General features: G+C 40.8%; 31 protein-coding genes, 4 long non-coding RNA genes and 7 other non-coding genes across 70 annotated transcripts; 21 read left to right on the forward strand and 21 right to left on the reverse strand.

Moving 5' to 3' along the window:
• Window positions 1-765: 765 nt before the first annotated feature.
• On the reverse strand, window positions 766-7,569 carry Alpha-cat (catenin alpha). Of its 5 annotated transcripts, none has more exons than XM_072010757.1 (9): window positions 7,343-7,569; window positions 6,379-6,720; window positions 5,566-6,298; window positions 5,164-5,190; window positions 4,091-4,324; window positions 3,414-4,016; window positions 2,666-3,343; window positions 2,238-2,412; window positions 766-2,095 (listed from the first exon to the last, which is right to left on the reverse strand). In XM_072010757.1, the coding sequence occupies exons 2-8, from the start codon at window positions 6,693-6,695 to the stop codon at window positions 2,248-2,250; spliced, it is 2,757 nt and encodes a 918-aa protein (XP_071866858.1). In that variant the 5' UTR covers window positions 6,696-6,720; window positions 7,343-7,569; the 3' UTR covers window positions 766-2,095; window positions 2,238-2,247. The 5 variants fall into 5 exon arrangements, with proteins under 5 accessions (XP_071866858.1, XP_071866857.1, XP_071866856.1 ...); XM_072010756.1 differs by having other exon boundaries at window positions 766-2,100; XM_072010755.1 differs by having other exon boundaries at window positions 766-1,626; window positions 7,343-7,568.
• A 203-nt stretch (window positions 7,570-7,772) lies between these two features.
• On the forward strand, window positions 7,773-9,614 carry Mms4 (Methyl methanesulfonate sensitivity 4). Of its 3 annotated transcripts, none has more exons than XM_072010774.1 (4): window positions 7,773-8,392; window positions 8,453-9,180; window positions 9,249-9,302; window positions 9,449-9,614. In XM_072010774.1, exons 1-4 carry the CDS (start codon window positions 7,906-7,908, stop codon window positions 9,557-9,559), a joined length of 1,380 nt encoding a protein of 459 aa, XP_071866875.1. In that variant the 5' UTR covers window positions 7,773-7,905; the 3' UTR covers window positions 9,560-9,614. The 3 variants fall into 3 exon arrangements, with proteins under 3 accessions (XP_071866875.1, XP_071866876.1, XP_071866874.1); XM_072010775.1 differs by having other exon boundaries at window positions 7,775-8,058; window positions 8,131-9,180; XM_072010773.1 differs by having other exon boundaries at window positions 7,778-9,180.
• Window positions 9,615-10,195: 581 nt separating this feature from the next.
• Ranbp16 (Ran-binding protein 16) lies at window positions 10,196-19,131 on the reverse strand. Of its 2 annotated transcripts, none has more exons than XM_072010750.1 (15): window positions 18,846-19,131; window positions 17,350-17,587; window positions 17,121-17,275; window positions 16,824-17,048; window positions 15,875-16,745; window positions 15,513-15,798; window positions 15,294-15,438; window positions 15,062-15,209; window positions 14,826-14,985; window positions 14,318-14,720; window positions 14,073-14,235; window positions 12,766-12,843; window positions 12,485-12,675; window positions 12,267-12,394; window positions 10,196-12,184 (listed from the first exon to the last, which is right to left on the reverse strand). In XM_072010750.1, the coding sequence occupies exons 1-15, from the start codon at window positions 18,858-18,860 to the stop codon at window positions 12,076-12,078; spliced, it is 3,315 nt and encodes a 1,104-aa protein (XP_071866851.1). In that variant the 5' UTR covers window positions 18,861-19,131; the 3' UTR covers window positions 10,196-12,075. The 2 variants fall into 2 exon arrangements, with proteins under 2 accessions (XP_071866851.1, XP_071866852.1); XM_072010751.1 differs by having other exon boundaries at window positions 14,097-14,235; window positions 18,846-19,122.
• Window positions 18,171-18,687, forward strand: LOC139991048 (uncharacterized). The gene is made up of 2 exons (XR_011800729.1): window positions 18,171-18,348; window positions 18,626-18,687. It is a non-coding gene; the product is annotated as an uncharacterized lncRNA (long non-coding RNA).
• Window positions 19,132-20,498: 1,367 nt separating the features above from the next.
• Window positions 20,499-29,937, reverse strand: Slmb (beta-transducin repeat containing E3 ubiquitin protein ligase slmb). 2 transcript variants are annotated; one of them, XM_072010769.1, is made up of 9 exons: window positions 29,455-29,937; window positions 24,689-24,923; window positions 24,409-24,595; window positions 23,889-24,345; window positions 23,398-23,771; window positions 23,238-23,316; window positions 23,006-23,159; window positions 22,855-22,902; window positions 20,499-22,710 (listed from the first exon to the last, which is right to left on the reverse strand). In XM_072010769.1, exons 1-8 carry the CDS (start codon window positions 29,506-29,508, stop codon window positions 22,892-22,894), a joined length of 1,551 nt encoding a protein of 516 aa, XP_071866870.1. In that variant the 5' UTR covers window positions 29,509-29,937; the 3' UTR covers window positions 20,499-22,710; window positions 22,855-22,891. The 2 variants fall into 2 exon arrangements, with proteins under 2 accessions (XP_071866870.1, XP_071866869.1); XM_072010768.1 differs by having other exon boundaries at window positions 22,973-23,159.
• Window positions 29,938-30,088: 151 nt separating this feature from the next.
• Window positions 30,089-32,574, reverse strand: LOC139991028 (phospholipid phosphatase 5). Of its 4 annotated transcripts, XM_072010804.1 has the most exons (7): window positions 31,910-32,201; window positions 31,392-31,762; window positions 31,213-31,318; window positions 30,975-31,122; window positions 30,777-30,905; window positions 30,517-30,687; window positions 30,089-30,459 (listed from the first exon to the last, which is right to left on the reverse strand). In XM_072010804.1, the coding sequence occupies exons 2-7, from the start codon at window positions 31,472-31,474 to the stop codon at window positions 30,293-30,295; spliced, it is 804 nt and encodes a 267-aa protein (XP_071866905.1). In that variant the 5' UTR covers window positions 31,475-31,762; window positions 31,910-32,201; the 3' UTR covers window positions 30,089-30,292. The 4 variants fall into 4 exon arrangements, with proteins under 4 accessions (XP_071866905.1, XP_071866907.1, XP_071866906.1 ...); XM_072010806.1 differs by lacking the exons at window positions 31,392-31,762; window positions 31,910-32,201 and adding an exon at window positions 32,439-32,574; XM_072010805.1 differs by having other exon boundaries at window positions 30,089-30,447; window positions 31,392-32,208.
• Window positions 32,507-40,022, forward strand: Rcd1 (Reduction in Cnn dots 1). 3 transcript variants are annotated; one of them, XM_072010749.1, is made up of 10 exons: window positions 32,507-32,591; window positions 32,749-32,804; window positions 33,050-33,346; window positions 33,445-33,801; window positions 33,896-34,481; window positions 34,565-34,846; window positions 34,965-35,657; window positions 35,719-36,082; window positions 36,166-36,357; window positions 37,883-40,022. In XM_072010749.1, exons 4-10 carry the CDS (start codon window positions 33,548-33,550, stop codon window positions 38,995-38,997), a joined length of 3,486 nt encoding a protein of 1,161 aa, XP_071866850.1. In that variant the 5' UTR covers window positions 32,507-32,591; window positions 32,749-32,804; window positions 33,050-33,346; window positions 33,445-33,547; the 3' UTR covers window positions 38,998-40,022. The 3 variants fall into 3 exon arrangements, with proteins under 3 accessions (XP_071866850.1, XP_071866849.1, XP_071866848.1); XM_072010748.1 differs by having other exon boundaries at window positions 32,508-32,591; window positions 32,723-32,804; window positions 33,050-33,368; XM_072010747.1 differs by having other exon boundaries at window positions 32,508-32,591; window positions 32,723-32,804.
• Noc3 (Nucleolar complex protein 3) lies at window positions 39,266-42,712 on the reverse strand. 2 transcript variants are annotated; one of them, XM_072010763.1, is made up of 10 exons: window positions 42,527-42,712; window positions 42,102-42,367; window positions 41,769-42,030; window positions 41,411-41,696; window positions 41,005-41,339; window positions 40,560-40,930; window positions 40,326-40,490; window positions 39,890-40,247; window positions 39,714-39,811; window positions 39,266-39,548 (listed from the first exon to the last, which is right to left on the reverse strand). In XM_072010763.1, the coding sequence occupies exons 1-10, from the start codon at window positions 42,530-42,532 to the stop codon at window positions 39,341-39,343; spliced, it is 2,355 nt and encodes a 784-aa protein (XP_071866864.1). In that variant the 5' UTR covers window positions 42,533-42,712; the 3' UTR covers window positions 39,266-39,340. The 2 variants fall into 2 exon arrangements, with proteins under 2 accessions (XP_071866864.1, XP_071866865.1); XM_072010764.1 differs by lacking the exon at window positions 42,527-42,712 and having other exon boundaries at window positions 41,769-42,025; window positions 42,102-42,237.
• A 3,258-nt stretch (window positions 42,713-45,970) lies between these two features.
• Mino (glycerol-3-phosphate acyltransferase mino) lies at window positions 45,971-57,170 on the forward strand. Its single transcript, XM_072010759.1, has 13 exons — window positions 45,971-46,377; window positions 51,888-52,006; window positions 52,112-52,290; window positions 53,358-53,507; window positions 53,596-53,990; window positions 54,075-54,498; window positions 54,577-54,745; window positions 54,816-55,000; window positions 55,070-55,256; window positions 55,328-55,551; window positions 55,642-55,752; window positions 55,824-56,016; window positions 56,114-57,170. Exons 1-13 carry the CDS (start codon window positions 46,316-46,318, stop codon window positions 56,323-56,325), a joined length of 2,610 nt encoding a protein of 869 aa, XP_071866860.1. The 5' UTR covers window positions 45,971-46,315; the 3' UTR covers window positions 56,326-57,170.
• On the reverse strand, window positions 57,162-59,330 carry LOC139991113 (tektin-3). Its single transcript, XM_072010925.1, has 9 exons — window positions 59,283-59,330; window positions 59,067-59,221; window positions 58,706-58,957; window positions 58,395-58,627; window positions 58,209-58,318; window positions 58,003-58,151; window positions 57,725-57,947; window positions 57,510-57,664; window positions 57,162-57,426 (listed from the first exon to the last, which is right to left on the reverse strand). The coding sequence occupies exons 1-9, from the start codon at window positions 59,328-59,330 to the stop codon at window positions 57,216-57,218; spliced, it is 1,536 nt and encodes a 511-aa protein (XP_071867026.1). The 3' UTR covers window positions 57,162-57,215.
• A 176-nt stretch (window positions 59,331-59,506) lies between these two features.
• On the forward strand, window positions 59,507-61,117 carry LOC139991021 (V-type proton ATPase subunit S1). The gene is made up of 3 exons (XM_072010786.1): window positions 59,507-59,870; window positions 59,958-60,314; window positions 60,403-61,117. Exons 1-3 carry the CDS (start codon window positions 59,604-59,606, stop codon window positions 60,967-60,969), a joined length of 1,191 nt encoding a protein of 396 aa, XP_071866887.1. The 5' UTR covers window positions 59,507-59,603; the 3' UTR covers window positions 60,970-61,117.
• Window positions 61,118-61,520: 403 nt separating this feature from the next.
• On the reverse strand, window positions 61,521-64,684 carry LOC139991013 (heparanase). 2 transcript variants are annotated; one of them, XM_072010767.1, is made up of 7 exons: window positions 64,556-64,684; window positions 63,885-63,974; window positions 63,312-63,625; window positions 62,957-63,200; window positions 62,492-62,851; window positions 61,984-62,422; window positions 61,521-61,921 (listed from the first exon to the last, which is right to left on the reverse strand). In XM_072010767.1, the coding sequence occupies exons 2-7, from the start codon at window positions 63,949-63,951 to the stop codon at window positions 61,759-61,761; spliced, it is 1,587 nt and encodes a 528-aa protein (XP_071866868.1). In that variant the 5' UTR covers window positions 63,952-63,974; window positions 64,556-64,684; the 3' UTR covers window positions 61,521-61,758. The 2 variants fall into 2 exon arrangements, with proteins under 2 accessions (XP_071866868.1, XP_071866867.1); XM_072010766.1 differs by lacking the exon at window positions 64,556-64,684 and having other exon boundaries at window positions 63,885-64,074.
• LOC139991025 (tetraspanin-33) lies at window positions 64,601-72,219 on the forward strand. Of its 2 annotated transcripts, none has more exons than XM_072010798.1 (5): window positions 64,601-64,759; window positions 69,943-70,146; window positions 70,217-70,390; window positions 70,474-70,605; window positions 70,676-72,219. In XM_072010798.1, exons 1-5 carry the CDS (start codon window positions 64,601-64,603, stop codon window positions 70,910-70,912), a joined length of 906 nt encoding a protein of 301 aa, XP_071866899.1. In that variant the 3' UTR covers window positions 70,913-72,219. The 2 variants fall into 2 exon arrangements, with proteins under 2 accessions (XP_071866899.1, XP_071866900.1); XM_072010799.1 differs by lacking the exon at window positions 64,601-64,759 and adding an exon at window positions 69,357-69,740.
• Brd8 (Bromodomain containing 8) lies at window positions 65,237-69,333 on the reverse strand. The gene is made up of 3 exons (XM_072010752.1): window positions 69,195-69,333; window positions 65,907-68,905; window positions 65,237-65,827 (listed from the first exon to the last, which is right to left on the reverse strand). The coding sequence occupies exons 1-3, from the start codon at window positions 69,211-69,213 to the stop codon at window positions 65,651-65,653; spliced, it is 3,195 nt and encodes a 1,064-aa protein (XP_071866853.1). The 5' UTR covers window positions 69,214-69,333; the 3' UTR covers window positions 65,237-65,650.
• LOC139991027 (AN1-type zinc finger protein 1) lies at window positions 72,095-73,199 on the reverse strand. The gene is made up of 2 exons (XM_072010801.1): window positions 72,774-73,199; window positions 72,095-72,703 (listed from the first exon to the last, which is right to left on the reverse strand). Exons 1-2 carry the CDS (start codon window positions 73,197-73,199, stop codon window positions 72,323-72,325), a joined length of 807 nt encoding a protein of 268 aa, XP_071866902.1. The 3' UTR covers window positions 72,095-72,322.
• Window positions 73,200-73,323: 124 nt separating this feature from the next.
• Window positions 73,324-73,705, reverse strand: LOC139991043 (anaphase-promoting complex subunit 13). The gene has a single exon (XM_072010825.1). It carries the CDS (start codon window positions 73,558-73,560, stop codon window positions 73,324-73,326), a length of 237 nt encoding a protein of 78 aa, XP_071866926.1. The 5' UTR covers window positions 73,561-73,705.
• Window positions 73,706-73,818: 113 nt separating this feature from the next.
• On the reverse strand, window positions 73,819-76,371 carry LOC139991034 (uncharacterized). Of its 2 annotated transcripts, XM_072010814.1 has the most exons (5): window positions 76,353-76,371; window positions 76,008-76,053; window positions 75,582-75,743; window positions 74,458-74,615; window positions 73,819-74,389 (listed from the first exon to the last, which is right to left on the reverse strand). In XM_072010814.1, the coding sequence occupies exons 1-5, from the start codon at window positions 76,354-76,356 to the stop codon at window positions 74,130-74,132; spliced, it is 630 nt and encodes a 209-aa protein (XP_071866915.1). In that variant the 5' UTR covers window positions 76,357-76,371; the 3' UTR covers window positions 73,819-74,129. The 2 variants fall into 2 exon arrangements, with proteins under 2 accessions (XP_071866915.1, XP_071866914.1); XM_072010813.1 differs by lacking the exon at window positions 76,353-76,371 and having other exon boundaries at window positions 76,008-76,078.
• Window positions 76,372-76,575: 204 nt separating this feature from the next.
• Window positions 76,576-80,202, forward strand: Emei (transmembrane protein 161-like emei). The gene is made up of 11 exons (XM_072010772.1): window positions 76,576-76,760; window positions 76,835-76,938; window positions 77,012-77,267; window positions 77,348-77,427; window positions 77,509-77,724; window positions 77,814-77,930; window positions 77,990-78,130; window positions 78,204-78,378; window positions 79,114-79,210; window positions 79,280-79,443; window positions 79,553-80,202. The coding sequence occupies exons 1-11, from the start codon at window positions 76,758-76,760 to the stop codon at window positions 79,670-79,672; spliced, it is 1,473 nt and encodes a 490-aa protein (XP_071866873.1). The 5' UTR covers window positions 76,576-76,757; the 3' UTR covers window positions 79,673-80,202.
• Window positions 80,203-80,424: 222 nt separating this feature from the next.
• Window positions 80,425-81,773, forward strand: LOC139991031 (uncharacterized). 2 transcript variants are annotated; one of them, XM_072010809.1, is made up of 4 exons: window positions 80,425-80,582; window positions 80,642-80,906; window positions 80,978-81,291; window positions 81,377-81,773. In XM_072010809.1, exons 1-4 carry the CDS (start codon window positions 80,577-80,579, stop codon window positions 81,506-81,508), a joined length of 717 nt encoding a protein of 238 aa, XP_071866910.1. In that variant the 5' UTR covers window positions 80,425-80,576; the 3' UTR covers window positions 81,509-81,773. The 2 variants fall into 2 exon arrangements, with proteins under 2 accessions (XP_071866910.1, XP_071866911.1); XM_072010810.1 differs by having other exon boundaries at window positions 81,364-81,505.
• Window positions 81,774-81,887: 114 nt separating this feature from the next.
• Trnat-agu (transfer RNA threonine (anticodon AGU)) lies at window positions 81,888-81,961 on the reverse strand. Its single transcript has one exon. It is a non-coding gene; the product is annotated as a tRNA-Thr (tRNA).
• Window positions 81,962-82,240: 279 nt separating this feature from the next.
• Window positions 82,241-82,322, reverse strand: Trnas-aga (transfer RNA serine (anticodon AGA)). Its single transcript has one exon. It is a non-coding gene; the product is annotated as a tRNA-Ser (tRNA).
• Window positions 82,323-83,003: 681 nt separating this feature from the next.
• On the reverse strand, window positions 83,004-83,075 carry Trnaw-cca (transfer RNA tryptophan (anticodon CCA)). Its single transcript has one exon. It is a non-coding gene; the product is annotated as a tRNA-Trp (tRNA).
• An 824-nt stretch (window positions 83,076-83,899) lies between these two features.
• Window positions 83,900-84,703, forward strand: LOC139991045 (uncharacterized). Its single transcript, XR_011800725.1, has 2 exons — window positions 83,900-84,102; window positions 84,220-84,703. It is a non-coding gene; the product is annotated as an uncharacterized lncRNA (long non-coding RNA).
• A 575-nt stretch (window positions 84,704-85,278) lies between these two features.
• Window positions 85,279-85,350, reverse strand: Trnaw-cca (transfer RNA tryptophan (anticodon CCA)). Its single transcript has one exon. It is a non-coding gene; the product is annotated as a tRNA-Trp (tRNA).
• A 1,687-nt stretch (window positions 85,351-87,037) lies between these two features.
• On the reverse strand, window positions 87,038-87,119 carry Trnal-aag (transfer RNA leucine (anticodon AAG)). The gene has a single exon. It is a non-coding gene; the product is annotated as a tRNA-Leu (tRNA).
• A 797-nt stretch (window positions 87,120-87,916) lies between these two features.
• Window positions 87,917-105,446, forward strand: LOC139991037 (muscle-specific protein 20). The gene is made up of 5 exons (XM_072010819.1): window positions 87,917-88,071; window positions 96,865-96,946; window positions 103,074-103,203; window positions 104,739-104,859; window positions 104,949-105,446. The coding sequence occupies exons 1-5, from the start codon at window positions 88,048-88,050 to the stop codon at window positions 105,138-105,140; spliced, it is 549 nt and encodes a 182-aa protein (XP_071866920.1). The 5' UTR covers window positions 87,917-88,047; the 3' UTR covers window positions 105,141-105,446.
• On the reverse strand, window positions 89,937-94,163 carry LOC139991038 (myophilin). The gene is made up of 4 exons (XM_072010820.1): window positions 94,005-94,163; window positions 91,462-91,661; window positions 91,080-91,200; window positions 89,937-90,993 (listed from the first exon to the last, which is right to left on the reverse strand). The coding sequence occupies exons 1-4, from the start codon at window positions 94,008-94,010 to the stop codon at window positions 90,811-90,813; spliced, it is 510 nt and encodes a 169-aa protein (XP_071866921.1). The 5' UTR covers window positions 94,011-94,163; the 3' UTR covers window positions 89,937-90,810.
• Window positions 96,286-96,426, forward strand: LOC139991262 (U4 spliceosomal RNA). The gene has a single exon (XR_011800774.1). It is a non-coding gene; the product is annotated as a U4 spliceosomal RNA (small nuclear RNA).
• LOC139991046 (uncharacterized) lies at window positions 99,840-239,729 on the reverse strand. 3 transcript variants are annotated; one of them, XR_011800727.1, is made up of 5 exons: window positions 239,190-239,729; window positions 238,958-239,086; window positions 125,981-126,205; window positions 101,351-101,552; window positions 99,840-101,033 (listed from the first exon to the last, which is right to left on the reverse strand). It is a non-coding gene; the product is annotated as an uncharacterized lncRNA (long non-coding RNA). The 3 variants fall into 3 exon arrangements; XR_012453391.1 differs by having other exon boundaries at window positions 238,954-239,086; XR_012453392.1 differs by lacking the exon at window positions 101,351-101,552.
• On the forward strand, window positions 107,802-117,066 carry Ask1 (apoptotic signal-regulating kinase 1). Of its 5 annotated transcripts, none has more exons than XM_072010741.1 (24): window positions 107,802-107,933; window positions 108,342-108,468; window positions 108,539-108,759; window positions 108,824-109,018; window positions 109,089-109,258; window positions 109,535-109,703; window positions 109,769-110,068; window positions 110,148-110,401; window positions 110,483-110,642; window positions 110,874-111,227; window positions 111,299-111,560; window positions 111,645-111,782; window positions 111,853-112,019; window positions 112,082-112,177; window positions 112,247-112,386; window positions 112,510-112,665; window positions 112,963-113,070; window positions 113,708-113,820; window positions 113,895-114,064; window positions 114,135-114,399; window positions 114,498-114,825; window positions 114,906-115,053; window positions 115,132-115,232; window positions 115,276-117,066. In XM_072010741.1, exons 2-23 carry the CDS (start codon window positions 108,432-108,434, stop codon window positions 115,210-115,212), a joined length of 4,032 nt encoding a protein of 1,343 aa, XP_071866842.1. In that variant the 5' UTR covers window positions 107,802-107,933; window positions 108,342-108,431; the 3' UTR covers window positions 115,213-115,232; window positions 115,276-117,066. The 5 variants fall into 5 exon arrangements, with proteins under 5 accessions (XP_071866842.1, XP_071866839.1, XP_071866841.1 ...); XM_072010738.1 differs by having other exon boundaries at window positions 115,132-115,208; window positions 115,316-117,066; XM_072010740.1 differs by having other exon boundaries at window positions 112,975-113,070; window positions 115,132-115,208; window positions 115,316-117,066.
• On the forward strand, window positions 139,010-160,495 carry Dhc93ab (Dynein heavy chain at 93AB). Its single transcript, XM_072010714.1, has 37 exons — window positions 139,010-139,247; window positions 139,325-139,557; window positions 139,813-140,078; window positions 140,264-140,670; window positions 140,891-141,318; window positions 141,821-142,062; window positions 142,133-142,400; window positions 142,736-143,279; window positions 143,560-143,877; window positions 144,142-144,496; window positions 144,828-145,099; window positions 145,161-145,541; window positions 145,728-145,876; window positions 146,161-146,190; window positions 146,631-146,876; window positions 147,170-147,701; window positions 148,108-148,672; window positions 149,184-149,700; window positions 150,168-152,044; window positions 152,158-152,519; window positions 152,603-153,079; window positions 153,326-153,590; window positions 153,695-154,044; window positions 154,106-154,368; window positions 154,665-154,961; window positions 155,025-155,194; window positions 155,352-155,655; window positions 155,721-156,190; window positions 156,598-157,152; window positions 157,406-157,706; window positions 157,782-158,063; window positions 158,236-158,537; window positions 158,638-158,765; window positions 158,830-159,044; window positions 159,103-159,459; window positions 159,531-159,697; window positions 159,944-160,495. Exons 1-37 carry the CDS (start codon window positions 139,010-139,012, stop codon window positions 160,239-160,241), a joined length of 13,431 nt encoding a protein of 4,476 aa, XP_071866815.1. The 3' UTR covers window positions 160,242-160,495.
• Window positions 173,323-174,311, reverse strand: LOC141445831 (inducible metalloproteinase inhibitor protein-like). The gene is made up of 3 exons (XM_074111910.1): window positions 174,203-174,311; window positions 173,880-173,992; window positions 173,323-173,801 (listed from the first exon to the last, which is right to left on the reverse strand). The coding sequence occupies exons 1-3, from the start codon at window positions 174,252-174,254 to the stop codon at window positions 173,649-173,651; spliced, it is 318 nt and encodes a 105-aa protein (XP_073968011.1). The 5' UTR covers window positions 174,255-174,311; the 3' UTR covers window positions 173,323-173,648.
• On the forward strand, window positions 177,533-178,910 carry LOC139991044 (chymotrypsin inhibitor). Its single transcript, XM_072010826.1, has 3 exons — window positions 177,533-177,687; window positions 178,145-178,242; window positions 178,619-178,910. The coding sequence occupies exons 1-3, from the start codon at window positions 177,639-177,641 to the stop codon at window positions 178,697-178,699; spliced, it is 228 nt and encodes a 75-aa protein (XP_071866927.1). The 5' UTR covers window positions 177,533-177,638; the 3' UTR covers window positions 178,700-178,910.
• Window positions 179,799-180,721, reverse strand: LOC141445832 (cysteine-rich venom protein 6-like). Its single transcript, XM_074111911.1, has 3 exons — window positions 180,572-180,721; window positions 180,070-180,176; window positions 179,799-179,970 (listed from the first exon to the last, which is right to left on the reverse strand). Exons 1-3 carry the CDS (start codon window positions 180,621-180,623, stop codon window positions 179,881-179,883), a joined length of 249 nt encoding a protein of 82 aa, XP_073968012.1. The 5' UTR covers window positions 180,624-180,721; the 3' UTR covers window positions 179,799-179,880.
• Window positions 181,048-182,633, forward strand: LOC139991040 (uncharacterized). The gene is made up of 5 exons (XM_072010823.2): window positions 181,048-181,260; window positions 181,759-181,806; window positions 181,889-181,992; window positions 182,130-182,232; window positions 182,454-182,633. The coding sequence occupies exons 1-5, from the start codon at window positions 181,131-181,133 to the stop codon at window positions 182,501-182,503; spliced, it is 435 nt and encodes a 144-aa protein (XP_071866924.1). The 5' UTR covers window positions 181,048-181,130; the 3' UTR covers window positions 182,504-182,633.
• Window positions 184,873-185,867, forward strand: LOC139991042 (chymotrypsin inhibitor). Its single transcript, XM_072010824.1, has 3 exons — window positions 184,873-185,019; window positions 185,344-185,462; window positions 185,577-185,867. Exons 1-3 carry the CDS (start codon window positions 184,968-184,970, stop codon window positions 185,655-185,657), a joined length of 252 nt encoding a protein of 83 aa, XP_071866925.1. The 5' UTR covers window positions 184,873-184,967; the 3' UTR covers window positions 185,658-185,867.
• LOC141445829 (chymotrypsin inhibitor-like) lies at window positions 187,562-188,193 on the reverse strand. Its single transcript, XM_074111907.1, has 3 exons — window positions 188,033-188,193; window positions 187,834-187,937; window positions 187,562-187,750 (listed from the first exon to the last, which is right to left on the reverse strand). The coding sequence occupies exons 1-3, from the start codon at window positions 188,082-188,084 to the stop codon at window positions 187,670-187,672; spliced, it is 237 nt and encodes a 78-aa protein (XP_073968008.1). The 5' UTR covers window positions 188,085-188,193; the 3' UTR covers window positions 187,562-187,669.
• An 849-nt stretch (window positions 239,730-240,578) lies between the features above and the next one.
• Window positions 240,579-387,492, forward strand: LOC139991018 (headcase protein). Of its 3 annotated transcripts, none has more exons than XM_072010776.1 (5): window positions 240,579-242,459; window positions 268,818-268,914; window positions 383,210-383,398; window positions 383,605-383,790; window positions 384,221-387,492. In XM_072010776.1, exons 1-5 carry the CDS (start codon window positions 241,699-241,701, stop codon window positions 384,392-384,394), a joined length of 1,407 nt encoding a protein of 468 aa, XP_071866877.1. In that variant the 5' UTR covers window positions 240,579-241,698; the 3' UTR covers window positions 384,395-387,492. The 3 variants fall into 3 exon arrangements, with proteins under 3 accessions (XP_071866877.1, XP_071866879.1, XP_071866878.1); XM_072010778.1 differs by lacking the exon at window positions 240,579-242,459 and adding an exon at window positions 263,925-264,059; XM_072010777.1 differs by lacking the exon at window positions 240,579-242,459 and adding an exon at window positions 265,197-265,417.
• On the forward strand, window positions 304,124-321,847 carry LOC139991019 (facilitated trehalose transporter Tret1-like). Of its 3 annotated transcripts, XM_072010779.1 has the most exons (8): window positions 304,124-304,280; window positions 313,418-313,483; window positions 318,297-318,534; window positions 319,017-319,373; window positions 319,779-320,035; window positions 320,528-320,779; window positions 320,992-321,163; window positions 321,393-321,847. In XM_072010779.1, the coding sequence occupies exons 3-8, from the start codon at window positions 318,459-318,461 to the stop codon at window positions 321,671-321,673; spliced, it is 1,395 nt and encodes a 464-aa protein (XP_071866880.1). In that variant the 5' UTR covers window positions 304,124-304,280; window positions 313,418-313,483; window positions 318,297-318,458; the 3' UTR covers window positions 321,674-321,847. The 3 variants fall into 3 exon arrangements, with proteins under 3 accessions (XP_071866880.1, XP_071866882.1, XP_071866883.1); XM_072010781.1 differs by lacking the exon at window positions 313,418-313,483 and having other exon boundaries at window positions 304,125-304,280; XM_072010782.1 differs by lacking the exons at window positions 304,124-304,280; window positions 313,418-313,483 and adding an exon at window positions 308,035-308,193.
• LOC139991049 (uncharacterized) lies at window positions 326,485-326,872 on the forward strand. Its single transcript, XR_011800730.1, has 2 exons — window positions 326,485-326,565; window positions 326,610-326,872. It is a non-coding gene; the product is annotated as an uncharacterized lncRNA (long non-coding RNA).
• A 34,381-nt stretch (window positions 387,493-421,873) lies between the features above and the next one.
• Trnas-aga (transfer RNA serine (anticodon AGA)) lies at window positions 421,874-421,955 on the forward strand. Its single transcript has one exon. It is a non-coding gene; the product is annotated as a tRNA-Ser (tRNA).
• A 21,500-nt stretch (window positions 421,956-443,455) lies between these two features.
• LOC139990747 (trypsin) lies at window positions 443,456-446,522 on the forward strand. The gene is made up of 7 exons (XM_072010222.1): window positions 443,456-443,645; window positions 444,048-444,226; window positions 444,361-444,458; window positions 444,772-444,928; window positions 445,008-445,118; window positions 445,203-445,352; window positions 445,769-446,522. The coding sequence occupies exons 1-7, from the start codon at window positions 443,582-443,584 to the stop codon at window positions 446,018-446,020; spliced, it is 1,011 nt and encodes a 336-aa protein (XP_071866323.1). The 5' UTR covers window positions 443,456-443,581; the 3' UTR covers window positions 446,021-446,522.
• The last annotated feature ends 50,756 nt before the right edge of the window (window positions 446,523-497,278 follow it).

Here is a 497,278-nt window from a genome sequence, read left to right on the forward strand (position 1 = left end):
CTTTAAAAATTATGAAAAAAAATTATTATTCAGTAGTATGAGTAATTTAAATATTTAGATCAACAAGCACAAATACTATTTTGCTTTTATTTAATTTATGTGGTTGTGCAGGATATATATTTTTTTCAATTTTATGTTAATACAAAACGAAAAAAAGCAAAAAATTTAAAATGTAAAAAATACAGATAAACTTTTTGTAGCAATAAATCTTTTTTTAAGTGTCACTACAAAAGTAACGTGTAGCGGATTAAGATAAAAATAATTATATTGTTTAAGCAAGTGTGTATTATTATATCATTGCCATTAATCATTTGCATTTGCAATTTCCTGTATTGTATTATTATTTCTGTAATATTTAGTATATAAATGAATTATATAAAATATAAATTTATGTATTGCATTTATGATGTCCTTTCCTATTGATTTATAATAGTGATTATTATAATTTCTTATGTGGAATAAACAATTTATTTGTGAATATAATGCATAAAATATTAGTAATAGTAAAAAAGAAACATTTGTTAAAAGCATCACCTTGTATTTGGCAGCATATCAGTATATATATAACTACAATTAAATCTTACAATTATTTCTATATAAATTAGTATCAGTTTTACAATAGTAAAAAATTGATACCAATACATATTGCATTAAAAGCTATGAAATGTGAAATGTTTTTATTTCATATATTCTGCAAACTTTTTAATATATTCCAATGTAACATTTACTACAATAACTATACTAATACAAATAAAACAATACATATTATAATGTTAAGCGCAATTATATATTTCTATTATGTATTTTCCACACGTACAACATGTTATTTTTGTAATAACCAGAGAATCAAAATTTGTAAATGTAATAAATTTCAATTGTTTTTCGAATATGATATTTCACTCAAGTATGAAATTGGTATCAGTTTTTTTACAATTATTTCTTATATGCTATAGGTAATATAAAATCATCATAAAGAAGATTTTTTTTAAATGTATAATTATAATCATATTTACTTATATACAATCATTAAATACTTTGATCTGCAGTCTCTTTATTCCAATGCAATACTGTCTTATTTATATTGCTTTAATGCAAGTTTTGTTGACACACAATAACACGTCTTCCACCTAATTACGAATATGATATTGAATAACAAAAAGTCCAATTTTTAATCAAATTATCTAGGAAAACGTAAAATATATTAAAACATGTATGCAAGACAGATATATAAAGTTAAATTATATAAGTAAAAGATTTATGTATAGAAAAAGTATAATTTGTTACATCAAATATATTTATACAAATAAATTCTTATACTCTCATATTGATTACTTGGAAATATTAATATAATTACCACTTGGAAGAATGTTGACATTATTATTTGTATCTTAGTTGTTTTTTTCTTTTTGTAAAATCATAGCAAAGTATTTATCAATATTATTGTCAAAAAATTCATTATAGTAAGAAACTGACCTCCGTGTAACATAGTAGCAAAAATTTAAGGCCTGTAATTGTTATTAACATTACTTAAAATAACAGCCTTATACATCTTTTTATTGTTAGAGACCTTATTGCTGGATATGTATAAGAATGTGTGCTGGTTATAAAATCGTTGAATAGGGTGATCTATATATTAACAAAACAGAAAAATAATTACCAATTTCAGTCCAATACAAATTTTTGATATTACAACAAAAATATGAGATCTTTGATAAGCTTATGTATGTATGTATGTACGTACGTAAGTATATATACGTCGCTTATCATTTAATACCACTTAATAAAATTTGATTAAAAAATTGTTATGCGTTTAATTTAAATTTTTATCTTTTATAAATAATAATAAAAAGGATAGCATTTCTCTAGAATTGATACTTAATAATACAAATTTTATTGTACAATTAAATATTATAGAAATGTTCAAATTGTGAATTTCGTTTGCAAAAAATACAAGATATTCCAACAATGGTAGTACAATTAGGTCATTTTTCTTGAAAATGAAGCCTTACATGCAAAAATCTTATTCTGCTCTTTTAATTTATTTTTATATGAGAAATTACTTCCTGCCCGGTTATACCACGATTGCTGGAGCACCCTGTACTTCATGACAATAAATTAACAATAAACATAGATTCTGTGTTTTAATTTTATACTTAGTAGAAAATAAAACATTTTATTCATACAATTTTTTAAAGGTGATGCTGTATACTAGACTCTATCTTTATTAAATTACTTACACATAAAATCTTAAACGCTTTCTGTAGGACTCTGAAATTCGGAAAGTGCATGTATCGGGTTTTGCACCTTTTTCTGTGAACCTTTACGTACTTTTGCTCTGACTTCTTCTGGTCTTTCAGGACGTACCAATGGTTTCTTTTCTGGTGCTTTCATTTTCCATACAACAATTGGAGACTGTATAAACAGAACAAATATCAATTACGAATGTATGAAGAAGATAATAATTATGGTTTCTCCGATGTTTAAAACTGTAAATATATATTTGTTACATAGATACTTACATACTACAAAATCCAATAGTTAGTCAGTAAGAAAGTTTTAACATTAATATTAATTAAGTATACGAATCGTATATATGTAATTTACTTGTTTAAAACGTAAAATACAGAAATCAAGGAAGTAATTTTAATGTATGAAAGGTACTTACAGTTACTGTAGATTGTCGAGGATATTTGGTTGATGCAACATACGAAGCCTTAACAGTTAGTACAACTGCATTCATTAGATTTTTAGCTGCCTGAATGAGAGAAGTTGCACTATCAAGTCCAGATACAATTAATTCTCCACTAATATTTTGTACGTCTGCTTTAACTTTGCTTGTAATATTCATTTGATGACAATATAATGCTATGCGTTGTAAGTATGCTAACAGATCTTTTTTAGTAGAACTTTCTGGACACTGATCTGCTATTTGTCTCGTTAATTTATCTAATTTAGTCCCGGCTTCAGAAATTTTCTTTGCAGCGTTGATGACATCCATAGTTGTCTTTAAAGGTCCACGACCTCTAGTGAAATCAGTCATTTCCATCATGATCATACACATGTGCTTAGCAAGAACAATAATATCGTTTCCTGCATCGTCCCACTTGGCAACTTCTTTATCGAACTTTAGTTTCTCACTCTTGAAGTATTCTACTTGCTGTAAGATTTTTTGTTTATCTTCTTCTGGCATTTTACGCATAGCTTCACGAGCCGTAGTAATTCCGCTAATTTCTGGATATTCATCAACACCATGTTCACCAGTTTGTGCACTCGATTTACTACGAGTTTCTAATGTATAATGTTCATCAAGTTCCACGTCTTCTGGATCCAAATCCTCATCCGCCTAAAATATAGCATATATAAATAAAGCGAATGTAGTAATAAGAATACAAACTAGAAGTGCATTTTCTTACTCTGTTCATCAGTACGGCGCGTCTAATTTCACGAACACCGTCATAAACCAATCTCGAAGCATCTATAAAATCATTTTCATCCACATCTTTAGCAGGATTACTACCCAATGCATCTACCGCGACCTCTACTCTCTGTGCAAATTTTGGCATCACTTGTTCCCTTAAAACTTTCACGGCTTCTAAAACTCGTTTCGTATAGATACAAGGCTCATAATTATCCATTTCCGCTTGAACAACGTTACACACTCTGGCAGATCGTCCACGGATTGCACCCGCGGTTCTATCTAAAGTATCAGCATCACCCTCTTGTAATGCCAATACACATTTATTTACGTCTTCCAAGATATGATTTTCAGATACAGCTAAGAAATCATCAATGGTAGTAATATCATCGACAGCTTCTGTTAATACTCTTACTTGATTCTCCCATGCTTGCCGAAATACTTCCATATTATCTAACGCTACTTTAGATCGATTACGAGCTGCAAGAACACGGGCTGCATTGATTACTTGTGGACACAGGTTTCCAATTTGTGCTGCCGCATATCGAACCATTTTTACACCATCTTCGTTTCCGGACATACTACATACTAAATTAGCAACCTGAACAGTCAATATCATATTAAAGTCATTATAATAAAATTAATATTTTAGATATATGTAGTTTAATAATATACCTCAACTAGCTTATTGGCATGCTCTGTAAAAACAAGTGCATATTCTTCCACTTCTTTATCACGACCATTTCTTGCAGCTTCAATGAGGACCAATAAAGGTACACTTGTTTCCAAAAAACTATCAGATACATGATCTACTACAGCTTTTCGTAATTGTCTACGAAGATCGCGAGTTTTTCTGCACATATGATCAATTGCTCTTTCTAAACCTTCGGATTGTTCCTTGACACCCATCTGTTAAAATACATGTACAATTAAAAATAGAAACAATAAAAACAAATGTTTTATGAGCATTCAAGTAAGATCTAAGCTATTTCTTTACTAATAGTATTAAAGTGTAAGATCGAACTCTTTTTTTTAATAATTGTTAAAAGGATAAATGATAATTAGCTAAGAGATTATTTTATTTTATTATTTGGGAGGTGTATTCTAATCTAGATGTATCTATATTTTTTCAATGCAAGTATTTTAATATATATATATCTTACAAATTAACATACTAGTTATGAAAATTATACTTCTATTTAATTTAATGAAAATAAATCTTTCTCAAAAGAAGCTATGTACATAAGCAAACATAAAAAATAATATAGTATAGTAATATACTATAGTACATTGTAGTATGATATAAAGAAAGCAATGATTGGCTTCATTGTGAAAAGAATCTTGTAAATAAAAAATATATATGTATACAGTTAAAATCAACTTAAAAATAATTTTATATCTATTTAATTTTACATTGCAAATCTTAAGTTATGTCTGAACCATAAACTATTTGTCTACACTATTTTATTTATTTAGTTTCTATGAATATGTAATTATTTATATGTATATAAATATTACATTTGGTGCTTTGTAATGTCTTCTATTTTATATATCTACATAATATATACAATTGTGCAATTTAGAGGATAACTGCAAAATGTACATTGAGTTATTAAAAATTATTTGATTAGTGCTCGTTGTTAAATAATATATAAATCATGTGTGGAAAATATTTTAATAATATAAAAACTTCTTGCTTAATTTGTAAATTATATGCAAGAATAATAACACAAGATTTTCATATTTACCCGTTTCCCACCCCGAGCAAGCTGTAACTGCAGTCATCAAAAATAAAAAACAAATGAGTAAAATGAACATACCAATCATACATAAATCAATTGTGATAAATAATAATATAATTATTTATGTGTTTTAAATGTGTTTCTGGATATATTTGTTTTTGTATATATTTTCTTATAAATGCATCATATAAATGCATCATTACGTATTGTACGTTTAAATGCTATATGTTACAGAGTAAGATACAAACTAAAATAAATTATATAAAATAAATATAATATTAAATTTCTCTACATCGCTGCAATTATTAAAATTTATTTAAATATGTGTTATTGTATGTATACATAACTTATATACATATAAAGTATATGTTTAAGTCGTGGAAGTACAAAAATCCACGAAGTACTTACATTATTCATATATTCACTCAACAAATCCTGAAGTGCTTGCCTAACTGCATTACATTCTGCAACAATGCGTTCTCTGCGTTCATCTCGAGTGCATGAAGAATCCGCCATCAATGCAGCACCACTGATGATACTTTCCAACCTTTCCTCAAGACTAGGTCTTGTACGTACTTCATTATATGCAAGTGGAGACATTACCATTCTTTCATCAAAATCATCTAATGCAGCAGCTAATTCTCCAGGTCCTTCATAAGGATGTTGGCTATCAACTGGAGTCTTTCCTTGTGCTACGTCATTAATGGTATTTACAGCTTCACATACTTGCTTCAAAACATAGTCACGGTTTGCTTTTGCTGCAGCTAATTCAGGATGTCGAACATAAACTTTGGAGGCAGTAAGAAGCATAGTAGAATGCTTTTTAAGAACAGCTCTTGCTGCAGCTAAGTCATCTCTTAATTGAGGATCTTTTAACTCTTGCTGACGTTTTGCAGCTTGATTCATAAGTTCTGATGCATTTCTCCCAAATTGTTTTATGTTTTCTAATAATTCTCCTTGTGAAGATGCATTCTTCAATTTTTTTAAATCATCTTCTACCACATGAAGTGATTTCAGCAACAAATGCACATCAACCATATCTGCTAAAATAAGCAAACGTGTTACTGCAGATAACAAGTTCCTTGCTGCACGAACCATGTTCCCTCTTTTTAAAGAAGAACAAGGATCTTCAGAAAACTCTCTGTAATTAATTAACAATAACGTTAAAATTTACATAACATTCTCTGTATATACTAGAAAAATATAAAACAAATATAGTACCTAGCAGCAATGCTCATTGCAGCACCTGTCTTTTTTACTTCCTCAACAGCACTTAACATTTCTGCAGTAATGTCAGGATTTTCATAAGCTATTTGTTCACCTTTCTCAATAAAATTGCTAGTTGCTTTCTCAACAGTTCCAACTAAAGCACTAGCCCTTTTTGATTTTCCTTTCTTTTTCTTGCTAGGACCCTTTGTATTTACAAGCGTAGTAACTTGTAGAACCAAGGGTTCCAATGTCTTTTCTACAGACATGGTACGGATCTCCAAATTCTTGGGATCCCATTTCAAAGTTATTGGACCAAAGTGATCAGACATTTTTGTTATTTCAAAGAAATTAATTCTGTAAACCAAAATAGTAATACACAAATACATAATTAATAAATTTCTATAGTATAATACAATATTACCTGTGCTCTTATAATATAGTACAGATAATTTATCAAACTAACGTAAATTAAACCTTTTTCCTTATCAATTATTTTTTTATTATCATTATATTTGTAACATTTATTTAAATAATAAGTAATACTAATGGAATAAAATTCTACTTTTCCACTTATCTATAAAACGAAAGCGACTAGACGATATAACTTTGATTAGAAGATATGAATATTTGAAAAAATCAGGGTGCGTCAGGTCTGATTATTCACAAAAGATTCACATATAGAAAATATTTAGTATGAGATACACTACTGCTTTGTGTTCTGGCCACAGTTCGGGGCCGAATCTGGTCAGAATGCAAGGGAGGGTCTATACCAGGAATTCTGACTCGGCGTGAAATAGATGGATAGAGTGAGAGTGAGTCAGTGGCGGTACTGGCGGTTACATTTGTTTATGTTACATACATATCGCAAGAACTCTTACTCTACGAAAGCAGTTTTAAGTAATGGTGAAGATAGCGTACAATACAAGACAGAATTCCTGCTCGCGATACAATACATTAACTGTAATAATTTTCTTACCTTCATGAAAAATTTACAGTTGAAAAGAAAATGTATAGATCGTTAATAAAATCCACGTAAAGCAACACGTTTGTTTGAAAAATCAGTCACATTGGAAATCAAAATTTCAACACAAACAATCCCATATCACTTCGATGTATCACCTACTTGCCATCTACTCTTCATTCATGACGTCATTATTTCCGCTGAAGTTAGAAAATGAACGACACCTCCAGAGAACCGGTCTACGCCCGAAGCTCGAAACACGAATGCTAAAGCGATGCTTATATGTACATATACATACATATATGCATATGTGCATGCAACTTGCCGTGAGAATGCAGCAGCCAATCAAAGAATATCTTTTTTAAAGTTTCACAGAGTTATATATCGTCAGATTATTTCATTGGTGATTGTATCTATCCTTATCACATTCACTGTATATTCGTATAAGCTTTTGTCGTTTCTGTTACGTGTGTTTGTGTGATATACACTCTGAAATACAGATATTTGAATCTTAATTAGAAAGGTGAATTAAATCTTATAGAAATTTTGTATAATTTTCTTACAGATACTTTAATAAAATGATTACAGATGTTGTTGTTTTAAGCGATTCAAACGAATCTTCTTTATCCGTTCAATCGAATTCGAATAGTAAATCTTTATCTCATAATTATAATTCAAGTGATTTTGAATTTCCTGCAATAAATTTTTATCATATTATTAACGAAGACAATGTAAGTAATTCACAAAATATTGACATTGCAAGCTGTTCATCTAATTTTAACATAAATGGATCATCATATCAGACTGATGATAAACATACTGCCAATAGCAAAAATTTCAAACAATATAATGTTAGAAAATATTCGTACAATGTTTCTAATTCATCTGACTCAGATGAAAAGAGTAGCAATACAGAAAGACAAAGGAAAGGTAAAGGTACTATAAGAAAGAAAAGTAGAATTGAACTAAATGAGGAAAAATTAAAAAAACAAGAGCACTTAATGAGAGAAAAAGCACTGAAAGCAATTGCAGTTAAAAAATCAAAAGATATAAAACCTGGTGAATGTATGAAATTTATAGAAGTTGTTCTTGACAATGATATTAAAAATGTTGCTCCTATTACAGATATAACAGATACATTGAGAAATGCTGGTGTAAAATATACTCTTAAAACAGAATTTATTTCAAATAGCATTACATGGAAAAGAAGTATTGAAAATAGCTATATTGATGACACCAATAAAATATGTACAGTAACTGATGTTGAAAAAATTAGTCAAATATTGATAATTTGGAATTGGGATGAGGCAGTAATAAAAGTAACAGATGGTAGCTTTTGTACATCTATCTCTAGCATTAAATCTTCATTACCAGATTACAAAATAACACTCGTAATTTTTGGAATAGAGCATTATTTTGCATGTAAAGAACAAAGAAGAAATTCAAAGGAAAGTAGAACAGAAAAGAAAACCTATATCGAAAAGTATCATCAAATGTCTACATATCCTCACACAATATCAAGGAAACATCTTGAAACATGTCTCAATGAAATACAAATTATTTCAGATTGTAGCAGTAGATTAATTAACAACTCTCAAGATTTAGCATTAATGATATATCAATATACAAAAGCTATAGCAGAGATACCACATAAATCAGAAAAGAATAAAAATTTAACAAATAAATTTGATTGGTATGTAATGGGAGATAATAGAAACACTGTTAAAGTAGATAAAAATGGAAATGGATTGAAAAGATTATGGCAACAGCAGCTTTGTCAATTTAATTTGAGCAGTCTTGAAATTGCAGAAGCAATTTGTTCTGTGTATCCAAGCCCTGCAAATTTGATAGAAGTAAATATTGATATATACCAAATATATGAATTATTTCCTTTTACTATCTTTCTTTTCCTTTTTTCCAGGCTTATATGAACTGTACAGATACTGAAGGAGTAAATTTGTTGAAAGATATTCCGGTAAATAAAAAACATTTATTACAATGTTTCAAATAAGATGAGCTTTCAAAAAAATAATTTATGTATACAATAAATTAAAGAAAGATTATAGTTTAATACTGTTATTTTTACTTACATTTCATAAATATATTTTTAATACTTTACAGATTAGAAGAGCAGCTGGACCTCTTACAACTGTACGTAAAGTTGGCCCAGAATTAAGTAAAAAAATCTATTTAATGTTCTCATCTAAAAATGGTGAAAATGTATTAAGTTGAATTATATTTTTAACAAAGTTCAATAAATGTACAAATAGAAATATTATAGTTAGCAGATGGCTCTTTGTTATTCTATTTTCATTCATCTAATGTTCAACTGAAAAGTAATAATAAATTAACTATTTTATAATAATATAGTTTTCTACTTATTTCATGAATATAAAAAACTAGGAAATTATTCGTACCTATATATTGTACAAATGAATAATATTAAGTACATATAAAAGCTTTAATAACTTTTTATGTATTAATTATTTAAAAATCTAGCGCACAATTTGACTGAATGCAAAAACACAATTGAATGACAAAAACTGTTTTATAGTTATACAGATACATTCCTTAAATTTATTTATTTAGTCTAATTTTGCGCTAGATATTTTTGGATATCTTATATGATATGAAATATAACATTTTTACTATACCAAAAGTATATACAATACATTTGTTTACGGCAAATTCAACTATGATAGTCGGTTAATAAAAGTAATTTTCTAACATTTTTACAAGTATTTATTAAACATAAGATATCTAAAAATTTGTTATAAAAAGAAAAAAGATTCAAACCACCTCATATCAACTTTCTCTACTATCTTACAGTAAAAAATATATAAATGATTAAATGCAATCTAAACGAAATTGTTTGTAAATATTCAATATAACTTCCACTAAATTATTATTAACTGTATACAGACTAATATTACATAACTCTCACATGAAATTTTTTACACGCATTCCTCATACATTTGATTCTCACTGTTTAATGTTACAAATAGTTTTTAGAAAAAAAAAAATATGATATATGTTTGTTTAACGATTGGTTTAATCGGGAGTGTAAACTTCAGATGCTTTGATAAAAATTTCACACATTTACGTATATATATATATATATATATATATATGCATATCAAGATATATTATAATTGTTATTATTACTAAATTTTTTAAAATTTGAAATAACTTTAAAAATTGAATAAAAAAAGGAAAGTTAATTTTTTGTTTTTAAACTCTCTTTTGAAAGTGTCATATATTGTAAATATTACAAGATAAATCGTAATAAAATATAAAATACTGTATGCGCAAAGTGATTAAAACGTTTGGGTTGAAAATTTAGATTCTAAATTAATAAAGTTTGTGTAGTACATTTAACATTAGTTAAGAATATTGATACTTTTTAATCTCTTCTTCTGTTAACACGCATTCTATTAAATGAATGATATAATGTTGACTGATGAATATTTTTACTATATGTATGTGCTAATAATATACATATATATCTTTTTTATGAATGCAATACAAAAATTTGTTAGAATTTTTCATTCCAATTTAAAAACATATAAACTATAATGAATATTAAAAATGCATGTTGACAGTTTTCAATCTTGTTTTAGTGAATCATTAATGAAAATTATAATTTCATAATAATAATGGTGATGATGATAGTAATAATAATAATTTTAATAATAATAATAATAATAATAATAATGATTATTATAAGTAAATTATGCATTATTAGCTTGATATTTTTTTCTAATATCATTAACATTATGAATGATTTATTCAATAATATTTATTTAAACAATTTTACTTTTTAGTTAAAGAATACTAATAATTGAACATTAATATTTTTTTTATGCCTCATCAATTTTTTTTAATTTGATAAAATAATCTTAAAATTATAATTTGTGTTACAATAAAAAATGTTGATAATCAAACATTTTAACATATAAATGGAAGTCGATTGCGTGTAAAAATAATGGAATAAAAACTACGATAATAGTTTATGAAGTTGGCTTCCTATTCTACACTGTATCTTTAACATATTATTTAGCAATCAAAATAATAGTTTGTTGTTTATTTAAAATAAAATGTGGATATATATATATATATATTGAATAATATGTCGAAAAAGATAATTCTTTTTACTAAAACTTAAATTTTTACTATAATATAGTATGAAACAAATCATTCATGTCCGAAATACATGCTTTAATATCAACATAAGATAAAAATATTGTAATTTTAAATTGTTAACATTATAAACGTTTGCAAAAGGCAATTGAAATAAATCCAATTTTTTATCCATACAAAGTTGCTTGATATCGAATAATCGTTGATTTATGAAATTTAATATATTTATTACCAATGAATTTTTATACTTAAAATATATGTGTACGAATATTTATGTTCCAATATTATATTAAATCAAAGCAACTGGAGTATAAAGGTAATAAGAAGGATTTAGTCTGTTTTGTTTACGAATTTTTAGAATGAATTGTATGTATATTTATATATAGGTTTCAATATCTTAAATTTGGAAACATTTATGTTCAACAAAACTGAAAAAACAAAAGTTAAAAATATAAAAGAATAGGAAGCCAAACAATAATGCTTTTGTAAAATAACAGTATGTAATTTATTATCTTTATACTCAGCTAAAATCAATTTTAATTCCACCATAATTTATAATTCACTCGCACACACATTCAAGCATTTGGCAGGCAAGAACCTAGGAGAATCTAATTGAAGGTTAAGGTCATCATATCACCGATAGGATTTGAAGTTGTATTAGGTCCTTTTAAAATATCATTTATATCTCTTCTAAACAATGATAAATTTTGTGTAAACCTGAGAAAAGAAAAATACATACATAAACATGGATAAATGTCCATATATAATTTCGTATCTTTTGTTTTTTAATTCCTCTTACCTATCTCTATTTTTTGTGAGTAAGTTTCTTTCGATTCCTTCCATTAAATGTTCAAACCAGTGTGCCATTGTTGTTTGTTTATCAATTGGTTGACTTCTAATAATATTTTCTCGTAACTGATTAAAATACTGTAACAATAAATATTTAATTTCAGTGTAAAATTATAAAATTTTTGTGATCTCTTAACATAATTTTTATAATAAATGAAAAATACTTACTTCTTCATTTAAAAGAATTAATCCCAAGAGAGGACGTGACATACTCCATTGATTTCTACAATCTTCAAACATTATCACATTTAAAACAGTACTTAACATTTGTTGAAGAATTTCAGGATGTTGCTTTAAAACTTGTAAGAATAAGTCTCCACCTCCTGGAACTACCGTATTTTTCCTGCCCGGATAACCCCCTGACAAAAAGGGAACATGTATTCAAATACATTAATGTAGATATATGAGATAAATACTAGTAAATAGTAGTAGATACATGAGATAAATACCTTTTTGATATAATTGTTTAAATATGTAAGTCACAATATGATCAAGTGTTGCGCAACAACCAGTACAGACCATTGTATCTGCAATGAAGTTTTGTTATTTACATTTCATATTTTATATTTATCTGAAGTAAAATAGGAACTGTTAAATAAAAGTAATCATTAAAAAAATAATATAAAAAAATATATAAATATAATCGGTGTCTATCGTGGAATTTAATATAGAAACCTACCTTGAAAATAATGTAAATTCTGTAAAATTATTTGTTCACTTATTATGTTGGCTAGTTAATTTATCAAAACACAATTTTATTTATATATAAAAAAAAGTTAGAAGAATCTGTCATTATAAATGATGACTTATTGAGTCAAAACATAATTTTTATCAATTTTGAAAAAGTAAATGAACAAACAATAATCATTCATATTTGAAGTATTCGTTTGTTGTTCATAATTTTGCATGTCATATATTGAATGGAAAACAAAGCATAAAATGTGAAAACAACACATAAAGATTAGTAAATTAGTAACTTAAGAACTTATGACTATAAATAGTAATATATTTTAGTAGCATGCCAGCTGTGCGGCTGACTATGTGTGCTAGACCCTATCTGTGCTATGTAATTTAATTTTAAAGAAATGAAGAATTCATAAGTTGTTTAATACAACATTAAAAATAGGAAGAAAAATTTGAAAAAGGAAGAAAAAGAAAAAGGCAATAGAACAATAGCAATTAGGGTCTAGATTCTACAAACTCCAATCCTCTCATTGCCTATATGATTATGGTGATTCAATCATTCTCCTTATATGCATAAATATTACTCAGCATACATTTGTTTCTGTAATTTCGAAACTATAGCAGTAACTAATATACCTAAATGCAGGTTTACATTCCAAGCAACAATGCAAAAAGCAAATAAACATAAACAAAATTAAACATTCTTATTAACTAATATTTCTCCCGATTTTTTTATGCTTCATATATAAAATTGTATTAATATCGCCAAATAAGAATTCGAACATGCATGATACAAGATTATTTATGTATATATATTTTTTTTCATTAAAAACAAATCCGATATATATAAATATACTATTAAATTTTGTTTAATTGCGATTGAAATCTCTATTATACTTCAATTATAAGTAATTATTCATAATTTACTAATATTTTACAGAAATAGAATACAAAATATTTAACAAACATTTTTCTTATAAAAAAGGAATTTTAAATGATTTGGGTCTTATAATCCTGTGGCATGGCATAGAGGATAAGAGAATGATAATAAAATAGAATCAGCCGCACAGACCTGTATAGTAGTCTTTTTGCGCACCTAGTGCTGTAAGGCCTTCACTGATGCTTGATAGAATGTATAAGAATACTCTTGGTTCCAAAGTAGAAAGGAACACCATGTGATCTTGAGCTAAACACTCGAGTAACACAAAATATGTTGTAGATAATTTTGGATAATCCTACAAAAAAAAAGCAATATTAAGTTGTAAGATATCTAAGATTACATCTTTTGAATATAAACATAAATTAATTGATGCATACCAATAAATCACTTTGTGGTATACTAAGAAGTAATTTTACAAATGTGTTGAGTGCATTATCCAATGCCTCGTCACCATATAATCTGAACACACCAAAATTTACGTAACTTCCACATAAAGCTGCTTTTAACATACTGAAGCATATACTTATTCCTTTAAGTTTTAAGGGGTATATTTGATCCTTTGGAACTTCAACGTTTAATATACGATTCCCATAACTACATATTACTTTACTAGCTTCACGAAATAATAAAATTCCATTTGGAGAAGATGCATCAAACTGTAATCGTTGACTCCTATTTTGTACTAATTCGGCAAATAATTTTAGGACGGGTGTAGTAACTTGTGGCTCATAATGCCACAATTCCACAGCATGTAATAAAATCGGTGTATAATTAGGATAACTATGTGTAAATTAAGGTACTTTACATTTATCAAAAATTATGGCAAGTTATTATGTATTAATGACTCTTAATCATTTATCAAATTATATTTTTAAAAAAGGATACATCCAATCAAAGAGCATCATATAAGATGTTTTTGTGTTGAATGCATAAGCTAAACCTCTTAAATCTCTTGCTAAACCGATCAATGCCTTTTTTGCTTCCTCTGCTGTAAAAAGTGAAGGGTCAGCTGGCCCAATTAACTGTCCTAAACTTTCAAATGCATCTATAGGTGGAAAACGTAAGTGTAAATATTAAATAAGTATGTAGTAGAATTTTGGATACAAAAAAGCTTTCCATACTTGTTAAAGGTAACATAAATGTATGAAACCTTTCCTCATCTTCTCCTAGATCTACCATCAATAATCTACCCAAGGATGTGTAAAACATTGATCTACAACGCATTTCTGTTACAGCAACATTGTTTCCCAAAAATGGAAAATGCTCTCTCTGTTAGTGAAAAAAAAAAGAATATATGCAGTTATATTCTTAATTTTTTGTAAGTAAATTTTACATATTTTTATATATACACACTGTGTGATTATTGAGCATAAATTGTACTTCCTCTAATTTTACAAGTTTACGGACACAACTATATCCTACAGATAAATCATTTAATAATTGTAATGTTTTTGAAATAATTTGTTTACTCCGACCCCAATACTTCAAATTTGTTATTCTGTAAATGCAAAATTAAGATCATAAATCTTGAAATAATATAAATAATATTCCTGAAAGTAACTTCCTACTTACATTTTCCGGATAAGAATACCAAGTACCATGGATTCGTCATTAACTCCTAAAACATCTGACAGTCTTCTATATACTTTAGAATTTTTTTGAACTTGATCACCTACATATACTTTACGAAATTGTTCAAAGAAGCTCAACATTGCTAATTCCAATTTCTCACAGCCACCTTGTGCAAGTCTTGAATCAGTCAAATTCATCAATTGGAGTACTCTGCAAACTAATTCACCATCCATTGCATCATACTCTTCATTGCTGTTAAATGTTACTTTTCCGCCAATAACACCACCTATTTTTTAAATATCAATGTAATAATTCACTATTAAACATGTTTACCTTTCTGTATGATTTACAAATTTACTTACCTATGATATATACAAGCCAAGTGAGTTGACCCTCTTGTACAGTGATATCCACTCGTTGTGTTGGAGATGCTGTTTGTGTCATTAATTCTTGGTATGCCCTAGCAGACTGATCAAAAAGCTGTACTAACAAAGTACATGCCTTTTGATATTCACACCTTACAATTACAGATATTTGCTCCAATTGCTGATGAACTATTCCTAAATCATCAAGTGGGTCTTCTAAACCCTCTCTGACTACTACTGCAACTGATTCAAGTCTTGAAGTAATATATGCATTTACAATTTCTGGAGTATATGTATTTAACAGGTGTGGATCACCTGCTTTTACATATGGCATGGATGATACCATTCTTTGCCACAATGTTAGTAAATAATGTAAACTGTTTGGTGCAAACTGCCACATCCGTAAACTTTGGATTGTAAATTTTGCAATTAATTGTATAGCTTCTGGGTAGTCTTTGACTAAGACCAATTCCCCAAGCTGAAAATTGCTCTTTAGCCTTGATAATAGTCTACAAAATTCATGGTAATTTTCAGCATTACTGAGACCTTGAGGGTTTTGTAGTATGTGTTTTATACCACTAACTAAGTGTGTTAAAAATTGTGCCCTTTCTGGATTTGAAAATAAACTCCTTCTAACAGATGCTATTTGAACCAAACATGAAAGAGCCAAAGCTGACAGTGAGTTAGGTAAACTATGAAATAAATCAAAGAAAAGTTTCAGTGATGTAAAATCCAAAAATACAGGTCTCCAACAGGTCGGAATTTGTACTGTACTAAGATCATCAGAACTTTCATCTGTTGAAGTCCCAATAAAGTCAAATGTCAAACAATTTTGTGCTAGTTTTAAAAGTTGTCTGATCAGACCATGCTAAAAAAACAAAACAATGATAATAATATTAATTTAGGATATTACTATAAATACAGAAAAAAGTAGCAAGAGATATACCTGTGCTTCATCATTAAAATTTAAGTTTTTACAATTTTCTCGAGCTGTACTTAATAAAGTATACGATAACCTAAATATTTCAAAAAGTTGTGTATCTCTGAAGTGGCTAGCAATTTTTCTATGTTTTGTAATAGATCTGGTTGCATCTGCATCCGACACTTGATTCATTTCACACGTTAGTTGAGAAAGTAATTGGACTCCTATCATACAATGTTCTACCGATCCCTGTATATTATATCAAAATATGGTATAATTATGAAAAATAAACATTTTGGAACAAAGAAAATAATAACTAACCTGAAGAAACTTTGTTACATCACTGACCACATTTCTTTCTTTATCAATATCAAACCACCCAAACTTTGATATCCTGGCAAACAGTGTAACCAGAGCTTGTATTACAAAGTTTGGTAACTTTGGCTGAGTTGCTAAATAATTGAGAATGTAATTTCCTAAAATAAAATTATAGATATTAGACCTAAGTATGTTTAATTGTTTTGCTTTATGATAGAATAAATACACTTACGTATGTCAAGCCTCTGTCGTAAACTAAGTCCTGATGAACGGGAAGCCAATTTTGTCAAGGTGGTAGCTGCCAATAATTGAGCATATGGAGAATCTCCTCGATCAAGTAGAAGCTGACATTTTGTAAGAGTATCTGGAGTATTTTGAAAAGCAACAAGTGCTTTTTCAGCCTCTGCACGATGTGTAGAATCTTGTGATTCATACAACTGCTTGCATAGCAACTCCAGCTGCCGTACTTCCTGTATGTGATCCATTCTTAATGATATAATTCATCCCAAATAAACAATATTTCTGTGTAGTTATTTTTATTTTATATACTTCAAAAATATTATTTTACTTCCCAAGTTCTTTAATAAATTTAATCACTTATTTTGGATATATAAAAACTTTCATTTAAATATTTCTCAATTATATTATAACAAATAGGCAATACTTTAAAATCATGTAATTTATTTATAATATGTTTTTCTTACTAATGTCAACAAACATGATTAATATTTAAAAAAATGTATCAAATTAAAATTTTAAAAAGATGCATAAAAATATTAAACTAATTACTATCTATTAACATTTTTTAAAACTAAAACAATACAAGTAAATATAATAATTATAAACCTACAGATATTTTCATTTTTTAAATACATAAATAGAAATTAGATAGGATTATAACAATCACAGTTTTATTCCATATTATAAAATCAATGTGATAATTAATGTTTTTAACTTTTAGGTATTTTAGAGGTTACACATTTATTTAAATTTTATAAAAGTACAGCACATATTAATTATCGGAATTCCAAACCGCCACTTGCTTAAAAAAATTACAAACGTATACCAACGTATTTTCGTATTATTTTTTATTTAATCGAAAGATTGTGATTAATAAAAAAGACATTTATAACTAACGTGAGATAAACAATACGAGCTAAGTATAAAGTAACAGAAAAAACATCTTAGTTTATGTTATAAAATTAAAGTGGATAGGTTATGCCATATTTTTGTAAATAATTTCAAATAATAGTTTGATATCATTACGATGTAAACAAACAAAATTTCTCTTAAATAATAATATTCAAACTTAAAATTCAAGATTTAGATGATATTCTCATCCATTAATTATCTTTTGAAACTTCAGAACTATATCTACACAAAATAGTATTTACGAAAACAAGGTTAAAGTTTTATATATCGGCTACATGATTTTGTTCGTACAACAAGATGTCAATAAAGCTAAAGCGGGAAAATCTGTTAATTTATGATTGCATTTTTATTGACAGTGCGATAAAATTATCACTATGGTCCGGCAACAAACAACGTAGCTTCCAAGAAATACTTAAGTTTCCCAGTAGCAAAATGTTTGGGACACACGTCGACACCACATAACTTGCAACAGATTTACTACCGGCTGGCTTACCACACGATTTTTGAAATCACTTCATCATAAATAACTCCACTTTTTTGGTTGAGGTTTGCACGTTATTTTGATGGGTAACTCACCTGTTCGTCCGCCATTTTCGCAGCTTTGTATTATCTACAATGAAGGCAGGATCACATGCTTTAAATTCGACTGCCACAACATGTTATGTAGAAGCGACGTTTTCCTACATCGGAAGCATCAACAACGCCACCTTTATTAACAAAAGAAATAAAATTCATACCCCCCTGCCTTACAAAGATGGAAGAAAAATTAAGCCAAATCTTCACTATTTTCATTGTAGAAATTACAGATAAATTACGGATTATATTACGTTAGAATATATTTAGTTACGTTTTGTGATTCTATTGAAGAAACTACTGTGGGAACTAGTTCTGTCGTTGATCATTGTCTTTGTCTAGTATTTATTATAAATAATAAAAATTTGATATTTATAATGTATTTATATTGTATAAAATAAAGAATAAAATTTTATAATAGACATTATAGTATTTTTCAGTATAATAAAATAAAAAAAGTAGGATGAAAAGTCAACAATTTGTACTTATTTCGCGCGTAATCTAAAAAAAATTTTCGATGAAAAACAAAATACAAGCGTATATTTTTTCAAATAAAACATGCTGTAATAAACAATAGTTTTATGGAGCTTTTTAATATGTAGTTATAAAATATTTCTAGTATTTTATTTTTTGGATATATGTATATCACAAATAATTTTTTGAATAATTTTTATAAAACGTTCATTACAAAAATAAAAATTTACAATTTGCAAGAATTATTATAAAATTAAAAATGACAAAACATGAAACATATTAAGTGAGACAATGCACTTCTTGAAACTAAATAATTTTTTGAACAACTTTCCAATATTTCAAATGATAGAAAGATATATAATAAAATAGATATCGTTGTTCCTTTTTTAACAAAATTATACATAAATAATTTGATAATTGTGTTATATATTTTTTGTTTCAGCTTGAGTTTTTTTGCAATAGTATAATGACATAAAATAAGAAACAATTGGGATTGGATAAAAAGTGACTTAATGATGATTTATGATTGATTATGCATCTAATTTTTGTATACTATGTAGCATTGTGTTATGACGATACATAATGCATAAATAATAAAATGAAAATATAATATTCAGATTGGGGCCTTTTCTTGCCAAAGTAATTTCTAAATGTTCACAAAATTTTATAAAACTTTATCTCTGGTAAAGCGATGCGTTATTTCGTGCTGTTACATACAAAATTAATATATTAACTTCAAATATATATGAAATACCTTTTCTCATAATTTTGTAGATAAAATCTTGTAATATTATATATATAAAATGTATTCAAATCTGGAATAATGTAAGTCATAATAATCTGACAAAATTTATCAGGAACTGTATCGTGAAATACTAGTTTTAACGAAAAATAATTAAATGCAGGTAACAGATCGACCATAAATATTGAAAATGTTACCTAAATCTGTAATGCAAATATTAATTTTATCAATATATAATAGCTTTGATCATTAACACTAGCATAGTACATATTCTTCCAGTAAACTTTGTACGTTTAAATTCAAAAAGATTACAGCTTCAATATGTTTATAAAAAATATGACATTTCAAAATAAATTTTCTATTAATCATAATCTGACTTTGACGAAAGTATGTTAAATTTAAGGGATAATGATGGATACTGTTTCCATTAAAATTGCATCTTCTTGCATAGGTATTGTATTTCAAGTATAGCTTTTCCACAGCCTTCATATTATTCTTGTGTAATTAATTTCATACATGAAACTTTATGTTAATATTAACAATAAACATCACAATGTTTTCTTAAAGATACTTCTTGTCATAATATTATTTTGAACAAATGTAACATTCACGTTATGATCAAAACTAAATTATGTATAAAACACATTGTCGCTCTTTACGAAACTTTTAGAAATTAAATATCTCAGGGCTTTGTATTTTCTATCTCTAAATAATTATCATAATTACTATGAAATAAACAATTTTTCGTATAAAGAAATTTTACATATTGGATTCACTGAAGTATTTTAAGACCCCAATCTAAATAAAAAATATATATACTTATATTTTTACATTCCAAAATGGAATCCAAGAAACAGCAATATATAATTAATACTACCTACATATGTACGTATTTAGATAGCTGTAATATAATGAAGTATGTGCTTACAAAGAGATTATCTTAATAACTGTCACAGCTACACTATTTTTCTCTATTATGCTCTATGTTTTTCATTAAATTTTATGAATTGAGAACATGCTGCATACTACAAAAGTAATGTTTGCACTGGAGTCCCATATATACATACCATAAAGTTATAGAAAATTTTTCATGCCACCATTCTAGCTTAAAAATCACAATTCTTTGTACCCGATTTGACTACATGCAGTTCATAATTTTGCATAATATTTTTTACTTTTAATGTAAAAATTTGTATAATATTAGAATAATGTACAAGTACTACTAAATATACTATCTGTTACTTATGTAATGCAAAAGTCAAGTAACTTGACATATTTTATCTGTGATATTTAATTCCTTTCTTTTTTCTTTTTTTAAGCACATATTCACAATTTAATTCTCATGCAAAATCTATGTTGTATAAAATTTAAAATATATGTATTGAAATCAATATCAAGGATTACATATTTGTAAGCTTGGCTTTGAATTTTTCAATGTGGTCAAAATATCGAATTACTGTCGCAATATTTACTGAAATATATATGTATATATATTTATATATATATATATTACTATTTCGTGAAAAATTTGAGAAGATATCATGTTTATTCTATTATTCAATATATCAATAAGTAAACATATTTTTCTTAGTGCTACTACTACCATAGGAATAAAAATAATGTCGTTGATAGCATTTATAAAATCTCGAAAATGACAATTATATTTTAACTCATATAATATTGTTCAGAGCACACTTATAACTTATAATTGAAAATGTGATGTAGCTTAAACAAAAGTTGAAACATATGATCCGAGATCATTAGTCAAAACACAATAATTTCTTCACAGCAGCTAAGATTACCTCAGAGTCACTATATTGCTTTTTTATGAATCAATATTTACATCTCGGTATAATGAAACTTTATATTTTAAATGCAAATGGTATTTTATATCAATGACTGTGCAGAGGTTATTAGCTTTCCATTTACTTTTCAATATATAATATAAATTTCATAAAATTAATGTCCATGGAAACTACTATGTCTTCGATTAACGGCTGTACATCTATAATACTAAACATGGGTATAGTAATTCACATTAGCTAGATTTAAAAGGTAATGAAATATGATAATTATAATAATCCTTCCACATATCAAGACTTGAATGTCCACATTCACACCAGATAAGTACTCCAATCAAACGGCATTTTACAATCTCCTTACTATAAATTAATTACATTAAAAAAAAGAAATTATTAATTTACTATAATACAGCTACCATCTTATTAAGTGTATCCAGCCTAAAAACGTTTTCATTTTCTTTACGTATCGTAAGTCTTTTTTTCATAGTAGTAGGAAAGTGGTCAACTTCTATCATGTCATAGAGCGTAGAAGAATTCCAAATATGGCCAAAGCAAACAATTGTTTACATCCATGGGATGTATTTATGTGATTTTTAATTATACTGTTCGTTACTAAACGCAGTGCGTCAAGCGCATATAAATTAATTCGTAGTTTTATGTGTCACCCCATATATATCCTATTATTGAGAGAATTTCTTTTGCTTTTCACAGCAAATAATAAACCAAAATCAATGACCGTGTTTTGCTGAGATTTTCTTTTTTTTCTAGGCGCTGTTCACACTGGACACTGATTCTTCATTTCCTGCGTACACTACCGTGAACACATTGAACTCACTCACTAATCACTTGTCTGAAACAAACATACGGATATAACATATCTCTACAAAGTATAGTAACAAGCAAGAAATATTTTATAATTATGAAAAAGAAAGGAACGCAAATTTATAAGCATATATGAGTTTATCTTCTATCTTAAACAGTATATTAAACTTACAATTATATCACAATGAAGGAATATTCATAGGGATGCGTCACTCAAATGCTATAAAAATAATTCATAATGTTAGAAAATATCAAGTACATGGAAAAAAGATCTTTCTCATCGTACTTACGAGATGGAGATCTAGTATCAGATTGATTCACACCTGATGCATTTATTGCTGCAGGCCCACAAGATGATACAGATCCATTTGATGGATTAAAATTCAGAAAATCCCATATTAATATTGTATCATCGTGCGACGACGATACTATCTGGAACTCATCGAACTGAAGACGAAATACACGACCTGTGTGTTCCTATATTGCAGATATATCTTATTACTATTAAAGCCTTTTTATAGGACAGAATCAAATAAAGTATGTAAAATATCTCACCACTAATGTACGTATACAAAGCGAGTTAGTTAGAGCACGTGGATCTAGTGCAGCCACCAAATCCCATACTTTAATTTTTCTATAACATAAAGCAATAAACATGTTATTGTAATACTGTAAAAGACAACATAACATACAATTTAAAAATTTCTTTACTTACCCATCATAAGCTCCACTAACTATGTGCTTGCTATCAAATCTAATACATCTGACCAATTCGTCATGTCCTTCTAGGACGCGTAAGCACGCACCACATTCAATATCCCATAATCTGATCGTATTATCACTGCTACCACTAACTACTAAGCAATCCTTATATTGCAAACACGCTATACCCCGTTTATGTCCATTTAATGTTCGCACAAATTCGCAAGTAGATGTTTTCCATACTTTAATAGTCCTATCACCACTAGCAGAAACGATATATTTTTCATCGAAATCAACAACATTTACTGCTGCCCTATGCCCCACTAATACCCTTCTTAATGCAATTTCCGTTTGTGATGTCATATCCCATACAGCAATTGAACGATCCTAAATAAAATTAACAAATAGTTATTTTTGCAATTTATGGGACACAAAAATATGTTAATTTAATATAGAAATATGATGTATTAAAATATAAGCTAAATATATAAAAAGTTTATTGACCTTTGAACAAGTGACCATCATGCCATTATTAAATCTGAGATGTAGAACTGCCTCGCAATGGTGTATCAATGTATTAACCATTTCTCCGGTATTAGCATCCCAAACTCTTACAGTGCTATCAGAGGAACCAGATATTATTGCTTTGTCATCATACTGTAAACATAAAACAGAACCAGTGTGTCCTGTTAAGACTTTAATGCACTGTAGTGTACTTCTGTCCCAGATTTTAATTGTATTGTCTCTAAGACCAGAGACAATTTTTTGGTCATCATATTGTAAACAGTAAACACCTTTTGAATTTTCACTTCTACAATTTATTCGTTGAAGATTAAATCTTCCCATTCTCCAATTGTTATCTATACTATCAATATCTTTAACTATTTTGGGATAAAGAGATCTATAGAAATTGTGATTTGGGTGGCTTTCCCCCGGCCTTGGCTTGAACAGATACTGAATCCTAAAAACATTAATAAATAAACAGATACCACAGAATGAGATTTCATAGAATATATTAACTAACCATCCTCTCCTTTCTGCAAGACCTCTCCATATTGAATCAGTCCGAACTTTGCATTCAATTAATTTCTTCCAAAGCATTCCTTCGCTAATTACTCTGAGCCATTCTTTACATACTAATTCAGCAGCAATCAATGAATCAGCATCTAGATAGGAAAGAATACTTTCTGCCACATGGTCCAATCCTTTTTCTGATAACAGAAATATAAGTTATAAAAGGTCTAATTTATATATATATATATATTCCAATAATTAAATAAAAGTATCTCGACAGAAATACTCACTTGGTAATAGAGAAATAAAATCTCTCTGCAACATTGGTTTCAGATATGCATTGATATGACCATGCTGATAATGACACATTCTTGTTAACAATTGTTCAACAAAGTTAACTTGTTCGGGTTCACTCCACTTCTCAAAGAGTTTCATACAAGTTTCCTTTTCTTGCCTATACTGTGCAGATACCCCAGATGGCAGTTCTTTCTTGCGAGTAGGGTCATAAAGTATTGTTATTGGATACTGTAAAAACATTATAAAAATTATACACATTATAAAGATTTTCCTAATTGAAAAAGTATACTTTTAAAACATTATTTTATTTAAATTTAGTTCAGATTTGATAAGAATGCAAAGATATACCTTGATCAATTATACTGTAAATATTTTATATACTTTGAGGGATGCATATAAAGATACTCAGATATATTTTTTATTGTATATTTAAAAACTGTTTAATACATAATACAATTAAATCGTAATAGTTATAAGTATTATATAAAACAGCAGCAAAACTATTAGGTGACACATGTATTTTAAGATAGAGTGTGGTATCAGGTTCTTGACCTCAGATAGACTATACTATACAAAACAATATTAAACGCTCACAGAAATTGACGTTCGAACATGCGATTTGTCCTTTTTGAATCACGGTACTTTCTATAAATATAATTTATTGATGATCATGCTTTAAAATAAAATCGCAAATAAAATACTTAAAAATTATTAACTAAATACACAATTATTTGTAGCAAAATACGGAACAGTAATACTGTTATTTTTCTTGATTTAAATAATTCATTGCAATATTTGAAATTTGTAATAAAATTTATAATTAGAACAAAAGAGAAGAAAAGAAAATGTCTTGCTACTTAATTCGTATTAGCGAACGATTTGTATAAAGAAAATTGTATCAACGGACCGTGACCTGCACTAATCCAATATTTCGTGTCTGGCCTACTTGTTAGCGCTTGCCATTTACTTCTGGAAGCGAAAACTCATAATAGACGCATATCTTATTAAATATTTCGCAATAGAAGTTAAACATTTATATTTGAAAATCCAAACGATTGAAACTCGTTTGCAACATCGTAATGGCAATAGCGAAGAAATATATCATCTCTCACTACCTTTAAGGGCATAAATCACTCTAATAGTTTCAAGAAAAAGAAACATTCTTTTTTGTTTTAAGTTTCTTCGAGTTTTAAGCACGTAAAATATTGTGCCAAAACAATTTATCAAAATTAAAGCTCCTGATGAAGTTACAGAGATGAACAGGCAAATCCTGTCATGCAAAATAGTTTCACAAAGCAAAAGAAATAAGATAATCAAGGCAATCTTTTGTCTCCCGCAAGAAAATATAATTCAAATTATATCATATATATATATACTATGAGATATCTACTATGTATGAACCAATAGCTGACTGAAAAAATTAAAAATTTATCTTTATTATCTTTTATTTTAAATGTTCTTGCTTCCCTCGAAATGATGGATAGCCATCGAACGTTCTAGCAGAAGAGGTCTCGAATATGACAAATAACCTCATCATTTTGCAACAGATTTCTTAAAAAAAAAAAAAAAAAAAAAAAAAATTACAAACTAAAATTAAAGGCTAAATTTGTATCATCCACAGGAATCTGAATTTTTCACTTTTTAATTACTTATAAAAAGATTATTCGCAATCTTAAGTTATTTTTAGATGCCTCAAGATTATGTATCCCCGTAATATCATTCACCAGAAACTCAAATTTGATTTTTCGCATTTCTTCAATGATAAAAATAAAACATCCATCAATGTGTCTTTTTATAAAGACCAACACACGAAACTCTATAAAATGCATAATTATATATATATATATTATTATTATTATTATTATATATATAAATATACATGTGTGTATTGTGCATAGTATGATTCTTCGATTTGAGATCTCATGATCACTCGACTGTAAAAGGTAGCATAGCAACATTGAAGAGTCCTGGCGACCGAGGAGTACACCTCGATCATCTGAAAATGTTTCTCAGTACGGTGTTCCAGTATAACGGGATCGCGAACTCGTGTCGAATCTATGCTCTTTGTATCTCTTTGTCTTCGTACCCCTTACGTGTTCTCTCCATTTTAGCAAGTAGTCACGCAAAACGCGAAAACTTCCAAGTAAATGTATAATACAAATATTATAATAAATTTAAAATTTTCATAAAGAAATTAATACTAATACCTACATGCACTGGAATGCTGATAAAGCGTTCTTTATTAGTTTTTACAGATTAATACGGTTGTATATAGGATAAAAAAATAATATTCTGATATCGATAACAGCAAATCATATTGGTCGGTAGTTCTTCGAAATACTATCTAACTTATTATCACTGGCATTCGCATATGCGCCAGATTATAAATAAAAGACAATCAAGAACGAATTGTGGGAAAAGATGTTCGTATATCTTGTGGTTTTTAGTGCTTTGCTTTTTATCGTTTATCAATAATAAATATCATAGGCATGTTGAAATCGATGCATGACATAGATTTACGTGTATGCACGTATGATTAGAAAAATATTCTTAAACGTGAAAGTGAGACGCATCGATCAATAGAAACATAAAGTTTATTATGTGGAAAAAACCCATGAAAAATAATGTACATTTCGAAGCATGTAACAATGAACCACGGGAACGTTTCGGAATTTCCTGTCATCCTTGATTATGAATACTTACGGCATTAAATTTCAGAACACTTTTTTGTCCCCATAAATATAAGACAAAGGAAAGTTCTAAGAACAATAAGTTTCTAGAATAAAATGTACAAAAATTCACGTATATTTGAGTTTATAAAATTGTATAAAGATCGCAAATTGATAATTGCGATGCATCACTTTCTCGTCATTCTTAAGTAGTTATTACCTTTTATTTTTTTTTATACATATTTGGATGAGAATAAAACGATAAAGAAAATTAAAAATGCGCATGGTAATGTAGTAACGAGTGAAACCGGAATGATGAGTCACTAGCACTAAATAGAAGAGTAATACTTTTTTTCGGCAAGTCACGTACTTATAACTTGACAACACAATATAAAGTTCATTTACATTGGCCAACGACAAACATACTTTAATAAGATAATGATAGATATAACTTTAATTATACAAATTTAATTATACACATATACTCGTATATGTCTTTTTCTATCAATATAAACTCTATTAAAGATTATGTAAATGTGAAATATGTAAGAAAAAATTTATATTTATCTTTTAAAATCTCTATATTTGTATCTATATACAAAGTAAAAGATGTATTGATAAAAACGATACTACATAAATTCACAAGATCTGACGCAAGGATTGCAATCGATTCCTCCTCTTTCTCTCTGGCGGTCTCCTCGAAGTACACGTGTTATAGTTTAACTTAAACACGATACACGGATAGATCGTTAAATCTTTGTATTCATCTACAGACTAATCATTCTATATTTTATCTTGAAGATAATTAATCATTATTGTAATAAATAATGCGTATCAAACAAATATTAAAGCAACAAATTTTTTTTAAATTATTCCAGCAGTTGAAGATAAAAATTGCAAACTATTCGTTCCTAGACAGTTTTGGCTTATATCCAATTGTACGTACAAATCAATATCACTGTAACATTAAACGACAAAAATCGACAATAAAGATTAATCGTTAATTTTTATAACGATTGTGAACTCGTATAAAGAAATAAATTTAAGGGAATTAAACTGTAGATTCTACTCAATCGTTTACAATACTGTTACGATGATTATTATCACAAAATTAGCACAAAATTTAAAAAGGGGAGTTAAAAAAAATAAAGATTGTAAAAGAGGAGAAACAAGAGAGGAAAGGTAAGAAGGGAATTAAAACATTGATCATGTAGTAGGTTGTTTCCAGTCTGCAAAGCTTGGAGATTAGGATTATGTTTAAACGATCTATCCTTTGTTCTGACAACGAAGACAATCGTGTCCGGTCAAGTTTATGCTAGTTCGATATTAACTAACTAATAATTTATCGATCAAATATGTGTAGCAACTGTACAATAACATAACAAATTAAAAAATAAATTAGTAAATAACAAGTTAATATTACGATTTTCTAACAATCTGAAAATAAGATCATTACATTTTATGCTGTAAATATTCTTATTTTATGTTAGAAATTTACAAAAATAAAAAATTTAAGAAAAGGTATGTTGTTCAAACAAAAGTAATAATATGAATCGAATATACGAATAAATATTGAAATATTTATAGTAAAAATTTAATAATAATCATACGTTGGCATAGTAAGTATAATTTATACTTTGTTTAAATAAGAATATATAAATATTTCGAGTCATATTGTTTAAGATATATCTGTGATTCTAATCAAATCTAAATATTTGTAATATTCTGCAAATAACATAATATATACTATTATTGATTTGATCAAATAAAAGAAATTAAAAGTGATGCAATCTTAATTTCCGTCAAGATAATAAGGTAACTGTCATTAGATGTACATAAATATCTTGATATAAAAGAGTTTAGAGAAATGACCACGATCATATATGACAGCACGCAATCGTATTCTATAACCTCTCGTATACATAAGATATTTCTATAATTAATAATTTTCTTTGGGAAGTGCATATTAACGAATATAAGCTTTGCAGAAAATAACGGTCGATCATAAAATATTAGTGAATTTCTCCATCATAAGGAAACATAAGATGGCGGTAGGTTTCAGGTCAAAAATACTACTATGTGTTGCGTACCTGAAGATTCGTGTTTGTGTCTTCGATAATCTCATCCGTTTCCATGTTCATCATTTTCACACACAACTGGCACAATATAATTGATTCAGATGATACAACCGGATCAATTTGGCTGGAAAAATTCTTGTAAAAAGGATAAAACACAGTTTGAACACTAGCGTTTGACTATTCAACACGACTGACGACGCTCATGAGTCTTCGCCATGTACAGGAAGTTGAGACAACATTTCACCAACACAACAGCTCGTAAATAACTATGTCACTTCACAAATCCAAGAAACCTGATATAACGATTAATTTATATGGAAAATGTGTATTAAAATCCTATACGTGAACAATATGAGAAATTTAATGTTAATCTCCTTCAGAAACGTACGAAATATCCAAATGAATTCCAAAATTCATCAAGATATATGCACGACCAACCATCAAGATAAGAAGCTCACGAGAAGCACTAACACCATTTTACACCACCGACTTCATCACTGCTTCTGTTTAACTTAAAATCAACTTGATGGCGCACCATACGCAAAATTTCCAAAATGGCGCATATGCACAATATATCCATCTCTGTTGTACCCGCGCATATTTCAAAAACACTATTTCGAACTGTTTTAAATAAACCTCATTTCCATTAGAACAAGTCCATTTTTATTGATTAAATTGAAATTTTTAAATAATACAAGGTGTATATTTACAATATAAATGTATATATTTATATTACTTATCGTATTTATAAATAACTCATAAAAGGGAAAAATCAACAAGTAAAAAAATCATAGAATTATTGTGATTTAAATTATTGTAATAATTTTAATACTTTAGATTCTCTTATTCATTAAATCCATTTGATTTGTTCATTTTTGTTTCTTGCATTTTCCAACTGAATTTGATGAGTAAGGGCAGCATATGGTTTATGGCATACCTGTGAATCTAATGGTGGATAATAGTGTCTATAACACATATATGCCAAAATGTATCCTATTATTGAGCCTGCAACCACATCTAATATTTTTGGAATTAAAATATTTATTTATTGATGCAATAAATAAATATGCTTACCTTGCCAGTGATGATGATAATCACAAGTTCTACTCAATGCAATTAAGACAGCAATACAAATTGGTAATACAAATGCACATAATTTCCATGATTGTCCTTTACCCATTAAACTAAATGTATGTAATTTACCAGCTATATACAGCGCAATGAAACCAAAACTTGTAAATGCAACTGAAAGATAAATAGATTTTTCAATAAAATGTAAGGTTTTCTATATAGTTTATATAACTTGATAGTTTATACTTTATCTTTTAACATACATGAGGAATGACCACTTGGAAATGATTTCTTTCCATCTTTTATAAGAACTGGATTTCCATTACATTTAAAATCTGGATTTGTTTGTCCATCAGGAAAACATCTCCAAAAGAAATCTGGTCTAGGGCGACCTAGCAAAAGGTATTATCTATAAGAATAATGATACTTTCAAAACAGAATCGACATTTCACAATTCTTACCAACAACAAGTTTTATAATATCTGTAATGACACCATTAAATCCTAATGCTAAAGTTACAGATAATACTGCTTGATAAATGTCAGTTTTGTCTTTGTAAACCAAAAAGACAAATAAGATTACTATAGCAGGCATTATAAAAACCAGAGGCTAAAAATAAATATATAAATTAATTTATATAAAATATAACTATAATTTTAAAATATGTATAATAATGCTTTTTCATATGGAATATATTACCCATAATATGGTGGTTGGAACATATGATTCAGTCCTTGGATTTTTATACAACCATAATTCATCTTCATGAATTTTCCTAGTAAATGGTTCTGCATTTTCTAATTCACTGTTCACATAAAAATGTAGTACATTTATATGTATAACCATTACATTGCTATAGTAGACTAAATTTAACTTACATAAATAATCCCACTAAGACAATTCGCAATAATATGTCAAACCAATATTCTGTTAAGAAATCTTTACCACGTGTCATAGCCATTATGCATTCAAAGTGAATGCAGTATAAATATTGTACAAATATATACAAACAAATAGTAAATTACACAAATTCAGATGACTCATTATACAAGTATGCAAATGTGTATGTATACAGTTGTATATTTGAATAGAATAAATTATTAATTGTTATTATATACTCATTGGTTTTAAAATTATCTAAAAAAGTGTATGTTTTTAATTATTACAGAAATTCCACTGGAAATATATGAGCAATTCAGTTTCATCGCCAACCTCCTTCAACATTGGATTGAAGCTGAGACACTTCTTTCTAAAAAGTAAATATTAATCGATCGTTTACAGATAATTTAAGACATTAATTAATTTTTTTAAATTATATGTTAACACTGTATAACATTTCAATCCCAATATATAAAATATTAAACTTTAACTACACTATTTCGATTTGAATACTAACATTCAATTTGATATCACTGTAGAATATACTATGTACTATGTATATTATGGTATATTCATTTTTTTTTTTTTTTTTTGTATTGATAGTAACGTAGCTATAAATTGAAAGTTTCTTGAAAATTGGACTTTATTGTAAAATATATTATACTTTACATTGAATGCTTGAATTTTTTAAAATATTTTCCGTGTAAAATATGTTCTTTTCCTATAGGCTGTTTGTAAAATTATTTTTGGAATCGTCGAAGAAGTTTTAAGAAAACGTAAAAATTTAGCTTAACCTTACAATTGTAGATTGATTGGTTAGCGCATCATAGATGTCACTGGACATTCATTGTTTTGAATATTATGCATTGCATAAATTGGAATTTTGTGTATCTACCAAGTAGGTAGGTACATTTAATCTTATTAATTTTATTTCTTTTATTTCTTGCATTTTGTGAAATTACATATCATGGAAATCAATGCAAAATAACATATTGTATCGATAAAGTAATTATTCTAAAATTGATGTAATATACATCTGTATGTACCTATCTATACATTTGCAATGTCCTTGTTCGACATGTGTTCTTCCATTACCTTGCATTAAATCGCAGTACTCGTTTTTGTGTTGTTTGGAACAGAGGTGTATATCATTGCAAGATAATTACTATTGTGATATTACAACCTAGAATAGTTTAAAGGTTAGTTTCATCATAGAAATAATTTATGTAATAGGAACTATTATTTATACATATATGTATAAATTTTATATTCAGAAGTTTAATTTTTATATATATCATTTAGAAATTTGTTTATTATTGTTATATATTAGCTCTTTGAGTTCGAGGACTTTTTCAGTCGGGCGAAGTAGCAACTCCAGATGATTTAGCGTATATGTGACGCGCGTCTTACAGGTAGCGTAAAATGATTTTATATACAAATTAACTTACAAAAAAATTATATTCTAATAATTAATCTATACTTACATCTTTGAAAATATAATTTTGTAATATTAATTTCTGTATTTTTTTGTATGATAATTTATAAAGCATTTACCAAGATGCATTCTTGAATACAATTGATCTCATTTTTCAACAGTTCAAAATCAAGTTTATCTTCATTTGAGCTAATTTCACTTATGAAAGCCATTTTTTTTTAGGACTTCTAAACTATAATACTTTTGCCATGATCGTCAAATCCAAACTAACATCAGAGATGTCAGAACCATAGTTACAGAGGGATTTGTGATTAAATATTTTATTTCCATTTTAAAGCGTAACACTTCACACCTTTTAACAAAGACCATAAAGTGCTAAGGAACCTATTTACAAACCAATACTGCTGTTTCATCAATTGGAGATGTTGAAATTTAGCATAAATGAGGAATGTTGTCTCTCACTTGTCAATGGAGTTGCCACACAAAACGTGGTGGAGAATAGCCTCTTGAGCGCAAAAGGTTAGAAATAGTTTTGTGAAATGTTAAGTAGTTTCAACTTTTCTAAATAATTCATATTTGTTAATTATATAATAATCTTATTAATTTTTGTGATACAGATTCAAGATATGAAGTGATAACCATGTGAGAAAGACTATGAATGATTACAGTGTTATGTCTTGAAAGAATTAATTATAATTATAAATATATTGAGTATAAGTAATGTCAACTTCAACATTAACAATGCCATCTACATCGATAAACACTTCTAGAATTCCAAGTCCCATCAGTGATACATTTGATGATAATCCTAGTAGATTAACTACATATTTACGTCAGCTTGCTGGGTGCTATGAAACTGAAATTAATGTGCTTGCAAAAGATCATTGTTATGCACGTCCATGGAATTGGAAACCAGAGAATGTTTATGTAAAGCCAATAAAAAAGTTGTTTTTCTCAAAGAAAAATTTATTAACGTAAGTAATAAAAATAAATTATATATGTAAATAAAAGTAAATTATAAATGTAATTATTAAACATAAAACTACATTACATCTTTTTATATATTAGGGAAAAAGTTGCTCAGGATGAAGAAATTAATATAGAAGAAATTAATAACGAGCCATTAGTACCACCAATAGATTTTACTAGAGTTCGACATCAAATGGATGAATTACAAAGGTTAGCAAATTTTGCTAGACCTGATGAAAATGAAGATTGGGAAGAAAAGCTTGATAAAATTTTATGGACACCGGTTCAAAATCGAATATTCACCAAAGTTCTTAAAATATTAAATTCAGAAAGACTTACAAGATTAGCTAAAGTAGACAGTTCAATAGAACCAATCTATCGAAGAACATCAGTTGATACAGCAGCAAGGAGGTTTCGAGAAACATTAGCTTCAGTTGGGTGGGATTGGAGACTAGCACAATGGTTACATAATTTATTGTTTGATCATCTTCCTCAAGAGTATCTTGGGATTTATCTTGATATATTACAATCTTTAAGACTGAAAATTCCTCAACTTATTGATAAAATGATTGCTATACAACCAAATATTAATGCAAAAACGGGTTCTATAACATGGGAAACACTTGGATCACTCCTTAAACGTACATGGGATCCAATTACTCCTAGTTTAAATAGTAATAGACTTGTAAGTATATTTTATTGCATAATTTATTATAATATATTTTACATATATATATATCTATTTATAGATAATTATTGTTATTGCAGAAAAAATTACCAGGAAATCCAATCTTAATAATAGTTCCTTCTGGTGTGGGATCTAGTATGTCTACAAGGCAACATAAATGGATTTCACAATTAGGAGCTTTAGGAATGGTTGTTACTGTTCACACACACTTAGGTTTAGCAGCTAATAGAATGACCATGATGGTATGCATTGATCAATTACTTCAAGCCACCAGAACTAAGATACAAGATATTAGAAGTGATTGTCCTGGTAGACCAATTATTCTTGTTGGATTTAATACTGGTGCTGCTCTTGCATGTCAGGTATAGCATTTATATGTACATATATACACATGATGTGTAACGTATCAGTATAATTTGAAGTAGTTAGAAAAATTTAATGTGATTTGAGATATTCATTCTTATCTTTTGATATTTATAGGTAGCACAAATGGAACATGTAACTGCAGTTATTTGTCTTGGGTTTTCATTTCTTACTGTTGAAGGAAAAAGGGGTACACCTGATGATACATTAATGGATATTCGATGCCCAGTTATGTTTGTTATTGGACAAAATGCTACACTTGTAAGACCTGATGATATAGAGGATCTCAGAGAAAGAATGATGGTTGAAACAAGTTTGGTAGTGGTTGGAACTGCTGATGACCATTTAAGAATTTCTACTGCTAAAAAGATATCAGAGGGTATTACACAAAACATGGTAGATAGATGTATCTTGGATGAAGTCGGAGATTTTGCGGGAACTATTCTTTTGCAACCACATCCATTACCATTGAGATCAACATCATTGTCAAATTATGAAAATAAAAATAACAGAAAAGAATCACGGAAGCGAAGAAATTCAACAAGTAGCTCTGTTGAAAGTGAACCAAATTCTCCAACAATAAAAAAGTCTCGACCAAATACACCAATCTCTTCAGTAATATCTATTGGACAAAACACACAATCAGCTACGATTTCCCGAGTAGGAGCATTTAGTACGCAACAGAATATAATCGCAGTGAGTGGAATACATACAAATCATGTACAGAGCGTGAAACGGAAACCTCGAGTTATTAATAACCAGAAAAGTCATTTTGTGGAACACTTGATAACATCCAGACTTTCCGGACAAGTAAGTTACAACCTTAATTTTTATTAAAAAGGAAGCATCTAATAATATATGCATTTTTTAGCCAAACTCGGGTTCCGATAATGGTGGTATAACATTAAACATTGGCTCATTGGCAAGTTTAGCACCAATTGGACCAATACGTTTAGCTCCAGCATCATCAGGTCAAGGTGTATCTACACCAATAAAAAATATTCCTAAATCTTCGATTGCGTCAACTAAAGTGCCTAAAATTGTATCAACGAATGTACAGTTACAGAACATGCCAAAAATGAAAGCCATTGTATCATCAGGTAAAGGCTTTTCTAAAGTAATATCAAACAATTATAGGCATCTCAATATTCCTGACAAGAATGGAGATACAAAACTTGTTAACGTTTTAACATCATCAGGAAACCAGATTAGAGTGAATACTTCAACTGCAGCAGGTACATTTTACATGAAAAATTACTTTTTGTTTCTTTTTATTCTCACATATTTTGTATAATATACATTTTTCTTTATTTTATAGCGCTGCACAATAAACCTACAATTGGTACATCAAATGGAACTTTATCAAATATTTTACAAAATGGTAAAACTTCTCTTACACTCGCTACTAGCTCATCGTCTGCACGTATATCGGCAGCTTCCAGCATTTTACTAACACCAAACAATTCTGTGACAACTAATACAGCATCAACTACATCGATAATACCAAAAGGTAGAATATTATTATCTAATCAGCTATTAAATAATTTACCTACACCGTAATCGTTTTTTACTTGTTGATCGAATGTATATGATTTTTACGAACGAAAGGTACATCATCAACAAAAAGGAAATTATTAAGTTGATCCAAATTGTTATTATTTCGGGAAGTTATTTTGAATAGTAGAAATCTCGTATTTTATAAAATAACTTTTTAAATTTAGAACAAGCCTCATTTCTACTTTCCAAATTTTGCAACACAATTTCTATATATATGTATATAAAAATTATACAGCTGTAATATATATATTTGAAATATATTTAATATATTCATACATAAAAAACGTGAAAAGTGGAAAAAATATTGGATTGTTAAAATCTCAAAATAAACACGATCGAAAAAGATTAGGATATTACACATAAATACAATAACAAAGCATAACATGTTAAATAGCAAAATAAATTTCTTAGTATTTAGCATATTTTTATGATTTACTATTTTGATTTCAAAATATACATGCATCTTTATATGGAACCATGTGGATCATATTCATACATGCAAAAACAAAATATATTGTGCATGAGTATCATTAATATGATAAAATAAGTTTCTTATAAAAAATATATTCACTAAGTAAAAAAATCATTTTGTTCATATTTTTGAGACTATATAGATCAATAATAATGGATTTTAAATTTGATTTTAATTACGTTTTTTATTGTAGAATAATTAAAATAGTCCAATAAACCTAATAGATTTTATGTTTTCTAGCCATAAAACTTTTTTCTTATTTCTGGCTTGTTTGTATTCTCTTTTGCAATTGTTTATATACAAAATATTCTTTATATATTATTTTTGTTGTATATAAAAGTCATTAGACTAAGTCATCAGTAAATGTATGTATTTGTTTAGCATGTGATGTAACATGTGTCCAAATGTAGCATGTATTTATATTATTTTACAATTAATATAAGTTTATATTTAGAAGCATCTAAAATAATATGTTGTAAATATATCGCTACTATCTTTTATTTTGTGTTAAATAAATATTTTTCCATGTGATTTGAATTTATTTGTCTCCTTGCCCCAATCCTGTTTGATATTAACTGTGTCCAAGCAATTTGGAATTAAATTAAAGATATTACAACTTTTATTTCTTACATATATCATCTAATGTTTTTTTATCACATTTTTTACATTGTCAAATAAAATATTATTTAAATATTATTAATATAGTCTGAGAATCTCTTTGGTTTAAATTATTATAATTTTTATTATGTAATTACTTAATCAATTATCTATGTTATTTTTAACAACATAGATAAACTGAAATTTAAAAACAAAATTTTTTATCACATATAATAGATATATGCATGGTTTTTGTTATAATTATAATTAGTTTTAAAGATATATTCACATAACTCATGTAGAAAAAAAGATGTTTATTTTTACATGATGTTCATAACAACGCAATGAATATTATTTGAATTTATTTATATCTCAGAAAATTGTTCAAACATGTATATGTGTTTTATAGTGATGGACAACATGGCAACAACCAATAGCTCTTCACATTTGATGCTCAGTTCTGCTCATTCCTTGGACACATTCAAGATGTCACAAATACCTCGACAAGTAACAACTTGTAATAACAACGATATCTCTCATAATACAGTATGTGGGAATATAATCATGGTTGAAAGTTCCCTTAATACTAAACCTACTTGTTCATCCGTAATAGTACCATTAAGCAATCATAATTCGGGAACTATTTTACCACTGTCTAATAAACTAAAAGTTACTCAAAAATCGACCAAATCTATGCCAAAGATAACAGTCAATACGTCTAATTTACAAAGAATTCATAAATCTCAAACAGTACAGAAGAATTCTCTTGTAAACGAGATTGACGATGAATTGGGAAATATATTAGATATACCAATAATTTTTGCAAAAGATGATGATAACTTAAACTCTATTGAGAAAAGTTCATCTTTATCTCAGACAATGGCTGTAGATATTCATGAAAAGACTATACCTAAATTGAACACTAATACCAAAGTTGTGCTCATAAGTAATAAGCAAGATAAGTTACAGCAAAGTAATAAATTTGTAACACCTTGTACCCAAGCTGTTCTATGTCCTAATGTAGCTGTACAAAATTTAAATCATGTGATACTACAGACAAACCCTCAAACTTCCACTTTGTCTAAAACTAAAACTACAATTCCAATACAAACTCGTTCAAATCAACCCACTGTTAAATACACCAAGATAATTCTTGCAAAGAGAAATTCTCAATCAGTACATCAAAATGATAAAAATGAACAAGTCATTGTAACAAAGACAGTTGACAAAATTAATGCATCTAAGTTGCTAAATTTCGATAAAAATGAGCACCGATATGCACAAATCGCGATAAAGCAAACGGCAAAGAATGAAGATAATATAGTAGATGAGGCATTAGAAATAGAAGATGCTATAAAAATGAATATTATAGAGCGTAAACATATACCTTTGCAAAGAGTTGACTTATCATCACAGACAAATGACAAAGCAAAAGAAAGTTTAACTGAAGTTAAATTAAATGTAACAAAAGAAGATAATTCAGAATGTACTGAAATCGATGATGTAATAAATTTACAGATATAAAATGTTTTATCTCAATAGAAGATGTATACCTGTGCTAAAAAAACAATCTTTTTGGTATTGTAAATGCAAAACAAATGATAAATATTGTAGATACAGATATCCATTTTCTGGTTAAAAATCGTAATTACCCTAACATTTCGTTTTCTAATCATTTCATTTGAGAATAATATTTGTTTAATAGTTAAGATACTTGGCGTTGTAAATCTAATATGTTATTTAAAGTAACAAAATGGTTATAAGAAGTAATTGTTACTATTTAGAAAATACGTACAGTGTTTAATGTTTTATATTAAATTTCATTTTATTCTTACAATCCATTCTATAATTTGTGCTACATACAGTATTAACTATGACAAGCTTTATAAAAATCTATGTATCCATCTGCAAATAATTCAGTATTATATATAGTATTAATATATTCTTTGAATTCACTATTTATAAAATGATGAGTTGTTATTATTCTCTTAGCATTTGTATTTTTTGGAACTGGTACTGCTGGTTTAAATACGACACCAGTAGGATCAAATTCAGTATAAAGTTCTTCTGGAGAACTGGAACAAATAAAGAAATATATTCTAGCATAGCTCATTTATTGCTTGTGAGCAATGAAAAAATGTGTTATTGCAAGATATTTTATAATGTAGGTCATCGGACAGCAGTAAATCACCAATATAGAAATATGATTGTATTAAATATAACAAAAAATTGAAACCTACAGTTTAGCAATTTCTGGAGATAAACTGCCTTCACCTATTGGTGGCACATTCCAAGCTATGTTTTTTGCCATCTTTTGTACAATACTGTGATAATGTCGCTAGTAACGAAAGATAAAAGTATATTTAATAATAATTATGTATATTAAGATTATATAACTTAATATGTGAATATGTACTTGTAAAGCTGTAAGTTCCCATAATGCCGAACAGTGTGCATTGCAATACTCAGGTTCCTCTAGCTCTGCTTGATAAAAACCATCTCCAGTCGTACTATCAGTATCCAACAAAATATCTAGCATTTTTCCAAGTTGCATACTTTGCTTTATAATACCGAGAATGCCAAGTATCGAATTATGTTGTAATTGTAAGGCTAGAATAGCTATTCTTTTGATAAATGCTACAAAACGCCTTTGTGTAATTCTTTTTCTTCGATGAATTAGAGCTTGAAGTAAAATCTTTATAAGAACTTCCATTTCTATATGAGTTTTACCACAATGAATATTTAGTAAATTTTTGTATAAATGTGCATAAAACCTATATAAATATAACATGTGATTATAAATTTAATTTTAGTTTTTTTATTTACGATATTTATTCTTTTTCAATACAAACCTGTAAGGATCAATATTCACTGCTGAACCTTGTCCTGATAATATTGTAAATACACACTGAATACAATGTAATTGATCTTTCAAATTTAAATTACCCTCTTCCATTAGTTTATCTATGGCAGTTACTAAATCTTGATAAAAATCTAAGTTTATGCATTGTGCAAATCTGTAATTGAGTGTTATTAGATATCATATAATTTTATATATAATTAAATTTAGTAAAAATCTGTCGTACTTTGCTAATCCTTCCAAGCAAATAGATAAAATTTTACTATTTGGAGCTTGTTTTAAAATTCTAAAATAAATTGTAAATACTACACTTGTTATTTCAGTGAGTAATTTTTGTTTAGTTTGCTTATTCTCTTCTGCCTTAGTTTCAAGTAATTCTTTCTCTACTTCTTCAAGTTTCTTATTTTTCTTCCTTTCACGCTTACTTAAGGCAAGAATTCTTTGTTTATGAGACGTAAGCTTTCTTTGTTTAGTCTCTTCTTCTTTTTCTTTATCTAAATTTACATCTTTTATACGAAGTGATAAAAGTACTGATAGAACCTCAGAATGAACGGAATGAGCTTTTAATTTTATGTATTGGTTTAATTTGCGTACTATCTGAAATATTTATTAATAAACATTATATTCCTAGAATACAGCTTAAATGAAATACAATCATTTAAATGTCTCACTTTTAAAGATAATTCAGCGCGTTTGTCTTCCTTGAATATTTGGGAAATGCATTTTAAGACTTCCTGCCTTATAAGCTCATGTTTATTATCTAACAATGGTATAAGAAAATTTGCTATATTAATAGAATAGTTAAAGTAGGGATGAGTTGTTAGAAGATCACACATGCATGTTAATGCAACTTTTCCTAGTTCACTTTCTTGTTCTTTTATTTGTCGTGTATCTCCCTTTTTTCTTCTTAGTATATTAGTCATTTTTTCTAACTTTTGTAGATAATGTTTATAATATCTTAATAATGTAGCTTCATAATTTTGTAATGCAAGTGTTTCTTTCTTTACTAAAAAGAAAGTAAAAAACCTATAATTTCTACAATAATCATGATATTTACATATTATTATAGATACATACATCTTACACCTTCTTGTTGAATTTGAAGAATTTGATAAGATGGCAACAAATCTTTGAAAATTTCTAGCAAAGAAATAGTTGCCAATTTTCTTACGGTAATATATACTTCTGGATTGGTTTCTTCCATTAATTCTAATAGTATTTTAAAATTATCACATTTAGTTTCTGGTGTTTCCAGAAGACTGCTAGATAATAATCCAATTTTTAAACGTTTAGATCTTAGTACTTCTTCACGAAATGCTAAAAGTTCTATCATAGACACAGGTTTCTTATCTTCATCTTCATTCTAAAAAATCAATTAATACATGAAAAAAAGATTTTTTACAATAGTGTTTCATAAATTTCAATGAAATCTTACATGAAAATTGAATTTTATTTCCATATTACTTTTCTCTATATTATCTTCTTCATGAGGCATGTTTTCATTATCTTCTGCATGATTTTCTTGAATTATCCTTTTCTCTATAATTCCATTTTGAGTTTTTATAGGAAGTAACATACGAACCTTCTTCGTACCCTCTATCTCAACTATTTTTGACATACTATTTTCATATTTATCTTCCAATGTGTCATTACTTTTCTTTTCCTTCTTATTATATTTTACTTTATCATTGCCTGTTCTAAAAAATATGCATATCATTTAAATTATTTTGGATTAAAATATATTCATTACCTATTACAATATTCATACTCATTTAGATGTATTTGTTTCAGCAAATTATATGATTTATTAGAAATGGCTTCTCCTAAAAAGTTTAAATCATCTTCTTCGACCATGTTCATCAGATCTTCACCCTGATCACTTTCTTCTTCTTCCACAATTTCTGCATGTGGAATTATTTTGTTTTGAATATGTTTCTTCATTGGTTTATGCCTCTTTGTTTTAAGTTTTCCTTGTCGTGTAAGTTTGGTTCTTTTTTGATTACTTCTTTTAACTGCACTGATCTTTAGTTTTTTCTATTTGATTAAGAATTTAAAAAATACATAATTATAAAATACAAAATTAAAAAATATAGAACTACATAATTAAGGAAATATTTTTTATTGTATTTAAAACAGATGATACTATTTAACAATTTTATTAGTTCTAAATTAAGTAAAACTATATTTACTTACCACCATTTCGCTGTAGTTTTGATTACTTTAGGCTACTTCAAATGAAAGTATTTGTTAAACTAATTAAACAATTATTGTTCCCTTACAACCAAAAAATAATTCCTGTAAGATATCCTAAGATAACCTCTTAAGTTACACGTGTTATATTATATACATTACGCACGTTAGAGGGGCTATATTTTTCTAACACAATTGCATATATATATATATATGTATTGTATTAGAAACAATAATCTTTTCTATATGATAGATATTAGATTAATTTTAAATAAATGACTTTGTATCTATGTAACTTTTACGATTTATTGAATAATCTTCTTATTTGAATATTTTATTATTATATCTTCAACGTCAAATATACATGTGGTTACAAAGCATGTCACGAACATGGAGCGTTTATAATTCAAATATTTTATTAAAGAGACTTTAATACAAATTAATCATACAAATTACGTTTTTATTATAGTAGTGAACCTTTAAATATCTAACATTACATTTTTATATACAATGATTTTATCACATACATATAGTTAAAAAAATAGGTTAATATGTATACAAATGTGGCATAGCGTAGTGGCGTGCGATATCGTGCATATTATACTTTAGTATATTAAGTAATTATTGTAATATTCTGTGTTAATATAAAGACTTTCTTTATATATCAATATCGGGTAAGTTATGATTTTTATAGTTATCAATTAAACTCAAGGTATTTAACAAATTAAGCTTATGTTTTGTAAATTCTACTAAGATCGTAGTAAAGATGAGGTGGAGTAGACTACCGAATGAAATCTGAATTTTTGAATAATTTATTGTAATTATTATCATAATCCTAAAATAAAGTTAACAATTTTTCGCTCCATCTATAAATCTTATATGGTTATACCAGGTTATATATTCATATATGTATGTATGTATGTATGTATGTATGTATGTATGTATGTATGTATGTATGTATGTATGTATGTTAGCCTCCATACAACTTTTTACATATATAAAAAACAATTTACAACAAGTAATATTTAGCAATATATTACATAATTACTATTATGTATTAAATTACATAATTACTTATAAACACATACATGTAAGCGCGCGTGCGCACATGTACGCATACTCAACAATATGTTGTTAAATAGTTAAAAATACCTTAACAATAACGATAATACACAATAAAAGAAAAAAACACGAAAAAGCACAAAAATAATACATAGGAAAGGAGATAATGCTTATAATTAAATGTTGATAAAAATTGCCATTCCTTTCATGTGCTATTTTCATCTTGTGAAAGTAGCGCGCATTACAAAAAAGAAAGTGTGTAACAATAAGTCACGCATGAAATCATTCTTTCGTAAGTACTTGAACTACCAATGAAACTCCCTGAATATACAGACAGAGAATCTTAATGCACTCTTACAAATTGATGTACAATAAAATCCAACACTAAACGTTAATGGCTTTCAATAGGATTAATTTATGAGTTGCATGGAACTAACCGGACCTCAGGTCACACCGATTTTACAGCTCAAGATGCTGTTTATTATATAGTGCATCGTGTAAACGTACCGAATACATATAAAACAACATCGGATGTCTTTTTATTTATAAATTACATCAGCATTTAAAACATGTAATTGTTAAATTTCCAAAAATTTTTCATCGAATATGTGATTATAATAAATGAAGTCATCCCAAGTGTAATTTATGGTATATGTTTTATTTACGTAATAAAGAAAGTTCGAGTGACGAATTTGTAAATGACATTTTAATTATGTCGTAATTTGAATAGTAAAATTATTGCGAGGATGCTATTGGCTGCTGTAGAGTAACGCCACAGATATCCTAGCTATAGTATACTATGTCTACAATTTTATGAAGGATTATAATAGGCGTTACGTAATACTTTCAAATTTTAATCTTATCATTTATAAATTAATATTAATCAACAGCCATATTTTATGGCAAACAGAAAATCGGTACCGTTAAACTGATTATTCTGTATTTGTTCTGTACATGTATGGAATTATGTTTCGACCTTTGCGGTAACTATGTTGATAATCCAGTGATTAAACTGGAAGTGGATATATTTTTTCATTGTCTCCTTTGTAATATTTTTCTCTACACGAACATTTGTCTGATTTCATAAGAGATAATTAATATGATCTTCGTTATTACGCTTTTTCACAACAAGTGGAATTATACTTCTCTTCGTAAAATTCGAATTGTTTCGATTAAAATTGACGAAGTCAACGTCATTGGAATTAAGGTATCTCATCCTACACGCATTAACGAGTTAATTTTCCACTTTTAACTCGAATCTTAATTACAAAAAGAAAAAATATACACGAAGATGTCGAGGTTCATTACATCTCATAAAATACGACATATGTCCTTATAAGTGTCTGTTCATTTGCAGCGGCTCAGAAAAGTATTTGGGTACTTGTCATCGGAAATTTTTACGTATATTTTATGTATTATATAAAACATTTTCAAATCTCGGATCATCATGATCATACCAAAGTAAAAGTAAAATTGAAATAGAAATTACAAGATATTTGTTACGAATAAGTATGTATTTAGCAAACAATTAATATACATATGTACGTAATGGCACGAATAGTCGATCTAAGAGCATAATTAGCGTCGGAGATATCCCATATTTTTAAATATTGAAGCATATTGACGTAATGAATGGTCAGTTGTACAGAATATTTTGTAGCTTTTGTGTACAATTTCAACTTTGTTTCAAATTTTACTAATATAATCACGATAGGTATATCTCGCTACAGCGTTAATGAAATTTCAAAATGTTTCGTATGGTACGTATAACATGTTCATAAAAGTTTTCTGTATATATCCAAATATTTTCGCAACTCATTGTATTATTCTTTGCCATTCTCATAAATTCGTGGAAATAGATATTATAGACCATAATCGATGATAAAATTTCATTGCATGATGTTCGTTTCAGGTATTATCGTTTCTCTTTCGTTCATCGGTCAGTTTAATTATCTTAATATAGCTGTGGAACATCAGGAATCTTAAGCAGGCAGTTATAAGCTACTGTTATTTCAATGGATCGCGATCGCAAGCGAAAAATTCGTAAGAAAACTATTAAATTATTATTTTAGTACAATATAGAATTTGCATCTTCCAGTACGAAAGAAGAAAGAAAAAAGAAAAGAATATCGAATGAATGATTGCCATTGTGCCTTCAAACATGTATTTGAAGTTGTTTGCAGAAAGATAAACGTTCCGGATTATCTAAAAATTTATGCAATACTAGATGTTTAAATTTCATCTTAAAACCATATGTCTGTTCTTATAACATACCGAACATCCCGACGTACTATATCGTTAGCTAAGCGAGTCATTGAACCGTCGTCAGCGTCGTATATTGCTCGCGGTTACTTAACGTGTTGCAGTAGAAAATCGGCGTTTGCCGCGGCAAGAGTGCAGCTTTTTGACAAAAATTCTAATCGACAAATTGTGACAAAGCGCAACAAGCACAAACGACGCCAAGATAATAATCATCGAATTAATCGAATTTATGGATTTCGATGAAGTGATCTGTGAATTTCCTCTCACGGCAATTGACGTGTTGGATCAAAGTTTACACGACATTAACATCCGTGATCAAATAAAGTAGATAAATGGTGATTAAAAGCATGAAAACGAGCAGTTGATCATTTACGCTTTTAGGAACAATCTAAAACGAGAATTCTAGCATTGTTTTGAAGTCTTGGTTCGGTGAGAAAAAGAGCCACGCGGTCTGCCTCCACACGGAAAATGGGTGGTCTTATTGAAATTTTCCTTTTCTTCGGAGTCCTCTTCTATTTCTTCAACTTTGGGTAACGTATATTTTCTTCGTTACTGACATGCACGCTATGGAATTGTTCCATCCTGTAAATTATCTTCTTCCGTGTTTGTTTCTGCAAACCTAGTTATTCATACGTATGTAAGTTTAACGATATAAAAAAGAAGAGATCCATCGACTAAATAAAATCGACTACATCTAATTAATTTTATTGTTAATCTTGAAACTTTGATTGGCATCTTTGTAGAAATATTTTTAGAATTATTTTATTATAGAATGATCATTGAATAAATTGTAGAATTCGGCATATTAACGATAATATAATGAATCACGATGGATGTGCAAAGTTGTTCAAAATTTCATTACGAAGAAAGAGTAACAAAAGTAAATTATCGTTACAGTATAATTCAATCAATCATGCGTTTGTATTCCTCAGTAATATGATTAAAAAGATAAAACTTTAATGTCTATTGAACACCATAAAGAGTATTATACTTTAAGTGTTTTATATATTTTTGTATATTATTTACATCCATTTCTTCACTTTCAAATTTTCTATAAATGCATAAAAATATGTAATATAATAACGATGATAATATGTAACATATGTAATTTAATTACTTAAATTTTCGCGATCATATTAAAACAATATGAATAATATAAAAACCGTACAATTTCGTAATACGTATTTTTGTCAAGATATTCTGAATTTTATTATTCAGTCAACTCTGAAAGTTATTTCTTAAATCTTTCAGTATAATTTATCTCTCATCTTTTTTTGCTAACATTTTTAACTTGCAAGCATAGTTGCGAAATACGCATATATACTGCTTATTTGAAATTTCATTAACATATTACACGAGGCAAATCAAAAAATATAGAAAAGATAAAACGCATAATCATTCGTGTGTAGTTTATTATAATTCTGATGAATTAATCATTTACTAATCTGTGTGTTTCTGGACCTTCTATCTTATCATCATGGACTTTGACAATTATAGTAAAAAGAAATTGAAATAACCTAACCGGATTATTATTACTGGATCTTCTTATGTACATCTATTGGTATAATATTTACAATATAATGCGAGACTCGCGGAGCGACGTGCGACATTACCTGGGAAATGTGGCCAAAACTATGCCATTGTTGAATTACTATTCGATAATATAGTCCATTATCAACATAGAATTAATTATTTATCCTGAAAACCTATGCACTATTCTTGTAACAGTGCTCGTAATATTCAAAATAATAAAATTGCTTATATTAAACGTGAAACATAACGTTCAATATTTATTTATATAACCGACATACGATACGTCCATGTATGGCTATAGGTGCAATTTAGATCATATGGCAAGTATCTCTTTTCTCGAGTGGTATAGATTTGATTGTTTCGTAAGCTTATAATATTCAACCTTCTGGACAATAAGTTTCGCGTTACGTTGCACGTTATGATTTATTTGGCTTTGTTACTTTAGATTTGTTTTATTCAAGACGATTTTTATATAGAGTAGACCAGCTAAATGGACTTGAACATCTGCCTTATCTGTTGCTGTATAAAAAATCTTCTCAGGACAAAGTTATATTATCTCAGGCGATACGTATAACTATGAAAATTGTAAATACAGTCAGTTTAAAAAGTGTTCGTACAATAATTAATTTAAACAGAAATATTATAGATCGTTTAATAACAAAATTTAAACAAATAAGAAGTATGTACTTTTTCTTACAAATCCACAAAATAATTTTCATAAAAAAAAAAAAAAAAATGGGATATCTATATCCTTTGGGAAAATATTAACAAATACCTAGAGGATGCGATGAAATGATGGATATCTAAAAATATATGTGTAATAAGTATTCGTATAGTCATGGTTTAATAGGAAAAACTAATAAGACAACCAATATCTTGGAGAGGAAATTACTAGGTTTAATTATATTAATACCTAATGGAGCTTTCTTTCGATTTTATTATAGTTTGAAACCGTTGTGTAATTGAATTTATCAAATTGTACGTTGTTTACTTGAAATATTTTTCCATTTTTCTAAAAGAATTCCCTCTAAATCATTTCTTGATGAAATATGATGATTCCGAATCTGTTCTGTCAGATGGTCTTGTACATTTTCTATAGTATTTGTATTTGGAGACTGTGAAGCTGCTTTTAAATGTTTCCGAACATTATATAAGATTCATACGCTCGCGTAGTAGTAACATTATGCTTTGGATCGTTATCTTACATCATGATGAAATTGTTGTTCAAAGTTATTTTTCCTGCGCTTTAGTGCAGATTATTTTTTAAAACATCTACGATGTATATTTTATCCTATGAAGCGATAACTGTACGGATACTTATTGCGCTTACAGAGTCAAACCGAATAACATGTAAAAACGAGCACACGTGATTCCTTGTGTAAAAATAAGAAAAAAGTATAAAATAAAATTTTTTCATTTTCAGCTTAGTTTTCGAGAAAATTAAGTTTGGAGATTTATCAAGTATTCTTGAACATGGCATATTCCGGACTGGACAGGACTAAATAATCGACAGCAGCTCGTTCCACGTGTGAAAATAAGTCGAAAATGTAGAATAGAATGTGTCAATTTGCGTATGATAAATTTCCAAATCATTTTTCCTCGGAAACAAAGCTTCTTATGAAAGAATTTTATTCTACATTTTCGACTTATTGTTACGCTTTTACGTGCCCGTTTTTTCATGTTCATCGGTCAGACTGTATAGCGTTGCCATTTGTTAGATATTTATTCATACTTTCAGAACAGAAACGAGTATAGCAATTTTTTTCCTTTTTTGAAAATTGTTCTGGACTTGTAAGAACATGTATACAGGGCTTAAGTAAGAACAGTGGAATTTCTCATAAGGGATTGGTTATTAAAAAAGTGTTTTAACAAAAGTTGCTTAATTCGAAAGATGACATCTTCTGGTTGAAATTAGTTCTTACAGATTAGAGTAGTGCAGGGATTTTAAGGTCGACTTTATTTTGTTAAATGGAATCATATATTTTGTAATACATTAGCCATACATCTTGGAATTCTCTATAAAAAGGTATTAATCTATTTATGTCGAAAAACCATTAGTCTGATAGATATTTTGGTTTTAATTTGTCGTATGAAGAATGTTGTCTTTGTCTTTTATACGTTAAAACGTAAAGATAAGGGTATCTCTTCGCATCTTTCCTTGCCTTTCGTACGACATTACAGACATGTTAGAATTAAAGTATCTGCTAGACTAATAAATTATCGATGTAATTAAGTTAATACTTTTGTATAAGGAATGCTGAGGTGGATGGATAATGTATTAGAAAATATATGATATACTGCAATCTTGGTCGAATGTTGCCATTTATCTATGTGGTATCAACATGATGACTATTCAGCATATTATTGGATATGTATAAGGACAGCGATTAAACAGAAGATTGTGGGACTGTTGGCTGTTTGACCTCTTTCCGTTAAATTTTTATCAATGGGATAAACTAAAATATACAGTGTATCATAACAAAACAACAACGCCGGAGAATATCAAGCAGAGAATTGTAGCTGCATGTACATTCATAAAATCGCAGGAAATAGAAAATGTGCATGAAGAATTGATTAAAACAAAAAGCAGAGCAACGAATACCGTTGGGTTAAAATGAACCTGCATCCGTTAGCCGAGGTTCAAAGATTCCAACTATGTATAGAACCAAAGAGCCATCATTTTGTGCATCTATTGATGATTATCACATATTTAGCATGTTATCATATATTATGATTAGCATATATTGAGTATTTTCTGCTATCGTATCTATTTTCAGCCAATGCTTATTTTTAGATATCAATATGTCAATATTAGTGCCCGGGAGCCCTGTAAATCTTTGATTCTTTTCAAACACAAATATTTCAAGATTAAATGATCTGAATAATCCGATTGTTAAAGTCGTTGAATTTGTTTTTTTTCGCGTTCTACAAGGATATCGAAAACGAATATAAATAAAAATACACTAATGGCTCTGAAATCTCGTATAACAAATAACCATGAAAAAAAATTATCCTTACACGTGCGTCTCGAGATGAAATGAAATTTTGTCTTGAGAAAATTTTTCCTATTGCAAAAAATAAGCCAAGCATGTAGGTGATACAATTTAGATGACCCACCCTTTATATGTAGTCATGAAGAGGGTCCTTGAATTTTTTCCGATTGAATGTAAATTCTTGATGATGAAATGGTAAAAGATCGTAAATTGTTATATCAGGAGGCGATAACCGATGTGACATCAGCATTGTGATGCTGTTCCCTTATCTGTATCAAAATTTCTTAATCCATTTAATTAAAGATCGCTCAATAGTTTATCATAATTTTATAAATACTTTCACTTTTTTACATTTCATAAAATTGTAGAATCCAAATGAAAGAAATAATGACGAAGAAAATATTAAGCGAATCCTTGGAATTCCTTTTTATAGTTACGATTTTAATAAACATAATTCGACAATGTAAAAAGAAAGTTGCAAGTGAAATTTTACGCTAACCCAACGTTGGTTCGTAATGGATTAAGTCACATATTTCTAATTTCTATCTTCATATTCATATATATAATTTCATATTTATAATTTTTAACTGGACTGATTTTATCATCAGTTTGTTTTACTTCCAACTACTGTACAAATTAAAGTTTAAAACATTTTTTCTAAAGAATGTATGTTCATATACATACGAATGTATGTTTTACTTCTTGGAAATGCATTTAAAGAAATAAAACCATTATACCAAAAATTATGAATAAATAAAAATTATTAATGAATAATTCATTAATAAGCTAAATGATAAAATGGCATAAGTTGAATTATAATAAGCTGAAAGATGAATAAACGGTTGTAATTTCTTAACTTCACTTAGCTGCTTTGGTCTTCGGTTTCGTTTTTTTTATTTTTTACGCATTATTGAGAAACTTTATTTATTATTATTAATTAATGTTAATGTAATTATTATTGTAATTATCTGTTTTGTGACAAGCTGAGAAATTCTTTTATTATTAATATATTTTTATTTATCTGTCTCTGAATCATGTATGAATGAACTGGTACTGAACTTAAAGCGATACGTTTGTAAAAAAAGGAAATCTCATCCGTTAGTTGCAATTTCACTCGACTGCATCGATCCGTTAAAATCGTCGGAGATGGAGCGTAAATAGTGCATGATTGCATTAAAAACCAACAACCATGAAATTATGTTCGTGATATACCAACATTATGAATTACATTTCTATTATGATTTCATTCAGTAATATTTACACAAGTTTACATTGAATTATTTTTATTGAAACCATAATGTTGACTGATGTTTGATCAATCCCTTTTCCAAAGCTTCGAGCTACGTTCTACGTTATACTATTTTCCATAGAATTCACTTGCTTTAATATAGATTCTACGAAAAATTATACTGCAACCTTTAATTACCATGCAGTAAAATGTAATAAATTCTATGGAAGAAAATTTCTTTGCACTTCATAAAAATAATATTTTTAAATAGTATCTGTAATAACAGGGCTTCCAGTATGATCGATATAGTTTCAACACGTTTGCAAGAAGTGTATGCAAAATGGAACCGCAGAACGGAGATAAAGCGAAACCCAGAATCGAGTACAGCTCGGTTTTCAATAAAGGGTAAGACTTTCGTTCAGTGCATAAACGATGTAAAATATATACGTTTTTATCAAAGGCAGAAAACTGATTAAGAAAGAATTTTAATCGAATATTCACATGGTTTAGAACTTCGGCGAACTGGTCAACAAATGTATAAAAAAAAGTTACAAGACAAGGAACAAGCAAGAAAAGTTCGGGAATCTTCTTTATTTCAAATCAAAGAGTCTGAACCATTAATCCCTACTGTTGCAGAGAGCTCTTTATTTCTACATTATTGCTGCAACAGTTGCACTCCATCATCTAGAGTAGGTTCTGCATATATTACATATTCTTTAACGTCGATGTAAATGAAAAATAAAATTATTTTATTGTTCGTTCTTTAACAAAAATATTCAACGTACCGCTTATGTCTGGTGTATCTTTAATGTGCCATAACTTTGTCATAAGATGATCGCGTAACCATTCTTTTATTTAGTATAGATTTTAGATTATCTAGAACTATTTGTAATAAGTATTTTTCAGTGGTAGCTTGATTTATATGTAGTGTTGTTCAGAAAATTCGTAATATTTTTGATAATCAATATATTTCACCCTGAATTTGATAATACTAAAAGAAGAGCATTATCTGTGGCTACAAAAAATATCTATATCTTTATGTGATCTTCAATAAAATGAAATCTTCTGATAGTATATTTTAAATATTAAATATTGTGCAAACAGACGTGAAGCTATAAAACTAATTACTTACATAACTAATATAGTTATATAACAATTTTATTGATATTGATATATTATCCACTATGCAAAAGTTTCGATGCGTAATTTAGTTATTGCATATTGTTGCACATAGCAAATGATTTTTGTATACCGTTTAATATAAATATGAAAATATTGCATGTAGCGGTACTGGTTTCTCTTTAATATAATTAGATAGTATAAATAATATAATTAGAAGTCATATAAAGTGAATTGCGATATACATTTATCGAATAATGGTAGTTATTAATGAAGGCCACATATGTATCTCATATGATGAGACATATGAAGGCCTCATATGATGATAAAAATTGATCTTCCTCACAGTTAAATTAATCATTTTATTATTTTGATATCTATGTACTAAACATCAACGAAGTTCAAATGTAATCGCTAATATATGAATGATTATTACTGTTAAATAAATTTCACAAATGCGTAATAATTAAAAGTAATGTTTATTAAATTATTAATTAAGCAACTATTATTGTGGTGGCAACATGAATATTGAGGAAATGTAATATATAAAATACATACAATTAAAGCATATCGATAAATAATTAGAGTATAAGCTTTTACTAAATATATTTTTTTCATTTAATTATATTTCTTACAGAATTCATTAGTAAATACTGTTAGTAAGCAATATGCGCCTTTTGGTACAAATGTCCTATTAATGGAGTCACATCAATCGCTATTCCATAGAATATTACCTCGTGCGGTACGCGTTTGTTCTTTTAAAGAACACGATTATTCAAGGGATTCGGTAAGATATAAATCTTAAAATAATTACATTTATTGAAGTAAAAATCTAATTCTTTGTCGATTTTGTACATAACTTTTCTCTTTTATAGATCCTAGAGAGTGACAATTTAAAAGAAGCAACAAAATTGGTTGCTTCTGAAATAATTAAGGATGAGGGTTGTAGTGAAACCGTTGCCCTGGAAAAAGCAAAAGAGAGAGCCAAGACCATACTAATACAAATGGAAAGCAAACCAAACAATCTTTTCATTAGAATTACATCATGGATTACTTATGTACTGTTACCATGTTTTATGCAGTCTATTATAATATTACCATCTCAAATAGAAATGTTAAAGAAAGCAAATGAGACTGGTCTTCCTGTGATATTACTTCCTTTACATCGTAGTCATATGGATTATTCTATAATTACCTTCCTTCATGTAATGTATGGTATTAAATGTCCATTAATTGCAGCCGGGGATAATCTAAAAATACCATTTTTTGGGTATGTTATAAATATATATATATAGACTATTAAATCTTATTACGATACCATGTTATTATTATCGAAATTTTATGTGTCAAACAGGAAGCTTTTGCAAGGTTTGGGCGCATTCTTTATAAAACGTCGAATTGATCCTGTCATAGGCCGCAAAGATATTCTTTATCGTGCCATTCTTCAGACATACATACTGCAAAAATTAAAAGAGGGTCATATTATAGAATTCTTTTTAGAAGGTACACGTACTAGAACTGGTAAACCATGCATGCCAAAAGGTGGCATTTTGAGTGTCATTCTTGATGCATACATGGAGGGAATTATTGAAGATGCAATGATAGTACCTGTCGTACTAAATTATGAACGTCTTATTGATGGGAATTTTGTTCAAGAGCATCTAGGTCAACCAAAGAAGAAAGAAACATTTATATCTACAATGAAAGCCATGTTTTCTACTTTATTAACAAATTATGGAGTTATGAAAGTTGATATTTGTCAACCCTTTTCACTTAAGGTAAGTTATTTAAATTCTTTTTAATGTCATGGATGACATTTATCACTAAATTTCATAATTTTATTGCTTTCTGAAAAGGAAATGTTAAAGTCTTTCCAAAATCAATCAAAATTGAATGGAGTAAAAACACCTCCCATTGAAAAGCCTTTAAAGTCTACAGTATCTAGCTCATCGTTATATGGTACAGATGTAGTTGCAGAAGAATACCGTCAACTAGTTGACAGTCTTGCGCGGCATGTTGTATATAGTAAGGATAAAACACCTCTAAAAGCATTAATTTGTTTCTTTGTTCAATGTTAATGTACAATATTTTTTAGATTGTAGTCATGCAATGCCAATAATGTCGACTAACGTTGTTGCATTCATCCTTCTATATATATTTCGAGATGGTTGTACCTTGGATGAATTAGTTGAAGCATTTGATTTTATAAAATACCAGTTAGAATGTTATACTAGAAACATTGCATTTTGTGGAGAAACTATTGATATCGTAAATCATGCTGTTAGTAAGATAATTATGTTATAAATATTTTATTATGATAAAAGAATATATATTGACTCATTCTTTTAGTTAGACATCTTAGGTCCAGATTTAGTAAAACTACAAAATCAAGAAATTATAGATACAGGTGATAGTCAGCTAACTCAATCAAATTTCGTTACCGTAATCCGTCCTATGTCGTTTCTACCAAATGTAATCGAACTATCTTATTATAGTAATACAGTGGTAACATATTTTGCTGTGGATAGCATAGTGGGTAAGAGAACATATCGTTTCGTAAATTATATTAATTTATTCAATTTAATAATTTGTTTACTATATTTGCAGTAACAGCTTTGTATGCTGAATTACAGTCACAAATTAATGATCCTATAGCTATTGCTCAAAACAATATTATAGTGTCTCAAGATATTTTGGTAGAAAAATCACTTAAACTTTGTGATATTTTTAAATACGAATTTATTTTCTGCAAGCCATGTCAGGAATTAGAACGCGTCATTATAGACACTGTAATAAATCTCTCACATAAAGAGATTATTATTTTACAAGAGGTAGTGTATACTTAACATAAAGTTATTCTAATAGGTTTATTACTGTTAATCAATATTACTAATAGGTTACTCATATAAATTATTTGATAGGAATCTTATTTAGAAGAAGAACTATGGAGTAAAAGATTCGCAAAAAATTTTGATGATAGTTCAGATGAAGAATATCATAATAAGAATAGCTCTAAAAGTATTCGGTACAAAGTAAGTTATTCTTTAATTTAGATATATTTTCTAATAACGCGATTGTGATATAATTTAATTGTTTCTTCTAGTTAAACTTAATATCGGAACATGCAAAACATATGGAATATCTTCGCACAATGTTGCAACCTTTAGTAGATGTTTATACTTTTACTATTTGGTCTCTTAAAGGATTAGTAGGTCAATCGCTAAGCGAGAAAGATTTAATTCAACAAATTTTAAATGACATAAAGACGAATATAGATAATGGCATAATAAAATACAGTAAGTAATGGCAAATAATTATATTTTTATAATATATACATATATGTACATATATTGTATTATAAAGTAATGTGTCATTAATTTTATTTTGATATAGGTGAATGTATATCTATTGATTCAATAAAGAATGCCCTCAAATTATTTGAAAAATGGAATATCTTAGAATGTTATCCACAAGAGAATGTTAAAATTTTCTACCTGAAAGATGAATATGATACATACTCAGCTGTAATGAAAATCTATGATACAATAGCAGCTTTCAGATGGACTAAAAATATAAATGAAAAAAGAAAGATGATTTTGAATTAATTTCTATAATGTACTACTTTTTTATATCAACGAATAACTTGCTATGAAAAACTTTGTAAATAGTGGTTTACAAATAAGAAGTATCACTTAACACGTTTGTTTCTATAGTGCATTAGAACAAAACATCCATCACTGATCAATAATTGCGATTTTTTTCATCCAAGCATGCTAAGTATAATATATCTATTAGGTTGTCCGATAAGTTTCTTTAGTTTCATAAGGTGATAATAGATGAGTAATAATTCTGAGATAATTTCTGTTTTATATTATTTTATTGAATTAGGTATGATCCATTTCGTTATATTTCTATTATGTTCGTGCATAATTCAATAAATTAACATAAAACAAAAAACATTGTACGTCTATTATTTCCTTATAAAACGAAAGAAACTTTTTGGACAACTTAATATTTATCCCACATGTTAAGATTATATCTAAATTAACACATACATATATGATACTAACAGCAAACGTGTTAATCCCTTTATACATTAAAAAATGTAGGTTAAATATTTATTGCTCTGCGTAAATAGTTCTAAAATTTATAGCAGAAACAGAGAAAGTTTAGATTTGGGTTATTAACTATATGTAAGAATTCAATAGCAGAATGAGTAATGTGATATTACAATATATTAAATATATTAGATTTATTTTGTTAATAAAGTAATCTTACGTACTATTAAATTCAGTGCTAATAACTTTTTTGTTAATGTTAAAAGCAGAGATATACTTAAAAGAGTAAAAAGTTATTTTTATTATACTTTTACAAAACAGTCGAACGATAAAATAAGGTTTTTTTTATGTATGATATTATAAAAAACAATAAACAGAACAAATAAATCACATCGTTTTTTATATATTTACAGTTAGAAACGTGTTGCATATATGATTCAAAACTTTATAACTGACGCAATCGGATAACTTCTTCGCATGCCCATACACTTTTCCCTATCAATAAATAATGAATCAACTTTGGATTTTAGATCACTTTCTAAATTAGACCTAGTGCGTAAAAGTTGTTGATGTTGTGCTTCAAATCTTTGTAATTTTAAATTCATATCATGTATCATTGTATTTATTGTTTCTACTTCCTCAATCATCCTGCGTAAGTGGAAATTTGTTTGAAAATTTAAAAATGTTTACGATTACTATCATTAAATTTTATATAAACTTCTTGACTATACCTAAGTTGAGCATGATCTTTACATAATTCTGCAGCTGGTCGATGTATTCTGCTTTCTAATCGAGTGTGTGCGACTTTAAGAGCAGAACTTTTATCTGTGATGGCTTTTTGCATTAATTGTAGATTTTTTTCAATTGCAAAAATTTCTTGTTGGATCTGCAGTTACATACATCAATTATACAAAATAAGTTTAAAGATCACGATAGTTTTAATTACTTTATGTAAATGTATTTGTAATTTTTCTTTTGCTTCAAGCATTTCTGCAGCTCTCCTAGCTAATGCATTATTTGTATTTCCCCATGCTTCCCACATCTCATGACCAACTGCATCTATCGCGACTTCTATATCGCTTCGTAATTGATTAGATTTCTCCCGTTCTTTTTGTGATTTTTTTACTATATTATTGGAAGCTTCAGCCCATGATTCGGCTTCTGTAACACTTAAGATATACGACATAAATTATGATCGTAAATCACAGTTTAATATGAACTTACCTTGGGTCATATTTTTCAATACCACCGTAATATTTTAATCCACGACTAAAATTGTTCATTTGGTGACAAGTAATATCAATTCCAAGTGCAGTTTCTTTATTTTTTGTATCAATTTCTAACTGATTTTGTACTGCTCTACTGTTTGTAAGCTGAATATAAAGCAAGAGATTGCAATGATTAGTATGAAATTATGATTTTGTACTTACCTGATTAATACATTTGTCCGTAAAGTGTTCTAACTTATTTTGACAATTTCTGACTACCTCGACCTCTTTTAAAAGAGCGTGCTCAGCTTGGTCATGTACCAAATCAGAACCTGTGTTTTAAAGGATATAAGATATTTTATGAACATTGGTGAGATTTATTAATTTATGGAGATAAATATTATAAACCTGTCCTAGCTTCACGATAATATAAACATTCCTGCGCTATGTGCAGTTGACCCTCTAAACTTTGTATCGTTGTTTGTAGGTTTCGACGGCACTCTTGCATTTTTGTATTTTCTATTATTAATCTTTCCAGTTCTGAAACCACTTCATTTCTCCAAAAAGTAGTATCCGTAATTCTTTCTCCCAATTTACGACCGCTTTCAGTTTGGCCGTTCTGTACTTTCTCATCGGCCTCTCTAAAATTAGATTAATTATTGTTTCTAATGTATTGTAACAAAAAATATATATATAACAAGATATTATAATCATTTTACCGCATCATTCGAACAGTATCCGCTCTTAAATTTTCAGAGAAATTTCTGTTGCTATCAGATTCATTATAAAGTTTTAGCTGATTCTCCACCCATTCGTATGGGCCATATCTTGTAAAAAGTGCAGCTCGTGCGGCGTGTGCAGGATTTCTATCGAAACCAGTTACCAGATTAGGAAATCGTAACGGTTCCGTAGCCATTCCTTTTGGCATATAACAGGTATTAGCAAGTAAATTTGTCATAGGTTGTGCGGGTCTGAAATAATCACAAAGGGACAAATAATTTTTCAAGATAAACTAACAATAAGATACAAGCGATTTAAAGTGAATTTTCGAGATTGAATGGAATTTAATAAGAATATTACAGCGGAGATGCTTCTATGATTTCATATCCTAAAGTAGGACGCCATGGATGTGGTTTTGGAGTTTTATAAAATTCTCCAACTCTAACCGGAATTGGTGGACCAATAACTTGTTCCATACATGGTAGAACACCCACCGTAGTCCATGGTTGAAGTTGCTAATATTAAAATAGTAAATTAGTAGCATAATTTGTTATTTAAATTCACATGAGTACAAACCGAGTACATAATAGTTCCTTGTTGTCCTTCAATTTTGGTACTCTCCATTGTTCAAATTTATATTAAAAGGAACTAATACTAACAAAAATTTTATCTCTACGAAATAATTTTTTACATTTCACTTAGCTTGATGAATAATTTCCTAAAATGAAATGGTTTAACTTGGAATGAAGGTTTATTTGAAAACCGGAAACAAAGTTATCACGTGACGTCTGTCATATGATTCTAGCCTAGTCAGGTGCTCTGTTACTTTACATTCTGCTCGATCGCAGTCAATCAGTACTTATCTGACTCGCCCAGTTGTGTTTGACTAAAACTATCATGACACAATTTTGTAATGTTTTCTGTTTCGTTTTTATCTTAAACGTTGCATTTCAAATTTTACCTTCACGCGCTGATAATGCAGTACCTGTATTGCTATGGGGTGAGTCAGTTAATTCTGATTTAACAAGTGCAGTGAACCCCTTTTTAAAGACTACCAGCGAGGAATTTGGTCTTTATCTGCGTAAAAAATTAGAAAATTCACCTCCAGTTCTTCTTTATATAAAAGATAATCTGTGTATTGAAGATTTAGTGAAATACAAACAGGTTATTGTAATATACTTTGTAATGTTATATAGTTGAACTCATTTTCTTGTTGACTTAAATATTAATATAATTTGTACAATCTTTTAGCATCTTCAGGAAGTTATTAATGGTGATTCTTTACGTTATTTTCCTGCTGTTGAGAAAGCAGTGAATACTGTTGAAGACTTACCCTTATACAACCAAACTTATAATGATTATGTGGATTCTGTATCTGATGGACAATTACTGATTGTGCCAATTAGTAATTTGGATGTTATCCCAGATACATACAAGACAATAAAGGATTCTAGCCCTAATTTGATAGCTATGCTCACAGGGAAAGCCTGTAGTTATAGGCGTTCTGAACGAGTAAAAAGGGACATTGATGCAGACAATACCACTACATCTTTTGTCATTTCAGGAGAAAGAGTGTTATTATATGCTAATCGATCATTATCATTGCAGGTAATTTTAATTATTAGTATTTTACCTAATGATCTTTATGACCATAATTAATCTAATTTTTGTGAATAATAATTCTTTTATTTGATAGCCTGATAAAGACAAAGCTGTAATAAATCTTCCACTTAAGCCTACAATTACTGAAGAGTCGGATCCAAAAACATATAATTTAACTATGACATTTACAGGATCTGGTACTATCATCAAAAATGAACTTGTTTTTATATTTAAAGTTAGAACTGCAGGATATTATACACTCAAAAAAATTAATTACTCACACTATATTAATGCAAATTCTACTGGTAATCCACAAATTTTAACAACAGATACAGATATTGTTTTTCCATTTAATTTCTCTTATCATTGTTCACAAATTATTACATTCAAGAATGGCGATACAGCCTTAAATATAACAGGTTTACAAGTGCAACTTGATCCACGACCGGACAAAAAGACTAATGGCACAAAAATATTTGCATTTAATGATGCATATGACTGTGTCGGTTTTACTACAATTCCAATTTGGACAGGAATATTTGTTACCGCAATATTAGCTTTAATTATGATTTGGGCTCTTACTATGATTATGGATATTCGTACAATGGATAGATTTGATGATCCCAAAGGAAAAACAATTACTATTTCAGCTCAGGAATAATATAATAATGTTAAATTATTAAAGATATTATGTACATACATACCATAGTATCTCGTAATCTAATCAATTGTCAAAAAGATTTTCAGCGTTATGTTGGTAATTTGTACATGTAGAATGTATGTACATTAAAATCTATTAATGCTGTTAATGCTATCAATTTTTCATTTAACAATTATAACATTGATACAATAACATTTTGCTATTAGATAATAGTGAATTTAATCATTCCATTTACCTAATATCATACTACTTTCAGTATTTATATATTTTTTGTGTATTATAGTATTTCTTTCTGTAGTATTTGCAATATATAATGTCTAAGAAAATTTTGTTTTATAATTATCAAAGAACACAATACCATGTACTAGTGAATAAATAAGTAAGTACTTTAAATATGTATCTTTCAACAATAGAACAATGTTGTGATATATTGATAGTTGATTGAAACATGCATAAGGTTTATAAAAAAAATCTTATATATCATACTTTGTATTATAATATATTATGCGTTAATCGTAATAAGATACATATATTGAATAATGTTAATATAGTTGTTCGCATATATATAATACGCACACGCGAGCTCGCATATATGCATATATATATAAGATATAGTAATATCTTATAAAAAATTATTTAGTTGTTTAATTCTTCTATTAATTTTTCTTTATTCTAGTTAGTGATGATTGTAAAAAAATGTTTTATGAGATTCTATAATATAAATTTTTAATGTATAGAAAACGTATACATAATATATGATATAATTTAATTGAAGTTGTTGCATATTATCTATTTATAACATGCTGGAACCTTTGCATTATGTATTATAATAAATATCATGGAATAAGGTGGTAAAGTAATTTGTTCTGTAGGTTCTAATACTATAGGTCGGAATGGTGGTAAATTTCCATTGGATTCCAATTTCAATAATTCTCCATTCATTTTTATAGTCCTAAAAAAAATTGAAATAAAATGTTACATAATCTATTTTCATGTAAAGTAATTATTACATACCTTGATTGTAGTTTTTCAGAAGTAAGTGCATATAAATAAACTTTAGCATTTCTGTGAAATACAGGAATTCCTTGAATAGTAACATGAACAGGGAAGTTAGCTAGATTAATTCCATATATTGTAATTGCTGGAACTCTGCCAGTCCATGCTTTTTTTGGAGTGCAATGTGCATACAATCGTAAATACTCAAGAGGTATTGGTGATAACTTTAAAACTTTTTCTGAAACAAATTTCTTATAAACTATACTAACCCACCAGTCAGGATTTGGTATAAGATCAGATCCAATCATAGCATAGTTTCCACCAAACAATGATTGCCTGGTAACAACATTTACTCCTGTACTGGCACTGTATCCCAATTTGTCAAGCCATAAAAATCCAGCTACAAATCTATCTGATAGCTTTGGTGCACCTCCACCATAAGCTGTACTTGTTTCTGCTACAAAAAATTCTTTTCCATCACTTAATTTTGAAATTTTATTTCAAAGAGACTAATATGATTACATACATAACCACATAGGAATAAGTTCTCCTGATGATATAATTGCTTTTTGCATGGATTTAATTTGCTTTGGCAAATAATTAAAAGTTGAAATATTTATAAAATCAGTTAGTTGAGCTTCCCTTCCATTAAGGTAATATTGATGCCAAGTAACATAGTTTACACTATTTTTATCATTTTCTAAAAATGTTTTCGCATATTCCTCTCCCATATGAACTGTATCTTCTACATGATTTACTTCTGGTCCCACAAGGAGACTTTTATAATATCCTACTTCATTTAATAATTCCCTCAAGTGACAATAATCATGTGCAAGTTGAGTTGCATTAACATTTCTATTAAATACATGATGAAAAGAATTTGGTTCTGAAATTTTATTATTATTATGTATCAAATCCATTTAAACGATAAACAGATTGAATAATAAAATATGATATTAAAAAAAAAAAAAATAGTAAATAAAACATTTACCATTTCCTAATTGCCAGTCTAGAATCATGCCTTTATTTTTGGCAAATGAGATTATATTTTTAGCATTAACATCATTCCAAGAGTCATTAACATTTCTAATCAATACATTTAAATCGAATATCATTCGCAATTTTGATTCTGTTGCAAAGTTGTATAAATTCTCAAAGTCTGTCTCATTAATAGTAAAATTACTTATATCTTGGCCGTCCACCGGATTAATTATTTCTTCGGAAACTATTTTTGTCTATGCAATATAATTCATATAAATTATTATCTAAATGTTTTTAAATAAACATGTATATATATATATATATTATATATGATAATTTCATAAATGATACAATAATATACCAACTTGATTAAAGTGTAGACAATCTGCAGACGTACCGCCTACCCGAACATAGGCTGGTCCAAGAAGCCGAGCTAAATTTATAAATTTGCTATCCTTTATTGGAAGACTTTTCATATCACGAAGTAATGATGTATCAAGACCGAATGACAAAAATTTGTCTGACACTGTGTGTAAAAGTGGTTGTCTTGAATATAAGTGAAGGACGTGATTATTAACTGCCTGATTTATCGTATTATTGAAATTCCATGCTGATAATATTAAAAATATCATACAAAAACCCAGAAGGATCAAACTAAAAGCGGGATGTATTGTTGATTCTGAAATTTAAAGAAGAATATGAACGTGTAGATATTATAATTGTATAAGTAATCTATTGGGCGTACTTGAAATTCAAATTTTAAATATTCCATGCGTAATAAAACATGCAATATGGCGATAATATTGTATATATATTATATATATGCATGTGTATTTTAACAATATTAATTGCGTATAGAAATAATTTATGCAAAGAGTATTTATTAAAACGAATATTTATTAAAAATAAATTCTATTAATTTCAATGAAAAAACTTACGGATTCGAAGTTTGCCAAACTTCCCATACTCATTTTTTCCTTGTTCGTTGGTTATAAAGTAGCTCATAATTTGTTCAGGTTCTTAATTATCTATATATATATTTCAAAATAATTTTATGTATACAATTCTTATTTGATTTGTGATAGGAAGCAAACAGGTTTATCAAGTACTATGATTAGTTTCGTTTATAATCACTATAAATTATATAAATAGAACAATAATTATACTTATAAAAATATAAAGATTAAATATAAAGAACATTACTATCATAAATTTGTTAAAATAAACAGAATGATAAATATATATGCCGTAATTTAAACAATTTAAGTGATGTTAAACGATTTACTAGTGAAACATTTTATCTATTAAAAATGGGTGATGTTTCTGCATTTATTTTCGATTGGAAGTTTTACATTTTGTATAAATAATTTTATCGCTATTTAAAAAAGGAGCTCCTCTTTTACGTGTATATTTTTTCTTTCTATTATTGTAGCCGTGTTGTTCTATACTGAATTGGCTTGTAAATTGTTCCTGCTTGAGAACTATGATAATTATGTTAAAATTACAAAGAACCTATGATTCTTGTGTTTCTTTAAAATATTAAAATAAATAAAAATACTGATATATATATATATATAAATAAATGTATAATATTTATATTAATAAGTACCTCCAGGTGAAATTTGTTCAGATAGCGAATCTAAACTAGAACTTGATGATTGAAAAAGTAAAGACCGGCTTCTGTGTATCGCAACACGATTACGATAAGACAAACTGCGCCTACGTTTCTGTTTTTCGTTTAATTGCTGCTTTGATTCTGAACTACTTAATTCATCTTCAGCCCAAAACGGTCGATCAGTGTCATCGGATATTGGTGGTGTTGTTGGTGCCGGTGACTTAAAAATAAAGACATTTCTCTTTAAATAAAAGCATATTTTTGATAATAGTAACTTACAATATCTTGAGAAATTCTAAATGTAAAATATTGTTTGTTATTAACATCTAATTGATTTAATACCCCAACAGATATTGTGGTACAAGATGATTGATTTTCATAACCTTCATCCTCGGAATTTTGTATCGTTTTACGAGTATCACCGCTAGCATAATAACCCATTATGAATTTTGTTTAAATTTTGATAAGTTATACAATTATAAAATTTAAATTTTCTACATATGTTTGATTACACTGATGATTTTTTGTACTTTGTGTCTAAAATTTAAATGTTTAGAAGAGCCATTGGAAATAAATGGCAGGCTTTTTTTATTATGGTAGAACAAGTTGCATTATAAGTTATAATTTGGAATATTTATTTAGTACATTTTTTGGTTTTTTAATGTTAACAGGAAGTTATGCTTTATAAAATGTCTTTATTATATCTTCCTTAAAATAAAAATGTTAAATTTTCTTTAAAATAATATATATTACAAATAATTATTTTTGTTATTCATTATACTATAGTACATAGTTGTAATAATGTCTTAAAAAGTAAATTGAATGAACCTTTGAATTATTAATACAAAATCTATTCTTGTATTTTTTATTATAATTTAAAAATAATTTTAACAGATAGAATTTCAAATCATATTTATTTATTAAATCGTATTTCTTTGCGCACATCTCAAATATCTTAGATGTCCAGTATCATCCTTTAATGGTGATAGGATAAATTTATCATTTCTTTTATCCTTCCCAGTAAAGTTCTTTAGAACTTTAATGCATATCACATTACACATATGTATATACATAAATATATAAATGTCCTTAATCGTTCTCTGATTTTCTACGTTTTTTTGAACGTGGACTGTCTGTATCATGAGGACTTGGAGTGATGTGACTTCTTTTTCTTTTTATACTACTTTCACTAGCCTCACTACTACTACTTGCTGCAGTTCTTGTTTCTCTCCTGAGTGTTCCCTCCCCTGTAACTTGTACTAATATCTAAACAAAATTAAATAATGTTAAATTTCTTGAAAATAGTAATTATGCATAGAAAATAATATTATATTTATATATTTACTTGCATATGCTGTAAACATTCTTCCTGCATTGAAACTGCCATTTTGTAAATAAATGTATCATGTTTATTATACATAATGGCATTTTGAAACATTAACATGACATCACGTTGAAAATGCATCGTAGATCTAATTGTTCCATTGTCTATATTTTTTTTAATAGTGGATAAGTCCATAGGTCTAAAGATAACTGAATGATATCCAGGTGCTTGATCTTCTGTAATAGGTCTCAAAAATATAGATGCATACTTATGTGTAGCAAGTCGATTATAAACCAACATGACTGCCTTCTTCCATGCCCTATAATCTGCACCTTCTCCAGTACCTTCATTTTCAGGTTCACTATCAATACAAACATTTTGTTTTTTTGAATAAGTTTTCATAGCACGTCCTCCACTTAACTTGCTTAATGATGATTCTTCTTCATCTAATTCAGCAGTATCTTCTCCAGCACTTATTATAGATTCTAGTTCTTTTTTTACATTTTGTTCAGTATCTATACCTTTTTTCTCTTCTTTCTCTTCTTTTATTTGAACTTCTTTTTGAACTTCTGATATTACAGAATTTTCCAATTGACTTTTTGTTTCTTCTTCACCTTTTGAGTCTTCATATGTATTTTCTTCTTTCTTTACAATGGAAATGTCAAACTCAGATTTAATAGGATCTGCAGGTTCTGTTTTTGAAGTTTCTATATCTTCCGGAGATACCAGTTGATCTTCCTTGACTTTGATTGACCAATCTTCCACAATTGCTGTTTCCTCTATTTCCTCTTCTTTTATTTCTATATCTTGCAGGATAGAGCTTGTTGTATCTTCCGAAGAATCTTTTGTATCTTCTTTTTTAAATTCATCTGTATAAATTTCTAAAGTTTCTTCTGTTTGTTCCTCTTGAGATTTTTCTGGAGATTCTTCACTTACTTCTATAATAGTTTTTTCTTTGACTACAATTATGGGGTCTTCTTTAAATGATAGGTCAATAGATTCTGTGCTCTCAATTGTATTTTCTATTATTTGTTCTTCTGTTATCTTCTTTTTATCATCAGAGCTACTTTCATCATCTTCTAAAATTAAACTAATATCTTGTGATTTTTCTGTATCCTCGGTACTAGGAAGATCATTTGTTACTTCAGATGAAACACTAACAACTTCTGCTGATGGAACATCTTGCTGTTCACCTGTAATTTTAGCAAGATGCATTTCTAATTGATCCAATTCCATATTGCCTTTATTTTCTAACTCTTCAGAGCACACTCTTTGTAGTTTATTAGTAGATGACTCCTTAATTTCCGGTACAATTACTTCAGTTTCTTCTTCTTCTTCAACTTCATCTTCTGCTATTTCTTCTATTAACTCTTTTGTAGGTACTTTTGAATCATTTTCTTCAGTTTCTACATTTGAAGTAGAATCCATAGTATCAAATTCCTCAATGATTTGTTTCTCTTCTATTGGAATATCTTTGCTATTTTCACCATCCTGAGTGTCTAATTCAGGAACAAGCTCTTCATTCAATGTTACTCTTTCATAACATGTACTTTCTTCAGATTTCACTTCCTCTGATGCACTTGGTATGGTTTCAGATACTTCCGCAACAATAACTTTATGTTCTTGTGGTTCAATAGCAACTGTCCCTATAATTTCTGCAATATTTGATGTACTGGAATCGATTTCTTCAATAGCCATTTCACTTTCTGGTGAATTAGAAAGCGATACAGCTTCATCTACATCTCTGGGTTCTGGCCGTTCTGTTACCACTGGTACTTCTTGAATTTGAGGTACAGTAAGGGTATTAATTGTTGATGTAGTTGTATCTATAGTTTGTGGACTACCAGTAATTTCTTCTTTTATTAACTCTTCTATATCTCCAATAATTTCATTGATTTCATCTTTGTCTATTACATCTGCCATTATATCTTTACGTATTACATCATCTATATGATCTATAATCTGTACCATACTTTCTGTAGATGGCATATTTGGAGTGCTAATTGCAAGAGGCTGAGCAGATACAGATGTTTCATTTTGTATTGTAACTTGATGCATAGGTTGAGGTTGAAGACTGTGAACTTCAGTAGGAACATTTTGTTGAGAGACCATATTTGGAGTTGATTGTAAATTAGGTAGAGGACCCCTGTGTGCATTAGCAGGCATTTCTAATAACATAGATAAGGTTGGTGCACCAACTGATGGTCTTTCTGATGATATATTTGAAATTGCAGAAGTAACTAACTGGTGCAATTGTGGAGATACATTTTGTGTCAATTGAGAATTTGGTACTTTAGGACTAGAACTAAGTAGGCTTGTGATCGTAGGAGAGCTTACTTGTGCTGTAGTAGTCGTGGTTTGAATTTGTGTTGTTGGACTTGGTGATTTTAATAGACTTGTTAACAATGGTGACCTTCCCCCCCTAGCTTTCTTTTCATCTTCATCTGTATTTTCTATTGTTTCTTGAATTTCTATTGTATTTTCAGTAGATTTACGTTGAATTATAGTAGTTCCTGTTTGTGATGAATTTAATTCTTGCTTCTGTTGTCGTTTTGCTAACCATGCAGAATGTGCTCTTGCTTTTTGTTCTTGTTCCCGTTCTTCTTGTTCCATTGCAAGCCACATTTTTTGTAACTTGTCCTCTGATACTGATCCAGATTTTAACATATTTATTTCAGCTTTAAGCTGTTGGTATTCGTCCCTTTGAAAAGCTAATATTTGCCCTAGTTCAACTACCCTTTCTTGTGTTAACTTTCTAACTATCGATTCACCAGTAGTTTCTCCACTTTCCCTTTTCTTCCTCTTGGGGGTATCTGCATTTTCCAATAAATGTGCATATTGAATGGCACAAGATTTTTGAGAAAACCAATCAGGTGGTCTTAATGTTTCTTTTTCAACAAATGCTTTTAATGATCGTGATACACTCATCCAATTTTGATCTCCTGACTTCAATACACTAGAAGCTAAACATAGTTGTTCACGAGTACTCCAAGTATCATATGATTTTTTTAATTTTAATCCTGCAAATATTATAGTATTTAATAAATTAAATTTTATATAATCGACACTTTCAATACTATTGTAAGCATGTAATATTTATGTTTTCAAGTATTAATTGATTGTTTACATTATATAGGTTAAGAAGCAACAATTTATTTTTTATGTAATCATATAAAAGTAAATAGTAATATATTACATCATTTATCATTATGATAAAATATTTATAATATGACACTACAGTAATCTATTATTAATTAAATATAAAAATATGTTAACCTCTAAATTATGAACTATAGTACACAAACTTACTGTCTTGTACTGATGTCATATTTTTTAAAGCGGGTATCTTATATTTTCGAATATGTATAATATAAATATCAAAAAGTTCTAAACAAATCAAACATTAGAAATTTTGTCTCGTTTAGAATTTTTTGCGTTTGATAGTTCTCTTTTGCATGTAGATATTCTATTGAAACGTGGAATGCGCTGACAGCTGATTTCAAACTTGGATGCGAGGAATACGAGAAACAGAATTGTAATGGCGGATGCAAAGTAAGCTGTCAAAGTATGGTGCATTATATTTTTCCTTTTCATGAACGATTAAATATAGTTCATCGAAGATTAAGTAAGAAGGTAGCAAATATGCGTTAAATAAGTGAAATTATGAAATAAGTAATGCAGTCTGTGTAATTTGTATATATAACTAAAAGTGAGAATTTCTTGTATATACCAATTAATAACTCTTAAAACAATTTCTACTTTACCATGATGAATAATCGGCGGCGAACAAATAACTTCACTTATGTTAGTTCTTGTGTGAAGTACATGATATTTATGCTCAATTTTGTTTTTTGGGTTAGTAAATATTTTATATTTCTCATCCTATTAATTATCGTATCATTATTATCACTAATAAATAGAATATAAGCAAACAGTAAGCAGAAAATTATGTATTACATGTATTTGTTATTTATAGATAAATCTTATGAAAAAATCTTATTATATGTAGAGAAATCTTAAGCGAATGAAATTTTAAATGTTTTATTTTGTTGTACAGTTATTTGGAGGACTTTTAATTGGAGTAGGTTTATATGCATTTGTGGATAAATGGCAAGCAACTGGTTCCGTTAGAGTAGAAAATGTATATGATGTGATCCTTAATATTTCACTTGTGATGGTTATTGCTGGAGGAGTAGTCTTTGTTGTTAGCTTTGCAGGATGTGTTGGAGCATTACGCGAAAATACTTGTCTTCTTAAATTTGTTAGTATTATCAGATATATCGTTATATTAAGCAATTTATTAATACACAAGTAATACTTATTTATTGCAGTATTCACTATGTCTATTGGTATTTTTCTTGCTTGAGATGGGTATTGCAATTGTTGGTTTTGTATTCCCACATACATTGCAATCATTATTGGAGGAGTCATTTACAGATAAAATCATACAAACATATAGGGAAGATCCTGATCTACAAAATTTTATTGATTTTGGGCAACAAAAAGTAAAAATTCTTATAAACAAATATTTATTAAGATATATTATTATAATTAATAATATTTAACAAATCTATATTTCCATGAACAGTTTAGATGTTGTGGTTTAAGCCAAGAAGGATACTTGGATTGGGGAAAGAATGAATATTTTAATTGCTCCAGTCCTAGTGTTGAACGTTGTGGTGCACCATTTTCATGTTGCATTAATGCTACAGACATATCAGTAAGTACATATTTTTTACATTTTGTTAATGAGAACATATTGGAATTTAAAACATTATTGAAATGTTTAGAGTGGTCTTGTGAATATAATGTGTGGCTATAAAGTGCAAATGTTACCAGTATCTGAAGCAGGCAAGAAAGTGTGGACTAGCGGTTGCATTGAAATTGTACGAAGTTGGGCAGAACGCAATTTGTACACAATAGCTGGTATTGCTTTAGGTATAGCTCTTAGTCAACTTTTTGTCATTTATCTTGCCAAGACATTGGAAGGTCAAATTGAATTGCAAAAGTCTCGTTGGCATTCCTGAGCTTGACCTCAGGCCACCTACCGCTATCAGATTCATTCTCCTCCCAGCAGGCAGGTGGCCAGTGGCCGAATGAGAGGTCAAGACAATGAAACAAATGTAAATGTCCGGATGACTTTACTTGTTCTTTTTGCAATCTCTGTATACATACTTTGTATTCTTTCTTTGATCAGACTTGTACTTTACTTCAAAAACTATTTTCATGTATATTTAAGCAAAGGCTAGCTTTTATTTTCTTTTATATATTATTCTATTTTTATAACTATTTCCTTTTATCTCCATTATTAACTTATCTTATATCTTTATCGAATCTATATCGATAAATTGTTAAGTGATAATTATATATTTTCTTTCTTGAAATTTTATATAACTTGCATAATCATAGGCTGATTACTTTTAAAGTACAGTAATTCAACCTAAAGTAGGATATCTGAAAGTGAATATTATTCAATCTATACATTTAGTTACATATAAAATTTGTTGCAAAACTTATTCACATATGAAGAATTTTTAATTGACATAAGATTAATTAAATTAATACTATTAATCATGTATAAGATGGAATTGATTTTGTAAAAATATTAATTCTTTCGTTATACATGATTTATTATATATATATGTATTTATAATACAAAATTTCATATGTTGGTAATTTTTGCATCAAAACTTTAAACCATTATTCGCACATTATATGTAATAATATTATAAGTATTAAAAATATCAAGCCTTTAAATATCCTACGAAAGACTTACATTAAATAGTTTAAGAAGTAGATTCAATTCATAAGAGATTCATGATTTTTATATTAATATTTTTTTTATATATTTACATAATTATTTGTGAAAAATTTCACCGTGTGTGTCACTACGTGAAACTTTTATAATTTCATAACGTATCAATTACTCAATTCGCCAAAATGTAATAAAATAATGATACGGTTAAAACACGCACATGGTTAAAACTATTATTCAATATCTCTCTTGCTATCTATATTTATCTTTTTTAACATTTATATAAGCATATTACAAGATATTAGTAAGTATATAGTTGTTTCTAAATCGATATTGTTGATTCTTTTATTATGCTATATTAGTGTAATTGAAGTAAGTCAAAAAAGGAAAGAACGTCCAGTGCCAAAGTCAAAGTATCATCATTGTTTTATTTGAAACAAACTTGACAATAATCTGGTGTAAATGATTTGTTTATTAAGTACATACATAGTACATCTGCGTGTCTTTTTATCAAGAGTAAATGTAAAACTGATATATATAAAACCATCTAGTTTGTAATAAACAAATATTATTCTAAAACTGTGTTCTTACCACTATCAATAAATTGTTGTATACTTATAAATCATATTTTAAGAATGTATAGACCAAAAGGAAAGAAATTGTTATTACTTCTTGTAAATATTTATTTATATAAAGTAGTATCTACAAACATACTATCTGAATATTCTAAAATAACACTTTGTCCATCTATAAGTTCCGTATTTTCAAGCAATTTTATTAATGGTGTATCCATTTCATTACATATTAGTGCACCAGTTATATGATGAAATAATTGCAGTTTAGATGCTCCTGCTACATTATTATTGTTGGATACTTTTAATATATCAGCTATTGAATCTATAGCTTTCCCAATTGTCCAGTTCATGTTCACATAAATACCTTTGGATGGTCCTATATGTTTGTTAGATATTGTAGTTGGAGGATATACAAGAAAATAACATCTTTCATTTACTGGTACATTTTTTGAGCCAACAGCAGAACCCTTTACACGCATAAGTCTTACCTAATTAAATAATAATTAAATATACAAATATGCAACATTTTTTGCTAACTATTTAAATGATATAACATACTTTATTGGCCATTGTAGTATTTTTAGATTTCTTCAAAGTATCTGAAATTTCTTGATCTACTATAGCTTTTGCTTCAGCAAATTGTTTTTTTGGAATTTGCCATTTTTTCAACTTTGTTGTTTTTTCTTCATTAGTATATTCCAGGCAGCCATGATATCTATGTTGTAGACAAAAGTGTTTCTTACATTTGATGCATTGCATTTCAATGGGTGAAGTTTCTTTGCACGATTCATCTGAACATGTATAATTTGGTGCCCTTATTTTGGTGTATGTGATCTTATCTTTCAAACCTAGACACTTATGAGAACCTATATGAAAATGCTCCTTGCAAAATAAGTCATGGCAATGATTGCATTCAAATGGTAAAAAATTTAATTGTTTGCAATCTTTGATTGAACATCTCTCCCCAACATTTGGAAACTCCATTTTTAGATCTATAATACAAGATACATACAATACGTACACTATAGCAGAAAAATAATCTAAATAAATTATTAATGTGTTACTTGTGTCCAGTTGTTATATGTATATAATAAGTTATTGCCTATATTTAATTATGAGACGGCGTTGGTGAATGTAAATGGTTCTCACTGAGAGTTCCTAAAGCTAGATTATTCCACTTTTGTTCTAATTCCTTCAGTGTCATATGAGAATCACCGTTGTCACTTTCAGGATCAGGTAATTCTTGATTTGGCACTACAATATCGTCAATAGGCAAACGCTCTTTATGCCAGATCTCATCAATTAAATCTAATAATCTACCATCTCTGCACACTTGACTGTCCATACCGCAAAATATAATATTTTTTCAATATTTTCTTCTATTTATATAAAAACAAACTAACAAAATAATATATTCGATTATCAATTATAATAAATCTAATAACATTGAACAATCTTCGTCACTGTCATAGCGTAATAAAGATAGCCAACTCTATGTCTAAGATCGTATACTAAAAGTTGCTATCGTCTGCTACCGTCGATTAAGAAGATTTCACGATCAAGAAATAAGTAGTATTATTAGAGAGGATATTATGTATCAAAATTTACTAAAATGCATACATATTTTATTTTTATCCAACATTTTTACATTAAGGTACTTAAAACAATTTCAGTTGTACTAATAATACTATTATTTAAATTGTTTAAAGTTATTATTTTATGATTACACTTATTAAAAAAATTCCAAATTATCAATAAGTTTTAATTAGTAAAATAATTTAATCCTTTGGTACATAATTTAATTATACAGTTTATGACAATCTACGACCCGGGTTTTCATCACCATTCACTATAGTGAATTCTTCGCAGTCATTCTTCATAATAAACGATTACATATTTCCTTTTAGTTTTGTATTAGCCATCTTGTTTCTTATTTTCATCGGATAATCGATTTGGATCATGTTTTTCGCTTAATTTGTTGCAAACACCTTCTTTGATATCACATGATAGTCCGTCGGCGCAAGGACAAAAGATGTAATAAACATCCTTTAATGTCAATTGAGAACCATCTGGATATCCAAGGGTCACGTTAAGCGTTGAAACGTTACCTGGTCTACAAACTTCTCCCTCTTTTTGCATAGCTTTACATTGTGGTACACTATACCTCATTGGCCCTAGAATTACACGTTGATCACTAACCTTTGATTAGTTTACTAACATCTTATTGAAAAGCAATAAATACCTATGGTACAACAATGGCCTGGTTGACATTCTGTGTTGCTCTGACAACGTATATCATCTGATCTATCAGCTTGCGCGTTGCAGGGACATGTCAATGCGAATAAAAAAACAGAAATCACAAAAATTGGCGTCATCATTGTTATTTTTGCTCGCTGACTCCTGCAACGAAAACGCATTTCCTTTTTTTTTTTTTTTTATTATTCACAATAAATCTAACATGATATACAAGTCACATATGATTTAATAAAAATAATTATCTGTAGGATCGACTGTACCTATTATTTTAACGCGATATCTTTTTTCATTTCTCATGCACGATTTAATTTTACAATTATAGATATTGTTTTAAATGATATATCTTAGGAAGTACATAAATAACGTTACATAGGATCGTCTTATATGGAGTTATCTTTGTCAGAATTTCACGATTAGTCACGATAGTCACGCGTTGATCGTAAAGTTAAAATATAGATAGAGGATGCAGTATTCAAAACTGTATTTAATACTTGTCTTAATTTCGATGTTCCAGAGATATCGCATTATGCTATTTGATTATCGCGACCTTCAACTTTCTTTCGTTCGTGATAATATGTCACTATAAATTACACAATTTCTGTGATTAGTGTAATAAACTAAATTGTTTTGAAGATAGTCCACAGTTATCGTGATGTGTCAAAACTCGAAGTATGGAGTTGTGAATGATTTGAAATTAAAAATCAGAATAACAATGGAATTGGAATTCGTTAAATTGCATTCGAGACAATTAAAATATCATACAAAAATATCGACAATATCGTAAAAATTGTATATAATTATAATAGAAATTTTAATAAGAAAATTAATTTAATTAAATGGTTGTGTTTAAAATTTCAATGAACCACAGTGTTTTTACAAAAGTAGTGGACAAAGCAGAAATGGACAAAGTATTTTTTACAAACTTCAAAGATAGCGAGTCTATAGTGTTATTTTTACAAATAAAACTATTCGTAATCACGTTTAATTAATCTGAAACACTTTTTAATCGCGAACACCAGTTTTTCCTGTTCGCTTTCCTCCTTTTTCGTTTAAAGAAAGAATTGAGAATATTATAAAACTGTATGTAAGTACATATGCGTGAACACTTACGAATCTTGTATACAGTCTGCAGTCGGCAAACACTTGTTCACATTTGATCGCACAAATCGATGGTCTCTCTTTATATCAGCAGCTTCTCCGCTTCTTTTATTCCTCCAAACAAACGGTTCGCGCGTATTTTTGATCAAAATAAGACTTCCGTTTGACGCACCTCTGTATGTGTCAAATTAATTGCATTATACTCTGAAAATATATTTTTAAAAGTAATTGTGTGATACAGAGTATTTTATTTTAAAATAAAGAAACGGTAACTTATCGATCAAAGTAATTTATACTCGACATCATAAAAAAATACGCAATACGTAAATAATTTCTGCGATCTTTTTTTAATAAATTTAATGCGATATGAATCACATAATCGACGTATGTAAATGATAAATTCAACAAAAGATCGTCTATTTATAATTATGTTATTACGTAATCAATTGAATGGAAATTCCAAGACGTGAGATCGCATCAGATCCTGAAAACATACGTAGATCGATAATTGATGGCGTTATTGTTTCGCATTAATACGATGATGTCGATCAGCAGAAGTGCATAAATATTGACAATATACCAATTTAATTTACATTTGCTAAAAAAAGATCAAGTTTCGTAAAAAAATATACAAAATTAGTCATTCAATTAGCGTTTAATTTCATGTTGTTTAGTTAAATAGAGATACGTGAAACATGTCAGGTACTTGTGCGTAAAATTGTTATATGTACATTGGTATTTATACATAAAACTGCTATTAAGTATTTCCTCATTTTTGATTACTCATTTTCTAGTTTATGTTATCGTGGGACCAGCATTTCCTCCAAACAATTTACATAATTCGTGTTCACCTGCGGGTATTAGTGATTACACAAGTTCGATTCGGTCCTGAGCGATTTGGTAACGTTAATATATTTCGGTGCTCCTCCGCTAGATGTTCTTACTACCGTCGAATACAGACCAAAACTGTCCCTTTCTATAGATAGAATAGGTGAAGCTGAAAATGAGCTATTCCATTATGTGCCATTTAAAATGGTCGAATAAATATTAGCGCCGTTAAACACAAGATAATTCATTGCTGTGTCTTTCAGCAACAATTTACCAAGAAATTACTAATTCCGTGATCGAACAAATACTTTTGTGAGATCGGTGATTCTACCTTTATTTTCAATTTTCATCTATTCAATCATGGTAATTTATATGTCATTATACAACATTTAAGAAATATGTACAAATTTTATATTCAAAATAATTAAATGTTTTAGGCTCTCTTAGGTGCTCAATTAGTTATAACACTGATTATGGTCAGTATTATCCAAAAAGTAACTCCACATTTTTCTTTTGCAAGATGGATTTTATGTTCTACTGGGTAATGCTTTAAATAATGAAAATATTGACTATATATGATATCTAGAATTAACGAAAGATATTATAACTAATAGGTTGACACGTTATTTGTATCCAACTGATCAACAGCTTAGAACTCTTGCTGGTGTGCCTAAAGAAAAACCAAAGAAAGGTAAACATACTGAGAATGAGAAGGTTGGAGATGTTTTTCATGTTCCTAGAAATTTGGATATCACGCTTGAGAGTGCTAAGATAACTACGTTAGATGTAGTGTATTTAAAATATTATACAGAGTATCAGTGGTTATTGGACTTTTCTATCTATGCTACTGCAGTTTATATCTTGACAGAGGTTGGTAATTATACCTTCTTTTCCTTCAGATCTGTATTTCCATTGATACTTTGTAGTTGTATTTATTTGCCATTTCACAGATATATAATTATTTATATCCAAACAATGATGAAATTAATCTAAGCATGCTTTGGTGCTCACTAGTTCTGGGTTTTGCATTGTATCCTTTTTATAGCTGATTTATATTATTATAATAGCACATAGATCTCTTCAAAAAGTATGTTCCTTATTGAATATTTAGTAAAGTGTTACTTTCTCTTTGGGTGCAATACTTTAAGGGAGAGGAGAGTATAGGTGAAAGGTCTACATGTATTGTAACTGGATTTGCTTATCTTCTCATAGCTATGATGGCTCTTATTGTTGATGAAAACGACCTTGAAATTGGATTGGATAAAGCTTATGCAAGTTTCAATCATAGTGCGTCTCTTTTTCTAGATAATCAAGGTCTTCCTTCTACGTAAGTTTAAAATTCATGCAAAAATGTTTGTAAATTATCATATTTTTATTTTATTCAAATAAAGTCATGAAATAACTTTTCTTTCATAGAGGACCAGTATCAAAAATTGTAGTAAAGTTCTTCCTTGCTTTGTGGTGTGGTTTACTTGGTTCTTTGTTTACTTTTCCAGGATTGAGAATGTCAAAAATGCATTTGGATGCAGCGAGGTATTAAAATTAAATAAATCTTTAAATTATGCAATTTAAAAAAAAATTATATATTTCAGATATTATAAAGATCGAAAGTTGTTGATAATAATAGCAAATCTCAGTTATATCTCCCCAATTGTATTAATAAGTTTATGGATTAAGCGTGTAAGCAGAGATTATTTTACAGTCAGAATATTTAGTGGTATGAGTGGACCATTGTAAGTTAAGAAATAATGATTACTACAATACACTTATCCATACAAGTTTTTCTTTCTAGATGTATTTTTGCAGGTTGACAACTTCAGCCTTTGAGAGTATGAGAATAATTACAATTATTGTTGTAGTTCTATCAAAATTTGTATTAATGCCAATGTACTTGCAATCGTATCTCAATTTAGCTATGCAACGGTTAGAGAATCAAAAGAAAGAAGCTGGTAGAATTACGAATGTTGATTTGCAGAAAAGGGTATCAAAATCAAGTGATATATAATATTAACACTTAGCCAACCGCGCATGCCACAGTGAAGTATATATTTTCCACCGCGTTCGAACAAGCCAACCTATACGCTGTCCACCGCGCATTTTTCCAAGTATTGAGGACTAATATTCACTACTTAAAAAACAAAGTCTAAAAATTACTTAAATGGTCAATTATATTTTGCGGTAATGATTTTATTTAACGATTTCACATATTGTTTATAGAAAACATCAAATTAAAAGTATATATTAAAAGTATTAAAAAATATAGGCAAAATTAAAAACATTAAAGATGATTAAAGATAAATAACACGACTTGAACGTGAAATTAAAAATTCATAATTCATTTTAATATTTTTTTACAGTGTCGTTATTGTAACTCTATTATAACTCTATTTAGTTATAACTGATAGTGTAATTTTTTAATTAATTTTAACACCACTAAATTGGTGTATTTTATTATATATTGTACTTTATAAAAGCAGAAAAAGTGGCGCAATTAATTGGGAGCAATTCCAGGTAAATAATAACTGATAATAACAAAAAAAAAAAAAAAGGAAAACGCGTTACAAAAGTCAAAAAGGGAGATCTCTCTATTCGTTCACGCAGCGATGTACTTTACAGGGGGGGGGGGGGATCTACCTATTCGGTTGGCTAAGTATTAAGTAAGGGAAAATATAATTAATTACTCGATACGAAATATCTTTTTTATATTTAATTTCAGATTGCGGTGGTATTCCACTATTTGTGCGTTGTAGCTTTGCAGTTTATTATTCCGATAATCATATGTTTATTTTTTACATTCATGTATAAAACTCTAGGTAATACAGATATCAATAGAATATTATATTAATTGCAATTATGATTTTCTAATTACTTTTATATATCAGGTGGTTATACGTGGCAAGGGATTTTAAAAGCACCACTACTTGAAGAATGTCCAGCTAATGAGCCACCAAAATCTTTATCAAACATAATGAATGCCCATGATAATGAAAAAACTGTTGCGCAAACGGCGCAAGATTTTCAACTTGCTCTGAGTTCCTTAAAGCAGGTAACAGTTGCAATGTAGTGCTTGTGTTAGTAATGTTAATATATACTTAACGTTAATAATAACGTTAATAATGTTAATATATATACTAAGAATATTTCTTATACAACAGATATTCACTGTGGATGTGTATAGAGGGTTATTTGGTTTCGTAACATGGTGGAGTTGTTTTACATTGTTTGCAACTACCGCTTTAGGTATATTTTATCAGAGACACTTCTCTAAAATGTAAAACAAAGCTATGGCAGGCAGCATTTGTTGTCACTTCGCACAAATTTAGGTCGTTAGTTGGTTTATCAATGCTAAGACCATTGGATTATTTAAAAAATGTATCTTAAAAATGACTTATTTTGAAAATTGTACCTACATTAATAATAATATATAAAAATTTAGAATATTTTATCATACCAAGTATTATAAATTTTAAAAAATGAAAAGGAATTTAAAAGTGTTTTACAATTAAAAATAAGTAAGGCTTCCGAATGAGTACGAGACATAAATGAATCGAATCACTGCCAGTAAAATAACCTATTTAATATTCGACGAACGACTAACTGATTACAATTAATAAATCGTTTGCGTATCAGTTCGACGTTAGGCTAGATGAAAGTAACTTTCATCAATAATGTTACGATCATAAGCGGATCAAATAGAGATATTTTTTATGCCTTGTACGTATTCGCTTTAATAGTATTTAATTAAAATCTTGTATATATTTCTATTCAAAGTGCTCATTAAAATTTTATGTACAAGAATTAATAATTTTATCGTCGATGTTTTGTGATCTCTAATGACCATTGCGTAAATTTGAATGAAGTTTTTCTCCCTGTCTCTTTCGTTCTTTACAAACCTAATTATTGTATACTGCATAAAATCACGATGTTCTATAAAAGGGAAAACTATATCGAGTAATTGTTATTCATGGACTGTGCCATCTCGGTATTTTGGAGAAAGTGTGATTCAACGTATTCAAAATGTGCCGATGCTATGCTACTCACGTATCAACCAGGCTGCTTCCGCGATATATAACTCCCCACAGAGTATCTTAGCGTCAGAATAGCTGCTTGATTTTCGTCGGTGATAATACTATCGTTTATTCTAGTGAAAAACTTTGAAAGTTCTTATAAAATAGCAAAATGTTGGTAAGTACCGCTATGTTACTATTTTCATTGCATGTTTTAATAAAAGTTATTATTTTCAGAAATACGTAGTACTTTCTTGTATTATGCTTCTTTCGGTATATGCCGAACCACCCATTCAAGGTGTAAAACCAACAAATGTACTTGGCACTTCTGATCAGCATGCATCTTTCAGCTTTATCAGACCGGGTTTAACACAAACAGCCTTCGCTTTTAGTGGCCCTAGCTCTCATCAATCGTTTAGTTCCAGTATTGGAAATCCTCATTTAGCACAAAGGGTTCTTCCAAATGTTGCTAATGCACTTGCTTACAAAAATCCTGGCTTAGGTTTGTAGCACATTCAAAATATTAGATACTTTTAGAAACTAGTTGTAACTGGCATACATTTATCATATCAGGTGTATTTCCGGTTGGTCCTGTCGCACATGGTTATGCAACTGCACCAGTTGCACCCACTTTTGTTTCTCCTGCACCTGCACCGCTACCCTATCAAACCTCGGTTGATCCAACTACTGCACTAGCTTATTATCAACAGTTACAGCAATATCAGCAAGCCCAGTTACATGGTTATCCTGCACCTAATGCGTATCAAGCACAATTAGCGCAATTACTTGCATTACGACAAGCTCAAGCTCAAGCTCAAGCTCAAGCTCAAGCACAAGCACAAGCTCAAGTTCAAGTTCAAGAACATGTGCAAGCACAAGCACAACAAGTAAGAATAATATGCTAAAGCTACATCGAATCCTACATTGTATAAAATTTAAATATGATTTTTGTTTAATAGTAATCATCTACAGGTACCTGAACAGATTCAGTTGCAGCAAGAACAACAACACCAAGCTCAGAATTTATTAGGAATTTCTTATTCCGCAGCACCTTCGGTAGCCCGGGTAAAAGTTTCCGGAAATGGTTATAAATTCGATTTCTAAGATATGTAAAATCTCATTTCATATTAGTCAAATTACGTGAATTGAAGCGACTTGAAACATTTCTTTAAGTTTCTATAATCTTCCTTATTAGCTACTTGATTTCAAGTTGTTTAATTCATATAACTTGATTAATCTCAATAAGACTTAAGTGCATTGTATGATAAAAGTTCCATATTTTATATCTTCATATTTTATTTATTTATTTACAGTGCAAATATGAACATTTTTGTACGTTACAGCAACTAAATAAATTGATCTGAAAATATTCAAATCATTTTTACTCCCTGTCATTTATCTTATTATCTTTATATAGGTCTTATGTATTTTATAGAATTATAATAATTTTATTGAATCGCAAAAGAAAAATTAAACACTGCAAAGGCCCCGGGGGGATTCGAACCCCCGATCTCCTGTTTACTAGACAGGCGCTTTAACCAGCTAAGCCACGGCGCCACGCTTGATGGAATTTCTGTCATAAACACTGATCTCATTTCTTTTTTAATACACTGAAATATATTTCCATATTGTTTTCTACGGATTATATTTTCTGCTTAAGTGTAGGAATATAATAACATTATAATATAAATATAATAAAAGGCATAACAAAATAACATCTTGTTACGTCCAAATATAAAATTTACATAGAAAGAGCTCATTTTTATTATGTGTTACTATCATATTTCATTTCATGCAAAAGCAAAAAGAGTAGTACTCTATTTGTACAACACAACACGCAGTCGGTAGGACTCGAACCTACGCTCCCAGAGGGAATCTGATTTCTAGTCAGACGCCTTAACCACTCGGCCACGACTGCTTAAGTTTAAACTCATTATATTACAAAAGTCAAGATTCAGAATTCAAAATTAAATTCAAATTTTACATTTAAAGAATAAGAGATATACGCTTTACAAAGTACTGTATTTCGTACGTATAATTACAACTACGCTTCCTGATGCTATTTTGAGACGCTCAGCTAATCTTTGGCTACAATACGGTACAGACCATTCGCCATCACAAGAAAAAATGACCTTGCTACAAAAATGTTTTGGGTCTCGCAAATTCCTTCGACATTCTTTGTCTGTTATTCTATGTCTTTCTCTCCTAGGATACTTTAGTGTAGCGAATACTTTTCAGATATCTTTGGAAAAGCATAAATATGCGGAACAATGGACAGTTAGGTTAGACTTAGTTCAGGTCTGACGACAGTTTTATAACGAGTCTCAGAACAATATCCAGATTTCGGATACTTGAAAGCATCGATTGAAATTTGGAAAATGAAACAACGCGACACATGGTTCTCTTTTGGGACATTGCCTTCAGCCGTGTGCGGACTTGAAGGGGCCGAAGATTACCATCGACGAAGAATATTGTAAACTTAATTTTATATAAAAGAAAAATACATCGTATTTTTCTTACAACACTGAAATTTGTTTAAATATTGTTAATAATGTAAATATTATTATTGTATTACAATTGCTAAAAAATGAAAAATACTTGACCCCGACGTGATTTGAACACGCAACCTTCTGATCTGGAGTCAGACGCGCTACCGTTGCGCCACGGAGTCGTCGGTGTCATCGATTGCTTCAATGCATAATACAATAGGTTATCTTTTATGATATATATATATACAGAACATTGAATTTTCATATAAAATTGATATTGAAATATAAATGAAATTAAATACGTCATTTTTTGAACAATTAATATTACATATGATATAATAATTTATTTATTTATACGTATCATGCATTAAATAGAACATGATCTAGTATGCACGTTTTGTACAGAACAGATTTGAAGATTATCATTAATTAAAACATGAATGAAAACATAAAAACGAAACATGGGAACGAAATATAGCTTTTCTTATGTATTTATGAAGACATCTTTAGTGCAAAGAATAAAATTCTGTTGAAAATATCTTCAAACAACTCAATCATTTCTGATGTCGTCTTCTTAATATGCACGTATTAATTTTTAATAAGCACGTGGTTTGTGCTCACATCCCGCATGCAAGCCTCGAATTATCCGAGAAACATATCTACCAGGAAGCTACCATTCTCCCTACGTTGAAAAGAGTTTCGCGCGGGTTGTCTCACAAAGCCCCTCCTAGCATCAGGATATCATACAGTGATTGCAATGTTACCGGCGCATATGCTGTTACGATATTCCGTCATACCTTGACTTTCGCCCGTGAGGAATTTTTTCAACAGGAACGCATGCAGCCAACAGTAATTTCATGACGCCACCGATAGAAGCGCTAGTGTAAGCATTGAATTGTATATGTGTATACGCAGGTTCCTATATACATATTGAAAGCTTTAACTATGTATGCAGAGGCAAATCCCCCACCAGTGTTCCGAATCACATGTTAATTTTAGGGGAAAGCGTAATAAGATTTGATCCATTGACGAATACCTGTTGGAAGAGTGTTGCTACGTATTATTCTTATGAAATATAACGAAGAAATGATTAAGATTTACAGAAGAATTTTGTCTGTACGTACACGCACACGTAAGAAACACATTATTAATTCCAATTTTGGGGAAAAACGGTGTCACTGTCCCGTGATTCCACTTTATATCGTTCAGGTAAGGTTAGGACATTGGCACAATGCATTATCAAGCAAAATTTTAAAGCGGTAAGATGCGTATCGACATTAGAGACATATTGGAACCACAAATTTACCAAAATTTCTAATCATACAGGGTTAACGAATCAATAAACAATGAAAAGAAGCTGTGTGACCCAATGAAGTACTGCTACGTCACAGAGGTGCTTAAGGCCCGCTCGGCTCTTCCTCAAAATTGTGTCTTTCCAATCCGCGGCTAACATAACACGCATAGAGGTATCATCCACTGCGTTTGACATCTACCGTAGATCATGCGTCCCTGTTCATGAATCGGTTAAATTGTTGATTATGTCCATTCTACCTACTAACTACAGATTTACTGGAGGATTATAAGTATGAATGTAAATAATTTAACATTCATACAACTGTACATACATGTGTAACTAATGTTCGATACGATAAGTACTTGCGTGACAAATGAACTCGAGCTGGTCTCATGGAGCGATCGCCTCTGCATATAATCATGGAGCAGTAAACTATTGCTATCAATAGCAAAAATAATTTATCAACTTTTACGCAATTAGTTTATACAACAATAAATATAGTTATGTATAAAAATATTTATTGATTATTATTTTGGAAACCCAAAAATCAAACTCGAGGACGGAATGCAGCGTGTAATATATGGAAAGAGGAGACGGGTTAGTCACGGTAAAGTAGCTTCCTCGACTAACATGTTAGCCTAATCTTAGGAGGGGCTAAATGAGACAGCCCGCGCGAATGTCGCTCAACTGTACGAGAGAGGAGAAAGGTGATTCATTCATGTTATCCTAATATTTCACGTCTTGTGTGCGGGATGTGAGCACGCACCGCATTTTGATGTAAAGAAAATGCGTAAGTACTTACATATACGTTATGGAATTCATATAAAAAGTAGTACACGTATATATTTTTAATTTAATAGAGCAAAATTGTCTAAAGAACATAAAAAAAGGAGTATGAATAGAAATTTTTAAGCGACTTTATTGTAACCAAAAATTTCATTTTATTTCTATTAAAAGTTGTTTTGTGGCGATTCTAATATATTGATGTAACTGTGCGCCTGCTTTTTAAATATTTCAAGTAAATTATTAGGAAGATAAAGGTAGATCAATTTATACTTAAATTCAAAAAAAGGAAAATATAAACGATTTATTGACCCCGACGTGATTTGAACACGCAACCTTCTGATCTGGAGTCAGACGCGCTACCGTTGCGCCACGGAGTCTTTGTTTTGCCTCACTTTTATTTACTAAAATAATAAAATATGTGTATAACAACAAAGATCAACATTCTTTTGTATTATATCAAAGTTTTTCATGTTGCTAGGCAAAGATCTTTCATATATAAACGATTTTACAAAAATTTTTACTATTCAAGTAAACAGAGAATTCGAGTGAGATATAGTTTCAAATCTCAAACACTTAACTATTTGATATTTTCAAAGTAAATATACAAGATTGTGATATTAATGGTTATTCTGTTTGTTAACAAATTTTTTAGGCAAACTCATCCTTAGTTACACTTTCACAGGTCACACGTAATCCATATGCATCTATAATAAAAGTGTTCCACAGCCTAATAGGGCCAAGCTAAACTGATCTCGATGACTTGTAAAATTAACTATTGCTCGAGTAATCTTTAATGAACTTCAGCATAAATAATTAAATTAATAAAATTTGAAAAATCCCTGTTTATCTAACCACGCAGGGAACATCTTTTGTACATTTTTCTTGATTATACTTGGCATTAATATATTGTTGGGAATTTTGAGTGGCCTTCCGTTTATGGCTCGTACGAGCCCTATCCTTTCTTTAGAAAATTCCGAAGTACATGTTCTACCCGAGCTGTAAACTTAAGGACTCCGAGGTCAGTTAAAAACCCTAACCGGGAAGGTACGATGGACAAACGAAACGCAACGGCTGGTAGGGCGAATTAGCAACGTAGGAGGACAGTTTATCAACAGACTTCGTACCATGCGAGTGAAATACTTCAATCCCAACAAGATCCTACCACCGCCGTGTTCATAACATCACACGTTACTTGTATACAACAAGTGCAAATACAGTTTTAGATTAATCTAACACTCGATCTATTAAACCTGCTCCACCTTGAGCGTTAATTCATTCGAGGTACGTGATATCGACCGATCGGTTTGACCTGATCGGTTGCTCTTTAGTCGAGAATTCGCAACATATATTAACATTAACCTAATAAGTGTTTTATAGCGAAATTTTACTTATTTATGTAGATTTTTGAATAACATAGTCTTTTATATACAATTACTGTGAGAATCATTCGAATATTAGTTCTTAATAAATGATGTTTTGATTAATAAATATTTCAGTAAGAAACAGCCTTACAAAATGTTAAACAATATATAATGCAATAATTAAATATAATAAAAATATGTGAGGGCTGTCATTTTTAGGAAAAGTATAGAGGGTTTATATATACAGCTTCTGTTAAATTATATTCTACGCGCATAAATACAACGAATGGTATTGAATATTTTGTATCTATTCATTGGGTGTGGCTTGTGGTGGCATCTTCAGAATGAAACATCTATTAGGCCAACATATTATTCAGAAGCATTGTCACATTCTAGTTAAATCGGTAAAATAAACTCCGTATGACATAAAAGGTAATCTTTCTATCCGAAGTAAGAAAGTACATGAGAGAAATCATAGGTGTCGCTGACTGTGATGAAGAGGAGATAACCTCCTTCTAATACATAGTTTCCTAATAGGTGTGAACCACGGCGCCGCGTGTCGACGCAACCCATTGGACTTTCAAGGGAGTTGCTACCACCGTCTTCTTCATTAATTACGCGTCGTTGATTTATGAAGGTTTGTCGAAATACAATCCACGAACTTATCACGTGTTAAAGTATTACAAAAGAAGGCAAAAAGAAATGGCAGCGGTGGGATTCGAACCCACGCCTCCGAAGAGACTGGTGCCTTAAACCAGCGCCTTAGACCGCTCGGCCACGCTACCAGTGATAACTACAATTCTCATGTAGATGTCATAAAGAGTCTTAATAACCTTCTTAAAATAAAGTCATGTTTTACATATAATATCAAGTTATTGTCATGTTTCTGTGGCTGGTCTTCATTCGGCACTCTAAATTTGTTAATTTTTGTTACAACACATGACAGTCTTTAACAAGAAGCATTCATAAATACTAATTCTAAGGAGATCATTATTTTAAAGGTTATACGTGCTTTACTTTTTACTTTTAAATTACTTTTAAAGTTGGTGTATATTATACAATTATCTTAGACATACATGTTTTATGATTTATATGCATCGTCAGGATTTGATTAACAGAAGTAATTTTGGTTTGGGTTAGGTTTAATTTATGGTATAATATATTGTAGTAACCAAATAAACTATGCGTGAACTTTATATGCTTCTAAAATAATGATCTTCGTGTTTTAAAACTGGAATTTTTCCACCCTATTTGTCAAAAACTATCATATGAGAAAGAAATAGGTTACAAATTCGATGTGTCACAAATCAAACTTCAACCCTTCTCATTATTTGTTTAATGATCAATTATCATTGTCTTACAGAGATGTATGAAAAGTATCTCCAAAGGGAAGTATTTCTATGGAGAATGAGAAAAGCCTGTTGAATTGCTTTCAGTTAATAAAAACATCATGTTCACGTGATTCTTTTAAGAACGCTTTCCAAAAGATACCGGCGGAGGTGCTCGCGGGTAAACTAGGGTGGGTGGTGAGTAAGTGGTCCATATATAGAAGCGCCCCCACATTTACCAACACGAGCGCACACCTGTCACGCATATATACGCAGCACGAGGGCCGAGGCGCACACTTTTTGAGCTTGAGTTGGTTAAGCTCTGCCGGCTTCACGTCTCTACGTTTTGGGTATTACAAAATAACAGTTACAATCAGTGTTCATCATGCCTGGACGTCCGCTTTGGCAGGTAAATTGCGTTCGAAAAATTTTCATTTTTACCTACTGACATTGTCGCGCATTTAACATACTTATACAAATTCGCGCCATTAAAGTATGGACGCTACGGAGTTGCTCGCGCCAATTAGTATAACCTGTAAATTGTAATTCACATTAGGCTATTGATTTTTAATGATCAAATAATTTTATATCTTATGTTGTAAAAGTTTTCAAGGTAATCTTCTTTTAACTGCATATTCTCCATATTAACCTGCATTTCAAAATCACTGTGTATGCTGCGCCATGCGATAATGTGCTTCATAGTGTTTGTTCAATATCATATATTTGTTTACACCGTGAATTATAATTGCAAGACATTATAGATCAATAGATAGCAAAAATATAATTTTTTTCGAAAAATGGAATATTCGTGATAGACGATGATCTTGACAGACGTAGGAGAAATGTTGACTGCTTTATATACTAAAAATCCATCTATTTCAAACGTGTGACTCAGGATACATTTTTGCAATACTTTTTCCAAATTTTCGTTCAAGTGCTTCTAATTCTGTACAGGTTATAAACTATGAATCATTCGATGCACCGTCATCTACACTAATTTAATTTACATTTGACTCATATCTCTTTCATGTAAACGAGATTAAATTTCCACGTTATATCATTCGTTTTAAATAAAACAAATTTTGGATGCCTAGAAAATTTTTCATAGGATTTTTTAATAATTAGACGATATAGAATATTTCGTATGATATCGTAACGTGAAGTATAAATGTTTGGTATGTTAATACGATATCATAACACGAGTCCAGTATTGGCTGTCTGCTGGTATACCGCGGACTTCCAAAAATAACGCAAAGGCTTGCCAAGCTAAGCGAAAGTTTCAATCGAATCCTATGGTATGGTCATATTAAAAGGAGGAAAAAGTAAAAGAAAGAAGAATTTGTGTCATGACGACGATATCAAGTATGGTGCAAACCTTATTTACAAACAAGTCGTGAATATTCTAGCATCTGATCTGAAAATAATTTTATGTTTAAGTTCCTTAAAACCAAACGGATTCAAATGATTTTCACCAATAGATTTCTGGAAAGTCGAATGATTTTCCAAATTAAATAACAGTTTCAGTAGTCAGAATAAATTATCTGTTTTTAAAAATTAAGAACAATAATAATCAACATTTATCCTTAAAGAGTATTACAGATGAAAGTTCACTGCAACATATTTTTTCTAAATTAAAAGATTAATGCAGTTAACAAATATATAATACATATACGTTTTGTTACTGCCTAATAATAAATGAGGAATAAAAAAAGTTATTGTTTGCACAGGTTACAAATAATAATATTCGATAATATTGTTAGAGGGCGATAATACTAAGACAAATTTCCATTAGGGTGAAATGATAAAAATCCATGACAGGTAAATACAGACTGTACATAATATACACACATATATGTACACAAATATATAAAATATGAAAAATAAATACCTACTAATAGGAAAATTTCATCACAATGAAATTTGAAACTGCTACCAGTAATAATAGTAATGCTGCTACCCATAATATTTAGTAAGTGAAATAAATTTTTATTTAGGACACGTTTCTTTAGTTGCATAAACATTCGCAATCGACTTTACCATCATATGTCATATTTCAGAGACACACTCACTATTGTTTTATTATTTGTGCTAACGTTTGCCAAGAACTTGACATCAGTAGAATTTTTAATATACTTCGACCATTCTGCTTTTAATATTTTAGAGAAAATAGTAACAATTGATGGTCAAAATGTTTCATTCTTGTAATCGATTTAAGGTACATGTTTCTTAATAATTCTGACTACAGATGTCAGCAATGTACAATAATACAGATAATAGAAAATAGCAGCGTTGCCTTTATATTTTGTACATTTGTTATTTATACATTATTAATTTGTACATTATGTTAGCAAATTGTGCGAGGACAATTACAAATCTTAGAAAATCTTATTCGTTCGAATTGATAAAATAATCTTCGACGTAGAGATTCGGATAAAATCTTACATTTACATGTTAAAATAACTAGGAAATCCTGTTTGTTATATATAAACCTTTCCCGTGCTACGCGATATGATATAATTGATGAGCTTTTGTTGGCATTCTATATCATGTTCTCTGTTTTCTTTAATAAATTCTCGTGAAAGATAGATTGATATTCGATGCGCTAAGAAACATATTTTTGACATTTTATTTATATAGGCAAGTATATGTTTGTCGTGTCATGTATAGTGTAGGTGTAGGTGTCATTATCTTACAAAATTGTTTAGTGTTTTCGTGTGTATGCTAGGTGTGTAGGTAAATTGTTTGTGAATGTAACGTGTGTACGTAATACGTTATGTGTGATTATAACGTAGCGTGTAGTGTATTTAAGTGTTTGCTTTTGACTAATAGTTATAGTTTATCGACAGGGTTTCGCATTTACGTATACAAGAGTACAACGACGTTTCAGTATCATATCCTAGGGGAAAAAAGATCACTACATTGTCGCAGTGTATCTAGGATACATTTTCGCAGACATTCGATGAGAAAGCAATTTTATAGCTTGGTCGAATTCAGCGTCATAGACTCGTGACTAGAATACTTCGAATTGGTCGATAGTTGCGTTCTTTGAGTACTTCGAAATCGACAATTTGGTAGCGGATCTTTAGTATATTATTATTTAAATCTATATAAAGTTTCGATGTCGCGCGTTTTACGTGTTGTAGAATGTTTACATGTGTCGAGTGTTGCCGAATCCACCGTGACCAGCTTGACTGGCTCCTTTGTTGTAACCCATCTGCAAATTGAGCTGACCCTCGCTGGCTCGAAGCTGGTCTTCCGTGAATATTCTCTTATTTTCTTCGGCCATTTTTGGTCCTAGACGCGGTCCATTATATTCCGGATGCTTCTGCGTCTGTGTGGAAGATAAAGATACGTACGACAAGTCTGTTAATGCTTTCTTTAAACTTCAAAATCTCTACTTGATTTTATGATACGTACAATTCTTCCAAGGGCATAGAGACATAATGTAACTTGTGGGATATTACGTCTTTCGAAGAGGTCAGCTGTTTGAAAGATTTCTTCTTGTGGGACACCGTATTCTTTAATGGCTGCTTGAAATCTGTCCGGAAAAGAATCCAGAATAGTATCCACTAATTACAAATTGATAAAACGAAATTGTATCTAGACTAAAGTACGATTGAGAGGCTTTTTGGAAAAAGGAATATATAGAGACAGCCATAAGATAAAACGATGAGTAAATTTCACGAGTAAATTTGGAAGGTCTGCCGCAATTCTAGTTTCTTAGAATTAGCTACGTTTTAATTGATAATTATAATATCTCTTAAAGAAACTATGTTTCTTTTTTATATTTATAAAATACCTTTGAACGTTTTCCATAAGTTGGAAGTTGGTTCCCTTGGCCTGAATCTTCTTCACCGAGCCAGGTGCCAATTTATTGATAAGCTTGCACAGGATGACCCCATCTTTGAGAATATCCTCGTAATTTCCAGGTGGAAGTTTCTCTCCTAAAACAGCCTCGATCCAGACCATAACTTCAGTCTCTTGTTCCTTGTTTCGGGCCTAGAAACCGGAAGTTTCATCGTCAATCGCATCGTGCGGAATTAGAATCGTAGGATGGTGGATGCTACGACACTCGATGTCGTCTCGAGAGTCAGGGATGGTCCAGCAAAGTGTTGCCGGGGAATTTAAAAATGTCAGGAACGAAAATAGACCGCGACGGTGTTATGTTACCGCGGGCGTAAAACGAACGTCGAAAATAAAATACGACGACCGATCTGTTGGCTTTTATTAAAACTGGCAAGAGGCAGCAACGTTTCGGCCACCTGTTTCCGTGCCGTGTGAATCCCGAGTTTTACCGATTTCTAGTAAAATCGTCAATAAGACGAAATTATGCTTCTGGCATCCTGACAATTCTTTCACCTCCGTGAGTCCCTTCTCGCCGCGTCTGTATCGACGAAACACGTCTTTTATCTTTTAGGCTAGGGCTTCCCAAACTTTTATGAGCCGAGAGACCCATTTTCACGATCTAGTCGAAGATTATATGGGATGTAACTGCTGTCGACAATTGATCGATAAACAGTTCATAGATCTCAGCCGAGAGAAACAGGGCGACTAGAAAATAGTAGTTCTGTGACCTTTAACTGTGATCTTTAACTGAGTCAACTTGGAATTGTTCTCGATGATTCTCGACGAGTAAACTCTCCCAATGAGCATGCAAACTATTCTCATATTTTAATTTTTATCGCGACTGGATCGTTGAACAGTTACTTTTCATCGCAAAGGTAATTCTATTTCATTCGACATCTTTCTCCTTTGAATCGACTTACAAATGGGCGATTGCCGACAATCAACACGTAACATATTTCGAACGTGTTGCCTCGTAGTAAATATAGGTAATTTATAAAATCCTTTTAGAATAATTTACCATTTAATGCCAACGAACGATTGACGTAGATGAAATCTGGCTCTATGTTCACGGTAAATTAGTATTTATAGCAACAAGAAGCTTTCTTTATCAAGTTGTTATTTTACGATTGCCGATTTATATACAGTTTTGCCTCAAATATTTCAACGAGTGTATCATACGACTTACAAGTGGACGAATATTGAGAATCAACACGTAACGTGTTTCGAACGTGTTGCCTCGTAGTAAGCATAAGTAATTTATAAACTCCTTTTACGATGATTTACAATGCCAACGAACAATTGACGTAAATGAAATCTGACTCTATGTTCGTAAACAAATTTCTAAGTTTTATTAAATTCTTACTTCACGATTTCTATACAGTTTTGCCTCAGATATTTCAACGAGTGCATTATCTTATGTCTGGTTGAGAAACGTTCGTGAAAGATCAATGGTAGTGCCGAAGAGAAATTTTCAACGTATCTGCGAAATGTCAAGCCTTTTGAAGCAATGTGTTCCTCCTCGAATGCTCTCGAGATGTATTTTAAGCTATCTATTCTCAAGGGACGTGGCGTTTTCGTTCAGATCCAACTTTCGAGGACGTTTCGTGAACGTGACACCTGGTGCAACGATTCACCAAATTAAAAGTTAAATTGATCGAATCCTCTCGAGTCTTTCCTCCGGCGATTCGGCCACCGATCGAGTCGAACGTCTGCGCTGAAGATTTCGTTTTCGGAAATTCATAAATGACATAATTTTTTCGCTAATACATTTGATATTCGGTCGTGTCAAATGTTTGAAATGGAATTAACGAGCAAACAATGTTACGCGAATAAAATAGGTGACGATGATTGGGAAATTAGCAGAGTGTTGTAATAAAGTCGACGGTTCGATCTTTTCGAAAGAAGATCTAATAGCACAATATTAATCTTGTCGCAGAAATCGATCTATCAATTTTTCGAATTGGCATTTCCTCTCGAAAACACCGTCAAGATATATTACGTAAGGATATTTATCTTAGGGTATAAATACTCCGACTCCGGATGAGACGGGGGAGGAGATGCGCGTCAAAGTCGATCAGCGGTACAAATTGCCATTTCGTAGTTACCAGTTCCATCGTGGTCGACATTCGTTAAATAAAACTAAGAACGAATATCCTACTTGTCTTACAAAATCCTCCTCCTTCTTCTTATTTCCAATATCTGTCTTTTCTTTTGCAACTTCGAACGTTACTGCTACGTGTCAAGATTAATCCAGCAATCTGGGAAAATCGCCAAAACGAAATAGCCCAAGGTCTATCGTAATTAGGATTCTACGAATAACCACGGTTTTCGCCCGTTAACGTAGCGATAAGAAATTATTCGTATATCAGATTTATAATCAGTATAGCTTCGCTTATCGTTAATTGGCATGGTATGATCAATGTATAGGCGATTAAGCGTCCATTAATCGCTATTTTCAACGAACACTTGATTTCCGACGGGATAATGAACACGTACCGGCATCTTTCTTCTTCTTTTCTTTCCTTCGACACTGTAGACGTTGCCACGGAGACTGAGTTTTACCGCAGTTTAGGAGAGCGACTTTTGAACGATGATGCTGACTAGAGACTAAGTCGGACGCCGTGCGTCGCGACGCTATATGCCGGTCTCCCCTCCGCCGTATCATTTCCCGACATTCACGAACGAATATTTTTTGGCTGAGTGCCCAGTGGGTATTCCCACACCCCCGCTCGTAACCAGATCTTGACACTGCAGCCCTATTTACAAAAAGAAACAAGAAACGTGCTTGTAACGTTCTTAGTAAACGAGCAAAATTTCTTCTATGCTATCGCGAATGTTTTTCGGGATCGCTGTTTTAACGCGTTTCGCGATCTTTTGGATTAAATACATATTTATACGATTGTAAGTTATAATTTGTTTGCAAAGTACGATCAACAGGTTTAATATGTAGGTTCACCGGCGATCCGATTTTCACGATCATGTTTAAGTAAATCTAGTTCAAGTAAAGAGAAATAGGTTTAATATCTTGTTGATTCATCATCAGAATTAATAATAGATTGCAATCTCCTTGCCATTGATAAAATTAAAGATTTTCTCATTTCTGATGTAATTGTGTTTCAAAACTATCCACGGTTAAATGTCTACGCTACTTCAATTCTCTCTGGAAACACATTAGTGTAACAATATTTAGTAGACGAAAGAAATTTTCGTCAAGGTTCGGAAAAATTGGAATTTCCGTAAATATTCGCGATCTAGCTATAATAATTCGTCTAATGGCCTCTCCCTCAGGTTCGAAGACCGTTTCGCCATACATGATAACTGCTTCTCAATTTTGCTCGTGCACAAGAGCAGACTGCTTATTTTTGCACCTTCTTCTTCCTCTTCCTTCACCTCCTAACTTTCTTACAAACAGTCCCTCTTTGAAGCTTCACAATCCTTCGTAGCCACGAGCAACATTACGTACATCCCCAAGGCAATTAATTACAGAATTCCGAAAATACGTGACTAAGCATCGAAAATAGCACGTGCAATTTTGTGTGAATACGCGAGGGGATCGTCTGGAACTCGAATTAAAGCTCCGATGTTTCTAGCGAGAGGTATCTTTCAGCTGTTTCGTTTTGCGTTTGACGAAAGGTGTCAAAAATAGGTCACGGATCAGTTACGTTAAAAGCGGATGTACGTATCGTTGGCCACAGCTATGTGTCGTTTATTGTTGAATGCTGACGTCGCAAATAAACGGGGGAAATCCGCGCACGAAGTGGAAAAGTTCGAACAAGTGGGTGTGTTTTCTAACGAACGATGGTTAGCCGGTTCGTGGACGGGCGCCAGATGAAAGAAACCGATAAGCAAGACGCTCGTAATTTCTGGATGCTGGCCACTTCGAAGGGTGAGGCCACCGCCGAGTTTAGATTCCGTCAATTGACGCTGTTTCCAAGTTTATCGTAACCGTAACACCGCGGAATTGCGTAGACGCCTGGAGCGAATACGCATTCGCATCTGATACATCGAGATCGAATTACGTAACAAAAATTAGATTAATCGCATCAACGAGAAGGTTGTCCCTTTACGCCATCCTTAGTCGATGATCGATCGATGAAGCGATCTTTTATCAGTTTGTGTATCTCATTTTCATTCGAAACTTTTAATTATTTTTAGCGGTACAAATATCGTCGACTCTGAAATTTTAGAAATTAGCTGATCAATGTTTAAATCGCTTCGTTCTATCTATCAAGGCTTGAGAGCAACAACTAGATAGAAAAAGTATTTACATACTTGTCTGCAGAGGAGGAATAACTGGAGTAAGACTTCGTTACGTGGCGTCCTTCCACGTGTACTTAACGTATCACCTCTTACTTTCCTGTTTTCCTGCGATAATGCATTTCCAGCAAATACTTAATGCATCTCTACTTGCATTCAGTTGTAAATGTTGTTCACATGTAGGTGGTATCTAAAAGAAAACTGAATTCCCAGAAAGTATCGCTTTCTAGACGATTCGTGGATTTATCTGACGGACATTTGCAATAGTAGTATATTATAAGAAGCGCTTCTGTTAATTTCTTAACGTTTAACACATTTTTATGTATTTTATATGATTTTAATACGTTTATTTAACTATATTTCACTTTTAAAATAGCTTACTTTCTACCGGTTTGTACCTACGCGCACTCGATGCGTTAGTGCGTCGACTTGCCACTAGGTGGTGTCGAAGAAGAAAGGATTCTCACTGTCGAAAGATGACGCGAGTGTTATTAGTAGGAGTGTGGAAAACGGTATCGTTAGCTTTGCGCAGTGGCGATATCGTAACCAATGAGGTTCTACCGAGGTGCGATTATTGCTAGTTGAAAACTTTTACCAATACCCCGCCATGACGATGTGAAATACCATCGGCTACGGCAATTTTTGAAAGTTTCTGCGGAAACTGATAAGTTTTCTCAAAAACAATCTAAGAATTTCAGAAATACGCTTCAAATGTTCTATTTGAGACAGAACTTTGAAGTTTTATTAGGGACTCTACCATCGTTAGAAGGTTAGAGAGCTGCTGTTATGTGTAAAAAAGTAGCTCTCAGGCTTTCGACTTCGTTTTTAAACTTTAGCGAGAAAGTATGACGTTATACGCACGATCGGCTCGATATAAGAACTGAACTTTATCAGTGCTTCAAGTGTAGCGACTGTGGACTTGAGCTTTCAAGATAGAATTTAATGAATACGGCGCGCATGTGTAATAACTATTTCCAGACCTCGTCTTCCACAAAAAATATTGTCCGACATTAATCACTTTCAGCAGCTATTAGCGTGCCACATGTGAAGTTTGCTGATAGCATAAAAAACACGTATTAAAATAGTTCTCTTATCGCAGGTTGCTGGGAAACGAGAACCAAGCCAGGAAGCCGAGGCTCGGCAATGGATCGAGCAAGTGGTCGGAGAGAGATTTCCTTCAGGTATGATCATGAAGCTCGCAATATTAAACTTTGACTTTTATCGATTTACGTATTATAAATGCGTAACGTGGCTGGGACAGCCATAAATACAATTGATTAAAGTTTATCGATGTTACTACCTACTCCTTTGATACACGTGCTCTCGTATATGAACTCCTGTTCTACGGAGGTGGTGCAGTTCGAAAAGCGTGTCAATATCACCACCCCCGTTCAGGACCAGTGCAACGCGTCCAAAAGCTAGCTGCGATCCTATAATTCCCGGGTACGAATGTCAGGCCGCGTGATGTCGTAAAGGTTAAGCTTGTTGACTAGGTCAGTTATTGGGATGTCTAATGAGAGGCGACAAGTCGAGGAGGAGTAAAAGGAAAGGATAATTGGAAATTTGAGGAAAATTGAATAGAGCGAAGAAGACGGACAACTAGATATATTGTCACTTATAATAAAAATGGTACGTTTAATATTTATAAATGTAGTAATTTTGATGACTTAATTAATAAATTTACTGGTTATACTTAATATCTATAAATCTAAATTTTAGTGAAAGGTGATTGGTTGTGAGAAACTGATACCGAAGCACGTAAGATCCTGAGTAGAGCGCGGAGGGTGAATGGTTGCAGGTGCTTGTTAGGGGTAGCTATATCCTCTTGCTGCCGATGTTCTCCTAATAAAACGCGCGCTTTGTTGCGTCATTCGAGTCACCCTATTGAACGAAAAGTGGGTAGCGACCCCTACGTCCAACGTGTACCCCTGGTTGGTGAAATACGCCAGGCGTCGACGCAATTGCTGTGCTGAACGAACGATCGTATAACGCCACGGAATAGTAGACGAATTAAAACAAACTAATATTTTTAAAAGATCCTTCACGCTTCTCTAGCACCCTATTAAAACACTATCAAAGTTAAAAAAATTATATTCTCTCGGTCGAAATTTTTATTGAGCGATTTTGATCTCTATGATAGATTTTCATGTCAGAATAAGTGAAGGGTGTTTAAACTTCGAGCATCATATAGTTAGACTTTATGTCATATTACAGACTATCCCTTGAGCGTTACGCAGTGTTAGTTCCACCCACAGCAAGCAGCAGCTCTACACGATGATGTGATCCGGGTATACGAAGCTTTTGATGTTATTGACTCATTTAAAATTGAACTTGAACTACCGCCTCGTTCGATCGCTACCGCCCACTTTCCTATTTTTCCGATTCGCCCTTAACGTCGCTCACCTTCGCGATAACGCGCAATTGGAATTCGATGCGTTTCAGGATCCTCGAATCTTTCCATTCTGGATGTTAGCCTGTTCCTGGAAGCTCGCGTGACGTGCTGGACACGACCTTTGTATATCAGTTTGCATACTACTAAATATTTCTTAGACAAGGGTAGGAAATTGTATTTTATTTAAATATTCGCATTTACATACAACTTCTAGAAACGTTCATGACTGTTTGAGTGGAAGATAATGAATATTTAAGTGACAAATTTTTTTTAGAGAAACTTGATTAGTTTGTTATTTGATAAAAAAAAAAAAAAAAGATTGAGAATTAATTAGTGAAAGATGTGATTGTAAAATATTAAAATGATGACAAAAGTAGTTTCTTTATAAGATTAGAAATATTTACACGAGTGAGAATGAAGTGCTCCGTTGTCGATACCGTAGGAAGGAAAAAACTCCGCCGAGGAAATCGTCAAACGGTCTTTAGCAATCTTTTGCCGACGACACGTATTGATTTAGCGTCATCTGTTCATCATGTTACGTCGTAAGGACGCCAACGTATCAGGGCCGCATACGAGAGCCCGGATAGTCAAGTGAAATATCGCATTATGTCATTTCTTGTTTCCTCCTTCTTACACACCTTCCGGTTTCCTTCTCATGAAATGAATTGCATTAAGAATTCATCCGACTAAACTTTTCTTGTTTCGACTGATTTATTGCAACAAAATGTCGAATATCATACTGATCAATTTTTTACAAAGTTGTACATATGCAACACCGTGTTATTCATTCACCGTACGTACTTTAATTAAAATTTTTATAATATTCATATTTTATATATTTTTTTAAACAATTTATTCTACACATGAGTGATCTTCGCCAAAATTTATTAAACAAATCACAGCTCAATTAATTTCCTGCTTTAATTGCAGAAATTTTGTCACCGTATGCTATTGTGAACGCTCCTTAAAGCTCGTCAGGAAGAAGGGTTACGAGTTACGAAGGAGGCAAGTGTCAGTCATCTGTTCGTCACGGTGGCACAACTAGCTTGCTTGCACCAGGGTACTAGCAGACGTTTGAGGGATTTATGGCTTGCCCGCCACGTTGACGTCAACGTCGACGTATCGATCCTTGTGCACTTTGAACCCTAAGCTTTTCACAGTTCGTAGTCTTCTCCTCTCCTTCTCGAGGAGTAGCTTCGCGTGATAGAATGTCGATATGTCGAACTGCTCGTCACGAAACGTTGCGTGACGTCACGAAAGCTCGCAGTTACTAGGGTAGCAAAGAGGGGCAGTAGATGAATTTATGGCTTTCTTGCCGACGAAGGGCAGCGTCTATTATTCGCGTAGATTTCCATGTGTTCGTTCGAAGAATAAGGGCATTTCCTTCGGAAGAAATCGCGTATTGGATATTCGTACGATCGAAAGGTTCTGGAGATATGTCAACGGGTGCCAGTTGTCCATCAAAAGATCGTCAATGACGTCATTCTGAGAAGAGCTTATCAGGATTACAGCCCGAGGGTAGATTTACGACCGAAAGCAACAAGTTGTTGCCTCGGGTCGTGTTTCATTTGGGATGCCCGTAAGGAGTGTGTTCTCTGTTTTTATTAATCCTGTAATTTCATGTAAACTCCTTGATGCTTAAAGTAGGACAGATTTACAGGGACGTACAAAATTATAATATATTTACACATTTAAAGATGAAATTTTATTTTAAATATCAATTCTATCGCATATTTTTTAATTTCTATTTTTCATTGGTGTTGTTTAAATTCTGGGAATTTAATTATGGAACAGAGTGTTGGTTCATTAACAAACAAATGCGTTGTATGAAAAGAAATTGTTGATAGTCTTAGTTTGACAAAAGTGGAGGGAAATTGGATTCTCTTTGCGTGTGATAGGACTCGTTCCCGCGGGACCTGTTGCTTGCCAGCGGTCGTAAATTCAAGCCGAGGATGTTGTCCTGATGAAAACCGTGTGTTTGACGTCTTTATGACATGAAACTGACGTGAAATCGATACTAAGACACGCAAGCGTGTTTGTCGAAGCTAGGGTGAACCATTCCGTCTCAAGATTTCTTTTCTTCTTATCGTTGTAATGTTATATACTTTCCCGCTCCAAAAAAATTATTTGTTTAATCTTTAATTTCTTCTGTACATGCTAATCAAGATATTTATTTTAAAAAATTATATACTAAGATACGCGTTCTTTGCGCTTTATTATTTAAGTATTACTGTCTCAATCGCATGGGTTTTATCTACCTGTCTGATAAACGCAATAATATATTCTTGCACAGAATTACGGATAAATGACATGTGTACAATGTGTATTTGTAAAGGAAACAGGCCTCGAGCAATTTATCGATTTCACATCAAATTGTCGAGACATGACGACTATGACGTGTCACCGTAACAGGATAGTATCGAGGGTAGTAATAGTTTCCGATTCACCAATACATATTATTGCGACTCAATATTTTTTTGACGCATAGTATCGAGTATGAAGGAAGAGAGCAGTAAGACACGCAACGTCTGAAAAATATCAGGTCAGCATCATGTTACTGTGTTTACTCGAGCATGAAAGAAAGCAGCGAAGAATCGTAAGGAGCAAGTAGGTTCAGATCTGGAAGGTGTTCTATCGATTTTCTGTCATCTTCTTGCGTTTACGACATCTCATTGTGTTTCGATGCTACCAGGAATGTATACCATGTCATGCTTGTTTACTTCATATGCCCGCGTTGATCCAGAGGTGGATGCTGGAAGCTGTAGCCTCCGGCCTGTTGCCTGGATATTGTGGAAAAGCAACTGGTTCGCTCGATTCGCTTGACATGCGTAGCTGAGTCACGTACACCAGTATCGCTCCCTGTCATATAATTATTTCTGTAAAGAACAAGTTTCTTCTATATTTTTCAAGACAGAAATATTACTTTCATTTCCTCCAAGGAAATTATTTAATAAGTTAATTAGTTCTTTAGTGACTCTGATAATAATCGAGGCCACAGAAAATTATATATCTTTTCTTGAATAAATTAGGTCAATTTTTTAAATGTTGGATGCAAACTTTTTATTAGAAATTTTTTCCTGCTTGATTGTAACTTCGTAACATTCATGATTGTTCTAAATAATACTTATTCTCCTAATCATATAATTGATAGTTGTCGTTTTTGTTTGAAAGTTAGGAATCAATAAAGAATTACTTGAAGAATATATTAGTTGCTGTTGATCGGCTGTCGAATACTCGTCAATCGAAAATTCAAGCAGACGACCAGTTTTGTATTAGGCGAGCAGATTTTGGGGCAAGCATGTAATAGTATCCCCTCTATTGCAAAACCACGTGACATATCGTCCTTACAGGATCAGGATAGTAGTCCTTTGAACGGTTAGTCCGTGTCTCTTTATCTAAAAATGTTTCAAAATAACTAGTGGTTTTTATAACAAATATGTAACAAATTACAAATAGATGTATTGTTACAAACAGTACGTATTTATATTGTAATATTTACTACAAAACAATTGTAATATTTACTACAAAACAAGAGTTAGAAAATAAGTTCATTATCGTTATTCATAATTTTTTGTAATGGCCTATTTCAGCCTGGTACGTAGAGTTTCACAAATTATATAGTTCCATATAAAAGACACAACTGGAGAACTACTTGAAGCTTAGTATGTTTTCTTAGTAACTCTGTAACTTTCATATTCATAGATGCTGCATATATTATCCATTGGTACAACCACGCGTAACCGTAACATATCCTATAGAATGATATATTAATCGTTGAGTTGTACTTGGCTGAGAAACCCTTGATAAATCACTTACCTATTTAAACATCCATTGCTGGCATTCCTACATCTATCTTCTTTCAAGATACCTTTTATCCAATATATAAATCATTTTGACAATTTGATGCTTTGAAAATATCTATATGTATATGATTAAATATGTAAGTAATATACGCATATAGGAAGAGCGCCAGTACATCGTTGCCGTACGTCGACCGCAGCGCTTCCGCTCATGGCTCGCGTATCGATACAATTTATAAAGTCGCTCGCCAGAGTGCGTGGCATGTCAATACGTTCAATATATCGAAACGTTAACCGGGGGAGGAACTTGACAATAAACGATACATGCTTGACATCAATGTTAAACTCCTGTTGGTTGCTAGCCTCCTGGCAATTTGAGATGCAGCGTGTCTTTCGAATGGCGACGGGATTGCTTCTACGCCGCGAGTCACGACGACTGCAAGACAATGATGGCGCTGATCGAGAAACACCAGAGTCGAAGAGTAGAAAAAAAAGCGAGCAACGGAAGACGGAGGCGGTCTTTTCTGATCCTTCGACCGACTGACAAAAAATGCCATGCCCCCTTGGCGCGCCTCTTGGCATAATGGGGTGCCATAAACGAGTGCTGGTGCACGCAGCCTCTGTTATTATTTCGCGGCAATCTCGTCCGCAGCGATGAACAGGGAGGAGAAGGATAAAACAAGAGCAACGACAGCTGCCATTCATTTGAACCGATAATAGCCCACCTGACAATGAAAATCAATGGCCGACATGGAGTGCGCATGTCGTTCGACCGCGGAACTTTCAAAGCAACGCTTTATCCCGAGGGAATCCAGATTTATTTTTCTGCTATCCTGATGCTACTGTGGTACTTGGCATTCTTTTCATTGCTCGCTCACTAGCTCTCCTTTTTGTCCAGAATTTTTTGGGATATTTAAGTCTTAGGTGAATGATTGGTGGTTGGGTTCGATGGATTAAGGAATTGCATAATAATTAACCTTTTAATGTCTCGTGTAACACACGTACACAAATATATTTTTTATATCAAGAGATTTATAACCAAAATAAATATTATATTTATTACAGGCTCCCATTTTTGTTACGCTTATTAACGCAAGGGAAATGATATGTTTTTAGGTGTGAGTTATGAAGATGCTTTGCGGGATGGTGTACTGCTTTGTAAACTTATGAACAAACTGCAGCCGGGACTCATCACTAAAATTAATACGTCTGGTGGTGATTATAAGATGATGGACAATCTTAATCAGTATGTATCGCAAGAAATGCTTTTATATCGCATGAATACATAATTAGTGTGTAAGTTGTAAATAACAACATTACCTGTGGATTGCGTGTAAACTGTATTATCTCATTGACTAAATATTATTGTATCATTTATTGCATATACAATAATAATATTTAGTAAACACATCCCATATTATGATATTCGTGTATAAAATAAGAATGGAACAAAACGTAAATGCTTGTAGAGAAGGCAAACTCGCTAATTTTTGTTACGTACTATCAAACTTTCTTTCATCTCATGCTTTCCTGTTATTCAGTCAAGTTAACGCAATCGACAGTGTTTTACTACGGAACGATTCTCGACTCGAATCTATCGAAGTCGAAGAGTCACGGAGTCGTTGAGATCGAGAGATCAAACGATACGCGATTATTGACTTGGAATCGTCGGCGCAACTGCCGCGAAATTTCGATTGCGTCACTGTTCCTCGTGTTACCTGATAGCCTGATAAATAAGTATCAAGAAAGTCCCAAGTCGGAATCGTTGCAATCATTTCATAAAAATAAAACGAAGAACCTTGTCTTTTACCTATACTCGACATCTTACAAAAAATTTTTGATGACATAACAATATATAGTTTATGCTAATGATAAACGCGATTAATCAAATACATTCTGATAAGAATACTTTGCGTTTATCATGTGTACTTATATGTATATGTTAGATAATTGTATTTCTTAGATAATAGGATAAATTACAAAAACTGAAAATTATTATCATTGGAAATTATTGTTTGAGCTGAACAAGATTATGTCCAAACAAAATATCATTAGAGAGACGAAATGTATAAGGAAGATATTTAGTATGAGGCTTTCTGCAAAGTACAGTAACCATGTATGACATTTGCGGCGTCTAACAATCTGACCGCGATATCGCGTGCGCATGTCGACAATTGGCGCGTTTTCAATGTTTAAGAGCGCTTTCCTCAGTAGTGGGGTGAACGATGCGCAGCGCGGCCACTCCGCATTACTCCCTTTTTATGCGGAAAGCAGGAATAACGTAGAGGTTAAGAATATTTATCGTGTACGGTTCTTTCGTTCTTACATTCCTAATACCCAGAGTCTTCATTAATACTGGTCTGCCTCACGTTTCTTGCATTACGTGGCACGTTGCATCACAGTCAACGAAATGGCGGCTTTTGAGCATATGTTTATTGTTTGCTATAGGGCTAAATTCATGCTTGTAATTTATGATATTTAATCAAATAAAAATATGGTTATTTTGTTTTGCATTATTAACTTCAGCATTCTAATTGTTTAACTGTAAATTTCATGCAAAACTGTTACCTATTATTGCTTGATGTAGCACGGTTATTTACGGATTAAAGAGATTTCAATGATCATCGTGCATGTCTAGACTAATTATTCAAAAGTCGATCAAGCTATCCTACTGTCCTGTTAATCAAAGACACCAGATGTGTTAATTCCTAGGTATTCTGAGAAAATATACACATACATACTTTATTCAAGCAATGTCATTATAATGTATTCTTATTTCAGATTCCAAAAGGCTTGCGTGAAATACGGAGTACCTGATGTAGATTTGTTCCAAGCAGTTGATCTTATGGAAAGAAAAAATATCGCGCAAGTGACCAACACCATTTTTGCCATTGGCCGCACTGTAATAATTTTGATCAAATACGTCTATTTTTCATTATCATTAAATGTATATAATTGCAAGAAAAATAATAAAACGATATGAATTTGCAGACATATAGACATCCAGAATGGCGCGGACCATGGCTAGGACCAAGACCGGCAGAAGAGAATAAGCGGAATTTCACGGAGGAGCAACTAAGAGCTGGCGAAGGTTATATTGGTCTTCAAGCTGGTACCAATAAGGGCGCGACTCAAGCTGGTCAAAACTTTGGAGCAACAAGAAAGATTCTCCTCGGAAAATAATATTTCTACATAGTATTTCGTAATACTCTTAAGATTTCCTTAGAAATAGTTCAAAATTAATTTTAAACAGAATATTCATCGATGTGTTAGAACAGATGTAAAATCATAATTAATCGTATTAACAAAGAATTACGTTGGACTCCTTAATTTGTTGTGTACTGTAATCGATTATAGCGCATAAGAGGTGGAGATTAATTATTTGATACGAATAATTGTCATTAATAAGATTCATGGATGTAATATAAAACAACAACAATTATTCATTGTAACAGACTAATTCAATAAATTCATCTGATTGTGTTAATACCCTGAAGCTACATATCCGACATTTTTTTTTTTCACAGTTTTGCACGAATTTGTATACGCGAGTAAGTACTTACATACATTGGTACAAGACATCAATATAGATATGTCCGAGAACGAATACATTTTTAAGATCGACACGTAAAGTCACATACAGTGTACTTGTACTTACTGGCGTACGTATGCAGGTAGAGAGGCACATACATGACGATGAGCCTCGTACGTGACAGCGACGATAAGTGGACGTGACGTGTATGTACACGCATTACACGCATTCTTCGAGCGGTTTCTACACCGCGAGGCTCCCCAATGATCAGGCAAGTATCTCGAGTTAGGATATCTATGGACCATTACCTATCGTTCGTTGTTTCATTCACACACGGCTCCCCGTTGGTTATTGAAAAGAACTTGCTGATAGAAAACTTGAATATCAATACACATAAACATTTTATATATCTATACTGTTCAATTGGTACTACATACAATTAGATAGTATAAAATTTATACATTTATATGTACTTGTATATATAGCTTGTAATAGGTATACTCATACACATTAGGTTATTATTATTAAATGTTATAAGATAGTTCATTTTCTTAATCTATAATCATAAATATATATATTTATACGTCATAATTATAATAATATCGATTAAGAACAGTTGTTACTCCTTCTGTATTTCTATTTCTGAGAATTCCTATATGGTAAAGAGCAATTAAAATGGAACGAAGAGAGAAAATCTCAGCGTTTCTTGATCGCGAGAAATGACGTATTTGTCTTGTCGGTCGATCGCGATCGTGGGGCAGGCCAGTTCTTGGGGTCCCCCTGTGATAAAATAACATAAGTTACAAAGAAGTATAATGTTGTGCTGCCTACTGTTATCGTGCGGCCTTCTTGCATTCTACGCTGCTAGTTACAAAATACGGTTTATTACGCGGATTGAATGAAAAGAAGGGGTATGTGTACTTCTAAATTAAGATGACAATAGCTTCTTGTTTCTGCTGTGTTCCTAATGAAAGGGGAGCGCTGCGGAGTGGCCGCTCCGCGCATCACTGCACCCCACTATTCTTCACGCACTCGTAAACCGCGTACATACGAATCATGACCACCTTTTGGACCCTTTCTGCTGTTATTGTAGTTACTCTTGGTTTTCAATACGGATCGCGTAATCGACTATCCAGCGATAGGATCACGTAGTTTCTACAACTTTGCTGTTTATCGGGGGATATTGATTTCATGTCATTCAAGTAAGTTGATATTGATTATACACTGAGAAACTTACAATGTGATAGTAATAATTACTTACTTTTTAAATTTCTAGATATTAATTTTATTTTATTTATTATATAACATTCTTTTACTAAGTGACAAAGTTAGACTAAGTTTATTTATAAATTTTGTCAGAAATAAATCAAGACAGAATATAACAATATACATATAGAGCAAATAAAGAATGCATTTACGCATTTACTATTTGCATTGCGATCATATTTGTGACCTATCCAATTGCATAATATTCTATGTGATTAAGTAAAGAATAAGGAAGTTTATATCTAACAAGTAGAAGTAGTCTTTACATATTAACCCAGATATTAAATTTGATGGGCAAAGTTGCTCTGATGAATAAAGGAGCGAAATTGAGATCTCTTATTCTATTTAACAGCAGTTAACAGTCATAGGCACGCGAGTAGAAAAGTCGTGGCTTCCGACAATCTACGTAACTATGGTCGCTCTTCCTGTTCCTAACATCCTGCTCGTGTGGAGTTCATTGGTACGTTTCCACTATGCCTCTGTACTGTAACATTCAGTCCAATCGAATCCGAATGACCTACAAACTCATTATTCGCATTTACGTGTTGCCGAACCTCTTCAGCTAGTATGTTCTCCAAATAAATGGTCGATTCTAGTCGATCGACAAAAGTGTTTTGCGGTAGTAGCATTCAGGCTATCTTGTGTCCGATGTTTTAACTCTACAGAGTATAAATCTCGTGAACAATGACCACGCTTTATCATCAAAGATATGCATTTGAAGATTAATTTATTTAATATCACGTTGGCAACCATGCTGGAAGATGTTTCATAGTTGACATACAAATTAATTAAATTCTTTTTTTTTTGTACACATTTTTTTATAAATATCGTGTATTCCACGAATTAAATCATCCTTCTAATAACTTAAAGTCAATCTGGTTACTGTGTGCTTCTAATATTTATTTCCACTATTGCGTTCGAGGATTATTAAATGATTTGCGTGGTTGTGATTTTTACGTCCACGATTCTAATCGCAATTATCATTTCATTCTTATTATAATGCGTTCTATCTTAAGAGCTTCTATTTTTATACCGGCAGAGCGACTGATCTTTCTGCCATCTGTGAACTAACAAGAAACTTCTTTATGTGAGTTGTACAGCACGAGCACGACCTCGACTCCGGATTTGTGTGTTCTAGAAGAAATGGAAGATTGTATCTATAATGTGCAGTGTAAAAGGTATTTCGCGTATCCTGGTCCAATTAAACAATAATTCCCTTACGAGAATCCCATGGTAGCGTTCGTGATGCGACGTGCATTATTTTCACTATGCGTTAGTTTTTTGCAAGCCAATGTCACAAGCTAATTTTTGTTCAAGATTTTATTACGTTTTGTTGTTTCGTTGTAGTTCAAAGTCTTCTGTAGACTAGTAATGTTTCTTTACGACAATTGTTTAAAACATTCTTTGAAAGTTGTATGAATTGTACAACTTTCTTAAAACTTCATATGTTTTAGTTTTTACATATAATTCGTAATGTTCTGAAAAGTTATAAATTTATACTTTATGGTAATTAAAATATGTTTAATGGTATAATAATACAAATTTATAATTTATTACTATGCTATGTATTTTATTTTTTCAAACAGGTGAATTTACAAGTCTCTTGTTCGTTGATACTTCCAAACACTTATTAAGCAAGAATTAAGAATACCATTTCCATTCAACAATTATACAACATGCCATCGGTTTGTGGCGATACAGTTGACATGACTGGTAATTTCTTGTTATATTCAATTCATTGAGAAGATATTTGGTATCGTTAGTCATTAATAACATTTTACAGTGGCTGCACAATCAAATATCGCAGAAGGTATTTCTAGTACTGACAGCATTGGTACATATAGTGATATTTCCGGGCACACCACCATTTCAGGAAGACCCAGAATGGATGTAGCTTGTGTTTTAGATTTACAACAACCAGAACATTTGGCTCAGAGAAGAAGAGCCTTAGAGGAAGTTAGACAAGCCTGCAATCTAGTTAATGCCAACATGCATCATATTCAGGTATAAATATTTTTTATTGCTAAAAGTTACAATCTCTAAATATTTTTGATTATTATTTTTCTAGTTTGAAAAGTTGGATTTTGGCGAAACAAATGTACTTGATACATTCTATAATGCAGATGTAGCTGTTGTAGATTTAAGTATTCAATTGCAACAGTCTGCCTTGTTTTATCACCTTGGTGTCAGAGAAAGTTTCGGCATGAAAGAAAATATTCTATTACATAATGACATAGATACAGAAACAACAATCAGAATTAAGGTACATTTATATTGTTTTAATACATTATATTTAAAAATTATCTTTTAACATATAATTTCACAATGTGCAGTTATCATGTGGTAACTATACATTTGTATCCTATCGTGTGGTGGAATGCGGTTCATGCGTGGCAACTAATCCAGCTACTACCAGGATCACTGGGGAAGAAGTCATAGACCCGAAGCAACATCTTACATTGAAGCTCAAAAAGTTATTTCAAGATGTTGAAGTACAATCTAAGTATGTTTTGAGTTTTCACTACATTGTTATCATATCTTATTTTTATAGATAAGAAAGCAAAGTACATCATTTTTTTTACTCAAATTATGTCATAGTAACAAAGTGAATATTTTCTTATCTTATCATTTTGTACATAAAATTGAGTTATAGCATTCGAGCATATCTATAATTTGAGAATCTTGCTAACAGTTTGTAACAAACTCGAACTTATTGTAATAGTGTTATAATAATGCCATTCTCATTATCGATTTCCACAATAAATTATACAATTTTTAGAGCACATATGAAAGAAAAGTTCCTCGCGGATTTGCGGAAAGCTCGTGAAACATATTCTGGAGAAGAACTATCAAAAGCTTTGAACAATATGCGTAAACGCTTAGATGACCCAAACGTTTTGTCTGGAGAGGTTGTTTTAAACGTTCTGATTTCTTTCCGTGAAATACAGGTAATGTAGTTATGATTTTTGTTTCGAAAAATATTTCTTTACTAATTAGAGTTATGTATGCGTAGGATTACGATGCAATGGTACAATTAGTTGATGATTTAAGAACGATACCGACTCATAAGAATTACATCAACACGCCAGCTATTCGGTATCTATACGCATTCGCGTTAAATCGACGAAATAAAGAAGGTGATAGGGAGAGAGCATTAAAAGTTATAGAAAAAGCACTAGAGAAGAAAGAAAACCATGTTCCTGATATGTTATGTTTGTGTGGAAGAATATATAAAGATAAATTCGTAGAAAGTAGACACACTGACGAAGAAAGTTTAAAAAATGCTATTCATTGGTATAGAAAAGGTTTCGAGGTATGTTATTTTCTTCATTTTGTAATATAACAAACACTTGAACCGCACAACTTCTTCTAAGTACAACTTTTATATTCAGGTGCAACCAAATGAATATGCCGGTATCAATCTTGCTACGTTACTCGTTATAGCAGGGAACGAATTTTCCAGAAGTGAAGAATTACAACACATAGGCATGGTATTGAACAATCTCATTGGCAAGAAAGGTAGCTTATCCAGTCTAAAGGATTATTGGGATGTGGCAACGTTTTTTGAAATCAGTGTACTTGCCGAAGACTATTCGAAAGCTATTCAAGCCGCCGAGTGCATGTTTAAACTGAAGCCGCCAAACTGGTATGTACTCGTTATCATTGAAGTTATATGTATGTTAAAATAGAAAGCGTTAGAATATTAATTGTATTGTTTCTTAATTAGGTACCTGAAATCAACAATAGGGAACATATCGCTGATAGATAGGTTTCGTAAAAAGAATGAGGAAGCCGAGGTTTCACCAGAGGAGCAAATATTTAGTTTTTGGATGGACTACTTTGTTGAAGCTACAAAATCGGAAGTTGGAGATAGTATACGGTTTCCAGTAAGTTGATAAATGGAATCGTTCTACAAAGGATCCAGTTTCCAATTCGGGAGACTATGGCTTATAATATTGTGTTACCAATCCAGCTTACTTCTGTACATTTTGGGTCAAAGTAAGAACAATATAAAACTGCTCTTAGTGCAGGTTCTTAGACTGACTTTAATGAATCAAGATTCTATTACGATCTTCTGCAGTGAAAAGAGGGATTAGTCACTAATCTTCCTATTTTAGCTCTTAGTGTTGGAGCCAACGAAGATCTTGATGCCGAGCTATGTAAACGTTAACCTTGGGGCAGAAGAGAAATCGGTGCAAATTTGGAATCTTTGCTTGGACAATATGAAGAATAGTTGTAAACAAGTTCACGATTGGTTATTTACCGCGAACATGATACGCAGTGTAAGCTTGTATAAAAGAGACGAACGCTGTCTTTTTTTATACGTCCATCAAAACTCCGACGATTTCCAAATGTATTTCCCGTCTGTTCAATGCAGACAAAGATTTTATGATTTAATCTTGGAGATGACCAGGGATCAGGAGGGTATGGTTACAGATTTGGATGCATATATGACTGATGATAGGATGAAGGTTTGTAAATTATTGTTAGTTAATATCAGTTTTTAAATAAATTTATTTCATTAACATTTATTCCTTCACAGTTTGAATATGAATTGGATGACCAAAACAAACGAATAATGCTGGGTAAAGGTACATACGGGATTGTCTATGCTGCTCGAGATTTAAACACGCAAGTTAGAATTGCCGTCAAAGAAATTCGAGAACGGAATTTGGGAGATGTGCAACCCTTACACGAGGAAATTAAATTACATAGCCAATTGAGGCATAGAAATATTGTGCAATACTTAGGTTCTGTAAGTGAAGAAGGATACTTTAAAATTTTCATGGAGCAAGTCCCTGGAGGTAAATAAATAGAATGAAAGAGTATAAAGGGGAATAGTATATATTTACTATATTTCTTTTTATTCTTTTCTTTAATTCTCTTAGGTAGTTTATCAGCCTTACTAAGGTCAAAATGGGGCCCTTTGAAAGAAAATGAATCTACAATTGCTTATTACACTAAACAAATCCTAGAAGGTCTCAAATATCTACATGATCAAAAAATCGTCCACAGAGATATTAAGGGTAAAGTATAATGTACGAAATATTTTATTTATGAAGTCTTCAGTATCTTTACTTTAATTATTGTTTTTAGGCGATAATGTTTTAGTCAATACGTATAGTGGCGTAGTAAAGATTTCAGACTTCGGCATGTCGAAACGATTAGCTGGTTTATGTCCAAGTACAGAAACGTTTACCGGGACTTTGCAATATATGGCGCCGGAAGTTATTGATAAGGGACAGCGTGGATATGGTGCTCCTGTAAGTTATACATATTCTTTATTTACAAAAGGAAAATTATTATATTATGATATATGATGTAGGCAGATATTTGGTCTTTGGGTTGCACAATAGTTGAAATGGCGACTGGTAAACCACCGTTCATTGAATTAGGTTCCCCTCAAGCTGCAGTGTTTAAGGTAAAATATTAGAGTTAATTTCTACCGAAGACAATCTTATATATATATTTAAAAAGTTCATTCTAACAGGTTGGGTATTACAAAATACACCCTGAAATTCCATCGGAATTATCTGAAAGGGCAAAGAATTTTATATTACGCTGTTTTGAACCCAATCCTGACATAAGAGCAACTGCAGCTGAATTATTAGAAGATCCATTTCTAAATGAGTACGTGATATGTATATATATGTATATATTTACATACACACGCACACACATACACACACGCACATACAAACTCCATATTACATAAGTAAATAGATACAATAATATTGTTTTTTATGTGCGTAGAAAAAAGAAAACCAATCGATTGGCCGCAGTACCTGATTTTAGTAGAAGCATTTCAGTACCTGCTGACAGATTAGAACGCTTAGGGAAATCTGATAAAACCAATAATAATCATATTGTTTCCGTTTCTCCTATTCAAACTTCACAGTCAGACGATAGGTAACGTAAATATGTCATTTATATTAATGTAATTATATGCAAATATTCATGTTCCAATTTATTTATGAATCGTCCGATTTTTGTTGTTTTGCTGCTGAAAGCAATTTTTATATAGAGATACATTTTGCGTTTCAAAGAAATGTATAGCAGTTAGTAAATAGCTTTTTTCGGGTAATAAATCTGAATACATTGCACGCAATGTATTTGAATACGTGGTTAGCGGTTTAACTTTCTTTCTTCTTTATTTTCTGTTTGTCATTAAATTCCATTTTCTTATGATGAAATATAATCGAAAAGTGTCACGTACAGTGGAGGGCTAACAAAGTCAAGCCCACTGAGGGAGCGCAGTCCAGCACACCTTCTGTCCCCCATTAGAATGCCCACTGCAACCCTTTCTTTTAACAGGTATGGTACTAACGCTATAGATGGTTATAGCTGTTTGTCAAAAATATAACAAATAATAGTAATACATGTTATTGACAAAAAACAGAAAAATCTATCTTCATACAAGCAAGGAATTAATTATGGTTAATAGTAGTTAGGCCATATAATTGATTAATATTTGTGTTGCTTTATGTCGCTAAACGTTCATGTGTTGTGGGCAATGGAGCTTCCTGTTTAATTGTAATATGTGTAATTCGGTATATTTTTCTATGTAGTAAGGAGGAAGACTAAGATCCCTATGTCATTTTAATCTTCCTTGTCATTTTAGTCTTAAGCTAATGATACTGTGAACTGAAGTTTGATGTCCTAAACAAGTTCAATGGAAATTTATTACAAACTTGATTTATGTAACACTATTCATATGCTTTTCAACTTTAAGTTCTTAAGATTATTGATAGGAGATTTGAGATAGTGCTTGTAGAATATACTCATAGCTTCAGTGATTGCCCTATGTATTCAGGTTTATTTTCAATCAAAATATCTTCCAGGAAATGTTCTTGCCCTTGTGACACGTGTATAACGCAAACTTTAAATTCAAAGCACAATGATGCGAGTGTAAATAACATTTAGATATAACATCGATTTAACGTATTTTCAGTACAATAGGAAATACACCTTCTATAGAGACAAGTGAAAGTGACACAGCAGGAGCCTCCATGACTAGGAGAAGTTCTTCTGGTGGTTTATTATCACCAGAAGTTGAATTAGGAGGTGAATGATTATAATTAATTTTGTAATGTGTTTGAGAATCGTTTAACTTGAACGTGTTCTTATATTACTAATAGGTCAACCCGGCCAGAAGGCTGGCGAGGAACAAGAGGGTTTTTATCTGCTGAAAAAAGATAGTCAAAGAAGAATGACATTAACCAGAGTTCTTAATCAAGACGAGGCAAAAATTTGCGAAGTATGGATGAGAGGTATATGTCAGGCGGAGGGTCAAACTGTTCTTCAAATGGTAATTATTTCTAAATTTCCATGAATGTAAATTACGTATTTTAATTAATACCGAGTTTTTATGTTTTCAGAACCATCTAATATTATTAATGCGGGCTTTGAGAGATTATATCGTGGAACAAAATCAAGGAGTGATCGTGACAGCGATTAGAACATTGAAAGAAGAATTAGATTTTGATTCTATCGCCATTAATCATCTCAACTTAGCAATTTATTTATTTCAAACGGCGGTGAACGAGGTTCTACGAATGCATAGTATAAAGCCTCATTGGATGTTTGCATTGGATAATTTAGTGAGAAATGCTGTACAAGCTGCCATCACTGTACTTTCCCCTGGTAATATTATGGTCATTTTTTTGTGTAAAGTAATATTTCTAACATCATTTTATACATTAACATATTATTTACAGAAATTCTTAATACATTGTTTACAGAACTCGGCGCCAATTTACTTGGTCAAGAACGCGTACAAACCGGCGATCAAGGTCCAGAAGAAGGATCTACATCCGGTGTATCGACCGTAAATTCTGTAAAATCGCAGAAAACCGGTGACTCTTTGGATAACAAGTACTGGAAAGAATATCGAGATCAAATGGGGGCTTTAAAAATGGAGAATTTGAGATTGCTGCAAGAACTGATCGAAAGTCAGAAATCGTATCAAGCTTTATTGCAACAGGTTCTCGAGGAACAAAGAACTCAGGTTAATGCTTTAACACGACTTTGCGAAGGTATAAATAGACGAACTATGAGACAAGAATCAGGGTAAGATTTAATTGTGTTCGTAATTTTAATTTGGAATGCATAATACGATATGTTGCAATTAACTTGCGTCCCTGTTATAGATATAATTCATCAATATCTGGAAACATAGTGCAACAGCCAATTTCATTGGTTATTAGCGATGCACCTTCTAGTACAACTTCATGCAGTAACCAAGCTCTTATCGAGTGGTTACAAAGTCTTCAGGTGGATGAAATGTCGATCGAAAGGGTGAATATTACACAATTTATATCGATAGTTTTCTCCTAGCTAATAAAGGATTGTACTAATTGATATCGCTTTTTACAGTTCCTATACGAGCAGTACACACTGGATGATGTCTTAAATCACGTTACACGTGAGGACATTCGCAGACTTAATCTCAGGTAGATAAGAAGGTTTCTTTAGACTATAGAGAATATTTAATAAATATATATATATAATAATTATATATATATATAGAGAATATTTAATAAATATTATAACTTTTTAGAGGAGGAATCGAATTGAGGATATGGCAAGCTATATTAAAATATCGACAAAGCAATAATGAAATGGAAAAGAACGAGTAGTTAAATCGTGTACCACATTGAAATTGGTTCGTTTGCGAATGGTTAACTTGATGCAGGGTAAAGGACTGGTTAAACTGCTAGTACATATAGCAGCGACCAAGGAGAGCGGAATAACTAAATCTTAACGTCGAACGAAATACCTGTGTCGTTTGTTACAATATTATCCGTAAAATGAATTTACACGGAAGGTTTTAAATGCACAATGATATTATTAGTTCTGTAGTTCCTAAATGTAGAGTATTTACTAGTTATATATAAGAGATAGGTGTGTATATATAACAAATTTTGCATATATTGACTCGTTTCAAGATGAATTCGTTACACGCGGAACTTTACAATCTCTTGGAAGTACATTTAACAACTATATTGTACAGAAATCAGTATTGCTACGTCGAGTAACTATATGTATTATGATGATATGCAAAAATTGTATATTTGGAAATCATCGATTTCACTCGACTTGTTAATCCATAATATTAATCTTGCCAAGTTTACGAAAATGATATTCCGATTGTTACTTAAAGTAAAAGGTTAAAGATTCGAGAATTCAAAGTAATATTTATGTTCTCACAAATTTGACATTACTGCCACAGTAAAACTGATATTACCGAAAAGAAATATGTACATGTAGGAAGTTGTTTTGTGCTTTCGTGTTCTGCGAAATGTTGACTGGTTTCTTCTTTGTTCCGTATAATTAGGCATCGAAAGAAGAGTCTTAGACGATAACGAACAGAGAAACAAACGATCGTAGTGCCTTACAAACCAGTGTAGTAGTACAAGAGAAAATATTTATTATTCGCAAATGAGAAAACGTTTTTGTTGTTGGTAATTCTATATTTCTCGAGCAATGATTAAGTGTCTTCCTAGGTACGCACGAAAACATTTATTTTATGCGAAGAGTTCTTGCGTAGTTTCATAAAGTGCTTCTTATAGTTTATAACGGATATTCGCTATTAATCAAGCGCCTTGAATTTAATAGACTTTTGTAGATACAAATTTTTATATAATCGCAAATTTCACGCTTTGTATGTGACATTTTCCTTTGAAAATTTATGCTTCCTTTATACACATTGTATAGAATACGAATGAATCGCGTTTTCTGATACTTCCATTTTGACTTCCATTGCAATAATGCAGCATAATCATGCCAGTCAATTGAAATAAGTGCCTAATCGCATCAGGGATACACGTGATGTTTCGTTTCATATTTATCGTTACGATTAAGGTCAAAATAATTGGGGGATTATAGCCATTAGTGGAATTAGTGGATACACATATATTGGAAGAATATAAAATTTTGCTCCACATATTACACGTTGCATATTCTTTTATTTAAAATAATTATTACTATTTTAAATAGAATAGAATTTTAACTTTTTATCGTTGATACCTGAAATTTAATCCTCTAATTATTTTGAGGAATATTCTACAAATTGTTGAGCAACTATTACATAGCGTAATTTTAATAGGAGAACATTATTCACCGAATATTGTCACCGAAATGGTTCGAACGATCGTGAATAATAAAAGATATCGTCTCGAACGAGATACATCGGCTTAATTGTTAAGACGGTTTCACATTACTGTTTTCATTCGCTGTATTCGATAAGACTAATTATTCTTGTTATTCTAGCAAGCTGAAATTTGTAATAAAGATTCCGGCAAGAAGAAAGCAGAGTTGTCCTTGATTTTTTTTTTTTAACCTTGCCTCTAGTCAGAGAACGACGAGAAGGTTTCGATAGTAAAAAAAAAATAGCGAGGTTTAATTGAAATCGAAAGTAAACGAGGAGTCAGAGCGATTCCCAAAGGCGAAAGGGTCGAAACCCGGGGGAGACGAGTATACGTGATCGGTTCGAGGGGTCGGCGTTCCTTTTTCATCGTCTATCCAACTTCTCTGCATTGATATGGATGAGGCGTTCTCTCTTTATCTGGATGCGATACTCCGTTTAAAAGATAAGCCAAATAGATTCGCAACTCATCGATGTAGAAGCAGCCTCCGTGTCTTTCCGCTGTCTTATCCGCCTCCGCTGGGATTATCCTTGGCGATACGATCTGGCTTTTCCAGAGGGAACAAAACGTGGCGTAGCGAGCGTCATCGAGCTTTCATCGCGCGCGATCTGCTTTCAAGATCCTTTTCGTCTCGTTCGTTTCGCGTAATTGGAAGAGAAAAAAACGCGCAATACCTCGCGCACCTATGTAGGAGCAGCAGAGAGGGAGTTTAAATTTTTCAGGAAAATAAATGCACCGAGCAGCCGCCGCGTAAAATTGCAAAAGTTTCGGACACTCGGCTCCCTACGACGAACGAGGGTCGGACCTATTCATTTGCACTACAAAAAAGCCCGTGGCTTATAAACGCAACCCCTTGAACCAGCCGCTTATTTTCAACGTCGGGGCCCTGCTATTCCTTTTTGGCCATTCTCTTTCCTCTCGTCGACTCTCGTTCCGATGCATTTGCACGCGCCTGCGATCCAACCGATCCTCCTATGAAATATTTAAAGAGTCGATCGCGATACGGAATACTCTCGTTCCCCTTCGTTTTTCTTACAGCAGATTCCTATTATTTATTTATTTATATTTTCGCGTGTCATTTTTCTTTTTTGTATTTTTCATTTTATAATTTACATTCTCGTCTATCGATCCGTACGAAATACGTAAAAAATTTGTCATGTCTGCAAAGTTTTCCATTCCCTCGGAGTTTATCATCGTTAGCGTCTCGACACGAGATAATTTAATTTCAGACTGCTTTTCGTTGGACAAGCTTTTTGCCGAAGCCATTACCGACCATGTAACCGAGCGTAGCCGCGAAAATAGCGAATGGAATTCGATTACAGTCCTCTAAACCGCTACGTTACTACACCGCCATATACCTCTTTTTATTCCCTCAGGAAAAACTTGGCATTCCAGGCGTCGAATATTTCACTCGCGCTATTTGGGCGATAGAGCGACTCGTGTTACACCCATGAAATAAACGTTTTTCAGCCCTTCCACGGTGCTTATCATTAGCAATTCCATAACGGAAGTCGTAGCGGTATCGGGGACTCGCGATCGGCCGCGTCTTCGCAAATATAAATGTTAATGTGCCTTTGTCAGGCTTCCGCATATATTACCGGGAGGCACAGTTGGCGGATTCTTCGTAAAATTCGTTGAGTTTTAGGGAGGGTGAAATACATAGTTAAGCGGCTCGACTGTAGCATTTGAAAGGGTGCCCTCCTCGAAGGGTTGCCTCGCGATAGCTCGTCATATTCCTCGCGAAGAAACGGCCGCCGCACTACTACAAGAACACATTACAAAAATAGAAAAATGGTTGCAAAACAAACAAATAAAAGCGAACACCGGCAAGTGCAACCACGTAACATTTACGCTTAGAAAAGGAAAAACACCAGATATCCAACTGAACGGCGCCCACATAGCACAAACAAAGCGAGTCAAATATCTAGGAATACATTTAGACACACACCTTACATGGGAGCACCATATAAAATCAATAATAAACAGAATAAGTGCAAAAAGGAAGCAGATGTACTGGTTAATCAATAGAAAATCTAAATTAAGCATAACGAATAAACTAAATATATACAAAACAATGATCAAACCAATCTGGACATACGGAGTCCCACTATGGGGGACGGCAGCAATGAGTCGCATGAGCAAAATAGAAATAGAGCAAGCAAAAATTTTAAGGACAATAGTTAACGCTGCATGGTACGTCAGAAATGAAGACCTACGAAAAGATCTAAAAATTCCAACGGTCAAAGAGGAAATCGCTAGATACGCCAAAAAGTATAAAGAAAGACTTGCAGCACACCCAAACCAGCTGGTTGCTGAAACAAATAAAATCATAATAGAAAGAAGACCGAAGAGGAAGCGTCCCGCAGACCTCGCAATAGAAATATGATAAACAACCTGGAAGATGGAACCTCGCTGGGGGTAACCATCCACATGCTATATTTTTATTCTTCGAGCTATAATATTTTACCAAATGTCCTTCTGGACAAATTGTAAAAATTTAAACAAATAGTGAATAAAAAAAAAAAAAATATTCCTCGCGAGTTCTATCGATTCCTCTCCTGTAAAATTATTAATATTTTTTCGATCGTACACAACGATTCTGCATACGATTCTGAGTAAAATGGGAAAAAGTAAAACGAAGTTCGATCAACGCTAAAGAAGAATATGTTTCTGAGCTCGTGGGAAACATCACTTTGTTGAGAATTTGTTTAAGAAGAGTCACTCGACGGATCGATCTGAGTTTTATTTTTATCGCAGCGAGACAGAGGGAACGGTTCCATGCTTTGGCACTTCTCAGAGAACGAAAATTTACTTTTCCATATGTTTTTTTTTTATTGATTATTTGTTTAAATTTTTACAATTTGTCCAGAAGGACGTTTGGTAAAATATTATAGCTTAAAGAATAAAAATATAGCACGTGGATGGTTACCCCCAGCGGGGTTCCATCTTCTAAGTTACCTATTGCATCTCTATTGCGAGGTCTGCGGGATGCTTCCTCTTCGGTCTTCTTTCTATTTTGGTTTTATTTGTTTCAGCAACCAGCTGGTTTGGGTGTGCTGCAAGTCTTTCTTTGTACTTTTTCGCGTATCTAGCGATTTCCTCTTTGACCGTTGGAATTTTTAGATCTTTTCGTAGGTCTTCATTTCTGACGTACCATGCAGCGTTAACTATTGTCCTTAAAATTTTTGCTTGCTCTATATCTATTTTGCTTATGTGTTTTTCCATATGTAACTTCGAAAATAATCACAACCTCGTATTTCCTCGCAGATGCATGAAAATACATTTTATTCTGTATCATTTTTGTTGATGTGGTCGCCACTTCTAAGAAAACTCTACATCTGATCTTTAGTTTTGTCAAGCACCGAAGCCATTGTAACATCAACTACACCTCGATCTACATCAAAGACCGGGCCGCGCTTCGGAACCGCTGATGATAGAAATAAAGATGCGGCCGCACTCGGCGACAGTGTATGTCGGCGAGGCGAAGTGCTCAATGAACCCTCAATATCCCAACGGTCCTTTTGCCGAATATTCGAGAACGGCTAACAAACGCGTGGATAGTGGGGATATTGAGGGATGACGAAGAAAGAAACATATCAGTTTTTAAAGATGGAATTGTAAGAGCTTCAGTCTTAAAAAGTCGCTCCTAGAGTTCGGAAGTCAAGTGTAAATCAAGTGTGAAGAAATAAATTCTGTCTTTTTTTTTATGTTTTTTTATTATTTTTTGTGTTTTTTTATTATTTTACGTGACACCATCGACAGCGCATAGACAAAAGACTGCGTCGAAGGCAAACCATAAACGGTACCCACGCAACGTTGGTTTCAGGGTTTTTCAGTCGTAGGGTAACGCTGCTAGCGTGCGGATCTGGACCAGCTCGTATAGTATTCCAAACTTTGTACTTTCACTTTAATATTCAAAATATACATATTTTCTACCTTGCAATTTATCCACGCGTTCCTTTGCATTCACATACATCCAATAACCCTAACAATTTTAAATTTTATCATTATCGTATTACGTGTATTAAACTGGAAAATATGAGAAGCACGTTGTACACCTCAATTTCTTACAGCCACAGTGAAAAGCCTGAAAATGTTGATTGAAATTAATGCGACGTACCCAGTGGCAAAGAGCGCAGGCAAGAGCGTGCGAAAAAAATATTAAGCTCGAAATTCGTCAAAACTGACGTTCCCCCTTTTTCTCGTCGACCTCTGGTATATACAAACATTCGTTTAAAAACACGTATATTAGCGTACAAGGGCGATACATTAATCTCCGTATGTACGTCGACCTTCAAATTAGACGCTGTTAGAATTTAATCTTAAATTTAAGATTAATAATCCGTGGAAGACACGATGTTTATGTTGAAATAATATTCGGTGATGTTTATTCAACAGAACTACAGAACCAAATGTATATAAGCGAGTGATATGATTAACAAAGTATGCAAGAATCGTTGATCGTTGGCTAGTTACTCTCGGACTAGACGTAGGTAGTGACCTATGATCCCTTAAATATTTAGGACCCTACTCTTCATACAGTAACGAGTATGATCTGTGTAAATGTCTCGTTCAAATGCCTGTGTGGGTGTCTGTGTAAGGGTATCGTGTCTGTTACGATCGCTCGCGGAGAGACGCGGTCGCGAGGAAAACGCGTGAGCGAGAGGCGAAAATTCTCGCTACGATTCGTATAATCGACGCCTAGGATTAGTCGTTCCCCTGTTTCGGTTAAGATAACAGAGATAGTTGAATTTAATGAATTTAACACTGTATTAACAGGTTAATATAACTTCTAGTTTTAACAATAAATTATATAATAATAAAAGCGTCGCAAATTATTTAGCGACGAATACGGTTAATGCGTTACAGAAATTCGACTCGACTTTACGATATCTCTCGATGAATTCGTTAGACTAAGCGACTTTAATCTCAATCGTCGGACCTCTCGATGTACGTCGTTCGAATCTTCAAACGAGAATGATTGCCCTTAGATCAATTCTTTGTCTTCTCTGGGAGACGACCCCCACTAATTCGCTATCATCACGCATGCTACCTTCTTCGCGTGCACGAAACAACGGACCGAAATCGACGTTTCAGGAACTCGCTGCTTGATGACAACTACGCGCTTGTCACGGATCGAGTTCTGCTTGCCATGCGTTGCGCCAAATGCGACGGTCCTTGCGAGGTCCCTCACGGTCTGGTCGCCAGGATCTGCACATTGTTACGCTGACCCGCGACAAACCCAAGGAAATACCATAAACCGAATCTGTTTAGTTTCGTTTCCATTCACATAAGTATTTTCGGTTTACGGATGGTCCTTGGGTTTTTCGCACGCTCTTACCAATTACGGAGAAAGCCGGTGTCTAGCGAAATAGCAGGTTTTTGCCACGAACGAGGATGCCCATGGGCCGCATCTGCTTTTCTTTCTCTTCGTAGTTTTATTTATTAACCAACGAACATCTCGGATCGTCACCCCTCACTTTTCTACCGAAAAGTGTGAAAGACGAATCCGCGTTCTTAGTTCAAAAGGGCACCACTCGGTAGTGATTCGCAAGAGACCCCGGGTGCACCTCTGAACGTCGGGATGACCACCGTGGGGTTTTAGTCGGTAAGAGTCCGACACTACACGGTCGTTGCTACGCAGCGCCGAGTGTCCATGAGGATTTCCCCACGATAAAAAAAAAAAAAAAAAAAAAAGTTCAAAAGGGCACACCCACACCGAGTTTTCCTCCTTGATGGTACGAGACGTTCTTGTAATACGCGACAGTTCTTGTAATCTTTTTGTAGCAGAAACTTAACCGCGTTACCAATAAAGGCAGTCGTTTTACCGAGTTAAGTAGTTAGCATTTAAAATTACGCGACACGCTGGTCGATACATTGTATATTTTTCGTCGGGCAGATAAGACGATCCGTCTGCGACGCTGTAGGACCGCGAGAGACGGATAGAAACACGACCTATGCTAAGCCTCGTGGCGTAACAGTGCCTGTGCGTGAAATATCGTTGTATTCCAACGGATGCCATCGGCTTTAAAGGGAAAGGCGGTGGTAATAACGAGCACATTTCGAATTAACTCGGGACACGTGGAAATCGCAAATAAACCGGTGCAAACACTCGCCGTCCCGATGCAATCGCAGCGATTCGAAGCAGAAAGGGTCGTACGCCGCGATCGGGATACAAATTCCAAGCTGTCTGGCCAGCCTTTTACCTCTTCGTTCCTCTTCTCTCTATCGTTGCCGGTTTTCTCCCTCTCCCTCTTTACCTTTTAATTAACTAACTGCGTCGGCGGAGTAACTAAAGAGGATCCGCGATTTTCGAACGGCAGGCTTTCATCGCCGGCCGAAATAATCCATTTGGCCGAGTAGAAAGGCTAAATAAGATTATCGCGTCGAGTCCCGCCGCTCTACAAGAGAGAACAATAGAGAGGGAAAGATCGTATCTGGTAATTCAATTTCCAGTTTCGCAGTAATCGGTCGTGATTCTTCCACGCGTAACCGATCGTACGATTCTCCGGAATCCTCTTGTTCTCCGCGATTCTTATCTCTTTTGCGTCGAGTCGATGGACCAAAGTAAATTCGTCCGTGCTACTCGAGCGTCTAATTGCTCGTTCAAGATATCGACGAACGTTCAAAAGCTTCGATACTATTGACCGATCGGTATTTTTCGTTGATCGTCGTTTCGTAACGATCAAAGTCTGAAATACTAAAGTCGTGGCGTTGATACAGTACGCGTTATTTACGTCCTTTGAGACGAGTGTAGGACCAATGCAACGCAGGAGTCGGTGTAACTAAGAAGGTTAATAAGAAGTGGTTTTCGAGCCAACGTGCCGAGATACGTCCTCCGCTTTGTTCGGGAAGCAGACGAGAAAAAGGGGAAAAAAGAGGAGACGGTCGATAGGGCGATTAATCCGGCCGGAAAGCGAAATCATCCTTTCCAGCCGTTTTCTTCGCCGAGGACTAAGAGAAGAAGGAACTTATGAACGTCCTCCCTGGGGATTATGGCGAGAACAATGAAGGCTGACTCGCCGTCTCCTCGTTTTCACGGAGTGACACCTTGTTCGCCGGGACTAATTACTTTCGGCTTAAAATCCTTAATTTGTTGCCGAAAGGCCGACGACGAAGCCTCCTATCCCCCGCTTCGATAAAATCTTTCCGCGGTGTGCCTTCCGTCCTTGTCGAAAGACGTTTAAAAAGATAATTTTTCCTCCTCGATCCGACGAATCTTAAAAATAGTCAACGCAGCAATCGGATTTTACTTTCTGTTTCGTTAAATTTACTTTACCGTTTGGTAGCTCGAACACGAGTGGAACCGTCGAAACGTGCGAAAACAAATTGACAGAGATTATAGCCGCATCTGCATAAACTCGATTTGCATATCAGCAAGACAAAATTGCCCTCGTTTTCACCCTCCAAATATGAAGCATAAAAGACGATGTACGAACCCCTTGCACCCTTTACGCTCACCCCGCCGTGATTATTTATCGAAATCGCTTAATTAAATATTATATATCGTCCCTTCGATCGCAGGATTCAAACGTCGATCGAAACGTCGATCGTGGGACGTGGCTGTTCATGCAGGTTGGACGAGTCGGAGATAAAATGCCGCTGGCTGGAAATTAGTCCCGCGTTGGCAACTTCTGGCGAAGATGCCGGACCGATATTGAATCGCGTCTGCACCCTTTCTCGTCTCATAACGGCGAAAGGTCTACGAGGCAACAGATGTACCTGATACATATTCATATCAGACCGCTCCACGATTTCGTGTTATTGTTACTGTTATTATTGTCAGGGTCGGAGTCAGTTCGTCGTAATAGCTCGAAAAAGAACGTACGAGCTAGGGATGGAAGACTTTGACCGTGCTTAATTTCATACCATTCGCCGATTATGGTTATCTCGGTAGACTGCATCATCGTTTCGCTTTCGTATTTTTTCAGACTTTAACGCTATCAGAGTTTCTTTCACAGCGTTAGTAGCAACTTTGTAAATTAAACGGATACTTGGAAATTTCTCGCGCAAACTCGATACAGCTTGCAATACCGTCAAATTACAAAATTGTAGCGTCACACGAGTCACAGGACGAGGCGAAGCGAGAGCGATTCGCGTTGCGTTGTTCCTCGGAACACGGACGCCGCTTCGACGCACGAAATTAGCGCTAGATCATCTCTAGGCAAAAGTGTTTGAATTTAATCTCGATGTTAAGATTAATAATCTGTGGAAGACACGATGTTTGTGTTGAGATAATATTCAGCGATGTTTATTAAACAGAACTACAGAGCCAAATGTATTTAAGCGAGTGATATAATTAACAACGTATACGAGAATCGATGATCGTTGGCCAGTTACTTTCGGACTAGACTTAGGTAGTGACTCATACGATCCTTTAATAAATACTATGAGCCCCACTCTATATACAGTAACGAGTATGACCTGTGTAAGCGTCCTATTCAAACGCCTGTGTGGGTGTTTATGTAAGGGTACTTATCCCTATGCGTGAAATATCGTTGTATCCTCTCACCATCCGTCACAAAATCTACGATCTCTAGGGATCCTCGTCGTTCGTGTCCCAGTTTCTCTAACTGTATCTCACAAATTCAGAGAATTCTCAAATTTAATTTGAGTTTAAAAAATTTAGATCGTTTAACGCAATTGTCTAGCGTAAATGTCGAGTTGCAAAACTCGAGAAGCACGTTTGGGCAAAGTCGGTCGAAGGGCAGGCGCGACGTAGCCTTTAGACAGAACCCGGAGTACCTGGAACCGATCCAATCTAAACGCCGGCTACGAAAGGGCGTGCAAGGGGTTGGAGAAGTCTGAATTTTCAGTGGGCGGGTTCGTCGAAACTTCTCCATAACGCGGCCGAATTAATGGCAATTAATGGCATCCGTGTTTACCGGCCGGCTGTACACAAGGGCCTGTTTGAGTAGCCAGTTCGCGACCAGGAGCACGTGTAAATTTCCACTCTCGTTTTCGTCGAGACGGAGCGAGAGAGAAAGAGGTTTGATCGAGGGTTCTTGAACCACGCCGCGCAAACAGACCCCTAATGAATTGCTTGCTATTCGAAAGCGGGAAAAAAATCCAATTACCGCGAGGCTCGTCGTCACTCCATCCTTCGGATTCCTTTTGTAATCGACGTCCCTGACTTTCTGACTTCGCCAGCTATATCGTCGAATCAAGATCGGTAACCGCGCGTTTGTCTACGTCCGGCGTGAATCTCTGGAGCGGTTCTTCAAGATGACGAAGCATTCTTCGGATTCCGCGCCTCTGCCAAGCTTCTTCCTTCTTCCTTTCTTCCGCCTCTTCAGCTGATCCTGCAATTTCACTGAAAAAGTGGAAAATTACGTGGCAGTGGTAACAAGAACGGTAAAATCATTTTTCCAAGTTTCTTGTATTTTTCCAATCGTAAACGCGAAACACCTAATCGCTGAAACGGGAACCGCGATCATTCTCCGCGAGCCTTCGCCATCTGGAAACTAGTTTCGATACAGCGTCTTTTTAGAAACCTTCAGTTCTTTCGTTTTGCGCTACAATATTTTCTCAACCAGTTTTCACATCCTAGTGATTTGGATATCTTTTGCCATTTAAGTTGTACCGTAGGTAATTTGAAGAGTACGGCGGATATGCCAAAGTTTCCCTGTCAAGTTCTTCGATTCTTTTACTTTTTCTTCGCAACCGCACGACGCTTTCGTCCAGTTGCATCGCCCAAGCGTGTCGTTTGTTCGCGATAAACGACATCATCGACGGCATTTCCGGGCTTTGAAAGCTCAAAACGAATAACTCTTTGCAAATTCGATCATACACGCGACAACGTTTTATTTCCATGAACAATACTCGATTTTCGAGTTGCTCTCGGTGTTCATTTGGGGGTAATCACCGTGGTTTGATTGGATTGTCGTACATAACTCATTTTTCGTCGTCCGCAACGCAGCATTGATTCAACGACGAACGTCAGACTGCGTCCACGTTATTTTCCGGTAACCCTAATACGATATTCTATATATTTCCTTCTTTTTATAGGTATATTATACGTTGAGGTTGTTAGATGTGCGAACAATCTGTGTTAAGAAGTAAATTCTCTCTTTTTTTATTTTTTATTTCGATCTTTTATTTACATCTTCGATTCCCTTTTTCTATTTTACGCGACGATCTCCTCGATATCTGGGATACTCGCGTTTCTTGTGCATCAACCGCATCGGTATGCGATAAAGGAGCACGTAAACGGTTGTTTCTGCAAATTTTCACCACAGCAAACGTATGAGATATCGCCACGCGTTTAACGACGTATCTGCATAATACGATATACGTAACGATGGACAGACAGCTGAAACGCACGAGACAAGAATAAGTAAAAAACGATTAGAAGTGGACGATCGAGCCAGAAGTTCGTTTAGCGAAAACGACGATAAGAACCGCGAGAACTTTGCTGCTCCTATCGTTGGTGAATCTGACGACGGCGACGATAACGAGGAGGCGAGAGATTTTCATCGACGTTTCGATCGGCACGCTTCCGAAGGACACAGAGAGATACTTGGTGAAAATTCTCGGCTAAAAAGACGAGTTACTCGCCTCGAAGCGTACAGGACAGAATTTTGCACAGAAGCGGCATTTGCAATTCAATTCTTCGATAGAATTCTGTATCCTTACGACGCAGTCTTAAAACTGTTCTACTTTATCAATTATTTCACCGCATGGTCCTCGATGGTTTAGGGAATATCGAAGGTTCGAACAACCGTTCGACCAAACTTGGAATTAATTTAAAGCAAACCTTTGTTCTCCGGCAATCGGTAAAACCATACTCGATTAATCCTGACGCGTTGAAGATAAACAAAAGATAAATACCGAGTGGCACCACGCACGGAACATCCCTTTAATCCTTTAATCTGTGCGATCTATTGCCCCGTGCATGGAACACCAACCGAGAATTAGCGTTCCCTCGTTGCCGGCTCACGGCTGCGGCTGAATTATTGTCTCTGTATCAGAAACCAGCCCTCGTAATGCGATTCCACCGAGAAATTACGCAGCGTGACGACGGGAATCGTTCCACCAAGACACCCCTCTACGGAAACTCTTCGCGGAAAGGGAACGAAGAAAGAATGGAAGATGACAGGAAGAGAGACGTCCGCGTTATCTCGAGCATGTCGCGCGGAAACCATGGCGAAAAACTCGACGGAAAGCGAACAGCATCCTCGCGATGGCTATGAATTATGCATGGGGCTCGACTGGCGAAACTTTACGACGTATATATACTACGACCTCGTGGAAATCCCCGAGATTCCATTAGACAGATTTTAATTAGGCGGCATTTTATCGACTCGCCACTGTACTCTTTTCCTCCTCGCCGAAGGAGACGGTTTTACGTGCTTCTCTTCGAAAATGCTGCGTGAATTTCTCGAACGTGCTACTCTTCCTTTAATTTATTTGTAAATTATGATAACCGACGGTTGGAAACGATTGTGATATTTCAGTTCTTAAAAAGCGTACGTTCTCGATGATTGTTACACGAAATCGAAACTTCTGTCTCGTTTGTAATTTCCACGTCGCTCTTGTATCGTTTCTAAATGATAATTTTGCCTTTACGTCGGTTTCTAAGTGGCTCTACACTCGTTTTCATCATCGATAATTCTAATCTGAATAATTAATCTATCGTTATTTAAATCGATCATTATAAAAATGAATAAAAATATAATCAATAACGCGAAATCTCATGTTTTGCTAGAAACAGCCCCTTACTACGTGCGATATACTATGTTACGTACTTCGTTAAATTTCATGCTTCGGTCACAGTGGTTTTTAGTTCTAAAACGATCGAAAAGTGTTTCGTAACGTGATAAAAAACCGTACGATGTTACGGAGATTCGTATTTCAAGATAATCGTAGCTAATTTCATCGGGGTGGAAACGTTGGCGTAGTAGTACAGCGTAACATTTTTTACCTTCTGTTTGGAAAAGGGGTTGGCAAGTGGCGCCACGAGGGACACTCGCTGTTTTGTCAGTGTTTCGCGGAGCAGGTGTCCAGCGCAGCTACTATCCACAAACAGAAAAACACAGGAACATAGCGGGGGTGAGTTTTTACGAAACGACCAAAGTTGGAAAAACTCGGGTAAAAATTGAACGAGCATCCTTCTCGTGAATTCGACGAACGAGCTTTCTCGTGGTTTATGGAACGTAAACAACACGGGGAGAAACGACAGTCAGACACTGGAACGAGGGATAAAGTGGCACGAGATCGGCCGTTTTCCGCTTCCAGTTTGTATTTATTACCCAGAGCTCGATACGAGTACAGCGATTCTTATTTTTCTTTCTCGATGGACGAGACCCTCGCGAACAAGGGTTGGAAAATGTTTATGCCATCGCGAGGCAACACCTGGTTGCTAGGGATTGTTTATCAAGACGACCTACGTATTCTCGATGGTTCGTCGATTGGCGGCTGAAAATCACGATGATTAATTCTAAGGGGAGAGGGATACCAGAATTTTGGAAAACTCCATTCTTACGAAGATCTCCTATTTGTTAGATTTTTCGAAATCGCGATGTTCTCGCGAGTAAACCGACGAAAGAATTGCATTTGGAAAACAGGTTTGAAGTTTCGTGCGTATAACTTCGAGCAATTTAAACAAACGGATATTTCTAATATGCCGCAATTTTTCTATCAGAAAACAAAGCTACGTAAAAGCAAATTCTTCGTCGAGCGACCATAGTAAATAGCCGAAGCTTTGCCAAAGAGCGACAAGGTGCCGAGTTAAGGCAGTCTCCGTAAAAAGATAAATCGTTGCTGCGAAAGAAATACACGGTAACACGGAAGAAAGTACCTAGCTACGCGAACTTTCGCTTTTCGATCCTCCCACGCGTGTCTCCCTCTGTTCCTTGCCTCAAACTCAAGCGAACTGCAAACTTCCATCAGGCAGGGATCTTCGATCCCGTCGATGTGCCTCGGCTTGTTTCTCGAACGTTCTCGCATGACGAGAAGTCGTCGTGACACGCGATAAGAGGACGTCGTAGGCAAAGTGTTTCTGGAGTCGAAGGGGCTGCAGACACGAGAGGGAAGCTCGCGGGGGTCGAAGAAAAGCGAAGAAAGCGAAAACGAGAGAGAGAGAGAGAGAGAGAGAGATTCGACGTCAGCAGATCGAAGGTTCCGTTTTTCTGCGACGGCTGCGGGTATTAGAAAAGGTCGAGAAGAAAAAGAACGGGGAACGATTCGGCTGCATACAAGCTTCGAATAATATTCGAATATTGAAGGCGGAACGCGAACACCGGCGCGCTCGTAAACCCACGCGGATATGAATGCGGATGGCTCAATTTTCCGTGGCTGCCGCGCTAACATCCAAGACGTGACGGCTTTGTCGACCAACTTTTTCCTCCTCTGTTTCTGCACAGTTCGTTCCCTGAGAACCCGGTGTCTTGGAAAACGAGCTAAAAATTATTGCGCCAAGCGACGTAGGATACGAGGTAGTGGAGTTTGATACGCGTTTACGAGAACGATGATTAGATGGTTTCGCGGTAACATAGTCGGCAACGGAATTATTATAATCCGCGTCGTTTGTCTTACTACTGATAGATTTTGCGAATTTAGACGGCAGAATGGGCGTGGTTGGTATAAAAAATTCCTTTCTCCCTCGCGATTCCAGTAAATTTTTGTACGTGTCATCTAGTCAGACAAACTTAAGTCGTTTGGTCCAATTTTAAAAAAAGTTATTTTCTTTCGAAGGGCGTTCGGATACGTTCGCCAGTCGCTGTATACGGAAATAACCCGAGTCATCCTATACCTTGGCATATGAGAAGATGTCTTTCCATCTCTCTTAACAAACTCCGTGAAACATTATTACCGGAATCTTCACGAAAGACCTTCTAGAACGACGAATCACAGTGGCGGAATATTCCATATACCCTCTCATCGATCCCTGCACCCTAAAAGAGAAAAGTATCCGCATTCGAAGCTTCTCTCCTCTCGATTCTCTTTCGGAGTAGTTGGCGCGTGTCGCATTGTACCGGTGGATGTTTTCCAGGGGTCTGCCGCGTCCTGAGACTTCCATCGACTGTCCCGGCGACCTGGGGAGGATGTTGGATTCGGAGGGTAGCGCGGAGAGCGTCCGCGGTTCGGAGAATTCGACGGCGCGCGAGGAAACGATCGTCGCGCTGCCGAATCGGCAGAATGCGGACGGTGACAAGCTCGAGGAATTCGAGAAGCTGCTTCAAACGATTTTACCTTCTCGCACACCGTCGCAGGAGGAGGAGGAGGAGGAGGAGGAAACGGAAGAGAACGAGATCGAGAAGAAGATAGGTTCGTCCTTGTTCGCTACGATGCTTGCAACGCGTGCCGATTTTTGGTACACGGCGAAACTTATTTTCAGGCCAAGCGACATTCTAATACTCGTACGATACGTATAAAACGTGAAAGAACGAAAGAACAAATTGTTTTCAGTATAAATTGCTTCAAGTCAGGTAATCCGACTAATCCGAACGAAGCTCAACTTTCTCAGAGAAAAAGGAAACAAAGTCAGCGAATGGAATATCCGGATATAAACTTAAATGTAATCTGCGTATTTTGCAGGATGTTTGGTAAAAATTCGTTGCCAGCGCGTAGAACAAGACACGTTTAATTTGGCGTTTTTGCTCGAAAGAGACTGAAAAAGGCTGAGAAAGGGCATCGTAATGCACAGAGGACTCCGCCGAGGGCTAACTCTGACCCCTTAATGCCGACAGGGGCTAAAACAAAGCCGTCCCGCTCCAATTATCGTTTCATTTTTTTTTCCTCGAGAAAGCTTCCGAGTAAGCCACAAAACGCCAAGTTCGTTCTGAAAAAGGTCTTTCTGCGCGAGCATCCAACCCTTCTTACTTTCCACCCTTTAGCGTAAAACCTAGCAGAATTTACGATTACAAAAAGTACAGCGGTTTGTAACTAAAAGGCACGAGTTTCCAGACTTATGTACGTATTTACGCTTCTTAGGATTCGCTAAAGCGATAAGATTCAGGATTAAAGCAACGTAGCGCTAAAAAAGAACCTTCTCTTATCGTATCACTTTCCAGCAAGCATCCTGACCATTTTTCCTGCAGCTGGAAATACTGCTTAGAATAGAAATCCAAGAGGGATATTTAGGTTGTGCATAGGCAGGGGTTAGGTTGGGCTTAGGTTCGTTATACAGCCGGAGATGGGCTGACGTTATGACGACGACTCTTGACGTAGTCGGGTTTTAGAAGATACGCGAAGAGAAAGAAGGGAGGTTCGTCTATGGTGGTGGATCCCCCCCCTTGTTCCGAGAAACACTGGCTCGTTCTTCTAAAAGGTGGAGCGATGAGAAGGGACGAAGGAAAAGGGCGAGGGCCAAAGGATGCAGTTTCGCAGTGGAAACTCAGGTAACCTGTTGAGAGGGCCTGGAGTAGGCGAAAATGGAGAGCTTGATGCAGCTTAACTCGGAGAATTTCCCAGACGCTCGCCAAGGGCATTTGCAGGGAAAGTGGCTGGCTGGCTGGCTGGTTGGTTGGCAGTCGGGGCGCTTTCCGACAGCGAAGAAATTTCTCTGGCCCCGGGGATTAAGTTCCGCCTCGCGGCTGAAACGTCTCACCAGCTTTCGTCTTTTATCTCCCCAGCCCACGGTTTCTATTCTTATTCTGCCGCTTTCACGGTGAGCACGCGGCAACTAGATGGTAACGCGAACTTTAATGATCTTTTTCGTGGCTGGACAGAGCCGCCGGAAATTAGCGACCGGTAGAACTTGCTCGCCGGGAGCTCTTCGCTTTTGTATTCTTTCCTCGTCGTAATCGTTGTCGACGTCGTCGTGAACTCCAACGACTCGGAGAAAAATGGACAGAAAGATCTTCTCCCGACTCTTGCTCGACCGCGTTCGCGTTCCAATATCACCGGAGAAAGACATAAGAATATTAGTTTTTCCGCTTTAACGTACCATCAGCTACCTTATAAATCTGTTTGTAGCGTGCATGATACGGAATAACGATAAATACGATAGTAACATGATTGTCAAAATTGATGTAAACGATAACGATAACGAAACGACGCGACGGATACAGTGGAGAAAAGTACAGATTTTATGATATCAAATTGACGAGGTTCTTATTGTAATAATATGTTGGGTTTTATTCGAGAAGCTCTTGAAGGAGTGGAATTACTTGGCAATGTTTTCCTCTAACGTTTCGTGGATTCTTGATAGATAGTTCGAACGAGAATCCGTTGTTTTTCTTTCCTGTTAATCTTGCCCGTCGAATCGTCGATTTGGGGAAAGCACGATGGTCTCTGGAGATCGCTCGAAGCGGCCGGACGAAACATTAACTCCATCAGGGGTAGAAAAATTATTCCACGGAAGAAAGCCGCGGGCAGTCTGGCCATGGCGTACGCGAGTAGAATTAACGATCGCCGCGGAAATCGAAATATTAACTGGACGTGACAGCGGTCGCCCTCCGGTGCCGCAGTAGAATGGGACGCGCTTGATCAGACATCGTTCGGTTGCGAATATTTCGCGCGTCGTTCTTTCTCCTTCTCTAAATTCCACGTATCGATATACTTTAACCGATAGGAGAGTCTATTTATTCTTTATAAAACGAAGCTGATAACGAACTATTCTATATGATATTTAATATAATATAATATATCGGAATCTTTATATTTTCGTCTTTGTATCTGTATGTGAGTGATTCTACACAAGTGGGAATTTTTGTGGCTGCCGCTTTTTAACACACTGGCGATACCAGCATGTTCTTGTTATACCAAGAAGCTTGTTACGATTCGTATATTAAACGGAAAAGCGTATGGGAAAAATCATTGTCGCTTGTGTAGAGTGGCTCGTCTCTGTAACACACACACATGCATAGAAAAAGTATTCTCGCATTATAGTAGTTGTCATAACATTCGTATACTTGGTAATTAAGCCGTAACAATGAGAAAGCTTTCTCTTCGAACAACGTCACGAAGATGCGCAAGGCTAACGATAATCTGTTTAATTACGATACACCGAGTAGATTTAACAGGAGGAAGGTAACGATGCGATGCGAATGTTTTCCGAGCGAACCGCAGCTGTTGCCAAATTCGAGTCGTCGCGGCGAGTTCTTGGCCTCTCGATGGCCCAGTCCTAAATTTCCTGCTGAATTTCCGTGGAAACCGAAACGCCGTTGTCCCGCGCGGTGTTCCAAATTAAACTCATAAAACGTCCGGGTCCGACACGAACGTTCGGAACCCGGTCCCGGAATTATACGACGCGATATCAACGTAAATCTTGGAAACATGATTCCGTGGTTGCCTTGGAACACGCGGACACCGTATTTAATCATGGTTTAGTTATTTACGCGCGATTCTTTCCTACTTGAAAAACTTGTTCTCAAGTTTGGTTTAATTTGCCTGGTTAATTTGTTCGGTTTAAACATCGCTCGATATTGACCGAAAGTAACGTCGATGTTGTAGAACAACGTAACAAAACGATAAAAGAAATCAAAGTAACCTTATCTTTACTATTGCTAGGCAATTACGCGAAATACACGAGTGTATCTATAATTTTATTTCAAACAATTATGTCTGTGCAATTATGTTACACGAAACTACAATATAATTCCATCGTAATCGCAGTATAATCGCGTATTATTACAGTTCTAATGAAACTTCAAAATGTTTTATATATAATATAGTAAGAACGACACGAACATAAAAGTTTTGTACGACAGGCACTTTTGTATTTTGGCTTTCGATTACGTAGAGCTTATATCAGGGATAGTTGAGAGCTTCTTAAAGCTTGGAATCTGGTTTAGACAGCGCCCCCGTTTAGTTAGAACCCCGTAGCCGCAGCATCGATTAATACAAACTTTAATTAAACGTCCTCCGCGGAAACGTTCCGGCGCGCCTTCGAACGTGCATTCCGTGCAATTTCCGGCGCGATGGTGTCAGACTCGCGCGCATGATTAAAATAATAAATTGCCAGCTCGCGTTTTCGCTGGAAATTAGCGGCACATCGGCCGGAAGGCCGCGACACTGCCCGTTTCTCGGCCCGCAAACGACGATACTTTGAATTATAAATGGCAACGAGGGCGTTGCCATTCGCTTCGATGTAAGGAAATTCTTGTGCGAGTACGGAGGATGAGAGATTTTAACGGAGCCTACGTTCTGCGTCGTCTCTGGCTACCAGCCAATTCGATCTCACGGTCTGCCTCGTTTTCGGAATTGCGCTATTAGATTTACGAAAAGCGTTCCCGCGACGCTTGGATTTCCAGAAGAGAGTCGCCGAATGGCCTCCTGATCGAAACCAGTTTTCCTGGCTGCTTCCTAACTGTCTTGGATCGGAAAACGCAATAAAAGCATCTTTACAAGATACGTTTAAATTTGGAATTCGAATCACACGTATTCTGAGAGATGAAAATGGACCGTACGTTCGAAAGCTTCTCGCATTGAAAATAATCTAACAAATTGAAATTTCTCGGGAACGAGGGAGGTTACCGAAGAACGTAGACTTCAGCGGAGATGGATATCAAATCGTTCTCAGTATGTGGATCGTTTATCTCGATGTATAGCGAGCCTCGGATAAGAATGACGAACGATCGGAGCGTCGTGGAACCGACAGGATTATCAATTTTTCCGAGTCAAAAGTTCATCGGATCCCCTAAGAAACTCGGGTTCTCTCCACCTTCGAAATCGTTTCCGTTACCTTCGACTTCTGTTCACCTTTTTCTATACAGGGTGTTATGAAAAGTTGGAGTGGAACTTCATACTCTGCACACTCATGGAAGAAGCAGAAAGCACTTTGCCACATTTCCTCGTACAATCGTTCTTTAAACAATGCTAAAAGTAAAACTCGGTGGAATAACTCTATACGTATACGAATGCTGCAACGATAAAGCGGCAAGATACTTGAAAGTCGAATGGTGCCACTATGACGACGTTAAATATTTATTGTTTCGACTAGCTGTGGTAGCGTCGGCAGAGAAATACGTCGGCTGTAAAAACTTGACGATTAGTACGTGCCCTTAAAGCTCAACCTCAACTTCTTCAAGCATTCTATATAAAAATATTACGAAACGTTGCGCCATTCGAAGAAGAAAGAACGTCGGTGTGACTTTGGACGTCGGACGCGTGTATCGTGAAACGAGGCATGCGTGAAAAATGACACGGACTTGAAAAGCTCCCTAAATAAGAAATCGTGGCCGCGTCCGCTGGAACCCTTCGAAGTGAGAGCGAAAATAGCCGCGGGACTCGCGGCTGATCATCAATTTTCAGCGTGTCAGCGCGCAGCAAAAAGGGCGTCTCGAGAGTCCGGAGTCCTCGACTTCCGGCTCGCAGTTGCTCGCTCGCGATCCTCCGCGTTTTGCACCGCGATAAAAGAAGCCGTGCAGTGGATGACGAATGGCGAGCAACCAGGACAAATTTCGCCCTAGGGTAGATAACGTCCGAAATCATTACCGACACCCCGTGCAAATTGTTTGGCCGACGCAGCTCGAAGGCAGTCTCTTTTTTTTTCCTCCTACGCCCTACCGTTTCAATTTGGGGACGGATGTTCGAAGGAAAAGTGATTGATGATCGACCGAGTACCGCGCTATGCAAGGGGTAGCCTTCTAGAGAGTATGAATTGATTAAGAGAATGCTGTTGATTCTCCGAAACGCGGCTGTGGATTGATCGTTCGAACGAAGGGTGACAAGGTTTGATTATGTATTAAGGAGCGATTCTTGGGTCACCTGTTGAGAGATTACGAGTCTGCTGGACGAATCAGGCATGTTAAACGTTTCCAATGAGTTTCAACGAGTCGACGTTTTTGGTGCCACCGAACTTTTGTATCCGTATCGCTATCCATACGATATCCATCGAATCGTAATCCAGGTAACTAAATGCTCGAATATTTTTTAGAGAAAATTTTTTTAAACACGTACCTTCAAATTGGTTTCAAACTTGTTACCTAAAGTAATCGCGACAGTCGAGTCTCGCAACGACGATGAAATCTCGAAATATTTCGTACAACGCACGCGATATATTCGTAAAAGATATCTACGAGCGAGCGTGTGTATACGAGAGAATTTATTTAACTTCGTTAACTTGCATGTAACTTCGATGTTCCGAACGTCGACTAATCAGCTCTTATTGAAGAAACTGAGAGATCGAAGAAACTCCGCGTCTCTCGCGTCACGTTTAATTTACACCCTATAATAGAGTATTCAACGAAGATGAAATTCGTACAGCTACGAAAATTTTCATCTCTTCTCTTCGCTCATTCGAACGAAGGGTGAGCGTTCACGAAATGAAAGGCACACCCTCCTCTTTGCGAGCAGCGTGCATGGGTCAAATTTTTCAAGTTATACGCGCGGTTCGTTGGTGCGTGTGGAAGCCGTTCCGGAGATGCTCGAGGAGCGGAAAATCTGCTGGCTTTCGGGAAACGGCAGACGGCTAATCCGTCGAGAGAAATTAGTTCTGACGTTTGATCGGGGATACTCGAGACTCTTGTACGTTCGATGGCCAGATGTTCTCGCAAGCTGCTCCATTTTTTCCATTTTTCTATAGCTTTTTGGCAGCTTTCGATCGTATTGTGCAGGGTGCAACTGAACAATGGCAGCAATACGTATACGTATATTGCGTGTACTTGATCGATAAGCCGATTAGAGAACGAAACGAACGTCCTTTTTTCAAGAACTCGCGTTATCAACGTTGCGTTCTAAATCCCCCTGCCAGCAAATGGCACCGCTTTTACTGGCTGAAATCCAAGGACAAACAGCTGCAATGCCTTTCCGCGCCTTCCTATTTTTACGTCAGCGCAATTTCCTCGTTTTTACGACCGATCGATCGAACTGATCGGGCCAATTTGTCTCTTGCATTGTAAGCGACGCGATCAATCGACGACGTTTTTTACTTCATCGAAACTCACCACCGTGATGCGGAAAGCCACTTCCTACGCTGCCATTTTCTAATCGTAAGACTCTCTGGCAATTACGATCTACGATTTCGCTCACAATCCGCTTGTTCGATCGAAGAACAGGTTGTACGTAGATTCTTCTTCCAATGAATCGCATTTATCACTTTTGTCCATAATTTTACACATGCTCGTCAACCTATCAACGTCGGAAACAAATATAAAACGTTTGATAAAAGAATCGAGTCAACGTACAAAAAGCTAGAGGTAATTTCGAAAACTTGGAAGAAACGGAATTCACAAGAAAAATACTAAATCTTCAAACGATAATTAAATACCACAATCGCTGGAAAAATTCTTCTAAACTGTATTACGTCACACAAGGAAACGTTCGGTCGATTCATCCGTGGACGAGGAGCTCCAACATCCCCGATGAGTATCATTGATCGTCGACATACTAAAAAAAGCTATTTGTCGTATTTTATCACCTGCGTATTCTTCACAGTAAACCACGTCGAAAAGTGAAACGATCTCGCGACAAAGTGCTCGATCGAAAGTTTACAACGAACGTAATCCGTGGACGCGAAACTCTGACTAACGTCCCCAGCGAGTAGGAAAGAGTAAAATGGTACCTGCCAGTACGCGAAAGGCGGTATCGCGTGCGATGTCAGTCGTTCTCGAGAATATTCCGTGCGTCCCGTGACAATGGGTAGGCAACGAAGGCATAGGGTCGTCTAAAAGACACGAGCCTCCAATGCCAGAATGTAGTTCCGTTGGGTTCAGTCGGTGCCTGGTCTCTTGACCTGCTTGCACGACGGCCACCAAACGATTGGCATTTTTACCCCGCGTCACCACTCCCCCTTTCGTGGTCACGTCAGCCTTTTACATATTTTCCATCCTTTGAGATACGCCAGCATTGTGTTACGCTTGCTTGGTCGCGTCACGAGAATCCTAGCGTAGTTCTTTGAAGAGGAAATCCTGTCGTTGAAAAGTTAAGCCGACGTTTCTTTCAAATTCTCACGTTTCGTACGATTTAACGTCTTTGATAAATTAATTTCTCGACGGTGAAGAAGCGAACTAACAAATAAAAAAGTAACATCTTACGTCAAGATTTAGAATCTACAGCCGAGTCCCAATCGGATCCAAAACTTTCGACCCAAGTATGTCGATAGAGAAAATAATAAATGCGATAAATATCAAAATAATATCTTACGTCGAGATCTAAAATCCCGAATCTAAACGTATAAACTGAGAATCTAAATAACTTATGTGGAATTTGTATAAGTAGAAATGGCTACTCCCGATGGACCAGCGGATTTTCGTTTGGAGTACATCGGTGGTTTCGTGCAGAAGTCGCTGAAACTGAAGCCGGAGAAGTGGGCCAGGTTACTCCTCACGGAGGAATACAGAAACGCTGTGCTGGATTTTGTTGATAATCCTCTGCCAGCTGCGCTTTTCGTAGCTTTGACACCGAACGCGCAATTGGTGGCTTCAACCTCGTTCCCTATACCATGCCAGAGAACCAAAGGTGAGTACGATAACGAAAACTTTCCAAAATATCCGCCTAAAGCAAAATCTTGAAAATTGTTCTCCATCGCTATTCAGGTATTTACGCCGTGAAGATAGAACAGGCGCCGTTATCCAAGGAGAAAGACGTTTGTTCATCGTCGCTGATATTAGGAGATCTGTCGTCTCGAGTCGTCGATCAATTAGCTACTTTGGTGGACAATTTATTCGCGCCGCTGTTGAGCAAAGCAGAGAATCACAAGGATTTGCCTGACGTCGCGATTCAGGACATCTGTAGACACGTTCATTCTCTTCGCGGTACTCTGTATCAAGTAAACTTTCCTTCTCTTCCGTAAAGATTTAATTTTCATACGCGTGTTCTCAGTTTATACAGAGTGTCCCCGATTTAAAGGTCAGAGATTCGGGAGCGTGTAGAATATCGATAAGATTTATTTGTTTTCGTTTGATTTTGGAGAAAACCGAGAAGAAAGAACAAGGGACATCCCGTATATTTAGATTCGAAATGGTAGATTCAACGATGGTGTTGGCAGTACGAAATTGTACGAACGTTTTCCGTCGAAATACAGGTGAAAGGCCAGGTGAACGGCAGAACGGTGCTTCCAATGCCAGCCGGAATGGAGAGGGCAACGGAAGTGGAGAAGCTGGTGCGAACAGAAGGCCCCCAAGCCGTCGATCTGTATTTGAAGAGCGCCATCGAGGGTGTCGTGATAAAGTGGGCCTACTTGGTGAACGACGTTGTCACTCAGGAATCTGGCGCTGCTTTCGAGAATGGTCAAAATCCCACTCCCTATGTCGAGCTTGAATATTGGTCCACGAGACTAGCTAATTTAAGGTAGAGGATACCGAGTATCCGTCCCGGCATCTATTTATTTATGATAAAAAAGTTGAAAATAGGTATTTTTTCTATCAGACACGAAAAATGTAGGAAACCTGAGCGGTAGGGTAATAATATTGTCCAAGTCTAACAAATTACAGTATCCAAAGGTTAATTATCATAGAAGAAGGATCGTTTTTCAGATATATCTACGATCAATTGCAAGAGGATCGCGTGAAGAAAATGGCGAGCATTTTGGAAACGACAGACAGCGCCTATTTCCCCTGCTTTCGCACCCTTTTCGATAACGTGGTATCCTCGATGGCAGAGGCGAAAGAGATATCTCTGTATCTATCTCCATTGGCCAAGTGTTTCAAAGCGGTCGAAGAGGTCGACTTCTCCGAGGCTAAGCCGCTAATGGCCACGTTGATACACTCGGTCGGATTAGCCTGGTCGAAATCTAGCTACTATCAGAGCTCCACTAAGGTGATCATCATGTTTCGACAGATTTCCAACCTGTTGATACAGGAGGCTCGTCGATTCCTCGACCCGACCTCCATTTTCCAGAGCGACGTCGACGAGGCTTTACAGCGTGTGCAGATATCTCGAGGTTAGAATCGATCGAAAGATCGTTCTCATCGTTCGAGCACTATCTTTCTATCGCCATTCCATTTCTTCAACTTTTAAGCCTTTTTTAATTTTACTTCTAACACGTTGTTCCTAATTAAAATGTTTCCAGCATTGACACTGCTGGAATAAAATTTTCAGTCTTTGTTTCGTCTCTTTCGAAGACTTGGTAGATCGAAAGCATCACAGGCTCTTTCTTGCAGGCATCTTGGAAGAGTTCAAACGACAATTCGAACTTAGGAAAGACATGCCAGCGATGAAACCCGATGCGCCACCGTGGACCTTCAATTCCAGCGCCGTTTTCGCTCGCCTGGATGCTTTCTTGAAACGACTGAGCGACATCGAGTGGCTATTCAACACCGTGATGGAATTTTCGAAGCTGGAAAAGATAGAAATCGGTGGCATCCTCGGCCGATCCCTCAGCACCAGGATCGTCAACGTGTACAAAGAGTTCCAGCAGCTGTTCGTTTCTTTCACGGTGCGGGCAAACGACGCGCTCGAGCCAGACGACGAATCTTTCGCCGTAGACTGTGCCAAGTTCAACGAGTCCATCACCGATCTCGATTGTAAATTGGCGGCCATTCTTTGCCAGGCTTTCGACGATTGCGGCAACCTCGAGAGCGTTTTCAAGGTACCGTATCTGGTAGCCTCGAACAAGTGTGGTAGGATAAGTGGCGAGGAAACGGGTCATTTTTCAAAAAACTACGATTCTTCTATCGATCTGCTTTGACAGTGTAATAAAACAAACTCCAAAAATAACGATCTTCGAGATTTCCTCAGTTTCTAGACGCGACAAACGCATAACTTCTGTGGAAGACACGATGTTTATGTTGAAATAATATTCGGTGATATAATTAACAACGTATAGAGATTGTTGATCGTTGGCTGGTTACTCTCAGACTAGACGTAGGTAGTGATCCATGATCCCTTAAATATTTTGAACCCCACTCTCTATACAGTAACGAGTATGACCTGTGTAAGTGTCATGTTCAAATGCCCGTGTAAGAATATTTGCGCCTATGCGTGAAATATCGTTGTATTTCAACAAAAACAAATATATTTTATAACAAAGAAAAACTCATTTTTATACGATAATTTTAACAACTAAAATTCTTACAAGTTTTTCGTTTCAGTTGATAAATATCGTTGGAACGGTGCTAGACAGACCAATGATAAGCAAACAGTTCGCAAATCGCTACAACAGAATTTTGGATCTATTGAACGTCGAGCTGACTGTAGTCGAAGTTCTGTTTAATCGTGGCACCAGAGGCGCTCTAATTAATCTTCCACCTTTAGCCGCGGCCTTGACATTTATCACCATGCTCAGACAACGCATCGATCTTCCCGTTCAATCTTTCAAAGCTATTCAACATCCGTAAGTCGTTTAAATAGAGATTTATATTTCCTAGAACAATTTAATTACAAAATAATTATACCGATCGTAGAATAGTGAACAGCGAAGAGGGTCAGAATATAGAAAAACGTTATGAAAGGCTTATCCAGATCTTTAAGGATAAAGAGACCGAATTGTTCACGGAATGGGCACGAACCGTACCTGACGCAGTCGATATTGGACTGAATCGCAATATTCTCTATCGCGAGAAGGATTCCACGTTACTGCTCAACTTTGATCCCCAGCTTTTGTGTGTTTTAAAGGAAGTGAACTATCTGAAGCAAATGTCTCGATCAGACATTCCCGAAGAGGCAATAAAGGTATCTATCCACTTGACGTTTCTCCTATGTATCCCTATACGTATACCACCACAGCAAAGTATTTAGGCAAAATCTAATTTAACTGCAAAATGACATTGTTACGGTAGCGCTGTGTAACGTGGCGTAATAAAATTGCTATTTGAAAAAACTAAAGAACATTCGAAAGAGCTGAATAAACCTTTTTTCAGTAATTTTGTCGTTCAGCTCTTTTCGCTGTCAATGTATAGATAAGAGAAACTGTTAGGAAAAAACCGTGCGATTAATTGATAATACTACGAATAAAATTCGCCAATAAGTGTGACAAGTCAAGGTGGTTAATAGTCTTCGATATGTAGGTGTCGGAAAACGTAGAAACGTTCCGAAAGTTCCGCACGCTGCTAGCAGCCACGGTGTGTTCGTACAACAACGTGTGCAAGACGACCAGGCGAGTGGAGTTGCAGCTGATCGAGAAGGAGATAACTAGGATCGATTCGTTGGTGTCTCGAGGAGAAACAGAATTATGCTGGAAGTCGGACGGCGTTCTGGAGTACATCGTGGAATTGGGTGAACTCGTGGAGGGGCTGTGGAAGCGAATCAAATCGACCCAGACGAACGCCGAGAAGATCAAAGCGGTGCTGGACGCCTGGACGAGGACGCCTCTCATCGAGAGGAAGGATCGTCGTAAGGACGCTTTATTGTCGTTCGATGAGCGGCCAGAAAAAGTATCAAGACGTTACGGCGAGGTCGAGAGGGCCGCCGAACAGATTCATTCGTTGTTGGAAGAGAACAGGCTGCTTTTTCAAGTTTCCGACGAAATGGAGGAACCGTGGCAAAAATACGTAGATTACATCGACAGGATCGTGATGGAGTCCCTTCGAAGGGCTGTAGGCTGTTCGTTAGGTGAATGGGCTCTCGAAATTTTTCGTACAATTATTGTTTCGGGCTTTCGTCGTGGTTTCTTTAAATTCTCAAATTATGAAATCTCTTCAAATTTCCCGTTTTAGTCGATTAATGACAATCGGCGAATCAATGGTCTGCGATTTCTAGAGCTAAATAAACTTTTACGTACAGATTTTTTATAACCGTTTCTTCTGTATCGTTACGATTCTATTTAAGTACGTTGCTTCTGATTCTGTTAACCGTCCATGTAAGATTTCCTTTTCTCTTTTAATCGTACCAGGCTATTTGGTAGACAATATGGATTCCAACGAAGAAACCGAGCCGCTGTTAGAAGCGAAGTTGGAACTCAGGGAACCGGATCTCTATTACGTGCCTTCGTTGGAACCTGACGATCCGGATGGACTGGATCAATTAATCTTGACACTTTTGAACGATATCATAGGGATGGCTGCACTGGTGCCACGATTAAAAAGAGATGCAGTAGGATACAGCAAAGAACTAGAGGAAGATCCGGATATAAAGGGGATGAAAAATGAAATTATGAATAACGTTTCGACCGCGGTGGAGGAAGCTACCGAATTTTGCAGCAACTTCGAAGGTATAAATATCACGTGATACTAATCTAAATGCATAGAATTCGCGTAATGTGGAAAAAATACATAAAATATAGCAAAATGCAGGCTAATAACTAATAACAATAATTTACTAATAGCAATACGCGTTGTACATTTTCAAACATTCCGCAAACGTATAAAAATCTACTGCCTACGAATTATAATAGAATCAACGAACATCGGAGAATGTTTCTACGTTTGGTCTACTCTATGATCCACCCTCGTTCTTAGTCGTCTTATTTTATCAGGATACGCCTATCTCTGGTTAGACGATAGAGACATGGTGATGCAACAGTTTCTCGAGTATAGCCGACAATTGACGATGGAGGAAATGGAGATGGTGGCCGTGCAGGATCCCAAGGGGCCGACACGGTCACCGCCGAAAATGGAGCAATTCCGCGAGCAAATCGACCTTTACGAGGGCCTCTATCTCGAGATCGAGGAAATGGAACCATCGAAAGTGTTTTGTGGCTGGTTCAGGGTAAACCTCAGACCCTTCAGACAGTCGGTGCTGAACATGGTCTGCAAATGGTCCAGCATGTTCAAGAGACATCTGGTCGATCGCGTTACCAGCAGCCTCTCGGATTTGGGATCGTTTATAAGGTGTTTTCTCTTACCAGTTACCATTCTTTATACGAGCAAACGAAGAACGATTTCAACTGTTCGTAGATCGATAGCTATGCCGGCAATCGCGATATTCGTTGCACGTTCGATAATCTCGGGCTACTCGCGTACTTGGCTACTTTGATTCGTCTCTATAGATCGGATCTCTTTCCTTAGATCGCACGTAGAAGGAACGTCTGTGGCTTTCGTATTTTTCTAAAATTGAGAAATTTCCCGAAAGAGTAAAAATGGCTACCCAATATAAGCCAATATAAGGAAAAAGGAAGGGGCCGCTTTTCGATGGATTCTTCAATGTATATTTTATTCATAGACGAGCAGACGAGGGTTTGCTTCAACCGATACAACCAGGTGACTACGTCGGACTCGTTAGCGTGATGGGTTATCTCTTGCAAGTGAAAGAAAGGCAACCGACTACGGATGAAATGTTCCAGCCTTTGGAAGAGACGATCGAATTGTTGAAATTTTACGATCAGGATATCCCAGAGGAAGTAAACGTTCTGCTTCAAGAACTGCCCGAGCAATGGTCCAATACGAAGAAACTGGCGCTTATGGTTAAACAGCAAGTGGCACCCCTGCAAGCAGGTACATACATCTACATTCGTAGATATTAGGACAGCTGCTAATTTTCTACGAAATAAAACAGGCGAAGTGTCCAGAATACGAGGACGAATCTCCGCGTTCGACACGACCATAACTCACTATCGCGAAGCTTTTCGGCGCTACAGTTTCTTCAAACACGATTGTTCGAATCCTTACGAACTGCTAGACGAAGGACACAAGGAGATTCTGATGCTGGAACGTCAAATGAAAGACATCCAAGAGTCTGCATCGTTGTTCGAAGTTATGGTGCCTGAATTGAAAGTGTTGAAGCAATGTAGAAGAGAGTTGAAGATGTTGAAGCAACTATGGGACTACGTGAATATCGTTAGAAGCTGTATAGAAGGATGGAAGACTACGCCTTGGAGGAAAATCGACGTAGAGAACATGGACATCGAGTGCAAGAAATTTTCCAAGGAGATACGAGGTTGGTGACACGATATTAACTCTATCGCGTTCTTTCAGTCGCATTTTTATCACGTTAAAACATATCTCGTGTTTGAGCAAAATATGAAAAAAAAAAGAAAAAATATTAGAAATCCGTGTCGTTTGTTACTAAAACGAGCAAGCTATTTCCAAACGTGTTTTTAATATACTAATTGCAATGAATTAGCCCTGGACAAGGAAATGAGATCGTGGGACACTTTCGTATCGTTGGAGGCAACCGTGAAGAATATGTTGACGTCCTTGAGAGCCGTGGCAGAACTCCAGAATCCAGCTATAAGGGAAAGACATTGGAGGCAATTAATGAATAGCACCAAGGTATCGGCGGAGGTTAAGAAACGAAGAATAGGTTTACGAAAAGGATTGAAAATTATTTAGATACTTTTTATATTACGTTTTACAGATATCCAATTTTTATGAAAGACTGTACATATATATATTCTTGTAAGAATTTTTTGTATCATTGTACATGGAAAAGTTTTTGATGAATTTTATACGAAAGATAGTTGTACATAAGAATTCAGATCAGCATATTTTTATAAAAGTTCACAAAGATATTTAGAGTTAGTTGCACCGCTGTATATACGCTATCGGTGTTGCAGAAACTGGGCGACATGACTCCAGAAATGACCGTAAGTCCACTGTAAATACTGGCACTTTGTTCTCTAAATAATTATTTCCGAAATTTTTAAGCACGAATATTCAAATCACCGTCACGATTAATCAAAAAATGCATTATTAGTTACTCATCAGTGCACGTATCACGTATGTATGTGATCGAATAATTTGTACTATATTTTTATCATCGTTTTTCGTTCGTTCTATGTACCAGTCGCTGTATATATTTCATCGAATAAATTGATTTTGCATCCGAAACGTTTAATTCTTCGTACACCTGGCTTTACGTTTGATTTCTTCAGATTGTTCGTCGATGCTCACATTGCATAAATCTCAAATACGTTCGCGATAATATATAATTTTAAACCATACATGATTCATAATGATACACGATATTCATAGTTATAAATGCTACATACTTAGAGACATAGCCAGTAAAGACGAATGCGCTTAGGTACGATTCGTTATGGACGAGTCTACCACGTTGGCCGATCTTCTGGAGCTAAATCTTCACGAGTGCGAGGAAGAAGTGAAGAACATCGTGGACAAAGCGGTGAAAGAAATGTCTATGGAAAAGTACATGAGAGAATTGAACGCCACCTGGTCGAAAATGGAATTCGAGAAAGAAATTCACGCTAGAACTGGCGCCACCCTAATAAGAGCCAGCGAGGAATTGATCGAAACGTTGGAAGAGAACCAGGTACTTTCTACACGGATCGCTTGTTACGCACTCGAGCACGAATGTTGCAAGAACGGCAGAAATTTAGTGATTTTTGAACAAATTACAGAACTGATTTTTATCGCACTCGTCAGTTAGATTTGCACAATGTGATTCGTTTTACATAGACCAAACCAGCGGAAATCGTACTTGGTGAAAATTTAAAGAGACACGAGCGATTCGACGACGAGAGATATTATAGCGACTCGAGGCACAGTGCGATCGATTTTGGAGAAAATCGACTCGATTAGGGGCACTTTGTTTGCTTTTCATAGGTTCAGCTACAAAACCTTATCACTTCGAAGTTCATCGCTCACTTCCTAGAAGAAGTCTCCAGCTGGCAACGAAAGCTGAGCATCGCCGATCAAGTTACTACAATCTGGTTCGAGGTGCAACGAACCTGGATGCACCTCGAGAGCATCTTCACCTCCTCGGAAGATATAAGAAGACAATTGCCAGTGGATGCCGAGAGGTTCGATCGAATCGACAAGGAATTCAAGCAAATGACGGAGGAACTAGCGAAGACGCCAAACGTCGTGCAAGCAACGAACAGAGAAGGCCTGGTGTCTTCTCTCGATATCCTCCAAAAGGAATTGGTTCTCTGCGAGAAAGCCTTGGCAGAATATTTGGAAACGAAGCGTCTCGCGTTCCCGAGATTCTACTTCGTTTCGTCCAGCGATCTGTTGGATATTTTGTCGAATGGAAATCAGCCGGAGATCGTGGCCAAGCATCTGACAAAACTATTCGACTCCATGGCTCGATTGAAATTCGATGACGCGGCTGCTGGCTCGCCAAAACGCGTATTGGGTAAGTCGATCTCTGCAAGGAATAAAAGTTGATTTTTCGGAGATTCTTCGTCTGAGAAACTTACCGTGATATAAATTATACTATAAATTGTAAAGAGACTTTAAGTACATGTTTATTCAAATCCACTTTCGATCCTTCATAGATCTATATGTTGGGAGATATTATTATCATAGAACATATAATAGCCGCGAAGCTTCTTGTCTCAAAGAATGTCGCGACCAAATATTTTTATAACAACAAACCTTTATTAGTTCGTGCTGTGTAGAAGTCTCGTATCTTTCGAACGCATGAACTGTCACGCGACTATTATATATTTCGCCCTGGGAGCCGCGACAAATTAAAATACACTACGCCAAAACGTTTAATTCTTCATACGTCTTATGCAATGAAATACTCCTGTTTCAAGGTATGTTCGCGAAAGATGGAGAGTACGTGGAATTCGCAAACTGCGAGATGAGCTGCGAGGGCGCAGTAGAGGCATGGTTAAATCGTTTGCAACAAGCGATGAGAGTCACAATAAGATACTATTTCAGCGAGGCTGTGATAACGTACGAGGAGAAGTCCCGAGAACAATGGCTGTTCGACTATCCGGCTCAAGTTTCTCTCTGTGGAACGCAAATTTGGTGGACGACAGAGGTGAACATCGCGTTCGCCAGACTGGAAGAGGGTTACGATAATTCTCTGAAAGACTATCTAAAGAAACAGATCTCTCAATTGAGTACACTGATCACGCTATTGATCGGAGAGCTAACGAAACAGGAGAGACAAAAGGTGATGACGATCTGCACTATCGATGTACATTCTCGAGACGTGGTGGCGAAGCTAGTGCAGTCCAAGGTGGAGACGTCGCAGGCGTTCCAATGGCAGAGTCAACTTCGCCATCGTTGGGACGAAAAGGAGAAGGATTGCTTTGCTAATATTTGCGACGCGCAGTTTAAATACTCTCACGAATACTTGGGAAATACTCCCAGGTCCGATGGTTCTTCGTCTCCTCTCCTTTGCATCTCTGTTAATTTTCGCAGTAGGAATTATGGAATCTAGCGGCTGGTTCATTGACACTTGCGTTAAAATATTGCTCGTTACTGTTCCTTATACGCTTCATATTTTACTCGTCGTTTGAATTTTTAATTCCTTGGATAAAATCGATTTTTCTCTAATTCGTTTTTAATCGAGTAAGCATAGAAGCGTCTTGTCAAAGATCGATTCAGTCAATAGGCTAATATTTTCCCATAAACGCTATGATAAGTATCATAAATGATTAAAAAAAAAAAAAAAAGAAAAAACAACGGAGCCTGAGAAGCCCGACTTGATCGTCTCCGCGTTTCTTTTTTAATCTTTTAATTAGATACATAAATGCACGATTAGTATCCATACTTTTCAATTTACGGAGCAGATCGACGTGGCTTCTCAACAGTCGAAACAGTTTTCCAGGATTCCTTAAAAGTTTCCCAATTCCCACTAAATCATGTCTTTCCTATGCAGATTGGTCATAACACCGTTGACGGATAGATGTTACATAACCCTGACCCAATCTCTTCATTTAATAATGGGTGGCGGGCCAGCAGGCCCAGCGGGCACTGGAAAAACCGAAACCACCAAAGATCTAGGCAGAGCTCTCGGCATAATGGTCTACGTGTTCAACTGTTCCGAGCAGATGGACTACAAATCCTGTGGTAACATCTATAAAGGATTAGCCCAAACTGGCGCCTGGGGTTGTTTCGACGAGTTCAACCGAATCACGGTCGAAGTACTCTCCGTAGTAGCTGTCCAAGTGAAATCGATTCAGGACGCCATTCGAGATAAGAAAGAGAAATTCAACTTCATGGGAGAAATAATCAGCCTCGAACCAACGGTCGGTATATTCATCACGATGAATCCAGGTTACGCAGGACGAACAGAGTTACCGGAAAATTTAAAAGCCTTATTTCGACCATGTGCCATGGTAGTTCCCGATTTTGAACTCATCTGCGAGATTATGTTAGTGGCAGAGGGATTCCAGGTAGGGATCATGGTTTCGTATATTATATTAAACAAATTCGTGTACGCGTGTATCAAAGCTACGCCTATACTATGATTTATGCATCTTTTGTATTATTTCACGTGTATTTTGATTCGTGTGATTCCTACGAAAATACGATTTTATGCAACATTTCCATGTTACAGAAACAAAAATAAATACTAGTATCGCAGCCATTAACAAAATTTATTCGAATACACGTGTACAGGTATATTTACGTCGTCTGCTTCAAAAGTAACGAAGCTCTAATTATAATAGTTTTTCTACGTTACTTTTTAAAGATCTTGAAAAGGTCTCTTGGAAGATATTTCTTACACGAGGGAGAATTTCAAAATTTTTATCTTTCCAACTCTGCATATGCTTCCCCTGCCCCTCTATCGTCTCACCGGTCATTCTCTAATCTTTCTATAATATCAAAAACATACGAAACAGGGTTCTCAAAATTGCAGGATGCGAGAATTCTAGCGAGAAAGTTCATTACGCTGTATACTCTATGCAAGGAGCTGTTATCAAAGCAGGACCATTATGACTGGGGATTGCGCGCGATAAAGTCGGTCCTCGTGGTCGCCGGAAGTCTGAAGAGAGGAGACCCCGGCAGACCGGAGGAACAAGTGCTCATGAGAGCTCTTCGAGACTTCAACATTCCCAAAGTAGTTTCCGACGACTTGCCTGTGTTTATGGGTTTGATAGCCGACCTGTTCCCCGCCTTGGACGTTCCCAGAAAACGCGACGTGGAATTCGAGAAGATGGTTAAACAGGCAGCAGCTGATTTGATGCTGCAACCAGAAGACGGCTTCATCCTCAAAGTCGTTCAACTGGAGGAACTATTAGAAGTACGACACTCGGTTTTCATCGTGGGAACTGCAGGATCCGGAAAGACTCAAGTTTGGAAGTCGTTGTTTAGAACGTATCAGAACATGAAGAGAAAGCCTGTGTACAACGATTTGAATCCGAAAGCTGTAACGAATGACGAATTGTTTGGAATAATTAATCCAGCTACCAGAGAATGGAAGGATGGCTTGTTCTCGGTTATTATGAGAGAGCAGGCTAACTTAGGCGGAGAGAATCCTAAGTGGATAGTTTTAGATGGCGATATCGATCCCATGTGGATCGAATCATTGAACACTGTCATGGACGATAACAAGGTTCTGACTTTAGCTAGTAACGAGAGAATAGCTTTGACTCCTGTGATGAGGCTGCTCTTTGAGATCTCTAATTTGAGAACTGCTACTCCAGCTACCGTATCCAGAGCAGGGATTTTGTATATCAATCCTCAGGATCTAGGCTGGAATCCCTACGTCACGAGCTGGGTGGAGAAAAGAACGTCGCCGATTGAAAAATCCAACCTGGTTATGTTATTTGACAAGTACATCCCTGCTTGCTTGGAAACATTAAGAACAAGATTCAAAAAGATAACACCGATCGCAGATATGGCGCACGTACAGATGCTATGTCATCTTCTTCACTGTCTTCTCAAGCCGGAACTAACCTCCGTTGATTTTTTGAAGGAACATTACGAACTGTACTTTGTTTTCGCTGCCGTTTGGGCTTTTGGTTCCTCGATGTTCCAAGATCAAACGATAGATTATCGCGTGGAATTCAGTAAGTGGTGGATAAACGAATTTAAACAGATTAAGTTTCCCTCGCAAGGCACCGTTTTTGATTATTACATAGACTCTGAGACAAAGGACTTCGTTCCGTGGTCTCAGCGTTTGCCAAAGTTCGAATTGGACCCTGAAATACCTCTGCAAGCTGTTTTGGTTTACACTGCCGAGTCTATTCGAATTAGATACTTTTTAGATTTATTAATGGCCGAGAAACATCCAGTGATGTTAGTTGGGACAGCTGGTTGCGGGAAGACTGTTCTCGTGGCAGAGAAACTTTTACAGTTACCTGAAAATTACACAGTATCCAATGTACCCTTTAATTTTTACACTTCTTCGGAGATGCTGCAGAAGATTCTGGAGAAGTCTCTGGAGAAGAAAGCTGGTAGAAATTACGGCCCACCTGGGAATAAAACTTTGGTGTATTTCATCGATGATCTGAATATGCCAGAAGTTGACGCTTATGGAACTGTCCAACCGCATACTTTGATCCGTCAGCATTTGGATTACGGTCACTGGTACGATAGAACGAAGCTAACTCTGAAAGATATTCACAACTGTCAATACGTTAGCTGTATGAATCCTACGGCTGGATCGTTCACCGTCAATCCTAGACTGCAGAGGCATTTTTCCGTGTTTGCGGTCAGTTTTCCTAACAGCGATTCGTTGACGACTATTTATTCGTCTATCTTGAAGCAGCATTTGTCCAACATGGAACACAGGTAAGCTTCGAAAATAAATTATCGTATGAAGCGAAGCAGTACAACAAAATGAAACACCTAAGTTCGACATCTTCGTTGTTCGATCGTTGTATGATAATTAACGCATTTCGCAGGTTTCCCATTTCTGTGGTCGAAATGTGTAACAGCATTGTTCAAGCGTCGATTCAGCTGCATCATCGTTGCGCTCAAATGTTCCTCCCAACAGCAGTGAAATTCCATTATATCTTCAATCTTCGTGACTTGTCGAACTGCTTTCAAGGATTATTATTCAGTGGGAACGAGTGTCTACAGTCTTCTATAGACTTAATCAGATTATGGCTGCACGAGACGCATCGCGTTTACGGAGATAAGCTTACAGACGAAAAGGACATAGAGAGCTTTTCTAAACTACAATTGGATATTTTGAAGAAGAACGTGGAGGAAATTGACGAGGGTGCCATTTTGGAGAAGCCTAATATCTACTGTCATTTTGCAGGTGCGCGGATGCTTGCAAATATTTCTTGGATCTCAAACACGCGACGAGAAAGAAAAAGTTGAATAAATTTGTTATATCGCAAGGTGGAGTCGGAGAGCCAAAGTACATGCCGGTAAAGGAGTGGGCGAATCTGCATCGATTGCTATCGGAAGCAATGGTCAGCTACAACGATCTGGTTGCTGCTATGAATCTGGTGCTGTTCGAGGACGCTATGATGCACGTGTGCCGGATAAACAGGATCCTGGAGTCGCCTCGAGGCAGCGCTCTCCTCGTCGGTGTGGGAGGTTCTGGCAAACAAAGCTTGTCACGATTGGCTGCTTTCATAAGCTCGCTGGAGGTATTCCAAATTCAGTTGAAGAAGGGTTATGGAATCGTCGATCTGAAATTGGAGCTCGCCGTTCTGTATAACAAGTCTGGTTTGAAGAATCTGGGCATCGTGTTTTTGATGACCGACGCTCAAGTGGCGAACGAACAATTCCTCGTGCTGATCAACGACATGCTTGCTTCTGGCGAGGTTCCAGATCTCTTTGCCGAGGACGAAGTGGAGAACATAATAGCAGGTCGATGAATATTTCAGGTTGTTTGTCTTTTCTTTCGGAACAAGGATCGTCAACTTCAAAATCCCTGTGATTCAACTCGTTCTTTTTTTCTCTTTTTCTCTCGAAACCACTCCAAATCGATTTCTATTTGAAACACGCGATGCCTAAGTCATTCGTTTACTTTTGTCTTTTTACAATAAGGATTATCAAATTCGTACGATTTAATTCGCTAAAGTATTTTTCGACGATGGAAATACTCGGTCGCAGGAGTTCGTAACGAGGTGAAGGGCGCTGGTATGTTAGATACCCGCGAGAATTGTTGGAAGTTCTTCATCGACCGGGTGCGCCGCCAGCTTCGGATAGTTCTCTGCTTCTCCCCTGTCGGATCCACTTTAAGGATTCGCTCGAGGAAATTCCCGGCCATAATAAATTGCACGGCGATAAACTGGTTCCACGAATGGCCGCAAGAAGCTTTGATGTCTGTGTCGAAGAGGTTTCTGCAGGAGTTGGACGAACTTCCGGAAAATTACAGGTAGAGCGGAGAATATCGATCGGGACGCCCCTAAAATGCGTGGTACGCGCCTTCAATAGCGGAGAGGATGCCGAGCAATAAATATACTGATGCTTTCGATGCAGGGAGGCTGCGGCGAAATTTATGGCCCACGCTCACACGACCGTCAACGCAGCCAGCAGACATTATTTGGCCAGCGAACGCCGATACAACTATACCACGCCAAAGTCTTTCCTCGAGCAGATCAGTTTGTACACTAGATTGTTGAAAACGAAGGCTTGCGAGCTTCGTGGTCGAGTAGCTAGGCTGGAGAACGGTTTGGAAAAGCTTCGTTCGACTGCGGTACAGGTGGATAAATTGAAAGAGAAACTGGCGATGCAAGAGGTAGAATTGCAGCAGAAGAACGACGCAGCCGATGCTCTGATCGCCATTGTTGGTATCGAGACGGACAAAGTACAAAAGGAGAAAGCTATAGGTAAATCCTTTAGGTAAACCAGTGCTTTTTGCTTGTATTTCACGTTTCGTGTTTCGTATAGCGGACGAGGAAGAGTCGAAGGTTGCTATAATAGCTGAAGAGGTATCGAAGAAACAGAGGGACTGCGAAGTGGACTTGATGAAGGCAGAACCGGCTCTCTTGGCTGCCCAAGAGGCTCTGAATACACTGAACAAGGCGAATCTGACGGAATTGAAGTCGTTTGGTTCGCCACCAGGTGCTGTAACGAACGTAACTGCCGCTGTGATGGTTCTCTTGGCTCCAGCTGGCAAAATACCCAAGGACAGGAGCTGGAAGGCTGCCAAGGTACTTGGAACAAGGTCATCGCTAGTCCGTGCTCGACCCTACACCAAAGCTGGATAGTTAGAAACGCATAGAACGGACTATGGTATCAAGATTTCTCAAAAGATTTCACCATCACCGCTGTCTTTTTCTTTATTATTTTTCTATATCCCTTTGAAAACTTACCGTCCGAGCTAATTTAACGTTTCGAGAGAAGTTCAGAAACACGCGAGAAAATCACCGAAGGAAAAAAGTCACCGCGAGTTTTAGCGAATTGTATCAATCTGCGTGAGATTATTTCATCCGCGTTGTTTCTTCAGATCATGATGGCGAAGGTCGACACGTTCTTGGACTCGCTAATCAACTACGACAAAGAAAATATACATCCGGAAGTAATCAAGGCGATTCAACCGTATCTGAAAGACTCCGAATTCGAGCCAGAATTCGTGAGATCGAAATCAGCGGCAGCTGCGGGTCTCTGTGCCTGGGTGATCAACATTATCAAGTTTTACGAGGTGTTCTGCGACGTGGAGCCAAAGAGGAAAGCGTTGGCACAGGCGAACGCAGATTTGGCCGCTGCTCAGGAGAAGTTAAGCGTGATCAAACGCAAAGTTGTTGTACGTAAACTCTGTTAAACGTGATTCCGAACAAGTTTAGTTAGAGTGCTGTTTCTGGAACAGTCGTTGGAAGAGCAATTGGCGAAGCTGACGGCGGACTTCGAGCAGGCAACGTCCGAGAAGCTCAAGTGTCAACAAGAGGCGGACGCGACCAACGCTACGATTGCTCTGGCTAACAGGCTGGTCGGTGGTTTGGCGTCGGAAAATATACGATGGGCGGATTCCGTAGCCAAGTACGTCCAAATTTATAGCCATATACGGCTAATTTAACAAATTCTAAAAGTTTCAAGCGCTTGGTAATACCCAAAGAGTGTATCTAATCTTCTGTAGATCTAATCTTAACACTTACGAACGCGATTGTACAGATCCTTTAAAGAAAAAATTCTAAAGTTTCATGCAACAAACGTCCACCCTACCCGGTGACGTTCTCCTGGTGACATCGTTCATATCTTACGTGGGATGTTTCACGAAACAATTTCGCCAGGATCTGCTACACAAGCAATGGCTACCGTTTTTACGTAACGTAGAACCGACGGTTCCAATCACGGAGGGGCTGGACCCTCTGTCGTTACTGACGAACGACACACAGATAGCCAAGTGGAACAACGAAGGACTTCCGAACGATAGGATGTCGACGGAAAACGCAACTATTCTGACGAGTTCCGATCGATGGCCCTTAATGATCGACCCTCAGGTATAGGTCTATCTGTCACGAGGTCGCCTAACGTCACTCGGATCTCCATCATTATTTTTCCTTAGCTGCAGGGAATTAAATGGATCAAGCAGAAATACGGGGAGGAACTTCGTGTCATTAGGCTCGGGCAGAAGGGTTACTTGGATGTCATCGAGCAATGTCTAGCAACCGGGTCGACCGTGCTCGTCGAGAACATCGGCGAAACGGTCGATCCGGTGTTGGATCCACTGTTAGGCAGAAACTTGATTAAGAAGGGTCGGGCGATTAAGATCGGCGACAAGGAGGTCGAATACAATCCGCTGTTCAGATTATTATTGCACACGAAGCTGGCTAATCCCCATTACAAGCCCGAGATGCAGGCTCAAACTACTCTAATTAATTTCACGGTAACGAGGGACGGTCTCGAGGATCAATTACTAGCGGAGGTAGTGAAAGCCGAGCGACCGGATCTCGAGGAGCTGAAGGCTGAGCTCACCAGACAGCAGAACGATTTCAAGATTACGCTCAACAGTTTGGAAGATTCCCTTTTATCGAGGTACGTTGCTCGTTCGACCTTTCACAACAATTTCCATTTCCTTTACTCTCAGCGTCAGTGTTTCCCAACCTTTTCTCAGTCACCGCTCCCTTTCGTCTTAGCCAGATAACCCGAAACCCTCCCTTCTATGTAATTATATACCAAGATTACCGATAAAAACGCGATAAGTATATTTTTATCGATTGCTTCGTTTCACTGTCATTTTACGATTAAAAAGGAAACATTATCGTCTATTCCCCTGTTCTAATCTTCTTATAGAAAATGGTACACAGGTTGGGAACTCGAACTCTATAGTTAGCCCATCTATCCTCTTGTTCTATCGTCTTGTTTCTGAGCGAATTTCAAAGGATTTACAGCGATGGAAATACAATTCGATTTGAACGATAAAATAACAATTTCGTGGACAGATTGTCTTCAGCGGGCAGCAACGTTTTAGAGGACACGTCGCTGGTGGAGAATCTGGAGACGACGAAGAGGACCGCGGCAGAAATCGAGTCGAAGGTGACGGAAGCCCGCGGCACAAGCCGTGAGATCGACGCCGCGAGAGAATTGTATCGACCAGCGGCAGCCAGAGCTTCTCTCCTCTACTTCATTCTGAACGATCTGAACACCATCAATCCAATCTATCAATTTTCCTTGAAAGCTTTCAGCGTGGTGTTTCAAAAAGCCATCTCGAAGGCCGATCCCGCCCCAGACGTGTCCGCGAGAGTGAAGAATCTGATCGAGTGCATCACCTATTCCGTGTTCATGTATACCAGCAGAGGGTTGTTCGAGTGCGACAAACTGATCTTCGCGTCGCAGATGGCGTTTCAGATACTACTCGCTAGAAACGAGGTGACTGCAGCAGAGTTGGACTTCCTTTTACGGTTCCCCATCACGCCGCACGTTACATCCCCCGTTGATTTCCTTTCCAATATCAGCTGGGGTGGAATTAGGAGTCTCGCTAGTAGAGAAGAATTTCGGTAATCGAAATTTCACGTACTCTTTTATCTTAAATCGTCCGTAACAGGTTAAAAATCGTAATGATGCGAGTAAAAATTTGAAGAATTTAGATTTAATCAGAAATTTCAACTCTTGAACGAGCAATGTTAGCGATTTAGTTCCATTTGATTGGTAGCGTTATAGCTTTATTTTTATTTTTATTTTGTAATAAAGTAATACGATAGCGCGGAAATATCGTTACTGGTTGCGTACGGCGATGTTTCCTTTGCGCAGCAATTTGGACAGAGACATAGAAAGTTCGGCAAAGAGATGGAAAAAGTTGGTGGAATGCGAATGTCCGGAACGAGAGAAATTCCCGCAGGAATGGAAGAACAAAACGACTATTCAGCGTCTGTGCATGCTCAGGGCACTGCGACCCGATAGAATGACCTACGCAATCGCGGCATTCATCGAAGAGAAGCTTGGTCCAAGGTATATCGAGGGTAGAACCGTCGAGTTCGCAAAATCTTACGAAGAAACTAGTCCTTCTACGCCCATCTTCTTTATCCTTTCTCCTGGCGTGAATCCTTTGAAGGTAAAGGAACATTTCCGCAATGAATAAAAGCATTCACCTTTTATCTGACAAACCTATGAATTTTCATTTAATCAGGATGTAGAGGACCTGGGTCGTCGCTTGGGTTACACGTTGGATAATCAAAATTTCCACAACGTGTCGCTGGGTCAGGGACAGGAATCCGTTGCAGAAGAAGCTATGGACGTGGCCGCGAAGAACGGCCATTGGGTGATTTTGCAGAATATTCATTTGGTGAAAAAATGGCTGCCATTGTTGGAAAAGAAATTAGAAATGGCCGCAGAGGGCTCGCACGAGAACTACAGGGTGTTCATGAGCGCGGAACCAGCTAGTACACCGGCAGGGCACATCATTCCTCAAGTAATATTTTATGCTTAATATCGTTGTGTCCTCGAGTACGAATATAAGATCGTAGGAAATAAAATTCCAGAGCGTACAAAAAGCTGAAAGTTCACCGAGTTTTCAGCTAGAGACACAAAGATATGCAATTCGATGCTGTAGAATACTAAGAGGTTAATGAAAGATTAATTAGGGGATCCTCGAGTCGTCCATTAAGATTACGAACGAACCACCCACGGGGATGCAGGCGAATCTGCACAAAGCTCTGGACAATTTCACCCAAGAGACGTTGGAGATGTGCAGCAAAGAGGCAGAGTTCAAGGCCATTCTATTTTCCCTCTGTTACTTCCACGCGGTGGTCGCGGAGCGCCGGAAATTCGGCCCACAGGGCTGGAATAAAATCTATCCCTTCAACGTAGGCGATCTTCACATCAGCGTTAGCGTGTTGTACAATTACTTGGAAGCTACGTCGAAGGTGCCTTGGGAGGATTTGAGGTTCGTCTCGATTTCTTTCGTTATTTTTCAGCAGATCGAGCAATTCTAACCGGTCGTTTGTCACGTTCTTTTCACAACGCACTCGTGCACGTTCGTAAAGGTATCTCTTCGGCGAAATTATGTACGGCGGGCATATAACCGACGACTGGGACAGAAGACTGTGTGTCTCCTATCTCGAGGAATTAATGCAACCCGAATTGGTCGACGGAGAATTGCACTTAGCGCCAGGTAACAAGATTCCCGTTAGAGTTCGAACATTTTTATCATATTTTATTTATTAAATATTGCAAAGGATTCCCAGCGCCACCAAATACAGATTTAGCCGGTTACCATGCCTACATCGACGAAGCGATGCCAGCGGAATCACCCTATTTGTACGGTTTACACCCGAATGCAGAAATAGGTTTCTTAACGATGACTGCAGAGAATCTCTTTAAAACCGTCTTTGAGATGCAACCGAGGGACGCGGGTAACTCTGGAGGACAAACAGTGACCAGGGAAGAAAAGGTAGTCGTTTAATCCGTTCCATATTAACCATCGGACGATAACTTCGCTGTGTTGAAAGGTGAAGCAAATACTGGACGAAATAATGGAGAAACTTCCAGAGGAGTTCAACATGGCCGAAATAATGGGCAAAGTGGAAGAAAGGACTCCGTACGTGATCGTAGCATTCCAAGAGTGCGAACGAATGAATCATCTAACCACGGAAATAAAACGGTCGTTGCGCGAACTGGATTTAGGCCTGAAGGGAGAACTAACGATCACTTCAGATATGGAGGACTTGGAGAACGCGTTGTTCCTCGACCAAGTGCCACCTGTTTGGGCTCAAAGGGCTTATCCATCTTTATTAGGACTGGCAGCTTGGTTCGTCGACCTGTTACTGCGGATCAGAGAATTGGAAACGTGGTCCACTGACTTTGTCGTAAGATAGGAAAATTAACGTATCAGTTATCCTTTTAAGTTATCGTTATTACGAGTGAATTATCGTTCCAGTTGCCACCATCGGTCTGGTTGGCCGGATTCTTCAATCCTCAGTCGTTGCTCACGGCCATCATGCAATCGACAGCTAGGAGACAGGAACTTCCGCTCGATAAAATGTGCTTGCAATGCGACGTGACGAAGAAGAACAAGGAGGAATTCACGTGCGTGAATTTCGTCTTATTTGTTTGGAATTTAGAATTATCATCGAATTAAGTTAGTCGATCTGATCGTTTCAAGGCACAATTTTTTAATACGTTAAATTATTTAACCGTTCTTCGTAAAAAACGACTAAAGAAGAAAGGAACGGGAACTGAACGAGATCGTTGCACGGACAATTATGCGTTTAAAGTTGCTTATTTCGAGTTCTTCGTCATTTTACCACCCTTTCGAAGGGACAACATTGACTGTTGTCTTTTTTTATATACCAGGGCAGCTCCCAGAGACGGTGCATATATTCATGGGATATTTATGGAGGGAGCACGATGGGACGTGCAGTCCGGCATTCTAGTCGATTCGAAACCGAAAGAACTGTTTCCTGTGATGCCGGTGATCAACGTAAGGGCGATTACACAAGATAAACAAGACTTGAGGAATATGTACGAGTGTCCTGTTTATAAAACGAGAACTCGAGGACCTACTTACGTGTGGACTTTCAATTTGAAGACAAAAGATAAGGCTGCAAAGTGGACGTTGGCAGGTGTAGCGTTGTTGCTTCAAACTTGAACGCTTGTGAGATACCGACGACAAGAGTTTCTACGAATAAATAATTAAAACAGGAGAGGGCGAATAAAATTTACGATGTAGATTTTAGTAGAAGATGTCAGTAGGGGCGCGTTAAAGGAAACCCCAAACAACGATTCGATCACTGATTCCCATAAATACCAGGTCGGGCAATTGCGGCGGAGAAAGAAGAGAATAATTCGAGCGTGAATCTCGAAGGACCCATCGAACGAAACGGGATATCACGGGATGGGCTAATCGGCCGAGAGTTAATAAACCGTAAGACGATAGAAAATCGACGCGGTGGATCGTTCGGTTTCCGTTTCGTTCGAGGGACAGAGTATTCCGTGATCCGTGGAAGAGGAAGAAATTATCCGTTATTCGACGAAACAAAAGGTCCCTCGAAGGTTTGCCCTTCGAAAGGATCGATACTCGCGGCTCCAGAGACAAAACAGGACCGTGTACGTTGGTCAATTTAATATACGAAGCAGAAAAGAGGGAGCGAAGGGTCGGAGAGACAGAGAGAGAGAGAGAGAGAGAAAGGAAGGGAAAACGGTATGGAGCGAGCCTTGTAAAGGTGAAAACGCATAGAGGATACAAGGTTTGCCCACCTCGGGGACATAAAAGCTTTCAGATTGCGGCACGGGATCAAAATTGTATCGTGTTAGCGAGAGAAATTAGATTTCCTTTCCGCGGGAACGTGGAACCGCGCGCAAGCAGAAACGATCTCTTTCTTCCGCGAGCGGAGAATGGAATCCTATCAAATATGCAGAGGTTATTAGCTCTCGAAGGAGAACGGAAAAATGTTTACCCTCCAACTTTCCCCAGGTTCCACCGTTTCTGACTGGATTTTATCCAGCCTTTCGTCAAGCCTCCCTTTAAAACACAGGGACGATAAACTCTTGTTGATCAACTTGTTAACTAATGCAGGCGCGCCGCTTGTCTCCAACCGTTTCTTTCTCCGGGAACCGTGGATTCTTTAATGCGGCAAGTTTCCTTTGAAAGTCTGCTCTTTCGAAGATAACGAGCTACGTTTTAAAGTTCCTGTTTCAAAGTACCAAATTTTCGTCCGCTTCACAGTCCCGCCTCATAAACATTTTATAAAGGCTGATCAGAAACTAAGGTTCCCTCGGTAATAGTCCCTCGTATGTTAATTTAGCTTTCTTGTCCGTACAAATTATTTGTGTCTCAAAGCGTTTAACGAGTACAACTCCAATCGTCGATTATTTATTTCGAGTACTTTCCAACGACGACGTAGCTTAAGCTTTAATCGAACGAAGAGAAATACGTAGTTTCTTCGGACTCGAAATTCTTTCGAAATAAGAGACAGTACGCTGTAATTAAGGAAAGCAAAATTAGTTTGCACTGGTTGCACGTTATACGTCGTACTATTTCTCGAAAGATTCAAATTCAAGTAGTTGTATTTTACTTGTAGGACGTATCGACGTTATAAACGTTTGTTTAACCCGATACAAAAGTAAAGTTAAAGTCCGATGGTACGTGTCCCGCGCAGAGTCGACTCACGAATCTCATCGAACCAAAGGGAGAGAGGAAAAAAGTGTCGGTCCCTTGCAGAGAGGTCGGTGATTGGCTGCCAAACACCCTCTTCGTGATTCCTGTCGATCGATCGGCCCCACTGCATCGGCTTCAATCACGGTTTTCATTAAGCCTCGCCGGACAACGGCGGCTAAAAGAGAAAGAGAGAAACCGAGATCGAATGTCCGGCGTTCCGTGCGTCAACCGGAGGAAGCTGCTTTCGTGGCGTTTCCACTTTCGACATCGATCACGGCGGAAACTTCGACCGATTAAAGATCAACCACTCGTTGCGATCGATCTCCTCCTATCTATCATTCGTCCTATCACCTGTACAATTTCCTCCTTCAAAGATAAGTACTTTTAAAATCCTGAAATGGCGACGAGTCAATTAACTTCCGTATATCGAGTCGAACGATAAGTTTGTTCGTTTTTCATTAACGTATACATTTCGGAGAATGTCGTAAAAATTCTGGAAGAAAAAAACGCGTACGCGATCTTTTTCCGAGTCGATTCTCGAGTTAATTTCCGCGCGTAATAAAGAAACGGAGAAATAAAACGAAGCCGAAAATTTTCGAGGAACGAGAGGAGAATTTTCACCGATTGTTGCTGCTGGATTTTAAAATGGAATATCGTTGGGAAATTGATTAGGCGTGGGATATCGGTCTGGCCGTAAAACCGCGATTAATTTCCGGCTAAAACGTATCCCGACGACAGCTTAACGAGGCAATTTAACATCGAGTCGAACGATTACGCTACACACGAGCATCGGGACGCATTTCGGAGGGTATCTCGCGTATAATGAGCGATCGATACTCGGCGAATATAATAAGGACGCAGAAGTCGAGAAGCCTGCAAGAACCGGGAGTTCCTCTTTGTCAAAGAATTCTTGCCAACCGGTAATCTTCCCCTCGGAATGCTAATTTGGATGGCGTGGTTGGATCGTCGAGGTTCTCGCCCTCGCGACTTTCGAATTTAATTCGCAGGAAATTCCTGCCTTCGAACGGATTTCGTGGTGTACACGCACGTGGCCGTTTCGCGTATTTCGCATCCGCTTAGAACGCGATCGTTAACGGTGGTTGCTCGTTAACGTGACAAATCGCTTGTCAAGACGACGTGTCGCGCCTCCCTGCCTCCTATGCTTTGGATTAACCTTTGTCCTCGTCTCTGTGATTCTATCGATCGACCTTCGACGATCGACTCTTAGATACATACATTTTACTACACCCAAGTGAAATCACAATTTGATACGTTGACACGTATGGATGAGTTTAATAAACAGAAGATCAGCCGCTAAAGGATCACGGGATACGCCGCCCTCCTTGGCGAACATGTCCTATCTATCGTTCCGAAAAATACTGTTTCGCCTATAATGTAACTTTACTCGAAAGATAGGAAACACGTGGAACCATCAACGTATTTGAAGATATCTCAACGTACGTTAGAAAACGAGGATAAACCATATTGCGTCTTAACGATTCTCGCGCCTAATGCCTCATGAAAATTAAAGAAAGATTTCATCTTTCTAAACTACTGTAGTGACGTGCCTCTGAATAAATTAAAAGCAAAATACATTAAGGGACTTCTCAGCGACTATAATTTATGTGGAAAGTACATTTTAAACGCAGGAGTCATAGGCTTAAATAGCGGAAAATGTAGATCGTAATAAAACCATCTTGCTGTGGCACAGGAATCCTAATTTACCATATTTAGAGCGCAACGACGCTGCTTACGTATGTACCCCAGCAGCCTGTCTAAGAAGGGTAATTCTAGCCACGGGTGAAATCATTAAAAATGAGCGGTTAGGAAGAGTTAACGACGCCTTTAGCCATCGTAAAAGCCGAGCTACGTTCATTTTTCATCGAGGACGTCGCTATGGGCTCGCGACTCGTTTCTTCAGTAAAGTTAATCATTTTTAAAGAGCCGACCGCAGGTGTCCCTTCTCGTGATCTTATATTAAACAAGGAGAGGGTCGGAGAAAAGAAAAGAAAGGAACGACGAAGGGTTCGAATTTCGTAGGCATACGATCGAGGTGGTTTCCGGCTGAGAATTAAATTTTTCGCGAGAGAGGGAAATCCCCTGTGTAGAGACACGCAGCAGCGAAATAATGAAACGAACGGGCTGGCACAACTTGCTTTGCATACGAGTGACATTTTTCACGTCTGTCAAGAATCTGACGCGACCCGGTGCTCCCCTATTCGAAATTAGAGAACCGTCTCTCGCGATCCATGCCACCGATTACCGCCCTCCAAACCTGCTTCCACTGTGAAAAACGCGAACAGCGCGCGCTCCTGCATTTTTTCCTTTACTTTATTCAAGGGAGGAAGATATCGGGGGTTAGGGTCCACTTGACAAATCAACGAAATCTTCCCGGTGTCGTGGTTACGCTTCTCGAGGTTCAGAAAGTTCGACGCTTACGCGCAAGTGCAAAGGTATACGTAAATCGCGAGAACAACAACTCGGTTGCTTTCGTTAAAAATCTCTCTTACCTTTCCCTCGCACGTGAAAAACGTAAAAGTACGATAGGTTTCTTGACTCGACTTCGGCCCATCGTACGTTCGATAAACATTTTGTTCTATTCGTTGAAACGCGTTGAAAGCGCCAGTGAAATTCCAAAATTTTTTATACAACGTGGACAGTTCTACGCCAAGCGTCCAAATACTTTGCAAATTAATATATGTAAAAAGATACCAGTACGTATCTAGCCTCGTTATTACATGGACGACGATCGTTAATTCTCTTTATATGCGTTACATTCTGCCTGATGTCTAAACACCGGTAGATACCTGAAGAATAATAGTCAGGTATCCAGGCATGTCCGCCATAACTCTTGCACTTACCCCCGTGAATTTCCTCGCTAATGTTGTGCCAACAGCGAGCATTTTTTCTCCTCTCTCTCTCGTCGCGAGCACCCGCCACCGATAAATTCGTCGCCCTTCGTCACCGCCTATCCTACGTTTTCGAGCGCCACCCTCTCCGGTGGCGCATATTAATCGTCGCGAATGCAACGGTTCCACGCGATAGCTTTTTGTCTCGAATTTGCCGCATTGCAGGCCGCGATCCACCGCGCGAGCCATTTCCCTTCCGATTCTCCATGGGAATCGAGTTACAAGAGGGAGAAAAATTGAAAAAGATAGGGAGAGAATCTTTGCAATTAAGCGTAACTTATTTATAGACCAAACTGTCGAGGTCCGCTTTGCGAAATCAAAGGTGCAAAGCCTTCGCAGACGAAGCGGAATCGGAGGAAAATTAATGAAACACCGAGGAAAGGGTCGCGCGAGCGCGACAGGGAGAGAGAAAGAGAGAAGGAGAGAGAGAGAGAGAGAGAATAAAAGGGATGGGGTAAAGGTGGTTCGTTCTGGGAGTCTCTGGCTAACTAGAGAGGCCTTTGAGCGTCTGAGTTCGGCTCAGCAGATCTGTAAACCAATCAGTGACGCCTCGTCGATACGTAAGGCTAAGTCGGCGTAACCGGATCGCTCGACTAAACTGCTTACTTGATTATGGCGTTAGTTAGCGCCTCGTGGCCGCTCGTCTGTGTCAAGGTGGTACCAACCCCAACATTCCGATCACGTAGATCGGTCCATTGACGATGGATTCGGCGCTGACATTTAGGACACGTTTCTTCGACATTGATTTTTCTCGTTCCAACCTCCCCTAAACGTCGTTCTTTATTTACTTTCCTTTTCAGCAGGATGTTTTTTTTTTTACCACTGTCACTGCTTAAATTTCGATTTTTTAAGAAAAACAACGCACGTAATATAATCACCGTAGCAGTCGTTCGCGTTAGGTTAGAAATAAAGCGCGTACACGTGGATCGGTGTGGCCCTCGGAAGATTGGAAGGGGAACACGGTGAAGACAGTATACGGCCACTAAATTTTTGCTACGATAATCCATACGCGTTGCTCTCTTCCACCATGGAAATATTCTCGGGATGGAGTTCGAGTTATTCGATAGATTCGAGCGTGACCAAACATCTCCGATTCTGCGTTTTCCCTGTTCTCTCTACGCCAGAGGATTGCAGGATTTCCAAGGCCTATCTATTGTCGCAATTAGATGGTTCGTTGCGATTATCGACACGGCGTCGTCCGATCTGTCGCGGCCAGGTCGCGTTATCGTTCGAATTGCCATCGAAATACTATCGGTTTCCAACCAACCGTAACGATAAGGAAAACGATGCTCCGACCACGCGTAATTATTTCGTATTTTGTCGAAGAGATAAGAGTTTTGTGAAACTGAAAAAACGCACGAGTAAAAAGATATAATTTGTAAATATTTAAAAATTCGTCTGCCGCTTTCCCCGAGTATATTCTAGCGGTCGATAGCTAGAAGTTTGTCTACTTTTCGTGTACTCTACGTGGAACTTTCCTATAACCCAATACTTCTACGATAATAATAATTCAACAGAAGACTTAATGTCAGCGTCTCCTTGGAAATTATTTACACCGAAACCTAAGTCAAACATCGTAAAACAGGATGAGGATTTTCCTTGAAAAACAACGTACTGTTTGATCGTAAAATTCGCTGATTTCGGAGTGGCTTGGAAATAGCCGGTGACGTAACTTTCGCCAGGCAAATCGTTCGCTAACGTGCTATATACATCTGTCTCTTGCTCTCTTATCGTCGCTCGAGGAAACAGACAAAGGCCAGTTCCTCGAGGATCGTTCGCAGAGAAGCTGGGAATACCGGCGTAAACGCGAGTTCTTGCTCAGCCGAGTCTAACGTACGAAGGAAAAATATCGTTGGCTAATATTTACCCACCGACAGCACTACGATTGCGAAGGAGCATTCTTACCGCGAATCGTTTATCGTTAATGCGATTAAGCAGACGCGTGATTCACTTCAGAGTAGAAGTTAATAACGTTGACAATAACGTTGGCGAACGTGAGCCGAGAATTATCGAATTTTCGAAATACACGGGCAAACCGTTCGTCTTCTTTACCCTCTGTTCTTGATCTTGAGATAACTCGGCAATTATCGTTTTTTAAATATTTGCACGAATAACGTTCCACCGAAACGGAAATATAATAAAGATATTCGCGCGTTAATTTTTATCCTTCGACGCTGCTTTTATTTTATCTAACGCTATTGCTGTAAATAATTTTTGAAAAAGATGTGATCATCTTCCGATCGGTGTAGCGCATCCCTAAGGTGCGTTTGGAATTCCTAGCAGCGTCGAAAGTGTTTCTCGCTCCTTGACTTTTTGACAACAGCAAGAACGTACGTTCCCCCTACCTGCTGATATTAAAATTCGTGTAGCATATTACACGCGTAGGAAATAACATAAAATGTCTTTGGTACGAGTGGTCGATAGCTCGTACAAGTACACAGCAATGTTTTCACGATAAATATACCATACTATGGTCTATGTATGGAAATGAAGAGCGTAGCGATCATGAATATACCTGTGCACGCGACGCGACCCGAAATTCGTCGATTTATAGCCAGTGTTTAATACCAAACGGGAGGATGAAGGACTGTAAATTCCATGGATGGAGCGGCGAAAAGCGGTGGCAACCCTTCGGCAGGCCATTCTCTCTGTTTCAGGACGTTATCGCGTCTCCCGCAGGGAACGCGACCGGCCTCCCGAGATTATCCGTATTGGGGAGCGAAGCACGCGGTGTCGAGACAATGCCGGGATTTTCGGCCCGCTCGATGCGCCTCTGTTCCTCTCGATCCCGACTCCCTTCGTAGTTAGCGGCATGCGTGACTCCGCGAATGGATCTCGCGGGGATTTCCAGCGTGCACGAGCGAACAATCCTCTATGGAGGACGGGCAAAGGTCCAAGGCCGATCGATTCTACGGATTTTCCTGAAATTGATGGATAAGGAAGGTCCAACGGGATCTCGACGTTCGAACATAGAATACGTCGCTCGAGACTCGATGCATCGACGACGTTAATGAGAAACAAATCTACCTCGTAACTGGTAAAGTATAGACAGACAATGGAAACTCAGAAATTATCATTTATGACTGTTGATATTTACATTTCTAACGATAGGACAAATAAAGATAAAAAAAAAACGCTAAAGTCGTTGTTAAATCGTTGAAAGTTCGATATCGAGTAAAAGTTGAAATACTATGGGGGAATCGGCGATTCGAAACGGCAGACTCATCGATTCTAGGATTACGATTTACCAAGCTGCGTTATATCGGAAAAACAAACAGAAAGGAAAGGATTGCATAAAAAACGAAGCGGGGAAAATCGAACGATAATAAGTTACGTACAGGCGCGGTAATAATTTACGCAAGTGCGGCCATTAAACAAAGCGCAAACAGTGGCGATAAATCGCGGGAAGTACCTGTCGTAAAATATCACGGTGTATTTTTTTCACGGCAAATATCCATGAGAAACACGAAGTTATTTCACACGCTTTCTTTTCGTTCGAATTTGTTAGCATCCGTGATATATATCCACTCACGGGCTCTTTCGGTGCTAGCGCTGTTTCCGGAATTCTTCGGCGTTGAATCTCGATGGCGAAAGGGGCCGTGAGCCCGTTAAATCTCCGCTAGCGGAGATGGTTTCTTTGACCGGCACGGCGAATGTCATTTTTCTCACGGGTTAGTCGATGCCCCGAGCTATCGATATCATTCGCAGACTTCCGCTATACCAGCGCAAACAAACGCCCGCGTCAGCCGATCCTCGCGGACGAGGTCCACTTTACAGAGGGTGAATTCTCTTAACGTTCTCTCCTTCCATCCCCTTTGAATCCTCTTAGCGCTTCGGGGTCGAGCAAAAGTACCTTCCAGTCGATCGATTTCCATCGAAACGGAATCCGTTTCTTCTCGCTCGCGTCCAAGGAATCGTTCTTCTTAACCGAGTTCTCTTTGACGACTTTCGATTCAGGTTAGAAGAGGATTTAGGTCAAGTGTAACCTTCGACCGACATCGTCGGGTTAAGAAATTTAATTTTAAGATATCTAATCTTACTTTTTATTCTTTGTACGTATACGAAGTTTATTTGCGATCGATCCCACAGTTACAGGAGATTTCAAACAAACGCGGTGTTGGTAATTTAATTTTATGAGATAGAAATTATCGATAATAATCTTTACCGCGCAGTGTATAAAAGATTAAATAAAACCGTATACGCACGTGTTCTAAAGTTAACCCGACGAACGATCACTAAAGTTATCAAACTTGCTGGAAAGATGCGTTCATCTTTTTTTGCGCCTAAAATTTGCCCACGTGCGAATCCATGAAACAAAGTCACTTTCGACTCTATTCTTAGAATTACCAGAGTGTTCTTAGAATTCGAGAGATGGTGGAGAAGACGAGGAAAGATCGTTCGTCGAGTTCCTCGAGTTGGGACAGAAATTTTCATTGAGCCCACAAGTGGCTCGTTACTCGGGCCTTCTTTTTTCCTCCCCTTTTTTCCTCCGAACGAACCCCCATCGACTATTTCCCGAAATGGGCGTTCGTTCGTACGAATGATCGGGAAATCGATTGGAAAAATGATTGGGTGGCATGTCGGACAGAATCGTCGGATCCGTCGAGCGGGACGAACGAAATAACGGCCGTGAGCAAGATAAATACGTTCCTCGGCAGAGGGGGGATGATAAAGAAACGACAGAGATTTCTATTAGCCTCGACAAGGATCTCTATGCTCGACAAACTTCTCGGTTTTCATTCTTCGATCAGCGTAACGAGCCAGCTAAGAGATCGAGCAACGATCGAGTACTTTGGCGCGTTCGTCACGATCGAGTCACGAACGATAACGGACATCCAGCGGAATATATCCTCGCTGGTCCTGTGTTGGTCACCTATAAACGCAGCCACTGCTGATCCTTCCCCGTGAATAATCGTGTCATTGTATCTATTGCAGCATGCAGAGCGAGTGAAAAGTCTCGTAATGGACACACGTGTTGGAAAAACCTACAGTCGGAGATAGACGGGAATTTTTAATATATTTTTATTTTTATTTTAAGATATCTCTTAAAAATACGCGCTACACACACGAAACATATTCGTTAACGCGTTTTTGCGAATATGAAATATATCCATTAACACGTGTGTACTGAAAGTTACACGAATCGGAATACAAATATATTTAACGCGCCATGTAACCATAAATTTACCTTTTTAGAGGTTCTATAATTACATTTTTATGTAATTTAACGCGGTCGGTTAACGCGAGTAAACAGGCATACTGGTTTCAGCCGCATCGAATATTCGTACAAAGTCCGCTGTTTAAATAAAATTTTTCTTCGGGATTATCGTTTCGGCGGATTTTCCTAAAACACGGGTACCATCACGAAATTCTTCTAGCTTAGGTCGTTCGAGGAAATTCGTAAGTATTACCCTGTGCGAACACGGGAAAGTAAGATCGAAAGGAGAGGAAGAGTCTTGGTTTTCACGGGTCAAAATGGTATTGGATCGAATAGCCTCGCGAGAGTTTGCTTGCCTCTGTTTACCCGGCTTTTTTCCCATCTACCCTCCTTTTCATTAATTAGCCCAGGATAAATACGAGCCGATTGAACAGCCTGCTTCTCTCTACACGCGCTAGCCCCTTCTCGTTCAGCCAAGAAGCCACGGCAAAGCCCTTCAGGCAGTATTTCCTAATCCACCGGAACCACCGTCAAGCATTTGCCTAGAAAGTATCCTCGTACGCTTCATAATACCCCTAACATTAGGGGTGAAGGTTTTTTAGCCCGGCTCTACTATATTCCAACTACATCCCCTCGTGTTCCGTGTTAAGCACGTAAAACACACGCTTCGGATTTCTTTACAGTTCGATAAAAAATCGTGTTCCAATTGAAGGGCTCGCGACAAAAACGGCCCTTGTCTATGTTTGTCTTTACCCGGCAAAGAATATTTTAACTAACGTCTTTAATTTCCGTATTTCCATCTCTTCGACAAAATATTCATCGTATCGTATTACGCGATCAAAGTCCACCGGTAAAAATACCAACGTTTTCTTAAAAAAAAAAAAAAAAAAAAAAAACAGGCGAGTACAACTTTCAGCGGACGAATCGAATTAGATTACGTTTCTTTACTCGTGCTTATAAAACTATGAATTTGATCGAAGGTTCGCGGTCCAGCTGCAAGTTCCCCCGTTACCTGCCGACTGTTATTTGAACCGTCAATCTACTACGCGTAACGAAATAGTAGCCTCGAACGAAAAGTTTCAAATGATAGGTTTGTAATTGTACGTATGTCGCACCCAAAAAACGTATATACTTTACAATAGAAGGAACAAAGAGACAGTTGCCCTCGTAGATCTGGTAGGAAATCCCGCAAAGACCGAATTATAGGTGGTGAAATTTCATAGCGGAATGTCGCTTTGATCCAGTGTTGGTTGGAGCGAATGGAGCGTTGGCCAAGAGGAAGGAATAAGCCTGCGATAATAATATACGCAGTGCGTAAAACGCGACCGGAATATGACTCTGTGTCTCGTCCTCTTTCTGTTTCGTCTCCCTGACGAAGATACGAGAAACTTGGCACGTTGTAACTGTAGTTGATCCGGCCGCGGCCATGTTGCTCGCTGCGGAAATTTCGCAGTCACCCCCTTGTCGGTCCTCTCCCGATAACAGCTTGCACGACAAGTGAACTAACAAAGGGGAGTAATCTGCGTCCTGGAAATTCGCCTGCGGAATTTCTGCCCACGGTCTTTCGGGAATCTACGTAAGCTCTCTGTTGAAACTTTTTTGCAGCTTTGTGGGACAAGAGCGGTGCTAAACCGCTATACGGTTCTTTCGCCTAAGAACTGAGAGATCTTGGCAAAAACATGAAATCGCACGAATTCTCTCAGCGCGATCGTTAACGAAATTTTATTCTTGCATCCTTTGTACTTTTGCATCTCCAAATTTCCGTAATAAATCTACGCACGACGCATAAAATTTGTAAAATCGCAAAACTGCCTGCGCTCGTTTACCGAGCCTCGTAGATCGCATCGATCTTACGCAGACGCGTACGCGATCGACGGAATGCGATGCAGCGTGTCGTCGTTGGGTATGCAACGAGGGAATCAAGGTCACAGGGCGAAAAACGGAGCGCACGTGGCATGCGACGCATTTTCGCAACGATGTGATCGTACAGATGGGGCGGTCGAACGCAGGGGTGAGCTCCAGCGGCCATGTCGGTTCCCAATTAAACAAATGCCCGCTGGAAACTCGAGCAACCCCTCGAGCCAGGCTTGCTTCGTCTCTCTCTCTCTCTCTCTCTCTCTCTCTCGCAGACGGCCTGTCGTTCTTCGTTCAACCGCAGAAGGGGAATCGGCGGAGCGCACGTGTCGAGCAGCATGCGAAATTCGAATCGAGGCTGGTTGCTCGCCAGTGTATGCGTTTACATACGCTCTGCCTTTCATCTCTCGAGTGCGTTACACGCGCGCGAATCGCTGCCGGTACGTCGCGAGTGTTGCCACACGCGTGCAATCGCCTGCACGTGCATGAAATTTCTAATTAGCCATCGTTTACAGACTGTCGTCTTATCGGAAAGAAGCTTGATATTCATACGATATCGTGTCGTTTATCGATGTTTTATGATCGTTTGGATGCAGCTACGGCAAAGGCATTTTCCGAATATTTCGAAAGAATCGAATACAGCAAGTAGAACTTGGTTTATTATCAGAACAGAACGAGGGCCAAATTAGTTCCGATAGCCAGGCAGTTCCGATAACAGAAGCTTGGTGGGAGGTATTCCCTCTAGCTTTTTTTGGTACGTGCTTCGTATAAGAAAATGTGAAGCTCTGAACTCAATATCGATAACGACGCTAACGTTACGAGATAATCGGACGTTTTAAAAAATATGTTTTTCTGTAAAACGTAGGATTCGATGCTTATATCGTAACGTATTTCATCCATCTCATCGTGTGTAAGTCGCGTGATACCTGCTGATGGAACAAAGATGGTTGATCGGCCTGGCAGACGCTCCTAAACGAAGATTTCTCCGCAAACAAAACGCTATAGCGGTATGGTAAATAGATCTCTCGTCGAGTCCGAGAAAGCGAAACGCAAACAGCGGTCTCTGACGCAGATAACCCTTCTACTTGTGACGAGAAGCGTTCGAAGACGACAGAGGCTCGAACGCTACGATGCGATAAACTTTTATTTCGATTGACATTATCGGTGAACCTTTCTTGGTTTATCGCGATCTCGCGACTCGTTTCGTTGGAACACGGAACGAGAAAAGGAAGGAAAGAGGGGGAGATGTTACGAGGTCCGAGCGTTTTCGACTTGTGCGTAAATTACATTACGCGTCCAAATATTGGAGCGCCTCTTCTCTCCTCGAGACGGGTCAAACTGTTTGACTTTGCAACTTGTTCTTGCGCACGGAACTCGCTTTCGTACCGCAACGTCTGGCTCGTCAGCAGTCGGACGATGGCTGTTCCCGCTAATCTCGAAAACGACTCGAAGCAAATGTTTTTGTTAGGTTCCGGACGATGGAACGAGTTGCGACGTTTTACAATCTTTGGAAGAAATTGAGAGTTCTACGCCAGGCAATAATGCACACGATAATTTGTATCGTTTTCGCTACCTACGCTTCTGATCAGAGTTTCTGCAGCGCAACGTTGTTTCCACAAAAGCTAAATCGTTTGAAATGAAAGTTCTAGCGTTTGATCTTTTAATCCATTTTTTATTTTAATACGAATAAAATAAAAATAATTCGAATATCCGTTAATTGGAAGACAGAACTATTAAGATAATACATGTAAGCAAGAAATGAAGAATTTTTTAAGAAAGGAGGCAACATTTGTACTCTTATTCAATACTTTACGTCTATCGCACGATGACGCTTTCTTATTTTTATAGCAAATCGAACTTCACACTCGAAGAACGAGAAAATATGTAGAGGAAAGTTCAGCACCGTGTTATCTACATTTTTACTAGATAGAAAATCAACGATGATGGTTCCTGTATGTGTTCCTGTAAGTGCCACTATTAAAAGCCAGAATTTTTAGAGAATTGTTTCGATCGTAAAGTCTGAAGGATCATCGAACGTTTGCTGTTACACTGGCTTATGGGAACACACGCGCTAGTATCACCGCCATATCTGGCGTATCCTTCTTTGCAATAACAGGCATCGTTACATCTCTAGAAACATAACATCGATGACGTCCATTTTCCTAAACTCATTGAACGAAACTGATTTCTCGATTAATTTCAACTCACGATATTCGTAATGGGACAACGTTGACCTAAAGTAGCGCAAGTTGTTTGACAGGCCGAGCCACAATGATATTCCTCGTTTGGCCTGTTACAGGCTAGTTTTCCGGCGGATGTAACTAAAAATATTAATTTATTAATTATTAAATTAATTACCGTTATTAAATACCAACTATTTAACGACCTAATATTATTGGAATAATTCTTAAAATTTTCAAGTGATAGATTCGTTTACTTATTTTTTATTGCAAGCATCGTCGATTGAAAATTTACAATACTAAACACCTGCAGTTACACCTGCACAAATAAATAGACACCATAAGACTTACCGGTACAAAGCACCGTTAAAGCGATGAACAATGCACAAACGAATCGGAACATGTTAGCGAAATATGTACCGTTAGTTTGTTAGTAACCTTATTCAACTCTGAACTGGCGAGTACAGGCGAAAATGGCAGCTTATATACGTAATGTAATACACGTTACATATATGTTTTTCCCCACATACTGTATTCAGTCTAGATAAACACAAAGTAACTACGGCAATATAGTGCGGCTTCACGTTTTTATGTGCGTGATTTCCCTTTTTCCTTCTATTAAGTACAGTCGCAATAGTTGATGCACGTACATAGATAAATAGACAATTATCAATAAGAATTAATCATCGAATTTACTGCGCGAATAAATTTCCCTTAAATCCCCTGAATATATTATGAAACCTCGCGTTCTTTTTTATCGTTGAGATTCCTTTCCTGTTATCGTTTCGCCGCTTTTATCTTTCTACTATCGTAACTCTTTCCTTTTTTGGTATTTTTATGTGATATTTTACGTTGCTAGTCACTTTTATAATCGTTTCTCGCATGAATTTGCATAAACACTCGCACTCTATCGCCGTGTAAGAATCGAAAGTGACTCATTTTCTGTTCCAAATGAACGAGATAACAGGTCCAAAGTGGTCGTGAAAATGACATATTTATCGTGCATGACCATTTAGGAAGACTCGCTTTTTCGTGGCTCAAATCGCGATGTCCCCTACGATACGGCTTTCTGTAGATGTAAACGCGTTAATGTTGATGATTTATATTTTTAAAGAATCGCTGATGTTACGATGTAATAATACCACCAGCAGAACAATCTCTATTTTACGTATAAATATCTATTATATTATATATATACGCGTCATATCACGGAGGATATCGCGGCTCAATAACACAGTTCAAGCCGTAAAAAACGGAAATCCTGTTGAATGATTATGAGTAATCACGGTAGATACAACATGCAAGTTCGCAGATAAACAGCAATTTGCACGCACCTATGAGCGTACCAATTATGCTTTAATATTTACTTTGAAATTTGTTATTATCATATTTATAAAATTTAACCGGTGAATTATCGTGCAAAGGAACCAAGAACAATGAAACGGGGAATTTAATTAAAAAAAGCCGGGGCGACGTAGAAAATTCATATAAATTCAATCTGAGCGAGTCATCGAAATTTTTCTAACGTTATCGCGCTAAGTTCAGAGATCATCTCTGCCAAGGCTATTTTCTCAGAGAAAATCGTGTATGTGTATATGGTACGGATGTTGATCTATCCAGTGGGAATAGAAACGCCTCGCGTATAAAGTTGTTTAGAAAAACTTGTTCGAATGAATAGAAAACGCTTAGTATTGAAGCAGAGAGACGCTGATTGGACGCGTTAATACCAGGTCAGTGTGTCAGAGCAGGCGTTTCACGGGGGGCAAAATGGTGGCCCTTGGTTTGGTACAAAGGAACCATGCCTGCCTCCTGTGACGTGACATTACAGAGGGGTGCGAAGTGGAGTAAAGAACGAAGGGAGGTCGGTGTGCAAGGAAGAGGGGAAACGCTAGCCGAGGAGGGTAACTCGAGCAATTTCAATCAAGTTTTCCGCTGTCAGTGACTACTGGTCCTTGCTGACGAGAAACCAGGTTTTCTTTCAGCTTGACAGCGTCCAATGAAAACGCTAAGTACATGGAACGGATCGATATCGAAAAATGGCAGGATTTATCGATGGTTCTCTTCGAGCGATTAAAGTTAAACGTTGCAAGGAACTGCTATTAATACGTACAATTGGTGTACCGTTGCTTTCTTGTTGAATGAAATACCAAAAAGGAAGAAAAAAAAAAGAAGAAAGGAATTATCGATAAGAAATAGAAAGAAACGAGGTAATAAATTTGATAAAAGGGTGTTCGATTCTAGAGAAACGAATTATTGGACAGGAGGGGTGAGCGTAGAAAGGAAGCGAAATGGAGAAAGTCGGTGCTGAGTGCTCAATAATAAATAGCATTTTGACTGTCGGATATTCGATTGTAAGCGCTGGGTTTCGCTGAATAAAACGCGGGAAAAGAGGAACTCGACTCTCGAGCGCGACAGAGAGGAAACTTCGAATTCCTGGCTCGTTGTCTCGGCCGACAACCGTAATGGCATTTAAGATAAAAGCAAACGTCGATAGGAGAAGCTCGGCTGGATTGATCGCTGCGCTTGACAAAGTGAACTCGCGACTCTAAAATTTGCCAGTCGAATCGAACGAACCTCCACCCTTTTCACCCGTTCGAATCGTCGCTAATTGCAGAGTTCTCGCAATACCTCGCGATTGACGAATCGATACGGCAAGAATCGTCGAGTCGACGCAGCGATTCCCATCGAGATCGAGATCACGCGAAAGGAAACGTTTGTCCCGTTAGTTTTTCCTACAGCTCCTCTTTTGTGCGTATTTATTTAACTTTCCGATTTTATATCGCGAATAATGTACGGCCATAAAGTTAAAGTAAATTCGTTATAATTGGCAGTTTTAATTTGAAATAAATACAGGAAAATTAACAAAAATGTTTTGCCATGTATCGAACCATAGTATATAGATGTCAGAAAGTAAAAAAACAAACTGTCAGCTTTTTACACAAGTATGACCATTCGTATGCAATGAACTAGACCGTAGAATCACTGTAAAACAATAGTAAACACTAGAGCAGACTGATAGAGAAATAAAGTACGCGATGGATTATTAACAAAAATATAATTAAAAAACAGTAAACTGCTTAAAACACGTTGTCGAATAAAAGGGATGCCCCTGACCAAGTCAAAGTCTATGATAGTGTCCGAACATTCTCGTGACCAACTGTAAATATAAAGATACGAATTTGCACGAACAGTTGGAAACGAGCGATTAATGCAGTTTACGATTGTCGTATTTAGCGAAACTTGGTATTTTGCGCAGCAAGATCGGAGATTTTCCATACGTATACTTCGTTTCAGAGATATTTTCCTCGTTCAAATGTGTACTTGGTAATTGGATCCGGTTAATATTACGATGGTAATTATTCTTATAGTTGCGTAACTAGTTAAGAGTTTAATATCTGACCGGTCGCGACAGTCCTCGTTTTAACGTAATTTTTACGTAACATTGGGTCGCGGATAATAAAATAAATAAACAAATAAATAAACAATTATCAGGGTAAATCGAATCGAGATACCGTTAAATAGTTCGCAAAGAGACGACGCCTCTACATCTATGGGTCATCTACGAACGTCGTCGAACGAACGAACGGACGAAGAGCCGGCGAAGAAGAGGAAAATGACGTAAAGATAAACGGAGATGCGAGAGGATGAACAAAGATCATCGACATGATCAGATGAAAGAAACGAGAAGCTGTGTATCTAGGTTTCGTAACAGTAGTATATAAAGCCAAGTATTTCGATAAGTTTGTCAGTAGTGCCAGCCGTAAGCTGTCTCGTAAAGGAATCGATAATGTCTCGCATCCTCTTCGTCCTCCTCGCCGTTATGGCTATCTTCTCCGGTAAGTAACTTCTGTTAAAGATTAACGCGATATTTCGTATAATTTTACGCCATTAAAAGCAAAACATAGAATCTATTCAAACTGTAGAGAGCAACTCTTTTTGTTTAGTCTTCCACCGGGTACAGTCACGTATTTCTGTATTTTCAATTCTCAAGAATTATGAATAGCTCATTCACACTACGAATCCGTTCACTTCTTGACTCGATTGTTTATTTCTGTAACAGCGTATTTGCTTACGTTTTCAATCCTTGTATACGTTGAAATATCCGATTTGGTCGCTTTCGACATTCGGTTTTGTCAGTGGTACGAACTGATATGAACTGATTCAGCACCAGGCGCTTAGATTTTACTCTTTTAATTGTTTTTATACAAGTACGAATTTATATAAAAATCTAATCGTTAGCGGATCGATCGGAGATATAGCGAAAAATAATACAATGACATCGTATTGCTACAGCTTCGTTTGGTCAGCAATGTGGACTGAACGAGGAGTTTAAATCCTGTGGATCGTGCGAGCCCACTTGTGCCAAGCCACGTGTCACCGTTTGTACCATGGTTAGTATTAACATTTGAAAAACGCGTCAGAAGGACACGATGAATCGATTTTTCTTAATTCGTTAGATTTACAAATGCAACTTCCTTAAAAGCAAGTAATAAATCTATGGAATTTTGCAAACAATCGAATAGAGAATCATTCTCGGAATATTCAATAGGATTACGAAAATACACGCTTAACAAATTCCAAAGCCAATGAAGTTTTTGTAACGTGGAATCGATCGTTGAGTTTTAAAAGTAGTTACCGTGTTTCTTACTTGTGGTTTTCATTTGTATTTATATAAATTTAATTACGTTGCATCTATTTGCTTTCATTTTTATGCTTTTCTCCGTTCCACGTGTATACTAATTTTTGTTCTTTCATTTTTTTTTTTAGGAATGTAAGATCGGTTGTCAATGTAAGAGCGGATATTTGAGAAATGGCGAAGGAACGTGCGTTCTTCCAGAAAATTGTTAACTTCTTCGTTTAAATTATTTGAAACCCATTCTTCACTTTCTCGCTGGCGTTTGCAATCTCTTCGCTGCTACTTTTTTCGTTTTTTCATTTTTTTTTTTTACTTTACCAATTTTTAATGAAAATACAAAATGGGAATGTATTACACTATCTGTTAATGGATTGGTATTAGTCACAAGCTTATCTAAATAAAGACTATAACGATACTACCAAACTGGTGTCTTAAATACCTACTTAAAGTTCATCGATCGTTCTCAGTAAGCAAATTCGATGTTTAGAGAAAAGAAATTAAGATTTCAGTGTCGTCAGCAACGTCGTGTTGGGTGTAAGTGAGTGCTCTTGACGCAAAATTAAAGTTACAAACACAGGTTAATATCTTTTGGAAATGAGAGTCACACAACGAATCACTTTAAATTTGTATAGATTCTCGCTGTTTAAACTTTTATTTCTAGTAATAATTTCAAATTAAATTACGTTCAATTTTTAGTAAAACGTTCGGTTTTCTATTTATGCGCTCGTCGTTATAATTCTCCGCATAGAAGACTGCGAAATCCTAAAAACCGTAAACGTACTTACCACGAAGATAAGCAACGACGACAAAGAGAAAAATAACAGCGGTACGAGACGCGTTTGAACGAAACCTTCGATCACAGTTTGACTGCAATTATAATTGTAATTGCCTGTTTTTATGCTCGATAATTCGTCGTTTTAAAAGACGCTATCTTTGCTTCTTACGTATTTATCGGTCTAATCTTTCACCTACTTAAATTTAATACACCTATTTAAAATTATCATCAGCCTACGATTTTGTAAACTATTAAAACTCATGGTCGAATCGATTACAAAAAAAAGGTAATTAATTACTCATAAAAGCATTAGATACTGAAACGAGCGGAAATACAGTGAAAAACAGCGCGATGAATTTGTGTCGTTTCTTCGGTCAACAATGCGAATATGTCCTGTGCTTAGTATTATTATATCGATACTATTAATACTAATATCAGTATAGTCTCATAACGAGTCATTTCGCCAAGTTTCGAACAGTCGTCTTAATATCACGAAGTATAACAATTATGTAAGAAGAAACGAATAAAGAAGGATATATGCATACATCTGATATACTTTATTATTTCATTTAAAAACTAGCATTTTTTAAGAATTAATTACCCGTTGATCCAGTCCAATCAAAGTCTTTTACATTGGCTAACTGGGACACAGTGTTTAGCTGCGTTTCTCACGTGTCCTTTAACACAGTGGCAGCCACGAACGCATTCCTGATGGGAATAAACGAGTAACGCGTTACAATTAAACTGAGAGTAACGGAGACGAGATAATTTTCACGATCAAGAGAAGCCACGACGGTGTATACTGACCTCGGGACAATCTACGTGAGGCCTAGCACACGTAGGTTCGCAAGAAGGAGAAGGTCCACACATCTTGAATTCTTCGTTCGGACCACAGGCAGAACTGACGCTACTTACTATGTGCACATAGAATAATAAATCTTGAAATAAAACAGCGATCGAACAATGAACGATCAACGATACGTGTAACGGCGACGATATAAATAAATAGGAAATGCTTACTCAACTATGTGATCGTATTACTTCTACAAATTTCCTTTTTAAATTTCGCAAAGTTTTGTTTCTATTTTCAATTCTATTTCAATTTTAAAACTACTTAGAAACGATGAATTTTGATTTTCTACCGTTCTTCGTTTCGTTTATTCCAATTTTTATTTTCGAATAATTATTCCGAATCAAGCGTAGGTTCGGTTTAGTACAAGATGTAATTTTCTGTTTATACACGCGTCGCTATAGTTGCACGTATTAAAGACAGTGAAATTATACAGATAATGAATATAATTGTACTTACTACAAATATAAGCAACGACGACGAAGAGAAAAATAACAGCGGTGCGAGACATGTTGGAGCGAAACCTTCGATCACAGTTCGACTAATTGTACAAATTTTCGTGCGCTTCTGATTGAAATTCGTAACAGCGGTCTGTTTTTATACTCGATAATTCGTCCTTCTAAAAATTTCTATCTTCATCTGTTATGTTTGTCAGTGTATTCACCGTTTGTCGCTTATTCGATCGTGTCACTAATTGTAAGTTACGAAGAAATTTACAAGTTATGAATATTTTATAAATTATCCGAAGCTCGTGTAATTTGTCTTACGTGTCATATCATTAACAACTATACCAAAAGTCACCGTATAAACGTTACTTCCTTATTATAAATATCGAATATTCGTAAAATATAATTCAAATGCATTATAATTTAAAGTCGTTGAAATCTACGTAAGATACAAATATACATTTGAAGAATAAACTTACGGATAAGCACAAACTCGCTTAAACGACGATTATAAACGTCGGAGATGAATTACGCTCTGTTTGAACAAGCCAAGGTGTTGATATATAAAAGGAATGAGAGACGATCGCTGTACAGTGCACACGCGCAATGTTTTATTCTACTTAATCTACGTTTCTAGAAATTTAATCGACAAAATGGACCTAATAACAATAACTTTTGCCACGTTGACTCTTTATCTCATACGTTTGCTTTGTGAGATCGAGCAGCTTTCTGAAAAAAGTACCCATAAGACAAAATGACGATTTAAGCGAATTAAGTTTTGGTTCTAGGTATTTGATATTAGCTACGTTTCACCTGATAATTATAACGGCTCCTAAGAAACATTATTTTCTTCATATTTACAAACTAAATAAAAAGTAATTCGTCTATTTGACTGGAAAATTCATCGAGCATCTACGTATCTACAAATTTGCTCTTTCTCAGAAAAATCTCCAAGTTTCCGTTTCTTTCGTCGTGAAATTTCATTCCAAACATTCGTTCTAAATCTCTATTCGTTCATCTTCGCTGTCAAACGATAAACAATAATTTATACTCTTTGACTTCCGCGCGCTATCACTCTCTCATTACCATAAAAGGATGATTAAAATATTAGCGTGGAAAGATGATTAACTATTCGACGTGAAACACTGGCATTTTCAAAAATTTCCAACGAAACCGAAATTAGAGTTATTACTCTTTCGGTCGCCCCCGATAGAATTTTCATCGCTGTCGACGAAACCACCGAGCCTGGTAAATATGTTAAATAATAATTAGACCTTCGTATATATCTTTTGCTTCTCGATTTACAACGTTAACGTTAGTTTGCGTTTAGAAGAACCGACGAAGTGTGGCCAAAATGAAGAGTACACGACGTGCAATCTTTGTGCAAAAAATTGCGAAAATCCCTTTCGAGAAATTTGCCAAAAATTGCCAAGGGTAAGCAAGAAGAATAAAATATAGCAGGATCCTGATTGTCAGAACACCGATTAGAGGAAAAAGACAAAGTTATTGGAAAGTCAACGTTTTATTATGCAAGAATTAATTAAAACGAAGATTTGTTGTCTTTGTTTCAGCCTTGCATAAAGGCTTGTAAATGTAAATCGGGATACTACAAGGACAGTGGAGGCGTGTGCGTGTCTATCGTAGCTTGCATCGTCGATAGTATCGGAGATCGAAGTGAGTAATCATCGATATAGAGAACTGTGTCAAATGTGCAAGATACGGTTCTCGTTATATTTGGTAAATGAAAAACGAGACTCCACTTTTGTATTCTTACTTATAAAAATATGGAAAAATATGGATACAGACAAGGATGCACAGTTTACCGAGAATGTTCCTAATCGTTAGACAAAACAAAAAAAATGAGAAATCTCTCGAAATAATTATTCTTTTCGTAGTTCCACGGGTAACAGAGCGAAGCGATTCTACTTCGACAAATACGTCATAGCCAAGGTGCTAAAATCGAACAGGTGTTTATCCATGTTTGGAAGGAGGAAGTTTAAAGAGTACAAGTAGAACGAGAATTACGCGTATTGTGTACGATATTCGGGAAGAAAAATAAATATTTATCTGCTGTTGCTTATTCGATTTTAATAAGGTCTGTCGCAGTATATTTCTTGATATGTATATAAATGTTTCCCATATTTACATACTTTGAGCGAAGTGCGGTCAGTCGTATGAATTTCTGCGGATCTTGACCGATGTCAAAGACCACGACCTCTTCAGATTATAGTTTTGTTAATTGCTCGTCTTGAACGATACCGATATTATCTCGCGATACTTATTTTTTCAAAACACACGTTACATCGAAGAATAATTCGAAGAAAATATTTACTATGGAATCGTCGTACTTAAATTTATCGAGGATATTGCCAAAACAAGGTGCATTTGCCACCGATTAGAAATTATCTAATCACGTGACAATGTTTCTAACCAACGGTGTATTTACTTCGAATGGTACTCCAGGTCAAGTACCGTCGATTTATCGATCAACATCTAACGTACGCTTCTAGAAGCATCCTCCGACCAATCGGAGCTGTTTCAAAGACAGATCTCTTTCTTTCCTACATTTCTGTCGTTAGGATATTTCTTAAATTCGAGGAGAATTAAAAAAGATCGTGACTTAGAAACGACGAGACAACAATTTTTATTAAACGTTAAATATTATTTCTCCGCGACAGAGCTAGGTCTTGACCAAACTGCTGCGACTTTTCTAAATATTCCAGAAGCTTGAAAAATTCAAATGGCTTAGAGAAAACAGCCATCTTTCTCGAATATACTCTGTTCGTTTCTAAGAAGATCTCGGCAAAGATCAAATAGCGTAAAGTCAACCAACGACGAGCTACGGATACGAGGACATTTGCCGAAGATAAGCACTCCCACTGCTATCAAAGGCGCGATCTGCCTCTCTCGGAGGATACTATCGCGATCGTTCGAGGACCTAACAACCTACTAAATTCACAGCTTTTTGCCCTGATGTATAAAGATGCACGAAGATGCACGCAAATGGTCGAATTAGCGATCACCATAAGTATTTTTGTACGCCACTTTCTTACGGCTACAAAGATTTAATGCTGCTGAAATGAAATTAGGAGTTTGACAAGGAAACGTTGCATGAAAAATAGCGACGGTGAATGGCGATATTTGTGCCACGAAAAGAACTACGACGATCGCGAAACGTCCCTTGCCTGCTTTACCAAAAGGAATTCTATTAAAAGAGGACAGAAAAAATACTAGGAAGAATACTGACACCGACATTCGACTAAATATTGCTCGCTAAATTTCGATGCGCGCGATTGTCAATCTCATTTGTTACGCTTAGGCGAAACTTGCGAAACGACGGGAACCGTGGAAAGACGCGACAGCCACAGGCGACTTCTTGGAAGAAAGGAGATTGTACGGTAAACACGAGTCGAAGTAGCCAGAATTGGATGGCAAAGGTCGTTATCCGTAATCTCGTTTTACAGATTTCGAATATGTATTCGGTTTTCCCAATGATTTCGTTCACCGAAACGACGCCAACTTTCCTTCGAGATCACGACGGGGACGATATGGCGAAAGAGAGGCTTGTTCGTATCAACGAGCAACGACTAATGGTACAGGCGGAGATTAGAAGCGAGCAGGTACTCGACTGTTCGATAAATAAACGATAACATTACGTAGGAAACGACGTCGGTTATTTCCTTAAAGTATTGAAATTTTTCCTGGACCTCGCTCAGGTGATCCAACGAAACGTGGAATAACGTGCTAACGAGAACGATAGGTACGCTAACGAGCAAAACTATCCGAATAGTTGCAGCGGATCACGAAAGAATATCACGCTTGTGGAAACTGGCAAAGTGCGGACAGTCAGTTATTTTAGACCATCTTTAGCGCTAATTATATTTTTCCCAATTATATGTTTACAGTAAGTTTCTATATACATTTTCGAATTGGTTTCAAATTTGAAAGAATAAAGAAAGCTTGTTGAACGGAACGAGAATTTAGTCACGAGAGGATTTGATTTTCTTGTCAAACAGCTGATTACACAGATTCCAATCGCACGGATTCAGCAATTAAGCGCAAAAAGTGTCACTGTGAGATTTGCATCACCTCGTTTGTTGTTTGTTACGCGTATATTTCATCGATAGACGAGATATCGGCACCGATAATCAGCGAAAAGATTGCCACGAGCTATCGCTAGTCTGGATATGACGAAGTGGTTAAACGATGAATCGGGAGAGTAGCGTGAGTCGATTACGACAATAATTTTGGAAGCACGGTAAGCGAAAAGGGGGAGTGGAGTGTGAAAGTCATGCGTCGAATTGTATAAAAGCGCGAGCGACAGAAGGAACGACTCAATCGTAACAGACGCAACGTAGATCGATCGTAGTTCTTCAAATCTCAACGTTGTTTCCACGACTTTAATCGCCATGACTCGTGTAGCAGTTCTTCTCTTACTCGTCGTAGCTATTGTCTACAGCAGTAAGTAAACAGAAATTACGTTATGTTTTCATTCAACGCGAGGCTTATTACCTTTCCTTTTACCTTTGTCTCTTAATTGTTTTAATTAAAAATAATATCATATTTAACTTGAATAATAGGAATAAAGTAGTGTCATTGATATAATGTAATAATATAATTAACATAGAATGTAAAGAATAGAAATTGAAAAATAAAGTATCTCAAATATAGGAAAAGAATGTAAAAAGAATTTCCTTTAGTTTTTAATTTTTATTTCGCCGTACGATTACACCGCGATTATTTGTCAAACTTTATCGAATCCATTCGTTCAACGATTAATTACAGGCGCGTATCCTCAAGGGTCGGAGGTTAATCAAGAATGTGGTCCAAACGAGGAGTTCAATTCTTGTGGATCCGCGTGCGTGGACACCTGTGAGAAACCAGCATCGCCTATCTGTACTATGGTTGGTGTCTCGTGATATGTAAATTTGAATAAAATTTGAATTCTTCGATTTATATCATCGATTGCTTGAAAAAGCGATCGACGTATCGACGATTCCACGAATTTTCTGTTGCAGAAATGCGTAATCGGTTGCCAGTGTAAACCAGGTTTCGTAAGGAACAAGGAGAACAAGTGTGTGCTCACTCGCAATTGTTAAATTTTAACGAAATACAATCGGCGATCGATTTTTCTGATTGAAAGATCAACGTAACGCTCGCAATAATTATGCACGGTAGAATGCTTCCTGCGTAATTTATTGTATTATTACTTATCGTTAGTGGTAACCACTGAACAACTGCAACTATTGTACTGCTTATTTATGTTAAGCTTTGTTACATTTTCAATGAAATACACGTAAAAATATTTACTTCTTCTTCTTCTTTATTAATCCCGTATTCTTCTTTTTAACGCGAATGGAGTTCCAACGATAAATCTTTATACTCGAAAATATAAGTCAGCTAAACAGTGCAAACGATTAATGAAAAGAATTTTCAAGAAGGAATATCGTGTTTATCATATTAGGTGAAATCGTAACTACAAACTTTTAAGTTATATATATATTTAAATTGAAACAAGCAAATTCATGAATAGTATTTAATTAATCAAAATTTGAACTTAAACTTTTCATGTTACCGAGGACAATTAACACACCGCGAACAAATATATTTTGTTATGTCACGCAGATCAACTGAATCGTTTATGCACGAACCTAATTCTTTGACTGTTCTACGTCTCTTAAAAAAATCTGGAATATTTCTGAGATATTTATCGATGTTGTTATTAACGCTTCCTCTACGCGTTACACGGAGAACTCATTGAGAATATGTTAAACGAAAGTACAATTATTGACTGATTCATGGTCGATCGATGTTTAGCCTTCGAAGCTCGGTTAACGTTGCTATAAGCTATAAAGGGTTAAAAATAGCAAAAATCACATAACTTTCGGCCTAAAAGCTACATCATCTCTTACCTAGCCAACGAAATCTATCGTCTGTTTGCGCATCAACGTTGTCAAAGACACGTTCGCGATGTATCGTTTAAATTTTCTTTACAAGCTCAGATAAAAATCGAAATGTGCCACCTTTGCTTCTTTCTTCGCGGTTCCAATTGCAATTTTTTTAAATTTTTTCACGAATCATCCGGTAAACTAATGCTCGTGACTTTTCAAAGAAAAAACAAACCTAAGCCGTTTGACCCAATTTTTAAAAAGTTAATCAATTTCAAAGCGTTGGAAGCGACTGTATCTGCAAATAGCTCATCTCCTTTAATTCTTTCCAAAAAGCCGTATTTGTAGCATGTAATCGAACCCAGAATCGAAACAATACCTACGATCTTGTGATTAGCGCCGATGAAAACATTGCGCTCCGACTATAGTAAACACTTATAATCACAGACTATAGTCGACGTTAGGAACGAAAGGGTCAAAAATAAAGATTGACTGACGCAATTCAGTGTCAACAGAAGCATCGAGATGTTAAGCGAGAACAAAAACCGCTATATACAAATATTTGATTACACGTCTATACGTATATCGGATATCAGTGTTATCGCCAATTAATTTCTTTAACGCTCGTAGATAGAGATTTCCACCTATTATTTTATTTCTCTGGATAAAAGTCTTTTACGAAAGGTATCTTTACAAATACTTTGTACAACAACGTGATATCTAAAAAACAATCGTATCGATCATTCATAATCACGGACGCTATTGCAACGAAACAGAAAAATATTTCGCGATTACAAAATTAAAGAATTAAACGTCGATGTTTGAATCGATCGATCAATGCCAAGCGATGTTTTATATTTTCTACCGTTTCATACTTTCGATATATTTCCACTCGAAAATCGAAGACACAAGTTTGAATCATCGCGATTCAGTCTACACGTCTAATTTGTTTTTAGTCTCTGATACGTACCGAATGACTCATCGATAATGTAGGTTCATTGATAACGCGTCACACACCTTGCGGTTAATCGAGCAAATGTTAGTTCATTCTCGAACAAAGCAGCCGCGAGGTTAGTCGATTTTAGCGGAATGGGTGAGTAAAGTCAAACAGTAGGTTATCGAGAAAGGCGATCGTTTATTTTCTCTCGTGGAAAGTTACGCAACTTCTTTTTCGCTGCCAGGCAATAATTTAATAAATCGATAAATTATAGGACGCGTAAACCTCAACATTCGTCCGGCAACACGCATTCGTTCAGCGAATTCTTCGAGTATCCGTCTATGCATTGACAATCCGTCACGCATTTCTAAAAGAAACAAACGAATTTTAATTGACGGTGGAATTATATACAACATTTTTCTATAAGGAAATTTCTATGAAGACACTAACGCTGATACAGTTTGGTTGTTGGGGTATTCCACATCGAGGCTCGCACGCGGTACCACAAAGTTTGAACACCTGGTTAGGTGGACAGATTATGCCAGCGTTGATCGCTAAGCGATTGTAATATGAAATTAAGAAATTTCTTTGTAAGGGATGTAGATCTGCTAGAACTAAAAAGAAATCTATTCGATTGTCAAATACTTACAGCCGACGTGAACAACGACGATGAATAAGAGAAGAACCATAACGCGAGACATGTTTTATGCTTTTCCTCGACGGTAGTTCCAAATGTAAGGTAATCTTTCAAAGAAGCTTATTTATAGCAACACCTTCATCCTTCGAAACTGATAAAACAACTTATTATTCCCTTATCGCTTTTACTTTCGATTCGCCTCCCATAAATAATCACTCAAGATTATACGTATACTCATCTAGAAAAATAATCTTAATCTGACGTAAGATAATTTTAAAAATATTCGTCAAGATCGTAAAACGAGCTTGATAAACTGACGTATCTATCGTTCGCACGATCACGTAGTAAAAATTCAGAAGGATCGTGTAAAAAAGTGCATAGACGCGAGCAACGAGAACGAGATAAAAAGCAACGCGTTAAAAAATTCCCTAATTATTCGGAACAGTGTATTCGTATCTCGATCTGCTAATCTCTTATCCACGATCTCCATCTTGAAGCATATTAAATCGTCGATCTTGAACCTTCTAACGAGCAAGCCATATTCAAAAGCAATTTATCAGATTAATGGACGAAAGAGTAGTCGGAAGACGTTGAGAACGATTTGATCGTCCATGAAGCATTCGAGCAAATCGGAAGAACATCAAGTTATCGACGATAAGTCGATTGCGTGAGAGGTCGAACGGTTAATTGACTGTTAATATATCGCCTGGAACGGGAAACTACGGGAACGACTGTATAACGAGCAAGTTCATTCTGACGCAGTCGCGTTTATCAAGGGGGCCGGATGGTAAATTATCGGGGTACAGGGGCGGCTAATGTTGCGTACAGTGGTCAGTGGCTGTGCAGCAGGCAGCTTGTCTATTCGCCGTGTACACAAACAGGCGGCGTTTAATCGCAATCGCATTGAATTCCCGCAAACGTGACTTTTCTCGCGTAACTAACGCCTCCGGCAAATAAGCTCCGGAATCGCCTCGATTACCGATTCCCCAGGTATAACCGGCCGCCCGTGAAAACACGCCGGTCCAATTAAAACTTGCTTACCCTTTGGAACAATCGAAAAGTCTTGCTTCGTTCAGCTCGTTACAACTTTTTAACAACTCAGCCGCTCCCTTGGCGTAAAATCGCAATCTCGCGATAAATAACTTTGATTAGTGATTAAGGAAAATCTTCTTGAACGTTTCGAATATCTTGAATATTTTCAAAGCGCGAGACGTTGGTTTTAACGAACCAGCAATGTCCATCAACGAGGAAACGCCGTTGAATAGAACGTACGCAAAGGCTCGTTTCCTAAATATTTTAAAAATAATTATACTCCAGATATTTCATGCATTTCTGCTCGTTATATACGTTCTGTGCGTTCTTCCAATTTTTGCGTCCATCTTTCAGCGTATCTCGCGTATCTTTCAATTTTTCTTAGACGGTATTTTCTTCGGACTGGCTTCAGGGCAGACCGAACGTTCCTTCAGAAACGAACCGGGTTTACGAAACGTCGGGACAAAGAGCGACTACTGATAAAACGCGATCGAAATCCGAAGAAGCACAAACGCGTTACACGTGCGATATAGTTTTAAACGGTATACTTGGATTTTACGGTTTACATTTGGATCCAAACAGTTTCATCGGCACGAATTTCTCGAAACGTGTTTCGAGGACCCTCGGGACGAAGCGAAATCGTCGGACGAAGCAGCAGGAGAAGCGGTCGAGGGTGAATCGAAGGCAACCGAAATTCCTGCCATATTTCGCTGAAACCGAGTTTCCTTCCGGCTGGTTGATTCAATATGTTCCATCCGGGTAAAACGGAACTCCAGCCAGGCTATGGACAATACACTTTTCCGAATGAATCCCGTGGTTCCATGAACGCGAATGGAATATCTCGATCGACGATCCCGCGGAATGGAGCGGCCAAGATATAGCCAAATTCTGTTCCTTGTTCGACGAACGAGATTTCGGGATTAAGAAGATAAAGAAAGATCATCGTGTGTTTTCTATTTATTCGCGTATTCATGCCGAAGATGTTGAAACGTATTGAAAACGAGGGACACGATAATTTCTATTGGGAGGAATATTAGCGGCTTTTCCTAGTATCATCGATCGTTTGAATCTATTTCTAGTTACCAAACGTCTAGTCTTTTATTTACGTTACAAGTCATTTTCTCAAAATTGGAATTTTACCGACTGTAACTCAAGTTAGCAGCGATGCACGACTAATCGTTCTCTAATTAAGCATCCTAATAATGCTCGATTATTAATGCTATTGAGCACGTTTATCGGGCAATCGTTAATACTACCGAGCACGTTGGATCAACGATCGATCAGCTAATGATAAATAAAGGAGAAGAGATTAAGATTAGAAGAAAAAGGATATATCATTGGAAATTTGAAAAATATTCATGGCGCTTCTTCTATTGCGAGATTTAGTCTCGCGATATAAAGGATCCTTGTCTCAAACGGTCCATTTACGGTCGAAAATTTAGTGCACCGGCAGCACATAAAATCTCAACGAACGAGGCTCTGGCGATGAGATTTATGGAAATTGAACATCTCTATAGCAGAGTTGTTACAAATCTTTCGCTGGATCATCGTCTATTTCGCGTCTAGACATCTTTCTCGCCAAAAATGTAACGTTTCTTAGACACTGAATGGCAAGTATCGAACTTTGTTTTATTTCGTTTTACGCGTGAATTTCGTCCATAACGTTGATTATCGAATAAACGATCGACGAATATTACAGTTGATAAATAATCTGTGAAAATTTATCCAATGATCGAACACAGGTGCTCGAGCAAAAACGATATAACGAATTAGAAAATAAGCGATTAGGTGGAAGAGCATTTGTCTAATTGCATGTAGCGTTCAACTACCACTGTCGGTAAAAGGTACACGCCTTATCGAATACGACTCGGTGTACGACCGTGTTAGGCTGGTTGCCAGTCGCCAGGAACTTTCCCGATGCTTTACCTCTTGTTTAACTTTTACGAGTACCATACCATCTCAAAAAGTAATTTTTAGGAAAATATTTGGATTGTTGTAATTTTTTAGTACATTACAAACTGTACTATTATATCGTTGCATTCGTCGTTAAAATAGATTTTAAAAGCGAAAGGAACCTTAAGAGGAATCATTTGAAAGAATGTTTCGGAATACCCAATATTAGCAAAAGAGAGAATGATGCACAAATACGTGATATCCGACTCGTTATCTACCGAAATAATCGATACGAGCAAATAACACCAAAATGTAAACATCGCGGTCCAGATTACATGACTTGTGTCACGAAGCAATAAATTTTTTAATAGACTCGAATAAACGATAAGATAACCACGCGCATTAACAGTATTAATACATAAATCCGTGCAATATCGACAAGTTGATTCCGTACAAGAAGCAAAAGCTGGTAAAGGAAAATAGAAAGAAGCTTAAGGAAAAATTTATACCAATAAAATTTTTAACGATCATTGATTACCACCTGTGACTAATTAGCTATTCTCGAGACTAGACGGATCAAAGGAGAATTAAACGTAAAATTTAGCGGAGAAAGAGGCGGAGGTCGTTAGGTAGATGGCTACCATTAAATTCCGTAATAAAACTGGACCGTGGTTCGGGTCGCAGAACCGGCGATTTATATCTCGATTAAAACGCGGCCGTAAAATCGCGTTGTCTTTGGATCATTCATCGAACCTCCTAGCTTTCTCGAACTTTCGCCTCGAACACTGTGAAATGTATTCCAGTTGGCGAATGTCTATTCGCGTTAACGCTCTAATAAGATCATCGTGAAATCTGTGAATCGACATAGCTGTTAGGGGTCGCTTTATCGTTTGATCGGTGCGCTTTGATCACCTGCCAGTGTTCTTCGAGCAAACGCGACGATTGTGGTCGATGAGATTAATTGTACAAAAAAAGGCCACGATCGGCTTGTACTTCGTAGATTCTATCTGTCTCTAATCCGATTCAGAAATCTCCATGGACGTATTACTTCGAAAGAGATCCATCGACGATTATAAACATAGTCTTCTTACTAGTCCGCGAATGTTCATGCATTTACAGAAAATTAAAACGTCCAAGAACACACGCGCAATACGTAAAAACACGCAAAGTATTGAAAATAAAGTATACTTGTCACGATGCTTAGAGAACGAAACAAATATCTGTTACTCGTATTGATAAAAGTATGAATTTGCATAAACATCTACGGTTTACTCGTTGCTCTTGTATCGCACGGTACGTAGAGAAAAAATTCTCGATTCACATTTAGTTAAACGCCAAAAAAAACAACCCTCTACCCAATACTCTAAATGGCCATTTTCCACGACTTTTCGTTCACTCTGCTCCGATCGTCGTTTAATCGTTCCCTATCCGTGATCGATCCCCAATCCCCATTCCGGAGAAGTAGACGGTGTCCATGGCGTCGCGGGACAGATTCCTTTCCATTACGAAGATTGCGCTTGTTCTGCGCGAAAGTAACATGGCAAATGTAGTAAAACCTCGACGAACACGGTCGATCAAGAAGATTACGTTTTCGACGATGCGGAGTATCCTCGAAAGCTTTCGCGTGGAGAATACGGCCGACTACATTGCGAATTAATCCGAATCGACGCGACCGTGAAAAATGAGAGACGCGATGGTTGTATTTCGCGTACGCGGAAGGGTTGCCTCACCTGGCCACCGTATCCGTTCGAGTATCACGCACGCCTGTTTACGGTTGCCAGGGAAACACCGGTGCACGCGCCCGCATCGACAAGGGGATTCTCTCGCGTGTCCATCCGTGACGCGCTTTCAACCCAGCCTTGGACGCGGCGGCTTCGCGTATGCTGGCCGATGCGTTGCCTTTGAACGAATTAAAGCATTTGGCAAATTGGATTCCTCGCTGGGGCGGCGCGGGAACGCAGGGTGTAGATTTGCCGATTGCCTTTCGCGTCTCTCTGCTTTCAGCGAATGTCCTTTCGACGCTTCTCACGATGGACTGCGAAGGGGATGCTTTCAACCGTACGAAAAAGCTTTCTAGTTTCTTTCGCACAGATCCTAGGAAGATCATCGCGAGCAGGCTCTCTTTCTCCGTGCGAAGAGCGAAAAGGACCAAGCTGTGACAAAAATCCGCGAGATCGCAAACTTTACCATTAGGCTACGATTACAGTGGATTACATAGAACTATCGTTCTAAGCAAGTGGATATCCAGACTTCCTTGCGGTGTAATTTATCGAGTAATAGCGTTAATAAACTGGTTACACGCGTAGTAGTATGTAACAAACCTCTTTCTTAGTCGCATAGAACGATTGGATAACTCGCAGGATTTATTTGCAGAAAAAGAAACGACGATAAAACGTGTCGACGATTTTTCTGCTGCGCAATTATTGTTTTCGTCCGAACAAAAATGTGATCTCAGCGGGACCGAACAAACGACAGTACATCGCGTTTGATTGCTCCGTCGTATTCGTCGGAACGACGGTTCGTCAGAACACGCATTCGCTGTTACGCTCGTTGCTGGTTCGGAATAAACGCTCCACCTGCGACGATGCTGGGCCAAATTTCAAGGCACCTATTTATGGTTGCCAAGGAAACATGTGCACGATTTTACGAGGGGAACGTGAAAACCCCTTTCGCGAGTCCGGCAACCACGATAACTGTCGTCGTATTTTCCTGACGGCACACGAGTCGAGGGACGAGAGAATCGTTGTTGGTAATACGCGTGTACCGAAATTCAGGACGCGGACTGAGATCGATTCGGCGAATGTTCGTCGAAATCTTTTTCAAGGTATATGAGCGTTCTAAAAGAGGAAAAAGATTATCGTACGATTAAGATTCATCTCGTTAAAGATAAGCAACTGTCCGGATACTTTGGAGGTGGAGGGAGGAAAACTGTAGACGTTCGCCAAGTGCGAAAATTACTGGCTCGGAAGTCCGATCGTTCTTTCCGCTTGGAGGCAGTCGACGTATATTTTCAACGTCGCTTCGCACCGTTAGATCCGGCTAATAACACCAAACAGTTACGCTCTTAACGCGTGCAGTTTCTCCTTCGTTAATTCTGAACGCGTTTCCAGACGTTTGTAAAATGTTGCACGCGCCATTCTCCGACTCGCGACACGCGATTCTACCTGTACACGGCCGATGGAACACGAAGAAGGGAGAGAGACTATTCGCGTACCTCGTGGAACGTTAATTATTCGCTAACAACTGTTCAACTTAACCGCTTCTATATTTAAGTTGTACGGGATGAAGCCCCGAGGCGTGACTTTTGCTAAAATTAAAATTGAGACCACCCATCTCGTTTGCTTTATTATTGCCAATCTCCTCGTTCAATGAGAGATCGCAAGCTTGACGAATTCGCCTCGGGTAACAGGTTCAACTCGTCAAGATACGTATTATATCTGCTCGAACGGTTTCTAGCCAATTTGTTTCTGCAAACAGTTGCGTGATTTATGGAAGCGGAGGTCGATTTCCAGACTAGCAGATAATCAACGATAAAAGTGTCTTCCGCAAAGCAAATAACCTATTTAGATCTAGAAAGCAAACTTACCTAATTCGCTAACCGAAACAAACGTAAGCGCAAAATATCCGGTACAACGATTTCGTTATGTTATCTGGATTTAACTTAGAAAATACGAGTTTGTCCTTTTGTACGATTAACGTACAGCTTATTGGAATAAGTTAACGCTACAAAGTCGCATTTAGAAAAACGTGGCTTGGTCTGCGTTTGCTCTTAATGTCTGATTTATAAAAAAGAGTAGAACACGGACTGGCGGAAAAACTCGCGATTCGTTTACACTTCCTCGCGATACGTTGGCCTTTCTCTCTGAGGAGTCGGTCGGTTCGGCTTCCCTTCGACGATACACGTAGTTACGAACGTAGGTTCGCGTGCGAATTCGCCAGGCGAACCGTCCCACTTGGCATAAAGTATCGGAATAGAAGCGTTCACCGTCGCTTGCACTCGCGCGGCTCGATCCTCTCGCGATGAAATCGCGCGAGCGCGTACCAGCACGTATTTCCAGGCGACGAGAACCACGTGCATCCTTGAGCCGCTTCGAGGTTCGTGAACCTGCCTCTCGCGAGCCGATGGACACGCGGATCGACGTCAGATCAGTCGCGAGCCTTTTATGCATCGAAGGAAAATACGGTGTGATACGGTCGACGAATTAACGCTGCTCAGAACCTTCGATACGTTTCGAAATGTTCAGAAGAATGATCGAGCTATATGAAAATACGTACTTATCCAATCGGAAATGTAAAATCGTTTAATCGACGTAGGAAATTTTAGAATTGTGACACCGTTCCCCAAAGAATCCGAAAAATCTGACTCGTCGTGTCTTTTTTCTGTAGTCTTAGCAATAGTAATTAGGAAACTGAAACTGGTGTCGTGCTAATTCGACGACCGGCGACGATATATCCTCCAAAGAAGATTCGTTATTTACGATTTTGATACTTATATTGAAAGAAGCTAGAGGATATTTTTTTCGAATGGAAAAAAATGGAGAAAGATAAGGCAATCGCGAGAAGATAGATACAACGTCGTATAAATAATTTACGTACGTAGGTCGACGAAAAAAGATATGTTGACAATATGCAGATTTAGTTTCTCACGGAAAAATCAGATCTCCGTTTCTATATTCGCTTATCGGTGTTCCGTGTTTGTAACAAGGCTAATGGTAAATACGATAGGGATCTTTAGCACGATACCTACACGCGTGTCAAATGCCCGCGTAATCGTTTGATCGATATCTAGTAAACGCGAGGCTTTAAACTGCTTCGAGGATTTATTAAATTCTTCGTAACAAGACTACTACATTGTAATATCGTGTACTGTTACTCGCATTAATATTCTGACGCAGCATTATCTCCGTTCGTTCGTTGCTTTCGTTACTTTTGCATCGTGTTTACTACGATCCTACTCTGACCGTGGTAAGCTAAGAATCGCGCGATTCTTAAAAATACGATTTCTATGATCTTCTAAGCAAATTGCGAAAAATATTTACACTTAACGCGTAAGATTTTGTGAAATACCAAAGACTAAAGGCGATACACGCGGCACGTTAAAGGTAAAAGCACCGGATACGCTAAGACAATTAGGACGCGAGATTGGGCCAAAGTTACGCGAATCGCGATCGATTTATCTCTAAACAAGGAAGTCGGCGTCGATCGTGTCCACCGACTCGCGATCTGACATTTTCGCAGCCTTTCACCGGGTCGCTGTAGTAGCCAGTAGCAGCAGTAGCTACCGTCCAAGGAGCGCGAACATTTCTATCCAGAATGGAGTCCAAGGATCTCTCGGTTCGTTGTATTTCGCAATAGTGCGCGTGTCTAGCGTCGTATTACCGTACCGGTCAATAATCCATCGCCTCTTCTCCAAGTCGGCGAAGGAGCGAGCGCGAAGAGAAGAGAAGAGGCTCGTGAAAGGAGAACGATCCCTTGGATCGTTTTTTTTTTTTTTTCGAGGGAACAAGCCACGGGAACACGTTCGAATACCCACGGACGCTGATGTATCCTTGTTTGTAGCTGGCAGACGAACAGATCGCAAGGATGCAAGACGCGATTCAACAACGAATTTTACAGAATCGCGATCGCGAAAGCTCGAAGAAGTGACGAGACCAATGGATTCTCTGCGATTTATAGCAAGACTCTACGAGTAGTGAAATATATCTATGAATTAACCAGTCTATGAATAAACTGTGAATAAAAATCTATGAATAAACCAACGACTGAAAGCAATATTCATGAGCTTTTTCTAGAATCAGCGGCTAATAAATTTTAATTACTCGTATAAACATTGACCAACGGTATATTAAAATTCATTACGCATTTCCTTCGATCGGTAACCTACTGGTTTGAAATATCTTGCTGGAATAGCTGGTCGAATGAATCACGGTAACATGTTAATAAATTTAGAGGAACGTTTCTTATTCGATCTGTGTTTTCGAGAACTATGCGGACGATACGGAGATAAGCAGGTTTCCCAAACCGTGCACGATAGTAACGAAGCTGCGCGAATATTTGGAACGCGAATACGTCAAAGATGCGTTGTGGGAGTGTTGCGTGGAAATATAGCGTAGGAAAGAAAAGAAGGTAATTTTGGCAACGATTCGGCCAACTGGCGATCGGGCCCGGAAACCGCAGCAGCTGCGGCGATCCGGTACGCAATATGCGTCGACGAATCCTACGATCTGCTGGCGACAGCTCGCAGACTCTTGCGAAACAATGGACACGGACGGAATTAGAGGACGAGCACGGCGTGTCGGATTAAAGGTTCCTGGATGAACGATGCGTCACGCGTCTCCCAGGCGCCGCTTTAATGCCGCCTTCGGAGAAAATTAATCGAAGGACAAACTCCGACACAACCGCGGTTTTCTTTGTTCTGCAATTTCTGTCTAGAGGCAGAAAAAGTAGGTTGCTTGCCAAATAATCGTCTTTCATATTGTTTATTCGGTTATGACGCGTCTCGCTGACCTAATTTCCCGCTTCCTTTGTTACTTTCCGTTTGGTTGTTTACATTACCCATCTGTATACTCGCATTTTCCGATACGTTTGTTTACACTTTCGATTTGTTTACTTTCGAACGCGTTGAATCGACGAGCGACTGTATACCACTCGCATTACGCAAAAGTATATAAAAACGTAAAAAGCGATCTACTTATTAGCACGGTAATAAGCGAAAATCGGCGCGGTTCGACACTGCGTAATTAAGCGTTGCTCGATGCTTCGAAGTTCCTGCTCGACGGCCGAAGATCGGCGATACAAGCGCAAAACACAGAGAAACGCGAGAAACTGGAAAACGACGAGCATGCTCGTAAATCCAACGATTTAACTTAGGCCGACGCTCGTTCCCTGGAGAACTCCTTCCTTCCCCTTGTCGCCCTTACTCTTTTACTCTTTATCCCTCAACTCGTTCGTTCTCTGTCCGATTGTCCCGATGAACCAGTGAATCCGCCAAGAAGAGAGGGAGAATCATCCCCCGTTAATGCCGAAGTAATGACTAGGGTGGCAACGTTGAAGAACCCTCGACGAGTCGCCATTGCCACCGTTGCTAGCACACCCCTTCTCCGCTACTCGCCACCCCAATAGAGCTCTACGTGGGGCTGGACGACACACGCGTGTACCAGGAGGCCCGTGTCAATCATGGCCAGAGGCCAGGGGAACGGCATTGGCTTTCGAGAAATAAAATCACCGCCTCGAAACTCGGCACCATTTGCATGGAAATTTTCAAGAGACGCTCTTGCATGCACAGTTTTGCATTGATTTTTCTCTCTCTGTCGATTCTCCGACGATCGTCTCGATCGACGGTAGAAAATTTATATTTCCGAATCTAACGAGTTGCTGGATATCGATAAATTAACGAGAACGCGCTTGTCGCGGTTCTTCTCGCGAGTTCTTCGATTTGTTTCCATTCGAACGCTGACTTTTGCTCGAATGACTTTCTCGTCGGATCGACGAAAGAGCCTGAAACGTGCCGACGTAGAAAAAATTCACCGTTGCGACGAACAGCCTGTACAGAGTGTCTTTTAATTTCAATGGCGCGCTTTGTTCCACTCCGTAATTTGCTACGCCGATACGTTTCAGTATTTTTCTTCGTTTGGAACAAAAGGCGAATAAGGCGAAGAGAAATTAACGGAAGAAAATTGAAGGGGAATCCTTTTCAGGGAAAATTGCCTGAAAGGCTGATATGGAAACAAAAATGGAGGGGTGCCGGACCGCCATTTTCACGTGTCGCCTCCTCTATTAGACTCGTAAATCGTTGGAACGCAATCGGTTGGAGCTATCGCGGTTTCGTCCTAACGGCGTATAATAACCGGCCGAATCGACGATAACGAAATCCATAAAACGGGTTACGCGGCTATTCTAGATTCCAGGAAGCGTTCCACCTGTCTGCCTGCCTCCCCAGTGTCAAGTTAGGGCCCCTGGATCCTATCTGTCTCGACTAGCAGTTACGATCCTAATCGTAAACAACGGTATGGCCGATCGGTCGCCATTAAGTCGGCGCCCGAAGGGAGCGAAAGGGCCGGCCTCTGCCTCGTTTCGCCTCTCCATTTCCTGTTGCTGGAAAGTTTCGCCCTTGGGCGACCACGTGATCACCCGAAAAGAAGAACCGTTTACGCAGGTGGCGACTCGAGCGTGCATGTGGAAACGAAGGGAAGAATCCAAAGAAATTACGACCACCATCCGCTACTTCGATTCCTGTCCAATAATTCTCCTAATCGAAATCGCGATCCTGTGTTTTACCGTACGCGTCTACGTACCGAAGACGATTGCCTCTTGACTCTTTCGCTCGCGCTATATGCTTTTTACGGCGTAAATTGTCGAAAGAGAGTAACACGTGTTTTTTACAACGTAAGATAGCAAAACAAAGTAAAATGTGTTAGAATTATCCAATAAAAAGTAGGTATAAAAAGTAAATGTCCTGGTAGCAGTGGTCAAGAATATATATTGCAAACAGCAAGGCTGTGCATTTAAGGGTAAAAAGAGATACTTAACGCCGACAGGAAAGTTAACACGCAGGGTGAACACGCGGTAAAGAATGCAGAGCCGTTCTTCACGGCGATGAACTGTGGCGGTTAAACGAGGTCGCTGGAGGAATAGATTGGCCTAAACAACAGGGGTAGATGGACAGGATAGCAAACGACTTGGCAGCTTCGCGAAACGTACGGCATTAAGTCACGAAAATTCACGGACGATCGTTCCACGAGCGAACGCCATTGCCGATATAAATAAAGTCGTGCCACGTGGCGATCCATACGCGATCTAATAAAAATTTGTCGGCACGCGAAAGCCCTGTAATTACGAGCACCGACTTCTCGATAATAACGTCCGCGTCCACCGATCGCTACGTAATACAGAAATTAATGGCGCGCTTCCTTGGAAAACGGCCCGCCTAAGAAACCGAGGAAAAGAACAATGAGTCACCGGTGGAACCGGGTAGTAGGAGACCATCTGTCCCGGAAATCGATTTCATTCGTACGTGTAAGTACACCCACTCGCTCGGAAGTACCTATATATAAATAATACAAATATTCGCTACAGTATTCGAGTGTCGTGTTTCGAGCACTACTCGAGACAGTTACCGAGAAACCAGATACGAGTAGAAGAGAGATTTCATTCCTTTACGCTTTAAACTCTCAAACCAGCGTAGTAACGTTCGAAGAAAGATGGTAGATAACTTTTGCAAGTTTTCGTAAATATCCTAATACTTGCGAACTCGTGCGTACCTTTTCCCTTTCTTCCTATAACTCGCGCGGAAGCGATTTTCGATAACCCGTATAGCATCCTCGGCGTCTAACGTGCCATACGCAACGCTCGATCGAAGTTAATGGCGAAATGAATTTAACGGAGGCAACTGCGACGCGTAACCCTCCATTACCGGGCACCATTGTAATTTGTGGTTGTCTTTCTTCCGGCTGCCGTGCCAGCAGCACTTTATGGAATTGCCCGGCGGAGATAAATCGAGACTCGACGATTCAGAGGATCGTAACGATTTGTCTGCATCATGATCTAACCGTTGACTAGCTTCGCGCCGATCGAATAGCTCGTCCGGTCTTATTCGCTAGCTTCGTTCTTTAGTTTGTTTAAATTTTCTATTCTCTATTCGTTCGAGATCCCTGTGGTCGCGCGATTCCCTTGATCTTCCCTCGGATTCAAAGCCCGGGGCATCAATCTCGCCAGACGTTGACAGCTTCTCTCCTGTCTCTTTGACGACCGACGACACAGATGACTCCATCTTGAATCTCTTTGCAAGGGGGAAACCACGTTTATGACGCGTTCCATCCAGTAACTCGCGCCCTGCGCATCCCTTTTCCTTCTTCTTGTTATATGTAACGTTCGGATAACGCGTGAAAATGCTGCGATCGCGGTAATGTGACACGAGGATCGCGAAAGCTTCAGCGGCGTTCTCGCTCGAGCACCTTTTAGCTGGCTGTTGTTGCTGCATATTGAAAGCAGCGTAAAGTGTAGCTATTTAAGTCACGTGTTTCTTATTTCTTTTCGATCTCTGTAACGCCCCAAGCGAAAGCACGCAAAAGGCAACAAATTTCGTTGCTATTTTCGATCGGTGTGCGGCGAAACGCGCAATGTTGCCAAAACGTATACTTTAGTCGCGTATAGCCATCCAGCGTGAACGCCCTGTCCTTGGCGATTGTTGTTTCAGTAAGTAATTTACGTGTGTGGTGAGACGAGAAAGAGTCGGCAAGCAACAACCTTCTGGAGAAACACGAGACGTCGATAAGAAGTTCCTTATTGTCGCTTCGACGAGGACGCAGCTTTCGGCTCGCGTGAACTTGGAGTATTTCTCTTCGGAAGAAGTGAATATATCAAAGCTGGTCCCGTAAGCGAGGTCGTTTTTTACCACGCGCCAAATGAACCCGGATACCTTGGCATTCTTCGGTTCAAATCGACCGTTCGAAAAAGTGAAATATGGAGAACCGTAAAGCGACGTCATAACCCGAAACGACGTGCTGCGATCGCGATTCGAACGCGTTGGGAAACAAATTCCCTTTGAATTTTCGCATCAGTCACTCGCCTCTCTCCTTTCCTTCTAACGCCGCTGCGAAATCATTAGAGCGGACACGATTTTCAACGAGATGTGCTTACACCGAATACTTGAGCAGCGTGCGCTTTCAATTTCTAAGATTGATATCGCAACAGAGGCGTACCGAAGTACCAGCAGCTGGCGTATTCGCAAATGAGATCACGAAATTACGAGTCAAGCCAGCTTGATAAGATCTAATCGCGTCTAACGATCGAACTTCGTTCTAGCGCCAAAGACTTTTTTGTCAATCGCTGTGTCTGCCGATTATACGGCGGAACTGCGTTTCCTTGAATTTGTCGTAGACAAACAGTTTACACGATCGAAGTTCGTACAATAGAAGCTTACCGAAGGAGCTCTGAAACAAAGTTTAGCCGCGTTGATTTTCAAAGTACTTAGAAACGACAGATGTTTGTCGCACTTCCATCGATGAACAGCGATTCGTTGGTTTCCAGGATGGGAAAGGAGGCGAAGCAGAGCTCTCGAGTTTCCTGCGGGCTCTTTCTTCGCGCGTAAAATCGCGTGCTCGATCATCGAATCGGCAGAGGGTGTACAATGATCGAAAAAGGGATCGCTGGGAGTGGCATCGTGATTGGGGGTGACGTACGTTTTTCTAGGTAACACGGAACGTCACGCGAAACGTATAATTTTCGGCAATAATTCCTGGACACGGACGATTTGAGGAGAATCGACGCGTGCTTCCGGAACGTGAAATCCCTCGACCAGAAACAGGAACCGTCTTCTATAAAATCGACCATGTGGAGTAAATCATTGGCGAAATAAGGGATATTGCAATAGCGAAATACTCGCGCCGAAACTAGGTCGCCTCGAGAGATTTCGTAACTATTTTACAATTGAACATCCTGTACTAAAATCTTCTAGCTTTAAATTTAAAGTCCGCTTGAACGACGAACATCAACTAATTGTTACTTTAAACGAAACAAGTACAAATATATCTAACTATATTTGTACAGTACTTGAAACAGTATTAAAGCCGAGTGAAAACGAAATTTCCAAACTGGCGCGATATTACTCGTACGAAGAAACGATCTCCATTTCGACGATAAAGCATTTCTTCCTCTCCCAATAGTAGAATAGTTGGTACATGCTATTCTACGGTGAGTTCAGACATAGAAAACGAGTTTCAAAGGGGAAGTGGACGATGACGGGCATTGGTAGAATAGAAAGAGGTTCCGTTTTGTGTTCCCAGACGACGGAATGGCTTTTCAATCTCGTCGGACTGATTTTTTTTTTGTGCTCGGGAATGCCGATGAAAAATCACGGGCGCAACGATGATCGATGTGTTCGCCGATACAGGACCGAGGAGAGAACAGAGAAAAGGGACCCGTATATTCTCGATGCGTTATCGGCTTCGAAACGCAGCGACGGATCTACATCAAGGTAATCACGACGATACGTCATATGGAAAAAGCTTATACACACGTGTGCACGTACACGGATGGAACGAGGGGATTTGGATATACAGATTCATCGGCGAGCCTCTCTATATTCCGCCATCGTTCTCCACGGGACTCGCTTTCTCGTAGGGTGCGAGCAAAAATCACGACTGGTAAATTAGGCATCTGCCCGCGTTATGCGGATCCCGACATTTATCAAGTAGAGCAACCGATCCGGGATTTCTGGTTCGGGAATTTATCAAGAGCGTATCGGGGAGCCGAGGAATACGCGGCGGTAAACGACAGAAATTTTGGAAGCCTATGAAAGTCTACGGACGAATAATTTATTTCATTTTGATGTTCGTCGATCGAATAGAATCACGGATAAGAAATTTTGGAAACTTACGAGAGTCTTCGATCGAGCGATTTGTTTCTCGTACGTTGATATTCGTAAATCGACTATATTCGTAGTCGAACGATGAATCGTACAGAAGAAAAAGGAGGAAATTTTGGAAACTACGAACATTTTCAAACGGAGAGTTTACTTCTTGGATATTGGTATTCGTAAATGGAATATCGCGACGGATAGTCGCGCGGATGTTTGCGCATTCGTGGGTCATTTAAATGCGCAAAGATACGTAGAACGGCTCGTATACGACCACTACGTAACAAGAGCCACGTTAAATAATAATTCTTGGAACTGGAAGATAATAAGCGAAGGAAGCCTCGTGTCAAGGGAATCGTAAATAGGCATCTGTTTCGTAGAACGTGTTCCGCTTTGGGACCGAGAGTAAAATATTTCAGCGAAATCGTCGCGTGGTTCCCAGCTCTTTTACGATCTTCGTGAACTAAAAAGAGAGAGAGAGATCGAACACGTGGTGAAATTCAGCAGAGCGGCGCCTGTTGTCTCTGCTCGGTTTCACCTCCCTTCCATCACCTCTCTTTGGTGGAACCAAAAACGAGAAACGACCAAGGACGCTGGAGAAAGAGAAGGAGGAAGAGAACGAGGATAGCGAAAAAAACGAGAAGAACGACCTGTTCTACGCCTTCGATTCCGGCTGCCCAAGAGCAGACTAGTTTCCGCCGCGCGGTTTGACCCACATACGCGCACGTGTGCGAATCCGCGCGGGAAGGTCGAGGCGAAACGCGCGTCTTCCCTTTTTATCCAGGCAGGCACGAATGTAAATTGTTGGTGCAAGCGCGTGTAAGTGTGCGTGCGAGAGAGACTCGATACGTAATAGGGGCCCTTAGCGAGCGAGGGAGACCTTGGGCCCCGCATAACCAACCTAACTGGCTCTGCCTTCCAGCTGCCGTTCGCGCATAACACGCACCGCAACTCTGCCTCTCCCTTGCAAATTATCGCGACCTTGGATCCTCCACGGCCGACCAGGAACTGCACGTGCGGTCTTTTCTGTATGCCAGAACGTGTTCCAACTGCGTGGAATTTTAAATTCCCGTTTTCAGGGTTTAATCCGAAGATCGACTGCGAGTAAAAGCTTGTAAACGTGTTGCACATTAGCTGGATAAACTTTGTAGCTTATTTAACACGCACACTGTCACGCGAATTTTATATATTTTCCCCTGATAGCCGCGATAGACTCAAATATACTACGCCGTAACGTTTCGTTCGCGCAAATTTTTATTTACGCCGTAACCTTTCGTTCCTCCGCTATATCGTCGTTCGTTGGTAACAAGGCGCGACCTCTCGGAAACGGCAAATAAAAGCGTGGAATCTGAAACGGCAAAGGATAAAAAAAGAATCGCGTGGTTTTTTTTTTTTGTCGAAGGACATGCTCGATAGCCACGGCGCTTCTACGCACCACGGCTCTTTTGCAACGTGATTCGGATCTCTTCCGAATAAGAAATCGTTTAAAGGCGACAAAAGAAATATCTGAAAGGATCGCTTTAATTTTTGCGAGAGCACGGTTACCTCGTGCTACTAGGGAATTAATTAAAAGGAAAGTACGAAGGGTTGGCGATGTCCCCGTTCGGCAAAGTGTTTTCGATGCGTCTTAGAGGCCCCTCGGGCTAGGCGATGGACGAAGATAGTTGGAGAGATCGAGGGTATACGGGAATTATGGGACGACGAACGGTCCTCGAAAGGACCCCGGGGGCGTTGGATCATTATTTTCACGGGAGGCGGCTGCTCAATGGGCCGCAATCCCTCACGCGGCGATCGACGATATTACGAATCTGCCCTTAATCGGGACAGCTCTTCGGGATACAACGGTTCGCTCGACAAATCGCTGGACACCGGGAAAAAAAGCATGAGTAAGCGAGAACCGCGGCTAGCTCGTAAACCCCCTGCGAGCTTCGAATATATGACAGAGTCAAAACCACGACGGCGACCGATCAAATATCGCGGATAACCAGGAACGAGCACGTGCGTATGTCGCGCTCATCGATGTCTGTTAGCGGTTGTACGGTTCGTTCGACGGTAGACGTTCGAACGAGATACCTGCCCGGAAAATGTAAGATATCGTGATTCTGTTCGATCCCAGAGATATATAACAATTACGTTTGTGTTGGGACAATATCGGTTAACGAAGATTTTGTCGCGGTGAATATTCGTTGTTTGTACATGTTGAATTCTAATTTTACACGTGAACGTTTTGTTGGAAAAGATAATTGTAAAGGACGAACACGGTGAGCGATTTCATCGGAATATTTCGAGCATGAAATAGCAACACGAGGACGAGTGGTATGCTAATGTGCTGATTTCGTACTGTTAGACCCTTAAACAGGATGTTAGCCAAGCCAAACATTTCAGAAAATTATCAATTATCTCTTCATATACCAGATAACGTTTCACAATTTGCAGTTACGTGCGATTATACGCGCTAAATGTTAAACAGCGTATCGCTAAAGAATCTTGTAAGGTAGAAAGAAACTCGTTACGCGCTCGTATTCGGCATAAAGAGCGCATTCAAAATCACGCGTTATACCTCGTACAACAAGAAACAGCGCATTTAAACGAAATTCCGGACAAGTTGCTACCTTCCCTGTAAACACCACGTAAAAAAGAAGAACTATGCTTCAACTCCCTTTACTATATACCCACTTTTTCCCTTGATGATTCCGTAAAGCCGCCTACACTTTCTCCCCTTCAGAAGATCCCAACATCTAAGATCATCAGCCGCAAGATGAACCTAAAAATCCTGGAGGATCGCGTGGAAAAAGGTAAAGAAGGAGGGCGTCAAAAGGAGATCTGGCAAGAAAGATGTTTCCCCGTGGAAATTGCCCGATTCCAAGCTTACAGGGGAGGTCGGGATAAATGGAGGTTCGGCAGGGGTAAATTCTTCCGCGAACTAATTCGCGAGCGTCTCGTGCAGTCTGTCGCGGGTCATCCAGAGGATGAGGTCTCTGCATAGACGGCGTAAGGTCGTAGACGCCATATTTGAAATTCAGATGCTCGGATTGTTTCGCTAAATCAAGAGAAATGTGGCCCGGGTGAGTTCCAACGACGAAATATCGCGCGCAACCCCCGAGAAGCGCGACGTGTCGTGTAACTCAAACTCCTCCTCGCCCATGCAGCCACCCCTAGCTCCGAGTGTCACGTATGTTTATGGCTAAATCACTTTCGTTCTCGTCGGATGTCGTTCTTTCTGACTTTCCAGGCACCTTTCATATTTTCGCTCTTCCGTTTCCACCGTGTATTCTCCAATACCCGCGCCTCCGATGGCAGACGAAGGAAATTTCCGGCACGAGTGGAACGTTCCTGATCAGTTTGCCGATATTCGTTTTAGCTACAGTGGCTCAGTCAAAATGTTCCAACTCTTACCATCGAAAACTCTTATGTACTTATCGAGTGCTTTATATATTGTTGCAATACAACGATATTACACGCATAGGCACAAACACTCTTACACAGACATTTGAACAGGACACTTATACAGGTTATACTCGTTACTTTATAGAGAATGGGGTTTAAAATATTTAAGGGATCATGGGTCACTATCTACGACTAGTCTGAAAGTAACTGGCCAACGATCAACGATTCTTGCATACTTTGTTAATTACATCACTCGCTTATATACATTTGGTTCTGTTTAATAAATATCATTGAATATTATTTTAACATAAACATCGTGTCTTCCACAGATTATTAATCTTAACTTTAAGATTAGATTCTAACATATATAAAACAATTTGAAATTTCAATATTATTGTAACGGGGCACGATTAATTACGTACGTTAATTAAGTACGTAATAGCGCGTAACGGTTCATCAAAGTAGTCGAATACTTAAAACAAATTGTTATGGATATCTTGTTATGGTACTATCCATACGTTGTTACGGTAAAGCATTTCTATATACGATATTACATCTTCGAATTTTATCGATACAATTATCATAGTCGTGTCTCGCGATAAAGCTAATGATATCTCAGAATGTTTTGTATAAGATAGGCAATATATACATAAGAAAGTATTCGAATACCGTCGCGAGCGAGTGTACGCGTGTGCGCGACATCGTCGTCTCGCTCTGCTAAGGGTCCTGTCTTTCACGACCGATATACTCGCGGAGAAAGTTTTTCTATTACGATAACAATACTCGACTCGCGTAGATCCGCGCGGGAGATAGCATCCGCGGAACAGAAACGAGACTCGAAGGGACCCGGAGTGAAGAATCACCGATTTTAATGGCCCTTTATTACACCCGGCTGGCTCGTGCCAGAGAAAGGAAAATCAATACCCGGCTACGAGAGACGTGCCGTTTAATCCGCCATTCCGTTTATCTACGGGCATTTTGTTCTCCACGCGTCTGTTACAGATTCCGAAGCTTCCACTCGAAGATCCGGAAGCTTCCTTCGCGAACAGCGAATCGCCCCGAGAAGAAATTAGACAACAACTTCCACTACCACGCGTTTCATTTTGAACTTCCTTCTACGCGATTTCGTTTGGTCGTGTGATGGATCAAACAGAAGTTTCCGGAAGAAGATGACCGAAAGACGAGCGTTCTCACAATCGGTTGAAAAATGGCCGCGTTTCGCTGCAGCAATAATTCAGGGCCCGTTTTAAAAGCGATCGGGGATGATTTAACGCGCATTGTGCCACTGTTCGCACGTTGGATTTATGACGATTACGTTCCACGCCGCAACCGGAACACCGGTAGCTGTCCCTGCCAAGCCAAGCTACTGCGCCATTATGCCACAACAATTTTTACGGACGCATCTTTTTACAACTGTCGCGCGGAAGAAAGAAAGAGACGTTTCTAAAAACGAAGGGAGACAACGGCATAGGGATAGGATTCGGGCTACCTGCGCCCCATTGTGCAGAAGTGGAGCAGTTCTCGAGTTCCTCCACTTTATTTCTTCCTCGTTCAATGGAGTACCGCAAAGGTCGTTCTATAACGTTTTGTATGGCCCTCCGATCCCGCTGTCTATTGAAAAATACGCAGTTAAAAATGGCGATAGTGGCGTGGAATTATATCGTCAAACCCTGCCTCTCCGTCGTCTCCTTTCTCCTCCTTATTTCCACTCTGGATGGAAATTCGATAGCAAAATTCATCAGAGAATTCGCGGTGAAGTCGGTGCATGGAAAAGTTTCTCAAACGACGAAGGGACGTGTCTCTTTCCGATGCGAAGAGAAACGCGATTCGTCTCGTGTTGGCAAATTTTTCGAGCTCGTAAAAACGAGGGACAGGTGAGTGTCGTAAAATCGTGCCAATTCTCGGCCAGAAATCCACCGGCTATATAGCGTTCCTTGGGTTCGCCTTTCGGTGACCAGTGGCCAATTGTGCGGACGATAGAACGGACGTTTATCGTATACTTTTTCATGGCACTTCTCGTGCCCCATTTGCGGTCGTCGGGGCTCCAACTCTCCTCGTTCGTCGCTGTAAGCGTGTACCATGCTTTTCGACCATAAATATGCTACGTGCACTGCAAGGGGTGGGAGTCTGTTCTTTGTTTGCTCCCGCTGGCAAAGTTCGCGGCCGGAGAAGGGAACACGAAAAGAGGAAACGAGCGGCGAAAATGGAGGACGACACCGGAGATGGAAAAAAAGGACGGTCGGATGAAAGTGGGTCGTGACGTCGTGACGTCGTGACAGTGAGGGCGAAGAGCGAGGGTGAAGAGCGAGGGCGAAGAGAACGTAGAGAGAGAGAGAGAGAGAGAGGCAGGAGGGCGACCGACTCTGAACGCAGTCGAAGATTCTTTTTCTAGCGTAACTGCCGGCCAAAATAGGCGGTCCTTGGAATCTAATTATTAGTACGTTCGCTGGAAACTCCGGATTATTTATGTCCGTTCTTTGTTCGGGCGCGGCGCGTTTCTCTTGGCTCGCGTACCTTCCAGCAACTCTGGAAAGAAGGGAATTTCGAGTGAGGGAGGAAAAAAGGAGAAGAGGAAGGCGCCGACGTCGAAACGATGGCGCGCGATCGTAAGTAACGACGGATGAAATTCCCGATCGACGGGACTATAAGTAAGAAGGCTAGCCTCTTGGGACGGCTTTTTTCGTCGCATTCCATCGCGAAGGAGTTCCTTCTCTCCCTTGCTCTCCCGCTTTCTCAAGCTCTTCGATCGACGACGCTTCCGATTCGTTTTGTTATTCTATCAAAGTCGAAATTATGAGCGGCAACGGATTTACTGGAGCGTAACGTTTCGTGAATCGCGAAGAAAACGCCAACGTAACAGGCTGTTCGAATAATTTAACAAAGTGGAGGCTTTTAAAATTTAAATTAGACGAAACGAGCTTGGAATAGGGGGGACACGCATCTGCCGATAGGATGTGGGTCAACTTGTACTCGTTGATTTCTCAATCGTGCGGATTGCGCGTCCACTGATCCACTCTGTTTTCGTACCATCGACGTTTTACGGATTAATAGAACTCCGTTAAAAAATATCCCACTTTTGGAGTTAATTTTGTGGCGGATATTAAACGGTTGCTCCAAATGGTGAAACGAGTTAATACTTGTATTTAAAATCGTTCTGAGTACAGAATACAGAGTTAGTACAGTACGTCTTATTCGTCGTTTGCTCAATGCTACTCGATTTAAGGATACTAGACGATGATTACCGAATACTGAATTCCTAGAGAACATGTCCGTTTATTTATACTGGTCGGGGTACCGGGAAGTTTATATTCTACTGCGGTTGATGGTTGCACGTAGCGGCGATTGTTCTGTCCAGAGTTTGTTTACTTTTAAATTCCGTACATCGTAAGAGTGTCAATACCTCGAGGCAAAACAACAACAGAGTCACTTTCAATTTCAATCGTCCTACGACTCACGTATCGCTAAAATTTCTTCAAATATTTGGATATTTCCCAAATATGAAAAATTGAGTACAAAATTCACCTGTACTGTGCCAAAAAAGGGTTAAATAGCTTGAAATAAGATGAGATCGGACATTTGCCCTGTTTCTTGAATATCGTACCCAGAATATCGTGCATTACCTACTCGATTGTAGATCTCTACACCCCACCCTTATCGATCGGATGGAAGGAACCTGAGTGCACGAAGCTAAGAGTACACAGTTGTAGAGACAAGTATTACCCTCTGTAATCTATAGGACGAGTAGTCGGGGCCACAGATGTACCATCGACCTTGTTGGCCTAAATTTCGTCCCTGAGCTTTGCGAAATCGCGTCGCCCCTTTATAGCTCGAGCCCGAGAAATAAAGATAGACCCGATGCATCTCCTTCCGCTGAAAGGAGCTTAACCATTCATGGCTATAAAATATAGGTAGTAACTCTGTGCCACATGCTGCACCGGCGCCCAGCCATAACTCTGCCAGGTTCGTGTGCGTATTAATGCGTATGGTGCACGCAGATGCCATTTCCCTGTCGTATCAACTTCGATCGTTTCCATCCATGCAGAATCTTTTTACGACATCGTTTCTTTCCTGTGGATTATCGGTCGAAGGTAATACCACTCGACAGCGCTGTAACTAAGATATCTCGCGAATTTTTTCATTCAAAACTTACCGCGTATTCGGTTCTGACACCTGGCACATTTCTGCGTCGACTCGACGAAACGACTTTGAATTTGGCTCGCGAAACAGTTTATAAAATACATGGAAGAGAAAGATATACTTAGGAGAAGACAAAATTTAATTACGTTATTCGTGGCTTTAAATTCTTAATAAATTCCTAATAATATTCTCGATTTGTCCGAGTTTCTTAATACCGGAGAACGCAGGTGTATATCGCGAGGTATTTTCCTTTTCCCTATAAACTTGTCAAAACGTCAGAAACTTTGTAGACACCGAGCCGACTAGTTCAGAACCTAATCTACCGCATCTCGAAGGCAAATTCATCTTCGAATAATTCCATCTAAAAACATTTCAACCCCGTTAGCGAGAAGCGACGGAATTCCACCTGGAGGCACGCGAAACTTTAAATCAAACGATCCAAAGAGGCATCCTGGGAATGGGTTCCTGTTCGTATTCACAGTGCTTGCTCCGGTGCAGCCGGGGGCTGCACTTCGACCTGTCCACATGCTTGCACCGATGCACACGCGTGTATATCTACCTCGTACTGGGTTGCGTACCGGTTTCCCCTGGTTGGACTATGTTACGGTGATGCGCAATGGGCCCCGATAGTCCCACGAAAGGGCCGCGTGGTACGAGGAACCGGTAGCAGGCAACCAGCTAGTCCACGAACTCGACCAGTGGCGTGCAACGCATAAAGGCCCGCTGAATTTCAATGGGTCTTGCGCGATGCCTTTATACTTGGCCTATTCTTTTCTGGCCATAAAAAGCGCACATTCCGCTCTCCCGTATGCAACCAGCTTAAAACACACGCGTCCCATCGTAAATCACCTCCCTTGCACGCACTACTCGCCTCTCTATATCGGGCTCGTAGCCTGTCAGTTTCATTAGGAGCAACGTTGGTGTAACGCGTTCCTCCGCTATCTTTCTCCCTTCGTGTATTTTGCTCCGTGTGCACGAACGCACGCGTATATATCGGGTCCGGTTGAAACACGTAGGTAAGCCGAGCGCGCGGATCTCGAAAAATAATAGCGAGGACGAGGATGGTCGGAGGAACCAGCTTCTCGCGACGTTTGCGATTTTTCAACCGGTTAAGCGCAGAGAATACTATTGGCAGTATTCGACAGCTAGAAAGTTAGTCAGGGTGCAACGTTAAAGCTGTTTCGCGCGATTCGGAACGTGTCAAGTTAACGATCGTCGCAGCAGAAAGTTAAAAAGGCGGCGAATCTCCGTTATTTTTTTTTTTTTTTTCTTTTTTCCCTGTTAGCTGGCACATCGATCAAACGGAAGAATACGGTCAGACGTTTCAGCCGTAAACGCGTATTCCGGCTAATTCCTAACGGTGTTTGATTAGCTCTAACATGGAAATTTTAGAGTACATTAGTGGAACTTATTCACGAGTCGTGAACCGTGTGGGAATCACGGGCGTGCAGTTAATGGGGAACGGTTTTCGAGGGACGTCGATCGGGACGCTGTTTGAGTTACCGTGGGAGGAACCGGGAAAGTCCCAAGTGGCTGACTAGGGAACGTATAAATAACGATGGCGGAAAGGTCGTGCGCTTGAAATATCGTTGACGGTATAATTTCCCTCAGGGAAGCGACTTAAATCACAATGAGCGGCCCGATGATCTACATTTTATTAAAACGAGCTGATTCGACCCCTGGAAAAGGTTCGATCAAAGGTAGCGTGAAATCGAACCGACTGCTAGAACGCGATTTCTGTTTTCTGCTGATCGCGAAACGGTTTCCAACTACTACCATTGGATCGTGATGGATTCCTGTTCGGTGGCGCCTCCGCGCGATACTTCGTCGAACTTTCGTCGTTGCTCTTATCACGGCGCGCGCGCATTATCACAACTCAAATACTCGCTTCCGCGCCAGCTGCACGTATCGTAGTTGCGCAGTTACGTCCTTAGTGCTATATATGTATGTACACTAGGACGATCCCGAGCTATAGAGGCAAACACGTTTTATCACCGCTTTTTTACCCTAACTCCTAAATTACCAACCAATTAAAATGAAATAATCGTACGAAGGAAACCCTTTGCGGAAACCATTTGCGTGAGTTTTGAAAGTTCTGCAATTTTAGAGACTGTCTCATACTCTGTACACGCACAAGCGCCAGAAAAATTCGCAGCGTTTCTGACAACCAATATATCTTCCATTATACTTGGTAGGATTGAGCCTTACAACGTCTCCTGTCGACTATGAGTTAAAAACGCAAGCATCCTGGCTTTGGAATCGCCATAAATGCGACGGAAGGTCGAGAAATCGTAACACGACGGCGCAGATAAGGTAATTGAAATGAAATAAAATCGATCGGCGAAAACATTGATTCAAAAGAGTGCGTTTTTCCAGCGAAAGGAACGAAGAGGAAGAATAGAGAGGGGCGCGGATCCGAATAGAGCCGAGCAGACTCGAGCAACGAGCTCGAGAGGCGAGAGGGATCGAGGGTGGAGGTGGTAGCACCGCAGAAGGGGTAGCCTCTGCAGTGACGGAGGGTCGAGGGTGGGCAATGACGTCACGCAAGATGCAGCAGGGTGCAGCGATGCAAGGGGATGAAGCGAACTGGGCGGAACTGGGCCAGTGGGTCTCCGGCAGCCATCTGCGATTCGCTCAGCTACCTCGGTATCCGCGACGCCTTGCAATTTTCTGCATTCTCGCGAAAATCGTGTTTCACGCAGTAACCTGTGAAACGAGCCGCTGTGAACAGAATCTATCGCGTTTATCGCAGATTTCGTGATAATCGGCTATCGTCGGTTTGGCTGAAGAGCAAAAAAATACGGTGCTGCAATAAAAAGAGAAAAATACACGGGTGTCCAGTTGGTACAACTATCGACGCGACGCCGTTACCAATTACCCACACGTTCGGGATAAAAATTCAGTTGGAAAAAATAGATATGATTAATGTTTGTTATGTAAACTGTGATTTCAACTTCCGTCAGCAACATCAAACAACTACGCATTAACCTCTCCCTTATCGAGCGTTTCCACAGCTTTGTCGTCATACTTTTACGTTTTTCCTAAATCCTTTTCAATCGTCGTTTCGCTATGCACGCCCAATTTCTGTCCTTCCTTCAACGCATTGTCAAGAGATTTCCGTTTATACCCGAACTTTGATATAGTTGTCCTATCTCCTCTTAATTTTTCAGCTATGTATACATCCCATCTTTACTTTCGTGATACATTTTTTGTCGTCTGTTAAGCTACCCAATCGCAATTCTTTTTTCCATTCTTTAGGTAAAATCTTTTTTATTTGCTTCGTAGCCGTAATCTACCAATTACGTCGCGATATCTGCGAGATCTAGCGATTTGCGACTAATGGAACGATCAAAGTGAGTAAGTTCCATGGAACCAGTGATCCTTGGATTATCGGAATTATGGAGCTCATCGTGGAGAAACGAGACATCCGTTCTCAACGTGGCGCAAGATAAGTTTCACGAAGCTTCGAGAATCATCATTCCCCAACCATTTTTCTCTCCGATCGTATCATCGTATCGCTGCACCGTGCTAACCTAACATCGATAAACCATCAGAGTTCGTTCGTTCGTTGTTTCGGCGTTTCCCGAACGATCGGACCGTGAAATCCTGATGTTTTCCGCCGGATCTTGCGAACATCGATGCACTTTTAACCCCTTCGTTTCCAATCGAACGCGAATCCCCCGAATTTGCATGTTTCGCGTCTGCCGATCACGCGAGCTGACGTTCTCTGTGCTCTGTTCGATTAAACGAAGGGAGAAAAGCGGAAAGAACGGACAGGGGCACGTCTGTCGGCCATTGTAACGGCAGTTAATTTACACAAGCCGATGTATACTCTCTGAAACACGCTCGGCTGCACGCGGCCCTGCACTTTTCGGCGGTAGCCGCTAAAATCGGATATAACGTATAACCAAGATAATTAACACGGCCATGCTACCGAGCGAATGTTAATCAGAGAGACCGGATCCTGGAGCCTCTCCTCCTTTTGTTTCCCGTGCGTGACGTCGAATCGAGACCCTTTTCGTATCTTTCTGGAGAAGGAAACCCAGTCGGCGCGATATCTATTATCTGAGAACGAAAATTTGATTGGTAGGTGGTCGTTAATTTTATTTACGTCGCTCTAAACGACTTCCCGCCCGCCATGGTTTATGCGGTTACTCGTCTAACTAAAATTTAATCATCTGTGCGATGATGCTCTCCGATCGACATAGAACGATACAAAAACGATATACTCGAAAGTTTGACAACAAAATTTCACGCAAACGACAATGTCGATATTTTTGATCGGTTAATCCAGACACGTCTGAATTTTCCCTTTGTCTCTGGATTGCACCGCTTTTCATTCGTATTATAAATATATTGCTTCCAGTCTGCAATTACAGTTACAATTAGTTACAACTGAACAGCAAGTTACCGTTCACGTTGCTCACGCGTCGAGCAGTTTTTCCGCTCGAGGATCGCCGTTAGATTCACGCGACGTGTAAATCATCCCGCCTATTTCTATGATCGCTGACTCGATTGACCTTTGTTCCCTCGACATCGGTTATTAATGACGTGGTCGTGGAACGCGTAACGCGCCATGTTCCAGTCTGGAATTTCTTCGATTCCGCGTAAGCGGTTGCTTACGTACATTTCGAAAGGGGAACACACGTAGGGATACCACGCGCGTTACGCGAATTCGTTCTTCTGCGCCACTTTTAGTCAGCTCGTGAATCACGATCACACAGTGGCTCACGAAAGTATTTAAACTCGTCCGTAAGATCTTAAAAATATAAATAAATACGTTGCGCGTGTGCTCTGCTTCGAGATTTCTCCGATATGATCGTGTCGCCCGTTTTGATCGTAATTTCAATGAAATTTTGGAATATTTTAAGTATCCAAATATATACGTATTTTCACGAGTCAGTGTACTCTCTGGGAAGAGAAAAAAGGAACGACAGACTCAACTATCTCTCTTTCGTTGCTGTTTCACACGGACACACCCATTCTGGATTTAGAATCATTTTAGTCATTCAATATGCGAGAGTGATTCACAGACGTCAGTTTCTTTTCTTTTTTTAAATTCGTTTTCCGAGTATCGTTGCAACATTTGTCACGCTGTTTCGCGTGTCTACGCAATGTTGCATAGCTGTATGTAAATGTAGGTTTCAATTTGAAAATCTTACACGATAGTTACCATAGAGAATATTCTCGAATCGTAGATTTATTTTACAGTAGCTTCGAGAATTTTTTACTCTCGGATATAATATTCGTATCTGTATAATTATTTCGCCTCGTTATTCTTCCTAGCGGCTTACTAAAGGATACTAAGATTCGTGTCACAGTAATAAATATAAATACAACAGGAAACTTATTATCGTTTCATGAAAGGAAAATTGCAAATACGACGCGTCATCGTTAGAACTATGCGAGACAATCGACGATCCTCGTAACTCATTGGCAAGCACTGTAATCTAATTGCTCCTTGTATTGCCTACTCGAGTTTATCGTCGATACGTCGAATATTTAAAGCATTTATAAACGAGTACACGAAAAAAATGTACACGAATACGTTGATATCGACGCAAAGAAAACAAACGTTGTCACCCCTTTGACGATCACCGATCAAAATGACGAATGTTCCAGAAGCTCGTTTATTTTCTTCGCCGCGGCGCCTTCGACTCGTCGTTTTATCAGAACGAATTTGTTTTCCACTCGAAGATAAGCAAATTAGTGACTGGAGGACTTTCTATTTATACGCGAAAAGAATGTTGCTAGAGAACCCGTATAACACGTTAGTGACGTAAGAAATGTAAAAAAAAGAAAAAAAAAGATTGAAAATTGAGAAATTACGCAAGAGTCGAAAAGATCGTGCGTTTAAGTAGAGTCAAGATCGAAACTACCGGAAAATAATCGAAGAAATTAATCGGACAACGTAGGGATTGAAACGTTGAAGCTGAAAACGATGTAAAACACAGACACGGACATGCACGACGGTCGAACGATTTAATTAAATGCACGCGCCACGGTGGTAAAAAGACTGCTGTGTTTGGTACACCAGGAATTATAGGCTCTCGTAACCATCTTTCAATCGAAGTCCGCATATTAAGGCTGCCTGGTCAAAGCCATTACTCTCCACGGAACGAGTTTGCTCTAGACGCCATTAACGTTGCATACCTCCTCGGAGCGACCTTGAGCAATGCTTCGAGTCACATTTAACTGCACTCACGCGGACGACGTTCGTAGCTTCGAGTGGCCGATAGATTCGAAGCTTCCCTCTTGACGAGCGTTCTTCGCGATTGAGTCGCCCTTTCAACCAAACGTCACGCTGCACGATCGAATTGAATTTCTTCGAACTACGTTACGTTTCTGACACGTTCGTCGAGGGAACGGTGACGACGATAATCGACGATCGAACGAAGCTCAGATCCGACGTTGTTAGCGCTTTCGAACGCGAGACGTTGCCTCTCGAGGCGAGATAACGCGACATCGAAGAAACGTTGGGACATTTGGTCGACACGTTCATCCTCGTTAGCGCATGCGATGCACCGATGCAATTATTTAATCCGACCGTAGTTGTCGAATTTCATGTCCCAACCTTCTCAAGACACTTTAACTAAGAAACTTTTAACGACGTACAGATTTTAGAGGCCTACTACGTTGCTAAAAATTACTCCGTCTTTTCTTCGGCTCGAAGTCGGTTAACGATAGAGAAACGTATTTTACCGAAAAAGACTAAAAGAAAGAAATGCTTCGGAGTTGGCGAAGCCATTCTCATTTGGGAACCTGAGTGTTAAAGGGTTTTCGAATCGAATCGACGCAGTTTCGACGTATCGAGAGCAACGTGGAACGAAGGGCGTCGTGTATCGAGTATCGAGCGGCCTTTATAATCGGCCTTCTACTGTGTGGGTGCGGTCACGGCAGGGAGGACAAAGCGAAGGTCAAACTCGTATATACTGCGTCTCTGGATGATGCAGTCCGCTGCAGTGCAAGCCAGAGGTATGTATATACTAAAAGGGAGAAAAGAGGAGCGAAGCATGGTAGGACGAAAAAAGAAAAGGTAGGGAGGAAAGAAGGAAAGAGAATGACGTGGAGAGAGAGGCTGGCATAGTCGAAACAAGCTACAGCGCACAATGGAAGGGGACAGGCTGTGCTAGCACGTGGAAGGGATTCAAATAAAAGAGGTGGAGGATGTAAAAAAGAGCATGCGTTCAAGCGAGTTGCGCCCCAGTGGCGTAACTTCCAAACCAGCTCGTGCCCCTCCGGAAATGAAAATGGCTGTCCTTCTTGGAGCTCAACGATCGAGTCTATATACGAGGACTATAAGAGAAGAACACGATAGGTCACATTTCCTATGACCCGAAATAGCGATAGTCCGATGGTGTTGAACGTTAGAAAGCGCGAGAAAAAGCTTTAAGTAAACTGCGTTTACTTCTCCTATAAATCCATAACATTTACATAATGTAAATGACTTTAAATTCACCGAAACTCGTAGTATCAATTCCTAACGCAATTGACCAAAAACAGACTTTTTCGCGTTCCACGTCCAATTATTGGAATTACACCGATCCACGCCGATCTTGAAGCTTATACGACGGACAAGTATTTCACAAACGCAGAACGTCTTTCTAATAAAATGATTTTATTCGCGAACTGTAACGTACGAGCCATTTGAAATTGTTTTTCTTAGTACGATGGAAAGCCGACGTTACTTCCTCACCACTTCAATAAAAGGTTACGAGATGTCGGGGTTTCGATGGAACGGGATCTCGAACGTCGTCGACGAAGGTCGATAGCTTCAACAAGGGCTTCCTAATCGTGACTGACAGAATGTTCGAGTCGGTATGACGTCACGTCCGGCATCGCGCGACACGGTGCTACGATAAGAACGTGCTCGGAAGAAATTACAATGTTTGCCGTATGTATCGGGGAAAACGTATACGTATACGTATACGCATGTATTTTGTTGGGGAAAAAGGAAAATCGTCCCGGGACCGTAGTAGATCATAGCTGACGATTGTGTCCTCTTTCTGCGCGATCGATAACGCGAATGCTGCGGGAGGAACACAGAGAAACGTGGTTTATCGCGACTTTGGATTACGCTTCGACGAACAATCGCCGCGGTAAAGAAAATATTTTATATCGGTTCCGCCCCGAACCGCCCTTCGCAACGTAACGCTCTCGAGATAATCGAGGGGAACGTCTATACAGGCTCGCGAAAATGTTCCAACGCTTGTAGACATCTTTTACGAACATACATACCATGCGTGCTGTGAGAAACATTTTGAAATTTCACTAGCACCGTTACGTGTAAATCACGGATTTTAACGCAGACTCGTCTCTTCGAGAATGTACTTGGGAAAATGGAACCTGGCCGAAAAATTAGTTTATCCGTCAAGTATAATGTTGTTGGAAGCACCATAGCTTGGATATTTATATATTTTTTCACATTACGCGCACTCGAAGATGGTATCACGCTGGAGGTAGCCATCCACGGATTACTTAGCAATTAAGTTAGAAAAATTTACCGAATGTCCAGCTGGACAAATTGTATAAATTAAATAATAAAAAGAAAAATATATTACGCGCGTTCTGTGCAATCTTGCACTTTCAAACTTCCTATATACATTTTCGGGTTAGTTTCAAACGTTACGGACACGAACGTCACGTTTCGTTACAATACGAACGCAGTTATTTCTAACGTTTTATATAATTTTTATGCGATGTCGGAGTACTTTCGCGAGTCAGTGTAGGTGGGTAATCGTATATCTTGTTTAACATAACCGACTGAATTAGATATTTAAAAATCCGCTTTCTCGTCGAGGCTGGCGCTATAAATAACTCGCGCATACAGTACCTCCTTTGTATTTTTGCATCGGGTCGAAAAGCTCGTTCGCGATAATAATCGTAAATCGTAATACCGACTACCATCGGACGTAATAAATGATGCGAAAGCATATAATACGTTGCTCGTTTCTCGTGGCAGGCGAAATGAAAATCATCGTTTCGTGTTGGGTCGTTAATCATTATGTAATTAAGATAATATCGCGGGATTCCAGTAATAACGCATCTGTTTAATGTCTCTTAATTCGCCATAACGATCGTACAGCGTCTAGTGGGATTCGATGAAAATGATTTCGACGGAACTGTAGACGGAACGCGGACCTGTGCATGTCAGGCTGGAATTCGTTTCGTTACAGCATGTGGCGCGAAGATACTCTTCTCACGAAAGCGGATCGCTTTTTTCGAGTATCGCCTGTGCGACGGCCCGGCGCGGCGCTTTTCTTACTGTTGCGACGAGCTTCGTCGCATGTGGCTGTTGGTGAAATTCTTAGCGACGGGAAACGATGCCGCTTCTTTTACCTTTTTTACATTTGTATTATAGTTTCCTAGTTTCCTATATCGTAAAATTCTACGTACAAAATTCAAATTCGAGTATATAGCCTCGTTTATCGACTATACGTATTCGATGCGAGTTATTACAACGTTTTCTGCTCGTGATCTTTTTTAATTAATTTTTTATTTCGTAACGCGCACTCCAATTGCTGTCATATACGTTGTACATCTATGTATTCCTACGTAAAAGACGCGCAAGAAGTACATACACGCGATATTAACGAAACAAAAGTGTTCGAACAACGAAGTCTATGGAAATTTAATTTCGCCTCAGAATACGGAGCAGAGTGTCGGTGGTGGACGCTTACGAAATTCGATTTACGAGCAGCTTCGAAGCGATTCATTTCCTACGTCCGTGCACGAAACGATCCGAAATCCATGTACCTGGAGCTACGGTAATGGCCCCGCCGTTTTATTCCACCGGCGAACTGCCAGAGCGGAGACCATAAAAGAGAGGAGAGAAAAAAAATGCGCGATCGTTCGATATACTCGAAACGACGTTTTCGTGATCCCCTTCGCTCCCTCTCTGTCTCTTCAGCGACACGTTCGTCGATCCACGTTCGCGCAACACACGATCCCGCTTTCGTTACGTTACGCAATCTTCCGTTCCGTACAAGGAAATGCCGAGATGCGATCGCACAGCCAAGATTCACCGAATTTGGGATGTATGAATGGATCGTGTCCTTTCTTACGCGAGACTGCTCTATTCGATGACCCACTCTTCGCATGGATCGTTAGTCACGCCGACATTTCGACCGAGCAGACTTCTTTTCACCCGCTTTCTCCCACGTTCAGTCGCTCTCGATTAAGCCGTCTTTGTTCCTCTCATCGATTTACCCAATAATCGTACGTACCTCTCGAAAGAAAACGTTGGATCATCGTTTCATTAATTCGAAGACAGAGGAAAAATAGAATAAGGGGATTAATGTGTATCGAGATTAACCATCGGACGACAGAAGGTTCCATATAAAATATTCTCACAAACCAAACCGATCGACTCCACTTTACGTTGATCTCTCAGCTTCATTACATAAGCACATTTGCTTTACATAAAAGTACATTCTATTAGCTACGTTACGAGACTCGATTAACGACATAACGAACGACGTAATAATCGAGTCTCGTAACTAATGAAATTTCAAAATGATTTCAAATGTATAACGCGCCTAATATCTGATACAAAAGAGATAAAATAGAATAAAAACTGTTTACGAATGTTGGAACGCTTTCGAGAGTCGCTGTAACGAAAATCGAAGAAAACAATTTCGACACGCACGCGTTAGATCGATTGTCAGACCGGGAGATACGACGCGGAGAGTTCTCATCTACATCGGGATACGAAAAAGGCGATGGAAGGAGTGGTTATTCATTAGGATGCAGGTAAGGAAGGCCTGAAAACAGGAGTGACGCTCGTTTTGGTCGCAAACTGGAGAACCGAACATTACCTAACGGTAGAGGCGGGTCTAACGTTCCGGATTTCTTTTTTCGTTCGGTTGCACCAGAGTAAAACGCGTCGGAGGAACGCATCTGCTGGGATCGAGTTTGAGCGATGAGACTAGATCTTGGCTTCCATTCAACGTCAATGACTGGTTTTCATGGTGCTTGAACTGGATTCTGCGCCCGGCTGGAGCCCGTCTGCGATTAAAACGGCACTAGATCGCGATCTCCGAAACCGGTAGCTCTCCTGCACCAACCAGAATAATCCTACCGATCGATTAAAACCGACTCGTTGTTAATTACCGCACCGCTGAAATTTTTCTTTCCTATGATTCATTGATGCCGACGACTACCAGTTTCTTTTCGACCGTACGAGTTCTCGATTAATTAGTACCCTTAATTCGAGTTAATTGGTCCGCCAGGATGGTTCTTAACTCTTCGAGACTTACTAATCAGACCCTTAAAATTTCGATCGTAAAAGCCGCAGCTTGACAGCGCTAGTTACGACAAAAATAACCAACGAGCTACAACATCCCATTTACTTGAGACATTCGAGACTTGTGTATTTCGAAATTCGGAAGATTTTCTTAACGACCGAGTGCTTTGTACGATCGTAACTAGTATTTTAATAAATGGGTCTCCCGCACGATTCCAGTGATATCATTGACAAAATCCTACAAGTACCGAACCGCAACTTATCGATTGTATCAATATCTTTGCGTAATAGCGAACAAGTTTCGCGATAAAGTAAACGAAGTTTTACGAGTAAACTGCGAGTAATTCCTCTGTGCGCGGGTCAACCACAGGATTTTTGTTCGCTGAAACGATGTATCCAGTGACTCAACGTCTGAGTCACTGGTCTCGCATGGGTTAAAAATGACGGTTTTCACCGGTTATCCCCTCGAAACAACAAGGACCAAAATAAAAAGCAAGCTAAAGAGAGAATCTCCAGGAACTTGGCTGGTAGACAAAGGCGGTACGCTCGAGGATATCGAACAATGTCTGGAAGAAAAAGCACGTGGTCGAAGAGGACGCGGATGGGACCAGCGTGCGTTTGTCGCGCGCAGTCGCATCTGTCGCAACCCTTTACCACATTAAAACACAAGAGACGTCGAGAGGGCCTGGTAGGTGGGCCGACCGTTATTTACATTCCACGTACGATGACGTCAATACTGAAAAAAGGGACCACGAAGAAGGGCCTGCACGAAAGAAGGCGCGCCAACCGCCAAAGTCCCACTAAGCGTTTCACGTTTGTCTCCGCGACTCGAGGAGACGGCGAGTCTTTTCTCTGAAGCACCCTCCAGAACGTTTTTCAAGGCCGAAGACGACGCTGCATACACCGTACACGCTAATGCGATTAGCGTGCTTTTACCGTTCCGTCTGAGAGTACACGCGAGCTTGAAACGTTGTCCAGTGGTGTAAAAAGGTACACTCGTCTTCGGCGGACAAAGAAAATACGCGTGGACAAAATCTATGACAGCTAGAATGGCCGACTGTTAGGAGGTTTCTGGTTTTATGCTTCGAAACTATCGATCAAAAGTCTGCAACGTTTGCACGAATAATTTATATAAAGAGAATGTATTTACCGATAGAATCTTTAACATATAGAACGATCAGCAGAGTATCGACTGATTCTGAATGATTTAAAGTTTCAGCTTGAACGTGATAAGGATTCTATCTTTCAATGTTCGCCAAAGAAAGCTTCGAAGTACGTTTGCGTTACTCGGTTGCGTCGCGTTTCCCACTTTGATCGTGTCGTATCTATCAACGTGCTGTCTATACGATCAGATGTTTACAAAGATACGTAAGATCAAACAGTTTGATAAGAGTTCGAAATAATATCAGTGAATCGAAGGAGATACATTTTGGTCACCCATCACGCGCCTTCCTCGTTTAACAATTTTTCGCTCTTGTACCGAACACTGTCGTTCGAGTCGGCAGATGTTTCCATATAAAACGGTTCGAGACCATGAAACGAGAGTCGTTAGCAGCTTGTCGTGATCGTAAAGTTTCTCAGAAAACGGTCCCAACAGCCGGACGCACTCGTTGGTTGGAGGAGCCAGCTCGATAAAAGAGGCGAACGACAGTGATAGCGAAGTTTCGGTCGGCGTAAACGAATATTTCTAGGAACAACTTCCGTGGTGGTATTATTACGGACAAAACTGGATCGTTTATGAGCGGATGAAAAATACCGACGCAGCGCGACGATTCGAAAATCGAATTATATGTACAGGAATCGGGTTATAGGACAAACGGTACTTTCTTTCTAAGAGTTGTGTTCGCGTCGTGAGAACGCGACGTACCTGACGCGACGTCAGGCGATAATTGATCGGGGCCACTGCGATAATTGTTGCCTATCCTGTGTAATTTATGACAGAACGATGTACCGTGCATGGTCGTCCAAATAGATTTTGTGTATCGATATTTCCTATCCTATTTTATATTTTACCTGCCCGCAGGTGACCATAAATAATATTTCAATTCGAAACAAAGATTCAGTCAGATATCTGGGCATGGTTCTGGACAGAAGAATGACACGGAAACGACGCATCGTTGCTAAATCCAAACAAATTAGATCAAAATTTAAAAAATTCTATTGGCTCATTGGCAGACGTTTCAACTTAAACGTGCAGAGTAAAATAATGCTATATAAGGCCATATTAAAACCTGTTTGAACCCATGGGATCCAACTATGGGGAAACAACAAGTAATTCCAACGTAGAAATTCTTCAACAATTCCAATCGAAAACTCTAAGGTCCTTAGTAGATGCATCTTGGTATGTTACCAACGAAACGATACATCGCGATCTTAAGATACTCACAGTTGAAGAAGAAATATACAAATTCAGTAATAGATATAACATAAGAGTTAACAATCACCAAAACCCATTAGTTACTCAATTACTTGACATGATCAAATCCGCAGGCTAAAAAGACATTACCCTCTATATTTAAATATTAGATTCAACTAGAATCAAACATACGATAAACACTTATTATCAAATTTATAGTACCACGGCAGAATAATTTACTTATAATTGTTCCAAAAATTCTAATTTAAAATCTGTCGAGTTCTCTCAAATAAATAAAACGACATAATTATTCTTGATCGACCGTTTCGAGCTTCGAATTCATTCAAACGTCGTCAAGGAGAGAAATTAATAAGGAACATCGATAATTCGTGGTTGCAGATCTTAACCATTTCACTGTTTATTAAGACGACGATGTACTGTAACAACTACGCAGCAAAATCGAACGTTTATACTTTGTTACAACGAAAAATAATAAAATGTTACGAGACCCAACGCTTTGTGCTCATTGGCACGATCGTATCGTTTTTTCGATACTCTAATTCGCATTTACAAAGTGAAAACAGCCCTCGAACGAAAAGTTTCATTTCAGTAGGGGATGAAAGATTTATTTCAACAAATATTAAACAAGCAAGACCAAGAGCAAAACCTGCGAGGAGATTTCTAACTGCTTACTCGCGTTAAACGTAGCTTTTTCTTTATTTTTACGACACGTTCGCGAGAAACGAACGCATTCTATTTCGCAAGCTGGTTCTGTGATAAGTTGGGTTCCGCGTAATCAAACGAAAGTTGAATGGAGACTTCTGTGTACGTCTTCGCGGCACGCTGTTTATAAATGTCAGCCTTAAGCGATGTATGTCAATGCGTGTCACGCGTGGTAGTAAATCAGCCTATAGCTGCGATAGCACAGGCCTGATCGCCCCACATCGGAGGGCCCCATAGTCGCCTTTTGTTGGAACAACAAAAACGCAAGACCAGCAGCACCCTCGAATCGGCCAAAATTGTTTCGTTAAGTCGGCGACACGCGTTCCGATTCATCGATCGAACCTTTTTGGAACTACGTTTCCAACGATATTTAACAATACGGTCCAATGAATGTCGGGTAATTTACATAATCAGACTACCTCCGGCTCTACTTCTCTTCTCCTACAAACAATGAAATCCTATTACCATTCATAAATAAATTCTACGCCGATTTCTGAATCACTGTTTACATTTAACAGACGAATCTTTGTTGAAAGTGTAGTCTATCGATAAACTCTCCCGAGAATAAATATTGATCCATCTGGCATTATAATAGCGTCTAGCCCATTCTGCTGTAATCGTATGATTCGGATTATATCATTGGAGATTTTGTTTACGATCTACAACTGATAATCCTATAGTTTTCGATGGTATTAACGTTCCGACGATTATAGAACAATCAGAGACACGAACATCACGAGGGTTCGAACGATCGCGAAAAACAGCCAGACCGTTCCAGTATATTCCATGAATTTCGATGATCGTTACTTAACCTGGAATAGCATCTGCTTTCTTACAAGTGTACTGATAATTATTCAAACGTTTTTGTACTTAACTTTATCGCCAGCAGGAAATCGAAATAAGAAATCCTTCCTATTATCGATATATACGATTATTCGTTGCAACAACGTTAACGCAAACAGGTGTAATAGATAAATCACGGCAACGAAATCAATCAAAGGCGAGATTGCGCGTAAACACGTTGGTCGGTATTGGTGCACAAATTGGTGCCATTGGTAGAGCTATAGATGCTGTGTAGCATAACTAATCGACGCTACAGTAGGTAGCATGTGTTCGCGGTAAGCTAACCTAAGAAAAGAAATAGAGGGGCCGAGGAAAAGAAGGGGACGAAGGCAGAAAGGATTTGTCGGAGGGCAACGACCCATCGGCCTAGTTTTAAAATCCAAAACAAACCTGGTGGCCGGCGTCAATGGTCTAGTGAGCTCGGTTTCCGTGCGAACCATAGTGCGCGTGCGCACGGGCGAGTAAACGACAAAGTTCCTCAACGAGGGAACCCTACCGCGAGTTCTGTCTTTCTCTCTTTTTCCTTCTCTACATCGGCAATACGAAACGCGCGCGCTTTTTACGAGCTCGTAAATGTTGGCGTTTTCTTTATCTACGCGGCACCGAGAAGTCGTTCGAACGATACGCGTGCGATTGAAAAATCGCCGCGCGATTTAACGAGCGTAGCTGGAACAGCACACGTTGCGCCGATGATCTTTGTTCTCCTTATTTTTTTCCTCGCCTTCCTCTTCCTTTTCATGGAAACGAGGAGAAACACGGTTACGTCGTCTGTCGCTGCCTTCTGTTTCAGAAAATTTATAACGGGCCTTTACGGCGCGCGTAAAAATACACGAGTAACCGTAACGTGTTCGTGTAATTTTTGGCAAGAATTTCGAAGGAAGCCGCGCGTGCACGCGTCATTCCACGATTCGCCGTTCACGTCACGATCGTTCGCTTCAGCTCCGCAATTCTCGAATTTTCCTGTCTCAATCTCGTTCTTGTTTAAGCGAACACAAGCGCTTCTAGCTCTTCAATAATATTTACGATTTAATTAAACACAATTCTTCTATGACGTAACGAGAGACAGCAATTGTGTATACGGTATAAACAAATGTTACGTTAAAACAATTGAAACGTACTGAGCAGAGATAGAAGACACTCGACTGTTCCTTCATTTTATTGAAAAAAAAAAAAAAAAAAGAAGAAAGAAAAACAAACATATATTACCGTCTAAACTAACATTTTTATTGCGTCTGAATTAATTATTACGTCTGACAGATTGGAAATTCGAAGGAAAATATTACGTGATTTGTCTTTCCCATTTAACAAGTTACAAAGTCTGGTCAAACGCGGCAGAGTTATCTATAATTCTTCCTTTCTTTTCAATTCCGGGCGTGATTCCCGGGTAGCCGTAATAACTTGGATATCGTCGAAGCAGCCGGTAGCCATAAACCGAAAATAGCGCTATAACTTCGTAAGTTATGACGTCACTGTTTTCATCCGACTCGTAAAGAACGAGCATCCATTCGCGCATCGCGGATTCTTAACGTTGATCACCGCTGAGGTCAGTGGTAAGCCGCGTTACTAAATCTTTTTAGCGTGATTGGAATAAGACGAATTTCACGGAAGAAGCGCGCAAATACGATAGAATATCTGGTAAAAATTAAACGTCGCCGTGTACCAAGCGTATTTCGATAAAACGATATATATACGTGTATAATATATGAAATTCGCGTGGCAGTGAAGGCGTTAAGAGAATCGGGTCGCGAAGCTTGGAGAACGATAACCCCAAAGAATCATGTAGGATACTCGTTTCCAAAAATTACTGGTTCGGTTGAAATCATACTGGCCGTTCCCACGTAACTACGGGACGTATTCGCGTTCCTTGAATAGCAGCACGAAACCATCGGCCAACCTGGAATCGTCTCTGTCTCCGAAGAGTTTCCTTTTCACTAATTCATAGAAGGAAGAAAGCCATAGCGTGACGGCGGCGTGTACAACGTTCACAAGCCACTCGAATTTCAGCAGCGCGGCGCCCAAATATAAGGTTTCCATCAATCGATGTCGAAACGAAATTATACTTTCTTATACACCTGCACCCTTTTACGCTAATAATTTATCAATAATATTAGCGAAATGACAACTTACGAGTTCTAGATTGGTCTAACTTCTTTCATATAATAAGGACACTCGACAAGGATATATAGGATATTCTTTTTTCTACTATACGTACGACGTTGGTATCGATTCGGACACCGGTGAACGATGCTAGAACGACGGTTGGTTAAGTGTGTCGAGTGAGAAATTGGTCGGAAGGGTTAGAGGCGCATCAATTTTTCTACGAGGGTTCATATGCCCGCGAATGGCGGGGGAAAAAAGAATCGATTCACCGGGCAGCAACATTGATTAGCTTCGGGACGACCCGGGCCTCTCGTTTGCTAACGCAGCACTCATTATTGGCCGAAAGCACGGTTACGTACTTTGCTGCGGCTGGTCATTAACGTAACGACTGTTACGTACGCGTTCTGCCGACACACCGTGTGTACCTGTCTGCTTCGCCTTTCAATCCGTTCCCCGTGAAGCCTGATCGATACCGAATACCGTCTGTTCCGTACACAAACCAGACTCTTTCTATAGGCCGTAGAGCTTCGTTTACGAGCGGAATTTCTTTACCATATCGAAACCAACGTCTCTAGCATGCGTCGATATCGGCAAAGTATCCCGTAGAAATTTCAATAGACCGACGCGTACAGCTTGCTACGAATCGACCCTAATCGAGAAGCTTAAATGGCAAACGACTTTGGCGAAAAGTAAATTCTACGCTGAATACAGCGTTAAGTGTTGTAAAGGGGTAGAAGAGTATTTCATTTTAGCTTCCAGGGCAGTCTCCGTGAAATTGAAATTACCGCTGGACGAGCAACACTCGTTACTCTCGTTAATACGCGTACGAAGAAAATAAACGAAGGAATAAAAAAAGGTTTAAACCAATGTATCTTGTTTGCAAGGAAAATATATAACTTACCGTGGCAAGTATACAAGTGAGTTTTATTTAATAAGTCAATTACGAAATAACCGATTATCCCGTTCCACGCGCAGTACCACTATTTATAAATTTTTTAACATTTCCGTTCGCGTAATTAAACGATTACTATGTCAGTTACAAGTTAATCGTAGTTCACGTAATAAAGAAAAGCGAACAGTTGGAAAGAACGAGAGTACCGCGAAGGAGACGAGAAAAAATGGGAAACGTAACTAGTATTAAAGTCATGATTGTAAATTTCACGTTCGCAGCCACGTAGCAGACAGGTATACGTCCGTAATTGCTGTTTGTGCAGCGTGGAAATTATGCTTGGCGCGGGGTAGACCGAACTTGGTATCGATTCTCTGAACGAGAATTCGCGAACGTTCTCTCGCGGGCGACGCAACGTGCCGGTGGTAACGGCCGACGGTCGGTCATTGTTCCGCAATTATTGCCCCTATCTAATCGGTGTTAGTAGCTAGAAATGGTCGTCGGCCGATTCCCGATATCTAATCGCGAAAGCTCGCGGCTCGATACGTGGGAGAGAAAGCGATTGCAGCGATTCCTCGTCGCAGCTCCAACGCCGCGGTTTCTGTTCGCAGAAACTCTCTGCCATCCTGTCTGACGCGTTAATTAGGGCTTAATGGTACCTTCTCGTTCGCACAGCGAACGATTATCGCGAACGAGGTCTATCAGTCGCGGCGAACACGTGGCTTACGTAAGCCTGGAAACCACTCGAGAAAAGTAATGCCGGTTCGCTGTAAGGAATGTTCCTAGAACATCGACCTGGTCGAATCGTCCGAGACAACAAGCTCTGTGAAACGTATGATACTCTCTTTTATCCAGAATTCCGTTAGAAGACCAGATATAGACGAGCGATTCTCTGTTTCGCGTGCTATCGCACTGTTAGAAAGCAGCGCGAGTAATACATGTACGTAACAACGAAATAACGCTGATTGTCGGATGTGTGAGAATCCCGCAAGTGCAGATAAATGTATATAGTGGCTCGTAAAAGTCTTTGTACACCCTCATAAAAGAGCGTATTATTCCGAATGTGCTCGTCTACATCGAATCTAATAGAGGAAACTCGAAATTTCAAACTTGTATGGAAGTTTTTACGCGACGACACGTTAGTGTCGCACGATACAAAAGACGAGATAACTAACAATAACACCTCGCGAGAAGATCGCAAACTTCGTACCGAGGGTCGAATAGCTCTATCAATAATAAGCGTCGTAAATCGTCGCTGGCCCCACTTCTGACCCCACGGAGAGATCTTAGAAAGCAGTTTGATGGCCGATGTTATCGGTGATCGGCCGACACTTGGCTCTCTCTTTCTCTTTCTCTTTCTCTCTCTCTCTCTCTCTCTCTCTCTCTCTCTGTCTATCTGTCTGTCTCTCGTAGCACGAAGAACACGGTGTTCGGACTATCCAGTTATCGGTCGAATTGTGTATACGAACGTATCGTAAATCATCGGTGCCGCTAGATAAGATGGAAGATCACGTTTTCGAATTTAGCGGAGATCGAGTCAAGGCTTTGGCTTGCGAGTCGAATCGAGTCGATGGCTTCGAGCTACGCTATATCGTACGGTAATTGCAACCCTTTGACGAAGTTTTATCGAGATCACGTACACTATCGAGTGTCGTAAATTGACACTAAACTTATGTGTTTGACGCTGAAATTAACGTGCGCAGATTGATCCTAGAGATCGATAAGATACGTATTCCTCGGGCAAAGTAGGTCTAGCAAATTCTGCAAGATTTTTCTTCCTGTTAGAGAAAACTCTGCAGTGATTATTTGAAATCTAGCATATCGAAAGATTAAGTTTCTTAAGTTTCTTAAGTTTAAGTTTGTATAGGAGAGAATATTTTAACTAAGAAAGGCAGAAACAGAGAAGATTCGAACTTTTCTCTAACCGCGTAAGAGGTTCGTTACCAAAGAAGCGACCGCGCGTTACGGCCGAATATTTTAATTACCCTCGCTCACGGTGTCTGGATATGAACGTAATTAAATTTACCCGGCGAGGCAAGGTGCACGGACGTTAGCATAAATCCGTTCGCTTAGCAATTAAGGCGACCGTTTTCTTCGGACTGGCGAAACAAATGTGTGCCGTGAATCACCGTTGCGCAATTAGCGTGTACACACCGCGGTTATTGCTGCCGGCGCGTACGTGCACGCGAATCTATTCGACAGACAGCTAAAGGATGCGATTTCGTTCAAGAACCGTGCAGAAAAGCACGCGATTCCTTCCATTTGATCGCGAGTAAGATACGGAGCTGTCTGAATTACCAGACTGCGAATGTTTATGCAAATTTACGTTACGAATATGTCCGAGCAAATGGAATTTAGGTAGGAATTTATATCTCACCTTCTAAATGTCGTAAGGAGTACGTACTTTCTTTCGCATACTTGTTCTGATTTGTTTCGTACATTTGCGCGTTTGTATATTACGTTAGAATAAGATATACGCTGACTTTGATTAAAACAGAGATCAGGGAGGAAAAAGTTCAGTGGAAAATTTTTAACGAAGGCACGTGTCCCTTCGAACAGTACGAATCTCAGAAACACATATACGCACATACACCCTTAGAAACGTGTCCGCGAACCAGTCAGAGTGAGTCGTCCCGTTTGAATCGGATTTTATCCGAGAAGATCCCTGAAAGGAGGTTCGCGGTCAGAGATATCCCGGTTCAGCTGACTGAATAGCGGCAGCGCGTGAGCCTGCAGATGCTCACAAAAGGATCCAGATTGGACACGTATCTTTTCGTGCGACCAGTTTTCAAATAAAACGCGTGCACACGTACGGAAGATGCAACAGCAGCATCGACAGAAGCGGGTTGACCGTGGCTTTGTCGCGTGATCGTCGCGGGAATCTCTGTCCGCTTATTTCGAAGCCGGGAGCGCATCGTACGTAACCCAGTTTCGATCTTGGCGAGCGTACCGAAGCCATCGAACCGTCGTTGGCTTTGTTGGAAACTTTGCTCCACGCCTGACAGTTTCTACCATTCGCTGCAGGCAAACTTTACGATCCGGCTGAACGTTCTGTAATCCTACGACGCGCTGTCACACGCCAGAATACGAGAATCGCGACCACCAAGAGACACGTTACACACGGCATGACCAAGTTAATAAGGATTTTTTTTTAATTTAACGCTGTTAGCGTCTGTAGCAGAATTTCCTTCGTAGAATTGTCAAAGTAGACGAACGTCGAGACGATATACCTATAAATCTCAATGGAGATTAAAGAAGACGAATCCCCATAATGAAGCATCATCTACGTTTAACGGTGACTATTCCACGTAAAAGCTATATCTTTCTGATATATCGCAATCGACAAATACGTCCAAATTATCTGACAGTCTTATTCTTATCGCATGACCCACATCGAGACTTTAATCCAACTGCACACGCCCGCCTCAGAATTTTTTATTCCCTACGGACTTACTGTATCTATTCGTTTATCGAAGACAATCCCATATTACTGCAAGCATCGATATCCTTCCTAGGTCATTTACTCGTACCGTTCTCACGTACATGTAGAAACGTACCAGGTTTCCGATGGAAGAACGTGCGAGTCTCTCTCCTCGTCGCGGTCGTTCGGTAACGGCATACGAATGGAACGCTTGTTTCGAAAGTCGATGGACGTTACCGAAAGATAACAGCATGGGTAGATTGCGAATAATACAACGATCTAGGCAGAAATGCACTCATAGATATACGACGGCACAACGACTACGGCGTATCGAGTCGTTGTGTTATCGTTGTGCTGATAGCTGCCACTAGACGCGAGTTACGTAACACTTAGGGTCAACGTATCCACTAGCTTTATGCAATTGCATGTCGGTACGCTATGAATAGCTCTTTGCCTAGCGACGGAAATAAGTCCAGTATATCGTGAACAAATTCTAACCTCAAAAAACTGTATACATTCCGTGGCTCTCTTGCGCGATAACTTATCGGCTAATAATGTCAGTAAATCGATAAGTCGCAAATTTTACTTTATACAGACTTCTCTATTTCGATATTGTATTACGTTACTTTTGGAACAACCTGATAATTCTTACGTCAAATGGGATAATCGAATTACTCGTCATTCAAAAAATTTAGTTTTCACATAAGTTAGTAAGCCGTAACGCGAACAAAGATTATTCAAGGCGAGTAAATACTTTATATTTGGTGGATGTTGCCGATTTTTATCGGTCGACGATCGTATAACATTGGCCATCGTGGAGAACAGCTCGTTTATCGAAGCCTCTTAATTAAACCTGTTTCCGCTACATGCTCGAATAATATATCAATTTCCGTTCATTGCACCGAACTCGTTTATAGTTACACGACTGGCCGCGGAATTGAAACCCGCGAAAAAATTACGAAACTGGATATATCCGTTGTTGTTACATCTCGTTCGCGGAGAACGCGCTCGTAAAAAGTACGACCGTTGCCGCGACATTTTAATTCTACCAAAGCGTACGAAGATCCCAGGAGGAAAACACGAAAGGTATACTTTTGTCCATGTCTTGCTCCAAACTCGAATAAGAAGACAATTTTGGTGACGCGAGATTGGTTGACAACGTGTTGAATTTTAAAAGGGCTTTCCTATTTTTCCCGAAAAGATACGAAATACGACTCACCGTGGCCTTTCCGCGTAGTCTTCGTACGTAAAAACAGATTCTCGCGATGAAATAAAATAGCGGGATAAATCCTGTGCTAACTTCGTTATCATTGTTCGCTTGTGCGGCTGGCTGTAATCGCAAAAATCAAGAATCGGTGAGAGAAGCGCGCCGTTGGGACGAGCAAAATTGCGTAATAGCAGCTTACCAAGCTATTGTGAATCGCGTTTAACAGAAATTGAATGTGTCGTGGAAAGGTTTCGTCTTGAAGCGCACCGCACGACAATGGTGTACGGTCCTTGTTCTCTTTGCACGCGGGATTCATAAATCACCAACATCGTATTTCTCCAACGATTCATCGTGTTATTCCCGCTATTACCCATTAGTAGAACGCGAACGTTTATGCGTCTTAAATATAAAAAAAGATATGATATTTGTACGTAAAAAGTATGCAAATCTATGTGCACGAAAAATATAGAGAATATGTGAACAATATGATTGATATTAATTTAATGTGTCCAATACTATCTACGATATTTAATAATAGATATTTAACTGTAATTTTGTAATTATTCTTGCATAATTGGAGCTATAATAATGGTTATAATAAATTACAGACGCTTTGTATAAGTTTGCAGTTGTTATCCGATTTAAAAATTTTTTCAGATTAGTTGAAATGTAAGTTATGTTATTGGCATTAGCATTTTACACAGTTCCGATGAATTGTATCAATTTGTTATATAAGTATACATACATAACGTAATACGTTCCTGCATAGGTTCTCTAACATTAATATGCAGAGCATATGCAAAGATGTAAAATAAAAAAACATGTTTTTATAATCTTCTGTGTCGCGTGACAAATTTTTATCAAGGTTTCATTTCCCTACTTGTGCTGTGTAAAAACATGCATTTGCATGAACATCCGTAGTCTACCCATTAAGCTACGGTTACAGTGGATGCGTGTTCTGACGAGTTGTTCTTCTTTCGTGAATGGAAAAATTGAACGTATGCCTGCTATCTGTTTCACCTATGAAATATCATGACGAGCACTGTATTTTGGATATTTTATATCCATATTTATGTATATTTCCGCGCGCATACGTTATTACTTTTTGCAATTTTCAAGTTTGCACGAAACTTTGCAATACGCTCATAAGAATCTGTATACTTGGTGGAAACAATGCAATCATAACTTTACACGTATTCTGGTAGTCAATGGGATTACGAATTGCAGCGTTCTATCAAGCACAGTGGAAACTCGCGTTGAAAATTGCATCTTCGCGCGAGTAACGAAATTTTCTCGGTAAACTCAGACAACAAGGCATCTCGTGAAACATTTGTAACTGCCTTCTAACGGCAAACTAATTGTCTGCATGGACCAACTTGAATTATGGAATGAAATTAATTATCGCGTAACCCTTGATATTTAGGAGTCCAGAGTCGAGAACCGTCCTCTGGCCACGTTTATTCAGACAGGGCGTGGTTGATCACAGATGGAAGAGAAACGTACGAAAAGCCTTTGTTTCTGATCAAATTATTCTTATTCTAAATATTGAAAAAATTATGTAAGCCGCGTAAACTGGCGAAAAAATAATTTTATTCTCCCAAAGAGAAGTTTCTCGCGTCAGTATCGCGAGCCTGAATTCGCGGAACCTAAAGGGGCGCGTTTACTATTCGAGCTAGCGGCGCAGGAAAGGCACGAAGGGTGCGTAACAAGTCCGAGAAACGGGGTGAACCGGCGGAATTCGAGAGTGGAGATATCGGCAAGGATGCGTTGGTAGTTCGAACTTATTCGTCCACGCTCTGTAATTTTCGATTCTGACGAGACAAGGACGGATCCAGACGGAGGCGCCGTGCCGGCTCCATCGAGAACACGTTCGTTCCTCGTACAGGAACAACGAGCGGCGACGCGTGACGTTGTGGTAGTGAATTTTACGTGGCTAGAAACTTTATGAGCGAATACAGACTACGACTGCAGAGGGAGAGAACGAGTATGCAACGAGCATGCGCAGCTTGAAACCGAAAGTGCACGCCCACCCGGGCAATGCCGCCCCTGAACCTAGACCTACACCCCCGCTTTCCAACACCCCACGGTCAACCTGGTGCCCCCAACCTTCAAAACCCCAGCCACCGCGCGAACAGCCGCCACCACCTCCACCCGTTCACCTAGCGCCGCATGAAACTCTCTGTGTGTGTATGTGTATGTGCACCCGGGACTTTGAATCTTCGCCTGTGCCAGCGAGTCACCCTTTCGTACCATCGCGCTCTTCTATACTCGTACACCGCTACACGTATTTACAAAGAACGAATACGTACGCTGACTCGTGAAAGAATTTGAACAGTTACTCATAGAAATATTTTATGTACATATCCTTTGTTATAAAACGTTTTAGAGGCCCGGCTGTCTTGATTATATGGATAAAATTGTCCTACCGAGTGATTATACTCTACTTAAAGAAAAGTGTTTTAACATGACATAGTCGAATAAGCTAATAGATTAGAAAATTTTTGAAAAATCTTTTGAAGATAAGCGTAGTAATGTTTCGTAAGAAACAAACGATATCGATTTAATCTTAACGTTGGCTATAAATTAATTAACGATAATCTAGATATATAACTAATGTCGTTGGTATTTTTTAAACGTTCAGGCGAATGATACGAGGCGCGCTGAATTGCAAAATAGAAACCCACAAAAATCGTTTCTATTTCATTGTTATTTCTTTGCCAACGAGTAACAGACGTCTACACGGCGACTTTAAGCTAGTTATGGAAGGCACCGGAGTCGACGAGGAAATTATTAATCTTCGTTACTCCTTTCTCGGAAGAAAGGAAAGGCGACACAATGCCAGGGGGCCGGTTCGTTTTCGAACAAAAGGAATTTTTCTTCCGTCCAATTGTCTCTGCCTTGGTTCCGTTCCTATCCCCTTCAGGCGCGCCGTTCGAATTTTTTAATCGCGCACCCTGGCACTCCTCGAGCGCGCGAACCCAACGGGATAGGCCGTGTTCCTTTCAGTGACATCTGGTTCTCCCTGCATCCGAAAGCCCCCCTCGAACGAGTCGTATACCAGCTAAAGCCTCATTCACGGTCACCGTCCTAGAAACCCGAAACGATCAAAACAACTTTTTCATGCGGGGTCCTCTCGAGGATGCTGGATTATCCTTTTTCGGATGCCTCGACCTCGTGTTACCGGGGTGGCACCCCCCTCGGTTATGGTCCCCCGTTTACCCTACGCAGTTTGCGTAAAGCCATGGCGAAATTCAACCACCGACTGACCTGGATTCCCCGTTATTCTATGCCCCTTACCACCGCGCTATAATATTTACACGGTTTCCGTCTAAACAGCGGAAATGCATTGTCACAAACGAACTGAATTCACCTCTCTGCTATCGTGTGAATATTTATGTATGTTCTCGAGATTCACAGAAGAGGAGACGTCGTAATTCTTCCTGCTTTAGAATTACGCTTTATTCGATGCCACGGCTGAGTGTTCGTCACGTGAGAATAGTCGTAAAACATCGGCCTGTCCTCCTCGTCACGCTCATGGAATGTTTAGACAAAAAAAAAAAAAAAAAAAAAAAAAACGAAGCAAAGAAACGAAACGATCTTTTGTATCTACTGTGTTTACCTCGAAGGTCGTGCTAACGGGCTTCGTAATCATTTCGATGAGCTACTATATCCGGAACACATACATCTCTACGCGGATAGTAATTTGTGAAAACAATCGCACTGCATTCTTTGCTAAATTATCGATAAACCTATGACTAATAAAAATTAAATTACGCATCTTTGGAACATCGATTGATACGAGTACGGTAGCGCGGAGCTGCAGTTAAGGATTGCTTGACGTTATTTTGATCAACACGCGTTATTTATGGCTCATGTCGTTAGAGAATTGGGAGTCTCACGTTTCGTAACAGCTTTACGATCGCCGATAAAATTATGCAACGTAATCTAATACGTATCTCGTTTCGCCGGTGTCCCAGGAGCCAGCTCGCTGCCGCGTGCTTTTCGCTCACACGAGCACACGCGAGCTGACAGCCGGGCAAAATCGACTCTTTGTTATTGTGTTCCAGATAGAGCGTGTTCCTCTCTTGATGTGACGTCGATGCCCGTGGGAATGCTCGAAAAATTACGACAAAATTTCCTACATCCCATCGATGGCATCGAGGTCATGATTTGTCAGCACTCGATAATATTTATGTGAACGATTGATGTGTATATTACCAAGTTTATTATTTTGTAATAACACCAAGTTTACGTATTAACGTTACGTTTATTTACGCGAGACTTTCTGCTACTTTTGTGATTCGAAACTCTAAAAATCTAGGTAAATAATAATTTGTACCGCTAATTTACGAGAATATCGTGGCATATCCTTTTCTAATTAATAACGATCCAATCGAGTTTGTATTTAAATTTTATGCTCCTTTCGATTGTTACGATTTACCGCAACCGGAACGATTTCGCGTTACGAATCCATTACAACTGTTTACATTATCTAAAGAAGAGAATAAAAAAATTAAGACCTCGGGAAGCTTTGGATTCGCATTTCGCGAATCTAGAAATCACGTTGCTATCCATCTCTAGTTAATATCAATATCAGGAACTTTCGACCGCGGCGGCGATCTTTCCCAGGAGACACGTGTGCGTGGGTGTCGATAATCGCTCGCAATATGCGTGCACACGCAAACACGTGCACATGGGTGATAAAAATTCGCAGCCGTTGGCATTCTCGATAACCGTGGCTCTCCTCTTTCTTTCTTTTCTCTTTATTTCTCGCCTGTGACCAATATACTTTTTTGTAGAAACCGCGACGTCGTCGATAAAAGGGAACCGGGCAGAAAGTTCGGTAACCACGTAGAGAAGCGGGGCAACGATTTACGCCACGGATTTTTCATACGGTTTATTTTTGTATCGATGAATTCTTATTTCGCCCACCAACGACTGAAATCTCTGCCATTAATGACCTTCGCTATAGATAAGCGGGACGCATACGATAAGAAGCGAGCGCAACACACTTGCCTGTTATATATCTGTGCGTTGTTTGTGCAATTCGCTTGTCAAGAATTTCGATAAACACCGTGAGAGCGAGACAGAAAGCAACGGAATAAATCGCGGGCTACGATATAGATACCGGGAGCTGGGATTTATTTATCAATAAACGCATTCACGATATTTTCAGATCGCGGACAGAACGAAGTAAACATAATGCTGTTTTCGTACTGGTCGAAAGATGGCTTCGATGCGTTCTCGTCGTTCGTTACGAACATCCAAGCGATTTCTCTCGTTACACGTAATAATCTTGAATCTTAGAGTGGTTCCAATAAGTATGAAAGTATGTATGTATTTACTTACCAGCTGCGGACTACGTATTCACGTCATCGCGTCACAAGTCCAGAATAGCGTTTCGATTCCAAATAAATTTCATCGTGTGACTGCATTCTTTCTCGAACAGTTGGTACGACTGCGACATTAAAAATGACGCTGAAAATAAAAATAAATGTCGGATATGTTAGAAAGACGGGACGACCGCGACCTTGGTTAAATTTAAAGATGGTCGAATTAACCTCTAAGCCTGCTTACATACCTATTGCGGGATCGTTGTCCACGAATTTTTATTCTCACGAATAAAGTACACACGAATTCGCGTCCACGTATATTCGAAAGAGATTCGCGATCGCGTCAGAAACGAACGTTACGCTCGATGTGTCATCGAAATTTACGACGAGTACGATATTAAGGCGCGAACAGCGTAAAAAACTCGCGTCGCGAAAATACGACGCGTACAGAAGAGGTGAAGTTGGCAACGCAAAAAGAACCGCGACCGTTCTCCCTAGAATTTCGATGTAATATATCCAAGGGCCAGCGGCGTAAATATTTACACCTCGTGAAACGCATACGGTTGTGTTTCATACCGGTGATCCCTGGAAGCGAGAGTACACACGAGAGAAGTTACATTCGGGAAAAACAGAGTGTAGCGAGCACGATGTATACACTGTCACCAGAGCAGCGTATTTACTGACCGCAAGAATACGCGACATATAACGCTTCGAAGGGAATCCGTGCTCGGTTTTTAGAATGTTTCGTGTCCTTGTTCGAATTTGTATATAGGACTACAAGTAAATACTTGGACGTACCTCTACGATAACTAGAATAAGCGCAAAATATTGTACATCCGCTTATCATTGACATGCGACCATACGTCTCGAGTTGAGTCATTGCTAATTAGAAATAGAGACGTGGAATCGGGCACGTACACTCTATATACTGCGTATTACGCCGCCAACTACTACGTCAAAGAGATAGAGAAGACTCGCGAAAACTTTCAACAACGTATCGTGCATATAATCGAACATCGAAAAGGTTTTCCACGTGATAAGCGGTAACGAGATTGAGACGTTTCCGTGGATATCAGCCAGTACGAAGCATCGAAGCATAAAAAAAAAAGAGGCAGGAGTTCGGTTTCCTTCGTGCCAATTCACGAACGCCATTTCTGACTGCGTTAATTCAACTCTGTCTCTGGGTGTTTCCTTCCGAGTCGTTCAACCCGCTTTCCCTTCGCAACGAGATTCGGGATCCGGTAGAAGTGAATTTTCAATTTACAGAGCATTATCTCGTTACGATTTCTGCGTAAGTTCGAGAGATACGTCGACTCGCGATAGTATTCGTGGCGCAAACACGTCCCCTTCTTGCACGTACGCGCACACGCGTATCCAGGATTACATATTCGTAGGCCTCCTCGCCGGCTTCGAAAAGTAAAACGCGCGCTCGTGTTGCAGCGCCGGCTGCGAGCGCGAGAAGGACAGACGTATAAGCGGGAGAAGGACAGAAATATAGAGAGGTAGCGTGCGCCCGTCGGAGGGACGACAACGGCGCGCATCGATTGGCGCGCTAGCCGTGACCCCCACCATGCTTTCGCTTTCACCCAATGGGGCCTCACTTTCGCGCTCGCCCGCGCGCCGAGCCACGGCAGCCGGCACGCTGTCGTCGCCGGCGCTCAGTGACTGGTGCACCCTACGTGCGAGCAAGTGTTTTTCGTCGTGGACTCTCCGTGTGGCACGAGAGAAAAAGAAAAGAGAAGGAAGCGGAGCCTCGGTGTGCGTGTAGGTTTTGTTGGATCCGTTGTGCCGTCGTCGTCGTCGTCGTCGTCGTCGTCGTCGTCGTCTCTTTCGTTCGAGCGAACCGGGGAACGCGTCACGGAACTTCGATCGAAAATTGCGTTCCACGCTGCGCGCGCTCTGCGCCGGTGACCCTGACATTCGACGGACGAGAGCGAACCGACACATTTGCCGGACCGTGCCGGTTAGAGAATCATCTTTCGTACGATATCGTTGGACACCGAGTATCCGAGGCCTTCGTCGACAATATACGCAGTTTCGAGTACGAACAGTCATCGAGAGACTTGGACTTTGTCGAAACTACCGCGACGTGGCGTCGCGGAACCACGCTGACCTTGACTTTGTTGCACGAAACACATTGCGACGCCACGACCGAAAGACAGATTCCTTCCGAAATCGAATCGCGCTCGTTGTTTACAGTGATATTTCTTGTAATCGTGCTTGGAGTGACCATTACTTCTGTTTTTTTTTTTTCCACAAATTCTCCGTGTCGAGAGGAAAGAACATCAGCGAATGACACTTAGTTCCGGCGTGTGTTCCTTCTGTTGCTGATCACCGATCGAACCGGCGCTATTTTTCTCGTTGTGGTGCGCTGGTGCGCGCCTTTTTTTCTTTCAGTACCAGATACATCCGCTGCGTGTCTCTGCAATTTACTGCGCGCCACTTGGCAAACCATCAAGAAGCCAGTCATTGAATGGATGTACGTGTGACGACGCAACCGAAACGCGGGAAATGCGTGAAGATGAAAGAATAGAATAACCGAGGGCTAACGCGAAAGAAACGAAGTTATATAACGCTTAGCCGTGCAGAAGTTTACCTCTGATTAGCTACTACTTTTTGTCATTTACCTAGTTCGAATAGAATCGAGAAAGCACGATACGAAGCGTCGGTTTGTGGTTCACAACGGTGTACAACGAGTTGGAAGAGACGGGCCGGTTCGTAAGGGCGGGTTTGACATCGATCCGTGAGGAGGAAGTGATGGCACCGCGGCGTCACGCGAACGGCCACGCTGGTGTACTGATGGAGAACGGCGGTGGAGGAGCCGGTGGCGGTGGTATAAACGACACGATGGAGAACAACCTGCTAACACAGAATCAGACGACCCGTTGCTGCACGCCTACCGGCGAGTGCCTCCGGGGTGACGCTTTAATTCGCTTAAACGCTCTACACGACGCGGTCAAGGTGATGTGCAACAACGATAACTGCCCGATCGGTCAGTTCATGCATCGCGAGTGTTTCGACGCCTGGGAGCAAACCGTGCTTACGTATTTGAAGAGTTGCGGACGCGCCCGTAGCTGGTCCGAACGACAGCGCCATCAGAATCTTTGGACGAAAAAGGGTTACGATCTGGCCTTTAAAGCGTGCGGCTGCCGTTGCGGACGTGGACATCTGAAGAAAGATCTCGATTGGATGCCACCGGGAACCGGCAACGTTACTGGTAACAGACAAGACGAGAACGAGGCGAAGAAGAAGAAACGACGCAATCGTCAGAATACCAGACCTACTTTAGCCGTTTCGGCCGGACCGCCGAGCCACGGCAATCACGTTTCGACGAATGGTCGCGGTCCAACCGAGGCACAGTTGATCGAATCCGGCCGTGGAAGGGCCGGCTCGCTCTCGTCCAGCACTGGTTCCAGCTCGCCACCGGCCACCAGCGAACCCAGCGTTAGCCCCCTTCATCAGCCCCAGGTCATTATGAAGAAGAAGAGCAAGGTTGATTTCTTCAGTGATCGAGCTCGGTGAGTTTTTAATCTTTTTCTGCTTTTTCTTCTTTTTTTTTTTTTTGTTTTTTAAATTACTTATCTTCTTCCGATATTTTATTTTTTTGTGCCGCATAAAGTACTAAATCGAATCTACAACATTGATACAGCTGTCTTTATCGGTTTATTTACAATCTGATTCTTAAAACAGGGTAATTAATATTATCTCGTGCAATTAAGTCGGATATGCATATGATATATGGTCAGTCGTAAAAGTTGTTGTATATCTTATAAAAAGTTATCATTGCTCGGACGACTTCAATTTGTAAAGTCGATCGACGTGTTTTCCGAAAGACTCGCGTCGCACGTGTAATTCGATAACGACGATGGAAACAAGCTGTTTTTCTAGGAAAATCGGAGAACAATTCGCGTGAAATGAAATTTTATCCACGATAGCGTTCGAAGCTTAATCTCCATATTTGTATTCATATCCAAGCTTAATATCCAAATTTGAAACGCGTAACCCACGTATACGCAAATCGTAACGTACAATTTGTTTGTCACGTTGAACGTCGTCGAAGTAGAAAATTAATATCCTGCTTACGCGATGTGAGATGAAGATAGGCGAAAAGTTTTTTTAAGTCGGTGGTGACCCTTTGCAATTACGTGAATTTACGCGGCAGAAATTAACCGAGGTTTTTTGAATTGAAAGTGGAAGGGAGAAAAAGTGGTTGGCTTGTTACAAACAATAATTGGCCCGGCGGTCACGATACCGATGGCTTCCTGTGAGGTCCACAACGTGTAAGAATACAATTATCGCGATCCCTTATCAAAGTGGTCACGTTTCTCTCCCACGCAAGCTCTTCTGGCCTCGCTGGTTTACTTTCAGTGACGTCGATAAGAGGAACGTTTCTTTCGAATCGCAGGCTTAATACGTAGTCACTCGTTCTCTCCTTCGCGTCATTTTCATCCCACGCCATTAGTCATTCGGTTAAATTGGCAAGGTAATTTCGATAGAACCATCACGCGGAATATATGTTGCTGGTCGAGCGAATCGAAAAAATTTTAGTGACCTTGACACACTTAATCAGCATATCTCTACCTATATACTGCATTTGATCTTTCCCTCTATAAAGAAGTTTCTTTTAATCTTTGCTAAAAAAAAAAAAAAAATTCATTATTCTTCGATTATTTGCAGAGTTTTTAATACGCAATGATAGTCTTAAGAATATCCGATCGCTCACGCATAATTTAGCATATCTTATCGACAATTATGAAACAGTAAAAACGAATATTTAGAAATAATCTAATCCCGATAAATATTTATCAGTGTATACTAATAGGTCCGTAGTTTGAAAATAAGTTAGGTTCGTATAATGAGAAACAACTATGCTTTGTAAATTGAACGTGAAATACTCGGATGGTCAGACAATTTTCTGACCAAATTGTACGAATCATTCACAGTGGACAATCCGATAAATTAAAAAGTAGAAAGAAACGATACGGTGAAATGTTGCAAGCGCGATTTAAAAAGAATTCGTCTTAGAATTTTGCGACTGTCTATTCCTACTACGAAGAAGAATAAATTTTAACGCTAGGCGAATCTCACAGTGGAAAAATATACAACGATGTTCGCCTATGCATATATATATATATATATTTGAATATCGTGGCATAAAGATTAAACCGGAACGTCGTATACGTATCTCTAGTTTCCTCTTATGATTCTCATACCTTGGAAGCAAGACAAAAATGATAAACGCGAGGGTAAGAAGGGCGAAGGATTTCGAAGGATTTTCGATATAGAGCTTTTGTCACGCCCTTGAATGTGTCGTGTTAAAGTTCAGCCTCGCGAGAAGCAGCGCGGGGACGATGGAATCGCGTATTTCAGGGGGTTAAAACGTACGAACGTATTCCGTATGGAAAGCACACGCTTCCGTCGTTCCTCCTTTTATAGCGCGATTTCGAAGCTCGTATAAAAAACGCGGCCGGGAATATTTTCATCTCTTGGGCGTTGGAGTTGTTTCGCGTTTGCGGCGTATATATATACGGCTATAAATAATCGCTGTGGAGAAAGGAGAGACAGAGAGAGAGAGAAAGAACGGTGTTTCGCGAAATACTTTGGTCGAAGGAGCCAGATGGTGGCCAAATGACGGGAAAAGCGGTCTCTCTTGTGCTTCGGAAACCGATAGAAAGAAGAAAACGCACGGAATCTTTGCGAAGTGAAAGGAAGGGTGTCGGATCGAGAAATATAACGCGTATCGGCGACGTTTTCGGTAGGTTCGTTCGAGCGTACAATACCGCCGGTTCTTCGCAAACACGCGATATATTCGGCTACGCAGAAGTTCATGGATGAATTGAGCCGGTAATTCGATCCTCGCTCGCATCTTTGAAAGGACCGGCCGATGATCTAAATCGTAGATAGCCTACTATGCCTCCAGGCTTTTCTTTTCAGGCGACGTACGCTCCCTTTGTCGCTGCCGGTCTTTTAAGAAATCGTAAACACAATGTTCGATCGGTCCTTTTATCCGCCATCTTTCGATATTCAAACTTTCAGAGATATTTATTCGAATTGTGGAACGTTGGGCGAAGCGTTAAAAATCAAACGAGCCGTGTGCACGATCGCCAAAGTTTTTTTTACGTTACTGCACATGTACTTGCTACTGACCGTGCTACCGACGAAACTGTCGCGTTCTTATTTCCACCGAATATATATTCGTTGCTGTTACGTCTTCGTACGTAAGGCTAGATACGGTAATAGCACAGAGCGAAACTCACGAAGCATAGCGCTATATATTTCAGTGATAATAGGTTTTTCATAGATTATACGATACAACGACTTTCGCGAATCGCTTTACTACATCGACAAAAGCAAATTGAGCCCGTGCAAACCGATGCGTTCTTAGGAAAATACCGAACCAGCGCGAAAACAGGGGGATTGAGAACGAAAGAGAGGAAGAAATCGATCGTCCAAGTCGCGTATCGTGGCGAGGAAAGCGTCTCTAGACGCGCGTTTCGTAGGATATGAATGAACGCGGAGGTCTGTTTCCTCGGACGCGTACGTCGTTGGAGTATGGATTCTATAGGCGCACTGTTATAGGTCGTCTTTTAGAGTTCTCCCGGCGAAGAGAGCAAGGAGAGGAAAAGTGGCAAACAGAGACGATTACGAGGATGCCTCACCCATAGTACGCACACTGCGTATAATCCTATATTTAGATCCAGTCTCGGAACTTGTCCTATTTCTGTTTATTTTCCACCGGGTTCGATGGGTAGTCCTCGTTGAAATACCTTTTCGCTAAACACACCGTACGATGTTTGTATCTATCTCTGTATTCATCGGTTACGCGATTCTTTATTTTGACTGGATCCCGTTGACGGCGTTGGATTCGTATCTGGCAACTTTTCTCTTTAATCTTCGTCGTCAACCAGCGAGCGTGACGTTTAATAATTCCTCGTACTTTCTCCGTTTTCGACAATGTTATTTCTACGTCGCGCACGAAACCGTGTTTAGCGCAAATTGTTGCAACGGTTCACGGTACGGACACTCGGCAATCTGATAAGCCCTTTATCTCGATGTTTCTCCAAGGTGCAAATTATTTATTTTCCTTGTTATCGACGAGAAATCTCACTCGGTTCCATCAGGGAGTACACAAGAAGCGAGTCTGAAATTCGTGCATCGTTGGATCCAGGCGTCCCATCGCCTTTATCGTGATCGAACCAAGAAACAGGCAGGCGACTATCTCCTTTTTCGTTTCGAACGCGCCGATGCGAATCGCACTGGCAGATATTTCGCAGTTCGTGGTTCACGCGCAGTGAAATGCGCCGGCCGACTCGCGGCTCTTCCTCTCCTTTCTCTCTCTCTTTGCTTTCTCACCTGTACACGTACACGTAAGATGGAAATACGCAGAGTGTTTTAAAAAATTGGATGAAACTTCGGAAGCGTTGTAATAGAGGGGGGGAGAAATTGTTATGTTAAGCGCGTAGAACATCTAAATCGAGTCTGCCGGAAGAGAAAGAAAGACCGCTGCGTATTCCTCAAGTTTGATACGAACATTTTGAAACACCCTGTATATGTACACGTGTCGAACAAGAGATACGAGCTGGTATTGGTTACCATTGGGGGTAATGCGACGAGGATGGTAAAGCGACGGAGGAAGAGAGGAACGGCATAGGATGGTTGAAGAAAGAAGGAGCGAGGGGAAGAAAGAGAGGAGAGAGAGAGAGAGTGCTCGTAGCCTTGACCGTGGCCACCTCCTCAGGGCCAGCCAGCGAAGAGAGGAGCTTGACGCTCTAACAGCCTCCAAGGCCAACTGCATGGAATCACGCCACCGCGATGTATTTAAACGGGCCGAACGCCGGGAATGTTGTTAAAAAGTCCCCCTTCGTAGCTCTTCGGGTTCTTCCATCCTCGGAAGATGGGCACCGCGAGCTTAATCTTCTGGAACTGTATCCCTCGTCTTCTTATTTTCCATCCTCCGCAACTTTCGTGAATTTCTTTTCCTGGGAATTTAAAAATCTCGCAACTTTATTTCGTTGCATCGTTTCTTTCGATTGCGTCAGACTAAACCAAAGTACACGATCATTCACGTTCGTTTCGAAAAGTCTCCGCCCATCGACTTTTGCGACTTTTCCGCGTATATTTCAAACGTCGAAGATATCGAGCGTCTCCGCAGCTATAACGAAAACTGTATTTTGTTAATTTTTGATGTTGCAATTTCGCTCGCAACTAGCCAATCGTCGTAACTACCAAACCGACCAATTTTAAATGATTCGCTATCGTAAATTTGTCAATGGTTGCATAGGAAAAACATCGATTAAAACCATCGATATTGTATGATTCGTAATCTCGAATGTAATATCGAATTGCGAATTACGCATGCTTCTCTATCGCAAAGAACACTACCGAAGCAAGGAACTATTCCACCGTGTTGTAATGTTTTATGCTTCGATTAAAAGGAACAACTTCGAGCGATCCATTATCTCGAACGCATCATCGAATTGCAAATTGCGAATGGTTCTCCAGTGTAAAGAAAACGCACGAGCGGAAGAAGGGGTGTGTTCGGAGCTCTCTCGTTGATATTTCGTCGACATTTTTCCAGGGAGGCGATTCGAATTTATGCCGGTCGTGATTCTTTTTTCATCCAGACTGCTTCGCGATCACCCTCGCGTTATGCCACGCATATAGAGACATTTTGGCGCCGCAACGCGACCTATAAATCCCGCTCTCGCTGAAGTGCGACGAGCCAAGGGGTTTGTTCCTCCCCCGTCGCGTTACTCGCGTTTTAAGCAAAAATAAATAACGACAGTAGAGAGAGGTGGTTGGTAGTGTTATACACCCGTCTCCACGATCGCTCGTTTCTCTCTTCCGTTCGAATTCGTTCTTCCTACGCGATTTTCATCCCCTCTTCGTCTCCTCGTTCCATCCTTTGTATCGAATAATTCGTACGAGGGGTGGAAACTCGTGGATCCTTATTTTGCACGCGTTTTACGATCTCATTAGGCTGTTCGTAAGAGGCTGAATACGATATACATATATGTATATGTATATATATGTAGACGTATCAAAGCATTCGTCGACGCAGAACTTTGATGCTTTACTGCCGCCTACGAATTATCGCTTTGAGGGATCGACCACGGTATACCTCGCTTCAAAGGGACTTGGCGAACAAGAGTGGATCGCTGGGGAAACTGCGTAACGGTAAATAAGGGATGCACGAGCTAATGGGAATCAATCTTCAATTTCGAGATCGCGGGTGTTAGCCTAATGGTAATTAAAAACTAGCGGAGATCGAACGCAAGATCCATTCGTCTTTCTACAAATTCCTCGTCGGTTGATCGAATCAGGCTGCTGTCCCATTAAATTTCATGCTTTCGAAGGATACCAATTCGGGATTCGGATATCCCGATTGTTCGATGTAGATTTACGGTTAGGACACCCGGAAAGAGAATGGCACTCAGCGGGAAGAAGAATCATTGAATTTTTGGCGATGCGGTAAAATTCCATGCGCGCTTTCTAGTTTAATTCGCAGTTGAGGGGCAATATCGTCCATGGGGGAGGCAACGTTTTCGAGTGGAATTTCTCAAATTCTTTCGAGCATTTCGTTTACTCGACGAGAAAACACGCTCGTTCGTATAATTCGGCGACTCGGAGGTCGGAGAGAGGAATTTTGCTTCGCATAAACTCGAGGGGGGCACCTGTGAATTCTTCGTTTCGTTTCGCGATCTAAAGTTGCACGATTCCTCGAGATCGACGCGTGCGTGTAAGCTTACCAGATAGCGATAACGTGTACACTACTACTACCTGGACGGGAAGCTCGAGTTCGCGGCTGCGTCAGGTAAATGGAAATCGCGAAGACGAAAGGGTTAAAGCGTTTGGAACTACGTACACCGGCCTACGAAAGTATTAGAACACTCGTTCGTTTCTATCGTATACGTGGTATAAAATATTTTGAAATTTCACTGACGCTTTAATGGCGTGACAAATATTTTCATACCGATTAATTATTAGGTCCGAGTATATTAAATTTCGTCTCATTTCGTAATACTTTTACACGATTACAAAAATTTGATAATACGAAATATAGAATTTTATACAAAAGCAATTCACTGGAAAAGGACGCTGCGACCAAGTGTACTCTTTGCATTCACTAAATTATGCGTTACAAAGATACGAAAATTCGTTCAAATCACGAGTAGTTTATCACAAACCTGTTAAGACGAAGTGACAAACGTTGGTTAGACTGCAAATGGTCGATCGAGACTATACAATTTTTACGTTTTGGGGTACGTAACACGCACGATTCGGGCGAATCTCAGGGCGAAAAGCGAGAACGAGCGAAACATCTCGCCCCGTCGTCTTTAAGATATCCTTGGGGCGGTTCGTCGGCCCGAAGGGTCGGGGTTCAGGGTCAATCCCCGAACTCGTCCTTCCTATCCCGGATCCCTTTTCTTTCGGCTTATTTCCACTATTACTTCGCGATTCCACGTAATGACCGTTTTCCACCGCAGAACCACGCGACAGAAACGCTTCCGCTCGGTGAGCAGCACGCGACGATCCCCTCCGACGATGAATAATTGCTTCTACTCCTAGTACAGACATAAGCAACTACCTTGATGTTCGAGTACATGATTACCTGGCACATCTCGTGAGCATCGACATTAATTATTCCTTAAATATTCATAGTTGTTTATCTACCACTTAAACACGACCACGTGTACCACTTATCGTAACCAGGAATTGAATTTCGCGGATAAAAAAGCTGTTTTAAATCTTGTTCCCAGCGCTTAAGATACACAACGTGTCTCAAATAATTAAGGATTTGGTACGGATAAGATCGGTGAACATTTTGAAACGAAGTAGGTATTAATAATTAATGATTCTGTCGATCGATAAGATTATTTTTGCCTCACAGCTTTTACAGCAATGATTCCAAGTAAGTGGCTTAAGCCGATAAAATTCAAACGTTTGACGGAAGTTAAATGATCGCTTTATTTGCAATTATCTTTTAATATAGCAACCAAAATGAATGTTTTGCTGGGGCAACGAAAGTGTATCATTCCAGTACTACTAACGAAGCTTTAAACCGCGTCTATGCTTATGTATTATTTTCTGTAATCATGTCCAAAGTATAATTACAAAGTTTGGCTGTACAGTCAGGCCTGGCACACCGTATATAATATATACATATATGCATACACGATGGCAACAACCCTGACATTTCAACTCGATTATTATGCAGTCGCAATCGAACGGGGTCGTATCGGTTACGAGTTATTCATTTCGTAATTGTTCGATTCGATTTACAAAGCGGTGGTACAGAGGAGCGAAAGGAGAGAGAGAGAGAGAGAGAGAGAGGAAAGAGGGACCGAGGTTAATCGAGTCGTCGATAACTGAAAATAGAATTTTTACGGATCGACTGTTATCGGAAATTTCACCGCTCGTCCACCAAACAACCGACGCTGTTTGTTTTTCCATTTAATACGGTTTTTTTTTCCACCGCCTAGCCATCGCGTGTACTCGTTCGTGGAATAAGAACAGTACTTGTATCCCATTTCGCACGCCAACGTATATAAATTGCCGTTCATACGTATTTGGACATTCCCAAATTATTGCACATATATAAAATATCCGTTCGTTATTTGTAATTCCGTTGCCCTGCGAGCTAAGAATGATTTCCTGTTATTCCTTGTAATCGTAGTAGTTAACCTAATTGTATAAAATATACTGTCAAAATAAAACTCGTTAATCTAATTTTGGTCTCTGATTTTATCTCGGACAAGCGTATAGAGTTAGCGACGAGCTTATTTCAATTAAATCGTACGGCAGGAGGTTAGTATTAAGTGGCGTAAATTAAGCGGTCGAAACGTGACAAATAATTGAAGAAGATGAAAATTGATTCTGAAAAGACACTCGAGTTAAAACACTGTAAGCAATGTTTAAAGTTAGCGTTTTAAAGCAATTGAAACGCGTGTACTCCACGATGTAGTTTATATAGATTTTACGAAGTGTCAGCTATTCGTTGCAGATAAATGTGTAACGCGAATGATGCAGTCTCTCTCAGTTTCGGTTTAATAGAGCATTTGATATCTCGGTTATGGCAAAAGAGCACGGCATTAACGATAGAGAAACGTTACTCTCTCGTAAAATCGAATTTTATATGCGATATATAATATAAATATCAGCCTTTTCGTACAATTCCATTAGATGGCTAAATACTTATGGACGGTGATAATGTACAGTCTACCCTCGCTACGAAGAGAAACGTATGCGTTTCGAAAGGGGCGCCGACGTTAATACGTAGCTTCGCTTCTCGTTGGCAATTATCGTACGATTAAATACGATCATGCGAGTATAATTTGAAAGCCAGCGGCTACAATTTACCTCGTTACGCGTTTGCATTCTGTTCTCGAACGGTCTCGTGCAATTAACGAATAATACCGAGCCTATACTTCGGGGGACGATAAAAGAGCCGAAAACGAAGCTAACAGAAAGAATCAAAATCTCGTAAACGTTGGTTTTCTTGCTTCTTAATTGTAATCGTGACATTTACTGGCCATAAGACCACGATTTACGCGTTCCTTCTTACGGAATAGAATGAGAATTCGAAATAATTGTTCCATAAAAATTTGTTCTCGTTTAGTGATTTTTTTTTTTGGTAAATTGGAGTGAGATGCCATCGAAGTTCGTACGATCGATACCTTCTAATTGTACAACAGGAAATTTTTTCAAACGTACTGTTAGTGTAACTTCATTGAAATAAATTACCCCTTTCTGCGTGTATTTAACTTTCGTCGTTCTCCTTGTTTCTCTTTTTCTTCCTCGGTCGTTGTAAAATATTTCAAATAAAATCAACGAGATGCTTCGTATCGAATGCCAAAGCCAAACATCTATATATCATTATATGTATATTATATTATATTATATGTATAGTTATATAAACTTAATAAGAACAGCAGGGTTAAAGAAAACTCTCCCTATATTCTCTACTTTTTCTACGCTCCATTATGCCTCTATTCTTCTACGTTGATGCGTAATTTCAACGCGCCTAGTTAAGGCTGACGGTTTTTCTCGAACGAAACGCGCGGTTATATCGTCGCGGTGAGCGGGAAAGTTTATAAAGGGATTAAACTTTATTATATCAGGCTGCTCAGCAGGGTTACCGTGAACTTCAAATTTTCACCCCCGAGTTCACCTCTGATTCCCTGGTGTTGCTCTTCGTTCATGGTATATCGCGGTTAATAATAACAGGGCGACTTTATTATCGGCGCATTTTTAACCAGTCAATTTAGCCAACTTCTTTTTCCCCTCTCCTTTTCTCGGAACAGAAAAAGGAGGAGAAAGTATACAGGTTCGCGAAATGTATTCGCACGCACGTTGGTACCTTTTATGAATACGTTCTATGTGTTGTACGAAACATTTTCACGTATCGTTAGCGTTGTAACGGGACAGGTTTGTCACGATCGTATCGGTAAATTTTGAAAGAAATTTGAAAATGCATTCTGCGAGACCATCTTCAGTAGCAATTATAATATACGCGTGATAACTATTCACGCGGTATACTAGTTTTTCGTTAAACGTTGCAACAAATGTCTTGTAATTTTTATATACATTTTCGCAATGGTTTAATAAATTTTGTCAATATAACGACGGTAGACGCGCGTTATCAGGATGCTAATGAAACGACAAAATCTTTTTATATAACAACGCACAGATTAGGACGTAAAAGATTTCCATGACAAGTGTTCACATACTTTCACGAACCAGGCTATGTACACGAAGATTACGAGTTTAACGGCGAAACACTCGTATGATTCATCGAGTAATCAGCGCGTGGTACGGTTAGGTGTTTAAAAATAAATGGATCGCAGCCGATATCGAGCGTGTTAAAATTAACCGTGCGAAATCCAAGTTCGGCACTGGGAACGCGAATTGTTTCGATTAACGCGATCGTGGTAATAAAGAAACTTAATTCGGAACTTTCATTACCAAAGGGACCAAGAGAAACAAGGTTCGTAACCAGTGGTCTGTTTCTCGTTTCGCTCTTTTCGAAGGAACTCGCGCAACGCGAATGCGGTCGAGTGCAGACGCATTCGTAACGAGGTGTTTGTCAAATTTATGCAAATGAGATTCGAATCGCATAAAGCCGGTATAAAACAACGTGCCTTCCCGAACGTTATTAACATTCATGAACGCCGAAACTCGCTCTTTCTTCTCGCTTCTTTCTTCCTTTTCCCCCCTTTCCTCGCTGTCTAATTTCCATCGAACGAACGAAATATCGTTCCATCGCGTTTTTCCACTCTTTTCTTTTACATATTTTTTCTTCTCGTCGGGATTCAACGGAAATTTCAACGGCGACAAATTACGACAGATCGACTCTGTCGCGGCAACGCGATAAATACGGGTCGAACCTACGGCTGTTTCGACGTTCACGATACGCAACCGAGTGTTTTATTGCAAAAATGTTTATCTGGCCGACACGAAATGTTACGAGGGAACCGGTCGAACCGGTTCCATTGCCGACCACTTTCGGGAATCGGAAACAAATGTCGACCGATATAGAAATCTGGCCGATAATAAGTTTCGCCCGGTCCGAGAACCGGCTGTCTGGCCCATGGGAAACGGTTTACCTAGTCGGATTTGCGATTCACGTGAATGATTATAAAACCACCGAAACGAGTCTCCTTTGACGTTTAATATCTGATCCATCGGAATTTGTAATGCTCGCGATAAAGCGAAATACCAAGCGACTTAATGGCTTATCGCCGTTATGTAGTATGTTCTTATCGTTCCTTTTAATATATTCGCTGCTTCTTAAATTACGACTATTCCATTCTCCAATTGCGTTTCTTCCCTATAAATGACTTTATTATAAATAGTAACGGCACGTTCACGAAAGGGTAGGAAGGTGAACTTAATTGTCGAAATCTATGAAAACCAAAATAATGAGAAGTAAAAGAAATAGTAACGAGAATAAGACGCGTTTATAAAGATATAAATTTCAAAATATGATGTCGCGAGAAATGACCGTACTCTACAAATAATAATAAAAGTAATAGAAAGATCAGTGAAAAAGGAATTTAATTATACGTAATTAACGAGATTATTGTAACGTCGAGTATCTGATTTTTTTACAAAGTAAGATTGCAAACGAGATAATAATTTTCAAGCGTTTCAACGATTTTTTAATCGCTAACAGTTTCACATAATTTTTGCGTAAGTGGCCTTATACTTACGAAGAGGAATCTACCGACGTATATATTCGTCAAGAATAGGTGGTCGGAGAATCTGACGGAGGATTTGGTAAATTGACGTGTGATCCCGAGGGGGCTTGTCGGGGTCACGAAGCGTTTTTCCTTTAAATTCTACCGCTCGGCGAGTCCATCTCTTTCTGAACGTATTCATACGTGCAGACGGAGATCCAACTATTGCATTAGCGTTCATAGAGACGGCGAGACGAGTCTAGGAATATTCTAACAGCGTCAGAAGCGAACAATGTCAAGCGTATAAATGTATAATGCGGCCGTCTACCATGGATAACAAGAGCTCTGCCGGGTAGCCGTGACAGTGAGCAGCGAGATTTAATTCGAAAAGCCCATCAAAGATTTCGCGAATAATTCTCTCCCGGTTCCCCTTATCCGCTGCCATGTTAATTAAACCTCCATTAACTTTTTGCGGCATATTAAGAATCGTATTAAAAATCCGTTCGGACGTGAACGTGATTTTTCCATTGTAAGAAAGAAAGGACCGTTCTCCCGTAGGGAACCGCTTTTCAGTGACGCACAGTCTTCGCAGAATCTCGATGTGTACTCTCGTCCATAAATATAGTAACGTAGGATTATTCGAGTCACCTAAACTTGGCTATTTTAAAATTCAATCTTGAACTTGGAAGCGAGGGAAACTGGAAGAAGTTTGCTCGGAACCTGAATAGTGAAATTGTTTATAGCATGCGTAGAATAATAAAATGTCAGCGATGAATATAGAAAGTGAAAATAGCATTGGGAAGACGCGACGGATATAGACAAGAAGAGAATACTATTATATGAAATTGACGACATAGTTGTTACGATCATCGTATCACGTGTGCGAATATTTCAAACGAGACGATAATTCCGAAGGGTTTGTTTCAATTTTCTTAAGCGTCTCGATACTTACGAACGGAGGAGTAGGTTTCTTCTATTCTTTGGACGTCGACTCGCTGCTACATTTCTCTTTCTCTGCGAATTGTCAACTTTTTCCTCGACCAAACGACCGAGGGAAGGACAAGGCACGATAGAATAGGAAAGAAAACGGATAAAAGGGAAAAAAGGAATAGCATTTGCAGCTACTTGCGCAGGAACAAAGACCGTTCACTCGTGCTTTATGTATACCTTGGAGGTGCACTGCGAATCCATATTTACGCGAACCCGCTGTCTTTCGTTTCCTACGTTGCTCGCCTTTCCACGCTTTTCCGAGCTTCCTCGCGTCTTTTTCTCTCTTTTGCGTTCGCCAAGGTTAGAAGCTAGCTCGGCCAAAGAAAACAAAAAGAATCGAGAAGATGGAGAGAATTTTTTTCGCTCTCCTTCGCTTATTTCTTTAACAGCATCGTGTGCTGTATATCGCGCGTAGTCAAGTGTAAATTATTACGGGCCTGAGGGTGGTTTACTGCTAATTGGTTTGTTAACGTCGTGTTTACCTCTCTCGAGACGCCGATTTTTCTTCCTTTCCTCGTCCTGTTCCTTCCTTCGAGTTAAGAGGAGAATTGGCCTCTATTGCGAGTGAATAGCTACCCGAGCTTCTTTTTCGTGCTCATTTCTCGAAACATCAAACGACTAAAAGATGGTCGATTTACTGGAAAACAGCTCAGCCGGCTATTTTTCTCGATTCTAATTTACCGGTTATTATTACTTTTGACCTTCTTTCGTTGCTTCTTCGAGAACAAGAAAATAAAGATACGATGGAACTTTGGACTACGCGATCTCGATCAACGTGGATTTCTCTCTTGAAAAGTTTCAAATCGCTTTATTCGCTTCGTCTTCCTATAGAAACACAGTAACGAGACGCGTACATATGCATAGCGTGCAAAATAGAATTTTCAATCAGCAACACCGATATCGTACTCGAGTCTGCGAGAAGTTCAAAAATTGCGCACGGACTTTGGAACACGTAGTTGATTAGTATCGTAAATTTCCACGTTATTTAAGGGTATGATGCGATACTCGCTTAAATTCCAATAGAACAGTTTCGATTAAATTCGACTGATGTAGCTAGTCTTCTGTCTATTTAACGGAGACTCAAACGCGAAAGAGAAACGAGGAGAACAACAGCAAGGTTAATGGAGCAGCGCTGTGTTTCCTGGGAACGAATCGTGGACGGTAGGGATCGTTCGAATTATATACCTGGAACAATGACGCCAGCCGGTGTATCTCGACTTTAAATACAAAATTCGTTTCGACTTACGTAACACGATTATGCGAGAATTCGCAAAACGTACACGCGAACCATTACGAAACCGATTGGTCTGGACGACTGGATGGCGCCGCAGTGGATTTCGAATGGGTTAACCCGTTCGCAACTTTGTGGGTCGCACCGCTAGAAGGAATTTTTTAATTAGAGACGACGGACGAAGTTTGCTTGCACCGTAGTGCGAGAGTCTCGTAATAGTCCATGCCCTTTCGACGAATTACACCGAGCAAGCTGGAATCCTCACGACGCGTATTTTTTTCTTTTCTTTTTTCGTTCCGCACTGCTTTCTTCCAGTCGTTTCTAATTTTCCCCCCGCTTTTTCGACCATTCTTGGGACAGAAACTATCGTAGGAATCTACAAAATCCAAAAAGATTCTCGACTAAGAGTATTTGTCGGTAGATAATTAACTTCTAGACGGTTGAAGTAGGATTCGGGAATTGCAAGCATTTCTGTTATTATCCTCGAAGATTCTTACCCGAGCGTAGATAATAGAGAGACTTAGATCGGATCATCGTCGTACAGTAAAAGGAGAAACGTTTATCAGAAATTAATCTCGACTGATCTTTTCGTTACTACGAGAACGTAACGAAAATTCTCGTTATTTAAAAGTACGTAGGTAGATTGCGTAGGTAAGAAGATCGTAAAGAAACTTCAAATACCGCGATAATTTTTTATTCTATTTTCACGTTACAAAATTATCGTCGACGATAATATGATCGACGCGTAATAAGGTTCCACGCGTATACCAGAAATCGAAAGCATTTTAGGAATTTACAGAATCCAAAAAGATTCTCGGCAAAGACCACTCGCAGGTAGGTGATCCATAGACTCCATAGACCGTCGAACCAAATCTAGGAATCGTTTCTATCTTTATCTGCAAAGATTCTCCGACTCGTCCAAAAGTAGATAACCGAAAGGAGAAGACTCGCCTAGCAGGATATGAAATCCAGCTCTTAACCAACTGGTTGCTCGCGGAGACTTCCTTTAAACGAGCGAATACTGTAAAGCGGAGCCGCGCCAGGGAATAAGTTTGAAGCCATTTTCTGAAACTCTGGCCGTGGTTTCGCGTTCTCTCCGGTCGTTTGAACGTGTCAGACGCGTAATCTGGAGATTCGTCGCGCGTATAACTGCGTACGAGCAAACTCGGAGCGGATTAACCAGTGGACGAGTATTCGCGTAATCCTCTCGACCCTTAGATTCGTTCGGACCGTTATCACAACGGGGATAAGTCCCTGTACAAGGAGAGCCTTATATCTGGTCCTTACGGTTCTTCCGTGACACACGGTCGGACTCCATTTCGGTTTATTGGACGTTGGGATCCGTGTCAACCTCGTCCGTGGCGTTCTCCGTGTGCTCGTATTGTACCCGTGTCGCTTCTCAGTTTCTCTTTCGGTCGAACGTGACCGTGGACCGAGTTTTAGAAACCAGTTTCATCGTTTCTCGAACACGGTAACACCTCCTTTGGTCGCTTGGGACCTACTCGCGTGCATAAACCACGGATCGTTATCGCGAGAGGTTGGAAGAAACGAGCAGCCTTCCTTGGAGCAGCGAGTGCACGCTCGCGAATCGCTTAATTTCTGGTAATCAACGCGCCTGTCTTTTCTCTTTTCTGCCGATGACAAACGACGATGAGAACTTTGAATTTTCTTCTCGCTACGCGACAAAGGATCTTACCTGAAAGTTACAATTATCTAGATTGTTAAACTAGATTGTTGTTTGGCGCTAGACTTTTATACTTTCTGTATAATTATATTAATAGAATTCGTAGTACTCGTAATACATAACAAAGACAATGAAATAATATCTTTCCTATATATTTCTGTATCTGTTTGCTAGCTCGGTTTTAATATCAAAGGACGAGAGGTTTGTACAGACGGATATAAACATTTTGGGAAGCGTATCGAGAAGACGTAGGGTATATAAACTAAAGGGAGGAATCGAGCAAACAGAGGTACGTCTCCTTCGGGATAATTATTTGTAAACTCGCCATTATATTCCCCGAAATACTTGTGTTTTCCCGACAGTGCTTTCCTCTCCCGAGGCGTGTTTGTCCTGACGGGTGTATCGACGCAAAAACCTCGTCGTCGTTGCAGTCTCTGGAGGTAAATAAACGTTCTATTGCGATTATCGACTGGTTCTCCCATGAACGCACGGTGGCTCGGTTTACTTTGCTTTACCCTCTCGATTTGGCCGGTTCCTGGCATCGGTGACAAGTCACTCGAGTTGCACAAAGCGTGTAACGATTCGGACGACGCGATGCCTGTGTCGTTGTCCCCCTTTTGCTCCGCTCTGCTCTTCTCTGTTCCGCTTCCGAGAGGGCGACTCCTGAATCTGACACGTAAAATCGCACGCTTTCAAGCTACACAGCCCCCGTTGCTCCATGTCGGTAGCGACATAGTGTCAAAGGCAGCTCGCGACAAAGGGTGTGCAGCGTGGACAGGACTCGACGAAACGCTCGCCGAGGAAGACCTTTTCGTCCCTTTCTACGACGACTCGCGAAAGTAATCGGACATTCCCCGTTGAAAATTTTAATGAGCATATTACGTGCGTTATATGGACGTTTTTGCAATTCAATCGGTACTTTAACGACGAACGACAATCGCGATTACGTCGGTAAAACCCGAGACGAATACAAAAATATACGCTTGATACACGTAGATTGCGTTAACGAAACGTGGATTAAACGTAGCAGGTATTAAAAATTCTTGTAAGATACTTGTGAACGCTCGTCGAGCTTCGAAAACCTATGGAAACTTCCGAGACTTTTATATTTATCAAAACTTTCACGATAACCAAACACGCGTAACGTAATACAAAGGCCAAAAGTTTTCTACGCTTCGAGCCATGTTTCAAACGATTCGAATCTTTCGTCAGCTATCCGGATTCGAAAGGACTCGAAGCGTTTCGGATCCCATGACTAATTGTATGGTAATTTCGATCGAAGCGTCCAACTACTAATTAAAGGCCAAGGCAGAAAAAGAAAATAAAGGTAAACGGATTGGGAAGGTGCAGAGAAGGAGAGAAAGAAAAGGTTGCTCGATTGCGCGAACGATTTCATAAAACGACGACAAGCCGCGAAAACAACTCACCGCTATAAATGATAAGGATCTAGCATAATATTAGCCGAGCAAACAAATTTCGATCGGCTGAATCAAACACGTTGGCTTTTAAACGCGACACGCTCTCGCGGTTCTATTTTAAATCCGAGGGAACGATAGATGACTTTCTACGAGCTACGCGATTAAATCACAGCAGAATACAGCAGTATTATGGCGTGAACTGGTTAGTGGAATTTTGCTACGTTAATCCTTTGCACTCGGAATGCAAGTTACGCTGTCACGATTCTTTACGTTCCATACGACATTTCATAAAAATTTCTTTCGCCATTTCCAACGAAATCTTTTTCTCGCGCGTTTAAACGCAAAAGATCGACGATGGTAACTAATAATAATAATAATAATAATTAGAAAATAGACGTCTTGTTAAAACATTCGTCTCGAATCAACCAGATTTTCCCGAAGCTTCCGAAAAATTGAAGGATAATTCTCTTTTCAAACAAGAGTTCGTCCTTCCACGAACCGACCAGATTATACCACAGCTACAACTTAAGGAAGCGATCGAGTGCGAACGATCCTAAACAACTAGGAAAACTCCAGCGGGAGGCGTCGAACTTTTAGTTTACTCTACGACAAAACTACTCTGACTCGTCCTAACGTCCAAATTATTATCCCGTGTTCTCTTCTGCGAAAGAATTGTGCCCAGCTTAGTATCATTCGTGTATTCAGGTTCCATGGCGAACCCTTCTCCCTCTATCGGACCAAGTATCCGTGTCCAGTGGAAAAGCCGAAGGATATTTCTCGGCAAGAGTGACCGTTTGTGTATCGAGGGAGAAACGCGTGTCTGTAAATATGTACACTGTGTACACTCCGAATCGAGGATAGCTACAGTGATTCACGAAAGTATCCGTGCACGTATAGAAAATTTCTACGCGTATTATACAGAGCACTCTGAAATTTCATTAATACTACGACGAGACACGATAATTGCGACCATCTCGGTACGTCACCGATCGTTCTTCCCCTGTAGTCTTCGAATACAATAGCCTGCAAATAATTTTTATAGCCGTCGTACAACTCGCGCGATGAAGCGAACTCGAGAAGATCAGGATCGTGGATTCGGTGCACGTATCAGTGACCGGTGTCGGCCCACGATTCTTCTCTCCCACATCGACAGTCGTGAAAGTTAGTTTTTTTTCTTTGCTCGCGCCTCTCCATTCCGCATACTTACATATGTATGTCTTCCTATTAATAGGAAGCCTCAAACCGACCGGAAGAACCGGTCTTCGCGATTCCTCCGTGTATCTTACCCATTCTTGTAGCGACTCCTCCGAATGCTCCACTCTCGTCCACTCTTCTGTTATCCGACTATTCGATGCACGTATACAGAGATTAAAACGCATAGTTTTCTGTTTGAAAGCTTGACCTAATCAGCGATCCATCTACCTGCCTTTCAGCTATGAAGCTGATGCGGCGAAAATGGCCTGTAAAGAACTAGTTAAACGCATCTCTTTCTGGTCTTGCGTAAACAGGCAATCTCGCTTGTTCTTCCGTCGACGATCTTTCTCGTAGATGAGCTTCGTGAATCTATCTGATTACGTTATTAAATCGAGAATACAACTCGTGCCTTTCGTTTTTTACGGCCCGACAGTTTTATCAGAATCCTCCCCTTTAATCGATCTAGGGGACAAACGTGTACTTTTCCAGCCACCTGGTAATTTGAAAAATATTTCTCGCTGTATCAAAGCATCGTACGGTGTAAAAAAAAGTTGAAATTGAAAAAGATTCGATTACGCGTAGGAAACCGCTATGAACATCGATAGTTTGGTGTGATATACAGAGCAGAGGGTCAGGGTCTCGTTTCCAGTCTAGTGGAAATTATCGATCGATATTTTCTGGCCACGCGGGCCAACAAACGCTTTCCACCGTTCACACGGTACAGAAGCGAAAGAGTTTTCTGTATACGGATGTGTTATGAAAAGCTGGTAAAAGCATCTCAGGACAATCCGGACGATGGTTCATTGTGTCCGAGTTCCTTCTTGAGAATGGACTTTCCATTATCGTCGTTCGACTCATTAGCGCACACCTGCGAGTTGCTTTGGAAGAATTCGAAGCCGTTGGTTACTCACCTCTGCCCATCTTAACTGTCTAAAGAGAGTGAGTGCGGTGCTCGGAGGAAATTGCAGCTGGCAGCTGCTTCACAGCCTCCTTAGTAAGATCCTCACGTCCTTCGTAAGTAATTCGTGAAGCGAATCCCGCCGGTCTCGTCCTCCTAGCTAGCTAAGCGAAGACGTCGTGACTGCTGAACTTTTCAGGATTATTCTGTTTTGCAACTTTGCGACAACCTGTCGATCGAAGCAATACGTTGCAGCTCGTACGCATTTTCGTTCAGTCCGTTGATCGCTTTGGTCGACCACTGCTCAGAGTCAGAAACTTTCGGAGTAACGATTTTCACGATTATCCGAAGAACGACAAAGTCGTTGCGCGAACCATAGACGAGGTAATACGTGAAATACTTTGATACTTTGGTATTAAAAGTTACGTTGTTTCTTATTCTGCCTGTCTTTCCAACTTTCACTCATCCGGTACTATAGATGTACCGGTTCGTTCTAAGTTTAACAGATTCGTCGATAGAAATTCGCCGTGACGCTGTTCTGTATGTGAAAATACATTGCCTCGACCTTATTGACGTAGAAGCATTATCAGGCTGTAGAGGCCGATAATACTTGTACGATAATCGGTGCTATCTGACAGTACACAGCTCGGTACCTAATGCAAACTCGTGACATTGTCGTGATGCGCGTTTCAGCGTGATTCCTCTTTCGCCCATCGCGCGTGTTGCGTCAGAGATACGCGTGTCGGGGGTCGTGTCACGCGCGAACACCAACCATCGTTATCCGCCGTCATCGACGTCAGTTTCGTATCATTCTACGTAATATGAACCCTGCGAGTGCTCGCTAAAATTATCAAAACTCGTAGCCTTCTTCGAAACGGATCAAACTGTTTATAAAATTTCAATATATTTTATATAACGCGTACGATATGGGACAAACATACGATAAGATAAGCGGAGAAATATTTTCGTGAGTCAATGTATTGGAATATGTTATTCTATTTATAGCTACAATAAGTAAACTAATCGTCGCAAGCATCTCAAATTGCTCTCACCACGTTCTGTCCTCGCTTGTGCAACGTACCGTTGTAAACACTTAACAGTTAAATACGCGACACGATGAAGAACGACGAGAAGAAAGAACGAAAAAGAGCGGAGCAACGAGATACTGTCATTGAGAATAGGAACGGAACGACATCTGAGTCAGGAGACTCTTCTTATCGCTTGTGTTTAACTGCGCAAAAATGCTCCAAGTGAAAAACATCGTTATTACTTCGGTCAGCATAGTCGGTTCTCGTTCTCTTCTCCGCAACAACACGAACAACGCTTCTACGCTTTTTTTCTTCTTCTTTCTCCGCCACCATTTTCATCCGACCCCTTTTTGTAGAACCGAGTCTGCGTATGAAACTATACCTGTGTAAACAAGTCGTTTATCGACTATAAATACGAACGAGTCGAACGTGTGTACGCAGGTGTCTCGTGGGTCACGCGTGCCCCAACCAGGAGTAGCTAGCAGGCTGTCGCGTGTTTCTTCAGCGCGAAAATGACGTTGGCTGCTGTTGACTCGCGGCCGATTCTTCGTTCTCTATGATATACCGTGGTCGTAAATTTAAGGTATTACGAAGCGATAGCCATTGATGTTGCCGCGTTTAGACGCGCGATATACGTACGTGTTCTGTACGAGCGCGTATAATTTTGGCATGTGAATGTTATCCGCGTATATTTATAGATATTTTAATTTCAAATTTTTGTCCTACTATCGGTCCCCCATATCTTATAGAAGAAACAGAAAGAAACAATTTCGAGTTGACGCTTCCTGGCTCCCTGCTGTTTTTGAATCCATCGTTCTCGTTCTTCGAAAACCAGCTTCTTATTGACTTTAGAACCGTGCCACGTCGTTTCTACTTGATATACCGTATTTTCGATGATTCCATTTATCCTTCTAAACGACCATTATTTCGAGAAACTTAATTAAAAGTCAAGGTTATGATGGTTTGACACTTTCCGTCCTGGCAATTTGCATATGCTGGTATACGGTGGCACACTGTGACGTCCTTTTTGTGCGAAACGCAACAGTGGGTCGAATTTTGGACGAGAACTGCCGGCGCCGAAAGCGACGCGATAGGCAAATAGACTGATTAAAATTCCAAGGATGTGCTCGCTTGGCCTTCAAAAGCTTAACAAGCTGCGGCCCGGATGCGCGTAACGCTCACGACCTTGCAATGGCCGCACCGGGTTCGCAAATCACTTTGCAAGACGCGTACGCGTCCTTGGTTCGTTCCACCACTCGTACCGTGCCACCTGGTCACGTTGAATTTCAGATCCCCCCATCTTCGTGAGAAAACATTTTCTACGTTCAACTTCACGCCTGTTATCGAAGATTGCTTCGGTACTCCGAGAGTTCCTAGATACGCGTTCCTCGAGATGCTCATTTCGAGACTGTCGTTTGACTCGCGAGGAACGTAATATTCAGTGACACGGTGCATGTGAACGTTATACGTCGTCAGGCGTCGAAAGCTAAAGCGATGTAATTGCGATTTTTAATACACTGTGTAATTTATTTAAAGAAATGAAAGATAGATGTAGCTCAAGTATGATAAATTAAAATTTCACAAAATTGTATATAGCGCGTAGAATCGGGAAGGAGGGAACGAACGCCTGGGAAACCAACGAATTTTATTTTATCGAATTTTTCCCGAGGAATGCTTGGCACGTTTCGAAGAACCGGAGTGTAATTGTAATTAACCGACTAATCGTCGTCCACGGGATAAATTACGAGAAAATATTCGGTTTGATAAACCCCGTGGTCCATCCGTGCACGCAATACCATCAGAGTTCTATGCTCGTCGTGTAAGTTTGTAAGACGTCGTCTCGACGCCCGGCGTCATTCATACGCCGGCTTTGGAACGAATCATCGATTACGAAACACTTCCTAGAAATACAAACCTCGATTACGACGGACCGATCCGTGCGTTCGTGCCGGACGTATTATCGTATGGTGTCGAATTGCAAAAACTGATTCACTCGCAAATACTGCCGTAACCGTGGCTCGTGTTACGAGATCGTCGAGGAGATGGTGTCAATGGAGAAGGGTTGTCCACTCTAGACTTTCCACATACCAGGTCAACGAAAGAAACCAGCACAGATCGTTTTGCACTACGGTTGACCCAATGAAACGTATCCAACCATGTTATTTTAGTTACACGTATTTGCATTTTTTAACGAATCTCGAGCTTGTCGTTGAAAAATTCTCCGCTATTTCTAACGGATCGCAGGTGGTCGTGAATCTGGCACGAGATCTACGATTACAAATTAAACCGATCGTACGGATTTTTTTTTTTCTACTTTGTTTTATTACGCATACACGATAAACGTGTATATGGATACAAGACAGGGTTGTTCGATTCCAGTTAAATCTTGGAGAAGGCAAAAGTTTCCAATCGTACAACGAACGTTCCAAATTTCCACATTGTCGAAGAATGTGGCGTATATGGCGCGCAACGTCATGGAACTTTTTCTAATCATCTCGCGACCGTAGAATCTGCATATTCGTGGCGACGAGGATTGCTAATTGGTCGATTACAATTTCAAATGGCCGTGTTTAATCGTACCGACGACTTGTCTATAAATAAATATCTCTTCGGCTCGATTTTCCTGTCCGCTAGAGGCGGCTATTTAAAGAAACTGGTGTTGTTTTAAAAGCCGAGATACGTCGACGCATATCGGTAACGACGGAGCGGTTTTTCACGTTCGAAGAACAATGCGTGAGCGTTTGACGAAACACAGTGGCGTGCACAATCCGAAGGAATTCGAGATAAGACAGTTTCCTTTCCAGGTCGCCCATCAATTCGGAAGTGACGCGCGCGGCCTACTGACAGGCTCAAGGTTAGATAATAATTTTTTTTCCGACCAAGAGAAACACGATGTCGCTTCTGTCCCAGCCGTTTTCACGATAATACGCACGACCTAGCTTCGAAAACCGGTTTCTTTAGTGGAATAAATCGAACCACGGGACAACCCTTTTTTTTTTTTTTAGTCATCGTCACGTACGCACGTCGCTGCATCGTGGTCTTTTAATGGCTCGCAAGTATAGTTTTGTTTTTTTTTTTAAATTCTCCCAGTTAGAATAGAGAGGAGGCCGATTCTCTTTTTACGTGGATTATGTTTCACCGATGGCAATTAAAGAGAAAGTAACGGAGAGACTGTCGACGAGCACGGGCATCGCGATTTTGTTGCAATCGCTGAAATGGCGGTCTATGCTAATGGAGCTTTGGGATTCTAGACATATCGTGCACATGATTTAGAAAGATTAAAAAGATAAGGAGGTGGTTCAATCTTTCACCGATTCCAGCAAATCTACGAAGACTAATTTGAAATAAATCGAACTGAACTTTTTACCAACGCCATGCGTATACGCGTCTATTTCGCTATTCTTCTTTATAAACCTTTAAATTGCTTCCGAATTTTAACGACATCGCAAAAAATTTCGTGTAACGCGCGTAATATATTTGAAAAGGTTTGCCAAGTTTTCTCTTGTTACACGCGTTCAAATACTTTCGCGCGCCATAGATACAATGCTATTCGAATGCTGACGCTTTCGAAGGCAGAAACTGCGCGTTTTTCCATCTCTCGCCGGCTTAATGCTCGACTCTCGTTGCCCAGTTTCGAACCGATGTACCGCCGGTAATCGCGTTGATGCGATTTCACGGGGAATCGTCACGCGACGACGGTATTCGTGTCCCGACGAAATAACGACTTTATCGATTCTCCTTTCTCGCGGAGGTTGCGTAACCCGTGCTGTGCGTTAGTCATCGAACGACGAACACACACGATCGGCGGCGAGACGAGTAACGTGTAAGTGGCAGTGATTGAAAATAACCGGTCGCTTTGGTCGGTTCTAGCATCGTGTAAATTAACGACGCACAGAGATACCACGGCCCCCTATATTCGTACGACGCCGGTGCAAGCTCGGTCTTTCGCGATCGAACGTAAATATCGATTTTCGAGCAACGATTACGCGGCTTCGTTACGCTCTGCTTGTATGCAAATGCACCAGCACCGAGTACGATCCTTTTTTGGAGCGACGAATTCGACGAGCCTCGTTCTCTCGTCCTTTCGAACGTTCCGGTTACTTCGTTCGATTAACGACACTCTAAATTTAAAGCTGCTAAAGTTCGCGATAAAATGTATGAAATATTGAAAGTATACGCTATGATATTTAGCATGCGAAATAAACGTTTATCGAGGAAGATCGGTAAAAACGTACTTACGTTGTGGTTTCTCCCGCGACCTTCGTGTGCAACGATGTAATAAATCGTGTGTTTCCAAGGTCACAACTTTATTTAATTGCAACAATATATCCAAGCGTAACGAAAATTCCTCTCGTAATTCCGCTCCCCTTTTTCTGAATTAATCGCGAAAACGATCGGACGATCTCGACTATCCGTCGATCGAGTATCTTTGCCATTCCAAGGAGAGAATGTATTTCTTCCTCTACGTTCTTCCACGATTCGCGAATTCGGTCAATGCACGAACAACAACGCTCGAAGAAGCTAAAAAGAATGCACCGACTGTCGTCGCGTTGCATAATACAGTTGTGTAGGATGTTTGTTTTTTTCTACGCATCTGCGGTATGCACGATACATGCGACGATAGCGCGCAATATTTTCGCGACCCCGAGTTGACATTGCCGAAAGTTACGAATACGGGCGACGATAGAGGATGGACTCGTTGGAGTGGAGGCCAAGGTTAAGGTCGGCCCCCACCGTACACAATGCCAGTCGTTCATCCGGCTCTCTTGCCTGCCGACTCTCTGCCTACCGTTCTGTTGCGCGCCTGTTTCGTTTGCTCGCGTCTTCCTGCTGTTGTTCTGACGTAACTTCCGTCCACAGGCGCGATCTCCACGGTCATCGCCACGATTTTTTCGCATCCGCTCTACGAGCCTGTATTTTTCCATAGGCGTGTGTGTGTCACGTGCTAATCGTTGAGAAGTTGAACCAATCGATTCTGTAACGATCTGGCAATTATTCTTTTTAAATTTCCCCTAAGATTTATCGTGTTTTCGATGTCTTAATAAATAAATGTTACAAAAGTTGGAAAAATAGTGGAATAGCACCTCGATTTTACGAACATCAAGTTGGACGAAAATTCTTCCGGTTTATCCGGTTCGCGGTTCTAAATATCGTATGGAGACAACAAAATCGATAAAATTTGCAAAAAGCGAAGTGAATCCCAGCCGACTTTCGAGAACCGCGTGTATCAAGTTTAGACGTCGCGAAACGCAATAAAAATATTCTTATTAACGTATCTCTGACCGCGATATGCATCGAGATCCAACAACGTAGAACGTAAACGAACCGGAGGCAGATAGAACGGTACACGCATATCGCTACAACGATATTCTAGTCTGGGAACTTTGCGCAGTTTCCTCAGCATCGATTTCCTCTTCGAAGTAACAAAACATGCTCTAGCAGGCAGCGTACTCGTTTCATCGTGGAATCTAGTCGACAGAAGTTACCTGTCGTTGGGATAGACGTCAGTCGCAGGCGCTCGCAGAATCAGACATCAGGGTCAGCCGAGTGTGAAACGCAGATACGTGCCCTGCCCTGTTCCAACGACGCGCGTTCGTCGCGTCGCCTCCAACCGAATCCTCGTCTACCACCGTCGAATTCCACGTCCCTTCCGACGTTGTAGACATTATCTAGCCGAGAGCAATTTCGAGAATTCAGTTTCCCTTCTGCGAGATTTCAAAGTTTTACGCGTCGATCGAGGGCGGAGGTACGTGCGCTTCGCGTTCGTCCGGCGGCAAATTCTTCCATTCGGCTGGGTTTATATTCCGCGACTTTTTTCCCTTTCTGGCGTATGAGCCGGGGAAGGTAGGCACACGCGTAACCACGTGTATTCCCTGGCTGGCACGCACGCGAAACTCAACGACGAGTGGTAGAACGCAGGCTGCGTATCTTCGGCGAGCTCGTTTTCATCGGCTTGCGAGGATAAACGTACGAGTTCAAAAAGCGACCCTCCCGTTACGCGACACGCCGAGGGTTATCAAGCGAAGGGAGGAACGAAATTATTACGTATCGTGAAACGCAGGATCCCCGATTTTTTCCGCTGTATCTTTTTTTAACCCCAAAAATTTCGTCGAACAACACAGCGTATAGGAAACGTGTATTAGATACGATCGTAATATTTATGCAATTTATAGTCGTTGTAATTGTTAGAAATAATATATAATCGTTAAAGAGAAAGTATGAAGCACAATATGTATTTCTATGTTCCGTTGCAGGCAAAGTTGCGGTGCGAATGGAATCTTCTCCCGTCGACTGGATTTCAGCGCCTTCAACAGCCTGCCACGCACTAAACTCAACTCCTATCACATTAAGGTAAAGGAACAACTAATATCGCATCGCGTTATTTAAATTAATATCTCGCGTATCGTACACTTTGTCGTATCGTATTCGAGACTCGATGTCACGCTGTACGCGTTAACCACGACCGGGGAAAGTTTGAAATAGTAACCTCGCTAGAGCTGCGGGAAAAGCGAAGAGGAGCTATACGGGATTCCTTAAAGCGGAAGGTACGCGATAGAGCAAGGTCACGGTGACTACCGGCAGATCCTCTTGCTTTAAGTCCGTCTAAGAAATTCTTCGCTTCCATTCTTCCTCCTTTTACTCTCCTATACGGTAGATACAAGAAGCATTCGTACGCCGTTGTATTTATTGTACGCGTTTGTATATCGATTAACTGCAAGTACGCGAAATTTGTCGTATCTTTTAATACATACACGCATGATACATAAATTACGAAAACTTGACGCTATCGTATCCTTTCGTTTCCATTTAACACGTAGTATATCTATATTAATCAGACAGTTATCTCAACCCTGTTACACCAACGATATCGCTTTCCGATAATTTGATGATCGATCGCTGAAATTTCAACTTTCTCAATTCTTCGTCGTACGTTCGTTTCGTTATTGTAAAGAAAAAAAAGCTGTTCTACGTTCAGTTTTGTCCATCCGTGACTCAGAATTTTTATTTTTAAGAAATTTTTCGAGAAACGTATCGCGCTGGAACACACAATCCTTAAACGTAGCTGCTGAGAACGCCATGCGCTCCGCGTACGAGTTCCACCCCGAGATCTCGTCGAAATAATCTCTCACGCGAGGTCCGTTTCGCTTTTCGTCTGCGTTCACCCTATAACGAATCCTCTGACTTGCCGGACTACGCCGTAACACTGTCGTCCTACCCCAAATACGAGGCAAAATCAATACCATTTCCCACGCGGTGGTTCGTGCACTTACACCCCCTGTTCGTGTGCGATGCACGTTCACGTGACTCGTTATTACACCGGAATCTCGATTCCATCGCATTCAGCCGTGTATGCACACACGCGAATATTATACATATATATTTCAGAGGGAGAGCCTGTCGAAGCTCTACGTCTGGCGTTTAATCGTCCCTCTGGCGACGAGACGCGTACGCGTTGCGGTAGGTCGATCGATGAAGAAGATACGGGCCTGTATGATACGGCATCGTACGTTTCGCGCGATCGTGCAGAGAATTTTTTGACGATTTTCCGAGTAGACCGTGGATATTTATGAGTGTATAGAAAATTTTATGGGAATGCACGGGATATCCAAAATTATGCGTTGCATTTTTGAAGTTCGTATTTTAAATTCCGGCGATCTGTGCCGATGCTACGCACGTTTGCGCATTTTTGGAAAATTTCAAGGAAAAATGTATCGAATATGCGCGATGTTCGAGGCTGTGCAAATTATCTAGAATTCGTTTTATTAGTTCAATGCGCAGAAATACATCTGCTCTTAGATTCGAAATCTTTCGTTTGAAATTTAAGGTCGTAGAACGATCGTAATGCGATTAAATCGACGGTTCGTTGATTCTCGAAAAAAGGAGGAAACGATACTTTTTTAAATTCCGATAATTTGTAACTAAAGCGCGAGCGTTTACGCGCATGGGAAATTTAAAGGTGCAACGAAAGGGAACAATATGCTTTCATTTCCGCAACGATTTCGGTGGCGTGACACCGGTGGTTCGTCGTTCGCATTTCCGTTTGCGCATTTGCCACGCACGCGGTGGCGATGAATCGATGGATTACAAATTGATTAAACGACATGGTTACACAGTGGTATAAATTCGCCCGGTAACAAGCGATTATACATCGACGAATCGATAGGGCTGGGCGAATGAAATTAATATGTACGAGGAAAGTCAATTTAGTAATCGTCGAGTGCGTGATTTATGTAGCAGAAAAACAGCTCGATCCAAAGATACTTTACTCTCGTCGGACCACCCTGTATTATACGTGTCCGTGTAATAGCCCCGTATGTAATAGCCAGTCTGAAAGCGTGTTGTTGCACCTTCGTTTCGACTTTCAAATTACCCACCATTTCGAGCGCCGACTGGCACGAGTTGAAAAAAGAGAATAACTAGTAAAATAGCCGGCGTGTCTTCCCCTCTGAACTCCGCTAAATGGCGGTGAAACGTTCCGAAACGAGCAACCATAACCAAGTATACAGTGGCTCGCAAAATTATCTACTCGAACTGTAAACAATCGTCGTACAAAATTTACAGTAGATATTAAAATATCATTGCTATTCTTAACGGGTAACTTAGATTTATATGCCGATGATTCGATAAACGGGTAGAAGATATTACTTTCAGTTAGCGATTCGTCGTAAGCGTTGGAATACTTTTGCGAGCCACTGTACGCGTACAGAAGTAGCCACCCTCTCGCATTTTCATTGCCAGGACCAGTGCACGGTCGGTCCACGAGGGTTACCGCCGAAAAACATCGGCGAGGGTTAATTTGCGACTTACATAGCCGGTCGTTAGCATCCTGAGCGCGAATTCTACGATATTGTTAGCTCGCGGACTGCGCTCGTGTTTCGTGAAATACGCACGGGCATAACAGAATGGGGAAGGCAGCGTGCGCTCTTTTCACGTCTGGCTCTCTCGCATAACCTTTCATCGCGAAGCTTCGTTTCAGCTCTCCAGGAAGATAGCCCATAAAAGGGGCGGCCTGCCTGTTCGCCTTTCCTTCGTCCACGGTGCTCCGGGCGTTATTTATTCCTTTTGCAAACGCAGAAAAGGCGCATGCTTTATTAGAAGCAACAATGAACGCAACATGGTGCAACGCGAGTTTACGGCGCGGATTCCTTTCGTTCGAGCCGCGCGAGACGAATCACGCGAGGGATTTTCCAACATCCGCGCGAAAAAGTCGCGTTTCCGTGTTTCAAGGTTCGCGGGAAATAAAAAGCCAGCCAGTTTCTCTTGCCGAGAGCTCTGCCATCGTTCCGCGACCTATTGCGCAATAATAAGCCCCTTTCGTCGGTTGCTTTCGAGCGCTATCGCTCGCTTTTCTCTCTTTCGATGTTCGCTTCGTTGATCGTTGGACAGAGATTCGAATAGGCGAGGAACGATCGATGTTTTGCAGCGGATACACGGCTTTGCATATGCAGTAACTGTAGGTGGATCGAAGAGGAACCGACCCTGCAAACTGCACGGCTCACCCTCTGTTTGAGGTCCTCCCATGGCAACGCATCACCCAACAACGCGCGCTTAGGGATAGTCTTCGATCGAAATATTTAACGCTGCATGTTTGAGATGAATTGGTTCGTTGCACAACAGAGCACGTCCGCACGTAGCCGTAATAACCAGGGAGCGTTATGAACGCTATGCCACTGCTGCGTTGCTAGGTGTATCTCGAAGCTAATACGTAGAATAATTTCGATTCTTGTAAACGGATAATTCGTCGGTATACGGTGTCAAAGTTGTGTTGCAACTAATCAACCACGATTTTGTAATAGCCGAAGATGCTTCATTGATTCGGAACTACGGTATAGAGCCACGTGCAAGAAATACGACAGGGACAACAAGTAGCAGCGAAATATTTCCAAACGCAGTGTCGTATTTGCAACGAATCTACCGTAAAAGACCAAATTTTTCCAACGATTCGAAATATTTTCAGCCACGCTTGATAGTCGGGATTCGTGGAATCCACCCTCTAGTATATTCGTCAGTATCGGGGGTTGATCAGAACACAGCCCTTTGCTATCGAACTGCAGAATGCAAGGTTTGCCTTTTGAGCGTTGAATACCAATATGGTGGAGGCGGCACTGGCGCACCCTTTGCCCCGCGGTCACGTCGCTTTTAAAATCAGGGATTGCTGGCGTGAATTGGAAATCACGACAGGACCGTTTCTATGTGTATTTCTCCTGTTCCTCCCTTTTGTATTATAACGATCCGTGTCCAGGTTTCAACCTCCACACTCCTACAGAGCTTCTAGATAATTTGAGTTCTCTATATTATCGATCTATCCAAATATACCACAAAAATTCCGTTTATCTAAAAGGTATACCGTTTATGCCCGATACAAGACGCGGTTAGTGCAGATAGCAAACCGAGCGATGAAAACGAGAAGGTAGCGTGTTACGGTGCAATTACTCTGTTATCCGGTGTACTTTTAAATTGGGGTGTGGCTAGGTTACTATGTACTTTTAGACCTCTGTTCTCTGCCATCATCGGTATTCTATCAGCACACCGATTCATCGAACATTGACGAGCCAGTAATTCGGATCCTTGTTTCGCACGGGTTTCTCTCTATACTCCCTCTTCGATGCATCGTTAAAACTCGTCTACAACCCTTCTATCTGCGAAATGCAAATGTTTGGATTGCAAAGCAATCGCATAGCGCGTTGGGAAGAGTCTGTTCGGATTAAACCTCGCTCGAACGTAAACCGTGTTCGAAGATTTAAAAACGATTTCACGTTTCAGTACGATGAATTTTAAATACGACACGGCCGAAAGCGAAAAGAATCTGTCAGGATGAAAGGCGATTGCTTTTTAAAAATACCCAATAGGTTGGCAAACTTTTGTAACAAGTTGCTACACAAGCCGTCATTTTTGTAAAACTAGTTTCGGAGATAAACGCGACTTACAATTTTATCCCGATATCATACGGTATACTCGAAAGAGAAAGAGACTCGTGCAACGAAGTACGGCCGGAAAACGAAAACGGGAAAATTTGGGTAAGTGCCTTGGCCAAAACTCTTTGGACGGTGTGTGTGTATACCAGGCGCGATATTTTGTTGGCGGTTACGAAGGTAGGAGCCTCCTTAGCTTTGCGAGGAGTAGCGACTGCTAGAGTTCTCTCTGAATGGCACTCGCGACCGGGGGAGCAGAGATTAATTAAAAGCACGACGTTGAAAACCTTTTGCCTGCGGTTCGGTCGCTTCTTCCAGTACTCGAGAATCTCTATCCCTATTCCGAGTTTAACTCTTTCTCTGTCTGTCCGTTCGTCCGTCTGTCTGTGATTTCTCGTTCCGTCGATTCGATGGACATTGATTCCCGATGAACTGACGCTGATGTACGACAGCGGGCTTAACCGGTTGGAGCTAATAGGAAACGCCAGCCGGAATTTATCGTGCACCGTGTGTACCGGTAGATATCGATGTCACCGATTCCTGCTCGTCTTGTTCCTTGTCCATGTCGTCGACCAAACAGAGACTCTCGGCGGCAAGTAAGGAGAGATATCGAGAGATCGACCGTATATCGACTCTTTTTTGCAAGCGTCGTAAAGGAAATCGATTCCGTGCCAGGCTAATTGCTGTTTCGAGTTTTATAGGGTTTCGAACGGCTCCTTGGTTAACTTTGCACGATGGAACATCGCTTGGGAATTTTAGGATATCTTTGAACGTGTTTCGTTTCTTTTTATATGGAGAACGTCAGCAACGAACAAACTATATATTTCGTTTTTTTTATTCTTTCGTATTCTTACGAATACAAGAAGCCATAAAGCGGTAAATAAGCAGAAGAGGAAATGTAAAATGATATACACCGTCGTTCATGATACAAAGATTCGGTCGATTCGAAGATACTTTAGGAAATTGTCAGCGTTTCGTACAACGCTGATAATTAATTCCATCTCGAAGCATCGTATAATTAGTTTCGTGCTTAAAATTTGCATTCTTCCTTTTGATTTACCGCTTCGCGCTTTCCCCGTCGTTTTACCTAGCGTACTATAGTCGATAGCGAAGTTAACGATGCAATTCCACGAACGAACGTAGTTAGGAGAATTGATAACAGTCGACGCGTCGCCTCGTTGGTACCGGAAGTGGCTCTTGCGATCCTCGAGGATTAAACTACATTGGTCTGGCGCCGTATCGAACGCAGGGAGGGAGTGGCTCTTTAAGCCGGCGAATTTCTCCACGGACGTTGCAAGAACCGTGTTATTCCTAAGATAGTTTCTAAGTAATATAATCTCGAGGCGCGCGTCTAGCCCCTTGCCTGTCGGCGCTGATTAAATTCAGAGGTAGCAGGAAACGATGGACGCGGAAGTTCGGTCGGTTGAGTTTTCCGCCAGCAGTTCCAGGGATCTGGCTTTCCTAATTTCGTTATGTCGAAACGGAGAAACTACCCCCGCGGTGTGTATACCCATACTTCTCAAACAGTTTCATACACAACGGTCCAACTTTTATCAGATTCTGGAATTTTTCACGAACTTGTTTCCTCGCCAGATCGTCGCTCGCTCGTTTGAATCGAAGTCGAAGTAAATTTCAGATCGCGGGGAGAAGAATGCAGGAAGTTACGTTTTTAATATATCACGCAGACGTAGGAATTTTATACCACCAATTTCTAGTTTCTTATTCGATTATCACGTTTTCCTTCTGCGCTTCTTAGTTGTCAAAGAACCGAACGTTATTATTTTTCGTATATTTAACAGTATCGTCGCACAGTTGCATACGTTGTCGGCCTCGGAAGCGATGGGATCACTTTCTTTGCTTCTCCGTGTTACAACTCGGATATTTGCGAGAGTCAAACTCGATCGAGCCTTCGCCCCATCTGTGGGTTAAACTTTCCTATTGCTTCAACGAATAGGAAAAAAAAAACATCACCATTGACGTATCGCTTCCCAAGAGAACTACTCTTTTTTTTTTTTTTTTTTTTTTTTTTTTTTTACAAAAACGCTTATGAAAGTAGTTTCGTTACTGTTAGATCGGACCGCGTATATTCCAATCGGGAACAGTCGCAGATTGGAACGAGAATCGCTGGTTATTGTCGGAGAGTGCGGCCTGTTCCTCGCTTTCTTTTAGCCCCTCTCTCTTTTCCTCCCCTCGTTCCTCCGGCTTTATTCCTTTTTTGTTTTCCGATGGGTACATTTTGTGCGTTAACCCTCGTTCCAGGCTCGTCTCGCGACGCACACAATGGAGCTTTGCATTAAAGGTCATTAGCTTAAACGTTCGCCTTCCTGTTGCGCAACCCGCGCAATTCACCGACTCGTTGCTCGCGAGCGAGCGTATTTCAGAGAGAAATAATTGTGCCGATTTTTTCGTTCGACTACCCTTTTTTCCACGAACGCATTCTCGTTACTCGTTCAGTTTCCCCTTTATTTCCGCCTTGCTTCTCAGTTTACCAGTTTCTTCGCTCGGTGCTTCGAGCCGCTTTTCACGAAATTGAAACGAGAAGAATACGATACTGCGTGTTTTGGAAGACACGTGGATACATATTTTATTTCTTCCCTCGCACTATATACTTTTCTATATACTTTTCATCTTAATTTGCTTCGTACAAGTTTCATAATATAGTCGATATTATTGCAGCATCTAAACGTCAGAATGTAATTCCACGTCTTGAAATAGATACGCGCGAAAGAAACCAACAAACGCTATAAATCGATGTACAAAATGCACAACCTATAGACGAACGTTACGATTTATGGTTAACGTGTAATAAAACACACGCTACCTAATGGCACAATCTGATACTCGAGGATCGGCGTTGGTTTAACGAATGATCGATTTACGAGGGCGATTCCTAATGAGTATTTTATGGTAACGACGCGAGAAATCTGGTTCCAAGCGAGGAATCCGCGCGTGAGCCGGACTATCCTTGAAATTTCTCCCTGAACTGGGATAAGTCTCGTGGCTCCCTTGAGACCGAGACCTACCTCAACCGGATCGATGCAAGATAGCCCTGTGCTTTTCTCGTCCCACGTCACGCACACAACTATTTTTGGCCCTGAACTTGATATACGTAAACCCGCTGCGTGGTCGTTCCTTTTCGTGGTCGCTCAGGGAACAAGCCACGACCATCGTTTCGCTTTGATCCATTCTGCTCCAACAGAAGTCAAACTTGGTCCGGGGGTACACGCTTATTTTCGTAACGTAATTTGCTTCGTTCGGAAATGGTACGAATCATTCGTGACCCACTCGATGCTTTAATGTCGCCGAAGATAATGTGGGTCCTTTGTGACGATACTGGTTGGGCCAATAATCGGAGGGGGAGTGACGAACGACAGATGCGTACTTTCTCCTCGTCGTCGTCGTTATCATCGTTACAGCGTCCATGTGACCTTTCATCCTCCCTCGGAATTATGAACGATAATTTAAAACGATTTTCTCCTTCCTTCGTGCGGTCATTAATCTACGAATGAAACGAAATCGCAAAGATATCGCTCTCTCAGACTCTTTGGCTTCTTTTCATCGTAGAAGTGATGCGTTTGTAGAAGCTGTTGGGCGTCGAGTCATTTTTGCTTAATTACTGGAATTTGTAATGAGTTTCTCTATTCTTTCCTCCTTCTACGATTTTCTACTACGTTTGAAATTTATCCTGCTTCCGTTTTCTGATACGTTCTGATAAGTTAAAATCCTTCAAGGTATCCCGGTTAGGGAACAACCTAACTACCGTTTCATTCGGATAAAGTTCACGTAAACGAATTTTGTCGCGTCCTTTGTATCCTTGCTTCGAATTTCCCTCAATTTTCGTTCAAAAATTGTCCAAAAGTCGCCAAATTTCTCATGCATCGCTACAAAGATCGATGCCACGAGCCATCCTGCACCGAGATCGTCGTTTCCCGAATTCCATTTCCTCGTGAATCCTGACAAATGGTTTTAACGACCGACAAAACGACACGCGGGCTCTTCTAGCGGCAGAAACGATAAACGAGGAGAAGGCGACGAGAAGAAACAACGCGGAGACGATGAAAATGGAAAGAGAAGGAGCTGTAGGAGCCACGTCATAATCGGCGAGACAAATGTCGCTCTTACCGCGGCCATCGTTCGGCCCAGGGCTGGTCGAGCAGCAAAAAGAAACTCGAGGCGGGCCAGTACGAAGGAAAAAGAAAAGGGGAGTTGGTGTGGTGGCTGTGGACGAAAGTAACGGACGCGGTTGGCCGCGGACGCTCGCTTCCGTTTTCGCGGACTCGCATTATATCGGTTGCCGACGTCTCGGACCGCCTTTTACGGGTTTCCCTTCTTGCTCGACCGGCTTTCTTCTCTCCTTAAACGGAAAAGCTGCCCATTCTCTCGCTCCTACGAAGAGTCGAGATCCACGTACCACTTAGCCAGCCTCCGCTGGTTCTTTTCATTAAATTTTTCTCCGGCCCCTTTCGATGAATCGTTTCTATGGCACTGGGCCACGGAACAACCACCCACTCTGTTAATTATTTCTTTCGACGATTGCTGCTTCCACTGTTTGGTGCGTAGGTCGTAACGAAGAAAGTTGTTTCCTTTTTTTCTTTTTTTTTTTTTTTTTTTTCGTACGACAGAGATAACGATCGATGTTGGATTTTTAATCGCTTAGTTTACAAACCATTGCGTTTCGTTAAAGGAAGAGTAGAAAGTTTCGATTCTCCAATTTTTATATCTTAATTTTCTGCTTTTCATAAAGCAAATAAGATTCGTGACGCGTTCGAAAGACATTTAGCGTAAAGTAAAGAAACGCGACATCGTGCATACCAACGACAACGTTTCCATAGCTTGCTCGAACTTTAGATATCTTTTAACGTTAAAAAGACAGTTGGAAATATACAATCGAAAATGTTATGCGGTATATAATCGTTTTGTATGCGTGTCGACGGATAATTTTTGTTTGTGATTTTCTAATTAAATTATCGTACATACTAAAGGAGCGGTGATATATGCTGGAGCGTTGGCACGCCTGAACGCGATTTTGTAACGCGATTTAGCAACGCTTTGGTCGAGTTCGCGTTCACACGGTTCGCTTCTTGTCTAAATCGAAGACGAGGACTCGCTTGTCATCGATCGCAAGCAAGTTCCAGCGAAAGACGAAAGATATAGTTGGACGAAATCCGCGATAAATCCTGTCGAGATCCATTACGCGAAAGCAGACCACCAACGAATAATATATCGATTCCGCGTCAGCTTTCTGGAAAAATAGGGCAGTTTTCTTCCTGCAATCCAAGAAGCCATTATGCGAAACCGCTCGATACGTGGCGATATGTTTCGCGAGTTTCAATATCCGGTGTGTCTCGAGAACAGGTAGATTGTGTGACCGAACAATGTATCGAGTGTCGAGAGAAACACCTCGATCGTAACAGCTACATCGTTTCACAAGGATACGATCAGGATATTACTAGAATATAATCAGATTCGCGGAACAGGAAGTCGCCCTTCTACCTCAAATATAGAACCGTTGGTTCGTGCACAGGTTTTTACTCGTTAAATGTAATTAATTCGATGAAATGGATATCGATAAGAGCGAAACAACAAATTGCGGCACGCTTCTTCTTTTCTACGCAGTCTCGAAGACACAGGACAGAGATCGTACGCTGTTTGATCGGTATGGGAGTCGTAGAATCGTGATTATTTTCAATTACGAGTATTCAATTTTCCGGCGTTCGCCTCGCGGGTTTCTTGCGTCAGAAGGAGAAAGCGTTCGATCGCATTATGTCAGCTTTTCCGTTGAAAGTTACGCGGATATTCAGCGGAAGGTACGTCCCGGTCGTCTGCATATCCCGGGGATCCGGCGACCAACTTCTCCACCTCTTTCGATTCCTGGCGACGCATAAATTCTCCATTTTTTTTCGCGCACCACCTCGCGTCGTCTCTTCGTCTCTATTTTCCTGCGCGGTTCCGACCTCAGCCTGCTGCCAGCGAGAAAATGGAAATAAAATCCCGTTATGGAAATGGCAACTGCCAGGACATTGGCTTGCTCGATGCCCGTTACGATACCCTTTTCTGCCATACGATTGCTCTCTATGATGTCGATCGTTTCTCCGGTACGTCGAATCTCGCTTCTTTTTTCGACCAGTAGCAGCGTATTTGATTAGATAACAGGATTCGGAGAGCTATTCGGTTAGCTAACAGGATTATTGCGCGTTTAGTCCGATAAAATCAAGTTGGTTAAATGGAAACTCGTTTGTAGCGACCGGTGTATCGGTAGAGACGTACGAACATAATTCTATCAATTTGGTACATATTATGTATTATAATAAATACGCTAGAAAGTCTTGGAGTTTCGAGCGTGTATGGAAGAAGCGAAGCAAAAGTAAAACGTGCGCTGTGCGTACCACGCGTGTAAGTATCTTTGCAACGAGGGAAACGACTCTCTAGAATTTCTGCTATCGCAACGAGGTTTAGTTACCGCCGGTATAACGACACGTTTTTCTTCTCTCCCAAATTAAACGGCAAAGTTTTATTCGTTGACAAATAGATTCTATTGGATTTCGTTTCGATCCGGAATATCCCGTGTTTGGTCTTTCCCGTGGAAAACTACACCACGAAAGATCGTAATTGGTGTGGACCAAGGGAAAATATCCTGTGTGGTAGTGTCCGTACGCTGTAGCGTTTCGAGTTTCTCCACTCGCTGTTGGTATTCCGAGTAATTATCGAGGAACGAAGAGCGAGCAGAAACGTATTATCACGAGACACACGTTTCCCAGTCGGTCCTATTACTTTCCCTTTCTTCTCCCTCCTTTTCTTCCCCCTTCATCTTCTCTCCGCTTTTGTCCCGCCGTCTTTGTCCAGACTCGTCGTCTGTACCCGTCGGCTTTTTCCTTACCATCGTCTGGCTCTCTCGTCCCCCAGGAACTCCGAGGGAAAGAGTCTCGATAGAGAAATAGTTGGAATACGAGACGTTACGCGGTGATTTGCTTCTTTCCTCTCGATCGATCGATTTGTCTCGAGTTTTTGCGCCATCCTTTGCCTCGATTCATGCCACGTGCCAATAAGAAGTACCGTATAACACAGCTCAGCGTTGCCATCGATTTGCTATATTCTTTTTACTCTGTTTGTAGCCTCGAACATCACCTTTAAACATATTACGTACATCGCTATAACGAATATACGCTGTAAATCAACGATCGGTATTTCCACTTTAAATAAATTTGAAACGAGATTTACGAGCTGATGGACTCCTCTCGGTCCTACCTGCAGGCAATATTTTTTATGCGCTGTCAATCTGTCATTGACTTTAACGCTTACGATCTTTACGTACGATAATTAAACTAGTTGTCTGACTCGTCGATAGATTCATAGGACGACAGTGGTACCGACTAGTTTGCGGACATTTATGCAAATTCCTATTGTAAATATATGAATATTTTCGTGACATAATCTCGAGTGTTCTTCGTAACCTGTTCAGAAATAGCTATATTTTCTTATGGCTGTGTGGAATCCCTTCATAAGCATGCCGACTACTTTCAACCCCCGTTTTTCGAGCTTTCATTAACACCGACCTGAATTATTAACTGCAAACGTAATCGCCCACGGCAGCAGGAATAGATTGATTGTTTGATAGCGTGAAGATACAGCGTTCCCATCGGAGGGATCCGGTGAAGCGAGACGCCCCGTGCTCTCTGTTCGGACCGTTTCGGGACGGTGGCTCGCGAAAAGTTACTAGATTTATTACGCTATTATTTCGGCCGATAGGCGGCTGGTAAGGAACGTTTATGGCCACGAACGCCGAAATTTGCCTGCGGGAGGTCGATATAACGTTCCCGGTCGACGCAGCGAGAGAAGAAACACCCTGGCTTTCCCTCCTGGATACACTGTCAGCGAGAGAAAAGCGTCTTTTGATAAACGTTCCCACGATGGCAGCCAGACAGGCCGCGTCTCTGAACTTCTGCGAACCCCATACGCGTCGGAACGACGACCTTTCGATCCTCGCGTTAAATCGACCAAAGAGAGATAGCCGTTGGAGAGAACGGTCACGTTGTTTTACCGGTCGACTGTGTTTTTTCGATGTTCCTACTCCGTCGAGTTAACATTTCGACGCACGCACGTGTAAATTCATAAATAAGTGGCTTGAATCGGCGAGAAAGTGACTAAAGGCTCCTCTGGCCTTTTAAATCTGTCTTCGCTCGAATGATCTATCGTTGTGAAATTTACTTATCCTCAATTACAGAGTTTATTTTTCACGCGGGTTAATTGAAATATCTTAGAGAAAACCGATGCTTCGATCGTGATAGGTATCGATCGGAAGAGTTTAAATTTTCCTATAATTTTTCCCCAAGGACGATCGAACGCTACCTAATTTCACTTTACGATCCTCGTGCTATCATTCGCATCGTGAAACATTTCTATTTTTGAAAAGTCAGATTTGGCTCGCTGACAAATTCTAATTTTTAGATTGCAAGCAAAAAAGAACAAATTGGGGAATTCGCGAGTTAAATTCTCGACTGGGTAGTGAATTCGAGGATAACACGCGAGTGGACGACCGCGCAATTTCGAATTTTCCAAGGTACGCGATTGTTAGAAAAGAAAGATGAAAACGGATGCGAAGTAGAGCCACGAATTTTCGCTATTTTCACGAACCAGGGGTTGTTTGTGAACGGCAATGGCGAGCTTAGAAGTTCCGTTTGTACCGAATGCATTGTCCGGAAGTGGGGAATGGCATCCTATTAAAGTCTTCCCCCAAGATGAAGATGGCCCATTCTCTCCGCCCTCGCTGAGTGCCTGAGATAGTCTCGATGCGTCGTCTCAGGTACCGTTTCTCAGTCTCGGGCTTTACTCGTATTTCTGGAAGCCGATATTCGTCCCTTCCGGAGGACCAACGGGTCTTAAATTACCGTCACTCGCAAAATTAGATTCTAACCGTTAAATTAAAACGAGCCTCGAATAGAAAATCCTCTATTCAACTTGCAAATTTGTAGATTTTATTAGTCAGAATCATCGATAAGTTTTTAATTTCACGATCAGTGTAAAATTAGTTTCGAGAGAGAGAGAGAGAGCGGAGAAAAGGGAAGGAATTGATGCAACAGCTTGTGTCGATCGATCATTCTCACGAAAATATATCGTTATCTCGCAGTAACGACATATTCGACGAAGTTTCCGAGTAAATATACGTAGTGCCGTTGGGTTCGCGCAATTTTGTTAATTGTTTGTCACTCGTCGAAGGTGTTAATGGATATCGGTTTGGGCGATGACCGTGCAAGGTTGCGGAGGAAAGTTCGGGCTCGTTATCGGTCGATGAATGTCAAGGGCAAAGGGTGGCGCCGCCGCGATGAATAGTGGGGCGTTGTAATAGCTGCTGAGAGAGCGATGGCTGTCTATGGATGGCAAATATCCAGAATTCGGCTAAACGTGTATCATTTTCGAGGAACCGATAGATATTACGGTAATAGGTTGGATCGATTTTCAGAAATATTTTCGAAAGGATTAAATTATGGAGAAACCCTTTGGAAAATAAATGAGAAAAGGTCTCGTTTCTCAGACCATCGAACTGCTGCTAAATTTCCGCTACTAAATTGCGTACCATCGTGTATCGCGTGTTTAGAATCATCGATAAGCTCCGAGCAAGCCGTCCTTTGGTATTACTTTTTGTTAACCCTCGAACGATGGTATTTTTTTTCACAAAAATAGCGATACGATATCGGGGTGAAAAGTTGCGAGCGAATCTCTCGGCGAGTGTTCCGACTCGTTTATCAACGAGATATCGGCCGGCCCCGAAAGAAGGGTTTCGGGTCGGCAGGACGTTTTTCGTCGCGGTGAGAATGTCCAGAATAGTTGGACTCGTCGTAAGGATCTGTGGAACGGCTGTACGGACTAACCCTTTTGGTTATCCGCGCGGATCGAGGGTTGGGACGATGGCACGACGATCCTCTGGCCTCTATCCCAGGCTTCTCTCTCCCTCGGTGGACCACGACATCGGCTACACGGACGGATAACAGCGTCGCTTCGGACACCGAACCCCTGGTGACATTAACGCAACCCTTGGCACTTTGAGTCTTGAATATCAACGACATTAGCCGCAACCCCTGGCAAGTTGATGGCCGAGAACGGCGTTGGAATGCCAAAACCGTGGCTCTATCGGGGATGACGAGTGGAATAGGATATATCTGAGCTTTGTTATTGCTCCCTGCACCAGAGATCGTCGAAGATTCTAATTGATCGAGCGGATTCGCATGGAATATCAAGTATAAGCTTGGTTTAGGATTGTCGCTAAAGGGCGTTTCGTATGGATGAACGGTAACTCGAGTCGTAGATCTTTGGAATTAACGACGGATTAGGGAGTCTATAATTCTGCATCCGCATTAGCCAAAATTGTTGGAGCATAGAAGAGGCATCGTATTTACGGTAGAGCTTTGGAATAATTTACGAGTGGGACGACTAGTTGTAGAAATTCTCATCACGAGTAGGTCTCAAATAGTACAACAAGAGTTTTATTTAGACGTACCGTCGCAAGCCGTCTCGATTTGTCTACGAATAGCAATATAGTTAAACTACCAACTGGTCGCGAACAGGAACATGGCCCGCCATAAGGAGAACGTTATTAACCAGAAATCTTCGACGTTCCGTTTCTCCTGCGCATCACCGAGAGTTTGATCTCCACCACCGTTTCACGGGCGAGGACCTCGTTGGCGAACTTTTAGAGTTTCACAGGGTAGGAAATGGTTCTTCGGCGCCATCGTTACCTGACGATGTACTTCGGAAGCCAATCAAAGCGCAACGTCGAACAAAGTCACTAGCAGGTAGAAGCTTCGCTTCAATCGGAGGAACGTTAACGCGCCCCTTGTCTCGATTCTCGTTGTAGATTCTACCTATTTCTGACCTCGTCGTTGCGACAGCATCCAGAAAGTTTCTCCTTTGTACGACCTTGCGTAGAACTGGATAACGAAAGTATGGAGAGAGTGGTGCAGGAAAAAGTCGAGATTCGAGCGAACACGAAAGAGGAGGAACCACAGATGTTGCCGGATCTCTGGAACGGAGATCGATAATACAACGATCGGAAATCTGTCCCTTGTCTACGACATTCCCTCTCTCCGTTTCGCCCGATTTCGATTCGACACGTGCCAGACTATCCGCAAGAGGCTTCTCCCTCGTTTCACGTAGTTCGCGTTGCCAGTAGATTCGCTCGGTTTCTCTCCTCCAGGATCCAATCTCAATTTCCCTGGAGTACCCGGGGAATATCCTGTTTCCTCGTGCTCGGCTGCCACCGTTTTCTTTCCGCCTCCATTTTTCGGTGTCCGTCTTTATCGCCTGTCCGTTCCATTCGTCCAGATGTGTACGGGCTCTTTCCCATTCTTTCGCGAGAACCGTTAAATCGCCAACGTTCTCCTAGCGAAACAAGGAATCTCCTAGTGACAGAATTGGCAATGGGGAAGAGCGAGTGGTCTACGTACGTTAGATCGTTATGGAAAAATCAAAATTACGTGACTATATTCTAATAGCTAAATTCTTCCGGATTAAGCGCGAAAAGTTAATTTTTCGTCGTCCGCGTTCGCCAAATTTTACGACAACTTTTTCAACCGATTCGTATCGCTCTAGCTTTTTCGTTAGCATTTTTCCAAGCCTCGCCCGAATCAGTTATATTCTCCGATCGATCTAGATCGATCGTTGCGTTTCGTACAACGGTAGCATATATTGCAATTTTCCGGATGTCGGTATAGCATACGGATAGCGCATGTATATGAATCTCGTTACTTGCGCTAGACGTCACGCGATCGCGCGAGACTGCATCGAATCGATTCTCTCGTCAGACTAGCGTTGCCATCCGGTACACACCGTATCTGGCAAAGTTTCAACAAAGAGCGTCACGGCTAGACTTCGTTTTCATGGTCGTTCTCCAGGAAACGTTTCCTTTCTCCGGACAATGGTCCTGCTGGACTAAAGGGTCCTATCGTCGGAGGACCTGGCGTCACCCCTCGTAACGGGACGAGTCGGGACGAGACATCGGCGCGAAGGAGGTCACCCTCGGCAGGAAAGATTTCGCGCGGAGAACGAAGCGGCAGAAGTGGCGGAAGGGTCTCGCGTACGTTCTCGGATCGTTTGGAAAATCTGGTAGCGAGCTCGCTGACACATCCACGAGGTGTTCCCGAGCTGACGTTACACAAATTAGCTACCTTTATTCCGCCCTCTCCCCTTTAAGTCTACACAGTGACGGGTTAGAGGGTGGCTCGAGGGGGTGGAGGCGGGAATCAATGGCGCAGCTGACGAACGTTTGGCTGCGCATGTGCGCAGACAATTCTATCGACCGTCACTGCAGCACAGACACGGCCTACCCCTTCCAACCCCTCCGGGACAGGCTGATCCCTAGCAGAGCGGCGGCAGAGGGACGAAAAGGGCAGAGAGTGGCTTGTTTCTCGAAGATACGGCCACCGTACGGACGACTCTGTGCGCGTATGTGTGTATGCGCGCGTGTGCGTGGTGGAAAGCTAGGAAGAAAAGAAGGGTTGGAAGGGGTGAGAGGCTCTGGAGCACCGGCTGCGACGGCGCTGCAACGCTTCGCGGCCTTGACTCCGCTGACGTCGCCAACTTTCCCCGATGATCCAGCCAGCGCGGCAGACACCCAGGCGACGCGAGCGGATCTAAGCCGCCACCCTGCTACCCCCACCCTTCCGTATTGCCGTGCTAACCCCGTGATGCGTCTCTTCTGCGTGTCTCTTCTCCCCCGAATTCTTTCCTCGCTGGCCGAGAATGCAGCGTCGACGCCCTCGTACCATGGGATTGCTCGGCCCTCATAACCCATTTCACACAGAAAGAGAGAAAGTTGAAAGAAGCACGGGGAATGGCGTTCGCAAGTCGGTCGATCGAGCGATCGTCTGGAACGTGTACGCCGATGCCTCGGGATGGTAATTTCGAGTACGAAAGAAAGATCGTCTGTCCTGTCCTGTCTTTGCTTCGAGCGCCGTTTACCGGGACGTCGTCTTTAACCACGATTATCGGTCGTACGCGACGTTATTGACTCGAATGCGAGCGACACGATGCGTTCTACGTCTCGTATACCGGTTCTTGGCGCGTATGGTAGGCGCGCAGAAGAAACACGTCGATTACCATATTCGCTGGAATTGAGTCACACCACGGAACAGCCTTATAAGAGAAGTTCTCTCGTAACAGCCGAGATCTTAACCGGTGTGTGTCCGATCAGCCCGATACCGACACGCCTTCTCTCCGTATACGTTGTACGCCACGCGTTGCCTATCCTCGCGTGCTGCATTATGCATGCATCCCTCGGGTATTAATATTACGTCGGGTACTTAGAGCCGGTAAGCCTCGCCTTCCCTCCGGCTGGCAAAAGAGTTTATCGACTGCTCACTCTGTGTACCACCCTGCGCGCTCTACGTAACAAATCGCTTTATTCGCCTGTTTTCGACGCGACTTAATCGGAAAAGCCAGCTTTCCATCATAAAGGTTGATATTTGGAGTGGAGAGAAAATTGTATCGAGGGATCGTAAATTTCTGACTAAAAAAAAAAAAGAAGCAAATGGTATTAACAATGAAATACGTCTTTGGAGAGATGGAAGCTAAGTGGACATTTGCTTCGTCTACTAAATATTATAACGATATTATATAATATATACTTTTTTCGCATATTACGTACACTTCGTACATTTCCGTACCTTTAAATGCGCAAAGATCCGCGATCTAAGAGCAACGGCGACCAATTCGTCGAAATATACCTTTCCGGATGTACGATCGTGATCCCTGGTGTGCAGGGCTGGTCATTTATTCGGACACTATCACCGTAGTCTGTCCGAAGTGTTTACTTCCGCGACGAGGGATCAGCAGAAATCTATCAGAGAAAGTTTAAAGCCTACTCGGATATGGACGACCGACTTTAAGATCCCTGTTTCCCTAGGTGGATTCAGAGGTAGTTCGCCCGACGTTGTATGCTCTTGGTGGCTGTTGGCCGCGCACCCGACATTCTCAACCCACGCAACTACCGTAATCGAGGGGTGTGGCACGCTAGAGCTGCGAGCCAAGGTGTGTTTTGCGGCGGATCTTTTTTTTCCGCGCGGTCGTATCTTAAGTAATGACTTTCACGAGCGAAGGAGAAACTCCACCCCCTGTATGCCTTCGGTGGCGAAGCATAGCTATCGCGTTTCGCGCGACATTGCCCACCGACGCGCGACGGTATCGTTGCTCTTTTTACGCCTTGTCGGAAGCAACAGGATCTAACGACTCGATTTTCCTCGGCTTTTTATCCGACTGGATTTTTTCGGCGGAACGCCTTCGTCGTTTCAGGGGGATGGTTTTTTTTATGCCGCTTCTCGTTTCCTGCTTTCCTTTCTTCTCTCCGTGTTAAAGAGACCGTTGAAACGAATCGTCAGCTACGCCGACGCTAACGAAGTATCATCGATCGGATCTCTCTCGGAACGGTGCTCGTTTTCCACGAGCGAGTTTCAAATTTCCTTTTCGCCCTGTTGTTCGTCTCCGTGGTCGTCTTATCCTCCCTTCCACGAACATCGTCGTAATCAGAGACGCAGCCCTCCGAAGCAATTTTACCCCTTTGTTGGTAAACGGACGAGTCCGGTCGAAAATCAAGCGACAACCCCTTCCTGTCCCCTCGGCCTTGGTTCCTCCTCGTCCACGCGTTCCTTTCCTCCGTTTCCTCCCCCGTCTAGGCAGCTTAACGATGGGTTTCGTCGTTTCCGTCATCCTCGACGTGGCCTGCCGGCGGACTGTCAACTATCAGCGGCCAGACAATAGCGTGATTAGGGCACAATGCGCGCTCTCTCTTTCTCCCTACCTCCCTCCCACCCACCCTTTCTCTCTCCTCTCCCTTCGCCCTTCGTTTCACGATTGCTACCGGGCTATATCTCTTTCTATGTTTCTCTTTGCTCGGCGCATCAGCTCGCTCGTGCACGCGGCCACAAAAGGACACGCCGCTTCACCGCACACAGGCATACCCTAACGTCACGCGGCGACTCTCCTCTGCTTTCTCTCCAGAGAACCGGAAGCCATTGTGTATGACGGCCAACCGGGCTCGCTCTCCGACTCCGTCTCTCAGGTTTGTCGTCGTCGTCGTGCACCGAAGGGAGCGTTGCGGCGCACGCCTGCGGGACGTCAACCGCGCATTAAGTTGATGTACGAGCTCCTCCATACCCACGACGTTGTCTGCCCGATGGCTCCCGTTTACGGGCTTCGGCCATCATCGGGGAAGAACCTGCAGCAACTTGTCGCGCCGCTCCTTCTTCGAGTACCACACCCCCGCAGGGCTAACGTCCTTTTCCTACGCACGTACACCGAAACAACTTCCCTTTCGTCCTGCTGATCGTGTTCCGCATAGACGTCGGGGATAAGCGCGTAATCTTTAAACTGGGATCTTTGGATTTTCAGATTTGTAACTTTTTCACGTGGAACCGTTTGTATTTCTGCGTACATACTTTTATGCGTTCGGACATATCGACGTTCGCGCAGCCTGATAAAGTAAAACGAGACTCTTTGAAGCCGAACTGACCAAACGTTACGACGAGAAATAGTTCGACTTTTGTGGGAACGTTGCTCGTCGTGCGAATTTAACACACGGTCGAAGAGATTTTCGCAAACGGATTCGAAGACAAGGCAGTAGAGGTTTTACGGTAATTGGTGAAAATATTGGAAGAAGATAGGGGCTGATTCTCGAGCGATTTACAATATTCTCCGATAGTCCGCCACGTCAAACATGCTCGTACATCAAGGGGATGCTTCATCCTCCGCCTTCTCCGTGTTTTCCCCTGACGTTGTCCGACCCTGATCCTGATGAGACGAGGAAGATTAGCCTCGGTCTCTGTTTGGGGAGCTGATTAGCCGGCGGCCCTTTGACGCGACCAAGAGCGAGCCTGCTGCAAATGACGATTCTCACCGTTTCCACGTTCCCTCGCGATCTTTGTCCCTGCACGTACCCCGGGTTCGCGTAAAATCCGTCGTAGTCTGATTTTTCTTGGGTCGAATCTATTTTTTTCGGAAGATATCAGGCTTCTTTGAAGCTTTTCGAGCTTTTGTATCTATGACAGGAAGGTGTTTTCAGAGGCTTGTAGAGGTATAAAGGACACGTGGGATATGGCGGGTAGCGAACATGAGAAATCGAATTTCTGTCGGTCGTAAAGTTGAACGGGGATAAAGCGACCTTGGCCGCTGCGTCCTCCTTTCGAATTCTCCATGTGGCGCTGTAACGCGCGGTATTGTGCGCTATTTCAGCTGGAAGAGAGGCTGTATCGTGTTCCTGAGGCGAGAGACGAGTGCCAACGACCGCGGTTTGGATAATTTTGCAAATATCGCGCCGTACGCACACTGTATTCTTGATATATCGTTGTAAGGATCGCACTGTGAAGTTTGTAACCTTCCAGTTAATCTTTTAGTTACGAGAATTTTACTATAATTTATCGTTTTCCTTAAGAAATAAGAGAAAACAACTACGTGTATACCTAACCCAACCATATCGTGGGAGATGGCGAGTCGAACGCTGGACGCGATGCCACCACTCTTCTGCCTAACCACCGTAACGTTTCAAGTTCGTTCTAAGATCGATCGCTTCATAGTCTTCGAACGATATCACGCGTACGTACGTTCGTATGGCAAGTAACGATCTTAGAAAAGAGAGAGCAGCTGAGAAAAACACGACGAGGCTAAGGAAGAACATGGCAAACGTGGAAGAGGGGGTACTCCGCGAATAAAGTACACGGTGCAACGTGATTCAACTGACGCGTATATATCATCCGGTCGTCCAAGAAGAGAAGAGATATTGCTTCGGCCGAGAGGAGATCGTTGGCTTTTCTTGGAGCAAAGAACAGCTAGTCTCGGGATTTCGCTCCGGGATTGCGTAACGCGAACTTCGGATGCCAACTTGGCACGGTCGCTACATAGGAAGAAGAAAAGGTGTGCAGACGAGGTGGAAGAGACGGAGAACGACGAGAGAGAGAGAGTGAGGAGAGGAGAAGAGAGGAGAAACAGCGCAAGAAGGGTGCGTTTTTGCGGCCTTCCTCGGCCTCTCGACGAAATCTCATCCTCGACTGGATTTCGGCTTTGTGTCGAAGTCGCGAGACGTTGCTTCGCTCTTCGTCTCGACGTTTCGATCCAGCTTGCCGCGTTTCATCGCAGACTCTCGGTACATCGACGACCCTGTTTCCCACCTCCTTTTCCCTTCTCCTCGAAATCTCTTCGTGCTCTCGATCTATCATCGGCATTGCGAAGCAAGAGGAGGCTCTCTCCACACGGTCGACTTTATCCGATCTTTCTGCGCGGCTCCACGACGCTATCGCGATTCCGTGTGGCATACTATAATGAAGATTTATAGGGAGCTTGCCTAAAACGGGGATGGGATCATCGAGAGATGGCTTATTGCCGTCCTCCGGCAAGTTTTCCAGGTTTAAGCACCCGCGTCGTCTTCTTCTTCTTCTCCCTTTCCTCTCCACTTCGAGGACAGTGAACATTCTTAGGGGATAAAGAGAGTGTGTGAGAGAGAGAGAGGAGGGATGCGAAACGGGGGATAGGGGCTGCAGGACAACACCGGTATATTAAACTTTTTATAAAGAGAAAGAGAGGGAGGGGATCGGCGGTAAGAGGATTCTGTCATATTAAAATGCTCGTCTTGGAGTCTTTCGAGAGGATACGGGCCTCTGCTCTCTTTCACCTGGGCCTCTCCTTCGAGTCTCGATAACCCTCCGGAAGGTTGCGAAACGAGCGCATCGTCCGCCCGTAGCTCGCTGTTATTGCCAACCATGGAAGAATGCGAGCTTTCGCCGATAAAATGGGTTATGAAGGTCTTTGACTGGTTTCCGCCGCAGGATCTTATATTTTCTTCGCGTTTCTACGGTTACAGATGTATCACGGTCGATCGTAGATTTTCACGTCTAAACGTGTAGTCGTAGTAGCGAATCTCGATCTCGGTGAAAAAGCGAGTTCTAAAAGAAAACCAGAAATTTACGAGGGTGTCTCGCGACACGAGCTTTATTGTCGGTTCGAGCGGTGAAACGCGAGTCGCGGGAGCCGTGTTCCTCGACGATTAGATCTATCTCGCCATTGAATTTCACCTTCCCTCTCTTTCCTTTGCCTTTCGCTCACGACCGACATAAATTTCCACTATCGGATGGCTCGCAGCTTATCCGACCTCTCTTCGTTCCTAGCATCCACCGACTTTGTCAACTTGCCTCCATTCTTTTTTTTTTATACCGTACCGACACCAGAAATCTATTCACCTTTAACATAGTCACGGTAAACCAAACTGTAAACAAATAAGCCAATACGCGACAGTTTCTTTCGTAACAAACTCTCTTCTCTTCTTTAAATTCTTTAATTTGTCGACCGTAAGAAACATTAAAGAGGATCACCCAAACTGACTACTACAAGTACTTTTGATGCCGATATAGCCAGCAGTAGTGGCAATGGTAGTACGATTGGCGACAAATTCGTCGAGTAAATGTTTTGAAATACTTTTGCGATTCGGTGCCGCGCTGATGTCGCGCTCGAGACAGGATTATCGGCGCGGGAATCGGTTGGACGGAAAGTTCGATTAAAAACTAGCGAGCCGCGTAATCTACAACGAACGAGAGAGACGCTGTACCAATAGGAAGAAATCCGGCTTCGAAGCGGCGCGTATATCGGCTGTGCAAATAAAACACACACTGGCCGTGTCTCGTTGGTGGAACTGTGGCGCGAATCCGCGTTAGATCGCGATCGATATCGGAGGCAGAGCTCTCGCGTGTATCGAGCGAGCGCCGCGTTTCGTGACGTTGCCTGTTGGTGGTCGATCGAGATAGCGATCGCGCCGCTTTGTCCCGGCGGGACGCGCGCCAACGCGTTCGCTATCAGCTCGAAGATAATCCGCCGCGTACATCGGCGCGCCTGCGAGCGTAAGTCGCGCTTTAAGTCGCTTTTAATCGAGCTCTCTCACGGTAAGTCGAAAGGGGGATGTCCTGACACGTAACAGAGAGATTCTAAACTCTGGTTGTTGGCCATCTTACGGGGTAACGGAGCGAGGAGGGCTGTTACGGCTGCTTTACATGCAAATTGCAGGAACGAGGCGAGTCTCGACGGTCTTAAGGCGTTTCGTAATTGCCGCGAGTGATCCCGGATATGGGTTATCACGATCAGAGAAATCACCGGTGTAACGCGGTCTTGAAAGCTCGCGCAAAGAATAAAAGTATAGGGTGAGATAGGGTTATTCGAGTCGGAAGAACGTTCGACTGAAAATTAGAAAATTACCAAAACTCGGTTCGAGATAATAATACGGTACGGTATTACAACAACGATCGAGTTTCGAGATAGAATTTGAAACTTAGGTGACTCGGATAACTCCGTCTTCCTCTATTTTCTCTCGGGGATCGAATCTCTCCGAGTTATGGGGTCGCAGACTCGAGCATGTGATTTTCGTGCTTTTCAGTGGATTACGAATCCGCTTGTTAGTTTTTCATTAGACACGGTTATCGCGCGTGTAATCAAGAACGAGATTCAGCTTAACATCTCGCTACAGATCTACCGAATTAACGTTGTCAGACGTTTCGTTCATTTTCTTAGCGTTTACTTCTTAACTGAATTTACATACTACAGCAACACGTTTCTTTCACGAATTTCTTCGATCGTTTATTTGGTCTCTGTTAGAATTTAATGTTGAAGTTAAGATTAATAATCTGTGGAAGACACAATGTTCATATTAAAGTAATATTCAGTGACGTTTATTAAACAGAACTACAGAACCTGATGTATATAAGCGAGTGATATAATTAACAACGTATACAAGAATTGTTGATCGTTGGCCAGTTACTTTCGGACTAGACGTAGGTAGTGACCCATGATCCCTTAAATATTTTCAACCTCACTCTCTATATAGTCCTGTTCAAATGCCTGTGTGGGTGTCTGTGTAAAGGTTTTGTGCCTATGCGTGAAATATCGTTGTATTCCAACACTCTCGCAAGCTGGATAAAAGATAGATCTAACTAAAATTCGATAGTTTGTTCTTCCGAAACAAGTCTGTTGTTGATACAAGTCTTTCTTTTCTTCTTTTCTACATACTTTATTGCGTTTGTAATGCACGTAGGCTCGTCGTTACGAAGTTACGCGAGTATCACCGTCGTTTACTGCTTTAATGACGTTGGTGTGACACGAAAGGGGTGGCAAACGAACACGAAACACGGCTTCTTCGGCCGTGGGTGAAAGGAATTCCGAAAGAGGCGCCGAAAGCGACACCCGTCAAAGAGAAAAAGGGGAAAAAACGGGGATACGTTACACGATGCGTGCACGGTCAAGCTGAAAAACGGCCCTCTGCTCCGCTGGTTAATTCGAAAGAGGTCTCGGGCGTGTCATCAGCCATCCGGTTGGACCCTCGCGGGACTGCCTGTTCTTAATCGTGGCGTTTTGTCACCTTTATACAAAGAAAAGGGTTGCGGGAGACCTGGCAAGGAGATGGAAAAACGAGCACTACAGTTTTATCGTGCTAACCATTTATTTCTCCATTTATGTACGTTTTAATCCTTGGACGGCGGAGATTGGATTAATTTCCAGACACTCTGATGTTCCAACTTTAGTTACATTCAAATCTGCAGTTATATGTTGCCGTGTTTTAACACTTTCTAAGCTAAGTTTTGATCGATTCACGTTTTTACGTATAAAATCTCAGCGATATATTCTTGCGAATTATGTTTGACAAATAAAACGAAAACCGCGATGCCGCGAGCTAAACGTGGGTGGTTGGTAGCAAAGGCAGACCGTGTTTTCTGTTTCTGCAATGTGTCGCGTTTTTCGCGAAACGACTCCAAAGGAAAAGGAGAATGCTCGCGGGCCTCGCGTGTGTTCGCCACCGAACGACGACGCGTCGACGAAGCGAGATTTATTCGATAGAAAATATTTGCAGAGTTCTTACCAAGGTTTCACGACAGAGAAACAAAGCTCGATCTCGCGCAGAGAATTTCTTCGAACGATTCACAGACCTTTTACAAAGTCTCTTCGCTTGAAAAAATTGGCGACGTTCGTGTACCCTCTTTGCGTTTAAGAAACACGCGAAGATTAAACCTGTTAAATCGAACCGAGGAAAGCGAGACGGCGGGAGAAAAATAGTGGATGAGACGTTTCAAACGAGGAGGAAAACAACTCTGGTTCATTCAATATCGAGGAAGCTTTGGCTACCAAACGAGTCCGGAGCTTGCGAGGAATTTCTTGGCAAGCGGCGCGACAGCGCGATTCGCGTCACGTTCAACTGACCTGCGACAATGTTTCCGCATCGGACACGCGATTTCAAAATATACTCGTAAGTGCGTGAGAACGTGCCATGCATGAGTGTGTAATATCCGCCTAGTGCATACCTCGGTATCGTACGGACCACCACGAGGTCGTGCACAGCTCGAAATAAAATGATAGCGCGCGTCTTGCGCGTTAACGAATGACGCCATGCAAATTAAGCGAAGTAGAGGTACTTCAAAAATGACGAAATAAATTTGTTAAAACAAATGGTTATTCTTCTCACGATCCACTCTACTCACCACGGGATATTCTTTGTATTTTTCTATATTAATTTCCCCCCAAAAGTGCGGAAAAATCCATCATCCACCGATACAACTAATTCGTTAAGATCCGTGGCAAGATCGGCCGAAAAATTGTTCTTCCGCTTGGTCCCCGGTAATTCACCGTAGGGGCGAATTAAGCGAGTAGCCGTTTATAATGAGAATAATCCAACCGCAAAGGGTTGAAAGCTTTTTACGGCTGGAATAAACGCGTACGAGGCGGTGTTTCTTATTTACATTTCATTTAAGAACGAACCCGGTGTTTCTTATTTACAGGATTAGCCCCGGGTGTCCTGTTGAATTTCGGACACGTTGCCCGGGATAATCGCGATGCACGAGACGTTACTCGGCTGCGTGCCTCGTGGCCGCTCGATTACGTCCGTTGGATTCATTCTTCTATCGGTAGAAGATTCTCCGCACGTTTCTTATGCCAGAGGAAATCTTCGAAGTCACATTGTTTCGTTATTTCTTCGAACATCGGAGGACAAAGCGCTTTGCATCACGAGTCGAAGCTTCAATATTTCTCCTACCTTCTCCCCGAGGTCGTTCCGAATTTTAAGGTGACCATTAAGAACTCTGGTTCGCATTTGCATACCGCGTTTCGAGATTGTGACGTCGGACTTTGCGTATTCTTGCGAAAACAGAGAGGGACACTCCGTTAATGCGGAACATGGCCGCGCCATAAATTCCACGGAATAAAGAAGGGCTGTCCCGGCGTAAATACCGCGGCCCCATTAAAACTTTTCGCGTACTTAGGCTGGAATTTATTTCAACCTAGCCACGTGCATCCGGCCACCAGAGACGCTGTAACCGTTTTATGGCGCCATCTCCTGTTTGATCCGCGCATATTTCTTACGAAACTCGCTACTTTTCAGCGACCCGTGCCCTCCCTCTTGTCCTTTACGTACGTGAACTTCGAACCGAAAGTTACGATCCTCGCCGATCGAACTTTGCCGTTTAATATCCGAATTACCCACGACCGAAATATAAAAGTTATACTTGTCCATAAATCATGGGACACTCGGTATATTCGAGATTGGTATAAATGGACGTTGCGCGTTATACGAGATGAAATTGACGTTGCTATTACACGTTCTCATTTGGGGATGGGGAAAAGAAATTTCTATGAATTTCGTACTATCGATCGTAGTCTCTTGGGAGAGAATTCGTTACAGAATTTTATAACAATCTAACGAAAGGTTTCTGCGAGCGTTCGAATACTTTGCCGAGTCACCGCGTGCGTACGAACGATCTAAAATCCAATGGAAAAATTCCCAAGCTCGCGTAACAACGCGTTCGTCTATTTGGCTGTTCGACTGTGTTTGTCGGTTAGTTTGGTATTGGCAAAGAGGTTGAAGAAACGTCAGATTCGACGAACGGTAAGGCGAGCGCATCACCGCCCACGAACACCTTTTTGGCCGGTACCGAAACGGGAACTCTAATTCGAGATCGGCGTTTAACGTCCGGCAGCCGCACGCCAGGAAGCCGTGGCGCTTGCTAATTTATTCTAGAGAAACGCAAACACGGGAATTCGTCGGCTATCTGCTCTCTTCAAACGAGGCTCTTCTTCCTCGATTATCGCGTGGAAATAATTTTATCGTTTAAAATTTCCATCGTTACAAGACGATAGAGACGATAAACGACGTCTACGTATATAGAAACCGTAGAAAAAGAAAGACGATTTAGATAATAGAATATGATCAAAATTATGGCTTTTCTCGGACAGACGCTCGTTCTCGAACACTACGCGCTATTTACGAGCGGGTTGGATATCCGTTGTTCGATGAGCCAACACCATCAGCTTCGTTATCTGCTGCTGTGTTTATAAAGGCACATGGTTTTTAGCCGCGACTACGATCGACCGACCGACCGACCGAACACGCGGCTAATGCCTCTATTGTTCCTCTTTCCTCCGTGGTGAAACGCGGCAAACAATAGGATTACGGAACTTCTCTTTTCCGACTGGTAATCTTTTTTCAAACGCGAGCACACTGGGTCGAACGATGACCGACAGACCGGCCTCTCTGAAACAGGACGATGGTTTTTTAAGAGCATTGTTGCCGATCGTGGGATATTGCACGGGAAATGCGATAGTCCGTAATTGGATTTCATGGGAAGAATATTTGCGAGAGAATTGGGTGACAGAGGGTACTTTTGTTAAAAAAAAAAAGAAAAAAAAAACGTGTAGAATTGACATCTTGTTCCGTTGGTAAAGCAAAGATATTGTATTTACATTACAGTTAGACAGCTACGCTACAGTTTTCTATGTAATTTCTACTGGTTGGAAGGAAATGGTAATTATCGTAATTCAATAGTGCGAGGTTAGTGACTTTTTCGTAGTCACAGGCGCTCGTTTCGAAACACGGAGCACCACGAATCGACTCGAGTTAGTGGCAACAGAGGGAACGGAGAGAGAGAGGGGGGGGAGAGGGAGAGACAGACAGAGAGAAAGAAAGAGAGAGTCAGCGCGGCGCACTTGCATCGAGTGCATAAAATTCAGTCAACGACCGCTAAGCGCTAAGCTAGGCTAGGCCGGTGCGCGCGTGCACGCTGCTACTTTTGCGTCAGGGTCGACTCGGCACAACTCGGTGTCGTAACGCGTTGGGCTAGGTTAGTAATATCGTCGAGCCGCCGGAGCTATTTACTAGCTCTATTCTTACGCACCAGCCAACCAGCACGCGTCTGCTCACCGACACATACACGCGAGAATCCGTTTCCCTCTCTTCTCTAAGTTTCTAGAAGCGTGTGCGTGTGCCACAGCTTAGCGAACGACTCTGATAAAAGCTGTTATCGCACACGAGCTATCGTTGTCGGCTCGAGTTAGGTTAGCGTAGATCCCGATTCGTCGACGGATTTCAATGTCGACCCCGACCTCGTCAATACTAGCGTCGGCGTGTGTTGCGCCTCGTGATACAAATAATCTAATAACAAGTTGGCTCTGGAACTACCAAACCGGTAAATACCGCCGGTATCGCACGTATAACTCTTTAGATTACTAAAAACATGCGAATGCTTTAGGTAATATTGGATAATAACCTACCTTATGCAGATAAAAACACGATTACATATACTTTCTCTCTTTTTTTTTTTTTTTTTACCTTGATTAGATAGACAAATTTGTGCGTGATATATATGGGTATGTGTCAGAGGGAGGTAGTTCCAGTTCCAGGAAACAATTCTGCTGAAAACAAAACTATTCGGGTTTTTATTCGGGTAGCTCGAAAAGTATTCTACGTTATAAGGTTAATAACTAATTCCGTATCTATTTCTATTTTGGCATCGTGCTGTACTTGTACGTTTTTGCCAAGCACGTGGTTTATACGCTGTAAAATTACCTGTATACCTGCTATAGCTACACTTCGTTGGCCGGTCAAACCTTAATTGGCTGCCGGGTCCAATTTCTAGCTTTCAAAAATAGTGTAGAAGAGATCAGCCAGCCATCTTAACCACGGCAGTCCGAAACGTAGAACGAAATAAAACGAATCTTCACCGTATTTCGTCAAAAGGAATCGGTGTGAACCGGATCCTCGCATTGAAAATCTTTTAAAACAAAACACCTCAACGTACTAAAACTCGAAGCTTCGACGCGTAACATCGTTGCGTTGCGTTGAGGCATCTGCGAGTTGGACGACGATCGAGATATTAGACTATCACGGTTTCTATACGATAGAAAAGAGTGAAATTTGGAATTGAGAACCATTTTTCCATAAGGACAGTTGGATGACTAACGAACATACATAGATAACTGTATCTATATCTATATAGTCGTCAAACGAGTCGTAATCTCGCAGAGTAAAGTTCACGGTTCAACGTAGCCCAGAAGCGAGCTGTTTCGTAAAAAACAGACGTAATTATGTCGTTAGAATGCGTTCTCGTTGAACACGTTTGTTCGCCTTCTCCGAGCGCGCCGAGGCCGATCAAAGAATCCGTTTTTTCTACACAGCAGGTTAGCGTAATTCCCTTCGGCGAGGTTGCATTATTCCAGCGAGCTTGTCAGCAGAAATTGCCTCGCGATCCGGTCGAGAGATGGGCGTCGTGTCACGTTATCTGTTACGTCACGTTCTTATGAACTTGCACGCTCGCGCGCAATAAACTGGCTACGTGGCCATGCGCTTCTACGTGATGGACCGTGTGCTTGCTTACCTTCTACGTTCTTTCTGTTCTCCTCTCGTGAATCACGAAGCTACCTAAGGACCTATTGCGTCGTGACACGCAACGATTACGTTGGTCCAAGTGGACGTCGAACAGCGATGAACCACGAAAACGATGGAACGCACGGTTAGAATGCGAATCGTTGAAACGCATTTGAAGACAAGCAATTATTTCGAATTGCGATAACGAGAGTAGCGTGATAAAACAGTAGTCAGTTATCAGGACTATGTATACCGTGTATTGCGCGTCGTATCACCCACGCTACAGTTAAATATATCTTTGTATCCGCTTCGTAAAAGTCAATCCAAGTCTTATAAATTATATTCAGAGTACTCTACGTATGGCGTTATTTTCCATTCGCAATCGTTTAATAATCGAATACAAGGTATAAAGCGGATCTTCGAGGACGAATCGGAGGATACGCGTCGAATCGAGACCGTTAGAAATTTCCAACCTTTTTCAATAAAATTATATATTCCGCGTAGAAAAGTGAAATTTCTGCGCGCGGACCTCGCTCGATAGCCAGCAGCTGCACTTTCCTGTAATCACGATTATTACGGTTACACCGCGAGTTTTAGCGCAATTGCGAATAACGTAGAAGATTAAGAGTGTCGCGTACGTCGAAGGGGGTTAAAGATAACATGGTATTCGTAGCGCGAACATCCAGAAGCTCGTTAAAATCGGAGGCGGACGGTTCAATCGTTCTCCTTGTTAGCCAAATTGGATAACGAGTCTTTCGCGTAGAATAATTGGCCGCTTCGTACCGGAGTGCCGCATCGCCTCCTGTGGAAGACAAATCAATTCGACTTCGTACTGCTTGACCGAGCAAAAGTGAAGTTTTCAGCGAGCACGCCCAAACACGCGATCGCGTCTAATGACATTTCAAAATATATAAAACGCGCAGTATAAAAGTTTCCTATGATAAGTGTTGCGATACTATACAGCTATACTATAGCTGCATCGGCTACGAAAAGTAATTGAACGGTACTCTATTCGTTATCGGATTTGTGCGCGTAATACCCGACACCAAGCGTGTTAAATTTCTAATCGTTCGATGATATTACCATACGAGGATAAAAATTGAATATTACGAGAACGAAACGTAGAAGCTGATAAGAAAGGTTTAATTGAAAAAATAAAGACGCGTGCAAATACCCTTTTATAGGCACAGCGTAGCTTCTCTTCCTTCCACGCATCTCACTCGCACCTGCCGTTTCTCTTATGCGCGACTCGCGCACGTACGAGATTGGAAACATTCGCGACGCAATAGGCAAACACTCGGATCGTATGTTTACGTATCGGAATGCTATAGCTGGTCGGCAATCAGGTTTTTCTTGGGCTAGGTTACGCGCTATCGTCTGGGATCGACGCTGTTTACCGTCTCGTGTCTATTCTCGTGTTCCTCAAAGAGTCACAGTTACCTGTACGCGCGTGTCTCCGACTCTCGTGCGCGCTCGAAGCCCGTGCAAGCTCGCGCCAGCCGGATGTCTCTCCAACTCGACGAGCATTTATCTTTTCCTTCGTACACGCGTTAGCTGCTACGTATTTCATCTGTTCGACGAGAAAGAATCAACGAATAGACGAGACTTGAGATCCACTGGATATCCGCGGCTGGAATTTCACTTCGTTCCAAACGAACGTCGTTTCTCCGCGTGCTCGGAATAACAGAGTAGCCTCCGCGTATCGCGGACGGCAAACTAGTTGGGACGCGTTTAACGCTACTTCGATCGGGATTTTTCTACCTACAGGGACGTACGTCCCTTTTAGCGATCATTTTTACAGATCTTTAACCTCGTTGATAGATGTTTTTGAATATGTAACCGACGATACGATGTTGAGGTATAAATGCTTCGTTTCAAGTACGCGTACGATTCGTTGTTTTTCATTGATCTGATTTTCTTCGAACGCTATAGGTACTTTATCTTGGAGAAGTAGTCGAGAACCTGTTAACGCGTACAATTATGTTCCAAGAATCAATACGCGAGGAAAGATACACGATAGACTTACAAACGAAAGTCTCGCGACAAATCAATCATATTTCTCTTTCGTGCATTTGTGAAAAACAATATTTGCCAACAGTCAACGGATTACGCAAACTTTTGTTGACTCTTTGATTACGCGTACAGCGAAATACGTTGGATCCCGGAAGGATGTTATTCGCGCGATAATTAGAAAAAGCCTGTGTTTCCACGGCGACACACGTCGATAAGTAATCACCGCCTGTCGCGACAATAACTCGCCGGTCCGAATGGAACCAGCGTCGTTTCTTAATGAGACGGCGACGCGTCACGTGTTCTCTCGGATAGACCGCCCCGGGGCCACGTAATGAACAGGTATCGCTCGGCCAAGCTTACGCTTTTCCCTAGCGCGTATGGCGGAACCGCAGACAAGAGGGAACGGTGTCGGTAGTGCAGTAAACTCGTGCCGGTGGATAAATATACGGTATTATATAAGTTGTTTGCTGCGAGCCAGAGAACGAGAGAGAAGAGAGAGAGAAAGAGAGAATACGCGCGGAATCGAGGAACACAGCGTGTGCGGATCTGTAACCGGCTTCGCGCGCGAGCGTGTTGCGTAACGATCACCAGTCAGACGCGATCCGATGACTTCTCCGCGATTCCTCCACCTACGTGTCGATCGCGGGCAAATTCGTCGAGAAACTTCCACGATCTTGTAACGCTACATCGTGCAGCGGGACACGTTTCGGAAAATCACATTGGCATTCTTATCTCGGTCGTTTTTTCCTTCATGGAACCTGCCGTGTATACGCGACGGAGTTACGTAACGGAGAAGACGGTGTCGATCGTGGTTGCACTTCGAATGGCGTAGAAGTTCTGAGTAACGAGATTCGAGCAGAATTCGTACGCGATGATACAATAGCAACGGAATTAGAATAGTCAAAATTACAGTAGAATTAGGACGCGACGACCAAACACATCGAAGTTTCGCACGTCGAAATGGCGTCTTTGTTATATCGTTTTATGACAATTTCACGTGATCTCAAGCTATTGTCGGACGTTCTGTAATCCATTGGATGTTTGAGATTGCAGTAGAATTAGAACACAATGATCACACGTCAAAGACGATCAAAGGCTTTATTCCGTTCGTCGAAACGGTGTCTTTGTTGCGTCGTCTTGCGATAACTCAAAATGGCCCTCAGTTGCTGTTCGAGATTGCGATAGAATTAGAATAATCGGAACTAGAAGTATCGAAATTCGTTTCATTCGTAGATACATAGTATCGTCTCTGTTCCCTTGTCTCGCGACAAATCCGAGTCATCTCCAGTTAGCCTCGGAAACTCTGCAAATGTATGCAACAACCGAGATTTCAATAGAGACAGACCGATCGAGACTGCAGCGTGATCAGACACCAAAGAGATCAAAGGTTACCTTCCGTCTTCGCGACGTCATTGTCACGACACCCTGCGACAGCTCGAAACGTTCCCAAGCTGCTGTCACAGCTTCTACAGATTCAGCCAACAATAGAGGATTTGGTTCCAATCGATCCCTTTCCATGTCCTCGTTCCGATCAAAAACTGTCAGCGGATACAGGCTTCGCGTTTTTTTTCTTTTTATCTTTTTTTTTTTTTTTTGAAGGCTACACCAGTGGATGCCCTTGCTAATCGTTATTTCGTACCAATTTGTCCCATTGATCCAGGGACCGGGAAGGGAAATAGCAGACCGATGGCCCTGCTATTTCGCCGCATTGTCGTCGGACAAAGGAAAAAGCGGACGAGATCGTGCAGGCTCTTGCCGTGTCTCGCTGCCGTTTCCGTGGCCAGATTTCAGCTCGAACCGAATAACGACCTTGATCGGCTTCGACAGCTGCTAATGCGGCGCGATGAATTCGATTGGGTTAGAAGAATGGGGGTGAGTCGTACGCGCCACCATTTTGGAAGGCCTCGGTCGGCTCAAACTACCGCTTGATTGCGTGCCAATGTGCTGCGACTTTTCGGGTGGATCGAAGGGTGCCGACGGATCGAAATTCTGTCGATCTCTACAAGGGAGGATAAAACGAACGAAGCAAAAGAGAAACCAGCAGCGGTGAAGGGGGGGGGGCGATAGAAACGCGGAAAACGCCTTTTTCCCTTTTCCCCTTCGCAGAATCGACAGGTTCAAAGGGAGGGCTTCGGATTTTTCTCGTTTGAAGACCGTGCGACGTGAGCTTTCAGCCAATTTCCCACTCGTGCAGGTCACGTCTTATTGCGCGACCAAATACATAGATTTCCACACGGACAGAGAGCCACTTTTTGACCACGCTGATTTACCCCGTCCCTATATATGTATATATGTATGTATATATATGTGGTGTCGCAGTCAGTTGGTTCGAGGTATCTCATAAATATGATAGGAACGAGAGCTTTTCGAGGATACACGAGCGGACAACGCTTCCGTACGTGTTCCTTCTTCGGCGTGATTCTATTCGGAAAAGAGGGATTTTTTCGCGAATCTCTCCCCCCTCGTTGTATTCCCACCGACCCTTGAAATCTCTCTTTTTTGCCGAACAAATTGTTTCTTTGATCGTACACTGCTTTTTCCCACCTTTCCTCCGTCGAGACATTAAGCTCTCTACGAAGAGATTAAATTTTCTAGACTCGCACGAAACGATTGGTATAAATTTTTACTCCGTGTGAATGATTTTGTTTTACATTTTCCATGCACTTTTTCGCATAGAATCAGCCCCTTGTTCGTTTGATTTTCGACAAAATCGGTTTATTCGATTATGTTGCTACTCTGATATCATCGATAAAGTCACGCGGCGGCAACACCATAAAACGGCACCTGTTACAGCTACCCGTGGAAGCGAAACAATACCAAATGGATTCGCGGTTGATTCTACGCGACGTTCGATCGAAGGTGGGCCCATACACGGGTTCTTCCAAGCGTCAGCTCGCGTGTCGGTATTAATCGAGCGAATGCTCGGGCCAGATTGGTTGGTGGTAGGCGATAGGAGGAAAAAGTAACGGCTTACGTAAGCAGGGGACGCTGGAACATATTTAGTCGCGGTAACTCGTCCCGAACAGTCGAATCCCATCGTTGCTTGGGACTCGAAGCGTCCAGAAAAAATTGTTCAAGTTCTACTACGAGTCTCTCGTTGTCGATAAAAGTACAACAATAAGTGATTTCTTTGCGATGAGATTTTACAGGTGAGTGGCTAAGAAGCTTCTTTTCGGTCGTGTTATTCATCCTTTAATAAGTATTAATCGCTGGATATGAATTTATCTTTGTTCGTTCACGAGGTTTGTCCATTGGCGAACAAAAATTTCGAATCATTCTTCTGTTCGTAATTAAATCGAATCGTCTGTTGATTTTATCGTAAATTCGAAATTGAAGTTTATTATCTTTTAGTTCGTGGAAACTTTTGCCAAAGAATTTTCCAAGGTAGCGGAATTCTAAGTCGATTTTCATTAAACGATACGATCTTTCGCCAAAGAGCTTTCTAAGCTAATAACACGTTAAAAACCGATATTGTCTTCGAAATTCGCGGTTTCTACGAAATATGCGTACAAACTCGAGATCTCGAAATTCTACTAGTATAGTCGTTGATATATAGCGTATAGCGACACGTCATTTTTGTGCAAGATCGCGACAGGCACGGGAAAACGATACGTTCTACGACTATTCGTTGGATCTTTTCAGCGTTCGGTGTTCATGTTAACAGGAAAAAATTAAAAAAGTCGGGGACATTCCCAGCGCGGGATTGCCGTTTCCTTATGAGCAATCGGTTTCTCTTAGTTTATAAGGAAAAAGCATAAAACGTACCGATGGCTTTTATCGAGAATATTCATATGATTTTTCAACTTCCGAAGTTGTTTTCCTTTACAATTCGAAGCAATCGGCGTCTCGATTTTTATATTTTAGTTTTCCTGAAGAAACACGTACTCGCACAAGCGCGAGTTCTTTGCAGATAACATGTATCTGCTACTCAGTTATGCCAATTTTCCTCGTTTCTTGAACGTAGAGATAACATTTATTACCTGAACGTGAAGCGATACTCGCATCGTGTCAAAATATGTAAGTTGTTTCAAAGCCTGGCATGACGTAGGAGATATTTTTAATTAACAGAGGATTGAAAGAGGCTATTAAATCAAGTAAACTGCTCGAAACAATTACGTACATCATTCTTCGTGTCATTTTGAATTTCATGCTTATTACTCGTGTCTCGTGTATATGCAGTCGCCTCGACAAGTATTCGCGCGTCATTGTGTGATAGCATTCATGTACCGGTAAACCTAATCGATTAGATCTAGGTATATTAAATTTCGTATCATCTAGTAGCAGTTGTACATTTACATATGATTACAAAAATTTGATGTTAGAAAAATGGGATACGTATAAAACCTGATAAAAAAGTGTTTCCTTGGAAATAACAGGCATATGCAAATCGTTTTTGTAGATATATTTTCAGCAACTGTCTCGAAGTCAATTTATACGCCAAGCAGTTAATTTCCGCGCATTTGCCAGCTAACGTCTTTTCAAAAATTTCCATCGAAATACTGTCTACGTTAAAAAATACAGAATATCGAGACTAACGTTTTTCTAATTACTTTCCTGTAATAACATGTCACACAAACTGACATCTAAGCAGTGTTTTATTACGTTTGGAAAGAAACACGCATTTGCCGTTGATAGGTCAACCGCGACGCAGAAAATATTCCTTCTTCTCGATATCAAAACTACCTGGCTTTCACATCGCCGTCATCGATACTCAACGTTGCTTTAATCCTCGTAAAACTTCTCACTTGCATGCATTCGCTAGAAAACTCTCACGTACCTCGTAACTTACGAGGAAGAGTAGCCGGCTATCGACTTCTAATTTACAAGAGTCCTTCGTAAGTACATTCCTCGTAGAAAACGTTGCCTTATCTAATCTAAAACGCTTCGATTCTGCTGTCACGAGACCAGGAGACCGGTGCACGATTTATTACTTCGGTCGTGGGGTCGTGCAAGCCCCGAACGAAATTCTCTTCGTGTTCGTGAAATAATAATCGCCGGTCAGGTAACGTTAGATCTCGATATCTCGGGGTCCCCGGATCGAGTAATCTTCTTAACGAAGAATCGTCCCTTGCGCTGCCGGTGGAAAGGGAGAGATGCGTCTCCAACGTTGGATCCAATAAGCACGGCTATCGGATACGCTTGTCTATTCTCCGGAGAGACGAAACTCGTGACCAAAGGCGTCCGCGAGAAGAGAAAGAGAGATCAAGTGAAACGAGAGAAAGAGAGCGAGAGAGTGTGTGTGTACACGGGACAAAACAATCCTATTGTAGGCTTGCGCCTTTCCGGGGGAGTCGGAAAAGGTACAGGATCGAGGACAAACGAGTGGCAGGTGCGTCTGTTTCTAGGATGGGGACTCTTAATACGGTATTTCATCGATCATAATGCGCCCCAAACCTTCACCACGCTTTGTATCGCTCGAATGGAATTGGTGCGGCTAATATCGATTCCCTTTGTCTCTCTCGTTGACGTTTCTTTTCCCTCTGCACCTTTTTCTCGCGCTGTTTTCCTGCATCATTGTCCCGGAAGTGCTTTGGACACGCGTGAATGTGCCATATCGGAGTCTGTTACTCTTTTGTCTCGTGACAAGCGTCGAAACATGGTTTCCCGAGAAGCGGAATTTTCATCTTTCTCCTATTTTCAGCCACAGAATCTTGCTGACTTTGGTTGCGCTACGTTTTTATTCTCACCGTGTATTGCTACCGTGTATCGAGGTGAAAAGTAATAGAATATGGTGTTTTTCTCTAGTGGGTTTCACCAGATATAGGTTACTATCGCGGAGAAAGTTTTCTAAACTTCATAGAAGCGATTAAAATCGTATTTCCACCGACTAGTTCGCCACGTAACTGCAGAGCATGGAGGAGGCGAAGGAACTGTTCGATTAATAGGAAAGTTCTCTCTAGAATTCGAACTAGTCCGTGAAAAAGAAGGTCGATAAAAGAAGAAGAAAAAGAAGAAGAAGAAGAAGAAGAAGAGTAAAATGAACGCAATGGAAAGCGAATACGCAGACACGATCTAGAAAAGGAACTTTTCTTGGCTCCCTTTAGTTGTCTAGAAACTGGTGAAACTTCTCTGACAATCCTTTCTCTCGTCCTCGACGCGGTCTTTGTTCTCCATTGCGATTCCAACGCGTTTCGTCCGACGTCGTCTAGACCCTGTGGGACAATGCGCGTCGCTATTTCGGTAAAACGCGACTGATTATTCCAGATACGCGCGCGACCGAATAATACGAGCAGGAACAAAGCGACGTGACACCGATGCCGCTGGAATGGCTGGCTCATTATTAACGCCCGGCAAAGTATCGTGTCCCCTGCTCTCCCTTTGACGCCTCTATCTCTCTCTCTCGACTATTCTCTCGTTTTGTCACGTTTCGACCAAACAACGAGGAAAATTGTCCGCGTTCCCAGACTCGTTGATAATTCCCCGCTGTGATAGTGTTACGCGTTAGTGAAGATAGATGGAAAGTTTCGTGGATAGTTGTGACCTTCGGCGGGGATTTAGAAAGCGATATCGCGTTGAAGAGGAACGCGTTGTCTTATCTAATTTTTAGCTCTTCGTGGGCAAGCATAGCTTTTGTACCGTAATTTTTTTCTCTTACTGTTTCAAACTTGGAAAAAAACTTTGGGGATATTTTCACTTTTTAAGCGAAACGTTCAGAGACCCTTGAAAGATAAAAACTTGCTCCGAAGAAATTGACGAGATAAATTTTGTTCGAGATACAAACTTTTTGGGTTGCCAGATAATAACACGGACGATTACCGATGTAGAATTAACCGCTGAACATCGATCATTTCCTTAATTCTACTCTGACAAACCTAAGTCGTTACGTCGATACGACCGATACGATATACGACTGTAAAATACTTTGCAACGATATTACGATTTTCGGCCATCGTTGTTTCTCTCGCCAGTTAAGGGCGAGAGAACCATTCTCGGATACAAAATTACAAAACCACGCTAGTACCGTGCCATTTGGAGCAGATGCGACGAAACGCGGACCATTAGACGTCGCAGAAAGGACCCTTATGCTCGTTTCACAGGGTCATTTCGGTTCTCGGAGGAAAGGTATGCAAATTGTACGGAGGAAAGGGAGCGTTCGATTTTGAACGCTGCGTTGTCCGAGACCCTCGAGCTGTTCGGTTTTTCGCCTCCCTTGCTTAAAGGTAATTCGAGTCGAGCTTCCCTGCTGGGACTTGGGAAACTAGTCCGCCGTCGCCTGCCCTCTCCCTTCTTACCTTCGCTTGCGAAATTGGAAAAGCGCGACGAGCTCGTTCCAAGAACGATCGAAGGTTCGCTAATGTACCTTACGGCTTGAAAGAGGAAAAACGATCAAAGACCAGCTCCAGTTGGCCAAATAAATTCGACACGGATATTTTTCCAATGTATTTTGTATCGGGCCATTTAAATATTATTTTTTTTTTTTTTAGATCGATGGCAAATCTCGAAATATATTTTCAAAAATCTTGAAACCAACCGATTGGGATTTGTAATAAGCATTTTGTCATTAAGAATAAAAGAGTCGACGATTTTTACATTTTCTCGATGAATTAGAAAACGTGGAAAGGAGTTATCGACGGGACTGGACAACTATGTACTTTTATAACGACACAAACATTTTTAATAGAATAGGTACAACTCGTTTTATTTCTCCAACATTCCGACCGTTCTACCAACGAGAACCGAACAAGAGCAACGAGGGTTGTGGGAAAATAATCGCTGATCGAAACACGGCAACCACCCAGCCACGTTCGGTGGTAGTTCTCTTTCGGTGGCGCGCGTAATTATTTTTCGAGCGCCTCGTTTCCTTTGTCGCGGAATAATTCCGAAGGCGTAGACACGAGGCCAGGACGCCGGAAGTTCAGAGTGCGGATCTTGAAGGCGCGGAAATAGGGTGGTAATGGGAGCAAGGTGGAAGAGATGACAAACACCGTGGTTCAGAGGGAGAAAAACTTGGAAGGGAAGCGAGAAAAAGAGAGAAAGGAGGAAATGACTGGTAACGCCAGGAGCAGCTGCTTTCGAGCGTTTAGCGAATTTTGCCGCGAGGCATTAAGAGGGCCCCCCTTAGTTCTTTTTTCCAGCGACTCGCCTCTTCCTCCTTTGCTTCCTCGTTTCCTTTTCCACGCAAAAAACGGCCATACAAGGGCCACTGGCCGGATTCACACGCCGAGGATCCCCGACCACCGTCGTCTCGTCCCAATGAAAATCCCGCCTTCTCGCAAAAGAAGCTGCTAAACTTTGAAGAAAAGGTCTTTGGATCCATTTGGTTTTCGTCCCGTCCACTTTGTCCGGAATGTTTGCGAGCTTCCAAGAAATATCCCCCTGGAGTTTCGATCGAACGAAACCTCATCCGGAGTCGATTAATCGTCGGAAAAGAAAATCGAAAGAGCGAAGGAAAGCTGGGACGAGTCGGCTAGTGGAAAAAGTTCCAGTTGGAACTGGAAAACGCGTTTCAAGCAGGTTTCGCGGTTCGTGAAAAACCTACGCCGGTTCTCGTGCGCGCGCCACACGCGAGGAATATGATAAATCTGAAAGAAGACGAGGACACTTTGGACGATGGTGCTTCGCGCGGCTAGAGGCGGACGTTTTTTTGCGCAACTCGCGGGAGAGAAGCCTCCTGGGCACATTTTCACCCTCTTCTGCGTGTCTGAGCGAAAAGAAAGAGATTCGGATGCAGCAGAACGTAGATTTAGCCCAGGCTGCTGCTGCTTCCTCAGCGTTTCTCTCGCTGTCGTTAAGAGGAAGTCCAACTTTCACCGCCTTTGCTTTCGCAAATTTTCTTGGCTCGCGAGTCGAACAAAAATATCTCTCTGAGAGTTTCGATTTTGAACTGTTCGATTCATTTCGAATCTCTACGTACAATTTCGCCGCAAACGTTTCAGAACATATCCATATCTCGTATAACGCGCACGATACGTTCATAAAAGCAGTCTGAAGCTACCAGTATCGACGAATACTTTCGCGACCCACTGTATATCCCGAAGCCATATTTTTTTTTTTTTTTTCAAAATATACAATTCAAATACCCCAAGCTTCGAAACGATCTAATACTATAAAAGAAGAATCGGTGTCTGGCGACATATTCCTATATATCGAATATTAAATTGTTATTTAGATCGCTTGTACTTTCGTGGCAGCGAAAAGGCAAGGATGGGTACACCGTTGGCGCGAATTGTGGTTAACGGGCTGGAAAGGTAAAAGAGCAGCACGCGCGAAAAAGAAAAAAAGAAGTTTCCCGCGGAGTCGGCTCTACCACCGTCACAAAAGAGCTCGCAATATTTCTGTTATGGTACATTAAATTCGTACGAGTTTTCTAACGCGACCGCGTCGTCAATAACGGTGAATCGCCGAGAAATAACGGCGGGGAGGAGAGAACAGGAGCGCGCAAGATGGGAAAACACATTTTCCTTCCCTCCTTCTCCGTCTCTCCCTCTCTCCTTCTCTCTCCCCTCTCTCTCTCTGGTTATTTTTCTTAGTCGTTTCGTGGAATTCAACCCGCAGCCCTGCAACGAACAATCGATCGATTTGTTTCGGCCAGCTGCGTGTAAAACCGTCGAAGGAAACGCGAAATCAAATTGCGTGGCACAAACGGACGCTGGAACTTCGAGGAATAAGTTGCAAATAGAAAACAATTCTTGCCCGGTTGTTGACGAATTCGATCAAAGCTCTTCGTTTCATCTTTCTGTTGCAAAGAATCATCTACGTATGGGTATGGAAATAAAACGTGCAAGCGTGCAAACGGCGGTTTAATAACTCTCTTCTAATGTACACTAGCAGTCGGAAACGTTAAGACGCTCATAGAAACGATGAGAGTATTATTAAAATTTCTAAAATTATCGACTAATTCGAGATTTGAAATTTTTACGAGCATTAGCTGAAGTACTTGTGATTCTTCGGGCGAATAATGGAATACAAGACTCCATTATTTTGAGTTGCGACACTCTATGCATCTACAGCAGCGGTTCCCAAACTCTCTGTAGTCACAGCGCACGTTAGAAAATGTACAAGTGTTTTACGCGCACTTTGTATTCAAATTCTAAAATGTACAACAGCAGATGCAGCTACGCGATTACAAAAAAGAAAAAAAAAAAAAAGAAAAAGAAAGGAAAAAGAAAAGAAGAAAGACCTCGTTGAATTCTGATTCCGAACCTCTGGGAATCACTGATCTCTCGCGTCAGCGTCACGTTGCCTCGAGGTAAATCAAACAAAGTTGATTCCTTTATAACTCTCCAAACGTTATTTTCTGTTTATTCCAACTGCTGATACGTAGATAAGTTTACTACGCGATAAGTTTATTCCGATTATATGCTTCAAACCGGAACGAGTATTTAACGAAACTCGTGGTGTGGTAGCTATCGATTCTTAAAACGTCGTTGCGTTCCACTTTACGTATATCGTGTTAAAGTTGTTCAATGAATCACCGAGGCAATGCCAGTGCGAGTTTGAAAAGCGAGTTGCTCGAACGATATGCCGATTAGGATAGGACAACAATGAAGCACCGACCAGTTTTCCTATCTTATCGAGTAATAACACGTTTGAAAGCCCGATACGCAAAACCTGGTTTTCCATCGCAGAACTAGTTTAGAAACAATACTTGTATCTTATCGGCTCGTAAAGCGTCGGAATGCGACAGCTATTTTTGCATTTGCTTTTCGAGCCTTCGATTTGCCGGTATTGGTGCGTACTTGTAATTGGATGTGATGCAATGTACCACGACCGACAAGTTTTCGATCTTTGAAACAAACACGTCAAAAGAGAAACACGCAATTCCAAACTCTAAAGAATATGCGTGCAACGTGTGTTCTAGTTTTTGTTTCAAAGATCTTACGAACGTTTTACTAGAAAAATCACGACAAACTTATCGAATGATCGAGGTTCGATTTTTCCTTCGATAACTCGAAGGTAAATTAGTTTTGTATTCTCGAGAAATAAGCAACGCGATATTTAAATCAACCCCTTTTTATATAAAGCAACAGGTACGCAGATAGTATCGTGTCCGAATATTAATGCGCGAGTAACTGTATCTCGTACGATTGTCTGTCAACCGGGCAACAAGAAAATATTAATACCGTTGCTAAGTTTCAACGTTGAAAAGACGAAAGGCCAAACTTGAAAATGGGAATACTCGAGTTATTTCGATCTCGGTGCCTCGAGCTTACATTGTAGGTCAGTCTGAGGGGGACAAAAAAATTAACGGCCGGCATTCGCCAAGATTTATGGGTGGGTGGACGGTATGGTGGCTCGTTTGCAAAAGTAGCTCGTGGTGACACGTTCCAACGAGGTTGCCGCGTTCCGTTTGACAAATGGATCGAAATTACCAATTATCCCCTAGCGTTTTCGTCGACGTCGGCTTCGATAAAGCCAACACGAGGTTCTCTGAAATCGAGCGTGAAGCGCGATCGCGATAATTTACGAACGGTCGCGCGAGCGGTTTTTGTCGCGCGATCGTGTGTGTTCTCTCCGATTTCCGATTCTCTAGGATCGAATCGCGATATATCGTTCACGCGCCATCGACATCGTGACGGTTCTAATCGAAATCAAAAGAGTTGCGGTATAAGAATTTAAACGATGCTAACCCATTTGCATCCAAGCGCGGATTAATCCGCGCGCTGCGACTGCCTTTTTTTATTTCCATTTTAATTTAAATAATTCTCTTTTAAATAAATAATTTTTACCGTTTCCCTCTGTTACAAAGAATGTAAGATGCGATGTTCGCGAAGTAACATTGTCTACCAATCGTTTTGAACAGTAAATTTTCGATAGTCCTCTTAAATAGGGCCATGATGCAAATGGGTTAATAAAGAACGATCGTTGTAAACGAAGAAACTTTTTTTCGTTACCGGTAATCATCGGAACCATTATTTTTTAATCGTTTAATTTTTCAAAGAACAACTCCTTTCGGATTTTAGAGCCATCGTTATCTTCCGTATAATCGAAAATGAATTTTTAGAAAGAATGTTAATTTCGATGTCCGATTCGATCACGCACGTATTCCACGACACACACGGCTATTCAGAGTATTTAAACACGCACATATACACGCGTGGGTGTTCCATAACGGTGTAGCAGACCGTGAAAAGTAAATCAACGCGAGCACGTTCTCTGTACGAGGCCATTGTGTCGTTATTATTTCCATTAGTTATACATCGAACCGGCGTTCTAGCTCTTATAAGTTTTCTCGCAGTCGGCGCGTGATGTATTCGACGCGTTATTCAACTCTTACGCATTTACTCCGATGGAATTTGGCATTTACACGTATCTAATGGTTCGCTTTTACCTTTTTCTGTTCCAGGTAAATCCACTGGCCGATCCCCTATGTATTCTTAGTTCGCAGCGAAATACACTCTTGCTCGACGTGGTACGTAATCCGCTAAGCGAGAAACCAATGTCCCGAAGTTCGATTCGTAGCGACGGGAAAGGAATTTCCTGTGGTCCGGTGACTTTTATCGGGAACACCATTCCCGTCCGCCTTAACACCCCGTGGGGAAGGAGCCGTGATTTATACGAGCTTGATCGGCCGTCCTAAGCCTCTCTCGTTAGAATCGATTGCGCGAGGGTGGACGACTCTCTTTCTCTCATCCCTTGGCCATGTCCCCTTGGAATTAGGTCGTCTCGACGTTTCGATCTGATTTCTCGAAACAATTGGTCCGTCGCGTTGTAAGTTGTCGCAAACTTGTTCCAACGAATTTGTCGCTTCCCCGTGAGTTACTTGCAAGTTTCCTGCAAGTTTTGCGACAAAACAAGCGTTCGCTGAAGTTACCGTTCCGTGGTTGAGAAAGGTGGCCAATGGCGTAGATGCAGGTTTACATAGTTTTCTAACTTTTGTGCCTTTTTTCAACGTAGACAAACTCCTTTTCCTAAACGTATATTTATAACGTAATAAAATCGTCCTTCTTTGACACGATGTTAGACGCGAAACACAGCATTTTCTTCGATATCCAAGATGATCGTATCTGCGAATTTGTCATGATTTATATCGAGATCCGAGGAGAAACGAACAGAGTACATGTACAGGGTACTAGAAACGATGTGAACGAGCCTCCCGATAGCGTAACAAAATAACGAAGAGTATAGATTAGACCATTTAGATTTTCTTATATCTTTGACATCATGTAGAAAAAATACGTACGCTCCATTTTTTTGTAGAGGTAATCTATAGGTTGGATTGCAAAAGTTACTTACAAATTAATATTCTATTTACAATCTCTCGTTAGAACGATACGATATTAATTCCCCGTCACTTTTCGCTCGATGATTACTGCTTCTATACGTCTCTCGCTTTTGCCAGCCACCTTCTCAACCGTTGGCGATGAACAATTGCCCCTTCGTTTCGCGATTGCCAGCTCTTGGAAAATTTTCGAGATCGCATCCTGATATCACGTCCGATGTTCGAGAGGGTATCGACGAGGTCTGCCCCGACGATTGGTACAAAGATCACACACCGTGATCATTAAACGTTCCATCGCGCAGAGATTGGCTCGTTAGTGGCGCGTTCAGCTCCGGAATCCGCCACGGGAATAATAATACGTACGAAGGGGGTTAGATTGTTTGGTTGGACTAGAGGGAAGAGAGAGGCGACGTGTATCGTCTTCTTAACGACGTCTCCTCCGGACGCACGGTCTCGAATCGACAATTTATTATCCGTCCCGCGAGGATCAATACCAGCACCGGCATAGAGGCGCATTCCCACGTTGAAATTGAAATCTATTCGTTGCCGCGTGCATTCTCCTCTCTCGTTTCACCGTGTGTTCCCGTGCACGCGTCGTTGTGAGTCTTGATTGCCAGTCGGTTGTAAAGAACGTTCGATGCATACGCCGGCATGCAGCGATTGCAAGAGACAGCGGCAACGACCGACTTCAAGGTAGCAAAGCCAGTCGACGGCTTATGTAAGCCGTTTGGAGGTCTGCTTGCGTTCTATGCGCTCGCGGACGACGCGGGAGAGGATCGAGTTTAGACGACTACCGCGACTATTCCAGCGTTTTTCGTATATCGATGGACAACGTTGGATAACGAAGGAGGCAAGTTTCCAAGAGACGTGGAAAACGAGGAAATTTTCACCGTTGAACGCTGCGCTCGACTCGATAGTTAAACGCGTATCTTCTTCTCCGGTCTCTGAACATTAAACGATCAAGTTCGTACATCTTTCGACCCTAAGTACGACCAACTCGTGTCTTTGATTAACGGCCAACAGACAGTCGTTGAGTCGGAATCGATGAACTCCGAGGGTTCGGTGTAAATTAAGCGACGACAAAGCGTTTCACTGCTGGCAAATGACGCGAGTGTTGCGCGATTAAGCGTCGCTACGATAAATAACCGTTGGATAGATGGAATATTCATCTGGTAAGGGGGAAGCCGTCGAGCCATGACGAGCAATCGTAGTTCATTCCTATTCTTGAATGAGTCTCGATGAATGGAACTCGATATAACATTCTATTAACTCGCGAGAGATAAAGCGGCGGATATAATACTCGGATTTTGATCAATTATCCAGCTCCGTTACCTCGATGCCCGTAACCAACTTTAATCCTACGATCGATAGCCAATGTGTTAGCGAATTTTTCACGGAAGTCACAATGTCCCGATAACTAGACTAGTCGTTGGAAAACAAGTCCGCTAATATCCATCGACACCCAAACCGGACTGTCTCGTTTCGCGTTGCAGCAACTTCCGTGACGAATTCAATTCGAAAGCTAAGGTGGCAGCAATGCACAGCCCACCTACACTACTATCGTCCATAAGTATCAAGCGATTCGATCGAAAGCTCGATAACTTTTTTTTAAATTTTATTGTCAAATATCCAACTATTCTCGCATATTCTTAAGGTTTCGGACTTCTTTTAATACCTTGCCAAAATCTGAAATACTTTATTCCTGAAAAGGGTGAAATAATAAAAAGCAGCAAACACGTATATATCGCGTACATACTAAAGACAACAAATACTTAAATGTTATCTACATGGATTTTAATAACATCCATTGGAATATAATTTCCCAAGATACGTTTGATCGAACAAATTTTCCGAATTATTATCGGCAATCGAACTTGTGGCTCGATCGATCTTCCGTTCGACCCCTCGAATTCTGCGTCATCGACGCGTCTTTCATTTACCTGCTCCTCTCGCGGTTAGTCTTCCCGCGAACTTTCGATCGAGAATGCCGTCGAACTTTTGTACCTCGACCCTGCCGCCAGACATTTGAATGCAAATACGCTTTTTACTTATATTTATATGTAAATGCGGGGTGCTCCCGGCGGACCTGGAGAGCCGAGACACGACGCGAATGGAAACGGTGTGCTTGAAAGGCGAGAAAAAGGCAATGAGTTCGTGATACGTTGCAATTACGTCTTGCGCGGCCTTTGCAACTATCTCTGTCGAATTTACGCAGTAGGAACTCGATTATTCGAATTAATTGGTTACAGGAGGACCAGACGCTCGAATTTTGTACACAATCGAACGACTAAACTCGTCAACGCGGTTTATACGAAAAGCGGTACAATTATTTTCCTCTTTCTCTTCTAATCTGTTTTTCCAATCCTTCGCAACTGACGAATTACACATTTTCACGCAATCTGTTGGTTGCTTCCATTGCTACTAAATTTCTCCTTAATTCGTTCAATAATTTCTTCATTGCACACGCGTCTAACGATGGACCTCTAACGAGATCGCTAACCTGATCGAATATACAGAGAGTATGACACAGCTGAGTATATTTCGCGTAATTGGTTCATGTTACAGTTCGATGTTATTCGAATGTTCGAACGTTCGATCAAGGGGCGGTTAAACTTAGGAGGACAGTGTCTGTTCACATCACTGTGGAAGCGTTTGTTCGAGCGCTTCGATTTGCAAAAGAGTTCTTCTTTTCAGCCTTTGGACCGACGTTTGCCTGAAGTGAAGCCGTCTTCGACGTCTCGAATTTGAGCAGACGGATAACGAGGCGGTGGATTCTTGCGTTATTTTTCTTATCGTGGCCCGAAGGGCGGCGGATTTCGCTGGTAGAACAGTGCATCCTCTCTTACGATCGTACAACGACACGGCGTTTCTCAGACCTCGATCACCAGTCGAGTACGTATCGTTATCGGTTATCTAGAATTCCCTCCGCGGACGTTCCTCGTCGGAAGCAGCCTCGTGGTGTATATGTAGATAGAAGCTAGAACAGCCGCGTTCTTTATCTTTCCTCCGATTTCCTTCCTCCCGTCAATGCACTGTTGTAGAGGAAAGCTTCGTTCGTAGGTCGTTCACCCTGCAAATCAGCGAGAACTCATCGACGCGATTTCAGCTTGCGATCTTACTCGGTGTCGGACGCGAAGTTTCGTAGATATAGAAAATCATGAGAGTCGAAGTACGTGATTTGGCAAGCAAATCGAGAATTCGTATACAAAATTTAAAGATGTATAATATATTCAAAGCCTTTTAAGAAAAGGGGGGGGGGGTTCCTTCGATTCTTAGAAATCCAAAGAAAAGTATTTCCAAGACTCGCTTTACTATTTTTGGACCGAACTACCTGTAACAAAAAGAAAAAAGGAAAAAAAGAACGGAGCCACTAAAAAGCCACCGGATTCTCGCGAAAAAATGTATATATTGATAAACATATCGTTATTATATACATGTATATATAGATTTTATATTAAAAATACTTTATACTGTAAAGTTATGAATGGATTCGTAAGAATTCCAGTCAATCCGGAGTCACGGTGGCACCGAAGAAGATATTTAAAATGTAGATGCACTCATTTAAATACCCGGTCCGTATTCGCGATTTAATCGTTCCCGTTTCTTCGAGCTCTTTTCCTTGCCGTTCTTCCCCTTTCTCTCCCCGCCATTATTCCGACAAGAGTTCTTCTCTCGCGAAAACCGAGGAGAACGAGCCGATCTGTAATCTGAAAGTTGTCAGCCGCACATCGCGTGCTGTCCTAATGGAATTTGAATGTCGTTAGCCGAAGTAACCGGGCGTGAGGAAGGGACCTTATCCCTATTACCACCGCGTCGTCCCCGCTGTCGACGGGGAATACGGCCGCCGCAGGTATCGTCCTTGAGAACCATAGCCTGGTCGACGAGTTTATTGGAACAGGGAAACGTGTCGGGTCCGAGGATCGTTTTCTTTCCTCCTTTTTGAACGTTTCGTCTCCTCGTTTTCCTACGTTCTCCCCATTTTCCACGTGCTTTTTTCTTCAAGACGTATAGCCACGTAGAAAAGGATGATCATCGTACTCGAACATCGATGAGAGAACACACAGATTGTACCTATACGTGACGACGAGAAACATTCAATTTTCATTTGTGGAAAACGAGCAAATATAATCGCAAATCGAGATTGGTCAACAGTATCTCGCGAAAAATGGCGGATAGAGGCAAGGAGGACTTCAAAAAGCTTTTCCGCAGAAGGCTTCCACAGTACATCGCTGCTTGCGCAGGTTCTCTTCTTACTTCCACAAATTTCTTCCAATATTATTTCGTTCGATGAAAACGATTTAACCTATTCGCCCGATAATTGCAATCTTTTTGACACGTTCACAGTTCCCTAACCCCTATGGTGTGATTAGTCTATAGTCGCGTAGATTAGACGTATGCGGGTATCCGAGATTACGGGCTCGGATTAGCTTGGAAAAACTCGGGCTCCTTCGCATCCTTGAAAACTTGTTAGTCTTAGAAATTTGTCTCGTTTTAACCATCATACAAAATTTAACAGTCACCGATAACCATTGTAGCGATCGACGTGTTAGTACACGTAATTATACGAGATTTTAGTTCGTGGTATCGGTTTTTTGGACGTACGATGTCGCCTTGATTTTTGCCTTGAATTGTGAACGTGTTTTAACGATTCTCTCGTGCGGAATCGGTAAGAGAAAAATCGCGAGAAACGATCGACTGTAGATACATTGCGTAAATTTTGTAGCGTGCATGGGCGGATTCTCTTTGGGCTGCGGAATTGGTTGGAGCGCGCCGTGCGTCGAAGTGCTGAAAGAGAAGCACGAGTACGATACGTTCTCGACGAACGTGATCGCGTCGGTTTTTCCGCTGGGTGCAGCGCTTGGGATGCCAGTGGTGCCTTTCCTGGTCGACAAGATCGGTCGAAAGTGGACGATGATGTCGCTGGTACCCGCGTTCCTTCTCGGCTGGATATTCATCACAATTGGGGTGACTACGTTCGTGCTTCTAATCATGGGCAGACTGATAACCGGCGCCTGTGGCGGAATGTTCTGCGTCGTCGCGCCGATGTACTCTGCCGAGATCTCCGAAAAAGAGATTAGAGGTACGAGAGAAAAAGAAAACTGCGCCAGATGCGCTTTACCAAAGGAAATATATAAATGTTCTCGATCGGTTTCAAAGAATATTAAGATTCTTGCGCCATAATATTTATATCAGTGTCTACTGAGAACCAGGTACGTTAGAAAGTCTATGATAGGATCGCGAATATTTAGAGTTTCTGGCAAGAAGATGTTCCGAAGAAGATGTTATTAATGCCAGGCAATAATAACGGCAATCGATAACCGATGTTTAATCACAGCATATCTATGATCATGACGATGTAAGTTGTGATAACAGAAACTCTCCTATTCGTAAACTTTCAAACGTTGTACCATTTTCTCTTCAGTAAGTATTGCTCTAAATACTATAGTACGATTTAATAAAAAGCTTGACTCTGTTGTACGATTAGGTACCTTGGGAGTCTTCTTCCAATTGTTACTCGTGATCGGGATTCTGTACGCTTACTGCTGCGGCTACGCTAGGAACATCGTTGTGATATCGATTCTATGTGGTATCGCTCCTCTCTTATTCGCCAGCATCATGACCTTCATGCCGGAGAGTCCGCTGTTCTACGTGGCGCAAGAGAACGAAGAAGCCGCCAAGAAGTCGATGCGATTCTTCCGTGGATCGGAGTACGATATCGACCCTGAGATCAGCGCGTTTAAAGTCAGTGTTACACTTGCTACAAACACCGAAGTATTCGCGAGATTCTTCCGTTGCTCGCAAACAATTCGCGAATTATGTTCGCTGGCAGTGTGGACACTTGCGAGCAGCGAAATATCCAGCAAGGAAGAAATACTTTTTGCTCGAAAACAGTACGGTAGAATTCCATTTTTTGGAACTAAAATTTTGTTATTACAAATTTTAGTTACCGATCCGTGACAATTACGACCACGTATCTCGGATATCGAGTCAGTTTACGATAAGAAAGAACAGTTGGAGGTATTTTTAGATGGATTTTGCCTTTGCGAGGTTACCGAGGTGTTGGATGAATTTCTGTCGCTCGAATCCATTTATCCGGACCTCTGGTTTATGATCTGTTTTCCATCCGATGACAAATGGAAATAAATGGAACTCTACTGTACATCAAAGGTTTATTTTAAGGCAAGTATGAACCGAGTATCGCGTTTTGAAGCTGCGTTTGGTACTTGAAAATAGGACCAAATAGAGAAAAGCAGGCGCGAGAAGGTGACGTTCTCCGCGTTCTTGAAGAAACCAGTGTTGAAGACCATGGGAGTGGCATATGGGTTGATGTTCGCGCAACAATTCAGCGGCATCAACGCTATTATTTTCTACTCCGAGACGATCTTCAGGCAAACCGGCGTTGACATGGATCCTCTGCTCCAGATGTTGATCTTCGCGGTGGTCCAGGTGATCGCCTGCGCTATATCGGCCTCGTTGATCGATCAGGTTGTCGCTCGTATCTCTCGCAATTGCGACGAGCGAACGCTGCGTTTCGTCGTTGAAGAATTTCTGACAGGTTTTTAATCCTTTCAAAATCGAATTATTTATGATAATAAGAATGTTTCTCGCAAAGTACACAAATTTATGCAGCGTTCGTTCTTCGAATCTCCAACTCACAAAGGACAAAAAGCGTAGCAACGTTTGGAAAATTGTTATAGCTGGGTCGAAAGATCCTCATGACGATATCCTGCGGCGTGATGTGTCTTTGTCTGATGGCTCTAGGCATCTTCTTCGTTTTGAGGACCAACAATCCCGACCAAGCCGACCGTCTATTTTGGTTACCGCTCGTTTCTGCTTGCCTATATATCCTGGCTTTCTGCCTGGGTGCCGGTTAGTAACAAAGTAGCATCATCACCTCGCTTTTAACGCAAATCCATCTCTACTTAACCCATTCGGGACCATTTGGGAATTCGAGAAATCAATATTTTGAAATCTCGATGGTACTGGATGTGGATAAAGACTCGTTTTCGTCTTTAAACCCTCGAAAGCCATTTTTCAATTTCACACGACACTCTTTTGCTGTACGATCGCGTTTTAAATTACTTTTCCGAAAAACCAGGTCCCATACCATGGGCCTACATGGGCGAAATCTTCCCAACCAAACTAAAGGGGACAGCTTCCTCCAGCGCGGCGTGTTTGAACTGGATGCTGGCGTTCATCGTGACCGTATCGTTTTCCTCCGTGGTCGATGCTGTTGGCAACGCAGCTGCGTTTTTTTTCTTCGCGATGATCTGTCTATTGAGCGTGGTTTTCGTGATATTCTGCATGATCGAGACCAAGGGGAAGACTTTCGCCGACATTCAAAGGGAGTTCGGCACCTACGACATCAACGAACGTTGATAGCATTCGATCGCGAGAAATACATAGACAGAAATTTTATCGTTGAGAGCATCGATAGCAATATAAATTTGCCATCGTACTATAGCGGCGAAATGAATGTGAAATGCCGGTGCGTGGATCGTAAAAATTTTGTAAGTAAATTCTGAAAAATAAATGTATCTCGATTTGAACGAACGAATATGCATGTATATAATAGGAACATGGAATAATTAATAATTAATTCTCCAACACTCACGCGGTATAACGCTGGCTTTAAAATTATAAATTTCCTACCAAGAGAAATATTCAGAGAGTGTCATTTTCCGGGCGGACAAAATTCTTTTCCAACGGAGGAAGGAGATGCAAGCTAAACTTGAACTCTCGAGGACTATGCGGTTCGTGCACGCACATATTGCAGAGGCACGTACAATGCGTAGCTGCGTTGCAGCTTGCCTGCCCTTGGTGCGATTCTCGAGTCAACAATGATGCGCCTGTGGCTGGCTCCGCCCATGTAAAATGAAAAATCGTTGAGATTAGTGTGCAACGAGAGTTATTTATATTACGAGAGAAGGCTGGCCCCGTTTGAACGAAAAAGTCTGAACGCGTTCTTTCATGGACGTTGACCTAACGGGTTAATCGGGGAGCATCGATCGATCACCGGGCAATAAGAGCCTGATTGGTAATTGCTCGTCGATAGCAAACACCACCTACCTCTCTTTATTCGCCTTTCTTTAATAAGAAACGCCGAGAATATGGTATATTCGTAATTACACTTAAGATTATATTTTAACACTGCTATATAGAAATTTAAGTCGATTTCGCGCGTGAAATTTAACATTTGCTCTCTCTTACTAAAAAAGAAAAAAAGATTAGCAACTAACTGTTTTCGATAACTTTCCGTAGAAATTTAAAGAGCAACTGTCTTCTACTCTTCTGATCGCGAACCCCTCACCTCGCTCAATTCCATCTGTTAGATTGTTCTTTTTTGTGGAACGATCTTAAAGTATGAGATCAACGAACAATTTAACGTTTCCGAAATAAACTTCTATGGAGGAACGATTCGATCGGAGATCAAACGTTTCTAGTATTGGTCTTAATAAATACGCGAATGTCGAGGATGAAATATCTGCTCTCCCTACCCTTCCCTTTACTGCTGTTCGATGCATTTGTCATGCAGTTGCCATCGCTCGGTAGGCGTTCGCTTTCATCGATTATGCATTCGAATTTATATTTATGAAGCGTAGTAGCTTCTCGTATCGGCGTTCTAATAATGGATGCTGCTATAAACCTCTCGTCAGGGTCGGCCGTTGCATGTCGACGTACGCTGCCTACTCTCCGTATCGAGCCACGCGTTGTCTCAGCTTCGCAGATTTTTCCCTCCATGTTGTCGTGCGTTTTGCGGATCCTCCATCGGCGGACCGTCCAACAAACGCTGTTTCCCCACGTGGCCGGATGTTTACGCGCGCCTCGATTCCTCGAGAGACAGAAGAAGGAAAGGAGAGAAACGTTCTCGAGCAGGAGGATGTCGAGGAGATCGAACCGGCATCGTTCCGTTCGAATCGAATAAAACGATCTTTGCGTGGAAACCGGATCATCTAGTTGATCATTGATATTCGTTAAGCGAATTTAATTTGTTATTTCCAATAGAGGAACGAAATCTACGGAACGAGGAAAGATTAGGAATTGGGCGAATTTGATCTGCTGGTCGACGTTCTTCTAGGTTAACGCTAGGACTACCAAAGTGGTCAAAATTCGCAATTTTTTTATAGAAAGTATTTGATACTCGATACTACGATACTCTAAGAGTTGATGGTTATTCGTGGCGATCGCCGTGAGCGTTGACACGCTAGGCGAACGGAAGCCACGAGCTGCTGACCAGGTGGAGGCGAGTGACCATTCTACAACGGCGTTGGATCCCTTCGTCGCCGAATAAATTTGCCGGCGAAACCGAAAGTATCGGAGGAGAAAGGCACGCTCTCACGCAAGAAACAGCCCCGGCGGGAGGTCAGGAGAGACCAGACGAGTTTTTCGCGCGTTCCGCCAAGAATCGCTCGTAGGTTCTTTCTTCGTGGGAAGAAGCTGACTTCTGGAAGCGACCGGTGGAAAAATGGCTCGGTGTAACAGAATGTTTGCCAGACTCTCTCGTTCGTTTTTACTTCCCTTTTGGCGAGTTGCTTTTCGCCAGATTCATTTTCGAATCAAAAATGACAGAGAAACAGCACCGAATACATCTCGTTACGTTTCTATAGACCTTTCCTTTTATCAAAGTACGTGGAATTTGCATCTACTTTATCCAATTATGAAAACGAAAATATATCTACTTTTAACTACAAAAGTGTAAGACAACAATGTGGCAAGATTCAGCGTGAAAGGGTTAGAGGATGATCGAAGAACGTGTTCACCGACAAAAGTCGACTCTTTCTCCGGTTTCTCTCCGAACGCTGGACCGATACGCCAAGAGAGCCAGTTCGAAGTCGTTGGTTCGAGGCAGTCTGTTGTATATTTCATGAACGGTGAGTTTCCATCCTCGTCGGTGTATCGGGAGAGAAGGACAAACTGGAGCGCGTCGCTGACGTGGTACGAACCACGCACGATCCCATCGTCGCACCGTTTTATTATACGTAACGCTCGCGTCTGCGGAAAATTGCGTTTTTTCACATAAGCTTTACGCCACGCGATAGGGGTGATTACGCCGCATCTCGTGTTTACGAACGCTACGAACCTTCTGCTACCTTTGCAACCTTCTTTCTACCCTTTCCTTCGCCTCAGCATCGTCTTTTTTTAAATTTCCTTTAAAGAATTTTGTTAGCAACTTTTCTGTATTTCGTAATAAAAGTTCAGTTCCAAGCGACGTCCGCCCACCCGAATAATTATACAAATTAAATTACCGTATAATTGCTGTTCCAAGTTTCGGTTTTCACGACAAAAATCGGTACGGAAAAGTCGCGGTTTTCGAATGCCACGGTTCCCAGCACAAAAGGGTTCGCAGCGACCCGACTTCCACCCTTTGCCTCTCTTCTCATCGGATAGATTCCATTTGCCTCTCTCGATGTCACCCTATCGTTCTCCAAGCCTGTTTACCTGTCTCCTCTTCGGCTGGCTGAGTCGACCCACACACGATCCGCGCTTCAAGGTTCCGCTCGCGGATCACTTGGCAGACGGTGCGAACGCGCGCGCACACACGTGTATCGTCCCCCTCTTTTACTCTCTTCTTCTCCCGTTTGCTCCGCGTCGATTGCACACTGCACCATTGCACCGCGGGGCCATTGGCCTCTCTCCGCTCGGTATCGTCACGCGTGCTCGCTCGTTTCTCGGCGACACACAGCTCCAAGCCGAAAAGCAACGTGCTGCGAGAGCGCGCTTTTTTCTGCACCTCTCTCCTCCGCGATTTATCGCGAGGCCATGCTCGTACCTCGTATCGACTCCGCACGGCATGCTCGCCTGCGTCACGCGCGAAACGAGGACGGGTCACCGTGTCGCGAGCCGATTTTTCCTAAGTGCATGTTCGTACGATCCGTTGGAATTGCGGCTTTCGCGCGAATATCGAAGAGATAAGAATTGGTCCTTCCGTGCAGCTACCCACGTTCAAGCTACCTTGGGATCAAAGTTTTATTTTTTGCTGCACTTAGTACGAGCGACGCGGCAATTATTCGAAGATCGTAGAATCTCTGACGGACTTTTACTCGAATTTCCGATGCTGCATGATCTTTCCCGACTCCGTGTAAAAAATACAAATATCGTGTCCTTTTCAAGACCTTAAGGTTCTCCGTGTGTTATTTGGCGATCCTACTACTCTCTGCGAGGCTTTTTATAAAATTACTCAAATTCGTAAAGGTGCACGAATTTCTACGGTTCTGCGCGAAGAATTCGAGCATTATGCGTAGCATTGCTTCTCTGCTACAAAATATTTCATTAGATTGCTACATTCATTGGATTATTCTCCGTCAAAATACACAAGTATCATGTCCACTCGCATAGCACTGCTTACGGCGTCTCTTCTAAAATATCTTGCATGGAATTCCTCGAATTCGTCGAATTATACGAATTTCCAGGAATCGTACGTCTCTAGGGAAAATACAAATATTCTGTCTCATTGCAAAGCTTTCACGATTCCCCTACGAGCAAGCGCGCCGATTAATTGCTGCGTAGTTTCACCGTTAATCAATCTTCCATCACGTAGCTTGTAACGGTGTCCCCGGAATGAAGCGGCCGCTAATGGAGTCGAAACTCTGCCTAGACCCTCGAGCCTCCAAATTTAGCGAAAGCGAGGAAGCAGGGTGCCCCGTAGGCGATTAATTAATTTCTATCTGCTCCGATCTTGGTCTGTCCGAATCGCGAGATTCTCGTTTCCTGTGCGCGCTATCGGCCTACCATAAATAACGCGAACGCAGAAATAAACGCGGTATCGGGCCAGTCTCGCTCGTCTCTCGATTATGCATTAGCTTGTACACGCGCTCAAGCTTCTCTCTCTCCTGTATCTCTATCTTTGCTGCGTCTGACTAGTATCGTCGGTCTGTCTACTATCTACTTACCGCCGCTGGCTCTTTCTCGGTACACGCGGCGGGAGAGGGCTGAATTCGTAGGAGGATCGACGTCAATGGAGATCGCTGTTTCGAATGTTCTACACGGAATCCTTTTATCACCAGTCCGCGTGCCCGCCCTGAAAGAAACTACTGTGCACGTGCGTCAATGGTCGCGTTCCAGCGTACCGTTTTATCAGCGATAGCAATATCAGCCCCTCGCTTTTTCTTCGTCGCTTTCTTCCTACATTTTTACTAGATCATAAGGAACGTTGCATTCTATTTTTATTCGTGAGTAGTTTTTAGGACAACTTGGGATTTCCTTCCGATGTGAAAATTAGAACGTTTAGAAATTATTGAAGAACTTCCGTCTGCCACAGGTCTCTAGTAATCGTCAGGAGCATAGAATCTTTTACTTCACAGCGATGAAACGTAAGAAAAGAATAAAACGTAAGATTCTTTATACAGTATAATAACGATCAACGAATTCGGTTCGACACTTGCTGTCATTTTCATGCGTGTACTACGATTTCAAGTCGCTGATGCTAATTTTACGTTTACTGTTTTTCTGCTATGTAAATATCGTATAACTACGTGTTTCCTGTTCCCCACTGCAATATGTCGCAATAACTACGCGTTTCCTGTTTTCCAACATAATATAGCAATTTCAATATTGGACGGTAATACACAGCAATGTAAACGAGCGTTTCGCTTTTTCAATCTTCTTTGTTCCGTTTTCTAGGTATCCCGCGTTCGCGAAAATTACTCTTACACGATCCAAGGAATTCGAAAATTACGATTCTCTTGCTCAACTGTCGATATATTACGCGCGTTAATCCGTGTCAGCGATCATCCTTAATCCAAGGTGTAATCAGCAGCGTATCCAAATGCAGCGCGACGCGAAGGACGAGGCGTGAAATCGCCTCGTTTCTCGAGGTGTTCCCGGTCGATCGTGGATCGTTAAAAGAGATCGGCTAACGTTACGGTGCGTATATTTCCGAGCGACCCAGTTGCATAGCGAATGCAGCAGCAACCGGTCGTAGGCTGTAGCCTAGCGTTGGGACTGATACAGCGTCGATGCTCGTCGATATCAAATTACGAATTTCCCGATTCTATATTCTACTGTAATTATCCACTTCGATTTTCGCAATATCCACTACTCCACTCTATCTTTCTTTCTTTTTTAATATTCCATTTTTTGAAACGAGGAATCGATCGATCGATCGAGAAAGAGAGAGAGAGAGCGAGAGCTCGAGAAACCAATGTGCTCTTTATTACTTCGTTAAAAGATAAGCGGCATTTTAAAACGATAAAAGACTTTGTATTTGCGCGTGTAGGTTCGCTTGTTAACGCGCAGTTGCGTTTGAAGGAAATAATTTATGAAAATATATTCTTAGTCGCGTACTTGCATAAATATATAGCCAACGTAAATTAAACGATAGAAATGTATATCGATGTAAACTAAATATACGTTTAATTCGTATGAAGAGGGTTGAGTATCAAATTGTTCGAACGTAATCGATACGTATTGTATCAGTTCCATCGCTAGTTTCATCACGCGCGGGTACCGTTGTCGTCGCGACACGTACCAAGCTTTCTCCGTTTCTTCTTCATGCGAGCAGTTCGTTTCCCGATTAAAACGAACGGTCTGTGCGCCTTGTCCGAGTCTTTTCAACGTGCCTTATCTCTGCCGGTTCGATGGATCGGAGAGCAGCCTCGAAATTAAGGCATTTTTGTCCCGATAACGAGACGATCATTAACGGTGAGCCACGACTGGGACGCGTTTTAAATTGCTCGGACGTTTTACAGACAGGTTTGCCTCTCTTTGCTAACGGGGACCGGTTTTCTAAGCCGATAGTGCGCAACAAAAAGACACGATTAATGGCGGATCACTGGCAGTATCGATGGCATTCGGAATCCTCAGTTGTGCTCTGGCCTGGATTGGAACCTCGCGTGACGGTTCTTACTTAGCTGTTTGGAAAATAATTGACTTACGACTCGAAACGGTAACTCCGTTGTATGCGATTAATACCACAACTGTCAACGACTATGGTATAAGGCTTGTAAAAGATATACTATCGTTGGCGAGTATATTTTTGAAATATAGAAAATCATTGGAAATATACAAAATATAGTTCTCTTCCGAGTAACGTTTTTGAATTTAATTCGCATTAGATAATACAACATTTTAATTTTAAAAGAATAATTTTAACTGACAGGAATTCGACGAACGGAATGATTAATCAGCGCGAATAAAATATGAATATGTTCAAAATAATGAACGAAAAGCATCAGCGTTGGATCAGGTTTGGAGAGGATACGATCATCGATCGTTGCGAACGAACATAAAGCGAAGAAACAACGAAAACTTATGAAATTTCTAATTTTCCGATTTTTTTTTAAAGAAGTTTCGAGCGAATCGATCCGATATTAACAACGATTATGAAAATGCTCGTATTCAGGGAAATTAATTCCGGAGATGGTACGAAATATTTTCGCGGCTTCGGAGGGCCCAGGCAACTTTTAATTACGCGGTGTTCTTCGCGAGTGGAGGGAAAACGAGAGTCTACCGTAAAGCCGCTGTCAGCCGAGGGGAAGACAGAAAAAAATACAGGATCGTAAAGCATCCGTGCAATAAAGCTGCCTGCAACAACGGGCAGGCAACATATTTTAAGAAATTAATTTGTCGAAGGACAAATTGCCTGGTTTCACAGCGACGTGGACGCGCGATACCAGCGACGCGAAAAAGAGAGAAACGAAAAGAGAGGGGAGAAAGTTTAACCTCGGTCGGTCTCTGTTTTTCTTCTCGTCTCTCGCTCGTCGGCCCGCGGAAGGGTAGAAATCTCGCGGGTCCTGTAGAAGAGGGACGAAGCAGCGGGGCCACGCGGAAACTTCGTTTCGGCTAATTTACGCGCTCGTAAATCTCGCGGCGCCGCGTTGCGCGGCGTGTAGCTGCCCGAGGAAAATAATAACGAGCCGCGATTTGTAAAAAGAGGACCGCCGCTTGATCGATGCAAAGGGGACCAACTTTCTCGAGCCTTCGGAAGCAGGGGAACTCTGAGACCAATCGTTCTTTTCTTAATTTATTATGAGCCAAGCAGAAAAAACATCGAACAAGCAGAAGTTGCACAAACGCAACGTTATTGCGAAACGCGAAGTAATTTGCGTGTTGCTCCATCGGGGTATAAAAAGTATATGTTAAACGCGAACAAGAGTTTTACGATAAGAAGAGCGATTTTTATACATATTAGCTGTAAGAATATAGATAAGACCTCGAAACCCCTAACGAGTCTTTGATATTAGATTAGAACGTTGGAAATAGAATTCGTAAGTTATCGCATTATCATTCCATGAAACGTACGCGTTATACGTCTGACGCGATTCACTTTGTACGTCCCTAAACAACCATTTTCTCCCTTTCGTTGGCAATGCTGTCTGTTGGACGAGAGAGCGTGTTTCATAATTGATTATTTCGAAATTATACATTCTCCTTAAAGCAGAGGAGCGTATCCGTAGAAAAGAATAGGCAGACGAGTTCTTGTTCGAATCGTACTTTGAGAGTACAACCCTCTAGCAATCCTCTGAGAAGATCTTTGTTTTCTCGCGATTCTATTAAACTTTGACGAGCAATTAAAACACCGTGAACACACACTCGTTCTTTGGCATACTCTTATCGTCTTTTAGAATACTTATCTCCACGAGGAACCAAAGATACGATATTTCGTATTGACGAGTAAACGAGAGGGAGGGAGCATTTGCACCCCTGATTTTTTGAAGGGTGAAGAATAACAGGCATGGTCGTTCCCTTCCCTGCTATCTCCCCAGCTCTCGTGCGTTCGTTGCAATTAAAATGTAAATTCTTCGCTATTCGCGGGGATATCAGATGCCGAACAAAACATCGTGTTTCATCGACGGGATATGGAGCGGCGGGGATGGCAAGTGGAACAAATATTTGTTCCTCAGACCGCTGAAAGGATACCGGTGTCGACGGTATAATTATTTGTGTAATGTCGAGATACAGCGATACTCGGGGACACGAGGGGCAGAGGGCGCGATTCTTCTACGCGAGCTTCGATTCTTCCGCCACGGCGGACGAAGAAGTTAATCTCGGTGCTGCGTGGAAACGAGCTGCCAAGGGAGAAGTGGAAGAAAAAGAGGGTTACACGCGAGAGCGTTTAGCCATCTCGCGATTGATTTATCGTCGCGCTCGTGCAATTCGAGCGCGTCGAACGAAGACCAAAGAAACCAGCCAGCTCGACCGTAGAATGTTTCTTCCCTTTTATTTCAACGGTATTTATATACCGTGTCTTTGAAATGTTTCGCACGAGATCGGTGCAGCGGTGGGCGTATAAACGAACTCGGCTTATATTTCTAGGATCTTTCCTGGTATTGCGCTACACTTTTCTATATCTATTATGGATACAATCGGAGAAGAAGAGTTTAAACAGAGATTCGTTTCGTGTTTTGGATATCGGAAGGAGCGCCAAGTTACGCGTATTTTATACATTTTTAAACGACTGTTCAGCAATCACGGTAAACAACCACCACCAGTTTCCGTACGAAGACTTTTATATATTTCGTATTCTGTAATTATTCTGGAATTTGAAGTCCTCGCGCGTTTAAATTTCCAAAAAATTTCAAAATATTTTTGCGCGAGCCTGTCGAGATTCGTACGAAAAATATTTCGAGATTAACAAAGTTGGAGACACCCCGTAGAGGGTTGTGTCAAAAGCTGTTCGACTCGTGGAAAGAAACGGAGACGCGCGTTATTTATGCCTTTCTGCCTTTATGGATATGGAACGACAGACCCTCGCTCCACCGTCCGCTCGTTTTTGCCTTTCTTCGCCGCGTGTCGTCTCCGCTTTCTTGGCTCCCCTCGTCGAATCGCACGCCCGAGGGAAAGACGCGCGTCTTCCTCGCCCGGCAAATGTCTAATCGGCGACTAGCGTTTCGCGCTCAGCCGACTTCCTTCGGGACTCACGGTCCCATAGATACGTCCCCGGATTTTCACGAGAAGAAGAAAATGAAAGAAACGCCGGATAAAAGTGGCACGATACTTCTCCTTGCTCGTTCGAGCGAATAGCCTTTTGCTCCTCCACGAGATTCCATTTCGTTGCAGATGGAAACATCTTCGTAGGAATCGTAACGTCTCGTCGCTTGACATTAGTCTGATTAATGGAAATGTACTGTATGCGCAGAGATAGCAAGTAAATATATACGTAGTTATAACACAAATTAAAGAAGTTGCAGGATGTACGTAGATTCGTATCTCGCTTTAAACGATTTTTCTCGCAAACAACCGTAATAAACGATCAACGTTTCTTTTTGCTAATTTTAATAATAACCGTTTTCGCCGTTACTGCCAACTATTATCGATCGTGGATTTCTTTTTGCTTATTTTCGATCATCGTGATTTATTCGATCCAATTTTCCATGTATATTTATTTCAGAGTTAATTATAAAAAGTAAATTACACGTAGGAATATTCTGTTACGTACCGAAGCCTGACGAATATTCTGATATCCGGACCTCGAAGTGCTGCAAAATTTTTACGCCAATAAAACATAGTGTTTAGACAGCGTCATAGTGAATGTGAAAAGGGACCAAACCGAAGAGTCCGCTTCCAAATTTAAAACATACCCTGCGTATCACCGAAAACGCAGCCATAAATCGTCGTTCGTTCTTTTCTAGCTTGTAGAGAAGACGCTGAAGAAGAAAGAGAGAGGTTCAGAGTCGGTGATAAAGAGTCCGTGACGAGCGTGATCGTCGATGCCGCGCGTAAACACGCGAACGTGCGTAACGCACGCTCTCTCTCGTAGCCAGTGGCTTTATGTGGCACAAGGATGCAACTCGTCTGGGTCATTACTGTATCGCGTTCCTTCCATCGTGTTCTTCTCCTCTCTCTCTCTCTCTCTCTCTCTCTCTCTCTCTCTCTCTCTCTTTCTCTTTTTTCTCGCCTGTACACGCTCGATCGCTCTTTGGCCCGGTCGTGCGATGCATACCTAATATGTAATCGCGACGACCGAATGGAGAGGGTGGTGTGTGCGCGCACATTGCAATTTCGTGGAAAAGTTCGATCCATCCCAAGTCGACGAGAGATTTGTGCTAGAAACGTGTTCCCTGGACCGAGTTTAACGAATCGTCCGTATCTCTGATATCGCATAGCGGTTTCCAAGTTACGGCAATGGCCAAGTGTTTTAACGTTTATGAACTCGAGGTACGTTTGAGAAAACCAACTAATTGGAATTGCAAATAGCGCCGCCTTGTATTATTATTTACGATTAGTAGACATAGTCCTTGTCGAGGAAAGTAGAATTTTATGTAGGAGTCTACTTAATCCTGTTATTTCTACCGCCTTGGAATTTTTACGTGCCAATCTCGCTTTACTCTTAACAAACATCGATTCGCAGAGATCGTAGTTGTTAATCGGATTTCATAAAACGTACCCTCCAATTCCATTCTTAATTCGCGAGGACGTCAGAACTCCTTTCTCGTTTTCCACGTCATCCCATAAACGCATTATCGTTCTACGACCGTTTTTTCTCTAACCCCTTTTCCGACATCGCGTACATCGAACGAGTTTTCGAAGGTAAACAAGATACTTGGAGGAAGACGCGAAAACAGCGTGGACGCTTCCGTGGCACGTTAGGCGAAGGTCATCGGAGGCGTACGCTCGAGCGAGCGACGATAGTCGGAGCGGAGCCGCGTGATAACGGGAACGAGTACGCGCTCGACGACTCGTTTGCCCGGAGAAACGAGGTGCACAATGGGTTTCATTGTGCGCCCAGCGAGCAAACAAGACAGCCTTGTGATAGCGCCACGAAGCAGCAACACGCGTCACTGGAAGCATAGCAACGTAGACCCCCGTCGATCGTAAAAGAATCGAGGCGAACGTTTCGTCTGCCGCGTGAATTCATCGATCTGCTTCATTTTTTTGAAAATTCGTTAGAAAATTCGTTTTTAGAAAGCGAAGCTGCTGCAAATTTTAACGATCGACAGAAAGTCTTCGATCTTTTCGCGGCTGAATATACATTTTGACAATTTATAAGAAAAATTGGAAATGATATCTTCTGAGAGAAGATTTCGTTTTATCGATCGCCGGTCTCCGGATCCCCTGGAACAAAGAAATCGATAGAGAGAACAGGTAGAAAATAGCAAAATACAAGTGGCGTGTTTCTTCGAAATTACGTCGATGCCGTCGTTTGACGTCCGAGATATTTTTCGCTATTTTCAACTCCATGAATCACCAAGATCTACTTTAGAGAGCCATTATCGTTCCCACTGGTATCCACCCCTGTGCCATCATTTATACTTCCAACGTCTCTGGCGAAGAATCACCATTTCTGAATCGTAAAAACGAAGAGAAACAAAAAGTTGCCAATCTTTTTCCCATACATTATACAGTATGTTTCTTGGTCGGTTGATCGACGACGAGCGTTGTCTTTTCTACGAATCGTTAACGATTCCACGAGACGAGAAGGCGACGAAGAATCGTCTAGACGAGAGAGTATCAGCGAACGTAGAGACGAGCGATTCGAGAAAGAGAAAGTTGAAACGATAACGCGAAAAAGAGCGAAGACAGGAAAGGAAGAAAATACACGCAAAACGTTTCAGTCGAGTTCTCGAAGGACCACGCACCGTCGCGTCGCGTCTTTTCTCTCTTCTCTGGTTTCTTTTCCACCAAGCGGACGAAACGAAGGAGAGCAATAAATCTTGCAATAATCGCGACTCGCGTTCCTCGTGTCCCTCGTTCCTCTTTCTCTCCTCCTCGACCTCGTCGCCGTTGCCGCCGCCGTCGCCGCCGCCGCCTCGTCCGCCAGCTAGGCTGACTCTCTCGTTGCGGCAATGAACCGAGTCAACTGCTCGAAACACCCCCGCAATTGCGCGCACGACGATCGCGTTAATTCGCTGCGTCGACTCGCCTCGAGACGACCTTTGAGCGGAGAAAAAATATCAGTCTCTCCAGTCGTTCGATGCAGGCTTTTACAAGCCTAAAACGTTCCTACAACTTTTCCTCCTTCGACGATTAAACCTTTGCGAGAGTAATGAGAAAATGGTTGACCGAGGGAACTTTTAGCAGATTGCCGAGTCAATTTTCTGGATAGAATTTTTCCGATATCGACCATCGAGATGTATCGAAACGCAGGATACCGTTAGAAATTGATATACTCTATGTACAGTGCCGTTCACAAGTACTAGAACAGTCACGAAAACTTAAGTAAATTTAACTAAAACGAGAAGGTAATTAATAATAGCGTTTTTAAATTTTGATCAGATAATTATGCAGATAAAGTCCCAATCCGTGACCAATTAACGAATCACCGCTATTACCGCTATTTACCGAAAGGACCACATTTTTTGTCTGACCATCGGTCTGATTCCCCTCGCATTAACTAAATCAACAGGCGTCACTCAAGAATTCTAAAAAATCGTCCTTCGCCGAACACTTGACCCTGCGCGTCTACTCATCGTCTTCGAATATGCATACATTCCTGGTAAAAACCTTGGACACACAGCCTGGAAATAGCCGACGATGGTCTCGTTCAAGCGATCGAAGAGAAAGGACTTGGAAGGCAGGCGCTGAGCAATTCTCGATGAAACGCGAAGCGTAACACTCGAGGCTCGCGGTTTTAATTTATGCCTAGAAGCCTCCATTCATTCGGCGTAATTGCGAGTCGGTCGTGGATCGTTGGCTCGCGTTCGATAGGCACGATTCGATCGACTACGAACGGGCATTTGCACGCCGGTGTGTTTGCACAGCTAGACCAACACGTTTCAGTCTTTGCACGAACTGTTCTCTCTTTCTTTCTTTCCTTGTCTTTTGGTTTAGCTTAGAGAGGAAAGGGCAGCGAGAGAACGGACGAGGCTCTCGAGTGTGTACTCGACGAGACGCGTGAAGTGCATATTCCGTCGGCCGGCTGTCCATGGCGAGTCTCGAAGCATCGATCGTTAAACCTGCCGCTTCTCACCTAGTCGGGTAGCTTTCCTTCCAGAAAATACCGCGTCAGTCGCGGTCTTCAGGCCCTAGCGTAAGGTCTTCTCGAGCACGGCTCTTCGATTTATTTGCGCGGCACTGTTTGGACAACGCACAGGATAATACGAAAGTAATGCAACGAGAGATAAAAGATCGTTGTAAAAATCTCAGGAGATGTAACGTTTCGAGGTACGTATTTAAAAAATAAATAAAGTCGCGGCATCTTTTCCTTGTCGTTGCTCAAGTAATCGCAGAACGAATCCTTTTCGACGATATTATCTTTCAATTTCTTTGGAAAAATAGATGTTAGGAAGTAGTCAAGTATCGCGCGACAAGGGATGCTGAAATAGACCCTGAGATCACGCGAGCATCTCGTTCGATGAAGCGTGGAATTTGACGCGTTGTAACCTGCAATCTCGACCAATTAAAATTCCCGTCCACCGGAATGCTAGGAATGATTAAATAAACGACAAAACATCGCGTGTTCTCTTTTTCGATACTGCTGTCTGTGTTGCACTCGTCGATATAATATCGATCATCGTCGAGAATGAAGCAAACCCCAAAGCTCCTTATCCTGTCACGGACGAGGTAACAATTCGTAATAACTTTAGAAATATCGTAATTCTTTAAAATTTCGTAAAGTCGTAGAAATCGGTCGTGAGCCTGGAATCTGATTTGAAAGAAATTGCAAATGAAATATTATATTAATCCAACGTTGCCTCTTAACAGGTACTTTTCATTTGCTTTTCATTTAATCGGAAAATCCAATTTCTTTCTCGTACGAAGCATTATCTTCGTCCGAAGCGCAAAAAAATAGAGAGAGGGAGAGAGTCTGGTAGAAAGGAACGGTTAATCTCGCGCAGTGGAGCTAATTTCATTCGCGGCGGACGCATCACGGCTAAAGGCGCGTTTCTGTCGGTCGAAAATTCGCGCAGCCAGCGCTCGTGTCGCTGATTACGGCCATTCAGCGGGAGAGAAGGAGAGATGAGAGGAGAGGAGATGGCGCGAGAGGGACAAGCTTCTCACGTTTGTGTCGTAGTCGAGAGAGGCGAACAGAGAGACGAGCAACGAGCTGGATCCCCTCGTTGCCCGTTATTGCCTAGTGAATTTAGCATCGTGGCTTGGTACCATGGCTATTTTTGCCCGCTTGGCACTTAGTCAGATCCGCTCCTTCCTTTTCCTCGCCGAACCCCTGTCAGGGTAGACACGCTCTCTCTTTCTCTCTTAGTTTCACCGGTCGCGCGATGCTGTTCTCCGCTCGAACGTCTTCCAGCGGCGAGGAAACGCTCGAATTCCGCGGGAAACCGGCGCCTTAACACCGCCGAGCGCGAACGACGCGTGTGGTCCACGTACGGGGACCCGGATCATCGAGGAAGCTTCTTCTTTTGGCGCTCGTCGAGAAACGTGCGCTGCTTTATCGTGTAATTCTTTGTTTGAGAAATTAAGGCTCGGTACACGTGCGGATACGTGTATTAAATACGCGTATGAGATATACGCGTCTAGGACTTAAATACAAATACTCGCAAGGTAGATAACCTGATACGGTGTCTAAGGTGGCAATCGTTAAACGTTGTTCCGCACTCAAGAAACACACGTTCTTTAATGAAAATCTTCTTTGGAAAAATGGATAACATCGGAGCTTTATACTCACGACTTACCATATGCTCTTCGTATCATCGAGGCTTCGCCTTCGATGTTTTTTCCAATTTCCAAGCTAACCTTAGATAGATGTCGCGAGGTTTGCACGGAGGTGTGTATCGTCGATATACATTGTACTTGTGGAATCGCTTTAATTCTCCTCGCGAGATGGTCTGGATGCTCCTATCTAGTAAAAAAGAGAAACGTTCCGTGACTCGCGTGTAGAAAAAGGGAACGCCAAAGAAGCTACCGTAGATCGAGATCCACGGAGGTGGACCAGGTCATTGCTGTACGTTTTACGAGCACACCAGTTGGGGAACTTTATTGCCCCCCTCCTTATCGTCCGATTAACGTTACGACAAAATGTTTATTGTTCGACCGTTTGGCAAGTGTCACAGGGTTATCGCTTCGAGTGTCAAAGTAAATGCTCGATCGGTTGGTTACGAACTAAAAAGGTCTCGTTTCCCACACCCTGTGTTCTCTACGTTGACTGTCTTCTCGTATCGCAAGATCCTCAGCAAACGCCATGAGTTTTCTTTGAGCTTTCTGTCACTATCGGGTTAGCGAATATAAAATATCGCTTCTACAAAGCTTGAATTTAAGAAACGAATAATAATAATCGTTAATTACGTTTTATTCGATCAATTATTATCGCGCTATCGTATTGAAGAAGAAATTTGCCAGAAACTACGTACACTGAATTAACGAGTAGTAGCTTTTAGCCGCCGTGTGGTAATCAGAACATTAATTTTTATCAAAATAGTAATTTTCTTAAACGTAAACTCAGCGGAGAGGCAGCACGAATATATCGTGAAAATTCTATCCACGAACAACCACGCCCAGGATTAACGAGCATCGGCGCGATTCTTTCTTCTTCGAGTCTCTTCAGAGGGTCGATCGACGACTTTCATCCTATACTCCAACATCTTCATTCCGCCTAGGGGACTCTCGAGGTTTTTCCTTAGTTCGAAACGCGTGGCATCAGGGCCATTTTCCCTCTAATTTCTGACAAAGCGACGCCGGATGCTTCCCTCGGTTTTCAAGGTTCTCAGGATTTGACGGTATCATCCGTCCAATTAACGTGGCTCTTCTCCTGGTCCTTCCACGGTTTCCGAGCCACTCGGACGGACCGAGCAACGCACGAGGGATACACAAGGGTAATTCAATCCGATGGACTATGGGGATGCCTCGAATCCTCGTCCCTCTCTTCTTCGTCCCATTTTCGACGGCTTTGCGCGGCTCTCGCCGCGAGATACGCGGTTAATCGCAATCCAGTCCAGGCCAGCGATGGACGCTTGCCGAATCCTCCAAACGCGGATCTTTCGTTGACCCTTTGAATATATTGGCTCTACAGGCATGGAAATTTCCAGATAGGTAGCTTTTCGAGGATTTGCACCCGTTATTTGCTGATCTACAGTGGTTCAAGAAAGTATTATTATTGGGAAACCTATTGATATTTGGTAAAAAATTGTCATTGTTTTTAATTTAATTTAATTTGCTAACATAAACGGAGAAGTTGCTTTAACATTGAGATTCTGCAAAAACATACATAGCTTGGCAAGAACTTATTAGTTTAAACTACCAAGCTATTGTCTACTTTACAAATTCTATTTATGCTATTGATGTGGTCGAACCTGGAATTGAGAGTTTACGTGAGAGAACTTTGATGATTTGCAAAAACAGAAAAGAAAAGAAAAAAAAACGTTATATGGAAGTTGACGAGATTCAAGAGCTCAATGCGATTAATACGATCGTTTAAAATTCTCTAGAGAAAAATTACATCTGCGAGAGATCTTCCTATTGTGAGTGGTTGAAAGTAAAATTTAGTCGTAACTGGTTTACGGTCGTGATGTTTCGCATCTAATGGTTGACCAGTTTTGTACCATAGAAACTGATACCGGATTCTTGTCAAGTCGGCTACAATAATATTTGACTAACCGAGGTTGCCAGATTAGCGAGGCATATTCCATACGAGGAAGGACGAGCGGATTTGTAAAGAAGGATTACGATTCTCTGGTCTTTGAATTCACTGCAGCTGCCTTTCGAACTGCGTTCTGGATGAAGTGGCTATAATGTTTGTAACGCGAGCGTCAAAGATAGGCGTATTTTCGATAATACCTCCAGCACCCAGAATTGTAGTTACGACGTTAAAATCGGCGTCGAATAATTTACGAGACAAGCGAATTGGTGTTTTACCACGGGTAAATCTAACGAGAAACATTTAGTCAGCTTAAGTTATATATTCTAGTTATTCTCTAGAAGTTCCATTTCCTAGTTATTTTATTCTAAATCTATTATTTTATTGCGGTTGTAACGCGGCACGCTTCTTACGAGGTTCCGATAATTTCGTGATCCATCGTACCTCGAAATTGATTATCTTCCTATTTTCACGATTGAGAATTTGGATAGTAAAAAAATTGGAGATCAATTCGTTTAAAGGGTTGCGGCTGTAGATAGTCGATTAATTGGATCGTAGAGGAGGATGGAAGGAACGACGTTGTGCGATGATGGTGGCCGCGAGAATAAATATCTCGCGAGAAAGAGCCGCAAGACAAATACGAGAATAGAATAGTGGATAATGGCGAGTGGTTTCGGTCGTCCCCCGCCGGCTTAGCGGATTTAATTAACAATCGCCATTTTTTTACGCGTCTGGATTCTCTTTTGCCTTCTCCCCTTTCCCTTTCTTCGCGTGACGCGCTCAGACCACAGATTCTCACTCTCTCTCTCTTCCTCTGCGTGCTCAGCCCTTTTTTATGTCTTTTTTCTGTCTTGCTTCGGAGGTTTCCGCAGAGGGTGGATTTTATCGGCCGAATAAAACGTTGACATTTAATACCTGGTACGGTAGCATGCGTTGCATTGTTCTTTTATTTTTCATTTCTATTTTTCTATTGGAAGGTGTATCTAAAATTAAGATTAGCAATCGTAATGTTTTAACGGCGAATAATCTTTTTCTCATTGGAAGTTGGATTTGTTAGGTATTTTCTAGCGAGTCACTTTCGACGAATTTTGGTTTCGTATATTTTAATGCTCAAAGTGGATCTCGTTAAAAACAATCGGGCATCAAAGAAACGATTCTCGTCACGAGTGGAGAGGAAACCCTTTAGGAGCGGTTGCTCGAAAACTGCTTTAATTAAGCCACGGCTGAAGAGCTTTCCAGAAGCTACCGTTTACGAATGTAGCTTTATGTAGCTCGATAAAGGATACGCGTCCTCTTCAAGAATATCGCGATAAATCTTGCAAACTACCCATTTCAGATTTTTCCTTTCTTCGCCCTTTAACGTGTTTTCGCCGTCGTGCAACTCGAACGAACCTAACTTTAAAGATCAGTTTTTCTCTCGTCGTTCTTTCATATCAAAATTGTATCGTTTTCAGTAAAAGGAAGATATTCCTTCGCCTTATCGCGTACGCGTAGGATGATGTCTCTAAAGTTCGTGAATATAAAGCAAAGTCCTCGACGACTGTAACCGATTCTTCTGCCTTCGTGACGGATGCTCGCGATGCGAGGAGCATTCGTTGACCAAACAAAAGGCAGGGAACAGAAACTATTGTACGAACGAAAGCTGGTAGCACGCACATCCGCGCACGCTCGTCTTCGCCATTAAATCGAGGGCCCTTTTGTTCGCAGTTTCCTGAAACTGCAACGAAGTTCGAACCCTCGAGGCGGCTCGTCGATGTCGATAGAAACGAAAAGAAGCTCGAGAAGACGCGGGCAACCCACGAATCGCAATGCGTTTTCGGCGTCACGGTGTCTGGGCCCAAAACCGCACCGCTCGCAAGGAACGACGACCGTGACGCGAGATTATTCCTGCTTTTGCGGTTCCCTCTGGCGCGGCAAAGATTTCGCTGTCAAGTCCGACAGGAAACACACGTCCGGCCACATTTTGCTTCCGAGTACGTTGACTCGTATGCCGTTTCTTATTTCGCGGATACCTTACGTATATGCACGCGGATCGGCGGTTTCCATTAAATACGTAACGAACGATTCGACCAACGCGTGTCACGATTAGTTCGAATAATCAAGCTTCTACTCTATTCCGTTCTCATTCCTTCTATTTTATATCATCATCTTACTACCACAATGCTCATCTTCCTCCAATCCCAGCTCGTCCTAAGTATCAGCCAGCGAAATGAGCGAGGGAAGAACCCTCGATCCAGAGGGAACTCAAGTTCATTCTTTCTCCCATTTTGCTCATGCCACGCGTTATCGGCCGCGTCAGAGAAAGTTGTGCGAGACACACAACGACGACGCGACGTCGTCTCGTATCGGGTCTCGGCGAGAATGTCGCGCGTTTACAATACGCGAGTTTAGTGTCTCGCGCGTGTACTCGCCAAGGAAACGGCGACCGGCGTCGACGTCTGGAGATACTGTCACGTTCAGTCGTTGACGTTGGCGACCGCCAACGGTTCTCGTTTCGATTCGACGCAGTGGTTCCGTTTTCTCTCTCTTTTTCTCTTCTATCTTTCTCCGTCTGGCCTGTCCAAGCACAGTCGGAATTGTTCCCGCGGCGGAACCAACGTGGGGAACTTGGTTCCGCGGTCAGGAAATTGAATATCAACCGGCGACAGCTTTGTTTCGATAAAATTGTAACGAGACGTCGACACGGTGACGGGTCCGCGCGACGGATAAACGCGTCAATCTCGGTCGTCTCGTCTATTTCTCCTCTCGTCGTTTTCTCGCCCCTTTTTTCATCCTATCTGCCAGCTCGCGTCTTTTCCCGATGAAATTGTTCGATTATTTCCGAACTTGCATTTCGTCGTTTTATCGCGCTCGTCTCGGCTAACGAGCAACGAAGCGTTCCGTTCTTTCTGACATTGGTAATCTGACAATTCCGACGTATTTTTTAACGAACGCTCAAAGCGCTCGCAAAATGCATTCTCGCTTATTTGTCTTTTTTATTGAAATTCTTCCTTTGCATCAATCGTATATCTCTACTATTCAATTTCAAAAAGTTTTCTTGTAAATTCGTCTAATTATACCGCGAAAAATATCATATCTATTTTTGCCTCTATAGCACAAAGCGAGAACAGGTAAAAGTCGATGTTTCTTGTTTAAGCGAGAATACATTTTCTCCTAAACGTGTTAAAAATAATCGTTATATTTGATCGACGTAACAGAAACGTTTAACGTAACCTGATCGATACCTGCCTGTTATGATAATCGTGTTCTAATTGTAGTAGCTGGAAAAAGGAAAAAGGTTGAAGGAGAGAGGAAACAGGCTGCTTTCTCGCGGTCGCCACCCACCTTTTGCTGGATGTTCCGGGGCTCGCGCACGCATCATTGTACGTCGCATTAATGCGTCGACTCGGAACAGCTCATTGTGCATTATACGTGACATTGTGCTCTCGTTAACAATAGCGGGGTGTGGCGTTGCATCGTGCGCTCTCTTTGGTCCTCCCTCCTCCCCGCTGTTTCTCTCTCTCTCTCTCTTTCTCTCTCGATTTGGCGGGCGAAATTTTTGTCGATTCTTCCGACCAAGCGCGACCGACCACCTTCTTTACCAAATTCTACTGACGCGCATTCCACGCCGCGCTTCGAATTCGACGCAACGTAACCGCATTTGCGGTCAACAATTTCCTCTTCTCTCTCCTCTAGCTTTTCCACGGCTCTGCCTAACGAACCTTCGACGCGCGAACGTTGTCGCGTCCTGCTGTTCCTGCTGAATATATTAATGTCGCGATTAATTCGCGGCTGCCTCGTTTTCAACCAACCAGATGCGATTGTTTCGAGTTCTGTTTCTCGCTTTCGCGCGTCCGCGCCTCTATCTCGTTACGCGTGCCAACCGGGACGGATTAATTGATCGAAAATAATTAAGAAGACCGAGATTCGTCGAGAGTTATCTCTCTCTTACCCCTTTCTTTTTTATTATTCGGTAAGCTCGTTTCCGATAGGGGTTGGCCTTCCCCTTAATTTTATATCCTACGCACTTAATTTCCCAGCAAATCTCCATCGTTCGTAAGCCGTGCATGGTAAAATTTTATTCACTCGTTCCCCGAACGCGAAACCTCTCCAAATACCCGTTCCAACCCTTTCTTCTCCCTTTTTCGATATTTATATTCGTAACGCGGCACGAACGTTTCCTTCGCGCAAAATTTAAAATGCAGATGGGCCCCTCGTTTAAGAAGCACACCAGCGTCTCGGCCTACGTCCCAATTAATTTCATTATCCCCGATCCAGCATCTCGAGTGCACCCTTTCCGCCATTCTGAAAGGGGAACTCGGAAGAGTAAACACGTAGCTCGGTTTCGTTCGAACGTGACACGCGGACGAGTCAATTTCGCCTTGAAATTCTCTCTTGCTTCGACCGCTAAACGAAGAATTTTTTAAACAGCACCGCCCCGTATATTCTCCTTATCGTATGATACAACTGGCAGATGGCAATCGTAACGGAGTAGAATAATTCGCGAACCTCGAAGTCTCGAGTAGAATAGGGTAACCGGTTAACGAGCAACAAAGAGAAGTTTTCCAATCCATCGACAAAGGCCGCGAGGCACGTTGAATTCCTAATTACCGTTGCGTCCTTGTTGAATTTCCGGTTTCTCGGGAAGAAAGCTGGCTCGCAAGACGTTTCTCTTCCTCTCAATGTACAAAGTTTCGGCGGTTGCTGGCGCTATTCATACCTCGACCTGGCTGAATGGCCCTTTCTACCGTGACCACCCTTTCACCCTCTGTATCCACCGTCGCTGGCTCGCATAAATTAAGCAAACTACGTGTTTAAATGCAAAGCGAGGCTCGCGAATAAGAAAGGAGAGGAGAGGCGCCAGAAGGGAGAGCACGAGGCCTGCTCGTTGTCCAGGCTCTGTTTGTTCTAAATATGCATGTTTCGCGAACCGAGGGTGAAAATCAGCCCCGGTCCTCGTGTAAAATTGAGTCACGTATTCGAGCAGCCAATTCCCGACACAAGGGGTGTCTACTCTCCTCTCTTTCTCTCTTCTCTTTCAATGGAAATCGATATCGCGACAGTGTATCGCGATAATCGTGTTTTTCATACCTTGTTCGTTCGTCGGTCTAACAGTCTAACAAGGGGGTGGCACTCTGTTCAACATAATTTCGTATACGTGGACGAAGAGCGACGTAGAATCGAGCGAATCTCTACTTTAAAATATTTTTAAAGAACGAACAGCGATCCGAAAATTATACTCAATTCTTTCTATTTGCGTTATTTGCCTGACAGCAGTTGTTTCCTGTACGAAAGATTCACTTGGAATATTCTGGAACGATGGATATCCAGAAACTGAAAATCAGAAAATCAGCCAGAAAATCATTTCCAAAGTAAACCGACACGTCGAATTTCTCCTGTGCGAGTAGCTTTCTCTCCTAGATGTCGTCCTCGATTACCAAGCATCAGGCCGAGTATCCACGGTTGTACGTAACTTATCTAAACGACGCGACGGATCATGTATACAAGGGAGGAGCGTACTACGGTGGCGGCGCGTTTCACGAAATTTCATCAGGAAGCTCGTTCCTCCTGGACGCCCATGACGTCTCGGAACGAAGGTAAACCGCGGTTCGAGGCTTTATACCAGACACTCGGTTGGATGTTGCCTGCGAAAGGGGTTGAGAGTACTCGGAGGGAGGCTCCATCGGGCCCAAGCCGGGTTTCGGCATTGTCTCGGCTGGGTTTTACGAGGTGACGGAAACTGACGAGAGGACGAAACATGGAAAGGGAAACAAGAGAGACATACTGGGTCGAGGAGGTAACAGAAGGGGTGGAAACGGAAGGAGAGGGTTAGGACGCGAAGGGCGGGCGTTCTTCGTAGGGAGAAGGAAGTTTACACCTACCTGCTAATTTTACGAGGTTAGTTAACTCCTATAAGAAGCTTACAGGACGAGGCTTTTACACGGACTTGGTAATTTCATAATTTAAACGAGCTCTCCCTCTACCGATGTTACTCGGCCGCAGACGAAAGCTTTCTCTTTCCTTTTCCGCCTCTTATTCCTTTTTTCTTTTTAATCTCCGCTCACCTTGTTTTCCCTTTCTTTCACCAAGAACCTTTCAAACGCAGAATCATTTTGTTCGAAATATTCGCGCACAGAATACGCAGGATTCTTTGCAAAAGTACGAAGGTGGTGTCGCGAGCTTGTTATGTAAATGCAGCTGCCGATGTATTTTTGTTCTGTCCGTCGACGTGCAACGTGACATGCTCACCGGAGTTCTTCGCTTTAATAAGCCACACATTCTCGTTCTTCGTTTCGGTTGTCGTATCGTGCAGTTTTATTTGTCGTAAGCATCGTTCCATCGTAAGGACGGAAAAGCGAGGCTATCGAGCAATTCCGACGTTAGAATAAAATTAGAAGACTACGAGAGTGAGACGCAACGGAGTACAACGAAACGAAAGATGCGACGATCGCACATTTGCCGACGAGAATTCGGAGAATCGCATCTTCCATAACGATTCCAAGGAGAGTATCGCGGATCGATGTTACGAGTCGTCTTTTTGAAGGCGCAACTGCTCGCTTCAGCCTTCGCTGCTCATTAGACGTAACCGAGTTAATTCTCACGACGTGTACGTCTCGAGTCGACTGCGAATTTCCATGCAAATTCATTGGGCGGGCGTTTGGCAGTAAAATTTTAGTGGCCTCGCTCGCCACCCCCCTGTCGCTCGAGGAAACTTTACAGACTCTGTAATATCCCTTCTCTTGCCCTCTCAAAATTAACCGAGCCTCGTCGTTCTCCACCCTATAAAACACGTTCCATCGAACTCCGATAATTTGCCAATATTTATCCTTCACGCTCAATTCCGTACCATACGATTATCGTGTAAATTTCGTGGCAAGTAAATAGGAGGGTGAAAAGCTCGTGGAACGAGTCGATCGAAAAAGTTGTTCGTCAGAAAATCGTCCTCTCGATAGGATCTTTGTTTTTTCGCAAGATACCGTTCTGGTATTACGAGCTCCGTTCGGAATTGGACGATGAGAAAGTACGAGAGAGAGAGAGAGAGAGAAAAGGTAGGGAGGCGAGTAATTTGCAAGGTGGTTTACAACTCTTAATCCTAGTTCTTTCACGGGACCATTAGCGACTAACGAAGCATTGTCGACTCCCTTCCTCCATGAACGGGGCCGCGAAACTTTCCGAGACATTAGGGACACGAACGAACGATAAACCCGGCGAATTATGCCTCGATTATGCAAAATACTAGAACGGGACGACACGTCTATCGCCGAAACGTTCGTCGATCGAGATTTCGTTTTATCTGTCTAGTTATAACGGTCGGTCTCTTAATCTCGTATTGTAAGAATGTGTAATAGCTTCGAGATCGAACGTACGTATAAACGTAATATGCAAATTTTTTGCGCAACTTTAACGTTCGATCGATCGAACGCGTTAATCTTATCGTTTAAATTATTAATTTGTAATTACGTACGTTATATAAAAGCCGGAGAAACTTCGGAATAATCCGATATTACTGATTCTGAACTTTATAAAAGATGGAGAAGAACGTATTACGCGTGTTTCCTCCCTTCTACCTTAAACTCGTTAAAAATATGCAAAAATTATTCTTCGATCAGCTGCTACTACTTTGTAACCTCCTCACGATCCATCCTCCTTTTTCTCCCTTCAGGCATCTGCATCGTTCATAAACAGTTTTTATTTACGGGAACCGTCAGTTTCGCGAGACTCGAAGCGAGCCCATTCGCATGTAAATCGCTTTTTCCATCGCCGCCATGGCTTTCGCTGCCGGAGATATGCAAATATCGCTAATTACTGGTAGCGACGGGATTACACGGTTCCTCGGTGCCCCTTCTAATTCCTTCCTTGATTCTCTTCCCTCTTCCGTGTCCGTCGTTCGAACCCTTTCCTTCCCGACGTAGGGGAGCAGAAGCTTTTGGCTTCGTTTGCACCTCTTCGACGTCGTTCGTCCGAGTTGTTGCGACGATGTTCCACTGCTGGAACGGATTACGAAAAGGTTCGCGAGAATCTTGCGAAACACCGACGAATCTGACGCAGAAATTTAGATTAGCCACATCCTACAAGCCGAACCTTATTAATTTCTTAACTTCGTTACATAAGTACACGATTAACGCGAATCTCTGCTACCAACAACGTGTGCTTACGTCATTGGTCAATTATCATCCGATAATTGATCACAGTAAAAAAAAAGCGTTCTATCTGAAGCATAAAGTAGGTCGATCTTAAAATGCAAATTGTAACCGGAGAAACATCAGCTACCGAGAACAATTTAAACGAACAATTTTTACAACAACGTTGCTCGCTGACTCCGTTCGTTCGTAAAAATCTATTCCGATTCGATACCGATTCCACGTCGCTACAAAACTAGCGAGAGAGGTCCGATTTTCAGAAAAAGCTTTTTGCCTAAACGTTCCTCGCTTGCGCGCTTCGCTCACGCGTAGGATTGGTATTATCGCGTCGGACCAAGATTTTACGAGCGAGCGAAGCCAGCGAGCAACGCGTGCGGTGTTTCTTTACCATAGGTTGCGTTCTACGAATCTTTCTTTTGTCAATAACTTTGTAAGGAGTAACGAGCGGCGGTTAAAACCTTGCGAAGGTTACTCGGCAGCGTGTCCTTGACAACATCCGCCAAGGTTAAGGTCACCGAAGCTGGCTACCCTTTCGTCGACATTCGCATTTAAAATACATCGGTCTTGAATACGCGACGGCTATACGCGCGTTAACACTTGTGGAAGAATTGAATTTCGCTACATCAGACCTGGCGTATCGCTCTTTACGCAGATACTCCGAAGTAGGTGCTAATACTCGCGGAAATATCACGTTGCCTCCTTCGTTCCTTCGTACTTCAGCGTACGGAGATAACGGAATGCTCTCTCATCTGGGTAAAGCAGTGTTCGTCCAGGGAATAGCGTGTTCTTCACCCTCGAGGTCGGAGGTTGCGACTGATAAGAGTCCGGAATTAAGCTCCATCGTCAAATAGGCAGACGAGACATCCACGCGTTCGCTTCCGACGTGTCGACCTTTCTCTGGCACGTGATTCACGCGGCGGGATAAGAACGATGCAAGGATGGGAGACGAGGTGGTTAACGGTCGTAAAGGAAAATTAGGGAGCTCGGCTAGGATTAGCGATACGAGACAAAGCTACGTTCGGGTGAGGAACATTCAGGAAATGGAGTCTATTCATTCCAGTAGCAATGAATCCGACGCGAGGCGAGTCCTGGTCCACGCTCCAGGCTGTGGATCACTCGCTGCTGGTGATAAAGGACCAAGGATTTGCCCGGATTGCGCTGTTTCTCGAGGCTTTATGGACTTGGTTGCGTTGCTTGTTACGTAGTCCGGCTTTACACATTCGGCTCTGACGCGAATCCTTCGATTGCAATCGATCGTGTATCCAATCGACGCAACTTTGATCAGTAGACTGCGGACTTTTATGGAAATTTATTGTTTTACGCTATCTTTCGTTTATCGTAACTAAAGAAATAGAACTTAAACAGAGATTCGTTCTTTCCTGGCTGTGAAAAGATGTTTCTGAATTCTCTACGTGGGATGTTTCACGCATTTTTGTACATCACGCGTTCCGTGTCGTTTTGCATCTTTATCCTTCATGCATAGAAAATTATGCGATCGCTGATTATCGCGTAACTATTGGATAGGACGAATTCTATGGAGTTTGTTTAAAGATTAAAAAGATTTTTCCTCGAAAATCGTATCGGCGTGTTCAAAGAGTCGTACAGTTCTTGTTTGCACTCGTAGTCTTCGATTGTACTCGATTTCTATCAAGTACTTCAATTCGTCAAGTTGCATACGGTGGCTAAAAAAGAGCTGCTGGTCGTTGCACAGCCGCGCGTGGACTCTTCAATTCCTGTACGATGGTATCGTGTACGACGTCGTGTAGCAGGAGGAGGCAAAGAAGGCGTGTATCCAACCATTGTTTCTGTGGCCCTGGCCATGGGACGAGATTCGTGATAAACGACACGAGAAACGACGGACGTTATATGCTGCCGTTGTTGGTCCCTCGTGTGTGCTTCTTTGCTCCTTTTCACCCTTCCTTTTCTTGGTTCGCGCACGTTTCTCCGCACGACCCGTCGAACAGAGGAGGCATCCTATCTGCCGGTAGGATCTTCTGGACACGTACACGCGTGTTCGCGGCCTGCCGGTCGAAGCATGGATGCGACGCTGGTTATTACCAGGCCGTAATGAAAGGTTTCAGTCCCGCCATCCAAATTATTCTTGGATATAATGTAGTTATATCTTACGTCACACTGGAGTTAATTCGTTCGTGCTGCATTTACTTAGTATTCACTGCGACGAAGACGAGTTATGTAATTTAGATACATTAAGATTTCGCACTTGGCGTCTCTTCTTCGATTATTATCGATTGAAAGCTAATTCAAATCTTTAGAATTCTTTTCACGTGGAACACGGTTCTTCTGTGATTAAGAGAATCCAAAATTACTGTCGCCTTCGAAATTATTTAAAAAAAAAAAAGAGAGAAAAGAAAAAAAAAGTCGTTTGGAAAAAAGTATTTGGGCATAAATAATTATTCTGCTATTTAAAGCAATAAAATTCTATTCATCGGAAGGAATGGATTAAGAAACGCTCCATCGTCCTTACATTATTTATATAAAGAGAGTACGGCCATTCTTGACCAACGATAAAGCATCGAGGAAACAAAAGCGCAAGCAGATAATACTCTCCTCCTTAGAATGCCCGCAATAATCTAATTTACAATCTCCCCGCGTCTTATTCCGCTTTCACAAAGGAATTCCTCTTATTATCGTAAAGATAAAGGGAATATCCATCATCTTGGTCCCGCGTGGACCGACAGGAATTCCCGAAGATAACCAACGGAGAATACCATCGAAATGGTCAGAATTATTCGCGACTCTGGTAGAAAGCTAGACGGGGCACAGTGTCTCTGAGCAAACAGGCCAATAATCCAGCGTCGCGCAATAAACGGACCGGTTTCCCCGGGCATGGACAAAGGGATATCCATCTGATAAAGCGCACATGACGATCGTGTGGGATGTATCGTGCTCTCCGGGGGTGGCATGAGGTACGACGGTTATTACCGAGCTATAATGAGAGGGTGGACGAACGAACAGGCATCGGAGCCATTTTTAGATAAGGCGAAGCTCTCTCGCTCGCTTGCGGTCAGGGGTTGCGTCGAATTACGGGAGACACGGACAGAGGGATCATTTTCATTACGCGCCACCCCTCCACCAGTTTCTCTCGGGATGAAAGCGCGTGGGCAAACATGGCTCGAGAACGCCGCTAACCCAAGATATATTTCCCTTACGCTCGAACGCGCAAATGTCTTAGCAGTTGCCCTGGCTATTTCGATTCCTCGAAAGGGGTAGTCCATTGGGAACAAAGGAAATTTCGAATGGTGGGCCGAGAGTGTATTATTTTGGACTATTCGACCGTTTCGTTAGAGGGTGGGTTTGATAAGGGAAGTTTCGTGTTCTTGGGTCGGATCGAGCCGGTAATGGATTTGATTTTATCGTTTCACAGATTGCTGGAATATTACTTGGAACTTGTGTAAAAACGATCGTTCCCGTTTTTCCTACGTTCGTTCGTTACGGACGACACTTTTATTTTCCTACTTTCGTACATTACGTCTTACGTAACGTCGAAAGTAAACTATTTAAAATTAAACGTGGAAACGCATCGCAGGTATTCTTACGTTTGTCGTTATTTTTGTTTCAGGTAAGCTGTGATTCTCGAGGAGTACGTAAAACGGACAACTGGTCGCGATAAACTCTATGGGTAAAAGAATTTCGTTATATACTACAACGATATATTACTTCCTCGATCGAGCCATACTTTGCCCGTTAGCCGAAAATTTATACAATTCCTAAAACACACGATTCTTCTTACTAACAACCAAAAATTTATTCCATCACGCGCTTAACGCGAGCTCTTCCGAGCATCTTAAATTTATCGAGCGGAAGAACCGCCTGTCGTCCAATAGATTCTCGCGGCGAAAGCGGCCGTGCCTTTACGGATTAGCCTATAATCGTAATTTCGCCCTCGGGCCAAGAATTTATACCTAGCAGTAAACCCTTGGAAATATGACCGTGTTGTTGGAGGCGACACGCGAACGCGCGATTTGATGCGCGCGCCCTGTTCTCAGCCAAACGAGGAGAGAGAAGATCCCTAGGTCCTCGTGGATCATCGCCGCGGTTGTCGCCGCGAAACGAGAACCGTATTCCATTCGGTCCGTCGTCCAGGGCCGCTGAATCGGGATATGCCAGCTTTTATTAGCGCGCAGTTGCTTCACGGGTATCAACGCGCGTCGCGTCGTTGCAAGTAAATCATCCACGGATGCTTCCAGAGTCCCTTTGTGCTGTCAGAAACGCTTCGACGAACCCACGTGCGCTTCTCCTCGTTGCTTATCCGATTAGGGGACACGGTACGCGTTGCTGGATCGAATATGATTTGGATAATTCTTCGGATAATAACGCCACGAGGATGTCTCGGATTTGGATAAGTAGATTCGACGGTGACAAGGCGGATAGAGTTTCTTTCATCCGTGTCACTAAACGAGTCGCTAGATTGAAAAGTTTGTCGTAGCTTTCGAGTTGGTAATACGAAGCGGTGAATTAATGCGACTCGGTCATGGAAATAGAAATATGTAGGAGTAAGAATTATGAAATCGCGCATATATTAACCGAATATTATATTTCAAGAGACTTAACGAGACAGTGGATATTTCGGTGATCTCCCGTCGGGCGTGCGAGTTTCGAGACGCGTTCGCATCGAAATCCGCACCGAGGACCGGTTACTGGTTGTGCAATATGAACGTCGAGAACTGCAGAGGAGTTCGCTTGGTGGGGGAAAAGGTTCACCGGAGAAAAAGAACAGAGACGAACGCGGTCCGGTTAAGTCCCAGGGGGTGGTTGTCGTCCTTGTACCATATTACCACTCCGAATGTTTCTCATGGCCTTTGTGGACGTGATTAAGGCGTGATACCCTGGAGAGGGGAATACTCGAAACTCCTTTTACCTTTAATTATATTCTTCGTACATCGGTCGCGTGGAAATACTAGACGTTGATGCGAAAAGTCGTATAATTAAACATCTCTCCTGGATCACCCTGTATATTCGTAAAATTGTACGATTTTATAAAATCTGTACTTTAATTCCACGCGGATGGTTTTATTAAACGTATATTAGAAAATTCTCGGTCGCAGCCGAAGCGACTCAAGTAAGTGCAGACTCAAAAATCTCGCTAGGAATTACGAGGGAGTGGTAAAGCAAGAAAAATAGATTTTCGTACAAGGGCGAACGACATTGTGTCCCTAGAGAAGTTGAAGGCGGGGGCGCGCCTCCGCATATCGCGTTCCAACAGTGGGTGTTGCAAGACGATCTCCTCTTAATCGACCGGTGATTTACGAGTCGCGTCGCGAGATTCGCTACGATGATTGCCCGGCGATTTCGCGCAGCTGCGACCCAACTTCGGCCTAGGATTTATGCAATTATCGTTACGTCACACTCGCCGAACCGGGCTTGTAGCTGCACGCACCTGCAATCAGTCACGAGGAAGGGAGTCCAAGGAGACTTGGGACCATCCTTTCGAGTTCACGCTTCTTCGTCCTTTTTATTCTTCCACCAAAGGGAATGAATTTTTCTACGACGCAAAATGGTGATACGCGTCATCGATCTTAAAACCTGTATTTTTCAATCCTGTTCGTAATTACAGAAACATCGCGCGTTACGATATCGAAGATGTTGCCTCTTAACAGTTATTTGACTTTCTACGAAACTCTGTCAGCTATGTTCAAAAGACTTGCTAACTGGTTCTTTTCGTTTCTTAAATCGTGTCATGTTAATCGACGACTTTCTAAGCGACGTTAGAATAAGAAAAAGAATAGTTCTACCGCGATCCAACCCGAAACGTTCAATTACTCTATAATTTTTCCTTTCATCATAGCCGTAATCGAGAATACTAAATCCTCGATAGAGAACGTAGTTCCAATGCCTATGTTCCTCTCTTCTGGCAGGTCTTCAACGCGTCGCGTATCTCGTTTCTAGTCAACGTGGGCGCCGACTACGTGACTAATCAGTCCACGACCCTCGTCATCGGGTCGTTAACCTCTCATAGAATATCGAGACTGCGTATCCTCTCGTTTCTTTCTTATCCCTGTTGCCCTACTTCTATTCCGAGATCCCTCGAATCTCTTCCCTACCTGCTCATCCTTTCCAAACCTAACCCACTTTCTCCACGAAATCTGTCAAACTTACTTCGCCGAATTTCCTTGACCGTACCACCAAAACTCTTCGCGGGTTCGTGGATCCACAGCCACGTCGCGGAAAGAAGGGCACCGCCTCGATGCGGAGGATCGGTAACCAACTGTAATTCGAGATACGCATCGGGAACACCGATCGCTTTGGAGAGAAGAAAGGCGAGAGAGACGAACGAAACGAGAGGAGAGGCTGAGACGCAAGGGAAGGTTCACTCGGTGGACTCTGTCGAGGTCTCGCCCTCGTTTCGCTTGCACGGGAGGAACATGGCTCTCGCGGAGGTCTGTGACCTTAAAACTTACTCCGGTGTGCAGCCACGTCGCTTATACAGTGTGTAATAAAAGGAAAGTTATCTTTTTGCTTTGCCGTCATCCGTAGAATTGGGAGGATTAGGAGCTTGCTAGCAGCTTATCTCCGTTTCGTACCACTTTTAGAACGCTCTTCCACTAAAAATAAATAAGAGTTCTTTTTTTCTTTCGCGATTTTAACAAAGAATTGTTTCCTACTGTTACTAGAAAATATTTTTCCTATAGTAGTCCTGTAGAATATTTTGATTTTTCAATTTTTTTTTTTTTTAATTATTTAGAAAATAAAGTGGTAAGCCTTTTTCTATGACACCTTGTACCTGGAGGAGGGGACGGATCGGTCAGGTGAGCAAGAGGGAGGCAATACGACGAGACGGTACAAGCTCGCTTATTTTATCGTACGCGGCGGGTAGACGCAGACGAGCAGCCGCGAGTACCGAGTAACCACACCTAGCCGAGCAGAGCCGCCTCGTATAGATACGAGTCCGATCTGTCAGGTAGTCCGTGATACATGGGCATGTGCACATAATAATATCGTGTGACAGGCCGCAAGATAGCTGGCGTGGGTCGACAGACAGGGAGTGCCACTTCAAACCGCGTCTCGCCTTCTCTCCTCTTTCTCTGTGCAGTTGCTGGCCTGCTTCTCTTCGTCCTCTCTCTCTCTCTCTCTCTCTCTCTGTCTTTCCTACATCCTTTGACATTGCTTCTCCCTCTGTCTTTTTCCTACAATTCTATGGAAAACTCGTATAAAACCGTTTGCTTAAAGTTATAGGTCTGTAACATTTTATTTTACGAAACAAGTTGCGTAATCGGACCTAAAGTAATCGAAACGGAATCAAGAGATCAAACGTGATATAATATATTGCCTCGTAAGTGATCATTCATAACCGGTGACTAACGTTTCAACGGTGAAATGATTATTTTGCTAGGTTGTGCGTTCGCCAAGGGTTGAACAAGGTTGAAGGAGGCAGGTTATTTCGAATTCTTCGGAATTAAGGAAGGTTCCAAAGGGAGCAGAACGTGTCAGGAACTTGAGGGATGAACCATTAGACGGACCCGAAGATTTCGTGAGATCTCAAGGGTTTTGAGAGTAGAATTGCGAATTCAGGATGTTGAAGATTGGAAAGCTTAGAAATTGGAGAAAGAGAAATCGAGGATACAAAGGACTAGATCATCTAACAATAAGTGTTACGTTAGCACCCGAGACCCATAGTGTTGGATGTAAAATGGGATGTAGAATTACAGCGAGCATGGCGAAAATCGCTTCATTTAAGAGCGTCGTCGCTGTAAATGTTGCAGAGGATACAGCTAATAAAAGTCAGCGCGCTAATTCGCGAAGTTAACGACGATCGCTCGTTACAGCTTTACGATCGTTTGTAGCAGTTGGTTGGCGATCAACCCGTGGAAAGTCGTAGCGAACGTAGGCCGTCGATATATCCAGCCTCCTAACGCCGCTTTTGAAAACGTACTCTGTCTGCTGCGATAAGAGTTGCACAGTTTCTTCGATAATTCGATCGCTACCTTTATCGACAGATACGCAAATGACCATCGACGATGGTGTCTTCGCGTTAAATTGATTCTCGTTTAGGAAAGGTTCGATCGTTTCCGCCATGTTATACACACGCACATAGAGCGTATCTCGTCATCGTTCTTACATACAAATCGTTTCTTTACGTCGTAATAGAAATTCTACGAAGATACTCTATTTGCTCTACAACTTGCGATACTTTCACGATATTCAAATTGGGTAATCGAAAAGGATCTCGAATTCGAATCTTAGCGCACAATTGTATTTATTATCCTTGGCCGCGAGATTTCTTCGTCACGCGATCCTGCGGAGTATCTAAATCTCAGCCCGAGCATGGTTTAAGTCTGAGTATAATTTACGGGCTACGCCGAGCCTTTGCGGAGGATTGTCAGATAAATCTGTAGCAAGAGTTCTCCGCCAGCTTCGAAACACTTGCAGCACGCGCCGTAGATCGCAGATCTACGTAACTACCGCCAAATTAGTCGATATTCTATTTGCCGGTAGCCGTGGCTCGTACGTGGTTACAACGATCTGCCAATTTTCTACAAGCTACCGATATATCGCTTCCAATTGAAAGACTATAGCTTTGCATCGATGGTTGGGCGCAAGAAAGTTGCTACGTACGTATGTAGCGGTATTTATTTGAATCGATCACGTAAGAATATCTTTGGAACGAAATCAGAAAAATATTTCCAACAATACACGCAAACTCGTTATCTGGTATCGTAATTTTTTGGAAAGTGCACACATTTATAAGATTTATATGACAACTGGTATATAATTAGGAGCAAGAACGTTGCCCTTTCTTATACACGTTGTCCAGTACAAGAACGAAACACGATATCACCAAGCAAACCTATGTATAAGATAGAATTATGCATTCCAATTAATCGATACGACCAGGAGAGTTGCTAATTTCATTCCACGCATTGTACAGTCAGAGATTTGAAATAGATACACTAAGTCGAACGAGGTTATGGTACATCTATGCGTTTCTATTAATTGGGTGGAGTACTACATTCCTATGGAACTTACGTTACGCGTTTGTAGTATCGTCAGGGACGCGTATCAAACAGGAAATGGAAATTGCGAAGTTGCACAATGCCCACGCGACCGAGAAATCTTCATTCGAGCGTGTACTTTATTGATAATTCAATAATTGTAGCTTTCCAATCCTTGTATATCGCTCAATCCTTTGAATCTTTCGTGCAGAAGCTCGTGACAGTATTGGAACGTTCGTACGAGTTTTTATTATAAAATAATAATAATAATAAAAATATAAATTCCACATTACCTACCAGCAAGAATGCAAGAATACCGCCAACGTAAGATTATCTTACTGATTAGCAAAGAAAACGTTCTCCTACTGTTAATAACCTCTTCTACGAGGCCAACCGATTTTTCTCGATCTCGAACCAGGTAACGAGAGATGGTCGCGCGAACTGGATCGCGATCTGGTTCCGTGATGGATCCCCGCGAGAAAAAAGAGATGGCGAAGAGCAGCGAAGAGGAATGAAGAGGAAAGAGAAGACTAGTCTGGTCAGACGCAGCCACGCAGTCTCTCCCTTCGCGTCGCGACGATCTCGATTTCCGATCCCCGCTTTTCGCCGGTTCTTCAGGTTTCTAGCTCTCCGGGGGACGATGTCGGACGAAAAAGCTGACCGGTCGCGTTTCCTTTTTTCCGTCCAACGTCTCGAACCCGTTGCTCGTACAGAAGACTCGTTGTTTCTAACCTTCTTACGTTGGCCACGCGTTCCTACTTTCCTTTTAAAAATTTTAATACGATTCAATTTACGTAATTTTTACGATAGCTTGGAATTTTGTTAGAAATTTAGTTAAAGTTTGAATTATATGAAATAGCACTCGATAGGTCACGAAAATATAAAGGTGAGAATTTGGGAAGAACGTTCACGAGAGTATCTCCCTGCGTCTAATCTGAAAAACAGGTGCCAGAGTGTTGATTTCGTTTCGTAATCGTCCCTTACCAGCGGAAAACGCTGTCAATCCAGTGATCGATATCGGTTTTCCGTTGGGAAGACGTGCGTGTACCACGGAGGATGTAGAAAATTTCGCGCGACACGGAGAGTACGACTGTCGCATACGAAAACATTCGCGTCTACGAAAATTGAATTCCAAATTGAATTCGCGATGAATTTCAATACACGCTAGTACTGAAACCGATCCGAGTCCATCTTCTTTTAACCACGAGCTTCCGTTCATAAGTATTGGATCGCTTACAGAAAAGTTTCAGCCTTACGACATTTTCTTCTAACAGATTTAGATTGGTTTTTAATCGGTTAATTACTTTTTACCGACGATTACATGTATAGCAAGAAAGTTGTTTAAAACGAGTATTTCTACGATATATTTAAAAAAACATCGAAATCGGCGAAGCGGATGAAATATCGATAATTACTTTTCTTTATTATCCGGTCAATTACCATCATATTTTGACGTAATATTTGCGAGCGGGCATGTAAAATGCTTCAATATCGGTAACATCAAAGATATTCGCGACGACCCAGCAATCTTGACAAAACTTATCTTACCTCGGGTTGTCCCATTACTCTCGAAACTTAACGATGAATCCTCCATTCTGTATATTTTGCTTGGGGTAGTTTACCGCGGCGTTTGGCGTCGTGACATCTTCCAGCCAACTGTCTAAATAAAATATAAGCGATACACGGTGCTTATCTCGACTTTATCACGCTCTCGACGCGTTTACAAGAATCATCTTCTATCACGATAGCGATATACGTTTCAGAGAAGCTGAAAGGGAGCTGAATGTACCTGGAAGGACCGCCGCGTGTTTTTCCTTTTTCCAACGGAAGCGAACACGACACCGGACGCTTGTTTCTTCGTCAGAGAACACGTTGCAGAACGATCGTGGCGCAGAGTCTCGATCGGCATTGATTTCCAGATCGTTTGCACGCTTGCTCGCTCGTTTAATTGAACCACCTACGGGAAAAGAGACGCGGTTACGAGAGAGAAAGGGAGACATTGGCGATGAGTACCGGTTTTCTGCGACCACGTAGGCCCGTTTTAATTTATTATCCGGACCCGATCTCTCGGCTAATGGAATGCCCGGCGTGGCGCGCGGAAAAGCGCCCGGCATTTCTATCCACCTCCGTAGCCGACTTCCAACAACGACTACTTTTTACGAGCGCCGCCTCGCCGCGCCGTGTGTCGCGTCGTGTTCGACTTCGTTTTGTCGCGATCGATCGTTCACTCACGGTGATATAGGAGATTGTAGAGCATCGGTAACGTGCTTTAAAATGGTTTAAAGGAGAAACGAGGATTGTCGGATACGTCGAGATACGTGGAAAAGAGTCTTAGTTCTCGGATACAAAGATACAGTGGCTGGCTCAACCGAGCGATTTTCTTTTAGCAGGCTCGACATATTATTTTCGTATTATTCGATTTTTATAGTACCAACGATCGCTATATATGTATTTTGGAATACGCGCTTTTAATTTTCTGCGAGTAAGTTTTGACGTGGAATTGATCGACAGCGTATTGAATCAAACGATTGTTCTTTTATAATAGATCCCCGAGAGAAAAATATCAGCCTGTAACAAGGCACGAATCCGTTACGGGCGATAGAAATGCGTAGGAGTGACAGGGATAAGCGCGAGCCGTTGGTTCGCGGCACGTAAATCGTGAAACCACGCAACAACGTATTTTTCGGGAAAATTATGACATCGTACGAAGACGTAATCGCGACAACCTGAGACAGACGAGAAGCGGTCACGTGTAAAACCGCTCGAAACGATTATTCGCGACCGGCATCTGCGGGCGGAAGTGGAGGTGCAATCTTCGCGCAGCTGCCCGATAAACCGAACGCGTCTGAGGAGCGTGGAAAAGGTGACGTTTCTATGCGGAAGTGCGATCGAACGCGACAGAAGAGATTGGCTTCGGTCTACGACCAGTTTTTTCAACCACGTCGCTCCAACTGTTCGCCTGGGGTGCTGCAAGACTAGTACTTCGACGAAGGAAAAAGTTCCCTGTCCATTTTTTGATGGATGAGGAAAAAAGACACGCAAGGGAGAGAAATATGACTTTGAGTAAATATAAATTTGGAATTTTCAAAATGGAATTAAGATATTAAACGTTTTACTCGTATAAAGTTGAAATTGCGCGTTATAAAAGATCGTCTTGTATTAAAAAAATTGGTCGACTTTATCAAAAAAATTGTTGCACGTATGTCGCCTTAGTTAAAAATCGCTTGAAAAGATATAAAGTACGTGGGAGTACGAGTTAACAGCGAAAGAGCATAGATGCGGTAAAACTCCATTTACCTAAATTCCATTCATCGGAACGAAATTTTAGTTGATGCCCGAATCACTGAATTTCTGCTGCTTTGAATTCGCTCCTCTGAACGCGAGCTTTTATCGCGCGGACGAAAAATAATTGGTGCGATGAAAAATTGACGAGCTTCTATTAATACGAGCTTCGATTACATAAGTGACTCGTTCTCCGACTCGGAATCGAATAATTAGAGTTCCACTGCAAGTCCGTAGGTAAGTCAATATTACAGCAACTTTATTTTTCGAAAGTGTATACTCGCTGTAACTAGCATTAGCTGTGGCTACGACAGGGACCTTGTCGTCGAGCGGTGGACAGTGTATAAGCGGGTTGGCGAACCAGCAGCGATATTTCGAGGGATGCGATACATAAAGGCGGACAATCGTTAAAGGAGCGCGGCTGGTCGCCACAGACTTTACGACGTTCCCGCGTCATAACTCACCAGGGGCCAATTATTGCGAGAACAATGGGTTTTTCTGCCGTTTGGCTATTACGGCACACCGAGAGGAGCTTCGTCTTCGTGGTATAGTCTCTGTGTTGTACATCGTTGCGTACGACGTACGTACGTTGTGGTTCGTTGTCGAGAGCGGTGTTCCGCCGCGTTATATCCGCTTCGTTCGGCTTTCATCCAGTCGCCACGTCCCCTCGTTTGCATGGTAAATGCGCGCGGAAGGATAATTGACAACCGGTGGCTGTCGCGAATTTCCTTCGCGTTTAAAAAAGGAAAAGTCGCGATGCGTGCCGGGACGTGTCGCGTGGACAGTGAATCACGCCTCCTACGCGACACGACAACGCGCCTCGTACATTGCAACTTGGCTTTCGATGGATAAAATTATGCTCGGTAGCGAATTTTGCGTTTGACGCTGAAAATCTTGGTAAATTGAAAATATTTCTAATTCGGAATAACAGCGTACGAGGGATTTTATTCCTTGCCTTGGCGTGATTTTCTCTAGTGCGCGGATTTTTGTCCACTTAACGGGAAATCTGAAGTTGCAAAAGTGCACAGAACGCGAGTAATATGCGAAAATATGTATGCCGTTCAAAGTATAATATTTCTTATAATATCTAACAGCTAAGATTGCTTTCTACACTTAGCTTACGTTTTATTTCGGTAACGTCTATGGAATTTCACATTCCAAAGATACGAATCTAGTCGAACATGTACGTAAATTGAAATCGATCCAAATCTTTGTCCAGAATTAAAGATGACAAAATTCGAGAATCGACGAGTCCATAAAATTAAAAACCTTCAAAGACGGGGTTTCAAAGGGCAAAAGTCTGGTTGTTCGTTCCGACATCGTAACAACTTCAATTGCATTCGGCGGAGCAGTCGGTCATTAGAAGAGGGATCAAAAGCGAGCGTAACGGTTCCGTGAAATTTTTAATGGACGATGATTCCTTTAAGCGAACCGGGGGCGTAGCATGCCGTTGCATCGGATCTTTCCTCCGTGTCGGTTTAAAAATAACCGGCAACCCCGCGACGTTTGTCGACACCTTTGTACCCGCCTCTGGTCGACGTTTCTCGCGATGACTTCGAGGAACTCGTATCAAGCCTCCGACGAAAACGAGTCGTGACTTCTGAAACCCGTACGAAAGGCTAGGGAAAATGAACTACATTCGTAAAAACTCTTGACGTTATCCAAAAAGAAAGGAACGAGTTCCTTTGGAACGCTACTTTTCCGTTCTTCGAAATAGTAAAGCAACCGTTCTTATTGTTTTTACTATTTTCTTATTTTACTTTATATGCAAGGTTGAATTTGAAAATTTTCATATTTCGATGAAAATAGCGACACAAGATATTTCATAAGCGATACCTATCCTTGAAATGATCTTCTCTTATAAATCCTGAACGAGGATTCGATTTTTCAAAATGTCCATTTTTGGTGTAATACCGCTGGTCCCTACGCGTCGAGGAAAATTTATCAAACTGATCGACAGCGATTTTTCTATTCGTTCAACTCGAAAGGATCCTATCGAGGAAGGTTTCATTAGCAGAGAGGAACCGGTGAAATCACGTTCCTTCTCTGATCGTGGTGGATATCTGTTCGTGTTCTTCGGATCGAGGGAAAGCAGATAGACGGAATGTGGCCAGGCGCCATGGAGGGAAACTTTAAATAGCGATCGAGGCCTGGCGCGAGGATCGTCGGGGCTGTTGAAAGACGGGAAAAGAAGACGAGGTTGTCTGTTGGACTTTCGCGCGGAAACGCTCGACACTGGTTCGATGAACGATCTTGCTCGCCGTTTTCAGTGAAACAATCGAAACTTCTCTCTCGGCTTCCGTCAAGTTTTAATTAATACCAAAGTTCCCGACTGCATTGGGAGAAGCGAAAGGTGGATTGCAGGCCCGCGTGCTCCGCTATATTACAGTAGCAGCCGAGTGTTGCGAGCAATTTCAAAGGAATTCCGAGTTCGCGCGTTACTCGCCTCTGCTTCCGGTGTATGCACACCTTTGGAAAATTGACTCGAGGCTCGAGCTAGTGTGTTTATTTCGAAACATTCCCGCTTTATTACAAGTAGACCGAGGATTATTACGTATCTTACATTTCATTCGCTTACATTTAATATTCTTTTTCTGCGAAATCTCGCTATTATTCTCTTATTATCGGTAAAATCGTACATAAGTTTCAGTTTCCAGTCGACATAGCTGCTCTTAACAATCGGTGCAATTGCTTCTGTATGAAAAGTAATCCGTCTTGATCGTAAATTTCCCTTCGGCGATAACTATGGTTCGTATAGCTTCCAATAAACCTCGGTCGAGCAGCGTCGACTTCGATAACGATAAAAAACATCCGCTTGTCTTCCTGTCCGGCGAATTTATACGCCGTATACGTATTTATACGTCGTATATCGGGAGGACGCAGTTCGTGGTCCTCGATTTAGGAGCGTTATAAACAATCATCAGCCGTGGAGTTGCATCGTAAACCGCAAACCATCTTCGAACGTGGTTTAAATTCGTGAATTTCCGTGACACGATTTTTGGTATTCGACGAGTACATTGCTACTACTTGTCGTAGTCGAACGCTATATATTTTATAGTTATATTTTAACCTTTCAATTCCACCTTCTCCACTATTCGTCTGCAAATTTATGATTTGGGAACGAGGAGTCGAGTATTGACGCTTGAAAAACGAATCGTTCATCGTTCGTGGTTTTGGTAATTTATTATCGGACGTCTTAAAATATCCAAAGTGGACTACTCGATGTAATATTCGATGCATGCAACGAATCTCTGCTTAATTTCATTTCTTTAGTTTCGCCGCATCCATACACGTTCATAGGTTATAGTATTTTGTAAAACATGGCTGATAAAATCGAAGACAGAGAAAAATAGAACGTTCCAGCGATGCGAACCATAAGGAAAATTGTTTAAAAGTGTCGTTTCACGGTCTCCAAGGGATGTCTGAATGATGGACTCGACGTAGATCGAGCTTTGTGTAACTTATCTGAAAGATGAGGGGTGTTGTTCGCACCGAGGCGACGGAGTCGACTCGCCGGGAGAGATCGCCGTGTAACCGCAACCCACGAAGAACAAGAGCGGCGAGGCGGAGCTACCTATCTTTAGAACGACTCGCCGTAAAAATATTCTCAAGGATCTCCGAAGGCTCTCCCCCAGGGAGGAAATGCGGCCGGCAAGGTTGAACCCGTATGACTTTTACCCCGTGGCTCGTTCTAAATAGCGCTCTTAAGTGCACACACGTACGACGCTGTGAAAAATCCACCTGAAATAAGATTACGACCAAGCCTTAGCGGACTTTCTATGCCAATGCGCGTAATTTTAACTTTTTTTTTTTTTTTTTTTTAATAAATATCCGAACGTCTCGCGTCGAAACGAATCTCTTCAGGCGTAATTTAACTCGGATCCTGTTATTTGTGTAAAAAAAGGACCGTAACCGTTGCGTGGAAGAGATCATACGTTCGATACACGTTCTTCGTGATTAATACCAGCAACGCGGGATAGAATTGAAAACACGATCCGGGAAAGCGATAACTCAGCGAGTTTTAGCGACAAGCGGCAAGAAAATTACCGCTATTACTAGCGGCTCGTCGTTACTCAGATTTTGACCGGTCAGGGTTATCGTTGAAGCTAAATCCAGCCAGCCATGCATCGTTCGCAGACAACGCGGAGAACGCGTAATATCGCTGCGGAGGAAAAGCGTATCGAACGCGAAGAAACGCACACGTGTGTATAACTATCGATCGCCGTCATACGTCGCCATACGGTCTTATTTATGCATATAGGTGACATTTTCCGCCAACGCGCCTGCTTCTCTGTACAATTGTAGTAGGTCGATCAGAAATAACCAATCGAACCGGCATTCCTTCGCCTAGCGTTCCATTTTCCTATCTCGGAGCAATACGTGCCTTGGCAAAATTGCGGATTCGCGTTCGAGTTCGCGGCACCATGACGCGCGCTAACGCTTGGATCGGGACTCCACGGGATCTATTATCCTTCGACTAGAGCTAGGGGAACGAGCAGCCATTATGGTAATATGCCCGAAGGAACCTCCTGTGTTTCTACCGCGATATTTATGTGCGTCGCCTCGCGCCGTGGTTACAGAACCTTCCAGCAAGAGAAAAGGGAAACTCCTCTATGAGTCATGAAAGGGGGAAGAAGCATTGGTTCGCGGTTGATTGATGACGTTAAATTGTTGGAGACGAGATTTATATTACAAGTACAAGAAAGAATGTTAATTCGACAGAGGAAGGTTGTTCTTAGAGTGAATGGTTATTGGATGCGCTTAATGCGTTTTGGAGATTCAGTCGACGAGCCTATTTTTAAATTACGGAGGATTTACGTGTCTGTAGGTCGGAGTTAACTATTCGTCGTTTTCGACTTGACGCTAAGTTTCAAACGAAAAATTCCACAATATATAACTCGTACCATTTACTATGGAAAGTATTTAGAAATATTCCTACTTTTCCTACGACGAGTTCCTAAAAATTCCTAGGATTTATCGATTCACGAAACTACTTTCCGCTCTCACACAATTTTGTTGGAAGACAGGGCGATAAAACTGACGGAGATACGATTTCTCATTGAGATTTCTTGTCTTCGTTGTAATTCCACGATGTCTGCGAACGACAGGCGTAGACAGCGTGTCTAGTCGTTGGCATTCGAATTTCAACTCAAGTATTTTTCCCGAGTCGTGTTTTCTCGCCTCGTGTTTTTTACACTTTCTTTTTCCTTCTCCCTCCTCTTTCTCTTTCTTTGTTTTCTCGAGAAGCGACAAGATGCGACTCGGGAAAAATCTTCCAAAAAATTACTATAAAAAATGTTCATAATTCACTCTCCCTCGCTCTCTCTTCCTTTCTCTCTCAAAGAAGAGGAAGGTGTGAACATCTGCAAAAACACGAACAAGGCAAGGGGTATGGTGGCGATCGCGTGCCGGAGCTAGTACAGAGATGATAAAGAAGGTACAAACGACGAAGGAGCGCCATTTCGCAAGGAAACGTACGACATTGGCTTTTATGCGCGCAATAATGCGAGAGCACCGGCTGTCAGGACCGTGTTGCAGGAAACGCGAGCGTTTTCTCGTCCCTTCGAAGATCGTTATTTTTCTCAATTTCGCGAGCAGAAAAGTGGAAAGAACGGTGGAACGAGAGGAAGCGAAGGATTCTGCAGTTCGTTCCGTGCGCTTTATCGCTCTAGTCCGACGCCGTTTTTATTTTCTCCTTTTCTTTTGCTCGATGAAAGGATATGGCGCATGGCGCCATTACGCAACGCCGAATTATCGGGGTCGTTTGTTTTTCGCGTGAACGTACCGTTGCTCGTGTCGAGTTTCGTCGATCGATGATAACGTTACGCATAATTCTCGGTCTATCTCAACTACTCGTGATTAGCTCTTTGAAGACGTTTATAAACATTTCATACTCGCTGATATGATTTTTTCGCGAACGTTACTCGTAACGGACTCGCTAGTATTTCCTGAAACTTACAGCAACTTTTTATATACCAAATTTACACCAATTTACGCGAGTCTCTTGAAGAATTCAGCTGGTTTAGTTCATATAGCTCGCTGGTTATTTTCTATGTATGTATCCGCTACTTCTTTTTACTTGCTTCTATACGTGAAATTTTTTAAACTACACTATTAAAGTTTGAAAAATTAAAAATATTTTTCGCAAGTTTTATTTTCAAAGCGTAATATCGACGTAGAAACGCTCGAAGGACGTGGACCTAGAGAAGTTTTGGGATACTACTCGGGTTAGTCAGTCTGTATTGGTTTTTTTTTGAAGTAAGAAGTTTGCTAATGCAAAGGAAGGAATAAAAATCCTGGAACGATATCGTCCAGCCGTTTTCACCGACCAAACCTGAAACTCGAGTTTAAGGTTCGGAAATTTGTTACGTTTGAGGGTGTTTCTTAACGTTGACAGGACTTTTGTGGAAAAGAAAAAGACGTCAGAAGTCGTCGTGGCTTTGTGCAGATTAGCCGTGAATAATGCACGACGACACACCGCTGCGAGAAACTGCTTCGCGTCTTATTTGCCGAATGACGCGAGAGGAAAACAGAAGGCAACAGCGTCGAAAAAGGAGGGAAGGGGTGGTGCAGGGTGTATAAAAAGCGAGAGGGATCCCTTCTCCTTTCCCTCGTGGAGTACCTTTCGTTTAATCCGGTTGAGTGCGACAAATCTTTCCGTCCTTTCTCCCTTTGCCTTCTGTCGTCTTTCATTCGGTTTTTCCCCGTGGACTTTCTTCTTTCCCTTTCCTCCCTTCTTCTCCGATCTCCATCTGTTTTATCTCATTTTTCTTCCCTTTTTCGGCATGCTTCTTCTCCTCCCACCTCTTTCACTCGTGTGTTCACCCTCTTAATCTCTTCTGTTTAGTACGTCTCTCCTTCTTTCTTGCGCTTCGCCGTGCTTGTCTGTTCGAATGAATATTTAATTCTTACTTATCCGTAAGAAGGACGGCGTAAGCGCGAATAAATAAGCCGGGGAACAACGCGAGGAGGATGTTTCTTAATGGTAATCCGTAGACGACATCTGCGCCATGCCTCGCACTTCCTCTTAGTTGGTACTCTTGGTCGATTTCCCGTTCATTGAAAATCGTTCGATTTTATCGCATTCGATTTCGTAAGACAGCGTTACTTTTCGAAAATGACACGTTTCTTGCTTCGTCGATAGCCGGAGAATTGTTGACGATAAAGAACATGGACGAAACGAGTGTGCCTGGTTGGTGTCGTGTCTGGTTACGATCAACCTTGTCTCGGATAACGAGTCATTCAAATTTTTATCTTTTTTCTTTAGAGTTATTTTATTGTTATTTCGATTAATAAGATATTAAGGATCGTTTGACATCCTCTGGATGTTTAACGCGCGTCTCGCGGGGGCTTGGCTTTGTCTTATACCGATAAAGCGAACAGCTATACGATAATGAAATTTACTCAAGAAATACAGTTGTTTATATAGCTTGATAGAGTAATAAGACAAATGTAAACTAAAGAATCAAACGAATAAACGTGAAAACAAATAAATAAACGCGACTTTAGAAATATCTCTTAGATAAATACAGATATACCACACACGGCTGAAACAGCTGACGAATCTTTTCTTTTCTTTTTTTTTTTTTTTAATACTTTCCACCGTCGCCTGTGATACGTTTAAACGAATACCGAAGGACGCAGCGATAGTGATTTAAAAATTCACGAAAATAATTGATCGATGATTTCGTAAAGAAAGGAGCTCGTAAGCTATACAGTGCCGAATACTCATCTACTAACGAGGCAACGTTCTATGCGAAAAACGTAGCATCTCCTGCTCTGTGCTGTCTCGTTCGCTCGCTTCTCTTACCTTACGGAACAGGAAGTACAACGGATTTTCGCAAATGCTCGACCACGTCTCGAACGAATAACTTGTTGGTTCGTCGCGACGAATGTCTACGATCGTGCGAGGATCGCTTCTTGGCGCTCTGTGTGCAGCCCGTTGCACGCGTACGTGCAGTGAATGGCATTGAGAAGTCTCTATCTATAGAGGCTAGATTAGAGTGCATTAGCCTCGCCGCGACTCCGATGGAGATATCTTTCGCTCTGTTTTGCGTACACGCACCGCCACTACCGGCTATATTTATAACCGCGTCGCGCGTTCTTGCGCTTTGCACACCCCCTCCGCCACTTATCGAGCCTGATAATCGGTGCAAATATCTTTGGGAATTTTTACCTCGTTAAGATCTCTATTGAATCCGTTGAACGTCTAGATCTCGTTTCTCAAACTCGATCTATACGACCTGGTATCTTTGGAATTTTCTAATTACGTTATAGAGTTTATTGCGCAAGATCTTTCTACATTTCCAGATCCATACGTCTTTTAACATCATAGAATTATATAGGAGAGAATTTACATGAATGGCAAGTAGACAATTTCAACGAAATACACATAGAACGCTACTATATTTGTATGACACTCGGAATAGAGAGTTTTCTTATGTTCAATATGTTCCATTTTCTTAATAGCGTTTGTAAAAGTATTAGTTTCGCATAAATATCTGTAGCCTAACGATAAGTAATAGAAAAATGATGGAACGTTTGTGTTAAAATGTTGGTAGTGTGTGAGAAGAGAAGATTCGAATAAAGTTTCCGATATTCAGCGACGGAATTTTGTTCGTAGTATCGGTTTCTTCGAGCGAAAGAGAGGTGAAAGTTGCGTAACGGGAATCGAGCCGTTTCCAATCGATCGTAGAAGAATCGATTCGCGCCGCTCGAACTACACGGAGGAGATAATTGCGCATTATCGGTGTACGACCAGGTCGCAGCATCGACGTTGTGACAGAGAAGCGCATAGTTCAGGATTCGCGACAATGGAGACGGCGCTTAAATGTCAACGTAGATTTTCATCTCCGCGACTCTGTTGATTTAACGGCTCGTGAACGAGAAATCTCGCACTTTGTGATTCATACACGCGAGAAACTCAAATACTTTGGTCGCAACCTGCCTCGTTGTTAGCTTATCCTTCTCGTGTCTGAAGTGATCGGTCTTTTATTGCTTATATTACGACGATTAAATTATCGGGTCTAATCATGTGGTTCAAAGTTCAATTATCAAGAAGATGGTGTGATTCATTGATATCGAAATCTTTTACAAACTACAATATAGAGTACAGTATAGAGCGTGGATACGCGTTGCTTTCTTATTTTCTCGCCCGAGAGAAACGTATTCGACGTGAGAAACGAAGAAACGAGAAGCTCCGCCTGCGATTACGATCTTTCTCGGTCGTAGTATCGACTGAATGCAAAATCGTGGAACACGATGAAGGGTCGTTCCGCGGATTCGTGAGACACGCCCAGCAATCAGAAACCGATCTCTCGAGGAAATTATTGTGTCTGGGCCACCTGAACGCGAATCTCGTTACCCTACATTCCCTTGTATATAATAGGGGTAAAAGGGGTTGGACCTTCCATTGGAATTCTCTTCCCAGATCATGAAAAGGGACTGCTCACCCTCTCTTTTCAAAAGACTTGTACGTATTACGTTTTACCCTCGTTTGGAAATGCACACAGTGTATTCGAAACGAATTTTCTGAAACGCGTACCGTATAAAAGGAAGAAGCCTTTCGACATGTTCGAGTACGAGTTTGTTGTAAAGAATCGATCGGATATAATACGTATAATTGTGCTCGCCATACGGGCTGGTTTATATTGTTGTGCATCTTACGAAGGAACTTTGAGCCGAAGGGGAATTTTTACTATAACAAGAGTACCCTTTCTCAAAAAATTTTGTTCTTTTCTTCTCCTTCTTTTTTTTCTTTTTCTTTTTTTTTTTTTGTACCTGTTCGGTTTGGGGATGAAAAATTTGTATCTAGGGAAGAGCGCACAAAGGATAGAGGCATCGGAAGGTAATTACAGAAAATTTCATCCTCTCGTACATCGGAGGTTTGAAACGGGTACAAAGTCGCTCGCGGATACCCGAGACTCTTATTAAGTATTAAAACATATCCGCTGTCGGGTTCTCTTGTTTTCTGGTAAGACAAGTCGAGATTAAGTTCCCTTGTTCGGTAAAAGTTTTCTCGGCTCGGGCAGCTGCTCCCTACCGTCTTTTGGACCCGATGGAATTTACATCTCCATCAAGGGCAACCGTTTCGCCTTGCCGTTTAATCGGCGCCTACAGGCCGATATTTCACGAGAAATGTAAAAATTACGTTCTTCCTTTTTTCAGCTGGTTCACCACTTTCTCGAGAAAAAGTATTCGTCACGGAATTAGTACAGCGAGATTAAAAATTCGTATCGTCTAACGTTCGTCTGAAAAAAAATTATAGAAACTACAGGGATTTGATTCTGATAAAGAAAAAAGTGCTTCGTCGGAGAACAAGAAAATACGCAAATGGTTTCGTAACCACTTATATCATAGTCGTATGTTTTTCTGAACGACAGGAATATCGGTATAACCTTCCCACGAGAAATATCGTTGGAAGCGGAAGCGGAGGCGGTCTTGGACGAAACGTAATTAATAAAATATCGGGTGGAAGTGCTGGCAAAGCCTCTTACGCAGGAGTGACTCTCTTAAACTCATTCCGAAGGCAGCGTTTTCGCGCAAATCCGGCCGTTCTCGCGTCATTACCGGATTTTCAGGGTGGCTGCGATCGTGCAAAGCCACTCCCCTTCCCCGACCATCATCCATTCCATCTACAGAATAATTCCGGACCTGGCTTTAAGAAGATGAACTCGCGACTGTAATGCGCCTTCTTAAGCAGATCTATCGCGTAGCTAGCCGGTGCATTCTCTCTGCCCCTTTAAAGAAGCGTAAATTCGTTTCTGCTTGGTCCGCTGCCGATCCTAATCCGTTCCGGATGGCTTTCGCGGTTTTCGGGAGATTCGCGTCAGATTACGAACGCGGTTAGGTTAACTATGCACTCGTGCGAGTGTTGCTCGCGTTGTTGGCCACGTGCGTGGTTTAATCGCCTGCCGTTACACGACGCTGGTTTCCTATGGCTCCCCTGCAATTCCCAACCGTACTTCGTCTCCCGTGTTGGACATATTAGACGTGTAACTTGATACTCGTAGCAGGGGTGTTTTTACTATTGGTGAAAGTTTATGGCGTATAAATTGGAAATAAGAATGTTATAAGTACGAGGATAGAATGGTATATACTACAACGATGCAAAAGCGTGTATGTACATATTTTGCCACATTTTTAGATATATTTGATAATTTGCAAAGGGAGGTTTGTTACTTTCGAAGCTTGATACTTTATACATGAAAGTATGGGAATTTCATGGGTAAAAGGGAAGGATCCCTGACAGGTAAGGAAGGCAGCGTCTCGGCGTTAATTTATTTATTCAGCCGCCGGGGCTCGTTCGCGATTTTTGACAGACAGGAAGGTAACAACCCCTGGTACGCCGCGGATTTGTTTCTCTCCCTTCTGGCTCTCCCGTAGGAAATAAACGACCAGAGAGCAATAACTGGTTTACGCCGGAAAACCGGGCCACCGACAATTCGTCGGCGTGCATTATTAATAATCTTGAATTTGGATTTATCGCTGTTCGTCCGAGGGTTCGGAACGTTTGCACGCGGGGGTTGATTTCCACTTTTTCCCCCCTTCTATCGGCCGCGATTACTCCTCGTTCACGCCTAGCTTCCACCTCGTTTCTCAGATCTCTGATAATTAATTGCCTCGAAATTAGAAAATTTGTCATGAAACCGGAGATCCTGTAACGCCAGCGAGTTTTCAGATCGCGACTCCCATGAAAATTAATTTTCCCGAGGGGTTTTACTTCGATTTAAACGCGGAATTTTCTCAGGGGTAAGAAATATTTCAAGCTTGTCCGAGTGAATAGCGAGATCGATTCTTTTAGAGGCGATGGCTGGTCGTTTAAACGCGCCGTTAATCACAACTGGTAAAGGTCCGATGAAAATCTTATCTTAAACGGCTAATTAGACGGCCTCGTGGCTCTCTCGCGGCGCGTGGGACACACTAGAGCATAAATATAGGCGTTTCCACGCCTCCTTGCATTATCGAGAGGCACGCGATTCTTTAAGCTGCGTCCTCACCGAAGCAACCACGAGAGCAGGGCTTTTTGTTGCTCGCGTGCTCCAAATATTGTCTTATTATCTTTCGTCGTTGTGTCTTCCGCGTAAATTTCACGAAACGCGGAAAGATCGAAGCATTTATGACACTGCGATAAATTATTGCTTGCTCCCTAATGGATTAATCCTCTATCGCTTCCTGATTCACGCTATAGTAATTGCTACGTTGCTCAAAATAGTTATGGTGTCAGTAAATTCTTCGAGAAACACGTAACATCAATAAAAAGTCTCTCGTTGCTGGTACGGTGAGAACGCAGCTTTATTTAGACACGATTTTCTTCTTTATCGCGTGATGTGTGATACGTCCACGCAATTAACGTCCCCGCGTTAATCAAACCTGCCGAATGGTAATTTGTCTCGTCGAACGTTGACCGCCTTCTAATTCCAGCCTCTAATCGAGGGGTCGGTTTGTGTCCATTTGTTTGCTGAAAGGGGAGGATCGCCGAGATTAGCAAAAAGTCGAACCGCGGAATCAAAGATAGCGTGTAACGTGATAATTAAGAGATCAGCTCCATGGTTGCGTGAAAGTATCGAGTATAAAGTTATAGCTCATCCTGCAACCTTTTTTCACGTTGGAAGACTCGTAAAATTACGTATCTTGTTAGCGATATTTTTCGAGAAATTAGTCCCAGCAGGACTCGAGACTTCGTTCCAAGCGACAGCAGGAGAAATTAGCGGCGGAGAGAGCAGGCAATTTCTCTTCCGATTTCTGTTGGTCGCTCGGCGTATGCATGTCGGGAATGATTAACTTCGTACTCGAGGTGTGCGGTCCGGCAATTAGAGCGAGTGCGTCACGTCCTAACGCGTGGTTCTCTTCGCACACAATTTTCTTCACAGTGGAACACGCTTGTTGTTGTACTTCTGGATCGAAGAGCTCTGAAATTGCCCGAACGAAGGGCGTTATCTATCTGTCTCTTGAAGAAACAAAGATCGAAGTATGTTCTGTCTGCAGGAAGGGATATAACGAGATCGCTGTATCGTTTCGACAAACCGTGTATGAAACCCCAAATATTGCAGAAGGAATCGCGACGATAGTCTACTAGATCCCGAAGAGAGCAACTCATCCACTCGGGGGTAGTGCCACGAGGGCGGCGTATTCTGTGCAAGAAAGCGGACTCCCCGTCGCGAGAAGCTGCACATAACTCCGTCGACGACGTGGCGCGATAAATTTAACGAGGGGGCCTACTTTCCACGAGCAACCCTTGGCGAAGGATAAGCTTATGTACATGTGTGCGCGCTTGTGCGTGCGTGTGTAAGTAGGAGGCGGTACGCGTCCCACCGATCCGGCATTCCGTGTATTCGACCTTTTGCAAACGCACCCGGAGCGAGAGGCCATCCTTAACCTCTTCGGCGACGCGTGGCTGATTTATAAGGACAAGAGGAGGCCCCTAACCCTTGGCTCTTCCTCCCGCGTACTCAACGGGAAAGGACTGCGATGGCGAAAGCCAGCCGTACGCGTGTACACTCGGTGTCCAAAGTGTTCTTCCCGTAAATCCTACTTTCCCTTCGAGGCAACGTTGCGTAATTCTGAAGGGTTTAGCGGTAAGGGTAACGGAGCAAGCGCACAGGTAACGCCGGTGGCTTTTGTTCAACTGACTCGAAACTGTTAAACGATGTTTCGGGATACCGAAGGTTATTAATCGGTGGCACTTGGTAGAACGTGGTTTACATGTACTTTGGGATTAGAGGTAGACTATGGATGTTTGTGCGTTTATAGGATATTTAACCCTCGCTTAGGAAGGGTGGATCATTGTCACGTTGAATGTCTTATTTTATAGCGATAAAGCGGAGAACGGGCTAGAAACGCTTTGTATCCTTAACAGAAACTGCTGTACGTCTACAGAGGGGCGGAATTATGCGTAATTCTCCAGTGAATATTTTTACAATATCAGATCAGGTTGTTCGAGGAACACCGAGTGCACGAAAGTTACACCCAGCTCTGTTATTCCTACACGATGTAGTGGTATCCACGATGAAACGTGGTTGTAAAATCGGTCAAACATCCGGGTTTACGTGTTCCAGGTGTCTGTCGAAACCTGAGAAGATCTGCAACCACAGAATAAAGCACGGCCTGTCTGTGGTTCCGTCTTCTGAACTTTTTGTATTATTCTTTATCCTTACTTTTTTCCCTTGTTTCTCGCTGCTGATATTTCTTTGGGACACTTATCTTTTCTTTTCTTTTTTTTTTTTTTTTTTTTTTTTTGTTCTTTAGATCTATATTTTGGTTTCTCAAAAATTATTTCTTTTTGTTAGCGAAATACTTGATCTTGCATTGTCTCCTTATCAACTTATAAAATTTGTTTTACTCAATCACCACGCTTCTCGTTACTGCGCAAGGAAATTTGTTAACAGCAGTTCCAACTATGTTGCAACTTGTAGAATTTTACTCGCTTCGCAATAGTACCCTGTAGTTCTATCGTGCAAGATCTCTTACATTATCGAAATTTCATTATTCTTCTGTTGACCTTGACACACTGGGTATTTTTTATACCTAAAATATTTCTTATCAGAAATCGGGAATATTTTACGAATAGTGTCGCACGGTAGCGAAACGCGCCTCATGATTGTCCTTTGAACCCTCCAAGAGTCGCAGTACGGGGTAGAAAGTCACACCCCTGGCGAAAAATAGCGCCGGCAGCCGGTTTTTAATTTTTACGACGCTTTTACCGACCCGATGTTATATATCAATCAACGTTGTCGAGCCGATCGGTCGAAACGCGACTCTCCAAGTGGCTGTCCCGTGCCTTTTGTTGCAATTTATAGCGACGCGTTCCCCTGCTAGTCGCGACAAATGATTTTCATCGTTTGATGGATCGATCGCGATATCCCGGCCGCGAACATCTGCGTTCCGATAAAAAACATTTATGTTTACCCCTCGATCGCTCTTGCTCTTTTCCTCGTTTAATTTCTCTCCCTTTTAGGGAAGTTCGGAGAATCCATAGGGAAGAAACTCGACGTCTTCGAGCAGAGTTTCGCGTGTTCCAGGTTCTCTTCCTGACCGAGGAGTCGCGATACGTTGGGTCGGCTCGAACGCCGAACTAATTTCGATTCTCCGATTAATGCACAGCGTGCGATAGCGTTTGGCTTTTCGAAGCGAGTCACTCTTTTGTCGTCGACCGAAATCGAGCCTCTCTTTTGTCGTCGAACGAAATCTACCCTCTCTGCCCTTCGCGCGGACCAGTGAACCGGAAATCGAGATAATAAAATCGAAAATGAGCCGCGCTTGCCTCTAATTTTCATCGACTGCTTCGTCTGGTTGTCTGCTCGTCGAATCCATACAATTTTCACCCCTTGAAACGTTCGTTCGATGTAAAATTGCAACGTTTAACGTTCGACGTCATATCGCTACTTTCGCATTTTTCTTTTATCAAATATCTCGTAACGTCTATGTGTATTTTTACACCGTTTTCAGATTTTACCGATGTAAAAACATGACGGTCGTGACTCGTTACGATGCTAATGAAATGTGAAAATGTTTCATCTCTATCACACACCGTCGTATTCGTAAATGTCTTTTGCGGCAAGCGTTGGAATACTTCAGTGAGCTATTACACGTAGCTTTTGTTCGTTCCACATGGCTGACTTACACTCACCGTCGCTGTCTCGGCCGATTCGCGCACGTAAATGGTATCATGAACGGTATCTACAAATGTTCGAGTACGTTCGTGAGTCACTGTGAGTCAATAAGATGCATAAAATAGGGAAGCAATCTTTCAGATGGGCGGTACTTCCTTTCTTGGCTCCAGTGATCCTCGACGCGTACATATCTAGGGGACTGTTTCAATGACGACAGTCACACGCGCGGTTATCCTGGCTCGAATCGCGGAGGGTTGCCGACGAGGCCGTTGCCAGGAATTCCCTTCGCCTCCTCTTCGTCGCGTGTTTCGCGATCGTCCCGTGATACGCGAGGCCACCCTTTCGCGTGCATGAAAAATGCATTCCTTTATCTGGCGTTCACGTGTCGCATCGCTAGAAACGCTCGTAATTAATTCCAGCGACGCCTTTCGCTTTATACCGAGTGTACTTCTAAAATTATAATGGATACACTTTGTAAAATTGTAATTTAAATAACGAGAAAGTTCGTGTACTTGCAGATTTGACTTTCACATTTCGAACGCTTCTTCGTGTTCGTATTTTATAGGATACAGTCATCTCGCGTAACCAAATCTGCGAACAGATTCAGATGACTCGAAAATGTTTGAGAACGATTTGAAAAAGATCGCTGGCGATGCGTGATTTTGCCAAACGTAACGTGTATTTTGAAAAATCGTCAATTATAGAAAATAATTGTAACATCCTTCTGACGGTGATTGAGAGACTTGTTCGTCTTTCTTGTTCTATTCTATCGTTACATTCTATTCTTCGTTGTCATAACGCGAGTCGTTATCATATTTCGTAGAAAAAGAATACCATGCACCAGGCGTATTTAAAAATTAGAGAATGCGGCTGTTCCAAGTCGAACACAGCCTTCGAAGTCCACCTCGATATTCTGCCGCAACAAAGTTACAGGACTAAATTTTAATTTTTCTTTTTCCAATCGCGATTAGGTGTAGTCTTTCGACGCGGGAATCGAGAGTAAGCCGCTTAGCCAGGGGATTACAGGGGAAAATCTTGTAAAGCGTCGGAACGCCACCCTCTCTAGTCTGCGAATGACTACCTGGTTTCTTTCTTCCCGCTTTTAATTCACCTTTCTCTCCTTTGTTCCCCCGGCGTGGAATGCATTTGACGCGCGATAAACCTCGAAAAAGTCGCCTTTTTTAGCGAACTCGGGGGTGGATTTTAATTTCCCCGTGCTCCGGCGGTTGGTCTCTTTGTTCTGTTGATTTATCGGACTTCTTCGAGGACCAAATACGTCGAGTCGCTACGTATCCCCCAAATACACGACCACGTTATACATCGGAGAAACAGGAACGAATCGAATTTCTATCTGCTCTTCCTTCCAACTAAACTGCGCACTTTTATACAAATTTATACAAAAAAAGTAGACTCCTGGTGGATTAGTAGAGAGATTAATAAGAAAATTGAATCAACAACGACGCATTCGGAACCGGAGAACTCACGAACGCGTCATCCAATGGTCGCCAAAGCGTAAAATCTAAAATTTGAATTAATCGTCGCGCTTCGTACGAGAACAGCACGTGTTCGTGATACTTGCGAACGGGAGCGTGCACGTGGATCAAACTACCTCGTTCAAATTGAGTTCGATCGAACGACAAAGAACTCTCATTCGTCCCGTTTAAAATTTCTCCGTGAATTGGGCGCATCTCGCGTTATCGCTCGAGCAGATTAGTTTTTCCGGGGCACCCTCGATAAAATTCCAGCAGCCAACGACACCGCGTTGTCTTTTCTATCGCTTGTCAGTAATATTAGGGATCGCAATTTCACTTCGGAGAGGTCCCGTCAGGCGTTGTTCGTCCGATATCTGTTCGTTCCCTCTTTTCTGTTCTCCCTATACTGCCAACGATGCTGTGTATTAGGGTGAAAAGAAATATAGGGAGGGAGGGAGGGAATTTTGTTGCGCTATTCATGACTTCCAATAGCGAAGAAAAGTTGCCCTCTCTATAGCGACGTTTAAGTTGACAAAGTCGGTTCTGATCGACAAACTTTTAGACGAATCTATTTCTTCGTTTTGGAAGAAATCTTCGCAGCACCTCGAAAATTCACTCGATAGAAATCAAATTTTGCATACTTAGCCCGAACGGATAGGGTGAATTTTTGGAAAAATCGTCGTAGGAAAAGTTAGTTCGCTACTGGAAAATGAAAGTCGTATAATTTCGATTCTTTCGTTCTACCCTACTGTCCATCTGCATTCGAATACGCCAAGGGAATGAAATACGGAGGGTGGAACTTGGCAAGCAGGAAGAGAAGAAGTTCCATGGAAGAGGAGCGGCATCGATTATTTTCACGCGAGGAGGAGCACCGTAAAGAGGGTTTCTTTGTTCGATTCGTCGCCGTTGAGCAGACAGTGGGTCACTTGCATCGACGGAGGAAAGCACGTCGTCTGGATTCCCCAGGCGAGTAGGGGAACGTCGTCATAGGGAAAGGAGACCTCCCCTTACCTTCCTTTTAAAGGAACGTCTTATTGTTTGCGTTCGAGAGGGGGCAAATATCGGGCATAATACGGTATTAATTAATACTTTGGCCTAGAAGATCGAGAGAACTTGGCCGCCTTTGTTCGAATGAAATATAGTTGAACTTAGGGGTGCGTATAAAACGCGTTCGAATCGATAGGTATTGTCTGTAGACAACAATCCACCTATATCATGCTCGTCGATAGTCTTTAATTTTTAAACTAGTTTAACATTTGTTTAATCGTACTTTCGAGATACCCAAACAATTATTATCAAACGTCGTATCAGATGGCGTGGAAACTACGAGATAGAAACGATTGCGGACAATTATATCTGTCAGTCTGCGAGTAGCTTAAAAACGATAGTTCCTTCGGCGACGTTGGATTCGATCGAATGCAAAAATTGACATTTTCGATCCACGGTGGATCAGTTTGCCCCTCAAATCGTTCGTGGCCAAATATACGCGACAACTGGTCGTCCATTGAAAAGCTAAAGCTACAATCTGTCGTCTAGAAAGCGAAGGCGGGTCTCCACTGAGTCGTGAACGGGCGCGTTAAGCTCTGTCGGAAAGAGGGACGTCTTTAGCTTCTGGTCGTAGAGAATCGGCATCGATTATTTTCGCGCGCGAACGAACACGACAGGGAGTGAAAAGAGCTTTCTTCCTTCGGAGCTCGACAGTAGGTCAGTCAGACTGATACTCAGTCCGCCAACAGAAGCAGACGGATTCTCCCTTCGACGAGGGAAAAACGAGAAAGTTTTCGAGGGACGGGGGGAGGGGGCGATAGAAAGAAGCACAGAAAGAGGATAGAAAATCAGTAAAAACGAGGGAAGTTGCTTATCGCGTCTTCGGTTCGAATCTTCCTGCTCCTTCTTCCAGCCGAGGAGACACGCGCCAGCGATGCTGGATGTTTGCATCCTTCGTCGCGGTGCTCGTAAATCCCTCGAACGAAGCTAGTCGCTCGGAGACTCTCGCGGACCCTTGGCACACGCGTTCGCTGTTGGCGCAACGATCCACCCACTCGTTCGTTTCTGTATTTACGAGGATGCGAGCGGAGTGTTGCCGGCGGGACGAGGTTCTCGAGACAGAGCAAGACTTTCGTCGACGAAACGCCGCAAGAGAGGGCAAACTTTCTTAATAATCTTTCTTTGTACCGTGCCATGTAGCGTTTTGTAGCTGCACGAGACGTTTGCGAGTTACTCGGGGCTGTCTTTGTGTCGTCACAGGGAAGAATTATCGACTGGTGTCGCGTGAAAGTGGTGATGGCTGTTGGTGGACCAGCGGGTCGCTCCAAAGATCTGTAAAGAAACTTCTGCGATGGAAGAGGTAGTTTTCGCGGCGATTGTTTGGAGGGGGAAGTTGAGAAACGCCGAGATCTTGCAGCGGTTCGACTTTCGCGATACTTCGATAGGTTATTAATAAATTGCGATAAACGTATTTGACGTACGCTGTTCATGCGCAACGATCCATAACGCGATATCCATTTGAAAGTTTCGCGTAAAGAAAACGCAACGAATTGCTTCCTCGGCGAACCAAACGTAGCACGATCGGCAAAATAAATCCACGAGCCATTATGAAAGAGGATTAGGGTCGAGGAATCCTCGAAAATCCCATAGAGTTGGATAGCTTGTACCAGTGGACCGATAAACGTAAGGTTTCTGGCTAGCAGTTTTGCTCCAGTGAACTTGTTGTATGCTTCGACCATTCTACATTCCCGTCCATTGAACGTTCTAGTTTTGTAGCGAGAGGTTAAACCCAAACAATTTACAATACCAAGTACGCGTCGTGATGCTCGAAAGAGTCGGACAGGAAACGAAAGATTAAGATGGTCGATTTTCTTCTTCTACCACGCGCCCTTCGACGGTTATAGTTGCATTCTCGCTGGAGGGACAAAAGCGGAAGCAAACCGAGGCCGATCGTAACGAATTTTATGCTCGTCTATATAACCGAGCTTTATCGTCGCGGGACCTATGGCCGCTCGACTGCGCCGTTAAGGTCTAAATAAGAACGTCCTTGCAGAAGAGTCTTGACAAATCCCTGGGTAGTACGTTTTACTTTCCATCGTTTCTCTCCGGATCTCCTCCCTCCCTTTCCCTTTTACGCTCGTCCCTTTCCGCTTCGTTTCTTCTACGTTTCGAAATTGCCTCGGTCGATCCACGGACGTAAAAAACCCGCTTTCGGTATTTTCAATAACGTCCTCCGTCACCACCTTCCATGGCGAAATGAAAAAAGGGCTCAACTTCGTTCTGTGACACACGGGATATCCGATCTTTCTTATAATGTACAGCGAGAGACAAGGGTTTCCGTATGCTTGGTTTATTACGGAAGCGAAAAGAGAGATACGTATTCGCTGTATTGGCAAATATACCCGACTACCATATGACTGTATGTCGTACGCAGGTACTTGTTTAATCAGGCACCAAGTTTATTCGTATTGTGAAAAAATGGACCGGAAATTCGATGGGTACGAAAATGAAGTTGAACGAAAAAGGAATTTTATCCAAACGCGTACGAATTGTCGTGAAAGATCGACACGGTGTGTCGCGAACATCGAAAGCTTTTCCCGAGCCGTTCTCCGGGTTGGGATCGAGTTCTCATACGATCTGGAATACTTTTACCATCGTGGAACGTCTTCAGAGGAAGAAGATTAGAAGACCACGAAGGGAATACCATATTTATCGAACGCTGTTCTCGCTTTATTGCGTTGTAAAATTTACAGAAAAGCTCGGAAGCCTTCTGGGTCGTTTACGAGTTCGTCGACCTTCTTTCTAGCCGCTCGTTTCTCCTCGACTTTATTATTTTGGGTCGCGCGTTCGCGCGTGTGCCTCCGGCTGATTTTTATATTTATTTGTACCGACCGGTATTATTGAATTCCGATAATCTGCTACGCCGGCATCGTAATCCTCCCCCGGTGACGGTCCACCCCACAGACGATACGCCGCGATTTATGCCTCCTCCACGCCTCTCTTCTCGCTCTTCCTCTGCTCTTTTTTTTTCACTTTCCTTTCACCCTTAGCCTTTTAGCTGCGGCGACAAAATTATCCGCAGGGGCGGCGACCTTCGACTTTGCTCTTCCGGAATAGTCGCCGACCTTCAATTTGGGGCTGAGAAATCGCTTCCAATCGTCAGCTTTTTCCACTCGTGTCGGGCGTTTATTTAACGATACTCCCAAAGCAGTTGCTCTTTCTTTCTCCTACACTTGTGCTGGCTGTCGAATTAGATAGAGTCGTTCAACGCTCGTAGTATTTTTCGGTATTATGGTAAAGTCGGAACTTAATAACAACGCTTATTTATTAATTATCGAAGTGTTGTAGCCTCGTAAAGCTGTAGCGACGTTGATATTTTACGTTCTCGTCGTTTTGCCAAACACTCTGAATATTTGACTTCTAATCGGACAGCGTAGCGACGATCATGTCGACGAGTGTACGGAAGATGAAAACACGCATAACATAATCGTAAAAGATGTTTACCTAGTTGGGATACTTTTACGAGGCATATCCACCATTTTTTCTTGTGTGTTACTGCGAAGAACTCGACAGAGATTACGGCTAAACACGTCGGAGGCTTTTACCTTTACCGCAATTTCAGTCCTTTGCGAGGAACCATCCCTTTTTCTTTGCAATCATAGAATGCTGAGGTGGCTCGATTAAAATCCGGTTCAGGGACATTAATTACGTATCTCAGGAAATTGTCTCTCTGCAAACAACCGAACGTTTCCCGTCGGAGGGTAGTAAAAAAGAATCGCGCCGACGAAGGCACAATACCTCTTTTACCATTCTCTCTCTTTCTCTCTCTCTCGGTTCTCAAGCCTCTAATCGAACTCGTAAAAAGTTGAAGCACTTCTCTCACAGATCGACCCACGCGCGATCGGTTTCCAGTTGCACCGACTGGAAAAGTTACCAGACCAAGCCAATTTATTTATTCGACCCGCTCTCTTTTTCCATGGTTCTCCATGGTCAGTTGAATGGATAGATGGATGGGTGGATGGATGGATGGATGGATGAATGTGCGGCGTTAGTGTGACCCGTTCTATTCAGTCCGGATGGTCAGAGTAGAAAAGGAGGATCTTCCTTCTTCTCGTTGTCGAGCAGCACAAAGTTCGTGAACGATCGCGTCTCTTTTTCAGCTGCTTCTTCGCGATTCGTTACATTATTTCTGCTCGCCCTCTTTATTCTAGAATGGCTATTCCACTTTCCTGAACGATCTTTCTTCAACAGTCTGCTCGAAATAATATATTAGTTCGTTGAACACGCTGCTGTCCACAACTACTTCGACGTATATTTGGACGAACATGAAATATATTAATTTTCCGAATCGATTCTAAAACGTCTCAAAAAAGATCTTGACCTTAACTTATAGGTTATTGTATATATATATAATTACAATTATAATAGCATAATTGTATGTACATACAATAATTAATATAACGATATTATAATAATAATACCACGGTAGCAGTTAAGGGCTAACGATATCACGAAATGCATCATCGAGCGTCAATAACAAATACGATAGTCGATAAACGCTTTGTCTTGCTTCGATCGTATGAGCAAACCGAGTTGAATCGACGGAGCGAAGTTAAAAGCCTTTATCCTTCGAAGCAATTCAGTTGGCTCGAAAGACGATAAAAGACGCATAGAACACGCGAGGTTCGCGAGCGTGCAAATAGATTTTTAATCGGGGGCTGATCGTGAGGGCGGCGGCGCGAAGCTAAGCTCTACTTTGCAGGAATTTCTAAGGAGCTATAATGGGGGCTCGTGGGAATCAAGTTTTCGGAGATAAGGATCACGGGAGTATAATAAGGGATCGGACGAAGGACGTGGTGATCCTAACCATCCTTCGTCGGGTTAGCTTCTACGGGTATCGAGCAGAGGATCTAAAGGATCTAATAGCGAACTTCGTAGACGGGATTCTTCGAGCTATCTGGTTCGATCTCAATTTGGGAATAATCTAGGAATAGAACACTGGCGCGAGCTTATCTCCCCGATAATTTCGAATCGTTTCATCCTTGTACCTTGAAATATTAACCACTTTAATAGTTTTCGAATATGCGAGTGTCTGAGGAATTTAATTAAACTTCGTCACATATTCGCATTGTAATTGTATAATTTGTATTAACATTAAATTGCTTCGGCAACGTAATAACCGTTTACTTGTCGGTGAAAATGGAACTTGGGAATTATTTAGGTTACGCGATAGTTACAAGAAGAAAGTTAGAGACAGCGTCGTTTTAAACGAGGATTATTTGAAAATTTCTAAACTTTAGATCAAACGCCCGATACATCGAAAGCATGTTAAACAAGATATTTTTCGAAACGTGAGCTATATTTATCATATGGTTTTAAGGCGTCGAAAATGTATGAATACTCGTCGAAAGCGTTATCCTGTCACAGGCAGAAAATCCTCCTTCTATCTAGATCTTAACTTCTCTATCCGCTAACCTTCTCGTTTATTCGGTCACCGATGCGCTACAACACCTTACCAAGTCCCTTTCTTCTCATTTCCTGTCTGCGTAGACCACGGTTCTTTTTTTCTCTTTCTCCTCCCCCTTCTTTCGTCATTAAGGACGTGACATTTTGCTCGCTCCTAACTCATCCTTTTCTTATCGAACACCTCTCTTCCGTTCAAAACGCCCCTTACCATATTTTCGCCCGTATTCGATCCTCTCTCCTTTTCTCTCTCTCTCTTCCAATCACCTTTGCAGTCTTCTCGATCGTAATTCCGCTTTAACTCGAGTCCAAACGAATATTTGCTCTTTGTTTCGCTGTTCCGCAACGTTATCGCAGCGTTCGCACGACTCGCGAAATGGGTAATTCCGCGTTTAAATTATCGATCCCTTACGATATGTCGTTGCCGAGCGAACTGTGAACGAGATTGCGCACGAAAATGCTTTTTGTTTAGTTTATCGAGAGAGCCTTCTCGTTTTATGCCTTCATCCCCTTTTTCTTCCTTTACGACAAACGGATTTAATCGACTGTACTCTCCTTTACGGTGCTTCTTTCGAGTATGTTGTCGAAACTCGCTCACCGTTTATTTTTCTCTTGTTACAGATGGAAGACGAGGGCAATCATGGCAACGATGATACCAGATGCTTCATCCTGTCGACGCTGGCCGCGCTACAATGGTCCAGAGTTTCCTGCGTCCTTTGTCGAGTACCCATGCTCGTCTTCGACAGGTATCCCTTGGTGGATGGTACCTTCTTCTTGTCACCCAGACAGCACTCGTCCGCCTGCGCGGAGGTAATTCAAAGTTTCGATCACCGTTCGTGTAGTTTACTACGATCTTTCGATTCTTAATCTTGCTCGAATCTCGATAAATCAAAGTACAACAAAGCGTTCAACGTCGAATCGAAACGAGAAACAATCTTTCCATATTTTGCATATTTTTCATATTCTACAGTTAGCTGAAATGTGAAACTGTGAGCATGACGTGATCGCTGTTTCAGGTTAAGGTCGAAGGTCGCACGCAATTTTTGTCCGCTGTGTGTATGAGCTGCCTGGAAGGTAGCGGTGGCCAACCCGTACGTTGTCGTTGCTGTACTCAGCCGTGGGACGGATCTAGCTTAGTCCTTGGTACAATGTACAGCTACGATATTTTCGCTGCCATGCCTTGTTGCACCGAGCGACTCAAGGTAAGTTGTTCGTTCGACGTCTTTGTTATTCGCAACGATGTGTCCTTAAAATCGTTCTGGAAAAGATAAGCAGAAGACGACTTAGGTATTTCGCGTGTATCGGCTACGGTGGACGCTGCGCTATCGAAGAAGTGAAAATATCAATTATTTTATCTGTAGCTGTCGTGAAAAGCTGAAATTCATCTTCTTACGAGTGGCGATATTCGATTCTTCAACGAACAAGTACTCGGGAGACCATCGTGTTAAATAATCGTATCTCTAAATATGTTATCTGACTCTGGAGTTTCTCTCACCGGTACTCGATCTGCCAGTGAACAGGTACTCAACCGATAAACGCTTCGGCGCACAAAAGTATTCACGATGTTTTAACGTAGGTACTTGGATATATGTACACAAGTAAACGTTGGAAAAATACTAATGTCTGTTACAGTGCAACAGCTGCCAGAAGCCACTGATCTATCCGCACCAGCGGCTCAATTTCTACTCGGACTACAGCCGCGTATTCGCGTGTCCGCATTGCCGAGCCGTGGACGCCCACTTCGTAAAACCGCTCTCAATCTGCTTCACCCGCGAGCAGTTTCAGCTTTATAGCCAGTGGCCGTAACCATTAGGGAACTTAGCTAACCGGCGTCGAAGCATCGCGACTGACCCGTGTCCCCTCTTCTTCGATCCACTGATCTCCCTGCTCCGGGCGACCTTGCTCTAGATCATCCCTCCCCACGCTCGTCAGATCGTTTTAATTCTTTCCTGTAAACGATTATCATCCACCTGAAGAAGATAACGACGACGAAGAAAAGAAGAAAACGAAGCAGAAGCAGAAGAAGAAGGAGAAGAAGAAGACGAAAAATGCGAGAAGAAAGCAACGAGAGCGTGAAAAATCTCAGGCTCGGCACTTCGCTTTTTCTACGCTCTTTTATTCATTTTTCTCGGCAAGAACGAATTTTGTTTTCTGTTTTTACAAGAAACGATCAATTTTTAGTTTTTCATTCGAGCGTTCCGATTTTCGGGAACATTGCCGATGTGTTTCCAGTTATCGATCGAGCGAGTCAAGAAAATGATTTTCTCTTATGTTACGTACGAACGTGTCAGGATCTTGCCGAAATGTCGATTAACCTGAGATCGAGAGTATAAAGCGGACGTGTAAGGTCATTACCGGCGAGTTCCCGTAGCAGCGATAACGTTTAAGGTTTTTTCTTTCTCAATGTCGATATAGTAGGGTTTATCTATGTTAATTCAAATGCGAGGGACGAGGAAATCCGTGTACTTTGGCCACAACGACGAGTTCATGCCATCGATCGACATGGGAACCGACGCATCTCGACGGCGTATCGATCGATTCGGCGGAGCTTCAACTCTTGGCGAGAATTCGAGCCAAGGATTATCGTCAGTATTATTGGTAAGATTAAACAACAAATCCCAGAACCGGAGTACGTTTCTGGTGGAATTGATCTTTAAGTTAGCAAAAGTTTGCGTAGGAATCCACGTTTAATAAAACGCGCGTGAATTTCCTTCATTTTCCTTTTCTTCCGTTCGTCTTTACGTGTCTTTACATGATTCTTCGTGTTCTATTGGCAGAAGAGATACGATTAGTCGAATTTAAATGCGAGTCAAATATCATAGCGAATAGAATAGGCGTGTGTATAAAGGAAATTAGCCGTTGGAGGAAATCTTGTTAGCTTTAGGGAAATCGAACAATTAGGTTTAAAATGGTCGAACGAGATCGATACGTCGTCGATTATCGTCAGTTGGCGCGTTTCGAATCGAGCAGCGATTTTTTTTATAAGAATCGTCCCTCGCGTCCCATAGTTGAATTGCGTTAACTTGAGGGATAGAAGAAGAAAACGAAGAAACAAAAATTACGAATTGCAGATAAGTATAGATCGAGAACAGACGCAGAACGCTAAAAAGGAAAAAGAAAAAAAAATGGTCTAACTTTCCTGTATATTACGTAGCTATGTATAAGAAACAAACATAAAAAAGAAAAAAAAAAATAAGAAAAAAAGAAAAAAGAAGAAAATGGTCACTTCGAAACGAAAAGGGGGAAGAGATAATGAACTATCGTTTGTTACTTAGATAATCGAGAACGTTGTTTTTTTTACATTTTATTAGTTTATACGTTTATGGCGGCCATGTTGATTTTGTTTAAGGATCTACGACTCATTCGATGGGTTTTCACGTTGAACGGCCGGGCGCCCAGCGATCTTCCGCCCTCGAGACCATTCTCTCTTCCTAAATTTCGATCCTTTAACTTCATCCTTTTATATATATATATATATGTATTTCGCTCCCTTTTTCGATAACTCGAAACGTACGACTGGTTTACCACAGATGGAAACAGAGCCTCGTTTGCTCTCCTCGATCCCCTAATACTTTTCCCTCCCTCTTTCGTTTCAATTTCACAACGTTGGAAATACTCCCGAAGGGTGGTCGAAAGCCATGGGCGCCCGAAGTAGCCAGTGTAAATACGTAATTAAGTGGGAGAGAACGAGAGGGAGAGAGAAAAAAAGAGAAGAACGAGCCATATGCAGGTTCGTTCGTGAAAGCCTGTGAAAGAATGGTACGGAACGTAAGCGAGAAAGAACGAAGTGTCTGTAAGAGAGGGAGAGAATACGAGAATGGATGACAGCGTGAAAGAAGGGAGCGAAGGAAAAAAAAAAGAAAAAAAGAAGAAATAAAATCTTCGTTTTTCTGGCGATGCTGGTCGTTGCTGTCCATCAATAGCGGCCGTCCCACAAACAGAAGACCGCCCACCGTTTTCCCAAGGTAGTGTAGTCGATCTTGTACCTTCTTTACGTTATTTCGATTTAAAAGTATACTTAATCCATTCGTACGCCGGGAAGTATATTTAGGAGATTTCTATATTGTCCCGTACAGGTTTTTAGCGAGGACCCCGTGAACCCCGTTGCCTGACGCCTTTCACGAACCATTTTCTCGTCTTCGTTGCTCGATCTCGCCACGAGATTCTTTTCTCTTCGTCTGATAGCGCGAGAATATGTACGAGGAAGGAGAAAAAGAAGGAGAAGGTTGTTTCGTCTTTTACGTGCTTTTCTTTCGCTTTTCTTCGTTCGTTCGAGAAATGTTCGAGGCTGTTACGGTGGCGGGCTTCATTTAACCGAGCACACACTATACGACGATTTAATCTATGAGAATATCAGCGAGTGAGAGTAAGACGTGGGATCGGAGCGAACGAACCAGAAGGGAGAGAAAGAGGTGCACAAATTGCTGAAAACGTTTTCTGTTTACGAGTGGAAGGGGCGAGAAAGAACGAGAGACATAGAGGGATTAAAAAGGGAAAAAGTAAAAAAAAAGAAAAAAGAAAAAAAGGAAAAAATAGAGAAGAATGGGATAAGAATATTTGTACAAGAGGACGCGCTAGTTCTCTGAATGCACACGTGTATTCGGGGATAAAAAGAAGTACATTATGTCCGCGTGGAACACTTCCTTTTTGGGTAGCCGAATACGACGAGCCGAAGAGTGCGTTATCATCACCGTCGTCCGATTTTGCCACGCGACGAAACCGCGTTTCTCGTTCAGTTTTCTTCGTTTCCTTTTTATCGTTCGCTTTTGTCGTGTCGCGAGCAAGCCTCTTTGCGTCTAATCAGTCGAGAGACACAGACGAACACACACAGACGGGAACGAACAGAGGAGAAGACGGAGTTGTTGGAGGATCGTCTCTCGTTACGTTTTTCTCAGAGTGCCAAATAGCGGGAAGAAAGATTGTGAGAGAATGGAAGGGAAATAAGAAAACAAGTAACTGCGAGTCTGTGAATCTTTCCCATAGATGTTTTTCGGTTGTTCGAAACCCGATTTTCTTAGCTTCCTCGCTTTTCATCTGGTTATCAAGGGTACGCTTTCGTTTATAAGTCGCAGGATATTTGCTAATTTTTAACAATTCTGATAAAGTAAATTCGGAGTAAAATCCTAAAAAAAAAAAGAAAAAAAAATAGTATAATTTATAGCTTTCCGTGTAAAACACACGGATTACACACATCGATAAGTATCAGCTTTATCTTGTAGTCGAGGAACTTTTTTTTTCATAAACGAGCCGCAAGGAAACGTGGCGAATTAAGTTTTGGAAGCGTTAGTTCCAATTTTTCAAATGTTAGTCACGTTTTGATCGTGATTGGATTTTTTTTTTTTGCATTATTCGAAACGCATAAAAATTTCGTAATTCAATAAGTTGATTAGAAAATACTCCGAATGATTTCAAATCAATCGATTAATAAATCCTGGACGAATAAGAGCAAATTTTAGATAGCAAGTTCAAGTATCTTCTCTATACATTCGTTTGTAAAGACAAAATATTTTTTCGTAAATCTTTTGCCCGAAAGTTCTTCGTTCATTCGCGTTTATTCCGTGATTTCATCGCGTATTCTACGATATATCAAATATTCCGTGACTTATAAATACCGACATACGCATATATGGTCGTAAAAGCTACATCGAAGCGTAGCCCAAACACGCATAGAAATTTCGTGCTCGATTTTAGCAATTAGAAATAATCTCGGAGCTGTGGTGGTTGATATATTCGTTTTTATTACTTCTTTGTTCATACCCAGTGATTCTAGACGTATAACTAAATAACAAAATGCTACACGTGTGTGCGATTCGTTCCTCGTTTCGGTTCAAACGCGAGAAGCTCGCGTGATGCTCGCGTGTGCGACGATCCTGCGCGCACACGTTCTAGGAACTTTCTGTTCCTGCGTGTTTTCCGCGCGCGTCTTTCGAGCGTGGAAAGCGCCAAACGAAAGAAATACGAAACTTCTCTTCGCGCCACGAAGCGCGCGAGCGCGCCTACTTTTTGTACTCCCTACCGTTTTCAATTTTCGCTACGTGGTTCGCGTCGTTGAACAACATAGGTGCCCTGCGATACGTATATCGGGAGATTCATCGGCTCACTTTTAGTTCCTATCGCGACTCGATCGACGGAGGAACGAAGGAAACAGTGGTGGAATTCCTCTTCGCGAGAAGCCGATCGCAACGCGTGTCCCTTCGATCGATCGTCGCCTTCTCGATTTCATCGAGATCGTGATGAATTTTTAAAAATGCCGAACCGAGAATCATAGTAATCGTAGATCAAGATTCCACGCTATGCTTTTGTTTCTTTTTATACTTACGAAACGAATAAAAAGTTCCATAGTAATTCAATTATTTGACGGGGTAATACACTCAGTACCTGTGTATGGGTATTAAAAACAAATTGGTGAATAGTACTGTGTAAGTTTGACGAAAATTATTTGTGTTACAATTTTTAAACGTGTCATTCCTTTAGTTCCGTAATTAATTCGATCGAAATTTTACATCTTTACCACGATGTAGTTTCATGACTCGAGAAACGTATAATGAACTTCTTACAACGATAAACGCAGAACGTTATTTTATGAAAACTAACAAACGCAGTGTTACATCATTATGATTCTCAATCTTAGATACGCAGATCCATTGGCAAAGAACGTAATTATAGTAAACTAACCTCGATATTCAACAAACTGAATATCGCTATCTGAATATAACTCGCTATCTAATGATACAGTAGTAATCGGCGCAACTAATTGGCTTCGATATGTTATCACGTGGAACTAATTAAAAAAAAACAAGGAGTTATACCGCTTCTATACGATTCGTACGAATTGTTGGAAGAAACAAACGCTACGAACTCACGTTCGAAATAATGCGACTCGATTCGTGATCTATCTCGTTCAACTACACGCGATCTTCGAAAGAGAGTCGGCATCGATCGATCGTGGAAAGGACCGCGACGTTCGAGGCACCTGATTCGATTTGTAAAAAAGATTTCGTCAGTTTCGACGCGTCGACGTACCTATATGTAGAATGTTTAAGGGAAGAAACTGTATGGAGGAATCGTAGCAAGCAACTTGGAGAAAATATTCTGCAACTTGCAACGGGAGTAAGAACGATAAATGGAGAAAAGGAACGGACGGTAGTAAGAGCGCGATTAGTTTGTGTATGGTGCGTCGACGCATAATGACGCACTCGCTCTGTAGTTGCTTAAGGCTAAACATTAAAGCTAGGCTAAACCTTTTTTATTCCCCGAGTAAAAGTCGCTGTAACGATTTTCTACTTTCGCGTGATGCTCGGTGACGCTCGTCGACGAACGGAGGGCGGTTTCAGGTAGGGAGGAAACGACGCACGTTCGCGACGATCGCCTTCTCCTCGACTACACGAAACTACACGCAATTTTTCTCCCGTTGACGAATCTACCTCGATCCACGCGACCCCGGGAGCAGAGAATTCTTTGGTCGTGCCGGGAACTTGTTTCTTTCTCGCGGCTAGCCGATGCAATAATCGTTGGAAGATCGAGGAAAGAAAATCCGGTTGCCTGCTGACGAAGCGTTCTTCGCCGCGACGATTCGAATCTTCCCCCGCGATCCGTTCGTACAGCGACGTCCATCGAGCGAACGATTTTCTATGTCGGTGTTTTTTATAGAAAGAGTACGACGAGTGAAACAGAGAAACGCGTCCATGAACACGGTCGAGACCGTTCGAAACGAAAGACCATCCACAAAGGTGTTTGAAAAGTGTGGAGAAAGAAGAAACGTTTCTCGCTCGTGTTCGCGGCTTTCTCTGAATCTCGTCGATTGTCGTAATCGTGTCCGTGGATTCTTCTAATGATAATTAATCGAATAGCACATCTATATGGCACGTTGAGGGGATGGGATTAAGGGTTGTATGTGGTTGGGGAATTATACACGACAAAGGGGGGAGGGGGGCTAACAATGAAGCAAACGCGAGAAATGAAATTCTTTTTGCGAAGGTCTCGAGGATGGGAATTAAAGCAGAGAGGTTATGAATGGTTGAACTATGAATAGAGTTTAGCATATAGTCATTATGAAGGGTAAGAGGTGATGTAACGAAGGAGGAGAGGTTTTGAAATCATCGATAAATATGTAAGTTTATTGGAAAACCACGGTTTTCAGATTCTAGTTAAGAGAACTTTCTTCGTTTCGCCCGTCGACTGGCCAGCCGGTCGACGCCCAAAGAGATATCCTTGAATTTCGTTGAATATTTTAGAGACTCGGCTCTAACTCGGTTATCGCTCGACGCTCGATGCCGCGAATTCTTCTTCTCGATCGTTTCAAACAGCGGAATTAAAAAGATCGTTGTATCGTCTTCTATGGAACAGAGAAACCGAAGAAGAACGAACGAACTTTCCACGAAAAGAAAAAGAAGAGAATCGCGAGAGAAACGAAAGACGAAGAGAAGTCGTATTGTCGAGCGATCGAGAATCGTTCTAGTGATAGGCTACTGTGTCGTATTTGTGGATGCTCGACAGAGGAATAGAAGAAAGAATGGTGGTGAGAAAGAAACGAGAAGAAAAAAGAATTTTATCCTGCAATTTATATATCGGTTGTTCTTCGAGACGTTCTTTTTCACGCGGACATTCACGCGATTTAAAATAATCTAATAAGAAGATGAAGTATATATATATATATTATATATGAAAATAAATATGAAATATTATATATGAATTCTACGTTTAAGGATCGGTTTTTTGTCTCTTAGTGTGTAAGATTCTCTTTACAGCTGTGCTAGACAACTATAGGTATACATAAACGACGATATATTATATATACATAAACGACATTACACTACGGTAACAGAATTCACGCATATTAAATGTATAAAGAATCAGAATAAACGCGGTACGAGGTCTGCGTGCGGGAATCGCTCGTACGAGACGCTCGTACGGCTCTCCTTAGGAATATAAAGAAAAAGAAAAAAAAACACGTCTTGTATATCTATTTAGTGATTAAACTACGTACAACGTTTCATATGGAAACGAGAGGTGGACGCGTGAGAGGATCGGGTGGCGATTTACCAAATACGTACGATGATCCTTCGTTTTTCTCTTCCTTTTTCAGTTTTTTAATCTTCTCGGTGTACTTTCAAACGAGACGACAGAAAAAATACGAAGTACGAGAGACAATAAGAGTACCTCTGCAATCGTCCATGGTTCGGCTGAAGGAGAATTAATAAAAAGAAAAAGAAATAATATACAAATTCTAAAACATGAAATAATAAACTAAGAAGTAGATGGGAGAAAGGAAAACAATTGAAAGTTCTGAGAAAGATGAAACGTCGCGATATTTAATCGAAATTAAAGAGAATCACACATAGGGGAACAACGTGCGTGTTTGATAGGAGAAAATCGTCACACGATCTTTCACTGTAGTCGGTTTTTTTTTTTTTTTTTTTTTTTTTACGTCTGTGACATACACGCACCAACTCACACATACACGCACACACGTGCATACATAGGTATACCGATACACCGGGACGAATACGCGAACCAACACTACACACCTAATATATATATATACAAGGACAGCAGATATACCAACGCATAAGTACACGTACATACACATTTATACAAATGTACACAGGTGATGTTCTTTCAGTAGTCGCAATTATAAATCGCCGAGCCGCGTGGATCGTGATCAGAAACGCGTTCGAGCTTTTCTTACAGCGCCTCCTCGTTAACGTTTCATCGAGCACACCGGCTCGCTCGTTAGTCCATTTTTAATTTCATTCCCCTTTCTGCCGACGCGACGTCGAGAGTCCTTCCGTGCGACCACCTTTCCTTCTTTTTCTTCTTCTTTTTTTTAATCCGTCGAGATATTTTCGATTCCTTGAAACCTCTACGTTTCACACTCCCGTTCTTCGTTTAAACGGGCAACCGATTAATCGACGTTTCGTTGCAACTGTTGGTCGCCCGATTCAGTGATCCTCGCGAAAGTCCTTTTAATTTAAAAATTTTATTTTGTTTTTTTTTATCATCGATGGATACGAGTTGCTTTTAAGTTAGGAAGGAATATTTTGCAAAGTCGTACGGAGGACACGAGGGGGTAGAAAGGGGTGTACGCGAAATGGTGATACTTTTTTGTGATCGATACAAGAAATCGACGCCCTCCAGCGTCGAGCCGCGGTTAAATAGAACGCTCGATTTATCGTACCGAACGATTGGAATAAAACAGTGAACGACGATCCATCGAGACACATCTTTGAACACTTTTTTCCAATCGTTTAAACATCGTAGCCGTATCGCTTTAGTTTTCTTCCGAGCAGATTTCATTTAATTTTCGCTTCTGCATAGAATAATATTGTAAGTTTACAACGAGATATGTACTACTCCTTTGATTTATTCCTCGACTCATCGTACGACGACGTCCGTTTGCCCGGCGTCGATGATATCGCTCGTAGTCGAGTACGATTTATCGCTATCGCATCGTAGGTTTCTTAGAGATATTTTTAATTAGTTTCCAATCACAGCGACGAACGAACGACGCGGCAGCTGTCGCGCGAATTTCAAACTCGTTCAGCATCTCGAATCTGTACGGTGATTGATTTTTCTTTTCTTTGCCGCTCCGTTCGCGAACGACAGATCGATGAGTCCATTGTGCAGAGAATAACACGATTCTCCTTTCTATCTTATTTTTTCTCTTTGATTTTCGTTTGGCGATCCTGTTGTCCATTGAGCCGAACGCGCCACGGCTCGATCGTGATTGTTCGACGTTTTAGGTACCATTTAACGCGCGTTTCTAAATTAGGTTCCATCGACTATGAACATTCGTCTGGCGTCTAGTTTTAGTCGCGAGAGTCGCGGGTACGTCTCTGAGGGTTTTTCTTCGAAATTGATCGAAGTAAGGCGGCGAGATTCATGAAAAACTACGGATACCTTAATTACCTCAAGTTATTAATTAAATTATTAGAAGGCGCGTTGTGTATCGTCCATCGGGTTGTACAAGATGTTGGTCAAAGTTTGATCGACGTGCCCGCGGGGTCGAGCGTTTTTCTCGTTTTCCAGCCCGGTTATTTTCAGGCGCAGAGACGTGGAAAGAGCGAGGGTATGAATGGGAGCAGAACGAACGAGAGCGAAAGACGTTAGAGCGATTCGATGCACGACGAGAATGCAGCGTGAGAGAGGGTTGAACGTTAAATGGAGAGATAAAGAGAATAGTAAGAAAAAAAGAAATGAAAAAAAAAAATACTGAAAAGAGGAGAAAGAAAAAGAAGCATTTAACCGAATCGCGCCACTTGTCTATCGACAGAACGCGACCTTATCGAAAGACGTACAAAGTGAGAAAGATAGAGAGGAAAAAAAGATAATTATTAACGCGAACGTGGAACCGGAAGGGCGTCGTTCCATGATCCGGGGAAACTGAATCGAGACGACAAGCAAGGAAGACGCGATTGGTTATACATAATCCTCCCCCTGTGGAAAAAATCCTTTCGGTTTCGCGTGTGTCGAGCCCCGATTAAGTTTGACAGATTATAAATCTCACTCCCTCCCTTTTTGCAAACGCTGATTCAGAGGCCACTGTTTTTTCCACGCCCAACACGATGATGAAAAGAGAACGATAAGCGAGAGTGAAAGAAAGAGAAAGAGAGAGAGAGAGAGCGAGAGAGAGAGAGAGAGAGAAAGAGAGCGCGCGTATTAGGGAAAATGAAGAAGATAAAAAAAGATTGATTATGCCATGGAGATCTCCTGTAATTGATGCGTGTAATTTAAAATGTACATTGCCCAAAAATATGGTGTTGTTATAATACTGAAACGTGTTACGGACGACGAAGAAATTTTATCGAGTGCGCTACTGGAGAGCGATTTTGTTTTTTCTCGCGGACGGCGTTTACGTTGACCCTGTTCTTCGCGCCTTGTCTCTCGACGCGATTATAATAATCCTACCGTTGATCCTTAGAAAAAAAAAGAAAAAAGAAAAAAGAAAAAGATAAAAAAAAGAGAAAAAAAGCGAGAAAGTTTATTATCGAAATAACGAGGGCTTAGGAAAAGTAGAAAGAAGAGAGGATTAAAAAAAAAAAAAAAAAAAAAGAAAGAAAGTGGGAAGACAGAGAAGAGAGATCGAAAGATGAAAAGAGGAAGGTTTTTTTACTTCTCGAGAGATTACACGACGTACCTATTCGAAACAACCCACACACCCCCTCTTTCGTCCAGTCACGGACGTGTCCCAGCGAAAAGAATTCTTTGGCGCGTTTTTTAGAGAAAGATTTTTATATCGAGAGGTTGATCGGGAGGCAAGGCCGACGATCGCCGACCACGCAAATAATACACACACCGGCTGTCTTTCACACTCTAAGAAAGAACCGGGCTCCCAGCGAATCGAGCGGGATCTACGATTTTTCACGGTGAACTGACGGAATATGTCGTACGGTGGTGGAAACGTGTATATCGGGTGCCAAATCACGTTGAACGGGTTGCTGTTGGAAATATCACTTTTCGAAGCTATTGCGAACAACTTCTTGAACCTACAGTCCAAATTTGCTCAACCACAAAAAAAGGAAAAACGTATATCGAGCATTCTCTTCTTTGGCCCTGTAACGAATATATATGTATATCGTGAAGGTAATTTCTCAAGAAGCTGGTGTTTCCCCTCTGTAGACGAATCTCGGAAGGAGCTCGGAAAGGCCTGAAAGTTCACTAATCCTGGGAGCCCGGCCATTATCGAGTCGATTGGAGATAGGTTGGCTAAGGTACAAATGTACATAGGAACATAATGTTGTTATTTAACCTATAACACCTGCTTCTCGTTTGCTTCCTCTTGTTTTAAAATTAAAAAAAGAAAAAAAAAAAAGAAAGAGAAAAAGGAATAAAAGAGATCATATAAGCTATAACTTTCAAAAAATGATCAAAGGTATCGACATATTGTACAATATACCTTTTACACGAAGAGAACGAAATGAAGTAAAAATAAAGGAAATAATTAAAAAGCTTAAAAATTCAGAGGACAGAGGTTTCGACATTTCGCGGTTTCTTCTAAGAACGAGATGGAGCAAACGAATGAAAACTCAAAACAGAAAAAAAAGAGACGGAGACAGAGACAGAGACAGAGAGAGAGAGAGAGAAAGGTGGATATGCAAATCGATATCGCGGATGGAGGATCGATAAGTTAATCGACGTGTAGCTGCGTAGACAATTGGTTCACGGCTCTTCGCGCTTCACCTTCGTTCCGTTCGTTCGTTCGAATCGTCGTTGGTCCTGCCAGTTTCCATTTATTCCCTTTCATCCGTGTCTTCGTTTCGTTTCAGCCACCGAGCGCGGATGGCCCGGTTTTTACGAGCCGTGATCCAATCGATCGCAAGGAGAGAGCAAGAGAGCGAATGAGTCTCGTTATGGTGGGAATGAAAGCAACGAAAAATTCCATAGAGAAGAGAGAACGAAAGAACACAGAAAATACATATACACGTACAGATACATAAACTCGTACACGGCTTCTATTACTCGTCGCGAACGACGGTTCAATTTTCGCTTCGTTTTCGTTTTCCATTCTCTGCGTTATGGCGTCTTCATCTAGATTCTCTCGACTCAGGACTAGTGACTGGCGTTCGATTTTTACCCTCGTGCCACCGTTCCGCGCTAATGTCCCCCTCGAGTGTCTTCTGGAAGCTCGATGTATTTAAAAAGGGAGAAAATCTTCGAATACAAACTCTTCCATCGAGAATGAGATTTCTTTGAAATCCACGACTCCAAGACTCTACAACGGTTCTTGTATTCTATTACACGGATACAACGACGCAAAGGATATTCTCGCTTTTTTTTTTTTGTTTTTCTTTGAAAGTTTGCTTTTCACCAATGGACACTCGAGGAACGTGACGAAGGTGCGGTGAAGCACGAGCAAGAAAGACGAAGAGATATTTGGATGAAGCAAGATAATGGATACGCGCGTGCAACGATCGTAATTAAGCTTTCACAGTGGAGACGCGTAATTAATCGTTAGTTGGTAGGCCGCCCCGAAGTATCGAAACCCGTTTACAGGCAATTTCCTCAAGGGGTAAACCAATGTGTCTGAATGGCGTGTGGATGTGCTATAATCACCTACTACTCCCTTCCCCTACGTACATTTAATCGCGTTTTACTCTGTGTGTGTATACATATAGTCTTACGTATATACATGTATGTAACCGTGTGTATCGCTAACCAATTCCCTTGTTAGTAGTACTTTCCTCTGCCGTGTCTCTAAGTATAGTCCTCTCGGCAGAGTTCTTCGCACCAACGTAGAGAAATACTCTGAAAATTCTCTCCTCGATCGTGATCGATGTTTTCGATGATAATTCGTCGTTCGTTCTTAATCGTAGAGCCGTAGAATCGCAATAAAGTAGCAGAGTCGAAACGGAGAGAATAAATATCGAAGAGAACATCGATTTTTCTTCAAATCGGCGATCGAAGATTCGAAGCGTGAAGCTGACACGAGCGAAATTTTCAGAGTGAAGACGAAGCACCAAGCGTAAGCTTGCACGTGTGTATTTGTAATACGGTTTTTCCAGCGTATACGTCACGACACCTTGCGTGTGTAAGACTGCGACATACATTTTGCACTCGGTTGTAAGAGGAAGAGAGAGAAAGAGAGGCGACAGTGCGGAAATATCACCGTGGAATATCGACACCAATTCAGCGACGTGTATTTTTTGTTTCCTTTTAGTCGTTCAGTTTTTACGCGCGCGGATAGTCGCGTGGATCCGAACAGCGAGCTCGTTTCATAGGATACTCGGCGTTTTTCTATCGGTCATTGAGTAAAGTCATTTGAAAGAATACGACGATGGACAGAAAAAAGAAAAAAAAAAAAAGAAAGAAGCGAGAGGACGGAGAGTCTTCCGCGTGAAAACGATAAGCAATCTCCTTTTTTTATATCGGTGAGAAAAAAATTGTAATAATTACCATAATCTACGTGTCGTGTTTAGGGTAGTCTTTTTTATACGTATTTCGAAAAAAAAAAAAAAAAAACAACAATCGTCGAATCGAATAATCGATAAATGACATCGGGTGTGATCGAGGATCTCGTAACGATTTTTGGTTACAGTGAATCGTAATTCGTAGTCGGGGGGCATTTTTATTCGGCTGTGTTTATTAGGCGGGGGGTTAAGAAAAGGAAATTCTGAGAGAAAAGTAAAAAAGAAAAAAAGAAAAAAAAGAAACGAAAAAACTTCGCGTAGTATTCGGATAAGGCTTTCGAAATTTAGATGAATAATTTTTGTACCCTATTTTTTTAAGCGATCGCCGAGGCGATCAGGAAACGAGATCGGGCAAAAAGGGTCGTACGTTCTTTAAAACGCGCTAGGATTTATAGCTCGTGTTAAGTTTAGTTTAAGCGTATAACCGCGTCGCGTAACATAAATTAGTAGCTGTTGACAAGAGGAGAAAGAAAAAGATACGAATGAAAAAGAAGATTGGAAACTTGACAAGGAGGGAGGAAAAAAGATAAACATCTTCTTAAAAAGAAGTTAAAAGACACGCCACAGGAAAGAAGAAAAGGACGAGAAAGATGCTTTCGAGATCTTTCGAGAAAAACTTTGATCGAGGTGTTCGCCTCTGTTTAGCCCTTTCACACGTGCGATCGAACTTTTCAATTCGTCCGCGTGACGAGGACGAGAAGGTTCCCTTTGAAACGGAAAAGGGTGGCGAAGAGGAGAAACGACCATCGAATTCGCGTATTTCTTCAAGAAATTAGAAACAGTTAACACGCTTATGCTCCTCGAGTCGAATAACTCACCGAATTCATTCTGAAACTGAACGAAGGATAATACGAAAACAAGCACAATGCGTATTTCGTGGCGAGAAAAAGAGAGAGAGAGAGAGAGAGAGAGAGAGAGAGAGTGAGAGAGAAAGAAGAATGAAGTTGAACGAATTCTGTGGAAAAACGAGTACCAATCGCGAAGCCCGCGTTTTCTTCTAGTTGTATAATTCTTCTAACGCGTGTTTAGCTTGTACTAATTAATTCGTTAATTAATGTCGATTGTAAAGTAACGTGAAGGCCGGAAGGAGGGGAGTGACCGATCGGAGGGCATAATAGAATGGAATGGAAAAACGGATCTAAAATCAGGAAAAAGGAAGAGTGGCGAAGGAGGAAAAAAATGTTTAAAAAAACGAGTAATAAGGAATCATAGTAAAACACAAGCATTCTTGTGCATTGCGAAAGCAACAAAATAATCAATGCTGGTAGTGCGGACCAAACGGGACAACTGACAGAGGGTGCTTCAAAGCAAGGATAACGAAGAGGAAAGAAAGTGAAGTGAAAGAAAAAGGGATAAAATGGGACGAAGACTTGTCGAGGCATGGGAAATTGAGGAAATTGAGAAGAGGAGGGAAAGAAAAAGAGAGATGCGAGATTCGTAAAATTGCCGCTCCATCGGAAATCAACGTCTAGAAGACTCGTTCGTAGTGGTTAAAAAAAGAAAACATTTTTCCACGAAGCGTGTGTTTCTCTCGAGCGATTTTCACGAAAATATTCCAACGAGTCGTTTCAATTTAATCCTGTTGCCTCTACTGCTGTCCTCTTTCTTTCGTCGCCAAAAACTTTTTTTTACACTATCGACGTATTCGAGTATCGAGTAAAGATTTCGATTTTTAAACCGGATGAAGCGACTCGAGAGAAAAAGACGCTTCGGAGATCCATGATTGGCTACGTGGTATTCGAAAGCGATACACCATACTTAACGTTTAAGGCTTGTACGAAATTCTTCTATCGGACTCAGTGCGTTTGTCTGTCAGGGTAAGCTCGCTGTCTCGTTGACGGGAATATTTCTGTATCGATGTACGTGAAATGTATAAGGAAGAGCGCGGTCATGCGTCGTACGAAACTTCTGCCTTCAGAGATTTGGATGTCTCGCGTACTTTTTTTTAACGTTTGTTTTTTTTTTTTTTTTGTTAAATTCAATCGTCTGACTCCTTAGAACAGATGGCTTTTTATTTATAATGTGCTTAAGACGGTGATAAACGATGAAGCAGCGCCGAAAGAATCTATCGCGGTTCGTTTCTTTCTTTTAGTTTCTCGTTAAGAAGAAAAATGGAATAAAGAACGTTAACATTTTCTGGTATTCGTAAACGAGAAATTTGATCGAATCGTTGGTTTAAACGCGATGAACGGTCGGATATGTAAGAAAGAAAGATGAAATTTACGCGAGACTTTGCCAAGGAAATCTTCGACGAAGGAAGAAGCAATCGTAACGACGTTTCGATCGATTATCCTTCGAACTAACGCGCGTTCGATATATAATGCAATATATACACGCAGTTAATTGTATTAAGACGTACGTAACTATAATCGCTATTTGCTGTTTCGATCGTAGAGGTTAGACGAGATATATCCCACCTGCCTGTATCGCACGCGCAACCTTCGCGAAGATGATAATCCTTTCTCGAGGAGGAAGAGAGGAGCCCAGGCGCTTCTAAGCGGCGAGACTCGTGTATACATAACTCGTAGGTTACCCTTTGCTCGTAGTAATTAAATACTCGATCGAAGCTATCCCCCATTTCTTCGTGTAGCTTGCGAATAGCTGAAAAACCTCGGCGCGTTCACGTCGCGATAAATCAATCAACGATGAAAAGAGAAAGAAATCGTCCGATCGATCGTTGCTTGGAATTAAAGAACGAGTCGAAGCGATTTAATCGAGCGAAAAGATTTTATTCTTGAAAGGAGCAGCGAAAGACGAGAACGACTTGAATGCGCCGCCGCGGTGATCAGCGATATCGAATGAGTGGCGAATGAGTGTGAAAAACGAAAGGATCTTAAACCCATCGGTGAATTTGCAGCCCGCCAAGAGTAAAATACAAAGGAGAAGAATGGTATACACTGGCTCACGAAAGTCTTTGATCATTCACCGCAAAACTTTTTACGTCTATATCGCGTGTGTTGTACACGACATTTTAAAATTTCATTGCTATCGTTGCGACGATATTGGCAAAGCACGAGACCAATTTGAACGATGTATATAGAAGTTACGAAATATTTATTGCAAACGTACGTTTCGTGGAAAATTAGTATTCGAATACTTTCGTGTACCTGTGTATATGTGTAGAAAGCTCCGTTGACGAAATCGTATTCCGGAAGCCCTTGTCCGAACGAATTCTCGTTGGTCCAACAGACCAACGCTATAGCTTTCCTTTCCGTTCCACCGCGTTCTACACCTTTTTTTCGACACGGGAGAACAAAGAGGGAGAAAAAGAGGAGAAAGAAAAGATATGGAGACGATGGCGAGCGAAAGAGCGAAGGGAAACGTAATCCGATGCCCGTTGGTCGCCGACCACGAGGAGAGAAACATCGACTCGAGCCACTTTGTGTAAAACGTTTCCTCCGGTTCAAGAGTGACGATCATTGCATTACAAATGAAGAACACCGGAGAAAGAGACAGACACGAGTCGCAAAGACGGAAGCTGTGAGCCGGAAAACAGAAGGGAGACATATACCTTTATTTTGAATCGTTGCTTCGAGGAGCATTCGTCCATCCTTCCTCGACACTATTTAATTTAATTGGCAGACGTCTCGAGTGCTGTGCAAATGGAGAAAAAGGAAAAAAAGAAAGAAAAAAGAAAAAAAAGAAATAAAAGAGAAAAGGAAGAGCCTGGACTCGCGAGCAGAGGGAACAAAGACTAGCTGTTTTCCTTTTTATCGCGAAGAACGGAAACGGAGAAGCGAAAAAAGAGATTCGTCCGTTTATACGGCAGGACAATGAATAAAAGAATATGCCGGTTCGCGATTGTGAGCTTTAATTGAACGCCACGTTCTTGCAATGATGGTCCTCGTTCTTCGTGGTCGGCCGTGGCAACGGAGGAGCGTTTCGTTTGGTCGACCTGGCTGTCTCCCGCTCGACGAATTCGGAGCTAATTTACCGATATTCGAGCGGTTCGAAGTGGATATCGACGAGTTGAAAAATCTGGCAGAGCTACCGCGTCGATCGATTATCGTTTATCGATGAAAGGATTCGCGGTGAAAATTCGCTCGGAATTCGATGGCGAGAGACAGAGTCCGAGGTCTTCTCTATACCTCCCCTATGAGAGTACAAATTTTTCTAACAAAAGTAATTATATTCGAGCGACGAATGGAATATTGACGCAAGGAAGCAGCAACAAGGAAGACGACGCGAGACAGAAGAGAGAAACGAGTGACCGTCAGATCGATCGTAGATTAGGGTAAATGAGAATTTGCGTGTGTGAGTTTACGAGAAAGGGCGGAGGAAATCGGTATGCTTGCTCGAGTGAAAAATAAAACGGCGTGAGAGAGCGAAAGAAACGTGAGAATGCGCAACGAGAAAAGGAAAAGGTAATATTAAGAGGAAGAGAGTAAACGTTTAACGATGTTTTCCCCTGGTGGTATGAGTATATTACGACGATCTAAAATTAACAAATGATCTATTACATTATATGGTGTATGTACCGTATACTTATCTAGAATTAGGTCTCATTTCTAACGTGTTACGTATTAAACAAGGTACGATACGTATAACATATATTATTGTATACACTTAACGAGCATACGCATACCTGTACGTTAACGATCTAGACTGCCATTAGCACTTAAGGCGCGGCTTCGTCCGATTTATCTCGATTTAGCCCGAATTCTCTCAGGTATGGCGTCGCAGGGATTGATCGTTACGCGCGCCATGGGAACGGCGTTCTATTCGAAACCAAAGACTGCGAAAACGATCCAAAATATCAGAAATTGTTCGATCTGTAACGTTTTATCGAAACCGGTGTATCGGATCGCGAGGACATTAGAATACTGAGAAATTGGGATTTCCCTGGTCACGATTCAAACTTGAAGAAGAATCCCACGACGATGTCCCGTGGCGAAGTAAAAAGTCTAGCGACGACGACGCTCTCGAGAAAGCGAGGTGAGAGGTCAAGCGGCTGGAAATATCGAAAACTTGAACCCAACTCGAAGGTTTCCAGGGCCAACGTAATTCTCAATCCCTGCGACGTACGAAGCAAGTTTCGAACGTCTTCGTCCCCCACGGTTTGGCCAACCAATGAAAAGAAAGATACGAAAAAAAAAAAACAGGAAAAAAGAAACAAACAACCACGGGGGAAGAGATACGATGGTAGCCGGTTTCGCGAAATTCTCTCGAAACGATCTACCAGGCTAGTGTCTTAAGTGAGATTGGTACACGGTAATGTCGCCGCGGATAGAAGGAAGGACGGTGTGCATCGAAACGACAGGATGGTCTATAGTCGTGTGTATAGGAAAAGCAAGCTTCGAGGATGACGAACTCGATAATCGTAGCTAGAATTCGGTGTGTCTATTTGCATGCAGTTCCGCTCCGTAGGGATATAAAAACACGAACGTTTCCGATTTTTAATCTTGCTCTATCTATTCGGAAATGAACGCTCTGTTCTCTATAGGCGAGCGTTTTTCTATAGGTGTGTCTCCTTTTCGCCTGCTCGGGGCGTATTATTCTCACGAGAGTCTGTAAATAGTTCTTAACTACACACGTAATCGTACGAACTTTAACGATATACGATTAATCAACAAGCAAACAACACACGTACACGTACATTCATGCATCAGTTGTTCATATACGCATCAGTCAACGTCTACTTTACTGACCGACAATTTTTAACCAATTGCGATTCCCTTTTCACACCGATACAGTTGCAGAATCACGAGTAATCCCGTGCGACTTGCTCGGTCGTATTTTCTACCAATTTAGCAATAAAACGAATGGATGCAAAAGAAACAAACGTGGACGCGTAGTTTGTCTTTCGAGAAAATTCTCGCTGTATCGAGGACAGCAGAGCGAAAAGCCGTCTGGCCTGATCAAACTCCGAAAACGCAAAATTTTTCGTATAATTGTTTTCGTTGGAGCAGCAAGACAGTCGACGATGCGAATGTGTACTCTTGCTGCGTTTTATTTCGACGAAATCGCGGCTCTTGGTCAAATAATATGAGAAACACGAAGGATGCTTTGATCACAATGTGGCAAATAAACTCTAACCTCGTGAGCGGGCACGAAGACTCGAGGGACAGCTTGCGGTGGTCCACGCGCCCAACTGCCGACCAATAAGACTCGAGAAACATAATTGTTCCAGCCTTCGATTTTTATGACGCGTTTTTTCGACGCCTTTTTATATCTCCGATTTATCAGACTGATCTTTAGTAGATGAGCTAAATAATCGTAGAAAAATATGTCGAAGGGCAGGTCGTTTGGATCAAGAATCGTGTGAAAGTGAAATTACTGAATTACTAATAATACTTCGTGATTTTATATAACGAGGAAAATATGCTTGCTCGACCGACGATGTATTTATTAATTAAAAAGAAACAAAATTACGACGAAGGAAATTGACGAATTGCGGCGAACAACGTTGGCCCGACCGCTCCATATCCGAACGTTCAAGAATTCCTTGATAGTTCGAATATCCGTATGAATTTACTCGAGAGTCGGGCGGACGATCGACGTCGCGTGTAAAGAGACTACGTATATACTCGTATATGAAATATATTTTTGATAAAAATCTATTCAAAAGTGCTCTAAAAAACAACCAAAAAAAAGGGGGGGAGGGAGAAGAGAAGAATAGAATAACAAAGGAGAATTTCGACGGTAGAAGATAGGAACGGTAGAAGTAGAAGCGGTAGTGGTAGAAAAAATATGGCAGAGATAGATGTAATTAGCGTTAGGAGTCGCGTCGTCTGTCGAGCATAATATCCCGAAGAGGGAAATTTGTAAAATTTTCTATACAAAGAAATTGGAACTTCGATTGAAATATTTTGCGCGCAACGTTCTTGATCGACGATCACTTCGTGTAAATCCAGTTCGATATATATTCTGTCTAAAAAGTCGACTGAGCTTTCGATAAAGGGAATATTCAGGTATTAACTTTACTACACGTGGTATCCACGTTGTTGGCCACTTTTCGGAAAAGCACCGGTACACAACGCTAAAACCAGCAGCAGATAGGAAACTTCTTTAGGCTCGAGATCTTGGACAAATTTTCAACGTGTTTTTTCTTTTGTCTGCTCCTGGAATCGATCTCATTGAGAGTTCAGGTAGCGGCGTTAGTGGAACTTGAATCGCTTTGAATCCTATTCGGATACATATTTTCTAGATAAACACTTAAGATAGACAATTTCCACGAATAATGGAATTTGCAACGAATCCTATTTATCTACATTCAGTAATATTTATCCTTATTACAGTCCAATTATCCCTTTTACCTCGATACAGAGGAATTTATAACGAACGATTTTACCACAACATTCTTTGATACTGATATTAATCGCATAGTAATTTCAACTTATTCGGAATCGAATTTCTCAGAAGATAAACCGATTGACCGCACCTTTAATAAATTCGTCAACTTTGTCAAGTGCCACATTAAAAAAGAGAGAAAAGAAGCAACACCGTGCTATCTTTCATCATTTTACTTGATAGAACAGAGTAAATTCTAAGATAATTTTTAAAGAGTATTTGTAACGTAAAAGTCCACGAACGTTTACGACGTTGATCGATCAGTATATCTTCCGAATGACTCGATTAACGAAACGTTTCACTAAATAATTAGCAATTAAAACACAGCGGAGGGTGTCGTAAAATCATCTTTACCGATCTCGACAGCTTCTTCATAGTAGTTGCAAACGGTCATAGTCTGTCAATGTTTCGATCAATTCACCATCGACAATTGTGAGAATGCTCTGTTCTCATTCACCGCGAATATTCGACGGTTATCGCGCAACATCCGGATAACAGTGATCGTTATCCAGCCTGTGAAACGCGTACTTTCGTTTTCACAGCGACGAACATCCGTCGATTGCGGTGAAGACGAGAAAAAGAAATAGCAAAGAAAATCGTGAAATAAAAGGAGAGCAAAACAAAGCGGTATATGTTAGAAAGAAAGAAAACTATTATGTAGCGTACACAGTGAAAAACGTACACACATGCATAGCCGGCGACGGTTTCCGGGGCGCTTCGAGAGCCTCGGCCGTCTCTCTCAGCCGAGACGCAACCCTATTATTATCATTCTATCGTTAGAGTATAAGAGTTGATATTTAAGAATTCGTATTGTAATAATTGTATGCGAACTATATTTGTTTGGTTGGCTTGAGGGCGAGAGTCTAACTCGGGTGTTATTAGATACTACGCTGTACCTTTAGCTGGCGGGCGATCGGTGACCGGTTACTAGATATTTCGAACTTTTACTATCTTCGGAAGAAGAACGATGGTTTTCGATCTCGCGAAACAACAACAGACAACGATTTTTGCGTTACTTGTATTTTAAAAAGATTTCCAGCTTCCTTTGTAAATTTTGTAAATTTTGTAAAGAAATTTGGAGCTTATTTGATTTAAATTTTGATTCGAACAAAGAATATGATTTCTATGTTACTTCGAGGGTGGAAATAAACACTTTGCATAAGGGAAATTATGCTCAAGAAACAGTAGTTTCTATCATCTACGATATGTACATTTATATCGGTGTATTAATATATACTTATACTTTGTAATATTTTCAAGCGTGATATCTTCTCAGAAAGAATCGTCCAAGTGACTACTACTTGAAAAAGCAAAATTACGAGAAATCCTTCGAGCCTCATTGCATATTCGTTTGCTTGGTTGTACAACGTTTCATTTCTTTCGAAGAATAGAGCATACAGAAATATGTTCGAATACAAAATTCATGCTTAATAATTGTACGCATCGGTTTACGTTAACCAAAAAACATTTGTTATTTCGGATGCAAAGGATTAAACTTCAAATAAAGAAATTTTACATTTACAGAGAAATTATGTTCAACTAACCTTGTGTAATTAAGAAATATCGCGAGACCAATCGTCGTATCAAGGGACGACTAAGATCTTCGTCTATGAAGCGTGTAAAGCTCAGCTGGCGTAACGGAATATGGCGTGAAATATCGATGACGAGTATCGAATCGTAGCTGGAAGCTTGTAAAGGGGACGAACGTGCTCTCGACGCGACGCGAAAAAAGGGTTCTCGAGAGGAATTGCTTCGTCGATAGTGCATTCTCGACGCTGGGCGTTGGAATCGTTCGCGAAGAATTCGCTCGCGATTAAAGAAACGGGAAAGGGTCGTGTAAAACCGAGGGATTAAGAAAGCAGCAGCCACGGTCGAACACGATTCGCATTGCTGGAAACCGTCGAGGATACGTTCTCTCCAACAGGAAGAGGGCGAACGGGTTGATCCACGGCGGTTGAATATCGTGGGTCGTCGAGCGAGAATGAAAAGAAGAGAGAAAAGATTGTATGAAGAAAAAAAAAAAAAGGAAGCGAATCAAACCGGTGCGCCCGCCAGCGATTTCGAGGGGGAAGATAGACGCACGAAGAAGCGGAAAGTAACGAAGGATGATTTACGGTTGAAAAAGATATATTATCGATAAACTGTGTCGATCGAGAGGTAGTGCTTAACACGTGTTAGGGTCGTTTCTTCGAGAAAGAGAGGAAGAGTAAACCGGGAGAGAATCGTTTAAAGTGACAAAAAATATACAAAATAGAATAAAAGAAGAGAAGTAACGCGAGAATGTGAGGGAGGGGGGGGTGGGAGCGGAGGAGATTACAAATTCGAGAATAAAAAGTGTCGTGAGAAACTTAAGCGTATCGGGGATGTACAAAATAAAATATAAGCGAAGGCCTATTGGATGCGTTGAATGGTTGGAACGTGTAGTAACGGCGGGGAGAGAGGTTTCTCGAAGAAACGACTCGCCTTTAGTCTTTTAATATTTTACTCGAGGACGTTGCCGACGGTTAGACTGGCCATTGACCCGAATTTTCAGGGATAGATCGAGGGTCAAGGTCACCAGAGAGAGAGAGAGAGAGTGAGAGAGATAGTAAGAAAGAGACAGAGAGAGAGAGAGAGAGAGAGAGAGAGAGAGAGAGAGGAAAGGAAACCTCCCTTACTTTTTAACACCGTCGTCATCGTCGCGCTAAATACGAGTTCGCGTTAATTAATCGATGCTCTTAAACAGAGCGGAGGACACGGTCAATATGGTCCTGGCAGTTTTATTTTCGGGCTTACGCGTTGTCCGTCTCGCGTTTCATCCCCTTCGTGGTTCGATCGAACATTGGGATATTGCTTTCCCTTTCTTCTTTCCCTTCCAATCTTTTCGTGTTCTTTTCTTCTCCCCTCTCCTGTCTGTCCTTGTATTATTATTATTATTATTATTATTTCTCTCCTTCTAACGTATACGTACATTGTATTTTCGATCGACGAATCGCGAAGGGGTTGAAACCAGCGAGAGGGACGTCGACGAAGTACGCTCTAAACGAGCGCGTTCGTAAGCATTAAGACAAAACGCATCGCGGACTTACGCCGCGCGCGCGCCTAGGTTTAATGGAAATAAGTAATAAACGGAAAGCAAAATGTCGGAAGAATAAGAAACGCGAGAGTGAGAGAGTATTATGAGGGATGCGCGAGAGGAGAGAAGCGAGAAATATTAAAGCGATGAGATTATGGGTTATGCGAGACGCGAAGAGAACAGAATGCAAGGAAATTATCGCGAAACGGCAATTTATTAGAAAAAGAAACAAAGCGTTTTAGAAAGAAAAGGAGAAGACCGAAGCACACATAAAATAAAATAAAAAAAAAAAAAAAAAAGAAAGAAAACACACTGGTGGTGAGACGCGACAATTTGTAATTATTAATCAGAATTTGGGTGAGAACGGACAAACAAAGGAAGAAGATGAGAAAGAAAAAACGACGAAGAAAAGAAGAAATATTAATTAGCGTGTGTGGATCGAGCTTTATACCGCTTTTATATGTTTAGTAATGAAATACCTTACATTAAAGAGTAAATGAACAAAAAAAAAAATAATAATAATGATAATGATAATGGTAATACAACAGGAAAAAAAACCTACGCAAACCTACTATGTAATTGACTATTCTCTATATGCGAAATACATATACATAATATATATATATAAATAAATATAGATATATATATATTATTATAATGATTATATATATTATTATGATTATTACGCTACGAGAATACGAGTATGAATGATTTTAAGGAAAGTATACATATTATATTAATAAACATTTTTTAATGCCATTATCCTAAAGATAATGGTGAAATGAAGCGAAATGAAAAAAAAAAGAAAAAAAATTCATTGAAATCTCTCGTGTTGCGTTATTTCTCTGTTCCATCACATCCGCTTTAATTCCAATCTCCGACATTTCCAATCCTCTCTTCGCGAATCCTAACGTGTCGTCTTGCGCGTTAATTTCGATCCTAAAGGTCTATTTCTCTGTCTTTGAATCTTAAGCCAACATGCTATCGACATTTTCGACGGGCGTGAATTCGATCCATCTCGTACTCTTCTCAACTGGTTCGTCTAACCTTAGCAACGGCAGTAGCAGCAGCAGCAGCAGCAGCAGCAGCAGTTGAGCGAGACAGGAAGAGGGATGGAGGAATATCGCGACAAGCAACCGACGGCCGTCACGAGATCACGTTAAAAACCGCGGTGCCCGGTGTCTATAATTGGCCGCCAGTTAATTACACGCCACGTCGCGCGTCATATAAACGAAAATCCATCCGTCACTCGGCCTGCCAGCCAACGGGGGTTGATAATAATTAAACGGTCCAGAATGACGTCGCAGAGACTGCTCTAGAGGGCGGAGAGTTTTCGCTTGGCAGATAGAGAGACAAGCTGGAAGAGAGGACGGATGTGGAGATAGGGTAAATTGGATTAGGAGAGATTATACATTTATCTCGAGGCGACTGGTTCTGAAAGGAAATTGCAAGGAAACTGGGTAACCCAAGTAGAGTCGATCAAATAATGATTCGTGAAGTATTAAGGACCAACATATAAAAGAAAATTGAACGCGATAGAAAGCTACGAGAGGGTGATTTAGCTATTTTAAGGATCGCTGCTTATGAAATCGTATTAAGTTGCCTTCTGCTACGATATCGTACAAGTATGTTTAAAGTGTCGTAACTCGAAGTAATTCAGCGTTGCGTCAGAAGAGAACATAAAGATTTCCTTAAGAACGGAAAATTCTGGAAAATAATATTCGATCGTTATTTGTCAAAGTCTGTTGTGTTTGGTAAATAACTTTTTCGTAAGCTTATAAAATACATTGCTTCCATCGAAATCAATTAAAACGAAGTAATCTTTTTATCAGGCGTGCAGATTTCTGATACGAGTATAATCTTTATGCAGGAACTCGTTGCTAACGAGACAAAAATAAGCTAGCCATGATACAACTAATTTTATCATACCGTTGCAAATTTTTATATCATCCTTATCTTTGTTACAGTTCGTTCACTTGTATCGATAGATATTTACGAATTCATTCTCTCTTAAATGTACCGAACGTTCTTTTAAGAAAGCACCTGACACCGTTATGAACGAACGTAATGTAATTTCCTTCCTTGTTCGGTTTATAGCAGGTAATAAAAAGTCGTGTAAATAATAAAAAGGCGTTTGTAGCTTTTGTAACATGGAAAAATAATTGAAGGGAAAAGCACGGCGTCAAGTTGACGTGACTGCAAAAATGACGCTCGTGTGCAACGGACCTAAGTCAACAGAAGCGTCCGCTTTCACAGGAAAGCAAGGAAAAACTGCTTGTCGATCATCTCCCGAGAGTCAAGCACAAAGGGTGTGCTTCTCGTTACCCGCGTCTGGTCTGTTCGCAACACCTGCTCAATTATACAGTACGCCGCGTGTCGTAATCGGAGATCCATCCGTCGATGGTTGACGCAGAAACTTCGTAGAATGCTTCGTAGAACCCATCTCCCCTTCCCACCCTTGGGAATTTCGCAGTTCGTTCTAATCCTTGATGGGCATCAGAGCTCTGTGCGCCGCGGAGGGACGCAAACTTTGGATCCTTTTTAGGTGTCGACTTTTCTCCCACAGGAGACGACAAACTCTTGAAAAACGTCCAAGTGAAATTGAATCTAGTTTCGATCGGTATCTTTGGTTATTTCTTTAATGTGCATGGCGATTTAAAGGAAAACGAATCGCTTTTCTTTCATACGGAGATAAAAATTGATCTAACCTTGAAATTGTCTTATTTTTATCCAGTTTTAATTCTATGAAGCAAAGTAGCACCTTCCGGTTGAAGTATATTAATTAACAGGTTAAGATATTATTTGACTTGATTATTATTTTATATCCAAATATTCCTCTTTTAATTATAAAGTAACGTTAACACCTATAATGTTACTTTGTTGCGAGAGAAGATTCTCGGGTGTTGCCACCCTGGACATTCCCATGAAAGACTCGCTTGTATTTCACCGGAACGACCGGCCGCTAATTGCCAGTCGGTTACCGAGCTTTCGCGCGCGATAAATTTTTTGATCCATCGTCCATTAAGGGTGGACTATTACGCTCGTAAAACGTTCGCTCGTGAATGACTGCTTCGATCGATCCTTGATGCATGGGCTTTCTTAGGCCTCGTGTCGATCGAACGAGTCTTTCTTCCTTCATGTACGAACCCTCGTGGTGCTTACAGCGGTCCAATTAATTTCGGAGCATTCTTCGTAGGAAGATGGAAAACCTTTCTGGGTTTCTCGTAATCTTCGAAATTGCCATTCATGGAAAGTCGGTGAATTTTGGTCGCAAGATAGAAGAAGAGCACGTACGTTTTATTCGTTCGCGTTAACCAAGATTGGAAAATTGAAATATTCGATGTTTCAATATTTTTCGATTTTCCGACTATCGCACAAGCCCAAATCTACTTTATTGTACAACCAATTTTCGAGAATTTACAACAATTCGAACATTGACAAACTTCCCATACAAATTTAACGATCCTGTAATTTTCTCCCTTACCAATATTTCCATCTTTTCGCAACGTTTTTCATAATTATACGAAAGAAAAGTTGCAACCTGCAACTCGACCTCCGAAGTAGAAATCGAAGATATCAGTGAAAGTAGCGGAAAAGCTTAATCGCGGTTCGATCAAAAGTTAATGGACAAGTTTAATTTCTCGGGCCATTGCTCGCGAGTCGTGGCCGTTATCGGCGCGCACTGCCGTCTGCTCGTTGGGTCGAAACGCGCCATAGGAAAGGATACACGAACGGCTTGCATCGAGAAGGCCGAGGGGGCAGGTACGTTGATAAAAGTATCCAGCGTCGGGAAGAGGGGCAGGGGATTATAAATTGGCTACTTTGTGCCGCGGTTATTGGGGGGCCAAATTGCGAACGACCATCCATCCATTTCCTGGACCTCGCCGTCTCTCGTCTCGTCTCGTCTGGGTCTGGCTTGGTCCTGTCTCGTCGTTTCAGATCGTTCCCAGTTTTTGCCCTTTTTCCTTCACCCCTGTTTTCCTCCATGTCGTTAACGGGCCGGAAACTTTGTTAGGAACTGCGATTTTTAGCCAAGAAGACACCCCTAAACCACCGAACAATCTCGATGGATAATACTTTTAAATCGTTCCACCTTCGAGATTCACCGGGTATTCGGAAACTTCAGCACTTTTAGGATTTATCGTCTCTGGATGGTTGTTCGAACGGTCTGAGGGTTTTTTTTTTTTTTTTTTTTTAATGGCACCGAAAGATCGTTCTAAGGGTAGCACGAGGACGTTATTGGATCCTCTGTTGACTGCCCTCGTTACCGATACTCGCGCCATAGTCAGCGGTAAATGTGTCAGGAATGCTCTCCTTGGGTTATCGGTCGCAGGTGGCAAGCGATTTCACCCGATTTCCTGGCCTTCTTGAATATTTATGGCAGCGCAAGGTCAAACTCTGCTTGGACCGCAGCCATCCGGACGGCTGTCCCCTAAATTTAAGTCGAATGGGGTGTCGCAAATGTATCTGGGTTAGGGTGCTGTTCTACATTCACTGTGGTCACTTTTCTGTCCTCCAACTTTCGACGATGGAGCCTAGTCTAGTCGGGCGACGGTCGTAATTTTGCAAAATTGAATTTCATTATTTTAGAATTTCATTAATTTCATTAATTTTCATTAGTTTACCGATAAATATATTTTTTAAATTTACTCGACGTCTACGTGATACGACGTTGCCTTCAAAAGTATCAGTTGACGTATTATCGCCAGTCAACGTAGTTTCACGCCAATTTCCATTTAAAACGATCGACACTCGTCCACTTATTTAAACATTTACGAGCTGGAACTTCCACCTTACCGTGCTATTTCGTACATCACCTTGTATCTCGTGCATGTATAATTTTCTTTCTTCCATTTTTCTGTCGATGGATCCTTTCCCGTTAATAAGCAACCGAATAGATTCTCACTTCGAATCATTCGGCCACTCTGCTTCCTCTATTAAGATCTTCCTACTCAAAGTCGATCGAGCGAAATGTCTCCCTGGTGATTTTTTCGCGTCGACAGCTCGCGCTATGGCACTTGGAAACGGTGAAGCGCGTCTAGGCGCGAAGGATGATCGACGGGTCGCGGAGAATATAAGGGAAGAGACATGCCAGGGAGGGTGGATTCTCCTCGGCGGCGCCCCAGGGTCCATTGACAAATTTGCCAGCGGGCAAAAAGCCTGCTTGATATGCATCCCTCGTTCGGTCCATCGGCCATGCAAGGCTGAGCCGAGGTTCGCGTGTGCGTGACGTACGTCGTGCGTCAGCTCTCCTTTTCGCCGCGTTCACGTGAAATATTCCGCGCTTCTTCGATCCATCCCCGAGACACAGTCAAGTTTTTTAACGAGTCTCCTCCCTTTATTCCGCTACGATTTCTCTTCAAGGTCGTGCCGTCGATCGATCATTTCGAGAGGGACATCGTATCGCCGATTGTACGATCCATGCGCGCGCGCGCGGTACCGTTAACTGCGAATCGGTCAACAATAAATAATAAATAAGTACAACAGGTGTACAGCCGTTATCGGAATTTTTTTAATGTTTATCGCCTAACCTAACGCTTGAAATCAATAGCGTTTTATCTATCCGATCGATGTCGATAATACGAATTTCTTTACACATACGACGCGGTGACAAAGTATTTATTTCCTATGTATGGCACGATTTTATACATCATATTAATCGTTGTATATATACGTACGTTTTTTAAAAATTCGACGAATCATAGACACGGCACATCGATTTATTAGCGATCGATTAATCGTAAAGAACTGCTTTGCTTCTGCATTTCAAATTAATATCGTAACGAGATTGGAGGTTCCATCGAGTGCCACCTTTGTGTTCGCTCCTTTCAACGGGATACTCGACGAATTTTTTATTAAAGATAGAACCGAAGAATCGTACACGACGACTAATAAGCCGAACACGATCGATCCTTGTGCCGATGTCTCCTCGTTTCCCCGGGAAATGCACTCGTTAATCTGCCAAGCGAACTAGACGGATTAAACTGTAGCGAGAGACACAGAGGGGTTGGAAAATTTAAGATGGTCGTCACGCTGGCCTGGAAACTCGTTGCCCTAGCTACCTCGTCCGCGCTGTTTACGCGCTATTCCGACCCTTGTCTCGAGGATCGCTAATTGGTTATCGACCCTGACACAGCTAGACTCCCCGTGGGCTACGATCGTCTCTTTTCGAATTCGTTCCGGCAGTCACCGCGACGAATACCTTCAAACGCCGCCCTCTTATTATTTGACTTTTTCTAGGACCAGGGCAATTTCATCGATCCCGTCGACTTCGTTCCTATTCCAATAATTACAGCTGAAAACTAATTTACGTGGAATGATGAAAACGAGGACTGGTAGCTGTGCGTCGCGCGCGTTCCACAGGAAAGTGTCGAATAGAAGTTGAAGTTGAGAAAAGTTGAACCGTTTCGCTATAGAAGATGGTTCACTGGACGAGTTGGATGTTACTTCTGGCTATCAATTACAGTTTTACAGACTGTCAACGTGGGAGAACTCCCGTCTGGAGGAACCAGTCCGTTGGAAAACTCGCATTTCCCTTCTGGGTGAAATCCGTTAACTCGCGAAAAGTTTCGGGATAAAACTTCCGCAGTTCTTGGGAACACGGGGCTCGGACTTCTGTTCGTTTCTTACGGAAATATTATATTTCAGGAAAATCCAAATATTAGGTTGTTACGCGTTACGAATGTTTTCGTTGTCTCAATTTTGTTAATCTTTTCCCTTCACTTTGAATATTCCCATCCTTTTAAACGTAATCTTCGTCTTTTACTTCGTCGTCTTTCCAAATCGTTAGACAAATCTAAGAAACAGGCTGAATTTTCGAAAGATCTTCCACCGCGAAGACATCGAGGACGGTAGAATACGCGCGATTTACGGGAAATAGAATTTCCCGTGACTCTCTTCGACTTTAATTCCACTTGCACTTTCCCCTTGGTTACCATTGGCTCTCCCCTCTAGCCCCGTTACTTCCTCCTCTCGTTAGCCGCGTGTATCGAGTTTTCGCTCGACGTTTTCCATCGAACACTCGAGGCAACCCCCCGTGCCATGGGGGTTGTTGTCAGTCGAGTGCCACGAGACTGGAACACGCGAGCTCCCACTCGAAGCTCGGACAATGCAATGCCTGGTTCGATTTTGCCTCGAGCCTTTCCTCTCGGCGTTTCTTTCAGTGCACCCGTCCTCCTTGTTACTTTCGTTTGAAAAGGGAACCATCGAAGACATCGCCGGCTTATGAGCCAAGGGAGCGACTGTATTATTTATCGAGGAAAAGTGAGTCTCCGCGAACGATTTCTGGAATCGTGGCCCGATTCAATGATTCAACGAGGCCTCTTCTCCCCTCCATTTCGCTAAGGGGTGACAGGAATGTTTGTTGAATCGTGTTTGTCAAGGTGGATAGAATCGTCGGAGGGATTGCTTGGTCTACGCTCGCACCTTAAACTTTTCCGTATCCGATGGTTCTCGCGTGTGCGAAGTCTCGAAACGCAAAATGGCACAACATTTTCAGAGGATCTCGTACGGTTTTCTAAACCACTGTATACTTTTTGGTTTTTTGAATTCACCGAAGGAAGAGCGACGTCTCTTTCGACGAAATTGCCTATTATTCGTCGAAGGTTGAATAGCTAGTTTAGTCGTCGAACGACTTTCTAAGCGATTTAAATCCAAGCCACCCGTCGATGAAGTGCGAAGTTTCGACAACGAAAGGGAGAGTTTCTCTTGGAAAGTGGCTTTAGACTGCAGGGTGGAGGAAGAAGGGAGAGGTTGGAGAGTAGAGGTCGAAATTAGATTTGGCACGAGGCGGCAGCGTTTCGTTCGGGGCAACCCTAACGCGCGCAGAAACATCTTCAAAGCGGTTCGAATTTCATCGTTTCGGGCGAGAGCTCGTCTCTCACCTTGAACAACCTTCGCTGGATGGAAGCGCATTGTGTAACTGGTAATTGTAGTTTGTCCGAGCAATCCATTTTGCCTTCTATCTTCTTCCTCGGGTTCGATCCCACGATGTATCCCTGGCTACTCTCGTCCGTTTCATCCCTCATTCGGCTTTCGTTCTTTCCGTTCTTTCAGATAACTCGCGTGCACTTAACTTCAAAGTGCGTGATTCGAAAGACTAAAATTCGTCGAAAGGATATCGATGGAAGTTTAATTTCCTGATTTATCTATTATAGTAATAGAATTAATAATAACGAAGCATTTCTACGATGTACAACTATGTATACGACCGACGAATGTAAAGAGGAAGACATCTATTTCTAGCGCATAAGATCGTCTTTATCCATCTTAGCGCGAAAGTAAAATTACATTTACAATGAAACTTACCAACGCGTGATTTTAATAAAAATAGCCTCTTCTTTTATAAAATATACAAAGACCTCTGTATTACTTACATGTATAAGAGAATTAACTCCGACAGCGAGTAACCATATCGCCGCGAATACGTCAAGATTACACACTGTCCCTTTCTCGACGAAGCAAAAAGGGAAAGAACAGAGGGAAGAATTAAGAACCGACACGGTTTGGCGAAAGAGGGCGAGCCTGCCGGAAGCCAATGCCACGTGTTGGAAATTGATTAAAAAAGCTGGTCCATCGGCGATCGGCCCGTTCCCGTGGGACGTCTCTTTTGTAGCAGCAAACCGAAAATTCGATTGAACGTCGCCATTGGTTTGGATAGACGCGCCCCTTGTCCCTTTCTCGGTCTCCAGCATCAAAGACAGAACAGAGCCCCGTTGGCCTTCCCGTTGCTGACCGTGTCCCCCTCTTTCAATGTTCGTCTATTTGATCTTTCTTCCTTACCCCGAGTCGAGTGCTGCTTTTACGATCGGACGGCACCTATCGAAACATGTAAATGCGATTTAGAATCCCTTTAGCCTCGTTCCACGCCCCTCCACTCTACCTTCTCGCTCTCTCTATTCACACAGCCCTCTTCGCCATTCAACTTGTACGCTTTCTTCCCGATCTAACTGGCTCGTTATAGCGGTATTATGCCGATAACATATTCAGCCCGGAGAATAAACGCGAGGATGATCGACGGACCAACCGATAAAGCGTTACGGCTGTCTCTCTGCTAGCATCTCGTTGACACGGCCACTTTATTTGTTCCCGTTCCCCGCGAGGGACACCGAGATGTCACGTATTACCGTCGAGCATCCACCGACATCTTCTTTTTGTCACGAATTGACCGTGTTCGACGCGCGCAAGTGGAGCACACGTAAGGCCGTGGCTACAGCGTGTTTTCTCACGGATCGTTGGTCCGAGAAACGAAATTTGAATATCCGAATATCGAAATGCATGTACAGTATGACTGGTGAAAGTAATTCGAACTTGTCCCTTTGAACAATTATCATAGAAAATTTATACGAACATATTACGCGCATTGCCTTTCTTCCTCCGATATAATTATTGTTGTTTATTTAATTATTACCATTTTCCGCAGCGCCTGTTTTTTTCTCTTCTCTCTGTAACTAAGGCGATGCGAACGCAACGTTTGTTCCATTCTTTCGAAACGTTATTGTTTCACCGATGTTCATATCGTTGACTAAAGTCAGCGTCGGTGTAAAGAAAACGCTCGACGATGGTTGACTACCGTTAATATCGAGAGGATGAAACAAAGTAAAGTTTCTATAAATGTTCAAATACTTTCGCTAGGCACTGTTACGTCGTAAGAATTTAGAAAGCGGAGTCGTATAAACGACAGCGTATTTCGTGGAATTTTCTGGAGTCGCGGCCAGACGCTTTAAAAGAGAAACTCCTCTTTTTCCAGAAGAAACGCTGATGAAATATTAAAAAAACACAACCGCAACATATTTTGCTGGTCGCAGCGATCCGCGTAACACAGTTTGAAAGGGTCTTAACAAATTTCCCGCGTTTGCCCCGTGTTCCCGAAGGCGTCGTTCCTTCTGCGAGAATGATCCACCCTTATAAATTTCGCAACGTTTTATTCTCTCCTCGGTCTCGCCCCGCTCCTCGTTTCAGTGCGGATTTTTACGACATGCCCCACCCACGACCCGATTCCAACGGAAACATGTAAATACTTATGACGAACGTCGTGTATAGACGATTTCGTTTGACGACGCGTCGTTTCGCGACACACTGTGCCCTTTTCCTGCATAGCCACCCCCTGTAAGGGGGTGCAAAGATACGAGTTTCATGGCGGCTAGTTTTACGACAGCTCTTTAGAGATATTTCACTCGCCCCTTCTTCCTTTCCATTCTCCCCTTATTCTTCCAAGTAAACGGTCTGTTTTCTTCGTTGTTTAAAATAACCATTCCCTTTCGTTTATTTTTCCCTAACAGTATGTCGAGAATTCGCTAATAATCTTCGTATTTCTTAGTTGCAGCGAATACATCGATCATGACGGATAAACGGCGTTGAATTCCTATCAAAATGTATGCGCTTCGAACTATAGGTACTCGACCGATCGTGTTTTTAAATTCGTTACATTCCCTTATCCATTATCTATCCGATATCTTGTCGTTACGAATGAGATACGAAGCAAAGAAGATGTTAAAAAATCGTGGAAACGTATCAAAACACTGATCGTTCCGTTTTTATCACCCACTCGAACACTTAAGATCGTTCGAGTCGTGTCGGACCATTTCAGCTCCTTAAAGTTTTCCAACAGCTATAATTTCGAGCGTTACGCGAATTGGAAAGTTTCCGTAGATCCTGAACGTGATTCGAAGCGTCTGGAGCCCATCACTGGCTCTTTGCTTCCGGCAGGGATGGGCTACAAATTTTTACGTCGACTCCCTAGCACGCGATATCGTTCCGCTCGCGCGGACGCTCGATTGTTTTTGATCGTTAAACAACGAAAGTGTTCGTTCGATCGTAAACCTGCTCGTTGTTGCTAACTTTCATCGAGGAATTTGAAGGATCTACGGACCATCGACGATACTGTTAATATCAAAAAGTATCGACGATACGTTACCGATCGTGTGCCATCGATACCCAACAACTGGGATATTAATCTTTTTATTTTGAAACTGATTCTTTTTTAAGTATTCTTTCGCTAATTTCTTAGCGCAATAACACGAACTTGTTCGCGACGATACACGTGCCACGTGATCTGTTAGACCGTCTCTGCACTGTTAATTTTGACTACGTTAAATCGTATCTTTTAACGAATGCACTCAAGTCGAGTTCCTTGAAACGTACCTTCTATCTATCCGTAAATTTTATCGACACACGATGCATCACCAGCGTGGAATAACTCGAGTTTCTTCGAACTTGCATCTTACTTGCAGATGCAACGGAAACTTTTATCTCTGTCTTTCAAACAGTTTCGCGCTAAGGATAGATTACTAAAATACAAAGAAGAAGAAGAGGATTCTGGAGCAAGTTTTATCGCGTTCCATAAAGCAGAGACTGTTCCGAGAAGATCAGAAAGAGTCGAATGGGCCGCGATTCGTCTCCGGGAATGGACCCCTTGAAATCCACGCTCTCCCATTGATATTCCCATCGTTTCTTTGTTCTTCGTGCGGGATCAGCGAAATCTCGGGATGGTTTATCGCGCGTAACGTCGTCGTGACTTTGACGAACGAAAACTCGAACCTTCCACTTCGAAAAAGGTATAACCTATCGAGGGTTGTCGTTTAACGATCCTAGTTAACGATCGCAGAAAAATAAAAAAGAGGTAGATGGTCCATTTTCGGTTTGTCAATGCCTTTTTCCTTTTACAAACCCTCCGCCGTTTCCTATCCCTCGGCATTTCCCCAGAGCTGTCGCTGCGACATTATTTTAGGAAAATATTCCAGGTTCCTTCTACGTTTTTACTTCTCTACGGATAAAGTTAACTAAGTTGAACGCGTTAATTTCATCGGTCAGTGTTCGTCCGCTTCTTAAAGGGAATGCCGTGTTGCAGCGCGAGCGGTTAGAGGGAGAAGCTCTCCTTGACGTGTAATATAGGGTTGCTCCAGGGTCAAAGGATGAATAATGCAGAGTAAAATATGTAACATAGCCAAAGGGCGAGCGGGTGAATAACGGCTGCTTGAAATACACGCAACGACCACGGTGACTGGCCAAAGAGATGGCTCGATGGAATCCACGTCTCGAACGTTTCTATCAGTTGTTTCTATCAGATTCTGGTTTGCTGAAAAGAAAGCAAAAAATTTGGAATTCCGTTCCGGAAGCCTGAGTTAGATTCAAAGGATTTTTTACGACCGCCACGCAATCGTTTCTCGTTTTATAAAAGTTGCATGAGACAGCACGGTGGAAGAGTGGAATTTCAAATTCTGTGATTATGCAGCCGGCGGCTGTAAGGGTGTCGTTACTGCCCTTCGAGAGGCAAGCACCAGGGGGTGGCTTCGGGGCAAAAATCCATTCTGAAATCGGTTATTATTCGGGGGATATCGGTTCGAAGTTCGCTATGATTAATAGGCTATGCATATTTTCACGCTATTACAGGCAGGCCGCTCGAGTCTCGTTAATTGCCGCGGGTGACACGGATTTTCGATTGTTGCAACATTTGTAAAACCAGATTAAGGATCGAGGTGAGCGTTAACGCTCGTGCATACCCTTTACGAGCATATTACACGCGTTATACGAGACAATGGATATTTTTCATAATCTTTGAAGCTTCCGATAAATTTCCCGTAGTTATTCACATTTATTCGAGCTTTCGCGAGCGTTCTAATAGCTCTGAAGAGGGTCGTAACTGGGCGACGTAGCCGAGGGCCAGTGGCCAGTTCGAGGGTTCAAGATCGATTATTATTCGTGTTCGTTTGCGTTGATTAATGGCCGACGCCTCTCGCTCGAAACAGCTGAAACGGATTCAGAGTGAGCAGAGAGAGAGAGAGAGAGAGGGAGAGAAAGGGCAAGAGGACGGAACATGGTACCGAACGGAAGTCCTGAGTGCTGTCGCGCTGTGAGACAGTTTGCTGGCAGTCCCGTGCCACCAAGACATTGAATTAATCGTCATTAGGCGTCCCGGGTCGACTGACTGCGGTGTCAGCCGTAGAACGGTGCTGCTGCCACCCTCTTGTCATTAATAACGCTTCTCTCTCGCGAGAGACGCCCGATCTGAAACGTACCTTCGACTCCATCGACTTATGAAGACTTTTAATCCGCCGCCGTTTGATTTTCATTCGCTCCTTCTGTGAGATCTTAAACGGGGGAGTAGATTCGAGAATCGAGCCAAAGTCAAAGTCGTGATTGGCTTCGATTCCAACCGAGCAAAGTTGCCGCCGATGAAGCTTGGTCGCTAAAGATCGCTGAAAACGCGGAAGAAGATCAATCGCGATCGTACTCCTTTGTCTCCTTTTTTCTTTTCGATTCGTCTCTCTCGTCATTCTTTTCTTACGATTCGTTCGTTCATCCGAATATCAGAAAGTTCTATGATCCTCCTGCGATCTTTTACGCATCTCTGATTCTGACCATTCAAAGTTCTCCGCTAAGAGGACATTTTAATTCTTCGTTGGCTGGTAACCTTATATAGTCTTCGCGACTATAATTGGGAACTATCTCGGCGACGGAGGCACGTCAAAATCGCGTAGAAGCGTCGTTACGCGCATAACTTCGACGATTATTAATATCGCGTAATTATTATTACAATCGTTGGCTTTTCTCTGCACCAATTTCGTAGAGGAGGGTGAGCCCTCGTCGGGATCCGAGTATTTAATGAAGCAACCCTTATATGGGTCGTTCCCAGGGGGAGAAAGGTCTTGCCGTTTCCATCGTTATTACGGCGCAGACTGACGTCACTGTTTATACAATTACGTTTCGTTCTCCAGAGATACAAGCCTCTGGTTGACTAGGTAAACTGATCGACCTCGTCGTCTCGGTTCGGCTTGTTTTATTTGCGCGTTAATGATTCTTCCACAGATTTCGCGAATAAACGATAGTTGCGTTCGATTCTTCGAATTCTAATCTTGCGCGTCTTTGATAATCAATGACATTCTATTCGATAATTTTCGATATCATAATTGTAAGAAGTTGCATTTTAGACAGATGTCTTTTTTATTAATACGTTCGCTGTCGTCGTTGCTTGGAATAAAATGTCCGCGAGAATCGGAATCAACGTCTCAGTCTTGTTGGCGAATGTGCAACCGAGCAGTCGTGGCCGAGTGGTTAAGGCGTCTGACTAGAAATCAGATTCCCTCTGGGAGCGTAGGTTCGAGTCCTACCGACTGCGATCAATAACTTGCATTAGAAATTTTTTTTTTCTTTTATATACGTAGAACGAAACGCGACAACGTTCGTTTATGTTAAATACGTATCACGACAGTTCCGCCGAGACTCGCGGTTGCGACGCAAAGAGATACTTTGCTGCGATCAGAGCAGGCGAAGGCGAGAAAAAGATTTTTAATATTTAAAATTTGCACCGATGTTAGAGATCTTCCAACGATAGAAGCTACGATTCGATCAAAAATAACTAGTAGTTTCATACTTTTCATTTTACATCGAAATTAATGATATTTTCTAGGGCTTCTAAGATCGTCCGATTGCAAATCGTAAGTAAAATAAGGAAATCCGTGGGATGAATATTCGTGACGATCAGATGGTCTGTTTCTGTCGCGAGACGAAATCATCGTTTTACATTAGAGTCGAGCGTAATAAAGTTGGAGAACGCAAAGGATACGGCGCAACGTTCTCCCTCGTCTGTCCTGGCGACCGGCTGTTTGCCTATCTCCGCGTATATCTCCCTTAACGACGCGAAGTCTGGTGAAACTGTGATACAGCCACAATATTAATAGGGTATACTCGTTCCCGCCCCTTCCGGTCGGCCAACATAGCCAGATCCAGCCCTAAAGACAAATCCCGAGCTAATGTTGTTAGCTGGTCCTACGGGAGTCGTGGCGTGTTCTCAGACAAACAGACAATGCGTCGAGTGGATTCGTAAAGCCCGGATAAACACTCTAATATCTGCAAGATCGGACGTTAGACCCCTTCCTTGGTCTCGTTTATTTTCGGATCGCTCGAACGTACACCGTTGATCAATTAACTCTATCTAGGTTCGATCGATCGACGCGATCTTCGTTTCGAACGTTCAGAGTGGACTACAGGGCAAAGGATTAAGGACCAGGAAGAAGGGCTAAGAATAACAAGAATTTCATTCTTTCGAAGCAGTGTTCGATTAGTAATTGAATCGTTCAGAAGTCACATCGATTGACTCTACAAATTAACAAGTAGAGTCGCAAGCATAACTTTTCTAATTTGTCTTCGAACTTAATACCATTTATATTATGTTGTTCGAATAAGTAAATTTTGATCGTCGAATCGAGACACTTAACCGTTGGAAATAAGTTAATCGCGTAATTACGGTATCCGATGAAACTGATATTTGCAAAAAGTGGAGTCGATCGAACGCGTAGAAATGTACAGAATACGCGTAACACGTAGGAATATACAAAATCTTCAAGGAAAATACTTGTGATGTCATTCTGGAAACCATCGGAAATAGATGAACGAATTGAAACAAATAACACGTACTTGGCAATTAACTAGGTATCTTCTCTAATTTTTATATCAAATAAAAATCGATATTTGGTAGAGATCTACTGTGCGGAGGAGGTTAGCGTCAATCGCGAACAGATACCGACGACGAAACCAAGAAGAAGCAAGCTCCGCGTGGATAGTACGTTGGATGGACGAGGGTCAATTAAATGCCATTAGCGCCGCTGGATTTTGGCCAATCCCTGTAACGAGGCTAACACACGGTGGATATCGAAACGGATAATACTCGCGTAAACCCTCGGGTTGCTCTGGATCCCTGGACATCGTGGACCGTAATCGGATTGCCAGCGTGTAGCCCGAGACGCGTTCACGTTATCGTGGAACATTAATTTTTATGAGCTTTCGATATGACCCACGTAGAGCGTGCAGTCCCACCGAGACATAGCAATCCCCTTTCAGGTAGTCCAGGAGTAAAGATCCTTTTTCGCAAAGAAAATAGAATACGAGGGTTGACGGTTTGATCGAATCGTATTTGGAATGCTGCTTCGACCAAGGTTTTAGGTCCTTGCTCGTCCAACAACGCGTCAACGACATTGATATGTCCAATTCAACAGCAGGATAATAAAATAACAATGTTTGAGGGCTATTCGCTAGGCAGCGCAGTTAAACGTCGAAACCAGGAAACTATGGCAATTAAATAGCTAATAACTCCTAGCCATCACCTGTGTCTAGGAAACTCGCAAAATTTAACCGGTCAGACCTGTCGCTCAAAGTGTTACTTGCTGATAAATCGAGTCAGTGAAGAAGAATCGTATTTCTACGACACCTCGTTAAACTTTGTAACGAACTCGCGTTATCGAGACGATACGAAACAGCAAGTATACCACTTAGAGTTAGTGCAGTGTAGTACTACCGTCGATGTATATACATATAATAACGTAAATAAATCGATAGTAATCCGACGTCGTTCATGCATCGTAGTATTACGCGGACAGCCTTTGCTCGTCTATAAATAAAATCCCGTAATGATCAGAGCGCAACAGTTAACAATTAATATCACACAGCGCGATGAACTCCGTTAGAGTCGTGTTTCTCGATCGACATTTCCACAATTAGTTGTTCGTCGGAGAACACGAGAATAGAGCGAAGAACGAGGGAGCTGATTAATAACAATTAAACGGCGTCGTCTCCTGGAGATACGCAATGCAATTCATCCATTCGAGGATTGAACGCTATCTAAACGAGTGATGTGTAAGCGTAGCTATTATCGTGGCGCGAGAAGCCTTTTCTCGAGAAGAGAGAAGGAAAGAGGCGAGTCGGAGGTCGGCAATTGTCGCGTCAACTAATGTTACGGTCTATCTTGTAAGAGCTCGACTAATGGCCGTCTCAGGAGTCGCTAATATGCCGTAAGTAGGACCGTCGACGGGGGAACGCAACTCCCATAATCGTAACTGCAGTTGCCTTCCGCGGAAACGACGCTTCCGTTCCATGGGGAGTTTCCGTGTTAAACGAGCTACTCTCGCTGGAAATCAGCCGAGAAAGAAAAGTCGACGAGTGTTAATATCTCTGTCTTGTTCCTGTCAAGAATCTAACTTATACTGCGTTATACTAACTTATACAATAAGGTCCTTGGAGTTTGAAGTCGTTCGTATTATAGAAACATTTCTTCAAAATCGAATATCTTTGCGTGCAATCATTTCTATAATGCACTGTTCACAATTTTTTAACCATGTATTACAGGAGCGTAGATACACTTTGTATCTATGTAACAGTTTAAACATTTAAAGGAAAGCAATTATATCGCGTTCCTGATTTCTTAGATCGTTTATGCAGATAGTTTCACCAGTTAATTTCATCTTTCTCTTTCTCACCGATTCAATGGCCGACGATACAGTTGCGAAAAACCACTCAATTTCCAAGATGCAGAAGAGGAAGGAGAATTTCAAGCGAAAAGTCACCTGGAACCTTGCTTCAAACAAATTCACAAACGCATTAGCGTTGCTGGTGTATTGGAAAGGAGGCGGGCTCGGCGATTTCAGGCACGCAACGTCGGTCGCATCGATCAAACGCTCTTCCGAGGATCGAATAATCGCGGCGGTGCGGCGCCGCGCCGTGGCCGATGCATCGATGCAGCTATGCCGCTCTTCTTTCGCGCCTTTCCGTTCAGGCCGAATATACAAAGCGAAAAGGCCGTTGCGAAAGCAGCTCACGTTGTTCCCTTCTCCTGGCTGGTATTGGCCGCTGCGATATTTCACCGTTATGTTTAATAATTCGCAGACAGTCCGATGGAGAAAGCCGCTTTGACTCCACCCTTCTTCGCTCTTTCGACCTTTTTCGTCGGCTTATTTCTTGCTTCGTCGAGGATGTCGTAGTTGCCATAAGTTTCGCCAGCCGTGGTGCGTGAGCCACTTCAAGTATGAAATGAACTACGTGCCACTCTTACGATATCTGGCTTACAAAGTAGGAGTTATTCTCCTTTGAATATATTTTTCGGACGAATCTTAAGTACCCATGATTTTTGGAGAAAAATCGAGACGCTTCTCTCTCGTGTTTGACGCTGAAACTAGTCTACAGTACAACTTGCGTCAATTTTGTTGCACAAGTATGTGCATAGTGCTACGGTATGTTAAACATAGACCCTTTGGATAACAGATTGTTGGCAAATTTTATTGTGCAAGATAAAATGGGAAGATTCATCGTATATTGCAGACTTATCGGTAGAAGATTTTCTTGTATTAGCTTGAACGAAGAGAGATATGGTTGCGAATTATTTCGACAATTTGTTGAAATTTCGAGAAATGCTTGCAGATGCCTACGAACTATTTCTCTTTTTCGCGATAGAAACGTCGTAGCTTTTGGTTTGCGTTTAATTTCCCCGAAGGACGAGTCGCCTGGAAACGAACATGCTGCACCTGTTTGGAGCTCGCAAAAACCATGGACATTTTCCAGGTGTTTCCGTCTACACGCTCGGCATTCCGAACGTATTACGGCTGCTTGTACCCAATTTCTGTGTTCTCCGTTTATCCGTCGCCGCCGCAAGATATTCCGCCGCCCTTGAGGTCGACTCGTATCGCAGAACGCCATGAGGGAGGTGAGCGCTATAAAGGGGATGGGCGCCTCTGGGAGTACAAGTTCCGGATTCCCGTTAACAGTAGTTTTACGATCCGAACTTCAGAGAGATCAGCGCCGTCTTCTATGAATATTAAGCCTGGTCCCTTTAACCGACCGACCTGGCCGATTACTTCACCCCCATGCGTGCAATTATCCTGGACCCGAGACTCTGAAACGGTCTTAGTTCAGCTTTGCATCGAGAGTCATCGGTCGGTTATGGCGGAGAAGAAACAGTACCCTGATCTCGTCGATTTATACGTTTTTCAGAATTTAATGTCATTTCGCGATCGAAGAATAAACGAATATTAACTTTCGTATTATCCGTATTCTCCTCGTTTCTGTATCTTCGAGTTCCGAGTTGCTACAAAACCAGGAAGATAAAGAGGAACTTCGTCATCCACGTAGCAACGAACGATCTTCCACGCCGCGCGTTTTCTCCCACGTGCCCTCGTTATTATCATTACCACATTTATCGCCCGCCATTTACAAATCCCGTGTCGTAAGTAAACAAGCGAACAGAGCTCGATCAGGCTGAAACGAGTTTCTCGCGTTCACAGGGGTAATTTACCATGGACAATGGCTGAACCGTTCGGTTACCGAGCCCCATCCGTATTCACCGGACGAAGCGCGATCCGTTACTTCGTCTGCGACATGGAGCCTGCATTGTGCTCGTGGTCCAGTGCGGAATTACGCTCGCGAGTCGACCGGACGAATCGGCCTTTAGATCGGGAGACAACAGGGGGAGGACCATGGTTAATGGGAATCCGTCGGCAATTTCGCGTACGAACTTGTCCTCCTGGAACGTGACGGGAATGCTGGCGAATTTGTTTTTCCTTCGTCCCGGCAGTCAGCTGGAGGGTGTAAAATTGGATACCCTGCAAAATGGATTCTTATCGTGACGTTTAATGGCTGGCCATGGTGGCTAGATGTACTGCTCGAGAATGGAGAGATCGAAGAACCGACGATCGTTTCAGTAGTACGTATCGACAGAAGGATTCGCTCTTGTTACTCAATTTTTAAGACTCTAGTCGCTATATTGCACGAGCGTGAAACTCTGCTCATAATTTCGATCAATGAATCATACTGGATCTAGTAAACGGTGTTCTTATCGAATAAAAAATAGTCTGAAGCGATTTGAAGGAGATACGAAGGTGATAGATTGGAGTCACTGTTGAACGGTTAATATTATTTCCCCTGCAGAAAGGATCAAACTTTTGTGCTTTTCTGTCGCACTAAATTTATCGTAATCTTCGCACAACGAAGACAGTGATTCATCCCGTAAGCCTTATCGTTCCCGTCTTAATTTATGAAACATTTTCTTCGGACCAGATGCATGCACGTTATCCAACGATTTATAGGAGCCGTATCATATCCACCCTCTTCTCTTGGCTGTCGTTCGTTCGCGTGTATTGATAGAAATTTAGGCGGACTTCTGAACAAGGCCGTTGCGTGTCCCGCAATCAGCTTGATGCGCGATTGTCTTGGAACGATCTAATTTATCTTCCAGTATTCCAACAGTCGGCCTCTCCGCATTGCGAAATTAATCAGGCGGCTCCAGACGCGCCTTTGTTGCCTGCCGCTCGTCAAGACCTTGCTCTTCCGCGATAGATTAACAAATACGAGCCGCGTCTGCTACTATCTCTCCACGGGTCCCACTCAATCCTAATATTCTTGTCATTTAACGAAGCTCTACCTCCCTTCTCTATAATTTTGCAATTCATCTCACGCAAAATTTCCGAGTGCGATACGACGTATACGATGTACGTGAAACAATCCTTTTCGCAGAAACGGCATTTCTAAAATTAACGTTGCAACGAGCTTTCGAAGCACGTTACTCGCGTCGTTACTTTGTAACGCTCCTCCAACTTCCGATGAAATCGTCGTTGTATCCCATAAATTATCTCGAGTTGGTGTTTTTATATTCACGACGTTGAAATCGCTAGCAATCAGAGCTCTATTCCGAGAAAAAGTAGCTAATGTCTTTTCCAATGAACCATTTCGCTCCAGCCTCGGTCACCCTCTTCGATTAACCATCGATACAAGTCTGCCGAAGTAATCGGCGTCGAAGTTTCGGTAACGAGCCAGTCTAGCTGGTAATATTCCCACGACGAGTTAAGGGGTTGGAGGAGCAGATACTCGGGGGACCTAAAGACGAACGTTTCCTTTTCGTGTTCAACTCCTCTCGCTACTTTGCGTGCCAAGTTTCAACGGAGCGTGGGTAATGGGCTCTTTTCCCACTTTCCTCGCGATGGAAAGCGAATTCCTCCCAGGTGAACGATGTTTGCCAAACCTCGGCCGACAGGGGGTGCTGCATCCACCGGTTTCGATATCGATCCGTATGATAGAGAACGTGTTTGATCGACTAGTAGATGGTTGCCTTTTGCGCGTCACGATAATAACGCGCGTTTCAGCTAGAGCTTGCCGAGATTAAGCGAATCGGAGTGCCTTCTCGACGTTTATCCTATCGTTGGCATAATCGGTCGGATGTACATTCTCAAATCTATTTGCAGATTCGCCGTATGACCGCCTACATTGCGATCGATACGCTTTGACCGGTAGGTCGACGCCTCTGTTTGAATATGAAGCTTCCTCTCAGGATCCGATTGCTATAGGGCAAAATCGTTGCATAAAGTGTTTCAGAAAATTGGTGTCAATCTTGTGGAACATTTATGAAAATAAGTAAGAATCTTAATAAACGTATTTACGCGAATATTCTTACGAGTATAATTTAAGAAATGGAACTTGTTTGGGCAGAAGTTTGTTTTACGTGTTAAATATCATAGCAAATGCCACGCTCTGGATATTTCATACATTTTTGCGAATTATGCGCGCTCTCTGCATTTTTCAACGTTACTTCCAAAACCTTCAAATTCTATGAAATTCTTTTCGATTCTTCCCCCTATAAATGCGTTAAACTCTGCAGCCTAATCGTTAGAAAGAAGAAGGTTACTATTTTCAGTGCTAATTACTATCTTGATATGTTGCAATTGGATTTTCGGTGTTTCAGTAGATATGTTGTTATCTTAACCAATGGGTATCGTATTGATATCATTTTTTTTTTTTTTTTCAAAACTTATCGTACCAGCAAAATAAATTCTTTACAAGATAGAACAAGTGTCTGTTCGAAGCAGTACGAGATACGGTAACTATATTGTTTACGTTTCGAAAATGTATCTCTTTTTGCTGGGTAAAGACTAGTTGAAAACGTTGAAAGTGACAAAAATTGAAAAGTGTTTTCTTAGAAATTATGGAACGAAGGGACGAAGACGAGGATGGATATCGAGCGTTGACGAGATTAAAGAAATCGACAGTGACAGTAGTAGTATCTACTAAAATATTTTTTAATTAATGTCACATCTCGTGGATTTCTAAGTGTATTGATGTTACGCATCTCGATGCTGTTTCAAAGGATTTATAAAGTTGAAAGAAGAACAGGTAGCAAACACAGTTCTTATGTGATCCATAATTTTAACAATCGTTTATCGTGCATTTATTTATTATTATCATTATTATTTATTAATATTCCTTGTATTATCAATTGTATATAATATTATTTATTATTATTCCTTCAAAATCTCAAGTATTCTTATCTATTAGTTTCCATTACTCATTTTTATCTATTACTCTTATCTATCAGAAAAGAACGGTTCGTCGCGTATACTTGGAAGGTTCCGAGTTGTTATTTTCGATAAATCCAATACAATCGTAACTTCTGATTGGTTTTATCTGTTCTTGTTATCATTAAAACGCGCCTTTTGTTTAATAAAACTTTATAGAAATCTATTTGCAGTTCATCGAGTCGGAACTTGGAAATGGTATACGTATTTCGAGCAGATTTTCAAAATCGTTTTTCCGGAAACGAAGCCTCCTATGCAGAACTTTATTCTACAGTTTCGACTGATTTCTTTTTACGAGGAAATAATTCCTTGGTCGGCTGTATCGCAAATCGTCGAATATCTATAGCACATGATGGTGTGCGAACGAGTGGAATACTTTTGTCCCTGGCTGCCTCAAATATCAAGCGGCGAATAATACTAATAAATATACTGGTCTATTTATATCACTAACTCGTGATACGACATGGCAACTTTGAGTAGCATTCTTAAAAATGCACACAGAGATACGAGCGTAGATTCGTGACTTTGCGTAGGGTGAATTTTGTAATCACGACAGAGTCAACGCCGGTCTGGTACTTTCCGGCGTGTTTCGTAGCTGTTTTCGTGCCACTGACGCCGTGAAATCGTAAAAAATTTGCCATTCCCGGAACCGCAAGGGTAACCGCGATTTTCACAAATCGGAGTGGCACGACAAAAACTGCAGAAACAGAAAATGTAAATTTTCGACGGTGGCGTCGCGCGGAATTTCCTGCTTTATTACTTCACCCCCCGGTGTCGACAGACCCAGACCGACGAGAGTAGATAGCAGGAGGGAAAAAAAAAAAAAAAAAAAAAAAAAGAAAGAAAAGGAACGAAAGGATACACGCTCCTGTGGATCGTCGTTCGCGGCAAGAGAGCGGCGTAGTCTCTTTTTTTCTTCATTATTCCCGCGACGTACACTTATTCCCCGGTCTCGTGGACGTCGCGTTTTCGTTCCGACGATTGTACGCCCCGACAATGGACCGACGACTCACGCTGAAGTTTCGATTCTGTCCCCGTCAATTCCTTTTTTTCTCTCTCTCTATAGCAGGCCAGCTACTACTTCGTCTCTTACTCCCTCTCTGTCTATCATTGACAGGAAAAAGTTTCACGTCGCTCGTGAAACTTTCTCATTGTCTCGAGTTCCCTTGTTTGACAAGGCTCGGCCACGGACTGGCCGGTTATCGTTCGAATTACCTGAAACCGCGCCATCCAACGGGACGAAACATATTTTTCCCTGCTCCCGTAGTCGTTTCGGTCTATTGTCTCGCGGGCTCGGGTGTTCCGCGACGAGTCGATGTCGCGACGCTCGCAAGAGAGGCTTTCCTCTCGGCACACGGAGTCAATTTACCGAGGAATTAATTCTGCTGTCAACGAAGAGAGGTTCGAAAGGAGCCAACCGTGGCTCGAGTGGCGACAGAGGCTGCGTCAAAGCGAAAATGGGACGCTTTAATTGCGTCTTTCGGTTTGTTTCCGCATTGTTTTGGACCTCGATAATCACGTTGCCTCGTTCCAGCAACTTCGTCAAGTGGGCTTGCAGCGAATTTTTAATCAAAGCCTGACGATGGTTTCTACTTTTACAACTTTCGAGTCCGCGAGAATTCCATTTCGTAAACTAATCCTCAAAAAGCATTTTCGTACGTGAACCCCTCCCCCCTTTTTTTTGTTATCTTCGTGTCTAGAATATATTCTACGCGTGTTGTTGGACGATACATCCGTGTGTCGCCCACATTTTCTTAACACCCTGTCCAATTGATATCTATTTTTCAATTAAATACCAAGTAACGTGTTTGTACCCCTCGTTCCATTACAATTTCATTCCATCAGAGGCAAATACTTCCGCGTGTAAATTAACCAATTCCAAATAGCACTGGTCACCGTTTCCCAAAGCAACCAGTTGGAAATTTCACGCGAACGCATCGAGATCCACCTTCGGTGTCCCTTGGCGATAGTTCTAACCTGGTCTAACCCTTCGTGGCCGTGGACCCTTTTGGCACGAGCGTCGGATTAGATTTAACCATCGGTGGAGGACGGAGGTGAGTTCACTTCATAATGACTAGGGGGATCCATTGTCCATCCGGGCAGAGGCGAGGGTCGCGCGGCTAACTTCGCCCCGGAGGTATTGGCAACCGTGAGCAGGGATGGGCCTCGTGTCCGTCGCTATCCTCGACGAGTTACAAAGTCATTGTTTGCGATGGCTATTCCCGAGAGGCACGAATACGTTATTTTCGACGTTATTCCCGGTGAGAAGCTTTTGGTAGAAGCAATTCGATTTCCTCGAATCTCTTTCTTCCACGTACATACGTGATCTTATCAAAAAGTAATGCGACTACTTTCTTTGTAACTTGGATTGGATGTCTCGATAGACAACAAACAAATTTGTTGCGTGTTTTGTTCATTTTTTTACTAATTGTACGTTTCTAACGCTATATAATATTTCAAGTTATACGCGGGTACAGAACCTGGTGCTCTTGCTTGCTTAGAAGCTTCGGGAGCATAGAGCTACGTGAATCGCAAATTTAAAGTCTTTCGACGACAACCAAAACTAATTATACTTCTAGCAACAGCCCGTAGATGACTTCATTTCGCTTCGTTTCACTTTCACGAGCGCTATTTCCGAGTACAGTTGTTATAGTTCGCGCGTCTAATCGATTATCGTGATAAGCTTTGCCAAAACAGTTGATGGCTGGAATCGGACACGTAAGTAACACGAAACGAAATTGGTTACGGCAAGTACATACGAGGCGTGCAATTTTCGCGTCGAGGTCACTCGATATAAACCGATAAAAACGTGTAACGTAATCCTGATTGGAAGAGTGCTTATAACGGAGTGACGTTATACTCTGAAACTCTCTTTCCCTGTTTTATTTTGTTCGTCGTTACGTCCAAATGATGTATAGCGTATATACATGCTGATTCTTGGAACAATAGCCAGACGACTCTATCGTATTAACATTATCCATATACTTGTACCATTATCAGCATGATAATATCATTTTTCTAAACGCATCATTCGGATATCGATTACACGCTAATAAGCTCTAGATTGGAGGAAGGAACCAGCTATCGACGGGTAAAGACCGCACGGATAGTTCAATCGTCCGAGTAGGATGGTTCGAGGGCAGCGATCCTCCTTCTCTGAACGTCGAAGAGAGAACGGCTGCACCGAACACGGTGCTCAATCTCCGCTCTCGATCCTGGTTAACCGAATGGCCTCGCACAGCAACGTTCCCCAGATCGTCTGTACCAATTAACACCGACCGCGCTCACGAGCACACCTAACGGGCAGCTTGCGCTACCAATAAACCCATCCTCGCATAAAATACGAACCGATGTCATTAATCTCAATAGCGAGGCTGAGGCCGGTAATTAACGCGGCCACCAAGGCCGAGGGCGGTACAATCTCGGCCAAAACTTTCGTCCAAGACGATTAATATCGAATTGCTCCGTCCGAATTGTCCTTTTCTCAAATAAAATCGTAACTGCGTGTATCGTTACTTATACGAAAGATACGCCAATAGAGTCGCGATGCGTCCAAATCAGTTAACAGCGGATCCACACCGTTGAAAGATTAAAGAGGAAACACGCGTTTGACCTAGTTTCAACATATATGATTGGTACATACCGACCGTTACAAATGTGTACAAATATACAGGTTTTCTCCGAAACGATGGTACAAGCGGTCGAGTGGTGATTCTACGGTAGAAAGACAAGTGGGACGCTTCGAAACTTACAAATAGTGCACCTGCACCTGACGCATATTCAAGCTCGTTTCTCACGAAGACGAAGCCTTAAAGGAACAAATTTTATTTCGAAGTGATTTCGAAGACACCCTGCATGTGTCGTCAGTGTCTGCAACAGCGTCTCGATGGAAATGATCATTCACTTGCTACAAATCCCAACGGCTACGATAACCTGCCAAATGTCTTCGCAGACAAATTTCACTCCATCGTGGATTTTCATGGGACATGGTGTTAATCGCTACGGTTATACGTACGTATAAACAAGTACGAGAAGGAGCTTGAGAATGTTGAAGCATAACTATCGCGAATTGTAATCTCAGGAAAGGTTTTAACGTATACTCGAGGAAGGAAAAATCCATCTGGAAAGGAATTCCTATAGCGCGCAGTGTCTTCTTATAACATAAGAATTATTTGAATCGGTGAGATCTATCGACGAGATCTATCGATAGATCATCGAAAGAACGACGAGTTATCCAGAATTGGTGATAAAATAGTTCGGAAGGCAGAATGTCATTGGAACGAGCGTAATTCGCGGAACATGAATACCATCGAGAAGAAATAGAGCTGGTAAATCAGAAAACTTTCAGCGGGGAGAAGATAGGCGGTAGTCTGAGCGAAATTATATTTACCCCTGGTGCTCCAGGGATATATTATTATTTTGGGGGAGACACTTGTTAGGATTCCGTATCCATGGAATCCCTATTTATTCTACTTCTATAGGACGATGGAAATTCCGTGGTAGTTCGATACCGATTTTTCTTATCTTCTCGACTTTCGTCCATTCGTTTGATCATCGCTCTTGCTTTCATTTTTTCGTTAATAACTTTCGGCAATTAGATGGGCAAGGATTTTATATGTATATCACAGGATACGTGAAAGTAAAATTATTGGAAACGTTAAGCTTAACTACACGTGTAAGGATAGATGTCTTACAATTACGTAAATCTTTCTACGAAGATACGGTACAACACGAAGAAGGTGGAATCTGCGTAGAATTCGATACAATTACCTTTCGAATACGGCTAAGACACCGGTTGATAACGGTCCACGGACCAGCGAAATTGATTTAGAGCCGGTGGTATCCTGGATGGCATCGGCGGCGCCGATAAATCAGCGCGAAAAGCAATTTAAACCGGTACAGAGTCCGATCATCGTAACCCTGGCAATAGCGACCGGCTGTGGATTCCCAACGTTGGCATAAGTTTTCATTTGCACCGACCCGCTAACGAAGTCTTCGACGATAAATTCGCCGGAGCTTTTCCACACGGGGTAATCCCATTGCCGAGGCTAAAGCCGGTCCCGAAGCTCAACGAGGATCGGCCTTCTCCGCGCGAATTAAGACGAATCCTTCCGATATGGTTGCCTGCACCTTGCTACCAATTTTCTCGATAAATTCTCTACGGAAAATGGGCCGATAGTCGACGATGCAATTCCTACAGATTTGTTCCCATTCGATCGTCTAAACCTATTGAAACGAAAGTTTATTTTCTTGAAACGAGGAACCTCGAAATATTCAATCGTTTCATAAGTAACGTCGTATCGATCCACGCAACCGTCGAAATTCAATGGTACTTATCGTTGAATAACGTATTATACATTTGCTGTTTTATGCGCATAAAAATGAATAAAATCGACTAACTAGAACAAGCGTTTAAAGATATATCGAAAGACGACAGAACGTCGAGGTTTAACTATCGTGAATCGTAATAATAAAGAGAAGATAGTTTGATCTATTTGATTCTAAATAATTGCGCAAGTTGGTCGTTTCTGTTGCGGCGAGGTGCTTCCAGAGATTTAGGTGTCCACTTTCTCGTGACTCGGCTATATTCGTAAAAGTTTTTTACAGCGAGCGTACAAAGTGCTTCTGTGAATCACTGTAGGTGTATAACCCGAGTCTTGTTAAAAGATCGTCGTAATTTCATAATCTCGGTCGATTACGCAAGCCAGCCGCAATGCTCTCCCCTAATAAACGGTCCTCCGGTTGGTAGCATTATATAGAAGACGGCCGTGAGCGTCCGGTATTTCGCGTTATTGTGCAGGGGCCGACGAACGGGCTGCATTGTCGTTTACCAAGGGGAAAGGGATCACCATGGATGTGGTCTGGACGTTAATGGCATGTGCTACGGTCCGCCTGTAAACGCGACCAGCCTGCATTGCGGCTGCACCTGCACACCGTTGCGATTCCAAGCCGCGGTTCACATTGTAGCTGACCGCACCGACTCGTCGTCGCTCGTCCTCGTATATCGTGTATGCGAACACCTTCTGCCGGATGCAGCTGGCCCATCAAGGTGAGAAAAGAACAATCGTGGACAGGTTTAAAAGTCTTTCTCCTTTTTAAAACACCGGTCATCCACGTGTCTGCGTTCGAACGCGTCTCAACTGGATGTTCGTGCTTACTCTGCTCTTCTTTCAGTCGTTTGTCCATCTTTGATAATCGTTCGAGCTACCTCTTTGAGTCGTCGATTTTTCTTGCTTTTACAGAGTGTTAAGTTTAGGCGACAAACAGTTTTGATTCCGCGTGGATCGTCTTTAAACTACTGCTCCTTCGAGTTTCGTCGACTTACAAATGCGGCGGTATACGAGCTCTACTCCATTCTTGATTATCGTCATTAACCGTCGATCGTTAAATGGAGCAAGAAATCACTATGAACGAAAGATCAACGAGTTCGTGAGTTTGCGCAGCTTTCCTGTTTATTTCTATCATCTAGGAGATCCCATTTTCACTATCGTTCTTATTTTCTTGAAACGGACCGTTGATTTTGGAATATTCGGAACTTTAGACACATCCTGAGACGATAAACTTTCTTTATTTCGTTCGATAGATGGCGAATTCTGTTTTTTAAGTTTCTTCTTTCTGGAAGAGGGTCCGAAAAAACGAGTGACAGACAGCGATAGTTAACGATGACTTTCTTATGGGTGTTCGCCATTAATTCGTACCACGCTCGTTCCTCGACCGGCACCGGATGAAGTTCCGCGCGTCCGTCACACTCTGATTCCCCTGAAGCGTACCAGCCGCGAACCCGAAAAGGAAGCAAAGTGAAAAAAAAAAGAAGCGAAAAAGAAGAACGAATGTACCAGGGTGGAATGAAAGAAGCGTGGAAAGGGGAATATCGGCGAGGAGGCGGTAGGAAGCACGCCGCGTTATTGCACGCGACTGTATGGTTGCGTGCATAATCAAGGGCCCCGAAAACGTTCGAAAAACACCACGACGCCCGGTTCGTTCACCCCTGAAACGAACTTTCTCCTCTTTGTTACTCGTCCCGATCGAATCTACGTGCCCGATACCATCTACGTGCGATTTCTCGACGCACCTGTAACGCTTTCACCGTATCCCAGCGCCATAACGCTTCATCATGGTCGCAAAATTCATCTTTTCCAATCTACGATTTATAGCACCGTGAACGTCCGTTGCATCACGGGTCGTCGCCTCACACGGGAACAATGTCCGCGATACAACGAGCAGACGTAACGTTCTCACGAAATAATAGCTTTTATTAATTCACACGCAAATTCTTACCCACAAATATTCATGTGCAAAGATAATTTGTTGAGAGGAAAAAGGTTGTCTATCGTAATGTCTCTGTCGAAGTGATCGATACTTCTGAGAAAACTCTACATCTGGTCTTTGGCTTTCACAGAGCGCCGATGTCGTCGATAGCGCATAGACAAAAGAATGCGTCGACGACAGACGATAAGCGGCACACGTGCGACATCTTTTTTCGGCGTTCCTTTAGTCTCAGGGTAACACTGCTGGCGTGCGGATCTGGACCAGCTTACATATATATTCCTACTTGTATTTACGCTTCTGTATTGAATTATATTTTCTACCTTACAATTTATCCACACGTTTCTTTGTTCACACATCTAATAACCTCAACAGTCTCAAAATTCAAAAAAGGAATAGCGATAGTGTTCGAATGGTTTACAACGCCTCGACGAAATGTATCGCTCGAGCTCAAAGTTCAACAGCTTAAATACCACAACTTTTGTTCGCTATTGGATATCATGGATGGTACAACAAAATGTTCTCCGTGTATTTCGCTCATTTTACCGCGTACGTCAATGGGTTAAGACGTTAGCGATTAAATATTTCATCGGAATGGAGAATGTAAGATATTACCAACGAATCACTTCGCTGGGAAAATTCAACGTCTCTGAGGGAAATGGTCCCGGAGGTGGAGCGAGGCTTCGAAAAACTTCCTGCACAGCCTAATGGCACGAGAAGTCGAACGGGGTCTTCTAGTATTTCCGTTTCAGCCCTCCTGTTCGTCAAGGAGAACACGCGGAGGGTGTATCCAGGCCTCGTTCCCTTAGGACCGCGTCAAGCAGACAACGATTGCTTGCGACTTGGCACACGAGGTTCCCCAAAACCAGTGAAAAAATTGTGCGACTCTATGGGGAAGCAAACGATTCGTGTCTTCTTTGATTTGCTCGTTTGTTCGATGAATTACAACAGGGCGGTGGAAGTTTGTGCAAATGGTACATTCAGGATTGGCCCTGCGAAAGATAAATATTACCAATTGTTTGGTAATTATTCGTGATAACAGTCACAGCGTATCTTCGTATTGTTCGATTCCTGATTATTACAGTTAGTTTGGAACGGAAGTCGTGAAATTTGGCGTTTACTCGCGTCCGTAATTGAAATTACAGTTTCGAGACATTGATCGGGCATCTGAAAATTATCGGAGCCGTCTCTGTCGCAACCATGGACCTTCGGATAACTGTGATTAATTCAGCAGGGAGCAGAGATGCAATCTCGATGTCATTTGCATCGTGCGACTTTTTGAATTCCAGGTAACAAGCTATTGATCGATGTGCTGCATCGGCAAACGCAACACGGTATTTGGTGATTAATAACGTAGCAAGTAAACGTTTAATTTCGTCTGGTTCGAGCGAATCTCATCCGAGCAAGGACTAAGAAGCATCCTCGATCGTTGGACGTTCATCGGAAAATCATTAGTCAAAGGTACGAGCATGAGGAAAGATTAAATCCATCGAGACTCGTAATATCGATTTAATCCTACGTGCTACGAACAAAAATCTAGAGAAAATGGACGACCACGTCGGAATAAGCAACCGTCGCGTTAACGTATTTCCCCGTAATATCGAGAATTATGTAAATGTCGGATGTTACGAGCGAGCTGGGGTTGTTGGTTAAAATCGAAGCGTTATTTACGAGCGAGTAGAGGCGGAATTCGAAAGCGGACGACACTTTTCCCTCTTATTTTCGACATTATGCGTCGTTAAATTTGCACGCTACCAACGTTTTCTCTCGCAGAATACAGACTTTGTAACGGGGATTCTTAAAACTTTAAAATATTATAATTGGCACGTTGTACGTCTTTTTCGTATCTCCAAGAATCTCGTTTAATTTATCGTATCCCATCCACGTATTTCTTTTCTTTACTTTCCAAATCGATTGTTGCAAAACGTTCGATTTTAAGGCACGTCATAAGTCAAAGAGGATAAAGAATCGCGTGTTAACGGCAGCCATCAGCGGTGGCAAATGGAAAGAGGCGCAACCCAATTTCACCGCGGAGGAAAGAGCTTCGATTGCCACATACTGGCAGCCGTCACGAACACTTCCATCGAGAGGGAAAAGCTGCGGGGGGGAAAGCTTGTCGAGCGACGACAGCCCGTCCCATCTAGATGAAAGTGTGACGAAACCCATACAATATTCAACCTTCGCGAAACCTTCTCCATCATCGGAGTTTTAACTTTGAAATTCAACCACTTCACCGACAATCCTCTACCTTAATTTCTCTTGCAAAATATATTTCATATACATCGAATTAATTTCATATCGAGACAACGTCGATCGTTGAATCTTTGGCTCGTCCTTGATTATCGATTTTCTCACGGATTCTGTCTTCACGCTTTTCTATTTTCTATTTCTTCTCTTTCCTTTCGTCTGCTGCGCTTTCATTCTGCTCATCTACAGATCGTCTCTATTTCGCTGCTGTACGCCGAATTACGTTCGTACGATATAATAAATAGTTAATAGTAACGATAATAATAATCGTTTTTAAATTTATTCAACTACGAAACGCTATGAAACGTGACCGGTGAATGGAAATCGATTTCCGAAAGGTTCCGATAATTAACTCTGGCCTCGATGGAGCGATCAATCGGTGGAATCGAAGGGAGAAAAGAAACACACTGCTCGTTATTGCAGTTCCCGAAGTAAAACGGTGTTTGCATGGGGAACGGAAGAGGTTCCGTTCTGGCTGTTTCCATCCGTCGTCCACTTGGCGAAGCGTAACGACCAACCAAGCCAGCCAGCCAACCAACCAGCCAGCCAGCCAGCCAGTCAGCCAGCCAGCCAGTCGGCCAGACGATGGACTGGGAACCGTCTGGTAGACCTTGAACGGCCCTTTAACTGGTTGCACTCCAGTCAAGGTTGCCTTCTTCCTCTTTCCACGCCGCTGTTGCGCCCGCGGCGCAAGGGACCGGATGAATAGGGTCGTGAGTTCGCCACTTTGTCAAGGTCGTAGCCAGTCAGCGACGTAATGTATTTCATAGACCGATAAAAATCATACTCCGAGCCTTTTAGTTGGGTGATTTTTTGGTTTCGGTTGATTGAAACGACATGGAAGTTGCCACGAAGGTAAAAGGACGTTATTAAATGATAATTGCCTTTCTATAGAGTTTCAGATTGAAGCGAACAGTGAAAGGACTTACGAAGGCTTTGATTTTGCCACCTGTATAGTTACATTATGTAGTGATATATTATTAACGCCGTTGTTCCGTCTCGAACGCGATCATTATATTTCTATTTCTATAGGCCGCGTATCGAAGAAGAGAAAAAATGTCCATGCGGAATTACAAGAAGATCCAGACACGAACGCAAAGTAACGAGAAAGCGTAATCGATGACTGGATGTTGTGCGATGTATTTACGCGCGAATCCTATAGCTCCGTGTCTGACAACGAATGTAACCAAATAACGTTCGACATATACAGCGAGCTGGTTCAAGGGTAGATCGACCCGAGACAGCATTCCTTATCATTACGTCCCATAAACATTATCCTCGGTTCCATCGAGAATGATTCCTCGACCCGGCTACAAGGAATCGAGCGGAGGTAGCACGTAACCGACCCGTGGGAAGGACGAAGAGGTACGTCGAAGGAGGAACTCTGGAGGAAAGAAGACGAACAGAGAGACTTGGAAGGTGGCCGTATACGGTTTCGGTCGAAGAAAAGAAACCAGACTCGAAATTTCGCTGTTCGAATAGAAATTTTCCATTCGATGTTTTATACCTCATTTACGCTATTCGTTATCACATTATCGATTTATTGATCGTAATCTTTGCAATTATTCTCGATTATCTAACGAGATCTTCGTGATAAAATTTCCTTTATTAACATCGATTTCTCTAAGCATATGCGTTATATATACCTTTGGATACCCGTCTCTATTTTTCCGAATATTTCTAGCAACGATACTTACGAAAATTAACTTTTCCTCGCTTACATTCTTTCGTAAAATATTTAGTTTTCGCCTTTGATTCCAGCACATTTCGCCGTAATCGAAGAGAAGAAAATTTCTATGAATTCTGACGCAAAGATTCGCAAGGATTTTTCAACACGTCCACCGAAGACGCCATTGAACAGCTAGTAGAACGAGTATCCAATATGCAAAGTGGTCGGTCGGTGAGCGCGCGTTTCAGGTACCATCGGCGTAACTCACCGGAATATCGTTGCTCGTGACGGGCTTTTCGAGGGCGCGAGTGAGAGGTATCGCGCAAGAGAGAGTGTACAGAGCTGATAGGAGCCACCATTACCCATCCCCGTATTCAAGCAACCCCGTGTACAAGCCCGTACAACCCCTGTATACAATCTCCGCGTGGCCAACAGGCCGGTCGAGAGCTCCGGGCCGTTCGTTGTCTAGCGTACCGGTCGCGTTCGATCGGACTACCCTTCCAAAGCTTCCGCCAGATGCTAATTAACCGTTCTACCCGATCGAACCAGTCGACTTCGCGCCATTCTGTTCAAGGATTTCACTAGAATTGCATTATCACATACGTATCGTTTGGCGATTTACTTCGTTGAAACTTTCGCCACGACAACGTTTCGAGAGACAGCGTGAGTTAAGGTTATTCGAGTTAGTTACGCTGCGAGATCTTAAAACTCGATCTTGAACTTTGCACACAATGATCTAACTTGTCTGCTTGAAAGCCATCCGGAAACGTACGTAGAAATTTCAACGCGTAAACAGTATACGATACAAACGTATACAGTAATTGTACAGATTAAGATTATACAGATAATCTTAAACAGATAAAAAATGTTAAAAGTGGCATCGCCGAGTATCGAAATCCATCGATATGATTAATATAACTTTCTACGAGCGTTCATATACTTTCGCGAGCCACTGATATATAAAATAAATTTGTCAAAGTTTCTTAACAAATGTACGATCATATAATATACTTATTTCCTCGGTGATTTTATTTTCTTTCGGCAAACGCGAACAAACTAATCTGAAAGATATCAATTTCATTCTTTTCCCGCCCTTCGTACCGTCTCCTCGGCAGGTTTCATTGCACGAAGGCCAGATTCCACGACGACGAGCCTGCCGCGGAATGTTTGAGGACCCGTCGAAGAGAATTTACTCGTCGGGATTGATGTTTGCGTCAGGGAACGTAACCGGGTACCGAGGAAATATTACGCGGGCGGTTGTTTACGCTTCGCGTGTTTTGTTTATCGATTCGCGAACGCACGCCGACAAACCCTAGGGATGAAGGTCTTGGACGAAACTGGTTCGAAAGGGAGCCTTCCGATGCCAGAGGAAATTATAATCCGGTTAGACTGTTTTTCTTTGTACAAACAGAGAAGACCTTCGAATCCCTAAGAGGATCGCTGTTCGTTCCTCGACACGTTCGCGAAATCACAAGTTTGAACATGTTAGAAATTTTGATTAGGGAGATAGATCACCGTGCGATTCGTTCGCTCAGGTATTCGTTCCTTTACGAAGTTTCATATATGTAGGATATTTGCATTGTGTTGATAAATATAATTATAAACGTAAATACCATATAAATATAATTATCATCGTAATTAACATTTCATATATTCCGTGGATATCGTTTGCCACTAGATAACTACCCGAATGAATGACAAATCGAGTTCGAGCAACGTGATCTAATTGGTATTATTTAACAACGCTTTTATGAAATTGGCCGTTTCATGTACAACAGTAAGAAGCTAATAATAACAATCGTGGAAATAATCGATGCTATTATTCGTTTATCAGAAATATATATCTGGTCCTCACTGAAACCTCAATTTCCCAACAACGATGATAACGAATTAAATTGGTAATTGTGTGCAACAAATCTTATTTAGATCAAGCTACCGTCGATACTGCTCGTTATCTCGGTGTTCTGGAAAATCGATGTACGTGAGAGTCCGCAAGTCACTGAAGCTAGGTCGATAGCCATCGTCAAAGTGGATCAAACGATCAGATATATCCACCGCTTCGATCATTAAGAACGTCAAGGGAATTTACATGATTAATAGCGAATGGCTCGTACCAGATATGATTATTATTTTCGTAATAGATAACGTAATGGTTAAATAAAAGTTTTCCTTTCTAGGACAAATATCCTTGAGAAACGTGAGACTTAATATTGTCTTTTTTCGAAGATGAACATTACCAATTATTCCAATTCTAATTGACGTATGTGATAACCGATAGATATCGTTCGAAGATAAATCCATTCTACCGCGATAACGAGATTCTTTATCCATTTTCATCGTATCGTGATCAGTCGGTGGCGGTGAGTGCCGAAGGAGGAATAGAATTCGATAGTGACACAGAAATAAAATATAATACAATAGAAGTGGATAAATAAAGAAATAATTAACAGCGCAATGAAAATGCGGATAATACCTCTCGTTTTGGCAGTAGTGTTCGTCGTCAATAGCTTCGTCGATGGTAAGTGAACAATAAACGAATATCTTTTGATAAGCATCGTTGTATCTAGTATAACGGTGTACATTGGTTTACGATTGTGCAATAATATACATATAGTTCAATGAAATTTTCTGCTCTTCCCACGTTCGTTTATTTTACATCGATGTAGTTGCTTTAATTCACGCAGTTCCGGAAAACACTGCATACACGCTTAAAATATTTATTAAATACTTTGTTAGAAGTATAATAACAAAATTTGTAGCGTATATTATTGCACAGTACAAAGATAAGCAATTGACTAGGAATTTCCTATTTCTTCAACGTTTATCTATCAATTATGGCGCGACTCTTCTTTCTTTTGTGTTAAGTTCCGAAGAAATGCATAAGCGTGAAGCGTGAACTTATTTAAAAAAATTATTATAGGAGGCCTGCTTCCACAGTCGACTACTACCGAAACATCCGAGACTACCGAAACAACCGAGACTACTGAAACAACCGAGACTACCGTAAATCCCAATTCGCAGGTAGGATGGACGCATTATAACTTGCACGGACGTATAGTTAACGGGACAAAAGCAGCGCTAAGGCAATTTCCTTATCAGGTATGCGTCGTATTTTTATAAGATGTTTTCGCGTCTCGAACGTTTAGTTGCTCTACATATCGGTCGATTCTATGTATCGCGATGACGCGATTCGAAGAGCAAGTTAATTATTTCCTAGAAAATGTTTTTCGCAGGTATCTTTAAGAGAAAGTTACAGCAATGTACACTTCTGCGGAGGATCACTGATAGACGAACAATATGTGCTCACAGCAGCGCATTGCATGTTTGAGGAGTGAGTGATTCACAATGTGCATTTCGTGCGTTTCTACTTATTTAAACTCGCCATAAGCGCGTAAATGCTAGTTATGAGTAAATTACAGACAACTATGCAATTTCATCTATCTATAAACGTGACAGAGGAGACGCAACTGGGACAGTTTCACTTATCAAATATTACTACGACCTCAATTTGAATAATTTATACGGTTTTCAACATTGCGTTATATTCTCTATATACTTGCATGTATATTTAAATTTCTCGTAACACACAAACACGCATAGTCTATTTTCGAGTAATCATTTTCAACATGGTGTCGCTTTCATAGAGACTCGCAGATACAGCCTTGGACGATCATAGTAGTTGCCGGAGACATTAAACTCAGTCAACAAAGCCAGACTGGTCAAAGAAGAGGCGTAGAAAAGATTTATGTTCATCCCAAGTTCAATATGGAAACCTTGGAGAATGACGTAGCTGTTCTCGCTGTACGATATTATTTTTCGTAGCTTTAGCAAGTATCGTCGATTTTTACGAATTTTCTCATTCGATCGTTTACGTTTTCAGCTCAAAGTGCCATTTACGTTAACGCCGGAAGTTAACGTTGCTCCTCTCGCCACTCACACTCCTGTTGCAGAAACGATTTGTCAGGTAGCAGGATGGGGTTACCCAGCGGAAGTAAGTCTGTCGGTTTGCTTCTACTGTCGCATATTATATCTATTTAGGCAGATTTAAATTTATATCGGAGATTCTTTCGTTCAGGATTATCCAATCACCAGCGAGAACCTCATGTACATAGATTTGCCGCTGTTGAGCCATTCCACGTGCAAGAAACTTTTGGAGAACATAACTGATTTCCCAGCTGGGATGCTTTGTGCTGGATACATGGAGGGCCAAAGGGATGCTTGCCAGGTAACGCACACGTTCTATTAAAACGTCGAGCAACTCTTAAAGAAAAAGAATTCGAGCAACGCTCGCTATAGTAAAGTTGGATTCGTTATTCTCGATTACGTACTCAGAGACGAATTAACTCTTTCACTGTGATGAAGATGGTGATGTGTTGCAATAACTATATTGTTTATATAACTATATTTTATTGCACATTTAAGAGAAGATCGTTTCACGCGAGGTTTGGATGTAATTAATTTCGTGTAGTTCCTGTATGGTAGATTTTAAGATGGGAAATACATAACGACAATCATGAATCTTGACAGTTTATAATTTTCGACGTGTTCGTACCTTGTACAGGCTTCAGAGCGAAAGAGTTAGTCGTTAAACGTTAAAAAGAGTCGAAAGTAGTTCTTTTGATCTTTCTAAATTTTTCATAGGGTGATTCTGGAGGTGGTATGATCTGCGATGGATTTCTAACGGGTGTGGTTTCCGGTGGAGATGGTTGTGCACGGCCACGTACTCCTGGTGTCTACACGGACGTCTATTTCTACAGACTCTGGATCGCGTCGCAATTAAACGCAAACCCGATCTCGCTATATTCGCTTAAAAAAAATAATTCTGGCTCGGAACAGGTAGTGACCACGACGTTGCTACCCTCGGTTCTACTGTCAGTACTGTTTCACATTTGATATGAAAAAGATCGTTGCTTTATTCATTTCGAAATACCACGGTAGCGTTCTCTTAACTGCGGCAAGTTTAATATTTCATCGCTTGAGTTATCAGAGAAGGTACATTAAACTGAGTAACACCGAGCCCAAAATACAGAAAAAGCTTGCCGAACATCCCACCAAAAGTTTGATTAAAGTTTGATAGAAATACGACGAAGCCTAAGCTAATTGGACACTACTATAGTTTCGACGAGATCAATTTTTGTATCATCTCACAACGAGACTGCGAATGTTTATGCTATTTCACGTTTATATCAATGTGATCAAAAAAAAAAGAAAGAAACAAAACCTACATGAAAATTTGTTTCACCCAGTAAATAATATATCGAATATTTTAATTAGAGTATTTTACATATTCCTGTGTATTATATACGTTCGACAAATATTTGCATTTTTACTACGCGTAAGGATCCGCAGATTGCTCGGAGTGAGATCGCTATTTGCAGACGAAGTAATAAACGATTAACAGATAAGTGGCAATTTCATTTCTCAATGATCGAATCTCTCATTTCCATTGATGGAAACTCGTATCGATCGAAATGTCACGTTTCCAACTCTGTGATAAGGTAGGAACCTTCGGAATTCCACGGTTTGATCACTTAGACGAGCCATGCGAGTCACGGTGTATGACTTTTTGGTGGTTGACTCGCGTTAACGGGCAAAGGTTAGCTCGGAAAACGAAAACCAAGGGATCAGCGGAAAAATACACATCTGGTTGGTGTATCCGGTTGCTTTGATGTCGAACGAAAAGCTTCGACGTGGTAGACACGTAAAAAGCTCGTGGCTATTTAATACGAAGCTTCAGGGAGAACGATAACGAAAGGTATCAGTGGTATTGCCGATGGCAACGTTGAACGATATCTCGCCGCGTCTGACGATTCCCGGCCGTTTCTACTGAATTTCACGCTCCTCAAAGGAACGTTCGTCTCGAGATATTAGAAGAAAATATTTGTCCATGCTCGACGGCGTGGGACAGAAGGTTGATGGATGTACGAATCGAGCCAATTACCGGATAGAAATGTCGATGTAATAGGATCGCGATGGAATGAACCGCGGAATGCGGACAGGGTATGTTTTCGTTCGATTGGTTGCATGGTTTCTGTATAATCATAGTCTTCTCGGGGCAAAATAAATTACGACGCGACACGATAATTTATACCGATAGCTTATCGGATGGAATCATCGATCGTCTTATGGTGTTCAATGAAACGGTCGATTCCATTGAATTAAAAAATATCTTTTATCTTCTATCGGATAAGATTTGATATCTGATTTTAATTGTATCTTTCGTTCGACATAATTTCCGGTGACGGATATGCAGTGCATTATTAAATCTTTGCTTTTGTCTACAACGATTAAAGTAAAATACATTTTAACCAGAATGCATAAGCTTCGATGCAAATACGGCGAAAGCATCGTTAATCATTCTAGTCTTTAAGAGAGCGTTCGATTCTTCCGCGTATAATTGGATTCGACCGCATTGTTTCGGCTCTTGTCGCGTGATCGCAATTTCCGGAAGGAGGTTTTCGTTTGCGAAAGTTAATCCACGCCGAAACTCGAAAGATGGGAAGATTGTTCGGAAATGTTGCGGTAAGGGCATCGCGGATCGATCGACGCGACGACGGGAACAATCGTAAAGAGGCGTGCGAGAGAAACAGAGAGGAGGGTGGCGAAAGAAGGTGTACAAGGGTGAAAGTACAGCCTCGAAAAGTGCGCATTTCGCGTGATAAACGTAACTTCTGATACACGATATCCTGTGTGCCTCCTTCGTCTTCTTTCCTTCGAGTTTACCCACGAGTTTTTCATGATGTTCCCTTCCCTGGATTTTCAGCACCCTACTCGCGACCTCTTTAATTTCGGGATCGAATAAGAATTCATTATAGGACGTAATCTTCCCCGCTTCGCCCCCAGCATCACGGGGATTTTAAATAAATTAAAAGTTTACTTTTTTTCGCCGTTACTTTGGCCATTGTTGAAGACGAAGTGGTTTCAAGGGAGGAATCGAACTCCCAGCCCCTTTCATTTCCCTAATTACAGCTCCCGGAAACGTAGAAACAGAGAGGTGTTCCAAACTGGAACTTTCAGAAATCTATTCGTCGGCCGGCCATGTCGTCTCGGAGAAGTCAAACTCTACCAGAAGTGGAAATTTGCCGGGAGTTTTCAGACTTTGAACAGGTAGATGGGGTTTCGACTGATATTTTCCTGCAGGAATATTGCTATTTATATTTCTCAATATTCTCGCAGTGTTCGGTTCAAGTTGGATTTAATGAAATTTTCGCGGATTATTAGCTTTGAATATCGTACAGCTTCTCTCTCTCTCTCTCTCTCTTCTTCTTCTTCTTCTTCTCAGTAAAATAGGGAAAAAATCAGAGTAATTCGTTCCTAACTTATTCATGCGCGACGACGTATCTCTTTCGCTTGCACGCTATCTTTTATATGACAACGATTCTAGCCCGTAAATAAATAAGTAAGTAAACGACTGAAAGCCGAGTCAATGGTAAAAATTACGAACGTTTGCGTTCAAAGAGTAACTTCGATATCTCGAGGAAGCAAAGACGAATTTCCCCTTATACTCGATAATTGAACAAAATAATCGAGTTTACATGCTAAGAAGCTATCCAACGAAACTTAATCGTTAATATGAAGCATTTATCGGAGAGATACTCGTTACACGTGGGGTCGGGTCGGTGCTTAAATTGTGGCAAATTGCGAGCCGACAGGAAAACCAACAGACAGCCGTTCCATCGCGTTATGGAAATTTCGGGCCGCGCAATTATTTCGATCGATCGTTGCGAGGGCAATCTCTTTGCTCGTTCGCGGTACTCCTCTGTAACAGAGGGGAGATCAAAGGGGCCGCTTTCTCTCTAATTACGGAAAATTTCGTCCTCTGAGGTATTTAGTCAGACGGTAGACGTTTCCTTTGCGATACAAGGGGAAATCTTAGCGGTCGTGCCGGGACACGAACCAAGCACGAGACACGCGATGGGCTCGAACTTGTTCGACAAAAGATCGAAGATGATATTGGGAGTCAATCTCTTAACTGAAAACGATGCCTTTCGTGACCGCAAAAATCGAAATGAATTTCGATATCGGAGAAACCGCTACGAAACCGTACATCATGCTTGTCTCCGTAAATGATTTAACGAAGAACGACGTTCGTTTGGTAATTGCTTTTCGCTATATCCAAGTGTTTGTCCATAAAACTCTATTGTACCACGCGTATTAATATCGCGGTGAATTATCGCGTTTTCAAGTATTCCAATTTTACTTTGCACGGTTTTCAAAAGAGTGTCATAGCGACAAGATACGCCGACGTCGAGCTTCTTACGAGAAAATTGACGAAGACCGAGCGAGCCAATTAATAAAGAGTGGATGTTAAGAAATAAAGAGGTATTCATATTAATGGAACTGTATGGACAAAGTTCGTTAAACAGTGTGAAAATTTAACTAGTTAATTAGTAACTTCGATATCCCTCGCATTACGCTCTAGTATCAAAGACTCGAAGCTTAAAAACTTCGTATTAAGTATTCAATTATGCGTAGCCCTGAAGGCCAGAGATTTCGTGAAAGAATCAAGTTCGATGAAGGCTCGCGTCTCGTCGACCTCTTCGTGGAATAGGTCAATTAAGGTCAACGATCGGTGGAGGAAGGAATCGAGAGAGGAGCGTCATGGAAGATCGCTTTCGTGATCGAGGATGCTTTCATGGCGCGTTTAAAGCAGGAAGAAAGAAAGAGAGGGGGCAGAATGCGTCAAGTTCGTAACGTAGCGACCAGCTGAACGAGCTCCGTTTAATGACCGAGTTACGCTTTAATGGAGGAAATTGCCTCGAGAAAAAGTCGTTGGTCCCCGATGCGACCGGAAATTCGTGCGATATTGCTTCAGAACGGAAGTTCCTTAACACGAATGCGCCCCTCTATTAACTCGTATTTAACGATACCTTCGAATATTTAACGTATTCCAAAAATTATATTTCTCCAGAAAAGTAACCACCTACCTGGGAAGGTAAATTTCAACAATATTTTTTCTTTTCCAATGCTGGCTCGCTCCCTTGAAACTGACCCACAGACGAGACATCAATTCACCAGACCGTATGAAAAAAAGATATACGAAGATTCCACCCCCAATCTTGTTGATCCATCGTTTCAAATTCACCCCGAAAGAGATCCGAAAAGTCCGGATCCTTCGTGGTGATCCGAACGACCGTCTGTTCTCTTTCCCTGTTCTCCGTTCTCGACTTCCTGCGAGCAACGTGACGCAAGAACGCGCATCGAATTACCACTTCCATCTTATATATCTTATAGCTGACGTTCCAAAGTACAGTAGATGTTCGATCTTGCTTCGACCGATTGGGTTTACCACACCGATTGCTATTTTTGTGAAACGTTCTAGATCTTTCGTTGTTTAATCTTTGCACGATAAATCCTATAAATAATTTCTATCGCGTAAATATAAAAAATATATCAATTAAAATAGAAGACCTAAGAATTAGCTAGCTCGGCCCAAATTTTAAACGCTTTTAGCGTTCCGAGTCCCGTACAGAGCAATATTATAACGGAACCTGTATCCTGCGAGGCTACAGGAGGTCGTACAGTACTGTCTTTCCCTTCACACTGACCTCGTTGCAAAATCTGAGGAACCGGCTAATAGCAGTCGGCGAGCTACGTTTATGATAATGAGCGGACGGTTTCGCATTTTGTCGTTGGTTGGCTTAAAACGCAGGCCCGAGGCGCGGCCCGGGCTTGCCCGACTATAACTCGCGATTCAACCCCTTTATGGGATTAAGAGATGCCACTGATGCTCTCGCTTTATGAGGCGGGGACAAAGTCTGCAGGCGCTCCAGAGTAAGTAATTGCCTGCTGCGGACGGAGATAAAACGGTCAAGCGGTGTGCAGTCTGAATATGTAATTTTTCGGTTCGGGGCCTGGTTCAGGTTGCTGGATACGAGCTTAGTTTTAGCGAGTTTGTTACGTCTTGTTGAATGATGTATGGTTGTAATTCCGTTGGTAGACGAAAACGTTTGCTTCTCGAGTCAAGTACTATCGGCGCCAACCGTCTGGGCCAAAGGAGAACAATAGCGAGGTACAAATCCAATTTTCCGAGTCTGGAAAATGTCGAGCACTTCCCGGCCTTCCACGCAGTGGAAAACTTACATGGCACAAATCGTTCTCTCTAGGAAACATCGGCATCGTATCTAAAACAACGTCTTAGAAAAGAAGTCGAAAAAATTATTCCATCAACTTTCCTTAGTTTTTAGAAAATATCACAAGTTGGCACGGGGAGTCAGTCGTCTGCGACAGTACAAGGTAGCGTCTAAAATTTTTCTCAACGCTCGAAGGATGAAAAGAAGGCTAGCGTAGAAAATGCGAGTCCGTTTGGCTGTTTCGTGTAGACTCGATACGATCGTAGGGATGAGCACGCGTATTGACCGAATGCGTCGAATATACGATACAGCAACGTGTGACGATGAACGATACAGAGCAGCAGTACTTTTGCCCGTATGCCGTCGCGTTAGTCTCTTCTTTAGCAAACGCACAGTACTTACACTGCGAAGATATAAATTTAAGGGTGCAGTCGGCGCAGGTGCAGGTGCAATCTCTTACGATCTGCGAATAGGACGAATATGGATCTGCTGAAAAGAATATCTACACGGTAGAACCGAATCTTAGAAGGAGCGCCAGGCACAGTAAAATGTTAGCTAATTGGTACTGCGGACGATCGAACGGAATGGCCGTTAGTGGCGTAACTCGTAGAAAAGGAAGAGGATAAGGGATGCAACGCAGGCCAATTAACCGTCTGCGTTGGCGAAGACACGATCCTGAGGTAAACGCGAATAAGCGACTCGAGGAATTTCCGAAGCTCGGCTCGTCTCGAATCCGAGATGAAGGCATTTGACGAAGCGGAGAGGCGAGCGACGTCGGAAGGAAGAAGACGAGGCTAAAGAGGCTGGCAGACGCGACTACCGCTGGGTGGAAGAGGAGAAACGGCGAGTTGGGTTTACATTTAATTAATTAGACAGCCGTGAGCACCGCTGAAAGGAAAAACGAGGGAGCTGACAGTGAAACGCGGTTTAAACGCGTTTCTTTCATCTCTTCGGTATGCCAGAGACAAACTGACCGCTCGTAAGCGGGTTGGAAACACGTTCGCGTGAAAGAACGCATGTGGCTATATGCGACCGGTAGTGAAAGTTGCTAATTTTCGTGGTTCGGTCGGCACCGCTGCTCGTCTTTGACGTATGTCCGCGGCCCAACCCCTGCAAGCCCCGACGGTCTAGCTTTTTCGACGATCCGCTTGCACCTCGTCGAAACGACGAGTACCCGCGCTTAAATAATTATCGCGGGATTTCAGCCACTGAATTGTCCTTTAGTCTGTTCGTCGGAAACTATTGTTAAAAGTCTACCAGGCCGGAGGTTGGACTTTGAAATACGGAGTTTTATGCGCTTGTAACGAAAATCCTGGCTTTTTAAAGATTTAACCGATTCTTCGTATCGTGTCGTCGCTCTCCGAACTGTCTTTTAAACGACGAAACGGGATCGTTGGTTGATCAGCGAAAATTACCGAACATCGAAATTACATTATTTCAGTGATATTAAATATGGTAAATCGAGCGACACGTTATGCAACAAAATGTTTTACGAGTGTAACGAAAGAAATAACCGCGGTGAGATAAAACCAACCGAGACTATGTCGTTAAAACGGTAGAATAGTCCCTTGTGTGTTCTTTCCGCGAAACAGTCGTACCATGAATAAAGCCACTAGAATAATCGTCGAAGGTAGCAAGGGTCACAGGGCTTCGTTTCTTGGAAACGAATGGCTATATCGCGCGAACACCGATATTCCCGTTTGTTTAGTAGTACTTCCGCAAGAAGTTTCCCGCGATTTGCCGTTAATTTCTTCGCGGCGTTTATTGCCGAAGTTAATGCTCCTTACGAAATTCGCATTACCTTGCGTTTAAGCTATTCCCCGTTTCCTTTCCTCTCTCCCTCTTTCTCACTCTTTCTCTCTCTGTCTTTATTCATCGACCTTTCCTCCTCGTGATTCGAACGGCAGGGTCGTTAAGAACTTTCCCACTGAGCTTTGCGGCTATGGAAACCGATGAGATCGGTCTGTCGTTATTTTCCCCGTGTCGTGTCTCGTCGGTCCCTAATGGATCCAGCATGGCGAAGGGTCAGTCACGGCCGTGGCCGAAACGTTTTGTCTTCCGGATGGTCTTTGTCCTTTTCTCGAGTCGTTCCTGTGACGCGGACAGACATGTACCGTGAGATAACAATTTCGCGGTGAATCGAGCCTGCCACGGATACCATCGAAGGTAAATCACGCGGAATTATTAGGGATTATTCGTGGCCGACTACGTCCGCTCTTTCGCTAACATCACTCATTTCCGACGATATTCCGCCGAAACAGTTTCGTCGATCAGTTGGAATTCCAGTTAGAGAGGCACCGATGTCATTCGTCGTTGATTAGAAAGAAGAAATCGTTTATTTCTTGCAATACGTCCATTTTTTCATCTGCGGACTCACTGGCAGTGGGAGAGGAGAGTCATAGAAAGCGTTGCATATAGATACAACGATCTTCCGTGTTTAACGCTACGTTGTTTCGATTAATTCACGCTCAGCGTTGCAAGTCGGAATCTCTCGTCAACAGAGATCAGACGCAACGTATTGACATTTCCTTTACGAAATTTTCAACTCAATTTTCACTCAGCAGAAACAAGTATCATTAGAATCTGTGTGCCTGTCTCGCGGAATGCCCTCGTTGAACGCGAAATCTAAGACGGTGTCGAGAGAGCCTATGGAAAACGAACAGGCTGTCCCATCGTTATTTTCCTCGTGTCTTTCTAATGGTCTCAGCGGAGGGGTGCGCCGCACCCTGTGGGTAGGAAAGGTCCACCACCCTTCGTTCACCAAAAACATTTTGCCTTACGTGTCTTTTTCTACGACTCTGGCGACCTGACCGAGCACAACTTCCTTCGGCATGTCTCTCGTGTCCCATCCCTTCTCCGCATGCTTGGCCGACATGGAACCTCGAGCAGGGGCGAGTTTATACATCGATGGAAGTCATCGATAAAGATTTCCACAGTCCATGTCGAAGTCGAGGACGTTTGCTCCCACGATGCTTTCGGATTCTCCTTGCCCCCCCTTTTCCGACCGGTGTCTCTGCGATGCAATTACTTAAAGCAGAGGAATGCCACCCTCTGCCTCGGCCGATGAAAAACGCGTTCTCCCTGGTGGTTGCGCCGCTTAAATCCTATCCATTTGTCAGCTCGCCCTTGGCCACTGGACGGCCTTTTTTGCTTCTGCATCCCCGAGAACGCGGAAAGGTCGCCGACCGTCTCTCACTCCTATAACTTCGTGGGGATTTCTCGAGGATCGCCGAGGACGTTCGACGATGCGGAGATTTCCAGCTGCTGTCCAGAAATGAAAGGTATAAATCATCCGATAGGCGGTCTGGTAGTTACATATATAGAAAAGGGCACACACCTCATCTATTTCATTCGCTTTGTTGTATATCGTCAAAGCTAATCCCAAGCTTTGTGTAACTTCACTCGTTAATATCGATATTTCACGAATTTCTTATTGAAAAAGTCAACATAGCCGCCGATTCTCTAAGTCCTTGTCTAAACCATATCGTTTTCATATATTCGACGTCTTATTTCCTTTTGAAAATAGCGTCTAAAGTGTCTATACGAATCGATCGTTTCGAAATATTCTTGAAAATATTTTTGAATAGATATTTTCCTTCTAATAATTTTGCGAGTAGATGTTGAGAACTGACTACGCATTTCTTATTTAACGAGAAACAAAATTAGAACTCGTCGGTGAATCAACGTTGTCGAGGGGGCTGCCCAGTTTCCTTCAGTCAACGTGTTACATAATTGACCAGAGGTTAGTATTGTTCCGGTGACAACGCGAAGGGACTATCCGACAGACGCGTGTGTCGCTCGAAACGCAGTTGCCAGCACGACGTTTCTGCCAGGATAACCCAATTTGCCTCCCTTTCGTCGAGGGTCGTCGTAGATCGATGAGACCAGGTCCCCGACATCTTCGTGCGTCCCCTTGGCCTTCCGATTCCGAGGAAACGCAGATCTGCGGGCGCAGCGTGCACAACGCGAAGGGTCACTCCACCAATTCGTCCCTCGTGCTTCACTTGCAGGAACCGGCGCGAGAGGCATTTTGTAGTGAAATCACGTCGTTGTCCACGGAGAGAAGTAAAATTCCGCAATTGGGGAGAATTCGTTGAAAATCGAATTGAAACGAAAAGGCGCAATTGCGAGTGGAAGTAGATTGAATCGTTGTTAGTCAGACGGAGATATTCTACGGGAAATTACATATTTGTACGTATACTCTCTTTCATCAGAAGTATTATAGAGAAATAAATATTTCTAGGCATGAAGAAATTTACCTACAGTTCCGCTTACATGTACCAGGACGAACGATGATCACGTGGAAGGATAATCGATTCGGATAACGAAATAATAAATTATACCTGTTTATCTTAATATAATTGATACAATTTGTCGTTGTAACGTGTCGATTGGTCCCAGTATTAGCTACCGGACGACACTTACTTTCAAACCCCTTAATCGTGGTATCTATTCAACTTGAAATATTCGATATTTTCCATCTCAGAGCGACGCAAGGGAAGAGGAGAGAATCGGAAGAAACGGAAAGCGAAAAGCGAAGATGATTCACGCGAAGACGAAGTGGCGCCGACGCGAATGCGCCACTGACATCGAGCAACATATCCAAAGTGTTCGACGTTGGCACGAGCTTCCAGCGTGTCGCTGAACTTTGAAAAATAGTAGTCTTCTTTGTGAAAAGGATATCGTCGACTTGGAGAAACCCGCAGATAAATTTCGCTGCGTCGTCTTCGCGTTATTTACAGTCGAGGCGAGACTCGCTCGAATTCTGCGAAAAGTTGGAAATTTGCAAACTGATCGTTGGTGACGTCGGACAAATAGTCGCTCGTAAAGCCCCGCCAACTTTCCGCACAGGTTTAATTGTTGCCTCGCGCAAACTCACCACGAGTTTCGAGCCTTTCGATCGAAATCAAAGCAAAGAAACTTTTTCCTTCCTCTCGCTACTCTTTGCCGCTAAACTTGCTCCCTCTTCAGTCCAGTTTTAGACGCTTGTGTTACACTCAAACGCATAGTTTTATTCCACGCCCTTCCAGGGAATCGTCCTTTGTAGCTCGATCTTTGATTCTTCTCCTCTCGCCAGCCGAGTTCTAGATAGCCTATTTTCACCGAGAGACAAAGTTTTCTGTGTCTTCCGAAGAAACTTCCCTTCGTTAGTCGCTTCTTTGATGCTCATTTCAAAGTAACTTGAGCTCTCCATAAGTAACAGCTGCTCCCACTGTCCTCTAATATGATTTCCAACTAGAATTTCGCGGATTAGTCTTTGTGGCTGCAATTTCATTTCTAAATTTCTTTAGGAATTGTTCTTTTACGATTCCCGGTAAAAATTCGCAAAGATAACGTTATTTTTAGAAACAAGCTTCTAAAATGGATAAAAAAAGTTATCGACGATAATCGATTAAAAATATCCATTGTAATAATTATAACTTTGCTTTATAGTACTTAAAATGTATTGAAATTTAAAGACAGAAGCGTTAAAAGTTTTATCGAGAATTCGATCTGACACGTTATTGTACGTACGCGTAATTCGAAGCAGACTTTCGCTGAGATCGTTTGAAATCATATTTGTTACGCTACAAGGAAAAATTAAAAATTTAGGGAACGCACGAAAATCAAATTATCGTCGGACATTTAACGCATCGAAACATCAACCGTGAATATTTTGCCTGGCCACAGAAGGGTTAAACTGTTTCGTGTTCGTCTCGTTGGAATAACGACGATGCCGATGCGACGGCATTTCGTTTCCATTTGATAGCGAACACGGAGGCAAAATTCAGTGGAAAACGAATCGTCGTACGATTCGAACGACAACGTAGAGAGACACGCATCGGAAGCATAATCGCGAAATTCGATTATCGGCCACGGGCAGGATCGCGGATCATCGAGCCTGACAATTAGCGTTCGCGTAACCAGCCGTGTGCTAGAGGTTTAAATTGCCGACTTTAGAGTGCAGAGAGCCGGAAAAATATTTTGGAGTACGGCCGAGGGTGGAGCCAAGAGGCAAAATTACGCGGCGCGCTCGAAATGAATTTACGATGGCTCTTAGCGAGCAATTTCTGGTTGAAAGTTTCGTTGTTTCTCGACTGATTTGTGGCCGTGGCCATGGCGCTGATTCGTCGAGCGCTCTTCTCTCGCATGCTCCAAATAAATCATGGATTCAGCATTATCTGCTTCCTTTCTCCTCTTCCTCTTATTACTTATCGACTTTGGCAAAATAAAATTGCAAAAGTTAAGGCAGTTTCCATTGAAACGGTCGAAAATATTTGCGAAGAATAAAACTTTCGCAAGAATGATGTTTTCAAGGGGAAATTTCGAGGAAATTTTAATTCCTCGATTCGATCAACGAACGTTCAGGACGCCGATGTTACTTATTAATCGATACTATCTCCATTAAACGTCTGTCTATCCGTTAAAGAGAGAAAGGAAATTTAAACTGTTTCGTATTTCTCTCAAATGTTTCCTCCCGACGAGCAAAATTTTCCAGAGAAAGATCTAAAGGTACAGCAGCGAGTAACAGTTAAAAATACGATTCTTTATCCGGTGGAGGCAGCCGCGAGTGATTTTAGACCTCGCCTTGGGAAAGGGAGGACGCTTGAGGCCGCGAAATTCCTCTCCACCCAAAATTGGAACTGCGCGATACGAGTGGAAAAGCAACGCGAGCTTCGTATATTTAGTCGTCCGGCATTTGGTTGAAATTAATCTACGTTTTTTCGATAAAACGAAGCCGACTTCCGGATCAATCAAATCACAATACCGCGGTCGATTCGAAAAATTCTTTGCTTGCTAATGAAAATCGCGCCGGATATTAATCGACGTTTGATGAATCGCGGCAGCGAATGAATTCGTTCCATGGATATGATTTTTATTCGTAATGGGACGCAGCGTATCGTTGTTACCAATAACCGACGAGATACGTACGTTTCATCGTTGTACGAGCGTTTTCTGAAAGAGTAGCAGCGATTGTAAATTAAAAATTCCATTTTGTTTATTCATCCGCAAATTATAAAAAGCGAAATATTCCGACTGGACTTAATATTACATATCCTTTCTCGTTTCCTCGCCATTCCTTCTGCTTCCTTCGTAATTCCCGTTGCTTTATTTCTTTTTAAAAATGGATCACGCAACGCGTGACACAAAAATTGATGTTCTTCCAATTTAACCGACTCAGCGGACTCGCATTTTTCCAGATACTTTGAAAACTACTTTTGGTCCGTTCGAAAGAACCTCCAGGCGCGTATCGTGTCACACCGTTCCCTTCTTCTCTTTGGCCATCCCCCATAAATTCGAGAATTACACGCGACAACGTCACCTTTGTTCCGACCCGAAAGGACAGCAAATATTTGTCAGCGATCCTCGCAGCCGTGATTCTAAAATACGGTCACTCGTAAGTACTTTACCCGAGGCCCACACTGTAACTCGTGCGAGTTTCCACAAAAAAGGATATTTATCGTTTTTCCAACTAACCGCGCTAGATACACACGGTGCAGATGTCTATCTAAATAGCCATGCCCGACCGTTGACCGAGTTCCTGATAATTAGCGACAATATGGTCCATTTTTCCTTTTATCTCGCGTGATAATACCATTTTGTTCAGTCCGTTGTACCCTTTAATTTCGTAGTTCCCTTTCGTTGGCCGTATATTCGGTCTCGTGCTCTTTTTTCCCGTGGTAGTTCGCGCCAGTTCGTTCCCCGCGGCGTTTTATCGCGATAATTGCTCGATTTATCGCTACCGTAAATTCCTCCGCCGAAAATTACTGGTCGCGAACACCGGTGATTATCCTCGCTTCCGGTCTCGTCCGCGATGGGGATGCATGGTCCGACAGTCGGTTTAACTGGCCCTCCAGGGAACCGATTCGATTATCTTTCCACGGAGCAACGATATCGATGGGAACATCGTACTCTACTTTCCCTTTTTTCCTCTCGTTATTTCCAGTTCGAGACAACGTTACCGCCGATATTCTTAAATCTTCTACGCTGATAACATCCAACTCCTTGACGGTGTAATAAAACGACGAAGGATTCAGAGCCAACGATTCGGAAAGTAATCGACCCGTTGACCGATTTAATTACTACAAACATCCGTGATTACAAAGTGAAAAAGATTAGTTAGAATAGATTCGTTTCGGTCGCGACAAGTTCCGTTCCTACGATTGTAAGGAAATTGTGCGGAATGATAGCGCTTTAAAAAGTAAACTAGGTCACATTGAAAATTCTTGCGGGTTCTCGTTTTAAGAGAACAAGAAAGCTTTCCCGGAGGTCAGCCCTCGCAAGTATTTCTCCCAATGGAAATCACCCAAAAAGAAACACGTAGAAAACATTCTGAAATATTGGGATAGGACCGTATAATATCACCTAAAGGTACTTAAAGTGGTTATGGCTTTTCAAGTCTATTTAAAGATCGAGCACGATACCGACACCGTTCATCTACTGCGATTCAACGCCAGTTAAAGATAAAATTAAAACGAAATTGATTTAGCCATTATTTGTTATTTAATAAGAGACTACCGATGCGTAACCATCGTGATCGACCCACCGTATTTTCATGGAACGCAGTTCCGGCAGAATGTGGGGTTCCGTGAAGTCCTAAAAACAAAAAAAAAAGCGAACTACCCGACAAAGTATTTGGAATATTCGTCGGTGTAACGAGACTCATAACGTAATCCTTTAATTAACGGTGCCGATATTCCTGGAATTCTGCGAAGGGTGGCAGGAAGCGAAGTAAATTTGCCGCATAATTCCATGGTCGAACGATCGGTCCCCTCTGTCAGCGAGACACCGCTTATAAGAATCGTCTGGTTCGAGAATATATCCCGTAACAAGCACGGGACACGGATCTGGAGAGGCTTCGGAAGCGTGCTGGCACAATATCTACCACGATATATCTGGCAATGGGCCGTGGCTGTCTCTTCGCGGCCTGACCGGCCATTATATTTACCAGACTGCCACCGGGGATGAAGGTAATTGCCGAGACTGAGCGCGACCAGACCTAAACCTTCTCGCTCTTCTCCTCCGTAATACCGTTATTTTTATTAAGTTTTTCTACGGTCCGAAGTAACTCATATGGCGAGCGTCTGCCGAGGAGGGACACGAGCGATAAACCAGGTGACAAACACCGGTGTCGGGGCTAAGAAAACAGATGGGAAAGCGAGAAATTGTGAAATACTTTGAGAAATGAGTTTCTATTTCGTAAGAGGACTATTACGAGAAAGTGGAAACAGGATTCCATTGGCAAGAGTATAGGGGGAAGAATATAAGTCACATTTCCTGTCATTTACAGGGGAACGGTTTCGGTATTCGATAATGATGATACGCATTTCCTCATATTCTACAAAATTAGAGAAACAAACTGTTTAACGCCGAGAGGATTAAAAGACGAACAGAGCGATTCTAAATATTTGAGATTTTCAATCAGCGAATATGCGATTTTATCTGGCGAGTTAATCTCTCGTTGATTGTTACAGCCGATTCTATGATATATAATATTTCCGAGGCAGACAGAAAGAAAAGAGAGTCGGAAGCTGATACGCGTCGTAATAAAAGGCGGCGACGTCGTGATATAAAGCGGCGAAATTAAACGAGAGAATTAGTTTTTATGAAAGTCCTCGAGGGCCGAGGTAAGCGTTATTGCATGTTTACGACACCGTCCGACGCATCTCGGTCTTTGTTAGCCTCGACTTTTCCGCTTAGCGATGCTTCTACCAACGCGGATATTTGATTCCATTTCGTATTTAACGTTTCAACGTTGTCTAAAAATGATCTCGAATCTCCATCACCGTTAAAAAACGAAAATTAAAAAGGAGATCTCCTCGAACTTGATTCATTTAAGCGAGAATCAATGGCGCATACTTTCATCAAAGAATTCAATTACAGACGAGTCGATCGACGATCCTTCTCGAAACAATCTGTTCGTTCGATGATCGATATCCCGGTGGTGATTCCAATCGATCCGATCGATCTGATTGAAAGCGAGATTCCTTGAAAAATTAGCAAGCCGGAAGAAAGGAAATTTCGCTATCGATCGCCCCTTTTCTCGCGTGAAAAGTCCCAAATGAACTCGAAACCGACAACGGTATTAATTAAAGGGAAACTTTTTTAACTCGACCGCCGAAAAACTGGCCGACTCTCTTTCTCTCTCTCCTTACCCTCCCGTCCATGAATAATAAATAAAACGTCGGCCGAGCTTTATCATAAATGTTACACGCAGACGCACTGAATATTTACTCGTGCCGCGTTTCGCCAGGGACAAAAGGGAACGACGCAGACGAAAAGAAAACCGTAAGGAAGAAGAAGAGGGGAAGAAACGGAGGGTGAGAACCGGCGGTGATTTATTTTGGAAGAGGCACGGGGCTCCTTTTGACCCCTCTCGAGGCGATCCTCCGAGAGAAGTGCCAGCCAAGGAGTCGCTTCTACAGGTGTGGCCATTAATTCGGCAAAATTGTGGAAAGTACGAGACAAATCATACTAGGGCGTGACTGTCTCGCCCTCGTATTTGTCAACTGCTTCTCCGTAGGGCACGAGATCCTCTTGGATTAATTAATCGGCCTCTTCGCGCGGTAACGTGTGAGATTCGTCTTGTCGAGGGTTGAAAAGTAAATAGAAAGACTTAAGAAAATTTCTAACGAACGTACTGTCGGACCAATCTCCTTAATCCACCCCAACCAACCCTTGTGGAGTAACGATTATTAACAGGGTTCAACCCCAAATTTCTAAAATTAAACAAAAATTTAGGAACGAGGGGAGTAATTTGTACGTGTTTCGTTATTTTTTAAATCATCCCGATGAATTATGAATAAACGCTTGTCGATGTTCAAACCCGCTAATTTATCCGTAGAAGCTGGATTTTTAAGCTCATTCGTATTTGTGAGAATGAAATTGAAAATTCGGTGGAAAATTCTTTTACTTTCCGACTATTACAAAAAGCACTGTACTTTCCATATTTTACATAAATTTTCGTATTACGTGGATTCCGTGTAAGTTTACAGTTTCAAATTTCCTATAAACGCAAAAAATCCGCGGTCTACTTATCAATTCCGAGTTTCCTTAAGAACACTCCCGATTCACTGCACCCCGGTGGAATGTTCTCCAGCGATCGCCACCCTCGCGAAGAAACTTCCGTCCTGCTCTCTGAATCCAATACGCGCGCATTCCGCGAAATCCTTAGCGACGACGTCACGATCTATTCCGAAAGAGGAAACGGCGGATGGTATTCCGGTTCGTCATCTAGCCCCTGGGTCACCAGGGTCGGTCGTGGACGAATTCCTCGACCGTTCGTCGAAGAAGGAACTCGACTGCGTTTACAGCGCTTTGGCTATGGGTCTGAATTAATCAGCAGCGACAGCGTCACGGAAAAAGCTGGCTACGAGGCCCGTAATGAAATTGTCCCGACGCACAATGCCGGCGGCTGCTCTGGAACAGGCCGTTCATCGTCTCCGACTGGATTCATTAGGCGGTATTCGAGCGAATAGCAAAATGAAGACCCCTCCAAGCGCCACCGGGAAACATTCTCGACTTGAGAGCGCAAGGCAACGAGAGATAACTGTCAAATTTCGACTTCCTTTCCGGTTCTTTCTTTTCCGAGGATTAGCCTGACTTTCTCAGAGAAACGTATATACGAACACGACGAACGTAAGTTGTCAAAAATGGAGGAATTACCGTATGGTAATGCACTATAGTGCGCGACTCCGCGGAAAGAAAGTGCTCGTTTCTATCGGAAAGTCGATTCGCGACAAATCGATATATCGCAACCGTTAACGTTAAATTATATCTCATTACGGTTATTTCGGTGTCGGTGGCGAAACCACTACATACCGTTCCGGAGATGTTACGATAAAAATTCCTTTAATTGATCCTCTAAAATTCTCAATTATTCTGAACGTTACAAGTATCTTGATACGAACTTCTCCGTCGAGTCTCGACAATCTGCTATTGCTTCGAACTTTCTAACAACACCCAACACCTTCGGCTTTAAGCATTTCATCGAGATACTTCGGTCAGTAGCAGTCGAGGGTTAATAATTCTTTTTCCTCCGTACAAAGTACGAAAGTTTCAGACGCTCCGAAATACCTGGCGTTCCTTTAAAAAACCATAAAAAAAAGATTACGGAGACGAATGGATAACGGAATGCGTTATCTTCCGAGGGATCCCCGGCCGGTTCGCGCAACGACTTCCTGTGACGATGGCGTTTCCGTTGGCCAAGTTGAAGCACGAGATAGGGAGACAGTATTTAAAAAGGATAGCTTGCATATTCATGACGCTGCGGCGTTACAATTAAAGACGCATCGAGCGAAGCCGAAAGCTTAATTATCCGCGAGCCAAGGGCTGGATCGGTTTGAGGATGAGATTACAGTAATCTCTTTCTCCTTCTCTCTCTTTCTCTTTCTCTCGGCATCGTTAAACGAGAAAAGTTGCCGTTCGTTAGCGAGTCCCAAGCAGAGAGTTCGAGTGCCATCGAACCGAGAAGAAGCTGCGTGGCTGCGTGGCTGCGTGCCGGTAACGACGCGCATCGTTAACGATCGGATTCGAACAGAGTCTCGCGTCGGAAAGGGATATAATGAACTGGAAACCCGATATATCGAAACAATACGGCTCGACGAGGGTAACATTGAAAATCCTGTTTCGATATTTCCAATAAGTATTTGAAAATAACAAAGGGAATCTCATAAAATATTAGAATAAAATATGCTCTAGAAAATATGTAGATGTATTCTTAGAATACGTGGGCCATCTTGTACAATGAAATTAGTACTATCAGTGACACTTCAATTACATCGAGCCTTCGTATGGTAAGCTACAAATTGAGACTTAAATTCATCAAAGTATCTCAGAGTCTCTTCACAAAAATGAATATACACGTTTCTATATCACCATAGAATGGTCCTTGGAGATTGTTAATCTCGTCGATAAAATATTTCTTATTTTATAAATATCTATATACAAGTACCTAACGATTTCTAACAATCGTGATCCTTGGGCTCGCACAATCTAAAAATATGCAGTATCTCGACCAACTCATAGTGATCCAAGATCCAAACAATTTCTAAGTGTGTCGATAATTTCCTAGATTTATACGATTTTCCCTAAGTGTATTTCCACAGTACCCCGATACTTACACGAACAGGAGCGTACCATGCTTCGTAAAATGGAACAAAAGGAAAGTAGCTACAACTCGTTCGTGCAAAAGTCGTAGATAACCATCCCCTTTGGCTCGTCAACTTTTACAAAGTTAGGAGTGTTAACAGTAAATTTGGCAGCGTTCGTGCGATCCTCGGCAACGACTTTATGACTGGGAACGTATCTATCCCCGAGTGAAGTCGAGTGAAGTCTGCGGCACTCGTGAACTCGTTGCGAGGTAAAGGCCACCCCGTAGCGTGGGGTGGGCAGCCTCGTAAAACGAAATCAATTCCAGGGGGAGGAAGGTCGACGTTAGAGGCCGGATATGGGGGCAGTTACGAGATCGGGGGAGCGAGTCATTTGCGAAACAAAAGTGAGCCGCTTATATAAACGCCGTTTACGAACCTGCTCGTCGTTTCGTTGTTTAATCTGGCTCGCCATTCCATCCCATTCGATTTCAACCCGTATCGACGAAACGTCCAGTTAAAAACGTTTCTTGCAGTTAATCTTTGGCGTTCAATTTTTACAAGTTGCTTGCTATATTGTAAATTAAATTGCACCACTACGATGCATACAATCTTGAGATTTTTAGAAGCCGCTTGACGTTTGTCTCGAGGTTGCTGTCCGAATTTTGTTCATCCAGTTGTTAGAATTTTATCTTGAAGTTAAGATCAATAATCCGTGGAAGACACGATGTTTACGTTAAAATAATATTCGGTGATATTTATTAAACGGAACTACAGAACCAAATGTATATAAGCGAGTGATATAATTAACAAAGTATGCAAGAATTGTTGATCGTTGGCCAGTTACTCTCAGACTAGACATCCCTTAAATATTTTAAACCTCATTCTCTATACGGTAATGAATATGACCTGTGTGAGTGTCCTGTTCAAATGCCTGTGTGGGTGTCTGTGTAAGAGTATTTGCGCCTATGCGTGTAATATCGTTGTATTCCAACACCAGTAGCAGAATCCGATGTAACAGCGATATTTTGAAAAAAATGCTTTCAAGTTTATTTCTTCTTATTTCTCTTTTTATGAATAAGTTACCAAGTATTCAAAACAACGTTGAAAAATGTACTTTCCTGTCGAATAAAATTCCACCTCTCAAAGGTACCGTAAGAAATTTAATTTCGGACCGTCCCAATTGCTCGATACAAATTCTCCGGCTAAAGCACCGCGTACGTGCAGAGGGACTCGAGCCTACGTTGAAAATAGGAAAAGAGGAAACGATTATAATACGATAAAGTTTTAGACCGTGCTCGTTGTTCCCACGACGACGCGACGTCCACCCTCTGGCTCGTAAAATTGAATTCAGAAGCGGCCTCGTTTCAAAGGGCGGAAGTTGATTTTCCGAGTTAGCCGGCCAGAGTGACAGGCAGTCGGAACTCGAACGCGGAAGAATGGAGATCTCTGGTGAATTTGGGCATACTAAGGAGTGGTTGGACCATCGCCAGCTACGACGATTTGCGAGGGGAGCTACGTTCCCTCGACGAATTATATTTCGTCCGTTTAAAAAACAATTCTTTTCCATCTCGAGCAACTACCATCGATTTAATACAAATGTACACGTTGTCGTCCGTTTGCCGATCATGCGCTATTATCCAGGCGGCACCAGCTGGCCAGAATTTCGAATGAAACGGAATCCAATAGGTTTCGTTCGGGATCGAATTAATTTGGAGAGGTTCGTTTCGCGAGTCGAATGAAACAACCGGAATTAAAGGCGTCCCGTTTTCTTCTCCCCAGGCAATTTCGTTCCGACTATACTCGAAGAGGGAAGGAGGAAACAACTTCTCGTGGAGAAGCTGCACGATTTGCCGTGCGAATTCAAATCGGTCGTCGTTGGCCGAATGACAGCGTAAACAAGACGGAAGCCTCGTAACGCGCGCGTGACGGACATACGAGATGAGAGTGTTGCGAAGGAACGAGCAGGTTCCCTGGACCCTCGACCTTCGAGGGTCTACCAAAGGTCTTCGTTTGATGTCGAGCACGCTAAACCTAACCCGAAACTAGGGGAGCGGCGAACGATTCGCGAGTTGGAACGTTATATTCATAAAGCATGGCTGCAAATATTTACCGAAACGCAAACAATATTCCAATTTATTCTCGAGACTACGCAAATTTATGCGATCCATATCGGCTCTATGTACATCTATGTACATAAGAGTCGTCTTATTTATTCTTAATCGCGCTTTACGTATCAAGCGCTGCTACGAAAGATTAGAAGTTTGGCGACATTCGTCTTCTTGTCGAAATTGAAAACGCCAAAAAGGAGAAGCGAACTTTCTCTAAACTCGTTTCCTACTACGTGGACCATCCCAGAGGTCCTACTTATCGCAGAAACAGTTTCACCAAGGTTGGCAGCGATGTGGAAGAATGGGAATGGGAGTCCCTGTTATCGACATCCCTTTGAGTCGAGCGATACAACCGAATAAGAGACGCGGCACGGAAGCAAATTCACCGCGGAAGAGGAAACTTCGAAGGGACTCTGTCCTTCGATACCGCGACAGAGTCAAAGTAAACGAAACGCCGCGTGCATGTTCCCTTTGCTCCCTCCTTCTTCTGCCTCCCTTTGCTTCCTTACGTCCAATCCCCTTGCTCACTGGGTCAATACCGTTTTATCTGTCGTCTGTTCGTCTTTGAATCGGCGCACCCTGTAGCCATCGCGCGCGTTTCTTTCTTTCCATCGCGAGTGTTTATGCGGGGCACGGCACCCGCGTCGATTCAATTCCTTTTTCGGCCAGCCTCGAGATCCGTTTTCTCCTCGGCCACCGGTCCACCGCGCTCTTTCACTCAGCTTGTGTACAAAGGGATTCGGGAAGGCGAGTTTCTGGCCTTTACTCTCGAGGATTCAGCTTTTATTCCGATTTTCTTTGGATCTTACCGTTTCTCGCACGAGTTGATCTCTTCGAGTATTTTTTCCTAGGATTTTCCTATGCACCGACCTCGGCCATACGAAGATTCGTGTTTGGAGACGAGAGGATTTACAACGTTCAAAGTGCATTCAGAGAAACAGAGACTTTTGCGTCTCTTTTGCGTAGAAGTCGTACGAGGATTTTAAAACGTAGTGATTCTCTAGAAAGGAAGAATCACGCAGAAAGATCTACAGAACGAACGATACGTAACTCGAAACTCGATGGTCTACCCTCTTATATCGTTTTCTTCGTTGTATACTAAATATCGTAAAGTGTATGCGTGTTCCATGCATCCCGTGGCTTTTTCGTCCTTAGAAACGTCACAAAAGCCTAGGAGCCATAAATCCGTTAATTGTATGCCTTGGCCGTAAAGTTGAAAAATTCATAAAACATGAATTTCGGCTTCCGAGAGGATTATTTATCCGAGTAATCTGTCTTTCTCCTGATTTTATCCCCGTTCATAGGGAAGAAAAAAAGACTGTGTATAAGAAAGTGATACTTCCGTCGACGCAGGTCGTACATCACCGAGTAATGGTGAATTTATACGAACGTTTAATCGTCGTAGCCGACGTTAGCCGCGCTCAGCCGACTTATCGAAATCAGCACATTCCGGCCCCGTGATCAGAGTCCCTTTGTTCCCGGTTCTGTACAACTTCCCGCCGCCTAGGAGGTCGCCTCGGGTTACGAGCAGAGAACATTCGGTGGCCCCCTTTCGCCTCTCCGCATTAATTTATGGCGCCGTAAAAGAGCAGGAGATTGTCTTTGCTCTCGCGCCCTCGGTGGTTTGCCCACGACGTTTTTACGAGTCCTCCATTGTCTCGGCCGAAACGAACGAACGGTGCCAATTTTCGGCGAACGCGAGTCTCCATTCTCTTCATCGATCTGTCACTACTTTAACAAACCGTGCCGTTCTTTTCACTTACGTCTTACGTTCTCGAAGCGAAATAACCATCGTTAAAATTATACTGCCAAAGTTTTTCGGTATAACGTGAATTTGTATCCTAGTCTCTAAGGTCTTCCAAATCGAAGTAGGTATTCGTCTGCCTCGAGGATTCTACGAAGCCCACTATCTACCATCGACGGAGAATGTAGTTACGCGTTCAAAATAGTTAAGTAAGCGATACACGTTCATCCCATGTTTGGTCCAATTCCTTATTACAAGAATGCCTTGAAAATGAAAATTTTGTATTAAAAATTCGAATACAGCCGATCTATCGTGTACAGTCTATTGTGTGAATGGTGATTGCAAAGCCGTGAGTTTCACCTTACCGAAACGGTACCGAGAAGAATCTAATTTATGGCCTCGAGTATCTCCGTTGCTTGCTCTAGGTTAGGAAACCAAACAGCCGCTTCCGACCGCTTCGCGCGATCCAAGCTACGTTTGTTTAGACTCTCGAGATAATATCGAAGCTTAAATTCGCCAGCTGCGACTTTCTCTGCTGCGGCGAACGAGGCAGGGAAGGAGCCAACGAAGAAAGGAACGGTGGTAACACGATCTTATTCTTCCTGTCGAAAATCTAACCTCGGGGGTAATTCTCGGGGCTGACGTTTCCGACGGTGAAAATTAAAAAACCGAGAGAAAGAACGAGAAAGATGAGGGAGAGAGGAATTCAATCTCCGGGGATCAGCGAGGCGTACGCGCGCGTCGTGGCCGCGGGATCAATTCCTGCGTGTCGTTCGTTGCCAGAAACGAGGGTAAATGCGCGCAACCGCCTCTTTGTTCCGACCGATCTCCTTCGAGAACATCGGGCGAATCCCTCGAAGCGAGACAGAATCGAGATACGCTCGTCTCGACCCGGTTGGAGAGTCGTTGGGGTGCCAGTTTGAATTATAGCTTCGTAAATTCAAAGACGTAACTCGAGAACCGCTGGGTACCTTCGTCTTAGTCCGCCCTTGGACCGGAATAACGCGCGATGCCCAGCGCTGTGACGCACGGTGTTTAAAAACGGCTGTCTGCGAAGAGGTCGTAATTTTCATGTCATTTTTTATTCTCGGTTCTTGCTTTCCTTCGAGATTTTTAATACGAATGCTACTCATCTACGAATATCGTTTAAACGCGGTAACTAGCATTCAAGAGAGTCATTAATTTCTGCGAGTTAGCAATCGACGATTCTTCTTCTCGCGAAACACGATATTTGTGGTGAATTGTTTCGTGTATCGTGGATTTCGCGGGGAAAAATACGATCTTTGTTTCCCTTCGCAATTTCGGTTAACAGCATCGAGCATCTGGATCGATACGCGATTAAGGAAAAATCAAGGGCGAATCGGTGAAATGGCCCGGAACTGATAAAAATGTGTCCATTCCCTGGCACCACCGTGTACTACCCTCTTTTTCACCGGTCCATCGAGTTACGGACGAGCCTGAAACTTTTTTGTTAATTGGAAGAAAGTGTCTCGACGATGGGGCGTTCTACTTGGCGAGTTTTCAGCGAGGGGTGATCGTTAAAGGATCTCTTTGATATTAAATCTATAGAGAAACTGAAAGAGAGAAGAAGGGAGGTAGAAACGAGTATGCCAGGTCGGAATTTTTAAGAATTCTAGAATAGAGTGGGTAGCTTATACCGATGTGCAGTTACGTTGTAACAAAAATCCTTATTTTATTTTATATTCAGCGAGCGGAAACATTTCAGCAAACATTGCTACGCTGTGTACACGCTGCAATTCTCCTAGCATATCCTATTTATCCGTACGATCGATACAAGAATACAAATAAGAATTTGTAAGAATCGAAAGGACGAGCAGATCGTTCGTCATCTGCGAAGAATCTCCATGGAATATCTACCGACGCAACAGAGAAGATACAACGGCCAGGAATTTCATCGCCGCGTCGGCGTTCCTGGACGTCGAAGAAATCCGCTCGATAATCAATCTCCTGACCGATTCCACGATATTAATACCGCGTGTTACGTTTTATTCTCCCCTTTTTCCTTTATTTCTGCGAAAACCAAGGGTTCCTGATAAAACGAAGGAAGGTTGCCTAATAAATAACCAAGAGGAAGACCTCACGGTTAGGTATCCCAATAAAATCACCGTTACCCCGAAAAATATAATAACCCCGCGGTGATCCACGTCTGGAGATATATCGCCGGTGTATCGGCGATGTTTAAGCCGGGCACAGCGCTAAGAGTTTTCCCGTGGCAATAAATTCGGCGAGGATGGAGGGTCTGTCCAATCGGCTTGTCGTGTAGTCAACGTCGCATTACGACTTTCCGCGAAAGAGGTCGGCCGGAAATCACGAGAGGGTGCCGGCCCTTTCCCACGCGGATATCCGTGGATATCTAGCCGGTGAAAGTGGCGTCACCCACTTTCACGGGCCGCTGCCAGGCAACTGGATGCTCTCTCCGGCGTATCTTTCAACTTCTGTTCGCCTCTCCACCCCCGCCAAGATATACGGTCTCGTGACAACGGTTTCTCGTTAGACTGACACGCACTTTCTTTTCCACTTCCTCCCTCGGATGCTCCTCGAAGAAGTTTCAGACGACACTCATAGAGCGGAGGGAATTGGAAAAGCTTTTTGGAAATGTATGGGGATAGCGCGATCGAAGTATTTGTCGATTATGTTGGAAATATACCCGAAGGTGGCAACGACGCCGTCCGATGGCGAGTAACTCTGTCGAGTTACGCTCTTCGATCGTTACGTCAATGATGTTTCAAAGGAATAAAGCTTTAGCATAGTTGGCGTAACGTACGAATTTAAAGGAATCGTTAGCTCGTAGAAGGATGGTTTTTCCACCGTTAAGAATGCAGAAAACAATCGTGCACGAGTAGAGAAGCAGTTTCGTTATCGCGATATCAACGGGGAATTAGAAGACTAAACGTTTCGCGGAAACGAAATTTATTAGTCGCGTGCGGCCGACAGTTTGCGCGATTTCGGGGTTGACAGGCCAAGTAATTAAGGAAGTCCCTCGAGGGGGCGAACGGTTCTTTCGTGGGTGCCAGTGACACGAGGTCAATGAGATATTTTCTTCCCTTTAATTATAATTACGAACAGCCATGGCGCGCGAGAGAGGATGCTCCAAGTTTAATTGAACGAGCTCCGCCCAGAAATCTCGGCGACCGTTCAACGTCTATCCTGCTTCAAGCTTAAACAGCAATTAAACCCCGTTGGATCGCCGCTGGGAATATACACAGGCATCCAGCGAGCCGATGATTGTGTCAATCGTCAGCGGCAGGTAAAACTACCTGGCTAAATAGAATCTTTCTACGGAACAACGTTCACGTTAACTCGTCAAACGGATATTACAGGATCACGAAAGTGGTCCAACACCCTTGGGAAACATACCGTGTATGCTATATGTAACATTCTGTATATACATTTATATGTAAAAATTACTATCACGATTATATCGGTTCAAAGATTACAAAAATTTTATGCTATGGAAATGAAACTTACGATCTGGTAAAACACGCTTCATTGGAAAATAAGAGTATGTACAAATACTTGTTGTAGTCACTGTATACACATAGCATCGCGCTATCGTAACGTCATCGTGAACTATACAACGTGTCCTTAACACAAGGTTTAAAAGGATGGCGTTTCTAGAGTTGCAACGATAAAGGGAGAAATCCGACTGGTCCGTGGAAAACACGAGGTCGAGACAAAGCTAAGTGTATCGTGACAGGAGAATTTATCAGTTGCGTGCGGCCGACAGTCGGCGTGATTCAGGAGCGACCGGGGTAAATAATTAGAAGAGCCCCGGGGGTGGTTCTTGCGTGGATGCCGCTGGCACTGGGTCGAAAAGGCGAACAAAGGTCCAGAAGAACGGTCTCTGAGCTTTCGTCGACCATCGAGACAGTCGGTTTTACGAGCGAATCGCGAACTAGTAGGGTGATACCGGTGGGAAGGGGTGTCTTTTTTTTTTTGGCCAAGAGGAAAAAAGCTCGTGGAAAGAGGAAGGAAAAGATTTCGTCTCGATTCTCGAAAAGAAAGAAGCAATGCACCGTGGACACGGAAAATGGCCTTTAAAAGTCACCGAGTTGCTTTTAATTAAAAACTTAATTAAAATTGTACCCGAAGCCATTCTCCAACTTTGCTGCACTTCGGTCCGTACATACGTAAGGATACTTTCGCACTTTGGCCAAGAACGACAAAGTAGCGACGTATATCTTAGAAGCGATCTTAAGACGACGATATCGACGATCTTTCAACGTTTTTTGAAGAGCTTCCTACGACTTTGAATCACCTTTGTCCGATCTCGATTGAACTTCCACGTTCTCGCTTCCATATTATCGTTCCTATCGTTTTTACTACTTAAACACTGGGAAAATTTTTGAAGCGTCTTTGAGCAGTTCGGAAGTGAAAAGACTAGCGCTAGAATTACCAAACTCGCCAGCACGGTGAATTCCAAATTTTGTCGTGCGATTTAATCAACGATTAACGTTGACTTCTACGGGGAGTTCTAGCCGATTTTTAATTGATTCTCGTTACGATTCTCTACACGTTTTATATTTATCACAACGCGTCATATATCGGTGTCAGTTCGACGTTGAATTTTAAACAACTCAAAACTATGAGGGCATCGAGAACGATCTCGTAAATCCTTCTCTATACACAATCTTCTAAAAACGATTCACGATAGCGTGCCTTCGCACAGAGAAAATACATCGGTGGTAGCGTTCGAAGGCTAGAGAAAACACTTCGATCTGGCAGAAATAATGGCGGTGCTTGGTGGATAGACGAGAAAAGTCACCCTCTTGTCTCACACGCGCCTTAGCGCGTCGCGGTCCCAAGATCGCGTCGAAAATCTCGCGTAAATCAGCTCGGAGGAGGTGAGATCCGGCATAAATCTTGACCGCGGTATAGCCGCGACCCGCTTTCACCCCCAAACGGTTGGCCGCTGTCGGGATTTATCGACGTCCGGGTCGCAAGAGTGAATTTTACATATCGATCACGGCCAACCCTCTGCGCTTTGAATACGTTCGAATTCATTCGAACCTCGGCAGGGCAGAAATGAAACGCAGGGACGCTGGAGCACGGGGTAAGGGTTTGTTATCTGTTGTGGAATGGCCAGGGTTACGTACACAGCGACCAGAATTACTTTCATTCGTCAAGCTGTCGGCCCTTTCCTAGCGAAAGTTAATTCCCGTTTAACGCGGTGACCTTCCAGTCGATTCCTCCATTCTTTTTCAGCTTGAAATTTCGTACTCCTCGACTTGCTTTAGAACATCGAGTCACACGTGACGTGTAGATTATCTCTCTCGAACGACTACAATCTTATCGAGGAGATTATTTAAAAATTTCATAGCGCTCTATGTGCTTTTACGATATACTGCTATTAGTTGACCATCAGAAGCAGCGACTAAGGAAGAAGGTCTATTATCGATGGAAAGAAACACCTTATATTTCGACATAGGATGGCTAAGATCAGGCTAAGATCACCGAACAAAATTATAGGACAAGTTAATCATCTATAAGCTACGCGACGCTACAGAGATAATGAGAAGCCCGAAGTAGTCTCCGAAAATGAAGAAAATCGGTCTCCCTGATTTTACAGGAAGGTAGTAAACACTCGCTTGGGATTGCTTCATCGATAAGCGGAGGAAGCAAAACGGAGACAGACGGTATTAGTTGGCTCACGGCAACGAAAAAGGAGAAGAATCGAAAGGAGAAGCAACCCCGGTTGACTCTAAAATGCGGCGGTCTGGGTCGAGGACATCGATGCGTTGGTGGCTATCCTTTATTTCCCCTTATTTCCTATAAACTGGGATAAGCATAAAAAATAGTCTAGACGCATTCTGTATAGTTAGCATACAGCAAAGGACCGACCGACTCTGTGATCGATACAGAAGAGAAACCCAGGGCCGTACACGCGATGGATTCGAAAGAACGGGTGCCCGACATCCAGTCTGGCTCGTCCACAAAAACTAGACACGGACGATATGCTGTTTGCACCGCAGAATGAGACGCATCGGTAGTAGCAAAGGTATGTTCGTTTTACCAAAATGTCCAAAGCTTTACCTTCTTTCCTCTTTTACCCTTTCGTTTTTGCGTTTCGACGAGTAGAAACTAAAAGAGGTTGGAAAGTTCGCTTTCTGACGGACGCGTGATTGGTGTGGTTTTATCGGAACGAAAGCGAAGGACGAGACAGGCATGGAGTGGAAACGCGAGTTGGTGGAATTTTTAAAGGGGTCGATACTTCGAGGCTATCTGTTACTTGCATCTTGTCTGCTCTTTGGAGACTCGTTTTAGCGAAAACAGGTGATCGATGAATAGGATGTTTAATATTAATAGCGTAAAATTCACGGAGGACGCTTTTCTTAACGCGTCCGTCGTTCTCGACCGAATTTACGAGATGCATAGAGTGCACGTAAATCAATTTATAAATCATACGATCCGTCGCGCGTCGATTCGACGTTATACAAAAGGAATCGCGATTTACGGCTCGCTTGGCCGGAATGAAATTTACGTGGCGTTCGACGCGCGTGCCCGCTCGAAAATATTTTACAAATGACGATTGATCTCATGCATCCGGCGCGCTCGTAATTGATTGCATCCCCCGGAAAAAAAATTCGCTCAATTCTATCGATTCTAGTATTGTTCAAGCTTCGTGATCTGTTGCAATTTTTAAAGACCATCGTCCTGAATAATTCTACTCGCTGTCTTACTCGCCTTGTTTTTATATTGTACGAGTAACGGATATACTATACGATATCGATAATTTTAAAGTTTTCGTTAAAATCAATTGCAATTTGATTCATAAAAATTCCACAACATCTCCGTTTCCGTTCTCCGAAACAGCAAGGAAAATTCAACGAGCCGCGCGAACAAGCAAGCGAAAGAATCGAGGGGACGGGGGAATAAGGCAGTCAGCGAAGATCAAGGCAGCGCGTTATCAGCGACGTCTGGGCGAGGTAAACGCGCAAAAACCATTTAATCGCCGCGCCATCGATCACCGTCGTCGGATTAAAAAGAAAATTGCTTCGAAGGAACTCGTGAAAGTTGGAGTATCCTTCTTGCCAGACAAAAATGAGTCCTTGCTTTCAGTCAAAGTCAAGGAAAAGAAAAAAAGGAGAGAGAGACGGACAGACAGAAATGGAGGTAAAAGCAAACCAGTGATAAGGAAGAGGAATGTTTTATTTAAAAATATCGACGAGTACCCTTTAACTCTGTCTGGGGGATGAAAGTTATCGTATAAATGGCGGCGCTCGATTTGGCACGCTCTTCTGCTATCCGTCGAGTTCATCGATTTCAGGATTTCGGCTGATTATACGAGAGTTCGCGGCGGTCTAACAGTCTGTCGGATTTTCGCTCTTTTTTGCCGCTGTTTGCTCGAAGAATGTCGTCGAGCCGAGCCGGATCATAAGGCAGGTTTAACCTGGCAGTTCTCTTACCCGTGTTTGCTCTACGATAATTCAGCCATATTTGCCCAGACGAGGCGAACTTCCAGCAAGGAGCAGACGAATTATTAGCCAGGAACAAAGCGCCTGTTTTCCGCCAACTTTCTCTCTCTATCTCTCGATTTTTCCTCCCTTCCGTGGAACGAGTGCGCTGGCTTCGTTTCGTTCGCCAACCCTTTATCGTACCTCGAGATTACAATTATCACTTCATCATAGTGGAATCGGCAAGCTGTGTCGGTAAAATAGACGTTGAGTACGCGACTCGTAAGTAATTAGGTGGCAGATCGACGGATCGATTAGATTTTGTTTAATCCATTAAAGACCAAGCCCGTTCGTAACACGATCACGATAGTCGCGTTTCGTTATAGCGCTGTTATAGAGCAATTAAATTTCAAAATGTTTCGCATAACGTACGTACATAACACTCGCACCGTATGTTATTTTTCGAAACTGACAAAATTTTATCCTGCATTTTAGACTTCCGTCTAGTCGAGAATTAGTCAAATTGCTAAAAAAATGAAGCTGTTAAAGCACGATTTTCCTGATTTTGCGCGTGTCGCGTATTCAGGCCTATAACATATTCGTCCAAAGTTTCTACGAGTATATTTTCCTCGGCTGTTATATATTCACACCTTTGCCCTAACGTCTTCTCTCGCAGAAGTAAAATGGCACTCCGTCGGAAGCATCACCGGCGAAAGGGTAGAACGATCCATCTCTGGCGTGGTAATTAAGCGACAGGGCGAGCAAAGCGGACAGGTAAGAAGCGAACAGCTGAATCGAGGGTCGGTTCAGACAATCAGAGCGCCCAAGGGGTGGTTAAACACGGATAGTAGTGCAACTGTAGACGCGGCGCGCAACCGCATTCTCGCCCCCTTCGGATAGCTCCACGGCCAATCCCTAACCGCTCTACAATTAATTGCGCCTGCTAATTACCTCGTGTCGCCGAAACAACGGAATCCATGATTAGCCGAGCATACCTTGACTCATCCGCGAGCAGGTTCCGTCGGAACACCAATCTACTCGCGAGGGTCTTTCGACTGTCATAACGATTCAGACGGTCGAGATTATTCGAGAAACAGTCACTGTTTCTCCTTGTAATTTGCCTTCGAGCGTTTCCAAGGTATCTTCGAATTAGTTACTATGTTGCTCGTGAGTCGAAGCTGCTGCTTTCCGATGGGAATTCCAGATGCTATGCTATTTTCGTAGTCGTTGATATGTAAATATTTTCAAGCTAAAGAATCGAACCTCGAACGAAAGTATGTTTAAAAGTACACTCGAAATGTAAGCGAGATGTATTTCGCTTTCGAATGTTTGACATATTTTCGAGGCACATTTGACATATCGTTGAATGCCCCAAAAATTCGTCGATGTTTCAAGTATTCTAACATTACGTAAAAAGCCATAATTCCGAATTATCGATCCACTTTTGATCCGCATCAGAGAACGAACACGTTGCATCGATTGTTCAAAGACAGCAACGTTATGGAAACTCGCTGCATCACGACGACCAAACGCGTTAACCGTTGACGGTCCAACGAAAATAGTTTCGTCAAATTTGCACGACGGTTCACCGCGGTTCGCGCGAGCGAATTTAATTATTCGAATCAGCAGGATCGAACGTTGAAAGGAAAAGAGAGATAGACACGGTGAAACCTCGTATCCAAGAGAGTTTTCGACGCTCTCGTTAAAAAATATATAAAAGGGCCGACTGATTCTCGAGGTCGTTGAACAATTTACATGAAAATGTCCGAGTCTACTAGTTTCCCGTGGCCATGAATTATTCAGCCGCGGAAATTACGCCAAAATTGCTTCCGTTGCGTTTCCACAGGAAAAAAGGATCCGAGTGGAATCGAATTAGATTTGCATCGAGTCGAGCGATCTCGTGAAATCACCGATTCCTTTGTTACCTGGAAATCTTCCTTTCTTCTTCGTTCTTGGAAACAGTGTTCGAAAGAATCTACGAGTGGAAAACGTTTCAAGCAACTCGACATTGCGTTCGTTCGTTAAAAGATTTAATTTGCCCCATTCGAAATCGGCGAAGCTCGTACAAATTTCCTATGCAAAAGAGTTCGTGCTATTGTTACGAGTAGACCGCAGATTTCTATACATTTATAGGATGTTTAAATGCATAAAAATACGCAGAACGCGTGTAATATGCAAATGCGTATGTATAGCATCTTTAAATGTAACTTCTCAACGTTATAAAATATTTAAGGGTGGAACGAATGTCAGTCCCCCAAGATGGACTTTTAATTAAAAATAACTCTTGAATCATTCGTTATTATAGGGGGCAGTTACGTTTGATCAAAGAGCACATTTTATAATTTTGTTATATCTTTGATACAACATGAACGCGTACGTTGATACGCTATTAAATAACTCCAAAGTCTCGGGAACGAAATAACTTTCCATCAGCCGGAATTCAGATTCACGCCGCGTGCCAAATCCGAATTGGATTTAGCACTTTGCACATTTGCAGTTTCAATTTTTATCGCTCAAGGTACGAGGATTCGAGTAACACACGTGCAAAGAACGCATCGTCTATCCCTCTGTGCAACCTTGTCGATGCAAAAAAAAAAAAAGAAGACAAAAGAAAATATCCAAAAGATTTTTGACAAAAATTCCATGATTAATTCTCGTCCTTCTTTTTCTCGCTTCTTCCCGGAGTAAACTGAAATCAATCAACGATACAACGGAGATCAGAAATCTCGATGCGACATTCCCCCGCATCTTGTTACACGAGGATGATTTCATCGACGAGAAAATTGCGCGTACGCGAAACTATAGTTCCTTACGCGCCAAGATTTCTATGAGAGACAACGATGATGTATGCCACTCGAATGATCGGCAATCTCCGACGCATCAGTCTGATGATACGTTACCCATCGTTGCAACTTTGCACGCACTCCTTTTTCCTTGCGTGTATTATTTTCGCGTTCGCGGCTGTGATTCATCGCTTATGAGCTCTCGTACCAGTTCTCGTAGCAGCCCTCCGGCCATTTCGAGTCTTCTCAACAGCTCCTCGCGTCATATCCGAAGATTCACGGATGGCGAATTCGCCGAATCGCGGAACTACGAAACGACGGGGTTATTAAAACGTCGAATCGTATTAAGACGGAGAACCTTGACCGGGGTTGGAAAATTAATGGATTCGATGGAACCAGGAGTCAGTAGGTTAATAGACTAACAGACTGGATCGAGAGGATAATCCGCGGCATCGCCGAGTCCTGTGACACGATCCCTGACGCGACGGGTTAAAAACTCAACCTGACGAATCTATCATCGTTATTGTGGAAACTTGTACGTTTCCTAAAGCTCTTAAAACTTCCAGTCTCTGCTCATTTTATCCCTTAGTTATTTTTTAGCCAACTTTCCCCATTTCGGTAGGACAACCGCGAAATTTATTCGAATAAAGTTGCTCGTCAGAACCGCGCGCCCGCGCGAAATTCTCCGATGCTTAATTAAGATTTCGTTCGTCCGACACCGACTCGACGCGAATCCGTCGGTAACGAAGACGAAGCTAATATAATCCTATGACCTTGCTCGAGGACGCCCCGTTCCCGAAGGAACGGGCGCAAAAAGGCAAAGGGAGAAGGGCCCTTTTGTTTAAGGACGGCGTTTACGCGCGTCGCGTTGCACTCTTCGTCCTTTATTTCCTTTTGTTCCCTCTCGTCCTACTGCTCCTTTTCTGCCACCTCGTTTGAATTATCATTCCGAGGAGCGAAGCTCTTTAGAATTCCTCCTTGCGTTCCTTCGAACGCTTTCGGCTTTAATTTTTCGCAAATAATTATCTCGGTTCGCAGCTGTTCCAACGCCTCCTGCCCACTTTACTATCCACCTGATTCTAACCTGTACGGAACATTTCTCGAATGAAACGTCTTAAATTCCGTTCGATCGTTGAAGATGTAGTAAGAAAATTAATCACCCAAATACATACGCACGTTTCTCGAATTCGCTTGAAACTGCCATTTTCACGAAATTGCCTTTTCGCGAGTTGCCACTGAATCGCAGGTTTTAATTCGCAGGTGACTATTATCTGGAAGCGACGTTAATCTCAAACCTTGGTTTCCACTTCTTCTCAGACGATTCAAACCTTTCATTAATGACGCCCATTGGTCTCTGCGCTGCCTCTCCAATTAAGCTTTCAACGATTCTCCTGCTGAAGTATTCGTTTCTCTGTTCGGGGTAGAGCGTTCCTCGATCGAGCCGATAAATAAATACGTGGACGGGGGGAGGGCGGTGGCGTGGATTTTTCGCGAACGAACGAAAAGACAAATCCAATCAGCGGTAATTGAGAAACGAAAGTAGTCGTTCGGCTATCAGAGGCTGTTCCCGATTCCTTCGTTTCATCGGGAAAAGCTTTCAAGGTTGATTTTATTCCCGATACTCGGCGCGCCGCGGACTTTCTAGGCCGACGGGAAATTGAATTATCCAGTTTAACGACGGTCTCTGCGTGAGTTTTAAATGTTTCTCACCCCCGCGAGAGTTCGCAGTTTCGGTGATCAGAGGGAGATCGCCAAATCGCCATTATTGGTCGACGAAGCACGTTACCGTCCATAAAGATTCGGACGCTTCGATCCATTTAACAATAACAGCGTGCGGATTTTACCAAAATGCGAGCAAAATTAACGACGAATCTGTACTTAAAAGCAACTTACTACTTTTTCACGAAATCGGAAAACCAAATTCAAGTTCATTACGAAATACAACGATAATATACTTGGTTATTTACTACGATATATATGTTGCTACATACATCGATTGTTTAAGTATTACCGCTTGTATCAACGTCAGACGTTTCTCTATTATTTTAGGAGAATTTTCTCCGTCCGATCCATAATTTAAATAGCATATTTTGGAAAAAGTAAGCGAGTGTTCGGATATTTTTGGGCGGTGGTGTAAGACGGTTAGCCTAGAATCCGGAGCAACCGGCATGGTCGAGCCGACGATAGCGTTGGATTTATTTTTACAGCCCCATTAATGTTACACGTTTTATCGAGGAGAGAGATTCTACTCGCGCGAAGGAAATCCTCCTATACGACCAGACGCTTGCCACTTCGTTTCTTTACGATCAACCAAGAAGATGAAGAAAAAAAAAAAGAATGAAGCGAGCCGCTCCTCGCCGTTTTAACGTTCTGCCGGTCCCGGCTCCGTTCTTCGTGGAATTTTATACACTTTGTGTAACGCGACCCTCCTCTTCTCCATCCTTACTCCACCAGCGAGGACGTAAAACCGACCCCTAGAAACTGGAAAATCGTCGGCTGGGCTCCTTCGGCGAAATTCCAGCCGGTTGATTGCTACTTGCCAGCTCGTCTTCATTTTTTTCCTTCGACGCAGGAATTCAAATTAAAGAAGACTACTTTGGTGTCAAGTTCACTGTTCTTCCTCCTTCTTCCTTCGCGAACAGTTTGTTGCTTTTTATTGGATAAAATCGCGATACGAAGGAATGATCGATAGCATGGTGACAAAAAATTAGAGGGAAATAGAAGTATAGCTTCGACGATAACGCAAAATTCGCAAGCTCGAGTGCATGGCCCCATTCCTGTTTCCAGAATGATCGATAACCGTTCGACGAAACATCCGGCGAAGCCAGCCACCGGAAGAGCCGAATGGAAGGTCGGAGTACGAACGTCGTCGAGATCTCGGCGGGGGTTCCGCCAGGATTTAGGGTCCAAGAGCTTCCCCGTAGTTCTGGCCCACCGAGGGTGGGCGAGGAGAACGAGAACGCTCCGTGGAAAATCCGGCAAAGGTTCGTTTCGACGTCTATTATGCTCCTTCTTATCAACCGTCGCGGAGGTTCCCGCGGGGATCCGAAACGGGTCCCCATTCAGCCTTTTTAAATCTGTTTAACCCATTACCTTAACGTTATTCTCTCGGGCTCTTGCCTCGCGATTTATTTTCCTCGTACTCGTTGCTCGTTGCAAGCAATAGACTTGGTCGACGAGATTAAACGATCGTAAAAATCTTCGCCTTTTGATCGACATTCGCAAACGAGCGAAATCCTGGAGAGGGAAAGTGGAAACAAAACTGGTAGCTTGACGCATTCGTTAGGGATTCCATTTTCGTTGCTACGCTCCGGACGTCGTGCAAATTCGTATTTTTATGAACGTACCGAAACAAACGGAATCTAAATGGAAACTCGTCTCAACCCCAAAATATTCTAACGAATTATTCTATAATTTTTTTAGCGTATTTCATAATTCTTCTGGAATTTTAGAAATTTTCTACCGCTAAAAATGTTCGGCCCAAGATAGCAAAGAATACAACAGGGTTGATTGAAATTAGGTATTTTCTCCAATTTAGGAGATTCTGCAACGATAGGAAGATACGATCCTGTTCGAGCGAAAGAACACGGTAGGGTTGAGCAGAGAAACGAAACGAGGAAGAACGAGTCCAAACAGCCGTAAAGAATCTTTGGGACGTGGCTGGGTCGATTATTGGAAACGGTCGAGTGTCTCGATCTTGAGGTCGCTCGTAAATAAGAGAATTAAGGAAATATCGTGTGACAGTGCGTTACACAATGGCACGGTGGGCGAGGAAAGAGTAGAGGCTGTTGAACGAAGCAGGATTCGCGCGATTGTAAAGCCGAGGAGGTATTGATCGTTACAACAGGGCGTCGTAGCCTGCGTAGCTGCAGAAGCCGTACACTTTACGACTTTACACGAGGGTAACAAGAGTTTGCATTAATAAACCGGTCTGTTCCCGTTGCCTCACCCCTCTGGGTGGTCGTTTATGATCAGCCTGCAATCGATGCGTTCGGACGACACCAAAATCGTCGTAAATCCGCAAACGGAACGCGTGGATCGACGCGGTTAAGGCGATTATTAACACTCCGCGAACGAACACGTCCGTTCGACGCGTTTTATTAGCCGATAGCTGGGTTACGTATGTAATATACGGATTCCCTTGAATTTTAATCCGAAACTATTGTTGCTGGGATTATTAAGCGGCCGAAGCGAACCCGACGTGGGAATTTGCAATCAGCCCCGACGGCTTATCGAGTCACTGCAATAGCGTAACGGCAGTTTTACGCCTTATCGAAACGTAGATTATGCAGATTTTGCGTAACATTTTCACTGCTTCTAACGGTTGAATTTTTCACTTCGGAAGCGATACGCTTCTAGTTTCAACGTTTCGTTATCAATCGCTTTTTGGGGCCAACTAATTGTCAAATATCAACGAGTAATTACAACGATGAGCAAAAATTAATATTTTGGTTTTAAATTACGTTTCGATCCTTCGAATCGAGAATCAGTACAATTATATTAAATTATATGCGATACTTCGATGATTTTGGTGCGAAGAGTTAAATTTAACAGGCATAGCCACGAAATAAATTTTAAGACAAAGAAATAATAAAAATATCGGTAGAAACGATTGAAACAATTCGAGTCGGTATAGAAAGGTCGATAACGTGGTAATTGAAACAAAACGTTAAAGAGGATCGATCGAATGTAAGACGACAGACGCGTATAGGAAATTGCTCTTTCCATTAGAATCGTTTAAAATCACCCGATCAAATTCTTGATCATTTCTGATTATCGTACGTCGAAAAGTCCAAGCATCCCATTACGGAAACAATATGATCCTCGCTAGGAGAAAAGTTGCTCGGTCAGGGTGGCAGCCGATCACCGCGATCTACGGAGAAGCGACCAATAAATTACTAGCAAACGATCAAGTTGGAATGGTAGCACGGTTATCCTGGCGTTCCCTCTTCGTTCGTTCCACTTGCAGCACGGTACAAATGACCATCGGCCCATAATTCCCGCATGACTGGATCTGTCGACGTAACGTTGGTTCGATGGTGCGTGGCAGAGTCTCCCGGTCATCTCCCATGGGTGAACCCCGGCAGAGAGACCAAGAAGACGTTGTAACGGACGCAGAGGATAGCCCGTCCGACTCGGTGATCCTCCGACCGTCTCTTTATATCACCGCGTTGACCCCCTAGAGGTACGTGACGCAGATGGAGGGACACAACCGCAATATCTTTATCCCTTCTCAGGGCTGGAAAACAGGCTGCCACTTCGCGACGTCCGGTAAATTTATATTTAATAGGATGGAAAGCGCGAGATCACTGGGCTACGGTCATCTGTTCGCGATAAAACGTGTCGTAGGCTTCTGGCAGGCTGCTTGTTTCAATAGAAATCGACTCGGGGAAATTGAATCGGCCCAACCCCTGTTACGTGCTCCTTTTCGCCCCCTTCTGACTCGCTCGTTATCGCTTTTAAGTTTTGATGACGCCGAGAGGACCCCTTCTTGTAATCGTTTAGTTCGACTCGGGTGGAACGTGGCGTAGAAGGGAAATTTCTTGTTCGTTCCTCTCCCTTCGGATTGACGAAATTGTTATACGGGTGGGAGGTTACGTGAATGGAACGAAGAAGATCAACGGTAGTTTCTTTCCTGGTATCGACTGAATTCGGGTATTCCCATTAAAGGATTCATTACGGAGGGTCGTGAAAAAGAAACGTTCGATGGTAACGCAATTAAATCCCCACCTTTCGGCCCGCATGTGGTTACACGGCGCCACGATCGAGGGCTGATTTGTTCCGGAGCCGTGAATATATACGATCGAACCGACAAAAGCGTGGCCATAAAAAAAATCTTATCGCATAGCAGCCCTTATCGCGTGAAAGACGGCACGTTTCGGGAATTCTGCGCGGCTTCGAGGAGGGGTCGTGTCAGTCCCTTAAGACCATAACGTTTATGTAGCCGCTGTAGCTGCCGCAAAAGGGACACGAGAGATACGGGGCCACGCGGTAACGAGAAAACGTGGCCGAGAACTTTCTAAAGAACGGCGACGCCGCGCCGCGGAGACGTCGACGATGCCGCCTGGCAAGTTCAGCAGGGGGTTGCTTACGAGGGTGGAGTTTATTTATTGTTTACGCGGGGAGACGGGGCCGACTCCGCGGCGTTTATGCAGATACATCCCCTTAACATAACCATAACTAAATCGACCATTCGATAAGATGGACTGGATAAAGCTGGCCCACTTGTTACGCCTCCCCCGCCCGTCCCTAGCAAACGGAGACGGAGTCTCGTTTATCCCGGTCGAAACGTCGAATATCTATTACCCGGCTGTATCCCCGAGACTCTCTACAGGAAATTCGATCCAGATTATCTTCCATGTTTTCCTCTTTGCTCGGCCACCACCGTTCCTTTCTCCTACCCCTCCGATCGAACCGAAACGCCATATCGAGATATGAAAAAGTTCCGGGAATACGTAGTTAGAATTACTTTAGTCGGAACAAGGAAGGGAGAAAAGGCAACTGGGAAAGGCCAAACTACCTTTACCCGAATCTCCCGAAGTAGAACGGTTCGCGTGTTTCCCACGTATTTCGCTAAAACCACCGCGCAAAACATGCATAAACATCACGGCGAGGTTTAACTACGCGCGCATCTACGTGCGCGATCCTCTTTCGTTAGTAACTTTCGACCAACTCTGCCGGCAACTTCGCCAACCGTGCAAGAGTTACTGACACACAAAGCCTCGCAGTGCTACTCTGTACAGGAGGATGTAGCGGCTCCGCGAAGAAGCACGGGGAAACAGCAGAAAGACACACCTCGTGTCGCGATATCGATCGTTATCGCGTAGCCGCGCGAATTATCGCCCTTGGGAGCCGGGTGTGCACGCGAGAGGGGCTGATCGAATAAACGAGCGTGTCACGTTGCCCGGTCGTGTCACGAGGCTGCAGCCCCGTCGAGCCAGCCACCCAGTCACCCCCCTCAGCCAGCTCTTTCTCATCCTCTCTCTCTCTCTCCCCCCCCCCCCTCTCTCTCTCTCTGAGCTCTCGGTTTCCCTCGGTTCGCCCGGTAACGGTGAAAGCGCGCGGCTAGGTAGACTCGTGGGGGCGCCACGCGGCGGTGATGCAGGGGGTAGCACAGGGGGCGGCAGAGCGTGTGGCGGGGTGGGCAGAGAGAGCGTTCGTTTCTGGAGCAGACGAATCGATGCTCGTTGCCCGTCCTCCCTTGCAACGAGTTCAATGTCTCGCCCGGGCCGGCCGTAGCCCCCGCGGTCGTGGCCGTGGCCGTCGGACGGCGCCCAACCCTCACCTCCAGCCACCCACTCACCCCCTGGCTCCCAAGCGTCTCTCGCTCGCTCCCGTACCGGAGCGCGTTCCGTCTACCTTTCGGGCGCGGTTCCATGGCCTTTTGTTTCCCCACGTCCCGCCGGCCAGCTGGAAAAAAATTAATGCGTCTGTGTTTGTGCTGGCTCCGTGGAATAATAGCACGCTGGAATGTAGTATTAGACGCTGCACACCGAGGTGGGTAATTTTCGGCTAGGTGTTTTCGGTAGACGGCAGGTTGCTTTGGAAGTTTAGGAATATCCCGACGAGGATGTTTGTTCTCGTTCAACCTTCGAGAGGATTATTCTTTTCACGTTTCCAGTGAATCGAGTCTCGGTTACGCGATACATTGTCAGCTCGTATGAAAATTTACGAGAATATTTTCATCCGCGTAATCAACGTTCGCGCTTGTATCGTTACTTACGATCGTCTCGCCATCGAAATATCTCGCGTTTCTTCTTTCTCAACAACCCGTCTGTAACAGCCCATTGGATTATCGCTCGAGGATCATTTTTCTTCGCAGTTTTGCCTGCTTTCCTTCGTTTAGGTCTCTAACCTCGTGCCTCAACCCTTCAACCGATCGCTCTCTCTCTCTCTCCTCCGAACTTTCCTCCCGTCGATTTCTCTTCGGTCTCGACCTTCCTTTCGCTCTCGTTTCTTACCTCGCCGTTTCTCCTCCGCTCACCTAGCTCGCGGAGTTTCTCTTTCACCCCGACACCGTAGCCGCTGTTTAACCCGGCGCAGCCAAGTGGCAGCGACCTCGTACGCCTTCGCGCTGCTCTGTTTGCCAGGCGTTTGTCACCGTCGCGAACAAAGTCTCGCCTATGTGTACCTCCTCTCTTTCTCTACAAGTTTCTCTTCGCCTCTCGGGATAACCCCCTTGCGCGATCTGTTTCGTACACTTTGTACACCGTGCAGTAACAGTCTGCTCTCTTTCCTCGAATTCCCTAGCGGTGTTTCCTTTTTTGTTGTCGCCAACGTTGGCAAAAAAGTATCGAACAAACCATTTATATTTAATATATAATATGGATTTATACTTAATACGAACTTTAAATTACACGCATTGTTTGATAAGAATAATGCATTTCGTCGCATATTCGTCAATTTCCGCGTCATACGAAGTGTCAAGTTAAGCCACGTGTCTTCGTATCTTTTGGCTGTGATCGATCATTTTTCAACGTTGAAGTATAGGTATAATAACTGTTTCCAGACGGTTTAAGCAGGCGTGTATAGCGATAGCGAGTTACTTTCTACGATTCGTCGCGGTTTTTCCATCTCGAAATGTCGTATCGATCGCAAGTGCTCGTGTGGCAATATTTTGATTTTCCCGTATATGAACGAGGAGCGGGAATGGGTCGGACATAATTATAAATTATGGAACGTTCCTGGTGATGGATGAACACGAGGAGTCACCAGGGGATGCTGTGTAACTAGTACCTTCCCACGCAGAGTATCGCGTTGCGAGATACGCGAGAATATAGAGAACGATACGATCAAAGTTTCGCCATTGCCAGCAGAGAGCACTCGACTTCTTTATGGTGGAGGAAGGGGGATGGATCGAGCTACTGGGGTGGAAAGGAATGGCAGCATCGCGAACCTGCAGGAAGTTCGATTTGGTCTATCGATGTGAATAATACATACCATTACGACGGGTAGAATTGCCTTGGTTTTTTTCGTCCTTCTTTCTCGAATCGGTCGAAATCGCGAGACACATATTGTTACGATTCCGGGTGGATCGCTCTCTTTTCCAACTTCTTCCTCGTGCAAAGTAGACTCTATCTTGGAGCTTGAACGGCTCGCCAAATTGATTACTTTTCCAGTTTTTCTTGGATCTTTTCGATTCTGCAGATGCTCGAGCACGTAAAAATAGTTTCAATGGAACTTCTTTTTTCCCTGAACAACATTTTCAAAGTGGTCCTTGTCTCCGTTTCCTCCTCGTCGTGCACAGTGGAATGAATTTTCTCTCTATCGATGATTCTCGAGAAACCCAATATCATCTAACTTTCGCGTGAAGAATTATCATACGTAATACCATATTATCATACCGATTCAACATCTAAATGAACCGATTCGGATGGCATCTTCGATCGGCTGAATGTATTTGATCGTGTTTGCTTCCACGAATACCGTAAATGGTTTAGATTTAGATTTTGGACTTAACTTTTCCCTTCGCATATTCAACATTTTCTTAACGAATATAACTTTTCTCTAGCGTAGTATATTTTTTCTTCCTTAGGCGCTCGAAAAACTCCAGAGCCTTAAATAACGCATTCCTCCATCGTCTTCCACGCGAGAGTAAGTCTTCTCTCCATCGACGATTAATAAATCCTGGTGAAACTCAATATCATCCCACTTCCATTGGACCGTTGTATATCAGGGCAGGGATGGCTAAGGGGGTGGCCTTTACAAAATTTCCCGTGGATCCAATTTGCATAAATAAGCTCGTACCGGCTGTTCTCCTCTCTGGAACGGTTTTCCATGAACGCAGCTCGTTCGTTTCGATCTTCGTTAGTGCTTAATTATAGCGTTCGTTGAACGTTCATCGACCGAATCCACCTTAGGGGGAAAGAGCGTTCCCTGTTGCACCTGCCAGGAAGCCGCGCCACGCGCTTCGCCAACAATCGGCTTTCGATCCAAGACCGTCCGCTTATTCCCGCGCATCTCCAGGGATCCCGAGACAATTTCCCTGGCAAATCCAGGGCACGCCATTTGTCTCGTGAATTAAGTTTACTCTCTTTTTTCGCCCATATTCAACGATGCCGTCTGCTCCGCCCTCGTTGCTTCGACAGAGGCCGACAGAAAGAGGAAAGTGGGGTTGAAAGCAGAGAAATTGATATCGGTCGTTTTCTTCGTTTCTTTTTTTTTTTTTTTTTTTTTTACGCCAGCTTAGTCGAACGAATTATCTTGCCGAATCATTAATCTCCTGGCGTAACAAAATGAAACGACGCTTCATCCTTTTCTTCTATTCCTCTGCTACTCCTGCCCGTTTATCGAACGAAGGGTAGGTGTTCAAAAGGAAGTCAGCTAATTCTATGCGAGATCAGCGTTGTAGGTAACCACAATGTGCTATGACAATGGAAACGAATCCCGCGGTACAAAAGTTAGGAACGCGATCGATATACGTGGATATCGATCGAGCGTGAGAAAACAGTCGGACGTTTTTGAAACGTACAAATTTTACACCCTTATACTACGAACTGTACAAAGAATAATTGCAAATAAACAATTATAAAACACATGGATCGCGTAACAGTATGTTCAAGTATACCGTTGATAGTTCAAAAGTTAGCCATTAATTCTCCATCACGCGTCTGGAGCTGTCGAAACCCGAGTTCACGGGACACGGACAAAAAGCAAGGGAGCAGAGGCCGCGAAATGGGAAAATAATTTCTCTCCAGACGGTGTTCCCGTGGTCGTTAACCCATTAACACATCGATCATCGCCTAACGCATCGAGCGGAAATCGTGCAAAGGCGGCACGAGATACCTCGTGATTCTTGGTCGGAGTGTCCAATTTTTATCTGCCACGCTTTTTCCACCTCGATGCTCATTGTCTTACTTCGTTTGCTTTTTCCTCTCTTTTCTTTTATTACATAGCTCTGGGGGGGGGGGGACGCTCAGCGAAACAAAGAAGTATCGTAAAGCCGGCCGTAAAAGTGGTGCAGATAAAACGTAGTTGCACCAGCTGTATAAAGCGCTGCGTACAGGATACGCTGCACAGGATATAAAGAAGTTGGTTGCGTGATACAAGGAACATCGGCATGCTGGAAGGAAAACGGAAGCAGAAAAAAGACGGAATAAGCGGAGGGACGTGGGGAAACAAAAGGGGAAATGGCCAGAAGTAGAATTCCAGCCGGCCAGACCGGACGGTGCTCGCTTTCGTCCGAGTATCCCGTCTCTGTTTAGAATCCAGTCCCGCGGTTTTCATCTTGCACTTGTCATGAATATTTTAATAATATTTACTTGGCCGCGTGCAATAACCGTTCCCCGGCGCGCCGTCGCTTATATTTAGCCGCGGACCGCCCGAGACAATTTTCAACGTTATGGCAGTGGTCGGTGGCCGGACTACGAACTTCTGAATCTACTTCGTGTAGGAATACACGGTCGGAGGAGTCGCGGTTCTGCGTTATTTATAGAAAAATTTGTTGCCAGCTAAACATGGTACTTTTTTTTCAGCGATCGCGACATTGTATTCCTTGCATATTTGTTCATTACGGTGTTCTGCTGCAAGTTCTATATTTTAATCGCCGCTAATTCCAGCGTTAAAGAACATTTTTGTATAAAACTCAAGTTCCGGAGGAATAATCAAAGTGAATAATGTAACGCGAACGTTAAAAAGTACCGTTAAAAAATACCAATTTATGTATATCACGCGAAGATTTTTTACCGGTATATAGCATTTATCTAGATCTCGGGAAACGAGTGTAATAAAAACGTCTGTGTCAGGTCTTCAATAAGTATATCCAGAACAAACGAGAGAGAACGGCACCCTTATCGTGGCGCAGCCCAGTGTACTCAGCTCTAATCACTTCCAGTGATATTAATAAATTGTCCCCGGAGGGGTGTATTTTCTTTCGCTTTTTCCCCGGCCACGTTCGGCGACGATGTTATTATTGTTTGCTTACTCTCGCGAAGGGAGAAAACGGCTGAGAGTTTGGGGTGGCTCCGGCAACGATCTACATCGAGAGGAAGACGTCCACGACGAGAGAAAAGAAGAAACCAGAAAACGGTATCCAACCCCCTTCTTCCTTCTCTCTCCTTTAGTTTTCGTGCTTGTGGAATAACGTTAGACACGATTTACGGTTAGGCAACGCGACGTAATAACCGATTTAAGCCCGGCCGTTCGCCCTAATCCCGAGTTACGAGGACCCAGCGACGATTTAGTCAATCGTACCACCATAATGCCGTAATATCGCGTTCCACAGCTTTGGCTACGCTGTTCAGCCAATAATAAACGAGTTTATTGTTCGAGGCAGCCTGTCGCGACTAACCGCGCGCCACTGCCACCGGAAAAGGGTTGCGTTCCATGCCTCGTTCTCGGAATATCGTTAAACGACGCGATACCCAGGACCAACGAGCACTCGCGTGCAGGAGGGTGCCAGTTTCGTGCGAGTTACCACGTTCTAAGATTCTAATAATGGGGTGATCGGTGTTCCTTGGTTTCGTTTAGGGAGAGTCAGGCGGTAACCGTCTTAGTTTGATTGTAATCGCAGGTTCTTCGAAGCAGGGGTAAAATAATAAAGATACGTCGAGATTTAATTCTATTTGCGAGGAAATTGTTTCAGCGAGTTATCGAACAAATCGGTGCAACGCCTAAAAAGTTCGTCTCCGCCCCGCAAAGTATAAAAGCAGGAATTTCCATTTGAGGGAAACGTAGGCGTTTCTCAGTTTCACGTTCGATCACCGAACGCCAGAGCAATCAACGGTGCAGTCGCGGCAATGGCGCGCAGCAAAGGGACATTTACGACTAATTGCTTCTCCGTGGTTTTCTTCGTTGGGGTTCTTCCTTTTTCCCTCCCCTCGTGTTCGCCTAGTCCATACAAGTCCTCGTAAAATCCCAAGGAGGGGAAGGAAAGTAATACGCGGGCCGTGGCTCGCAGTAAAAATTCGTCGAGGGAGAGGACGAGGCTCACGTCGCGGGAACTACGATAATGGCTACTAAAATTCAACTAAAGGCTCGCGGGACGTTGCCGCGCTAATTGCCATCGTAAATTTCTTTTTCTTCGATCGACGGGACGAGCTTTTGATACGAACATCGTGCCTCGTTACTCGGTAGAGTGCGCAAGCTTTGTAAGAATCGAATTCTTCCACACGCTTTTGTTTCCTTCGAACCAACAACAAATACGATTCTGTTCAAAAGACTTGCTTATTTTTAATTACGAAATTACGGATAAATTATACTCCAATAATTTTAGTTTTGACAATTGTCGACCGCAGGCGAAGAAGATAATGAGCAATGTTAAACTGGTAGAAGAATTAATCGTTGGAATACAACGATATTACACACATAGATACGAATACTCTTATATACTGTATAGAGAGTGGGCTTCAAAATATTTAAGGGATCCTACAGTTAGTCCGAGAGTAACTGGCCAATTGTCAACAATCCATAAATTCTTTACCTGCATACTTTGTTAATTATCACTCATTTATATATATTTGTTTCTATTAAATATCACTTAATATTATTTTAACATAAACATTGTGTCTTGCGCAGATTATTTATCTTAACTTTAAGATTAAATTCTAACATTGATACAAGTTACTGCTGTCTTTTAATAAATAATTCAACTATATCATCTCCTAACTCTCCGTGAAATGGTACTGCTTCTAATTATATATTCTTTATTGTCTGTACACTTTGGTCAATTTCAACAGTGCTGCCACGTAAAGTTGAGAGTGTACTGAAATTTTTCCAATTTTCGGTTCTGCTTCGAGTATACTCGAGAATATTCCACCTTCTCAATGCTTAATTCCTTTGACATTACATTGCCTCGTTTCGGCTTTCAAATAGGCCCCGAAACGATCGTTTCTCCGCTCGATTCACGAGGCAATGCGACTCCTCCCAACGGTTCTGAGACTCTCTGGCAAATTTACCAAAGTGCTCCTTCGAGGATTTGCGGATCGATTCTTTCGTCTAACTTATGGAAACCGTATCTTAAAATTTTCACAGAGATCTTATAAAGAAATCGTAGTTTCGCCTGTTGAGCATAATTCAACGAAAAGAGAGAAGGGCCGCGTAAATACGACGTAAATCAGCATGCTACCTTTCACGAATAATCCCGATTATTCGTCCTTCAGCTCCCTTTTAAGTATTCCGCTTTACGAACATTCAATTAGGTTAGATTGCAAAGCGGATTCCGCGTAGTCGTCGTCACCGTCGGCACGACGTTTTGACGTTCAATCATCCGAGTGCTTCTCTTATATTCTCGGCTTTGCACTCTGTATCCGGCAAGTGCCCATAAAATACTCTCGCTTTGAGTTTCACCATCGTTCGCTGTCGCGGATCAAAGTTTAATCGGTCGAATAATTAATACACCCATAGCTCTCTGTGCGAGTAATTGCCGAATCGAAAAAGTAGTAACACGATGACAGAAAGGAAGAACGAGCCACCGTGTGTCCTGCATTACGGTCCGATGAAAATTGAACGATTTTACAAAACGTATTAAGGTCGGAAAATTTACTCGTGCAACGTTCCTTAAACATACATATACGAAATATGCAAAGTACGCTACTCGTTGTAATATTTAGTGTGCGAAAGATATCTTTGGTATTTAAGTCGCATTTTTCCATTTATGCTGGAAAAAATTTAAATCTGCTCGGCTATTCGTAATCTTATGATTAGAGTAGTTCGATCTTTCTATTGAAGACGCGAGATCGAGCGAAGACCGCGGACCAGCGGGGACCGGAAGGGCGTCCCTTTCAAACGATCCCCGTCAGAATCTGCTCGAGAGCGGGCAATGAGAGAAGAAAAAACGAAAAAGAGGGCGAAAAGGCGGAAGGGAAGGTGAACCGAATCTCTATTTTCGCAGGCTCGCGCGGCTCGGCCTTTGAATAGACGCGATAAGGATCTTATAACCATGCAGAAGGAGGAGGGAGCTGGATTGATGGCGGGGTGTTGTGAAATATAAAGTAAACTACCTGACATTGTCGCGATACGAAGAGGCGCATCGCTGCTTGAATATTGATGCACTGGTTTCCGAAGGGAAGATGAAAGGGGCGGCACAGCCTTCGCTTCGGCTTTTTAATAATGAATTCGGCCCTTCTGCCTCGCGGATTTTCTCCCAACCGCTTCAACATTTCCCCTTCCTTCTGTAGCCTTTGAACACGAGGGCGTAAAAAAGGATTGGTTACTCTTGCGATTCCAATGGAATCGATGGAGCATACTCGAACAGAGACTTTGAGTTTCAACGACCGAAGATTCGTCTACGTCGAATTTTCAGAATTCTCAGGGTATCTCGAAATTTATACTTTGCCATTTGCGAAATTGTGATTTATACACACTATGCGTACGATGTATCGAATTCGTAGCTTGCACGAATCAACCAGGTAAAAAAAAATGACGAGAAGCACAGGGAGACGCCTAATGCTTTCCTAAAATGGAAGTAATCGCGTCAAGGGCTTAAAAAGCTGACCCTAGAACCGCGCTACGAACCCCAGAACCGACTGATAGGCTTCGTCGTTTCGCTAACGTGATTTCATGTCGTCGACCTGACGATACCTGCTAACTGACGGTCTTCCGAACTGGTGAGCGGACTTTACCTCGATTCAGACTAATCGTTTGCGCGAGAACTACCTACGAGATCCAATTTCTCTAATTTTGAGACGCCAATATAATTACACGAATATTCTATCGAACGGCGATCTGTTTGATAATATTTACTTGATACAATTCGTTTCGATCTCTTGCCGCCAAAAGCGTTTCACGAAGTTACATACTTTCACCAGTTTATACTTCAAGCGGCACCTGTTAGCGAATACTACAGTGTTCCTCGAGATCGGTTGGATCGATACTGCACCTCGATGGTAAGAGAAAGGTAGGTGTCTCTTGGTTCTAGTCTCAGCTAATTCCATTCTCTACAGTCTTTCAAATTACATAAGGTTGAAGCTAGCTTCCGGTCAGTATCTCGTATTACTTAGATTTCCAAGATCTAACCATCGGTTAACACGATTCTACTCTATATTTTATGCTATTCGAACTTGAAACTCCTCGGTTCGGCTAATTCCACTTTACATTGTATCTCGCGTTACATTCAACTCCGTTCTACACTGTACTTCACGGTATCTAAGTTCGAAGCTTTTCATCTCATTTAACATTGTCTTTGTTTCCGTACTACGTTGTCTTTCATGTTACTTAACAATTAGATTGATCGCTAAAAAAAAAAAAAAAACGATCAATGGAACCGAATGGAATGGCTACGTTATTTCCAAATCGCCAGAGCCTATTCTCACGATCTGCCTCGTCACACTTCACTAATCTTCCGATCAATTACCTATTGTCTCTCGAACGATATTCTTTCGCAAATAATAATCCACCTAACTCTTAAAAAAACACAAAGTCATAACGCAGAAAATTCTATTTTAATCTGGAGGATAATGGAAAAATTTGCAGGTTTCGCTGCGAAAAGAGAAACATTCCCAAAGTCTGCCAAAAAATCGCGAGAACATTGTCATCAACAGGCATTCTATCGAAGTGTTACATCGATGATTTCCTTAGCCGCACTATATAAGCGGTGCGACGCTTTGCACGCTCTGCTAACTGTACGCGATATCGATTCGCCGAGCCACGTGCAACTTCGTTATGTAATAACAGGCAAGTTGTTAATCAGTCAACGAGTTGGACGCGATAATCCGTGACCATTCCTCACGAGGGTGTCCCGAAAGTGGTCTCGTATGCTGATATCTTAAAAGTGGTCGAACCAGCTTCTCCTTCCCCGACATACATATATATCTCGCAATATGAGCACATTTTTCCATAGGAATCGCTACCAGGTCGGGAAGAAAGTTTCGCTTGTTTATTTTACAAGGAAACCAGTTTACATAGGCAGGGAAGTATGGTGCAACAGCGTGAGTAGAATCTAGTTAATAGTCGGTTGAATAAATATTCATAATCTTTTACGCAATAGAATGTTTACTTTTTCTTTCCTTGGCGCTAGATTTCCTTCTTACGGAGGCGTAAACGGCAAAACTAGCGCAAGAACTAGAGTAGTATACAGTGAAAAGAACGATGTCTCTCGTTTTCACCTTACTAATGGCACACAAAGTGTTACTTGAACTCTTGCTATATACTCTGTAGAAAACTTTTCTGCTTGTTCGTTCGCAGGCGCTTTCAAATTCGTTCGAAACTTGGTCGATAGGATCTTGGCAAATACAATCGTATCTTATCGTAGTGCTAATGAAATTTCTAAATGTTTCGTATAGTATACTCGTAAAATGTTTTGATAAATGTACAAAGAGCCATTGTACGTTGAACGTTAGTTGGAAATAACTTTACGCTCCCGTAGCTTTGCGAGGTAGATGTGACGGAGCAAGTCGGCCGAAACTCTAAACGTAATTTCGTGTGGCGAACCGCGGCGTGATGTCCCGAGAACCGGCGAATAATCCGATCATCGAAGTTTCAGCCGGGCCAAACAGCCGGTTTACAGTTTACTTATTCGCTGGGCTTCCGATAAATTCGTTTCATGGGAAACCAGCGAAATGCAGGCTGGCCACGATAATCGATAGGCTGTTTGCTCGACGGGCTGGAAGCTCGCGATACCGATTGACGAACAGGGCAAAAGTAGTTCTTTGGTGACATAACGCGACGGCGATTCATGGAAAATCTAGGCCGCCTGTGTTTCACGTTCGAACAGCTCCAACAGCTCGTCGAATTATGTGGGTTTATAGTCGAGACACGAATCGCCGACTGTGATTGGGAATTGTTGCTTTCCCTCGTGGTCCGCGCACGTATCTTCTATTATTACCTTCTCTTTTCCTCCGTATCCTCGTGCTCGCCGCTACCTAACGCAATTGCTTTAATTCCATGTAATTGTATCGATTTTGCTTCCGGTTTACTATACACGTTTTCTTCCGTGCGATTGCCTTCTCATCGATCGTTACGTGCATGCTCATTGTGACGTAAGAATACGTAGAGAACGTTCAATGAAGAAATACAATCGTAAAAATCGTTACGGTAAAATCGAACAACAGAAACGTATATACACGGATAATAGATAAAAAGAAAAGACTTGGGCAACCATGATTGGGCGTACAATGTAAATTTCTTCTATACTTTCATCGATATAATGTTATACGCCGGTAGAAACTGCGATCTTTATCGTCCAAGTTCCATCCAGTCGCTGTTAGTCGGTAAGTAGATAAGGACAGCGTTGGTCAGACAGGAAAATTCCGCGTGTTTCTCCGAGAGAGAGAAGACATTCGTAATTAAGACTGTGGCGTGTCTAGGCAAGTAAATTGGAACCACGGCAAATCTTAATGATCTAATGGACGCCTCGTTAATCATTCATGGGGGAAAAAGAAGGAAAAGGGGAGATTAACCGCGCTGACTCAGCCATTAGCTTCCTGGGAGGCGTGCAGAATGCCGTTGATTCTTCGTTCCCCGCGGGATGGAACGACGCATTAACGTTCTCCGCACGCTTTTGAATATCCTGCTAAGCCGTCTAATTCTTGACTAGATGCTCGCCTCGTCGACAAACTTGGATATACTCGTCGAGAATCAATCTTGTTTTACGATTTCATCGAGCTGGTGTCGTCGATGTTATCCGATCGATGATCGCTGTCTCGTTTCTTTACGGACGTTTCCAGACCATAAATTAAGCAGGAAGCCACCGGTATGTCGAAGCGCGAGCTTCTCTGTCGTTTTATGTAAACTTTGCCGATTTCTTGAAATCTTCCGTATCATAAGATATATAAGAGTCGATTACACGCATAGTATCGTGTTTATAGTGCACTCTTACGATCTCGCAACAAACTTTTCATCACGTCGATATAAGAAAACGCGCTGAAGCGGTACGAGATCGCACGATTTCGCGGTTTAATTTCCCATGCATGCTTCGTCCATCGCTGCGCCGAGCTACGAAGATAGTGGCCGCGTTGCGCGTAATTACGTTAACGAGACCGTCTTTGCGAATCGGACTCGATAATCAGAGGTAATTACT

The sequence above is a fragment of the Bombus fervidus genome, chromosome 9 (assembly GCF_041682495.2).
Source record: "Bombus fervidus isolate BK054 chromosome 9, iyBomFerv1, whole genome shotgun sequence".
NCBI lineage: Eukaryota > Metazoa > Arthropoda > Insecta > Hymenoptera > Apidae > Bombus > Bombus fervidus.

Bases quoted from the DNA above. Each gene is read 5' to 3' on its own strand.
- Alpha-cat (XM_072010757.1), bottom strand. From the start codon at position 6,695: ATGTCTGATCACTTTGGTCCAATAACTTTGAAATGGGATCCCAAGAAT. The intron at 4,017-4,090 runs GTATATTATTAA...TTGACTGTTCAG, and splicing joins ATGCCAATAAGCTAGTTGAG to GTTGCTAATTTAGTATGTAG. The intron at 2,413-2,665 runs GTAAGTACCTTT...CTGTTTATACAG, and splicing joins CTCGACAATCTACAGTAACT to TCTCCAATTGTTGTATGGAA.
- Mms4 (XM_072010773.1), top strand. From the start codon at position 7,906: ATGATTACAGATGTTGTTGTTTTAAGCGATTCAAACGAATCTTCTTTA. The intron at 9,181-9,248 runs GTAAATATTGAT...CCTTTTTTCCAG, and splicing joins GCCCTGCAAATTTGATAGAA to GCTTATATGAACTGTACAGA. The intron at 9,303-9,448 runs GTAAATAAAAAA...AATACTTTACAG, and splicing joins ATTTGTTGAAAGATATTCCG to ATTAGAAGAGCAGCTGGACC.
- Ranbp16 (XM_072010750.1), bottom strand. The intron at 15,799-15,874 runs GTAAGTAAATTT...TTTAAAAAATAG, and splicing joins TTGGCTTGTATATATCATAG to GTGGTGTTATTGGCGGAAAA. The intron at 12,844-14,072 runs GTCTGTGCGGCT...ACTTCATTGCAG, and splicing joins GCAAAAAGACTACTATACAG to ATACAATGGTCTGTACTGGT.
- Slmb (XM_072010768.1), bottom strand. From the start codon at position 29,508: ATGATGAACATGGAAACGGATGAGATTATCGAAGACACAAACACGAAT. The intron at 23,772-23,888 runs GTCAATAAACTT...AATTTTATTTAG, and splicing joins TGATGGTCACTTGTTCAAAG to GATCGTTCAATTGCTGTATG. The intron at 23,160-23,237 runs GTGAGATATTTT...TCTGCAATATAG, and splicing joins TTTGTATACGTACATTAGTG to GAACACACAGGTCGTGTATT.
- LOC139991028 (XM_072010804.1), bottom strand. From the start codon at position 31,474: ATGGCTATGACACGTGGTAAAGATTTCTTAACAGAATATTGGTTTGAC. The intron at 30,906-30,974 runs GTAAGAATTGTG...ACCTTTTGCTAG, and splicing joins TATTATAAAACTTGTTGTTG to GTCGCCCTAGACCAGATTTC. The intron at 30,460-30,516 runs GTAAGCATATTT...CAAAAATATTAG, and splicing joins TTATCATCATCACTGGCAAG to ATGTGGTTGCAGGCTCAATA.
- Rcd1 (XM_072010749.1), top strand. From the start codon at position 33,548: ATGTCAACTTCAACATTAACAATGCCATCTACATCGATAAACACTTCT. The intron at 33,802-33,895 runs GTAAGTAATAAA...TTTATATATTAG, and splicing joins TCAAAGAAAAATTTATTAAC to GGAAAAAGTTGCTCAGGATG. The intron at 34,847-34,964 runs GTATAGCATTTA...TGATATTTATAG, and splicing joins GTGCTGCTCTTGCATGTCAG to GTAGCACAAATGGAACATGT.
- Noc3 (XM_072010763.1), bottom strand. The intron at 42,031-42,101 runs GTATGAATATTG...CATATTTTTTAG, and splicing joins AAACAAATACATCTAAATGA to AACAGGCAATGATAAAGTAA. The intron at 39,549-39,713 runs GTAGGTTTCAAT...TATTTGTTCCAG, and splicing joins TCTCCAGAAATTGCTAAACT to TTCTCCAGAAGAACTTTATA.
- Mino (XM_072010759.1), top strand. From the start codon at position 46,316: ATGGGTGGTCTTATTGAAATTTTCCTTTTCTTCGGAGTCCTCTTCTAT. The intron at 54,746-54,815 runs GTAAGGATAAAA...AATATTTTTTAG, and splicing joins TGCGCGGCATGTTGTATATA to ATTGTAGTCATGCAATGCCA. The intron at 55,001-55,069 runs GTTAGTAAGATA...TCATTCTTTTAG, and splicing joins TTGATATCGTAAATCATGCT to TTAGACATCTTAGGTCCAGA.
- LOC139991113 (XM_072010925.1), bottom strand. From the start codon at position 59,330: ATGGAGAGTACCAAAATTGAAGGACAACAAGGAACTATTATGTACTCG. The intron at 58,628-58,705 runs GTAAAATGATTA...ATCTAATTTTAG, and splicing joins GATACTGTTCGAATGATGCG to AGAGGCCGATGAGAAAGTAC. The intron at 57,948-58,002 runs GTAAGTTCATAT...GTATATCTTAAG, and splicing joins ATTGAAAAATATGACCCAAG to TGTTACAGAAGCCGAATCAT.
- LOC139991021 (XM_072010786.1), top strand. From the start codon at position 59,604: ATGACACAATTTTGTAATGTTTTCTGTTTCGTTTTTATCTTAAACGTT. The intron at 59,871-59,957 runs GTTATTGTAATA...ACAATCTTTTAG, and splicing joins ATTTAGTGAAATACAAACAG to CATCTTCAGGAAGTTATTAA. The intron at 60,315-60,402 runs GTAATTTTAATT...TTTATTTGATAG, and splicing joins ATCGATCATTATCATTGCAG to CCTGATAAAGACAAAGCTGT.
- LOC139991013 (XM_072010767.1), bottom strand. From the start codon at position 63,951: ATGAGCTACTTTATAACCAACGAACAAGGAAAAAATGAGTATGGGAAG. The intron at 62,852-62,956 runs GTAAATGTTTTA...ATAAAATTTCAG, and splicing joins AGACTGGCAATTAGGAAATG to AACCAAATTCTTTTCATCAT. The intron at 61,922-61,983 runs GTATGTAATAAT...AATTTTTTTTAG, and splicing joins TCTGAAAAACTACAATCAAG to GACTATAAAAATGAATGGAG.
- LOC139991025 (XM_072010798.1), top strand. From the start codon at position 64,601: ATGATTGAAAAAGTAAAGACCGGCTTCTGTGTATCGCAACACGATTAC. The intron at 70,147-70,216 runs GTTAGTATTATC...TATTTATTGCAG, and splicing joins ATACTTGTCTTCTTAAATTT to TATTCACTATGTCTATTGGT. The intron at 70,391-70,473 runs GTAAAAATTCTT...TTCCATGAACAG, and splicing joins TTGATTTTGGGCAACAAAAA to TTTAGATGTTGTGGTTTAAG.
- Brd8 (XM_072010752.1), bottom strand. The intron at 65,828-65,906 runs GTAAATATATAA...AATTTTGTTTAG, and splicing joins AATGTTTACAGCATATGCAA to ATATTAGTACAAGTTACAGG.
- LOC139991027 (XM_072010801.1), bottom strand. From the start codon at position 73,199: ATGGAGTTTCCAAATGTTGGGGAGAGATGTTCAATCAAAGATTGCAAA. The intron at 72,704-72,773 runs GTATGTTATATC...TTATTTAATTAG, and splicing joins ATACTACAATGGCCAATAAA to GTAAGACTTATGCGTGTAAA.
- LOC139991043 (XM_072010825.1), bottom strand. From the start codon at position 73,560: ATGGACAGTCAAGTGTGCAGAGATGGTAGATTATTAGATTTAATTGAT.
- LOC139991034 (XM_072010813.1), bottom strand. From the start codon at position 76,063: ATGTTTTCAGGATCTGATGCGATCTCACGTCTTGGAATTTCCATTCAA. The intron at 75,744-76,007 runs GTAATAACATAA...TGACACATACAG, and splicing joins ATTTCCATTCAATTGATTAC to AGGTGCGTCAAACGGAAGTC. The intron at 74,616-75,581 runs GTAAGTGTTCAC...TTTTCGTTGCAG, and splicing joins GCAGACTGTATACAAGATTC to GAGTCAGCGAGCAAAAATAA.
- Emei (XM_072010772.1), top strand. The intron at 77,268-77,347 runs GTTGGTAATTAT...GCCATTTCACAG, and splicing joins CAGTTTATATCTTGACAGAG to ATATATAATTATTTATATCC. The intron at 78,131-78,203 runs GTAAGTTAAGAA...GTATTTTTGCAG, and splicing joins AGTGGTATGAGTGGACCATT to GTTGACAACTTCAGCCTTTG.
- LOC139991031 (XM_072010809.1), top strand. The intron at 80,907-80,977 runs GTTTGTAGCACA...TTATCATATCAG, and splicing joins TTACAAAAATCCTGGCTTAG to GTGTATTTCCGGTTGGTCCT. The intron at 81,292-81,376 runs GTAAGAATAATA...AATCATCTACAG, and splicing joins TGCAAGCACAAGCACAACAA to GTACCTGAACAGATTCAGTT.
- LOC139991037 (XM_072010819.1), top strand. From the start codon at position 88,048: ATGCCTGGACGTCCGCTTTGGCAG. The intron at 103,204-104,738 runs GTATGTATCGCA...TTCTTATTTCAG, and splicing joins ATGATGGACAATCTTAATCA to ATTCCAAAAGGCTTGCGTGA. The intron at 104,860-104,948 runs GTAATAATTTTG...ATGAATTTGCAG, and splicing joins TTTTTGCCATTGGCCGCACT to ACATATAGACATCCAGAATG.
- LOC139991038 (XM_072010820.1), bottom strand. The intron at 91,201-91,461 runs GTATTTTATAAA...TTTTCCGGACAG, and splicing joins CTTATGGAAAACGTTCAAAG to ATTTCAAGCAGCCATTAAAG. The intron at 90,994-91,079 runs GTACGTATCATA...TCTTCCACACAG, and splicing joins TCTATGCCCTTGGAAGAATT to ACGCAGAAGCATCCGGAATA.
- Ask1 (XM_072010738.1), top strand. From the start codon at position 108,432: ATGCCATCGGTTTGTGGCGATACAGTTGACATGACTG. The intron at 109,019-109,088 runs GTACATTTATAT...CACAATGTGCAG, and splicing joins AAACAACAATCAGAATTAAG to TTATCATGTGGTAACTATAC. The intron at 112,387-112,509 runs GTACGTGATATG...TTATGTGCGTAG, and splicing joins GAAGATCCATTTCTAAATGA to AAAAAAGAAAACCAATCGAT.
- Dhc93ab (XM_072010714.1), top strand. From the start codon at position 139,010: ATGGCTACTCCCGATGGACCAGCGGATTTTCGTTTGGAGTACATCGGT. The intron at 153,591-153,694 runs GTAGAGCGGAGA...CTTTCGATGCAG, and splicing joins GAACTTCCGGAAAATTACAG to GGAGGCTGCGGCGAAATTTA. The intron at 154,369-154,664 runs GTACTTGGAACA...TTGTTTCTTCAG, and splicing joins GGAGCTGGAAGGCTGCCAAG to ATCATGATGGCGAAGGTCGA.
- LOC141445831 (XM_074111910.1), bottom strand. From the start codon at position 174,254: ATGTTCCGATTCGTTTGTGCATTGTTCATCGCTTTAACGGTGCTTTGT. The intron at 173,993-174,202 runs GTAAGTCTTATG...TAATATTTTTAG, and splicing joins TTTAACGGTGCTTTGTACCG to TTACATCCGCCGGAAAACTA. The intron at 173,802-173,879 runs GTGAGTTGAAAT...TTATGTTTCTAG, and splicing joins GTTGTCCCATTACGAATATC to AGATGTAACGATGCCTGTTA.
- LOC139991044 (XM_072010826.1), top strand. From the start codon at position 177,639: ATGTCTCGCATCCTCTTCGTCCTCCTCGCCGTTATGGCTATCTTCTCC. The intron at 177,688-178,144 runs GTAAGTAACTTC...GTATTGCTACAG, and splicing joins CGTTATGGCTATCTTCTCCG to CTTCGTTTGGTCAGCAATGT. The intron at 178,243-178,618 runs GTTAGTATTAAC...TTTTTTTTTTAG, and splicing joins GTGTCACCGTTTGTACCATG to GAATGTAAGATCGGTTGTCA.
- LOC141445832 (XM_074111911.1), bottom strand. From the start codon at position 180,623: ATGTCTCGCACCGCTGTTATTTTTCTCTTCGTCGTCGTTGCTTATATT. The intron at 180,177-180,571 runs GTAAGTACAATT...ATGTGCACATAG, and splicing joins CGTCGTTGCTTATATTTGTA to TAAGTAGCGTCAGTTCTGCC. The intron at 179,971-180,069 runs GTCAGTATACAC...TATTCCCATCAG, and splicing joins CTCACGTAGATTGTCCCGAG to GAATGCGTTCGTGGCTGCCA.
- LOC139991040 (XM_072010823.2), top strand. From the start codon at position 181,131: ATGAGAGACGATCGCTGTACAGTGCACACGCGCAATGTTTTATTCTAC. The intron at 181,261-181,758 runs GTTTGCTTTGTG...TTACTCTTTCGG, and splicing joins GTTGACTCTTTATCTCATAC to TCGCCCCCGATAGAATTTTC. The intron at 182,233-182,453 runs GTGAGTAATCAT...TTCTTTTCGTAG, and splicing joins CGATAGTATCGGAGATCGAA to TTCCACGGGTAACAGAGCGA.
- LOC139991042 (XM_072010824.1), top strand. From the start codon at position 184,968: ATGACTCGTGTAGCAGTTCTTCTCTTACTCGTCGTAGCTATTGTCTAC. The intron at 185,020-185,343 runs GTAAGTAAACAG...GATTAATTACAG, and splicing joins CGTAGCTATTGTCTACAGCA to GCGCGTATCCTCAAGGGTCG. The intron at 185,463-185,576 runs GTTGGTGTCTCG...TTTCTGTTGCAG, and splicing joins CATCGCCTATCTGTACTATG to AAATGCGTAATCGGTTGCCA.
- LOC141445829 (XM_074111907.1), bottom strand. From the start codon at position 188,084: ATGTCTCGCGTTATGGTTCTTCTCTTATTCATCGTCGTTGTTCACGTC. The intron at 187,938-188,032 runs GTAAGTATTTGA...ACAATCGCTTAG, and splicing joins CGTCGTTGTTCACGTCGGCT to CGATCAACGCTGGCATAATC. The intron at 187,751-187,833 runs GTTAGTGTCTTC...TGTTTCTTTTAG, and splicing joins AACAACCAAACTGTATCAGC to AAATGCGTGACGGATTGTCA.
- LOC139991018 (XM_072010776.1), top strand. From the start codon at position 241,699: ATGGCACCGCGGCGTCACGCGAACGGCCACGCTGGTGTACTGATGGAG. The intron at 268,915-383,209 runs GTAAAGGAACAA...CTCTTGTTACAG, and splicing joins TCAACTCCTATCACATTAAG to ATGGAAGACGAGGGCAATCA. The intron at 383,399-383,604 runs GTAATTCAAAGT...TCGCTGTTTCAG, and splicing joins ACTCGTCCGCCTGCGCGGAG to GTTAAGGTCGAAGGTCGCAC.
- LOC139991019 (XM_072010779.1), top strand. From the start codon at position 318,459: ATGGCGGATAGAGGCAAGGAGGACTTCAAAAAGCTTTTCCGCAGAAGG. The intron at 320,780-320,991 runs GTTGTCGCTCGT...AAATTGTTATAG, and splicing joins CGGCCTCGTTGATCGATCAG to CTGGGTCGAAAGATCCTCAT. The intron at 321,164-321,392 runs GTTAGTAACAAA...CCGAAAAACCAG, and splicing joins GGCTTTCTGCCTGGGTGCCG to GTCCCATACCATGGGCCTAC.
- LOC139990747 (XM_072010222.1), top strand. From the start codon at position 443,582: ATGAAAATGCGGATAATACCTCTCGTTTTGGCAGTAGTGTTCGTCGTC. The intron at 444,459-444,771 runs GTGAGTGATTCA...TCGCTTTCATAG, and splicing joins GCGCATTGCATGTTTGAGGA to AGACTCGCAGATACAGCCTT. The intron at 444,929-445,007 runs GTACGATATTAT...TTACGTTTTCAG, and splicing joins ATGACGTAGCTGTTCTCGCT to CTCAAAGTGCCATTTACGTT.